This window comes from Macaca mulatta, chromosome 11 (assembly GCF_049350105.2).
Source record: "Macaca mulatta isolate MMU2019108-1 chromosome 11, T2T-MMU8v2.0, whole genome shotgun sequence".
Taxonomy (NCBI): Eukaryota; Metazoa; Chordata; class Mammalia; order Primates; family Cercopithecidae; genus Macaca; species Macaca mulatta.
In genome coordinates this window covers 79,378,817-79,955,532 of record NC_133416.1, presented here as the reverse complement: position 1 = coordinate 79,955,532, position 576,716 = coordinate 79,378,817, and the positions used below count along the sequence as shown (strand labels likewise).

At 36.1% G+C, this 576,716-nt stretch overlaps 1 protein-coding gene, 1 long non-coding RNA gene and 1 pseudogene across 4 annotated transcripts; 2 read left to right on the top strand and 1 right to left on the bottom strand.

The window, feature by feature from the left end:
* Nucleotides 1-97,121: 97,121 nt before the first annotated feature.
* TRHDE (thyrotropin releasing hormone degrading enzyme) lies at nt 97,122-522,334 on the bottom strand. 2 transcript variants are annotated; one of them, XM_015152258.3, is made up of 19 exons: nt 521,135-522,334; nt 507,249-507,522; nt 416,396-416,522; nt 314,584-314,738; nt 311,332-311,445; nt 278,274-278,411; nt 235,884-235,949; nt 215,096-215,161; nt 214,280-214,467; nt 208,943-209,031; nt 202,219-202,352; nt 202,065-202,120; nt 153,317-153,464; nt 151,137-151,234; nt 150,595-150,702; nt 110,321-110,488; nt 109,646-109,786; nt 105,930-106,011; nt 97,122-99,915 (listed from the first exon to the last, which is right to left on the bottom strand). In XM_015152258.3, exons 1-19 carry the CDS (start codon nt 522,043-522,045, stop codon nt 99,772-99,774), a joined length of 3,207 nt encoding a protein of 1,068 aa, XP_015007744.3. In that variant the 5' UTR covers nt 522,046-522,334; the 3' UTR covers nt 97,122-99,771. The 2 variants fall into 2 exon arrangements, with proteins under 2 accessions (XP_015007744.3, XP_077810861.1); XM_077954735.1 differs by lacking the exons at nt 97,122-99,915; nt 105,930-106,011; nt 109,646-109,786; nt 110,321-110,488 and adding an exon at nt 129,484-130,983.
* A 25-nt stretch (nt 522,335-522,359) lies between these two features.
* LOC144332962 (uncharacterized) lies at nt 522,360-541,451 on the top strand (annotated as a pseudogene). The gene is made up of 3 exons (XR_013401238.1): nt 522,360-522,876; nt 539,294-539,558; nt 540,333-541,451. The product of XR_013401238.1 is annotated as an uncharacterized LOC144332962 (transcript).
* Nucleotides 541,452-545,340: 3,889 nt separating this feature from the next.
* On the top strand, nt 545,341-558,529 carry LOC114670894 (uncharacterized). The gene is made up of 3 exons (XR_013401239.1): nt 545,341-545,480; nt 555,417-555,500; nt 558,344-558,529. It is a non-coding gene; the product is annotated as an uncharacterized LOC114670894 (long non-coding RNA).
* Nucleotides 558,530-576,716: the final 18,187 nt, after the last annotated feature.

The following is a 576,716-nucleotide window of genomic DNA, read 5'->3' as shown; positions in this document are numbered from 1 at the left end:
GACTTATTGATAAGGTTTATTTTTAATATTACTTTCTAACAAATATGTAGTTCAATATTCTGTCAAGTCATCCAGACAGAACTTTATTTTATTCGTCAGGATGTAATTTGTCTTACAAATTAATTCACACTAAGTTATGAATGTCACAAAGCAAAATACAGAGGAAGGAGCAATGGGGTTTATCAAGATATTTCTGGAGAGAGTTCCTTCTTAGTCATGCTTCATTTCAGTATTCTCTATGTATCAACTGGCTGTGTTGCACACAATCCTAAGTCTCAGTTGGAGAGGACAGCATATTTGCTTAGAGAAAAATTGCATATAAATTATCCCCTCAAATCAGAGACTCTAGAAAGCACTGAGTAAGGGAATCGATGAACAAATATTGTGGAACACATGGTCTTCTAACCTTTACAAATAATCTCTATTCTCATTTTTTAGTATGTATAGTTCTCTTTCTCTCTGCCATATAGTATTTTATTTATTGTTTGAAAAGCTTCAAAGGCAATTTAGCCAATTATATTCTCAGAAGCTTTGTTCGCGATCTGTTCCAGTAACAAAATTTCATAGCACTTGGTAAGTATCAGTTTCAGTCTATGTCTACACAGCACCAAATGAAAGAGATTCATAGTACTATAAATATTTTTCACTACAGATTAAGAGAATTAAGCTTGGAATACTTTATGAATCACATTTTATTAATTGTTAATAATCTCAGTAAGTAAATATTAACCAAACTTTTAGCTGTTAATGAAGCTATGTGACAAAAAAGAGGCCTTCTCGGAAATAAATTTTTGCAGATATAATAGTCTCATCGTACACTTTTTCATCTAACACATATTAATTAAGCATTAATATCCACCAGCTATAATTCTGTACATTGAAATAGTGAAAAAATGAAATAAAGTTCCTTCTTTTATATTTTAATGTAAGTACAATGAGCAAATGAACTTATAATGTCAGTGAGAAATGCTAAGAAGTCAAAAATAATGGAGATACACTTCTGAAAGACGGTTAGAAAAAGTTTTCCTGAGGAGGTGACATTTTAACAGAGATAGGAATAAAGTGAGGGAATGAGCAGGACAGTTATGTGGTGAGAAATCATTCTAAGCAATGCAAACAGTTGGTGCAAAAGCTCTGAAGCAGGAGCAAGCAGAGGCCAGTGTGGTTTCTGCAGGGAAAGTAAGGAGAGGGTGGTAGGAGAGAAACATTAAGGTCACTGGAGGCATGTGGGACATTAGATAATGTGCTGCCTTTTGGATTTTATTCCAAGTGTGATAGGAGATCACTGGAGAATTTGAATAGATAAGTGATTTGCTCGAGATATTGCATAGGTCAAAGTGGGTAAGGTGATGGCAAAATAAATAAGAAGTAGTAGGATTCGGGATCTTTTCTGAAGAGATTTTGATAACAGATTAGATGTGAGAGAAAAAAGAACTTATATGTTTTCAAGGTTACCAGGTCACCACTGAGAGAATGATTGGACCAATTACTGAAATTGGGAACACCAAGAAAAGAAGATTATGCTATGGGGTGGGGAAGAATAGGAAAAGAATCAAGAGTCTACTTTTGAGTATAGCAAATGTGAGATGGCTACTTTCCATGTAAATCAGATGTTAATTGGGCAGTTTGTAGAATTCCAAAATGTGTTTCACAAATTTGGGAGCCACCAGCATATAGATAATATTTAAAGCCATGAGTGTGGGTAAAAAAGAGGTCTGAGGTTGGAGCCTTGGAGTACACCATGTTGGTATCCTGGACTGCTCCATCACAGAGATGAAGGAATGACTACTGAAATAGAATGAAGACAAGAACTTGTGTGATCTCCTGGAAGCCTATGAAAAAAAAGTATTTTAGAAGAAAGAGAAAGTGACTAACTTTGTGCATTTGTCTTTCAATCAAAATTAATGTAACTAGGGAGAAATATGCATTTGTATCTGTGGAAGAGCTAGAAAATAAAGCTGAAATATAAAATAGAAAATGTAGGGTAAAATAGGGTTATATGCCATTTTTCCTGACCAAGAAACCTGGAATCCATACAAAATACACCATCATCTTATTTATAAAATCATTGGAACTGATAGAGTAGCACCTCAGATCAGGAGCAGATGTGAATATATATCTATTTCTGTGGCTGTGTTTAATGGCAATGACAGAATCATTTTCTTTTTTTTTCTGCCTTCCAGATTCAGTGATGTGGGTAACCAATATATTTAGAAAAATACCCATAGTGATGGTGGTAACCAATATATTTAGAAATGAATCATTCACCAAGAAACTAAAATAACTATATAGGATGTCACTCAAAATGATCTATTCCTAGTTGATTTTTTAAAAAATCCTTCTAAACTTGTATCTCCTACTTAAAATTTTGAATATTACTTTGGTGCTAAAATTTTCCAAGGCTTTTTTGCAACTTTATTTTTTATTATTATGGATATACAACCGTTATACCTATTTATGGGATACATGTGCTATTTCAACACAAACATAGAATGTGTAATAATCAAATCAGGATAACTAAACCACATGGCTGCAATATCTCTGTTATCCCATGACTGTAAGTGTATAACGTCCTCAATCTAGATAGAACATAGGAGATACCTTATTTCTTTTTCTCTGTTAAAAGAGCTAAAACGAGTATATTCCTCGTGAAAAACACACCATCTATCTATCCCCACAGAAGCCAGTCTGTGCAAGTTAATTGCTTAGACCTGACAGTGCAGAGAACAGCATTAATAAATGGGGTGTACTGGGTTGTAGAAAGAACAGATGTGAGTTTTCTGCTCCACTGTACGATGAATTAATTATCTATATCTCCATTTATATACTGTGGTCACCATTCAGGACCTGTGTTTAAAGACCCTATGGTAAAGCACTCTTCATATAATCTCCACTATTTCAAAAGTCTCCAGTGGCATTTGAAATTTCTCCTTTAAGACGTAGTCCTTTTTCACAGTGTTGGGAAGGAGAAGGGGGAATTTTACTTGAAATGCCACTGAATTATGATTTTTGTTTCTGGTTGCTCTAAACAACTTGTGCTTACAGACCTACTGCCTGGAGAAACTAGAATTGTACAATAATCTGTAACTTTATCCCAGTGCAAAATGTAGTTCAAATATGTTTTATAATAAATTTTGCCTTTTTATTTTTTATCTAACTTAAGGATTCACGTCTTTAAGCTCCTAGGGATGTAGCATTAGTTAAGGATTCAGAAGTGTGACCCTTGAAAGAAATGTACATATTTTAGTACCACACTGAAGTAAAAGTGTTTTTTGTCATGAAGTTCATTATTTGATATCAAATGTCTTTGCAAATCTTACGGGTACTAATTGCTTCTCTGGGTATAGACCAAACACTTCTAGATTAAAAAAAAAAAATTCTGAGACTGTTACTAGACAGAAGTTAGAAGTATAGAAATATTTTTCCAGTTTCTATGATATTCTACACATTGTGCTATACATATTTGCTACTCTAGCACACTTTGTTATCACAACGGTCTTGTGTAATGGTAAGAGAAACTCTGTGGAACAGAACTTTCTTAAGACTCAATTTTCTTATCTGTAAAACACAGAGATCAATTTTATATAACTCATAAAGATTCAGGGAGTAATACCTCTAGATTACTTAGATTAGTTCCTGCATAAAAAGCTCTCTTTGTTAACTACATACCACCTGTGAGTTAAATAATTTGTAACAAATAAAAAAACAAATTGTCTTCTATGTAACATGGTCCAATTTCATAGACCATAAGATAAAAATCTAGAATTCATACTCAAGACGATTTCCAAATATCTACAACCCCTACATTTATTGAATGCTTAACTTTACAACATGCTAGTAATTTTCAAGTATTATTTCACCTAATTAAAAAAACACGTGTGAATAAGGTGATAATATTTTCTTTTTATAAATGAGGAAACTGAAGATTAAAGATATTAAGAAATATCTAAAGCTGCTAAAGTTCATAGAAGGAGGAATCAAAACCAGTTCAGATGCATTGCAAACTCTACTTGGAGAGTGGAAGTCAATATTTGGTTCTGTGACTAGCATATGGACAGTGTCTACTGAATGGTTGTGGAATAAATCAACCAGACTCAAAATATGTATTTTAATGTGGCATCAATTCAACAAACTTCAAAAATATCTTTATTAAAAGTCACGTTTCAGCCGGACGCAGTGGCTCACGCCTGTAATCCTAGCACTTTGGGAGGCCAAGGCGGGCAGATCACCTAAGGTCAGGAGTTCGAGATCAGCGTGGGCAACACAGTAAAACCCAGTCTCTACTAAAAATACAAAATTAGCCGGGCATGGTGGCACATGCTTGTAATCCCAGCTACTCGGGAGGCTGAGGCAGGAGAATCACTTGAACCTGAGAGGTGGAAGATGCGGTGAGCCGAAATCGTGCCATTGCACTCCAGCCCGGGCAACATGAGTAAATCTCCGTCTCACCAAAAATAAATAAATAAATAAATAAATATAAAAAATAAAAGTCATGTTTCATGGAGTAACACTGTATGTAGAGCCTCAAGCTAGTAACTTAATTGCCAAGCTAAGATGGGATTTTCAAGACTGCCACCAGCAAGGGATCAGGATGAATCCTACAATTTCAAATGTGTGTTCTGAACTACTTCCTTTGGAAAGAGAAAAGGCAATTTGGCAGAGTCAGAAAGAGGGAGTATGTGGACCTCTATCATGCCATGGAAAGGCATGCCAGGACTAAGGGGTCTCCTGGACAGGATGTGAATTCTCATGCAATGATACCAAATAAACTAGATTTAAATTATCACCTATTTGTGGACATTGTTTATAAAAATAAACTGCCAATTATCTGGAGACTTTGGAGTTTTTCTTTATCAGGAAAAGAAGATGTCCAGAATGTAAAATGCTGTACCTGGATACAGCTGAGTGTGGAATTAATCATTTTAGAATCTCAGTTTAACTAATCATCAAAATTTGATTTCAATCCTAATAACCATAAAAGTTTCACAAAATATAGTTGGTGCCAATATATTTCATATAGTGTACTTGGATCATTATTTTGAGGTATTTTTAGTTGATAAATAATATTTGTACGTTTATATGGGGTACATGTAACATTTTGTTACATGCATAGAATGTGTAACAATCAAGCCATCACCTCCAGTATTTTATTATTTCCATGTGTTGAGATCATTTCAAGTCCTCTTTTCTAGTTATTTTGAAATATCCAATACATTATTTTAACTATAGTCATCCTACTCTGCTATCAAACATTAGAACTTATTTCTTCTGTTTGTTTGTACCCATTAACCAACCTCTCTTTACTTAACATAATGATATCTAGTTCCATCCATTTAGAGGCTAAAGACATGATTCCTTTTTTAATGGCCAAAACTTTGTTTTGTCTTGTTTTGTTTTGTTTTGTTTTGTTTGTATATATACCACATTTTCTTTACCCGTTAATCTGTTAATGAACACTTAGGTTGATTCTACAGTTTTGCTATCGTGAATAGTGCCACAATAATCATATGGGTGCAGGCATACCTTCGATATGATGATTTCCTTTTCTTTGGATAAATACCATATAATGGGATTGCTGCATTTTCTGGTAGTTCTATTTTTAGTTTTTTTGAGAAATCTCCATACTGTTTCCTATAGTAGCTGTACTAATTTACATTCCCACCAACAGTGTATAAGAGTTCCCTTTTCTCCTCATCCTTGTTAACATCTATTATATTTTGTCTTTTTAATAATAGCCATTCTAGGGCAGGGTGTGGTAGCTCACACCTGTAATCCAAGCACTTTGGGAGGCCAAGGCGGGCAGATCACCTGAGGTCAGGAGTTTGAGAACAACCTGGCCAACATGGTGAAACCCGTCTCTACTGAAAATACAAAAAATTAGCTGGGTGTGGTGGCAGTTGCCTGTAATCCCAGCTACTGAGGAGGCTGAGGCAGGACGATGGCTGGAACCCAGGAGGCAGAGGTTGCAGTTAACCAAGATCTTGCCACTGCACTCCAGTCTGGGCGACAGAGATTCAATCTAAAAAAAAAAAGAGTCACTCTAATTGAGGTAAAATGATATTTCATTGTGGTTTGGATTTACATTTCTATGATGATTAGTGATGTTGAACGTTATTCATATGCCTGTTTGCCATTTGTATGGCCACTTTTGATAAATGTCTATTCATGTTCTTTGCTTACTTTTGAATTTTTTTTTTTTTTTACCTGTTGCATTGTTTGAGTTTCTTATATGTTATGTATATTAGTCTCTTGTCAGATATCAGGGGAATAGTTTGCAAATATTTTCTTCCATTCAACAGGTTGTTTTTTCACTCTATTGATTGTTTTCTTTGCCATGAAGGAGTCTTTAGTTTAACATCATCTCATTTGACTATTTCTGTTTTTATTACTCACACTTCTGAGGTCTTAGCAATAAAATTTTTGCCAGTGTTTTAAATTGTTTCCCCTATGTTTTCCTCTAGGAGTTTAATAGTTTCTGATCTTGTGTTTAGGTCTTTAATCCGCCTTAAATTTATTTTTGTATATGATGAGAGATAAGGGTTCACTTTCATTCTTCTGGATATTTATATACAGTTTCAAAGCACTGTTTATTGAAAAGGGTGTCTTTTCCTCAATGTATGTTCTTGGCACATATGTCAAAAATTAGTTAGCGGCAAATACATGAATTTATTTCTGAGTTTGCTATTTTGTTCCATTGGTCTATATTTCTGTTTTTATACCAATACCATGCTGTTTTGGTTACTGTATCTTTATAATATATTTTGAAGTCAGGTAGTTTGATGTCTACAGTTTTGTTCTTTTGGCTATTTTGGTTCCATATGAATTTTAGCCATTTCTATTTTTGTGAAAAATGACATTGGTATGTCACTATAGAGTCTAATAAGTACATAGATTGCTTTAGGTAGCATGGCCATTTTAACAATAATAATTATTCTGATCTATGAACATGAGATGTATTTCACTTGTTTGTGTCCTCCTCAATTTCTTTCATCAGAGTTTTGTAGGTTTTTTTTTTTTTCCTTTTTTTGTGGAAGTCTTTTAACTTGGTGGTTAAATTTATTTCTAGGTAACTTATTTTGTTACATATATATACATGGTATTGTTGTTCTTGATTCCTTTTTCAACTATTTCATTATTGGTGTTTAGAAATACTCCTGATTTTTTTAATGTAGATTTTGTATCTGCGACTTTGTTAAATTTATCTATTGGATATAAAAGGGTTTTTTGTTGTTGTGAAGCCTTTAGATTTTTCTAGATATAAGATCAGGTCATATACAAAGAGGGACAATTTAACTTTCTCTTTTCCAATTTAGAAACCTTTGATTTATTTTTACTTTCTAATAACTCTGTCTAGGACTTCCGGTACTATGTTGAATGGGAGTAATGAAAGTTGGCATCTTTGTCTTGCCACAGTTCTTAGAAGAAGGCTTTCAGCTTTTCTTCATTCAGTATGATGAAAACTGTAGGTTTGTCATATATGGCCTTTACTGTGTTCAGGTACATTCTTTCTATGCCTACTTTGTTGAGTTTTTATCATTCAATGTTTTAACCATCTTTGCATCTCTGAGATAAATCCCACTTGATCATGATGTGTCATCTTTTTCATGTGTTTTTGAATTCAGTTTGCTAGATTTTGTTGAGGATTTTAAAAACCTGTGTTTATCAGAGATATTGGCTTGTAGTTTTTGTTGTTGTTGTTGTTGTATTTTGTCTGGTTTGGGGATCAGAGCAATACTGGCCTCATAGAATGAGTTAAGGAGAAGTTTCTTCTCTCCAAGATTTTGGAGTAGTTTGAGGAGAATTGATGTTAGGTCTTCTTTGTAAATTTAGTAGAATTCTGCAGTGAAATCATTTGGTCCTAGGCTTATCTTTTGTCAGGAGACTTTTTATTACTGATTCAATTTCATTATTTATTACTGCTCTATTCAGATTTTTTTCTATCTCTTTCTAAGTCACTCTTGATAGGGTATGTGTTTCCAAAATATCTATTTCCTTTAGGCTTTCCAGTTTGTTAGTGTATAGTTGTTCATAATAGTCTCTGATTATTGTTTATTTTTCTATGGTATCAGTTTTAATGTCTTATTTTTTCACTTATAATTTTGTTAATTTGGGTCTTCTCTCTTTTTTTCTTGGTTAGTCTAGCTAGTGGTTTATTGATTTTATCTTCAAAAATTCAACTTTTCGTTGTATTAATACTTTATATTTTGTTTTTAGTGTGTATTTCATTTAGTTCTGCTCTGATCTGGTTTTTTTGGTTTTTTTTGTTTGTTTGTTTGTTTGTTTTTTGTGCTTCTACTAATTTTGTATTTGGTTTGTTCTTGCTTTTCTAGGTCTTTGAGGTACATCATCAGATTATGTATTTGAAATATTTCTACTTTTTATATAAACTTTTGTAACTTCCATCATAGTACTGCTTTTGCTGTATTTCAGATTGTGGTATGTTGTGTTTCAATTTTCATTTGTTTCCAGAAATTTTTAAATTTTCTTCTTAAATTATTTTCTGACTCAGTGGTCATTCAGGAGCATGTTGGTTAATTTCCATGTATTTTTATAGTTTTCAAAATTCTTCTTGTTATTGAGTTCTAGTTTTATATCATCGTGGGAAAACACTTGATATGATTTTGATGTTTTAAAATTTGTTAAGGGTTATTTTGTGGCCTAATATGTGGTCTATTCTGGAGAAGATTCCATGCACTGATAAGAATGTGTATTCAGCAACTGTTGAATAAAATGTTTCGTAAATGTGTGTTAAGTCCATTTGGTGTAAAGTACAGTTTAAATCCAATGTTCCTTTGTTTATTTTCTGTGTAGATGATCTATCTAAGGCTAAGAGTGAGATATTAAAGTCTTATTGTATTGAACTATTGAACCATTATTGTATTGGAGTTTATTTCTCCCTTCAGATCTGATAATATTTGCTTTATATATCTCAGTATTCCAGTGTTGGGTACATATATCTTTAGAATTGTTATACTCTTGTTGAATTGATGCCTTTATCATTATATAATGACCTTCTCTGTCTGTTTTTACTGTTTTTGTCTTAAAGTCTATTTTATGTCATGTAAGTATAGCTACTCCAGCTTAATTTTTGTTTCTGTTTGCATGGAATATCTTTTTCCGTCTCTTTACTTTCAATCTATATGTGTCTTAGAGTGAGATGAATTTCTTGTAGGTGGTACATAAATCAGTCTTTTTTTTTTTTTTGCCACTTACTCAGTCTGTATATATTTAAGTGGAAAGTTTAATCCACTTACGTTCCAGGTTATTACTAATATGTAAGGGCTTATTCCTGTCATTTTACTAAATTATTTTCTGGTTGTTGTGTATATCCTTTGTCCCTTTCATTCTCTCTCTCTCTCTCTCTCTCTCTCTCTCTTTTTCCACTGCAACCTTCACTTCCCAGGTTCAAGAGATTCTCCTGCCTCACCCTCCCGAGTAGTTGGGATTATAGGCCCTTGCCACCAAACCCAGATAATTTTTTTTTTTTTTTTTTTTAGTAGAGACAGGGTTTCCCCATTTTGGCCAGGATGGTCTCAATCTCCGGACCTTGTGATCCACCTGCCTTGGCCTCCCAAAGTGTTGGGATTACAGGTGTAAGCCACCATGCCTGGCCTCATCCTCTCTTATTTTTTATAGTTTTGGTTGATGATTTTCTGTAGTGGTAATATATGAGTTTTTTTCTCTTTCTTATTCATGTGTTTGCTCTACCAGTGTGTTTTATACTTTCCTGATGGTAGATACCATCCTTTCATTTCTATGTATAGGATTCCCTTAAGCATTTCTTATAAAGCTGGTCTATTAGTGATGAACTCTGTATGCTTTTGCTTGTCTGGAAAAGACTTTATTTCTCCATTTTGAATAATAACTTACTTTCCTGGGTATATCCTTGACTGGCAGTATTTCTTCTATCAGCACTTTGAATACATCATCCCATTCTCTCCCGACCCATACAGTTTCTGCTGAGAAATCCACTGTTAGTTTGATGGGGGTTCCCTTATAAGTGACTGGACACTTTTTTCCTGTTGTTTTTAGAATTATATCTTCAGGGTTTTTTTTACTTTTGACAGTTTGATTAGAATGTGCCTTGGAGATCTTTTGTGTTGTAACTTTCTGGGAATCTATGAGTTTCCTGTGTCTGGATGTCAAAATTTCTTGGTAGACATGTGACATTTCTAGTTATTATTTAATTAAATAGGGGTTTTTTTTGTCCTTTTGGCCTTTTATTTGTTTCTGCAACACCTAATATTAAAATATTTGGTTGCTTTATGGTGTGCCATATATTATGGAGGCTTTTGTCATTCCTTTTATTCTTTTTTCTTTATTTTTGCTGACTGCTTTATTTTCAAAGGCCTATCTTCAAGTTCTGAAATTCTTTCTTTTTCTTGATCTAGTCTATTATTGAAGTTCTCAGTTGTATTTTTTTTTAATTTTATTCAATGAATTCTTCAGCTTCAGGATTTCTGTTAGAATGTATTTTATGATCTCTGTCTACTCAGTACATTTTTCATTCATATACTCACTTTTTTCCTCATTTCTTCATATTGTTTATCTGTGTTCTCTTGTATTTCACTGAGCTTCTTGAATACCATTATTTAAACCTCTTTTCTGGCATTTCATAAATTTCTTATTAATTAAAGTCTATTGCTTGAGAATTATTGTGTTCCTTCAAAGGTATCATATTTCTTTGCTTTTCCGTGTTTCTTGTGTTCTTATGTTGATATTGACATCTGATGTGATTAATGCTTGTTCCAATTTTTTGGCTTTGCTTTTATAGATGAGGATTTTTCCTAAAGATGTATCGATAATATTGATGGTGTAGGGGCACCTTGCCTTTGATTCTGGGTGCATGAAGCAGCATAGTGTGAATATACTTTCTTCAGATATAAACAGAATCAGTGGTCTCTGTGATTTCCTCAGAGGCTTAGGGTACAATTGTTAGTGAAAGCTGTGGTGAAGTTTTGCTTAGGACAGGGATGCCAGGTGGGCTAGTCCTCAGGCTCCAGTGGTGGCAGCAGTGGAGGTATACACTGGTACCAGTGTTAGCATGTCCAGGTCAGTCAATTTATGGTCCTCCAAGTGGCTTACAGCAGAGGCAGTTTTGGACTGTGAACGGGTGGGTCCTCAGGCCCCTTGGCAGGCAGTGTGGTGTGCGTAATGGCAATAGCAGTGGTGGAATAACCCTCTGGCTCCCAAGAGATCCATGATAGTGTTAGTGGTGGCTGCGATGGTCTTGGAGAGCTAGTCTCCAGGCTTGTATTAACACATTCAGTTGGATGAGCCTGCTTCAGGGTACATGCCAGTGTGCTATAGCCCTCCTGCTGGGGATGGGGAGTGTGAGGTTATTGTCAGTGGCAACAGCCATAGGTAGGTGGCTGGCATATTATTCCATTTTCATACTGCTATGAAGAGATACCCCAGACTGGGTAATTTATAAAGAAAAAGAGGCTTAATAGATTCATGGTTCCACATGGCTGGGAAGGCCTCACAAACATAGCGGAAGGTGAAGGGAAAGGAAAGACACATCTTATATGGTGGCAGGCAAGAGAGCATGCGCAGGGGAACTTCACTTTATAAAACCATTAGATCTCATGAGACTTACTCGCTATCACAACAGCATGGGAAAACCCACCCCGGTGACTCAATTACCTCCCACTGGGTTTCTCCCAAACACATGGAGATTATGGGAGCTACAATTCAAGATGAGATTTGGGTGGGGGCACAGCCAAACCATCTCAGCTGGGGAGCATGTGTTTCAGCTCCAGACAGCAGCTCCAGTGGGGAGAGTTTGTTCTCTGGGCACTTGTGAATGCATGACAATCCTGCTGCTGTGGGTAGCAAGGTTGCTGCCGGTGGCTCCTGCCAGTGACTGGCACTTCAGCCTCAGTGGCAGCAGCTAGCAACAGTAGCAGCTGTGAGTAAGGAAGCTTATTTCTAAGGCAAGTGCAGATGCATAGAAGTCCCACCGCTAGAGGTGATGGGGTCACTACCAGCAGCTTGTGCTTCAGTCCTGGCAGCAGCAGTGGCTGCAGGTGGGGGCTGTTGTCCTCATAGCCCATGCAGATGCACAAAGGTTCAGTTGCTGGGGACAGTGAGGTCATTGCCAGTAACCTTCAGCCCTGGCAGCAGCAGTCAGCAGCAGTAGCAGCTCAGGCAGAGGATGTCAGTGGGGCTCCAGTGATGTTGTGATGTAGGGGGTGTTGGGCCCAAGGGCAGGATGCAATCTGGTGGGGGCTGTACTCTCAAAAATGGCACCATGCTGTAACTGCTTAGGTCTCTGGGGTTGTGTGGGACCCAGTGTGAGCTCCCTCTCTGGAGCAATAGAGTCACACAGACCCCAGGCAGTTCACTATATTAGTTTTAGGACCCCTGAGGGTTGAGAGGCTCTCCCATGGCTAGGATTACAGGCGTTTGCAGTGGGAATATGGATCACTGGGGATCTGTCATTTATTCTTTCTCCACAACGAGTAGCCTCTCCAGACTGCTAGTCAATACTGGACAAGGAACTTGCTTCACTTTACTCTCCTTCCTTGCCTTAGCTGTTTCCTGTCACTTTCCTGTTGAATGTCAGCGCTCTCTCTTAGATGGCCCATTCCAAATCTGATTATCTACTCACTTTGTTAGTTCCTCTTTGTGGAGGAGGTGAATGTCAGATACCTCTAGACAGCCATCTTGAAGCCCTACTCAAAACTATATTTGTGTGTTTTAATCAACAAATTTAGCATGGTACTAACATCGTTTGTATAAAAATATATACTTAAAATGATTCTACATTATCATGACACAAATATTGGAAACTTCTAGAAATATTTAATTTCTTTTTTTTCTTAAAAAAGAAAAGGGATACATATGCAGAATATGCAGGTTTGTTACATAGGAATACGTGTGCCATGGTGGTTTGCTGCACCTATTGACCCATCCTCTAAGTTTCCTCCCTTCAGCCCCCACCCACCAACAGGCCCTGATGTGTGTTGTTCCCCTCTCTGTGTCCATGTGTTCTCATTGTTCAACTCCCGCTTACGCGGTATTTGGTTTTCTTTTCCTGTGTTAGTTTGCTGATGACGATGGTTTCCAGTTTCATCCATGCTCCTGCAAAGGACATGATCTCTTTCCTTTTTATGACTGCATAGTATTCCATGGTTTACATGTACCCCATTTTCTTTATCCAGTCTTTCACTGATGGGCATTTGGGTTGGTTCCATGTCTTTGCTATGGTAAATAGTGCTGTAATAAACATATGTGTGCATGTGTCTTTACAGTATAATGATTTATATTCCTTTGTGTATATATCCAGTAATGGGATTGCTGGGTCATATGGTATTTCTGGTTCTAGATCCTTGAGGAATTGGAACACTGTCTTCCACAATGGTTGAACTAATTTACATTCCCGCCAACAGTGTAAGTGTTTCTATTTCTCTGCAGCCAGCATCTGTAGTTTCCTGACTTTTTAATGATTGCCATTTGGACTGGAGTGAGATGGCATCTCACTGTGGTTTTGATTTGCATTTCTCTGATGATCGGTGATGTTATTTCTTTTCCTGGTTTATGTCATTAGATTTTTCTCAGTAAAACCTCAGAGACTTATTTTTAATGTTTGTGAATCCAGGGATGGAAAAAAAAATGGTTTCTAGAGCAAGACATACTGTAATATATGAAGCTTCTCACAGACCTATACCAAGATGCCTCTGCTATTTTATTATTAAACTCAGATTTTCACTGATCATTTACCAAATAATATTAAGGCCTAAACAAAGTTAAAAGAAGACAAAGTAAATTAGAGCTGTGGAGATACAGTTAAGTCTTCCACAGTGACAGGTAGCCAGGAAAAGGCCTAACATTCTTAAAACTCAAATTGACAAATTCCAAGAGACAGGATGAATGAACTAACGTTCCACTTGAAATGTACCTTGATCAAGATACGGGATTTTTGTTGAAGAGTTGACATTTAATGTAGAACGGGATCTAAAAGTAACAGATTGATTAGCAAATTTGGCTGAAGGAAAATATGAAACGATATATGATAAGAAATCTCATGTGGAAAATCCAGAAGTATTATGGATGCAAAACATGAGAATTTTTGGACCATTTATTCTTTCAATGATCCAAATTTAATAAGGCCTTCATGTGTATATATGTTTTATTTTAAGTTATTGTTTTATTATGTTTTCACAAAAACTGTATTTTTATATTTGACTGGCATTACTGACACACAAACACGTCAAGTTCATTTCTTTTCTAATACCTGTTATTCCTTATCATGTTAAAAGTTATGGTGTAAGATAGCCTTAGAGCAGGAGAACAAACAGGAAAGGTAGTAATGGGATGATGATATGTTTAAGAAAAAGTGCTAGACTGTAAAATAGATTGGAGTTGAGACTTAGTTCCAACTTGCTGGCTATGTGTCCTTGAGTAAATTATTTAATCTCCCTAAGCCTGTTTTCTTATCAGTAAAATGAAGATAATAATTTAGACCACATGGTGATGTTGTGAGTTTTAAATGAAATTACACATATAAAGAGTTTTGGATAGAGCTGATGAATAATGACACAGTTTTTTTTGTTAAAAACACTATTGTAGCTATGATGAGTTATCAATTAGTTCTTTACATGTGCAGGAATCGTTTTGATTTCTCTGAAATCCTCCTATAGACTTCATATGATATTAGCCTAACACGTTTTTCTCTTTGGGGTTGAGAAATGAGACCACTCTGGCTCCAAGCAGAGTTATCATCCTAATGTATGGAGAACTCGTCATTAATCATTGCCTGTTGAACTTTAAAAAACTCTCAGTCTAGGTGAAAGTTGGTACAGCAACTTTGTACATTTCACTGGTACCCTCTCCACAGACCACCACTCCAATTTTCTAAGAGGCTGTGAGCTGGGGAGCAAAAAGATAGTTGGATGAAAAAAAAAAAAAAAAGCTTGACTATTGATGTTGAAAGTAATGAAACTGAGGTAGACGTGCCTTTTCAAATTGTGGAAAATGAAGGTAGGGCGTATTCGAAGTCCACTTCCCAGCTGAGTTCTGAGTGTACCGCAAATGAGACACAGGTCACAGTGAAGCAGGGACCAGAAGAATCACGATGGTGGCCGGGTGCGGTGGCTCACACCTTTAATCCCAGCACTTTGGGAGGCCAAGGCGAGCGGATCACGAGGTCAGGAGATCGAGACCATCCTGGCTAACACGGTGAAACCCGTCTCTACTAAAACTACAAAAAAAAAAAAAAAAAAAAAATTAGCCGGGCGTGGTGGCGGGCGCCTGTAGTTCCAGCTACTCAGGAGGCTGAGGCAGGAGAATGGCGTGAATCCGGGAGGTGGAACTTGCAGTGAGCCGAGATCGCGCCACTGCACTCTAACCTGGGTGACAGTGCGAGACTCCGTCTCAGAAAAAGGAAAAAAAAAGAAAAAAAAAAAGAATCAGAAATATTCAAACAATCGAACCTTACCTGAAGCTAGGAGAATGATATAAAATTCACTTGGGAAGATGATCTTTAACTCAATGAAGATATGCATCCAGAAACAGTAGCTGGGACTGTGTGGCAAAATGCCACTGCAACAAATGCCAGTGAAATTGGAAGCCAAACAGCTGTGCATCTCTGTATACAACTACACAACAGATTAAAACCAAGAAGTGGAGTTTTCTCCCTTCCAAAAATACAGGCTTTTCCCATAAACTTTGAGGCATAGAATCAACTGCAGAGATAAAGAGAGTAAAGGAAAACATTTCTACATTTGATTTTGAGTTTGAAATAATTACAACATGTTTAAGTTTCCCTAGAGTGAATAGATTACAGATTCTGACACTGGATAGAATTGGGGAGCAAGATAGAAATTAACTTCAGGTATGGAAAAATAATGTTACTTTTTTACACACTTGAATTTGTGGTCCGTGAGCCTATTTTGTTGCTTTCATTGACTCTACAGAGCAGGTTTTATTTCCACATAGAAAAAGAATATGTATTAAAGAGCTCATATAATTAGACTAACACACATAGGCAGACACTGCAGCTGCTACCAGATGTACAATGGGTCTTATTTGTACAACAGATCAGTGTTCCTGAAACACTAAGGTGCATAAAGGGCTTATCAAAATTACCCTACACATCACATATTCGGATTCCTTAGGTCTGTGGTGAAGTGCTAAAATGTGAAACTTTAACGTGGTACCAATACTATTTTGATACAGCTAAGCCATTCAGCTTTTTGAACTGGGTCCAGTTTAAAAAGAGGAAGCAAACAGAGACAGACAGACAGGTGTGCGTGCATGCAGACAAACACACACACACACTAAGAGAGAGAGACAGAGAGAAGGACTAAAGCATATGACCAAATATTAAAATGATTACATATTTAGGTCATAGCATTATACTTACTCTTTAAGGAAAGAAATACCCTGTCACAATATTTAGGGACAATATAAATATCTAAATTTAAACTATTGGATTGTCCTCTACCTTAATCTATCATTTATTGGACCATAAACCAATTATAATGAAAGTAGTACAAACCTTATTAGAACAATTATAAATGCAAACATTACTAAAATATGCAAATCCACTGTAAGAGTAATTATTTTAGAAGTAAATCACAATAGTAAATATGTGTTACTAAATGGGCACAGAACAGCTATTTTAAAACATTTAAAAACCTAAACTAGCAATATATTGGACAAAAGTCTGGTCACATAAAGAATGAGCTGCATCTAACAATGCCACAGGAATTAGCCTTTGTGATATTGGTTAAGAGGTCAGTGATTAAAACATTTACCAATAAGAAACAGATTAACTGTGAGAGGACCTTGACACTCCCTTATTGTAATTTCACCTCTAACCCATATACCTCTGTAGAAACACCTTTCATCTCTATAGAAAAACCTTTCACCTCTATAGAAACAGAAGGTTTTGTTAGGCATTATGAAGCCGTGGAGACTTTGTCAGCATATTATCACAATGATATTATCATCAAAGTTGCTCAACTTTGCAGGTGGGGTCAACAACTGTCCAGTTTATTCAGGACTAGCCTAGTTTCAGCACTAAAAATTCCACATCCTAAGAAAGAAATCCCAAGTCTCAGACAAACCAAGATAGTTGTTCACTCTCTTTGCTGGAGAAAAAATAGCATGTCTGGTAGACATTCTACTTAGAAGAATATGAGGACATTTGTGGTGAGAGCAACATTTTGAATACTAACCATGAATTGTCTCCTTTGTCTTCTCAAGCACAAGACTTTCAACAGATCCACCCAAAGCCTTCATCTACTAGGGCATGCAGGTGAACAGTGCTATGGAGAATGACATGAAATTTGAGACTTGATATAGAAAGGATCCTTGGTGAAGGAACAGTATAATATTTGGCTTCAGATATGTAACTCAGGGCTATGCACTGAGATGATAGTGTTTTTGTCTAGGATACATTCTTGAGAGAGTATTTACTGGATTGTTTTAGTTCCCCGTTTACCTTGACACACAAGCTGAAATACATAGAATATAGAGTTCCCCCTATAGGCATGGTGCCTATGTTACAAACAGTCTTTTACCTACCTCAGAAATCCAGGTGATTTTTATGATATACAACTCATATGATATCAGGTAACTAAAAGAATTGCTCTTTTTCCCCTGGGACACTGAGGAAAGATGAAAAATGGAATTCAAGAAAGAGACAAGTAGAGTTGTACTGTCTCTAAGCACTACCAGGGAAGAGGAGAGTGTTGCATTTCCTGATTAGAGTTCAAAGAGAAGACTGTCTCCCCAAATGCCTGTCACAGTTTCAGGCTTTGAAAAATCACAGTAACTGGTGCAACAGAAGACTCTAGGTGGCTACACTCTCAAGCCATTCTCGGTTCCCATGTCACATGGATAAGATGAGAGTCAATGGCCTGCAAGGTATGTGTTATGAGTGAGGAAGGTGCTCCGCTTTCCCTGTCAAGTTTGTGAAAGGATCCCCAGGCCAGTGCAACAGATGGAGAATATGGCAGATGCCCACGGTCCTACAACCAGCAAAATCCAAAGTGAAGGAGTGCCACAGAGGGGATGCTAAATAATAATGATGGGTTCACCAGCTACGGACTTGAGCAACAGAGGCTATCAGAGCCCTGATTATCCAGTTGCACATGAGTTTGCTTCAGCAGCCAGAGAAAACTAGGCCCAAGGAAAAAAGAAGAGTTTTCATTTTCTAACTTGAGATCATCTATACCCTACACCCTTCCACCCATGCACTAGACCTCACCTGAAGGAGAAAAGCAGAGGAAGAGGGAGTCTTTAGCATTTGAGACACCGGAAACTTGTATCTAAGAAAGACTAACTTTTACCACCAGGGAGGTTTGAATTATTCGATCAATTAGACATACAGTTATTGTTTTTCCTACTGTCTAGAGAATGGGTTGTCACAATGAAGTGCAAGTCATTGAGTAAATAAAAAAATAGAAAACTATTTTTTTGTTTACTATGATTGTTATTGTAACATGAATTTGTGCTACTTTTTAGAGTCTACATACACCCACCCTTCTGTTTTAAGTGTAGAACAAGTACCCTGGTATGAAAAAGGCTTCCTACTATCCACCCATATTCTTTTTACCATTTTCCTGGCCAAGCAGCTGGATCATATCTACAAGCGCACTTTGAAGCTCATGCCAGTAAGTCCTAGCTAAAGGAATATGAGTGAACTGAGAAATGCCACTTTATGTTTGGACAAATAAAATCTTCCACATATACGTCTTTCTGTTTCCTTTCCAGTGGCCAGACACAGAAAACTCTGAGGCAGCAAGCATCTAAGGTCCCTGAGTACTGACCCAGATTGCCCTCACCGGGTTGTAGTTTGTGTCAGACAGAAATTTTTATTGTGTTAAGTCACTGGAAATTTGGGATTTGTCTTTACAGCAGTTAGCTTTACCTTAACTAAATACATGCTACACAGAAGGGAAAGTTAAGGGTGGACAAAGAGGATTAGAACAGGACTGGTGGGTTTAGAAAGGAGAAGAAGGAAGATCAAACAGAGAAGGAGATTCTCAAAGATTCCTAGTAGTGGTCTTAGACCTGAATGGCACTTAATAATCTACTATTTTGCTTGAATGTGACAGAAACATAACAAACTAGATTAAGCTAAAATGATATTATAATTCATGGGCTCTTTAAATTAAAAATTTTACCCTCACAGAGCTAGAACCAGGAACTTATGTTACCCTTAGGTCTCCCTCTCTCTCACTCTCCCTTTCACTCGCTCCGTCTCACTGTCTCAACATTTTTTCTAAGTGTGCTTTTTTTTTACCCACCAGATGGAGAAGGATAACTTTTCAAAGAAAAAGCTTCAGAGCATGCAAAAATAACAAATATCCACCACAATGACTTACTAAAAATGTGGATACATGGATATATACATAGAGAGATAGACAGATAGAGATATATATACATAGAGAGAAAAAAGAGTGTGTGTGTGTGAGAGAGAGAGAGGGAGAGATAAAGCTAAATAGATAATGATTCACATCATCCTCTAGTCTCTTTGTGTCAGTTTTCAGGAAACAGAAACACTTCCTTTGCTGAAGTGGGATGGACTTAAATATCATTTCAGTTATTATGAGTACAAGTAAGATGTTATATTTAGAAGACTATATTGTTGAACTGTGGAAGTATTGAATTGTGCCACAGTTTATGGCTGTTCCCAAATAAAAACATATTAAAGAAGTCGGCCAAACATATCAGCCAAACATATTCTATCACAACACCATCCAAATGATCTGTTTATATTTATTTATTTATTTATTTTGAGACAGAATCTCACTCTGTTACCCAGGCTGGAGTGTAGTGGTGTGATCTCGGCTCACTGAAACCTCCACCTCTTGGGTTCAAGTGATTCTCCTGTCTAAGCCTCCTGAGGGGATTACAGGCATGCACCACCATACCTGGTTAATTTCTGTATTTTTAGTAGAGATGGAGTTTCATCATGTTGGTCAGGCTGGTCTTAAACTTCTGACCTCAGGTGATCCACCTGCCTCGGCCTCCCAAAGTGCTGGGATTACAGGCGTGAGCCATTGTGCCCGGCCCAATGATCTGTTTATTAACTTCTGGATAATGAACCACACTCCAGAACTGAGTGGTATAGTGACTTAAAATAACTATTTTAATCACCTCTCATGATTTGGTGCAATGACTAGATAGCTGGCTGGATTTTTGTGCAATGTGATGTGGGCAAGGTCTGTAATCAATGAGGGCATGACTTGGGCTAGAATGCACTATATGTCTTAATTAATATGGTTATTGACTTGTTGCTCAGCTGGAGTTGTGGACCAGTTCACCTATACATGATCTTTCTATGTTGCTTGGGCTTCTCATAGCATGGTGCCTATGTTACAAAGGGAGTGTCCTAAAAGGAAATGGTTCAAGATGGCTAAAGCAAAAGCTGAGAGTCTAAATGCTAGGCTAGAACTGTCAAAATGTCATTTCAACCACCTTCTGTTAGTTAAGCTGTCACAGGTTAAGCTCAAATTCAAGGAGAAGGGAAATAAAGCCCAAATAAACTACCACTTGATGAAAAGAATGACCCAAAAGCTGCAGCTATCTTTAATATACTACTCAAACTATCAGGAAAGTGGTGTGGAAAATGTTCGTGAGTCCATCATGAACAACCACAGCATTGGGATACCCTCTGTTTCAGTCAGATACTACCAGAGAAACAGGAGCAATAGGAAATATATATACACATATACATGCATACGCACACACATATGTACATGCATATGCATGTACATACATACTTAGAGTGAGAGATTTATTTTAATAAATTGGCTTATACAATGTGTAAGTCCAGTCTGAAATCCATAGAGCTATCTAGTTTTTCTTTACAGAATATGATAATTTGTTGGAGCAACTAATCAAGACTACTTTAACATTCCTTTCTGCTTGACTAAATTTTAGATAGGCCTCTTCCAGACTATAGGCCTCTGTCCACCTGTTTGCTAAAGCATTTACTTCAAAACACTTGGAATCGTAAATTGTTCCTCTGCCCCTTTGAGATGCAAATCTTCCACAATCCAGAACCCTCTTTCTCAAGGACCTGGGACCACCTCTTTGAAATGTGATCATGAAGAAGATAGGATCCCTCTATCCCAGTCTCTGCTGAGGAGTAGGAACCTGACTTCAATAAATGCCGATTAGCAAACATAGGTGATCTAATTGTATTAACCAACCTCCCCACTAATGTCTTCTGGTACTTTTCATCTAGGTCACCCAACTGCTTAAAAACTATCCTGCTTTTCAGTGAAGTTGAGTTCTATTTCTGTCCCCTGTCTCAATAATTTTGAACAAAGTCTTCCTTGTCCATTTAACCAGTCTAATGTAATTTTCTTTTACAACAGGTATAAAGCTAATTGTTGATAAGGCTGATCCTTTTGTGGCTTGCTTTCAAGTTTTCTTAGAGTGGTTCTCTAGTAGTCTTTTTATTAGGGCTGCTTTAGCCTTAGGCATCACAATGTTGTAGTGGTCTTTATTGAATTCCCATGTTTTGTGCCACTGAGGTTACACCACTCTAATGAATTAGAACTTGAAATTCTACCAATCTTCTACAAGCTATGGAAATTGTTTGACTTATAACACACTAGTATTATTTCCCTGAGCATGAGAAATGTCCCTATACATGTGTACAGGTCAAGTCCTTAGCCAAAGATCCAAGAGGACCTCAATACAGATTTTGAGCTTCTTATCTATGTAGCTCCCTTCTCTATAACACTTTGACCAGCAAAATTTAGCTGCCTTTGTCTTTTTGAACTCCTATTACTGACCTTTTGGCTCCATGAATCATGGTTCTGAGTCTCACGTCCCCACATTGTTGTCTGGAAGCACTTCTCCAGGCAAAAAGTCAGGAGAATAGCAGAACTCATTTCATTTTTTCCATTTTTTCATGGACTACTATCTTCTGTTTGTTGTCTTGTAGGTGAAAATTGTTTCTTCAAATGTCAGTTTTAACCCTAGTTTTTGTTTTATTGTGGTGTTGGTCAAATGCCGTCTTCTTTTCTTGATAAACGGAAGTGGAAGATTTAAAATATTATATAATTTGAAATGGCTATTCTATGGTAGATAAAGGCTTTGTGCCCAAAAAGAAGTCATTAAAATTCCTAGTATCCTTATGTGTTTATGTAAAGTGTCATTTTGTTTGCATTTGAAAAACAGAAGTTTCCTAGATTAGTGCCTAAATACACAGCTGGTCAATTGCTTGCAATGACTTAATGTTAAATGCAATTTTATATAATTATTTTCATATATTTCTAACAAACACATGGTATGTTATTGGGGTTATATTTAGATCTGTAGTATATAAAAATCCTTTAAAGTATTCATTTATATAGAGATCTATTTTAGCTGTCCTTCAAATTTTAAAAAAATTAAATAAAACATAAGAATGCTAATTGCATGACTATAAAGTTTTCACAGTGAGGCTGTTAAAAACCTGCAAGTGCATCATCAGAAAGCTTTTTCCATACTGTTGCATTTATTTTTCTCAAACTCAAAGTTTCCAGATTCTGTAGCTCAAAGAAAGATACCACATCATGTGCGCAAGTTACACCTGAGAGCCAGCCAAAAAAAAAAAAAAAAGTTATTGAATGATGAGGCTCATGCTTCAGTTCTTACTGGTAAAGATATTGTGGTAGACAAAATTCTAAGATGGTCTCCAAGATTCACACCCCCTGATGTATGTGTCCAGTATAATCCCTCTCTCCCTAAGTATGGGCAGGACTTTGGAATATGGTTAACATAAACACTGATTAGTTTGTGACTAGTTTACATCGTAAGCTAATTGTGCAACTGTGAGGGGATTTTGCAGATGTAAATAAATCCTTAATAATTTGATTTTGAGCTAATCAAAAAGAGATTATCTCAGATGGGCAAGACCTAATCAGGTGAGCTCTTTATTTATTTATTTGTTTGTTTATTTATTTAATTTTTAAATTATATTTAGTTTTAAAATTATAACTTAATTTAGGTTCAGGGGACATGTGCTGATTTGTTATATTAAGTAAACTGCATATTACGGGGGTTTGGTGTACAGATTATTTAATCACCCAGGTAATAAGCATAGAAACAAACAGATAATTTTATGATACTTCCCCTTCTCCCACCTTCCACTGTCAACTAGGCCCCAGTGCATGTTGTTCCCCTCTTTATGACCATGCATGTGTTCCCACTGTTTAGCTCCCACTTGTAAGTGAGGACATGTGGTGTTTGGTTTTCTGTTCCTGCATTCGTTTGCTTATGATAATGGCCTCCAGCTTTATCCATGTTGCTGCAAAGGACATAGTCTTTTTTTTTTTTCAATAACTGTAAGTATTCCATGGTGTATATGTACCATATTTTCTTTATTCAGTCTGCCCTTGATGGGCATTTAGGTTGATTCCATGTCTCTTCTATTGTGAATTATACTGCCATGAATATATGACTGCATGTGTCTTTATGGTAGGACGATTTATATTCCTTTGGGTATATACCCAATAATGGGATTGCTGGATTGAATGGTAATTCTGTTCTAAGTTCTTTGAGAAATCACCATATTGCCTTCCACAAAGGCTGAACTAATTTATAGTCCCATCTGCAGTGTATAAGCATTCCCTTTTTTTGCCAGCATCTGTTAATTTTTGACTTTTTAGTAACTGCCATTCTGACTGATGTGAGATGCTATCTCATTGTGGTTTTGATTTGCATTGCTGTAATGATTATTGAGGTAGATAGTCTTTTCATATGCTTGTTGGCTGCATGTATGTCTTCTTTTAAAATGTCTGTTCATGTACTTTGCCAACTTTTTAATGGGGTTGTTTGTTTTCTGCTTAGAAATTTAAGTTCCTTATGGATTCTAGACAGTAGACTTTTGCCAGATATATAGTTTGCAAATATTTTCTCCCATTCTGTAGGTTGTGTGTTTATTGATAGTTTCTTTTACTGTGCAAAACTTCTTTAGTTCAATTAGATTCCACTTGTCAATTTTTGTTTTCATTGCAATTGCTTTTGGCATCTTTGTCATGAAATCTTTTCCATTTCCCATGTCCAAAGTGGTATTTCCTGGGTTATCTTCCAGGGTTTTGTGTTTTAGGTTTTACCTTTAAGTGTTTAATTCATCTTGAGTTTGTTTTTGTACATGGTATAAGGAGGCAGTCCAGTTTCAATCTTCTGCATATGGCTAGCCAGTTATCCCAGCACCATTTATTGAATAGAGAGTCCCTTCTCCATTTTTGTCAACTTTGTCATAGATCAGATGGCTGTAGGTGTGCATCAATATTTCTGGGTTCTCTATTCTGTTCCATTGGTACACATGTCTGTTTTTATACCAGTATCTTGCTGTTTTGGTTACTGTAGCCTTGTAATATTGTTCGAAGTCAAGTAATGTAATGCTTTATTCTTCTTCCTTCTTTATGTTTAGGATTGCCTTGGTTATTCAGGCTCTTTTTTCATTTCATATGAATTTCAAAATAGTTTTTTCTTAAATCTGTAAAAACTGTCATTGGCAATTTGAAAGGAATTGCATTGAATCTGTAAATTGCTTTGGGCAGTATGGCCAAGAATCAATGATACTGATTCTTCATATCCATGAGTATCAAATGTTTTCCCATTTGTATCATATCTGATTTCCTTGAGAAATGTTTTGCGATTCTCATTGTACAAAGGTTTCACCTTCTTGATTAGCTGTATCCTAGGTATTTTGTTCTTTTTGTGGCAATTATGAATAGGACTGCATTCGTGATTTGGCTCTCAGCATGGATGTTGTTGGTGTATAGGAATGCTACCGATTTTTGTACATTGATTTTGTATCCTTAAAATTTGCTGAAGTTGTTAATCAGATCAAGGAGCTTTCAGACAGACACTATCAGACTTTCTGGATATAGACTCATGTCATCTGCCAAAAGGGGTATTTTGATTTCTTTTCTCCCTATTTTGATGCTTTTTATTTCTTTCACTTGCCTGATTGCTTCAAGCAAGTATAGGACTTTCAGGACTATTAATGTATTGAATAGGAGTGGTGAGAGTGGGCATCCTTGTATTGTTCTAGTTTACAAGGAAAATGCTTTCAGCTTTTGCACATTCAATATGATGTTGGCTGTGGGTTTGTCATAGATGGCTTTCATTATTTCGAAGTATGATCCTTCAATGCCTAGTTTATTGAGGATGTTTAACAAGAAGAGATGTTTAAAATGAATTCGTTTCAATAAAATGAATTTTATCAAAAGCCTTTTCTGCATCTATTGAGATAATCATGTGGTTTTGTTCTCACTTCTCCTTATGTGATGAATCATGTGTATTGATTTGCATATGTTAAACCAACCTTGCATCTCAGAGATAAAGCCCATTTGATCACAGTGGATGAGCTTTTTGATGTGCTTTTGGATCTGGTTTGCAAGTATTTTGTTGAGGACTTTTGCATCTATGTTCATCAAGGATATTGGTCTGAAGTTTTCTTTCTTTGTTGTGTTTCTGCCAGCTTTTGGTGTCAAGATGATGTTTCATAGAATGAGTTGGGGAGGAGGATCTCCTCCTCAACTTTTTGGAATAGTTTCAGTAGGAATGATACCAGCTTTTTTTATACATCTGGTAGAATTCAGCTGTGAATCCATCTGGTTCTGGGCTTTTTTTGGTTGGTAAGCTATTTATTACTGATTCCATTTTGTAACTTGTAGTTGGTCTGTTCAGGGATTCAATTTCTTCCTGGTTCAGCCTTGGGAAGTTGTATGTGTTAAGAAATTTATCCATTGCTTCTAGATTTTCTAGTCTGTGTGCAAACAGGTATTCATAGTACTCTAATTTATATATTTTTTAAATTTGGAGACAGTGGTAATATCCCTTTTGTCATTTCTAATTGTTTATTTGGATCTTCTCTCTTTTTAAAAAAATTAGTCTAGCTTGAAGTCTATCTATCTTATTAATGTTTTTAAATAAGACACTCATGGTTTCATTGATCTTTTTATGTTTTTTGTGTTTCAATTTCCTTCAATTCAGATCTGATTTTGCTTATTTCTTGTCTTCTGCAGCTCTGGGTTTGGTTTGCTCTTGCTTCTCAGCTCCTCTAGTTGTGTTAGGCTGTTAATTTGAAACCTTTCTAACTTTTTGATGTGGGCATTAAAGCTATAACCTTCTATCTTAACACTGCCTTAGTTGTGTTCTAGAGATTCTGGTATGTTGTATCTTTGTTCTCATTAGTGTCAAAGATGTTCTTACTTCTGCATTAATTTCATTATTTACCCAAACGTCATTCAGGAGGAAGTTGTTAAATTTCCATGTAATTGTATAATTTTGAATGACTTTTTAGCATTGATTTCTATTTTTATTGCATTATGGTCCAAGAGCATGATTAGTATTTTTTTAAAGATTTTGCTGAGGATTATTTTATGTCCAATTGTGTGGTCAATTTTAGAGTATGTACCATGTGGCAATGAGAAGAAGGTATATTCTGTTGTTTTGGGGTAGTGAGTTCTGTAAAGTTCCATTAGGTCTATTGGTCAAGTGCTGAGTTCAGTTCCTAAATATCATTGTGAATTTTTTGCCTTGATGATCTGTCTGATACTGTCTGTGGGGTAATGAAATCTCCCACTTTATTGTGTGAGAACTTAAGTCTCTTCATAAATGTGTAAGAACTTCTTTTATAAATTGGGGTGCTCCTGTGTGGACGAGTACATATTTGGGATTGTTAGCTCTTCTTGTTGAGTTGAACCCTTTACCATTATGTAAAGCTCTTCTTTGTCTTTTTGATTTTTGTTGGTTTAAAGTCTGTTGTGTCTGAAATTAGGAGAGAAACCCTTGCTTGTTTCCATTTTTTATTTGGTTGGTAGATTTTTTTTTCATTCCTTTACTTTGAGCCTATGGATATCATTGCATGTGAGATGGGTCTCTTGAAGGCAGCATACCACTGGGTCTTGATTCTTTATCAAGTTTGCCACTTTGTGCTTTTTAATTGGGACATTTAGTCCATTTATATTCAAGGTTAGTATTGATATGTGCAGATTTGATCCTGTCATTGTGTCATTAGCTGGTTAATAAGCAGACTTGTTTGTGTGGTTGCTTAAAGTGTCACTGGTATGCGTACTTAAGTGTGCTTTTTTAGTGCCTGATTATGGTCTTTTCTTTCCATATTTACTGCTCCTTTCAGGACCTCTTGTAAGGCAGCTCTGGTGGTAACAAATTCCCTCAGCATTTGCTTGTCTGAAAAGGATCTTTTTTCTCCTTTACTTATGAAGCTTAGTTTAGCTCGATATGTAATTCTTAATGGGAAATTCTTTTCTTTTTCATTAAGCCTGAATGTAGGCTCCCAATCTCTCCTGGTTTATAGGGTTTCTGCTGAAAGATCTGCTGTTAGCCTGATGAGTTTCTCTTTTAGGTGACCTACCCTTTTGGTTTCATTTCGACCTTGGAAACTGATGTTTATGTGCCTTGGGGATGGTCTCATGTAGTATTTCATGGTGATTATCTGCATTTCCTGATTTGAATGTTGGCCTCTCTAGCAAGGTTGGGGAAGTTTTCATGGAAGATATCCTGAAATATACTTTACAAGTTGCTTGCTTTCTCCTCTTCTCTTTCAGAAACTCCAATGAGTCAAGATTGTCTCTCTTTTTATAATCTCATATTTATCAGAGGTTTTTGTTTGTTCTTTTTTCTTTATTTTTGGCTGACTGAGTTAGTTCTGAGAGAATTCGGAGATTTTGAACTCTGAAATTTTTCCTTCAGTGTGGTCTATTCTATTAATACTTTTGATTACGTTATGATTTTTTTTTTTTTTTTTTTTTTTTTGAGACGGAGTCCGCTCTGTCGCCCAGGCTGGAGTGCAGTGGCCGGATCTCAGCTCACTGCAAGCTCTGCCTCCCGGGTTTACGCCATTCTCCTGCCTTAGCCTCCCGAGTAGCTGGGACTACAGGCGCCCGCCACCTCGCCCGGCTAGTTTTTTGTATTTTTTTAGTAGAGACGGGGTTTCACCTTGTTAGGCAGGATGGTCTCGATCTCCTGACCTCGTGATCCACCCGTCTCGGCCTCCCAAAGTGCTGGGATCATAGGCTTGAGCCACCGCGCCCGGCCTGTTATGAAATTTTTGTAATAGGTTTTCCAGCTCTGTCAGATCATTTTAGTTCTTTCTTTTCCTGGCCATTTCATCAATCAGCTCCTCTACTCTTTTAGTTTTATCCCTAGATTCCTTGGAGTTGGTGTCAATGTTCTATTGAATCTCAATAATCTTCGTTCTTATTCATATTTTGAATTCTCTTTCTGTCATTTCAGACACATCAGCCCAGTTGAGAATGCTCGCTGGGATACAAGTGCAGTCATTTGGAGGAAAGAAGCCACTCTAGCTTTTTGAGTTGCTGGAGTTCATGCACTCATTCTTTCTTATACATATGGGCTATTGTTCCTTTAACTGAAGTGTAATTTGTGAACAGTTAGTAGTCTTTTCTGGATATTTTCAGAAAGTGGAGACCCTGTGCAGGGTCATTATTTATTTTTATTTATATATATATATATTTTTATTTTGCTTTAAGTTCTAGGGTACATGTACAACGTGCAGATTTGTTACATATGTATACATGTGCCATGTTGATGTGCTGCACCCATTAACTAGTCATTTACATTAGGTATATCTCCTAATGCTGTCTCTCCCCACTCCCTCCACCCTATGGCAGATGCTGGTGTGTGATATTCCCTTCCTGTGTCCAAGTGTTCTCATTGTTCAATTCCCACCTGAGTGAGAACAAACTGGAAACCATTATTCTCAGCAAACTGTTGCAAGGACAAAAAACCAGGGTCTTTATTTGTAACTGAATTATTGTCCTTGGTTTCCCAGGATTGGTATATTAGCAAAGTATTTTTGGTGTTGAAGATTTGGCCTGTGATCCAGTAGGTGGCACAAAACCAAAATGGCCAGTATGTAGGCTCCTGCTCAGCCACTTGACTCCTCTTTATTTCTTCAAGATGGTAGCCATGCTCCTTCTCAGTGTTCTGAAAGTGTGGGCTCCTCTCTCACTTGATTACTGGCTGCAGATCTCAGCTTGGCATTCTCAGGCTGCAAACTGTAGCTCTGGAGCAAGCTCAGGCTTTATATTCCTTCCCTAGCTTGGAGGCAGCAGGGGAAGGGATTTTAGCAGTGGCTGTGGCAAACGGCCTTTCACTTGTCTCTTGGGGCTCCACTCCAGAGAGATGTGGAGCTGCTATCAACCACTGCAATCAATCTGGGATGGGGCAGTTGAACTGTGGGCCCAAGACAGGCGGGCCCTTCCTGGTAGTGAACAAAGAGGGAGGGCAGGTAACAGGAGAGACAGACGCATCTCTTCTCCTGAGGGCAACTGCAGCTTGCTAGAGGTGCAGTTAAAGCACCCATGGTATTTGCTTCTTTCCCGGTCTGAGGGCAGCAAGGGCAGTATCACTGTAGTGGCAGTCAGAGAGGGGTTTTTGGTGTTCTCTGGGAGCTCCATCTCAGAGAAACAGGGAGCCACTGCTACTGGGAATGTTCAGCCAGGTGGTTGAGCAGCTGCACTGCTGGCCTGATCTGAAGGTTCTGCTTGAGGAGGAGCAACGGGGGTCATGGACTCACAGGGAGGAGAGACTGATCTCCTCTCCATATGGTGACTGTGGCATGCAGGGCGTGAGCCCTCAGGCTCTTTGTTTCTTCCCCAGACTGAGGGCAGTAGAGGAAGAACCACCACTGTGGCAGTGGCAGAGGGGCTGTCAATTGCCTCTGGGTGGCCCTCCCCAGGAAAACTCAGAGCCAATACCAGCGAGTGTGCTCAGTAGTAGGTGGGGCAGTTCATGTGTAATCCTGAGCCAGGGGCCCTGCTTGGTGAAGGGTCAGAGGTGAGCTCTTAGGTGAACTCTTTTAAAGAGGACAAGCCTTCCCTGATTTTATAGATTCTCCTGTTTTTCTAGAAGAAGTAGTGAGCTATAAGAGACGGCCACCCCTCTACAACTGTGAGAGGCTTCCAGTATCTGAAAGTGACCCATGGACAAAAGCTAACAATGAAATAACAATCTCAGTCTATATCCACCCACAAGGATCTAAATTCTGTAATATCTCTGTGAGTCTGCAGCTGGACCCTGAGCCCCAGAACAGAATGCAGTCTGACCAAAACATTTAATTGCAGTCTTGTGAGACTTTGAACAGAACATCCAGTTATGCCATGCCTGAACTTATAACCCACAGAATTTATGAGATAATAACTTTGTTATTTTAAACCACTAAGTTTTGGGTACTTTGTAATGTAGCAATTGATAATTAATAAAGCCACATTGGTTAGTAAAATGTTAAATACTTCTACCAGTTTGGAAATAGCTTCTGCCTAAGCTCCTGAATACCCCTCCACCATACCTGGTCATCAGGCTATCATTGCTCTTAGACATATGGATGCATCACCTAACGGGTTAACGCTTGAACCAGCAGGGACCTCCAGGACCTTGCTTCATCAGCATAGCAGTTTCCCTTCTGATTGGCCAGTGTTCAGGTAATGCTAAATATTATACTACATTATATATCATTATCTATTGAGTTATATATATCAATATGTGCAGATATTCCTTGGCTTACCATGGGGTTATGTTTAGATAAACTCATAATAAGTTGAAAATATTGTAAGTCACAAGTGCATTTAAAACACATAACCTACTAAACATCACAATTTAGCCTTATCCACCTTAAATGTGCTCAGAACATTTACACTGGCCTACTTCTGAGCAAAATTTTCAAACTCAAAATCTACTAAAATTAGTTGTTGAATAGTTCGTGTTATTTATTGAACACTGTAATGAAAGTGGAAAACAAAGAGGTTGTATGCATACTTGAAGTATGGGTTCCACTGAATGTGTGTCACTTTCACACCATCATAAACTTGAAATCTGTATATATTTCTCCCTCTCTCTCCATATATATATATATACACACACACACAAACATGTTTATATATATATATATATATATATATATATATGTTACATAATATATAGTAATCTCTTATTATATTGGTGCAGAATTAATTGCAGTTTTTGGCAAAAACTGCACAATTACTTCTGAACAAACTTAATGCATTATGTAAAATATACTACTATGCTACATATGTTAAAGGTATATCAAAGAGTTGTTGAAATTGTAGAGAATAAAGCAGGAAAAGTCCCTGCCCTCATGGGACTTACTTATGAGCTAAAGAAGAGATAGAAGAAAAAAACATCAAGTTAACAAATACAATTTTGGACAGTGATCAATACTATAAAGGAAGTCAACAGAGCCTGCATGACATAAACATCTGCTTCATCTCAACAATTTGCCAGCTTACTTTCCTGAACTGCCCTATTTTGTCACAGCTTCCTTCTTGACCTCTTTTCTCATTCTGTGCTGCTGCTGATTATAATGATGATACAATAAAAATAAGCACAAGTATGCATCCAGAGTTTTCTCTGTGCCAGGCAAGGAGATAGTTGCTTAACATACATTACCTCACATAATTCATTCAACAACACTGTGACTTGAGTATTCTTTAAAGTACTCGTTTGATATATAATATGTCAACATATATATGGCAAAATATATAACATAGTAAGGATAATATTTAAAATATTTAACAGCCAGTATGGCATGACTACCGGCCAAGCAAAATGATGGAGATTGATTGGCAGGAAAAGGACCTCTCAGAAATGTGGGATTTGAACTCAGATCTTAATGAAGCAGAGTCAGTCATGAGACAATCTCTAAAAGGTAAGTTCAGAAAGGTAAACCAGGTCACTTTATTTAACGCTACTCAGACAGTTGCAAGTCATGTAATTTTGTTTTTAAGTGATAGGAGTGGGCTTTCAGTAGGGAAATGACACGATTTAATTGACTTTTTAAAAACAGCACTCTGCTTCTTGCTGCATTTAACCTCCAGCATCTAATAGCCAGGCAATATTGCCAGGAGCTTTATATAGGGAGTTCCTATATAATACTTCTCTGTACCCACATGAGTATCTCATGTGGCCTCTCAAGTGAACAAATTTTAGTTAACTGGAAGCTACCAGTGTAATTCCTGACACCCTATTATTTACAAAAGTTTTAGGTCAAGTCATGTAGCTGTAGCGTGTGTGACATTTTTTAAGCATATTGATGAGGTATCTTCTTAGTTGATCCTCATTTCCCCACTTCTTAGAGAAGCTGGAGAATCTGTTTTAGTACAGCTGTAATAGAAGAATGTAGGCTGGATTGCTACATGGCTAGAAAAATATTAACTGCTGCTGTCTTTCCATCATCCTTTCCCATGTCTCCTAATTTAATACAGTATTTTGATGATATTGTATTTTTGGCTAGGATCTAAATCACACAAGCTTTTCTCACACAGAGTGGTCAACACATGACCTAAAAAGGGTTGTATTTAATGACAAGGTTTAGCTTGGTAGTGTGGATGACAGTTTGGGGCTATGTATGCTCCTCCTGATTCATTATTGGCCTGGAGCAGTACCTTTAAGGAGCTGTCCTGCTCTGGAAGTGCACGCTGAGCTCTGCATGACAGAAACATCTGCTTTATGTCAGAGTTTGCCAACTTCGTTTCCTAAACTGACTTATTTTGTCAGTGCTGCATTGCATTCCTCACAAGGTCTCTACTTCTTGGCTTCTATTCTTTCTATGATGATAGTAACGATGATACTTACAATGATAATACAGTAACAATACCCAACACAGTATGCATCCAGTGTTTTCTGTATGCCAGACATGGTGATAGTTGCCTAATACATATTAGATCATATAATTCATTCTATAACTCTGTGACTTGAGTATAATTTTTAAGCCCATTTTACGGAGAAGAAAACTGAAGCCTGGAGGCTTGACGATATCATAGCTTGTGAGATGTGAACTCAATGTATACCCAGAATAGATTAAAGACCAAACAATTTCCATCCATTTTTCTTTTCCAAACTGCTGAGTGTTCTTGTTCCTCTAAACTGTAACTGATTATTTAACTTGATGTGTACATAGACTTGTTTGGGTAATAATGCTTCCAGCTTTGTCTTGCCTTGGAAAAACCCTTCCAACGTGCTTCTCTTGAGTAACAAAGGCAGATCCATGGTTTTCTTTCTCTGATTTACCTACTAGGCTTTCTACTAGGCTTCCTACTAGGCTTTCTCACTTAAAGCCTCTTGCAGAGCTCATAGATCAAAAGGAAACTATGTTATAAAAATGTTGTAACTTATACAAACTGAATTGTTATTGAATTATGTTGCAGGGGCCAGAGAGTTTTTTATAAGGCCAAGAAATATATGTTTTTATTGATTAATATACACATTGTTAAAAAAAAAAAAAGATTTAAGGCCATTAAAAATACAATATCAACTCAACCTGAGGTTCTTTAATACAACCTTAAGGTAGTTACAGAAAATTAATTGAAAAGAAGTTTATTTTGCTAAGTAAAACTGTTTGGAATTGTACTTGGTCAGAAATAAATATTTGTGTTAGCCATGAAATATGTAATGGTTTTATAAAAATCTATTTTTCTCTAATCACAATGTTGGAAATGGTAAAAGAATATTTATCTTTTAGAATCTTCTAGATTTCATCAGTACTTGTATTTGAATATGAAAAAGTATTTTCTTTCCCACTTATGAATTGAGTTAAAATAATATTCACTTTCCGCAAATGATTTGAATTTGCTTTTATGTTGCATACGCATTTAATCTGCTTTTCATACTCATTTAATCTGCTTTTGTGTTTGTCTGTTTGTCATTGAATAGCATGACAAGGCAATTTATGATTCTTAAGCAGCAGGTAGTATTTATTTTCTGGCTACCCTTCTAATGGATGCAGACTTCAATGTAGCAAGATAGAAATATTTTCAAAAGTACAATATTTGGATATACCCTCTGGCTGACCACAGTACCCTAACTGAGTAATTTCATTGGTTCTAAGGGAAATAATTCTTTCTTTCTTTTTTCTTTTTTTTTTTTTTTTTTTTGAAATGGAGTCTTGCTCTGTCACCCAGGTTGGAGTGCAGTGGAGTGATCTTGGCTTACTGCAAGTTCTGCCTCCCGGGTTTACGCCATTCTCCTGCCTCAGCCTCCCGAGTAGCTGGGACTACAGGTGCCAGCCACCGTGCCAGGCTAATTTTTTGTATTTTTTTAGTAGAAATGGGGTTTCACCGTGTTAGCCAGGATGGTCTTGATCTTCTGACCTCGTGATCCTCCTGCCTCAGTCTCCCAAAGTGCTGGGATTACAGGCATGAGCTACCGCACCTGGCCTCAAAGGGGAATAATTCTTTAAATAATATTGCAGCATTACAACACAGTAAATGGTCCAATAATTATCAGCAGTGACTTTTCTTGTGCATATTAATTCGGCATCTTTATATAAGCACATATATAGGTAAAAATAGACCTGGGCATTCTCATCCTCAGAAATTCCATTGTAAACAAACAGATGTGTTTTTTTCCAATGGTATTTCCAGGTTTACAAGTCAATAAATTTAAAATATATTAACTATTTAAAATAAAAATATTTTTAAATAGTTTTTTCTCAATAATAATGGCAAAAATATATTTTGAATACATTTCTGATAAATGCATTTGAATTGTTTTCCCCAAGTTATCTAAACTGAGTTTATTTTCTGACTGAATTTGTCTCATTGTTTTATCTTCTAAGGCAGGGAAATTGCTATCTTCAAAGAACATAGTAAATAAATTCAAAAGGCATAATCCTGTCTATTTCCCTTTGGATATCTAAGCAATTTTTCAAAGACTTGTTTAGTTGAAAACATACATAAGAATGGTAGCAATAATTCATTTTTTAAAAACAACATTTTGAAAATATTTGTTAAAGTACAAGAGAAGAGACACAGGTGATTGTCATAGGTATAAAACTTTTCTGATTCATATTATACTAAACTAGTTATCAACTCATGGAATTTATATAAATCCAATGGAATGAAATTTGAGTTCATTCTAGTACCACAGAAAAAGTAACTCAGAATCTTCTAACTGCACATAAAAAAGGACATAAAAGTTAAGTAACGTTTTTTTTTCTGAATCTTGAATAATATTGATTCTGTGATATAGTGACTTGGATATGCTTACCTTTCTTATTTCTTGGTATATATATGTAAAAAGACAGTGTTTAGTTTTTTATTCAAGTACATTATGTTGGATTTTTCCAATAAAGCCTTTAAAATCTCCAAGAAAGTTGATACTCATGAAAAATGGTAAGCATTCAATGAATGTTTGCCTTTCAAGATGATTTTGGTTAAAAAAAAAAGAGTCTGACTAAGCATATTTATGGCTAAAATTAAAGAGATAATTGTGTTTATTTTCAGTTCTTTTGTGATCCATTTTCTCCCCCTGGAATCCTCATAACTAGAATGACAAGATGGTCTATATTGGTTTTTCTAGTTTTTATTCATTTTATTCTATTTATTTCTCTTGAGGTCTCAAACGCTATTATATATCATAGTTGTTTCCAATTATCTAATTACTTTTCATTTTTAAGAACTAAATTGATAAGGGCATCGGCCCTGTGGACTATTGGAATTTTGCCAACTCTTAATTGTTGGTTGACAGCAAAGCCTTCTCCACAGACAGTGAAATACTGCTCAGGCATGATTGGAGTAGTTTCTGGGGATAGGAGATTATCTTATTGTGCCTCTTGCTGCCATAAATGCATTTTTATAAATAAAATCAGGTTAAAATGAATGTCATGGGGACACATGAAGGGAAACACAAATTGCTAAAAATGTAGTAGGCAGATTTGGAGAGCTGGGTAGAAGGTTGCAGGGGCCTGCGAATAGCCAGGAAACTGAGTGAGAACATGGACTGTGGACTCAAAACAGTCGTGACTCGAGTTCTATCTCTACCACTTACTAACTGAGCAGGGCACTGGACCTCTCTGAGCCTAATGAATAAATAAGGATAACGTTAGTAGGTATCTCATAATATGATAAATAATTTAATACTAAAATTAAAGAGATAATTATGCCTGTTTTCAGTTCTCTTGTGATCTGTTGTAGGCACCATGGATACAGCATTAATAAAGTTTAATCTCTGACTTCATGGAATTTGCGGGGGAGAGGGACAATAAATAAAGATGCAATTGGTCAAGGAACAAAGATAATACAAGATAAAAGAATAGAGAGTGAAAGGGAAAGAAAGTAGGCAGGCTGTTAATATTTTAGAAAAGATTCTCAGTGAAGATCTCAGCAAAATAATTGAATCTGAAGGTAATGAAATAACAAGCCATGTGATTGTTCTGGAAAAAAATACCATTTTAGTCAGAGAACAGCACGTAGAAAGGATTGAGTCAAGAACACGTATGGTTTGTACAAATAACAGCAGGGTCATCAATGAGGATTCAGCAAAGTAAGAGGGGAAAGAAGGTGATTTTCATTAGATAAGGGGCAGTGCGTGGGAAGGTAGCAAATCATACAGGACCTTAAGTCAAGGTAAAGACTTTGACTGATATGTGAAGCCATTGGAGGATTTTGTGCAGAAACATGACACAGGCTTGTTTATGTTTTGTAGAATAGCCCTGGCTGATGAGTTGAAAAGGCAGTAGGAGAGAAAGAATGGAAACAGAAAGAAGTGTAAGAAATAAGATAATTGCAACTCCAACTAATGCAGTAGCCCAGTGAACAGATTCAAGACATCATTAACAAATAGACTTAAATGAATTTACTTATGTATTGACTGTTGGGAAGGAGAGAGAGAGAAGGTGTTTTGCCTCAGAAATAAATTATCATATACTGAAATGGTAAAAATTAGAAGAGGAGCACTGTTGATAGAGAAGAGGGGTTAAGGATGTAATATATTTGAAATGCTCATTGGTAGGTAGTTACATATAGGAGACTGAAGTTCAGAAAAAGATGGAGATATAAATTTAGAATCCATCAATGTGCAGCCATTATCTTAAGTGAAGACACTATGTAACTTCTTCTGGACAGTTAATGTGATAGATACAGGGTCTAAAAACTAAACTCTGTGACATTCCAGTGTTTGAAGTCAGAGAAGATCAGTAGAAACCCACAAAGGGCCCCGAGAAGAAATGGCTAGTAAAAAAGGAGGTGTACTTAGAAAATTCCAGAGAATCAGGGAAGAAAATATTCCAAGGAGTAATCAACAGTTTCAACTGCTATCAGCAGATGAGTAATGGAAAGTGACTATTGAATTTTGTAACATGGGAATGACTGTTGACCTGGATAAGAGAAATTTTGGTAAAATGGTGGAGACAAAAGCACTATTGAAATGAGGTCGAGAGAAAAGGGAAAGGGTAAAACAAAAGATAGCAACTCCTAGGCAACTCTTTCAAGAAATTTTACTAACCAAAAAAAAAAAAAAAAAAAAAAAAAAAGGAAAAATAAAGTAGCTAGAGGAGGAAGTGTGATTAGTAGTTTTTTGTTTCATTTTGTTTTAAAATAAGAGATTATCATGTCTCATAAATGAGATAATACATATAATGAATATAGAAGAGAGACTTACAGCACAGTTATTCATTGTGGCCTTTGACTGATCCAGGAAAGATCCAAGGACAAAGAAAATATCTAAGAAAAGAGGGAACCCCCGCTTTTCCTTCATGTGGCTCTCAGAATAATCATAGTATGTGTTGGGAATACAATATTCTGAGGTAGGGAGGAACTTGAGTTAAAGAGAGCTGTCTAAGACAGCTGAGGCCTGGTTTCTCACTCCCCTAGAAGCAGAATGTCCTTCGAAGCTTTGCTCACTGGTCCTGTTGCTTTTGAGTTATATAATCTAGGATGGTCTGCCTTTTGGGGCCCTCAGCTGTGATGCAAGTGGGGCACACATAGTACTAATTTCATCTGCTGCAGGCAGCTTTCCTGAGCCTTAGTGAACTGGCTCACAAGGGATCTTAGCTTTCTCTTGTTCCTTGCAACTTACCTGCAGATAATAAATCCAATTCGTATAACTTGTTGCATATGAGTGTGCTCTGTCTCTGTGGACTTAGACAAGTTGATAACCAGTGCACAGTGAACCTACTCCTCCAGACTGGCATATAACAGCTCAATATGGATACAAAAAGATTCTTTAACTTTCAACATCTTTTTTTTTTTTTTTTTTCCACTTACCCTCAAATCCAGTTACTTTTCTGGTCCTAGTTTACATCTTTGTATCTATTTGTTTAAATGCCACCTGCTATGGTTTCGAAGTTTCCTCCAAAACTCATATTGAAACTTAATCTCTATTGTGAAGGTATTAAAAGGTGGGGGTCTTTGAAGGTAATTAGTATTAGATAAGGCCATCAAGGTGGGATTCCCTGGATAGTATTGGTGGTTTTAAAAGAAAAGGAAAACCTGAAATACCATACCATCTCAGCAGCATGAAGCCCCTAATCAGATGCAGCCCATCAACCATGGACTTTCCAGCATCCAGAGGTATAAGAAATCAATACTTTGTTTATAAATTACCTAGTCTTAGGTATTCAGTTATAACAACAGAAAACAGACTAAGGCATCATCTAATGTTTATGACTCACAAATTTATATCTCAAGCCTAATCATTTCCTCTAAGTGCTAGACTCATGACAGCTCTTCTTGAATGCCTAGTTGTCACCTCAAACTAGGCATATTCATAGCTGCAACTCCAAAGAATTCCCCATCACAGTAAAAGACATCTCCATTCATACATTCCTCTAGTCTTGAATTCTGTGGTCATTCTTAACTATTCTATTTTTCTAACATCTCACTTCCAATTTATCAGCATATCCAATTCTACTATCAAAATGTATCCCCTATAGGTGTCAGTTCTGACAATTTTCTACCCCTTCACAGATGCTACCATTATCTTTTCCCAATAATACTGAAATAGCCTTTGTGGGAGGCATTATTTTTGTTAACCAATATCTGGTTCTTCTCTATTTGTGGGTACAAAAATTCTTGCTCGGCCATGTGACTTGTCTGAAACAGTAAGATACGTACAAATATAATCTGTTTCACTTTCAAATGAAGTCATTTAATTACCATTGCTGACTTTCTAGACCTTTCTTTCCCTTCTTCAGCAACTGTAGAAGCACCTGTTGGTGTGGTGGTGCCATGAAATTGAAAAAACCTACAACGCTGCACGTAGAAATGCCTCCAACCATAGCACACTTTGCATTGTTGTTACCTAGCCTGACCGATACAACCTCCAAACTGTTTTCCTTGATATTGCTCTTATTTCCACATACCTATAGACTAGTTTCAACCAAGCAGCTAATTTCTCTCTTAGCACATAAAACATTATATCAGTCCTCTTCTTCAAGCCTTCTGCTGGTTTCCCATCACACCATAAATATAATCTACAGACAATACCAACACATCCAAGGCCCTAAATACATGATTTGATCCTACCATACTGTTTGATGAATCTTACTACCATTTCCCCTCACTCATTCATTACTCCAGTTACACTGAGCTTTCTAAATTCTTTAACTATGACTACTATGCTCCTGCTGGAGCAAAAATTAAAATAACATCTCTTTTGTCATCTACTCTCTGGTCAGAGCTCCCCAGTGACATAACTTAACCAAAAATCAGCTGGGAAATACCATTTGTGGCTTTCTATTTCTAGCAATGCAGAGAAGAGTATACATGAGCAAGTATGGGCTAAGAGTCATAAACAACTAGCCAGTGCTCTTGGCATAATATAAATTGCATAATAAATATTTATTGAGAAGGTAAAATGAATATGTCCTCCTCAAAGTTTTTCCTATTAATCAGCACTGGCTTATAAGATTATGAATAATACAGAGAAACACAGCTTACGACAATGGAAGTGGTAATTAGAGAGTTGTTTAAGTAGGTACAGTAATCTTCAAAACTCAAATGTTAAGCAAGCCAGTACAATGAGACTCTTTTCTCAGAGGTGAAAGTTGCATTAAAATATGTCACTGAACAATACTCTTATTCAAATCCCCCTCCTGAAAAGATGTGTTATAGTGCTAGTCTAAGGCTGCAGTCTGTTGAAAGACAAAATTAGAATAAATTTTGTTAAAGATCTAATTGGCTTTTATTCATGATTCATGGATTGGGCAGCCTTTATTCTATCAAATAGATGAAAGCTCCCACTGTGCAATTGACAGAACAGTGGGATTTGTAAGGTAAAAACAACAAAACAGGATAATAGAAAAAAAAATGCTGTTGGTGAACATTAGGCTATTTCAAGTTTCTTTTCTTGGAAGGGTAAAAGCACAGGGGGACTTCCTTGTTACACTGACGTGGGTGACCTGAGCTCTTTTGGATTGGGTGCTGTGAATATCCTGTTTTCAAGAAAAAATTGATATGTTTAGGGATCCCACTGCTTTCTTGAAATTTCAGTATAATTATGTGACACTTAGCATAAGTGATGCCATTTTTCTTTGGTCTGGTCTGTTAAGGCCCATTGCAAAAGATCAGTTCAAAACAATAGTCCCTCATAATTCTTGTTTAACAGATTCTAGTATCAAAATATGACAATGATGCTAGGACTGACATGAAGGTCCCAGAGCATGAACTAAGGGAGATCTGAATAATGATAACCAGAGATAAAGCAGTAGTTTCATGAGACTAGGTAGTGAACATAATGAATAGTGAATACAGTGAAAATAAGGAATGGACAAAAACTAGAGTTGTGAAGAAATGGAGAAAAGGCTTAGAATAAAGGATACGAGGCTGAACCTTACAAAAATGCTTGTAATTCTGGAGCAGAGCTCTTGGTAGCTTTCTGAACAGAAGCAAGTCTTTATTCTCTTTAAGGGGAAAAGCTTCTGACACACTGTGAGATAATGAAAGAACAGATACTCTGTTAAATTCTAGGCACTGTGTTAAGCACTTTACCTGAATGCATTATCTAATTTGTAGTTTATATTTTGTTCTGTTTGTTTTTGTTTGTTTGTCTGTTTTGAGACAGTGTTTCACTCTGTTGCCCAGGCTGGAGTGCAGTGGCACAATCACAGGACCTCCTGGACTCGAGCAATAATACTCTCACCTCAGCCTCCTGAGTAGCTGGGACCATAGGTATCACCATGCCTGGCTAATTTTTATTTTTATTTTTACTTTTTTTTAGTAGAGATGGGGTCTCTGTTTGTTGCTCAGGCTGGTCTCAAACTCCTGGGCTCAAGCACTCCTCCTGCCTCAGCTTCCCAAAGTGCTGGCATTAGAGGTGTGAGCCACTGTGCCCAGCCTAATTTGCAGTTTAGAAAACCCCCAAAGTTTCTACAGTCTCAGTTTCATAACTGAGAATAAGACCCTTAGAAGTTAAGTCATTTTCCTTAAGTCATACAACCAAGGAGTGGAAACAGACAAAAATCAAAGAATGACCTGTTTTCACAGGGATGGTCTTCCCCAGTAGCCAGATCTCTTGGTAAAAGTTTCTGGCATCAAACATATTAAATATATAGGACACATATACACACACAGAGGAAAAAACATGTTATCAATAATGCAAAACATAACTGTCTTAGAAACATATATAGTGAACTGATTTATCCTGCTAATCAAGTTTCTCAAATTAAAATTAGTATTAAAATGCTTCCCCCCGCCCCCCGCCCCGAGCTGCACAAGCCCTGTAAGAATGTGAGAGCACTCAAGGATGTTGGCTACTGGGAATAAACATTTGTGACTATAACCCACAAAACTATCTGCACATGGCTAATCAAGAGAAGACTGCATTTTCCTATTTTTGGTTATATGACACCAGTAGAACATTTTGCATTAAATCTATAGTGATGATGAACTGCCCATTGGGATTTTCTGCATTCTTGTAATCACCCTTAGGATGGAAAACAATCCCATAAGTTTGCACTTTGTGAATTCTATTGTGGGGAATGCTGCAGTTAGGCGCTATTGAACCAATCTTTGAAAATTAAGAGCTGTAGAAAAATACGTCAGTTTACATTCCATTTTTTCACTCCCTTTCCCAGTGTGTAATAGATTAAAAACAATGGGTTATCTCTGTGAAGAACTTGGAATGTAGCATTAAAATCATTTCCTAGCACATTTCTCTGCCAAAGGCCAGGAAGAAGCATTACAATCAAAACAACAAATTTTATACACAATTTAAAGATATAAATGAGAAAAGTAACTTAAGGAAATAAGATCTTTTTTTTTTTTTTTTTTTTTTAAGATCTTGAAAGGAATTAGCATTTTACCTAAAAACCATTTTACTATTAAAGGCTAATATATGTAGCAAAGTTACACAATCATTTATGCTAGATTTTTTGTCTACCCTGGTTGACACCCATATTCTTTACTAGAACCATTATCCTTTACAGCAATGTTAACAGCTCTCAGGCACTTTCTAACCTCCCATTCAAACCACTACCAGTTGAATCTACCAAACGCAGAAGTTGCTATCCTAGAATTTTTAGATTCTACATAGCTAAAAAGTACACACCTAATTCAATTTTTGATGTATTTGATACTATCATTTGATACCAATTTCTGGTACTAATATTTACCAGTACCTTCTCTTTGAAATTTTCCTTCTCTGGGTTGTTTATCAACATTCTTCCCTGGTTTCTTCCTACCTCCCTGACCACTCCTTTACAAAATCTTCTGAGGATTTCCCCTCTGCTTTTGTTAATACTGTGTTAGTGCTCAACAAGATCAATTTCTCTACTGTCTTCTATAAGCCATTAATTGTGATCTCATCTCCTCTTAATTACTATTTCAAAAATTATACTAGATCTTTTTGATTGTACAGCACACTGGATAGTTCCAGTCGAGCCTCTATATCAATAAAACTAGATGCAAATCTATCATATTGACAAACAATCTGTTCTTTATCCTGTATTCTTTATTTTGTCTAATGTCACAGCTATTCATATAGCTTTCCTAGTCCAGAATCTGGGAGCTGTCTTCAGCTACTCTTTCAATTGAAACACCCAACACACCTGAAGGAGAATTAATCAATATTAATACTATAATTTTAACAAATACATGCAAAATATTTCAATTCCCTCTCCTTTTACTACCCCTTTTCTTCCATTTTAAATTTTTAATTTTATTTTACATTTATTTATCTGTTGTTTTATTTTATTTTGTTTTTATTTCCATAGGTTTTTGGGGAACAGGTGGTGTTTAGTTACATGAATAAGTTCTTAATGGTGATTTGTGAGATATTGGTGCACCCTTCACTGAAATAATATATGCTGTATAAAATTTGTAGTCTTTTATCCCTCATTCCTCTCCCAGCCTTTCCTCCAGGTCCCCAAAATCCATTGAATCATTTTTATGCCTTTGCATCCTCATAGCTTAGCTCTCACTTATAAGTGAGCACATAAGACGTTTGGTTTTCCGTTCCTGAGTTATTTCACTAGAATAATGGTCCTCGGTTCCATCCAGGTTGTTGAAAATGCCGTTAACTCATTCCTTGTTAAGACTGAATACTATTCATATATATATATATATATATATATATACACACACACCAAATTTTCTTAATCCGCTTACTGATTGATGGGCATTTGGACTGGTTCCATATTTTGCAATTGCGAATTGTGCTGCTATAAACATGTACGTGCAAGTATACTTTCCATATAATGACTTCTTTTCCTCTGGGGTGATCCCCAGTAGTGGGATTGCTGGATCAAATGGTAGTTTTACTTTTAGTTCTTTAAGGAATCTTCACAATGAATGGAAAAAAGTTGAAAGCATTTCCTCTGAGAACTGGAACAAGACAGGGATGCCCACTCTCACAACTTCTATTCAATATAGTACTGGAAGTCCTAGCCAGAGCAATCAGACAAGAGAAAGAAATAAAGGGCATTCAAATTGGTAAAGAGGAAGTCAGACAGTCACTGTTTGCTGATGATATGATCATACCCATAGAAAACCCTAAAGACTCCTCCAAAAAGCTATTAGAACTGATAAATGAATTCAGCAAAGTTTCAGGATACAAAATTAATGTACACATCAGTAGCTCTGCTATACACCAACAGAGACCAAGCTGAAAATCAAATCAAGAACTCAACCCCTTTTACAGTAGCTGTGAAAAAATGAAATATTTAGGAAGATACCTAACCAAGGAGGTGAAATACTTCTACAAGAAAAACTACAAAACAATACTGAAAGAAATCATAGATGACACAAACAAATGTAAACATATCCCATGCTCATGGATGGGTAGAATCAATATTGTGAAAATGACCATACAGCCAAACCCAATCTACAAATTCAATGCAATTCACATCAAAATGCCACCATCATTCAGGAGTACATGTGCAGGTTTGTTATATAGGTAAACTTGTGTCACAGGGGTTTGTTGTACAGATTATTTTATCACACAAGTACTAAGCCTAGTATCCAATGGCTTTTTTTTTTTTTTTTTTTTTTTTTTTTTTTTTTTTTTTTTTGCTCCTCTTCCCACCCTCCATTAATAGGATTTTGTGAAGCGATTCCAAACCATGTTGTAATTACCTAATTGTTTGTTCTGCCTGATGGACAGGCAAAACAAATTCAATGAGTCCATGGCATTGCAGTAAAGAAAAAGTTTAACTGATGTGAAGCTAGCCAAACCATATAGATGAAGTTGTGACTCAAATCAATCTCCCCATGGAGGTTAGAGATTTTCAAGGACAGTTTGGTGGGAGGGGAACTAGGGAAAGAGTAATGCTAATTGGTTGAGAATGCCATCATCATTGAGATACAAAAAATCGTCCTTGTGTACTGTAGTAGTCCATTTTCATGCTGCTGATAAAGACATACCAAAGACTAGGCAATTTACAAGACAAAGAGCTTTAATGGGATTACAGTTACACGTGGCTAGGGAAGCTTCACAGTCATGGTGGAAGGCAAAAGGAAAAGTCATGTCTTACATGAATGGCAGTGGGCAAAGAGAGAGAGAGAGCTTGTGCAAGGAAACTCCTATTTTTAAAAACATCGGATTTTGTTAGATTCATGCAGTAGCAAAGGACAGCAGAAGAGCATGGGAAAGTCCCACCTCCATGATTCAACTATCTCCCACCAGGTCCCTCCCACAACATGTGGGAATTATGGAAGCTACAAGAAGAGTTTTACATGGGGACATAGAGCCAAACCATATCATTCTTTCCCTAACCCCTCCCAAATCTCATGTCCTCACATTTCAAAACCAAGAATGCCTTCCCAACAGTCCCCCAAAGTCTTAACTCATTTCAGCATTAACTCTAAAGTCCACAGTCTAAAATCTCAACTAAGACAAGGCAAGTCTCTTCTACCTATGAGCCTGTAAAATCAAAAGCAAGTTAGTTGCTTCCTAGATACAATAGGTGTATACGCATTAGATAAATACAAACATTCTGAATAAGAGAAATTGGCCAAAACAGAGGGGCTACATACCTCATACAAGTCCAAAATCCAGTGAGACAGTCAAATCCTAAAGATCCAAAATTATCTCCTTTAACTCCATGTCTCACATCCAGATCACACTAATGCAAGAGGTAGGCTCCCATATGTGGCAGCTCCACCCCTGTGACTTTGTGGGGTATAACCTCCCTCGTGACTGCTTTTATGGGCTGGCATTGAGTGTCTGTGGCTTTTCCAGACACACAGTGTAAGCTGTCCGTGGATCAACCATTCTGGGGTCTGGAGGAGAGTGGTCCTCTTCTCATAGCTCCATTAGGTGATGCCCTAGTAGGGACTCTGTGTGGGAACTCTGACCCCACATTTCCCTTCTGCATTGCCCTAGCAGAGGTTATCCATAAGCGCCCCCCACTCCCCGCCCCAAAACAAACTCCTGCCTGGGCATCCAGGCATTTCCATACATCCTCTGAAACCTAGGCAGAGGTTTCCAAATCTCAATTCTTGACTTTTGTACACCCACAGGCTCAACACTGCATGGCAGATGCCAATGCTTGGGACTTCTACCTTCTGAAGCAACAGCCCAAGCTGTACCTTGGCCCCTTTTAGTTATAGCTGGAGCAGCTGGAACGCAGGGCTCCAAGTGCCTAGACTGCACACAGCAGAGGGACCCTGAGCCTGGCTCACAAAGCCATTTTTTCTTCCTAAACCTCTGGGCCTATGATGGGAGGGGTTGTTGCAAAGGTCTCTGACATGTCCTGGAGACATTTTCCCCATTGCTTGGTGATTAACCTTTGGCTCCTCATTACTTATGCAAAATTCTGCAGCAGGCTTGACTTTCTCTTCTGGAAGAAAGTCTGCTTATTATTTACCTGTGCCTGCATCTTAACAAAATAAAGGCCCCTCTCATAAACTTAACCTTGTGGACTTTCATTAGTTTTACAAAGGCATTTTAGTTTTGGGAATGGCTATTATCAGTCTTGCTTTAAAGTGAAACTATAAACTAAATTTCTTCCAAAGTTGGCTTGGCCTATCCCCAGGCATGGCAAGGACAGCTTAGAGGTTAGAAGCAAGATAGAGTTAACTATGTCATATTTCTCTTGCCATCATAATTCTGTAAAGATGGGTCCAATGTTGACACAAAATACAACAAATATGTACACATGTATACATAAAAATACAGACATACATAAAGGTCTTATAGGTTTCATTTAACAAATTTTAGCTATAAGACAGGTACAATAACATAAAACTCAATGGTTTATAAAGAACAGTTGCATCCAAATTGTGCTTTTGCAAGTTAAGTGAACCAGTTCATATGGCTAAAGCCCTTTACTAATAGTAAGAATGCCTTCAATATTTTTTATTTGGTCAAGTTTTAAATGATTTAATTTTTCTAGCGAGTCATTACCCTGAAATTTATTTCCAAAAGATAGCTACTAAGTTCTAGAGAAGATGGGATAGGAAATTAACATACCAAAGGTAAAGAGAAAATAATGCAAGTTTTTCCAAGAAGGATTTTAGAGTGTGTCAGTAAGGTCAGACATAGAGGAGGATTTAAAATGGATGCCCAAGTAACCAAAAATTATTACAGAATTTTACAAAGAAATGCACAGATGGACCTAGAGAAGGTTCAGAAGTCTAACTGCATTTGGTTATGGAAATGTGAATCCAGCTGGGCACGGGAGGTGGACTTGAGCTTAGGAGTTTGAGATCATCATATGCAATGTGGCAAAACATCATCTCTACAAAAAATAACAGAGGTTAGCCAGGCATAGTGGTGTGCACTTATAGTGTCAGCTACTCTGGAGCCCAAGGTGGGAGGATTACTTGAGCCCAAGAGGTCGAGGCTGCAGTGAGACATGTTCACACCACTGGACTCCAGCCTGGATGACAGAGCAAGACCTTGTCTCAAAACAAAGGAAAAAGAAATGTGAATACTTCTTACTCCCCTCATGTATCCTCTTAGTAATTTTCTCTCACTGACCACCAAATAAAAAAAGCAGGGACTTGATGGAGAACATATCAAGGATTCAAGGGGACCAGATGGAAGATTGAGGGTGGGAAAAGGAAGGAGGAGCAGAAGGAAATGAAAGAACAAGTCTTAGAGGAGCCAGTTTGGAAAGATCTTAAGTCTACAAAAGAGGCCAATGAAGTTTTATATTATCCTCAGCAAAAATCATTGCAGTAAATAAAGCAGACATAGGGAGCAGACTATATAGTTAGCATGGCTTGGAGAAGAAAGAAATTCAGTTGACTGAGATGTTCACATGGGAAAAGCAGGATCCTATAGAGAGAATCAGAGTGGAAAACAAAACAAAACAAAACAAAACAAAAAACCATAGCCTGAATATCAGTTTTGAATTAAGCTGACTTCTGACCACAGAGCTCTTTTTAAAATTATATTTCCTTCATTATCTTAAGTGCAGGACAATTTCAGTTCCAATATTCTGACATCTTACAGTATCTGCAGGCATCCTGAAATGGATAGCTGAGGTTTTGGGGTTGACAAAAATAGGTAGGCTTCAAATTGCCTCTAAACGCACATTCTTGTTTTTGTAAAAGACTCAGTTTGTAAAACCCTAACAGTTGCTTTTAACTCTTCAAAGAATTGCGATGCAGATTAAATGATACCAACGGACTGACCCATCAGTCTAATCTAATTGCATTATCTTTAAACTTTTTTTTTTTTAAATCAGGAGAACATTTCCCACTAAAATATAAATCAAAAGATTTACCCGTTTTAGATTTAGAGCTGTTCATCTTTGAAATATTTTAATAAACTTACTTCTTATATTCTGAGTATGCAGTTCCATTTTAGCTTAGGAGAGAAGACAACAAAAAAATCCTATCACACTCTGAATATAAACCAAAGTACTAAACCGAAGGTATATCTACAAGTGACTCAAGACCAAAACTAGTATGCAAGGCAAAATTATTAAGTCTTTTAATGGCTTTAACCAAGATTTCCTAAGAGAAAGCAAAAAGATCCAGCCCTTTAGAGATCCCAAAAATAGACAAAAAGAAAGAAAAGCTTCAACAGTTAGTGTACTTATCCATAAATGAAGTACTACTCACATTTCTGTCCAGCCATATTCTTAGACCTCTCAACCTTTTGGCTGGTAGCCTACACATAAAGGTCCTATAACCTGTATCCCCACAATAGACAGAGAGTTTTAAAAAAGACATCAGTTGCTAAGATAAACAGGGAAACAAAAGCTGTTCATAAGAGAAAAGAGGATCACTAACAAATGGGTACCCCAAAAATCAAGAGTCAGACCAATTCTAAACAATTAATTTAAACTAATTCTTGTAAATTAATTCAAAAGAATTCTTATAAAAGTTTTTCTCTGAAACTATAGAAATTTCCTGACGAAACAGAGCCACATTCAGAGGAAGGAAATTTTAAACCAGGAGCTCAGAGATCCAGAAGATTTTCAGCTCAGAGGAAGGGAATTTATGAATTTTAACTGATTTCTGCTTTTAATTTTGCCAAGAAATTCTCTAAAGTTAGCCGTTACATTTCTTTGTGTCCTCTTTTTAATTTGATCTTTTCATAAAAAGAAGTTCTCAAAGGTTTTGAGAAAATATTTTCTTAAAAAATCTTTTCTTAAAAAATCTTTTTAATATTTTAAGAAAATATTTCCCTAAAAAATCTTTTTTTTAAAACATCTTTTAAAACATAGCCAATTTATTCCAAAAGTGACTGAAACCAATAATCCTTCTTCATGGAAAGACATGGAGGTAACTTTTCAGATTTAGAATACCATGGCATTGTCAAAGTGGGTGCACAAGATGCAGCCCTGCCACCAATTTAGAAAGTTTACTCCCAGAGACAGAATAAGAAAGCAAAGAAACTTTTCATTACCACAGACAGTTAAGAATTGCGTTTGTGAATACAGCATCTCCAGACTCCTATGGGCCATGGGGGGCCACATGGAGTGCCTCCAGTCGCAAACCTGATCATCTGTGACACTGGCTGGGCAGACATTATTGGGATTGGGCTTTCTTAGCACTCTCCAGGCAACAGAGGTTATGATGACAAAAGCCTTTATGGACTGGGGCCTCTTAAGATAAACTCTCCTGAGAGATGGAACAGCCTGACAAAGAGAATGTTGCTTGGTACTTTGTGTCTTGGGTTATGAGCCTTTTTGACTAGCTATCAGATGCGACCTGACAATTGCACCCCTCTGGGTGGCAGAAACAAGAAAGAGACGTCCTTCCTCACTGGGTCAGAAAGCCAAGCTCCCAAGACACAAAACAATATAAAAGAACCTCTCATCCAGTTTTTGTGTTGGGCACCCACAGGAAAGTTTGTCTAAGGAGAAGCTGCTCTGATGAGAACTGTGAACTCACCAGTTCAAGGCTGGCTTGAACAGTAGGTTTACAGGACCTAAGCCTGTGTGCTTTAGCTTTTCTCTTTATAACAAAATGACACAAAAGATGAATACAAAGAAAAATAAAGACCATCTATGAGAGGGAAAGGATCATAAAACAGAAATACTCACACTAAAAATAAAAACACCAAAGTCGCTATACAAGAACTCATTTACATACACTTTTTTTTCCTGCTAATCTACATTTGGAAAGGAAAAAGAGAAAAAGAGAGACTCCCGCCACTTGCTCAACTAGACTCCACAGGCAGAAAGCCAGGAGACTGACTTGACAATAATTCTTACCTTTTGTCAGCTTCGTCAGGTCTCAGGGTCTCACAGCCTTCAGAGTGAGCAGAGAGATTTGTTCGCCTGGCTTCTCTCCGAAACTGCAGAGGGGAGGGAAACTTTTCTTCCACTTTCTGAAGTTTTGATAATTTCAGTCTCTGGAACAAACTGAGAGCAGACAGATTAATAGGAGAAAAGACTTACAAATTTATTATGTGCACATATGCATGGGATCCACACAAAATATGAGACTCAAAGAAAGGCCAGATGGTTGAAGCTTAAATAGCGTTTTGAGCTGCAGAAAGAAATAGGGGCTTGGGGCTTCTCAAGGGGAGATGGCAACATAAGCAATGGGAGGGTGAGGGGAGGAAATGCATGATGAACAAAAGCTACCTTGTAATGTAAATATAATTTCTGAGGTATCAGTTGTTCAGAAGAATAGACAATGTGGACCTTTAGTATCCTTTCCTATGAGTTAATATTTCCAGTTTGATGAGATGATAGGGATGGGGGCTCATGACAACTGCATTCCTTCTAGAGGAACTCCACATAAGGGAACTTAAGTCACATAAGGGAACTTCAGAAAAAGTCCGTTCCTGCATTTGCTGCTCTCAAGGTGCTATTGGTTTGAAGTGCAAAGTGGCATATTTTGGGCTATCATTTCCTGAGCTCCAACACCTGAAACTAAACATGTAAAATAAATCAAAATGCATATTTTAAAGTAAACTGATGTAATGGGAGAAAAGAGAATCAATTTTGATTTCAGATTTTTTCTTTAAGTGGCTCAGAAGCCTTAACATTGGACACATGGAAGAGAAATTATGATTTTATGTTGTCATGTAGCAAATAGTATATCATTAATCTTAATCATGTGACCTCTGTTTAGTGCCTTTTTGCTTTGTGCTTTCCTTTTTTTTTTTTTTAAACAAAGCCTTTAATACTAATTATAATGACCAAACAGAATGTAAAGTATTGTAACATGAAAAATGCATTATGTTAAAGCTGATTTTTTCTGAAATGAGACCCTCAGATAAAGATTTCAGTGCAGGTATTTTACTAGAGCTAATTCCAGGAAAAACCAAGAGAGGAATGAGGAAAGGAGACAGGGACAGGAAGGAAGACAATAAAAGGATTATTATTAAGGACATTATCTCTGTGGACGTCTGAGCCTCATTCCTACTGGAAAACTGAGATTAATCCAGCCTCAGAGTTGCCTTCCACGGAGGGGTAAGGATACTGGGGTATGTGTCTTCCAAATCTCACCTGCCACATGCTAAAGCTTAATACTTGTGGCCTGCCCTGTGGGAGGCTGGAGAGGAAGCCCTCATGCAAAGTCAGAGGTGTTCTCAGATGCAAGAAACAATGTATGGGAATGATAATGCTAAGGAAATATTAGATGAGTGCCAACGGTTTCTGCTAATGTCCACATCTTGCATTGTTTAGATCTACTCACATATTATATTACTCACATATTCAGATCTACTCACATATCTACTCACAAGGTTATATTACTAAGAGCTATCACTTCATCTTTACGCTAGTGGACAGTCAAAATTTCTAGGGGAAAAAAAAGAAAAATGACTTACAAGTTAGGAAACTTCATGGGACAAGCTACTGTTTTAGATATTTATTCTGTTTTTGGCTAGTGGACAGTAAACATTTCTAGCGGAAAAAAAAGAAAAATGACTTATAAGTTAGGAAACTTCATGGGAAAAGCTACTGTTTTAGATATTTATTCTCTATTTTTGGCACTCATTCTAGATTTCTCTCACCATTGAACATTATTCTGTTATTCTAGATTGCATGTTTGGTGGGTATTCCAGACCTTTATCACGAGGTATCTGAGACCCTGGTCACTGTGCCCTTGTCAAACCTTGTTTACTGCAATTGCTCATTTATGATTATCATTGAGAATGAAAGCAGCAAGAGGCAACCTACTAGGTCTCCTGAGTCCTGACATACTTCTCACTGCCCAAATATGTTACAGCAGCACGGTGTCTCTGCAATAATCAGGTCAACTACTCCTGGTAGTATAGTCATTCCTTTATTTGCCTGTTGGTCTGCGAGCATAAGTAGCCTAAAATCATCAGGTAGCAGATTCGGCTTGTATTTAGTTGAATATTCACTATGCTCCCAGTTGTACCACCATCCCTCCCCTTACCTCATAAAGGAACCAAAAATTTTAGTCTAATAGAGACTAAATCGTAAGGACAAGAATAAAGAGGAGTAATATTGAGTTGGAGACATTCTATTATACTTCCACCAATTGTTTCATAGACCCATGTACTTTAGCTATTTACATCACAGTAGCATAAAATGACCATTGATGTAAAGTATATACTGCATTTTGAGGAACAATGCTCAATACTGAAGGATGTCCTTTCCAGATGACACCTTATGTGCACTTTGAGAGGCTTTTCCAACACTCTATAAGGCCAACAGTTTCTGACATTTGGAACTCATGATCATGTGCCCCTTGTTATATTGCCTTAATCCAATAGTGGGTTCTTAATCCTAGGTAATATTATATGAGGATCCTTTAACAATAAATCAGATACTCTTTGAACCTTCAGACACTGCTGTTAGCTGAGGCACTATGGGCAGGGAAGGCATATCAATCTCAGTAAGGAAGAACTGTTATCAATACAATTAACTAGCCACCAAATTACTGGTTGGATTCCTCAAAAGATGATACCATATTAGCAGTTTAGTGATACCTCTGTGGCTGTGTGATACCTCTGTAGTCAGACATTCAGCAGCAGATAATCCTTAGCAAAAGGGAACTCATGCTATTGGTCTTTTAGACAGCCCAAATCCCTGCCAACATGGCTTCTCTATTCATGGGCCACTCATGTAAGTACTAGGTTGGAAGAACAGAGGCTGGTTAGTGTATATGAAATGAGTAACTCTGTCCACCTGATTTTAGTAACTTCTTTGAAATTGAAACATCTAGTGAGAACTGTCCTAAAGCAAATAATAATAGTAATAATAATCAACAAGTTTCTGTATCACTCCCATATGTGTCCATTTGCCTGCCTCTTACCTATATCTTCTTATTTTCAATTGACACTTGCACTTTCCAGATTTCTTAACAAGCTGTCAAGCTACTCAGTTCTTCCCAGTATTTTGAATATCTCAAACCACTTCTTTCTTAACATAAAATTAATGTCAAGTATACTGAGTAAGCCTCTGCCCAGTAGAAAACTTTTTATTCACTGCCAAATTTTAGTGCCACCCCAAGTGATAGCAGTGTGACAGAAGTACTTTCTTTGTTTGAACAAACATTTAAACATTCCAACCATGATCCAGGCCTAGGTGTTTTGCAATTCTATCAGCTATTCTCAAGGAATCCTCAAAGACAATGTGCCTGTGAGCTTAGGAAGAGTTCGTTGGTACAAACAACAAACAAGAGTCTCTGGTGAAGGAACCGATGTGAGGTTTATACATCTAAAAACTTTACCCAAACTGAATATTCCCTCAGATACCAGAAAAATTACTACACTGTATGTATGTGAAATGGATGTGAATTAGGACTTCATTTATCACTTGGCCGCTGTATGCCTCCCTTGACAAGGGTGGCCATGTTGATTTTATGGTACTCTGGTGTTAATGTCAGCACAGAATCTGCATCTAAGTGCTCTCTCGGGAGATCTATGTATTTCTCCTTTTCCCAATGTATGCTATCTTATTAGAAAAAAGGAATGGTGGTGGGGGATTGCTATTGCTTTTTATGTATATTCCTTCTTATGAGTTCTTCCTCTCCTTCAATCAATAATTCTGAGTCTGAAAACTGGCTAAGGTATGGAAACAAGGATTGTGATTTTCCATTATAGAGGCTGACATCAATCTTCTGACTTGTTCTTAACCTTCTTTGATTATATAGGTCAGGGTCCTAACTTCTCCTGTAAAGGTCTAGACAGTAAATATTTCATAGTTTTGTAGGCCATACAGTTTCTGTTTTATCTACTTAACTTTGCCAGCATAGCACAAAACAGCCATAAACAGTAGGTAAATAAATGGACATGGTCACGTTTCACAGACAAAAGACTAGATTTGACCAACAGGCTGTAGTCAGCTGACCCTGATACAGGTCAAATAATGCTGGTTACTGGCTACCTGTCTATCTTATCCCTAGCTCTATGACCTATTACATATAATGGATCTGTAGTGTAGGTCCTCTGCATGTCATCCAGACCTTGCTACCCATCCTTATAAATAGATATGCTTTGCTACTGATGGTTAGATGCTGTCACCTGATATCAAATATGCCATGATTTTATTATCCATATTGACCCCAAAGGCACAAGTTCCATATAAAAATCTTCTATCATCAACCCAGAATCATAGACACAGTCACAACTATACTTGTCATCAGTGTTGGCACCTTTGTCAATGGTGAATTCCTTATCATTTTAGTAAGAAGAGTGCTCTCTAGGCCCCTCCAGGAAACATACTTAGATGATGTACTTTCCAGATTTATATAATACATTCATTTTAACATGCTTGGTTCTCCGAGATTTTCACCCCTTCTGTCACACTCTGCTAAAGCAAGTTTATTTACTTTAGGCTACCATTCCAAGCTTTAAACAGTTAACCCAATAATATGATAGAAGCAGCTCATGATCACATTTCCAGAATTTTAATCCTGAGTTATGAGAGACTACTACCCCATCTCCATTGATATCGTTTGGCTGTGTCCCCACTCAAATGTCATCTCGAATTATAGCTCTCATAATCCCATGTGTCGTGTGAGGGACCCAGTAGGAGGTGATTGAATCATAGGGGTGGGTTTTTTTCCAAGATGTTCTTGTGATAGTGAATAAGTCTCACAAAATCTGATGGTTTTATAAAGGGCAATTCCCCTGCACACACTCTCTTGCCTGCCATCTCTTGTCTGCCACCATGTAAGACATGCCTTTGCTCCTCCTTTGCCTTCTGTCATGATTGTAAGGCCTCCCCAGCCATGTGGAATTGTGAGTCCATTAAATCTCATGTTCTTTTTAGACCACCCAGTCTCAGGTATTTCTTCATAGCAGTATGAAAATAGACTAATATAGTAAATTGGTACCAAGAGTGGGGCACTGCTATTAAGATACCTGAAAATTTGGAATTAACTTTGGAACTGGATAACACACAGAGGCTGGAACACTTTGGATGTCTCAGAAGAAGACAAGAAGATGTAGCAAAGTTTGGAGCTTCCTAGAGACTTGTTGAATGGTCTTCACCAAAACGTTCAGACTGCAGTGGTCTCAGATGGAGGTAAGGAACTTATTGGGAACTAGAGTAAAAATGATTCTTGCTATGCTTCAGCAAAGAGATTGGTGGCATTTTGCCCCTGCCCTAGAAATCTGTGAACTTTTAACTGGAGAGAGATGATTGAGGGTATCTGGTGCAAAAAATTTCTAAGCAGCAAAGGTTTCAAGATGTGACTTGAGTGCTCTTAAAAGCATTCAGTTTTATTCATTCACAAAAATATAATTTGTAATTGGAACTTATGTTTAAAATGGAAGCACACTATAAAAGTTTGGAAACTTTGTAGCCTGACGATGTGATAGAAAAGAAAATAAAACACTTTCTCAGAAGATATTCAAGTTGGCTGCAGAAATTTGCATAAGTAATAAGAAGCCAAATGTTAATTTCCATGATAATGGGGAAAATGTCTCCAGGACATCATCATAGCCCTTGCATCACAAGCTAGGAGTCCTAGGAGTGAAAAATGGTTTTGTGGGCCAGGCCCAGGGCCTTGCTGCTTTGTGCAGTCTCAGGACTTGGTGCCCTGCATTCCAGCCATGGCTAAAAGGGGCCAACATCCAGCTCAAGTCATTGTTTTATAGGGTGCAAGCCCCGAACCTTGGTAGATTACATATGGTGTTATGCTTACAGGTACATAGATATCAAGAATTGAGGTCTGGGAACCTTACACCTAGATTTCAGAGGATATATGGAAACACCTGGGTGTCTAGGCAGAGGTGTGCTACAGTAGTGGAATCCTCATGGAGAACCTCGCTAGGGCAGTACAGAAGGGAAATGTGGGGTCAGAGCTCTCACACAGAGTCCCCACTGGGGCACTGCCTGGTGGAACTGTGAGAAGAGGACCACCATCCTCCAGACCACAGAATGGTAGATCCACTGAAAGCTTGCACTGTGCACTTGGAAAAGCCACAGACACTCAATGCCAGCCCATGAAAGCATCCAGGAGGGGTGCTGTACCCTGCTAAGCCACAGGGGCGAAACTACCCAAAACCATGGGAGCCCACCTCTTGCATCAGTGTGACCTGGATGTGAGACAGAGTCAAAGGAGATCATTTTGGAGCCTTAAGATTGATTGCCTCACTGGATTTTGGACTTGCATGGGGCCTGTAGCCCCTTCATTTTTGGCCAGTTTCTCCAATCTGGAATGTGTATATTTACGCAGTGCCTGTATCCCCATTGTATCTAAGAACCTACCAACTTGTTTTTGATTTTATAGCTCATAGGTGGAAGACACTTGTCTTATCTCAGATGAGACTTTGGACTGTGGACTTTTGAGTTAATGCTAAAATGAGTTAAGATTTTGAGGGGCTGTTGGGAAGGCATGATTGGTTTTGAAATGTGGGGACATGAGATTTGTCAGGGATCAGGGGTGGCATGATATGGTTTAGCTGTGTCTTCACCCAAATCTCATCTTGAATTGTCACTCCCATAATCCCCACATGTCATGGGGAGGTACTGAATCATAGCGTTAGGTTTTGCCTGTGCTGTTCTCATGCTACTGAGTAAGTCTCATGAGATCTGATAGTTTTATAAAGGACAGTTCCCCTGCACACACTATCTTGCCTGTCACCATGTAAGATGTGTCTTTGTTCCTCCTTAGCTTCTTCCACCATGACTGTGAGGCTTCCCCAGCCATGTGGAACTGTGACTCCATTAAATCTCTTTTTCTTACAAATTACCAAGTCTCAGGTATATCTTCATAGCAGTATGAAAATGGACTAATACATTCTTAGTGTTCACTATCTAGCCTTATATTCCATTACCCCATCCCCTACTTCTGGTATAGCATTTCAAGATTAATTATGAGGCATATTATCCCAATTTCTGGTAGTATATTTCTGCCAGTTCCTACTGCTCTTCTGGTAAATTATCCTTTTCATTTTGTTTCAGTACAGTATTTCATTACTTGGGCCATGTTGAAACAACTCTACTTATTGGTCTAAAGGCAATGGGGTGAGGCAGTGGAAGATCTTGAGGAAAGTAACCATGCAAACAAGAAGAGGTTGGATTCTCTCTTCTTGAAAGGAGTATTGGTGAGATGGGGGGACTTTTGCTAATGTAGACTATCTGGGATAATATGGGGATTCAAGCTTTTCAAGTCCATTCACCCACATATCTTAATCTAGCTCTAAGGGTCCCACTTCTTCCCTCTTAGAGTCCTGACATTGATGTAAGAGGACTGTAAATTTAAATCTTCATAAGAGCACAACAATTAAAATCAGGAATTTCTGATTTTCAGCAGATCCTGTTCCCTTTGGCGCAAGATTTATGATTCTCTTTATTATTGCCATGGAGACTTTCCAGTTTTTGCACAACCCTTTGGTAATTAGTAGCTGACCTAAGCCTCTCGTATTCTTCCTTCAGGATATCTGGGGCAGTTAACAATAGTCAATCAACTCCAAGATGTAAATAATAATCATTTCCTCCATGTCTCTCAAGGGCTAGAGCTATAGCATAAGCCAGTGCATCCCCTTCCACCTGTATTTTATTACAAGTCATCACAGGTAAAAGCCTTAGCAATAGTGATGCTGTGCATGCCAGGGTATACATCTGTCAGTTACTAAGTCATGGACCAGTTCCCAGGAGTTTCTTTATCTCAGACCACTTCGTCCTTCCCTAAAGTTTATGACAAGATGTACTGAATGAAGTTTTGCCCATTAGGGAAGACATTTCCTCACTGCTATCTTTCTACCTCTGAGTAGCAAATCTGGTAGTTTTCCTTTTTCTGCTTGCACCAACATATCAAGCAAACCACCCCTGATCCAGGCCCAAGTGTTTAGCTTTTGTATTAGCTGGTTCTAAGGGTTACCTCAAGAGGCCATTCGCAAGAGCTCAGACACAAATTCTGATGGAGTTCTTATCACCAACTGACTGGAAAACTCTCTAATTCCAGATTTTTTTTTTAATCAAGGGATAGATTAGGATCAGAACTTTTCATACTACCTTGAGTTCCTCAACTAGCATATCTCAAAATAAGGCCAGGCACGGTGGCTCATGCCTGTAATCCCAGCACTTCGGGAAGCTGAGGCGGGCTGATCACCTGAGGTTGGGAGTTCGAGACCAGTCTGACCAACATGGAGAAACCCCATCTCTACTAAAAACACAAAACTATTCAGGCATGGTGGCACATGCCTGTAATTCCCAGCTACTCGGGAGGCTGAGGCAGAAGAATCGTTTGAACCTAGGAGGCAGAGGTTGCGGTGAGCTGAGATCGTGCCATTGCACTCCAGCCTGGACAACAAGAGTGAAACTGTCTCAAAAAAAAAAAAAAAAAAAATTGAGGATAAGCAGCTTATTTGAGAGTTTTGAGACATGTTCCCAAAAAGTGTTGTCAGGGGAAGAAGAAAATAATACAAATAAGGGAAGGAAGACTGTATTATCCATCAAGTTAAATATGTGGGCAACTAGAATGCAATCTTACTGGAAAACTCTAGGAGACAATGTAAAACATGCCTCGAAATTACATTTCCCAAGGAAATCGTCAGGAAAGCTGGAGTATTTTTCTTCAAACTCCAGTCCATCGGTGGCCAAGGACTGCTCCTGGGGTGTAACTTCCTATTACTTTCAGAGGTGAAAGGAGGGAAAGCCTTGAGGCTGAAAGTGGCAGTCATTTGCAGCAGGGCCCTGTGGTGTGCACTGGCACAGAGAGTGCTAAGAGGATCTGAGCAGGACATGAATGTGCTGCATATGATAGATCTGATGGAAAGTGAAAAGACAGACGGCCAGAGGAAGAAAAAATTTTATTTCTTAGACTTAAAACATATCATAACAAAGACCCTCCCAAAATGCTATGGCTCAAAAAACGATAGAAGCTTATTTTCCTCTCATGGGATGCTCAACATTCCTGGTCAATAACTGGTCCATGCCATCTTTCAGATTCCAAGACTATGGAAGTTTTACAATATTCAACATATGGCTTCCAAGCCCCACTAATGATCATCTTTTCAACCAGAGGAAGGAGAAAAGAATAGAATGTGTGTTAGGGTTCTCTATATAATAGGATATGTATATATATAAAACACATATATGTGTCTATATATGTATGTGTACATATATATCTATACATGTATGTGTATATATATGTGTGTATATATGTATATATGTGTATGTGTATGTGTATATGTGTGCTTATGTATATATATATGGGGGTTTATTAAGGAGTATTAACTCACATGATCACAAGGTCCCAAAATAGGCTGTCTGCAAGCTGAGAAGCAAGGAAAGTCAGTTTGGGTCCTAAAGCTGAAGAAGTTGGAGTCCAATACTCAAGGGCAGGAAGCACCCAGCTCAGGAGAAAGATATAGGCTTGGAGGCTAAGCCAGTCTAGTCTTCACGATCTTCTGTCTGCATTTTACTTTGGCCATACTGGCAGTTGATTGTGCTCACCCAGATTAAGGGTGGGTCTGCCTTTCGCAGCCCACTGACTCAAATGATGGCAACACCATCACAGACACACTCAGGATCAATACTTTGCATCCTTCAATCCAATCAAGTTGACATTCTGTATTAACCATCACAGAAGGTAATAATATTATTTTAAGCAAATGTATAGAAGCTAACAGATATCATTCCCACACCATGTTGTATTAGCAAGAATTCTGTCACATGATTACATTTAGCAACAAGTCTTTCTGAGAACCGTAGTACTTAGTTGGGCAGCCACATTTTAACTAAAACTGTTTTAATATGGAAGTAAAGGAGGATGGATTTTGGTGTAGTCTCTGCCTCAGAAGGTAAAATAACTATAGGGGATCCTAGGCCCTAACTGAAGATCATGGAACAAGAAATAGTAATAAATGTATTATTCAAAATTATAAAGATAATCAATATAGCTATCAAAAATTAGAAAGAGAAGAAGGGAATTAATGTCAGCAAGACAAATAATCATGTTTCATAAAAGGGAGTCAAAAGTAATTGTTTAAAGGTTATTTTAGAGGTGATTATATAGTAGCTTAAATTAATCACCAAATGATTTTAAAACAAAAAATAGTTTATAAAATAGTTGCATCTAGGTATAAGTGGCAGGATAGGTAAAACTTAATCTTTACCATTGCCTTGAAAATAATTAAGATACATTTTGAAAATAGAAAAAAGTGAAGTAGATCTCAATTTCCTGGTTTAGATTGATTTCTAAAATATATTATCATCAGATAAAAGTGAAGTATATAAATGTATTTCAGTACTATCCCATTAGTATGAATAAAAATGATGTACACACATACACACACAAATGTGCTTGTTTATCTTTGCAATTATTTTTAGAAAGATACAGGAAAGACTGTAATCAGGAAGCTATTGTTATCATCAATGATTGAAATTGCTGGTCAAGAGTTTGGATTAGAAAAAGGAAGATTTCAATTCTTCAGATATTTTACTACCACTTTAATGCATTACTTTCATTTAAATAAATTTTAAAAATCTATTTACAGTGAAATTATTTAAGTTCATTGGATAAAAATGTCAAAGCTCTTAACAACATGTTCTAATTGTGCAACCTGAGCATTGAGCTCTTTTAAAATTCCTGTCTTCACTGCAGCCGTCTGTCTCCCATCAGTTGCTAAAATTATTGAGTTATAACAAGACAGAGTTTCATTAATATGGACAAAGAAGAGCACTCTTTTTTCCCACATTCCCCATCAGTGCTATCTGACTGACTTCCATTCACTCAGAACAAGACAGTTCTAAGTTAACATGCATTCATTCATCCATTTATCAATTCATTCATCTCCTTAGAATTTCAAGTCAGAAGCAGCAACAAAATCATTAGAAGCAGCTGATGAAAACATCATGGTGGGTGATGGATGGTGAAAAGGGAATTTCTGAAGACAGCTATGTTTGGGAATAGGTATTTGCATTATTTAATGAGACTTTAACAGCTATGGCCAGAGTTGGAAGGGATAGTCTTAGTTTTTGTTTCCCCGATTTCTAGATTATTTTAAATTTTTGATTGTTTTTTATTGTAAATTCTTTAGAAATAACGACCTTTAGAAGAAAATATTGAGAGGAAGGATGTTTATTTATAATAATGATTTTCCTATAGTACTTTAATGAATGCGATTACTGAAGTGTGGTAGATGTCCCAATACATCTCCTTACCTGCTCCCTTTCTACAGCCAAAGAGTGATCAATAACAGTCACTGTTAGTATAACATACATTCATGAATTTTTTTTTCACATAAGGCAAAGTTTCCATTTCTACATAATGAAACTTTTTGTGATGTAATTCTTTTCACTTCTCAGCTGGTTCAATGTATTTTTTCTCCAAAGGCAATCAAATCTGCCCTGTAGTTTATGCAGTGAGGTCCTATGGCCATTGAGAACATCACATTGACTCTACCTTTGTCTGATGCTTCTGATCACATGGATACATTTGAAGTTGTTCTTGGAGGTATTTACATAACTTATTTAAAAGCTTTGGTGCTGTTTTAATTTCCTTTCTTCCCCTAGGATGCTGGGGTGGGCTTGCTCTGAGTGGGGTTTTGGATTCTGCTGGGCCAAGCCCAGAGCTGGGAATCTCATTCCCAGATATCAGGGTCATGGAGGCCAAAGAAGCAAACAAAGCCACAAAAATAGCAAGAATGTCCAAAATCAAAATGGTAGAAGGTGACTCAGAGGGTCATTCAATGTGAGGCTATCAGAGGCAGACTTCAGAGTAGAGGTCTGGAGAAACAGGAGTCTGGAATTTGGAAGTGGGTACAAAAAATAAATAAATAAATTGAAACGAAAAGCTACAGGAGGTCTTAGGAATTGCCCAAAATGATGTTACACTGGTATCCTTGACAATGACCAACCAGGCAGGTGGCTATGTGTAGCTGTTCAGCTTGTTCAGTGTATAAAACCGACTGGAGATGCCAGTGGGGGCATCTCCACTGGTCTAGTCTGCCCAAGGGAAGCTTGTTTGTTTGCTTGTTTGTTTTTAATTCACCCAAAGGGTTCATACAGGACAATGTAGCCTTGAGCTCAGTTTAAATAGCCAAGCTTCCACCTGGCTGCATTATACCTTTTAATCATATTCCTTTCTCTAAACTGTAACAACCTGTCCTCAGTCAAGCAATAAGCACATAACAAAATCATTGCAAAATAAAAAAAAAAACAATAATAACAAAAGAATTAAAGCCAAAGTTAGAAGACAAATTTGCAGAACAAATTAAGAGTTTCCATATGACTTAGAATTCCTGGTAGCTACTTTCCCATACAATTATACATATATGTGTGTGATTATATACACACACATATATATATAATCAAGTGGGTAATGCTCAGGGTAAGACTATCTCTTACTCTCTCAGTAGAACAGTACAATTCTTATTATTCATTGTTTTTAATTATGGGATTTCATTATTTGCTTTCTTTTACAAAAATGCATTGAGTTCTTACTTTATATATTCCAGGAACTATTCCAGGAAATACAATGGTCTTTGCTTTTATGGAGCTTACAATTCAGTGAGAGAAAAACAGCAATCCTACCAAGATAAGCTTTCTAGTCTAAAGAAATAGAAAGAATGCTTTGGGAGCATGAAACAATGGGAAATGGATGCGGGAAGTAACTGATGCAGACCTCTCAGCCTCCTGGTGGCAACAGATGATGTTCTATGAAAATACATCAACACGTTTCACTCCATGAGATTAGTGCATGGCTTTTGAATTATAAACACCTTAATAAAATAACAAATGCCCTGTAGCAATTAATCAAGTGTTCTGGTGTTCTGAATGTTCAACTGACAGTCATAAATCTAGTTACAGACACTGGGGTGGGATCACTTTCTTATAAAGATTAAAAAGGGTTACATATAAGGGTGGAGAGATAGTACATCTGAGCTGAAAGGATGGATGAGACCCAATTCTGCTTCATCCCAGCTTTCCAGTGCCTTGTAATAAAGTAACCCACTCTTTTCCCAACATTGCTAGAATTCAAAGGACTTAAATTTGAATGCCACCGTACTATTTGTTATTGAACTTTCCTGCAAGTTTCATCACTTGGGAAAAATAATGCTTGTCAATGTTGAAGGATTAAATGAGAAAATAGAAAAAAAAATGCATAGCGTTAAATAGATTGTGTGGTTTTTAAACAATTAGTAATCTCCTTGTTGAGGAGTAGTTATTTTGACATAACTCAAGAAAAAAACTGGCCACAGTCTTGATTAACATAGAGAGAAAAAACTTGAGTTTCAATATCTATTGTCTGAGACTTGCAGCCAGCCACAGGGCCAGAGCTCTCTCTTTTCCCACTTCCCTTTGGGACCAGCAGAAATTAATTAATTCCATTAATATGCAACTGAAGTCTGAGATGCCACAATGTAAGACAAAAGAAGGAGTGGTTGCTACTCCTTTTGTTGCTACTGTAACCAATTACCAAAAACTTGGACATTCAGATGCCAATTTATTATTTCAAATTTTCTGTGAGGCAGAAGTTCAGGCACAGTGTGACTCAGCTGTTTCTCTACTTAGAGTTCCCCAAGGAGGAAATCAAGATTGCATTCCTTTCTGGAGGCTCTGGAGAAGAGTCAGCTTTCTCATTCGGGTGAGTGGGCAGAATACAGTTCCTTATGGTTATAGAGATGAGGTATATGTTTCTTTGCGGACTTTCAGTTGAGAGCCTCTCTTGGTGACCAAAGACCACTTGAATTCTGCTCTTTGCCCCTCTCATCTTTGCACCAGCAACGGGGCATCGATTTCTTCACTCTGAATCTCTCTGCCTTTCCCTCCTGCTTGATTCAATGGAGGTAATTCTCTACATTTAAAGCTCGTGTGATTAGATCAAATCCAGACGGAAAATTCAGGATATATATATATATAAAATTTTAAGGTCTCTAACTTTGATTCATCTGCCAACTAATATCATATATTCACAGTTACTGAGAGATTCGCGTGCAGACATCTTCTGAGGCCATTATTCTGCTTATCTCAGCTTGGTTGCACTCTGGTTTCACCTGTGGGAAAAGGGGAGGAGGAGACACATGGTAGAAATGGGATGACAAACAGGATGGTTGATTGAAAATAAAGAACCCGCATCTGTTTGAAGATTTTGTTTGGCTAGCGGGGTGTTTGCTGTTTGTATTGTTTCTAAAGTGAATTTGAATGCCTTTTGGGATGGCATGTATATGCATACTGGTTCCACATTTCCCACCATTCCTTATTACGTTACTCTGCCCTGCTTCACACAATTTTCTTACACGCCTGGTCTCTGAGAGCCTCTATGTTTGCAAAGATTGCCTTCAAGTGAGTTCCATGGAAGACAAGGAGGATAGAAGAATTAGGGCATATGAGGGTCAGTGTTCATTTGGTCAGGGGAAGACAGAAGAGTCATGATTCTTGCCATTTCACCCCATGGGGATCTGAAGAGCACTAAAAGATCGATCTTTGTAGAGTACAATGCTCCACAACCAGAAAATGGCTCCCAATCCAGAGTTATTCTATCATCAATTTTTCTGATACTTTTCATCTAGAAAGAAAATAGGAACATATCCTAGAGGACAGAAAGAAAATGTCTCCCAAGCTTAGCTATACTAGTATATAGCTTACTTCTACTGACTTGTCTGCCTCTCTTCACGAGCTCATTTTTTAACTGTTCACTAAAATGCCTACTAATACGGTCTCTGTGCTTGCCATTTATCACATGAATAAATTCACAACATGAGTACCTTCATAAGAAGCGATACAGTGACATGAAAGTTAAAGTGAGCACAGGTTCTGGAGCCAAACTACTGAGATCCAAGACTTGGCCCTACCATTTATCAACTGCTTACAACTTGGGAAAGTTATTTAACCCTTCTGGGACTCACTTTTCTCATCTGTAAATTCGGAAGAGAAATAGAACCTACTGCAAAGGATTTATGTGAGGAGCAAGGAGGTTACCACATATAAAGAGACCATCTGCTATTTAGTGCTTAATTAATAAATATTGAATATAATTGTTATTAAAACCTCTTTATCTGTGATATTTTTAAGAAAGAATGAATATTGCATTGCTTACAGATTGAAATGTTGTTTTAATATTTTGTGTTTAAGATTTAAAAAATGTACTGACTTCTCACAAGGGGCTCATTGGCCTTGTAAGACTTCAAAGTAAACTGACTTTACAGGAAATAACATAGAATTCCCTGGCAAGGAGTGCAAGACAGGGGCAGGAGAATAAATGTGTGTGTGTGTGTGTGTGTGTGTGTGTGTGTGTGTGTGTGTGTGTGTAGAGGTGGGAATATAACTGACAGAGAAATAAAATTCTACCTTAGCCAGAGGTGGATTTTCCATGACACTAATGAAGCTTAAACTTTAAAAACTTTTATGATACAAACCTTTCCAAAACTTAAGAGGGGACCTAGCAATGTGTCAACTTAGATTTGTGTTGGTAATTTTGTAATAAGTTTCTTAAAGTATATCTACCAAAGGAAAAAATTACATCAGATTTCTCCCCAAAAATATAGCCAGGTCACCTCAAACCTGGTCTTAACCCCCAAAAAAGTATTCTTCTGTAACTAATTCTATGGGATCCTGAGATCTACATGTGCTTTATAAGTATCCCTACTGTTTATGTCTGCCAGGTTCTGTGCTATTAACTCTACAATAGGTTTGGTTTATTGACAGAAAATACCCAGTCTCTCTAGTCAGAAACCTATTTATGATTGGAAACTCTTTCCTATCCCATAGCCATCATATTAACAGTGGCTTACATCCTAGAGTTTCTGCCTCCTAATAGTTCTCAAGGACATTACCTTTGTTCCACCTCCACTGCCATGCTTCTGTTCAGAACGTCATCAGATCTGATATGGATGAATACAATAAGCTATCAACTGACGTCAGAGCCTCCACCCTTATCCTAATTTTCAATTACCACAAGTATTATCTTCATAAAACTCAAATATGATCATGATAACCCATTTCATAAAATCCTTCAATTACTTCCCATTTCCAATAACATAAATGCCTTAGTAGGAAATTTAAGATACTTCATAATCTGACCAGTGTCTTTCAGTATAGTCCCATCTTCTGCCATTTGTTTTGTTCCCATTTCCCTGCAATATTGAATTACTCATTTTCCAAATGTGCTGTTCTGATTCACAATTCCACGTGTATCCCTTCCTTCTACCCCAGGTAACAATGCATTTAACCCCAATACTCTACTGCCTGTTGATCATACTCTGCCTAGTGAATTCCAAGTCAACTTTCAGTAGTCAGTTTTTTTAAAAAAATTAACTCTATTAAGGATTCCTTGACATGCCCCCAGAATTAGGCATGCTTTCTTTTATGGGCCCATTGCTCTTTGTTTACAACTCCTTCATAATTATTGCTACATCATCTGCAAAGGCAAGAACCATTTATTTTCTTTGTTGTAACCTCAAACCCTAGCCTAGCACTTTCTAGAAGATGATATGTTTTCATAAATTTTGGGGGAAAGGAATGATTGAACGAATGGAATAAATTAGGAGAGATTAAAAATGGTTGCCTATAAGTTAATTTGCATGAATAAATCTTGCTCTTCCAAGAAATATTTCAGTAAGTACGTCATTGGCATGCCATGTCTTTTCTTTCCATATTAATCTCTTGGGTACTTATCACAGTACAGAGAACATTGTAAATACTTTTTAATTGATTAAACTTTATCAGCAAGGGCAATCTAAAACACTCCATTTAACTTATCTAATAGAAAAGTTAGAGAGTGCCACCCAGAGAAAAATAGGAGCAAATAAAAGCCAACTTCCACTCCAGGTATGGAAGGTTGCCTTCCTTCCTTAAGATCTCTAAAACAGCACTGAGCATCCAGTTTAAGAAAGAAGATCTCTGTGATAAGAAGCCCACAGCAGTTTTCATAGTTTCCATCTTATAAGAAAAGTCAGTGGGAGCCATTAGATCCCTTCATAGATTAATCTAATTTGGGCTTTTATTTTTTCATGGCTTGGAAATATATACTGTTTGTAGCTATATTGATTTCAAGGTATGTAGGTCTGGGTTCTGCACACAATGCATGTTGATATAGTTTATGTATTTGTTCTAATCGTAAAAAAATTACAAACAAAATTAAAAGAATAGGACTACTTCTAATCTCAGTACAAACAAACACAAACTTTAAAGAACTAAAGAGTTCTTTAATGCTCTTCTTAAAAATCCCATCATTAACATTAAAATTGAAAAATCAAAATCCTTTTTCTTAAACAACTATACATTATCATTGAAAATGCACTCAAAAAGACCAGCCTGAGCAAAACATAATCAAGTTTTAGATGTGCATGCTAAATATAACCATTGAATCATAGGAAGTATTTAAGTATTGTTCTACATAAAAATATTCCAAAAGAAATATATTTTGTCATTTATTTCTCTAAAAATCTGGTACTTAATCCAATCTAAGATTACAAGCATAAAATTAGCATATTATTATTGTAAATTAGAATGGCAGGGATATGGGCAGCAGCATATTATGAGATGCTGTTAGAGAAAAATGGGTTTCTTCCTCCAAGAAATATGGGGAATTCTCGTTCTTCTATTATTAAAGGGAAAATAATCATTATCAGTTATGTTTTTTAAGAACCACTTTGTGTGTTATTTGCCAAGCTTCCTTCCTCCAAATGAAGACTAGGAAAATCATTGCCACTGAAATCACCTTGAACTGATGTGAGATTACATGTCCCCAAGTCAGTGGTAGTGATAATAATCACAGCTACCATTTATTCATTGTGAATTATGTTTCGAGAGTTTCATGTAAATCGTTTTAAAATCTATGCAGTAGCTCTAAATGTTAAATATTATCTCCTCCCCTTTTTCAATTGATTAAATGGAGGCTAGGAAAACTCAAATTGTCTAAGGATACACACTCGGCTAGGAAAGCGCAGATTCAGGAACCTATCTCAGGTTACAGGCTAGCTTTCATCCACTGGGTCACATTTACTCTCGGAAGAAAACTTGAACCCTTTAGGCTTCTATCAACCTTATCATCAGGAAGGTTTCCTTCCTTATAAGTTTCCATTTCCTATGTAAGTCTATTTCGTCCACTTCTGCCCCTGAGGAAGAAAACAGCTGGTCAGTGCCCTCCTCCTAATAAAGTTAACTGATTCACTGGTTGAGTAATTTTGCTTATGAGCAATTTTAAGTCCCTAGAGAACCAAGTATTTACTCACAGAATGAAACAAATCTACACTGAACTAATGGAAGAGGAATATTTCCTTAGCATCAAGCTTTCCTTATGTTTTTAATGTGAGTAGGATGAGAATAAGTAGACGATGTAAAAGAGCCAGAGGAGAGATATTTTCTTAATTTGTTTTCTTAACTATGATCTAGAACTTGATGACTACAGACAGAAAAGTTGATGGAAACTCAGAAAGTACCAAGAAAATACCCACGCAAACAATTGCAGTGATTACATCCTAAACCAAATTGTCAAAAATTGCTTAACATGTTATAAATATTTTTCAGTAGTGTAGTATCTTTTTTTAGGTAGGGCCTCTTACCTCAAATTTATCATTCAATAATCACTTTACAGCTATTCTTATTTCATGAATATTTTTGAGGGATCTTTGTGTGAGCTCTCTCATCAGGCTCATTTAATGCAACACTATGGTTTTACTCATTAATCTCTGCCTTTCCTTTGAAAGATAATCTGTGCGGGGTGCAGTGGCTCACACCTGTAATCCCAGCACTTTGGGAGGCCAAAGCGGGCAGATCACAAGGTCAGGAGATCGAGACCATCCTGGCTAACACGGTGAAACCCCGTCTCCACTAAAAATACAAAAAATTAGCCGGAATTAGCCGGGAGTGGTGGCGGGCGCCTGTAGTCCCAGCTACTCGGGAGGCTGAGGCAGGAGAATGGCGTGAACTCGGGAGGCAGAACTTGCAGTGAGCCGAGATCGCGCCACTGCACTGCAGCCTGGGCGACAAAGCGAGACTCCGTCTCCAGAAAAAAAAAGAAAGATAATCTGCATTTAGTGGATACCTTATGTAATGTGGAACAAGGCAAAACTCTACTATACATTCCAAGAAGGGCAGTATCATAATGTGTCAACAGACCTCTTTGCATCAAAATCCTATTGATTCAATTACTAGTCTGGGGAATTTTAGAGCTTTACTATCTTTATTTTTCTTCATACTGATTCTAGAAACTAGAATTCCACATCATTCTGCTATTTCTCAAGGGATTACCAACATCGCAACAAAGATAAAAACCATCATATGTCAAAATAAAATATAAATTTTAAAACTATATTTAAATTAATAAGTTCTTGGAGCAGAGGAGATCCCCATTTTCTCTGTGTTCAAACATGACTGCAGTTTCTAATGTATATCAGGCTTGATAATGAATTCAAAGGGTAAGGTATTTTTTCTTGAGTATAAACATAGTGCTGAGCCCTATCTAATTGAGTGGCTGGATTGCACAATACATAACAAGTTCTTTCTAGAATAGAAATAATTGAAAATTATTTTACTCTTTTGTAAGAAGGCAAATAACTCGTCTCTTAGTGGATGAACGAATGAATGAAAAAATTTTAAAGTAAATGGGTTGCTTGGTTATGATCTCAGTCTATAATTTCCTCCCCTGTACTTTCTTTGAAATTTTCAAAGTATGATAAGCCCACAAGTCCACAAAGGATAATTCTTACAGAATAAATACAGTGCTCTTCCCTCATTTCAGATTTTTATTCCAATGTATTGGAATACCTACTATGTATCTATTTGACCAAAGCATTGAACTCCTACTATGTGCCAGATACTGTGTAAGTCACTAAGATACAAAGATAAATAAGAATAATGTTGTCCTCCTTGACTTGACTTTCTAGCAAGGAGACAAATGGATAAACAGATGATTTCTATGCAGTGTGGAAGGTTTAAGATTGAGATCTGATTCAACGAAAGTACAGAAGAAAGGTAACTAAACACTTGACAGAGCATGCATCACATCTTATTAAAAACACTTCTTGTCACTTAAACTTTCTCCATGCATGCTTTACATGTACACATTTAACCCACAAAATTGCAAAATTTCTTCAAAATTCTGCCAGCCAGTCATGAAATGTACAATAATAGCTGACTCTTGTTGATTACTTACTATATGTTAGTCCAGGTGTTGTTCTAAGTTCTTATGTCTATTAGCTCAATCTTCTTACTTCTCTATATGTGTTAGGTACAATTATTAACATTTCACAGATGAGTAAACCAAGGCAAGAGAAGCCAAGTTACTTTCTCAAGATCACAGAGCTAGAAAGTAGAAGAACTGAAATTCACATTCAGACAATCCGACTCCAGATATCAAGTTCTCAAACACTCCACTTCACTGCTTTCTGATGACTGAAAGTACAAAAAAGTAAGAAGAATTTGGTTTGAATCACTGCTGCAGCCTGTATTAACTCTGTGATTTGATGAAAGATCCCCAATTTCTCAACTTTTAACCTTTCTAGTATAAAATACAAAAATTAAGTTTTTTCATTTTGCAGTTTTAAATGTGATTTTAAAATTATTTGGCACACTGACCATCAAGACATGGGGTTTATGTTCCTCCCTTTGCATCCAGATTCTGTAAATGACCAACATAATTCAATAGAGGTGACACTGTGACAGTTCCCAGACATGGTCCTTAAGAAACTGCCGCATCTACTGCTTATCACCTTGGATGCTCTCTTTTGGAATCTAGTGTCCAAATATGAGGAAGGCCAGGCCACATGGAAAGGCTGTGTGTAGGCATTCAGGCCAACAGCTCTAGTAGGACTCCACCTGGTATCAATCTTAGACATGTAAAAGAAGAAATCTTTAAGATGACTCTGGACCCAGCCACTGTCTGACTCAAGTACACGAGAAACCTTGAGCAAGAACCACCTGTGCCCAGTCAATTCCCAGAATAATGAAAAATATTTTTTTAAAAAATAGATGGTATATTAATCAGGGTTATCTAGAGGGACATAACTCATAGGATGCATACATAAAGGGGAGTTTATTAAGGAGTATTGACTCACACAATCACAAGGTGAAGTCCCACAATAGGCTGTCTGCAAGGGGAGGAGCAAGGAAGCCAGTTCAAGTCCCCAAACCTCAAAAATAGGGAAGCCGTCAGTGCAGCCTTCAGTCTGTGGTCTAAGGCAAGAGACCTGAAGGTAAAGAACTTGGAGTCCGATGTTCATGGGCAGTAAGCATCCAGCATGGGAGAAAGATGTAGGCCAGAAGACTAAGCCAGTCTAGTCTTTTTCATGTTCTTCGGCCTGCTTTTATCCTAGCTGTGCTAGCCGCTGATTAGATTGTGCCCACCCAGATTGAGGGTGGGTCTGCCTTTCCCAGTCCACTGACTCAAATGTTAATCTCCCTTGGCAACACCCTCACAGCCACAGCCAGGAACATTATTTTGCCTTCTTCAGTCTAATTAAGTTGACACTCAATTTATTAACCATCACAGGTGGTTTGAAGCCTGTAAATTTTAGGGTGATTTGGTATACAGCAATAGATAACAGAAACTGTTATTTATCCTGTCAATATTATTACAAGTATGAAAGTCCTTGGCAAATTGTAAAGTATACAAATGTAAATAAGTATTATTTAACCTATATCAAGTATATATAAACAGACGATTCCCTATAGAATAATACAACATCATAGAAATCTGTCTAATACCAGGGGCCAGTGAGTACATTAATTTAAATCCAGTGGGTATTCCTTGAGTGTCTACTCATTGTTAGCAGTAAATTAGGTTCCATGAAGACACAAAAACAACAAAGGCAGGAGTATTCCATACATTCTAAGAATATATGAAAAGCATCTTAAAACTGAGCTGTAAATGAAATGTTTTATTTAGCATCCTAATTTCTCAGAAACCTTGTTTTATTCCCTAAAGCTTAGTTTACTTCTTGATAGAAAGTTGGTCGGTGCTGGCATCAGGAAATTTGGGGTTTCAGTCTTTCCTCTAATACTTCCTTGAGTACATACAAAACATATTTCCGTGATGGGTTCCTATTGTAAAATGAAGGTAAAAATGTCTATATTGCCGGAGCCTTGGGAGGATTAAATGACATGTATATATTAAAAGCCTAGCACAAAGAATGAGATCAGTTAATAGACAGCTCCCATTATAATTGATCCTTCTAGGTTTGATCTCCATTGTAAATTTGCAATAAAAAAAACTATCACAAGAACAGAAAACCAAACACCGCATGTTCTCACTCATAGGTGGGAACTGAACAATGAGATCACTTGGACTCAGGAAGGGGAACATCACACACAGGGGCCTATCATGGGGAGGGGGGAGGGGGGAGGGATTGCATTGGGAGTTATACCTGATGTAAATGACGAGTTGATGGGTGCAGCACAGCAACATGGCACAAGTATACATATGTAACAAACCTGCACGTTATGCACATGTACCCTACAACTTAAAGTATAATAATAATAAATAAATTAAAAAATAAAATAAATTTAAAAAAAAAAATCATGGGGCCGGGTGCGGTGGCTCATGCCTGTAATCCCAGCACTTTGGGAGGCCAAGGCGGGTGGATCACGAGGTCAGGAGATCGAGACCATCCTGGCTAACATGGTGAAACCCCATCTCTACTAAAAAATACAAAAAATTAGCCGGGCATCCCAGATACTCAGGAGACTGAGGCAGGAGAATGGTGTGAACCCAGGAGATGGAGCTTGCAGTGAGCCGAGATGGTACTACTGCACTCCAGCCTGGGTGACAGAGTGAGACTGCGTTTCAAAAAAAAAAAAAACATGGACATCTATCATTATTGTTCAGAAATATGGCTGTCAGGTTTTCCTGAGTTCAATTCTTAAGAGCAAAAGGCTGCATTTGTTCTTGAATTACTTCTAATGCTTCTCTATGAACCACAGACAAGTCAACAAATCATGTCAATTTTACCTTTTTAAAATACCCTGGATCCAGTGCCCCTCAAGACTTCCAGCAGCACCAAACAGGCAAAATCACTGTCATCTCTCACATGAATTATTATAAGAGCCTCCTCATTTAGATTTCTAGAGCTTTCATTAAAAAGTGCCACAAACTGGGTGGACTAAGACAACGGAAATTTACTTTATCATATTCTGGAGACTTACAGACCTAAATCAAGGTTTCAACAGGGCCATGCTCTGTTTGAGGGCTCTGGGAGAGGGTCTAGATCCTGACTGCTTCCCAGTTCTGGTGGTTGCTGGCAATCCTTTACTATTTCTTGAATTGTGTCAACATAATCTCTGTCTCTGTCTTCATAAGACTTTCTTGTTCGTATGGGTCCAAATTTATCTCTTTTTATAAGGACAACAATCATTGGATAAGGGACAACCCTAATTCATAATGACCTAATTTTAACTTGATTACATCTGCAAAGATCCTCTTTCCAAATTATATCATTTTCACAAGTATCAGGGGATTAAGACTTCAACACATCATTTGGGGAGATACAATTAAACTCATTAAACTTCCCAGTTGATCCCTGCTTTCCCTTTGATTCCTTTAGACTATTCATTCCATTGCAGTCAGAATGCTTCCCATGTAAACTCTTTAGTAATGCTCCATTTCCCTGCAAGTAAAAAAAATCAGTGTCATGAAAGAGGACAAAAAGTTCATCATGAGCTCCCTTTGCCTGTCTCCTATACTCACCCCAGGGTCATTTCTCACAACTCCTCTTCCTGGTATTCATTACGTTTCACTGCGTCAGGCCCACTTGAAGTCCCAGTGCCCCTGCTCTGGGGCTTTCGTACTCAGGGTTCCCTATATGTGGAATTATCTCCCCTTAACTCTCATAGCCTCACAGTTTGCTTCCTTTTCCTTTGGGTTTCTACTTAAATATCACCTTTGTGGAGAGAACTTAATGATTACTCCATAGAAATTAATACTCCCCTTTATCCTATATTACTTGGCATTAGTATCCTGCTTTGTATTTCTTTATAGATGGTACATGTCTCTAAAGGTCATATTACATATGTATTTGTTTAATATTTGACCTTAACTCCTTGACACACACACACACACACACACACACACACACACACACACGAATGTAAACTCCAAGAAGGCAGGGATTTTGTTTTTACCACTGTATCTCTTTTGCTTATGTGAAATATCCAATAGTAATGCAAATGATTCTTGTTCATAGACATACAAGTTGTGTCTGGTAGAGATTTGCCTGATTTATTGCCTGGTGAATACTGACCAGTTTTACCAGTTTGTCTTCAATTAAGTGCATTTATATCAGCATTCCTGGTGGTCTTATATCCATGTGGTTCTTTGAGGTTTTGAACAGCTTATAACATCTTACTATTTCCCATTAATTATCATCTCATTTGTTAATTTCTCATTAACTATCTCTTTACACCATTCATATTGATAAGGTTTCTAGAAAGGGGTGAATATGAATTGAGTTTCAAAGAGAGAGTGTAGGTATGCACTAGAAGAAGGGAGGGCAGGTGACACATGGAGACTTACAAAGCAAAGAAGGCAATAGAATTTATGCATAGTAAACCCTGTTAACTCATAATTTTAAAAAAGTAAGATCATGACTCATAAAAATGTAAAATAAAGATAATTCAGCACTTTAACTTGTTAAGTAATGAGGGAACTAGTAAGATGTGAACAACAGTAGAGAGTCTTAATCTTTGTAAGACCAATTCTTCAAACTGCCAAGAGCGGGAATCATTTGCGTCACTATGGACAGGAAGTATCTGCACTGCCATCAGCCTTTCAGAAGTTTATCTGTATCTCTAGAAAGGTGAAAACTACACCAGTCACAAGTAACTCAAAGGTGCATACCATGAAATACCATAAGATAAAATAACTCTTGAAGACTACCCTAAAAAACATTCAACATTCCTTTGAAACGACATCAGTAAACTTTTTCAAAAATCTTTCGCAATGTCCCTAAAAACATCAAGCATATTATGTAATGTATACAGTCCCACATGTTTCTGAGAGTGATGACTATTTGTTCGGTTGGATGAAGGGGTAGCCCAGTTGGTGAAAGATGTTATTGAGAGGCAAGTTAGGATTTTATATAACAAGTTATGGAAAGTCACTCTAAATTCTCAAGCAGAGGAGTGATTTGATGAAAACAACATTTAAAAAGAATCATTTTAGCAGAGATGTGTAGGATGGAATCTTAGAGTTGGAAGATAGGCAGGGAGAAGACAGGAAGCAACAAGATACACTCAGAAATGTTCTAGAGGAATTCAAACCTGATTTAGTCCTGAGATTTGCAAATGATCCAGAAGAGGTTGGACAGAGAATATTGGTTTGGAGATAGTTGATATAACTGAATTCACTGAGAGACAGAGTTAAGGCCCCTTGAAATTTTTCAGAGGATACTTCATTGTGAGGAGATTTTATAGTTCTAAAATGTGTACTTTCTAACATTTGACAGTCTATTTCTCTGCATTTATATTACTTTTTCGATGGCATGCTAATAAGTTATTTTCTTTAAATTTAAAATATCACAGTCACCTTTTATTTAAGCCTTAGGCTTTTGTAAAATTTTCTTGCCTAAAATGTTTGCTCCCTAAAATGTTTTTCACCTCTATCATTTGAGAAAGGCATACATCCATAAAATATTCAAGTGTATTTTTTTCACCTCTGTAGAAGTATTTGTGATATCCTTTCTATGATGGATATTATTTAGATGCCAACTCTCGTGTAATGAATTCATATAATTTCACTAATATTTAATGTTTAAATGCAATATTGTATGCTAATTAAAGCTCTTGCAATATCTATAGCAAGCTTAGAGAAATCCGTTTTCTCTTTGTAAGTTTTTTCTTTTTTAAATAAGTAGTTTAATTACATTTTCTGTTTGTGTGTGTTTGTTTCACTGGATTTTACTTGGTTTATTAAAAAATAAGAAGAAGCATCATGTCTTTTCAATATTAGAAAACAAAGCATATCATTCAGGTCATTTAAATCCATAGCAAAGCATGTTTGACGTGGTTAGGATATAGCCTGATTTCAGGAAAACAAAATATCAAGGAATAGTCTCATAGTAACTGCAGCTAAACATTTGAAGTTGAAGCCATGTTTCCAATCTGTGATTTGAGTATGCTTTTTTTCACTCACATGGATTTTGTAGAAATTAAACAGTGGTATTTTATGAAAATGCCCTTTTGTAGCTTGACATATTGTAAGCAAACATACACACTCCAAAAATGCACATCCAAAGTTAACCTTTTGAAAATTCAGGCTGTACTGAGGACATCATAAATGATTCACCAGTGACAGACATATAGGTAATTTTTATGACCTGAACCATGAATCGTTCTTTAGTTCTTGATTCAAGTGACTACTTTTCACTATATTGAGCCATGAGTTTCAGAAATAAACCTTTTGCTGATAAGAAGATTTACAGAGAACAAAAAAGCCTGAGTCAACTATTTATCTGGGACCAAATTCTGTGAACTAAGCTTAGTTCAAGCAAGAGTTTTTCTAAGCAGTTCATTTATTTTAATATGGTGGTGCAAGCGATTTGGAGTTACATTGTAGCTTATGTTCACAGAGCTTTGACAGAAGAGGCGGGGAAAGGCCTGGAGGTAACACTTCATGCATTCTTAGAGATAAGAATTAAGCACCTGCTAGAGCAAAGCCCCACGCCAGATGCTCTGGAGATACACAGGCCTAGCCTGCAAGGAGTTTCCCTCTATTCTAGAGGGAATAAAACAAGTTCACAGATCATTATGTTATGATAAATTATAAGACGGAATGTTATAAATAGCAAAGAAAGGGTAAAAAACAAACTTTTTTTTTTTTTTTTTTTTTTTTTAAAGAAATTCCAAAGACAGAGAAAGTACATTGGTTTTCCAAGGGAATGAAAATGACTTGATGGCGTTTGAGTAGAACAGTGTTTCTCTAACTTCTGCATGCATAAAAGATACCTGGAGAGCTTGTTACAATTTAGATATCTGGACCATCCCTAGAGATTCTGATTTCTAACATCTGCATTTCTAACCTGCACCTTAGGTGATTGAGATAGAAATGGCCCAAGTACCCTGCTTTAAAAACACACGCTTAGAGCCTTAAAAGATAAATAGCATTGAGATGGCACTCATAAAAGGAGAAAGTATTCAGATGAAAGGAATGATGGAATTTAGAAAGGAGATAAAATGGTGAGGATCTCACCTTGGTGGGTGGGCAGCAGGCTGGGGAGGGGTGTTGGAATCCCTAATCAGGATTAACCTATTAAAATAATGGTTTTCTGATGAGCAGTTCCAGAGAAAGGGAGTCTTAGAGTTTAGCAACAGAACATATTTCATAGTACTACTCAAAAATTATCTCTAAGTTGATCCAAAATTGATGAAAGAGTAAATAAAATATCAATAAGAAGTTGTCACATTGCAGGGAAAGCTCTTCTAAGCAGCTACAGGACAACAGAAGGGAAAACATTCCCGGAAACTCATCAGGGAGCCCAGCAAAGTGACAAGCTCACTTGTTTTCTTTTTCTTTTTCTTGAGACGGAGTCTTGCTATGTTGCCCATGCTGGTCTAGAGCTCCTGGGCTCAAGTGATCCTCCTGCCTCAGCCTTCCCAGTAGCTTGGATTACAGGCATGTGGCATGTGCCCATTTATGGTCAGCTCATTTTTGAAACAATATGCAGTTACAGGTTTTCTGTTGGTCTGCTTTGAGTAATTGTTGTTGTTTGCTGGTGCCAGGCTGGATCACTGTATCCCTGCAGTCAGCGAACAGTACTCAATAGCATGTGCCAATGATGGTCTTCGTGGAGTTGGGGGAGGGGAGTCAATTACCTTTCTCCTATATCCAATTGCAAATTGTTAGGTGTTTCCTGTCTCCTGTATTTCTGAGCATAAGCTTGGAATCCCTCACTTACATTTTATTTTCACTCACATCCTTACTTTACATATTATCTGCCCTCACACAACATTCTACTAAAGAAAAGGAAACTAGCACTCCTTATCTGTGTCAGCATGTAGCTAAAGCAGCAGAGGCTGGGGCTAGAACTCAAAAAAAAAAAAAAAAAAAAATGTGCGATTGGTAAAGAGCCCATTTCCAGCCTCCAGCAAATGAGAATTTTCTAAATGCTCATCACCACAGAAAACCTGCAAAAGAGTCAAGAAAATTATAGTCAATGTGTGATGTACAACAAGAAATGAAAACCAAGGAACAAATAGTACATCAAAGGCAAATTGTAAAAGATCTTGAATGTTAGGGCAAAGAACTTTTTTCAACAGACCAAAGGCAATCATTAAACATGATCCAAATTTGGCTGTAGGAGGTTTGAACTGGCTACAGTATGGAAAGCATGCAGAAATTGGTTAAAAGCAAAACAAACAGGAATTTTAAAGAGATACTGGGAGTTAGAATTATTCTTGGTAAGTCCCTGCAAAAATCCTTTGTTGACCTATAGAAGACATGTACTTACATGATTAATTCCAATTTGTTTCTTAAAGAGTTTTTGAAACTGTCTCCACAGAATTTTTATAAAATTGGTTAAGGGAAAAAATAAATTTCAACTAGGCTTGCAGCACAATCAGCAGCAATCATTAAGCCAGCTTGCCCTTTGGTCCACTTCCTTGTAGAAGTCACTGCTTGCTACACCAGGTTCATGGAATCCTTGTCATAAGTTTCTTTGTTTCTTTCTGTTCTATAAATAAAGTCTAAGAAATTGAGAGATGATAAGTTTTCCACTTGAGTTTCTCCTTTAAGTTCTGCAAACCAGTAAATTACCTCCATCACCTGATCTGAAGGGTCCAGCAAGGAGCTGACTCATGGAAGAATATCGTTTCTACATCCGGATGATTTTATCCTCATTACCCCAAACAATCAATGACCCCAGTTCTCCAGCTCTTCACTCTCTATGATCCTCTTAACACCCTAGGCCAGAACCCCTCACAAAGACAAATTTGAGGCTTGCGAATTGCAAAAATCAGGAAATAAAAATATTAAAGGATTATACGTATATTTGTTTAGTTCCTTTCCTGCCATATAGTTCCATCACTCACATTTTAAGCAGGCATTTATTCTCTATATTAGGTTCTTCTTATGGTAATCACTATTCTAAAAAATAAACCTCAAAATAGAAATACTTTCGGAGGGCGGAGCAAGATGGCCGAATAGGAACAGCTCCAGTCTCCAACTCCCAGCGCGAGCCACACAGAAGACCGGTGATTTCTGCATTTTCAACTGAGGTACTGGGTTCATCTCACTGGGGAGTGCCGGACGATCGGTGCTGGTCAGCTGCTGCAGCCCGACCAGCCAGAGCTGAAGCAGGGCGAGGCATTGCCTCACCTGGGAAGCGGAAGGGGGAAGGGAATCCCTTTTCCTAGCCAGGGGAACTGAGACACACAACACCTGGAAAATCGGGTAACTCCCACCCCAATACTGCGCTTTAAGCAAACAGGCACACCAGCAGATCATATCCCACACCTGGCCGGGAGGGTCCCACACCCACGGAGCCTCCCTCATTGCTAGCACAGCAGTCTGTGATCTACCGGCAAGGCAGCAGCGAGGCTGGGGGAGGGGCGCCCGCCATTGCTGAGGCTTAAGTAGGTAAACAAAGCTGCTGGGAAGCTCGAACTGGGTGGAGCTCACAGCAGCTCAAGGAAACCTGCCTGTCTCTGTAGACTCCACCTCTGGGGACAGGGCAATAACAAACACAGCCGAAACCTCTGCAGACGCAAACGACTCTGTCTGACAGTTTTGAAGAGAGCAGTGGATCTCCCAACACGGAGGTTGAGATCTGAGAAGGGACAGACTCCCTGCTCAAGTGGGTCCCTGACCCCTGAGTAGCCTAACTGGGAGACATCCCCCACTAGGGGCAGTCTGACACCCCACACCTCACAGGGTGGAGTACACCCCTGAGAGGAAGCTTCCAAAGCAAGAATCAGACAGGTACACTCGCTGTTCAGAAATATTCTATCTTCTGCAGCCTCTGCTGCTGATACCCAGGCAAACAGGGTCTGGAGTGGACCTCAAGCAATCTCCAACAGACCTACAGCTGAGGGTCCTGACTGTTAGAAGGAAAACTATCAAACAGGAAGGACACCTACACCAAACCCCATCAGTACATCACCATCATCAAAGACCAGAGGCTGATAAAACCACCAAGATGGGGAAAAAGCAGGGCAGAAAAGCTGGAAATTCAAAAAATAAGAGTGCATCTCCCCCGGCAAAGGAGTGCAGCTCATCGCCAGCAACGGATCAAAGCTGGACGGAGAATGACTTTGACGAGATGAGAGAAGAAGGCTTCAGTCCATCAAATTTCTCAGAGCTAAAGGAGGAATTACGTACCCAGCGCAAAGAAACTAAAAATCTTGAAAAAAAAGTGGAAGAATTGATGGCTAGAGTAATTAATGCAGAGAAGGTCATAAACGAAATGAAAGAGATGAAAACCATGACACGAGAAATACGTGACAAATGCACAAGCTTCAGTAACTGACTCGATCAACTGGAAGAAAGAGTATCTGCGATTGAGGATCAAATGAATGAAATGAAGCGAGAAGAGAAACCAAAAGAAAAAAGAAGAAAAAGAAATGAACAAAGCCTGCAAGAAGTATGGGATTATGTAAAAAGACCAAATCTACGTCTGATTGGGGTGCCTGAAAGTGAGGGGGAAAATGGAACCAAGTTGGAAAACACTCTTCAGGATATCATCCAGGAGAACTTCCCCAACCTAGTAGGGCAGGCCAACATTCAAATCCAGGAAATACAGAGAACGCCACAAAGATACTCCTCGAGAAGAGCAACTCCAAGACACATAATTGCCAGATTCACCAAAGTTGAAATGAAGGAAAAAATCTTAAGGGCAGCCAGAGAGAAAGGTCGGGTTACCCACAAAGGGAAGCCCATCAGACTAACAGCAGATCTCTCGGCAGAAACTCTCCAAGCCAGAAGAGAGTGGGGGCCAATATTCAACATTCTTAAAGAAAAGAATTTTAAACCCAGAATTTCATATCCAGCCAAACTAAGTTTCATAAGTGAAGGAGAAATAAAATCCTTTACAGATAAGCAAATGCTTAGAGATTTTGTCACCACTAGGCCTGCCTTACAAGAGACCCTGAAGGAAGCACTCAACATGGAAAGGAACAACCAGTACCAGCCATTGCAAAAACATGCCAAAATGTAAAGACCATCGAGGCTAGGAAGAAACTGCATCAACTAACGAGGAAAATAACCAGTTAATAGCATAATGGCAGGATCAAGTTCACACATAACAATCTTAACCTTAAATGTAAATGGACTAAATGCTCCAATTAAAAGACACAGACTGGCAAACTGGATAAAGAGTCAAGACCCATCAGTCTGCTGTATTCAGGAGACCCATCTCACACGCAGAGACATACATAGGCTCAAAATAAAGGGATGGAGGAAGATTTACCAAGCAAATGGAGAACAAAAAAAAGCGGGGGTTGCAATACTAGTCTCTGATAAAACAGACTTTAAACCATCAAAGATCAAAAGAGACAAAGAAGGCCATTACATAATGGTAAAGGGATGAATTCAACAGGAAGAGCTAACTATCCTAAATATATATGCACCCAATACAGGAGCACCCAGATTCATCAAGCAAGTCCTTAGAGACTTACAAAGAGACTTAGACTCCCATACAATAATAATGGGAGACTTCAACACTCCACTGTCAACATTAGACAGATCAACGAGACAGAAAGTTAACAAGGATATCCAGGAATTGAACTCATCTCTGCAGCAAGCAGACCTAATAGACATCTATAGAACTCTCCACCCCAAATCAACAGAATATACATTCTTCTCAGCACCACATCGTACTTACTCCAAAATCGACCACGTAATTGGAAGTAAAACACTCCTCAGCAAATGTACAAGAACAGAAATTATAACAAACTGTCTCTCAGACCACAGTGCAATCAAACTAGAACTCAGGACTAAGAAACTCAATCAAAACCGCTCAACTACATGGAAACTGAACAACCTGCTCCTGAATGACTACTGAGTACATAACGAAATGAAGGCAGAAATAAAGATGTTCTTTGAAACCAATGAGAACAAAGATACAACATACCAGAATCTCTGGGACACATTTAAAGCAGTGTGTAGAGGGAAATTTATAGCACTAAATGCCCACAAGAGAAAGCAGGAAAGATCTAAAATTGACACTCTAACATCACAATTAAAAGAACTAGAGAAGCAAGAGCAAACACATTCGAAAGCTAGCAGAAGGCTAGAAATAACTAAGATCAGAGCAGAACTGAAGGAGATACAGACACAAAAAACTCTCCAAAAAATTAATGAATCCAGGAGTTGGTTTTTTGAAAAGATCAACAAAATTGACAGACCACTAGCAAGACTAATAAAGAAGAAAAGAGAGAAGAATCAAATTGACGCAATTAAAAATGATAAAGGGGATATCACCACCGACCCCACAGAAATACAAACTACCATCAGAGAATACTATAAACACCTCTACGCAAATAAACTGGAAAATCTAGAAGAAATGGATAATTTCCTGGACACTTACACTCTTCCAAGACTAAACCAGGAAGAAGTTGAATCCCTGAATAGACCAATAGCAGGCTCTGAAATTGAGGCAATAATTAATAGCCTACCAACAAAAAAAGTCCAGGACCAGATGGATTCACAGCTGAATTCTACCAGAGGTACAAGGAGGAGTTCGTACCATTCCTTCTGAAACTATTCCAATCAATAGAAAAAGAGGGAATCCTCCCTAACTCATTTTATGAGGCCAACATCATCCTGATACCAAAGCCTGGCAGAGACACAACAAAAAAAGAGAATTTTAGACCAATATCCCTGATGAACATCCATGCAAAAATCCTCAATAAAATACTGGCATACCGGATTCAGCAACACATCAAAAAGCTTATCCACCATGATCAAGTGGGCTTCATCCCTGGGATGCAAGGCTGGTTCAACATTCGCAAATCAATAAACATAATCCAGCATATAAACAGAACCAAAGACAAGAACCACATGATTATCTCAATAGATGCAGAAAAGGCTTTTGACAAAATTCAACAGCCCTTCATGCTAAAAACGCTCAATAAATTCGGTATTGATGGAACGTACCTCAAAATAATAAGAGCTATTTATGACAAACCCACAGCCAATATCATACTGAATGGGCAATAACTGGAAAAATTCCCTTTGAAAACTGGCACAAGACAGGGATGCCCTCTCTCACCACTCCTATTCAACATAGTGTTGGAAGTTCTGGCTAGGGCAATTAGGCAAGAGAAAGAAATCAAGGGTATTCAGTTAGGAAAAGAAGAAGTCAAACTGTCCCTGTTTGCAGATGACATGATTGTATATTTAGAAAACCCCATTGTCTCAGCCCAAAATCTCCTTAAGCTGATAAGCAACTTCAGCAAAGTCTCAGGATACAAAATTAATGTGCAAAAATCACAAGCATTCTTATACACCAGTAACAGACAAACAGAGAGCCAAATCAGGAATGAACTTCCATTCACAATTGCTTCAAAGAGAATAAAATACCTAGGAATCCAACTTACAAGGGATGTAAAGGACCTCTTCAAGGAGAACTACAAACCACTGCTCAGTGAAATAAAAGAGGACACAAACAAATGGAAGAACATACCATGCTCATGGATAGGAAGAATCAATATCGTGAAAATGGCCATACTGCCCCAGGTAATTTATAGATTCAATGCCATCCCCATCAAGCTCCCAATGAGTTTCTTCACAGAATTGGAAAAAACTGCTTTAAAGTTCATATGGAACCAAAAAAGAGCCCGCATCTCCAAGACAATCCTAAGTCAAAAGAACAAAGCTGGAGGCATCACGCTACCTGACTTCAAACTATACTACAAGGCTACAGTAACCAAAACAGCATGGGACTGGTACCAAAACAGAGATATAGACCAATGGAACAGAACAGATTCCTCAGAAATAATACCACACATCTACAGCCATCTGATCTTTGACAAACCTGACAAAAACAAGAAATGGGGAAAGAATTCCCTATTTAATAAATGGTGCTGGGAAAATTGGCTAGCCATAAGTAGAAAGCTGAAACTGGATCCTTTCCTTACTCCTTATACGAAAATTAATTCAAGATGGATTAGAGACTTAAATGTTAGACCTAATACCATAAAAATCCTAGAGGAAAACCTAGGTAGTACCATTCAGGACATAGGCATGGGCAAAGACTTCATGTCTAAAACACCAAAAGCAATGGCAGCAAAAGCCAAAATTGACAAATGGGATCTCATTAAATTAAAGAGCTTCTGCACAGCAAAAGAAACTACCATCAGAGTGAACAGGCAACCTACAGAATGGGAGAAAATTTTTGTAATCTACTCATCTGACAAAGGGCTAATATCCAGAACCTACAAAGAACTCAAACAAATTTACAAGAAAAAAACAAACAACCCCATCAAAAAGTGGGCAAAGGATATGAACCGACATTTCTCAAAAGAAGACATTCATACAGCCAACAGACACATGAAAAAATGCTCATCATCACTGGCCATCAGAGAAATGCAAATCAAAACCACAATGAGATACCATCTCACACCAGTTAGAATGGCGATCATTCAAAAGTCAGGAAATAACAGGTGCTGGAGAGGATGTGGAGAAATAGGAACACTTTTACACTGTTGGTGGGATTGTAAACTAGTTCAACCATTATGGAAAACAGTATGGCGATTCCTCAAGGATCTAGAACTAGATGTACTATATGACCCAGTCATCCCATTACTGGGTATATACCCAAAGGATTATAAATTATGCTGCTATAAAGACACATGCACACGTATGTTTATTGCAGCACTATTCACAATAGCAAAGACTTGGAATCAACCCAAAGGTCCATCAGTGACAGATTGGATTAAGAAAATGTGGCACATATACACCATGGAATACTATGCAGCCATCAAAAAGGATGAGTTTGAGTCCTTTGTAGGGACATGGATGCAGCTGGAAACCATCATTCTTAGCAAACTATCACAAGAACAGAAAACCAAACACCGCATGTTCTCACTCATAGGTGGGAACTGAACAATGAGATCACTTGGACTCAGGAAGGGGAACATCACACACAGGGGCCTATCATGGGGAAGGGGGAGGGGGGAGGGATTGCATTGGGAGTTATACCTGATGTAAATGATGAGTTGATGGGTGCAGCACACCAACATGGCACAAGTATACATATGTAACAAACCTGCACGTTATGCACATGTACCCTACAACTTAAAGTATAATAATAATAAATTAAAAAAAAAAAAAAAAAAAAAAAGAGCAGTCACTCAGGTGTTGAAGGGGTGACAGACATATAAAAAGCAGTTTAAAAGCCTTTGAGTGTTTTGACCTGAAGGTGTGCAGACTCAGAGGGAAATGATCACTGTCTTCAGATCTCTGAAGGGCTGTCATGTGAGAGAAAGAACAAACTTAGTCTTCCTGTTATTCTGAATAGCTTCATTCAACAAATACTGAAGACTTCAAAAAGTCCCCAGGAGATAGACTCAGTCTTGATCAAAGAGGTCTTAGCCCACTTAAACCTGTTTCCTAACAGTATGGAGATTTCTTGAAGAACTAAAACTAGAACTACCATTTGACCCAGCAAATGGTATCTAACCAAAGGAAAGGAAATCACTTTATCAACAGGACACCTGCACTTGCATGTTTACCACTGCACTATTCACAATAGCCAAGATGTGGAATCAACCTGTAAGTCCATCAATGGATAACTGGATGAAGAAAATGTGCTACATGTACACAATGGAATACTACTCAGCCATAATAAAGGAATGAAATCATGTATTTTGCAGCAATTTGGATGGAGCTGGAGACCATTATCTTAAATGAAGTAACTCAGACACAGAAAGACAAATGCCACATGTTCTCATTTATAAATGGGAGCTCAACAGTGTGTATAAATGGACATAGAATGTGGAATGATAGACAATGGAGACTAGGAAGAGTGCAAGGGAGGGAGGAGGTGATGATTAATTACTTAATGAGTATAACATATGTTATTTGAGGGATGGATAACCTAAAACCCCTGACTTCACCACTATACAATCTACCCATGTAACCAAATTACACTTGTAACGTATGTACTCTACATATTTATACAAATTTTAAAAAATGAAAAAAAATAAACAAAGTTGTTCCCTTGTGAAAAAAAAAATAGAAATACTTTGTTCTCATCGGATCAGAAAAAAATAAATTAAAGCTAGTCAGACCCTTTCTCCATCTTTGGTGGATAAAAATGGTGAAGAGAAGAGGTCCTCAAGGTCTTATTTAATTATTTCAATATCATTACATGTCTCTTTCACCCACACCGCCCCACAGCTTCTTGTCTTGCCTTTCATGGAAACCACAGGTAATGGGTAGTAATCTTTCTCCAATGCCATTTACTCCATAAAGTTTTCTTAAAGCATTCAGTCCATACACAACTTTCCTTTCCTCTGTAGTGACCTCAAAATATATTTTGTATGTTTTCCTGTATTCTATTATATATATTATGATATATAAACATATTAATAAATATAGCATATTAAAACAAATATATAATATAGAATATACATATATTAACACATTAATACTATATATTTATATATAATATACAGACCTTGAAGAATTTATATATATTATATATATACAAAATAGGATACAGGAAAACATATATACATATATATATAAAATATGTTTTACTATATCATACCTTATATGGTATTCTGTTCTATTTGTAATTGCTGTTTGTCCAAACAAGAAAAAGTTCTTTTAGACTAAAAACTATGCCTTATATTACTTTAATGTCAGCATTGCATCTAATATAGATTTGAGCACACAGTAGGTCAACAATAATATACTATTTATTAGCTCCATAGTGGGATATAGCTTACACCATTAGCATTTAGTAAAGATTATGTAATTCTACCTGATCTCTGTTTTATATTAAAATATCAAAGAATAAAAGCTTAATGAAATTTTCCCAGTCCAATCCAAAATCTTGCAAGACATTTGAAATCCATAAATGGCATCATTTTCTTGGATAGACGTACATTTTGTGGCAATAAAGGAGATACTGAGAATGTTATCCATCTGATGATAACTTGAGAAAGCAGCACACATGCAAAATCAAATATACGTGAAGTTGATAGATCATTAAATGGAAAATGTGCTTTTTTAAAATCATAGAATTTCTATTAACAGTGAACAAAAATCTCTTTGAATAAGCCACATAGACACTATTTTTTAAAAAATTATCTTAGTTAGTTCAATTTTTCAACTAAAGTTTCTCTCTCCCTTGTGCATTTTACAACCTTTTGGCAGCTTTATTGTTGAAAAGCTAAGGTACATTCGTAATTGCACCACAGTAACATGCATTTATCATTGGCAAAGGTTCCGTACTATAAATGAATTACTGTAATAGATGTGTCATGAAATAGCATCTTATTATCCTCCTCTTCTTCTACTTACTCCACCAAGTGGGTCAAAGTTGATAACTAGTGTTGCTTTAAAGTGATATTTTTGAACAAATTAAAGAGATGGCGTGAGTTTTAAAGCTTTAGCTTTGCAATGCTTTAAAATGATCAACACTTTTTATTATGGTTGTGGCTCTACATTCTTAAAACTCTTCTTGCTCTGCTTTTTTTGTTCATACTGGAAAGTTGTTGGTTTTAATACTGGAACTTAGGTTGTTCTCAATCAACAAAATGTGATTGAGAATTTATCATATTTGATGTTTCTGTCAAAAATGGAAATAAATACCATCTGTAACCTTGAAGAATTCATAATCTATCAAGGAGATAAAACATATCGATTTAAAATATATATCGTATAGTCAGTAAGAATTATACACATGTAAAAAGAAGATCTGTTCAGAGGAGAGACAGTTAAATTGATACAAAAAATTAGCTTTATCACACCACTGCTCTCCGGCCTGGGCGACAGAGTGAGACTCAGTCTAAAAAAATAAAAAATAAAAAAAGTTAGCTTTGAGTATGAATAAATGAATGTTTAATGTAGATTGTAAGATTTCCAGTTGGTTTTAGTCAGATGTATTTGGGAATTTTGAGAAAGAAAAATTCCCTCCCTCCTTCAAAAAGCTTTGGTAAGATATTAGAGTAAAACTATGTTTTGGCTATATGGTGTATTGATAGCTGCCATTTCTGTTTTTTGGGTAGCTAAAAGAAAGTGATTAGAAATGTACAAGTATAGGGGTCTGTTACCAGGTTTTTTTAGCTCCTTTATTAAGCCCTAAAGAAGGCAGTGCATAGTCTGTGAGCACAGAGAAGTTGTCCCCAAACAACATATAGTACCATGTAAACACAGCCTAACCACTGGATCTACACACATAATCAACGGAAGAACTAATGGCAGGTATCTGATCTACTGGCACAATGACATTTGGGGGGAAAATTCCCATGACAATCTCATGTCATTATTTAAATGAGGACAAAGGTGACATGCTACTCACATGTAGAAAGAGAAGTTGTTACAAGGAATGACATTATTGAGATCCCCAAATTCTCAGACAACAACATTAAGCAAGAAAAAATATTAATTTCTTGTCTTGTGTGTATAAAACAGCCAACATTTAACTGAGAGTTGGCTTAACAATATTCAAACTTTGGATATTTAATTGAGCCAAGAGCTATGTAGAGCAAACTCATCTTTATAAGAACACTGTTAATTTAGATGTTACTAGAAGTATAGAAACTAGGGTATGCCAAATGATATTTTGCTTTATCTTTGCAGTGTGGCTAATCTATGCTAGGGCTATACTACAAAACCAAATATCTCAAGTGAGGATGAGTATTATAGTAAGCAAGGAAAGCATCTATAGTCAAAGCAAATGAGATTTTTGTGCATGAAATTCAGGCAAAGTATTTGCTTTCACTCATCTGATCCAAGTAATTGAGAATGACTAGAAACTTAACACATGGGGACCTCTATTTTAAAAAGAATTTGTGGCAGAACAAAGAGATGCTCATATATCACCTGTCGCTTTGGGTTTCCTGTGTTTTGTTACTAACAGAAAGGGCAACATGAGTTCTTCAGTTTCATTTATCCAAAGTTAGGTTTTGCTTTTTCCTTTTGCTCTCAAGAGAACACCCAGTTTCTACGTACCCAGATATCTACTGAATCTTATTTGACAGTTCTAGAAACTCACATCACTTTCTATTGAACCAAAAATAATAATATTACACTTCAGTCTAAATCCCTCCTCCAGCTCACCAAGTATATTTTCATATGCAAGAATATGAGGATTTTTAAACTGGCAAATTGAAGAAACTAATTCTAAAATATTGAAAATATATTAATGTGTAACATGGGACTTTAATTTCAATTTTATGTGAAAATATGCTTGGTCAAAAGTTGTGTCATTTGTTCTTAACCTTTTCTTATTCTCCCTCCTCGTCCATCCGAAACATACACACATACATACACACTTAACACCTCATAAACACTAGCCAGTTTTTGCGCTTCATAGGCAATGTGAGTAAGATTGAAGGATTAAAATTAATATTTACTTTAAAACTTGTGCTTATCACCTGAAACATTATATTTATTTCTCTCAATTATTTTTCTCAAATAAATTCAATGGAAAACATTTGGATTAACCAAGAACCAGGGTAACTATTGCCTGTAAAATATATTCATGATTGCTGAAATTGCCTGGAGTTATTTACATACCTGTTGCATCTTTGCATATTCTCTGTCTACTAAAGTCCACCACTGTCATAAATATGGCAAGCCTATTTTCCAATCCCTTATTTTGTGCTAAATTTTCATGTATGCCTCCAAGTGGATGAAATAAAGCCATTCCTATTAAAATTTAGCTTTAGGACTTTTACATAGATCTTTGCTCATTAAGCATTTCCCTCTTTTTCTTTACCCAGCAGGCAGTTGTTGGAGTTCTTGGGTAGACCTAAATTTGTCACAGATGTCTCAGTAAAGTTATTCATTGTAAGAATTCTGGTAACTTAATAAGAAGCTACTAACTTGGAAGGTCTTACTCTACAGCAAAATTTCCTTTCTGCATGAAAATAGTTTCAATACTAAATCCTATAAAAACAATTACAAGGGGTGAAGGATGGAGAATGAAAAAAAAAATAGCAAAAGGAGGACAGGAGGATTAGAGTTTATTTTTTTTTGTCAGATATGGCTGAAGAGTTATCCAATTAAATAATTCACCCTTTCCTCTACCAGCTTGCTAAAATGTTCAAGAGGTGACAATATTTCCAGTTCTCCTTTTATTAAAAAAAAAAATTAGTTTGTATGCTGAAATCTCTAATTAGCTAGAGACTTTAGGAAAGAAAAGCAAATTTTAACAACCGAAGGGAAGCCAGAACTAAAGGATTGACGAATGAGCACAAAGACTCAAAAGTACAACCAAGTAGTTTCAATGTATCCAGATGCCCTTTGGGTCTTGTTTGACAATCCCAGGAACACATGTCACTTTCTATTATGCACACAGATAGAAACAGCTTAAAACTTCCACTGTTCTTTTTGCAATGTCAAGTAAAAATACAGTGTCTGTGGCTGAAAAGGCTCAGTGCTCATCTGGCAGGTCACATGAGAGAAAAAGAGAAGGGAGAATAAAGTAAAAACAACCACCACAACAAAAGACAACTGGAAAAGGAGTAACATTTCAGATGACAATAGTGTATAGTAATAGTTTATGGTGTGTTTATCTCTCTGAGTAACAACTTTAACATATGTCATTCCTGATCTCCAATGTCAGGCAATTGTGAAATGAGTAGCAGAAAAAAAAAAAATTGTTTTATTCAGCAGAGTAAAAGTACAGTCATTTAATGGAAAACGCTTCCAATGGGAACCTCCTTTTTTAGTGTTTTTAAATTTTTTTTTTTTTGTATTTTACTTTAAGTTCCACGATACGTGTGCAAAACAAAAGTTAAAAATTTGCTATTGTTGATAATAGTAGATGTGAAATTATTCACCCTCATTTACATAGGACTACAGGGGAAAGGGGGTGGTAAGATAAAGCGGGTGACAGCAGAAAGACTCAGAACCAGGAAAGATCAGGCAGCCACGTGGATGGCGCCAGACGACTCAGATTTATACTGTGGCAGTGACATGTCAGGGCAGTAAAGTCAATTGTCCAAACTTCGTGTTTGCTTTTCACTATTAAGCTAATTGAGAACATGTTTTGACTTCCATATTTGGTGAAGAATGCCAAATAATAGTATGAGCTTAGATTCTTGAAAAATAGGTACTTCCGGTAGTATTCTGTAATTAATGTTCAAGCTACTTTATGCTTAATTTGGTACCTCCTCTCAGGGGTCTTGAATGCTATATATTAAAATCAGGTGTTTTTAAAAATGCTTAAATGGATGCCCCATGCCAGAGTCTTTTTTAGTTGGTCTGAAGTGTGACCCAGGCATCAGCATGTTTTAAAAACAATTCAGGTGAGTCTAATATAAAGTCAGGGATGCGAACCACTCTATCTAGCCAATGTTTCTTGAAGCGCAGTCTAGATGGATCACCTCCGCCAGAATCACATACAATCCATGTTCAAAATGTAGATGATTATATACTACTCAACACCTACTGAGCCAGAATCTATAAGCTCCCGTGTGGGTTTTACAGAGTACCCTTGCTATCATGCCAGTATAATTCACCATTCATTTGACAGGCTCCCCAAGTTAAGATGGTACCCATCTGATATTTTGCAATAGCCATTTTCTGACTTATGTGATTTTTCTGCAGCACAATTTGGACAGGGAAATACATAATATATATGTGTATGTGCTGTTGGGGATATATACACTTATGTATATGTAATGTATGTATATAAGATTATATATATACACACTATATGGATATTTTATTATATATAGTTATACATAAATATATGTATATATGTTATACATGTATATGTAATGTAGACACTACTGGAGATATATAAATACATATGTACATACAAACACACACACTCACACACACGACACTGTCTATATCCCTTAATAGAAATATTCTTTGCTCTGGCTTGGAAAGCCTTCTCTTTCTTACCCTCATGTTCACGGACGAGAGGAGGATTATCTATGGCTGTATAAAGTATTATGGGAAATGCTAAAATGAGTGGCTCTGCAAATTCAAATTCTAATGCTTTCTGTCTAATCCTTAGAAAAAGAAAAACCCAGAGACATTGAAAATATATTTTGAGTACTACCTACGAATCATGATTATATATATTTTATAGCCCTGTTGTTATTGAAAACTGTTCTTGAAATTCAGAGCCTGAAAGTCTGTCGAATGCAGAAAACCTATTAAAAAGCAATCTGAAATGCATTTCAGGTGAAATAACTTTTTACCAAAGTGCAGATCATTTCATTTATTCTAAAGGCATAAAATTAGAAAGAAGAATAAATTGGTATTCTTTTTATTTTTACAATATAGCACAAATACATACGTTTTTATTCTAGCTTCAGAATGTGTATAGTCTTGAAAAAGTCCATCTCAGAGAGAATAATTTCTTTTTCCATTTGCATGGACTTCTACAATATATATACTCAAAATTTAAAAAATGTATTTTCAAGTGAAAAAAGAAGCATTAAAAAAACAGATGGTATTATTTATTTTGGCCTTATCTGCATGTCAGAAAATTAAAACTTTTTAAATTGTGATACATTACACATTACTGTATAAAATTTGATTATCAGAGGCAAAATTCATATTTGTACTGCTTAAAATACAGAAGACAAATTTTCTCATTTAGAAAAATTAATTTTGTTAGGGCTTGGCCAGAATGGAATAAAAATTTCATGTTGAATACATACTAATTCAATTTTTACTGAATAATTTTAAAAGCATTAATTGGAAACATCTATCTACTAAACTAACAAAAGGTCATTTATTTGGTCAATGTTTTATTAACACTCATTTACTGAGAGAAGTTACTTTTTAATTCTTAAATCTTAAATATTAGAAAGGAAAAGTACTTTTATATGGCGTATTTTAAATAAGCCTGTTCACTTGGGGAATGGATTTAGGAAAATAAATTTTATTCCTGAGTAAATTTAGGTTCATTCAAAATAGTTCATATAATATTTTTAAAGATTATCTAATAAAGTCAGTGGTGTCCAGAAAGCCAATTACAAAAGCTCAAAGATAGAATTTCTCTTATTGTTCCAGTAACTAGACAATGCATAATACAAGTCCTAATCTTTTTTAGTTTTTCAGCCCTAATCTGTTTTTGATATTATCAAAATGCAAAGGAATTAAAATATAGCAATGAAAAATGATAAATAGCTTTATATGTGGCAATATATAGGTAGCATTCAAAAGGATAATGTAGAATTGCTGTTACACAATGTTTTGAAGGTAGAATACAACATTTGAGGAAAAATTCGCTCAAAAATATTTAGCATTTGAGAAATACTAGTTAATAAACCTATTTTAAATAAAAGTAAATAGCAAAAAACTTAATAATGAATGTTCTCACCCAGTAGGTCATAAGCTATGTAAAGGTGGGAACAGAATTGTTTACAAGAGCAAATGCAATACTGTGAACATAGTAGAGGTTAAAAGGGTAGCTACCAAATGATTAACTTAAAAAGTAAATGCACTGTACATTTGAGGCAGATGTTAACTCCATTGTAATATTTTCTATAAAACGTTTCACTCTTTCATTTACTTACATGACATAAGAAAAATGTATGTGATGAGAAGTAAGTTGACCTGTGTAGAGGCAAGTCAAAGCATTTATCTTAGACTGTATCTTCACACAGCAGACCCGTTGAAAATGTAAGTTTAAATAAATTAGGCAATTGCAGTCCATCTATACTTCTAAGCAGAATGACAGAGATACCTCTCTGACCTCACTACTAAGCAAAAGGAAAGTTCTGGCTAGACTAATGTGTCTCCTCCACGTGCAAAGACAGAAGTTTAACCTTAACTTTGTGGTCCACTGGTAAAATCTTTGCAATTTATTTTGTCTTTTCACTTATTTTTTTCATGTGTGTGGCTCGTTGGCTGAAATATCTGTTAATTATCTGTTATAACTTAAAATCCACTACACAACATGCTAATGTAAAATGTTTTCATGAAAACTTTTTATGGAATGTATATAGCAACTTTGTTAAGAAATGAATGGTAAACCAGAATACACAAATTAACATTTCTTTCGAAAGAGCCAGTGACAATGATGAAGTGTGCTAAGTATCAATTCAAATCTGCTATAGAGAATGGTCTGTACAGATAAACATTACGTTTTCATGCATGCTGAAGACACATTAATGACTAGTTTGAGCCATATAAGGCTTGAGTTTGCAGAGTTTTGAATCCCAGCGAATACCACTAATTAATCATGTAAACTGATAACAACTCTGCCTCCATCTACTCTTTGGTGAATTAAATCTAATGACATTTCACAGGGTTATTAATTGAGATGATACCTATAAAGTGCCTAGCATTCAGCAGGCATTCAAATTTGTGTAGCTTCCCTTTACCTTAACTTACTTAACATTAATACAGCACAAACATTTAATTCAGAGCAAAAGAATCAGTCGTTTTGTTTTCTTTTCTCTTAGTACATTAATAAATGAACTAGGAATGTACAAAAGATAAACGTCTTCAAAATACTATCCATAAAGCACTAAGTATTTGAAATAAAAGCTGTTAAAGTGGTATGTTTTCAAAATCGGGGGTAAAATCATCAACTAGTGGGGCCAGTTGTGAAAAACCTGTTTAAAAAACAAAATGTATGCAATGGCATATATGTAGTATAGTTAACATTAGAACATATATTTTTAACAACTGTTTTATTAAATATTTAAGAGTTTGAAAACTTTCCTTATCTAAACTTTAAAATAAAATTTCACAAAATAAAAAATAAAAACTACTGAAATACATTTTTGTTAGACTTTTCCTGAATCTATATCACATTAAATAAAATACTAATTTCTTAAAAAACTTCTTCATTAGTTCAAATCAATTGAACAAAAGGTTGTTCTTATATAATTAAAATTTAGGATTCTAGAATAATTTACAAGAACATTTTTTCATAAGTTCACATATACTAATTTCAACAAATTATTGCTTAGGATGAGTATTATTTAATCTGCTTTAAAGAATATATAATTAACTTAAAATTAACACATTGTGAGATATCGATAGTATGCTGAAACCATTTTAGAAAACTTGAACTACTTTTTCATAAGTAGATTAAAGTATTCCTGCAACTTACTAATACTACTAAATTGTTCAAACAGCTTTTCTTAAGGATAAATTCCATCTCAATTTATATTACAATTATTAGAGTTTAAACTCTATTATTTGATTATAATTTCAAAATGTAACATATTTCTGTAAAACACAATTGAGCACTAGGAAATCAAACAATTAAAATTATACTAAGTATCGTAAAAGTTTTGAGAACTAGTGTACAAAAATAGTTGTATAATATTATGTATACCTAAAAATGATTTACTTCCCTCTCTGTAGCAAGGAATTATTTTTCCTGTTGCCCTCTTTCCCCCGGTTCATTATTTCTTTTTCTTTTTCATTTATTGTGATATGAATTCATTCCTTCAGGCCATTTTCATCTCTGTATTCCTTTCCCTCTCTAGGTGCCTTGTGAAATAAAAGATGCTCAATAAATATTTCTTTAAGTATAGTTATATATTGTATCAATATATAGCTATTAGTGTCAAATGATAATTTAGCTATGATCTCTGATAATGAAAAAAATCAGTTGTAAGAATTTGTTTTCATTATATGTGCTTTTACTACTTCTTTATTAGGTGTACACGGTTACTTCATGAGAGTACCCAGGAGAATAAGCAAGCTATTTTAGGTTCTCCAACTTCTTAGAAAAGAATTCCTTAAAATTCTAATTGCCAGTAGATTTTAATTAAATGTATTACTGTAAACTTCCTTAGGGATTCCTTTACTGCATCTAATCCAGTAGTACTAAAATTGCATTGTTTTTCAAAACTTAGTCTGCATAGATTTATAGACATTTTATCAAATATTATTTTTACTGATTTAGATGCACACAATTATCTGCATTCTGACCATCTGTTACCACAGACAGAATTTATCAGATAAATTTGTGTTGAAAATTAAGCAAATTATCAGTACTTTAAGGTTATGTTTAAACAATGTTCAGTAAAAGACAGGAAATATAATTAATAAACTAATGAATTAAATTCTTTATCCCAATATTTGATTACTTATACTGACCAAATTGAATCATAACATTTCATCCAGTTGTTTAACATCCTGCAAATTAGAAATGCAAAAGTTAACAAACAATGTAATTATTGTAAATATATTTAATTGTGTATTTTGATGCTGGTCTAGTATTTGGAAAATCTCTGACTAATGCAATGGATAGAGATATTATCAACATATATTTATATTTTAGTGGGGAATGATGTTGTGATAGATGTAGGTTATCATATTGGCTCCCAAAATAACAACATTGTGATTTTATTTTATTTTTTTAGAGACAGGTTCTCACTTTGTCACCCAGGCTGGAGTAAAGTGATCATAGCTCACTAGAGCACTGAACTTTTGGACTTCAATGATTCCGCCACCTCGGCCTCCCCGGTAGCCTGGACAATAGGTACACACTACCATGCCTGGCTAAGTTTTCATTTTTATTTTCATAGAAATGGGGTCTCAATATGTTGCCCAGGCTGGTCTCCAATGCCTGGGCTCAAGCGATCCTCCCACCCTCGACCTCCCAAAGTGCTGGGATTATAGGCATGAGCCACTGTGCCCAGCCCCATTTTGAAGTTTTAAATAGCTCATGTTGCTACCTGAGCCCCAGTTTTCTCATCAGAATATTAGGGCTAACAACATTTATTATGTTTTTTGATAAGTCAAATAAAACAAAATGTGAAACAGTTCTTTGAGAAAGCAATGCATTTTATCAATACATGGCATCATCTTAATAATACCCTCACAAGATATTATAGTTATAATATTTGTAAATAATACTATCACAAAAATCTCAGTCCTATGATATAATTGTTCTGGAGACTATATAAACTAATGTGAGTTTATGACCCAACTAAAATACATGTTATTGAAACTCAAGAATAGACCTAGTATTGTACATATTAGCCTTAGAGGTTGAGATTGTATATTTTAGAAACTTCAAAGATTATAGAAAAATTTTAAGAAAAAAATGTGTAAAAATGGAGAAATATTTTTATTTACAAGTTACCTGGAAATGTTTAATACTCGATGTGATAAATAATGTTGCCCTTTCTAATTGAAACTACTTGTTTTGTACATATATTGGCGCAGCAAATTGCTATGGCTGGAGGTTGGACACTTTCAACAGTTTGTTATTTCATGCATATATATAACTTGTAAAACTGACAAAAAAGAAAAGATAAAAACTCTAAGTAGAAAATAGAATTTTATAACTACATTTTACAGATTATTCCAAGAGATATCATTGGTTATTTTATTATTTTGAAAATATTACTTATTTAAACAACTAAAAAAACCGGTAAAGCCTGATATAGTTTCAACATTAGAAAGAATAAATTATTGAAAAATATGTAGAACAAAAACACCATCTTAATGCCACTGATACCACTATACTGTTGAACAAGTATTATATGAGGTATTGAACATTGCACATAATTATACAGTTAGAATTTGAGATTGTAGATAAACCAGTTGTTCAAGGCCACTAAAATACTGAAAAAGGATTATGATTATTAACAGTGGGGAGGAAAATACAACTATAAAAGCCCTTCAAACTTAAATCTGGAAATGGTAATTTTACTCAAAAATATACCACAACTACTAAGAGGTTTTAGTAATTCATGACACAAAGCAAGACATCCACCTATAATTTTTTCTTATCTATTACATAGATTCAGTGGTGACATAGCACATATTTGGGACCTGCATTGCAGTGTGATATTTATTACTGTTATGTTTTAAAAGTTACCCATTTAATTAAGGATTTTGTAAATGTGATATGTAGTAACTGGATTTTATCACTTCTGATAAGTGGAAAAAGTTTAGATTTTATACTAAGTATTATCATGCCTATTCACATCATGTAAAATATTTAAAATTCATGTATTTTAATTGAATGAAGTGCTGAAAAATTTAGGTATGACTAATAGGTATTACTTGCTTATATGATAAAATTCAATTTTAGGTGGTACTTTGTAGATTAGGAAATAGCTCTTCTTTTCTACTAATTTAAAATAATTCTATGGCTCTGATTTCTAAAATGTCTAATTATTTTCACTATTCAGTGAATACTGTTAGAATATATTTCTTTCAATGATTTGTAAGATTTGGAGGAGTGAAAAACCTCCTCAGGAAAATAAGAAGTGATTTACAAACATTTGGCTATGTAAAGTAGTTGCATTGTTATTTTATACTGGTAAACTTAAAATATGCTAATTTTGAAGCATCTAAGCAATGTTTGGAAAGCTGGCCTACTGGGTGAGAATACCATTTAAAAACATTTGTGTTACATAACACACAGCCATGAAAATGGCTATTCAAAATTCCCAGGTAGAACACAGTTGTCAGTGCCAAAAGAAAAGCTTTGCACATTAACACAAGAAAAGGAACTTTTCATCTTAAGGGATGGCACAACTGGCATAAAAGGTCATTAAATGCTAATAGACCCACTTGAGGTATGCTTGCTTAATGGAGGATTAGAACAAAACAGACTTAAAAACCAACACTCAGAGAATGTTTAACTCTCTGAACTACTCAACATAAGGTAGGAAAACAAGATGGAAAATAAATTGTTTTTCAGCACTAATAATTATAAGTTTACATAATTGTTTCATGCAAAAGGAACTCTGACAAAAATGATGGCAGAATCTATATGTAAGGCTGTCACAGGAGAACTGGAAGAGTGGTTAGTTTATACAAAAATTTTGTTTGTATTCATCTTCATGTAATAGAATAGACCACTGTTCAAGAAGTAGATGAAAAATTCTTAACAGTTGAGAAATTTAGTCAGGACATAGAAAGAATAATGTTGAGATAAATTCCTTGAAGCCTTTTGCAACTGTCCTTAAGTTTATAAAAAGAGATAAATTTTCTTTGATCTGAAGACATTCTTTGTACATGTGCAGTGTACAACATACTATATACATATGGGGCTTCCCTATGTACATATACATATGTATACACTATCTATATGCCTTTTAAAATGTATACACAGCTTTAACTCAAAGAAAATGAGTTAGCAACACAGTAATCATTGCCAGACAATCCAAGTGCTGAAATAAGTGATGTTCATCACTTCAAGGGCTATTTTACTTCTCACATTGCCCAAAATTGAGAATATCATTTCTGTTTTTAGTTTTTCTTTCATTGCAACACTGATTGTCATATATAATCTTTGTGCTTTTGCATAATGCCCATCCTGGATGTAACATATATTCACACACAACATTGGACATTTGAAATAAGCATGCTGGAACACAGGCAGGACCATATATCCATGCAGAGAATATTCTGAATATGTTTTTCCAAATTGACTGTAACATCAACATGCATCACTATCATATTTGGTCCTGTACAGCAAGGAATGTACAGCTGAAGCAATCATGGCTAGTTTCACTTGCAAGAGTTGCTTTAGAGAGGAACACCCAGTAGAGAAACAGAACAGAATGAATGAAAAAAAAAATCCCCCAAAACCAAAAACTAAAAACTAAAGAAAAAAAAAAAATTCCTCCCACATGTTAACACTGAAAATCTGGCCATTTTCCATGTAGTACATTTTCCTCATTCCACAAAAAACGTGTCTTCTCATAAAATTCTGAGTTGAATTGTTTATAAGATACATATATTAGTGTCTTAGAGCTTTTCCTAACCATTGGAAAAGCTCATCTTGGTAAAGCATTTTCCAGCGTACATTGGCTTCGACAGTTTCCACAGCTCGTGAGAAAGAAGCAGCAGCTACCCCATCATAGTTCTTCATGAAGTTCTTGAGCTGGAAAAATAAATTTTTGAATGGTAAATCTGCCTGTCTTAAAATGAACTCATGTCCAACATACATGAACAAGAATTTATTTAAAAAATAAAAAAACTCAATATATTTGAAACAAAATGCCACAACCACTATAGAAGACATATTTAATACTGTGGAGTGAGTTTGGTAACGAAATGAAATATGACAGATTATGTCAATTAGTTATGAAGTAATTGATTTTGGAACAGAAAAAAGAAGAGTGGACATTACAACTTAAATAGCTCCAAATTCAGCTTCATGTTTCACAATTAGATATTAAAACAGACATTTAATTGATTATTTTAAAAGCAGTTGATGGGATTGTGGCAAGGACTAGTTCTAACTTCAATGCGTATACAATGCACCAAGTAGCCTCAAACACTGAATATAAGGATTAAAGTTCACATTTTGTCAGTAGAGAGAAAATTATTTTTCATCTTCTCCAAATGAATGATATTGGGCTTGACATTATCTTTGATGTCAAGGAATACCAAAGTATTGTCTGGTGGAAAAAAAGCAATGGTGCTATGAAAACTGGATGATTAATGACATGGCAATCACCTGTGTAACTAGATTTTGAAATAATAAAGGAGGGATATGGTCTTATTTAGCTAGAGAATCTGAGCATTTAAGTTACAAGTTTTAAATGCTTTGCCATATTTTTGACATAAAATTTTATTTAGAGAGTTCACATACTCTGGCAATACTCCAAGATTTTACTTCAAGATTAAATACCAGAAGTTTTTCCTTTCTGTTTGATATATCTTAAGAAGCTGGCAACAAACTAACAATTGTGATGCTAATAGACAAATGTGAAAAATCAACTTGCAACACAGAAACATTATGTGGTGTAATTAGTGTGGGGTGTGATTCATCATATGGTGGGCGCCACATGGAGGATATGCCAGGAGAGAAATGCAGTGTATCAAGACTTGCTCAGGGGCAGGCAGAAATGGTGGTGGAGGACGGAGTTAAAATGCGGTAATAACTTTCTGAATTATTTTAGAAATTAGTTCATGGGCAGCTTAGTTTATTTATAAGTGTTACTTTGATTACACGATATGATGGGTTTTCTCAGAGTTTTTACTCTGCTTTCCTACAAAGCCCTTTGCCCAGCAGCATTAGCAATAGATAACTGTATCTCAGAGGTACATCCTTTAGAAGATTTCAAAAACGGCGTGATTTTATAACAAACATGTAAAATAGGCAATGTATTACAAACAATTATGGGTGTTGTCCTTAAAACTGATATGGCATTTGACCAAATTACATATATTAAGAAAAAAGGAAGAAGCAAAGGGATTGGAGTTAATAAATATTAATAAATATTACAGGCATTGTGCCATGGCAATAGAAATATAGATACACATATATATAAAGGGGAAGTCTAATGGAAGTACTTGACTCATAATTTTAAACTTTATCTGATTCACATTAGAATACATTTGTACTTATATATTTATGTTCAGATTCATCCAGTCTATATCCTTAAAGCAAAAAGTAATACATTTTGATTCATTTTGAATTTTGTTTTATTATAAAATATGATATTGTAATGGCATTATTTACATGTTATAGGTCAATCATAAAAAAATGCTTATACTCCTTTTAACGTATATTCTGAATTATTACATTTTTTCCTAGGCAGTCACTGAATACACCAGAGAGTCATAAATGACCCTTTAGCAACTTTAACTCTGTGGAGCATGCTCTTGGTTTCCTTATGAGATGGCAAGCCAGCCTAAACACATGAAGTAAAACTCTTAAGTCCTTCTCAAAGGCAAACTATGGGTTTGAATATGAACGTTTATTGACAGAAGGAGAGTAGGTTGGATTATCCTGCAAAATAACTCTCAATAGAAAATTTGAACTGGTGTGTCTCCAGAGATTCACTTCTTAAATCATGATTTCAGTGCGGTAAATACTCCCCTTGTGGGCTCAGAGAGTCTGAGGTGCCTCATATGCATCTTAAGAGGAACTTATTCATCAGAACACATCTGGCCTTCTTTCCACAGTTGCCATTAATTGATCTTATGCCTTGTAATTCTCTATAGCTCTGATATCCAACATGTGGTTGGAATTGCCTCTGACTGGCCCTAGTGCACACTCACAGTGCCTTACAAACCCCTGCCTCACTTTAGAGGGCTTGGGGTAAAAGAAAGGCAGTTAGCTTTCTAGTTTGCTTCTTTCTTTCACTCTCTGGTAGGATTTATGCTGCCATTTGTGGGCAAAGGATTACCCAGGTGCCAAGGCAAGAGACTGAAGGCACAAACTTTAGCAGTATAATAAAGAAAATAGTTAGAATAAAGAATAGTTATAACACAAATTAGATATAGAAATGATCATGGACAATTATCAATCATTAGTATAAACATTATTAATCATTAGCTTTTAATATTACTCTTTGTTGCATTACTAATATAACCTAGGAATAACAGGCAAGCATAGGGTCAGGTGCCGAAGGGACATTGTGAGAAGTGACCTAGAAGGCAAGAGGTGAGCCTTCTATCACGCCCACATAAGAGCCGCTTGAGGGCTCCTTGCTCAAGTGGTAATGCCAGTGCCTGGGAAGGCACCGTTACTTAGCAGACTGCAAAAGGGAGTCTCCTTTCCTTGGAGGAGTCAGGGAACTCTCTGCTCCACCAGCTTCTTGTGGGAGGCTGGATATTATCCAGGCCCGCCCGCAGTCATCTGGAGGCTTAAACCCCTCCCTGTGGTTCTGTGCTTCAGTGGTCATGCTCCGTGTCCACTTTCATGTTCCTGCCATACTCCTGGTTCCTCTTTGAAGTTCGTAGTAGATAGCGGTGGAAGAAATAGTGACAGTCTTTGATCTTTCTTATAAGTGCAGAGAAGAAAACGCTGACATATGCTGCCTTCCGTCTCTGCTTTGGCTACCTAAAAGGGAAGGGCCCCCTGTCCCATGATCACGTGATTGCTTGACCTTATCAATCACTTGGATGACTCACCCTCCTTACCCTGCCTCCTTGTCTTGTATACAATAAATATCAGCACGCCCAGCCTTTGGGGGGGGGGGGGGCGGGTGTCTTGATGGGAGTGGTCCCCTGGGCCCAGCTGTTTTCTCCTTATCTCTTTGTCTTGTGTCTTTATTTCTTACAGTCTCTGCAAATGAGGAGAATACCTGCTAAGTCCCGTAGGGCTGGACCCTACATCATTAGTGTTTTTTTTGTTTGTTTTCTAACTATACCATGATACTTTTTTATTTTAAAATGTTGCAAGTTTAGGCACTTTTATAAAATAACATTTAGTAAAATGGCAATGTTGTTTGTGTTCCCTATCTTTTTAGCACAAAACTTTGAAGCATGTTTGTTAATTTTTCTATTAAAAAGATTTTAGCATTAAAATTTCCTCTTATTTCAGGGTATCCTATCATAAGATAAATTATTTTTAGAGTAGATTGTAAAACATAATATACTCTTAGTAACTATGTAAATGAATAGAATTAACTATTGCCCTATTATAAAGTTAATATCTTCAATATTAAAACTGTAAATGTGATGCCTTCGATGCACAGGATCTATGCTCCTCCACAACAGTGAGGTACGTTAGGTTTAAAACGCAGAAAAATGGGCATGTGAAAAGATTGGTTAATGGTCATTAATGTGGAAAAATGGCAAGGGCCTCTGAGGTTCCAGAAGATTGTCTCCATTAGTTTAAAATCAAATAAATGACAGATTGCTTTATGGAGAAATATTGTTCAAATTGCTAGAGCCATTCAATTAAAATTAAAAGGAAACTCCAGTTTCAGGTACTAGAATACTGTTTTTGGGAGAAAACCATGGAACAATGTAAGTGTCTTTACTGAATCCACCTAAAGCTGATGAGGATCATTAAAATCTGGAATGAGTTTTCAGAATTCATAAAGATGCTGATTCCCTTTTGATCTGTAAACCCTTAGAAATAAGAGTATGCCATATCCACAGGGAGGACATTGGGCTTTCTGCTTATGAGGTGTATGGGTTATGGTAGAATGCAACTGCATTCTCCTCAGCCTTTTCTATTTAAGAAAGGGAGGTTATCATCATAAAAACCAAAACCCCCACCCCATCTGACAATAGTGTTCCTCAATCTTATAGATGATGTAAGAATTAAAAAGCCCCAGGCAGCACCTGTTAAACTGCAAAGCCAGAGTAAATAACTCCAGAGTGAAGAGATTCATTCCTCATGCCACTTAGAGACTGCATTGTGACGTTAGCTGCTTTGTAGATAATGAAATAAAAGCCATAATTTAGTTTCAACTTTGAAATTATACCCTTCATCATAGGAGCACTTTGAAACATCTGAAATGGCAATTAAATAAAGTGTAAAAATTTAATAAATCAGTGAAATATGTAAGACAAAACAGTCAGTATGTGATAAAATCAATTAAATGTCTAAAATATTTTCTTTTCATGGCCTGGGTGTTACCAAGTCCAGGAAACTATGAAAGGCAGACAGAGTTAGAGGAAAGTAAGAAGAAAAATAGAGAAGGGATGAGAGAGAGGTAGGGAGGAGAGGAGATAAAAGAGAAGGAGAGAAGCACAGAGAACGAAGGGAGCAAACAGGAGAGAAGAGAAGAGGGAGAGATTTTGCTTTGTGCTCACTTCAATGGCTGCAGAGGTTGTGACTAAATGAGTCTTTCATTCCCAGATTATTGAATGTGAAATCATGAAATTAAAAGTACTTCATTTAAATACAGTGAAAAATGGAAACAATCATTAATTTAATTGTTCTTTCTTTCTGTTTTTTTGTGGATATGAAAACAGTCCTTTCCATTTAGCTTCCTTTATTTAAAAAATAGTAAAATATGTTCCGGGGCGTTCAAATTTAATCCTTCAGGGTTGGGAACACACATAGCAGGGATAAAGACTGAATTTCAAATCATTACAATCAGAGACTTAGCTTAGCTTAGCTCATGGTGTGAAAGAATCCAAGTTAGTGCACGCGGGATAATCACAGGAAACTGGACAATATTAGAAGACATTAAGGATGGTGCCAGGGTTGATGCTTCTAGGGAATGGTGCTCAGTGTGATTAGCTGCGGGGCACAGCATTAAGCATTCTGTCAGTGAAAACTGAGAAAACCATCATTCTCAATGTCAAATATCAGCTATATTTTACAATGGAGAACAGGAGCACGAGAAAAGGCAATCAATGTTTGAAGCGTGATCCACTGTAATCAATTAAAAGAGTCTATATTTTGCTTATTTTTTCCTTCCTCCTTAACCCTCTCCCCATTTCTCATCTCTCTATATTAGTAAGGTGACTTAATGGCAAAACAAACAAACAAAACTAGCTGGCTTAAATTTCCAAAGTAATAAACCAGAAATAATATAGTAAGGAAATGTTAAATACTCCGTAATCTGGACACCAGTCCTTAAAAATCAAGTTTATTTTCATTAATGAAATTCATTTGTGATTGTACCAAGCAGTTGTAAAACAATTTATTAATCTCAATATGTATTACCAGATATGCTCCTTTCTACACATAAGAATTTGTTTCATTTAAGAGGCTACATAGCACAAAGCAATATTATTATGTACAGTAGGTCCATTGTCTGTTTAAGGCTGACCACAAAGCAGTGAGACCCATGGTCTGTATCTCAACACCAACCTTCGTCCATTATACAAATACTGAGTCATTAACAGGATGGTTTTGTTGTTTAGTGAATCCTACAGTGGGTTAATAGAATCATTTGAGGAATATCTGATTGGATCAATGATCTCTGAAGTGGACTGTGGATCTACAGGTTTGAAAATTATTACATTCAAACATTTCTTGCAGGCCTTTAATGTTTGATATGTTAAAAATACTCCTTGCAAATGATGAATTGAGTAGTCTTTAACGTGTGTCTGTGTGTGTGGGGGGGTGCGGGGGGAGTGTGCATGTGTAAGTAAAAGGAATGGATATGAATCTGTTGGAAAGAAATGACTGAAGTAAATGCATAATTTCAAATGTTTAGAAAAGAAAATAATTAGACCTTATCTTAAAATATTTACCTCTTTGAGTTCACCTTCAGTATTAAGAAATTCTGTGACACCACTGATAAGTTTGGAATTCATAAACAATGCTTCTCCGTACCTCAAAAGAAAAAAAGAATCTCAATGTTAATGCAGGTAGTAATCACAAAAATATTACTATAAAGATTTTGTAGAGTTCTTCTCAAGGGTTCCATTTGATCAATGTTGTCAGAGATGGCCAGATCTCTGAGCACTCAAGTCCATTTCTCTAGGGATTTGGGGACGGACAGACAGTTATGGCTATGGGATATCATCAGTTCCCACCTAATATGGCTCACAGTGTTTCAGAGAAGTCTGAGTTGTAGCGAATTTTTTAAAGGAGCCCTCTATAACTGGATTTAGGGATTAACAGTATATTTCCAAGGCAAGGCCTGAGAACAAAATCTTTTAAAACTTTCAATCACAAAGCAACCTAGCTCACTGGAAGGGAAAATGATTCCAACAAAGGCAAGAGGAGCTGCAGGATCAACTTGGGCACTGTCAGATCCTTTGGTATGATTAGTCATAATTGACACTGGCATTTTCATATTTTATTCTTACAAACTGAGGCAAAATGCATTCTCCAAAATGCTCTCCAAAATATTAGCTTTTTCATGGGTACATTAAAGTATAACATCTACTTGTTCATTTGGATTGCCTAATCCTTGTACCACAAACACAGTTACTTGACTTTTCACCCAAGGCAAGGAACAACTTGTGTCAGTGAATTGAAAAGAATTCTCATTTTACTGATTTGTCCCTACTATGCTAAGGATACCTATCACAGGTCATCATACTTTTAGAACTAAGGTAAGTACAATAAAAACAAGACTCTGGATTTTTAAAGACAAGGATCTACACACTGTTACAAGAGGTTTTCTAATGCTTCCGTAACTTGTGGGATCTTAAGTATCTGATATAAGATTTAATTTAGCTTCTGTAGAATTTAGTTCTCTCATCTATAAAATGAGAAGGCTGAACTAGATGACCACTGAGATTTATTATAATTCTACCATTGAACTATTCCACAGAAAAAAAAAATTAGCTAGGTAAAAGCAAGCAAATAGCCATTCAATAATAATAAAAGTGATCACTTTCAATCAGTATGTGGGTACAAAATTGTCCAACTATCCAAGCAAATAATATTTTTTTTTTCTAAAGAGGTATTAGTTGCTTTTACTTATATTGTCCTGTGACGATAATAATAAGGTACAGTTTGTCCCTTGAAGGTATTATACTATCTAGTTGAAGAGTTTGACATGTAATCAAATAATTTCCATGTATTGTGGCTAAATGAGGTGGTGATAAAATTATACACAGTGCTCAGAGAGGATCTTTTTATCTGTAGGGTATTGGAATGGCTTCTGGGAGGTAATGGCATCCAGATTGACCATGGAGTAGTTATGAGCAACAGGGAAGAATGTAATTTTAGGCAAAAGATGAACATAAACAAAGAGATGTGAAAAGACATGGTTTGTGCAGACAACTACAAGCAGTTTGATATTAACAGTGCATACAGGCCAAGACGATGGTTCACGCCTATGATCCCAGCACTTTTGGGAAGCCAAGGCAGGTGGATTGCTTCAGCTCAGGAGTTCGAGACCAGCCTGGGCAACATGGGGAAACCTTGTCTATACAAAAAATAGAAAAAAGCCAGGCGTGGTGGTGTATGTATGTAGTCCTAGCTACTCAGGAGACTGAAGTGGAAGGATCACCTGAGCTCAGGAGGTCAAGGCTGCAAAGAGCTGTGATTGTGCCACTGCACTCCAGCCTGGGTGACAGAGTGAGACCCTGTCTCAGGGGAAAAAAAAAAAAAAAATTAGTCCATACACTGATACATTGTGAGCCTGGGGATTGAAGAACAAGACGCTGAGAAAATATGCAGAGGACATATTAAGGAGCTTAGATTATAAATCTCACTTAGAAAGTTTTATAGCAGGGAAATATCCCATTTGCTTTTCTGAAAGATTCTTGGGATAAAGGGAAGAGGCTAAAGTGTGTTTGTGTAATTATAGAGGCAGTGAGACAGAAGGCTGTTATTTTAAGAGTACTGGGAAGAGATGAGAACCTGCACTAGGGAAGTCATCGCAAAAAAAGAGAGGAAGAATTCAACAAACTTTAGGAACTGCTCAATTGACACAACCTAAAGTCTAATTGTTATATATGACAAGAGAAAAGGGGACGACTGTTAGACTTCCAGATGCTGGGCTTGAGCAATTGGTGGATGGCCACAAGATTTACTGCGAAAAGGAGGATAAGAGAAAAATCATGGGTTTAGCTTTGCAGGCACACTCATAAAGGCAACCTCGATGGGCAATAATCCATTACAGGGAGAAAGGTAGGGACAATGTCTGAATTAGAGATACAGATTTGGGAGTAATTGAAACCATGAGAGTAGAAGACATCTAAAATCAAGAACTTGTAGAGTGAGAACAAGGGTGCCTTCAACAGAGCTCCGTGAATGCCAGCATTCAAAAAATCGACAGAGGAGCAGAAGCCCATGAAGATTATGCTCCTATTTGTCAATGTAAACACCATTGTATTTTTGGATAGGATGGAGATCATGGATTCAGTGAGACAAAATAAGCATATCAGGAACCAAGCATTTTTTGGTAGGAAATAAACTATATATGCCTATAATTGCATTGCCCTGAACTCTGACTTACAAAACCACTCTCTAAAGAAACTGTGTATTGGTGATATTCTTTTAAGTTAGATGTTTGTATACATTAATTTTACCTTAAGTGTCTGACTATTCGCTCTATTATATGCACAAAAGCAAAGCAAGCTTTAATCGCCCAACTATTATAAGAGCTGAGCTGAAAATATTAAAAGTCAAAGTGTCTTATAGAAATATCAGTGTTTTTTCACAATGAAATACCTAAGGATAGAGTGTTTTAATATGACACAGCCATTCTAATTGAACTTATTATACCAGGGCAACTGATGAAGGTATGCTTAAAAATAATAAAGATTGCACACTAGCTTTTCAGAGACAGAACAATAGGTCTGCATACTGTCTGGGATCATTGAAGTTTAAAAAAAAAAGCAGCATTTACACGCTCTATAATAAATTGAATTTTAATAGGCCATAGAGATGATCAGAGTAATAAATTAGCGTGTATTATAATATATTTAAATGCATAACGAAATATCTTATAAAGTTGAGGCTAAAGAATTCTAACCATGAAACAAGATGTCCTGGGAATAAATTTTACTGCAAGTGGAATTATACAATGATTCAAATGATTAATATTACTTCTCTATATCATGGTTTTATTCAGGTATTTTAAGATATTTATATTTAAAGAAAATTTAAAACAATTATACGGAAGTAATTAAAGTTTTATTTTTATAATAGCACTGTATTTATAAATCATTTCTATAACATATTCAAGATATAGGGGTTTTATGATACAGTGTCTTCAACTTTGGACAGTTTGATAGATTTTCCAGGAAAGTTGCTGAGCTAAACCTTTTTTACTCCAAATGTTTGCACATATAATTAATTAAGGTTATCAATTTTAATAAAGGAAATATATTATAGAATTTAAAAAGTAATTTTGAGTTTCACAGGAGTGGCAACATTCGTCTTGGTTGAGTATTTTAAAATCTAATCCTATTGCATGGATCTTAGCTTTAATACAAAACTTGGGCCTTTATTCTTCATATTTCAGCTTTAATTTACTCATTCAAGTAAGAATTCTTATGTCTACCTGGTATTTAGTATCTTCCATTTATCTCTGAAAAACTTCCAGGCAAGGTCTCGGCCATGTGGATTTCGAGCTACATGGATTATGACATCAATTGCATCTTGATCCAGCACCACCTCAGAATTCAGTGACAGATTTAGAAGCCTACAAAGATAGAATTTTGTAAAAATTTTTAGTCCAATAACTTAAACATTTTTATAATCTTACTAAAATTTTAGGACCTAGTTTGTCATATTCTTCAAAAGAATAGTCTAGTGCAATCTTTAATAATGCAAATTTATAAATAGAACACATTCGTTTATAAAAGAGAGAGGATCAAACTCATAGTATTTTAATTAAAAACATTAAACTCTAAAAAAATCTTGTGGAAGGACAAATCACAATTCTGGTTTGATGATGCAAATTCTCCTTTAAAACTCTTTATACTAAACACTTCCTTTTATAATGAAATATTTTCTTAAACATATATAAATTATATAAAATAATTAGTCATTAAAAGATATAACCTCTGAAATCAAGTAGCTTTAGTCTTTAACATGGCAGTTTTTCTCACCTTTAGGAAGATGTATTTTAAAATAACTAACATATATTCAAGTAAATAAAAGCAATTTCAGAGCAATTTGATTAACACAGAATACTTTTGTTACAGAAACAAATTTAGAAAATCAGTTGACTTACCTATTTAATAAATTTCTGTCATCACTGCAAGTTAAGGCTTCCAATAATATTTTCTTCTCAGAAACTGCTGTGGTGGAATGGAATTTCATCCATATGAATTCCCAGACATCCTCATCCAGTAGTGACACTCCTGTACAGTATACGATGTCTCTAACATTTAGTGGTATTCTAAAGAAGCAACCCATGGTGGTTTTCTATTAATTAAAAGCTTAACAGTATTGAAAATAAAGACAGATTTTGCTTTACTACAGTTTTTTAAAAGATTATTTTGCTAATTAGATTTTACCTGAAACAGAATACTACATAGTAATAATATTTTCAAAATATTTCTCACTGAATGAATAATGTATTTTATTCAAAGGTAGTTTTGAACATAATTATTATTTCTACTCTTTACTATACTTAAACAAAAATAGTAACATAAAGGCTTCATAAACCCATGAAAATAAGGCACTTTATCTTTTCACCAACTTTAATATGTTTATTACACAAAGATTTTGCTCTCATAATTGGTAGACCCAAGAATGTCAAGAAAGTACCAGCTGAGGAGACTAATTAATCTGGATAGAACAGAAACATTTTCTCTTAAATTCTTAGATAACTTTATAAGTAATTTTCTCAAGCAACTCTCCAAATTTTGGAGACCTAGAAGATTATAAATATAGGTAATAAACAGATACCAAAACATAAGTAGAAAGTTATTTTTTCTTATGTTTATAAAATAACTTAAAATATACTAAAATTTGACTTTGATCTGAAATGCAATATTATAGTGGGAAACAGTAAATTTAATTAGACTTGGCTATTCATAAGTTTTAAATTTTCATCCCTACTTTGTCAGAGTGATTTTTCTTACTAAATATTATTTCTTTAAGTTTTGGTATGTACCCTACATTTACTGACTTTTTAATATGCTTCTCTGAAAAATGCTCCAATACTTTTTTTTAAGGTTTCAAAATTTAATTTTGCTTTTTTTCAACATTCACTCATCTACTATCAAACATCTCATTAATAATTTGAATGTGGCAGTTATATACTGCTTTTTCTGGATAGCAAAAGCAAACAATGCCTTTTAAAGATTTAGGACCTTGATGATTAAAATACTGTTATGATTAAAGGAGTATTTGGAGAACAGGAAGAATTGTGTGAATGACTGCCAGTAAGATAATCTGAATCTCATTTTGTTAAGCAGCTAAGAAGGGCTACAATCAGGATATTGTGGCACTATACCAGGTGTGTAGAATTCTAAGAAAGTATCATACAAAATTCATGTTCCCAGAAAAGGCTAAACTTATTCTGTCTTTTTCAACAAATAAAGTATTTGGGGAAAAGTTACTTTAATTTGGTTAACTGAAGCCCTTTTGCTTTGTGGCATTAGAAAGCATTTTGTTTGATTTGTTTTTAATGAAACAAAAGGAATACAGACATAGAATAAACCATTAAAGAGCTTCACATCTTTCTCTTGTTTTCCATCTCAGCCCTGCAAGCCCTGTGGAAAGTACTAACAAAAGCCTTCTCAATTACTGGTGACATGTTCTCTCTGCTGTGTTTATGACCAGCTTGACACAGGGCATCCCTGAAATCACTAAGGAAGGCATTGTCACCACATTTTGAAGGATGTGCTCAGTTCTGGTTAAGATTACAGAGATGCCTCCATCTTTAATAACTTAAATCAACAGCTATAAAAGAGGGTGGGTCTTTTCCTCCATATATTACAGGCTGCAGAGCACAACACTGCATTATTGCCCTACTTTTGCCAAAAGAGTGAATAAAAACTTGCAAGAAAAAATCAATAAAATATCTAGTGAAATCACTAACCCACCAATCAATGTACATTTCACAATGTTAAGCATGATATTATAGTAACAGTTTACTTTCTAAGATATATTTATTAAACTGTCAATATACCAGAGAGAATATAGGGATAAAGCCCCTTAAGTCAGGATTTTTATCACGTATAGAACCAACCTCCAATATCAATGTTCAAGAAGAAAAGGCACGTAGAAATATAGAAAAATATGTAACAGAATACACTAAACTATGTTGCCTGGAAAGCACTTGAGTACCACATACTATACCGGTGCCATATACTACAGTTACCTGTAAAAGTACCCAGCCCCTGGCAACCATCATTCCACTCTTTAATTTCATAAGCTTCACTTTTTAAAATATCTCATATAAGTGGAATCCTATCTGTCTTTCTGTGACTGTCTCTTTCACTGAGCATAAAGTCCTCCATGTTCATCAATATTGTCAATATTGAAAAACGTCCTTCTTTGTAAAGGCTGAATAGTATTTCATCGTATGTATACACTACATTTCCTTTACCCATCCATCTGTTGAACATTTACATTGTTTCCACATCATGGCTAATGTGAATATTGCTGTAACAAACTTGGGAATGCTAATATGTTTTTGATATCTTGATTTCAATTCTTTTAGATAAATATACACAAATGAGATGCTGGATTATATTGTAGTTCTATTTTTAGTTTTTTGAGAACATTCCATACTGTTTACTATAGCAGCTGCACTATTTTGCATTCCCATCAGCAGTGTGGAGGGGTATTGATTTCTCCACAACCTTGACAACATTTGCTGTGTTTTGTTTTTTGATAATAGTTATCCTGAGTGTGAGGTGATATTTCATTGTGATTTTGATTTGCATTTTCCTGGTGATTAGTGACTTTTTTTCATATACCTGTTGGCCATGTCTGTGTCATCTGGGGAGAAAAGACTTTTCAAATCCTTACCCCTTTTTGTAATCAGATTAATATTGTTTTGCAGCCGGACGCAGTGGCTCATGCCTGTAATTCCAGCACTTTGGGAGGACGAGGCAGGCGGATCACGAGGTCAGGAGATCGAGACCATCCTGGCTAACACGGTGAAACCCTGTCTCTACTAAAAATACAAAAAATTATCCAGGCGTGTGGTGGCGGGCGCCTGTAGTCCCAGCTACTCAGGAGGCTGAGGCAGGAGAATGGCGTGAACCCGGGAGGCGGAGCTTGCACTGAGCCTAGATGGCGCCACAGCACTCCAGCCTGGGCAATAAGAGAAAGGCACCATTTCAAAAACAAAACAAAACAAAAAACCTATATATGTGTATATAGTTTTGCTGTTGAGTTGAAGGAGTGTCTTATATATTTTGGAGATAAACCCTTTTTCAGGTATATGGTTTGCAAATATTTTCCCCATTCTGTAGGTTGCCTTTTTACTTTTGTAGATTGTTCCCTTTGCTGTGCTTTTTAGTTTGATGCAATTCCACAATTTATTTTTATGCTGCCTATGCTTTTGATGTCATATCCATGAAATCATTGCCAAGATCAATGTCATGAAGTTTTCCCCTATGATTTCTTTAAGAAGTTTACAGTTTGGGATCCCATTTAAGTCTTTAATTCATTTTGAATTGATTTTTGTGTCTGGTATATAACAAAGGTCCAATTTCATTATTTCTTTTACATGTGGATATCCAGCTTTCCCAGAACAATTTGTTGAAAAGACTATCATCTTCCTATTGTGTATATTTGTCGCCCATTGTTGAAGAGCAGTTCAGCATATATTTGTGAATTTATTTTTGGCTTTATATTCTGTTTAACTGGTGTATATGTCTGTCTTTATTATAGTACCATATTATTTTGACCACCGTAGCTTTGTAATATATTTTAAAATTAGCAAGTATGATTTCTCTAGCACTGTTCTCCTTTCTCAAGATAGGTTTGGCTATTAAAGTAGTCTTTTGTGGTTCCATCTGAATTATAGAATTTTTTAAATGTCATTGGAATTTTGATAGAAATTGCATTGAATCTGTAGATTGCTTTGGATAGTATTACAATTTTAAAATATTAATTCTTCCAATCCATGAACATCAGATGGCTTTCCATTTGTCTTATTTTCTTTCATCTATGTTTTATGGATTTTAGTACACACATTTTTCACTTCCTTAGTTCAGCTTATTTCTAAGTATATTATTCTTTTGAAAGTTTATTTATATATATTTTTTTTTCATAGAGATGGGGTCCCTCTCTGTTTCCCAGGTTGGTATCAAACTCCTGGCCTCAAGTGATCCTCCCACCTTGGCCTCCCAAAGTGTTGAGATTACAGGCATGAGCCGCCATGCCCAGCCTATTTTATTTTTTGGTGCTGTTGTAAATGGGATTGCTTTCCTGAGTTATTTTTCAGATAGTTTATTGTTAGTGTAGAGAAACACTACTGATTTTTGTGTGTTGATTTTATATCAAGAAAATATACTGAATTTATTAGTTCTAACAGTTTTTTGGTGGGGACTTTAGGGATTTCAATACATAAGATCATGTCTTGTGCAAACAGGGACAATTTTACTTCTCTCTTTTAAATTAGGATGCCTTTTATTTCTTTTTCATCCCTATTTTCTCTGGCTAAGGTTTCCAGTATTATGTTTAAAACAAGTGGTTAAAGGAGGTATTCTTATTTTGTTCTTGGTTATAGAGGAAAAGCTTTCAATTTTTCACCATTGAATATAATGTTAACTGCAGGCTTTTCATATGTGGCCTTAATTACATTGAGGCACTTCTCTTTTATTCCTTATTTATTTGTTGAGAATTTGTTTTTATCATGAAAGGATGTTAAATTTTGTCAGTGCTTTTTATTTATTGAGATGATCATGAGATTTTTGTCCTTTATTCTAATAATGCGGTATGTAACAGTAATTGTTGTATGTGGAAGCATCCTCGCACCTCAGAGATAAATACCAGCCAGTCATGGTGTATTATCCCTTAATATACTATTGGTTTCAGGCTGCTAGCATTCTGTAGAGGATTTCTGCATAGGGGTATTTACCTGTAGTTTTCATTTCTTGTGATGTCTTCGCCTGGCTTTGCTACCAGGGTGATGTTGGTAAAATAAGTTTGGAAGTGTTCCTCATCAATTTCTTTTGAAAATTTCAGGATTGAAGGATTCTTTAAATGTTTGGTAGAATTCACCTTTCAGTGAAGTCATCTACTCCTAGGTTTTTCTTTGTTGAGAGGTTTTTGGTTTTCAATCTCCATCCCAGTTATAGATCTGTACAGACTTGCCAATTCTTCATTGGTTAGTCTTGATAGGCTACATTTTGTAGGAGCATGTCCATTTTTTTTATTATTTCATTTGTTGGCATATAATTGTTCATAGTAGTTTCTTTTGATCCTTTTTATGTCTGTGGCATCAGTTGTAATATCTACTCCTTCATTTCTCTTTTTGAGTCTTCTCTCTTTTTAAACTAATCTAGTTTAAGATTTATCAATTTTATCTTGTCTGATTTTTTCTATTGTTTTTCTGTTTTCTATTCTGTTTTTTTCTGTTCTTATCTTTGTTATTTCCTCCCTTTTGCTAACTGTGTGGATAGTTTGTCCTTCTTTTTCTCTCTCCTTGAGGTGTAAAGGTAGTTTCAGGTCATTATAAATATAGGTATTTATCGCAATAAACTTCCCTCTTAGTTCTGCTTTTACTGTATCCCGTAAGTTTCATTACGATGTGCATTCATTGTGCATTCATTTTTGTTTGTGTTGATGTACTTTTTACTTTCCTTTTGGATTTCTTCTTGACCCAATTGTTCAAACGTGTCTTGCTTAATCTGCATATTTGTAATTTTTTCGTTTTCTTTTTGCTATTGATTTCTAGTTTCACTTCATTTTGTTGAGTAAAAATATGTGATATAATTTCAAACTTCTTAAATTTGTTAAGACTTGTTTTACGACCTAACATGTAATCTAACTTGGAGAAAGTTCTAAGTGTGCTTGAGAAGAGTGTATATTCTGTTGTCGTAGGGTATGATATTCTGTGTATGTCTGTTAAGTCCATTTGGTTTATAGCGTGGTAAGCCCTCTCTTTCCTTATTGATCTTTTGTCTGGATATTTTATTTATTATTAAAAGTTGAATACTGAAATCTCCACTATTTTTAATGCTTTTTATTTCTCCCTTCAGTTCTGTCAATATTGGCTTTATATATTTAGGTGCTCTAATGTTGAATGTATATATGTTTATAATTTGTCATATCTTTCCAGTGGTTTGACACTTTTATTATAATATAGTGCTCTTCTTTGTTTTGTGATGGCTTTTGACTTAAAGTCTTTTTTGTCTGATATAAACATAGCTACACCTGCTTTCTTCTAGTTTTCCATTTGCACAGAGTATCTTTTTCCATCCCTTCACTCTCAGCCTATATGTGTCCTTAAAGCTAAAGTGAGACTCTTATAGACACTACACAGTTAGGTCTTGCTTTGTTAATACATTCAGCCACTTTTTTTTTTTATTGGGAAGTTTAATCCATTTATATCTATAGTAATATTGATAGAGGAGAATTTGTTTTTGTCATTTTAACAAAATTGTTTTCTATTGGTCTCGTAGTTTTTTTTTCCTGTCTTTGTCTCACTTGCCATGTTCCTTTCTTTGAATTTTTATATTGATATGCTGTGATTTGTTTTTCCCTCTCTTTTGTGTAACTTCTGTGGCTTTATTAGTGTGCTTACCTTGATGTATACATATAACAGTCTATTTTAAGCTGATAACAACTTAAGCGTAAACGCACACAAAAACTCCACAGTTTAACTCCTGTCCTCACACTGTTATTGTTTTCACAATTTGTATCTATTCATATTGTGTACCTTTTAATATATTTTAGTCATACTGATTTTAATACTTCTGTCATTTAAATTTTATACTAGAATTAAAAATTATTTACCCACCACCATTACAGTAATAAAGTGTTTGTATTTATCTATATGTTGATTTTTACCAATGAGCTTCATACTTTCTTAGGCTATTTTGTTGCTGTTTAGCATCCTTTTATTTCAACTTGAAGAATTTCCTTTAGCATTTCTTTTAAGGCAAGTCTGCTGGTGATGACCTCACTTAACTTTTGTTTGAGAAAATCATTATTTTTCTTTTATTTGTAAATGACATTATTGCTTGTATAATATTCTTGCTTGACAATTTTTTTTCCTTTCAGCATTTTGAATATATCATTCCACTTCCTTCTAGCTTGCAAGATTTCTGCTGAAAAATCTTTTGATATTTCTACAACTGTTCCTTAGCAAGTGCCAAGTCACCTTCCTTTTGCTGTTTTCAAAATTCTCTTTTATACTTTTGCCACTTGGATTATAATGTGTATTGGTGTACATTTCCTTAAGGTCACTTTCTTTGGGGTGCTTGGGCTTTTTGCTTCTGAATGTCCATTTCCTTCTCTAGATTTGTGAAGTTTTCAGCCATTATATCTTTGAAAGAGCTCTCTAGTCATTGTATTTTCTGCTTCTTGGACTTCCATGATGTATATATTGGTTCACTTGCTGGTATCCCAAAAGTCCCTTAAGCTTTCTTAACTTCTTTTCATTATTTTACATTTTTGCCCTTCTAAGTAAATTTTTAAATACTTGTCTTTAAGGTTGCTGATCAATCCATCTTCATGAATCGGATCTGCTGTTTAACCCTTCTATTAATAGTAGATTTTCAGTTAAGTTATTGTGTACTTCAGCTTCATTACCTGTTTAGTACTTTTAAATGTTTTATATCTCCTTGTTTAAATTATCATTTTTTAATGCACTGTACTCTTGACTTCAGGGATCTTCTTTATGATAGTTATTTTGAATTATCTGTCAGGTAAATCATATGTTTCATTATGATCAACTTTTGAAGTTTTATCTTGTTCCTTTGTTTGGGACATCTTTCCTAGATTCTTATTTTTTTTTTCTATCAGTTGCTGTCTACACATTAATCAATTACTTCTCCGAATTCACAAACTGGCCTTGTACAGAAGAAGATACTCACCCAATAGCCTGGCTAGAGACTCTGGGAACCTCTACCGTCTTTATTCCCAGGGAGAAGCAGGCAGCTGTGGTTGTGTCTGCTTGCTCTGTGCTGAGCTGGGGAGAAGCTGCAGTGTCTTAACAGTTCAAGCCACTGTTTCTGTTCTCTCGGTGGCTAGCCTGCATCAGACCCATCAGAACGCCAAGACTGAGAAGTAGGATGTTAATTCGTTGGGGTGCCCCAGAGAAGTTTGAGCACTGGATGCACAGATCAACTCTTTCCCTCCCCATGGGGAAGCCAAGAGCTGGGAATTTCCCTCTATTTGTTCTGTGCTGAGCAGTAGACAAGATCTCTGACATTTACCAGTCCAAACTCCTATCTCTGTCCTCCTCCAGCTAGCTAGGCTATGGCAGATCTGTCAGAGCTCCAAGACTAGTAAAGCAAATGCTCATTCTTTGGGCAGCACCAGAAACATTGAAGCACTGGAAGCACAGATCAAATCTCTCCCTCTCTAAAAGGCTGTCAAGAATTGGGATATTTTTTCCCCATTGCTCTGTGCTGAACAAGGGAAAACAAAATGGCATCTCTAGCTCAAGCCACCACGTCCATTCTCCCTCATATGGCTAGATTGTGCTAGACTTTTTAGAGTTCCAAGGCAGGCAAGACAGAAGCCAGTCTTCTGGAGATACCTTTGAAAATGGTAAGATACTGGATGCATGAATCTACTTCTTTTATCCCCTGGGAGAAGCTGGGAGGAGGAATTCTCTTCCTGATTATTTGACTGTGTGCTAGGGAGTAGAGATTCTGGTAAGTGTGCGTCCTGAATCACTCTACTAGCTTTGATGAGTGGTTTTACACTCACTAATGATACAGGAACATTTCAGTTAGTTTCTGGATTTCTCACAAAGGGAATTTGCCCATTAATTGTTGCTGAATCATTGTGTTTGTCAGGGGAAGAAGAATCCAGTGCTTCCTGCTCTACCATCTTGCAGATATCACACTAAAAATTGTATACCCTTCAAGAGGGTATCATTGCCATGCCCTGGGCCTAACCAGTGAGCTGCAGAGTAATATCAAGGCATCCAGCATATAATCTTCTGAGAGTTGAACTGTACACAAATGTTACCTGTAACTTTTTTTTTAATTACTTTTTTTTTAAAAAAAAATCCACGGTTTAATCAGACATCTTTGGTAAATGTTTGATGTTGGAAAGACTGGATTTCTGAAAATAAGTATTCACTGTGTTCACCAGCATTGAAGTGATACTTGCTAAAACACAGCCTCTGGGTGAGTTAAAAGGATATAAAGTAGCAGTATATTTAAGGAGCTACTGTATGGCAAGTTGGTCATAGGCAGAGCAAGAAGAAGAGATTCTGAAAGGACACTCAGCAATAAAATATTGGATAAAATGACAGACAGGCCACCCTGAAGGAATCTAACACAAATGGATAAAATAACAGACAGACAACCCTGAAGGAATCTGACACAAATACGGGGCAAAGGAAGTCTTTGAAGGCAAAGCTGCCTATAACAAGGGCAGGTTCTATATTTGTGTCTGTAGCCTCAAATCAAGAGAAAGACTGCATACTTTGAACATGCTTTACAAAAAACTGCTGGTCAAGTTTCAGTCTTCTCAATGGCTATCCATCACATAGCAGATATATCAAATTTGATGAAATTTCATTACTATGTAAATGAAACACACATATGTTTACATATATAATTTAAAGCATGTTGATGGTCCATTGAAAAATAGTTCTCAGTCTCAGCTACAAATCCCCAAAATATCAGGGAAGAAATGACTCTATTAGCAGCTGCTAAGAAGTACAATTGCACAGGTTTATATGGCTCCTTAGAAGAGAACAAGTAGCACCTCTTCTCACCCCATCAACTCATGTTTTTTATCCATGCAGCAGATGAAGAATCAATGTAAAGTTCACAAGATCATTTTTACTCATGCCTATAAATGAAATAAGATTGGTAAGCACCGGATATGTCAAGGGCCTTCGGTTCCCAATGACTTCCATTGTTAATGAAACCCCCTTTTGTTGCTAAATTTGTAAAGATGTTCTAATAACATTTCAGCAAAATGATTGCTCTGGGGACAGTTTAAGATCTCTTTGTATAAACCAAAGTCATTAGAAACAAATGAAAATGTTCATTTGTTTGTAAAGCATGAGCTAAAAAAACCCCCACAGAACCCACACTTATGAACAGTACAAATGAGTCCTGTGAGACTCTTGATATTAGCATTACAAGGAGAGGGCCCCTCCTAGTGAACATGGAGATTCTTTATAAAAATGTGAAAATTCCCACAGTCATTTCTCTTTAAATGCTGCCTGAGAATTAAATTCTTTATAGAATTTTATTATCTGGGAAGGAAAACTGTGTTTGTTTTTCTCTAGGTATGGTATACACGATAAACACGAACAGTGAGTTAGCCTCTCCTAGCTACCTTCACACAAGATGAATCCCGGGGTAATGCTTAGCCAAAATAAAATACCTTTATCTTTTTTAGGATACTGACATTACAGATATTATTACCTAGTTAGAGTAACTTGTTTGATAGTTTATTCCATTCTTATTTTAAATAGGATTGTGACAGAGTTCATTTGTATGATAACACTTTCGAAAGCATAGAAGTTCAGTGTATCATTGTGAAATAATTTCTTTTCATATTTTAGTGATGTATTTAACTTTATTATCTTACTCAAAGCAAATGCTGTGGAAGGAAAAGTTAAAAAATTAAGTAGGTGGAAAAATAAAGACATACATCTTTCAGGAAAAATGTTTTACTGAGTTAAATAATAATAATGGCTGCCTTAGTCTGAACAGCTATAACAAAGTACCATATGCTGGGAGGCTTATAAACAACCGAAATTTATTTCTCACAGCACTGGAGACTATAAGTCTGAGATTAGGGTAACAGCATGGTCAGGTTCTGGTGAGGGCCTCCTGCCAGGTTGTAGACTGCTGACTTCTTGCATTCTCACGTGGCAGAAACAGGGCGAAAAAGCAATCTGGGGTTTCTTTCATGAGGTTTTTAATCGCATTTGTGAGGGCTTCAACATCACGGTGATTTAGCTCCCAAAGACCCTACGTCTTAATACTATCATATTGGGGGTTAGGATTTCAACAAACAAATTTGGGAGAAAAATATGTTGTTCATTCATAAAAACAGTCGAATGAAACTAAATCATAGTAAATTGGTATTTTAGTTATTAAATGAAAAACAGTGAAATGAATTGATAAAATAAATAATTAAGACAATTTCCAAAGATTTTGCTGTGAATGTTTTCATTGCTTTGTGGTAGAAAATCTGAACTCAACTAAAATATCAACAATAAGGCATTGGTTTAAGTTAACATGCAAATAGCAACCGAGAATAATATAGATTAATATGTAGTCATATAATAAAATATACTAAAGATATAGTATAATGCACATATTAATGAATAATATGTATAATACCATTGCATAAGTTTTCAAAAATAACATAATGTGTATGTTCTTAGGAAAAATAGACCGAAGGAAAAATGAGTATCTTAACATCTGCCTCAGGGTTTGGTCATTACAGGTAACTACTCTTTCTTTTTTTAAGCTCATATATTTTGGAAATCATTTAATAACTTTTATAATTAGTTTGGAAATAAGTAAATGTATAATTTCATTTGTAAAAATAAATTATGTTAATGTTAAAATAAAATACATTCAATATATAAAAATGATATTGAATAATATGTAGAGATAAATTTAAAATACCTTACAGAGGAAAATTATACTTGCCAAAGAAAAAACAATATTTAAAATACGAATTTTGATACTTAATTATGACATAAGTCTATTTCTAAGCAAGTTTTTGGCGGACCTAATTTGACCAGTAACTGCCTCTAGATCCAGGTAAGTCAAGGTCATTGCTTTGGGCTTCATTTTTTACCCTAATTGGACAGGGCTAAATACATGAGTTCTACAGTCCCTTCTTGCTCTGTGAGTACAAGATTCTTTCATTAGTGATTGTATTAACACTGAAATGTGGATTTAATTATTTTCAAACACAATGTAAAACATTTCTCAAACCACTAGCCTCTCTAAGAGCACCTCATTCTTTCAGTGGCAGTATACGTGCCATTGATTTAGAGTGAGGCCTAACAATTAATTTAGAATTAATTCATTCATTTGAAAGATTGTTTGCCTACTCTAACTGAAAATTAAAAGCTTTGGTGGAGGCTTCCTTGAAAATATTCCAAATCTTGTTCTGCCTTACAAATGCTTATACCTTTACCTCTTTGGGAACAGGCAATTCATGACTTTGAAATAGCAAACTGAAAAATAACCTGCATTTACAAAGTTTGACTTTGTTCATAGTGTCCTCTATTCTCATTTCTTACTATTCTCATTCTTTAGCCTCTTGTCTGCTGCTAATAAAGCCACCATGAATAAAACCTAAAGCTGTTTAGAAGGAATGAGCAACTTTTTATACCGATGTGTCAGTTTCCCCTTCTGGAAAAAGGGGATAATAATTCCTTACAGGACTGTTACAATGATTAAATGAGATGTCTGTCCAGTGCTTAGCACAGTGCCTGGTGTATATAAAGGTTTCGGCAGGGGCTTTATCTCCACAATGCGCACCTCCCAGCGCTGGGAAAACAGCAAATTATTCTCAGTATTTGATGAGTCTCCTCCTCCTCATTATTTTTATTACTATTATTATTGAAATGGAGTAACAACCATCTTTCCCAAATGAGTAATGGAATTTTTAAAAAGCACCAGTAAAACTAAGAATCTCACTGAAAGTGAATGAGTAATTTATTGAAAAACCTGACTGATAATATGTCTCAAGTTTAAAGCATTGTAATAAAATACACTTTTATAATCCCACCTAACTTTACTAGTATACTTGTCAATCAAATATAGTACCACTAAATTCACAAAAACCCTGGCAACCAGGAAGAATGTGGTTTCTAGAAATCTCTACAATGCCCCCTAGCAAATAGGGGACAGAATCCCAAGTGAAATGCATAGCCAGTGATGGGTGGAAAGGTCACTAGGAAGCAACGCTGTTTGCTAGGCACTTTTCATGCTGAAGCTAGGGTGGTTCTGTTTCTAGGGAGCTCTCTCACTTGAGCCCAAACAGAATTTGCGTTCCCACTGAACCTTAAGTATAACCAAAAGAAATAGGAAAATCTCAAAACAAAGGAAAAGGCAGTTCAAAAACAGTCTGCAAAGGCCCTGTGAAACTTAGAAGAATAGCACTGGAAAAACCTGGTAAGAACAGAACACATGTATTTAAAATTATCTGAATATATTCTAAAATGATGTTCAATACTCCTTAATATTTTAATTTTGCATGTTTGCAAAGAGGCATATGCAGCTCTTTCTATATGAAAAGAAAGACTTGCTGGTGGGAGACAAGGGATCTTAATTCTTAACAGCCTGAATCTATCAAAAGATTACGATTTAAAGTAACTGTACTCCTTTCAATTGGCTTTTAAAATTAAAGTAAACGTACTTTGAAAGGGACACTCACTTTATCTAAGCTTAAGTAATATATATGAAATTACTTTGTAAAGGTTTAAGTTCCATATATAAAATTGCTATTATTTCTGCAGAAATAAAATTGGATGGTCAGAAAGAGGGATAATGGGCCGGGCGCGGTGGCTCAAGCCTGTAATCCCAGCACTTTGGGAGGCCGAGACGGGCGGATCACGAGGTCAGGAGATCAAGACCATCCTGGCTAACACGGTGAAACCCCGTCTCTACTAAAAAATACAAAAAAACTAGCCGGGCGAGGTGGCAGGCGCCTGTAGTCCCAGCTACTCGGGAGGCTGAGGCAGGAGAATGGTGTAAACTCGGGCGGCGGAGCTTGCAGTGAGCTGAGATCCGGCCACTGCACTCCAGCTTGGGCGACAGAGCGAGACTCCGTCTCAAAAAAAAAAAAAAAAAAAGAAAGAGGGATGATGAAGGTTAAGTATCTGGGCTATAAGATCACTTTATAAAATATAATTGCCAAAGCACAAAAACATAAGAAACTGAGTTGCCCAGATAACATTAAAAAGAAAAGGTCAAAAAGGAGACATCAAAGGAAAAGTAAAAAGACAGAAAGAACACAAGTGAGAAATTCACAGAGGCCAAAAATTTCGGTGTGAATGACAAAGGCAAAAATGACAAAGACCTACAAAAAGGTAAAGAAAAAAAGCAAATAATTAGAGGAAAATTCGTGACTTGTCTAGTGGTTTTCTTTTTTTCTTTTTTTTTTAATGGTCCAATGTTAAACACATCCTACTGAAAAGCCTAAATGCTGGGTATTTAACATTTCACAACTTAGAACCCTTGCGATTTTCGTGCAATATATCCAGCATCAATTATACCTATAAGAGTTAAAAATGCTTTATAAGTAGAAAAATTAAAATATCTATGATGGCTCAGTCTAAAACAGTGAACAGCAGGCTGCTAATATAAACAGCTCTGTGAGCATAACATAACTTAGTACTTAAGAGGTATACAATTGTAGTAGAAGTTGTGAAATGGCTGATAAATTGCCCTATTTATAGACTCCAGTGTTAAAGATGAGATAAATTGTATCCTGATAATCACCTGCCTCTTATCCATGGCTTTTTAACTCATCTGCTCCCTCCTGACAATGAATATTTAAGCTGCTTCTTCACTCAGCTCTGGTCAGGGCACTGTAAATCTAAGTACCTGCTATCATATAAAGTCTAACTATAGAAACAAAAATTAATGGTGTTGTCTGAATCACAATAATTGGGAATTAGCACTTTAGCTTAACTTATTAAGATGAAAGATAAATTATAAGAATGAAACATTAGTTACCATAGCAAATACACAAGCACTGTCCTCATTCAAATCATGACCCAGGTCTGAGTGTCTATGAAAGTTCCACTGGATTATATTAGGCTCCACCTCGACAAATAACATTTGTTGCTCAGGAATGATTTATAGCAATTGTCATCATCTTTTGTATTCTTCACACAAATGTTGAAAAATTACAGAGATTTATCTTATCCATCAATGTAATACTTCCAAAAATGTGAGGAATCAGTGCAAATGTGGTTTATCTTAATCTCTAATGCACTGTCAAGGTCACTGAGATTAACAAGCCTGATTCCTCAGACTGGGAAGAATTGATTATTGCCATTTTGCTGAGTTTTTTGGCATAACCATAAAGCTGCCTTGAGTAGAACAATACTGCATTTTTCTCAATTGAAGTTTCCCAACCAAAAATGGATTTTATTTTGGCCAAAATAAATTTTGCTACTTGTGTGTGTGTGTGTGTTTATGTGTATTGCTCAAAATATAATTCTCTAGGCCTTTAATTGATAGTTGTATTTAATTGATTCATTATATAAGAAAATGCTGTACTTTTTAAAAATAGAGAAATTTTCTTATTCACATCCAATGCGAGATTCTATGACTTTGCTGAAATGTATTTTGAGCTTCCTGTTTTCTTTTTATGTGAAAAGCAGTGAAATGCATGATGAATCTCATATATATGTGTATTTTAAGGAATACTGATATAAATTTGACAAAGGATACTCACTTAAATAGTTAAGAATCTATTCCTATTTTATGAAGTAACAGAAAATTATTGAAAACAAAATAAAATAACCTAGCTTCTGGCAAAAAGGAGAATGGCATAATTGAATGAAAAAGTTACAAATTAGGCAAAAACAGACATTTTGCATTGTGAGATGATATACCTGAGAAATATATTTTAAAAGAGTTGACATTGTTTATTATTTTGTGAAAAAATTGAAATATTTAAGGTGTATACATGCATAATATGTGTAATTGGTTATGGCATTACATATGTCTGAAGAGAATGAGTAAACAGTACATGTTGAATGCCTGCTCTGTATATTTCAGAATAAAATAAAGTTTATTTATATATGAAAATTAAATATAATATCTATTAAATAGGATAAAATAAGGTTTATATATGAAAATTAAATATGTCACTTTGTTTTTTTCTATTTGATTTCATAATTATAAATGGAATCTTGAGTCATTAGAAAGAAAAAAAATGAAGAAACTCTAAGTAAAGAGATCCTGAAAAACGAATATGGGTATTTTGGTTTTTTTTTTTTTTTTTTTGATATGAATTTTAGGAAGATTTCCATATATTATTCTATTTCATGGAATGGATCACTCCCATGATTTTTTCCCTATACAGTTAAAAATAATATTATACTGGCTGATGATTACAATTTTATCTTAATTTTGTGAGTAACAAGAAGAAACTGCTTCCTCAGTATTTTTTATTCCTCCTTTTCTTAATGAAAATCTTAAGTAAAAATAAGGATGAAGTTTGTTAAAGTGAAAAATTTAATTTGCAATACCTCCCTGATATTCCATCAAAAAAAGGAAAAAACTCAAAAATACTGATTATACATCAAGGCTTGAATACAAGGCAAAGACTGAGGGTGTGTGCATTAGTTTTCTAGAGCTGCCAAAACAAATTACCATAAACTTGGTGGCTTGACATCACAGAAATTTATTCTCTCGCTGCTCTGAGAGCAGAAGTTCAAAACCATGGTGAGTTTCCCCTGAAGACTCTAAGGGAAAATATAGCCATGCCTCTCTCCAGCTTCTGGTGGCTCCAGCAATGCTTGGTGCTCCTCTGTATTTACATGACTTACTCCCGGTATCTCTCTCTGACTACTTTTCCCCTATAAGGACACTCATCACCAGATTTAGAGGTTTCTCTAAACCTAGGATGATCTCATACTGAGATCCATAACTTTTTACATGTGCAACAATCCTACCTCTAAATAAAATCACATTTACACATAGGGATTAGGATTTGGAGGCATCTTTCGGAGGCCGCTATTCAACCCATGGATGTATGTGGGTGTGCTTTTAATTTTGCTGTTATTGCCAAGAACTTCTGAACTATAAAAGTTCTCATTTTCCTATGTTTCAAATACTTTATATATATTCATTATATATACATAAAATGAAACAATATTGATTCTTCCATATTTTACCATAATTATCACAATGTTAAATTAATGTTATCACAGTATCATTAGAAGACTAACATAAATTATTTTCATTTTTATTTTGAAATAGAGTGAGTTATATGTATAGAATCAGTCTTAAGCCTTAATCACAAGGGGAAAAAATAAACAAAAAGGAAATATTAGTTCTGTTGAATGACTCCCCTTAGTGATAGTATGAATGCTTACATTACATTAGGAAAATGTGAAGGAAATGTCTTCTTTGTAGTGGTTGGCAATGATTGCGATGAATTTTATACTCAATCTGTCAGTGTAATACACTCACTGTGTCTTAGTACAAATGTTTAGGAAGCTGCAAATATTTTTGTTGGCTATTCAGCAAACGAAATTCCAGTTTAGCAAATAATAAGGCTTATTATTATAAGTTTAATAAGCATTGTTCTTAGTTGCCCATGGGAATCTATATTCACCGAGCCCTTGTACTGTAATAAACAGTTGGGCTGTTAAAATAGAGGTACTCTACAACTAATCAGTAGGCATATGTCTTTTGATAGAAGACACAAAAGTGTCTGAAATCAGTATAATTTTAGGTAAACAATACTCGCACAATAAGAAAACTACTATTGGCAGTAATGGGGGAGATCCAATTATACTGCAAAGAAAAAAAATTAAATTAAATCACATTACCTTCAGAAAAGCATACTTATGTAAAAATTAAGATACTTTGAAGAAATAACTATTGACTATGTGCCTCTATGCATGGCTAGTAATATAATTTTTTTAAAGAGGAAAATGTCAGGAAAAGACCAAAGTGTTGGGAAAAGGAATACAAGTGTATGATTATTTCTGCATTTTAAATTAGAATATAAAGTCGTTAATGCATTTAGATTAGAAACTAAATGTGACTATAAGAAAATGAATAGAATTATGCACTCACTGGAGTTATATTAGCCATAGAAGCAATTAAAGTCCCTGCTATATAAAAACTAAATTAAAAATACAACCAGATTAGTTATTCCCTCAAGTAGGTCATTCAGTCAAACATTTATCTCATGATGAACTGAACTGAGTTGGCATGTATTAAATTCTCTAAATAGCAAGGAATAGCGGTATTCTCAGTGGGATTTCAGAAAAGCTTAGGGAAAAGAAGGATCAAAAGTTCTTGTCTATATTCAGGTATAGCCACTATTTAAGTAATTCTAATATATGAAGACCTGTAATTATACAAATAATAAGCCAGGTAGCAATTCCTGTCTATGAAAAGGATTTTCATTTTGACAAAAGAATTCACAGTAGGATAAATTCAGATAGCAAGTACACTCACTACATTTCATATATTATTTTTCTTCTATATAGCTTTTCCAAAACACTTGTTTGGTAACATATTCTAACATTAGAATAGAGATCCTCTTAAAGGTTTGATGAAAGAGCATAATCAACTTACTGGGATTTTTGCTCCTCTCAGCAAATAAAAACAAAACAAAGTGATTAAATTAAAAATTAGCTTGCAAAATTTTTAGAGGATGTTGTTGTTTCAGTACAGATTCTGCCCAATCAGGTAAATTTTTGAAAGTATGAAGAATCTAATCTTGAGAAAGGATGTTGTGAAAGAAGCTCATTTTTACACGCTGTTGTTTCCATTTAACACCTGCTTTCCTTCTTAGTCTAAACAATGTGCATCTCTCCCAGCGACCTCAGTTTACTTGCCATTCTGCAAGGAAGTCAACTTTACTGACAGGTCGAATTGTCCTTCTCTTGTAAACTTTCCATCTGGCTTCTCATCACAGTTAAGTACTACATTATTTGTATTACATCTGACATCTGATTAGCGTTTGTCTACCCCATTAGATTGTAAGGCAGGAGCCATGTTCTTTTGTTCATCATTGGATCCTTGGTGACTTTTAGCATGATGGCTGGAACATGGCAGAGGCTCGGCATGTTTTACATCTGAATCAAATACTGTAAGAGTTTGAATTAATACTGGTTAAAACAAGTAAACTTATAACTATGGAAGAAATATGCAATAGCATCTTATTTTAGAAAAGTTAAAAGTCCAGTCGATCCCTGCACTTTGACAGACCACGGCAGGAGGATTGCTTGAGATGGGGAGTCTAGGAGGACTAGCCTGGGCAACATAGTGAGACCCTGTCTCTAAAAAAAAAAAAAAAAAAAAATATTAACCAGGTGTGGTGGTGTGGAGCTGTAGACCTAGATATACTGGGACGCTGAGGTGGGAGTGTTGCTTGAGCCTAGTAATTTGAGAGAGAAGGAAGTTATGACAGTGCTACTGCACTTGGATAATAGAGCAAGACCTAGTTTCTAAAAAAAAAGAAAGTCAAGTCAAGTTGACTGTTAACCAGACATGCCATTATCCATATGTAGACTGGTGAATCTGGCCCTACAACATTGCAACTGTCCACAATGAGAGATGCAGCATATTAAATATTTTATTTTTCAACCTTAAAGAACTATGAAGGAATAAATTAAAAATGAGATGTCAATAGTAATGATTTTCATGATAATTGTGAATGCCAGAAGTGCCCATACCATTTTCTTCTTTAAAGACTCTTACTACCAATCTCTAAGTTTTTGTGCTAGGACTCTGCAGGCAACAATTCACAATGAACTGAATAGCCATAATTACTGATATATATGGCAGAAAGGTGAGGGAAGGAAGATGATTATCTTTAAAGTTATTTTTCTAAGCATATGATGAGAGTGAGAACAAAAAAAAGTGCCCTCAAGTTTTGTATTGGTGGAAAACTAGCTAAAAGTACTTTAAAAATCTGTACTACAAATGTGCAAGTAGGCTTTTTATGGTGGTGTTCCCCTCACCCTCAATGAGCCTGTCATGAAGCAAGTGTAGGGTAGAATTTGCACAGGGTAAAATAATGAGAGGTATATCACACTCTCTATCAGCAGTGTACCGTACTGTGCAAAATACGGTATGGGGAATTAGCCAAATAAAATTACAGTGTGAGATGCTGTATTACTTCACATGCAAGAAAAAATATGAATGACTAAATATACTGCTCAGTTTTTAGTTACTTAACATAATCTGCTGGGAATATAACTACTTTTTATGGCATACTTTCTAAACTCTTAAAAATTAAAAATTTAATAATTTTTAATATTCTAATGAAAAAAGCAGTTTCTATGCCCAGGGTCAGTAGGAGGTAAAGAGATACATAACTTGATTTGTAAAATCAGCATTAGCTAACTATTAATAGTAAGAAAGTGATTAAAATTATTTTGAAAGTAAAATATAAATTGTCTATTATGTGATATAAAATAGAGTGCAAGTAGTTGTATATTTTAAAGGAAAATGAGTAAAAATAAAATTAAGAATTGTGTAAATTTCCTGGGGACATATATAAAAGTAAATTCCAGGAATAAATCCTTATAAAATATATCATTTTAATATATCTATATAGATATGCATCTATTTCTTTAAACAGAGAGTAAAAGTCTGGAATTTTAGTGGAAAGAATAATAAATGACAAAAAGGTTTATAAAAATTGATAGAAGAAATAAAGCCACTTTAGAATACTCTGTAACTGTTAAAGTTCAGGAGCCACAGCTTATGTCTGGATTATACCCAGGTATTTAATGCTGTGATTTCTCAAGTCTTAGTGTTGAACTCCTCTTTATGTATATTCTCTGCCTGGACAATCTCACCAACTTATCATCCTTTCAGTGTTTACCCACATGCCAGTGCAGTTGTATTCAAAATGAGGCGTTCATAGCTCTGGGGATAAAAGATGACTTTCCAAGGAGTACCCAAAAATATGTATAGTATCATGAGCATCAAGTTCCAAATCCTAAACTTTCATATGGATACTTTTAATAAAATCCTTTCTGTTTTTTTCCACGTTCCAGGAGAAAAGCATATTTTTCACTCATCTTGCCTTTTCCAGGGGTCCGTTGTACTGCAGTAGCAAAGAGAAAATTCTAAATATTAGTGCTGATATTTAGGAAACGAGTTTTGAATTTTTAAATTCTTTGCTTCTATAAAATCTGGAGAGAGCCCTAATCAAATTTTCAGGTGATAGTTAAAAAATTTTGGTAATAGATTACTACGTGATATTTAGCATAAATTTGGGAAGATTGTAAAGAACTGTGTCAAATTGCTACAACAAAACACCTTTCATTCCCATCTACTTATTTTTATACATAAGATTTCTCAGAACTTTAACATGAAAATAGGGATGGAATTGATGGTGAAACTTTTCTCATTCAGAAATAAGTAATATTTTTCCTTAAATATGTAAGTTCATTGGAAAATGGCCTATCTTATTTTTTTACTTCCATATTTAACAATTTTTTATGTTTGGAAATTATCAAATTAACAATTGTAATGATAAGTCAATTTAGAAAACAAATTTAACACAAACTTTTAGTATGACATGAAAAAATAACATATATATGTGTGTTTGGATTTTTTTTTTTTTTTTTTTTTTGCAGAGGGGTATGATAGGATGATACATAAAAGATTTCCAGGAAGCAATATATTGGAACACAAGTTTGGGGGAGAGAGAGAAATGATATAAAGTCTGTGACTATTAAATTAAAAACTTCATCACATTTAAAAATGACTAATGGCCACTTTGAAGTAAAAAATAGCTATGACTAACGGTCGTTATTTTAAAGTAAAAAATAGCTAGGCTTTTAGATTATACTGGATACATTTAGAGAGACTGAAAATATTTTATTTGAAAATGCCTATAAAAATATGCTAGAAGTTAAAACCTTGCAATTATCTAAATGTATGATGGAGAATTTTAGATGTAAACTTAAACATATTATTTTAGGAGATACATGTACATAAAGTTTGAGAGCTATTCAATTATTCTAGTAAATTGTCCTTAATGCATTTCTTTCTCTTACTCAATAATGCAATCATTAACTCCCGTCACTCTTTCTTCCTCAATAACGGTCAAATAGCTCCAATCCTTTTCATTGGCACTACCAGCTCTCAGGGCTGGACATTTTTTCCTCATCTCCTTGCACTTATCAAATTCTCATTTGAGAGTCTCTCAGAACACCACCAAACTTTCATTTGTTGCACTTGTCTTGAGTTGTATTTTTACCTTTGTGTGACTATTTGAACAACTTTTATTTTCCTCTTACCTTCTTACCACTCCACCTGACTTTGGGGTGTGTAAAGGCAGGAACTATGTATTTTTAATTCCTGACAATAAAAGGGGCTAGCATTAGTTGACTGAATGAATGACACATTCTAAATGTCTAACACTGCCCAATACATAGGAGTTATTTGATGTATATTTATTGAGTGCATATGCATAAAACATACACCATTCAACTCAATAATCCAAAGAGAAATGAAATTAGTCCTATTGTGGGAAAATTGTATGATTTATGGATTGATGTTCATACACAGTGAGTGTGAAATTTTGAACTTTTAGAGCTGATATAAGCACTGGAAATTTGGGGGCAATCTCTTTACTTCAGAAATACAGTTGAGATTTTGAGAATTTAACTGACTTGTCTAAAGCCACAACTGTTTAATGACAAAGGACAAGCTAATTCCTGAGCCCAACTCATTGGAAGGGTGGGCAGCCCTGTTCTTTTTTCTATTCCATACAAACTCCTTGCTATGCTCACTGGTCTACAAAATGTCTATGTTGGTTACAGCACTAGAGTGGCAGGTCTGACTTTAGCCTATGAAAGTTTAGAGTGAAACAATTTATAATAAGAAAAATAAAAATAGTGGTATAAAGAACTGAGGAAATAGGACCACACCAACTTGGAAACATAAACAATAAGTTAGGATCTATGTTTTGGGGAAAGAAAACATGAGGTTTCTGGACGAGATATACACAGACCATAGTGGAAAGGGTCTTTTGTCTCTCCACATTTATGTTCTCACATAAGAAAAGCAAATATTGATGATAAGGATCAGACATAAAGGAACACAGCTATCTGGAACACTCTACACTATGAGATAAAGTGAGCTCTGGTGGACAAAGGGATATTTGCCATGAATAGCAACTGATTAAGAAGAGCAAAGATGAAACAGTTATATCTGCCAGGAGGCCAAGACAGGCACTATTCCTCAAAATAGGGGAAAAGGGGCAAATGTCCTCCTGCTCCTAAATTGAGAATCTCTATGGTAGCATTTTGTTTTATATTTTATGTCACAGGTCACATCCTTGTAAGACTCAAAACTTATAGAGGGTAGATTGAGCATTGAAGGCATTCAATAAGTGTTACTATTTCTACTGTCCCCACTTAAAATTCACACTGCCCACTATCCAAAGATAGTGAAAACAAGTAGAGGGTAACCCTGAAGAAGACCAGTGTTTTATAATTTTCTGCAAAGGTTAAGTATTATATAGGCATTCTTTTACATAACTCTCATGACTTGTGTGGTTAGTAATATGATTGCCATTTTGCACAGAGGAAACTAAAAGACTTTTCCAAGGTTATTTAGGGAAACAACTTCAATTTGACCACAAGTGTCTTAACTCTGAAAACAGTAACCTTTCACTAAACCAGCGATTCCCAAAGTGTGGTACCTATACCACCAGCATCAACATTACATGGGAACGTGTTATAAATACAAAACCTTGGGCCTCATTCTACCTACTAAATCAGAAACTCAGAAGGTGGAGTCCAACAAACTGTTTTAATCCCATCTGATATTTCAGGTGCATGTTCAGGTTCAAAAACCACTGGTTTCTGCCATATAACACCATGCAACCCATGTGCATAAAACTGTTGCTTACTCACTGAAGTGAGTACTTGACGTCTGTCAGACAATTTTTATTTATTCATTTTACCATTTTTGAACAAATGTATTTTACTGATATATAGTAGTGTGATATACTGCAGAACCACATGCAACAGCGTTAGGGGGCAGGCAAGCTGGGTAAAGAAGTCCAGCTCTACCACCTATTGTCATATAATCTTGGCAAGCTGCATAACTTCTGTAAATTTAGAATTTGGTTTTGGTAAGAAACAAAAATAAAAATAGTGAGATAATACACAAAAAGCACTTAGCCAGCACTCACAATGCAGTAAATGCTCAATATAGAAAATAAAGAAAATATAGCTTTATGATTATCATTAAAGATAATATTAGTAATGTTATAACTAATTAAATAAGTAGTGAAGCTCATGTATTGTGTATGTTGCAAAGTAGAGATTTGCCTCTACTTAGAATTTTTATTATGGAATTGTTTTGTTTTTTCAGTTTCAAAATGAATACCCAATTTATTTCAATTCAATAAACATTTACTATATAAGAAGGTGCTGTGTTGTTTCAGGGTAATTTTTTTAAGTATAGTGAAGATACCAGTCTTCAATTTATGTTAGGGAATAGACATTATTATCTATTGAGTAATGATTTAGATTAAATCCTTGGGGACTTGGCACCAAGATGGCCGAATAGGAACAGCTCCAGCATCCAGGTCCCAGTGTGAGCGACTCAGAGGATGGGTGATTTCTGCATTTCCAACTGAGGTACCAGGTTCATCTAACTAGGGTGTGTCAGACAGTGGGTGCAGGACAGTGGGTGCAGCCCAATGAGTGAGAGCTGAAGCAGGGCGAGGCATTGCCTCGCCCAGGAAGTGCAAGGGGGAAGGGAATTCCTTTTCCTAGCCAAGGGAAACCGTAACAACACCTGGAAAATCGGGTCACTCCCACCCTAATACTGCACTTTACCAAAGGTCTTAGCAAATGGCACACCAGGAGATTATATCCTGCGCCTGGCTCAGAGGGTCCCATGCCCATGGAGCCCCCCTCATTGCTAGCACAGCAGTCTGAGATCTAACTGCAAGGTGGCAGAGAGGCTGGGGGAGGGGCGCCAACCATTGCTGAGGCTTAAGTAGGTAAACAAAGCGGCCAGGAAGCTCGAACTGGGTGGAGGTCACCACAGCTCATGGAGGCCTGTCTGCTTCTGTAGACTCCACCTCTGGGAACAGGGCATAGCCAAGCAAAAGGCAACAGAAACCTCTGCAGATGTAAATGTGCCTGTTTGACAGGTTTGAAGAGAGTAGTGGTTCTCCCATCACAGAGTTTGAGATCTGAGAATGGACAGACTGCCTCCTCAAGTGGGTATCTGACACCTGAGTAGCCTAACTGGGAGACATCCCCCACTGGGGGCAGACTGACACCTCACACAGCCAGGTACACCTCTGAGATGAAGCTTCCAGAGGAACAATCAGACAGCAACATCTGCTGTTCAGCAATATTCACTCTTCTGCAGCTTATGCTGCTGATGCCCAGGCAAACAGGGTCTGGAATGGTTCTCAAGCAAACTCCAACAGACCTGCAGCTGAGGGTCCTGACTGTTAGAAGGAAAACTAACAAACAGAAAGGACACCCATGCCAAAACCCCATCTGTATGTCACCACCATCAAAGACTAAAGGTAGATAAAACCACAAAGAGAGGGAAAAAACAGTGCAGGAAAGACGAAAATTGTAGAAATCAGAGCACCTCTCCCCCTCCAAAGGAACGCAGCTCCTCACCAGCAATGGAACAAAGCTGGACGGAGAATGACTTTGATGAGTTGAGAGAAGAAGGCTTCAGACGATCAAAATTCTCCGAGCTAAAGGAGGAACTACGAACCGAGCACAAAGAAACTAAAAACCTTGAAAAAAGATTTGACGAATGGCTAACTGGAATAACCAATGTAGAGAAGTCCTTAAATGACCTGATAGAGATGAAAACCATGACACTAGGACTACGTGACAAACGCACAAGCTTGAGTAACCGACTCGATCAACTGGAAGAAAGGGTATCAACGACTGAAGATCAAATGAATGAAATGAAGCGAGAAGAGAAGTTTAGAGAAAAAAAGAGTAAAAAGAAATGAACAAAGCCTCCAAGAAATATGGGACTATGTGAAAAGACCAAATTTACGTCTGATTAGTGTACTTGAAAGTGATGGGGAGAATGGAACCAAGTTGGAAAACACTCTGCAGGATATCATGCAGGAGAACTTCCCCAACCCAGTAAGGCAGGCCAACATTCAAATTCAGGAAATACAGAGAATGCCACAAAGATACTCCTCGAGAAGAGCAACTCCAAGACACATAATTGTCAGATTCACCAAAGTTGAAATGAAGGAAAAATGTTAAGGACAGCCAGAGAGAAAGATCGGGTTGCACACAAAGGGAAGCCCATCAGACTAACAGCGGATCTCTTGGAAGAAACTCTACAAGCTAGAAGAGAGTGGGGGGCAATATTCAACATTTTTACACAAAAGAATTATCAACCCAGAATTTCATAACCAGCCAAACAAAGTTTCATAAGTGAAGAAGAAATAAAATCCTTTACAGACAAGCAAATGCTGAGAGATTTTGTCACCATCATGCCTGTCCTACAAGAGATCCTGAAGGAAGCACTAAACATGGAAAGGAACAACTAGTACCAGCCACTGCAAAAACATGCCAAAATGTAAAGACCATCAATTCTAGGAAGAAACTGCATCAACTAACAAACAAAATAACCAGCTAATATCACAATGACAGGATCAAGTTCACACATAACAGTATTAACCTTAAATGTAAATGGCATAAATGCTCCAATTAAAAGACATAGACTGGCAAATTGGATAAAAAGCATCAGCACCCATCAGTGTGCTGTATTCAGGAGACCCATCTCACGTGCAGAGACACACATAGGCTCAAAATAAATGGATGGAAGAAGATCTACCAAGCAAATGGAAAACAAAAAAAGGCAGGGGTTGCAATCCTAGTCTCTGATAAAACAGACGTTAAACCATCAAAGATCAAAAGAGACAAAGAAGGTCATTACATAATGGTAAAAGGATCAATTCAACAAGAAGAGCTAACTATCCTAAATATATATGCACCCAATACAGGAGCACCCAGATTCATAAAGCAAGTCCTTAGAGACTTACAAAGAGACTTAGACTCCCATACGATAATAATGGGAGACTTCAACACCCCACTGTCAACATTAGACAGATCAACGAGACAGAAAGTTAACAAGGATATCCAGGAATTGAACTCATCTCTGCACCAAGTGGACCTAATAGATACCTACAGAACTCTCCACCCCAAATCAACAGAATATACATTCTTCTCAGCACCACATCGTACTTATTCCAAAATTGACTACATAGTTGAAAGTAAAGCACTCCTCACCAAATGTACAAGAACAGAAATTATAACAAACTGTCTCTCAGACCACAGTGCAATCAAACTAGAACTCAGGAATAAGAAACTCAATCAAAACTGCTCAACTACATGGAAACTGAACAACCTGCTCCTGAATGACTACTGGGTACATAATTAAATGAAGGCAGAAATAAAGATGTTCTTTGAAACCAACGAGAACAAAGATACAACATACCAGAATCTCTGGGACACATTTAAAGCAGTGTGTGGATGGAAATTTATAGCACTAAATGCCCACAAGAGAAAAAAGGAAAGATGTGAAATTGACACCATAATATCACAATTAAAAGAACTAGAGAAGCAAGAGCAAACACATTCAAAAGCTAGCAGAAGGCAAGAAATAACTAAGATCAGAGCAGAACTGAAGGAGATAGAGACACAAAAAACCCTCCAAAAAATCAATGAATCCAGGAGTTGGTGTTTTGAAAAGATCAACAAAAGTGATAGACTGCTAGCAAGACTAATAAAGAAGAAAAGAGAGAAGAATCAAATACCTGCAATAAAAAATGATAAAGGGGATGTCACCACCAACCCCGCAGAAATACAAACTACCATCAGAGAATACTATAAACACCTCTACGCAGAAAAACTACAAACCTAGAAGAAATGGATTAATTCTTGGAGACATACACTCTCCCAAGACTAAACCAGGAAGAAGTTGAATCCACGAATAGACCAACAACAGGCTCTGAAGTTGAGGCAATAATTAATAGCTTATCAATCAAAAAAAGTGTGATACACAGTCAAATTCTACCAGAGGTACAAGCAGGATCTGGTACCATTCCTTCTGAAACTATTCCAATCAATAGAAAAAGAGGGAATCCTCCCTAACTCATTTTATGAGGCCAACATCATCCTGATACCAAAGCCTGACAGAGACATAACAAAAAAAGAGAATGTTAGACCAATACCCCTGATGAACATCGATGCAAAAATCCTCAACAAAATACTGGCAAATCAAATCCAGCAGCACATCAAAAAGTTTATCCACCATGATCAAGTGGGCTTCATCCCTGGGATGCAAGGCTGGTTCAACATATGCAAATCAATAAACATAATCCAGCATATAAAGAGAACCAAAGACAAAAACCACATGGTTATCTCAGTAGATGCAGAAAAGGTCTTTGACAAAATTCAACAGCCCTTCATGCTAAACACTCTCAATAAATTAGGTATTGATAGAACGTATCTCAAAATAATAAGAGCTATTTATGACAAACCCACAGCCAATATCATACTGAATGGGCAAAAACTGGAAACATTCCCTTTGAAAACTGGCAGAAGAAGGGATGCCCTCTCTCACCACTCCTATTCAACACAGTGTTGGAAGCTCTGGCCAGGGCAGTCAGACAAGATAAAGAAATAAAGGGTATTCAATTAGGAAAAGAAGTCAAATTGGTACAGATGACATGATTGTATATTTAGAAAACCCCATCATCTCAGCCCCAAATCTCCTTAAGCTAATAAGCAACTTCAGGAAATTCTCAGGATACAAAATCAATGTGCAAAAATCACAAGCAGTCTTATACAATCATAACAGACAAACAGAGAGCCAAATCATGAGTGAACTCCCATTCACAATTGCTTCAAAGAGAATAAAATACCTAGGAATACAACTTACAATGAATGTGAAGGAGCTCTTCAAGGAGAACTACAAACCACTGCTCAACGAAATAAAAAAGCACATAAACAAATGGAAGAAAATTCCATGATCATGGATAGGAAGAACCAATATCGTGAAAATGACCATACTGCCCAAGGCAATTTATAGATTCAATGACATCCCCATTAAGCTACCAATGACTTTCTTCACAGAATTGGAAAAAACTACTTTAAAGTTCATATGGAACCAAAAAAGAGCCCACATTGCCAAGATAATCCTAAGCCAAAAGAACAAAGCTGGAGGCATCACGCTACCTGACTTCAAACTATACTACAAGGCTACAGTAGCCAAAACAGCATGGGACTGGTACCAAAACAGAGATAGAGACCAATGGAACAGAACAAAGCCTTCAGAGGTAATAACACACATCTACAACCATCTGATCTTTGACAAATGACAAAAACAAGAAATGGGGTAAGGATTCCCTTACTTAATAAATGGTGCTGGGAAAACTGGCTAGTCATAAGTAGAAAGCTGAAATTGGATCCTTTCCTTACTCCTTATACGAAAATTAATTCAAGATGGATTAGAGACTTAAATGTTAGACCTAAAACCATGAAACCCCTTGAAGAAAACCTAGGCAATACTATTCAGGACATAGGCATGGGCAAGGGCTTTACGTCTAAAACACCAAAAGCAATGGCAACAAAAGCCAGAATAGACAAATGGGATCTAATTAAACTAAAGAGCTTCTGCACAGCAAAAGAAACTACCATCAGAGTGAACAGGCAACCTACAGAATGGGAGAAAATTTTTGCAATCTACTCATCTGACAAAGGGCTAATATCCAGAACCTACAAGGAACTCAAACAAATTTACAAGAAAAAAACAAACAATCCCTTCAAAAAGTGGGCAGAGGATATAAACAGACACTTCTCAAAAGAAGATGTTCATCCAGCCAACAGACACATGAAAAAATGCTCATCATCACTAGCCATCAGAGAAATGCAAATCAAAACCACAATGAGATACCATCTCACACCAGTTAGAATGGCAATCATTAAAAAATCAGGAAATAACAGGTGCTGGAGAGGATATGGAGAAATACGAACACTCTTTCACTGTTGGTGGGACTGTAAACTAGTTCAACCATTGTTGAAGACAGTGTGGCAATGCCTCAAGGATCTAGAACTAGAAATACCATTTGACCCAGCCATCCCATTACTGGGTATATACCCAAAGGATTATAAATCATGCTGCTATAAAGACACACGCACACGTATGTTTATTGTGACACTGTTCACAATAGCAAAGACTTGGAATCAACCCAAATGTCCATCAATGACAGATTGGATTAAGAAAATGTGGCAATATAAATGGTGGAATACTATGCAGCCATAAAAAGGATGAGTTCATGTCCGTTGCAGGGCCAGGGATGCAGCAGGAAACCATCATTCTCAGAAAACTATTGCAAGAACAAAAAACCTAACACCGCATGTTCTCACTCATAGGTGGGAATTGAACATGAGAACACTTGGACACAGGAAGGGGAACATCACACACCAGGTCCTGTTGTGGTGTAGGGGCAGGAGGGAGGGATAGCATTAGGAGATATACCTAATGTAAATGACGAGTTAATGGGTATAGTACACCAACATGGCACATGTATACATAGGTAACAAACCTGCACATTGTACCCCTGTACCCTAGAACTTAAAGCATAACAAAAAATAAAATAAAAATAAATCCTTTCAAACTTTATGTTGTATTGGCTTACAGCTTTAAATTGTGCCCTTTAACAGTATTTAAATACATTGTTATGATACATATTTAACTTCTGGTCAAATTTATTACTTAGGGAAAACCCTATAATACCATATCTGCAGTAATACTATGTCCAATTTTTTTTTTTTAAACTCAGTGAGACTTGGGCCTATTATTTCTTCCTTATTTGCACCAACCAGTGAAAGAAACCAGTTTCTATTCCCTTTATAATGCTTTTATGCATAGAAAAAGGCCGTCATCTTTTCTATGTCTTTTTTTTATTTTTTAAGATTTTCAATTTTCACAAGCTCCTCTCATAGCTCATGTGCTCAAGATCTTTTTATCATTTGTATTGTATCTCCACCAAATGCTTGGCAATTTGTCTCTTTTTTGAAATGTGCTTTTTTTGTTGAACTGAGTCTCCAAATTGCAGCCTAACAAGACCTGAATGTAGCTCAATCCCTTTTTATGCATGACATCGCTATTACAATTCAACACACTGTAGCATTTGAATATTTTAGCAGGTATTAGAATGTCAACTCATTCAATTTATCATCCACTGTAGCTCTTGAATTTTTCTTTCTGCTGCTACAATCTCTAACTATTCATTGTACTTTTTGGTTCCATTATCCCTCCCTGCAGCACCTTTCACATTCATTCCATTTTTGTGATTCTGATGTCACTGATTTTACCCATATCCCCAATGTATCAATATTATGCTGCATAGTATAGTACAACACCCCCAAATTTGCAATCCCTGCTACTTCTATGACTCACTGTTTTGTAGACATATTAGAATAAATATGTATTTCCCAAGATATTTCATAAGTCTACTACATTACCTCTAGTATTCTTTTCTTAGATGACTTTTGTAAATCACTCTATTTAAGGCTTCAGTTAAACAAACAAAAAGCAAACAAACAAGGATTACTGGTCTATTGTTACAGGGCCATTTTAAAAAGAAATATTGTTCTTTCTTTTTTGACTCAATTTGAGAAACTTAAACTCAGCACCAACTACAAGATTGCATTATTGTTTAATTATTGAGCTGTCATCCAAAAAATACAGATTACACCTCTGATCTTCACACACACCTAGTAGCATAGTGGATATCATCTGTCCTCACTGCCGGAGGTGACCTGTGCTTGCTGGGCGTGTCATGTGGTGGGTTAAGCAAATCTTAGTAAATACAGAGTTAATTTCACTTAACATGTTTACTTTCCCCGTTACAAAAGAAAGCAAGGCAGAGAATATAAAATGAAAGTAATGAAGGAAATGACAAAAGAATCATAAGTTGTTTGGCCCAAATTTTATTATTTTACCACAGATAAGTGGCAGAGTTACCAAAACCAAAATGAGCTGATGAATTGTTCAAGTTTACAAGTCAAATATTACCGTACTTATTAAATTAAACAGAAACACGTGTGGCTTTATTCTGTCTAGAATTCCCATCTACCCACCTTACATATTCATAGACACCTACTCCTGCCTTGAGTCCTGCCCTATCCACTTAAGTCTTACTTATGCTTCATGAATCAAAATGAGATCCCTCCAAGATAGTAATGTTTCCTTTCTTTGTGTTCACACTCTATCTTGTACTTAGTTCTTATTTCAAAATCAAATTGTTTAAAAAGCAGTTCCTCTATGAATGTTAAGATCCACTTCTTTGATTTCCAGCTACCAGATGGTACTGAGAATTATTCAAAAAGTATTCCTAAATAAATGAACTATTTTTAACGTAGCATTTTTCCCAAAAGCTATATTTCTAAAATTTAGACAGTGATATTAGGAGTCGAATGCTTTCTAGAGAAATTATGGTGATGCAATGGTGTGAGTCCAATTTTAACAACATAGTAGAAAAACATGTTTATACTAGTAGACCCATTAAAGTTTTAAAACAATAATCAGCCCTGAAAAAGTGCACGTGTATAGCAAAATAAAACAAAAACAAACAAAACACACAAAAACAAAAGGGAAGAAAGAAGAGACTATAATTTCTCCATAATACATTTCATCTTTTTTATATGTATATATGATATGGATTTTAATAAAATTGTGGCTGTATTTATTTTGGATAAATATTTACTTCCATGGTCGGATTATATGTGGTAGAATTGAAGGAGGTGGTAAAAATAGTAAAAAAGTTTGTATAACATTTTCAAGTCTAATGAAATAGTTTTCAGAAGACTTAGCAAAATATCTTGAAAATTTAAAAAATGGGTACACTTTGGTTCTAGAGAAGACAGATGAAATATTGGATTGCTGTCTTCAAATAGATGATAGATCAATTGGCAGATGATACTGATAAAATATTTTCCTTTTTAGCTTATATAAGACCAGAAACAATTAATTTAGAGGGCAAGCAGGAAATGCTACAGGAAGGTGAGGTATTATGATGAGTTACTAAATAATGCAGTGAAAGATTCCTACAGAGACCTTTTGAACAGAATAGTTACTCTTTGATCTAGTCATTTAGATATTAAATCTAAACCTAGGGGGTGGAGCAAGATGGCCGAATAGGAACAGCTCCAGTCTCCAACTCCCAGGGCGAGCGACACAGAAGACAGGTGATTTCTGCATTTTCAACTGAGGTACTGGTTTTATCTCACTAGGGAGTGCATGACAATCAGTGCTGCTCAGCTGCTGCAGCCAGACCAGCGAGAGCTGAAGCAGGGGGAGGCATCGCCTCACCTGGGAAGTGCAAGGGGGAAGGGAATCCCTTTTCCTAGCCAGGGGAACTGAGACACACAACACCTGGAAAAATCGGGTAACTCCCACCCCAATACTGCGCTCTACCAAGGATCTTAGCAAACGGGCACACCAGGAGACTATATCCCAGGAGACTATACCCCACACCTGGCCGGTAGGGTCCCACGCCCATGGAGCCTCCCTCATTGCTAGCACAGCAGTCTGCGATCTCCCCGCAAGGCAGCAGAGAGGCTGGGGGAGGGGCGCCTGCCATTGCTGAGGCTTAAGTAGATAAACAAAGCCTCTGGGAAGCTCGAACTGGGTGGAGCTCACAGCAGCTCAAGGAGTCCTGCCTTTCTCTGTAGATTCCACCTCTGGGGACAGGGCACAGCTAAACAACAACAACAACAACAAAAAGCAGCTGAAACCTCTGCAGATGCAAACGACTCTGTCTGACAGCTTTGAAGAGAGCAGTGGATCTCCCAACACGGAGGTTGAGATCTGAGAAGGGACAGACTGCCTGCTCAAGTCGGTCCCTGACCCCTGAGTAGCCTAACTGGGCGACATCCCTGACTAGGGGCAGACCAACACCCCACACCTCACACAGTGGAGTACACCCCTGAGAGGAAGCTTCCAAAGCAAGAATCAGACAGGTACACTCGCTGTTCAGCAATATTCTATCTTCTGCATCCTCTGCTGCTGATACCCAGGCAAACAGGGTCTGGAGTGGACCTCAAGCAATCTCCAACAGACCTACAGCTGAGGGTCCTGACTGTTAGAAGGAAAACTAACAAACAGGAAGGACACCCACACCAAAACCCCATCAGTAGGTCACCATCATCAAAGACCAGAGGCAGATAAAACCACAAAGATGGAGAAAAAGCAGGGCAGAAAAGCTGGAAATTAAAAAAATAAGAGCGTATCGCCCCCTGCAAAGGAACGCAGCTCATCGCCCGCAATGGATCAAAGCTGGACGGAGAATGACTTTGATGAGATGAGAGAAGGCGGCTCCAGTCCATCAAACTTCTCAGAGCTAAAGGAGGAATTACGTACCCAGCGCAAAGAAACTAAAAATCTTGAGAAAAGAGTGGAAGAATTGATAACTAGAATAATTAATGCAGAGAAGGCAATAAATGAATGGACAGAGATGAAAACCATGACACGAGAAATACGTGACAAATGCACAAGCTTCAGTAACCGACTCGATCAACTGGAAGAAACAGTATCAGCAATTGAGGATCAAATGAATGAAATGAAGCGAGAAGAGAAACCAAAAGAAAAAAGAAGAAAAAGAAATGAACAAAGCCTGCAAGAAGTATGGGATTATGTAAAAAGACCAAATCTATGTCTGATTGGGGTGCCTGAAAGTGAGGGGGAAAATGGAACCAAGTTGGAAAACACTCTTCAAGATATCATCCAGGAGAACTTCCCCAACCTAGTAGAGCAGGCCAACATTCAAATTCAGGAAATACAGAGAACGCCACAAAGATACTCCTCGAGAAGAGCAACTCCAAGACACATAATTGTCAGATTCACCAAGTTGAAATGAAGGAAAAAATCTTAAGGGCAGCCAGAGAGAAAGGTTGGGTTACCCACAAAGGGAAGCCTATCAGACTAACAGCAGATCTCATGGCAGAAACTCTACAAGCTAGAAGAGAGTGGGGGCCAATATTCAACATTCTTAAAGAAAAGAATTATCAACCCAGAATTTCATATCCAGCCAAGCTAAGTTTCATAAGTGAAGGAGAAATAAAATCCTTTACAGATAAGCAAATGCTTAGAGATTTTGTCACCACCAGGCCTGCCTTACAAGAGACCCTGAAGGAAGTACTAAACATGGAAAGGAACAACCGGTACCAGCCATTGCAAAAACATGACAAAATATAAAGACCATCGATGCTAGGAAGAAACTATATCAACTAACGAGCAAAATAACCAGTTAATATCATAACGGCAGGATCAAGTTCACACATAACAATTAACCTTAAATGTAAATGGACTAAATGCTCCAATTAAAAGATACAGACTGGCAAACTGGATAAAGAGTCAAGACCCATCAGTTTGCTGTATTCAGGAGACCCATCTCACATGCAGAGACATACATAAACTAAAAATGAAGGGATGGAGGAAGATCTACCAAGCAAATGGAGAACAAAAAAAAGCAGGGGTTGCAATACTAGTCTCTGATAAAACAGACTTTAAACCATCAAAGATCAAAAGAGACAAAGAAGGCCATCACATAATGGTAAAGGGATCAATTCAACAGGAAGAGCTAACTATCCTAAATATATATGCACCCAATACAGGAGCACCCAGATTCATAAAGCAAGTCCTTAAAGACTTACAAAGAGACTTAGACTTCCATACAATAATAATGGGAGACTTCAACACCCCACTGTCAACATTAGACAGATCAACGAGACAGAAAGTTAACAAGGATATCCAGGAATTGAACTCATCTCTGCAGCAAGCAGACCTAATAGACATCTACAGAACTCTCCACCCCAAATCAACAGAATATACATTCTACTCAGCACCACATCACACTTATTCCAAAATTGACCACATAATTGGAAGTAAAGCACTCTTCAGCAAATGTAGAAGGACAGAAATTATAACAAACTGTCTCTCAGACCACAGTGCAATCAAACTAGAACTCAGGACTAAGAAACTCAATCAAAACCGCTCAACTACATGGAAACTGAACAACCTGCTCCTGAATGACTACTGGGTACATAACAAAATGAAGGCAGAAATAAAGATGTTATTTGAGGCCGGGCGCGGTGGCTCACGCCTGTAATCCCAGCACTTTGGGAGGCCGAGGCTGGCGGATCACAAGGTCAGGAGATCGAGACCACGGTGAAACCCCGTCTCTACTAAAAATACAAAAAAAATTAGCCGGGCGTGGTTGTGGGCGCCTGTAGTCCCAGCTACTCGGGAGGCTGAGGCAGGACAATGGCGTGAACCCGGGAGGCGGAGCTTGCAGTGAGCCGAAATCGCGCCACTGCACTCCAGCCTGGGCGACAGAGCGAGACTCCGTCTCAAAAAAAAAAAAAAAAAAAAAAAAAAAAAGATGTTATTTGAAATCAATGAGAGCAAAGATACAACATACCAGAATCTCTGGGACACATTTAAAGCAGTGTGTAGAGGGAAATTTTACACTAAATGCCCATAAGAGAAAGCAGGAAAGATCTGAAATTGACACTCTAACATCACAATTAAAAGAACTAGAGAAGCAAGAGCAAACACATTCAAAAGCTAGCAGAAGGCAAGAAATAACTAAGATCAGAGCAGAACTGAAGGAGATAGAGACACAAAAAACTCTCCAAAAAATCAATGAATCCAGGAGTTGGTTTTTTGAAAAGATCAACAAAAGTGATAGACCGCTAGCAAGACTAATAAAGAAGAAAAGAGAGAAGAATCAAATAGTCACAATAAAAAATGATAAAGGGGATGTCACCACCAACCCTGCAGAAATACAAACTACCATCAGAGAATACTATAAACACCTCTACGCAAATAAACTAGAAAATCTAGAAGAAATGGAGAATTTCCTGGACACTTACACTCTCCCAAGACTAAACCAGGAAGAAGCTGAATTCCTGAATAGACCAATAGTAGGCTCTGAAATTGAGGCAATAATTAATATCCTACCAATGAAAAAAAGTCCAGGACCAGATGGATTCACAGCTGAATTCTACCAGAGGTTCAAGGAGGAGTTGGTACCATTCCTTCTGAAACTATTCCAATCAATAGAAAAACAGGGAATCCTCCCTAACTCATTTTATGAGGCCAACATCATCCTGATACCAAAGCCTGGCAGAGACACAACAAAAAAAGAGAATTTTAGACCAATATCCCTGATGAACATCGATGCAAAAATCCTCAATAAAATACTGGCAAACCAGATCCAGCAGCACATCAGAAAGCTTATCCACCATGATGAAGTGGGCTTCATCCCTGGGAGGCAAGGCTGGTTCAACATATGCAAATCAATAAACGTAATCCAGCATATAAACAGAACCAAAGACAAAAACCACACGATTATCTCAATAGATGCAAAAAAGGCCTTTGACAAAATTCAACAGCCCTTCATGCTAAAAACTCTCAATAAATTCGGTATTGATGGAACGTATCTCTAAATCATAAGAGCTATTTATGACAAACCCACAGCCAATATCATACTTAATAGGCAAAAACTGGAAAAATTCCCTTTGAAAACTGGCACAAGACAGCAATGTCCTCTCTCACCACTCCTATTCAACATAGTGTTGGAAGTTCTGGCTAGGGCAATCAGGCAAGAGAAAGAAATCAACGGTATTCAGTTAGGAAAAGAAGAAGTCAAATTGACCCTCTTTGCAGATGACATGATTGTGTATTTAGAAAACCCCATTGTCTCAGCCCAAAATCTCCTTAAGCTGATAAGAAACTTCAGCAAAGTCTCAGGATACAAAATTAATGTGCAAAAATCACAAGCATTCTTATACACCAGTAACAGACAAACAGAGAGCCAAATCATGAACGAACTTCCATTCACAATTGCTTCAAAGAGAATAAAATACCTAGGAATCCAACTTACAAGGGATGTAAAGGACCTCCTCAAGGAGAACTACAAACCACTGCTCAGTGAAATCAAAGAGGACACAAACAAATGGAAGAACGTACCATGCTCATGGATAGGAAGAATCAATATCGTGAAAATGGCCATACTGCCCAAGGTGATTTATAGATTCAATGCCATCCCCATCAAGCTACCAATGACTTTCTTCACAGAATTGGAAAAAAACTGCTTTAAAGTTCATATGGAACCAAAAAGATCCTGCATTGCCAAGACAATCCTAAGTCAAAGGAACAAAGCTGGAGGCATCACGCTACCTGACTTCAAACTATACTACAAGGCTACAGTAACCAAAACAGCATGGGACTGGTACCAAAACAGAGATATAGACCAATGGAACAGAACAGAGTCCTCAGAAATAATACCACACATCTACAGCCATCTGATCTTTGACAAACCTCAGAAAAACAAGAAATGGGGAAAGGATTCCCTATTTAATAAATGGTGCTGGGAAAATTGGCTAGCCATAAGTAGAAAGCTGAAACTGGATCCTTTCCTTACTCCTTATACGAAAATTCATTCAAGATGGATTAGAGACTTAAATGTTATACCTAATACCATAAAAACCCTAGAAGAAAACCCAGGTAATACCATTCAGGACATAGGCATGGGCAAGGACTTCATGTCGAAAACACCGAAAGCAATGACAACAAAAGCCAAAATTGACAAATGGGATCTCATTAAACTAAAGAGATTCTGCACAGCAAAAGAAACTACCATCAGAGTGAACAGGCAACCTACAGAATGGGAGAAAATTTTTGCAATCTACTCATCTGACAAAGGGCTAATATCCAGAACCTACAAAGAACTCAAACAAATTTACAAGAAAAAAACAACCCCATCGAAAAGTGGGCAAAGGATATGAACAGACATTTCTCAAAAGAAGACATTCATACAGCCAACAGACACATGAAAAAATGCTCATCATCACTGGCCATCAGAGAAATGCAAATCAAAACCACAATGAGATACCATCTCACACCAGTTAGAATGGCGATCATTAAAAAGTCAGGAAACAACAGCTGCTGGAGATGATGTGGAGAAATAGGAACACTTTTACACTGTTGGTGGGATTGTAAACTAGTTACACCATTGTGGAAAACAGTATGGCGATGCCTCAAGGATCTAGAACTAGAAGTATCATATGACCCAGCCATCCCATTACTGGGTATATACCCAAAGGATTATAAATCATGCTGCTATAAAGACATGCATACGTGTGTTTATTGCGGCACTATTCACAATAGCAAAGAGTTGGAATCAACCCAAATGTCCATCAGTGACAGACTGCATTAAGAAAATGTGGCACATATACACCATGGAATTCTATGCAGCCATAAAAATGGATGAGTTTGTGTCCTTTGTAGGGACATGGATGCAGCTGGAAACCATCATTCTCAGCAAACTATCACAAGAACAGAAAACCAAACACCGCATGTTCTCACTCATAGGTGGGAACTGAACAATGAGATCACTTGGACTCGGGAAGGGGAACATCATACACCAGGGCCTATCATGGGGAGTGGGGAGGGGGGAGGGATTGCACTGGGAGTTATACCTGATGTAAATGACGAGTTGATGGGTGCTGATGAGTTAATGGGTGCAGCACGCCAACATGGCACAAGTATACATATGTAACAAACCTGCACATCATCCACATGTACCCTAGAACTTAAAATATAGTAAAAAAAAAAAAAAAAAAAAAAAATCTAAACCTAAATAGCTCTTAAGAAGACAAATACCAATTATTAATAAGTAGGTTATTCTGACTGCAGTTCTCTTAAGTTTATCCAGAACAAGTGTCTTTCTTTGTTGCCCATGGGATCATCCCTCACACGCATATCAGGAACAACCCTGCTATTGCAAATAAAATAGCATCATCTGTACAAATCAACCCCTAGCTTCTCTTCCTTTTAGGAGGAAAGACTCTAGTTATGGGGGCCAGAAACTGGAGAGGAATGGATATCAGTTGTCCAAAGTGTAAAAAGAAATAGTACATTAATACCCTTGAAAATATATAGATACCTTAAGAAGACTTAAAATACTGTAGGCATAATACTAATAATCTTTGATTATGTTTATGTTTAGTATTCCTTTCATTAGCAAGTGACATTTGGCAGAGTATTTTTTCCTCAAAAGTAATTTAATTAAACAACTTTAACCTCATATATTAAAATACTATATGGCAAAATTCTAAGATAAGATACAAGTTTAAGGTCATTGTCAAGGGTCACTGAAAAAAGAAATATCTTTTTTTCGTAACCTTTTATTTTTAGTTTTTAATATTAACATTTGTTATGCTACTTTGTTTATGACATACGCTGGTAATTGTTTTATGAATAAATACCACAACCTTTATAAATAACCTGTAAGAGTCTGGATTGAATTTCATTATTTTGTTCTCATGAGATAGCAGAGCTTTCAAAACTTGAAATAAGGTGACAACTTATATATATATTTAAAAATAAAGATCTAAATTAATAAAGTTAGCATTAACTCAATGAAACATTTCAAAGATACCTGTATTGTGACTTTCACACTATTGCCTTGGAAGCTGTGAACCTGATACAAAATGTTGCTGCATGCTTTTGTTTTTCCTTGTCTTCTTTTTCTCCAGTTGGTAAATGAAATGCATCCACTGAGAATCTGAAAGCACTATTGAATAATATCAGAAATATAGGATTTGGCTCAATTTACCTGTTCCTGTTGCTGGAAATCCAATCTGAAATAAGAGTTGATGCCTGTTGGTGACAGTGCTTGTTGCCAAAACTGCAGGCCAGCATTATAACTTCTCTACGTAGTTCTCTAGATATAATCAAAAGGGAAACAAATTAAAAAGAAAGTTAGAGAAATTCATTCCCTAAATAGTAGATAGATTATTAACACAGGAATGGTTTTTAGATCTGGAAATCCTATGCTGCTGAGTAAAAGTCACTTAGGCAGAGTGGAAGTTAAACATACTAAAAGTTTGACAGTATTCCAGTGAGAGGCATGGGTTCCGATCTCAATATCACCAATAAAGGTAGATCTTAAATTAAAACACAGCAAGGAAACGTCTTTGTTCTCAGGATCAGGCAATGGAAACTGTGCTACCCAGCGGCAGTCCTCTTGGGAAAGTGAAATGTAAGATGAAGAATGAAAGGAAGATTGTCTCATGCTGCTAAAGTCACAATGGCACTAGTAGTACATTATTTTACAGTTCTACGGGAAAAGAAGAGGATAAGAAAATAAAACAGTACTCATGTTGGTAGGATGCTTGAACAAGAGATCCATTAAAATTATTTTTCGGCCACCCAAGCTTGATATACGTTGTTGCAACTTGCTTTAAAATATATTCCTAAATGGGGTATAGAATAAATAAACATAAGGTCAGTTTAAAACTTCTATATACTAATAATTAAAATTCTATAATAAAATTAAAATATTCTTAAAATGTACCTACTTTCAAATATCAGTAAAATAATAAGTACAGTAATGTTCTATTATAATTTTATTCAATGTAATATTTCATATATAGAAAATAGGGATAAAATGCTATTGGAATGGTACAAGTCTACTCTTCTTCCTATTAAATCACTAATTTGCATGAGTAAATATTTTAGATGATGACTTTTGTAACAAAATGAAGAAAATAAATAATATTGATAACACCTATGTGTACATATGTACAAATGTATATAGATATGCTATATGAAAATGGACATCTATTATTTATGCATTTTATATCAACAGGGCATATTTAATGCAAAACTACTATGTTGGCCCAACCAATAGCCTAGTATTGATGAAGCTGAGATACACAGAACTCTTCAGTGTAATTATAATGGTATTTCAAAGTCAACAATTCATTCAGCTAATGACATATTTAGGTATCAGTATCAAGGTAAGGCATGGTCTCCCTCGCTATTTTTTGTTTTATTTTAGACAGGGTCTCCACTCTGTTGCCCTGGCTGGAGTGCAGTGGCAACAATCACGGCTCACTGCATCCTCCACCTCCCAGATTCAAGCCATCCTCCCACCTCAGCCTCAGGAGTAGCTGTGACTACAGGCACAAGCCACTACACCCAGTTAATTTTTGTATTTATTTATTTATTTATTTTTTGTAGAGATGGGGTTTCACCATGTTGCCCAGGTTGGCTCTCCCTCACTTTAATGTGGTTCTTAAATTTTGCCAAAGGAATACAAACATTGAAATTACAATGAAAACAATTCTAAACTGTTTACTGAAAACAAAGAATCTGACATGATACACTATTCTAATGTACAAATATATTCAAAAATATATTTTACTTTTACAAAGATTTAATATCGTAGTGTTTTTGTGTTAGGGAGAAATTAATGTGCAATATTTCTCTAGCAGGTAAAAAATCATATCATAACTATAACAGCCCATTTATTTGCATGTCTGTTCTAAGGGCTTAGACAAAACTAACAATGAATGTAATTATTCCCATTAAAAAATCATTAAACAGTTTATTTTCTGTAGGTTTAAAGTAAAAATAAAAAGGAAGGAATTCTGATGGCCATCAGAAATCAGATGGCTCCAATAAAAAGATTTCATGTCACAGGAATCCACTTTTCAGTAATCCCAAATGTGTATGTTAATTAGTATAGTCAGTATGATATAAAAAATAAGATAATTTTATAAAACACAGAGCAGTCTCTTACACTAACTAAAGGAAAACAAATAGTGTTCAAAGATCACGGAAGGCACAATGATAAGAAATTTAAGAATCAAAAGGCTCATGAGCCGTACTTAATCCTAATATTATTGAAAATAATTATTAAATCAGATTAGGTGGCATGAGCAGTGTAATTTTGGTTTACTAGGTTTTGAGTTCAGAAAATCTGGTCAGGTAACAATTTGGAATGTTTGTCATGTCTTCTTGTCTATTTAGATTATCTGTTGTTTGCTTTCCTGTATCCCCTTGGACCCAATTATGAATGGGCTTTTGCCTCAATGTTGATCTTATCCTTGTTAATTAAGGCAGTGAATTGAATTCACTATGCCCTTTTGGATAAAAATAATGACTAAGAATCGTTACTGAAAATGCCTATATTCTGTTAAGATCTTTGGGATCTTTCCACCCAGGTTAAGTCCTTTGTGAACACAGAGCCCTCTAACTCTTGGAAAGTAAGTTTGAACTTTAAAACTTTGCCACGTATATTTCTTCTTTAATTCTGGAGCATTTAAGCTTAATTGACACTTTTAGGTCAGAGCAAAAGGTAGCTTTTGTATTAAATTTCTTCTTCAAATAATTATCATCTGTGTTGCATAGACAATTAGGACAAAAATCAGGATAGCACAAACTAGAAGAACAAACTAAAATAACTTGGGATCAGTTGCATACATAATAGTAGAAAAAGAATAAAATAGTGTATCTTCTAAAAATTAGAAAGAAAAATTATATCTTTTTACATTGAAAACGTTGTAGTTTTCCATGCGGTCCAGTAATTTATCTAGTGGATAAAGAGCTCGGCTGGCAGCATGCCATGGAAGAAAATCCTTCTCCTCAGACAGGTATCTGATAATCTCCAGAGGAATATTCTGAGGCAAATAGCCGGCCCTACAGTTAAAAAAAATAGATACATGATGATGCACAAACGAAGATTTTTACGCAAATAAAAGACAGAAAAGCAAGATTCATCATAGTATAAAGAAAGCATATTCAGTGCTATAAAAATAAAATTACTTTTAAAATATAGTCGTACTTAGGATGCCAGTGCCACCTTAATATATGCAGAGTTGGACAGTTAAAACTTTATGAATACAAAAACATCAGAATGCATATTTTTTTTAACAGCAAGCAATTGTGGAATATAAGCAAGACTAAGCCTAGATATGTTCCTTCACAGAAACTCTTCAGAGGTTAACAAGCAGTTGAAAATAATTGATTACTGAAATGCAATTTCAGTTTCTCCATATATTGTCTTTACTTGTCATTTAGCTCAGGGTAATGATATTTAATACACATTGTTTTTTAAAAGATCATCAAATTAAAGTGTCAATTTGCAGTTCTGAGTGTTTGTTAGATTACAATATTAGCATGTTTTTCAAACCTTTTTTTAAAGTTGCTTTCTATAACACTGATGAAAATCTGAGCTAGATTTTAATAAAGTCCAAATTATAAAAATGTTAAAGGAATAGGTTTTTTTTTTTTTTTTCCCTGAGATGGAGTCTCGCTCTGTCACCCAGGCTGGAGTGCAGTAGTGCCATCTCGGCTCACTGCAAGCTCCGCCTCCCGGGTTCACGCCATTCTCCTGCCTCAGCCTCCTGAGTAGCTGGGACTACAGGTGCCTGCCACCACACCCGGCTAATTTTTTTGTATTTTTAGTAAAGACAGGGCTTCACAGTGTTAGCCAGGATGGTCTCGATCTCCTGATCTCGTGATCTGCCCACCTCAGCCTCCCAAAGTGCTGGGATTACAGGCGTGAGCCACTGCACCTGGCCGAGAATAGCTCTTTTCTTCTATTATTTTCCTTTCAAAATAAAATGTGTCACCTTGAGAACCAATATCAGTTTCCTTAGAAAATACTAAATTGTACCTTTGAAAAATTATCTTAATACATATTGTCTATAGTATAAGAGGCCGTATCAAGAAAAGAAGCCAAAAAGAACTATATATCTCTTTTTTTCCAGTGGACTATATGTAATATTCTAGCAAAATCAAAGCAATATAAATGAGAGTCCACAATACACTAAAAGATGGTCTTAGCCTTGATGTCTTCACTGCATATAGTGACATTATGTATTTTGGTGGAATTTTTCAGCATTGATATTTGCTATGGTTTGAATGTTGATATTTCCCTAAAATGTATGTGTTGGAACCTAATATCCATTGTGACAGGATTAAGAGGTAGGGCCTTTGGAAGTGATGAGGTCATGAGGGCTCTACTTTCAGGAATGGGATTAGTGCCCTTATTAAAGAGGTTCCAACGTGTTTTCTTGACTCTTCTTTTCAGGGTGTGTGCAGCAAGAAGGCACAATCTCTGAAGCAAGCTCTCATCTGCTGGAACTTGATCTTGGACTCCCTGGCCTCCAGAACCATGAACAAAAATTTCTGTTGTTCCTAAATTACCCAGTGTAAGGTATTTTGTTATAACAGCCCAAACAGACTAAGACAAATCAACTGAATGCAGACTGTTAACATAGGGAAGAGGGAACTATGAAAGCTAGAAAGCCTGGTTGTCCTGCTTATCTACATTTCACACTGTTCTTTTGTAACATAACAAAATTAGATGGACCTTTGTATTTGTGCATGGTGGAAAGTGGACAGGGAGGAAACAGAGCCCTTTTCATCTTCAGTTAAAATAATTTTTCCATATTATTCAGTCTTCATTCAATGTCACATGCAAAAATTACCCTACGGATGAATATTAGCTTATAATTGTGCTTATAATGTTCATAATAAAAACCAATTCTGAAGAGGGTGCTGCAGTTTTCTTTTAATTAAAACAAAAGAATGTGTGACACGCTAACGATTTTGATTCAACCATAGTACAAGATCACAGGTTCATAATTCACATAAATAAAATAGTGAGCAAACTTCAAATTTCACATAATCTAAAAATCTGAAAATTTATAATTTACAGTATACCTAGATTAGTGCCACTTTTTTCCTGTGCAAATTCCATTTTATACATTTTTGTAGAAATAGCATGAAATTAGGCTATGGCAACAATAATTAAATAAGCAACTATATTTTAGCCAGGACAACATCCCAATAATAACTTAAATTTTGATTTCACAGGTTTGTTCCACTCCCTGAAAATGTAATACAATTTTTATTAAAATAATATTTTAGATTATGTCCTTAAAAGAAATGTAGCTTCCAGTAGTTCAGATTTTGTAATTTGTTTCTCTCTAACTTTTAATTCTAAATATTAATTAGTGTGGTGATTAAATATTCACCTTCTCTTTATACATGCCATGGATTGTATAATGTTAAAGTTGAAGATTTATTTAGAAGCCATTATTATTTTGTTAAATAAGAAAAGTAATGTATTATTTTAAAAAACTTTTAGTAAGTAGCTAACTTATTATAAAACTTCAAATAAGTTTGGAAAGTGGCTTGAATCTCATTTCCCATAAATTTGGACATGATAGCTTTATGTCAATTATAATTTATTGTGTTTTATTTCATCTCTAAAAAGGTATAGACATTATTTAATGATTCATACTTTGTAGGGAATTTGCCTACAAATAAAAACGATGACAAATAATGTTATGGAAAGAAACTCAGATTTGAGAAAGAGCCTGAATCTGACTACTACCACACTTGTACAATTAGGCAAATAATTTATCTCTCCAATGCTCACATTCTTTGTCTATAAAAGGATGGAACTAAGAGACACCCATTATAGTACAGAAAAGCTTTTAATCTAACCTATATATCTACAATTTAATCTACTGAAAAACAATTGTAATAATATGGGTACAATTTAACTATTTAACAATTTGAAAAATACTTTGTAATTTTATATTCTCCATTCTTTAGTTGCTTAATATGTACAAGTCTAGGAGACAAGACGTGGATCTAGGTTTTATAAGACATCTGGCATTGTGTGAAAAAAAAAAGCAAAGCAAACTTGATAAAAGTTCCAAGTAATGGAAAGGCAAGTAAGGAAAACCATTCATTAAACAGAGAAATGGAGCAAGTTCTGTTGTGAGTCCTTTTGGCAGGAATCTCTAACTGCTCACCCAGATCCATGCTCTTCTCTTCTTCTTTGAATGAACTATACTTCGCAGTTCTCCTGGTACTTAGGTGTGGTCATGAGACTGTGATCTAGCCAATAGAATATGAATGTGCCTCTCTGCCTGGATTGTCCTTAGACATCTCCCATTAGGTATTCTATGTTCTTTCTCCTTAAGTGAACCTTCCAGGTGACCTTGACAGTCTTGTATTGAATATATCAAAAACCTGCCTGGGTCCCTGGATGACTGCATGACTATATCAATTCTCACACACACTCCAGTTATGTGAGCAGAAATAATTTCCATTTTATCTTACCAAATGTGTTTGGGGTCAATTTTTTTTTAACAGCAGTTAACCTTCTTTAATGTCGACCTCGAATAGAATAAGAAACAGATTATACTCAAATTGCCCTCCTTCTGTTGTGGTACCAACATATGTAATTACCAACTACATAATTTAATATACTTGCATTTAAGCCCACGACATCACAATATGTAGGTACACTTAACTGGAAAAGAGGCTGATCAGCTTCATTACAAAATTAAGAACTGTAAGAGATAATGTTGGAGTATAGGTTACCTAGCTCAGATGCGTGTTTGTGTAATTGGCTGGTAATGATATCTGTGATTACTACTACTGATAGTGCAATCAATATAGGAAAGTATGTGGAATCCAGTGAATGAAACACGACATTAGCTCACTGTAATCGGCCCAGTAGGCAGCACACTTAGGGTTCTGATGGTGAAATGCAGTTTCCCTAAATTTGCATCACCACAGGGAAATATTGCTAACAAAAATTAAAAATAGCAAATTTAAAGAATACATATTGTATGTATTTCATATATAATTAAGTGTGTCCTATTAATATTTTAGGAAGAGGTTGTAGATTATACCTTTCTCCCCTACTATTGGAGTGAGGATGAGCATAAGAAATGATTTGGGAATCAAAGAAAAGACAATGAGAAAGAAGCAAATGAGGAATGTTACAAAAATAAATAAAAGATTGTCCATATGCAGCTAGACAGCTGCTCCTCCCATCCCTTGCTGCACACACACATATATCTTTCCCTCCTCCTCCTCCAATTTATAAGCGCTTGAAATAAAATATATTTTTAAGTGCACTAGATAATGTATTTTATAAGAAAAGAGATTAAAACAAGACTATGTTAGCTGATATTGAAATGCTCTGACCTTAACTGTCTTTGTTTCCACCTAAGATCCAAAATTGCTTTTTAAAAACCATTCTGAATTCCTTTGAATGTTAACCCCTGAATCTTACTGAGATGGGTGGCTTGTATAGAAAATAACCTATTTAACTGTGAGTTTTCTTTAAAGGCAATTGATTTCTGGGCTTGAAACTTAGAGAAATACAAATAAAACACAATTCTCAGATTCTTTGGAGCATCATACTCTACTCTTGATACTCTACATCATACTCTAATAAATGAATATTAACTGAATATTCATTTAAAGCCCAAAAACAGTCTCCTACATATTTCACAATGCTTGCTGAAGATACTTTCACTGTCCCTTAGGGCACAGATTTTTAAAGCACTTGCTGAAATGCTTAATTAAAAAATTTAGTAGGATTTATCTGTTATTTTTCATTATTCATTATTAAAAGGCTTTATACGCTCTTTGTGGGAAAACCTTATGGTACAGATTGGAAATCCCAATAGTTCTTGATGTACCATAGAATAAAAGGGGAAAAACACAGGGGAAGTATCTCTGTCAACCAACAGCTCATTTGATCAGTTTCTAGAGAGAAAAAAAAGATATCATTCAGCCATTGCTTAATTGTCTGAAGAGATGTAAAAGGAAGTTATTAATTTGTAGCCCCATAAAATTAGTGATATAGTATGAACATTTGTCCCCGCCCAAATCTCATGTTGAATTGCAATTCCCAATGCTGGAAGTGGGGCCTGGTGGGAGGTGTTTGGATCGTGAGGCAGATCCGCCTTCATGGATTGGTGCTGTCTTCCTGATGCTGAGTTCTCATGAAATCTGGTCATTTAAAAGTATATGATGCCTCCCCCTGACACTCTCTCTCTTGCTCCTACTTTTGTCAGATGATATGTCTGCTCCTACTTCACTTTCAACCATGAGTAGAAGTTTCCTGAGGCCTCCCCAGACACCAGGACTATGCTTCCTTTACATCCTGCAAAATTGTGAGCCAATTAAACCTCTTTTCTTATAAATTACACAGTCTCACATATTTCTTTATAGCATTACAAGAATGGCCTAACACAATTAGTAATGTGAAAAGGTGCACAGAGAAGAGATCTCAGAGCCCCTCCTCCTTCTGCTCCTTCTCTTCCAGAAAGCCTGATCCCAAACTTGATTTAGGCACCTTTTTTCTGGGTTCAACTAACACTTTGAGAACACCTCTATTCATAATAATTATCGGGACGTTAGTCATTATTTTCTCACAGTGTTATCTTACTCACTGGCCTTAGCTCTTTCAGAAAATGAAATATGCTCCACCCGTCTTTTTATCCCCACAGCCTAATGCAGAACCCAGCACAGAATAGGTACTCAATAAATGGTCCTTAAACCAAATTAAATTATGTCAATAATGTCATAGCTTTTAAAAACAGGAGCACTTGCCAAAGATACTATAAAACTTAAACATAACCATATTTTTAATTAAGCGTTTTTGAAGGTTAAAAAACAGCAGGATGAGAGAATTTTATTAGGGTGATATTGACAGTATTTTTTCTCATCTATTTTATTAATGATAACACATATAGAAGACAAGAAGGCCACAGGTATCTAGATAACAGCTTTACATTAGCGAGTCTATACCAAAATAAAATAGCTTTACAGCCAGTGAGCATGTAGAGGCATTATACAAACATCTCTACTTTATTTTTCTCTGATTAGCAAATTACTTTCCTAGAAGCAATCGTGTTATTTATGCCATTCATTTAAATAAATTGATGGAAGGCTTAGAAATCTCTTTCTCCTAGTCAGAAAATTGGCAAGGGTAAACAACATGATTTCTAGAGTTCCTTCTTCAGTAAACATTTAAAAATTAAAAATAAGACATCCAGGAAACATTTATTTTGTAATTTATGTAGTCTCACTACCACCATCATTGCATCCAGCATTTCTTCTCTACACATGCTTTCTTCTGTATTTCCAAACATAAAATCATAAGAAATCAACCATCATCTTAAAACAGAGTCCATTGGGTACTTAATAGTGTCGAGAAATAGGGTCAATGTTTGACCATTAATTGGAAGAATTAACAGATGTCAGTTATTTGGTCAAAAAGAGAAAAAAAACCTTAGTTTTAAGGCCCAAGTCAACTATTGTTTAGGAAACTATCCACTTAATAATTTCAAGTTATCATGTATTGAGGAATTAATGTATACCAGTTATGATGTTACGAAAAGATGGTCTAAATTTATTTCAGTCTACTATCCTTTAGAATAGTTATACTAAGCATCAATATCAGTACTACTATGCCCATTGTTTTTAGAGAAAGAAGCTAAAGTTTCAGAAAATATGCCCCTTGCCAACCTCACGTGGCTAACGAGTAGCAGGGCTAGAATTCAAACCCAGGACTGACAAGAAAGCTCCTGCTGGTTCTACCCGATGAGGCAACCTCTCAAAATACGTCTTTGAATTAGGGTTAACTGCTTTCTTCCTTCCTTCCATTCACATCTGGCTTGCATGCCACTTTCATGGAATTTATCACATTAGACTTAATACACAAATACATACATAATGTGGTCCCAGATGATATGAAGGGAAAGCAAGCAGGGTTAGGGAAAGAAGAATTAGAGGGGAGTGGTTTAAATAGGGTGGTTAGGGAACGTGTCACCTGCATGAAGTGAGAGAACAGGTTGATCGATTCTGGTGAGAGAATTATTCTGACTGAGGAAACAGCAAGTTTGGTGGGAGGAGAATACTGACTGAGGAAACAGCAAATTCAAAGGTCTTGAGACAGGAACAGACTGGGATGTTGAAGGAATAACAGAGGGCCTTTGTAGCTGGCGTGGAGTTAGCTGAGGAAAAAGGTCAGGGTATGAAGTTGCAGAGGTCAGCGGTAACCAGAGCATGAAAAACCTGAAATAATAAGGGCTTTGGGTTGTTTTTCTCTTTTGTCCATCAGAAAATGTATTTGTTATTAATAGTGAATGAAGAAAAGATGTCAGTATTCATGATAGAGAAGAGATTGTAAAAGCTTAAGGTTGCCTTTATACTGATTTTTTAAATGCCTTATTTCACTTGTAATCATAAACATTATTCTAACAAGAGGTAAATTTTCCTTCCTTTTTGTCTCTTACTGGCATGATCATCATAAGAAGTTAAAGTGAAAGAACTCTTATACAGTCAAAGGAGAAAACCAATATGCCACAGCCTAGATAATCTCACACAGCACTCTTTTCCTAAGATCTAGGTTTTTTCCCTCTCTTCTTTACACTCCAATTATCAATAACTTAGCCTCACCCTCACCCCTAGCTTTGTTAGAGCGAAGGTTCATGAAATGAAGGAGCTTGATTAGAAGAGAAAGTTTTTATGGCCAGTAGAAGTAGAAAGTGCAAAAAGGTCAAGAAGGCTGTCTTTTCAAATCATTACTGATCAAAATGTGACATAATTTGTCAGAATTCACGCTCTGGTGCTTCTCTTTAATGGTATTCTCTTTAAATGGGTTAATTTCTTGCTAGGAAAAAAAAGTTCTACCTCTGGAATTAACGTTGAAGGAGATTTGCTTGTTCCAGAAGTTGATATTACCATCTCTTCTCAATCATGTCCTGTTTGGCATGATGAACACAGCACACTTACAGGTTAGCTACTGCAAAACCACTGAGGGTCTGGTGTGTGCTCTCTTGACAACACTGAAGAATTCTGGCCTGCAGATCAGCACAGATAGGACAAAACTCATGCCACTGAACTTTACTTCCATCTCTTTGGCAGCTTTCTGATATTGCTCAGTGGTGACTTTGTGGAACTCAGCTCCTCTTCTCCAGTCTAGCCAGCTGCTCCTTGTAAAATGTATCCTGCTGTTTTGCCACTAGGTCTTTCTCTTCCAGGTGCTTAGCCAGGTGCTTTGCCTTACAGCCTTCCTCCTCACTTGATAGACTCTCTGAAGCAAAGCTCATTGGCAGTGGCCCTCTCTTGGTTGGTCCGGTTCTTTACCTTGCTTTAATTAGTTCTGATTTTCAGAATCTTTATTTTAGCATGCTCCAATGCCAGTTCCTCAGGTACTCTTCTTTTTAAATCTTCATGAAAAAACTGATGCACCACAAACAGCAGAACACTGCTGCGACATTAAATTAGAGGATGGGAGTTGCTTTCTTCCATCAGTTACATTTTCTGAAAGTCAGATGCCCTGCACCATGGTGATGTTCTCATTCTCATGCGCTTAGAAGGTGACTCCATGGGGGCAGGCAGTCCACCTGTGGTTCCTGCTTCTGCCCCTGCAGAGACCTAGCGCAGACCCAGGTGCATATACACACATGCAGGCACCCAAAGTTTTTGCTGCACAGTGGGAGCTCAGATTGTTTTTCTACGTGTGATGGAAAGCCACCGCAAGTTTTTGAGCTGGGAAATGACACGATCTGATTTATGCTTTAAAAGGGTGACTCTGGCTGCTACGGAGAGCAAACTCAAATGTGCCACGTGGTCTTTCAAGATGAGAAGGATGTGAAATATGATTTCCCAGTTGGTCTTGTCTCACTATACGGACTATGCTTACATGAGAAAAATATATACCTAGTGAGTGAAATGAATGACATAAAAACAGAGAATATGAGTTTTAAAGACAGACCATGCATGACGTTTGTTTTAGAAAGTTTCTTATGAAAATATCAGAAAAAAAATTACAAAACTTATCCACACATTTTTTATTGTTTAAATGTTAAAAGCAGCATTAGAAAACATAGGGAAGGTCACTGATAAATAATTTCAATAATGAATCCACTTTAAAATAATATGTTCTTTATGTACAGGAAGGTGTATATTCCACTTTGGGTTAATTAGCAGAATTAGCCTAGGATTTAAATACAGACTACTGCCGGAAATGAATAAAAAAAAATCCACAGAGATTATGATTTCCATGGAAAAAGCAACTCTTAAAGCTAGTATGGAATTCTGCTTATTGAGCAGTGAAGTTTTTCAGTGCTCTAAAGGGGCCACATGGGAGTAAAAAGAATAAAAAATTCCAACAGAATTTTTCAGAGGTTGAGTCTACTGCCATCAGGACATCCAATCTTTAACCTAAAGGTCCATAAATCAGTGAAGCTTCTAACTTCCTATATGGCTGCTTTTTGGAGAAATCTGTGAATAACAGGAAACTAGAAAAGAGTAAAAACATCACTCAAACCAAACAACTTAAAGAGAACTGACTTTGTCTTCTCTAGTCTAATATGTATGTCAAAAGTTTTGTCTTTTATATATTACACAAAGAAGTTTATATATTTAACTTATTGTGGAGGGAGGGAGGAGGGTGAAGATTGAAAAACTACCTATCAGGTACTATGCTTATTACCTGCATGACAAAATAATCTGTAAACCAAATCCCTATGACTCGCAATTTACCTATATGACAAACTTGCACATGTACCCCCGACCCTAAAATAAAAGTTAAAAAAAATAAAGAAAGAAAAGAGCAGGAAATAAAATCAGTACTCAAAAAATTTTTTGCATGCTATTCAAATTCTTCATAATTACCTTTGGATTGGTTCTAACAACATTCTGTTGAGAAGATTAGTGTAGTTCACTATTGTCAAATATTGTGGTTAATACATGTTTTATATTGTAAATAACAGGTCTAAGAACATCTTTGTACATAATACTTTTACATGTTCTGAATGATTTTCTTTGGATAGAATACCCAAATTAGAATTATTAAGCTAAACATGTGTTTCTTGGAAAATCTCTGAGTACATGTTTTCAGTCTTTGTAAAGCAGCAAATGATCCCAGACAAAGGAGCAGACAGCCTTACATAGATCAGACAGGCACTGTGATAGCCAACATTGCTTTAGGGTTCTGTGTATGTGAAAATATCTTCTCAGGTTGGCAGTATTACCATCCCCATTCCACAGATCAAAATTGAGGCTCAAAAAAGTTTTCTAACTTCCCTAGGGTCATATTGCAAATAAGGGGAGAGCTGGAATTTGAACCCAGTCTTCCTACACCATGCCCATGATATTCTTGCCACTATTCCAAAAAGAACTGGTGGTAATTTTTTATTCTCTTTACCATGTTCTAGTAAAAGAAAATACGAGAGAAAATTATAGGGGATATCAAGTGGGAATAATCCATGGAGGTCTTATGAGAAAAGCATAACAATAAATGGGGATGGAGGGAGAAGTTTGGTTCATGGATGACATTAAAATGGAGGTCTTAGTGACTCATAAATACTCCTTTTAGCCTTTGGCCATTTTTTGGCCACATTACCCAAAGCCATGTTCTTAACCACTGAGCCCATTCCCTGGATTCCTTTAGTATTTCATCCAGTCTACATAAATCAGAGAACACTCTTAGCCCAGACACTGGCCTACAGAGGCTGATTCAGTTACCAGTACTATACCTACCATGAACAGCATGCATTACAATAACACTTTGCTTTCAGAAATATTGTTGACACAGGTAAACAAATAGAGTACCAGGATGTGGTCCCCCAAAAAAGGGGACGTAATGACATAAAGTATATTTAATTTACATAAGAAAAAACGCTTCAAACAAAGAAATACTTTCTATCTCAAGGTTTTATAGGAAAGGCAAGAATTAAGGCTATGGAAAGTGGTTTCAGGTTCTATACTTTGCCTGAGAAGGAAAGGGTGAAGGACTCAAATAATGGCATATGGTGCATGGGAGTAATCGCATCCTCTACAAAACTGTAGGGCTGACTTTTGGGCCTGAAAAGAAACCCAAAGATAGCCTATCTCAATTAAATATTTCAAAACTAAATCTCAAAACCAAGTACAGCTCTAGCTCATACATGCAGGTATCAATACATATAGGAGCCTTTTATAATTTTTTAAATGTAGGGCTAAGGTTGAAATTTTAGACTGACACAAAGTTTAATAATTAAGCAGGAAGACAATACAACACTCCGAAAAATGGTACATTTTTGAAGGAAAAATAGAAACACTTTTAAGAGTGTAACCTAGTGATGCTAAAGGGAATGATGGCTTTAAAAAGAGAAAAGGCTTGGAAAGGCTTTGAAAGGCTTTAAAAGAGCAGCCAAAAAAGACAGAGGGACTCTACCAAGAGCAAAGTGATAGCAACCCATTGAATCTGTGCTCTGCAACCCACTTAAAGAACCTCCTGGCCAAAGTTAGACCATTTTTGAGTGTCATTAAGAATAAAACTGCTATGACTTGAAATCTATCTGATAGACTTAAATTCATAAGGTCAAAACAAAACTTAAAGACAAACCAAAACAAAATAATTGGTCACTATAGGGCACGCTAGAGAACTGGCTCATTAGTTTTGAAACTGAAAAATAAAGAAAACCATCAAGCATTTATTCTGACTTTTTTTAAAAAAAGAAACTGTATCACTGGTTACCAAATAGTAAACAACAGCAAGTTTCTTTTTGAAAACCTATTCCATTTACACATAAAAAAAAAAAAAACAAAAAAAACAAACAAACCATGAATGAAGGAAACAGCATTTTGCAACACCCAGTGAATTAACAGATTTAGACATTGGACAGCAACAGTTGTGAATATCACAAAAAGACAGACAATTATTTATGTTATGTGTGCATATAGAATCAACTCTGAAGTAATTTTGCCTAAAATTTAAACCTGTACTGGATCAAGCCTCTAGATCCAGTTACCAATTTACAGTGAAAAGAGGGGACAGAGGAACACATAAAAGTGCACAGTGGGGATGCAATCAGCAAAATCCAGACTGTGGAAAGTTGAATAGGAAAAACAACTTTCCTCACTAAATAGTTGGGAAGGAAATTGTTTTTTAATTAAAATGAAAAATAAATAGTTTTAAACTGAAAAGATATTAACTAGTCACTGAGAAGTAAAATCATTTAGATCCTAATTCAAGCAAACTGTGAAAACAATATGGCATTTATGAGACTGTTGGAAATTTGGACACTTCCTGGATAGTTGATATTACTAAAGGGATGTTCATTTTTAGATGGTCATGTTTAAAAACAATAATAATTATTAGAGATACACAGTGAAAATTATTTAAATAAATTAATTTGAAGTGTGGAATTTGCTTCAAAATAGTATAAAAGGTTGGATGGGGACATGGATGAAATAAGATTGACCATGAGTAAACAATTGTTGATGCAAAATGATTGATACAGCAGCTTTATTACACTCTTTTTCCAGTGTGTGTGCACATTTGAAATTCTTCACAACAAATAGTTAGAAAACAAAGCAGAGTCTAAATCTTATTTATCTCTGTATCCCCAGCATGTATCATAAAGCCTTCATATGGCATATGCTTAAGAATATTTGCTGAATAACAAACTTCAAGAAAGGCGACCATTTTAGTCTCAGTTTCTTCCTTTACACAATGGGGGAAACGATATTTACCTTCTAGCGCCATCATGAGTTAAAAGACAAGAAATGGAAGAGTATTTTGTAAACTGTAAAGTGCCACACAAAGGTGGCAGCCTTAAGACTGAAGAACTAGAACTAGAATTCAGCATCACGTGCCGTGCATCTGTATTCTGACCTTGATTTGTTCCCTACATTGAGCTAATAAACTCATGTACAGATCCCAGCACATTCATTTTCCCCTTAGGGACAAAGTACCAAATGGTAGTGTAATTGCCAAGGGAAAATTATTACTCTGTTCTGAATTATTTCCATCATAAATCCGAAACCAGTCAAACAGTCTCTGTCACAAAAACGACAGGGTTGCTGTACAGTGATGAGAATCCCACATACAAGTGCCCCATAAATTCATGAGTATCACAACCCTCCAAAGTCATTCTGAATCATGTGTTTAAATCGGAATTGGGAAGCTAGACTGGCAGCATGTTGGTCAACACTGTGGAAACAATGAAAATGAAGTGATTTACTCAGCCATCAGTTAGAGAAATATCCTATCATCTGTCTCATGTAGATTGTACAACATAAGAAAGGCATTTTATTTGTTTGTCTTTAAACATTTATCTATTGCATCAAAGGAAAAAAGGCTTTTTTCATTTAGTAACAATAATACACAGTCATTCATATTTCTCTTACATTGAATTACAGCTGCAAAAAGATATTAAAGCATGTCAAAGAAACTGTTTCAAGCAATAATGAATAATAGAAAATGGATAGAGAAGGACACAACTTCTATGTGTGCCATGCATTTTCACATTCTCTAATCTTAGTAAAATATCCATTTTTACTTACAGAGAAATGAAATATCTAATCTAATTCTTTATGATTTAAAGTGATCTTTTCCTGCCTCTCAGAATATTATGCTGTATTCCAAATTAGAGTTAAAAACCCTTAATGCTACTTCAGATGAAGTGTGGAAAGAAAAAATATGTTTTATTACTAGTGAGACAGAAAAAGGACTTCAAATATATAATTCATTGTATAGAAAACGGTTTAATATCTTCAAAAAGATAGTTGTGCACACTTGAAACCATCTTTCAGGAAGCAGGAATCTTAGATTTTTGGTACTTTGCTCTCCCTCAAGGGTACTAAATAGTAACTGAAAGAAATAAAGGGCAAAGCTAAAAAAATACACTGATCCACAAAGAGTATAATGTAAATGGTGACATAGAAAAAATGCTAACAATTTATTTTAAAATTTGAACCCACAAAGTGTTTTGGATTTATTTAAGGAAATTTTTAATACTTAGAATTAAAATATATTGAAACCTTTTTGAAATCATCTAATATCTATATAATATAATAACTGATACTTTTTGTCCTTTGGGACATTAACTTATAGTTTTCAAAACATCCAGGGACAGAGGTTATAGGGAAGACAGTTGCTTCTGATAGCTACCTATTTATCAAATTTCTCAATCTTAGTTGCAACTTCCAGTGTCACAAAATTCAAAAAACACTATTCATCTAGAAATATTTAATTACTCTTGGATCTCCAGCTCAGAAATATGACTGTAACTTTGCCTTGATTTTCTTTAATGGTGATAATGTTCAAATAAAACATAGAAAAAGTAATGATAATGATGTTCTAACTCCTTAATGATGATTAACAATTAGAAGACATTAATGGTATAGATTTACCATGTTCTAACAGTGACACTCATTAATTTTAATAACAGTCTCATAGTTAAGTCCTTGCTTACTGTCTGAAAATTTACCCCTCATTAACACTTGTAAGAAGTAATTTTCTAAAGTTGAAGCATCAATGAAGATACAAAACAATAGCAAAAAAGTGCTAGTTAATTCAGAACAAGGATATATATTAATATTATTCCAAAATGTGAGTGCAAAATAAAGTGACACTTTTAAAATAAGAATTATATTAAAGAATATTTTATATTTTACTATAATGATCACATATAGTTCAACAATATTATTAAAACTGAAAGAGTATAAAACTGAGTTAGAAATTTCTCTTCTGTAAGAGAACCACTGATACAAGAAGAAAATTCTGGAACCTTAATTTAATAACAGTCATTATTATTATTGTTTAATATACAATGCTAACACAACAATAATTTTCTCAAGAATCACATGTTTAATATTAAGAAGCAGAAACCTAGGAGAAAAGATGATAAAGTGATAAAATCTTTTTCAAAATTGATAGTTTTAGATAAAATGACAGAAACTGGTACACCCCTATGACTAAAATGCCCTTAAAAAATAAAAACCTTACACTTGCTGCTTGATTATTTCAAAGAGAATTTCATCTCAATTAAAATACCTTAAAGGAATATTTTTTCTATGGATTTGTCTGTAGTTTGTTTAATCTGTATCTTCTGAGTCTCTGCTAAGAAAGATGAGGAAATAAGCACACGTACACTTTATACCACCTGTTTTTTATCCCCTCTGAACTTTTATTTGTTAAATTACTTCTAAATTTTCCTAGTTTACAGATTTACCTTCTATTTTGTAACCTTCATAGTCCTGTTTCTTTACCTTTGATTCCATGTGTAAGTAAATTCAAGACTCACCATATCCTTTAGTAGCCAAAGGATAACTTGATTACATATAATACTTTGTATTCTAGCTGCTGGATTATCTTTGCTTATAGAAATCTCAGCCTGCCTGAATTTTCTACTTTCTAGCTAACTTGCCTTGTTTAATCTTTAAAGCTCAGTTTAGTCACCATGATGTGTCTCAATGTTAATCCCTTTGGGTGAGATTTCTTTCCTAAAACACAGGGTGCCCTTTCTGTACACTTACATTTTTTTTTGTTTGTTTGTTTTGTTTTGTTTTGTTTTGTTTTTTGAGTCAGAGTCTCACTCTGTTACCCAGGCCTGAGTGCAGGGGCACGATCTCGGCTCACTGCAAACTCTGCCTCCTGGGTTCATGCCATTCTCCTACCCCAGCCTCCCGAGTAGCTGGGACTACAGGCGCCCACCACCAAGCCCAGATAATTTTTCGTATTTTTAGTAAAGACGGGGTTTCACCGTGTTAGCCAGGATGGTCTCGATCTCCTGACCTCGTGATCTGCCTACCTCAGCCTCCCAAAGTGCTGGGATTACAGGCGTGAGCCACAGTGCCTGGCCCACACTTACACTGTTATAATAAGAAAGTTTACTCTGTCTATATCTTCATACTTCTTTTCCTTTGCTTTCATAAATATCTAATATAGACACACCAGCACACCAACACACACCACACACACCTGCCAACACACAGGATACCTCTTGTTACATTATGACTTTCATTGCTTTTTCCATTTCATTTATGTCAACTATCTCAAGCTTATTCTCCATTTCGCCTGACAATGATTTCCCCTGAACCTATAAAATTTTTTTACTGCTTCTAATGTGGCTTTCTTTCTTGCAATGTCAGATCTTTTTCATTCTTTTTGTTTCCTTATCTCTTCTTTATTCTTTTGCATGTTTTTTTCAAACTCGCCTCAGAGAAGCCTTATTTCTTTATCTGAACTCTTTGAACTCACATAGATGGGTATATTTGAAACTTCTGCTTGGTGTTATAGTTCTGTTGTTATGGCTATTGCTAACTATCCTTCTTTTGGTATTTTTCTACAGTTCTAAGGATTTCAGTCTGGTTTATGTTTAAATATCATTCAATAGTTGAATGATATCATAAATAGTTGAAATATCATAAATAGTTGAAGGGGCAAGTCCTATCCAGTAGAAGTAGTTGCTACTGGATTGTGGCTAAAGGGCAATTGTGGGGAATAGATTGAAGGAATAGCAGTTTACATTTAGAGTTGTTATTTCAGACATGGTTCTAATCAAATTAGTGGTTCCATCTGTTTAGGGGCACATTTCTGCTCCATAGTCCCATTTCAGAATATGCTGGAGAGCTGTGTGATTCACAGTTCAACCCTGTATATTGCAGGTTCTCATTGTGGTGATTTAGAATTTAATTGTTTTTTTTCCAGCTGTCTCAATTAATGGTTGCCAAGCCAATTGCCATATATATTTCTTCTCCAGCCCACCACTTCTGCCCCCTGCTTCTTGCAAAAATGGTACTTTTGCATGTCTTCTCTTTCAGGCCTAAATTTGCTTCCTGCTCTTCCATGTGGAGAAAGATTTATCAGTGTAACCCACCATACCTCCAGATTTCATTATTCCAAATAAGGCAGTCCCTTCAGGGATGTGTCTTATTTTTGTAGATTTCTCTGTCTTATAGAGGATCTGTAATTTTTTCATATTTTCTCAGAATCCTTCTGCGTTTTCATCCACAATTCACAATGTTTTTCAGTAGTTCTTTACTTTTAGTGTTTGGACTTGTGTCTGTCTCTGTCTTTCTCTCTCTCTCTCTCACACACACATATACACATGGAGTTTTCAACCCTATGTTTTCTTTTTCCTTCCTTGCTGGGGTGGTTATTAGATATGGATGTTGGGAAATCAGAGAAATGGAAGTAAGTGTGTTTCTCTCCCTTCAACTTTTTAAATGTCCTTAAAAATCAAAGCAGAACAAACAAAAAATGGTCCTTCAGAAGGATGTGTGGAGGCCAGCACTCTCATGAAGCTCTGATAGGATATTCAATTAGTATCTATAAAGAATTCAGCTTGTTCTTCACCAAATAAATTTTATTTTAATCCTGAGGACACAACCAGACTTCATGTACCCAATTACATCAAAATTGAGGGTTACCACGTACAGAGATATGGTAAGTTCAGTTTCAGAATACTGCAATAAAGCAAGTATTATAAGAAAGCAAATTACATTTTTGTTTGGTTTTCCAGTGTATATAAAAATTACATTTACATGTACCATAATCTAGTTAGTGTGCAATAGCCTTATGTCTAAAGAAAGAATGTACACACATTAATTAAAAATGCTTTATTGCTAAGAAAAAAGCTGCCAATCATCTAAGGCTTTAGTAATCCATAATCTTTTTGTTGGTACAGTGGCTTGCTGAATAATAGTGGTGATTGCTGAAGGTTGGTGTGCCTGTGACGATTTCATAAAATAAGGCAACAATCAAGTTTGCTGTATTGATTGACTCTTTCATGGAAGACGTCTTTGTAGTGTAAGATGTTGTTTGATAACATTTTACCCACAGTAGAACTAATTTCAAAATTGGAGTTAATCCTCTCAAATCATACTTTATCAAGCAAGTTTTATGGAATAGCAAGTAAGTTTATATAATGTTTTAATCCTTAGTTGTCATTTTAACAAAGTTCACAGTATCTTCACCAGTAGTTGATGACATTTCAAGAAACCACTTTCTTTGCTCATCCATAAGAAGCAATTCAACATTTCTTATAAAGTTTTATCCTGAGATTGTAGCAATTGAGCAACATACTCAGTCTACGCTTCTGATTCTATTTCTCTTGCTATTTCTACCACATCTGTAGTGACTTTTTCCACTGAAGTCTTAAACCCATCAAAGTCATCCCAGAGAGTTGGAATCAACTTCTTCCAAACTCCTGTTTATGGTGATAATTTGACCTCATCCCATAAATCATAAACGTTCTTAAAGGCATCTGGAATGATAGATCTTCTCCAGAAGGTTTTCAATTGACTTTGCTCAGATCCATCAAACGAATCACTATCTGTGGTAGCCATATACATATAAAATGTATTTTAAAATAATAAGACTTAAAAGTTAAAATTATTCCTTGATCTACAGATTGTAGAATGGATATTGTGTTAGCAAGCATGAACACAACATTAATCTGCTGGTACAACTGTATCAGAGCTCTTGGGTGACTAGGTGCATTGTCAGTAGTTTTGAAAGAAATAGTTTTTCCTGAGCAGTAGATCTCAACGGTAGGCTTAAAATATTCAGCAAACCATTCTGTAAATAGATGTGTTGTCATCCAAGCTATGTTGTTTCATATATAAAGCACAGGAAAAGTAAATTTAGTGTAATCCTGAAGGGTCCTAGAATTTTTCAAAATAGTAAACGAGCATTAGCTTCAACTTAAAGACTCTGCCAGAAGACTCCTGGAAATAACAAACAACTTCAGTAAAGTTTTAGAAAACAAAATGAATGAATACAACCCCAGAGTATTTCTATACACCAATGACATTCAAGCTGAGAGCCAGATCAAGAATGCAACCTCATTTACAATAGCCACACAAAAATTAAAATACCTCTAGCCAATAAGGTGAAAGATCTCTACAAGGAGAACAATAAAACACTGCTGAAATAAGTCATAGATGACACAAACAAATGGAAAAACATTCCATGTTCATGCATTGGAAGAACCAATATCATTAAAATGACCATGTTGTCCAAAGCAATCTACAGATTCAACTCAATTCCTATAAAACTACCAACATCATTTTTCACAGAATTAGAAAAAAAAAATTCTAAAATTCATATGAAACCAAAAAGGAGCCCAAATAGCCAAATAAATCATAAGCAAAAAGAACAAAGCCAGAGGCATCACATTACCCAACTTCAAACTATACTATAAGACCAAATATAAGTAAGTAAGCCAAAACACCATGGTAATGGTACAAAAACAGATACACAGACCAATGGAACAGATTAGAGATCACAGAAATAAAGTTGCACACCTACAGCCATCTGATCTTTAACAAAGTTTACAAAAATAATCAATGTGGAAAGGATTCCCTATTCAATAAACAGTGCTGAAATAACTGGCTAGCTATATGCTAGAAGAATGAAACTGAACCTCCGCTTTTCACTGTACACAAAAATTAAGTCAAGATGGATTAATAATTTAAATGTAAGAACTCAAACTCTAAGACCCTTAAAAGAAAATGTAGGATTTTCTAGAAAATCTACCACAATGAAAACACCACTGTGGACATCAGCCTTGGATAAGAATTTATGACTAACTTCTAAAAATCAATTGCAACAAAAATACAAATTGACAAGTGAAACCCAATTAAACTAAAGAGCTTCTGCACAGCAAAAGAGACTATCAAAGGAGTAGACAGACAAACTATAGAATGGAAGGAAATATTTGCAAACTATGCATCTGACAAAGATCTATTATCCAGAATCTACATGAAACTTAAATAATTAAATAAGCAAAAGCCAAACAACCTCATTACAAAGTGGGCAAAGGACATAAACAGATACTTCTCAAAAGAAGGCATACAAGTAGCCAAGAAACCTGAAAAATGACCCACATCACTAATCGTCAGAGAAATGCAAATCAAAACCACAATGAGATACTATTTTACATGTCAGAATGGCTATTATTAAAAAGTCAAAAAATATTAGATGCCCATGAAGCTGTGGAGAAAGGGAACACTTTTACACTGATGGAGGGAATGTAAATTAGTTTGGTCCCTGTGGAAAGTAGCCTGTGGAGATTTTCAAAGAATCCAGAGCTACCATTTGACCCAGCAATCTCATTACTAGGTATATATCCAAAAGAAAATAAATTGTTCTACCAAAAAGACACCTACACTCTTTGTTTGTTGCAGCACTATTCACAATAGCAAAGACATGGAATCAATGTAGGTACCCATCAGCAGTGGGTTAGATAAAGAAAATATGGTACATATACACCATGGAATACTATGCAGCCATAAAAAATAAACAAAGTCATGGCCTTTCCAGCAACATGGAAGCAGCTGGAGGCCGTTATTTTAAGTTAATTAATTCAGGAACAGAAAAGCAAATACCGCATTTTCTCACTTATAAGTGGGAGCTAAACAATAGGTACTCATGGACATAAAAATGGCAGTAATGGACACTTGGGACTATTAGAGGGGTAACGGAGGGAGGAGGGGCAAGGGTTAAAAACGTACTGTTGAGTACTACAATCATTATCTGTCTGATGGGATCATTTCTATCCCAAACCTCAGCACCACACAATATATTCATGTAACAAAACTGCACATATCCCCTCTGAATCTAAAATAAAAGTTGAAATTTTTAAAAAGAAAAGAAAAACTAACCAGGAAGCTAGTCTCAAAAAGCAAAACCAAAATCTAATGAATAAACTTTGCTCTCCAAGAATTCTTCACAATGACCCTTGTGTCTTCCATTTCTCCCTATTTGCAATGGCAGGTTTTATTCCATGCCCCACCACTTAGACTTGGTTGTATAAGGGACAACCAACTTGTTAACGCATAGGTTTCCAGACATGCAAAAAATTGGCATTTCATTTAATATAAAGAAGATATGTGGGAAACCTATCTACTCCTTGAAGTTTATCAAGTAAAGTTTTCTCTACAGTTTTCAAATATAAAAAGCCATGTAGAAACTTAGCTGTAAAGTTAGGCAATCGAATATGAATAAAGGTTATTGATTCTAAGTAAACAAAATATTGAATAAAATGTTGATTCTAACTATATTCATAGATAGGATCACTGATATTAGCTCTGTTAGTTACTAAATATAAACCATTTGAGTTTTTTCTTTGTTTTCCTTTTCTTCTTTTTTTTTTTTGCCACTTTTTAGGTATGTTACATAATCAATTTGTTCAGGCAAGAGTTGGTTAAATTTGCTCAATTTTTTTGAAAAATAAATATTACTTGGTAATATCTGAGGCAAATGGTATTTTAAAGAATGGTATATTTTAATAATATAAAAAGATTGCAACAGTTTTCCTTTCCTTTTTCCTCCTGAGTTATGACATGTATAAGGAGAAATAGTATAGCACATTTGTGTCTTTAAAGAAGCTTCACATATACTTTCTATTTTAAAAATTATAAAAAAGTCTCATACATAGTTTCTATTTTAGAATATATATCTATATACATATGTCTGTGTGTGTATGCATATATACATATACACACCTCTTAGTTTTTTTTTTCTTTTTTTTTTTTTTTGAGACAAGGTCTTGCTCTGGCACCCGAGCTGCATTGTAGTGGCATGATCTCGGCTCAACCCAATCTCCACCTCCCAGGTTCAAGCGCTTCTCCTGCTTCAGCCCCGGAGTAGCAGAGATTACAGGCACATGCCACTGCACCTGGCTAATTTTTACATTTTTAGTAGAGACGGGGTTTCACCATGTTGGCCAGGCTGGTCTCAAATTCCTGACCTCAGGTGATTTGCCTGCCTCGGCCTCCCAAAGTGCTGGGATTACAGGCATGAGCTACCGTGCCTGGCCCCTCTCTTAGTTTTCACAAATCACTATTGACTAATAATACAATATAAAAAGAATCATGAAATTGCTAATAATTACCAAAAATGCATACCATATAATATTCTAAGCATGGATCCAACACTAAGAAACCCCAAAATATTTTCAATTCAATGAGGCCTAAAGGAGAGACATTCGTATTTTCACATCATCAGTGAGTTCCCGCATAGCAGTGCATAACTAGAGATACTTATGTTCTCCAGAGTGACAGCTTTTTACTTTCTTATAGTGCTATCTCAGTGATATAATTTAGAGAAATATGGTTAAAACTGGAACACATAAAAAATAAAACTGGTTGGCAAGGGAACATTTTTAAATGGTCTTTCTATTTTTGCAGATCATTCTAACTAGGTATAGTCACAATTTGTATATCCTCTATCTGGAGGTTTAAAATCTGAGCATGTTTTTAAATTTAAAATTCAGAATAGATTTTCATAATGGTAAGGAATTCCTTTTTAAACATAAATTTAACAAATATACTATCATTTTATCTTTTTCATGCTGATTTTTAAAATGTTTTCCTCCTTCTACATTCATCTGTTGCAGTCACTTTATTTTGAGTCTCTTTGAAAATTATCCTGAAATACTAGCTACCGCTAAAGTGCTTGAGATCAAGTATCAGATAATGCTGGATGGAGATGTCTTTATATCATTCATGTGATATGACTTGCCTCCTATAGATCAAAGGTCATCCTAAATCTTTAATTGCCACCTCTTCTGTGAAGCATGAGGAAATTTTCAGTACACTATCCAGAACTGACTACTCCTTCCTTGGTTATATTTGTATTTAAACCACCCAATATTATTTTAGGCAAACATTAAATACCTTAGACCAATGTATTATTACATTAGGTAAAATGCTACATTAGATAATTGTGAAATTATAATAGCTTTCAAAATTCTAAGGCATTTGAGGATATCCTATGAGATTTTTGTTGTATATATCTAGTTCAAGACAGTGTTGCAGTGGAGTACTCATAAACATTTATTCAGTGAATGACTGAAATATACATTTCTTATAGCTGTGCTTTAATGAAGAATTTTATTTTCTATGTAAAAGTGGTTTTAATAGGTTCTTTGCTCTCAAGCCATATTTATTCAAAGATGTTTGCAACTCCTCTATCCATTTATCAAAAATACTAAATTTAATATTAATATGCAACTGACATATCTAAAATTACATTTTGCATACTGGAAGGATTATTTTAGATTACAATGATATTTCTCACCAAAGGGAAACTAGGAAAGGATATATTATGTAGAAAGATGAATGAAGATGAAAACTAAGAGTCAACAACTTCAAAAAAATGGACTCAGACTAAAACTTGGGTATTTTCAATAATATCAACCCTGAATAATTTGTTCTAAACTGATGTGAAATGAAGGCAAATAGAGAATATCCCTGATTCACTACTTTTCTAGTCCTGAAATCTCAGCTCAATATAATTTATCTTTTGAATATTATTACTATGATTCATGACTGAGTCTGCTATGGACTGTTATACAATAACAGAAAATATTCATTAAACACTCACTGGACCTAAGTTATATGACATGTTTTAATTATACTATCTTATTTAATGTTCAAAATAAAACTTTGATGCAAATATTGTCTTATCCACATTTTGTAGATAGGGAATCTAACCATAAGAGAAGTTAGTAACTTGCTCAAGGTCACATATTTTATTGAAGCTAAGACTAGGTTCATATTTAATTCCAGAGTCAGTGAACTTAACCACTGCACATTTTAATTAAAATTTTTAAAAAGGGAACACTTTTTTTTTTTTTTTTTTTTTTTTACAAATACTCATTTATTAACTTTTTTGTCTAGAGTATAGAATAATATAAAAAGTGAAATGAATGACATCAGTTTTAAAATTAGTCACTCTGGAAAACACTCTCATATTCTGCTTGAGAGAAATCTGCTTATGTTTAATGACAACTTGACAATTTGTCTCAATAGTTTTAAACGTATCTACAATCATGCCCCTAACAATAAAAGTTCTAAAGACAAATCTTAGTAGATAATTCATAATAAAAAAATTCATGTACAAAAATATTCTTTAGAGTAGTTCATAAGTAAAAGTTTGAAGATATTTCCAATAACATGAAACTGTTTTATAAAATACAGAAAATACTTTTAATTTTAAATGAATAAAATGACAAGTGGGAACTATTTCAAAACATAAATACCAAATGGGATTAAATGAGTAATTCTTATTAGTACTTTACTACTAGTATTATTAAAAAGAAAAAAAAACTTACACCTGTAATCCCAGAGCTTTAGGAGGCTGAGGCGGGTGGATGACCTGAGACCGGGAGTTCGAGACCAGCCTGACCAACATGGAGAAACCCCGTCTCCACTAAAAATACAAAATTAGACTGGCATGGTGGCACATGCCTATAATCTCAGCTACTCAGGAGGCTGAGGCAGGAGAATTGCTTGAACCCGGGAGGAAGAGGTTGCGGTAAGCCGAGAAAGCGCCATTGCACTCCAGCCGGGGCAACAAGAGTAAAACTCCATCTCAAAAAAAAAAAAAAAAAACTGTTTAAGAGTATAATATTCATTATTGTCCCAATGAGCATAAAAGTATCAGTGAATTTAATCCTCTGAAAAAATGTTGTAAGGGTGACAATAAAAGAACATGATCTTTGCAGTCACTGAGATTGATTTTGATGAATTCCAACTCTTACATGTAATAATAGATTGAATGGTGTGCAAACAAGTTTACCCTTTCTGAACCTTAGTCACTTTATCTATAAAATAGGGGTGAGGTTTCCCATTTAGCCTGGGGCTAAGTGCAATTTCTGCAGCATGTATAGTGGCATACTGCCAGCAAAAAACATGTGGAAACACAGCCTTTCTGGACTGGTAACCAAAAATGAACTTGGAAACCATAAACACTGAAGTGAGTAGGAGATCCCCAAAATGAAAGAGACAGTGAGCGTATTCCTCAACTCTACTCACTTTTATGGCAGATCACTGTAGCACTCATATGGGAATAGACCAATAACAGGATCTGAAATTGAGGTAATAATTAATAGCCTACCAATCAAAAAAAGTCCAGGACCAGACGGATTCACAGCCGAATTCTACCAGAGGTACAAGGAGGAGCTGCTACCATTCCTTCTGAAACTATTCCAATCAACAGAAAAAGAGGGAATCCTCCCTAACTCATTTCATGAGGCCAGCATCATTCTGATACCAAAGCCTGGCAGAGACACAACAACAAAAAAGATAATTTTAGACCAATATCCCTGATGAACATCGATGCAAAACTCCTCAATAAAATACTGGCAAACCAAATCCAGCAGTGCATCAAAAAGCTTATCCACCATGATCAAGTGCGCTTCATCCCTGGGATGCAAGGCTGGTTCAATATACGTAAATCAATAAACATAATCCAGCATATAAGGAGGACCAAAGACAAAAACCACATGATTATCTCAATAGATGCAGAAAAGGTCTTTGACAAAATTCAACAATGTTTCATGCTAAAATCTCTCAGCAAACTAGGTATTGATGGGACATATCTCAAAATCATAAGAGCTATTTGTGACAAACTCACAGCCAACATCATATTGAATGGACAAAAACTGGAAGCATTCCCCTTGAAAACTGGCACAAGACAGGGATGCCCTCTCTCACCACTCCTATTCAACATAGTGTCGGAAGTTCTGGCCAGGGCAATCAGGCAGGAGAAAGAAATCAAGGGTATTCAATTAGGAAAAGAGGAAGTCAAATTGTCCCTGTTTGCAGATGACATGATTGTATATTTAGAAAACCCCATTCTCATTCCAAAATCTCTTTAAGCTGATAAGCAACTTCAGCAAAGTCTCAGGATACAAAATCAATGTGCAAAAATCACAAGCATTCTGATACACCAATAACAGACAAACAGAGAGCCAAAACATGAGTAAACTCCCATTCACAATTGCTTCAAAGAGAAGAAAATACCTAGGAATTCAACTAACAAGGGATGTGAAGCACCTCTTCAAGGAGAACTACAAACCACTGCTCAGTGAAATAAAAGAGGACACAAACAAATAGAAGAATGTTCCATGCTCATAGAGAGGAAAAATCAGTATCGTGAAAATGACTATAATGCCCAAGGTAATTTATAGATTCAATGCCATCCCCATCAAGCTACTAATGACTTTCTTCATAGAATTGGAAAAAACTACTCTAAAGTTCATATGGAACCAAAAAAGAGTCCTCATTGGCAAGACAATCCTAAGCTAAAAGAACAAAGCTGGAGGCATCACGCTACCTGACTTCAAACTATACTACAAGGCTATCATAACCAAAACAGCATGGGACTGGTACCAAAACAGAGATATAGACCAATGGAACAGAACAGAGTCCTCAGAAATAATACCACACATCTACAACCATCTGATCTTTGACAGACCTGATAAAAATGAGAAATGGGGAAAGGATTCCCTATTTAATAAATGGTGCTGGGAAAACTGGCTAGCCATAAGTAGAAAGTTGAAACTGGATCCTTCATTACATCTTATACAAAAATTAATTCAAGATGGATTAAAGACTTAAAACCATAAAAACCCTAGAAGAAAACCTAGGTAATACCATTCAGGACATAGGCATGGGCAAGGACTTCATGTCTAAAACACCAAAAGCAATGGCAACAAAAGCCAAAATTGACAAATGGGATCTCATTAAACTAAAGAGCTTCTGCACAGCAAAAGAAACTACCATCAGAGTGAACAGGCAACCTACAGAATAGGAGAAAATTTTTGCAATCTCATCTGACAAAGGGCTAATATCCAGAATCTACAAAGAACTCAAACAAACTTACAAGAAAAAGAAACAAACAACCCCATCAAAAAGTGGGTGAAGGATATGAACAGACACTTCTCAAAAGAAGACTTTTATGCAGCCAACAGACACATGAAAATATGCTCATCATCACTGGTCATCAGAGAAATGCAAATCAAAACCACAATGAGATACCATCTCACACCAGTTAGAATGGTGATCATTAAAACTTCAGGAAACAACAGGTGCTGGAGAGGATGTGGAGAAATAGGAACACTTTTACACTGTTGGTGGGACTGTAAACTAGTTCAACCATTGTGAAAGACAGTGTGGAGATTCCTCAAGGATCTAGAACCGGAAATACCATTTGACCCAGCCATCCCATTACTGGGTATATACCCAAAGGATTATAAATCATGCTGCTATAAAGACACATGCACATGTATGTTTATTGCGGCACTATTCACAATAGCAAAGACTTGGAACCATCCCAAATGCCCGTCAATCATAGACTGGATTAAGAAAATGTGGCACATATACATGGTGGAATACTATGCAGTCATAAAAAAGGATGAGTTTATATTCTTTGTAGGGACATGGATGAAGATGGAAACCATTATTCTCAGCAAACTATCTATCGCAAGGACAAAAAACCAAACATTGCATGTTCTCACTCATGGATGGGAATTGAACAATGAGAACACTAGGACACAGGAAGGGAAACATCACACACCAGGGCCTGTCATGGGGTGGGGGCATGGGGGAGGGATAGCATCAGGAGCTATACCTTATGTAAATGACAAGTTAATGGGTGCAGCACACCAACATGGCACATGTATACATATGTAACAAACCTGCATATTGTGCACATGTACCCTAGAACTTAAAGTATAATAATTTAAAAAAAAAAAAGAAAAGAAAGAGATTTTAAAAATTTCACCGGCCGGGCGCAGTGGCTCATGCCTGTAATCCCAGCACTTTGGGAGGCCGAGGCTGGTGGATCACCTGAGGTCAGGAGTTTGAGACCAGGCTGGCCAACATGGCAAAACCGTGTCTCTACTAAAAATACAAAAAAATTAGCCGGGCATGGTGGCAGGCGCCTGTAATCCCAGCTACTTGGGACGCTGAGGCAGGAGAATAGCTTGAAACCAGGAGGTGGAGGTCGCAAGGAGCCGAGATCACACCATTGCACTCCAGCCTGAGCAACAAGAGCAAGATTTTGTCTCAAAGAAGAAAAAAAAAGAAAGAAAGAAAAAGAAAAAGAAAAGAAAACACCTACAGGCAAAAGACCTTAAGTAATACTAGAGCTGCCTCAACAGAAAAACTGCATTTCAAACCTACCCAAGAAAATTTGGAAAAATAAAGGAAACAACAAAAATAGAGAAAGAGAGAGAGAAAAAAATCACCACAACTTAATGTGCAAATAACCAAGTATATAACCCAAAAATAACTAACTTATGAGGAATCAAAATAATAGAACATACATTAAAAAAATCAATTAATCTTGTTACTGAAATGAATCAGATGTTGGAACTAACGTAAGTACTTTTAAATGACTTTTATAACTGTCCTCAAAGAAGTAATACAAAGCACGTACTCAAGGTATGTAAAACTCAGGTAAGAAATATAAAATTTCAGAAGAAATATAGAAACATATAAAAATAACCAAATAGAAATTCAAGAGCTAAAAAATACAGTTTTATTGGATAAACTTAACAGCTGGTTGAACATGGGGGAAATTAAGAGAAGAAAAGGTGGCCGGGCGCGGTGGCTCAAGCCTGTAATCCCAGCACTTTGGGAGGCTGAGGTGGGCGGATCACAAGGTCAGGAGATCGAGACCACAGTGAAACCCCGTCTCTACTAAAAATACAAAAAATTAGCTGGGCGCGGTGGCGGGCGCCTGTAGTCCCAGCTACTCAGGAGGCTGAGGCAGGAGAATGGCGTGAACCCAGGAGGCGGAGCTTGCAGTGAGCCGAGATCGCGCCACTGCACTCCAGCCTGGGCAACAGCGTGAGACTCCGTCTCAAAAAAAAAAAAAAAAAAAAAAAAAAAGAGAAGAAAAGGTAAACTTGGAAAGAGATCTATACAAATTATTCTTGGCGAAGAATACTGGGGAGAAGGCAGATAATACCAAATGGCTCACATTAAGTATAACTGGAATAATCTAAATACATAAAGAGTGAGTGGGAAAGAAAAAAATATTTGATCAATTAACAGCCAAGCTTTTTTCAAATTCAATGGAAAAAAAAAATTTGCAAATACAAAATGCTAAACAAATACCATACAGAATAAGCACCAAGTGCATGCATGCATATATCACAGTTAAACTGTCAAAAGTCAAAGATAAAAATCACACTTTGAATACAGGAGAAAAAAATATACAATTGCATATGGAAATAATGGGCAATTAATGGCTGATTTCTCATCAGAAACTATTGAGGCCAGAAGACATTGAAAAAAAAATGTTTAAAGTGGTGGGTGAAAGACACCATCAATCCATAGTTCTGTAATAATTAATAATAATAATAATAATAAAAACTCTTCAAGACTGAAAAAAAATGAAGAAATCTTCATATGAAAGAAAACTCTTGGAGAATTTTTGTCAGCAGAATTGCACTTCAGGAAATAGTAGCAAAAAAATCCATATCCTTAGAAATTGATGGATAATTCAAAAACTGGCAAATATTAGGGTATGTGCAAAATTATTTTTCCTTTATCTTTCTTATTTTCTTCATAAGCATATAAATATTTTTAAAATTATAACATTTTCTTTTGGGTTTTCTTAAGTATATATATGCATACATTATATGTATATTTTAATACAAAGGCAGGAAGCAAATAGCATACGGACCAATGTAGTTGGAGGATTTCTATATTTTATTTGGTGGGGTAAATTGTTAACTATAAAATAACTGAAAAGTTAAATATGTTTATTATAGTATGTAGAGAAATGTAGAAAAACTATGCAAAGAAGCATAGCTCAAAATTCAACAGTGATATGGATTGGCTGTTTCCCCACCCAAATCTCATCTTGAATTGTAGCTTCCATAATCCTCACGTCATGGGAGGGACGCGGTGGGAAGTAATTGAATCATGGGGGTGGGTTTTTCTATGCTGTTCTCATTGTAGTGACTAAGTCTTCTGAGATTTAACGGTTTTATAAAGAGCAGTTCCCCTGCACATTCTCCTTACTATTACCATGTAAGACATGCCTTTGTTCCTCCTTTGCCTTCCGCATGATTATGAAGCTTCCCCAGCCGTGTGAAACTGAGTTCATTAAACCTCTTTTTCTTTATAAATTACCCAGTCTCAAGTATGTCTTTATTAGCACTGTGAGAACAGACTAATACAAATGGAAAAAACAAAAAGGAAATCTGAAATTATCTAGATAATAAAAAGATAGAGGGAACAATAACAGACAAGAAGAAAACAATAGCAACAAAATGAGAGGCCTAAATACAACTGAATCAATAGTTACATTAAATATTAAAAGACTAAACATTCTTATGAAAAGGCAGAGATTGTCAGAATAAAATTTTTAAAAATTATAAGCTGTTTAAAAATGCATTTTGAGTGTAAAGATACAGAGATATTTACAGCAAATATATTAAAAGTAATAGCATGCAAAAATAAGATTAAGAAGGCTGGAATGATCACATTAATAGCAGATAAAATAAATTTCACAATAAAATGTATTACCACGTACAAGGAAGATACTTCATAATGATAAAAACATCAATTAATCAGAGAGATAACAAACAGAAATGTGTATGTGACCCCATTAAAAAAAAACATATAAAGCAAAAATTGACTGAACTAAAATGAGAACTAGATAGTTTCCAAATGACCAAAAATTATAAGACCATCAATTTATAATACTAGTCAAAATATCAACAAACACATAATTCTGAATAGCACTATTGTTCATCTTGATTTAAATGCTCTGAACATCAGCAGAATACACATTCTTCTTATGTACACACAGTATGTTTACCTGGATAGAGTAATATCTGGGCCATAAAACAAGACTGAAAATATAAAGTTTGAAATCATATAGAGTATGTTCTCTAACCACAATGGAATTGTTTTAAAAATAACAAATAATAAAATATAAATAAATACAAAAAAATATAAATTAAGTAATATACTTGAGTAATCATTATTCTCAAGAAGAAATCACATGGGAAATTAGAAAATATTTTAAACTGAATGATAACATATATAAAATTTTATGGGATGCTAATAAAACTGTGTTTTGAGGAAATTTTATGGTTCTAAATGCATATATTGAAAAGAAAAAATATCTCAATCAGCAATCTAGGACTCCATTTAAAAAACTAGAAACAGTAAAGCAGATTAAATTCTAAGCAGACAGAAATAAACAACAAAGATAAGAGTGGAAATAAATGAAATTGAAAATTGAATAATTTAAAAATTAACAAAACCAAAACTGATTATTTGAGAATATCAATAAATTAACTCTAATTAAAAGAATCACAAAAAAGAAAGAAAACAAAACTTACCAATATCTACAATAAGAGAGAAGACATTTTCACAAAACTCATGGACATTACAAGAATAATAAGAGGATATTATATATAACTCTATCCCAGTGACTGTAATGACCTAAATGAAATGGACTAATTACCAAAATAGACTCAAGAAGAAACGGAAAATTTGAACAGCCCTGTACCAATGAGCAAAATTAAATTCATGATTAAGGACCTTCCCATACAGAGAATTTCAGGCTCACATGGCATCACACCCATCTGATGGTAAATTTTTATCACATATGTATGGTAAATTCTATCAAATATATGAAAGTTATAACAGTCATCTTACATAAACCCTTTAAAAAAATAGACAAGGAAGAACACTTCCAAACTTTATGAAGACTGATTCCAAAACCAGACAAAGAAATCAAAAGAAATGAAAAACACAAACAATATTCCCCATGACTACATATGCTGAACTTAAAAAAAAATAACAAATCAAATTCATCAATATTTAAAAGTTTAATACATAATTATCCCTAGAATGCAAGGTTGGTTTAACATATAAAAAAATAATACAGTCAGCCTTCCATATCCATGGGCTCCATATCTGTGGATTCAACCAACTGGGATTGAAAATATTCAGAATAAAATGAATGGTTGCATCTGTACTAGACACGTACAGATGTTTTTTTCTTGTCATTATTCCCTAAGCAATACAGTATAACCACTATTTACATAGTATTTGCATCATATTAGATATTATGACTAATCTACAGATGATTTAAAGTATATGGGTGGATGTGTATAGGTTATATGCAAATATTACATCATTTATATAGGAGACTTGAATGTTGTGAATTTTGTTATCTGTTGGGGGAGACCTGAAACCAGTCCCCCACAGATACTGAAATATGACTATATAATTCACTACATGCTCAAAACCATATCACTATTTTAATAGATACAGAAAAAGTATTTGATAAAATTCAAAATCTATTCATGATACAAATAGCAAATGAAAACAAGAAGGTAACTTCCCCATTCTGATAAAAAGCATCTATGATAAAGCTACAGATATCATTCTTAGCAGTAGAATGCTCAACACTTTCTATGTAAGATCCCAAACATGGTAAGGATGTCAGTTATCGTTACTTCTGTTCACCTTTGTCTTGGAGATCCTAGCCAGTGTGGTAAATCAACAAAGGGAAATAGAATACATACATAACAGAAAGAAAAAAAAATGACTATTGCTACATCCAGATGATATTACAATGTTTATAGAAAACTCTAAGGAAACTATAAAACACTATGCAAAATAATAAATGAACTTAGCAAGGTTGCAGGATATAAAATCAACATAGAAAACTCAAGTATATTTCTCTCTATGTAATAAGTTGCCATATTTTATTTTAAAGGAAGAGAGAATAAATATTTCAGGTCTCTTGCAACTACTCAATTATGTCTTTGTAGTATGAAAGTTGAAATACACAACGTAAAAGTAAATGAGCATGGTTGTGTTCCAATAAAACTTTATTTACAAAAACTGTCGGGCAGTGAGTGCACCATAGTTTGCAATCCCTGCTATCTATTAACAACAAAGCAGACAAACATGAAATTTAAAAAGCAACATAAAAAATAACATACACAGGAATAAATGTAATAAGATATGTGCAAGACCTGTGTATCAAAAATCTACAATCAGTCTCAGGATACTAAATCAATGTGCAGAAATCACAAGCATTCTTATAAACCAATAATAGACAAACAGAGAGCCAAATCGTGAGTAAATTCCCATTCACAATTGCTACAAAGAGAATAAAATACCCAAGAATATCAACTTACAGGAGACATTCAAAGAGAACTACAAACCACTGCTCAAAAAAATAAGAGAGGACACAAACAAATGGAAAACATTCCATGCTCATGGATAGGAAAAATCAATATGGTGAAAATGGCCATATAGGCTCAAGTAATTTATAGGTTTAATTTATTGAATTTATTTATTCAATATAGGTTTATTCCTATCAATCCATCATGGACTTTCTTCACATAATTAGAAAAAAATTACTTTAAATTTCATATGGAACCAAAAAAGAGCCTGTCTAGCCAAGACAATACTAAAAGCAAAAAGAACAAAGCTGGAAGCATCATGCTACGTGACTTCAAACTATACTACAAGGCTACAGTAACCAAAACAGCATGGTACTGGTACCAAAACAGATATATAGACCAATGGAACAGAACAGAGACCTCAGAAATAACACCACACATCTACAACCATCCAATCTTTGACACACCTGATAAAAACAAGCAATGGGGAAAGGATTCCCTATTTAATAAATGTTGCTGGGAAAACTGGCTAGCCATATGCAGAAAACTGAAACTGGACCCTTTCCTTACACCTTATACAAAATGAACTCAAGATGGATTAAAGACTTAAACATAAGACCTAAAACCATAAAAACCTTGGAAGAAATACCATTCAGAACATAGGCATAGGCAAAGACTTCATGACTAAAACACCAAAAGCAATTACAACAAAAGCCAAAATTGACCAATGGGATCCAATTAAACTAAAGAACTTCTGCACAGCAAAAGAAACTATCATCAGAGTTAACAGCCAACCTACAGAATGGGAGAAAATTTTTGCAATCTATCCATCTGACAAATGTCTAATATCCACAATCTACAAGGAACTTAAACAAATTTAGAAGAAAAAAAAACCACCAATCAAAAAGTGGCCAAAAGATATGAACAGACACTTCTCAAAAGAAGACATTTATGCAGCCAACAAACATGATAAAAAGCTCATCATCACTGGTATTTAGAGAAATGCAAATCAAAACCACAATGAGATACCATCTCATGCCTGTTAGAATGACTATCATTAAAAAGTCAGATAACAACAGATGCTGGAGAGGATGTGGAGAAATAGAAACGCTTTTATACTGTTGGTGGGAGTGTAAATTAGTTCAACCATTGTGGAAGACAGTGTGGCGATTCCTCAAGGATCTAGAACCAGAAACACCATTTGACCCAGAAATCCCACTACTGGTATATACCCAAGGGGTTATAAATCATTCTGCTATAAAGACACATGCATACATATGTTTATTGCAGCCCTATTTACAATAGCAAAGACATGGAACCAATCCAAATGCCCATCAATGATAGACTGGATAAAGAAAATGTGGCACATATACACCATGGAATACTGTGCAGCCATAAGAAAGAATGAGTTCATGTCTTTTGCAGGGACATGAATGAAGCTCAAAACCATCATCTTCAGCAAACTAACAAAGGAACAGAAAACCAAACACCACATGTTCTCACTCATGAGTGGGAGTTGAACAATGAGAACACATGGACACAGGGAGGGGAACATGACACCCCTGGGCCTGTAGGGGAGTGGGGGGCTAGGGGACGGAGAGCATTAGGACAAATACCTAATGCATGTGGGGCTTTAAACCTATATGACGGGTTGATGGGTGCAGGAAACCACCATGGCACATGTATACCTATGTAACAAGCCTGCACGTTTTGCACATGTATCCCAGAACTTAAAGTGTAATAAAAAAAAAAAAAGTGCAACAGAAAGAAAAAAAGAAACACAAATGAGCATATGAAGATTATCAGCATCATTGGTCATCAGAGAAATACGAATCAGATCAATCATAAGAAAATATATTATTCACCCAACATAATGACTGATGTTTAAAGGAAAACATCTGCATGCATCTCAAACTATGATATGTGAACCTCTGTCATTCCAGAGGCTACCATGTTGCTCTGGGCATCTCTTGATCCTTGCCAGGTGATATTGTTTTGCTATGTCCCCACCCAAATCTCATCTTGTAGTTCACATGATCCCCATGTGTGGGAGAAACCTAGTGGGAGGTAATTGAATAATGAGGGTGGTTACCCTCATGTTATTCTTATGATAGTGAGTTCTCAGGAGATCTGATGGTTGCAAAAGGGGTTTTTCCCTCTTTGCTTGCCACTTCCTTCTCCTACCGCCCTGTGAAGAAGGACATGTTTCCCTTTTCACCATAATTGTAAGTTTCCTGAGGTCATCCCAGCCATGCAGAACTGTGAGCCAATTAAACCTCTTTCCTTTATAAGTTACCCAGTCTCAAGCATTTCTTCATAGCAGCATAAGAATGGACTAATACACCAGGTAAATAGCCATAGTATCATCTTCAACAGTCTTTATAGAGTTTGTCCTAATGACCTTTCTAACTAGGCTCCCTGCTTCAAACTCATTCCTTTGTAGTATATTCTTAACAGAGCAGACAGAATGAGTGATCCTTTAAAAACACAGGCCTGGTCATATCACTCTTCTGCTTAAAACCCTCTCAGATGCTTTACCTTTCACTCCGAATAAAACCACAAATTCTCACAATAGTTTATTACACGATCAATGTCCTGTTCCTGCCTAAACACATTTAGCTTGCAATGCTCCTTACTCACTCCATTAGAGCCACATCTACCTATCTCTTTTCCTTAAACATGCCAAGCACATACTCCCTCAAGACCTTTGCACTTGCTGTTCCTCTGGAATGCTCTACTCAGATGGTTCCCTTATTTACTTCTTTCAAACTACTTCTCACGTATCAACTGGAAAATGAGGGCTTCCCTGACCACCATATTTAAAATAACTCTTTTCCAAATGTACAAAGCTATTAAATAACAGAAAGATAATACTGACTAACTTTGTATTACAGAATTTGCCATTTGTTACTTATTCTTACTAACAAGCATCAAAAATTAAAATGAGAAAAATCAATACACTATAAGCATTGTGAAGTGCTTCTCATGCTTCTTAGAATCTTTATTTTGCCTGTCTGTGACAGATGCTTGCTTATTGCTTACCTGTACAGGATAAGAGGAAAATATAGTTAATTTAATATTGTGGATATACACTTCAGAAACTGACTTGTTTGCAATGAGAAATAGGTATTGAACGATGATAGCACATACAAACCTGACTAAATATTGAAAGATTTTCCTATAAGCTTTTATGTGTTTTTAAAATTTAAAATTTTTAAAAACAGACCAACAAACTAAGAACATATTTATACCTTACATTTAGTTTACCATATCTTTGAAGCAGGTGAATATTTAAAAATTTCTGCATCAAACACTTGCAACCTTATGTTACATGTGATAGCTATTTAGTATATAATTCATTTGTAGAAAATACTTTCTCTCAGTAATATCTTTATTCCACCAAGAAAATCACTTGAATTTATTTTAACTACATATGAGCTGTGATCCTTTAATTTTAAAATTCTGTATAATTTTTTTCATGACACCATAGCAAAGATGTCTTTCTGAGGCTAAATATAGTAATTTCACCATAGCATGAAGTGTTATGGCTTTATCTTTGTTATCCGTCTACTTTTATATCTACCTACTTTCAGATAATTCATCTGCCTATCATCTATCTATCTATCTAATCTATCTACATACCTAGCAATCTATCATCTATCTACAAATTCATTAATGTACACACTGTATACCTAATTTATTGAAATAACCTACATACTGTGTCTATTGAGACAAAAATTTTCATAAGAATTTCTCAACTCTTCATACTTAAAAAAACTGATAATCTACCAATGTTAAAATTCAACAGAATTTAAAAACATTTTAAAATAAAGGGAAATAGGAAACCTGGCAAACTCTACAAAGACGAAAATTTAAAAACTACAGTAAACTAGGAGGCCAGAGACTTAGTTGCTCTGCAGAGTAACTATTTTTCTGTAATAATTGCAGCTTCACTATCAGTTGAAAAAGGATAAGTAATATTTCCCTCAACATGTCATGGATAAAATTCATGATCTGCCCTCAGCTTACACAATTAACTTTTTTATATTTGTACACTGGGAATGCAACACCAACTAATTTTCTTCTATAGTTCTTTCTATTTTGGCATTTTTGACAGCATTCCCAATAACTGCCCACTAATTTAGAGTATGTTTAAGTCAGCATCCACATAAAACTCTCCGATACTCAATCATTATTCTCTTCAGGACCTATTAGCCTTACTCAAATTTGTCAAACACAGACTTCTAGACTAACAATATTTTCTTCCTTATTGCAAACTCTCTTTTTTTATTTTCCTTTTGGTTAGCATGACCACCTGGTGTCCTGGAGAGTTTATATTGAATTTCTGTTTAATCCTCACCCTAATTAGATGAAGCAGCTGAGCAACAGGAAGCCTCTGCTACCTCCCTTTAGGGGCGTGAATCAACTGCACTCCAGGCCATTCCTAGTTTAGGAAGGAAGAATCTAATCTGTGATTCAAATGTGGTCTGAGTTCACAGGGCCCAGCACTACTTCTTAGCTTCTCTGTTGGCCTGTACTAACATCTTCACCATTAAGTAAGCACTGACATAGTTGCAACAAGTCAGGTTTTCTTAATCCGATGTTTTCCTACATCCAAAATAGTGAAGGCCTCTTCATTGGTACTCCATCCACATAAGGACATTTGAAGCATTCCACAAAGAATAGCTCAAATTGCATGCAATTAAGAGAGAACATCATGTATTTCAAATCACCTCCTAAGGCTTTACGGTTTGCCACATAAGCAAAGTGTATGTTACTCCGAATTAACCATTCACCTTCATTGCACAAAATGTTGGAACTAGATTTTCTTTCTTTTCTTTCTTCCCCAAATTATCACCTTTTCATACTTAAAAATGAATCTTTTATATTTCATGACTAGTGGAAAATAATGTAAAATGCTTATTTTCTATTATCTTATTCTAGTTCTCTTATCATGATAGCACTGCTACCTTGCCTACAGTTGAAGCCAAAATTAGATTTCATGAGTTCTGGGATTAAAAAATACGAGCAGCTCTTTACTTTATCATTGGCTAATCAGCATGTTTGGTAAGAAAGATGATTATCAGAAGGCTCCTCTGACTCTTTGTTCTGAGGTAGGAAAAGATCATAATGAGACAACTTAAAGCAATAAGTATTACCCAAATAATAATTACCCAATAATAATTACCCAAACATAAAGCCTGTATTAGTACCTGTATTCATATAGTCCTCATTTAAAAAATTTCTTTAGAGTTTAATTAATCATAATAAAAATAAGGAGATTTTTATTTTGAGTTTTTTGAGAAACAGAGTAGATAGAGATCTTTATAAAAATGAGGCTTTTATATTGACAGGTCAAATGTCAGAAGGATTCAGTTTCATTTTTCAATAGTCTTGGTCTACCTCAAAACTCTCATTTTCTTTTCTGGTAGAATAGAATGTCCCGTTTTGCCTGAGTCCCTGTCAGACTTCTTACATCTAATCAAAAAGCAAGTAGTTTCTGTCCTCTTTAGCAGAAGCAAAACCAGCTATGCTTTACTTATATTCTACTTCCTCTTAGAGTTGGCATTAGGATGTGTGTATACAGATGGTTTGGGGCAGCCTAGGAAAGGGGTCAGTTTAGAAGATCAATGAATACGGTGGATTGTAAGGTAGCATATAGGAAATAACAATGATGTCTATTTACTCTGGAGTGACCATGAGTATGTGCTGTGAAGGTAGGAAAGGGACAGAACAAAATTAGCATTTATTTAAATAACATTTATTTATTGTTAGTTATTTCATAGAGCAACAATTCCAATTCTATGTAACTTGATAGCCGATGCTCTTACCAGTTGGGAAAGGAAATCAAATTATACAGACTTGAATTAGTATTTAAAATATAAGACAAAGAAGAAAGAGAAAAGACAAAATGAATTTCTAGAATACAGAAAGGATCAACATATAAATTTTAATACAATTAAAAATGATATGAAGAAACAGACAAAAAATGACTTGTAGAGGCTATAGTCCCATCCTAGCTAAGCAATTTCAAGCAAATGGTTGCCAACAACCATGGTAGAAACTGGTCATGTTCAGGCATGTGCAGATAATAGTAGTCAGTTAAATGGCAGGCACCAGGCAGAGGCAGAGCTTCTCGCAGAAAATGATAAAAATAGTGACAAATAGATAAGGTTTTCCCAACACGAAGGCTCTACTTTGGCTATATGCTTATTAGGAGAATATAGGGACAATATGGTATTTTTAAAGTACTGTTGCTGTCAAAGAGAGATCTGCACTTTCATGTTTATTGCAGCATTATTCACAATAGTCAAATATGGAATTAACAAGTTTCTATCAAAGGTTGAATCGACAAAGAAAATGTGGTATATATACACAATGGAACACTACTTAGCCATAAAAAAGGAAATCCCTCTCATTTGTGACAACATGGATGAACCTGGAGGACATTATGTTAAGTGAAATAAGCCAGGCACAGAAGGAAAAATACCACATAATCTCACTTATATGTGGAATCGAAAAAAGACGATCTCATAGAAATAGAGACTAGAATGGTGGTTGCCAGAGGCTAGGGTTGTTGGAGGAGAAGGAGTTCGGAAGATATTGGCCAAAGGATTTAAAATTATAGCTATATTGATGGAATAATTTCAAGAGATCTATTGCATAGCATGATGACTATAGTTAATGACAACATATTGTATTCTTGAAAAATGCTAAGAGAGTGAATGTTGTGTTCTCATCACAAAAATAATGATGTGAGATAACGCACTCAGTAATTAGCAATACTGAACCATTTCACAACATATATATACTTCAAAACATCGTGCTGTATGTGATTAATACATACGATATTGTGTCAATTGAAAAAAAATAAAATGGACCGTACCTACAGAAAAATGTCAAAATACTTTGCTTTCACTTTCTACTCAGCACTCTCAGACAGTAGGCATTAATATTAAAACATTTTCTCCTATAGAGATGAAACACAAATTTGTACTGGAAGGTTACAAATTTGCTTTTGATTTAATGCAGAACAATTTAAAAGTCTCTAAGAAAGTTTGCCATCCTTAAGAGCCACAAGCCTGCCCCTTAATGCCTCAGGAGATTTGTACTTCTCATAAGTACCTGGTATTGTAGCTCCTCATAAATCCTCATCCCAAGGACAACATCTGTGACTCCACCCTCAACAGATTTCTAAAGACAGCTCAAAGGAATGTATTAACTCAATCTCTAACCTTGAGCAAACCAGCATATTCCTGCAGGAACAGTGTAGTTTGAAAATCCAGAAATATACTCTAGGCTTTTACTGAGTTATAATAGAAATAAGTCTAAAGATTCCCAGCTTGTTACAGTTAAATGTCCTGAAACTGTTTTCAGACTATTTTTGACATTTATCTGTGGCAAAGTGTTGCATAAACTAAGACTAATTTAGAGGTCTTTGGGATATGAATTTTTAAATAATTGCATGCAGAAAGGTATAAAACAGGAATGCTTCAAGGTGACTTTTTTTGCATGTCTCAAGACTGAGCCTTCACTGATGATAACAAATAGATAATTAGAATCCCCAGCCTCAGAGATGTGAGAAACGTGATCTTTTGGGAATGGCCATGAAACTCCTGGAAGGATTCACTGTGAGTCCCTGCTCATATCGTGGAACAACCTATACCAGTTAGAAAGGCTGAGAGGATAACAACAAGCTGATTTTAATAACTTTTGGTCAATGGCAGAAGAGTGTAAGCATATAGTCAACAATAAATCGTAGTTTGCAATAAACAATTTTATCATTTTCAGGACTTCATAAATATTTAATATTTATCCTTTTGCACACATATTCTGGTGGCTTAACAAAAGATAACTAAGAGCTATAACCATACATAGACACCACTCCCAAATGAATCTAATACAAATAGCTGAAGAATCATCCTTCTCTCCATGTCTAATGAGAGCAAAAAACAACACATTCAAATCAATGTTCTATCATTATTATTAAGGCACATAATTTCATTGTAAAACACAACTAAAATAAAAATGATTATACTGAGATTTGTATAGTACTATAAAAAGAGAAAAAGATAGGGATTAAAGAAATAATTTTGAAACTAAGCATCCTTTATAAAATCAACATTTATAAATCATTAGGCAGTATATTAGAGGGAGCTAGGATCCTTAATTGGGTTTTCTCATGGCAGTGTTCAGCTGAAGTAATGTAGTCCTGTTATCTCCATTATAGAATGAGGAAATCAAAACAAAAAGTCCAGTCTGCCAAAGTATTTCTCACAAAAGGTTTATAAGTCATTCCTTCTCAATTTCATTTTTGTAACTTCAGCACATTACACATTTAAACAACCAGCTATCAAAGCAGGAAAAATTGCTACTCATCTAGCCAGGGTCAGGGTGCACTTGCTTTTCAGGCACATTATACTACTATTTTCTGCAATAAGTGAAAAAATGATCAACATGTTTTGCAAGAGAAACCTTAAACAAGGTACAAGAGAGCCATCCAGAAGACACAAAAGAACTTCTAACAAAAACCGTGCTGAAAAAAGTCCCAACAGGAGCAGATAAATTCCAGAGTTTGCAAATGTTGTTAAGGTTATTTTAACAATGCTGTTTCCATTTCTGAAACAAGGCTCAGAAATGAAAACAAAAATCTGTAAGTTTTTGAAATGTTCTCATCATTTTCTTCTTCTTTAGCCATTATATTTTCGGTGGCTATGAGGCTGAATTCCCAGGCTTCTAATATATCTCAAATGTATAAGCTGTTAGACAAGTAAATAAAAGTGTATTTATTATTTTTTAACTTATATATTCATCAGAGATGTATTATGCACTACTGATGACTGCTCTCCAGTGCCAACAGCACTTCTAAGAGGGACAAACATAACTTCTAGACACAGGCCCTTATGCTTTTTAATAAAACACTCATAATTTACAAAAAATAACATCTTATTTCTAAACAGTTTGTGAACTAAAGTGTAATAATTTGCCCTCATCATGGGAAAATTTGTAAACGACTGGATTTTTTAACAGAGTAGTCTATAACATAATTTTTAAAATGTTATGCACACTAAAAAAGTATGTTATAATATTAAAAACACAATAGATTTGCATATGTTTTGCAAAATTGAATATTCCAGGAAACTGGTGGCTAAATTTTAAAAATTAACATAGTAACTGCCCAGAGCAAGGAGGACTATGATGGTATTTATGATGATGATGATAATGATGATCATGATTTAACCCTGTAATGCTTTTGGGTATACACAATTTTCCAAATGATTTTCATGTATTTTGGATATTTTCAAATAAAATGCCATGTGAATTCACAACCCAGTGATATACATATTTATAACTTTAAAAATTGTACTAAGAGCATGTCAAAAGCTTTAAATATCCAACCCATTGATTATATTTTCTATTTTAAATCTTCTAAATATTTAGTTTCTATCATATAATAACTGATAAACAATTTCAAAAATTAGGTAAGAATTTTCACCTTATCTAGTTGCCAATTCACCTCCTGAGAAATCTCAAATCTCTGCTTTATCCAAATTGTGCCATGAGGCATTGCTGCTGTAATAGTTCTGTCATAAGTTTATCCTCTAATTTATACTTTTTTCTGCTCTGATTCTCTTACTTTTAAACCTGTAATGTATTTCCATAGTAAACTTTCACTCTCCTGATGTTATTTCCTACAGGATATTTTGATGTTTTCCAAAATATTCCTAGGCCACACTAATTCTTTACTCCTTAAGGCTTTCATAACATTTTATTCATAGCATGTATACACTGAATATAGTTAGTTACGTACCATGCATCTTCCCTGCTAGATTGTGAGTTCACTGAATATAAGAAATGCATCTTGTTCACTTTCATATCCCCCAATACAACCATGCTTATCAAAACAAACAAACAAAAAAAACAGGCCAGGCACTGTGGCTCATGCCTGTAATCCCAGCCCTTTGGGAGGCCAAGGTGGGTGGATCACCTGAGGTCAGCAGTTCGAGACCAGCCTGACCAACGTGGCGAAACCCCATCTTTACTAAAAATATAAAACTAGCTGGGTATGGTGGCGGGTGCCTGTAATTCTAGCTACTCAGGAGTCTGAGGCAGGAGAATCAGTTGAACCCAGGAAGCAGAGGTTGCAGTGAGATAAGATTATGCCATTGCACTCTGGCCTGGGTAACAAGAGTGAAACTCCTACTCAAGAAAACAAAAAACAAATATGAACATCCAATAACAAAAATATCTAGGCATTTTAGTCACTAATTTTAAAGTGCAAGCCATAATACAATGAAACTTGAAAAGGCAATTAATTTATTCCCTAACTGCAAGCATTGAAATTTATAATATGTAAGTGTGAAAACAGTGCCATATTGTAAAGCAGCATATACCTTTTCAAAAATAACACAATATTAGCAGAACCCATGTACATAAAACCATAGGGCTTAACTTTGGGACCTGAATAAATGAAGACAAGTAACATTGTCATTGGAAAGCTCAAATTAGAAAAGATGTTAATACTGTACAAAATGATTTATAAATCCAATGCCTATCTAGTCATAACTGTAGTGTGATATTTTTTAGTAGAGGTTGTCAAAATGACTTTAAAAATAATATAATAATTTATATTGAAAAGAAATGTGTAAGATTCTGAACAAGAACAAGATAAAATTTGGTCAATGGCAACGTACAATAAATCTAAACCTATTAAAACAATATGACAGTGGTGCAAAAAAGAACAAACAGAGAGGTTAGGCAAAATAAAAAAATCTCTAAAACATGGGAATTTGCATCAGGATAAAGATATCATTTCAAATCCATAAAAATGAAAAACTTTAAATAAGTAGGATTAAAATAATTGGCACTTATTAAAGTTCAAGAAAATTAGACCTCCATTCAAAATATAAAAATTGATCAGAGAAAGAAGGGTTGAAGAGACAGATGTAAAACAAAAACAATCTCTTAAGAAAAAATAGAATATTTTCAAAATCTTCAGATAGGGAAGCCCTTCTATGTTGGACAGAACCAGAAAGCTATAAAAGGAATGGCTTGACGCATATATTTAAACCTCTGAATCATGATAAACACCACAAAGTTTGAAAAATAATTGGCATCGTGTTGAGTGAAAACTACTGTAAAGTGTATGCTACAAAAAAGGATTAATATCTAAAAACATCCAAAATATATAGGAAAGTATAGTAGGAAATACCTTTGCTCATTTTCTATTAGGTTTTTAATACTTTGTTTTTAATTGGGTGATAGTTCACAGAAGAAAACATACAAACAGCAAATGTATATGAAAGGATGCACAACTTCTTTTAACCAGTAATGAATAACTTTTATAAAATAACTTTTGCCACTAGACTGTCAAAAGTTTAAAAAATATATACCATTCATTATAATGCAGGATTTGAGGAAATTGGACCTGCTCACACATGGTTGATGGAGGGTTAAATTGGAAAAGCCTTCAGAATACAATTTCTAATATTTATTTAAAAAGTCATACCCCAAATTCAACTTACAAAAGTAAATATTTTAAAAAGACACATATACAACAAAAGACTCCTCATGGACACTCATTGCAGTCTTGATTCTAATAGTGAAAAATTAGAAACAATGAAAAGATCTCCAGACTTATTTTTGTAAATGAGTCAGAGAATAGACTTTCTGTTCATTTAAAAAAAAAAAAAAAAAAAAAAAAAAAAAAAAAAAAACGAAACAGTAAGAAAATGTAAAGAAAAATGGCTAGATAAATACATGCCAAATATTTTACCTGTGAGCAGGATCAAATGGCAGGGAATGAAGGGAGTAAAAGAAGATTTCACATTGTCTCTCTTGTTTTGTTTCAGTCCTTTACAATTAGAATGCATTCAGGCAAATTTATATATTTAAAAAAACAACCAAATAAAGAATGACTAAAGCAAGTTTGTTTAATCTCACAACAAATAGTGGCATAAAGTTAATAGTATAAATAATTAATAATTTATCAATTCAGGTAACAAATATACACAGGCACAATCCTGTAGCAAACATTAGAGAAGACAGTAGTCATATACGGATGACACAAAGGCTTCTCCTCCACATCATCGAAGAACTATCAGGAACCCAGAAAAGTAACTGGTTGAGCAATAAGGTGACAATTGCTGTGACACAGATCTATAGAATATCACCTTACTTTTGCTGAGAAGGACAGATAAGTCCTCAATGAGGGAAGGTGAGTAAAATCATACATTTTTTTCAGTGTATGATAATACTCTCAACAGTCAAGTGGAATGAGGATAGCAAGAAATTTCATGTAATGGGCAAAGTTACTCTTACTTGAGGTCATGGACTCTGCTGTGCCACTGTTTGGGGTTGAACTACTGCCTCCATCCCTGCCCCAAAAGCTGTGCAGCCTTACCTAAGCAACTTAACCTCTCTTAATCTCAATGCCTCAGCTATAAAATGTCAACAAGTAACCACACCCACTCCATTGGTTCATTGAGAAGACTGATGGAGATCATTCGTAAAAGCATAAGCATTTCATAAATATTTGCTATTCTTTTATTTGTTATCTTTTTTTTTTTTTTGAGACGGAGTCTCGCTCTGTCGCCCAGGCTAGAGTGCAGTGGCCGGATCTCAGCTCACTGCAAGCTCCGCCTCCCGGGTTCACGCCATTCTCCTGCCTCAGCCTCCCGAGTAGCTGGGATTATAGGCGCCCGCCACCTCGCCCGGCTAGTTTTTTGTATTTTTTTAGTAGAGACGGGGTTTCACCGTGTTAGCCAGGATGGTCTCGATCTCCCGACCTCGTGATCCGCCCGTCTCGGCCTCCCAAAGTGCTGGGATTACAGGCTTGAGCCACCGCACCCGGCCTATTTGTTATCTTTAAAGAAGCCAGAGTGCACGATGTGTTCAGGAGATTGAGAAAAGATTGATACAGATTGAATAGCAAAACTACAGAATATTTACAATACTACAGTGATATATGAATAATCCTTAACTCCAAGTAAGAGCAGAGAATTTGCCTAAATGAATCTAAATTTGTATTTATTTATTCTTACTGTAATAGGAAAATTATCTCTTAAGCAATAAAACAAATTATAAGTATATATTCAATGAGATTTGCATGTTTTTCTGGTGAATTTATATAAATGATCATGAAATTATTTACTTCAAACTTTTAAGGCTCCCAAAATTGCAATTGAAAGCATCCAAAATTGGAATTGAAAGCAATGTTCTGTCTTAGTGAAGAAGAAATCTAATTTTTGAAAAAGAAATTTATCCACTAAAATTAAATAAAATATTTCATCTAAAAATAACTTCTATCATTTAATGCAGATGAGTCAACAGATCCCTTCCTTTTAATTTCCATCTGGTCTCTGTCATTAGGTTATCACTACTTACTTGCTTTCTCACCATCATTTCAAACCCGTAACGATTCACATGAACAACTGCCTTGAAACCCCTCAGTCCTTCTATATTGTCTGGCTCTTTTATTACAATAAATATTATTACTTCTAAGATGCAGCTTAGTGCTCTGGTTAATGGCAGAGGCTCTGCAGACAGACCACCTGGATCCAGGCTGTGGCTCTGCCAATTATCAGTTGTGTGACCTCTCTGAGCTTCCATTTCCTCGCATTTAAAATTTGGGAGGCCGAGACGGGCGGATCACAAGGTCAGGAGATCGAGACCATCCTGACTAACCCGGTGAAACCCCGTCTCTACTAAAAAATACGAAAAACTAGCCGGGCTAGGTGGCGGGCGCCTGTAGCCCCAGCTACTTGGGAGGCTGAGGCAGGAGAATGGCGTAAACCCGTGAGGCGGAGCTTGCAGTGAGCTGAGATCCGGCCACTGCACTCCAGCCTGGGCGACAGAGCGAGACTCCATCTCAAAAAAAAAAGAAAAAGAAAATAAAATAAAGTGGGAATAATAATAACAATAATATCTACCTATATATCTTATAAAGTTGTGAAAATTAAACAAATTACTATATGTAAAATAGAAAAGCATTTGGCTCCTTAAAAGTGCTTAATAATTATTAGCTAATGAAAACAGCTTTCTTTGAGTTCCTTACCCTTTCTTTGTGGTACTCAACACTTCACTCTCTCTTTTTCTGCTTCTCTTTCAGTACATTATCACATTAAATACATTATCCTTCTGGCTTTCTGGACTCTCTAAACTTCTGTGCCAAAGTAATCTTTGTTTCATACATAAAACTTTCTACAAAGACTTCAGATTTTACTGCAGAGCAAAAACTACATATTAAACATTATCTCCACATATGATTATCTCAGCAGGCCTTTATGTAGCTCTATTATTTCTAAATTTTTGCCCAATAAGATAGTGCTATGGCATGGAAAAGCCTTCGTTTATCTTTACTAGAACTGAACCCTAGTTCTTATTACACAAATACATTCAATTGGTACAATTTCATTAGCAGTTTCCTTGCTGATAAATTGTTCTTAGGTTTGCCATTCAATTATTAGGCAAATATGTGCCTGAAATTGTACATGTTTGGTCAGAATGAGGCACTGATACAGCATCACTCACCAAATAAGAAAAATATTAGCAATGTTTTTGGTTTCTTTAGTAGCAATAAGGCAGGCAAAAGTCAGAGTATTTTTTTAAATAGAAAAGCACCTGAAATTTTTTCCTTACCCTCTATATACTTGTGTTCTCCCCTCTATATTGCTTGTTTTTACAAAAATCAATCTCTGTAATTTGATCCCAAACTTTGGCTTTGCTTCTATCAAAGTAATTATCAAGTCTTCTATGTGTAAGCTCATTATTTTGATGGATCAGGATCCTGTAGTGTGTAATATGCTTTTTAACGTATGGAAGAGAATTGAATTTTGATTGAATACATAAACTGTAAAAGCAGTTTCAGGTCCCATGAAACAAAGCCTATTACTAAGATAAGTCATGTGTTAATATCAGCACAAGCATAACTAACCAGTTTCCCCTGATTATCTTAGAAGAAAATGTGGTAAATCATGATAACTAGGTAAGTAAGGAGAGTCACCCATGTCTTAATTGACAGCTTGTATAATTCTATTATTAAAATTAAAACTGTACTTGGATGTGAAACAGTATAAAATATTAAAGGAACTGAGTTTGTTTTACATTTTAGTCTCAAAATTGAGCAAATAACTTCAGTTTATGAGCAACATTTCATTTAATGACTATTCAAAGGAATAACTAATTTTAATATTGTAAACATAATTATGGAAATAACACAAATATTACTATAGTACAACTAAAGTCTTCTACAAGATTGATATATATTTTGTTAAGAACAGTCTTACTCAGTGGAATATTGATTTCTGTTCTGCAGCATAAGCTTCTTAGAATGAATAACATTCAAAAAACATTTTTAAAAGATATACTAGTATATATCAGGGAAAAATTGGCAATACTTGAAGGTAATTTCTATCAAAACTTAAATATGGCCCAATGGTCATTTTATAGAGTTCATTAATGAAATCGGGAAGAGACTATTAATCTTCAGTGTTAAATTGAACTTGTGGAGAAATTCATCAAGCTTATCCTGACTTAGAAATACCCTATAGCTATTATTGATAGAAAGTTTGGGAGACTAATTAGAACTCATATCCAAAGTCAAAGAACATAAGATAGAAATAGATTTTTTTAAATGTCCTAAATAAAAGACATATACATACTATGCAGTTTAATAGAGGAAGTCTTGCAGGCACGAATTTTTATTGGGGAGATCCACAGGAAAACATACCTGGCTAGGCTGAAGGCATCGTCGATCAAGCCCGCTCGGTTACTCACAGAAAGAACCTAAGGCCAATTAGAAAAAATAATATGATAAATTAGGATTAAAATGGCAGATATTCACATACCAAAAAAGGTATTTGATAAGCAAATCTGGAGTGTACCTCATGATTCCGGATTAATTGATCAATTAATAATCTCCAGTTCCTTAGGTCATAGTTGACTCTAAAATAGCCAGTTTGATTGATGTTCCCCAGCAGCCAGCTTCCTTTGTCCAAATAGGTTATTCTGTGGTGCTCTGAAAACAGCATTTTTGGGATATATTTTAAATTTTAAGAGTTAAAATGAAGTATGTTTTCTTAGTGCCAGATATAACAATACCAATAATTAAGTGAATGCCATTTTAAATACCTAATTGAAGCCTACTCTTTAATTAATCTAATTCTAGATGCTAGAAACACCTTTAATTGGTTACTCACTATCATCTCAATTAATTGTTTTCTTATAATTAGCATTTTTGTTCTTGACAAAACTCTATTACATATACATAATTTTCTTTCTCAAAGTAAGTGTAACCTAGAAATCTACCACTGTATTCAGGCAACTTCTAATTAGATTGTATGGGGATATGAGACTAGAATGAAAGAAGAGGTTTTAGATGCATATTCTACTATTTTTATTCAGTAAGAAAATATTAAAAAAATAGAGCTCATTTACTTGAAAGTCACTGGTGTTTGCCTTTTTTCTTGTGCTTTCTTGAGAGAACTAATAAATAACAGACTTAAACATCGTCAATAATGCTAATAAAATAACGCTTGTTCAAGATTTTAATATTTCCACATAGAATTAGAAACAAAGATAATAAATTCTGCTTATTGGGATCACTTTGGAAAATGGCAGCTTGATTATTCTCACCAACTAATTCATTAATAGAAGCCAGTAAAAAGTAGAAACAATATTATAACTTCTTATATATTTAACTCCTTCAAAAATGGTACAAAAAAGGGACACAGTTCACTTAACATATAGCCTTTATTGACTCCACGGAAACACAGTTGACTATTCTAATAATTATGTCGTTGATTTTCAAGTCTCATATTTCATAAAATTTATACAGTGGAGTTGACTTTAAATGTATACACATACACACAGACATACATAGTCTGACATCCAGGTGGAAAAAAATCAAAACCACATGGGTCTACTCTAATTTCTACAATGACTCAGAACTATAAAAGGCATCATAAAAACCATAAGCCTCTGGTCTGAGTAGGGATACATCTCTAGTTCTTACTCCAATGTCAAAGTTTTTACACATTCAGACTTCAAAATAGGAAATAAATTTTCCCTCTCATGTCCTTGAAGGAATACATTTACAGAGTACTCACTCTCAAGTAGAGACCACACAAGAAGAATTTATACCACAAAACTTATTGGGTGGACATTAATGACCACTAATTTCTCAGGTTTGGAATAAAGTGAACTAATAAACCCAATGCATGTTATAGATGATCAATTTTCTAAAATCTGCAGTAAAATAGAATGTACTTAAACCCCAAAGTATACTGAATATAAAAATTTAATGTTTATCATTTCCAGTATCACAACTTCCCACCGCCTTTATAAATTGTGTCTATTAGAACAGATAAAGAAACAAGGCTCAGACAGGTTAATCGAATTATCCAAGAAAAGAAGTGGTTCATCTTATGTCTCCTGACTTCAGCGTCCCAATTTTTACTATGTTATATTCTATTGATACAAGATGGTATAACACTTTACTGTAATATGATATACATTTTTCACAGTCTAATGTTGATTTGAAAGGGAGAAAATGGCACTGGAAAAAGAATCAGAGTACGATAGAAAAGCTAAATTCTTGTCTCAGCTTTCCTATACGTAAGTGTTTAAATTTATGCCATTGATTCTCTTTGGTCCTCAATTTCCTTACTTGTAACCTGAGGGACAAATAATGGCCCTTAAGTTTCCTTCCAAATCTATGATTCAATGGAAGAAGACATTTATGTATATTATTTTATATACTATACTTAATCCATGGAACTCAGAAAAATAAATCATCACATATTTTTTCTAAAATGCAAATAATTTCTCTAGTCTCCAAAACTATGATTGTATAGTTTTCAAAATTTAGTGTATTTATTCAAACAGTTGCTACAAAAATTTAGAATTTCATATCTATTTGAAAGATGTAAAAATGACTACATAAATAAATAAGAAAATACCATTCTTTAAAATTAAAATCACCTCATAAAGAGAGATCTTAATTAATAATGTCTGAATTCAGACAATGAAAATTGAAACTTAAATATTGAGAATATTGTTTCTTTTTTATTGTAAAAATATTAGTAACCTTGAAGGCAGAAATAATTAATCTCTAAGTGTCTTCAAGTATACTAAGATTTTTATAACAAGAAATATTTAAAGTATACTTGAATTCACTTGAGCTGAGAAAAGTTGATAAATTTTATCTAAGAAGTGTTTTTTTTTTTTTTCAAAAAGTTACAATGTTAAAGCATCAAGTTTAACATATAAACACATACTTTGGATTTTTACAAGTTTGAAATGGTCATGCATTACTGTAACAGTAACTATATTTTTAAAGTTATTTCCTGTTCACATTTTAGATAACTAGAATAACTTAGCCCCACTTGATTCGCTCGAATCTAATTTTTAAACTTAATTTCAACAACTTATAGATAGGATATAGTCAAATTTAAGTTAATATGTATATTAAAATAAGAAAATAATTCCTGTACTTTCTACACTGTCTGACCAGAATAAGAAAGACAGGCTTCTATTGTTTTTAAGTATGTCATTATTAAATTTACTACTAAAACCTGAAGGTTATTACTGTTCACGAATATTTTTATGTCTTTGTTACAAATGAGATCGTTGCAGAAATGATTCCCTGAAATTTTTTGTAATAGATTTTTAAATACCTTTTCTGTTCTAGTTAATTATATCCCTAAAATGTTCTTCAAATTAACTTATGGCAAGCAATGAATTTTAAAGAGATCTTTTCCAATGGCCTAATGAGGTATGGTATTTGATGAGTACCATAATAAAATGTATGGAAGTTATATCTTGATGCTGGCAATAATAATTAAAAATTATATTTAGAATGTATCCAAAATGGCACAAGGCTTAGGCTATTGAGGTACAGAGTAGTTGGTATTTTATAAGATTTTATATTTTTTACTTTCTATTGGAATAAAAAGGGAAAAGAGATTAGGTATCTCTATCCAATATTTGCCAGTTGCAAAGAATTCGAATTTTAAAAACTTTTTAAAAAGGTCAACCAGAGTAACAATGTGAGACAAACTCAGGGAAAATAATACATATTGGTTTTATCACTTGACTCTTGTGAAAATCAAATGAGGATATTTTGTAAAACCTATAAAGAATCATGTGCATATAATCAAAGACATCATATTAAATAACTGACAGATCCACAAAGCAATCTACCATAGTAATAAATCGTGTGTGTGTGTGTGTGTGTTTGCAGAGTCAGGTGAAGGGCAGAAAGCAAAGGAAGCTAACTTTCTAAAGCCACCTCTTTATGTAATCAACTGATTTTTTGGACAAATTACTTCTCAAGTCTTAATTTCCTCATTTGTAAAATGGGGATAAAATAATACACATTTGAAAGGTTGTGAGTTTCAAATAAACCAGTGCTTCAAGAAAGCACTACTGCATTATGCTACTTTTCATGATTGCTTTAATTTTCAGGATTAATTTCTCTTCTATTTTAATATTTTCTTTTCTAACATTTGGCATTACATTTATTCCTCTCCACGAACCATTAATTGAATAGCCAGTCAACATGCAAGCTACTACATATACAAATGTCTGAATTTTTGGTATTTTCATAATAAGAATGAAAAAGACAAACACTTCAACCTGTTTTCTAAAACTGAAAAATTGTTTTAAAAATTATTTTTAGGATAAAATGATCTATGCTTTACCTTAGCATTAATTAAATGTTTATCCAAAGTATTTTCCAAAAATGAACTGACAAGAATATATGATGATCCAAATCTAATTCGTACTTTATATTATCCACCACTGATTGCATTAATATCATGTAGATCAAATCTATATCACTAATGACAATGAAAAACTACAAAAACATTGACCCGATTGTTATAATTAAATTATAACATAATTTAATTATGTTATAACATAATTAAATATGGAACTGTTTTACATATGTTTATAAGAATTGAGCAGAATTTTTTCTTCATGTTTTTGTGGGAAACAGTTTTCACTGTGATTTAGTTGACAGTATTTTGAAAAAGAGGAGATGGGACAACATACACAAGGAAACAAAAATTAACAATCTTTTCTCTTTTTTTCCTAATTTTTCTTTGTTGTTAGTTTTTTATTAGTCATCAGAATGAAGGACTTCATAAAAAAATTGAATACAATAAACTGGGACTGAAAAGGCAAACAGGAAAGTGCTCAGTCTTTTAGATGCCTCTTGTAAACTTTGCAGATTTTTGTATTTACAAAGTTTTCAGAAAACATTTCAGGAAACATTAACTTAGTATGGGCAATCTGCAAGTTTTAATATTCTAAATGTGACAATGTTATATCAAACAGAAGATAGTGTTATGAATGTGTCATTTTTCATTAAAATGTCCAAGTTGCACCTTACACAACTTTGGGGTGTGGGCCTGTGCCATTCATATCATAGCCTGTGCAAATAGTGCTTCCTAGAGTTATGTACTGCGCAAACTCTGCAGCTGTGTATAAGGACCATACATATCAAGATAGGTGATATTTTAGGCAAACATATGGTTTGAACCAATACATTGTTTTATTCTTGAATAATAATGAAAGACAGTAAAGGAAAACAATCCCTCAAACATAAACCGTGGCCATTGGTCAAGAAAAGCTGGTATAGCTGGTATACTATCCTACTTTTCCTACTTTTTTTTTTTTTTTTTTTTTGAGACAGAATCTCTCTCTGTTGCTCAGGCTGGAGTGCAGTGGTGCAATCTCGGCTCACTGCCACCTCCGCCTCCTGGGTTGAAGTGATTCTCCTGCCTCAGTCTCCCGAGTAGCTGGAACTACAGGCACCCACCACCATGCCCAGCTAATTTTTGTATTTTTAGTAGAGACAGGGTTTCATTATGTTGGCCAGGCTGGTCCCAAACTCCTGATCTCAAGTGATCCACCCGCCTTGGCCTCCCAAAGTGCTGGGATTACAGCCGTGAGCCACTACGCCCAGCCTGGGATACTCTGTGAAAGATAAAAAGATATCATGAATAACAGCATGGAAATAACTAGGAAGTGAGAAGAAATGGACCCGGAAAGGTATCCACCAGAATTACTCATCCTGAATCCTTGCACGATCTAACAGTGAAGTTTTGGGAGAATCCCCATGTTTGATCAGTATCTTTACACTCATTTTCCCATTTCCATTCTACCTTCCAAAGATAAATATTTTACCTTACTTCTGAAGATAGTTCTATCACATCTCATAGGAATCCTATAAAGAGATGACTTCTTTCTAATTTGGTCATTATAACAACTCACTGCTCTCCCTCATCATTTCACAACAACTTATGTAGACAAACAACTACACGACAGGAAAAGACAAATATAAAGTCAAGTAATACAGGAAGTGTGAATTCAGAATCACGATATAAACACTAATTCCAGTAAGTGAAAGAATAGATTATAATGAACAATTTAAAAGGAAAAACACCAACAAATTTTAAAGTATCTCAATACATTGCTACATTACATATCAATGTTTCATATATAGTGTATATAAATGAAAGCATATGTTTTCATTGTATGTCTTTATGTGTTACAAATATAATAACATGAAAATGTATGTAAATATCTGCATGGAACTGTAAGTGTTCATACTGCTGATAACCAGATTCCATTTTACTGTAACAACTTTTTCTTGCACGTATACATATATGTATTCTGAGCACTTAAACCTCCCTTATAATAGCAAGCCTGAGGATAAGAAATTGTATTTGTTTATTTATTTATACTTCGCCCTATTTCAAATAAAAAAATTGTGGCTTTTTAAAATAAGGCTTATGAAAGAGCAAAATAACATCAATTAACAGCATCTGAGAAAGGAGTAGGAAAAACAATATCTGGGCACACTTGACTATCTAAACCTAAATGAAATGTTACACAAAAGATGATAATTGACTTTTTCTCTAACTCAATGGAAAACATAAATAAAAGGGACCTGTTTCACACTCTAGAATGAAGGCTATAGATTGGATTCAAGAAATAGCTTTCTGACAGTAAATTGAAATAGGTCACTATCTTATTTGAAGATATTTAGAAAGAGAATAGAATTTCATCTCTCTCTGCTCCTTGAGGTTTGACCCCACCTAAGAGATGGCTTGCTAACCTGTCCAAGCCCCCCACCTTCTGGCCCTGTAATTATATAATTCCATGGAGAATATTGCCTCTCTCATCCTTTAAAGAGACAGTCTGGTAAAGAGAAGATAGGAAAGTGGAATTAAAAATGAGACCTGTGTTTTCAGTATTTGGCATACTCTTCTCTTTGAGGTTATAATTATATTTTAATTACATGTGGAGTTATAAAGTAATACAATTTTAAACACCTAAGATTAGTATTACAAACATTTATTTTTAAGTTTCGTCTTTACCCTTAAAGAAACAAATAAATTTAGTAATTACAAAAACAAACTGAAATTAGACTATTTAGTAACTATCCTATATCTAATTTTATAGGGTTGATAATCATTCCTTTATATTCTCTTTCTAATTTGTCTTTATTCACATTTTATAACAGCTGAAACCAGAGGTTAAGTTGCTAAACAATTATCTGAAACCAGATAGTTCCTCAGGGGAGAATATATAGTTTACCTGATTTGTTCGACACCCAAATAATTGCTTCTGAAGACACATGGCTTCTATTTCCTACCACAATAGTTAATGGAATCTGCCACAGGTAACTGCAAAATAAAAGAGAAGCTTTAAGAATAAAAATAGCTATATCAAAACAAAAACAAAAAACATTTCCCATGCGCCTTCTGTGTGATTTTTACTACTCTCATTAGGTGAACTAAAAAACATTCCAGTCATAAAAGTAAGGCATAAGTCAAAAAGATGAATTCACTCTTTCAATGCCATTAAGGAGACTTGGCCTCTACGAATTTTAATTGCAGTGCAAAGAGAACTGCCAACAAAAGCATTTATCTTGGGGGATAAAGGTTTTGCATTTTGAATTTGAAATAAAAAGGAACTAATATCTATATACCTGAGCCATATTGATTAAGGTCTAAACATAACTCCTTTCTACTTGTTTTTATGTTAGATTAAGACACATCTCAGTGGCTCCATGCATTTACATTTTAATATTCTCCTTATTTATTATCTAATGACTCTCTGGGACACTATTAACGTAGTTTACAGAAAAGTTAATATGACATATCTAAAGTGATTCAGCAGAAAAGAAAAAAATAAAAACTAGTCAGATTCCCATACAATCCAGATCAATAGAAAGAATATTGTGGGACGCACTTAATGCTCTGTTTTGTGAAATGAAATTTCTAACTTGATGTGTCAAAGCAGCCACCAACATGCAGGGACCAATCATGAAACTCATCTATTAAAGAGAAGCATTTTGCAGCATTTACCTTTTTATAGGATAAAAATTGAGGCCTATACTTATACATGAAGTAATATCAGTTTAATCTCAAATGAATAGCCAGAGATATGTTGGATGGTCTTACTCCAAGTCCAATGACTACATGACTGTATTTGTTTCCTGCCTTGAAATATAGCCAGATTATTTCAATCTATCATTTCACCATTATCAATAGAGCAGCCAACAATTCCAGTTTGGAAAAATATATTTTTTCTATTTTAGAAATGTAAGAGATATTGTGTGACCTTAATAACTGTGAGAATAAATAAAGAATTAAAAAATGTTTGGGAAACATGCCTGGGGGTAATAAACATTATAATGAATATGTCTTTTGGGGAGTGAGAGAGAAGGACATCTTCCATGCATCTGTCGTGTGAAATTTGACTATTTTATTATTCCATGTTTTGCATTCACAATAAACAGAATTCAGTAATAGTAAAGAGTTCAAATGGAAGGTTGAAAGAAATTCATAATTTTATACCAACTCCTATCTCCAGTATGGAAAATCAAAATAATATGTTTACAGTTCTTGATTTTAAAACTGTGTCCTATACTTAATGAAAAAAAAAACATTTTGGAGGGCCTAACTATGTGGAGATACTATGCTATACTAATAATGACTGCTTACAATTGGTCTAGTAACACAACAATTTATAATAGCAAAATCTATATTGACTCTTTAGACAGTAGTTCATGAACAACAACTCATGTAAACTCTTTAACAAATACTTCCAAACTTTCAATATAGGTTTAAAAATATGCCCCAGATATTTAATGACAGATTTACTGTCAGGAGGAGACAAAGAACTGATCCATTTCATTAACAGCTGTTCTCTTAAAAATAATGGATCTCTTTTGGTTAATTGGAACACTTAGTTAAGAGACAATGATGCCCAACTCTGGGTCTGATTCTCAAATTAAATGATAAGCTCATTTTTGTGTACTTAGGTCTTGAAAAAGCCTGAAAATAGGAGGCATGTCTACTCTAAATCATAAATTACTATTGAATCTGATTGAATGGACTTGGAATAAAATGAAATAAAAGGCATCAAACCCATCTATAGGTAAGACAGAATAACTTCATAAACTTGACTTTAGTACCTATCCATATTGAGTTGGGTCAGCTAAATTGTGAAGCCAAATAAGTACTGGCTAAGGCAAAGGATATATAAAATTGAGGATATTTAAAAATTCTCAAGGATAATTGTGTCCTTTTTGTAGCATAATCATAAAATGTTTGTGAATCATTGTTTGCCCCTAATATAAATAAACAGAATTTCCATATATTTAAATTATTTATTCTAAGTAACTAGAGATTATGATAAAAGTTGGTTTGTTTCTATATTTGGGTTTTAGAAAAAAATCTCTAAAATACAGGAAAATGATTCATATAAATACCTGCATGTCAATACCACATATATACAGCAAATTTCCTAAATGTCAGACATTGTATCACATAGCTGTTCAGATACAAGTTAACTACAAGGTTAACTAAGTTAAACTATAAACCTTATAGTTATAACTATAAGGTTTGGGGATACAAACTTTGAGGCAGTTTTTAAAAATTAAAAAATATATATTTATATACTTCCTAAGAATCTTTTTGTTCCCTATTCTATGTGTGTTTGTGTGTATGCACACACATAACCAAAATCTACATATAGTAACAAAGACAAATTAAAAGTTCCAAGTTAAAAGCATATTTGAAATTTGTATTTACTTTTGAACTACTATACTGTGAATATATTTCACAACTTTCCAAACATCATATATGTGGACTCTTCATAAATTTCGTTTTAAAATCAAGGAAAGCCTCGTAATTATGTTGCTTTGTGATTTTAACTTAAAAGACTAGAAGATCCTAAACTTAGTTTAGTGAAAAGCCCTCTGTGTTGTAAAGAAATCCAAGATTGCAATGGATTATGTTTAAAACGATATTAGAAAAAATAACTTAGGAAATTAGATTGTGTTCTAGCTGTCTCAGTTTTAACTTGACTTGTCATCATGTTATTTTAAGCATAAAAAAAGACCTCCCAAGATATTTTTTTCTTTAACAGTTCCTGCGACTACCTCTCTTATCAGTCATTTTCATTGTTATAATAAAGCAACTTTTACTCTAATGATTATATTAAGGTAGCAAAGAATAGGTGCATATAAACCTGAATGAGACTTTTTTTATAAAATAGCATCAAAATTAATGAAGCATTTGTCCAGACTTTGTGAAAAACTGGTCAGATGTCACTGTCATCAGGGCATTAAGAGAAGGAAAGTATGACTGTGGAGGTTAGTAAAATTCTCCGCAGCAAAGAACACTGAGAAGCTCCTCAGTGTATAGGGAGACATTACTTTACATTGCAATGCATTAACTTTATAATGGAAAGGGCTACGCAAATTCACAACTTCCCAAGTACCCAAATTCTAGAATATATTTGACACTCTGTTACACATCAGCTAACTTTATGTGACTATTTAGTTATGTAAAGATCTTTCCTTTCTATGTTGTAATACAACTATTATATATAAAAATATAATTACTGGATTCACTTAAAATGTTCTAGGCATATTGCAATGATGTTCTAGTGTTTCTTAGAAAAATGAAAAGACAAATAATTGATTTTCCTGGGTCAGAAAATTTCCTGGGTACAGATTTCACAGGATTTCTGGAATAGATAGGCAGTTGGTTTTACTCCATCAACTCTTTGCATTGTGAAATAAAGATCTAGGAAGGCTACATACATAGGCCAGAGAGAATCAAATTGAAGCTTTGACCAGGATGTTACAGTGAATTAAATGATCAATAATGTAAAATTGCAATAATCCATTTTCAGCTACAAGGTCTATAATTGCAAAATAAATAGAAAATCATTTTTTAGACAGGGTGGTCCTGCATTATCTTACTCTTAATATTTTATATGCTAAGTTCTCAGAGTTCAAAATCATACATATGATTTTATAATTCCAGAAGACAAACCGACAAAGCTGTCTAGATGTTACATATGATTATACAGCCTGGGAGAAATTCTTCCTTTAAAGAATTAGATTCCTGGCCGGTACATCTGATGTATGTTATAGGTTGACAGAATATTTTTGTTCAAAATTTGTTCTGTCATCTGCATGTCCTTTATGTTTTTCTGCATCAGTGATGCTTGTGTCACATTGATCATTCTCAAAGGCCTGGCCCAAATCTCTCTAACTTTGCCACAGTCAAGTAGTTTTTATGTACTTCCCGGCAAGGCCAGAGTTGATGCCTACGCTTGTGCTTGTTTCGCCTCAGGCCAGACATCAGAAGGTTAGAAACAGCACCTGGCAGATGTGGGAAATCCAGGCTGGGGGAAGAAGCAATGACAGAGTCAGTCCCTAACAGTGGTGACAGTGTGGCAGGGTACAAGCACATTCCATGAGTCTACACAGTTGGATTGCAAAGGGTAGCGCGTTGAAGGTAAATATAGACTGTATATGGAGAGATACAAGACACTGCTTTTCTAAATCGGATTCCAAATGTAGTCACCAGAAACATTCATGAATTTCTCAGTCACTTAGATTGAGTGACTGGCTGGTCTTGGAGCTAGCCTACAGGGGAACAATTTCCATTCTTCTTAGAGATGACAAAGCAAACTTAATGTCTGTTCCAGATCTACTGGACATGGGTGGATGATAAAGTCAGACTCCTAATTTTCCAAGATAATGGGAGACAGCATGAGTAACCTAATCCAAACATCTCATTGTGTTTATCAATTTTAACTTCTCTCCCTCTTCCTGTACCGCCCATCCCCCACCCCCACCCCCAGCCTCACTGGAACCAAAGTCTTACTAGGGCTTCTTAAATGAAATGAAATGGACTGATTTAAGTTTTAATATCTTTCCTTGGCCCAGACTTTAATGAGACACAAAATAGAAAACATAAAGTAGAAAAGAAAGAAAAATGCTACATGCTGAGTTATCAGTAATTAAGAGTTTCAGCAGAAAGTTAAAGAAACAACAAATAAAGATTTTATGTATGCTGTTGATTGATTTTAAACACTAAAAATGAGAAAGAACATATGTTGATACTAAGTGACATTAATCGTTAGATCATTTCAAGGTACCGTTTTAAATTCCTTTGACTCAGACATTATTTCATTTGATTTTTGTTTTAGTTTTTCTGCATTATGAGTTTCTGTTCTCACTTGCTTTATAAATCTCACAGTGGGCTCAATTCCTTTTAATTCACAGCAACACATTTTAACTTTCTTGCATTTAATTCAAGAAACATTCATGGGGAAAAGTGAAAAATAACATTTTTTTTTAAACACCATGATTATTTAAAATTCTGTCTTCCTAAACAAATAACTTTGGTGTTTTTTCAGCTTGAAGGTTCAGATATCCAGGAAACAGGAGTAAAAAGAGAATCAAAATAACTTGTGTAAATAAAGAAACAAAAACTATATTTCACTAAATATATGTTTTAATAACAAAAAGCATTTCAGAATTTTGTTATTAATGCTCTTTGAAATATTAAAACTGCAAATGTAAGAATAAAAACAATATTTTTCATGTAAAAAAGAATGTTGTACCTGCTATTTTGAAGTTTAAGTGCTTTAGTTTTAGCACTGATATCATAGATAAAATGTTGTTGGGTAATTATTATTCTATTTTCTGCTGTTGTGTTTCCCAAGATGGTGATAACAGGATAACCCATCTGGAGTGTCCACTGATCCATTACTTCTTGTATATTTACATATTTCCCATTTCTTTTTAAAGCCTTTACAAGGAAAAATGTATAAATTAGTTTTATAAACATGAATTATCAACATAATTAACATTAAGCCATTTTTATTTCTATCTTTACTATTTACCTAAATATGAAAACATTTAAAGTCAGTGAAGCCAATATAATGTTAGTGAAATTAATCTTCTTACCCTAAGTTAAACTTCATACATGTATATAAAAATGAAAGTTGTATTAACATTAAAGTTTTTACATAACATAAAATAAAATATGTGTTATTATTAAAGCAAATCCCTGCAGCATCAGTAAGTATTCCTAGCATGTCTAGTGTCACATTTAAATATTTGACATATAGGAAAAATTATTTCAAACTTCAATATTTATGTTTTTAACATGAATATCTTACACCATATTAAAATTATATTTCAGAAATATTGTCATGTTTGAAAGTAGGCGAGGTATCTTTTACTACCATTTGTAGTTTAGTTTTAAACCCCTTTGTTTTACAATATATTATATAAAACAAAAAATCAATATGAACAAATGAAAAATGTAAAAACTGAAAACAAACTGTCAGTGTCAATAAAGGCTATGAATGTCTTATAAATGCAATTCAAATATTCAAGTAGAGGTTTTGATATTTGAGCTTCCTATACTTTACCTCCGATAATGTATTCCAGAGATCATTTCTGGCTGCATTGCCATACTTATGAATGGTTAAATAATCCTACAAGAATATAAAATTGTAATTACAATTCAAAGGTTAAACAGTAACTAGTAAACACATTTATGTCTCAATTCAGTTAATAATTTTCATATGTTGGAATTATATTACTAAAAAAGACATAAAAGAAGATAAAGAATCTCATTTAAAAATATTCCAAAGAGATTTAAGTATAGAATATTTCCTAATTAAGTCATCAACCAATATTAATCTCTTAAAAATTATTTTCATAACTATAATCACTTCTTACAGATATCCAGGGTCAAAGATCTTTCTCTAATTGAGCGAGTCAACCTCAGTCAATTCTGAAAACACTACCTCTTCAATGAAAGGTTTAGAGAAACTTTCCCATCAGGATTTTGTGTTAAAGTGTTGAAAAAGAAATATTTTATTAAAAAAAGAAAGGGCTAATATATGCTGATGTTAAGAGGGATTGCTTTGCCGAAAGAATACTCTCTTCACAATCTGTCTCCAGTTCAGTGGTCTCTCTGCAAAGGAAAGACTGCCTATTACAATAATGATAAATACTTATTTCCATGGATTTGAAACACATATTAATATTTGATAAGAAAAAGTCATTCCTAAGTTTATTTAATATTTTGGGGCTTTGGACTTGCCATTTTTAATGTTTAGTTATTAGTGGTAAAACCTATACACTTTCTATCCGATTCACACTTTGTTCTCCTCTAAGAAGCACGGTTTGTCTCGTCAGGGTGCTATTTGGTTACGGCTGGTTTGCATTATTTCTTCTGCTTTCAAAACAGAAATATGAATATAAAAATAGTGTTATATTGTAAAAGTCCCTCGTTCTTCATTTGAAATTCCATTATCCCTGCAACATATAGATAGTAGACAAAATCCTAAATGACATCAAAGTACTGAAAAGAAAAATGCTGACTCCTTCAGTACTTTATATGGAGTGGGCTACTCTGGGGATAATTAAACTTGGGGGAAGCAAATTTTCTGAAATACAAATTGTAACACCTGTGACAGGTTCAGCTTTTGTTGGCAACTCACAGCACAGCAAATGGCAACTCCCACTTAATCAGATGCCTAGAGATGCAATGTCCAACACTAACTTAGCAACCACAAATTCATCATTGCCATCAGGTGTTATGAATAACTTTGTTAAAACATATAACCCTGAATAACCATTCTGAATCCTAATTTGGCTTTGAACATTCCATGTGAGGTTTTTCAACATAAACCCAGAGACCAGGATTTAAATAGATTATTTCAGATTTAACTTTCAAAATTATTAATTATGCTCTTTCCACTTAAATGAATAAATTTGGGAATAAGATTTACAAAATATAAAAGTGCGTTTTATTTTATTTTTTAATTTTGTATTTGAGACAAGATCTCACTCTGTCACCCAGGCTGGAGTGTAGTAGTATGATCAGGGCTCACTGCAGCCTTTACCTCTCAGGCTCAAGTGATACTCCTTCCTCAGCCTCCTCAGTAGCTGGGACTGCAGGCGCACACACCACTACACCCAGCTATATATATATTTTAAATTTTTTGTAGCAACAGGATTCCATTATGTTGCCCATGCTGGCCTTGAGCTCTTGGGCTTGAGCTAGTCTCTCTCCATGGCCTCCCAAAGGGTTGAGATTACAGGCCTTAGCCACAGTGCCTAACTTGCATTTTATTTTAGTGATGTAATAATAAACGGTGCTAATATTAGAACTCTTTAGTCTTAGGTTCTGTTTATGGGTAGTGCTGCTAGGCTAATTCAGCAAAGGAGAAATAAAGGAATACTATAAAATCCAATATACAATTTTCTTCTCAAAGATCATAAAAGTCTAACTATTCATAATATGAGTTGACCTTGTCCTACTATCATCAGTTTGAACTATTTCTTCCCTTCTCAGTTTAGAAAAAGGTTCAAGTTTCCACTTCAAGCAGGCTGAAATGAAAATTATCCAGACATAAGAAGCAATTTCCAACTTGCCTGCCTCTGTATTCAGGAAAGATAACATATCTTCTTGAACTCTCAGTAACCCTGATATTCAGATGTTATTGGAATTTTACATGTGCCAACTTTTTTTTTAAAAAAGTTTCCCTTTTTTTTTTTTAAAGAGAAAGCTTGCATAAACATACTCATAGCTTGAATTAAGAAAATTTTGCAGAATTATAAAGAAACTTAAAGGATAATAAGTATGTTTTAATAATCAGTCATCAATTTTTTTTTTCATTAATTCCACAAAATGTATGGAGCACTTAGCGTGTTCAGGTAACTTTCTAGTACAGGGGAAACAATGGTGAAGAAAAGGTTACTGAGAACAACCACAAATACTGAGATGTGATTTGTGTAGGGAGATTTCCATGACTGAAGCTATAGAAATCTTGGTATAATAAGCACTTGGCAAGATGAAATCATATTTGGTATCTCATTGAATAAAAATATTTTAAGTTCTTTTCAAACCTCTAAGTCAGTGAATATGAAAGTCCTCAGAGATATAAATCTGAAATGGAAATCTAAGTTTACGTTTATGTGTATAAAAGTCAATCTTCAGCAGATTTGACATTATGACATAAAACAGAAGAATGTTTTAATATTAACTTTAAAAGAATTGTGGTTTCTCTATACTAGGTATTTCAGAAATAATAGAGTTATTGTAAGGAATAAAATAAAGATAATCACCAGACTATTCTTAAGAGACATAACAAATAATATAGACTGATTAAAAGTTAAAACTCTATTAAACAAGAATATATTACATCTGCCTATGGAGAGAGGCATCACAGCATAGTGGTTTAAAATGCAGTAACAAGAGCCTGCCTTGGTTCAAACCCAAGGTCCAACATTCACTAGCTATATGAGCTTTAGAAAGCTGTTTAACTCTTTGTGCCTATCTTCACATATGTAACAGTGGGGATAATAAAATAACTACTATATATATTTTTCTGAGAATTGAATGATTCAATATACAGTGTTAAAAGAGTGAAGAGTGCCTAACACATCATAAATATTCGGTGGGCGTTCTTTGTGGTAATCTTTTTAATAATCTCAGGCTATAGGTTGGAAAACTGAGTAACTGAGAAGGAAATGCATCATTATCAATAATAATGAAAGAGCACAGCACATGAAAACAGTAATATTTGTCTCCTTTTTAACACTGTGCGAGTTGTCTTATATTTTATCTCATTCAATCCACACAACAACATTAGAGGTAGATATTATCATCATCAGCTAAGAAATCAGAACATTGGAACTCAGAGTCTTCAGCCTACATCCAAACCCCATGCCTCTGGCTACCCAAATCCAATATCCAAAATATCCAAGCCACATAGATAACTGAGTCCTATTAGCCACATAGATAACCAAGTCCTATTAAAAACTGAACTCATTATCCTCCCCTACATTGGATCCTTTTGGTGGCCCTTCTCCAGTGAAGACCTTTTCATCCACCCCTAGCAAAGAGTTATCTTGATGCCTTGACAGCCCTTTCCACCACATTCAATTAATAATACATGAACTAAATATACTCCAAGAGTCCCACTTTCCCTTACCTGTATATCTACTGTTCAGAATCTTACATGGATGATGACAGCTGCCCTTGTTTCTGCTTTGTCCCTTTCACATCTAGTCTCTCCCACAAAGCCAGAATATTTTTGATTAAATATACACATAAATCCCTGCTATGTTCAGAATATAGCCCAAACTCCTTAATATAGCCTAAAAATTGCCCTCATAGTCTTGTCCCTCTGTATTTCTCAAATCTCATTTGTTAACTTGTTGCTCCCTGCATGAATTTAGCCACTTTCAGCTTTCTGAAGATGTCTAATGGATATTTTGTCTCATTTCTGGTTCTCTGCACATGCAATTCTCTACATACTCTTTTCTCCTTTGGCTACCTCAATTCAATTCAATTCAATTTCCAGGACTCAATTTTGATGCATTTCCTCCAGGAATCATTTCCCATCCACTTCAACCTCCTTCCTAATTCTAAGTTAAATATCTCTTTTATATTGTCACACAATGTTCTATATAATAGCATTTATCCCACTGTGTCATAGGTGCCTGTTTATTAGTTTGACTGTTCACACAGTCTGTAAACTCCGTGAGAGTAATGACTGCCAATGTTGTTTACAACTATTTAACCAACATCTTTGTGCCCAGTCTAGTACACAATAGGTGCTTTCTCTCTCTCTCTCTCTCCATACATATATATATACATATATATATATATATGTATATCAGGATCCCCAAAAATATCATATTTAAATATTAAGATGGGACATAATTCATTATTTCTGTATATATTTGTCAGGCATATAACTTGAATGGATATATGCGATTGCATATAATGTCATAAAAAATTGTGAACTGTTGCATACAAGACCATTTTTGTTTTATTTCATTTGCTAACAAGTGATGTGGTTCATAACATGTCATGTGTAAAATCCAACAGGACTAATAAAGACAAGGGGAAAAGTAAAGAGTGAATTAAGGAAGTAAAGCTCTATTATCTTTTAAGGTTTATGGAAATGAGATTTATTGAAATAATTATGGAATAATTGCTTTCCTATTAATGAGTCTTTTAGCATGCTAGGATAGAGGATTAACCACATAAATGGTTTACACCTTGAGACATAAAGGGATGATTCCATAAAAACCATATGGATTCGTTTACATGTGTTTAGCTGCAAGTAATGAACATCCACCATAGAATGACTTTTAAAATAGCAGTATTTAGGCTGGGCGCAGTGGCTCATGCCTGTAATCCCAGAACTTTGGGAGGCCGAGGTGGGCGGATCACGAGGTCAGGAGATTGAGACCATCCTGGCTAACACGGTGAAACCCCGTCTCTACTAAAAATACAAAAAAATTAGCTGCGTGTGGTGGTGGGTGCCTGTAGTACCAGCTACTCAGGAGGCTGAGGCAGGAGAATGGCGTGAACCCAGGAGGCGGAGCTTGCAGTGAGTAGAGATCGCACCACTGCACTCCAGCCTGGTGACAGAGTGAGACTCCTTCTCAAAAAAAACAAAAACAAACAAACAAAAAAGCTGTATTGATTCTTTCCTATCATAAGTAGGTAGGACAGAGCTGTAGCCACTTTCTTCTGGAATTATTTTGGTCCCACCCCATCTGTGATTTAGCTCCATTTTCAGGTTCGTGGCTAGATGGCAGCAGCAATCATCATATTCATACATGACATTGTACAAAGGAAAGATACAGAATTTCTTCCTGAGAACCTCCTTTAAAGAATCAGGAAAACTTCCCCTCAAATTCTGCAGCAAATTTCCCACATTTGTCATTTGTCAAAATTGCATCATGTGCTCTAGCAAGAATCTGTTACTGCATCTTAAGGGAGCATTGTTTGAACTTTACCCAAGGAAAGACACAGTCCTCTCAAGTATATGGTTGTTTAGAAGAGGGTGAGAATTTGAAAAAAAAAAAAAATCAGAATTCAGCTAATAAAAAAGGGAGACAACTAGGTATAGGAAGACCACCACCAGTAGTGCTTCCTCCAGTAAGACAGGGTACAGCAGCGTGGGACTCATTGACACTGGGAAGTAGGATGTCCTATACTTGTAAGACTAGTCTGGAAATGCCAGGTAAATTCAAGCATTGATTTTTCTGACTATGTGACAAGAAGGCTGAAGCAAGAGTTTGAAATATTGTTGCTTTCTATCAAGAATAATTGTACCTCAAAAAATTTGTAGTGGGCATTTGTCATTTTTTGGCTTTCCAGCATTTAAACACCAGTTTTATAGGGGGGCAATCACTCACTATGGAATCTGGGAGGAAGGCAAAATCTCTGCCTTCCTCTATTGAAATGGCAGGGACAAAATACTAAATATTCCCTCTCCACTTTCCCTGGCAGCTAAAGCCTGGGCATGTGCTCTGGCCTCAGACAAGGGGATGCTTTGTCCTAGCACTATGAATCCTAAAAGAGTAGTACCTGGCATGGTGACACTAAGGGTCCTGTGGTAGCCACTGTAATGGGGAAAGCTGAACCTGACACTCCTGTGCCATAACCTTGGCTACATCTCTTGATCTTTTATCTCTTTTAGTTCTTATTCTATTTTGTAAGCCTGGTTCTTCAGCCTTCCCAATGATTCAGTGGGCTACCTATATCCTTCAAATAATTTCCGTTCTGCCTAATTTAACCAGAATTTGTTTCTGTTGCTTGCATAATACAACTCTAATGGGTTAAACAAAATGAAGGAAGACACTTCTACACTATCTTAGCGATCCCTAGTAAGAAAATAAACTATTGCCTACAACTTATACAAAATAAAAGCTAAAGAACATTAAAATCTATTTAGTAAATCAGTTAGGCTTTTGTTGTTGTTATGAACAGTAGGTATGGCATGAAAGACATGTATACTTAATTTTTTATGTTTTAAAAGCAGACAAGAATGTTGGAGAGAAAGATTAAAACTGAAATAAAGTGGAGAAGGTTCTATAGATGGGGGGGCAGACAGAGTGACAACAACAAAAACATTTTAAAAAGCAACACTTTTGTCTTAAACAAAGCTTCCAAAGCAGTGACTTCTGCACTGAGAACTGTAAGTTCTGAACTTATATATTTGTAAGTATGTGCATTATTAGAGTAAGATGATCTTAAAGGGATCCATGAACAACAGCAAAAGTAGATTGAAAGTATCAGATCACAGCAAAGTCACACAAGAGTTGGATGAAACCCATTTGAAGCCTGGCCCATGCACTTCAGAGGATGTTTTTACATTCCCTAACCTTGACAAACAGGAGCAAGGAGACTACAACAGTGACAGGTGACCAACTCAAACAAAGAAAGCTAGACTATAGACCAAGGTATCTATTTGGATTCATACCTAGAAATTGATGGAAATTTTAAGATTAAATAAAAATGAGTAACAAAGCACTAAGAAAGCCTTATGCAAAGATTAAAAAATAATATTTATATTTTAATTATATTAGATAAGAGTCAAAGATGAAAAGGTATAAATAATTATTGAAACTTTTCTTTATTATTAAATTATATTAGGTTTCCAAGACATAAGTCCAGTATAATAAGAACCATTACTAAACTTTTTGAGGTACAGCCGTTCAAGCCACGCGACATGAAAAGAAAAAAAGAGATGACAGATCTAGGAAAGAAAGCTATTGGAGAGATAGAAGAAGAATAATTGAAAGTCAGTTTTCATGCTTTGCATGCCATTCTGATTCTGAATTTTTAAATGTGTTTACCCTAAATTTACCTTTAGAAGTGGCTTGCTTAGATATGAGAGTATTTAGGACACAAAAGTCATTTTACATGTTTTGCAAATCCATTACTCTACCCAATTAATGTAAATTTTGTAAGAATAAGTGTATTCTTATAAGTGGCTGCTAAATATAGTAGAACATCAGAACATTTTAAATCAAAACAACGGGCCAGCTCATGAAAGGGTTTCTTGTTTGTTTGCTTTAAATTACAGACAATGGCACCTTCTCACACCACTTTTGTTTTCAAATATCTCCTATGTTGTAATTACAGATCATACCGTCAATTCCTCAACCTGCAGGCACATGACCAGAGTTACAATATTTCCGCTGTAGGATTTCTATGCCATTCCAGAACAAAGTGACAAGGTCCTACACCTGTCAGTGAAATAATGTGTCACAGTCTATAGAGGAGTTCTGGGGTACTAAAATATTTCTACATCTCACTTTTGCTGCTGGCATGAAATATTACTGAGACATAAAGTGAATCTATTGGTAAAAATGAAGTTTGTGAATTGCTTTTTCTGAATATCCTGATAAAGGGCTTTGATCATCACTCACTCCCAAAATAGATAAATTACATCCTGGTTGGTAAAAATGGACTGCTTCTTGTAAATCAAGTTGCCCACTGATTGTAGACATATACACAGAGTTCCCCTCTCCCACCTCTGTGCTCTCTCAGCCCTGGTGCTGGTGGCAATTTGGGAAGAAATGTAATTTAGTTGAGAAAGAAGGTATATATAAACTAGGTATAGGTATTAATCCAGGCTGATCCCTACCAGTCATGTGATCTGTTAAAGTATCTATTTTCTCTAAACCTTAATTTCTTCAACTGAAAAATGTACATAATGTAGTGCTTACCTGATAAGGGTATGCACAGAAAATGATATAAAACAAATAAACGACTTAGAAAAATACCAACCACATAAAGGATCCAAAAAACTTCAGTTATTTTACTAGCAAGATAAATGGGGAAAAAGGGCTAGTGTCAAAAGTCGTCTTCAATCTTCCCTCCAAGAGAAGCCAAAATGTTCTAGAGACACCATAAGAAAATTATATGGACTTGGCCAGGAGCGGTGGCTCACTCTTGTAATCCCAGCATTTTGGAAGGCTGAAGCACGTGAATCACCTGAGGTCAGGAGTTCAAGACCAGCCTGGCCAATGTGGTAAAACTCATCTCTACTAAAAATACAAAAATTAGCCAGGTGAGGTGGCAGCCACCTGTAAACCCAGCTACTCAGGAAGCTGAGGCAGGAGAATGGCTTGAATCCAGGAGGCAGAAGCTGCAGTGAGTCGAGATTGTACCATTGCACTCCAGCCTGGGCTACGAGAGAGAAACTCCAAAAAAAAAAAAAAAAAGAAGGAGAAAAGAAAAGAGCAGAGCAGAGAAAAGAAAACAAAAGAGAAAAGAAGAGAAGAGGAGAGAAGAGGAGAGAAGAGAGAACAGCAAAGAAAAGCAAAGCAAAGCAAAGCAAAGCAAAGAACATTATATGTACTAATTGAAGGAGGAAATTGCCTGGGTGGGGGGATGCAGTGGAGCAGTAGAAAAGGAAAAGAAAAATTAAGAACAAAGCTTCCTTTAGGCTTGAGAAAAGCTGCTTACAAGACTTCCTTCCAAATACAGGAAAGTAATGGGTTGTGGACAGTTCTCCAAGTTGTGGGGCCTAGCAGCCTGTCTTTCACAGAGCTCTACTGAGATGACAAGACCCCTGATGGGCAGTTCATGGAATGGGTACACTAATTCGACTCAGCACAAAAGAGACTTACCCAAGTTGGCACTCATGCAATAAAGACACTAATCTTACTGTTCTTATTATTAATGGTGGGTTATTTGTCTAGCAGATTCTTCCTGTCTTCTCTTCCCTGAGTATCCAGATTAGATTTCATAGATCAGCTTAATCAATCCTGGGAAACAGCCTCATCTGTTTTGTTTTACCGTCCTTCAATTACAGTAGCTTGGCAAAAATCCCAGTCATGGAGGAATCCAAATATTTGTCTTCTCTAAACCTGTACTCATACAGCTGAATATCGCAGAAGAAAATCATGCAATTGAAAAGCTGAGCTTATTCATAATTACCAAATTCAAATAGAAACTCAAAACTGTTAGAAAGTACCTTTCTACTCTTTGAATTCTCTATCTTCAACTTTCTCCACTTCCCACTCTTACCTCATTTTCATTCAGCTAGTGACCTTCTCTCAAAAAACACTAAAAAACTATAAGTCGTCAGAAAGGATTTCTCTGATTTCCCCATTGCCAGCTTTCCAAATTTACTGGAGATAAATCTCCTATTAAAGACAAGTGCCTTCACCTTCTCAAAGAGCAAGGTCCTGGAGTTATTTCTCACTTCTCCAACATTATCAGAGTCATCTCCTGAATCTTTATCTGCCAGCTTAAAACCAGTACAACTCCCTGTCATCTTTAAAAATAAAACAAAAATCTTCCTTAGCCTTTATCCCGCTCTAACAACTGACCCTCTTTTTCTTATCTCCTTCCTTGAAAAAATTCGTTTAATTTTATTCTACATACTCTGTTTCCATTTCCACATTCCCATTCACTCTTTAACCTACTCCACTGAAATCGATGAATTTACAGGGTACCAAAAGGAACAGTTTACAGTTGTTATCCTTCTCCACCTTGCTACTGCATTTAACATTGTTGGTCACCCACTTTCTTGTTCTTGCAACAAACTCTTCTCTAAGCATCTGTGATACAATGCCTTGGTACTCTGCCTGCCTCTCTAGCTGTTCCATCTCAGTCATCTCTACGGGCTCCTCCTCTTCTCTGAACCCCCAGTTGTTACGGTTGTTCAAGGCATGTTTCCAGGTCCTCATCCCAGAAACCTCAGAATCATTCTAGATTACATTCTCTTCCTCACTTCACATACCATGCTCTTCATCCAATTTATCCCTAGGTCCATTGTATTCTACCATTAAAAAACATTTGAGATCCATCTATGTCTCCATTTCTATGAACCATTTAAGCCTTGATAATCTCTCACCTGAATATAAAAATATCCTCCTTACTTTTTTTGCCCAATCCCTTTCTTGGTATTCTGACTGCCCCAATCCCAGTGTGTTATTACAATTAGCCAGAGAACTGTTCTGTATGTAAATACAGCCATGTCATATCCAGTTTAAAACTGTTTAATACAGCACTTAGAATAATATTAAATCTTCTTAGCACAGACTATTGGGCAATGCATGGTCACCTGCTGCTCACCTCTCCTACTTCTTGTTCTTACTAACTCTACGCATCCACCAGTTTCTTTCTTTTCCTTAAACGTGCTCAGTTCTTGTCTTAGCCCTTCCCTCTTCTTGGAATCTCCCTGACCCCCATCTTTCTTCCTTCAGACCTCAGCATACCTACCGTCTTCTCAAGGATTCCCTAAACAACCGATCTAGAGTTGTTCCAACCACCCACTCGCTATGCTTTCTCACAGCATCCTATTTTTCCTTCCTAGAATTTTTTCACATTGAGCAAAAAATAGATTCATTTGTTTTTTCCTATCTATGGTGTATTCCCTTTATCCTGTTACATGATTCATGAGAACAGGGGCCGTATCTACTGTGTACAGCATGCCCTGAATACTTAGTACTTATCATGATGTCTGACATAGACTAGATGCATAATAAATACATGTGGAATAAATGAATGACTGGACATGTCTAATGGGTGGGGAATGTGAACTGTATATATAAAACTAAGCAAAGCTGGTACAGGAAGAGAAATTATAATTTTGTTTTTTAGCACAAAACATTAAGAAATGATTTTTAATACTTACATGTGTTATTTTTCTTAAATGGAAAAGAAAATGATCTGTAAAATAATCATAAGGAGAGACCTTGAGCAGAAGAGAGAAGGTGAATACAGGAGACTGATTGCAAAAGGAAATCAGATTCAGTATAACAAGTGAATATTGTTATACTGTGGTAGTATAACAATAACTACCATTTCTTTCTGTGCCATGTTAACACGAAGTTCTCTCTTCCATAAACAAAAATACAGAGGTAGACAAAAGGGAAATTTTGGATGCATACAAACCTTTTGTAAACCAGGTTCAAAATATGTAACTTAAGTCTTTGTAACACTCCTAGGCCAATAATTTATAAGGTGTTTTTTCATAACAATAATTCTAACATATTAAATATAAGAGAAAAAGAATTTGCAGTAAATATGTTATAGTTCATTATTTTTATTTTATAACTAAATAAAGTTACTAAAAAGAGAGTAAGACCTCAATTTTAATGCATAAGACACATGGATAAATGTTATAAAAGAGTGAATGAAAGGAGTGAAATGCAAGCAGAGAATGTATTAAAATATTTCATAGCCTCATTTATGATAAAATGTATACACTGAAATAACAATGAAAAAAGTTTACTTACTAAATTAGTAAGAAATTTATTCTGAAAAGTTATAAGAATCCTGTTTACTTAGTATAGTATAAACAGAGAACTTTCAAACTTCTAGCATTATACACTGGTTTAATATTTTGGAGAAAAAATTGATACTCTGCTCCTAAAATATATATATGAAGAGATAGTTGAAAATATAATGGAAAAAATCAACAATGTAAAGATTATTAGCGTGTTATTTAACAAAAATTGGACAGCAATGTAACTGCTCACAAACATGGATGAAACAAAATATATTATGGTACATCTATGTCATATTACTAGTATTAAACTAAGCTATGTAACAGAATCATGTCAAGCAATTATGAAAATATTAGTAAATGAGGAGAAATATTTTTAAGTTAGGAGCAATTTTTGTAATGTTTCCAAATACATAGTTCTAGGCTATTACATGCACTTTCCAAAAAGAGAACATAAAATAAAAAGAAAAATAAATTTTAAAAGAAAAAGAAAGAAAACTGCTGATGCAGGAGCTAAGTAGGTTACAGGAAAATGCCTGTAAGGCAAGTTTATTATAGTACAGAACTAGCGATCTAACCAAATGGTAATGTCTACGAAGAGTCAGAGACAGTTTTTAGTAGATGTGTCCATATTTACAGATTGGCGTGCATTTACACATATAGTAACGTACAAATACATCCATATGTCAACTAAATGTGTCTAATAATTTCACAGATACATTTAAATAACCAAAAATGTCATTTCATAGTATCAACCCAATTAGCCGATATGGAATACATCTTGAGCCCTTAACTAACAGATAAAAGATAACCGATACATATAAACATATGAGACCTCCTGTTGAGCTGGACAAATTTTTGCAGGATTATTAAAAAGAGATATATGTCTCTAAAAATAAGGGCTTTTTAGTTATATAGCCACATTAGTTGGTTAACAACCTATAAATCAGAAGAAAAATAATAAAGATTCAATCAGTGGCTGTATTTTTAAAAAACTGATGAATAAAAGTTATTTCTCTCTGATCCAGAAATATGAATACAGAATGCTATTTACTTTTTTAAAGTACTTGTTTGTATTAAAGATGGAATTCTTAATTCTGAAATCCATCAAATCTTTTCTGAAACTTAAATATTTCTTTCTCTATAACATGCTCATTAATTTCCCTTTATAGTTATGTCTTTAATAAATTAAATGCCAATTAAGTCAAATCTTTAATTTTACAAATTAAAAATTAGTAATGATAACATTATTATCATATGACATTGAGTGAACACATCAAATTATTTTCAAGTTGTTAACCATTTTACCCATAGCATATCTAAAACTGCATAGCATTTTAAGCAAAACTAGGAGACATTGGAGCAAAAGCTGTCTATGGTCATTCATTTTAGATTAAGTATGATTCAGCTGCCATCTGGATAAAAACACAATATTATCTCTTCAGAAAGAAAATTAACTTTGACACAATGTCTCTGCTCCTCTATTATTTTCTGACTTTTTACTTATCTGAAAACCTACATGTAAGGGAGAAAACACTCTCTCACAAATGTAAGCCTGCAGTTTTCAACTAAAAATCCTGCATACACGGGTTACCATATAACACTTCATTGGAACACAAGTTATTGAGTATGTTGTTGCTACTAATAATCCCTATGGCTTTGTGCCTGTCATTACCTTCAGGCTATCAGAATTTTATGAGCACAAACCAATAATAATGATATTTCCCTTTTGCTTTTTATCCACACCTCATTGCCTTACATTGATTTGCATAAGCAATTTCCACCCTGATAATTGGAGCCAAACATCTTGTTGTAGGTTACCTTATGGAAAAGAGCAGTTAAATACTAATCAAGAGAAATCTTTCTTTATTCAACCATATTTTAGATGATGCTGAATTACCCTCACTGCTTGAGCAGGAAGGTGACTCACTTTCTGACAGGGATTTCAGACTTTTGGGTTTGTATCAAGCTTAATAATGATCTCACTTTATAATTTCAATACCCTGGTGTTGACTCATAACAACATGAAGAATGGTACGACTAGGCTCAAATCATTAAAACAATATTGTTTTGTTTGAAAGAAAAAGCCATAGCACAGGTACTAATTATTTTTTTAATAGCTACCGAGCCAGTCAATGTTATCTGAGGATTTTATAATTACAGCTTTAATTTTTATTGCCAGAAAAATCTGAAAAAAAATGTAATTAGGGAGATTAAAACATAAAAATGAAATAAGAAAAATCCAAGTCATGTAAAGATATATATCGAAAAGAATCATTACTTGAATTACTTACTTTAAAAGTAAGACTTATTCTACTTATGTAGAATCAGGATTTGAACTATTGGACTTAAATTATAAAAACAAAGTTAAAGAAGTAGATTCTAATTTATTGATCAAATGAATATTTTAACTATAAGCATTGTTGTATATGGATGAATAGTAATGTATATGCATGTAAACACTAAGAACCCTGTAAGTGAGAGATGCAATAATTACCAAAAGATGCTGTTAGGTGAGTAATTTTTATTAGAGAAGGAATTTAGATAAAACCTTTATTTATAGGAGAAGGGAATATTTCAGAGAGATATGTGAAATCACCAAGAACTTCTATAGAGACAGACAAAAATATTAGGGCAAAATTGCAGTATATTTATATTCCAGGTACCACACAGAAAGGGAAATTCAACAACACTGGGTCCTAAAGTCTGTCCAAGAGGAAGAGACGATAGGAGTGGGGTTACACTGCACATATTCCACCCCAAAGTTACACTAGTAAGGACTCTACTTATGCTTGCAACATTTTAATGAGAAAACCAGATTCCAATAGTATAAATATTAAATAGGCATGAAACCCATGAGTGATCTTGCTAGCTTGTCCTTAGAAATGACCTAGGAAGGAATTTGGAGATGTGTATACCACAAACAAAAATGAGGTGCTAAAGATAAGAATGATATAAATCTAAAAATTGTAACTGGAGCTTCTGTGCAAGAGACAGTTTCTAGTTATTGCCGACCTGCCTATTGCATTTCTCACTGACTCTGCTTAAGTTGCAACAGGTCATGTATTATGCAGATGCTTTCTTAGTCATCATTACTCTCTGGAATTATCGCTAGGAGAAAGTCTTGGGTTGGGAGAACACATAATCTTGTTTTCCAGATGTCCTATGTAGAGGTGGTCTGAAATCAAAAGCAATTTCGGTGAACTGCTGCTGTACTTTAACTTATCCCAGGAGGACTGGCCCACCTGGGGAGGTAAGAATGAGGATCCTACAGTTGTGATTATGCAAACCAAAGGCTAAATTCGTAAGTTAATCAAAAACCAAAACAATTATTCACAGTAGTAAACTTCCCTGTCTTTTTTCCAGATCCTTATTTTATGAGTAATCACTTTAGAAATTTACAAATTTTATATATTACTGGTACTGATTCACCATGATATAATCAAATCTACTCATTCAAAGAGAAAACTGGATATTACAGACCACAAACAACTGGACTGAAGTTATGAAGTTAGTAAAATGTGGTAATTGTTGATTTGATTTCCTTATCTCTCATCATATGTCCTGGTAAAATTATTTTTTTTTTATTTTATTTATTTTTTTTAATTTATTTATTATTATTATACTTTAAGTTGTAGGGTACATGTGCATAACGTGCAGGTTTGTTACATATGTATACTTGTGCCATGTTGCTGTGCTGCACCCATCAACTCGTCATTTACATCACCCGGTGTGTGATGTTCCCCTTCCTGAGTCCGAGTGATCTCATTGTTCAGTTCCCACCTATGAGTGAGAACATGCGGTGTTTGGTTTTCTGTTCTTGTGATAGTTTGCTAAGAATGATGGATTCCAGCTGCATCCAAGTCCCTACAAAGGACTCAAACTCATCCTTTTTTATGGCTGCATAGTATTCCATGGTGTATATGTGCCACATTTTCTTAATCCAATCTGTCACTGATGGACATTTTGGTTGATTCCAAGTCTTTGCTATTGTGAATAGTGCTGCAATAAACATACGTGTGCATGTGTCTTTATAGCAGCATAATTTATAATCCTTTGGGTATATACCCAGTAATGGGATGGCTGGGTCATATGGTACATCTAGTTCTAGATCCTTGAGGAATCGCCATACTGTTTTCCATAATGGTTGAACTAGTTTACAATCCCACCAACAGTGTAAAAGTGTTCCTATTTCTCCACATCCTCTCCAGCACCTGTTGTTTCCTGACTTTTTAATGATTGCCATTCGAACTGGTGTGAGATGGTATCTCATTGTGGTTTTGATTTGCATTGAAATCAGTTGAGAACATTCTCTGCTCTAGCTAGGGAAGTATCATATGGTCTTAATACAATATTAAGGAAGAGATGAATAAAGGAGTTAATACTTTTTAAATATCCATATGGTAATAAAACAACCTGTAAAAACAATGCAAATAATATTTAATCAATAGAACAAAGACATTTATGGATTAAGTGTGTCAGACTGTTGGCCATTCACCACCACTTCCCCTACCATCTACCCTCTTGTGCACTGCATGGGTTAGAAGCTTGAATGCTACATTTCCAGGAATCCTTTGCTAGTTAGGCTCAACTTTATGTTCTGCAAAATGAAAAGCACACATAAAAGAATATGGATGGCAGTAAAGAAGGAGGAGTTGTCATTGCTCAGATAGCAGAGAGCAGGCATGTGGGCTTTGGCAGAAGGCAGGGGTAAAGTATTACCAGTGGCTTTCAGGTGTATTCCAGGCAGCTGAGAATATGTGCATTACTTCCCTATGAAACTCAAATGTCTTTACTTCTGGAAGGGTGGCAGTAGCTTTCTTGACCTTTACTTCCATAACCCTGCCAACAGTTTCAGAAAATGACTATATCCAATGTTAATTCCCTTTCTGCTTGAAATATTACTAAAGGTTTTAGTATGTTACAGAATTACATACCAGAAGTGATTGTAGACCCTTAGAGATGGTTATCTACAGTTGTCTGTCTGCCTTGATTAGATTTAAAGAAGGTAATGTCATTAATAATGAGTAATAGGATCATGATAATTAATCATTTTCAGGCCAAAACAGTTGCTTAAATGATTATCGATAGTTTCCTAAACTGAAGAATAAGATTTGGGAAAACAAATGACTGTTTCAATAGAACATTATGGATGAATAGAGAATTACAAAGTCTTTGAGAGGCTTGGCTATTTCTGACTGCACTGGAGAGATTACAAAAACAAAACAACCTTAGTACTTTAAATTCTCAGCTGAAGGTTTGGCAGGGAACCAGAGATCTATGACTATGTGAAAAGAATCATGTATCTCTTTTAGGCTTAGAAACAATGTATCCAAAAAGTAAACTATGATTTAAAATTCTGAATAGCAAAATTACAACTCAAGTAAATTTTGTCTTTTATGTGAGAGTTAGGGTATGGACTAGGAAAGTGTAGGATGCAGAATCGGAATGCAGGCCTCAAAAGTCTAAATTTCACTGAGCCTCCGTGGTAGCTTTCTTGTCTCTGAAAAAGCAAATTCCCCTTGTTTGAGTTCCCTGTAATGTCATTCATCAAGGAGGCTGTTGACTCCTCTCAAAACCAATTCCAACATATCTAAACGCAAAACCAATAGGTAGAATTGGTTTCAGCAGATTTCAAGAGTTCAAGTAGAAATTTCAGCATTAGAAGATGGAATTTACACTGAAAATCACCAAGAAATTTCAAGAGTTCTTAGCATATAACATCTAAAACCACTGTAGCTTAATCATAAATTTGTAAAGTATCCAGAGCCAATTATGAAAGTGAACAAGTAAATAAAAGCCAAAGAAATATAAGTCGTTTCTTGATACTAGAAAAATAAAACTCACCAGCAAAAACTCCCTGTTACAAAAATGCTGCTCTGGTTTGACTACATTTATAGTTCTCTATATATTGATAGTTATATAATACAGTCTTAATATTCAAATGATTAAAGATTCATAAAAAAAAATGGAGTCACTCTTGCATATCTAGTTTACAAATGTGTCCATCAAATTAAAACAGCTGTCCCAAATTAAATATATCAAACCCAAATTGTCTAACTAGTAAACTGCATTAAAGTAATCCTAGATTTAGAGAATATAAAAGATAAAAGGAATCTTACAGTATTTAGTCCAACTCTTACATTTCATAACGATAATGTCAGAGGTCAAAAGAGGTCTAGTGACTTGCAGAAAACCACTATTAACTGGAGGTATAAATGAGAAATATTTCTCCTTATTTATTCTATTGCCTAATGTTTCTCAAAATATGCCTGCTATCATTTTGAAAATGGATTACACAGAACAGTAGACATGTAGAATTTGCAAACACGTAATCATTTTTGCATTTAAAAATATATATTATTTATTAGTGACACATAATATAACCACAGAAATGTTTAAGCTCAATTCAGTCCAGTTCCACTTTCAATTCAAACATTAAAATGCAAGCCAATTTGTTGGTGGTGTTACCAACAAATCACCAACAAAAGCTGTGATTATTCAATAAGAAATTGTTCTCCTAAACATTCTCATAGCTGATCCAGTGGGTAATATGACTATTAGAAACAAAATTTTTCTCAGAAAATCTCTAGAGTCTCTTCCTGCTGAAAAATACATGTTTAAATTGAAATTTAAAACATATTCCTATATAAAATATTACAAAAAATTGAAAATGTAGTTGAAACTACACTGGTACTTTATAAGTCAAATATGAATATATGAACTAACCCAGAAAACTACTACCTTTCTATATTACATATATATACACACACACATACACACAGGTATGTATTTTTAAAGTTTGCCTTGTTCCCAAAAGACCTTAAGGTGGGTCGTAAGGATACATAAATTGCAAGAGAACATAAATTTTAGGTAGATAATAAATCAAGAAGAAAGAGCATTAAGGCATTTTTCCTATGTGGAACATGAAGATTAGGGTCTGAGTCCAGAAAAAAAGAAGAAAGGAAGAAAAAAGAGCAAGAGAGAAAGAGAGAAGAAAGGAGTAAAAAAAGTGGGAGAATAAAAATATATATGAAAAACACACTATCCGCAATTTGGAATTGCAAATAGTAAACTTTCATTTGTCAACATGGAAATAACCATGGTTAATGTAAAAACAATTCATAGGTTTTCCAGCCCAGATAAGTGCTGACAGCCTAGATTAGCTCTTTCAACAACTTGTAAACCAAGACTCCCCAGGGCCTTCTGGATGGGAAGCATATTAATATCAACTCTGTGACCACTCAGCACCATGACATGAAGTGTCTGCTCAGGAGGTCATCTCCAAAATGTATCCCATACATCTTCATGCACAAGAGATGATAATTTATCACCTAGATGTAGGGATCTACTGTAAACTAATCCAAACTGCTGATGATACACTAAATCAGTTTGAATGATGAGTATAAATAAAGCTGCAAGCGAAGTACTGAAGGATACAGATCTATCTGATCAATAAGATGTCACCAGGCAAATGAAATGCAGTGTTGACAAACATAGAGTACCTCAGTTGAAAATTAACCAAATCAAGTATCAGAGCATAAAGGCACACATTAATACAAGCTAGGAATGAAAGTTTAATATGATATGAGTCAGAGGCTATATTCTAACTGTTTCATATAAAACTGAGCAGAGTGGGTCAGTGGAAAAGAATGTATTAAAAATTGATATATTTTGCACACCACAGAAAGTATGACAGGACGAAGAAAAATGCTGCAAAATAATAATCCTTTCCAAATAATATAACTGTAGTTATTCAATCTGCTGAGCAAACCCATATACACAGATGAAGAAAAACAATAAGAATTTTATACAGAAAATGATTTCACATCAACTTGCTATGAAGAAATCAAATTCAATTTGTGTTGCCCTTATGAACAGTTAGAAATTTTCCGAAACTGTCATGCTACAACTTCAATGGGGAAAAACAAAGGAATGGGGATAAGGAAGGACATTCCTCCAGATAGTTGATATTCATGAAGGACACTCCTTAAGAAAAAAAGATTTTCCCAACTATGTGATCAGAATAGAGCCTTTAATATACAACAAATAGATTCAATGGATTCAGCTATTCTGAAGGTGTCCCTAATGGAAAGAGCTGATTAAAGTAAATTTCAAACCCTGCTGGAACAAATCTGTAAAAATATTTTCTGAGGGAAATAATTCTTCAAAAAAGTTGTTTTCATATATAGTTTTTGTTGTAAGTATATAGAGAGAGTTTGTCATAACATAGTTAACTCTTGCCTTGTATTTTATCTTTCAGTTTATTTGGGGGTACAGATAGAATTATACTACTAAAATATGACCTGGACCCAGATGTAGTTTATTTAAATTTCAAAATGAAAAGCTTACTAAGAACAGATAAGATTGATTGCTCTCTCTGTCTTAGCATAATTGTATTTCAGGTGAACATCAATTTACTTTAAAGGACACTTCTAAGTAGCAGAATGCATCATAAATAATTCATCAATCACAGCTACTAGGAACATGATTTACTCCAGCAGATTCAATGGAATAAAAGTTTTTTTAATATATTGTGTCTGCTTTAAGAAGTTTCATAATCTTCCTTTTCTAAGAATTCATTCTTAGATTCCATACTTCATACTCTAAATGCATTATGATAAAAACTGCATCTTTTTCTTCCTTTTTTAAGAAAAACATATTTTCTAATTAAAATAAAAACAATTAAAAACCTTTGGAACAAATAACAATCTATGTATATCAACAGCAAAATAACAAAAACATATAAGGTACATATTTGAAAAATAGCCTTAAGATTTCTCAAATACATAATTCAAATAATAATAACAAAATTTGTTTCAGCTTATTTGAATTTTTAAATGGAAGAAAAAGAAGGTAGTCTTTCCAGAAGTCTTTTGTAGAACATTTAGGATCTGGCATATTTTAAAATTACTTCAATTTAAAAATGCAAATCAAACAGATTCTAAATTGTTCAACAGTTCAAGTTTTGTCAGGTGATATTGTGAGTATCCTATCTAGAACTTTCATTTGTCATATAGAAAGACATTGCTTACCTTACACATCTTAAAGTTTTCTATCAATTTCAGCAATTTTGTACCAGCCATTTCCCAAGCTGTGAAACATATTGACAAGGAAAAATGTAAAAGAAAATAAAAAGCATTTTACTTACTTGCAAACCCCTCTGGAAAACTGAATGGCCCATAAAATTAGCCAGCATTCTTATTAAAGCAGCACCCTATAGGAAAGAGTAATAAAAAGAAAAGAATTTCAACAAAGTATCATGATTGTAAAATTGTTTTAATCAAACGTAGCCTACTTCATTCATGCTATTCTATTTTCAAAAATAATTAAGAAACAGGAGTATCATGAAAATAACATCCAACTTAGTGATAACAATTTCATTTTTTTGTCTTGTGAATTTTGAAGTTTTATGTAAAACCTACAACTACAAAATGGAAGTCCTCTAGAAAGAATATCTCAGGGCAATGATAAGCTGTAATTCAGGAGTACTCAATATTTTATTGAACACTATATATGGCAAATTTAATAAAACATGGTTCTTGTACTTACAATCTCATAATTTGTTCAGGGAAGGATATCTGTGTTAATAAATAATCATATTAAAATATAACTTTGAAGTAAAATAGGTACTTAATGTACTCCTTAACCAAGAAAAGTTCAGTTGTGGAAGTAGAGAGTAGAGTACCAAGAAGTCAGACTGCCTAGGTTCAAAACTTAAGTCTGCTACTTACCATGTTTACTCAGTAAGATTATTTCAGCTCTCTGCTCCTTACTTTTCTCCCTCGTAAAGTGCAGTTAATAGTAGTTATATTTAATATGGCTGTTCTAAAGCTTAAATAACTCAATATATGTAAATCAGTTTGAGCTAGGTCTTTAAAATAGTAAGCCATATAGGAGTGTTAGCTATCAGTATTATTTCAAATTGTCTAATCATTTTTATTTCCTGTTTCCTTTTGAGGCTGTATTTAGCCATATATATCCATATACAAGTAAAACAATGAGATCAATATAAGTAACTGGAGAAATAGAAGAAAATACTAATTTACAAGAGTCTCTCTTATCTTGAGAACCATTATTATAATATGGCAGAACAACATGAATGCAGAAAGGTAGGTATGTAATCAATATGAAACATTCCAAGGAATGACAATTAAGTATGGATTATAACAAATCTTCATGTAAAATATAAGTAAGTCTTCAAGAAGACACTTGACCAAATTGAATTGGTATGGAGCAATGGATTGTAAACAATGAATGTTTAAATACAAATTGTAGCCTGGCTTGGGGGTTACAAATTTCTTTATGACTACATATCCCATTTCATACTCAGTAGAAATATACAACTGTAATAATTCATTTCTTGCAAGATGTCTCTTTTCACAAGAAAATTGTAAGAATCACAAATAGAATCATTCAGCCAGGGCGTGGACTGCTGTGCAGTCCAGCAACACAACAACGGATTTCCATCATTTGTTACTAGAATGATTTGCTAGAATTCTGGGACTTGAATGCAGTGCAATACTCAGACTCTATGAATCACCATTAAAAGATGTGTATTATAATTTCAACCACCACCAGAATTGCTCCCCAAGTCAGTATTTTATTCTCATCTCAACAAATGATAGGCTGAAATAGAATAGTTTAATGACTTTTCTGATATTTTTTTCTTCTCACACCTTCCATTCATTGCTCTTTCTTTAGCTTCTTCCTCTTAATCTTCTGCATATTTGCATATGACCATAAAACAGAAGCATTTTTGATTCAATCTGAGGACTAGTTTAGAACTCCCTTTAGAACATATCAGCTGTGTTCCTTGAATTTCCTTGACAAGCTCTCCTCCTATACATTTCTCAATATAATCGACCCATCCTGAGGGTGAAAACTATCCATTTTTCAGCAAACCTGACCATTACCACCTGGGAATTGAGACTTAGTATCAAAGCAGTCAACTTAAACTTTCCTTCAGCACTGAACAGCTCTCTTCAGATGATTTAAGTGTTTCCCTCCAGGTAATGATGACTTGGTCTCTTGTCAAGTTATAAAAACTATTAATTTAGCATGGTCTAATGACACAAGAATCCTTTCTGATCATAAAGAATGTACCAGTTTTCCTGTCTGAATTAAGCTGGACAGAGTGGTAACAGGAAAGAAAAACTGAAAGTACAATCAGTATTCAAAAGTTATAGACTATCACTTAGTTCCTGATTATATTGTATAACTCAATTAAGTTTTAGAAAATATGACTGTTACCCATCTGAACATTTTAACAGTCTCTGGAGTGGCATGCACTCTTCTATGTTTAACTAGCCTTTTCTTTCCAAAGTTAAAATTTTAAAATCCTTATTTTATAGAACTTCATAGACAGATGGGCTCTCCAACTGTCACGGTTTAGCCAACATATACTAAGCACATACTATGTATGGATTATAACAAAGATCACAACCCCTAACACAGGCAGAGCTCATTATAAACTTTCTAAAGAAAACTCAGAATTCCTTTTCATCCTTTCTTTAAAACATTTGTTTATCAAGCAAACTTTGTTTACAATATTGTAACTTATATTACCTTTTGATTCAAAACTCCAGCCCCAGTCAAACAAACTGGACATTTAGGAAGCCCAAGTAGCTTTACGAAACGTAAATATACTATTTCTTCAAGATGTAATAAATTTTTAGACTTGTTCTAGAAAATTAATCACTGTTTGCTAAACTAATATTCAAGGATATATTAAGATATCTACTTGATTTTTCTAAAGTTTCATAAAGAATATTCCACAAAAGTAGGCTTATAAAACTCATTCATCATTTAGTAATTTTTATATTTGGAATATCTTTTTAATGTAAGTTCCCACCTAAATTTTCTTTTATTTTACATTGGAGCCATTTGCGTGCACATCAGTCTCTGAGGTATTTAACATCCCCAGAGAAAAAAACTGTGTCCTCATGACTTGCTATCACCCTCTTCCTACGTCTGGCTCAGAGGAGGTGCTCCCTTAATGCAAGACATGGAAAAGAGAGAAAGATAAAATTCTGTGCACGTAACAATTACTTTGTGTTCTTGCAGAGGAGCTATTCAGACAGGATATACAGTTTATTACTTCATTGGTATACATCAGTGAGAAATCCTCACTTTTGGAGAGGGAGATATTCTCAACTATTTCTTTAGCACATGCTTATTGAATAAGGTGGTATGTTCAGCATCCTAAATGACACAAGTCTCTGTCTTTGAGGATTTCAAAATCTCATAACTGAGATGAGATGCAAAGCAAAATAAAATGAATGACAAGAGAAAGTATTCGACTGTGTTTCAGAAGAGGTAGAGGTTATATCTGGAGGGATGAAGGAAAACGAGGGTCTAAAGAAGTAGTATTTGTGTTGAACCTTGGAGGATGGAAAGCATTCCATGAGTTAAGATAAACAAAAAGCAGTTGCATGTTACGACAGGAATGAACTTTATGTGGTCAAATAGGTGTGAAAGTGGAAATCACAAGTAGGAAGATTTACATGGAAAGACAGTAAATAAAACCGGAAAATGGAAGACTAGATGGAAAATAAGATTGAGACAGTTTTTAGAGGAGTTTGAATACCAGGGATAAGGAATTTGGAAAACTGGTTTTTAAAAAAGTCAGGATTTAACTATGATACTCCAAGGAAGAAGTAAAGTAACCAGAAACAAATGATAGCAATGAGGATAAAAATTAGAAAGAGGTTTAAGAAATGGAGCAAAGATAAGTTTGTATTTTAAAGCTAGAGTGGATGATGACATTAGCAGATATACAGAATTTAGAAGAAAATGCTGGTGAGGTGAATATAATAACATCTGTTTGTAAATGTGCTGTTTGAGGAACAGGTATAGAACTCAAGGAACAGAGAGCAAGAGCAACCACAGGAATACAATTCAGAGGAAGGTTATGATTGAATATATATATTGGGAATTAGAGTGGATGAGTCTGCCAAGAGAAAAGTTCTAAGGCTTCAGTAAGAAAAATATAAAACAGAATCAAATAATTGTTTTCTATTTGTTTATTCTGTTTTATGATTTGCACTTCAGTGCTCGTAACAGGTGCTCAACAAATATCCATTGAAATCAATGAAGAATGAAATTAAGAGAAAAAAATGACACATTGTGATAAAAAACAGAAGGCAAACTGGGTATAAGTGGTGTCATAGAAGAAGACATGTTTTAAGAATTAGTGCTTCAGAGTTCAAGGAAAATAATAGCTAAGAGAAGGCCATAGTAGGCCATATTTAAGAGAGGGCTATTTAAATAGACTTGTGGGTATGAAAGCCAAGTGCAAACAGAAGGAAGAAAAGAGAAAGCCAGAAGCAAATTCACATGAAAGGTTCGTTTGTGATTTTCTTTGGTAGAAAATGGGAGAAATTTTTTCTGCAAAGCAAAAGATGACCCAGTGGAGATAGAAACTGAAGACACAGTCAACCAAGAAATCATTATTGAAGTAAGATTCTAGAAAAGCTAGATAAGAATTTAGGCTAATCTTGGGAAAGAATAACAACAATCTACTCTGAGGTAGGACTGAGGCAGAAAGCGGAAATAAAGATAAATAAGAGATTTTTAAGTGTAAAGCACAGAAGTTAAGAAAGTACATTGCACAGAATAGACTGTAATCTCCATCAAGGTGGGGACTTGGTCTGTCACCATTATACGCTCATTGCCAAAAGCAGTTCCTGACACATGACAGGCTCTCAAAAAATACTGAACACATGATGGACTGTCACTTTCCAATAATGTAGGAGATGTGGTCTGAAGATAACATGAGTTGGAAAGAGTGGAACTAGGTTTGAAGTAACCCATTGAAAACGTAATAAGGAGTTTAAGATGTGGAAAGGTGTAGAAAAGTTGTAAGTTGTACCAGTCCATTCTCACACTGCTATAAAGAACTGCCCAAGACTTGGTAATTCACAAAGGTAAGAGGTTTAGTTGACTCAGGAAACTTACCATCATGGTGGAAGGTGAACGGAAAGCAAGCACCTTCTTCACAAGGCAGCAGGAGAGTGTGAGCACTCAGGAAAAACTACCATTTATGAAACCATCAGATCTCATGAGAATTCGCTTACTATCATGAGAACAGCATGGGGGAAACCACCCCCATAATCCAATCAGTTCCCTTCCTTGACACGTGGGGATTACAGTTCCCCTCCCTTGACAAGTGGGGATGACAATTCGGCATGCAATTTGGGTGGGGAAACAGGGCCAAACCATATCATAAGTCCTAGCTGAAGTTATCAATAATGTACCTGTCATTCATTAACTATTTGTACTACATGCTAAGGCCATAATATCGTAAGGAAAATATTACTATATTTATCAGGTCAGAAAATTGAGGCATAAAGGTTACACACCTTGTAGAAATTGACATGGGTAGTAAAAAATGGAGCCAGAATTAGAAACCCACTTATACTCAGCTCCAAAATCAGTAATTTAAACCAATTTAGACAACCTCTAGTGATCCCAATTCAAAATATTTACATGACTATCTCTAGAAACATGGTGCATCGCAAGAACTTGGAAAAATAAAGGAAATTCTTAGAGTTACTGAGAGTTTGAAATCAGTGAGATGCTCACAGAAGAGGATGAAGGAAAGCCTAATTCAATAGGACATAGTTGAAATGCCCGACCCATATTCCCAGGATTAGGGATGAAATAGAAGACAGATATGAACTTGCGGAACAGGACATGTTTATGGTCTAGGAGACATAAAGCTTCTTTATGGCAGGTTTGGTAAGAACAAAAGGCTAGCAAAATTGAAAATAGTGATATTTTTATCACTGTATGTGGATGTGGCAGCTGTGAAAATGCACTGCTCAGATTTCCCACTGCTGCCCCTCTGCATTTACCATCACAAAGGCCACACTTTCCTCAGTTTACTCCTAGCCAATCACTGAGCAGAACAGTGTAACTACTGCAGACGTGTTCTAGTGAGACAGGAGACTCTGCCAATGGATAACTCTAACTAGATGACTCGTCATTGGTGTGGATGATTTTTTTGCAATAGAGCTGAAGTCTGAAACTACCAACCCAACGCCTCTTCCTTTCCTCTATCCTTGCAGAGACTGTCAATTGTAATGTGGTCTGAAGGCAGCTCCCCCTACCTTCTCTGGCTTCTATAACAAATAAATCTTTGCATATAATGTTTTCTGCTTCTTAGAAAATCTGAACTAACCTAGTAGCTCCATTTTCAGTGCAGAAGTCCACACAAATATAAACTAATGATAGGTCCCTAAAATAAGCTGGTAATGAGAATACTCTAGTTAACAAGTAGCACATCCACCAAAACACAATAATCTTTTCCTTCTTAAACCTTTCAGGAAATCTTTGGCTAGTATATATTCTACACTACAAATGTCTTTGCTTAATGGTTTGCTCTCCTCCAGCACAGGAGAAGGTAAGAAATAAGGTATCATTACTTTCAGTTGACATACAGGAGAGACTGAGGTGAAGGGATTAGGTGCTTTGTCCAAAGTTACTTGCTTCCATTCACTCAGTTGTTGAGTTCTTTGATTAGCAAAAAGACTATGAAGTAAGAATTTCTTGTTACTTTTTGAGTTACTGAAAGGATTAGTCTATTGATTCAAAATCAACGTACTTTTAAAATGTAAATTTCTAAATGATGCCTCTGCACTAATTCTGGACATGTGTGGAAATAAAACAATGTTCTAACAAGATTTGTTACTGAAGCATGTCTTTTGGTATGGAATAAAAGCACATCTTAAATCTTCCATTTTTTTTGTAAAACATGTTTTCTTCTCTGTTTTTTTCTTTTTCCATGATAATATGTTAGCTATATTTAGCATCTGAAAAACAGAAAAATAAATACCTAATCCTGAATATCCCTTACTCACAAGTTGATTACAAAAAAGAAAGGCAGAAAGAGAGGATAGAACAAGAGAAAAAAAAGAATGAAAGGGAAAAGCAAGTCAATTCCACATAAGAAAGCAGAATTAATGCCCCATTGCTTCAGTTGCCTATGCTTGGAGGCTTGGAGTCCTCTATGATTTATTACTTCCTGAGGCCAAGCCTCCACCTCTGCATAGCTGAATTATTTCACTGCCTCCTAGAGACAACCCCAGATGCATTCTCACTCTCAGGAATCCATCCTATGGACCACATCAGACTAATTTTAATAGTTATTTTAGAAGTATAATGTCTGCTAAGAGTCCTGGCTCTGTCATGTACTTAGGCATGTGAGATGATCTAAGTATCTACAATTAGAACATAACAATAAAAATGATGACAACTATATTACTACCTTTAATAAGAAGAACACCTATTTCAAAATTTTTCTGAGAATTAATTTAAATTATTATAAAGCACTAGATACTCCATGTTTAGCATATAATAATGTTCAAACAATATATAGGTATTGATATCATCATCATCACTATCATTATTTTTATGTTAGTCCTCTGCCCCCTAAATCTTTACTTAAAATAAAAAAAAAGTCCTGTGGGAGTAATCAGGGCCATACATAATGAGATTCACCACTACTTACCAATGCTTTTTTACATATGACCATATAATCAGCTTCTTCACTAGTTAAGCTCATCTTCCCATTATCCCATGAGCATACCTTACACACTGATGTTTTAATCATGCTTATTTATATCAGCAGCAATGTTAATCCTTTTTGATCCTATATTCTGAGCTCTATACATTATTAAAAGCACAGGAAAAGCCCATACCGTAGTATAGTCCACACAGCTATACTGCCACCAGTAATAATAATAATAATAATAATAATAATAATAATATTTACCTCAAAAATTTTCTGAGAATTACTTTAAATTATTCATATAAAGTAATTGGTACAGTGTTTGGTATATAAACTTCAAAAATGTATGTAGGTATTGTTATCTTCATCATCATCAATATTATCATTTTATGCTAGCCCCCTGCCCCCCAAAATTGAGTACACAGTAGTCAATCTCCCCTATCAAGAAACTCGGCATATATCTTTCACTGGGAATGTACATTTTTTGAGCATTCTCAGGCAATGGCATTCAAACAGGCTGGTCTACACTCAAAATAATAGGACACCAAAAAGCTATTTAAAGAGGACCATAGATCCCAGGAACAAGAAAACAGGGATAAGAAACTTTCCACAACTATGTTAGCTCTCAATGTTTTTGTCCCTCCGAAGTCATAAATTATTTAAGTCTGAACTAAGCAATTTGTCAAGTTATTTTAAATCACTCAAATTGTTTCACATGACTTTGTCTCCTTCCCACAACTACATGTAGGTCATTTAACTACATTAATCTAGTTTAACTAGATTATTTAAACTAACCATTGGCATATCTGTTAGTTGTTGATGACATAACTTTTCCATTGCCAATGAAATATAATCCTGGCTAAGAGAATTATCCACCAACTCCTTGCTAGTTTCAAATCAGCAATCCAGACTATGAGATTCCAGCCTATACCCAGGTACTCATCAGTCTCCCCTGTCATGAAATTCAGCATACATCTTTTACTGAGGCAGTATGTTTTTTCAGTATTCTCAGGTAATGGCATTCAAACAGGGTAGTCTATATTCAAGATAATAGGAGACCAAAAAGTATTCAAAGAGGATCACAGATATCAGAGACCCAAAAAAAAAAAAAAAAAAAACCTTTCAACAGTGTCAGAAATAGCACTTGCATGAAAGCATTCAACTCAAGAAATCTGAAGCATAAAAATACTGTACAATTAAATGAATGTACATAGAAGGATAAAACATAAAAGCAAAAAAAATGGAAAACAAATGGTTAAGATGAAAAATAAAACAGTCTATGAAAAAACTAATAAAATAGCAAAGCTCTGAGAAATAAATTGAAGTAAAAAAGGAGAAAAGAAGAAAAAATAATGTAAATATTAAAAATGAGGACACAGCCACTGAAAAAAGTTTTTAAATTTAAAATAATAAGAATATTCTAGAAACATATACTAATAAATATGAAAACTCAGATTAAAAGAAAGATTTTTTGGCCAGGCATGGTAGCTCATGCCTGTAATCCCAGCACTTTGGGAGGCTGAGGCAGGCGGATCACAAGGTCAAGAAATCGAGAACATCTTGGCCAACATGGTGAAACCCTGTCTCTACTAAAAATACAAAAATTAGCTGGGTGTGGTGGTGCGCACCTGTAGTTCCAGCTACTCTGGAGGTTGAGGCAGGAGAATCGCTTGAACCTGGGAGGCCGAGGTTGCAGTGAGCCGAGACCATGCTACTGCATTCCAGCATGGGGGACAAGAGCAAAACTGTACCCCCCTGCCAAGAAAAAAGAATTTTCTATAAAACTGTAATGTTACTAAAGAAAAAGTAATGGTTTAAAAATAAGAAATACACCAAAAACAAACACAAACACAAATACCAAAATCCAGGATAGTTTTAAAGGCAAACTTTTAAGAAAACATTGTCACATACTACCCTTGTTTTAGATAAAGTATTATAAAGGAATTGAAAATGAGTACAAGCTTTTCAACATTTTCATGATGTTGTGTACCTGATATGCCAACTGGACAATGTAAAATATAGTCCAATATCCTTCATATGGTCATGTATGTAAATATATACATAAGTGATGGGATAAATATCACATATGTAATATACACTAATATAAGGACAACTTAATATATATTACATGTGATATACAACACAATATATAATATAATCTATCTATATATAATATATATTCCATGAAGTGAGAGAAGATATTTAAGAAGAGTCCATTCCAGAAATTTAAAAATAGTTTAATAGCAAAAATTATATTATAACTAATTGCATTAATAGTGGAGACAAATTTTTTAATCATCACAAATGTAGGAAAACCATTTAATATTACTTAGCATTCATTCATTCTTATTCAAAATAATAAGATATCTTAATAAACTAGGAAGAAAAGGGGACCATTTACAATAAAGGCAATCTTTATAAAGTATACTCAATAGTGAAACATGAGATGCATTCTCCTTAAAGTTGAAAATAAGAATTCACTCTACTAATATTTCTATTCAAAAGTATAATAAAATGAATGAACAAATGAAATTAAAAACTAAAGCAGTAAATTATCATAATTCAAAGATGATGTGACAGTTCTCACAGAAATCTAAAATATATAGAAGCAACATATAAAATCAATAAAAGAGTACAGCAAAGAGATTAATGAATTATTTATTCATTAAGTTAATCTCTGACATGAGATTAATGAATAAAATCAAAAGAATTAATATGTTATTGAAATAGAATCTAAGGAATTAATTTATTGAGTTGTATTCTCAAAAGGAAAAGTACAAACAAATATTACAAAACAAAACAAAATAAAAAAAATTTCAAAATTGTAAAGAGTTTTCATGGAGAAAATTATAGAACTTAACCAAACACACAAGGACCTAAAAATGAAGAACTACATTCTTTAGAAAGCTAGAAAAAGTAATTGCAAAATGTCAAATATCCTAAAATTAACGTGAAAACTTCTCAAAACAATTTCTTTTTCACAGAAATTGTCTGGATCTGAAAATTCACATGGATTGGCAAAGAGTAAACAACAGCAATTTTGAAATGGAAAAAGATGGTGAATCATCTATTTTGATAACAAAACTACAGAGTTATAGTGGTTAGTCCTATGATGGTAATTTTGGAGTAGAAATAAACATATAAACTAGGGACCAGATCAAGGGACTGTAGATATGCCAATACTGATATCAGTGATAACTGACAGAGATGGTATGTGATACCAGCAGCATAAGAGCAGGAAATTCAGTAAATTACACTAGAATGATTGGTTATCTAAACTAAAATTAAATTACATTGGACATCACAACATCAACAAAGAAAGATCACCCAAAATACCCAAATGGATGATTAAAGAACTCAATATACAACGCAAAACTTTAGAAATATTAGGTGAAAATAAAAAAACCACATCTTTATGAATTTGGGATAAAGAAAGATACTTAAGCAAAACAAAACAAAGAGCATGAAGTATAAAGGAGAAAATAGACAGATTACATCTGAACTTTAAAATCTATACGATAAAAGACATCATAAATTCATAGACAAGGTGCAGTATTGTTATCAATGAAAGATTAGTATCCAGAATGCAAACAAAAACAACTCTCATTAATTAACTATTAAAATGAATAGGAAAACAGATTAAAAAACAAAGACCGCATTGGAAAATAGGCAATGGATATAAATAGAAAATTCAGGGGGGGCGGAGCAAGACGGCCGAATAGGAATAGCTCCAGTCTCTAACTCCCAGCGCGAGCGACACAGAAGACCAGTGATTTCTGCATTTTCAACTGAGGTACTGGGTTCATCTCACTAGGGAGTGCCGGACAATCGGTGCTGGTCAGCTGCTGCAGCCAGACCAGCAAGAGCTGAAGCAGGGCGAGGCATCACCTCACCTGGGAAGCACAAGGGGAAAGGGAATCCCTTTTCCTAGCCAGGGGAACTGAGACACACAACACCTGGAAAATAGGGTAACTCCCACCCCAATACTGTGCTTTAAGCAAACAGGCACACCAGGAGATTATATCCCACACCTGGCCGGGAGGGTCCCATGCCCATGGAGCCTCCCTCATTGCTAGCACAGCAGTGTGCGATCTAACCGCAAGGCAGCAGCGAGGCTGGGGGAGGGGCGCCCGCCATTGCTGAGGCTTAAGTGGGTAAACAAAGCTGCTGGGAAGCTCGAACTTGGTGGAGCTCACAGCAGCTCAAGGAAACCTGCCTGTCTCTGTAGACTCCACCTCTGGGGACAGGGCACAACTAAACAACAGCAGCAGCAGAAACCTCTGCAAACGCAAACGACTCTGTCTGACAGCTTTGAAGAGAGCAGTGGATCTCCCAACACGAAGGTTGGGATCTGAGAAGGGACAGACTGCCAGCTCAAGTGGGTCCGTGACCCCTGAGTAGCCTAACTGGGAGACATCCCCCACTAGGGGCAGTCTGACACCCCACACCTCACAGGGTGGAGTACACCCCTGAGAGTAAGCCTCCAAAGCAAGAATCAGACAGGTACACTCGCTGTTCAGCAATATTCTATCTTCTGCAGCCTCTGCTGCTGACACCCAGGCAAACAGGGTCTGGAGTGGACCTCAAGCAATCTCCAACAGACCTACAGATGAGGGTCCTGACTGTTAGAAGGAAAACTATCAAACAGGAAGGACACCTACACCAAAACCCCATCAGTACATCACCATCATCATCAAAGACCAGAGGCAGATAAAACCACAAAGATGGGGAAAAAGCAGGGCAGAAAAGCAGGAAATTCAAAAAATAAGAGCACATCTGCCCCGGCAAAGGAGCGTAGCTCATCGCCAGCAACGGATCAAAGCTTGACAGAGAATGACTTTGACGAGATGAGAGAAGAAGGCTTCAGTCCATCAAACTTCTCAGAGCTAAAGGAGGAATTACGTACCCAGTGCAAAGAAACTAAAAATCTTGAAAAAAAAGTGGAAGAATTGATGGCTAGGGTAATTAATGCAGAGAAGGTCATAAACGAAATGAAAGAGATGAAAACCATGACATGAGAAATACGTGACAAATGCACAAGCGTCAGTAACCGACTCGATCAACTGGAAGAAAGAGTATCTGCGATTGAGGATCAGATGAACGAAATGAAGCGAGAAGAGAAACCAAAAGAAAAAAGAAGAAAAAGAAATGAACAAAGCCTGAAAGAAGGATGGGATTATGTAAAAAGACCAAATCTACGTCTGATTGGGGTGCCTGAAAATGAGGGGGAAAATGGAACCAAGTTGGAAAACACTCTTCAGGATTATCATCCAGGAGAACTTCCCCAACCTAGTAGGGCACGCCAACATTCAAATCCAGGAAATACAGAGAATGCCACAAAGATACTCCTTGAGAAGAGCAACTCCAAGACACATAATTGCCAGATTCACCAAAGTTGAAATGAAGGAAAAAATCTTAAGGGCAGCCAGAGAGAAAGGTCGGGTCACCCACAAAGGGAAGCCCATCAGACTAACAGCAGATCTCTCGGCAGAAACTCTACAAGCCAGAAGAGAGTGGGGGCCAATATTCAACATTCTTAAAGAAAAGAATTTTCAACCCAGAATTTCATATCCAGCCAAACTAAGTTTCATAAGTGAAGGAGAAATAAAATCCTTTACAGATAAGCAAATGCTTAGAGATTTTGTCACCACCAGGCCTGCCTTACAAGAGACCCTGAAGGAAGCACTAAACATGGAAAGGAACAACCGGTACCAGCCATTGCAAAAACATGCCAAAATGTAAACACCATTGAGGCTAGGAAGAAACTGCATCAACTAACGAGCAAAATAACCAGTTAATATCACAATGGCAGGATCAAGTTCACACATAACAATATTAACCTTAAATGTAAATGGACTAAATGCTCCAATTAAAAGACACAGACTGGTAAACTGGATAAAGAGTCAAGACCCATCAGTCTGCTGTATTCAGGAGACCCATCTCACATGCAGAGACATACATAGGCTCAAAATAAAGGGATGGAGGAAGATTTACCAAGCAAATGGAGAACAAAAAAAAGCAGGGGTTGCAATACTAGTCTCTGATAAAACAGACTTTAAACCATCAAAGATCAAAAGAGACAAAGAAGGCCATTACATAATGGTAAAGGGATCAATTCAACAGGAAGAGCTAACTATCCTAAATATATATGCACCCAATACAGCAGCACCCAGATTCATCAAGCAGGTCCTTAGAGACTTACGAAGAGACTTAGACTCCCATACAATAATAATGGGAGACTTCAACACTCCACTGTCAACATTAGATAGATCAACGAGACAGAAAGTTAACAAGGATATCCAGGAATTGAACTCATCTCTGCAGCAAGCAGACCTAATAGACATCTACAGAACTCTCCACCCCAAATCAACAGAATATACATTCTTCTCAGCACCACATCACACTTATTCCAAAATTGACCACATAATTGGAAGTAAAGCACTCCTCAGCAAATGTACAAGAACAGAAATTATAACAAACTGTCTCTCAGACCACAGTGCAATCAAACTAGAACTCAGGACTAAGAAACTCAATCAAAACCGCTCAACTACATGGAAACTGAACAACCTGCTCCTGAATGACTACTGGGTACATAACGAAATGAAGGCAGAAATAAAGATGTTCTTTGAAACCAATGAGAACAAAGATACAACATACCAGAATCTCTGGGACACATTTAAAGCAGTGTGTAGAGGGAAATTTATAGCACTAAATGCCCACAAGAGAAAGCAGGAAAGATCTAAAATTGACACTCTAACATCACAATTAAAAGAACTAGAGAAGCAAGAGCACACACATTCAAAAGCTAGCAGAAGGCAAGGAATAACTAAGATCAGATCAGAACTGAAGGTGATAGAGACACAAAAAACCCTCCAAAAAATCAATGAATCCAGGAGTTGGTTTTTTGAAAAGATCAACAAAATTGACAGACTGCTAGCAAGACTAATAAAGAAGAAAAGAGAGAAGAATCAAATAGACAAAATAAAAAATGATAAAGGGGATATCACCACTGACCCCAGAGAAATACAAACTACCATCAGAGAATACTATAAACACCTCTATGCAAAAAAATTAGAAAATCTAGAAGAAATGGATAATTTCCTGGACACTTACACTCTTCCAAGACTAAACCAGGAAGAAGTTGAATCCCTGAATAGACCAATAGCAGGCTCTGAAATTGAGGCAATAATTAATAGCCTACCAACCAAAAAGAGTCCAGGACCAGATGGATTCACAGCTGAATTCTACCAGAGGTACAAGGAGGAGCTGGTACCATTCCTTCTGAAACTATTCCAATCAATACAAAAAGAGGGAATCCTCCCTAACCCATTTTATGAGGCCAACATCATCCTGATACCAAAGCCTGGCAGAGACATAACAAAAAAAGAGAATTTTAGACCAATATCCCTGATGAACATCGATGCAAAAATCCTCAATAAAATACTGGCAAACCGGATTCAGCAGCACATCAAAAAGCTTATCCACCATGATGAAGTGGGCTTCATCCCTGGGATGCAAGGCTGGTTCAACATTCGCAAATCAATAAATATAATCCAGCATGTAAACAGAACCAAAGACAAGAACCACATGATTATCTCAATAGATGCAGAAAAGGCTTTTGACAAAATTCAACAGGCCTTCATGCTAAAAACGCTCAATAAATTTGGTATTGATGGAATGTACCTCAAAATAATAAGAGCTATTTATGACAAACCCACAGCCAATATCATACTGAATGGGCAACAACTGGAAAAATTCCCTTTGAAAACTGGCACAAGACAGGGATGCCCTCTCTCACCACTCCTATTCAACATAGTGTTGGAAGTTCTGGCTAGGGCAATCAGGCAAGAGAAAGAAATCAAGGGTATTCAGTTAGGAAAAGAAGAAGTCAAATTGTCCCTCTTTGCAGATGACATGATTGTATATTTAGAAAACCCCATTGTCTCAGCCCAAAATCTCCTTAATCTGATAAGCAACTTCAGCAAAGTCTCAGGACACAAAATTAATGTGCAAAAATCACAAGCATTCTTATACACCAGTAAGAGACAAACAGAGAGCCAAATCATGAATGAATTTCCATTCACAATTGCTTCAAAGAGAATAAAATACCTAGGAATCCAACTTACAAGGGATGTAAAGGACCTCTTCAAGGAGAACTACAAACCACTGCTCAGTGAAATAAAAGAGGACACAAACAAATGGAAGAATATACCATGCTCATGGATAGGAAGAATCAATATCGTGAAAATGGCCATACTGCCCAAGGTAATTTATAGATTCAATGCCATCCCCATCAAGCTACCAATGAGTTTCCTCACAGAATTGGAAAAAACTGCTTTAAAGTTCATATGGAACCAAAAAAGAGCCCGCATCTCCAAGACAATCCTAAGTCAAAAGAACAAAGCTAGAGGCATCACGTTACCTGACTTCAAACTATACTACAAGGCTACAGTAACCAAAACAGCATGGGACTGGTACCAACACAGAGATATAGACCAATGGAACAGAACAGAGCCCTCAGAAATAATACCACACATCTACAGCCATCTGATCTTTGACAAACCTGAGAGAAACAAGAAATGGGGAAAGGATTCCCTATTTAATAAATGGTGCTGGGAAAATTGGCTAGCCCTAAGTAGAAAGCTGAAACTGGATCCTTTCCTTACTCCTTATATGAAAATTAATTCAAGATGGATTAGAGACTTAAATGTTAGACCTAATACCATAAAAACCCTAGAGGAAAGCCTAGGTAGTACCATTCAGGACATAGGCATGGGCAAAGACTTCATGTTTAAAACACCAAAAGCAACGGCAGCAAAAGCCAAAATTGACAAATGGGATCTCATTAAACTAAAGAGCTTCTGCACAGCAAAAGAAACTACCATCAGAGTGAACAGGCAACCTACAGAATGGGAGAAAATTTTTGCAATCTACTCATCTGACAAAGGGCTAATATCCAGAACCTGCAAAGAACTCAAACAAATTTACAAGAAAAAAACAAACAACCCCATCAAAAAGTGGGCAAAGGATATGAACAGACATTTCTCAAAAGAAGACATGCATACAGCCAACAGACACATGAAAAAATGCTCATCATCACTGGCCATCAGAGAAATGCAAATCAAAACCACAATGAGATACCGTCTCACACCAGTTAGAATGGCGATCATTAAAAAGTCAGGAAACAACAGGTGCTGGAGAGGATGTGGTGAAATAGGAACACTTTTACACTGTTGGTGGGACTGTAAACTAGTTCAACCATTATGGAAAACAGTAGGGCGATTCCCCAAGGATCTAGAACTAGATGTACCATATGACCCAGCCATCCCATTACTGGGTATATACCCAAAGGATTATAAATCATGCTGCTATAAAGACACATGCACACGTATGTTTATTGCGGCACTATTCACAATAGCAAAGACTTGGAATTAACCCAAATGTCCATCAGTGACAGACTGCATTAAGAAAATGTGGCACATATACACCATGGAATACTATGCAGCCATCAAAAAGGATGAGTTTGTGTCCTTTGTAGGGACATGGATGCAGCTGGAAACCATCATTCTTAGCAAACTCTCACAAGAACAGAAAACCAAACACCGCATGTTCTCACTCATAGGTGGGAACTGAACAATGAGATCACTTGGACTCGGGAAGGGGAACATCACACACCGGGGCCTATCATGGGGAGGGGGGAGGGGGGAGGGATTGCATTGGGAGTTATACCTGATGTAAATGACGAGTTGATGGGTGCTGACGAGTTGATGGGTGCAGCACAGCAACATGGCACAAGTATACATATGTAACAAACCTGCACATTATGCACATGTACCCTAGAACTTAAAGTATAATAATAATAATAAATAAAAAATTTTAAAAAAAAGAAATAGAAGGTAGATTCATGGAAGAAATAGAAGGTAGATTCATGGTTGCTTAGAACTGGTGGGAGGGTGCTGGGGAGTGACAGTTAATGGGTACAGGGTTACTTTTGCAAGAGAGAAATGTTTTAAAATTAGATTATGGTGATGAATGTATATATCTGTGAATATACTAAAAAATACTGAACTGACCACTTTAAATGGGTGAATGATATGGTATGTAATATATCTCAATAAAGCCATTAAAAGAGAAAAAAAAAGAAAATTCAAAAAGTAAGCAACTCAAAAGGCAATAAATACATGAAAAATATTTAATCTCGGCCAGGCGCGGTGGCTCAAGCCTGTAATCCCAGCACTTTGGGAGGCCGAGGCGGGCGGATCACAAGGTCAGGAGATCGAGACCACAGTGAAACCCCGTCTCTACTAAAAAATACAAAAAATTAGCCGGGCGCGGTGGCGGGCGCCTGTAGTCCCAGCTACTCAGGAGGCTGAGGCAGGAGAATGGCGGGAACCCGGGAGGCGGAGCTTGCAGTGAGCCGAGATCGCGCCACTGCACTCCAGCCTGGGCAACAGCGTGAGACTCCGTCTCAAAAAAAAAAAAAAAAAAAAAGAAAAAGAAAAATATTTAATCTCATTAACAAACAAGTAAATATAAATTAAAACAATAAGAGCATTTCCTAGCCATTGACCAGACAAAATTTTGAGAATTTAACAATAATAAGCACAGATGAGTATGTGAGAAAACAGGATCTTCTCAAACTCTCTAGTAGGAGTGTGTACATAGGGACAAATGCTTTGGGGAAGAAAATGTTATGTTAAAATAAATGTTGAGATTAATTTATTTGTGCATTTAACCAATAATTATTGAGTGCCTGCTGTGTAAGGCACTACAATAGGGTCTGAAAATGATGCAGAGAACAAACCAAATAAAGCTTTCATGCAGTTTACATTGTAGACAAGATCAAAATATTTTAACATTCTACAGAGGGAAGAATAATTGAGTGGAGAAGGAAAAATGAATGTTTCAAAAGACAAGAAACAGCTGAGCGTGACCAATATCATAGACTAGACAAGACGATGGGGTCCGGTACAGAGTGGAGGCATTGGCCTATATCATAGTACAGACCTTCATCCACTGTGACAAATAGCAAGGGAAGCAGAGTATACAGGAATTGATAGGTGAGATGTACAGGGTTGGAGGTGTGAGAACATTGGTTTGTTCATTGCTTCCAATATTTTAGTGAAATAAAAGCAGAGTAATCAGATAAGAGTGATGAGGGATAACAGAGTGTGAACACTAAGAAAAAAGTAGGCATTAGGTGTCTGGAAGAATGATAAATTGAGTTGGGAAATGTGGATGCATGTACCTCCCAACCCCACAATTTCTCTAGCTGGATACACAGAATGACCAGCACTCACATATGAACACAAGCACACACGTAGAAAGACGTAGAAAGAGGTCATTTGCAACACTTTCTAATTCTAATTTCAATAGTTTATGATAGACAAAAACGTCAAACAAACATCAGCCCATTAATAGGGGGATGGATTTGTAAACTGTGCTTTATACATATTGTAGAGCAACAAAGATAAATATAATAGAGGTCTGAGTATTAAAATATGAATGAGAGTTATGTCTCTTTAATGCTTATCTCTGGGAAGAGAGGGAGGGATGGGGGTTAAGAAAGGGATTAGAGGAATTTAATGCTTTTTTCTTTAAAACAAGTCACATGTAAATACAACAAACTAAATAATAATAACTGCTGACTTTGGGTCTTGAGTACATGTATATCTGGTAATATCTTCTGTATGTTTAAAAATTTCTCAGTTGAGATTTTTATTTAAAAATAACAAATAGGAGTCTTTGGGAAAATTGCTAACCTGCAACATCTTATAACTGATCTCATTTAGTTCAGTCATGGTTTATATAAATTTCTTACTCCTCTTGGTTTAAGCACCATGATCTCTCTCTAGAGCCTTTTAAGAGCATTTTAGTCCTATAGTTTAATTTTTTGGTTTTTATTTAAAATAAACTTATCTGACAAAGGAAAAATGAAATAAGTTAAATTTAGCCAGACACTTGAGGTAACTTTTAAACAATGAAGATCTAATGAATAATTATTTTATTTTAAGAATAAAATTATTAGTGAATATATTATAATCACCATTAAAGTATTAAGGTATTAGCAAAGCAATGGTTTAAAAGTGCTAAAAATATTTAGTTTGTTTATTTCCGGATCCAGTGGAAGACTAAAATGCCCCAAACTAATAACAGTATTGAATGAGTAAAACTAACTTAATTTTGTTTTAAGAAGGGCCCGCACAGTAGCTCACGCCTGTAATCCCAGCACTTTGGGAGGCAGAGGCAGGGGGATCACGAGATTAGGAGTTCGAGACCAGCCTGACCAACATGGTGAAACCCCATCTCTACTAAGAATACAAAAATTAGCTAGGCATGATGGCACACTCTTATAAATCCAAGCTACTCAGGAGGATGAGGCAGGAGAATTACTTGAACCCGGCAGGCAGAGGTTGCAGTGAGCTGAGATCACGCCACTGTACTCCAGCTTGGGTGACAAAGCAAGACTCCGTCTCAAAAACAAACAAACAAAAACAGAAGCTCAGAAAACACTATTTGTTTGTAAAAAATTCAGTTCCAAATTCTGTTCAGAACTTATGAATAACAGGCTGTAAAATAACTAACCAAAGACAACAACACTGTTTGTGTTTTTAATATCAGCCAACAAATAGTATTCTTGTCATTTATTGTAGAACAATTGTTCCTTGTCAGAGTTAAACTATCACAGCTAGAAACAATATGAAATTATAGTATTAAGAAAGATACAATGTGAGTTAATGTTAGTGAGGAAGTCATTTCAAAAGTACTAAATAAACAAGGCTTTTAAAAGATGCTTGCATAATATTGTGCCAGAAAACGTCACAAATAAAATACTTAACAGAATTATTACAAATTAGATTTTAGGCACATTTTGAATACAAAATACTTTCCCAATTTCCATCTAACATAAAAGATGGCATAATCTTAAAGAAGCATGACTGGAATTGGCTGAATGGTAACAACTTAAGTAAATATGGTTTATTATGCAAAAAAATATATATTAGTGTTATAAAGTTTTAATGTCAGATAGTTTGTCTGAAAGTTGAGCATAGGGTTAGCTTTTAAAAAGTTATTTATTATGATACATATTTTCTAAATAATGTAAACATTCACTTTTGCAACAAAATGCCAAATACACGAATATATGAAAGTTATTCATAAACTAGTTTATAAGCACATTTAGTTACATGATGAAATTCATGCTTTTTTCTAGTTTTTCTTTTCTAATATTTTATTGTGTATGTTGATGTATATAATATTGATGTGTATAAAATATATATATAGCATATGTCGTCCCTTCATATTTTTAATATATTAAAATAAGAAAAAAATAATGGGCATGTGATTCTTATGAAAATAACATTTTCTTGGATCTGTCTCTTCTTCGTAATCTCTCTCTCAGACTCTGGCTTATTTTGTCTTTTTTTTTTTTTTTTTTTTGAACTCTTCTTACTATCATTCCCAATAATATTCTCTTTTGAGAGACTATGAAAAGAGTTATCTGCATAGTTTCCTGCCTCTGATGGCCACTTCTTCTGGTCCCTGAAACAGATTCTGTACTTCCCATTATCCTTATTTTTGTATACATTCTCCACGCCTAAAATTCCACAACTGCCCTAAATCGAATTTTTAACTTTATGCAACATAACTCTAGTATCACATATTTCTAAGAAATCTTTCCCAATTCAAGTCAAAATTAAAATTGTTTTCACAATTTTATAACACTTGTTTTGATATACATTAAATAACTCAGGAAATAGAACATTCTATCTTATTTCAGAATTTATACATAACATATACTTGCCATACCATTAGGAATCAGGAATGGAGGAGCCATGCTCTGCACTACCCAGTATTTTGCTTCATGACTAGACATTCAATACATACGTGTTAAACTAGATATCTCAGTAACTGCATTAATGTGCAAAATATTAGTAAGAAATTATAGGGAAAAATAAAACACTAAATAAGTATAAGAGCAGTATTATTTGAGACAAAGACTAATCCTTGGTAAAATTTCTTCTATTTTCTAGAAACCAATACAAGTAGAGAGATCAAGAAGAAAATAATTGTTTAAAACTGGATGCAGAATTCACTATTCATTTACATTGACTCCTCTTTTCTGATTCTCAAACTTACAATTCCCTTTTGTTGATTTGCCCTAATAATCTATCTATTTATCTCTCTCTCTCTCTCTCTCTTCATCATTTGCCTGAATCTCATCCACTTAATCATTAAATTATAATTCTGAATCATAAAAGTTCATTTTGGTATTATATCAAAATCATAAAGATACATGGCTCCAAAACTCAGATATCCACGTGCAGACACACTTCACTCACTCTATATTCAGCTGAAACATAACCAAGTACATCCTTAATGAAAGTGACATTTAGTAAAGGATGAACTATGGCAGAGGACAGGCACTTTTGGTTAATCCTTTTGTTGCCAGAGAAAATTTGTTTGCAGGATATGAAGAAATGATTTGATAGTATTTGAGAAAATATCTTTGCATATTTATTTTTAAATGATAATTTTGAATTATGACTTGTCATCAACAAAACATTTAGAAAGTACAGTCATCCCAACAACATAAAATATCAATTATGAGCTTAATAACCAAGCCCAAAGAAGTTGGAGTCTTGAGGTAATATTTCTAAATCTTCTACCAAAAGCTGACAAAAAGTAAGCAATTGTTACTGTGTGAGTTGCTAAGAAAAAGGACTTTAGCAATAAATTATCTGAAAAATGTGTAAAGAAATCAATCCAGTCAAACAACAGTAGAATACATGTATTTGCTCCCAAGTATACTGAAACTGTTCAGAATGGACATGATATTGGGATATAAAATATCATGCAGAAAAAACATTATATTGAACATGATTTGCAATAACTATGTACTGAAAAAATATATACGTAAAAATGTCAGAGGACAGCAGAGAAAATCCATAGATTAAAAAAATAAGTTTTAAAAACTAGATATAATTTTTTTCTGGAAAAATGGGGGCCAAACACTTAATAATAATTTTCAAATGTGCAAAAGTTTTATATATAGTAGCTGTGGTCAGCTGATTAACTCCACTGGGAGTTAAATAACAACCACAGGGTAAAAAAATGACTGAAACAGAAATACTAAAGGCAGAAAGTGTTCCTTAAACCATGAAAGCCTTACTATTTGGCATTAATCACTAATGGTACACCTAGATTGTTTTTCAAAAGGTAGCCTGAATAAACTATATTTTCTTTTTGTGTTAAAAATTTAAGTATTGACCTGCAAGCAAGTAGAAAAACTTTCTCTGTAAAGACTTTCCACAATCAAACAGCTGCTCCCAAACTGTTTCCTACCATAGTTCACTGATACTGGAAAGAAGGGAATGGCCGAAAAATCACCAACTTTCTCTCTCTCTCTCTCTCTCTCTCTCTCTTTCTCACACACACACACACCACACACAAAATATGAGCAGTCTAGTATGGTATTTCAAGGCTCCTTGTGATGATAAATGATAAAGGCAAACAAATTTGAGTATAAATTTCAATCATGTCATCCTAAGGTATACCAGGCATAATCTTTTAATTTTATTTTTAATTAGATTATTAATCTAATTACTATTAAATATCTCATCATACTACATTATTTATTTTTAAAAGACTTGATATTTTTAGAAATGATAAACCTTGGGGAAAAAAATTAAAACTAGGTTTTGACTTCAAAATAGAATATTTCTAAATTTTTAAAAAAATGCAAATATCTAAAGCACAAAGTCATTTTATTCTTATTTTAAAAGGAGATTCTAGCTTTTCAAAACCATTTTTCCTAAACCATGAATATGTTCAAGTGACTTTTAAAAATACCATTAAATTGAAGTAAATAAGAGTACAGATTTGTTCACAGGGTAATTTGCGTAAACATCTACAGTTTGTTTATGTAATTCAGAAACTCCAGATTCAAATATGTCTTAGTATAAGTTTTGTCTTGGATGGATAAATGCATCAGTGAGAACAGGTGTTAAAAGATTCCATGGAAAATTAAGGAAATTTAAGTCAAGGACATTGAGTCTTGGAGGTCAGTTCTCTGGAATTTTAGGCATACTGTCCATATGAAAAAGATTCGCTAGACATAACCATAAATAACTGTGCCCTTCATGTGTGCTCAGGATTGTCTGTTTTCCTTGAAAACCAGGATACATAAGCTGCTTACTCTTTCAGACAAAGTGTTGTGGGGCCTCCTCTTATAGTAGAAGCTTTATTTAGCAGTTGTGGTGAACGTCTCTTGTGTTCTGACACGACAGACAAGGACAAAAGCATAGTATACTTTTTCATTAAGCATCCATATGAGGAAATCTTCAAGGATGGGCTCACATAAGAGGCTGATGAGATTATTTACACAGATGGGCCATCACTGAGTTCAAGAACAATATGGAATAAAGCCATGCTTCTCAAACTCCACTGTGCTATAAAACTAAATTTACCATCCTGCTAGATCCATAATAAATAAAATATGTATTACAAGTGAATACCAGCATAACTGATGTTTCCATCACACCAATTAATCTGCAAAGGAAATGGACCAATTGAGATCTGCACCTTGTTTCATCACTCATATATATGTAGAGAAGCAAGAAAAAAAAAAAAATCTTGTCTAGGGCATGGGCTTGGTAACTGAATGACACTTTGTAATCTTCATTGTTGAATTCACTCATACATGATATGACCGATTTTCTGGAAGCTAAGAAAATCATTTTACTCTACCAATATTTGCAGGATAAGGGAAATAATTGCTTGAGTAAGGTTTTCTCTCTCTCCCTTTCTGCTATTCTGACTTCAGGGAGAGTTTACGGAGAGGATGAAATGTCCTGATTAAAGTTTCATCAAACCACCTTCAGCTGTTCCAAAAAAAAAAAAGAAAGAAAGAAAAGAAATTAGCCTCTTCATGTATATCACCATGAAATAGATGATTTCTTTCTTTGCTTTTCTTCCAAAAAGGCAGAAGTCACAACTCCAGTGTGGATGCTGTGCATAGCAGAGGATAATGGAGAGCAGGTTAGTATTGAGGACTTGATAAAATCTAGAAGTCCATCAATGAGGTAAATAATCATCACCATCTCAGCTTGTAAAACAGGACAGCTTTCGCTTCCAGTTTTAGCTTTTTGTTTTCAGAGTGGCAAAGCACAGATGTATTCTGTCCCTGGAGAATTTCAAAACTCAAAAACATAGTCCAGGGAACTAAAACAAGCCATTTATCACAAAGCAAACTCTTCTGACAGTGGTGTATCATGAGCAGAATCAGCCCAAGTTTTTATGTCAAGACAAGCAAATACAGTCTTATTAGAGTGTATTCGGCAAGCCCATGTAAGAAATTCATTGTTTAAGGCTTTCATTGAAGGTGGAGTTTTGTGTAATGCCATTAAGTTAAATCAAGGAAATCTGAAGTTTCAATATCTGAGTTAAAGGTAAGAAAATAATTTTTATAAAATATATTGTAGAACTGGCATTCCACAAATTACATTTTGGGCAGCACCACCTTTATAAAATAAAACTTCCCAAGATATATACGTAAAAATAAACAATGCCCTTTACCCTAGGAACCTATAAGTAAGCATTTAACACTCTCTAAGCAAATATCCACATCACAGGTCCAGTTATGGCCTCTCCAAACTTTAGCTTTCTGTATGTGGTAGCAAGTTTCTGCTTCTAGCTTTCTTCCATTCTTTTTCCATTAACCAAAAGAAGAAATATTGACAGTTGCTACTAACAGGAGCCTAGAAGAAATAAACACCCTAATATGAGATGATCTAGCACCTTTTCATTTTAAAACAATTAAAGGTAACTTAACATTCTTATGATTTAATATAGAGCAAATGTAAGAAAGAAAAAAAAAAGCAAGTTACTCTTAGGTCCTTGTTCCTCAGGAAAAAGAAACAGTGTTTTATTTCACTTGTGGCAAGTTTCTCATGTAATCCACTGGCAACATCGTGGCTTCTGCCTACAACAGGGTCACTGATAAGAGACATTAAAATAAGGTGATAAAAAACATTTGGTCCCAAAGCTATAAAAATGTTTTCTCAAGCAGAAGTGGAAAACAGTGAAAGATTTAGCTCTTAAAGTAAACAAAAGTGGAATTAGGAACAAAACTGCCATAAAGGGGCAGATCAATGGTCTGTCAGACTGTGAGCTGACAAAAGCATCAGGGGATGTGGAGAGGCGGGTATGTTCATTGCTCTCCATGACCTTCATCTCAGAGGTGAGGGGCGTGCTCTGCATGTTCCTAACTTCTCCCTCGGGTTTGTATAAAGCATCACAGGACACCAGAAATAGGGATTATCACTTGGTGCTTGAGGAAAGTAATTTAGAGCAAACTAAAGAAGATTTATTCTCCAGTATTTTTCAGAAGAGATGTGACTAGTTCAAACTAAACTCTTTAAAAAGTTAAGAGGAACATTTATTAATAAAGTATGATATTGCTTCATAGTATAGAGTCATGTTTCTCTTTTCATGCTAGATGTTTAACAATTTAAAAATTATCAAAACCCATTGCTGTTAGTAATCTGAAGCAACCAGAGATTCAATTTGAAAGACTACCTTAAAGCTTCTGTGGGCTTGGAGAGTAGGATTAATCACTGTTAAATTCATTCTAAATCCTGAACTATAAGTATTAGTTTTTGCTCACTATCTGTAAGTCACTGCACTAGGGGATAACTAGGATGTTTCTAAAACTTTAATTCTAAAAGGACTAATTATACAGATATATGTAAATAATTACAAAATACAATAACTCGACTGAAAAATAAATGAATGTTTCTTCATGTTTTATGGGTAAGGTGCTCTATAAACATAAAAAGAAATCAAAGGGTAAGCAGTCTGGTGTAGGTGACTAAGAGCACAGATAGAATGGCCAGTGTTTGAATCCTGACTCCACCATTTACTAACCGCAATGTTGGGTAAGTTATCTGTAAACTTACTGTATTTTACAGATACAGTGTCCTCATCTGTAAAATGGAGATGGAAAGAGTATTAATATAGCATGTGATTGCTGTAAGAATTAAATGACTTAATATACGTAAAAAAATATATACAAAAATGTCTGGTACATAGTATTATATTCATGTTAACTGAGGTTATTATTTCATACATAACCATCTCAAAACCTGCTAACTTTTCCCTAACCCTACCATCACACTCATTTCAAACTGGAAAAACATTTTTAGGCATTAGACAGCACTTAAAACTCTTGCTTTTACTCTTAACGAATGTGACTACTGAAATAGTTTCAACAGCTCCAATTTAGTAGCAAGATTCCTGCTGTGACAGATCCCCTTCCAGAAGGAAAATGATGTGGCAATAAATGTTTGCACATTTCATCTTAAAATTGTGGAGCTGGAAAACAGTTTGGGGACTATGTAAGCAAAACACAGACATTCAGCTGCTTGGTCATTGCTTTACTTGGGCTTATAGTACTTACCAGGGGAACACATACCAAAAATTCTCTACTTTAAGCTAGATATTTTGATGGCACCGAGTTAACTGCATCCTATTGTAAAATGACAGCAGAGAGGCAGCACACAACTAAACGGCACAAGTTGGCTTGCCTGGACGTGTTCTACTCTGTAGAAGCCAAACCATGTTTCTCAGAATCGCTGCGACTCACACTCTCCCCTCTACATTATGCTCATCTCCACTCAGGGTCTCTGAGCTCCGAGATAGCCTTGGCATAGCATTTTTCTGAGGTCCTTATGCTGTTCGCTGAAATGCAGAGGGCAATTCAGAAAGTACTAAATAGGGTAAAATAGGGATTGGTGAGAAGGGAGGCAATGCAAATTAAAGTATCTCATCAAGATAGACTCTTTGGGAACTATGAAATCATGAGACTGGTTTTGTAGGAAAGAATGAAACTGTATCTGAAAATTATTTCCAAAGAGGGAAGAAATAAATGGTCAGATGAAAGGAAAAATTATTTGGATACATGTATAGTATTCTCTACTGTGAAAATCAATACCTATTTGACTATGTAATCAGGCAATCACACAACAGGGTAGAATTTGGATTTGGGAAGGTTGGGTTGAAATCTTGGTTCTGCTACTCATGAGCTATTATGAGTCTGGGCCAAATAACTAAACTATCTTTCAGCTTAATCTAAAGTTTAAATTGTATGATATCTGGTAAAACTCTGGGAACATAGCAAACACTCAATAAATAACAGTTAATGTGAAAAAAGTACAATTTTAAAAGTTAATATCAGTTTTATCTCATTCAAGTATTTAATATGGTAATAAAAGAGAATAAAGATTATAAAATTGGGCTATGTTGATGGGTGAACCTTATTACTTTAAGACTTAGATCAAACTCAGAGCTCTGGTTCTAAAAATGATATTACTGTTTCAGGCAAAAATTTTCTGATGTTAAGAAGCTATAATTCGATAAAGAAACAAAAGATTGAAAAAGTAAGGGAAGTTAAGGCTTGAATCCATGTGTTACAAATTCTCACTGCCTTTTCTATACATCTTTATGTCTCCTGCAGAGCTCTTGAATACATAGTATCTTCACTACTATCATTTAGTTTATAATTCTCTCTTTAGCTTTTTTAAATCTGTGATGAAGTCGTCTGTCATATTTACTATATTCTTAAATGAAGTTATTGCATTTTCATTTCGAAGAATTCTCACTAGTTGTTCTTTATATATGCTTACATTTTGCTTATAATGTCTCTTTTTATTTCCTCAAATTTATTAATATACTATTTTATGCTCTAAGTCATGTATCTAATGTCTCAGTCATATGCACAAATGATTCTTCTCTTAATTGTTTCTGCTGTCTCATATTCGTGGAAACCTGTTTCTTTGTGTGACTGGTGATTTTTGACTGTAAATTTTTTTTTCCTTGAGATTTGTCTGTGGAAATCTTTTGAGATGAGATATGAAGGTGGGCTTTTCTAGAAAGGATATGTTTTAGTGTCTGTCTGGTGTCTGGGGACACCTTCTAGTCCAGGACCAGCCATTTTAAATTAAATCCTGGCCTGAGGTTCACAGTGTACCAAGATGGTTTTCATCTGAGATCTGATGCCAGTCAAAGGTTGCTTGTAGTTGCAAATTTTCAGGCGAAATTTTCTTTCCCGTTTTACTTGCTGCCAAAGTTTGGAACAGGTAATTTCTTTATAGTCCCCTGAGGATGGGGATAGGTTTATTTCTAGTTCATCTGTGTGCTAAGGTGTAACTCTTTAAGGTCCTAGCTTTATGGGAGGCCTCCCATTAAACTTCTCACCTTCGGCTTTGTCTTCTTTTCATTTCTCTGTGAAACCTTAAAAATGGTGCTTAAATTCTCCTTCTTGGGAAAATGCCTTTAAGACAAAAGCCAGATTTTATACTTTTTTAAAAAACTCTGTGTCTTCAAGGTAACAGTATGTTGCATGAAATCACAGTTAAACCTCCTAATACTGATTCAAAATTAACTCAGAAAAAGCTGAAAGACATTCTATTTTTAAAAGCACAAAAATCAACGACTTGATTTTGGTCCTCCTAGGAAATATGCAATAGCATGAATGACAATGAATATAGACAACATGTAGTCTCTAGATAATTTTCTCAGTATGTCATCAAATGGTCCTTAGCTTCCCACGAAAGAATCCATAAAAATATCTGTGAGAGTATGTCCAAAGAAACAATTTCATCATTTCCAAGGAAATAACATATTTACCTGAGAAAATAAGACTTGGAACAAAGAGAAAAGGCGTCTTTGTTGTTTGAGTAGGATTGTATCTGCCCCATGGAGCAACATAGTTTGACCTGTTTGAAGCTGAAATTCTGATTGAGGTTTATATATGTCTTCGATTAATTAAGCCCTGAACTCTTAAATACTTCAAAAATACAATTTTTATAATGAAACAAGATAATATTTAGATCCACATGAAAAGGAAATAGTATAAAAGGTGACCTCAATGGTAAAAACAACTGTGTACTAATGCTTCTGAACATCATGTATAACATTGCTAACTGTATAGGGCTTTTGAAGATGTTTATATTTCATTAACATACCATGCGTGGTTGATTAAACATTGGTGTGTGGTTATGTTGATTAAAAATCATTCCTCAAATGCCAAAACACAACTCATTCACAATTATTCCATAGGAAAAATCAATTCAGTTCAACCGCTTTCAATATTGTTAGATACACAAACACTACTTACATTCTAAATATGTTTATTCTGAATTTTCTCCAAGTGTTCTTTCTGTAAATAGGAAGTATTATCTCTATTCTCCTTTTCCTTCCTGTATACTTTTCATTTATCAAAATGTCAATCCTTGATTCTAGTTGCCTTGCTTATTTATCCTTTACATCTTAATTTATTCCTTTCTAAGTACTATAGAATTCTGTCATTCTGAAAAGTCTATAAAAATCTATATTACCATTTATATTATATGTTATATAATATGTTATAATATTACATATTACCATTTATACTAACTAAATGCTAACTTTTTATTTTTCAATATGACTACTGATGAAGTCTAGCATAAGTAAACCCACTGCAAAAGTCATTAGAACTAAGCTTTTTGCATAAGCAGAAGACAAGAACAACTGTAGCTGTAGAAGTATTTCTGAAAGCCGTGAAAGCATAACCTCACTACAGCCAAGTTTTGCTAGCTAAGGGTTACATGGTTCTGGCCCTTAAGCTTCTCATATCATGAGATCACCACTTTGGCTCTCACAAAGCCTGCATAAGAAAGCAGAAGAATAGAGTCAAAACCAACATTGCACTTTGTTAAGCTTTCCATCAAAGTAAAAAAGACAGAAACTGTGTGCAACAGAGGAATTCAAAAGTAATTATCTAAACCATTAGTTAACAATAATACAGTGTGACACAAAGAGGGACAGGAGAAGATAACAAGAATCATTTGAATAGGATTAATCTATTCCTTACTCTATTCAGCAATCTGCTACCTATTTTTATTAAATACAGACTTTTTCTTTCCGTCTCATCAAGTAAATGCCAAACCAGAGATGGACATCTAATGGGGAGAGGTGCAAGTGTCTGGAACGAAAATAAGCTGTATTAAGTGTTAAGGTTTGCACAGGAAAAAATAAAAAGAAACCATTAAATGATGATGAACCAGTCAAATATGTGTGCAAAGGAAAACTTGCCTCCATCAGCAAAATGCACAAATTAATAATTTACCAGTAAGTGGTAAAGGCATTTATCACAAAACATCAATGAAAGTATCTCCTCCCACATGTACATTTTCTTTATGAAGGCAAATAGGAATTTTCTTTACAGAATGTCTTAATATTGCTGCTGGTCCAGTATAACGTTGATTTAGCTTCAAAAGCAAAGTCTGGTAACAAAGAAAAAGAATAACAAAAATATGTTATATCTAGAAATTATTGTGATGATGTTTAATAGGTATCAGTAGACCATTCAGTGATAGATGGGAATTAGTTTTACATTTTTTCTGTTTACTTAAGAAGCTAGTAGTTCTTTTTTTAACCACTCACACTTCTATATTTAAAACAAAAAGAAATTTAATGACACACACATAAATATGCAAATAAAAAATTAATTTCTGATATGCTATAAATTTTATATTATCTGACTATTATGTAACGTGAAGTTAATATCCAGGAGGAATTTTTTCAGTAGTTCTTCAATTTAATTTGTTAATTTGGGAGCACATTTTAAATTTCATTTTTAAAGAATATCAAAGAATGAAGATTTCACAAGCCTAAGTAGTTCATATTAAAATGTTTAATTGCCTTTTATGTCAAGAAGTTCTTTCTTATATTAACTGAAATTTCTTCCTGTAATTTAAATCCATCTATCTTACTCTGACCTTGATGTTGACAGAGAAGTGGTGAGCAGCCTTCCCATAATGACCATTCACATATTAGAGCCAATTATTAAGTCACCTCTTAGCCCTCTATCCTCCAGGGTGGACATATGTAAGTTCTTTAGCCTTTTCTATAGGCTTTATCTCCAAATGTTCCAACATCAATCTCTCTTCCTCCCTTCTTTTTCTGGCTTTTTCTCCTTTGCCTAATTTTTTCAGTCCCAAGTTTGTTCACATTTTCCTTATGAGATGATCATAATCAGTGCTTATACTTCTCAGATTTTATAACCTTTATTTTTGATATGCATGCCAGTATGTTACTTATTTTTAAATAAGACTTTTTTTTCATTCATGGAATGAAAACTCAAATCATATTTTCTATTGAAACAATGGCACAATAGACAAGAATCCTGGTAGAGTGAAAAGCATATGAGTTAGAAACAATAAGATGTGAATCCTAGGTCTGACGTTTAGGAGCTGGAGCACATCATTAAACTTTCTAGGCCTCTATTTACTGTTATGTAAATTGAAGATAATAATATATACCTTATATTGTACAAGTGTGGGAGATTAAATAAGTGGATGTTCAGTGACAAAAAACAGCTGATACTATTATTGCCTATTATTGCCATCATATAGCACACTAAAAGCCTATTGTCCAACCATTTTACAGAAATGACCACAAGTGTTATATTTAACCAATACATGTAATACACCAGATACTGTAGGACATCTAAAGAGTATCACAAAATAGTGATCTATTACATTCATTTGTTAGTATATATGTAATTGATTCACTGTGAGTAGGGAAAGCAAAGTCTAAGAAGGACCTGTTTAAAAAAATAAGAGCCAGGAAGACTTGCAGAACAGGAGGCTAATTGTGCCTGAGGCAGGAGAGGGAACAGACAGCAGGAGAGTAGCTGAGCTCACAGAAGGGGGTCCCATGAGGTCCAGGGCTGAGGGGTCAGGCCACATGTGATGAAACCCATTAGAAAACTAAATGACTGGGTAATACAATCTTTCTTTCCCCTCTGGAATTCATATGGAATTACCTTGGAAATTCCTTAATCCTATTTCAAGAGCCAATTCTTTTTCCTAATTCCTATAAACAGATGGGATCTTTCCCTCTGAAACACCAGAATGTTTTGTTTATATTGTTTTTCTGACATTTACTTTAATTTAACTCAACAAATACTTATCAGAGTGCTTTCTGCACACAGGCAGTATAATAGGTACTGGAGATACATTAGTGATAAACCTAGACATAGATCTCTGCCTTTATGAAGCTCACATTCAATGGGGGAAAGTGGAAAGCCAAACAATATAGTAAATATAACAAACAAAATAGTAAATATAGGATCAGAATAACAAAAATGAGTGGGGAAAAAGAGTGAAGGTTTCAGTTCCAATTTTAAATGGGAGGTCTTCTTGAGAAGGTGACATTTAAGCAAAGGTTTCAAGGAGAGCAAGCTGGGACAATGACACTATGTGGAGTAACATTTTTCATACAAAGAGAAAGACCAATTCAAAGGCCCTCATGTGGGAGGGAGTTTGGTAGAGCTCAGGGGAAACAAGGGAGCTGGTAGAACAGTAGCACCATTAGTGAGGGGAGAGTAATAAGAGAATAATTCAGATAGATAAGAGATAAAATAAAGTCAGGACTCCATAAGTCACTGGGGAGAATAGAATGAGTAGAGATCAGGAAGGGATTCGTGGGTCACTATGAAGACTGTGTCTTTTATTATTATTTTGTCCAGGCCGGGGGAGGGTCATTATGGAATTTCCAGCAAAGAACCGACACAATATGACACAGGTTTTATAAATATCACTCTGAATGCTTGGTAAAGATAGGCTGTAGGAGAACAGGATTAAAAGCAGAGAGACGTTGCAGAAAATGATTCTGGCAAAATGGTGCTGATTTAGACTGGGGTGGTATATTAGTCCATTCTCACATTGCTATAAAGAACTACCTGAGACTGGGTAATTTATAAAATTTAAAGAAAAGAGGTTTAATTGGCTCACAGTTCCATAGGAAGTACGGGAAGGATGGCTGTAGAGGCCTCAGGAAACTTACAATCATAACGGAAGACAAAGAGGAAGGAGGCACATCTTACACGTCTGAAGCAGAAGGAAGAAAAGAGCGGGGGAGGTGCTACACACATTTAAATAGCCAGATCTCATGAGAACTCATTCACTATCATGAGAGCCACAAGGGGGAAATCCACCCCCATGATTCAATCACTGCCCACCAGGCCCTCCTCCAACACTGGAGATTGCAGTTCAAAATGCGATTTCATGTCCTTCTCCCATTGCAAAATACAATCATGTTTTCCCAGCCATCCTCTAAAGTCTTAACTCATTCCAGCATTAAACAAAGTCTCATCTGAGAAAAGGCAAACCTCTTCCAACTATAAGCCTATAAAATCAAAACAAGTTAGTTACTTCCAAGATATAATGGGGATACGGGCATTGGGTAAATACTCCCATTCCAAAAGCATTTGGAAATTGGCCGAAACAAAGGGACTACAGGCCCCATGTAAGTCTGAAACCCAGCAGGGCAGTGATTACATCTTAAAGCTCCAGAATATCCTCCTTTGACTCCATGTCTTACATCCAGGTGACACTAATCCAAGGGTTGGGCTCCCAAGGCCTTAGGCAGCTCTGCCCCTGTAGCTTTGCAGGGCTCAGTTCCCATGGCTGTGCTCAAGGTCTGGCATTGAGTGTTTGTGGCTTTCTAGGGACACGTTGCAAGCTGTTAGTGGATCTATAATTCTAGGGTCTGGAGGATGGTGGCCCTCTTCCCACAGTCCCACTTGGCAGTATCCCAGAGGGGATTCTGTGTGGGGACTCTAACCCCACATTTCCCCTCCACACTGCCCTAGTAGAGATTCTCCATGAGGGCTCTCCCCTGCAGTAGATTTCCACCTGGACACCCAGGCATTTCCACACATTCTCTGAAATCTAGGGTAGGCTCCCAAGCCTCAACTCTTGTCCTCTTTGCACCCACAGGCTTAACACCACATGGAATTCACCAAGGGTCATGGCTTACACCCTCTGAAGCTATAACCCAAGCTATACCTTGGCCCCTTTTAGCCACAGCTGGAGCTAGGGCAGCCACAATACAGGGTGTCATGTCCCAAGGCTACACAGAGCAGCAGGGATATGGGCCTGGCCCATGAAACCATGCTTCCCTCCTAGGTCTCCAGGCCTATGATGGGAGGACCTGCTACAAAGATCTCTAAAATGCCTTCAAGGCATTTTTCCCATTGTCTTGGCTATTGACATTCAGCTCTTCTTATGCACATTTCTGCAACCCACTTGAATTCCTCCCCAGAAAATAGGTTTTTCTTTTCTATCACATGGCCAGGATATGAATTTTCCAAATTTTTACACTCTGCTTCCCTTTCAAATTTAAGTTCCAGTTTCAGACAGTTTCAGATCACCTCTTTGCTCACACATATGAGTATACACTGTTAGAAACAGCCAGGCTACATCTTGAAGGCCTTGTTGCTTGGAAATTTCTTCCGCCGGACACCATAAACCAGCACACTCAAGTTCAAAGTTCCCAATCAGTTCCTCATCTCCATCTGAGACTTCATCAGCCTGACCATCTCTGTTCATACCAATATCAGCATTTTGGTCAAAATCATTCAAAAAGTCTCTAGGAAGTTCCAAACTTTCCCATATCTTCCTGTCTTCTTCTGAGCCCTCCAAACTGTTTCAACCTCTGCCCATTATCCAGTTCCAAAGTCACTTCCATATTTTCAGGTATCTTTATAGCAATGCCCCACTCTTGGTACCAATTTTCTGTATTAGTTCTCACATTGCTATAAAGAACTACCTGAGACTGTGTAGTTTATAAAGAAAAGAGGTTTAATTGGCTCACAGTTTTGCAGGCTGTATAGGAAGCACGGGTTGAGAGGCCTCAGGAAACTTACAATCATGGTGGAAGGCAAAGAGGAAAGAGGCATATCTTACAAGGCTTGAGCAAGAGGAAGAAGAGAGTAGCAAGAGGAAGAGAGAGAGCAACAGAAAGTAGACAGTGGCAAGAGGAAGAAGAGAGTAGAATATCTTGTCTCTGCATGACAGGATCAAGGGTGGCCTGGGAGCTTGGAGTTGCCATCCACTGAGATGGTCCATATCATAATTTGCCTTGAAATATATTTATTTGTGAAAGACTTTGTAGATAAGAGCTCAGGATTCAAACTTAGATATATCTGTCATCAAATCCTGAAATGTTTATTTGCTTAATATCTGATGCTGTGGTAATCACTTAAGTACCTAAGTGTAAGTTTCCTCATCAGTAAAATGAGTTAAAAATGCCTGCATGCCAAGTTTTCTGTCAGGAGTAAATGGGATAATACCTGCAAAGCATTTCACAAAATACATTGTACATAGTAAGTGATCATTAAATGATAGATATGCTTTAGTAGTACTCATAGTACAATTACTATTATTATTTCATGTGTTTTATGTCTTCTATTGGGTTGCATTCTTTTCTTGCTCTTTTTGTTGTTGTTGTTTGTTTGTTTTAGTTTGTTTTTTGACATAGGATTTTGCTCTCTTATCCAGGCTGGAGTGCAGAACTATCATAGCTCACTGTAGCCTCTAACTCCCAGACCCAAGCATTCCTCCTCCCTCAACATTCTGAATAGCTGGAACTAGAGACATGCACTATGATGCCTAGCTAATTTTTTAAAAATTTTTAAATGTTTTGTAGAGATAGGGTCTCACTATGTTCACCAGACTTGTGTTGAACTCCTGGGCTTAAGCAGTGCTCCCATCTCAGCCTCTCAAGGTGCTGAGATTACAGGCATGAGCGACCATGCCCGGCAGGGTTGCATTCTTGAAGAAAGGCATAATCTTTTTTTTCTTCCCCCTTGCAGAAATAAGGCATACTGTGTGTAGCATTAATAGTGCTCTCTCTGCGCATTAATCATCACCTGACTGGCATGATTTTGTGGATGAGGAGCCTGGTATTACAAGGGATGATAGATGCAAATGGATGATTGGCCTTTCCTATTCATTTCTAAAGATGACAGAAATTTCACATGTTGACTTCTGTTGGTCAAAGGGTTTTCAAATTTAAGGTGTGGAATATATTGGCAAAGCACAGCAAGTTAGATTTCTACCACCATCACTTTTTAAAAAATTTGTGTCCCCAGTGTTCCTTTGAAGATTTTTTCACTTGCTAATTCTCTTACCTTTTATTTTATGTAATTTTGTTTGGTGTACAAATATACTAACCATGACATAAGAATTGCTGGAAAAGTGTTCTTGTTTGTAAAGGATCTCTTTAAAATTGAAGTCATTTTGAACTCTGTTCTTCTCTTCCAAGCTTATAGCAACCCTCTCCACCTTGGCATCATATGTAAATTTAATGAGCATTCACTCACTTTCATCATCTAGGTCATTGGGTCATTGATTCTTGTTTCCTTTGTGCTTCTAGAACAAAGAGATTGTCTCAATCCACCTATTCCAGTCCTTCCAGTCTATGGACAGTATTTTCCTGCTTCCGTTATACTTCAAGAATAAAAGCATTTTCAATCTACTATTAAAATGGGAAACTTGTTATTTCACCAGACCTAATTTTTTGAAATAGTGTAGTTTTCATGTTTTTCTCTTCCCATTCTTAAAAATGCTTGCAATTTTAGGAGTTTTTCATTTGTTTAATAATAGTCTTGGGACTATCCATATGGAACATTACCCAGTATTTCTTCAAAGGCAGTCAGCTCTTAAATTCAATCCCAAATTAGTAGCTGGCCTATTGGTTCCTAACCTTTATTTTTTGTATAATCTTCTGTTCTGCTATAATACATTTCTTTATAAAAAGTTATTTAAAGTGTATTGTAATTACTATTCAGGGAGAATAACAAAAAAACAGAACTGGGAATAATTAGAATAATTATTAAGGGAATAATTACAAGAGATGATAAGCTAGCAAAGCACTGATGCAATGAGGGTTTGACTGTTGGCAGAGGTTAATGTTGACTAGTAACAGAGACCTTTAGGGAGAACAACACAGAAGAGCAGTGGCAAGAAATTTTTATTGTGTTACACACAATATTACCAAATATAAGTGATGTATTCTACAACTCCAGTCTCTACAATCTTTCCTGAATTGTCCAGAATTATCAATATCAACTCCATCTCTACATCTACAGGAATATTCTTTTTAGAATGCAATTTTAATTATGTTACTCCTCGGCTTTAAATTCTCCTTGGTTCTGTTTGACCTTTTGGATAAAATACAAATTTCTGTCTGGGAACAGTGGCTCATGCCTGTAATCCCAGCACTTTGGGAGGCTGAGGCAGATGGATCATGAGGTCAGGAGTTCAAGGCCAGTCTGGCCAATATGGTGAAACCCCATCTCTACTAAAAATACAAAAATTAGCCAGGCGTGGTGGCGGGAACCTGTAGTCCCAGCTACTCAGGAGGCTGAGGCAGAAGAATTGCTTGAACCTGGGAGGCAGAGGTTACAGTGAGCTGAGATCACACCACTGCACTCCAGCCTGGTCAACAGAGCGAGACTTTGTCTCAAAATCAATAAATCAATAAATCAATCAATAAATAAAAATTCTTAGTGTGAAAGGAAATGTCTTCCAAGTTCATATCCCGCTTATTCTTCCAGTCTGTCTGCTACTCAAAATTCACATTCCGCTATGATTATGTTTAACTCTTTGATGTTCCACTTAATCACCAGTTTTCTTTTCTGAGCTTCCTCTGAAGGATGATTTTCTTGTTTTCTTACAGTTCCCCTCTACTCCCCTATCTCGTGACTGTATCTTGTAGATATTTCTGTCATAACTCCTTAGATTCTGAGGTGGCATCCGTTACTTTTTTTCTACTGATTGTTTTCTTTCAGAAATTGTTCCTCCTCTACTTTGAGTGATCCCAGGAGTCCTAACTGCTATGGGACTTTTGTCTCACATCACAGAGGATGAGCTCATGACATTCACTGACCAGTCAGAATACTCCATCCCGGCGGACACAAGGATTGGCCAGTGATAATCTCTTTCCTAATCAAAACAAATCATAGCCCTTTGGGGAAACAGATATAGATTCTATTGTATGGGAGTCAATTTACTCTTTCTCTGAACTCAGTAGGGACACAAAATTGAGGCCCATATGAGATGAGTCTTAGTGCATCCTAAGGATCATCCAGAAATTAAGTCAGAGAGAAAGAGAGCCAATAAACTGAAGAAAGGTAGATTTCTGATGATATTGTAAATATCTAACTCAACCATTCTGAAAGTTAATACTACATATCAAATTTACCCATTATTTAGTCAACAAGATTGAATAAATTGCTCAAGATGACTTCAGGTAGGTGTCAACATTTAATATGGAAATATTGCTGGATAGCACTCATATGTTACTGCACTGGTTTATTTATGTTTTCTCTCCTTTGTGTATTACTGATTGTTAGATCTCTTCTACTCAGCACACAGTGCCTAGAACATAAGCACAGGCTTAAATGATCTTGGAATAAATGTTCCAGCCAAGCTTGTTAATCAAATATGAAAATAATTAAGAATACTGGCTCTGGAACCTGATTTTCTGGGAAACATATCCTTGAATTTACCATAACTCAACATATTTATCTTTAAAGTGAGGATGATGATCATAACAACCCCATTAGATGCTTATAAGAATTAAATTATATAATAAATGTAAAATGTTAGTTTGGTGACTAGTACAGAGTATCCATGTAATAAATGTTAGCAATTATTATTTATGTCTCCAGAATCATCTATATTACCTGTCATACATCCCAGAATGATGTTGTTTAACCTACAAAACCCAACATAGTTTACCTTTGTTCTACTTACAAAGTAATTGGTTATTACCCATTATGCACATACTAGTTTTCTTATAGGAAGAACCTGAGTGAAGCCAAATCAAAGAACAAGGCTAGGAAACTGAATTTACATCAAGGCCTGATGCTGGATTATCAAAATGAAGTCCCTGAAATTTCAGCCTAAATGTTTTAATCCTCCTTTCTCCATATTCACATTTGAAAATTATTTTTCAGATATGCCAGCAGATAACTGGGTCACTATTTTTCTCCACAGTTTTAGATGTTTGATTTGGTACTATGTGAGGGAGTCCACACAATGAAGGCCCATCGAGAAAGCATGATGAACAAGTGGACAGAAAATCAATAAGGATACAGAACACTTGAACAACTCTATCAACCAACCTCACCTAATTGGCATTTATAGAACACTCCAGCTAACACTAGAGGAATACATATTCTTTTGAAGTGGATACAGTACATTTACCAACACATATCAACTTCTGGGTCATAAAATAAACCATAATAAATCTAGGAAGATTCAAGTCATACAGAGTATATTCACTGACCACAATAAAATTAAGTAAGAAATGAATAACAGAAAATTTTCTGGAAAAATCTTCTAATATTTGGAATCTAAATAATACACTCTGAATAAGACATGGGGAAATTAACAAATGAAAGGGAGAATTAGCAGGCATTTTAAAGTGAATGAAAATGAAACTTAAACATATCAAAATTTGGGAGATTTCCTAGGTGGTACACTTAAGAAAAAATTTACAGAATAAATGCTTAAAATGGAACAGAAGAAAGGTCTCAAGTTAATGACCTCAGCTTCTACCTTAGGAAATTAGAGAAAAGAAAAATTTAAATTCAAAGTATGTAGAAAAGGGAAATATTGATTAGAGAGGATATTTACGAAATAGAAAACAAGAGAGAAAATCAATTACAACAAAAGATGTTTTTCTGAGATCAATAAAATTTATAAATGTTCAGCTAAACAAATCACAAAAAAAGGAATAATACACAAATTACCAATATCTGGAATGAAAGAGTTATATGATTAGAGTTATTAAAGGGATAATAAGGGAATATATCCTGTAAAACTTTATGCCAATAAATTAAACATTTTAGATGAAATGGGCCAAGTCCTTGAGAAAGAAATAAACCACCAATGCTCACATTAAAATAAATAAATAACCTACCACATATTAACAAAATTAAATCATTAGTTAAAAACCTTCCCAGGGAGAAAATTTCAGGTCTCTACTGTTATACTGGTAAATTTTAACAAACATTCAAGAAAGACATAATATAAATTTTATACAAATTCTCCCAGAAAGTCGAAAAAGATAATAGTTGCCATTACATGATGCTAGTATTATAGTGACAACAAGGAAGACGTTACAAGAAAGATAATTAGGCACTAATATCCCTCATGAGCACAGGTGCAAAATTTCTAAACATGTTTTTAGCAAATTGAATCTGACAATTTATAAAAAGGATAATATATTATGACTAAATGACATTTGTCTCAGAAATGCAAAGATGGCCTAACATTAAAGAGTTAATCATTATAATTCACCATAATGACAAACTAAAAAACAAAAAATATATAACCATCTTGATAGATGCTGGAGAAAAGCATTGAATTGAGTCAACACTCATTTCTGATTAAAACTTTTAGCAATGTAGAAAGAGCATGCAACATCTTCAACCTGATAAAAGGCATTTATAAATATTTAGAGACATACTAATGGATAAAGACTGAAGGTATTGCTTCTAAAATTAGGAACAGCACAAGGGTTTGCTTCACCACTTCTATTTAATATTGTACCAGATAAATAGGCAAAAATGAACTGTATCCTATGTATAGCAACACAAAAATTAGAAATGAAATTTCAAAATACTACTATTACAATTGCCCGGAAATGTGAAATACTTAGGGATAAATCTGAAAAAAAAATATGAAAAATGTATTCACTAAGAACTACATCATGGACAGAAATAAAGGGGACCTAAAGGAACTGGAGGCATACTGTATTCACGGGTCAGTCAATATTGCTAAGATGTCAACTCTCCCAAATAGTTTTATAAACACAATGCACATTTCTGCAATTCCAGTATAATTTTTGTAGGACTTTACAAACTCATTCTTAAACTCATATGCAAAGGACCAAAGAAACTTAAAAAAAAAAAAAAAGAAAAAGAACAAAGTTGGAGGACTAACAGGACCCAACCAAAATATTTTGTGTGTGTGTTAACTACAATAAACGCTTCAGGGAATAACTTCTACCTTCCTAGTTATTTGCATGCTGCTATTCATGATATCTTTTTACCCCTCACAGAGTATCAAGAATAGTATTCCAGACTGGGCATCAAGGCTCAAACCTGTAATCCCAGCACTTTGGGAGGTCGAGGCTCGTGGATCACTTGAGATCAGGAGTTCAAGACCAGCCTGGCCAACATGGTGAAACCCTGTCTCTACTAAAAATACAGAAATTAGCCAGGTGTAGTGGTACATGCCTGTAGTCCCACGCTGTAGTCCCAGCTACTCAGGAGGCTGAGGCAGGAGAATCACTTGTATCCGGGAGGCAAAGGTTGCAGTGAGCCATGATGGCGCCACTGCACTGCAGCCTGGTGACAAAGCGAGACTCCGTCTCAAAAAAAAAAGTACATAGAAATTCCAAAAAATGCAATTTAACCTACACTAAAGATCACAGCAGACTTTGATCCTATTTCAACCATCATTAAGTGACTAGTACGTGTAAAACACGAAGAGGCACATCATCACGTTAAAATTAGAACAACGAAGAGATACAAAGAAAAATCCTAATCCAAGTAACAATGGGAAAAATTCATATTTACCTTATTTTTACATTTAGTCATTGGCTCAAAATTATTCATTGCCAAAGTCTAGTCTTTTTAAAATTTTATTTGTTATGTTTAGTTATTCAGGAAACATGTTTAATTTTCAAAATATCTTTCAAATAGTACATATAAGATGCATGTATCATGTCATTACCTATATCCATTTGTATTGGCCCATCAAAATAAATTAGTATTTAAGGGCATTGGTGAAAATTAATTTGTCACTATATGGGTCAGTTCTTTTATTAATAATAATAAAAACTGACATTTACATAACTTCGTTTGTAGAGCAACTTCATATTGATTCTCCAAATATTTATTAATATTTCCAATATTTCTATGCATTATTTGGCAAACATTAATCTCCATTTTGCCAACTTTTAAAGCAAAACCGTAGCTCATGAACCTAGTGACTCTGTTTTGTAACTCACAGTCTATGTCTATCCGCCCAGAAGAAAAGAAAAATATACACATCTAACATGAATTAGTTTAGCTATCTTGGTAGTGAAATATCTAATTGGCACTTTGTTCTTTATTCCCACCTTTTTATATGCGATCCAGTCAAACACCCTGTCAATATCTGTTGCCTGCAGCACTTCCTGTGATACTGGATGGGAACTGACCAAGCCGTCCAGCAGCATCACTTCATGCAGAACATCAGTCAGGAACCTCTGTTTTTCCTGCAATACAGTAGACAGGGCAATATCATAGGTGATTCATAGTTAGAGAGAATGTGTATGATGAATTGAACATAATGTATGTCACTTAATTGCTGATGTTGATCAGTCTTCCAAGGCATGACTCAACTCTAAAGTGAACCCAGTAAAAATGCTCCTTAAGTTACTCTAAAACGAAGGTGGTTGACTTAAGCTCAACATGAAACAAAATCAATGGACTACATTGGTCCCTAAGTAGATAAAAACAGTGAACTCTTGTGTTTTAACAGTGGCTAAAGCAAATTTGGACAATGGGCAGGCAATAATAACAATGATAAGATGCAGACTTATTTGTGCATTTTACAGGGTAAACATTATAATTCCAGTCCCAAATGAACTTTTAGGTAAGTTCAATATAAGAAATACTAACCTTCTGTTATTCATACCATGGATTTCTAATACCATTTAAACAGCTCTTTTTTTTTTTCCCTGTCCTTCCCTCCCTTCACTCCCCCTTCACACACTCGCATAAAACACACACACACATTTATTTTCTGAAAAAATTTCAAGAGACCACAACTAGTAATAAAAGGCACTCTTCACATCAAGCTAGAATACTGGTGGATGTATTTGGGGATTCAAAATAGTGGACATAAAGTGGAGACCAATCAGTATTAATAATCCATTACCATGAAGAAATGAAAATAGAAAAATCATGAGATTTCCATTTTCTGCATATTGAGACGTTAGCATTTGCTCTGGTAAAAGCTGATTTGCTATGTTAAAAAATAAACTGTAAAGAAAAAGTACTTCTCTGTTTTGGGGTTTTTTGTTTGTTTGTTTGTTTGTTTGTTTTGGAAAGCCCACTTTAAAGAAACAGCTAGGGTTTTGTTAATAGAAATGCTGGCAGCTAGTAGTCTTCTCGGCCTCCTGCCTTCATTGAAAGAGGAGAGTAAGAAAAAAGAAATTGCAAAATATAACAAGGGCTAAATAGCCCCTAGATAGTTGTGACCTGAGGAGTATCATTACAGAGATTAACACTCCAATGCTTAAACTGCTCTAGCTAATTCTGAACTCACTCCTGGAGTCTCCTAGTTTTGAGCCCAGCAGATAAACAGCATGTTATTTCTCAGTGAGTTGTAATTTCAAGCTGAGAATACACCAATCCTGGATTTAAAGACATGGAAATGGAGAAAAAATATGCCAAGAAAAGAATTGTTAACTGGACATAAATGTGTGTGGTAATTTAAATTTGGCTTTAAAGAAAGATTTCTTTTCAACCTCATTAGCTCTATGATTTAGTATGTTTAATTGATAATGTATTTAATTAGGCATCTGACTACATACTGCAAGGTTTGTTTTCTAATAGATTATGTTTTATAGTCTATGGTCCATATATTTAACTTCTTCAGTCCTCTCTTGCTCTAAGAGCTTCACAGCAATGATCTTTTCTCCATCCAAGAGGATTATATGGTAATGACAAATCATACTTTGAGTCCCTGAGGGCTGCTCCGGATCCTAAGAGGCCACAGATGAGAAGTTCAAACTTAGACTGAATTAAACGACAAATATGACATAAATACTATATTTCTTCTCAAACCAATTTCCTAATTCCAGACAAATTAAAAAGAGTAGAATTAGACTTTATGCTTTAAAATTTTAAGATTAATAACACCAATATTCACATTGTTTATTTAAGTCCACTGAGAAGCAACAATAAGATCTCAGAAAAATAGCATAGTCTTAGAGAATAAGAAAAATTTATGTACCAATTTCAAAAGAAAAAATTTAAGGTTACTTTTAAGCAGATATACAATCTTGTTATTCATTCAATTTTAAAATGTAGATGAAAACTATCTGATATTAGAATTAATGGGAGAAATAATGAAATTATAATTATACTTCAACTTGACCAATGAACACTTTTGTTTATAAGAAATACCAATTAAACGTGTGATTCCATTCTGAAGATAAAATAATATTTAGCCATTTAAACAGCAATTGCCTGCTCTTTTACAAATCATTCAAGCACCTGATCTAAAACAACCAGGTAAAGTGAACTTAAAATGATGCTTTATTTAAATCTTAATTTTAAAAGTTGGTAACAATAAATTCATATTGATCAATATTAAAATTTACTAAACATACCTTGGTTTGCTAGAAATGTAATTTTTAAAATGGTATAAAGAAAAATGGCCATGTAATTTAGAAAATAAAATCTAAATTCCAAAGAGAAAACTTTCCTGTTAAAAGAAATATGAATTATATATTATATTATTGCCTCATGCTTCTGGAGGAAAACAAAAACAAATCTTGCCTACTCAGTAGACTTTCAATAAGCAGTGTTTAAGTTTTGTAGTGCTAAATCATTAGCAAAAGATTCATCTGTCTACCTTGTTGGAGAGAATGATACTGTGTAATTGAAAAAAATAAAAAAGTTTATATGCATAAATGGATTTAGAGAGAGGGGAAACAAAGAAAAAAGCCTGGCAGGAGAACACTCACAAATCCCAGAATAGCTAATACCTTAAATTGAGGAGGAAAAAAGAAAAGTCTAGCCAGAGGCAAACTCAATTTTACAGACTTGCAAAGAGTTTCCAGCAGAGAAGGTGCTAATTTTTTATAAAGACCTGTGTCACTATAAAATAAGAAATGATCTCAGCTTGTCAGCCCTGGCAGGGGCTCTCATCATCATCAAAATCAACAACATCAGCAAGATTAAGTATTGGTTAATTGCCTACTGTTTACCTGAAACTATGAAAGCTTAAAAATAAAGAAATCCTAGCTTTAATGTGAGGTAAGAGATAAAACAGAATATTTGGCCATAGTAAATGAAACACTAGTTTCATCTTACAGGCTGAATGTGCTAAAGGGATTTCGAGAAAAACAATACTGATTTGGTTTGACTCTGTGTCCCCACCCAAATCTCACCTTGGATTATAATAATCTCCACATGTCAAGGGTGGCGCCAGGTGGAGATAATTGAATCACAGGGGCTATTTCCTACATATTGTTCTCCTGATAGTAAATAAGTCTCACGAGATCTGACAGTTTTATAAATGGAAATTCCCCTGCACAAGCTCACTTGCCTGCCGCCATGTAAGAGGGCTCCTCATTCACCTTCCGCCATGATTGTGAGGCCTCCCCAGCCATGTGGAACTGTGAGTCAATTAAATCTCTTTCCTTCATAAATTACCCAGTATCACATATGTCTCTATTAGCAACATGAGAACAGACTAATACAAATTCTGTTAAATGAAATGATTCGTGGAACATTTAAAGGAAGAAGTAGAATTTGATCTAACTCTTGGCAGGAAATTTAAAGTTTGGTGTGTGTGTGTACACATGCATGGTGAAATAATATATTTGTGGTGAATATTCAACAGGTACTTATCATTTTACATCATATTTTAAGGTCACCATGATAAGTGACCTAACACTTTGAAAAAGCAGCACAATAAAACAAAATGGAGAACTTTAAAATCTGTTTACAGTAAGTTCAATGTCAACAGTAACCATAAATTCTACCACTTCAATGTAGGTGCTACCTAGAGTAGTTGAATATGTGCCCACATTTAAATAGTTACAATAATATCAAATATATCATTTTGTATTCAACTATTTTCAAAATTCTATTGCATTTGAATTTTTGGAGAACAGTACAAAGGCATTTCAGAAAAGTAAAGAAAATGTGAGTAAATGTAGAGTTGAGAATGAACACCATATAACACTGCCATTATTTTATGTATTCACTCATTCATTTAACAAATATGTATTAAATTACCACTCTATGCCAGATATTGTGCAGCATTCGAGGAATGAATATATAAGCAAAAACTAGGCCCTAACCTTAAATAACTCAAGAGTAGAACAAAAAGTACAAAAAAGTACAGATAAACAGCAAACTGTAATATAATATGATGGATGCTATAAAACACAGAGGATGAAATGATTAATTAGTTCAGAAAAGGCTTCATAGAGGAGGTGACATTAAAGTGGGTTGTTGAAGGATGAGTGTTTACTCAGATAAATGGGGGAAACAGCTGAAAAGGGCAAATCTGGCAGAGGAAACACGAAAGAAAGATACTCTGTATTCTCAATTATCAGGTTGAAGTTTTTTTCTTTATAAATAGGCAGTGGCAGGCATAATGGCATAATAAAAGTAGTGTCTTAGGAAAATTAACTTATCTGCCGTACACAGGATTATTTGATGCATGCAAACAGGAGACAGGAAGTGGGATGTGGTGATGATGTATTAGAACAAGATGTTGCTGAAGGACTGTTGGATCTGAGAGATATTCTGAATGCAAAAATTCAACCAATGTTGATACTTTGATGCCTTGGTTCCCTTAGTAGATAAAAGAGAGGAAATACTCAGTGATAGCTACATAGCTTTTAGACTTGATGAAACCCCCCCCCACCAAAAACAAAAACAAAAACAAAAACAAAAAAAACCGGGGGAGGAACTACTGACAGAAATGGAGAGGTAGAAAAAAAGTTTGGTTTGGAGGATATGCTAAAAACATCCAGTTTTAGATATTTTGCAAGAAAAATTAAGGTAAATATCTAAAAAGATATGTGCCATAGGCAACTGAAAGTAAAAGCCTGGGTCTGAGATAAGAGGCTAGTGCTAAAAATCTTTTGACAATAAACTGTAGTCTATATATATATATGTGTGTGTGTGTGTGTGTGTGTGTGTGTAATCTCACAAAGAATTCACTCAAACGTTATTTATTACAGTATTAGCATTTCATATATTGGTATTCAGTAGCATCTGTGAAGGGAATTATCAATAGTTCTTATCACATTAGGCACACATGAGAAATTATATTTCTTTATGTCTTGTAATGGCTTCTACCTGAACACGTCAAAGTCTGAGGGGTTAAAAGAGAATATGCCTGGCATAGCCACAGTCACTGGTGATGGATGGAAAATAGGAAATAAGAGTAAGGATGTTGGCAGGTTCCCCTAGGAAGGCTGACTAATTTTAGGGAAGAGCAACACAAGGCAGATACTTCGACTTTGTCACCAAAAAAAATACACAAAAAAACAAACAAACAAAAAACAAGCAAACAAACAAAAAGCAGACCAAAAAATCATAGAATAATCTAAATCAAGATCAAAGAAAGTCAGATACATCAAACCAGAGACAAAGAAGAAAAGAGCCAAGACTGAGCCAATTCAAGTAGTTGTGAGGTGTTCATAGGCATGGAGAAAGCAGAAGAAAAATTATCAAAGAGACATGGGTTACATCAGAGCAGCTACAAATACTCAATTTTCTAGAAGGATAGATCTGAACATAAATGGCTTTTCTGGTATTCCTAGGATAAAAGGGAGACACATTGAAGCCTCCAGACTGGATATCTGCCACTCACTGGCTGTATGACCTTGAGCAAGTTACTCAAACTTTTTAGACCTCAGCATTCTCAGTTGCAAACATATATGGTTGTGAAAATTAAATAAGTTAATTAGTTCTACAAATATTTATAAGCAAATATTTATAGTAATATTTATTAAGCACCTGCTACATCTTAGATGGTATGCCTGGTTCTGGGATTAGAAAGATACAAAGACAAAGGATACTGGCAAAGGCTATAGATACTTGCAAAGGCTATAGAAGTATGATAGACGAAGGTGAAAACAAATGTTAAAACACAACTTGCTACATGTAAAAATGGAAGTAGGTTCAGGATGTAGTGTGACTACACTGAAAAGGCTGCTAATTATTCTGCCTTAGGCAGGGTAGAGTTTGAATTGAATATTTAACGCTGATTTGAGTTTTCTAGGAGGAATGGCAGAAAAGGGCATTCTTGACAGAAAGGAATATGTGGGAAAAGTCATGGAGACCTTAGTGTGGTTTGTTTGGGATACTACAATGTTTTGTGTGGCTAAAGGCAGATTTTAACATAGCAAATTACTAGTAATGAGAAAAAAAAAAGATAGGCAATAATGAAATCATCAAAATTTGTCCATGCCTAGTCAGAAAGCTAGTGTTAGGAAGTGACATCATCAGGGCTACATTTAGAGATATAACTCTGAATATCTCTGAATAGTAGGAAAGCGGACTAGAGTGATAAACAACTAGAAACAGAGAAACAGGACAACATTGCATAATTGTGCACAAATAGCACACAATATGTGCTTTACCTTTGTGATCAAAACACATTGCACCAATTATTTCTCTAAAACTTAGCTCGATTTTATAACCAACGGTGATCAACCAATGTATTTACTTTGAAATCCAAAATGCATACATTAAATATAGATATAAATGTAAATGTAGGCAGACTGTAGATGCAAATATATATATCCAAATACAGTTATTTCATTTTTCAGTATTTTCATTTGTTTATGTAATATCATATTCTAGATTGTAATGTTCACAATATCTGGTTATAATTTCTTAGGAACAGATAAAGGAAGTTTTTTAATGCTGGAATCAAACCAATAGAAAGTCTGACTAAAATTATAATGCTTGAACAATGCAATCTAATTCCACATATGTTTCCCGACTCCCTCATCTACAGGAGGTCCTGTGTTAGAAGCAAAGGAGATATAATTGAGACAGAATTCTGCCTTTAAGCAACTCCCATTATGGTATGAAAGATAGATACACATACAGCCCATTAATGCCATGTGATAGGTACAGTATTATTAATAGTATAAAATACTGTGAGAGTAGAGAGAATGTTATGAATAAAAATGCTTTCAGTGTCTAAGACTATGTTGATTCAAGTTTACTTGATCTATCATAAAGAGAACAAATAAGATATATAATTTATGTTTTACTTCTCTGGAAATCTATACTATAACATGATAAAGACTTTTAAGAATACCTAGGTTAAACAAAATACCACATGAATTTTTACTAAACTGAATTCCTTATTTATACAAGGCTAGAATGAAGGATAAACACATAATTAGCATTGCACAGTTGGTGTTTTTCCTTCTTGTTTTTCATTACCTACTCAAATCATGACAAAGGTTAAAGCAGAGAAATATGATCAAGAATTGAAAAGAAGTAAATATATTGGGGGAAAATATCCATCAGATTTTAATCTATGTGAAATAGTATCCCTGTAACTTTGCAATTATCATCTTTTGTAAGCATACAGCACAATGCCATATTTGAAATTAGAAATTATGTAGACTTCGAATTTCCTATAACATTGAAAGAAATTTACTTTGTAAATTTTATATTGTCATCCAACTCTTTATAAAGTTCTATAATGTACAAAAGTATTTTAAGTTCTACCAGTTGAAAGTTAGCTAGATTTACTAGTGAAAAATTATATCATCATTTAGTTGACTAGTAAATAATTTATGCACAGTTAAATCATACTGAGGGAGAAAGTAAAAGCTCGTGAAAATAAATGTTGCTTCCATATACCAATGCACTTTAAAAATTAACATTTCAAAATCTCATGTGTAAAATATACTTGTCCAAGATGTTAATAATTATTTTCACTTGCAGCCTGTTAAAACAGTCCATTTATACTAAAGCCAATCTTGTGTAAACACACTTATATACAGAAGGTATTTTTGAAAAATAATTTTAAAAATAATCACCACTAATGCCTACAATGAAACAAGCACTGTACTGAAAAGTTTATGTGTTTGTTTGCATAACATTTTATTGGAAGTGTTACATGATCACAAGACTCCAGGCATATCTCTTACTGATATAACATTATTCTGTGATTTTGCATAAGCATTACAATTAACTGAAATAATGTGTTCCATATGTTATTTCTTTCAGCCATCAACTACATTTCATTCAATGCCAAGCTACAAAATCTCTAAGATGCCTTAATCAGTGCATAAACTAAAAAAGCGATTATGTTTTTATAAGAATATCTCAGATGATTTTGTGCCTCTCATAATCCCAGATAACCCTCTGCACAGTTTTTATGAGCTTCTATACTCTGGAACACGATGAACACAGAGAAAGTGGGTTAAATTGTGGGTCTGTTCCATGACTAAACCCTTCAGCTGCCTCATGTTTTGTTTTTAACATCCAAGCTGAATGCGTCATGTCTCATTTTATCCAAGATGTGATGCAGCTAAGGGAAAATGCTAAGATAGAACACAAAACGAACTTAATTATATACAACCAAATTCTTATCATTCTGCAGACTTACTCAAGAATCTTAAAAATATAGCAATATTGATACAGCAGAAGTTATCAATCAGTCACTCACATTTTCATTACTTATGATAATCCTGGGTCTTATGGAACAATTGTGAATGTGCTTCAAATAATGTCAATCACAGTAATAATTATGAACAGGTTGTCTAATTACATAGCTCATTCTGATTCTAGCGGCCCAAAAAATCACTGCAAATAATTGCCATATGCCATGTGCTTATCCTTTAAAAATATGCATGTCATTTAGCTTTCATTTATTTGTGAGGATTTCTTTTTTTTGTTGTTGCTTAAACTATGAATTGTGATTTAAAGTGTTCTTTTTAATAAATATTATTGTGTAAATTTAAGGTATACAACATAACATGGAATATAGATAGATAGTAAAATCGTTACTACAGTGAAGCAAATTAATATATCCATCATCTCACAGCTACCTTTTTTTTTTTTTTTTTTTTTTTTTTTTTGGTTTTGTGGCCAGAGCAGCTAAAATCAACTCATTTGGCACGAATCACAGACACAGTACAATTTTATTATTTATAGTCCTCATGTTGTATCTTAGACCTCTAGACTTGTTCATCCTACATACCTGTTAATTTGTATCCTCTTAACTACATGTTCCCATTTTGGGACCACCTCTCCACCTGTACCCACTGCCTTCTTTTCTATCTCTATATATTTGAGGGGTTTTTTTTTTTTTTTTTTTTTTTACAGATTCCATATATTAGTGAAATCATGCAATATTGTTCTTTCTGTGTCTAGCTTTTTCACTTAACATAATTTGTCGTATCCATGGTATGACAAATGACAGACGTATCCATGGTATGACAAATGGCAAGATTTTGTTCTTTTGAACAAAGTGTGTGTGTGTGTGTTTATACACAAAATTTCTTCATCGACAAACACTTAGGTTGCTTCCATATCTTGGCTGTTGTGAGTAATGCTTCAATGAACACTGAAGTACAGATATCTTTACAAGACGGTGATTTCATTTCCTTTGGGTATGTATGCAGAAAAGGGATTGCTAGGTCATGTGGTAGTTCTATTTTTAATCACTAAAGAAACTTCCATACTATTTTCCATAATAACTTATATTTCTACCAAGTGTACAAGACTTTCCTTTATTCCACAGCTTTTCCAACATTGGTTATGTTTTAACTTTTTGATAACAGTCATTCTAGCAGGTATGAAGTGGTATCTCATAATGATTTTGATTTGCATTTCTCTGATGACTAACAATGTTGAGCATCTTTTCATATATCTGTGGGCTATTTTTATGTCTCTTTTGGAGACATGTCTATTGTGGTCTTTTGCTCATTTTCCAATTATTTTTTCAATTATTAAGTCTCATATGTTCTTTATATCTTTTGGACATTAATACCTTATTAGGTATATGGCTGGAAAATATTTTTTTCCCAATCCATAGGCTGCCATTTTATTTTGTTGTTTTCTTTGCTGTACAGAAGCTTTTTAGTTTGATGTAGTCCCATTTATTTATGTTTTCTTTTGTGGGCTGAGCTTTTGGTATATCACACCAAGATATCATTGTTAACAACAATGTTCAAGAGTTTTTTCCCTATGTTCTCATCTGAAAGTGTTATAGTTCCAGGTCTTACATGTAGGTCTTATCCATTTTGAGTTGATTTATATAGATGGTGTAACTCAAAAGCCTCATTTTATTCTTTGACATATGGAAATCTAGCTTTCTCAGCACCATGTATTAAAGACGCAATCATTTTCTCATCGTGTCTTCTTGGTAGCATTGTCAAAAATTAGAATAGCGTATATATTTGGATTTATTTCTGGACTCTATATTCTTTTCCACTGGTGTATGGGTCTAGTTTAATGCCAGTACCACCCTCTTATGATCATTATATCCTTGTAATATATTTTAAATCAGGAAGTGTGATGTCTCCAGCATTGTTCTTCTTGCTGAAGATTTCCTGTGCTATTCAGGGTTTTTTTATGTTTCCATATAAATTTTAGAATTGCTTTATTCTATTTCTGTGAATAATGCCCTTGGGATTTGGAGAGGAATCATGTTGGATATGTACATTGCTTTTGGTAATATAGACATTTTAACACATTAATTATTCACATCCATGAACGTGTAATTTATTTCCATTTATTTGTGTCTTCTTTTTTATTTCTGAGTTATCTGTTCAACTTCTTCACTTTAATTTTTTTTTATTTTTTGATTTGAATCTTCTCTCTTTTTTTCTTATTTTTTTTTTATTTTTTGATTTGAATCTTCTCTCTTTTTTTCTTAATTAGGCTAGCTAAAAGCTTGATGATTTTTTTTTTCCAAAAAAAAAGCTCTTAGTCTTATTGATTTTTTCTATGGTTTTTCCATTCTGTATTTGATTTATTTCTGCTCTGATTTCTATTCTTTCTTTTCCCCTGCTAATTTAAGATTTAGTATCGTCTTCTTTTTCTAATTCCTTGAAGTATAATGTTAGATGATTTATTCTGGAGCTTGATTCTTTTTCAATGTAGGCATTTATTGCTATAAAATCCTCCCTTAGAAGAAACTACCATCAGAGTGAACAGGCAACCTACAGAATGGGAGAAAATTTTTGCAATCTACTCATCTGACAAAGGGCTAATATCCAGAACCTATAAAGAACTCAAACAAATTTACAAGAAAAAAACAAACAACCCCATCAAAAAGTGGGCAAAGGATATGAACAGACATTTCTCAAAAGAAGACATTCATACAGCCAACAGACACATGAAAAAATGCTCATCATCACTGGCCATCAGAGAAATGCAAATCAAAACCACAATGAGATACCATCTCACACCAGTTAGAATGGCGATCATTAAAAAGTCAGGAAACAACAGGTGCTGGAGAGGATGTGGAGAAATAGGAACGCTTTTACACTGTTAGTGGGATTGTAAACTAGTTCAACCATTATGGAAAACAGTATGGCGATTCGTCAAGGATCTAGAACTAGATGTACCATATGACCCAGCCATCCCATTACTGGGTATATACCCAAAGGATTATAAATTATGCTGCTATAAAGACACATGCACACGTATGTTTATTGCAGCACTATTCACAATAGCAAAGACTTGGAATCAACCCAAATGTCCATCAGTGACAGACTGGATTAAGAAAATGTGGCACATATACACCATGGAATACTATGCAGCCATAAAAAAGGATGAGTTTGTGTCCTTTGTAGGGACATGGATGCAGCTGGAAACTATCATTCTTAGCAAACTATCACAAGAACAGAAAACCAAACACCGCATGTTCTCACTCATAGGTGGGAACTGAACAATGAGATCACTTGGACTCGGGAAGGGGAACATCACACACCGGGGCCTATCATGGGGAGGGGGGAGGGGGGAGGGATTGCATTGGGAGTTATACCTGATGTAAATGACGAGTTGATGGGTGCAGCACACCAACATGGCACAAGTATATATATGTAACAAACCTGCACGTTATGCACATGTACCCTACAACTTAAAGTATAATAATAATAAATAAATTTAAAAAAAAAAAAATCCTCCCTTAGAACGGCTTTTGCTGCCTCTCATAGGTTTTCGTATGCTGTGTTTTCGTTCTCATTTGTCTCAGTATTTTTTTTTTATTTCCTTCGATTTCTTCTTTGACCCATTCGTTGTTCAGGAGTATGTTGTTTAATTTCCACATATTTGTGGATTTTTCACGATTCTCTTTGTTATTGATTTCTAGTTTTATACAGCTGTGGTCTGAAATCATGCTACCTATGAATTCAGTTCTAAAACTTGTTTTGTGGTCTTACATATGGTATATTCCGAACAATGTTCCATGGTTCTACAGAAGAATGTACATTCAGCTACTATTGGATAAAATGTTCTATATATGTCTACTAGGTTCATTTGGTCAAAAATGCAACTCAAGTACAATATATCCTTATTGATTTTATGTCTGATTGATGTTTCCATTGTTGAAAGTGGGGTATTGAAGTCCCCATTATTGTACTGCTATTTATTTCTCCCTTCATGCCCATTAATATATGCTTTACATATTTAGGTACTCTAGTGTTGGGTGCATATACATTTACGATATTTATACTCTCTTGATTATTTAACCTCTTTCTCATTAGATAATAACCATCTTTGCCTCTTTTGATTGTTTGTGATTTGAAGTCTATTTTATTAGATACAAGTATAGCCACCCCTGCTTTCTTTTGGTTACAATTTACATGCAATCCTTCCACCCCTTCACTCTCAGCCCATGTGTCTCCTTAAAGCTTGAGTCTCTTGTAGGCTGCATCTAGTTGGATCTTGTTTTATTATATGCTCAGCCACTCTATGTTTTTTGATTAAATAATTTAAGCCATTTACAGTCAAGGTTATTATTGATAGATTAGTATTGCCATTTTATTCTTTGTTTTCTGGTTGTTTTATAACTCCTTTGCTCCTTTCTTCCTTTCTTATTATCTACTTTCGTGATTTGATAATATTCTGTAATTCTGAGCTTTGATATCTTCCTAATTATTGCTCGTATATCTGCTGATTTTTTTTTTGTGGTTGTCATGAGGCTTACATAAAACATCTCATAGTTATAATCAACTGTTTTAAGCTGATAACAACTTAACTTCTGTTGCATACAAAAACTCTGAACTTTTACCATCTCCTTCCACAGTTTATGTTTTTGATGTCACAATTTATATCTTTGTATATTGTGTGTTCCTGGACTTTTTGTAGCTTTAGTTATTTTTGACTTTTAACCTTCATACTAAAGATATATTGGATTTATATACCACCATCACTATATTGAAGTATTCTGGATCTGACTATACATTTACCACTACCAGTAGTTTTATACTTTCATACATATTCATGAGAGTAATTACTATTCTTTAATTTTCATTTGAAGAACTTCTTTAAGTATTTCTTGTAAGTACAGTGGTAATATATTCATGTCACTTTTGCTTATCTGAGGAATACTTCATTTCTCCTTAGTTTCTGAAGGACAAAATTGCTGGGTATAGTATTCTTGTCTAAAAAGGGTTTTTTTTCTTTCAGTACTTTGAAAATATCATCCCATTCTCTCCTGGCCTGCAAGATATCTGCTGAGAAATACACTGATAGTCTAATGGAGGTCTCCTTATATGTGACTATGCTTTTTTTCTCTTGCTGCTTTTAAAATTTTCTCTTTGTCTTTCACTATTGATAGTATAATCAAAAAGTGCCATGGAGAAGAAATCTTTGAGTTGTTTCTGTTTGGGGACTGTTTGGGGACTTTTGACCACATCACTTCCAAGACTTAGGAATTTTCAGCAATTATTTCATTAAATAAGTCTTCTCTTTCTTTTTCTCTTTTCCTTCTGAAAATTACATAATGTGAATATTTCTTTACTTAATGGTGTCCTATAAATCCCATTGACTACACAGTTTTTAATTTAAAAAAAAAAGTTCTGACAATCATTTTGAAAGAGCTATCTTCAAGATTCTTCCTTCTTTTTGTTCTAGTCTGCTGCTGAAGCTCTTCAGTGTATTTTTTATTTACAGCTGAACCCTACAGCTCCATAAATTTGATTTGGTTCTTTTTTAATGATATCTATCTCTTCTTGTTGAACTTCTTACTCAGATAATGAATTGCTTTCCTGACTTCATTGTCTATTTGTATTCTTTTTGTATGTTGTTGAGTTTCCCTAAGATTACTATGTTAAATTCCTTATTAGGCAGTTTGTAAACTTCCATTTCTTTACAGGTTAGTTGCTGGATAATTATGTCCTTTGATAGAGTCAGGATTCCTTGCTTTTTCATGTTTCTTGTGTCCTGCATTTACATCTGCATATTTAATGGTACAGTCACCTCTTCTAAGCTAAGAGTGGCTTTTGGAGGCTAATACTTTTACCTGCAGATGGACCTATGGGTGCCAACTGGGCAGGGTGAAGGTGCTCTGGTTCCATGTGGGTGAAGTGGCATAGTCTTTGTATAGCTTCTTCAGTTGTTATCTACATTAGCAATAATTGTGGTACCTCAGTGGTCTTGGCTGCAGGAATTTGTGGAAGTGATGGTGACTGTATAGGTTATTAGGGCAAAGACTTTAGGGATCCTTCTCTTCTTATCTTCCCCACAGTAGGAGTCTTATCTGAGGGGATCTCTCTTGGTGTCAGGTCTGACATGGCCCACAGGCATGGTACTTGGATTCAAAGCACGGTGCTCAGATAAACTATGAAGACAGGTTTCTGGGATCAGGGTCTTATAAGACTAACCATTGTAGCACCTGGGACTTGAGTTGCAGCTTCACTTTCCAAGGTATGAGTGGGTGCAGTTCTCCCACAGAGGTAAGAACTGTTGCTCTGAGACACATCCCAGCAACCTGGACCCAGGGAACTGGGGTGTGGCTGTAGTTTTGATCCTAAGTGTCAAGGCGCAGTATTGACATATCTCTGGGGAAGAATAGGTTCGCCAGAGGCTAAAGCCTCCTGGAGCAGGGTACAGCTGCAATGCAGGACCTGGAACCAACAAAACACAGTGGGGTATGAGGTACCACACAGTGGTGACTGTAGACCCTGAGATGATGGAACTAAGCTGAACGGGTTCTGTGACACCAGGTGCAGCAGCAGCAAGTACCCAGGAATAGCAAGATGTCTATACGGCTTGGGAGCTGAAGGGTAGGAAGTAGTGCAGAAATGACCACTCCCTATAGAGGTGGGACATCTTAGAATCTCAATCCGGGCACCTGCTCAGCCTGTAGGTCAAGATAGTACAGCTCAGCCAAAGCTCTGATTCTCCAGGACACATGGTATTAAATCTTCTCAGCCCCATAAAATGTGACTACATGGGTCAACAGAGCCTCTGCATACCTTTGTATGGGGCAGGACTGATAGTTAGCTGTGACATTGGGGGTGAAACTGCTCTGGTATTCTTGAGACTCGGATCCCCAGGGACAGGATGCTGCCTCACCTGTAGAATGGGGAGGGGTCAACTGCTCTGGTGTGGCAGAGGCCCCCTGATGTCCCCAGGGGCAGGGCACTCAGCTGTGATGCCAGAGATGTGACTGTTGTGGTGTGCAGGAGGCCTGAGGTCCCCAGGGGCTGGGGTGCTACTTCAGTTCAGCTCTAGGAGGAGGGTGCACCAGCCACTGGAATGCAGAGGTTGGAGCAGTTCCACAGTAGCTTGCCCCTTGGAGGTAAGGAATGGCAGCAGATCAGCTCAGGAATGGCATGCTACCAGGTGGGCATATTGCAGGGGCAGCAAAGTCTCAGGGATGGAAGGGTACAATGACTACTCACCCCTGGAGCAGGACACACTCTAATAGTGGCTCTAATTCAAGGTGGCACAGCACAGTAGCAACTTGAGCCATGGGGATGGAGAATAGCCACACTCCTTCTCTGGGTGTAGCTCAGTGTGTGGACTCTGGAGAGCTTCTTCAGCTGGGCTCTGAGCCTATGAAGACTGAAGGAGTCTCCAGTAGCAAAGACCGCAGCATCCATGGTGGTGATTGAGGCTACCTGGGTCCTCTTGCTTACCTTTTCTCTGCAAGAAGTTGTCCCTCCTGGTTCTGATTTGATTCCACCCCTGGGAATGGGGTGATGGAGGCAATGAATTTCCTTCCCTTCCCTACACAGCCATCCTGAGTTTCGGTGCTCTACAAGATTTCTGCTGTTTCTTTGTTGTTCTATGAAGCTCTCCTTTAGCTATTTTGGTCAAAATGTAGTTATTTCTTTGTTGTTTGGGGACTTTTCTTGTGGGGAGAAAAGAACACTAAAAACTTCTTGTCGGCCATCTTGCTGACAGCCAACCTTCAGGATTTGTTGCCACCTTTTCCTGTTTCCTCAAAACATTTATCCAATATAGTTTCATAGGTATTCTAATTTCAATATCTTCTTTTGTTCAATGAATGCATTCCTAATAGCAACATAGAAACTACTATAATCTTTCATAAGTGATCTTGACATTTGTTAACATTCATTTCATAACTTTCTGTTAATTTTTGGCCAGATTTGTATTGCTGAACATCTCATATATGCTAAACTTTCAGATAAATACTGAGAAATGATGGTGAAATAAACAGTCCCTATTTAAATGACTATAAACAGTCCCTGATAAAGCATATATCATTAGTGGGGAATACTTGCTTTCTCTTCTTTGCTAATTAATATGAACTCATTCCCATTCTTCTAGAAAATGTCACTTTAGGATCCTGTACATAGATTTTAAGTTTCTAGGAGATAATACCTCCTTCACCTTTTCAAGAATTTTATACCTACTTTGGCAGTAAGAATATTTTCCTCCATGCTAAATTTTTTAACAGTCTGATAGGACATTTCAATAAAATCAAATTGGCTAATCTTTTTTCACACTTATCCATTCATTTTGCACATTAGTCACAGAGAGTTATCTCCAATATTTTGCAGACACATAAGAGAATTAAGGCATTTTTTTGATTGACAAAATGTAATTCAGAGCATTTTTAAATGTATACTGACTAATTTTCTTAAACAGATTATATTTCCATTTAAATTTCTAATGGAAACTTTCTCATACCATTCAGGTTTGGAAGAATTCCAAGGATGAGCTAATAGACTCCCAGAAGTTATTAACATGGTGATAAATTTATGTTATTTTAATTTATAAAATAAATATCCATTCAACTGATCTTAATTCTGTAACAAAATTATTATTAATCTTTATTAATTGATCAATAGATTTTATAAAATAAACCATTTTTGTACTTTACTTTCAATGTGATATGAATTGTCAATATATCATATAACCCAGTCTGATAAAACCTTACATTTGTCAGATAATAAGAAGTCTTTATATTTCCAATGAATATAAAAAATATATTTTTTGGAATTTGAAAATTTTGATAACCCATAGCAAACAACTCTAGAACATATAGCATACGAAGAGCCCAGAAAGTTAATCAATTAAGAACCTATCATATAAAACTTTATTTCAAAGTAAGCTATTATAATATTTATAAACTGATTATATAATGAGTAGAGAAAAGCTTTGCTCTTCAGAACGTAAAATTTGAACTTGCAATCCATTTATAAAGCATAAAAATGTTAAAATATTATTACCCTGCAGATAATACTATTACAATTAACTACCTAATAACAAAAATATTGGTTAAAAATGATAGTAAGAATATAGATTTCTTTAATTCTTAAAACCAGTCTGTGATATAAACAACCTGGGGATTTCATACATATATTGAAGATGAATAAACAAGATCACACAGCTATTAAGTAGCAGACAGCCAAAAATTTAATTCATGGGATAGGCAGAAAAAGGAATTGAACTTCATTCTAGCTAACTGTAAAGTAGTATTACTCTAACGCTAATGAAGATAATCTAACTAAATTGGTAAAATAGGTCTGTGAGACTTAGAGGGCATTGATGTTCCATACTTATTTGAGTCTCCCATCCCTAATGAGAAAGCAGCCAAAAAAAAAAAAAAGGCAGGGGGGCATCCAGTAAGTGTTTATTAAATGAAAGAAAAAAGAACAAGTCAGTGCAGATTAATCCTTGGAAATATTTGGTCAGTGAAGATCCGAAATATGACAGCAAAATACTTAGCAATAAATTGAAAATATTATCTTGTTGTAGGAAGCCAAATTATTTTTAGGCCTGGTAAGTTATATGTCCTGTCACCTCTCTAAAGAAGCCAACAATTTCAAGAAAACTTCCCTGTTTTAAAACTAGGGCAACAAATTTGTTTATACAGTTTTTTAGTTTTTAATTAGTCATCATCAATAGTGTATCATGATTCAAGTGCCTCAAATTGGACCAGTCATGCGAATAGTTAGGAACAGAATGTAATTAATGCCAAATTTTCCTCTGAAGGGGCAATCGATCTAAACTTGTCTTTAATCAGGAAACTTATAATATAAACAATATTTAGATGAAAATATTCCACCATACTACCACCACTGCCACTACAATCAAAAGAACAGAAATCTGCTTTTGTAGTAACCTATCTTGCAAGCAAAGCTGTGATGTTTAGGGAAAGAAGCAAGACTCAAAAGCATAATTTACATGAGCAGAAAGATACTCAAAAATCTAATGAAATGGCCATTGTAAGTTGGTTAATCTGAGCAAACATTACAAAATATGCTTGAGTCCTGTAATATAAAAATAATAGGTAGCTAAATGTTCTGATTGTTCTATGATTTTGCTAATCCTCTGAAACTTACCATGCCCAATTTTACTTTTCAAATATATCTATGAATGTGAGCTAACTGACTGAGGTGATGGCTCTGTATTTTTTTTGGGGGGGGGGAATTTATTATTATTATTATTATTATTATTATTATTATACTTTAAGTTCTAGGGTACATGTGCATAACGTGCAGGTTTGTTACATAGGTATACTTGTGCCATGTTGCTGTGCTGCACCCATCAACTCGTCAGCACCCAACTAATCGTCATTTACATCAGGTATAACTCCCAATGCAATCCCTCCCCCCTCCCCCTCCCCTTAATAGGCCCCGGTGTGTGATGTCCCCCTTCCCGAGTCCAAGTGATCTCATTGTTCAGTTCCCACCTATGAGTGAGAACATGCGGTGTTTGGTTTTCTGTTCTTGTGAGAGTTTGCTAAGAATGATGGTTTCCAGCTGCATCCATGTCCCTACAAAGGACACAAACTCATCCTTTTTTATGGCTGCATAGTATTCCATGGTGTATATGTGCCACATTTTCTTAATCCAGTCTGTCACTGATGGACATTTGGGTTGATTCCAGGTCTTTGCTATTGTGAATAGTGCCGCAATGAACATACGTGTGCATGTGTCTTTATAGCAGCATGATTTATAATCCTTTGGGTATATATCCAGTAATGGGATGGCTGGGTCATATGGTACATCTAGTTCTAGATCCTTGATGAATCGCCATACTGTTTTCCATAATGGTTGAACTAGTTTACAATCCCACCAACAGTGTAAAAGTGTTCCTATTTCTCCACATCCTCTCCAGCACCTGTTGCTCAATAAATTCGGTATTGATGGAACGTACCTCAAAATAATAAGAGCTATTCATGACAAACCCACAGCCAATATCATACTGAATGGGCAAAAACTGGAAAAATTCCCTTTGAAAACTGGCACAAGACAGGGATGCCCTCTCTCACCACTCCTATTCAACATAGTGTTGGAAGTTCTGGCTGGGGCAATCAGGCAAGAGAAAGAAATCAAGGGTATTCAGTTAGGAAAAGAAGAAGTCAAATTGTCCCTCTTTGCAGATGACATGATTGTATATTTAGAAAACCCCATTGTCTCAGCCCAAAATCTCCTTAAGCTGATAAGCAACTTCAGCAAAGTCTCAGGACACAAAATTAATGTGCAAAAATCACAAGCATTCTTATACACCAGTAACAGACAGAGAGCCAAATCATAAATGAACTTCCATTCACAATTGCTTCAAAGAGAATCAAATACCTAGGAATCCAACTTACAAGGGATGTACAGGACCTCTTCAAGGAGAACTACAAACCACTGCTCAGTGAAATAAAAGAGGACACAAACAAATGGAAGAACATACCATGCTCATGGATAGGAAGAATCAATATCGTGAAAATGGCCATACTGCCCAAGGTTATTTATAGATTCAATGCCATCCCCATCAAGCTACCAATGACTTTCTTCACAGAATTGGAAAAGGCTGCTTTAAAGTTCATATGGAAACAAAAAAGAGCCCGCATCTCCAAGACAATCCTAAGTCAAAAGAACAAAGCTGGAGGCATCACACTACCTGACTTCAAACTATACTACAAGGCTACAGTAACCAAAACAGCATGGTACTGGTACCAAAACAGAGATGTAGACCAATGGAACAGAACAGAGTCCTCAGAAATAATACCACACATCTACAGCCATCTGATCTTTGACAAACCTGAGAGAAACAAGAAATGGGGAAAGGATTCCCTATTTAATAATTGGTGCTGGGAAAATTGGCTAGCCATAAGTAGAAAGCTGAAACTGGATCCTTTCCTTACTCCTTATACGAAAATTAATTCAAGATAGATTAGAGACTTAAATGTTAGACCTAATACCATAAAAAACCCTAGAGGAAAACCTAGGTAGTACCATTCAGGACATAGGCATGGGCAAAGACTTCATGTCTAAAACACCAAAAGCAACAGCAGGAAAAGCCAAAATTGACAAATGGGATCTAATTAAACTAAAGAGCTTCTGCACAGCAAAAGAAACTACCATCAGAGTGAACAGGCAACCTACAGAATGGGAGAAAATTTTTGCAATCTACTCATCTGACAAAGGGCTAATATCCAGAACCTACAAAGAACTCAAACAAATTTACAAGAAAAAAACAAACAACCCCATCAAAAAGTGGGCAAAGGATATGAACAGACATTTCTCAAAAGAAGACATTCATACAGCCAACAGACACATGAAAAAATGCTCATCATCACTGGCCATCAGAGAAATGCAAATCAAAACCACAATGAGATACCATCTCACACCAGTTAGAATGGCAATCATTAAAAAGTCAGGATGGCTCTGTATTTTTGAGCTGCTCTGTAAAAAAGCTACTTCTGACAGAGGTGTGATCAGTCAGCTAAAGCCTTAAAAAAAAAATCCTAAATTTATATACATCTACTAACTGAAGCCACCAAGCAAAAGATAAATACAAAGTACACAAGAAACTGATAGATACCAATTCCATATTAATATTATCATGAGATTTATTCCATAGAAATTAGCATGAGTGGCTTATTTTAGGTACTTGACAATTCTCTGATGGAAATAAATAGAATGAATGAAATATATGAATGGATGGAATGAGAAAAAAATATAGCAGCAATACATCAAACTAACTTATATACAATTATTGACCTAGTATACCATTAACAGCACTTAAGAAGGGCCTCACTGAACTATAAATAAAATCTGGAGAAGAAAAACTAAAATGATTAAGGGAATTAATTGGACACAGGTGTTTTTGAAGTGGGTGCTAAGGGGAGAAAAGCATTCCCATGTATCTTCATCTTTAATGATGCATATGACACAAACTGACAAAAATAAGACTGTAATCAGTAGAATTTTGTTTCATCAATCCTAGGAAAAGGTACAAAGCTAAAGACATAACAATTTTCAAAGGGAGCTCACTCAAGTTTGTGAATGGTATATCCACAGAAGTTATTCAGCTCAATGTCAAAATATGTTCTACCAAAAATCTTTTTTGAATTCATGGTTGAGAAGAGCTGCCTGAATGGCAGAACTGAACAGTGATCTAGCCAATATAACACTCTTCAGACTTCCAAAAAACAAAACAAAACAAAAAAGGACAATAGAGAAATTATGCATTCTCCAGATACTGGCAGGTCTTACTCTATTTCACAGTGAATTAATATATGTCAAGTGTTTAGAGGTACAAATAAATGCTATATGAGTCTTTATAATTAAAACGGTTAAAGGAGTAACTGAGGCAAAATCTTCATAAACCTCAAATTACCCTTTTTTTCCTAATTTTCTCTTCACAGAAGGCTCTTTTCTATTTTTCTGATTTTTTTTATTGTATCACTTGAACTCACTACTTTTATTTCTGGCATCCTTGTCTAGTAATATCTTGAACAGTATTAAAGTAACCTTGATAAAAAGAAAAAAGAAAAGTCCCATAAAGTGTTATGGACTGAGACAATCACTCTTTGCTTAGAAATGAGTTGTGTTCTAATGTCTTTTAAAACAGATAACTGTCTGGTTAAGGATGATTAATAATTAGAAAATTAATGAATTTTTCTTTGGTTGCCCTCTGAGTCCCCAGGTTTTAGTTTTGGCTATGTTTATGTTAGAGGATTTGCAAGGCAAATTTATTTTACCTGGGGACATGCTGAATAACATCAGATGTTGAACATTCATATATTAAAAGAGAATAACGTTTTTACCAGGAGTGGTGAAAAGGACAGATAAAAGAGTTGTCTCATATGCTACGGCCACTATTATATGTTTGAGAATAATAATGTCTAAGAAGACATTTTGTCATTTTGGTATAATTTTTGTATTATCAATTTTTTGGTTTATCAAGTGGTGTCTGACAGTTTTGTAGCAAGCTGGAATATTCTGCTTATGAACTGCTCTTACTTGAAACGAGAATGAATAGGTTCATTTTCCCTGTGGTATTTCTAGATATGAGAAAGGATGGCCTTGCATTATTATTAGACTCCAGGTTTAGTAAGTGTTTTCTTCTTAGAAAGTGTCTAATGCTGTAAAGTTACTGGTTGGTTTTGAAACTCCTACAAAAATGTAAAAGGACCTTGACTCTATGCAAATCCTAACACAGTGCTCAGAAGAAATACTTTATTCCATAGGGAATGCTCATTCATCTGAAATCTCTAGGTTTAAAGTATACAAAACCTGAAACAATCTTTCTGAGCAAAATGACTCTGCTTTTAAAAAAATCATCCTTTAAAAACATGTATAATTTTTTAAATTTTCAGCTTTATTTTACATTTTAAAAATTCATGTAAGAAAGAATGTGAGGTAATGTGACTAACAAACCTTCCAGATACTTACCTGAGTAGATAGAAATATATGTGAATATACAGTGAATATACATGAATACTTATGAATTATGTTTGTTTTATCTTCCTTTTCTAAAGATATCTTACTTAGTAAAAGCTGGTCTTTTATTTGAAGCAATGAAAGAAACAGATTTTCATTTCCTGAAACTTAACACATCTTTGTAACATTGAGGCTCTTCAAAAGTTTCTATTTCCCAAGCAACTGTGAATCCAAAATCTTGATTTTTATAAAAGAACTACAAGTGCAAACAAAATGAAACATGTATGTATTATGTATTCTTCAGTTGTAGTATTATACTCAAAAATGTATTTGTGCTACACAATTTCTACATCAGTTAATATACTTCAACAATTAACAAAGATTGTCCAGCCTTACTCATTCATCTTTCTAACAGATGTTCTTAACATTGGTACCAATGCTACAATAAGACATGTTCTAAAATGTACAGAATTAGTCCCCAAAATGAGGAAAAAAATGTAAATATAAGTTGTTATTGCATTAGCCTCAGTGAAAGCTAGTTTAACCTGTTAGTGTAACAGGTAGAGCTCTTATTTTAACTGTTTTTTTTTTTCTAAAAATTATTACTAACTCTTCAGTCTCCACTGGTTAGATTCCAGTGTCAGGCCTGCTTAACTCTGACATTCTTTTTGAATTATCTGAATACATACACCCTTGGATTTCTAGTCTAATCCTCAATGCATGGGGCATATGCACATTAGGATTCCTCAAGCATGTACTCAGAGTACAGCTACAGCACAGGAGATATTTTGCTTTAATGGCACTAGCTGCTGCTCTCATTGCTGCTCTTATATCCTCTTTGTAGTTTCTTTGTCTTTGCTATAGGCCCATTATCCACCAATGCCAAAATCTGCTCTAACTGCAAATGCTAGGAGAAAGGTTTACCTTTCTCCTGTAACAGCAAGCTGCAGGTTCCCAGTTCCTCTTAAATTGGAAAAACATGTTTCTATTCTTTTTTTTCCCCCATTTTTTATTTTTTAGGTTGTAAATTTTTTTTAATATACTTTAAGTTCTAGGGTACATGTGCACAATGTGCAAGTTTATTACATATGTATACATGTGCCATGTTGGTGTGCTGCACCCAATAACTCATCATTTACATTAGGTATATCTCCTAACGTTATCCCTCCCCCACTCCCCACAATAGGACCCGGTGTGTGATGTTCCCCTTCCTGTGTCCGAGTGATCTCATTGTTCACTTCCCACCTATGAGTGAGAACATGCGGTATTTGGTTTTCTGTTCTTGCGATAGTTTGCTGAGAATGATGGTTTCCAGCTGCATCCATGTCCCTATAAAGGATACGAACTCATCCTTTTTCTTAATCCAGTCTGTCACTGATGGACATTTGGGTTGATTCCAAGTCTTTGCTATTGTGAATAGTGCTGCAATAAACATACGTGTGCATGTGTCTTTATAGTACCATGACTTACAATCCTTTGGGTATATCCCCAGTAATGGGATGGCTGGGTCATATGGTATTTCTAGTTCTAGATCCTTGAGGAATCGCCACTCTGTTTTCCACAATGGTTAAACTAGTTTGCACTCCCACCAACAGTGTAAAAGTGTTCCTATTTCTCCACATCTTCTCCAGCACCTGTTGTTTCTGATTTTTTAATGATTGCCATTCTAACTGGTGTGAGATGGTATCTCATTGTGGTTTTGATTTGCATTTCTCTGATGGCCAGTGATGATGAGCATTTTTTCATGTGTCTGTTGGCTGTATGAATGTCTTCTTTTGAGAAATGTCTGTTCATATCCTTTGCCCACTTTTTGATGGGGTTGTTTGTTTTTTTCTTGTAAATTTGTTTGAGTTCTTTGTAGGTTCTGGATATTAGCCCTTTGTCAGATGAGTAGATTGCAAAAATTTTCTCCCATTCTGTAGGTTGCCTGTTCACTCTGATGGTAGTTTCTTTTGCTGTGCAGAAGCTCTTTAGTTTAATTAGATCCCATTTGTCAATTTTGGCTTTTGCTGCCGTTGCTTTTGGTGTTTTAGACATGAAGTCCTTGCCCATGCCTATGTCCTGAATGGTATTACCTAGGTTTTCTTCTAGGGTTTTTATGGTTTTTGGTCCAACATTTAAGTCTCTAATCCATCTTGAATGAATTTTCATATATGGAGTAAGGAAAGGAACCAGTTTCAGCTTTCTACTTAGGGCTAGCCAATTTTCCCAGCACCATTTATTAAATAGGGAATTCTTTCCCCATTTCTTGTTTTTGTCAGGTTTGTCAAAGATCAGATGGCTGTAGATGTGTGGTATTATTTCTGAGGACTCTGTTCTGTTCCATTGGTCTATATCTCTGTTTTGGTACCAGTCCCATGCTGTTTTGGTTACTGTAGCCTTGTAGTATAGTTTGAAGTCAGGTAGCGTGATGCCTCCAGTTTTGCTCTTTTTGCTTAGGATTGTCTTGGCAATGCGGGGTCTTTTTTGGTTCCATATGAACTTTAAAGCAGCCTTTTCCAATTCTGTGAAGAAAGTCATTGGTAGCTTCAAGGGGATGGCATTGAATCTATAAATTACCTTGGGCAGTATGGCCATTTTCATGATATTGATTCTTCCTATCCATGAGCATGGTATGTTCCTCCATTTGTTTGTGTCCTCTTTTATTTCACTGAGCAGTGGTTTGTAGTTCTCCTTGAAGAGGTCCTTTATATCCCTTGTAAGTTGGATTCCTAGGTATTTGATTCTCTTTGAAGCTATTGTGAATGGAAGTTCATTCCTGATTTGGCTCTCTGTTTGTCTGTTACTGGTGTATAAGAATGCTTGTGATTTTTGCACATTGATTTTGTATCCTGAGACTTTGCTGAAGTTGCTTATCAGCTTAAGGAGATTTGGGGCTGAGATAATGGGGTTTTCTAAATATACAATCATGTCATCTGCAAACAGAGACAATTTGACTTCTTCTTTTCCTAACTGAATACCCTTGATTTCTTTCTCTTGCCTGATTGCCCTAGCCAGAACTTTCAACACTATGTTGAATAGGAATGGTGAGAGAGGGCATCCCTGTCTTGTGCCAGTTGTCAAAGGGAATGCTTCCAGTTTTCTCCCATTCAGTATGATATTGGCTGTGGGTTTGTCATAAATAGCTCTTATTATTTTGAGATATGTTCCATCAATACTGAATTTATTGAGAGTTTTTAGCATGAAGGGCTGTTGAATTTTTTCAAAGGCCTTTTCTGCATCTACTGCGATAACCATGTGGTTTTTGTCTTTGGTTCTGTTTATATGCTGGATTAGGTTTATTGATTTGCATATGTTGAACCAGCCTTGCCTCCCAGGGATGAAGCCCACTTCATCATGGTGGATAAGCTTTTTGATGTGCTGCTGGATCCGGTTTGCCAGCATTTTATTGAGGAATTTTGCATCGATGTTCATCAGGGATATTGGTCTAAAATTCTCTTTTTTTGTTGTGTCTCTGCCAGGCTTTGGTATCAGGATGATGTTGGCCTCATAAAATGAGTTAGGGAGGATTCCCTCTTTTTCTATTGATTGGAATAGTTTCAGAAGGAATGGTACCAACTCCTCCTTGTACCTCTGGTAGAATTCGGCTGCGAGTCCATCTGGTCCTGGACTTTTTTTGGTTGGTAGGCTATTAATTATTGCCTCAATTTCTGAGCCTGCTATTGGTCTATTGAGGGATTCAACTTCTTCCTGGTTTAGTCTTGGGAGAGTGTAAGTGTCCAGGAAGTTATTATTTCTTCTAGGTTTTCTAGTTTATTTGTGTAGAGGTGTTTATAGTATTCTCTCATAGTAGTGTGTATTTCTGTGGGGTCGGTGGTGATATCCCCTTTATCATTTTTACTGCATCTATTTGATTCTTCTCTCATTTCTTCTTTATTAGTCTTGCTAGCAGTCTATCAATTTTGTTGATCTTTTCAAGTGGACTAAATGGTCCAATTAACAGACACAGACTGGCAAACTGGATAGAGTCAAGACCCATCAGTTTGCTGTATTCAAGAGACCCATCCCACATGCAGAGACACACATAGGCTCAAAATAAAGGGATGGAGGAAGATCTACCAAGCAAATGGAAAACAAAACAAAACAAAAAAGCAGGGGTTGCAATCCTAGTCTCTGATAAAACAGACTTTAAACCATCAAAGATCAAAAGAGACAAAGAAGGCCATTACATAATGGTAAGGGATAAACTCATCAGGAAGAGCTAACTATACTAAATATATATGCACCCAATACAGGAGCACCCAGATTCATAAAGCAAGTCCTTAAAGACTTACAAAGAGACTTAGACTCCCATACGATAATAATGGGAGACTTCAACACCACACTGTCAACATTAGACAGATCAACGAGACAGAAAGTTAACAAGGATATCCAGGAATTGAACTCAACTCTGCACCAAGCGGACCTAATAGACTTCTACAGAACTCTCCATCTAAAATCAACAGAATATACATTCTTCTTAGCACCACATCGCACTTATTCCAAAATTGACCACATAGCTAGAGGTAAAGCACCCTTCAACAAATGTAAAAGAACAGAAATTATAGCAAACTGTCTCTCAGACCACAGTGCAATCAAACTAGAACTCAGGACTAAGAAATTCAATCAAAACTGCACAACTACATGGAAACTGAAAAACCTGCTCCAGAATGACTACTGGGTACATAACAAAATGAAGGCAGAAATAAAGATGTTCTTTGAAACCAATGAGAACAAAGATACAACATACCAGAATCTCTGGGACACATTTAAAGCAGTGTGTAGAGCGAAATTTATAGCACTAAATGCCCACAAGAGAAAGCAGGAAAGATCTAAAATTGACACCCTAACATCACAATTAAAAGAATTAGAGAAGCAAGAGCAAACACATTCAAAAGCTAGCAGAAGGCAAGAAATAACTAAGATCAGAGCAAAACTGAAGGAGATAGAGATACAAAAACCCTCCAAAAAATCAATGAATCCAGGAGCTGGTTTTTTGAAAAGATGTTTCTATTCTTTAAAAAGAAGTTTATATTTTCAGTAAGGAAAAAAGTTTGCTTATAGAGCAAATCATCTATATTTCAGTTAGTCAATGATTTTCTCAACTTCTGTTGAGTAAAAATAAAATAGCTTTAAAAGGCAGGAGGGAACAGAGAAAGGAAAATGCAGCCAGCAAAGAGGTCTATTTCAAAGACTGGGATTCCATGAGACCCAAACAGGCACGCGTTCTACTTTCCTTATGGTCTCTCAATGTAAACGTCACTTTTAAGCAACTGAACAGAATCAAAAAGACCAAAAGTCCTTAGGTTCAGCTCTAAGAAGCCTTTACATTTCTCACATTCACTGGGTATCAGTCATTTCAGTATAAAATTTCAATAAATTAAAACAATTGGATCACCTTCTAGTTTATTACTTTAGAGGAGTTATTTTGCAGACTGAATTTTAGTTGCATTAATAATCTTTATGCTCAGGTATGTGTCCTTACGAAAATTAGGAGAAAAATTCCAGTCTGCTGACTTTATCAAAGTATAACTTAATGTTTTTGGTGGGTGAAGCTCTTTATCTTCCCAAGTTCTTTAATGAAAGAACATATGCTCATGTTTAATGATTCTCATTATGGAAGCACTTTCTTGTAATGCTACATTCCAGAACCTGAAGTAGTCACCTAGAATATAGACCACACGAATTATAATGAAACCTATGCAATATACACAGGGGATATGAGTTGACCTGCGTCGGCACCAGGTCTTTAAAATGAGTTCTCCATTGCAGTATTTTAACAAGCAACTTTTTGCTGTAGTAAAATTATTTTAACATAAACTTTTTTCAAATTAAAATGATCAAGAGTTGTTAAAGAACAGTTACTGTGCTGTGTCAGTTCTTCTTTTTATCTGTTTTGAGGAAACATAATAAGATTTAATATGATTGCTGTCAATGGCATACTATAACTTAATCCATCCAATAATGTTGTCACTAACAGCCAACTTTGATAAAATAACATCAGGCAAAAAGACTATTCATGCCATGAATCCTCTTTGAAATGTGTCTTCAGCCCTAAGCTGAGGAGGTTGTTTCTAATGATCTTGATACTTCTCTTTGATGAATGAAACATTATCTAAGGCTTACGTTCCTATGGAATAGTCCGCATTGCCAGTATAGATAAGAATTTATTTGGTGAGACTGAATTTAGATACCAAGTTTATTTTGTATGTATAAATAATTGGTATAAGCCTTAGAAGCCAAAATGGATTACTAGGATTGGAAATGTTAGAGTATCTATATGTAAAATTGATGTACGTTTCTAATAGAGAATTTATTTTCCCAGGCCCATGATGCCTACTCACATTTGTATAGCAGTTCATACATTTCAAAGACCTCATAAGTTATTTTGTCTTCAAAAAAAAATTATGTGGACATACTAAGTCACTATAATTCTCCCATTTTTCAAATGATGTGTTAGGGGAAATGCCTTTCTTGGAATCCAAGCTTCTTATTTGCAATCTATCCCCCTGACTTGTGTCATACTCCCTGTAAAACCCCATATCTACAAAATGGTAAACTTGATTAGTTTGCTAGAGGACAAAATTGTCACAAAATGCTTATTGTGATAATTTTATTATATGTAGTATTCCTTAATTCTATATCAGAAACTGGCTCTGAAAACACACATACATACAACCTAAGATTTTACTAACAGTTAAGCGAAGTATATTGGCCTAAGTCAGAACAAGAGCTTCCTTAACAATACTATGTAATTCTGGGCTGCTTCATTGCTAGTCCATGGAAGGTAGATTGCCATAGTATCTCTCTAGCAGATAAAATTGTTTTTCAGTGTTTGAGCCTTGATGCCTAAAAAAGCACTGTTTTTGAGATTAATGGCAAAGTAGGTCAACTTCCTGAATTTCTTTACTCCTGACATGAGCCTGACTCCTGGTTTTTCTATTACAGGCTTAGGTCTAGTGAACCTTAAGCCATGCACTTACAGGAAAGCTTTTATGCACATCACAATAGTATGAGTTACTGCTGATGCAGCTGTCACTCTTATTCTTCTGAGTATTTCTTTCACTCTTTTGCTGATGCCATTATGAAAATTAGTGCTGGCACAGCCTTCAAGGCACTTAATATCCTCTCTTATTTATGTGGTTATCTTATTCTTAAAATTTTGTTTGCAAAGAAGGTATTAATTACATATGGAGGGGCAGAAACGCTATAGAGTTTCTACTCGTAGGTTTTCTGGATTTATATTGAGGTATCTCACAAACTAAAAAGCAAAAGCAATCAAATAGCAGAAAGTTTTTTAAATCTATATAACCTAAACACAAAAACACATCATGACCTGTAATCCCAGCACTTTGACAGGGTGTGGTAGGTGGATCACCTAAGGTCAGGAGTTTGAGAGCAGCCTGGCCAATATGGTGAAACCCCGTCTTTGCAAAAAATACAATACTTAGCCCAGCATGTTGGCTCACACCTGTAATCCCAGCTACTTGGGAGGTTGATGTATGAGAATCACTTGAATCTGGGAGGCAGAGATTGCATTGAGCCAAGATGGTGCCACTGCATTTCAGCCTGGGCCACAAAGTAAGACTCTGTCTCAAAAAAAAAAAAAAAAAAAACCATCATATTAAGACTTGTTTCTTCTCATTACTAACTGTGTAATTAAATGTGATGGAGTTTATTGTTTCATTTTTTACTTTAATAGGATGAGTTTTCTGTGACACTGTAATTGTTCTGTCATTAGTTTTCATTTCTTAATTATTAAATAAGGATTTAGAAGTAATCAAATCTTATATCTGACTAACCTCTAGGTTTTTATACTTCTAATGCATGGTCTGTGTTCAATTAAGAACAAAATCTCAGTTGTCTTATTTACACTCTGTGTTCATTTTCAATACCTCTAAAAAATATTTTCCAGAATTCCTATATTTACAGTGTAACTGATAAAATGATGAAGAAATATGAAAAGTCATTCAAAGACAAAATTTGGAATGAGGACACTGAAACTGAAGATATATTACCATGCTAAAACAATCAAAAGCTGTCAGTTTTCACCCCATCTAAAATTCTGTTGACTACTTTTAAATCTAAGATGTATTTTTCATAATGGTGAATAGAAAGAATTTTATCACAAGTATCTGAATGAGCTAAAAAAAGCAATACCTATGCATAACATGTCACTTGTAATAAGGACATCTTTTAATATTGATACATAATAAAATTATAAATCAGTAATAATCCACAGCATAATAAAAATTAAATGAGAAATTTAAACAAAGTTGGTTGAAAGTCATCAAAAACCAAAAGATACTTTTGGAAGTGTTTCAGTAACTGTAAATATTTACATTTTAAAATTACACATTTTTAAAAGAATACTTTCAATAATATGACATTGTATTGCTGATTTTTCTTCAAAGTCATTTAAAGCATTGTTAATTTGAATGCCAAAATAAAACACTTCAATTAAGATATTAAAATTATGTTATACATCTATAAATACCTAGGCACATAAATCATATAAACTTATCTTATACATTTGTGCAACTGAATTATTTTGCCTTCATAAAATATTGGTAAAATTGCATGAAAATAATTGAAACACGTTGATATGGTATTACTATCTTCACATTTTTGTTAAAGTAATTTCATTTTTTTTCTCAGCAGGAGTCAGTTAAATTTATGTTGGAGAAGTTATATGATGACTTACAGATGCTTTCATATTTTACCTTGGTTTACGTGTTCTTCAAATTATACTTGGAACAATAACAAACAAGTAGATAACTGCCTATTAATACTTTAGAACATCAAAAGGGAGCAGTATAAAATATTTTTGGAAGCAATCTATCCACTGACAGATGAATGGATAAAGAAAATGTTGTGTATACATGCAAGAGAATACCATTCTGCCTTTAAAAAAGAAGAAATTCTGCCATTCGTAACAACATGAGTGAACTTGGGACATCAGGCCAAGTGAGATAAAATAGACAAATACTACATAATTCCACTTGTATAAGGAATTTAAAATAGTCAAATTCACGGAAGCAGAGAATAAAACGGTGGTTGCCAGAGGCGTGGGGGAGGAGGAAACAAGGATGTATTAGACAAAGGGTACAAAGCTTCAGTCAATGCAAGATGAGTAAGTCCTAGAGATCTAATGTATAGCATAATGTGTATATTTAATAATTCTGTATTATACACCTGAAAACTTGCTGAAGGGCAGATTTCATGTTGTGTTCTTACCACCAAAAAACAATAAGTAAAGAAGACAGGAAGAAAATTTTAGAGGTGATGAATACATTTATGGCATAAAACAAAAGATGACCATTTGTGTTATGAATGTACACTTATCTCCAAACTCATCAAGTTGCATACATTAAATATGTACAGCATTTTGTATGTCAATCTTGTGTCAATAAAGTGGTTTAAAAGAACATATATATGTGTGTATATATATGTATGTGTATATATGTATGTATGTGTATGTGTGTGTGTGTGTGTGTATATATATATATATAAAATCACCTATGCTATGTCAAAAATAAAATTTGAGCTTTTGGAAGTTGATAAGTATTGGTACATTGCAATTTTTACTTAATTTAATAGTACCACTTTAAATAAATTTAAAATTTTAATTTCAGAACAACATATATGTATCCTGGGATCTATTTAATAATTACACTGTCACTTATTGATCAGAGAAAGCTTATATAAAATGAAAAACTGATATAAAAGGACATATAGCAAAACTACACCCTCCTTCTACTTTTTCTTCTAGGATGCCCTATAATAGCACAGCTTAAGGCACAAAAACCTTTCTTCAAGTTCTGACATTCCCAAAGTATAGGTATAATATGAATAACTCTTCGTAAATAAAATTAATGACCTCTTATTAAGTCATTTAATCCTAAAATACATATATCTACAACGATAATACATCATATCTTTTAGATGGTTTTTGTGTTTTATCTCATCAATGAGATGTCAAGTCCTCATTTTTCTATGTTTGATATATTCTGTATATTTAAAATATTATTAACTACTCTTGACTTCTTTATTTTAAAGGACAATTTGCCTTTACTATAAAATACTACAATTGAAAATATTTCTATTTAGGTAAATTGTGGCATTTTGAAGCTAATGAATAGCAAATCAGATTATATAGTTCCTAATAAGTAAAAGATGACTCTTTAAGAATACTAACATTTAAATTTTTGATTACATTTTATCGATACATTTTCATGCATCAGTTGGTACCTTTAGCCATCTCTAATGATGATATAAGCCTAATGTAACACTAGATCAGCCTTTTACTAAAAGTTTCAAATAATTCAAGGGCACTTACCATGTTCCAGCCAGGATAGAGGTAGTCTGTACCAACAAATTCAAAGTAGTGAGCAAACCCTTCCTTCAGCCACACGTCTTCCCACCACACAGGCGTCACGAGGTCACCAAACCACTGCAGTAACAAAATTAATGGTCATCAAATAAAATGAAATCTATCCCCAAACTATTTTATCTAAACTTACATGTATTAAACTATGATTATTATAACTGGAATTAATTCCCCAATTGATTTTGTGATCTTAAACTGTATTGTGGCAAAACTGTATTGATTTATTTGACTACTTGGGTGACACTAGTTTTTTATACATGCTTTCAGAGAGAAACAAAAAAGAATAATCAATGAACACAAAAGAATATTTGACTTGGAGAAGAAAGGGCTCAGGAGAGAAAAACTGATGAGAGCTGTCTTCAAATATGTGAAGACCTATTATATAGAAGAGGAAAGGCTTGTTTCCTGTGACCCTACAAGTGACAAACCAGGACTAATGAATGGAAATTAGCATGGGTAAATGTCTGCTGAAAATGCAGAAAACCCTCTAACAGACTGAGATGGCCAAAGATGGGAACATTCTGCCTTGAAAGGTAGTGAGCAGTTCATCACAGGAGGTATATAAGCATCACCCTCTAGTGGCAGAGGCAATTCAGAGAAGATATTTGCTGATTGATAAAACTAAGGGTTTTTGAGGTCCCTCACACTTGACTCTCCATGATTCTATTATAATAAGGATTTAGACCAAAAAAAATTCTCTAAGATGCCTTTATGAAAAATAATGTAATTTTAAAAGGTATTTTGATTAGATAATGATGTATTATTCCGAAACTTGCTTAGTTTAGGAAAACGTTAAGGAAATTCTTTTCTCATTAAAAAGCAAAAAATACATTATATGCCAGGAGCTAGCCTAAAGACAGGATTCAGTGAAGAAAAGTTACATAATGTTCCTCCTCATGCAGTTGACATTTTATTGTAGAGGCACGGGGGATGAGGGGAGGTAGACGATAAAAAAATAAATAAGCAAATGAACAACGCAATTTCAGATCCTAACAAAGTGCCACAGGAATGAGGGAGGAACTGCTTTACATTGTAAAACCAAAAACATTCTCTCTAAGCAAGTGACATTTGAGCTCAGACTTCAATGATAAGGGAGAGCCAGTCATGAGAAAGGCTTGGGAAGGAGAATTTCAGGGACATGTAATTAACCCTTAATGTGAAGACTCTATGTGGGAATGAGCTATTTAAGAAACAGAAGAAAGACCTCTGTGGCTGGAACATAGTGGACCAGGAGGAGGAAAGTGTGAAAGAGTCCAGAAAGGCAGACAAATACCAGATCATGTGTGGCTTTAGCAGCCATATTAACAACCTTGGCTGACAGTTTCAATAGTAACAGTAAAGTATCTATTCTTCAACAGAATCTCTCATTGAAATACAAATCAAATCAGCTCTCAGTATGTTGAGGACCACAAAGTAAATGTTTAACCTTTTAATAACTTTTTAAATAAAAAATGCATGTTTCTCCTGTAACTTGAAATCCTATCTTCAAAATTGTGACTACAAATTGGTGGGCAGGAAAGGTAACATAGAAATTAATTGGTTAATGACAATGGAAATTATTTCAAGTGTTTCTCCTAGCTTCTGGTTCATGACTCCAGAGTAAGTGCCCTACAAATACTAAGCTATAACAAGAAAGTAACTTAGAATATGAAACAAATGAAATCCAGTTCTTCGAACAATTATACATTATCAGTGTACTTTCACTTCAACAGAACTATATATCTAACTTGTCATTTATAGGAGCATTCAAAAAGCAAACTGCTTTTGTCTCAAATAATTACAAGATATTCAGTCAAAACCATCCTCTTTAGTACAGACTAGGAGCACCAGACATCTCTGCAAAGGATCCCCTTAAGCCTGGGGTGAGAAACACACCTCAGAGATCTCGTCAGCAAGGCAGATACAAACATCTTACAGGTTCAGTGCAAAAAACTGACATTTAGGGGCCAGGCACGGTGGCTCATGTCTGTAATCCCAGCACTTTGGGAGGTTGAGGTGGGTGGATCACCTGAAATCAAGAAGTTCAAGACCAGCCTGGCCAAGATGGTGAAACCCCATCCCTACTAAAAATACAAAAATTAACTGGGCGTGGTGGTAGGCACTTGTAGTCCAGCTACTTGGGAAGCTGAGGCAGGAGAATCACTTGAACCTGGGAGGCGAAGATTGCAGTGAGCCAAGATTGCACCATTGCACTCCAACCTGGGTGGCAGAGTGAGACTCGGCCTCAAAAAAAAAAAAAAAAAAAGCTGACATTTATGTAAACAGTCCTCTGGCTCGCATCACTTCATCATTAAGACAGTATTCATTTATTAGCATTTAACAGTTTACCTTTTTTCACTGACAGTGTTTTTCACATCACTCTTTTCTTCGTTTTTTCAGCTTTTAAAAAGCTGTGGGGTTTATAATTTATTGAAATCACACTGTATCACAGTGAGATTTCTGGTGTTATAAGTTTAAAGCTATCCATAAATACTAGTAACCAGGACAGGTATCACTTTCTGTTGGCATGGACATCTATTTTCAGTGACTTTTTCCCACAAAAATTAAGATTCAAATAAGCACTGCGAAATCTCTCTAATGCCATCCATTCATTGTGAGAAAATGCATAAAATCAAAATGAAATTAATTTTATCTTAGCTTCACTACAAAGTTGGCTAATTTACATATGAATTTCTAAACATGCCAAGACAAAAAATATCAATCATTTGAGAACAAAGAGTCCACGGCTGAGTTAGTGAAAGACTTCCTAAGTGTCTATGTGGTGGGAAAAGGGGAATAACAAATTGATTTCAGCAAAAGCAAATTTTGACACGTACACAAAACTCAGCTGCATCTTGCAGCGATGCAATAAATCATTGCCATCACTGCACTTACCCTATATACACACTAATAATCACAAGAAAATACAGCAAGGTTGATAACTGACTAGATAGGGGCTCCAAAGAGGCTGCTGGGTGGCAGTGCCATCTCACTGCTCAACTAAATGGAATGACAGTTGCTTACTCAATACGATCAGGGTGTTTGTTTTTGTTTATCCTATGATTGAAGAAAAATGACATATCTTCCAGAAAGAACTACACAGTGCTCCATATAAAATTAAAATTTATTTGGGAGGATAATAATTTAGCTCTTAATGTAGCTATTCAAAATCATTCTCAATAGCTTTTACATTATACTTACACCTGATTCTTTTTCTCATACCTGGTGACATATCTCATGAACAATGACCATGGTGACATCCAGCAAATAAGAAATAGATGAAACACTGGGATCCAGCAGTATTCTTTGTTCCACAAAAATACTTAGTCCCCAGTTCTCCATAGCAGCATACGGATGCTTAGGCACAGCTAAAAGATCTAGAAATAAAATAAAACAGTTCCAAAGGCTTTAACAAAGACACCAGATTCTGAATTTATGTGCTAAAAATGTCCAGAAATCCTAATTATAAGGGATACTTGATTTGACTTAGTGATTTTTTTTTTTTTTTGGCAAATTAAACTACCTGCCATTTCTACATCACAGCAGAAATATAGGCTATCACTGCAAATGCTGGTCATATGCATTCATCACAGTTCATTTTCAAGCCCAGTGCTATAGGTAGCTGGAAGTATCAGTGCCATTATTGATGGGCCCATCCTAATAAATTTTATAAGTCAAGGAAACCAAATGCAGCAGGAACCTACAGAGGCAAAGGCGTTGTGCCTTCTAATGAAAATATATTTGACTCAATGCAGTAAATACTATATTCTTACATTTACCTCAGTATTGTATAAGAGAAAACATTTTATATGTGGTTTAAAATGTGGTGTTATTTTTCTAATTGCTTAAATTCTAGTGTATTTTTTCAGTTATATTAAAAGAAAGATGTTACATGTAAATATATCTTACAGAGAAAGCTTTGCTAGTGGATATAATGGAAAAAAAACTAAAAACTATTGAGGGGACCCACAGACTCTGGTCTGGCTCTGTCATCAACTGGCTATGCAACATCAGTAAATCACTTAACTTCTTAAGACCACAATTCCCTCACCTATGAAATAAGGTCATTAGCCTTAATTATCTCTAAAATACCTTCTAGCTCCAAATATCTACAATTAGATGATTCTAAGATCTGTGCTTATTTTAAAAGGTCATAGAGGTATTATCAACTTCTGGTTATGGTGACACAAAGAGTTCATGCTTTGATGTACTCCCTCTGCTCCAGAGGCATAGTGATGATAAATAAAATATTAAAAGGGAAAACGAAAAAAACATCTCCGGGCTTAAAAATAAACCTCTCCCTGGACCAGAAATGGTACAGAAATGCAAAGTGGTGATTGCATGTGAAGCCACAGGCCTGCTGGGCACTGGCTCCAGCATCAGGCAGTGGCGGCTGGGAATTGGCTCTGGCAGATCCTTCCAGAGCCAAAAGGACCTAAGCCACGCTGACTACTTAATGCCAGGGATTGAGGTAGGGCATGCATGCTCATGAAAACAGGTTGAAAATAGCTGGCGCTCCTTGCTTCCTGGGAAAGTCAATAAGTGGCAGGGTAGAAATTTGAACCCAGCAGCCTGGTTCCAGCACCTGTGCTTTTAATCACAATGCCAAGCATAGTGTTTACAGTCTCTGACCCAGAAGTTCTACTTCTCCATATAGCCCTGTGGTAACTCCCTACAATGCAACAGAAAATTTTATAAGAATGTTCGCTATAGTATTGTTTGTACAGGTGAAAAGGGAAAATTAAGTGCGTTTAAGCAAGGTAAAGGACAAAGAAACTGAGAAATAGGTATATAAAGGAGTATTACACAGCAATCAAAACAATTGATCTTACCACTAGATTCTAACACTACATACATCAACATGGACAATCTGAGAAAGAGAATATCGAGGAAATAAGTGAAGAGTAAAATGACGCTATAATAACATCCACTATTTAAAAACAAGTAGAATAACACCATGTCATGTAAATGGATAATCATACACGAACACATGCACAGAGACAGTAATGGCAAGAGGCACACACAAACACACATACAGCAATTATAAACATTAAAGTCATGATGGCTTAATGGAAGAAAGGAGGGGAAAAGGATGGAAGACAGTCACACAGTGAATTAAATAGTTATGTTTTTAATAAGAATATTTCACTGTTGGTGGTATGGGTGCTGATTATAATATTACTGATTCTTTTCCACATGCTTTAAATATTTCAAAATAAGAAAAAGAATAAAATAGTCAACAGTCTTATAATAAGGTTGATTTTTCTTTATTCCTGACTTTAAAAAATATCTTCTCAGCATTGGTTGTGGGTATTTGTTGTTGCTATTTCTGTTTGTTTGAGATGGAGTCTCGCTCTGTTGCCCAGGCCAGAGTGCAGTGGCGCAATCTTGGCTCACTGCAACCTCCGCCTCCTGGGTTCAAGCGATTTTCCTGCCTCAGCCTCCCAAGTAGCTGGGATTACAGGCATGCGCCACCACGCCCAGCTAATTTTTGTATTTTTAGTAGAGACGGAGTTTCACCATATTGGCCAGGCTGGTCTTGAACTCCCGACCTCATGATCCAACCACCTCGGCCTCCCAAAGTGCTAGGATTACAGGCCTGAGCCATTGCACCTGGCCGGTTGTGGTCTTAAGTCTGAAATGTATATTAAAGTAAGTCAAATATGACCCCGTCTTCTGCTACATTTTAGACTAAGCATGAGGGCATAATAGCTATAACACGAAAAAAAGGGAAATATGAGGTAATAGTTGAAGAATTAAGAGTGCTGAGAGAGAGAAAAAACAAATCTGATTGGGGAGGTTTTCAAAGAGATGGTACTTAAGTTGGACTTCAAAAGGTAAATAGGATATCAAAGGGCAGAAACACGTAATCTGCGCATTCACATATACAACAAATACTGATTGAGCATCTCCTTTGCTCAGTATAGACATGGTTTTGCCCTGTCCTGCAAGCTCGTTCCTCTCTGTCATCATGGTGCTTATATGCATATGTGAGTGTGTGCAGGAGGTCAATTAACCAGTAATAAATGAATGAGAAAATTAGTAAATGATAAATGCTACAAAGACAATGTAACAGAGTAAGATATTGATTGATTGGTGGGGTAGGTGTGGTGTGGTCAAGGCAGCCCTCTCTAAGGTAGTCACATTTCATCTGAGATGTGGGTAATGGTAGAAACTAGCTTGTTTGAAATCGGAAGTGCATTCTAAGAGAGGACAACAAATGCAAAGGCCCTAAGGTGAAAATGAGACAAGTATGCTAGACAAAGAAGGTTGATGTGGCTGAAATATATAAAGCGAAGGAACACAGATCAGAGAACTGGTATGAATTGTAAGTTCATAAGCAATAGATATTCTTTTATATAAGATTTTACCTTAACACCTTGTCTAACTATGAACAAACCAGGTAACAGGACCACAGTGTGTCAACTTTGTCACCAGTAGATAGCAACAACAGTAGCAGATCTGGTGTCATTTACTTGTAGCAACATGTGACTAATAAACAAGCCTTCTGACCCAAGCCTGTGACAAAGTCGAGGCAATTCTGTAAGCTGTAGTCCTCCAGGAGCCAAGAGTAGTCGGTCGTCAAGGCTAAGCGAGCATATCAAGCCACACATTGGGATTTGGATTGGCTCAAATAGCACAGGAAGAAGACTCGACACATATGAGCCAGATGCAGTCTAGGAGTTTGGAATAAAGAGGAAGGTAGACTTGGGAGCATTTGTCAGAAAGCAAAAGCCTGACTAACAGCATAAGGAGATATGGTGTGGAAACAACTGGAGGCTGGTGATAAAGATATCAGGCACTGGTGACCTAAGCAGGCAGCTGGTTACATACTGGAATTGAGAGGTATGAGGTTACAAAAGTCAGGCCTGGGTAACAAGATCACAGATCAACCAAACAAGGACTCTTCAGCAAATGGAGCCAGAGTCAAATTAAAGTCATTAAAGAATAGAGTAAAACACAGATCAGTAGTAGAGGACGGCTTCTTATATATACACACAGGTTTTATAATAAATACGAGGAGCCATGATTATAGATGACAGAGTAGGGAAAAAATAAAGAAAACATTGTATGCTACTAACCTTATAACAGTGTATTGAAGAAACTTAGATTTTGTTGAAGCAACTATGGAGAAGTATTTTTAATTGTGGCTCTGTTCTATGTCTTCACAACTTAAGGAATCTTATATGATAGGTTTATAATTTAAGAGCACTTACATCAAGTATATATCCACACAAACATCTGTACACAAATATTCATAAAAGCCTATTTCCAGTAGCTAAAAACTAGGAACAACTCAAATGTCCATCAATAGGTGAATAAAGTAAGTATGGTATATCCATGCAACAAAATACTACTCAGCAATAAAGAGAAATGAACTATGGTTACAGTCCACAACATGATTGAATCCCAAAATAGTTACGTGGAGTAAAAAAAGAAGAAAGCTCTATCTACTGTATGATTCATGCCATTTATGTAAAATTCCAGAAAATGCAAACTAATCTATAGTGTCAGAAAGCACATCAGAGGTTGCCTGGGGACAAAGATGGGAGGAGTTAGAAGATAGCGACGAGAAACTTTTGGGAGTGATGAATATGTTCATTATGGTGATAATTTCCTGTGTGTATACATGTGTTAAGGCACCAAATTGCATACTTTAAATATGGACAGTTTTCTTGTACATTACTGTACCTGAATGAAGCTATTAAAAAAAAAAAGAGCAAACTCAGTAACAAAAATACTCTTTTGTTTATTTAAGGCAGATAACATTAATTCACAATGAATTATTTTAATTTTTTCAAAAGAAATTTGTTACGAGACCATACTCATTAAAATGTATACCCATAACTCTTTCATATGCCTTGAAAACAGAAGAAAATTCAAATGTTTCAGAATCTAATTTACTTGGAAAGTCAAAGAAAATGCTTGATAAAAGTAGGCATAGTAGTCTGCTTCCAATTAAATAGTATAGTACAAAAAACTATAGACAGATATGAAATAATTCATATAATACTAGTGAATGTGATAACATAAATTAACATAAAAATCTGACTTGCTCTACTTGTTTGCCTCCTACTCACCCTCAATGCACTATAATTTGCCTTCTATTCTTAACACTATCCTGAAACAGCTCTGAATAACTAAATTCACAAACTCTCATGGACACTTCTCAGAATTCATCTTTTTTTGGCATTGCTGAGAATTATCATATGGTAGGCTAGCGTCTATAATAACAGAATATCCATGTTTTTCCTCCACTTCTCAGATTAGCTTTTCTTCTTGTTTTGTTCCGTTTTGTTTTTCATTTTCTTGCCACTCTCTGACTTTTGAAAATCAAAGTTTCCAGGATTTCCATCTGTGGCTTCTATGTTGCTTTGTTTTACTAACTGCTATGATTTAAATGTGTCCTCTCTGAAATTCATGCTGAAATGTAATCTCTATGGGTCTCTTCTGCCATCTGAAGACACAACATTCATCCCCTCTGGAGAATGTAGCAACAAAGAGTCATCTTGAAAGCAGAGAGTAGACCCTACCAGACAGCAAACTGGCCTGTGCCGTATCTTGGACTTCTCAGCCTCCAGGATTATAAGAAATAAATTTCTATTATTTGTAAATTACCCAGTCTCGGGTATTTGGTTATAGTAGCATAAATGGACTAAGACACTTACTCTGCTACTTATTTTCTTTGAGTGTTCTCATCCACTTTAACATCATCCATCACCACCCACATGCCCAGACTGCTCTCTTTGAGCACTAGATGAAAATATCTAAGTATCTTATAGTAGGCTGCTATTTGATAGGCCCCCAGTGTGCTGTGCCTCCTTGTGTAAGCCTCTCCTCTTTTAATCTGGTGTAATAGTACATACTAAAGGAAAGTTAAGAAAGCCTTGTATCTTTCTGTTTTGCCCTCTAGGGAAAGTCAGCCCTCATAAAATGAAATGGCCCATTGCCCTGAGAACATCATGCAGGGAGAAACCTCACAACTTTACAAAAGGTCCAAAGAATCCACATGAGGTCTGTTCAATAGTATATACTAACTGAAATCCAGTCTCCAGCATTAGTGAAAGTGTTGCCTTATTACCCTTCTGATGCATAACCTTGTAAGCTAGAAATGTACTCTAATATATTCCAGATTATTAAATAATCACTAACAAAAATGTGTACAATATCAGTTCTCTCCTGTCTGCCAGTCAGATTCTTATCTCACAGGTCATGATAGTCAGTCCAGAATAAGATGCTTTGCCCCTGCTTTGAGCTCTTCTAAGCCCTGGCTCCAGTGCGAAAGAGTCTGGTATCCTCCAGCTCAGATATTCTCCGCTACATGATCAAGCTCACACTCCGCACTCTAAGTGTGAGAAGAGCACAGGAGATGCTCTCTGATATGTGACCTCAGATAGTTATCAATTGTCCTACTTTCTCTCGTACTTTCCTTTTGCCTAAGCCATACTACCTACAGTACTGACTTTTCCTGGCAATATTTCTTCACCAGCCAATTTCTGCCTTCTAGTTGTCTGCACTCAAACTTATCAGTTCATTCTAGATTTGTCATCCATTTATTTAGCTAATTTGAGATTCATAACAAAGTCTGCAATAAGATCAGAACCTGAATGCCCCAGACTTCAACCTTAATCCTGAGGGAAAAGGGATAGAAAGTCCTGGAAGACAAGAGTTTTAATGCTGAAGAAATAAATATCCCAGCAATTCAGAAGCATCACCTCAGCAGCCAATCCCTCCATGCCTAGGCAGAAAACAGACCTTCTGCTGAGCCCCTAGTGTAGTCAGGGCATGTGGCATCTTCCTGAAAAGCAGCACTGGTCTCTGATTGGATGTAAGATATTTTTGCTCAGAAAATCTAAAGTGCCATACATTCATATTAGAAGTTGTGGTTTCAGAACAGAATAAATTCTATACATTTGTTCTTTCTGGTTTTCCTTGTACATGTAATGTACTTCTTTGAATCAGGCATTCATTCATTCATTCAATAAAGTTTGCTGAGTCCTTATTCTGTTCCAGCAGAGAAGGAGACTAACAAAGATGCTGCTGTGTCCAAGCTCATGTTCCAGTTTTGAGGGGCTGGGGGATGCAAGTAGGGCAGGGGGTCAAATAATACACAAATAGACAAATAGATAATACGAGACTGCAATTGGGACTATCATGAAAATTACACATAATATGTTAAAGAATAACAGAGTTGGAGGCAGAATACATTTGATCAAATGACCAGGAAAAGTTGAAGAAAATTAGTATCTAAGCTGAAACATCAACCCAATCCAGGAAGACAGGGCAGTTTTAATCTTAATAATTGCATTTGCAGTGCTAGCATAGTACCAAGCGCATGGCTAATGTTCAAAAGGTAATTGCAAAATAAATGAATAGCAAGTGATGTGATGGCAAGTCATGGTAAATATAGCTTACAACTAGTTTTGCCTGCGATCCTAAGCCACACAGATGTATAACCACTATCAACACCACCCAGGAAAGGGCCTTTGGTTCCACAGTTCTGGTCATGAATTCCACGGTTTCACTCTGCCATGTAAAGAACTCTGCGGCTCTTCTAAATCACCTCTCTACTCCTATGCAAAGTGTCACTTAGATGCATTCCCTTACGATTCACAGATGGGCTCTATGCATACTGATTCTTCCAACCCAACACCATCTTGTGCTCAAATCTGCAGCCTTCTGACCTAACTCTTACTTCTGTGTCCCGCCCCACTTCACCCTTCGAATTTTACCTTCAATGTTATCACCAGGCTGTACTCTAATAGCATCTCAATCACAATCCAAGTTATTTTACCAGCTCTGCTCCTCAGATCTTATTGGCAGAAGGCAATGGATATAATGTTTTTTTTTTTTTAATTTATTTATTATTATTATACTTTAAGTTTTAGGGTACAAGTGCATAATGTGCAGGTTTGTTACATATGTATACTTGTGCCATGTTGGTGTGCTGCACCCATCAACTCGTCATTTACATCAGGTATAACTCCCAATGCAATCCCTCCCCCCTCCCCCCTCCCCATGACAGGCCCCTGTGTGTGATGTTCCCCTTCCTGTGTCCAAGTGATCTCATTGTTCAGTTCCCACCTATGAGTGAGAACATGCGGTGTTTGGTTTTCTGTTCTTGTGATAGCTTGCTAAGAATGATGGTTTCCAGCTGCATCCAAGTCCCTACAAAGGACACAAACTCATCCTTTTTGATGGCTGCATAGTATTCCATGGTGTATATGTGCCACATTTAATTAATCCAATCTGTCACTGATGGACCTTTGGGTTGATTCCAAGTCTTTGCTATTGTGAATAGTGCTGCAATAAACATACGAGTGCATGTGTCTTTATAGCAGCATAATTTATAATCCTTTGGGTATATACCCAGTAATGGGATGGCTGGGTCATATGGTACATCTAGTTCTAGATCCTTGAGGAATCGCCCTACTGTTTTCCATAATGGTTGAACTAGTTTACAATCCCACCAACAGTGTAAAAGTGTTCCTATTTCTCCACATCCTCTCCAGCACCTGTTGTTTCCTGACTTTTTAGTGATCGCCATTCTAACTGGTGTGAGATGGTATCTCATTGTGGTTTTGATTTGCATTTCTCTGATGGCCAGTGATGATGAGCATTTTTTCATGTGTCTGTTGGCTGTATGAATGTCTTCTTTTGAGAAATGTCTGTTCATATCCTTTGCCCACTTTTTGATGGGGTTGTTTGTTTTTTTCTTGTAAATTTGTTTGAGTTCTTTGTAGGTTCTGGATATTAGCCCTTTGTCAGATGAGTAGATTGCAAAAATTTTCTCCCATTCTGTAGGTGGCCTGTTCACTCTGATGGTAGTTTCTTTTGCTGTGCAGAAGCTCTTTAGTTTAATTAGATCCCATTTGTCAATTTTGGCTTTTGCTGCCGTTGCTTTTGGTGTTTTAGACATGAAGTCTTTGCCCATGCCTATGTCCTGAATGGTACTACCTAGGTTTTCCTCTAGGGTTTTTATGGTATTAGGTCTAACATTTAAGTCTCTAATCCATCTTGAATTAATTTTCGTATAAGGAGTAAGGAAAGGATCCAGTTTCAGCTTTCTACTTATGGCTAGCCAATTTTCCCAGCACCAATTATTAAATAGGGAATCCTTTCCCCATTTCTTGTTTCTCTCAGGTTTGTCAAAGATCAAATGGCTGTAGATGTGTGGTATTATTTCTGAGGACTCTGTTCTGTTCCATTGGTCTATATCTCTGTTTTGGTACCAGTACCATGCTGTTTTGGTTACTGTAGCCTTGTAGTATAGTTTGAAGTCAGGTAGCGTGATGCCTCCAGCTTTGTTCTTTTGACTTAGGATTGTCTTGGAGATGCGGGCTCTTTTTTGGTTCCATATGAACTTTAAAGCAGTGTTTTCCAATTCTGTGAAGAAACTCATTGGTAGCTTGATGGGGATGGCATTGAATCTATAAATAACCTTGGGCAGTATGGCCATTTTCACGATATTGATTCTTCCTATCCATGAGCATGGTATGTTCTTCCATTTGTTTGTGTCCTCTTTTATTTCACTGAGCAGTGGTTTGTAGTTCTCCTTGAAGAGGTCCTTTACATCCCTTGTAAGTTGGATTCCTAGGTATTTGATTCTCTTTGAAGCAATTGTGAATGGAAGTTCATTCCTGATTTGGCTCTCTGTTTGTCTGTTACTGGTGTATAAGAATGCTTGTGATTTTTGCACATTAATTTTGTATCCTGAGACTTTGCTGAAGTTGCTTATCAGCTTAAGGAGATTTTGGGCTGAGACAATGGGGTTTTCTAAATATACAATCATGTCATCTGCAAACAGGGACAGTTTGACTTCTTCTTTTCCTAACTGAATACCCTTGATTTCTTTCTCTTGCCTAATTGCCCTAGCCAGAACTTCCAACACTATGTTGAATAGGAGTGGTGAGAGAGGGCATCCCTGTCTTGTGCCAGTTTTCAAAGGGAATTTTTCCAGTTTTTGCCCATTCAGTATGATATTGGCTGTGGGTTTGTCATAAATAGCTCTTATTATTTTGAGGTACGTTCCATCAATACCGAATTTATTGAGCGTTTTCAGCATGAAGGGCTGTTGAATTTTGTCAAAAGCCTTTTCTGCATCTATTGAGATAATCATGTGGTTCTTGTCTTTGGTTCTGTTTATATGCTGGATTATGTTTATTGATTTGCGAATGTTGAACCAGCCTTGCATCCCAGGGATGAAGCCCACTTGATCATGGTGGATAAGCTTTTTGATGTGTTGCTGAATCCGGTTTGCCAGTATTTTATTGAGGATTTTTGCATGGATGTTCATCAGGGATATTGGTCTAAAATTCTCTTTTTTTGTTGTGTCTCTGCCAGGCTTTGGTATCAGGATGATGTTGGCCTCATAAAATGAGTTAGGGAGGATTCCCTCTTTTTCTATTGATTGGAATAGTTTCAGAAGGAATGGTACCAACTCCTCCTTGTACCTCTGGTAGAATTCAGCTGTGAATCCATCTGGTCCTGGACTTTTTTTGGTTGGTAGGCTATTAATTATTGCCTCAATTTCAGAGCCTGCTATTGGTCTATTCAGGGATTCAACTTCTTCCTGGTTTAGTCTTGGAAGAGTGAAAGTGTCCAGGAAATTCTCCATTTCTTCTAGATTTTCCAGTTTATTTGCGTAGAGGTGTTTATAGTACTCTCTGATGGTAGTTTGTATTTCTGTGGGGTCGGTGGTGATATCCCCTTTATCATTTTTAATTGCGTCAATTTGATTCTTCTCTCTTTTCTTCTTTGTTAGTCTTGCTAGTGGTCTGTCAATTTTGTTGATCTTTTCAAAAAACCAACTCCTGGATTCATTGATTTTTTGGAGAGTTTTTTGTGTCTCTATCTCCTTCAGTTCTGCTCTGATCTTAGTTATTTCTAGCCTTCTGCTAGCTTTCGAATGTGTTTGCTCTTGCTTCTCTAGTTCTTTTAATTGCGATGTTAGAGTGTCAATTTTAGATCTTTCCTGCTTTCTCTTGTGGGCATTTAGTGCTATAAATTTCCCTCTACACACTGCTTTAAATGTGTCCCAGAGATTCTGGTATGTTGTATCTTTGTTCTCATTGGTTTCAAAGAACATCTTTATTTCTGCCTTCACTTCGTTATGTACTCAGTAGTCATTCAGGAGCAGGTTGTTCAGTTTCCATGTAGTTGAGCGGTTTTGATTGAGTTTCTTAGTCCTGAGTTCTAGTTTGATTGCACTGTGGTCTGAGAGACAGTTTGTTATAATTTCTATTCTTGTACATTTGCTGAGGAGTGCTTTACTTCCAATTACGTGGTCGATTTTGGAGTAAGTACGATGTGGTGCTGAGAAGAATGTATATTCTGTTGATTTGGGGTGGAGAGTTCTATAGATGTCTATTAGGTCTGCTTGCTGCAGAGATGAGTTCAATTCCTGGATATCCTTGTTAACTTTCTGTCTCGTTGATCTGCCTAATGTTGACAGTGGAGTGTTGAAGTCTCCCATTATTATTGTATGGGAGTCTAAGTCTCTTTGTAAGTCTCTAAGGACTTGCTTTATGAATCTGGGTGCTGCTGTATTGGGTGCATATATATTTAGGATAGTTAGCTCTTCTTGTTGAATTGATCCCTTTACCATTATGTAACGGCCTTCTTTGTCTCTTTTGATCTTTGATGGTTTAAAGTCTGTTTTATCAGAGACTAGTATTGCAACCCCCGCTTTTTTTTGTTCTCCATTTGCTTGGTAAATCTTCCTCCATCCCTTTATTTTGAGCCTATGTATGTCTCTGCGTGTGAGATGGGTCTCCTGAATACAGCAGACTGATGGGTCTTGACTCTTTATCCAGTTTGCCAGTCTGTGTCTTTTAATTGGAGCATTTAGTCCATTTACATTTAAGGTTAAGATTGTTATGTGTGAGCTTGATCCTGCCATTATGATATTAACTGGTTATTTTGCTCGTTAGTTGATGCAGTTTCTTCCTAGCCTCGCTGGTCTTTACATTTTGGCATATTTTTGCAATGGCTGGTACCGGTTGTTCCTTTCCATGTTTAGTGCTTTCTTCAGGGTCTCTTGTAAGGCAGGCCTAGTGGTGACAAAATCTCTAAGCATTTGCTTATCTGTAAAGGATTTTATTTCTCCTTCACTTATGAAACTTAGTTTGGCTGGTTATGAAATTCTGGGTTTAAAATTCTTTTCTTTAAGAATGTTGAATATTGGCCCCCACTCTCTTCTGGCTTGGAGAGTTTCTGCCGAGAGATCTGCTGTTAGTCTGATGGGCTTCCCTTTGTCGGTAACCCGACCTTTCTCTCTGGCTGCCCTTAAGATTTTTTCCTTCATTTCAACTTTGGTGAATCTGGCAATTATGTGTCTTGGAGTTGCTCTTCTCGAGGAGTATCTTTGTGGCGTTCTCTGTATTTCCTGGATTTGAATGTTGGCCTGCCCTACTAGGTTGGGGAAGTTCTCCTGGATGATATCCTGAAGAGTGTTTTCCAACTTGGTTCCATTTTCCCCCTCACTTTCAGGCACCCCAATCAGACGTAGATTTGGTCTTTTTACATAATCCCATACTTCTTGCAGGCTTTGTTCATTTCTTTTTCTTCTTTTTTCTTTTGGTTTCTCTTCTCGCTTCATTTCATTCATTTGATCCTCAATCGCAGATACTCTTTCTTCCAGTTGATCGAGTCGGTTACTGAAGCTTGTGCATTTGTCACGTATTTCTCGTGTCATGGTTTTCATCTCTTTCATTTCGTTTAGGACCTTCTCTGCATTAATTACTCTAGCCATCAATTCTTCCACTTTTTTTTCAAGATTTTTAGTTTCTTTGCGCTGGGTACGTAATTCCTCCTTTAGCTCTGAGAAATTTGATGGGCTGAAGCCTTCTTCTCTCATCTCGTCAAAGTCATTCTCCGTCCAGCTTTGATCCGTTGCTGGAGATGAGCTGCGCTCCTTTGCCGGGGGAGATGCGCTCTTATTTTTTGAATTTCCAGCTTTTCTGCCCTGCTTTTTCCCCATCTTTGTGGTTTTATCTGCCTCTGGTCTTTGATGATGGTGATGTACTGATGGGGTTTTGGTGTAGGTGTCCTTCCTGTTTGATAGTTTTCCTTCTAACAGTCAGGACCCTCAGCTGAGGTCTGTTGGAGATTGCTTGAGGTCCACTCCAGACCCTGTTTGCCTGGGTATCAGCAGCAGAGGCTGCAGAAGATAGAATATTTCTGAACAGCGAGTGTACCTGTCTGATTCTTGCTTTGGAAGCTTCCTCTCAGGGGTGTACTCCACCCTGTGAGGTGTGGGGTGTCAGACTGCCCCTAGTGGGGGATGTCTCCCAGTTAGGCTACTCAGGGGTCAGGGACCCACTTGAGCAGGGAGTCTGTCCCTTCTCAGATCTCAACCTCCGTGTTGGGAGATCCACTGCTCTCTTCAAAGCTGTCAGACAGAGTCGTTTGCGTCTGCAGAGGTTTCGGCTGTGTTTGTTATTGCCCTGTCCCCAGAGGTGGAGTCTACAGAGACAGGCAGGTTTCCTTGAGCTGCTGTGAGCTCCACCCACTTCGAGCTTCCCAGCAGCTTTGTTTACCTACTTAAGCCTCAGCAATGGCGGGCGCCCCTCCCCCAGCCTCGCTGCTGCCTTGCCGGTAGATCACAGACTGCTGTGCTAGCAATGAGGGAGGCTCCGTGGGTGTGGGACCCTCCCGGCCAGGTGTGGGATATGATCTCCTGGTGTGCCTGTTTGCTTAAAGCGCAGTATTGGGGTGGGAGTTACCCGATTTTCCAGGTGTTGTGTGTCTCAGTTCCCCTGGCTGGGAAAAGGGATTCCCTTCCCCCTTGCGCTTCCCAGGTGAGGCAATGCCTCGCCCTGCTTCAGCTCTCGCTGGTCGGGCTGCAGCAGCTGACCAGCACCGATCGTCCGGCACTCCCCAGTGAGATGAACCCAGTACCTCAGTTGAAAATGCAGAAATCACCGGTCTTCTGTGTGGCTCACGCTGGGAGTTGGAGACTGGAGCTGTTCCTATTCGGCCATCTTGCTCCGCCCCCCGGATATAATGTTTAAAGCTGCAAGTTGTGGAGTCCATACTGGGTTTGGGATCCAAACCCACATTGTTTAACCTCTCTCAGCTTTCACTTTCTTATTGATAACATAGGGATATTAACAGTACCCGCTTTGCAAGTTGCTGTGAAGATTAAATGAGTTATACCATGTAAAGAAGTTAGTCCTACATAGTAAGCAAGATAAATGTTATCACTATTTGAGATCTTTCCAGTCCTTTCCCACTCTGGGGAATCGAATGCATCGTAGGCCTCAGGAAAGAGAGGAGGAGGAGTCTTATCTTCAAACAAAGATGAAGTTTAGGTTAATATGTTCCATTATAGATTTTAATTTTCAAATTAAAATTTTATCTTGTGATTTAAAACAACATAGATCCTACTTAAGAATGAGCCAAAAAACATTATAGAATATGCCCATATTATCATCCAGGGACATTAATTTTAAAGGCATAGGTTTAAAAAAAAAGTTGTATTTTGATTATACCATGACTGGCTGTTGCTCAAGACTGTCTATACACCTTAGTGTTTCAGAATAAAAAATGGAACATCTTGCTCTGAAGATTAATATACAGGGCTAGTAAAAATATAAACTACATTTGAAATAGTAATAGTAATAAGTCAAAATTTATAGAAGTAACCCATAACTAATATTTATAAAATTAGAACTACCATTCTTTTTCTTCCTTTCAAGGGTATATTCTCAAGATTTTTACTGATAAACCAGTTAGGTTCTGAATGACTCTTTTTCAGTTTGTTTGACAAAGAAGTTTAAACTTCGCTATCCTTAGATACATTTCTACCAAATTTAGGAGTCAGTCCTTCAAAGTTTTAAAGCAAAATACACTTTTCTCCTGATGGACTTTTATTTGGGCATCATTCATTTAAAACAGACTAGTTTCAGCTACACATTGTGGATTCTAACAGAACTTTCATCAGCACTACTTGTATTCAGAAGCTTAGCTTTCAAGTTCTCAAACTTCTAGCATTCTCCTGAATTAGCATTAGGCCATAATAGGCAGGCAGTGTTTTTGCGGATCCTCCTGCCACACATTCAAAAGATTTTTTTTTCATTTCAGCAATCAATTTTCCTCGACATTTACTGATTACTGTCAATTGCAATGGAGGAATACTTTACACGTGTTGCTTGATTTCTTTTTTCCCCTGAAAAAGGCTTTCTATGCCAAAGGATATACCCCATATGCACAGGGAACATTTGTCAGTTTCTCGCCCCTTTAATTTTTAAAATTAGTGCCACTTTGATTTTCACCATCATATTTTTTTGTTGTGCATCTAGTACTTTCAAAATCACAGTCTTTGCTTTAAGAAACATGATTAGGTATGAACACAGAAAAGACATTAAATGACCCCTTCTGCCCATCCACTGGTGATAGCCCAAGTTGACTAATACTTGTTATATAACAAAGATTTGCTGTTATCTCAGAGAATACAGGTTGAATGTAAGGTTCCTTCCTATTAAGGTTCCATTTACAGTGTATTTTCATTTATTCCAAAAACACTTGCTCATTACCTAATGCTGGCCAGACTGATCTAGGCTGGGCATATAAACATTGAACAATAAAGACATAGTCCCCTTAAATTTTCATGGAGCTTAAAAACCAATGGGGGATACAAACAAGTTAAAAAGTATATATATTATAGACACACATGATGGCAATTACAATGTAGTGCATATGCTACAATGAGTGCACAGTATAATGGCTGCAGCATAGAGCAGGGATTAGGAACATGAACTCGATTCTGCTACTTAATGGGGCACGTTACTGATCCTCTCTACCCATCATTTTCCTCACCTGTAAAATGAAGATGACTATAATTGCAACTATTTTGCAGGATTACTGTGAGGACTATTGTTGAAACACAATTCTCAAGGGTCTCTCACATTTCTGTATATCTTATGAACACAGGCACTGACTGCTTTTTGTTCCACACTTTCTTTTTAAGGATGGTTTTGTATAGCAAAAACAGAGATAGTAGGCTCTCCAGAGCAAAAAGGTGGCATACATATTATCACTTTTTAAAGAACCACATTCCCTAGGGTCAGGTATAGAATCCACTGCATGTGCAGGTATCAGCTGGACCTATGTGTGTCACTCTTGGGAATTAGGGCTCTGGGAACTGGTACAAAAAATATGATACCAGCAGGACACAGTGGCTCATACATGTAATCCCAGCACACTGAGAAGCCAAGGAAACAGGATCACTTGATCCCAGGAGTCAAGACGAGTCTGGGCAACATAGTCAGACACTGTTCCTACTAAAATAACAAATTAGCTGGGCATGGTGGTGCACGCCTGTAGTCCTAGCTACGTTGGAGGCTGAGATTGGAGGATTGCTTGAACCCAGGAGGTCGAGGCTGCAGTGAGCTATAATGTTGTCATTGGACTCCAGCCTAGGCAACAGAGTGAGACCCTGCCTCTAAAAGAATAAAAAATGCTTATACTCTGGCTACTGCTGTAGCTAGAATAACAATGTCTTTTATTTCTAGTCCAAGAGTTTCATGACTTCTGCCAGCATTCATGAAACAGTGGCGGTCTGACTAGTTGATATTACAAGTAGGATAAGGTAAAACCTTAGACTCCTCACAGTTCTTGACAACTATACAAATTAATATAGGTAGCGTGCTTAGAACAGTACCTAGCAATTGTTAAGTTCTCAATAACTGTTAGTTATTGTGGATAAAAGATGTCCAGGTCCTCATTCCTGGAACCAGTGACTATATTAGGTTACTTGGCAAAGGGGAATTAAGGTTGCTAATCAGCTGAAATTAAGATAGGAAGAATATCCCAGATTATACAGGTGGACCCAATATCATCACAAGTGTCTTGAAAAGTGAAAGCAGGAGATGGGAAGAAAGTCAGTGTCAGATTGATGAAATGTTAGAAAGACTCTACCAGGCATTCTGCTTTGAAGACAGAAGTGGACCATGAGCTGAGGAATGCAGTCTCTAAAAGCTGGAAGAGTTCCAAAAATGTAGAAGATTTTCCCCTAAAGTCTCCAGTGAGAGTAGTGTCAGAATTTCAGCCTTCATAATTGTAAGATAATAAATTTGTGTTGTGTTAAGCCACTAATTAGGTGCTAATTTATTATCGCATCAATAGGAAATGAAGTTAACCATTATCATCATCATTACCTTTATTATTATTACCATTACTCTGTAAAAGAAGTCTCTAATATTGACAGAAAAATGAGAAGGCTTCCTTAGAGAATGCCAATTATGGGATCTGTTGAGTGAACAGTGGGTAGCCAGAGGGGAAATATATTTCAGGTTAAGGAAGTAGCATAGGCAAAGAAGAGACAATACAGTACCTTCAGTAATCAAAAAAACCGGATCAATATGACTGAAGCATATACTGACAAATCCTGCTTTGGACATGCTGAGTTTGAGTTACCCCTAGAACATCCAAATAGAGATATCTACTAAGAGGCTGAATGTAGAAGTCTGATGCATTGGGGAGAGGCTGGGGTGGGGGAAAAGATTTAAGAAGTCATCAGCACATAGATGAGAGGAGCCCATGACCAATGCTGAGTAGAGAAGAGGGCTAAGACAGATGTCTGAGGAGCACTAAGATTTGAGAGAGGCAGAGGACGAAGGCAACTGGGGTAGGGCCCACAAAGTATACTGACAAGATGCTGTCATGAAAGGGGGAAAGAAAATCAGGGAAGTGTGACATCGCATCATTCAAGAGTAGTGATCCATCCACAGGGAGGGAGGACTTGACAGTGTCTATGACTATCTTAGGTGTATTTATAATACACAGGCAATATATAATCAAGTAGTTGAATTTTAATTAACAATTTCAAAGAATACTAGTTTCTCATTCAATATTGTTTTCAGCAGATTTCCCAAATAAATTGTAAAATATTTTACACAGATCTAACACCAGATCTAATCCCATATATTAGCACCATCACCTGAAGGGAGGGAAAAACCAGTGCTGCTAGGGGTTCTCATAATTAGCTCTTTAATGAGTGTCAGTTGCTGAGCGGGCCCATCCCACAGCATGGAACTCAGGACTCTCTCCTGTTTTCAAAGTCTGAGGTAGGTGGAAATCAATTTAGCGGTTTGAATAGCTCTTTGACACTCTTTAATTGACAGATTCACATTTCCAGTAGAAGGGAGTAGGAAAACAATACTATTTATAAATGAGCCTTCTTAACTCTTGAAATTTGCAGTTGTCAGTAAAATGTATTTCCAAATTCTTATGTACTTTAGACAGTGTGAGTACAAAGTGGTTACCTCTGAAAGAAATTATTTATGTAGGCTTGGTAAAGTGAAAACAAAGATGTATTGTGCCTTAAGGCCAGTTCCTCTTAGCATAAGCTGTACTAGTAGTTCACACAACATTCAATAAAAAACGCAAACATATAATCCAAAGGAACCAAATGTTCGGTTCTTAGTCTAAAACTGTACAGCATTAATTTCAAACAAAATCAAATACCTGTTGAAGCCCCTGAGGGAAAAAAAAAAAAAAACACTGATACCCAAAGTTTGCTTAATTTTTTAAAAATCACTTATTGCAGTGCATAGTATTACCTAATATTAACTGGCATCTAAACAATGAATGGATTATCAGAGAGCTAGTTGTATAAACAGGAGATACTGAAATTCACTGTGAATTTTATAGGTTCCTAGGAACAACTGAGAGTGCTTGGCGTAATGAGGGCAGAGAAAAGAGAAGAACAGATCATTTAAAAACAGCACAATTATACAAATGGAAAATATGATGACATGGTGTTACTTTACTACATTTTAACACTAAGATGAAGCTAATTTGCCTTTAGGGGAACTAAAAATAGAACCTTATCAATTTAGTCCTTGGCCTGCATAGTACTGAAAGACTTTATCTTTTTTATATCCAAACCTATAGACTTTCCATTTGACATACCATCACGTCATTCAATGTCATGAAGAAAAATGAATGCCATGTCCCATTCAGGTTGAATTATGTATCAGCTGGGAGGCATTGATCAAAATATGAGCCATGTCTTTCATTACTGAAGGTACCTAATGCTTTGTTATAAATATCTTCTTGAGAGTATAAAGAAACTGCCTTTTCCAAATTTTTTCACAGAAGAATTTCTGAGAGCTTCTATTCAATGATTTTTTTCAAGACCCATTACTAGTGTTCCAAATATTCCCTAGTTCAATTTACATTAGATCAAGAAATGAAATACAGAAAGAACTAATAATGAGGCAGAGATTGAACTGAACCCTTTACCTCTCCAAGCTCCAGTATCTAATGTGAATCACTAAATTATATTCCTAAATTGTATTTTATAAGGAGGAAAACACTTTGTGCCCATAACGGGAAAATGCTGAGAAAAGATTTTTTTTTTTTTTGTACTCATCATAAAAATGTTTCTCCTAATGTAAATACTCAGGGAATTGACATAATAGAAAATTGCCAGGAGCCATTTTCCTAACACCACAGTTAATAGAGCATGAGGGTTCTTTAGCTCAAAACGACATGTAACTGATCACTACACTTGCAACAGGAGACTACCATGAAGAAAATGATAACACCCCCCTCATTATTTGTTTTTTCTTGTCCTCCTAATATACTATGCAAATCTTTTATTTGTATACTTGGCATCTATTTGAATAGTCATTAAAATGAAAGCCAGGACTCTAATATAAACATAACATGAAGTGCTGTATTAAAATGCAGAGGTCCAAGAGTGCAAAAGCATCTGCTCATGTTTTGCAGTAGCATTTGGAATATTTCAGTCCTGGATGGGGATGGAACCCTTACAGCCTGGCCACCTTTCCCCGCTTCTAGCCTGGACAGGGAATACCCCAAAATGAATGTGATGAAAGCTAACAAACTCAAGGAACATATGTCCAACTCTCTGAGTCTCTGTGTGTGTGGGGGGGGTGGGTATAATTACATATTATATTTATATAATATTTCTATTATATAAATATTTATACTGAGTATATATGAGTGTATATACTGCATAATAATATTACATATATACACATCAGAATTCAGAATATATGTGTGTGAGTATATACATATATATATAGGAGATACACATGTAAGATTAAGATTAGCCAAATTTTGGTAAACTAGTTGAATTTTATGAGTCTATGATTCTAAATTCATACTGAAAGTAGACTCCTCTGTATCTAGTCCTACATAACTCCAGGCAGACGGAAAGATTAAAACCAAGCTATACTTATAGGTTCTGTCCCAATGGGTCCAATTTAATAATAACAGCAAATAGTACTTTTTAAAAATCATTTGTAAAGTCTCCAAATTATAAATACAATACCTCTAACTTTTATTTCTGACACTCCTAACATCTCAGACTGTTTTAAACCTGACATACTGATCTCTACCACCCTAAAGGGGTCTAATAAATTGTTGACTACTAGGTAAGTTTTCATATTTAATGTAATTGCCATCCCCAGCACTTCCATTTGTTACTGGAAACATAAATCCATCCATTAAAGATTCTGCACTTAATTACAAATAAGTATAATGATATTTCAGGAAAAAAACATTTCTACAGAAGATATAACATTATAAAACACATTAAATAACCAAAAGTTATAAATTTACCTTTACAAAAAAAACTTTCAAAATTTTCAGCCTTGACTTATAAAATTATTTTTAAAGTTTACAACTACTAAACACTTGTATAAAGTATGCAGATTTTTGCACCAAATAACCAGTTGGTTATTATTATATTACAAAGATATGCCGCATTTTCAGATCACATATAACATTTTTTTTAATGGCAAAGAGTACCTGAAAAAGTTTTTACAAAATTTTCTATGCTGATCATCTATTGATAAGATTTAGCACTTGGAAATATCAGAAATATTAAGCCTGAGAACATCAAAGTCATTAAGTTTCTAAATTTGAGATCACCATTGATTCTGAGACTTTATTAAACAGTCATCTCTCCCTTCTTCCTTCCTGACCTTCTTATCCTATATTACTGAGTCTTAGACTAAAGGTGTAAAATACTGTGTTCAATGAATCATAAAGCGTTCTCGATGTTCTGGGAAGCCTAAGATCCATGAAGAGAAATGGCAGGAGGCAAGTTAGGATGGAAGCAAATAAATCTTGAAGGATATTGTATAGCTTTATGGGTTTTTACTTAAATAGTGCAGGACCATGAACAATTTGTGTTTAGGGAGAAAACTATCACACTCTAGCCTTGTTACTCCAAGGTGTGGTTCATGAATCAGCAGCATTGGCATCACCTGAGAATTTGTTAGAGCTGAAGAATCTCAGAACCTGCTCCAGACTAACTGAATGAGAATATGCATTTTAACAAGATCCTCAGACTACTTATATTTACATTAAAGTTTGAGAATCACAGACTTAGAGTAAGACTTCCATGATGGGGTCCTTTCCTGTGAGGTTGCTTAAGACTATCCATGAAGATTGGAGAGTAAAATACAATGTTTATTTATATTTATTTTTGCCTGGTACAATAAGAAATAGATTAAGCTTTTTTCAGTATTCAACATAAGATATTCTCTTTTGTTTATGTAGCAAGGTCCATGAACAGGTTTTAGTGGTTCTATAGATGTCATAATAGCACTGCCTTTCTCATTCATTCACTTTCAAGGGAAAAGGGCACGTGACAGCACCTGAGCACCAACTTAAATCAATTTATAAATTATATTTTCTAGTTTAAACAATCTTCACAAAATAAATAGATAGCTTAAAAAGATTCCTGAAAAAAATATTATATTGGCATTAACATTTATAAATGTTTAGATCCCTCAACCATTATACTCCATTTTATCCCATTTTTATTATAAGTTAAAAACAAAGAGTTAATTACATATTTTAAAAAACATTATCAACAAGCATACTTGCACTATTGATTTATATTACCCTTACAATGAACCTTACTCTAAATGCATATGTGCCTTGAAATTTAGCTATTGAAAATCATAAGTGTACTACTTCAAAAGTAGATAAATTCAGCTAAGTCAGAATAAATGTACTCAAAAACATCTGGTATAGTACAAAATTGAAAATGAAAAGGAGACTGTGACAAAAGGTATAAATTCTTGGAAGCTTTATGACACTGCCCATCACCTGAGAAACCCAAATACTTATCCCGGTCAACTTAGGAGAACTTGTGCACCCACAGGTTTAACACAGCATGGTAGCTGCCAAGGCTTATGGTTTGCACCCTCCGAATCAGTGGTCTGAGCTGTACCTGGGCCCCTTTGAGCCACAGCTGGAAATGGAGCAGCTGGGATGCAGGAAGCAGTGTCCCAAGGCTGCTCAGGGCAACAGGGCTCTGGGCCTGACTCAGGAAGCCATTCTGTCCTCCTAGGCCTTAGGGCCTGTGATGGGAGGGGCTGCTTCTTAGGTCTCTAAAATACTTTCAAGGCCTTTTTCCCATTGTTTTCTCTATTAGCACTTGCTTTCTTTTTAGTTATGCAAATTTCTCTAGTAAGTGGTTGCTCAGCAGTCAGCTTGAATTTTTCCCCTGAAAATGGGCTTTTCTTTTCTACCACAGAGCCAGGCTGCAAATTTTCCAAAATTTACACTCTACTTCTCTTTTAAATACAAATTCCAACTTATTTCCTTGTTCCCACATCTGAGCTAGGCTGTTAGAAGCAGCCATGTCACATCTTGAATACTGCTGCTTAGAAACTTCTTTTGCCAGATACCCTAGGTAATCACTCTCAAGTTCAAACTTCCACATATCCCTAGGGCATTTACACAATCCAGCCAAGTTCTTTGCTTAGGCAAAACATGAGTGACCTTTGATCCAGCTCCTAATAAGTCTGTCATTTCCATCTGAGACCTCATCAGTCTGGATTTTACTGTTCCTATCACTATCAGCATTTTAGTCACAATTATTTAACCAGTCTCTTAAAAATTCCATACTTTTCTTCATCTTCCTGTCTTCTTCTGAGCCCTCCAAACTTTTCAAATCTCTGCCCATTACTCAGTTCAAAAGTTGTTTCCATATTTGTCTGTATCTTTATAGCAATGCCCCACTGCTCAGTACTAATGATCTGTGTTCTCACATTGCTATAAAGAAATATTCAAGACTGGGTAATTTATGAAGAAAATAAGTTTAATTGGCTCATGGTTTCACAGGCTGTACAGGAATCATGATGCCGACCTCTGCTTGACTTCTCAAGAAGCCTCAGGAAACTTACAATCATGGCAAAGGGGGAGTAGGCATGTCACATGGCCAGAGCAAGAGCAAGAGAGTGAAGTGGGAGGGGGCTCATGATTTTAAATGACCAGATCTCATGGGAACTCACTATTGTGAAGACAGTATCAAGAGGCTGGTACTAAATCATCCATGAGAAGTCCACCCCCATGATCTAATCACCTCCCATCAGGTCCCATGTTCAACAGTGGGAATTAGATTTCAATATGAGATTTTGGCAGGGACACACATCCAAACTATATTATCCATATATGACAACCCATAGCTAACATTATACTCAATAGCAATAATTTAAAAGCCTTTCCTCTGAAATCCAGAACAAGACAAGGATGCCCACATTCGTCACTTCTCGTAAACATAGTCCTGGAAGCCCTAGCTAAAGCAATTACTCAAGAGAAGAAATAAAAATCATCCAAACCAGAAAAGAAGTTGAACCGTTCTTATTTGCCAATGACATGATCTTACATATTGAAAACCTTAAAGACTCCACCAAAAAACTACTGAAGCTAATAAATGAATTCAGCAAAGTTGTAGGATACAAAATTAATACATAGAAATCAGTGGTGTTTCTATATACTAACAAGAAACCATCAAAAAAATCAAATAAACTATCCTGGTTACAGTATCTACAAAAAAAAAAAAAAATACTTGGGAATAAATATAACCAACAAGGCAGAATACCTATACCATGAAAACTAAAAAACACTGACAAAAGAAATAGAAATCACACCTGTAATGCCAGCACTTTGGGAGGTCAATGCGGGCAGATCACTTGAGGCCAGGAGTTTGAGACCAGCCTGGCCAACATGGTGAAACCCCGTCTCTACTAAAAATACAAAAATTAGCTGGGCATGCTGGCACAGGCCTGTAGTCCCAGCTACTTGGGAGGCTGAGGCAGGAGAATCACTTCAACCCAGAAGGCAGAGGTTTCAGTGAGCTAAGATTGCACCACTGTGCTGAGCCTGGCCAACACAGCAAGATGCCATCTCAAAAAAAAAGAAAAAGATAAAAGAGAAGAAAGAAAAGAAAAAGACACAAATAAATGGAAAGATATCAGTATTTATGTATTGAAATAATTAATATTGTTAAAATATTGATAAATTACCCAAAGCAATCTATATATTCAACATAATTCCTGTCAAATGACTTTTTTGCAGAAACAGAAAAAAAAATGCCTAAAATTTATATGAAACCATAAAAGAGCCCAATACCCAAACCAATTTTGAACAACAACAACAACAAAACCAGAGGCATAACACTGCCATAATTGAAAATCTACTACAAAGCCATAGAAATAAAAACACCACAGTGCTGGCATAAAAACAGACACGTAGACCAATAGAACAAAATTGGGAGCCCAGAAATAAATCCTTGCATTTTTGGTCAATTGACTTTTGACAAATGTGCCAAGAACACACAATAGAGGAAGGACAGTCCCTTCAATAATTGCTGCTGGAAAAGCTAAATATCCACAAGCAGAATAATGAAATTAGACCCGGATCTCATACCATATACACAAGACAATGCAAAATGGGTTAAAGATGTAAACATAAGATCTGAAACTATAAAACCACTAGAAGAAAACAGGAGAAACGCTCGATGGTACTGCTTTGGGCAATGATTTTTTTTGGATACAATCTCAAAAGCACAGGCAACAAAAACCAAAAATAAACAAATCAGATTATATCAAACTAACATAGTTCTGTGCAGCAAAGGAAACAATCAAAGTAAAGAATGGGAGAAAATATTGGCAAACTATATACCTGATAAAGGGTTAATATAAGAAAGTTATAAGAAAATCAAACAACTCAATGATGAAAATAAATAATTTGATTTTGAAATGAGCAAACCACTGCAATAGACAGTTCTCCAAAGAAGACATACAAATGGCGAACAAGTATATGACAAAAATGTCAACATCACTAATTATCAGGAAAATACAAATGAGAACCACAACAAGTTATCACTTCATGCCTGTTAGAATGGCTACTACAGAAAAAACAAAAGATACTAAGTGCTGGAGAGGATAAGAAGAAAAGGGAATCCTTGCACACATTCCCTTGATGGGAATGTAAATTATTACAGCCATTGTGAAAACCAGTGTATAAGTTCCTAAAAAAATTAAAAATAGAATTATCATATGATCCAGCAGTCCCACTTATGGGTATTTCTCCAAAGAGTACAAAATTTCAGTCAGATAGGAGGAATAAGTTCAAGTTGTACAACATGGTGACTATGGTTAATAGCAATGTACTATATTCTTGACAATTGGTAAGAGAGTAATAAGTATGTGAGGTAGGTAATGTATATGTTAATTAGTTTGATTTAGCCATTCCACAATGTACGCGTATTTCAAAACATCATGTTGTACATGTTAAGTATATACAATTTTTATTTATCAATTATAATGGTTAATTAATAAATTTTAAAAATTAATGCTTGGTGTTCACTTCCAGAGATTCTTAATTTTTCTAAGGTATGACCTAGGCCTCTTCATTTGTCAAATGGCCCAAAAGTGAAATGAAGGTTGAAAATCACTGCTTTAGATGGAAGGAGAATAGAAACAGATATTGTAGTAGTCTAAGTAAGAAATAATAGAATCCTATGTAAAATATAGAGGCATTTCAGAGGTGGAAACAGGCAGGACTTGGTAATTAACTAAATATTAAATTCAGATGAGAAACTCACCAAAGAAGCATAGACCATGCTACCTAACTGAATGAATGGGGAAATGAAAAGAATCATGGTATTCCATTAACCAAGATTGTGAATCCAGGGAACTAGAAGGGGAAAAGTGAGGAAGGGGAGGGAAAATAAGTGGAGAAAAAGAAGGTAATATTTTCATGTTACAGAATAGAACAAAGCATGTTTTTGTTATGTTAACTTCAAAAATTCCATTTATTGCTAGTAAAGGAAAAGTAATAACAAAAGTTCCTTCCCATAACACCATGTCTGTCTTTAAAATCTTTCAAATAGTTAAATCCTGGGCTGCCTAGCTTCAGAGACCATATTTGCAATCTCAACTTTATGCTGCATCCTGTTCTATTTTTATGTTAATGGAAAAGGGGCTCAAAGGATCAACAATAAATCAAAAATAGTAGGGATTTGCACCCAGAGCTACGAGATACTGAAAAGATCATGCCTAAGCTGTCTATCCTTCTATTACTAATAATGCAGTCTAAACTAAAGTCTATTGTTTTAAAAAGCTTTTTAAAGGAAAAAAAAATAGTAGAGGCAGTGAGTATGAAATGCCAGAAAAAAAATTCAAAAATCAGATCACATGCATTTCTGCTATTACCTAGGTAAATATTAAATAAGCAACATTTACAGTTTTATTATGGATTAACACGGTTGATTTCCACAAATATTCAATTCCTTGTCACAGCATTGTAGTATAAAAGGCAAGACTCTGTGTCAACTTGCTCTAAATTTCTTTGCTTTAGTGCCCATGAGTTTATATAAAAATTTAATTAGATCTCTATTTCAAACATAAACTTTTTGGCTACTGAAAGCCTGCATTCTTTAGAATGGTATATTATCTGGTGTCAATGAAAAACATCAAAATGTGCTCCGCCATAAACAAACACGCCCCTTAACAAGAACTAGTAATCTTAAACCTTAGAGGAAAAGAGGAAGCTGGATAAGATGCAAACCATGCTCTGTTGACATTTTCAAATTAAGAAAATATATATGGCACAGTACTGACTGCGACAATATACAAATGTTTCATTTCCACTCTTACTGAATATAACAGCAGGTGGTAAAGTGGCATTACAAGCCAGTCACTTACACTTTAAGCCCAAAGGCAAAGTGATCCATTATTTTTGCAGAGTTAGCTTAAGTTATTCCTCTTCCACACAAAAAAAAAAAAAAAAGGAAAAACAAAAATTTCCATTACCTCCAAAGGCAAACAAAATGACTAGTGATAATATGTCTCCTTTTCTTTCTTTCTTTCTTTTTTTTTTCCTAAATTGCTTTCTGTAATGCTGTGGTTGAAATCATTGGGCTAACCTGTAATAGCATTTTACATATTCTAAGACACTTTAGAGATAGTAAGTTGTAATTCTTAATGTCATAATTCACAATATAAAACATAATGGACACAACTTTGAAAAATAGTTCTAAAATAGTCAAATGAATTAGGTGTTAATACTTAACCTTCAAATAATTTATCTAGAACACTACTAACATAAGTTTACCAATAAATTAACTAAAGTATATTAACTGTTTAACACTGATACTAAATAAAACCAATGCTTATTTGTCAAACAATGGTTACATAGTATGTTTTTCAGTTGAAGTAGATTTGTTTTATCATGAATTCATAGTGGTTTTATTTGTTAAACTAAATAGAGCTTTATTGCTAGCCCAAATGAAGCCATTACACAATTTACAAAAAGCCACCTCTTACGCAAGGCAATGTAATACCATCAACCAGAAAACAGTCTGAATAAATGCACAAATCTATGATGGCAACAAACGTGAATGGCAGCCTTCTAGAGTTATGCAGTGCACAACTTTATTAGGTTGTGTCAACAGAATTAGCAAGAAATGTTTCCTAATCCATAAAGCACAGAAATATAATGCATTCTGCAAGGAGATAGTGAAGGCTTTCAAAATAACAAATACACTTGTAAAGAGATGACTTATGAAACACCATTTTTGATCAAAGGACCTAGTAATCATTAAGAACATGATGGGAAATCAGCTACTTTTTTCTTTACAGAGGATATAGCAAGAAACAAATGGACTTAAGTTAGAAGTGTTACAGTTATAAATTTTTTCTGACAAGAGAGCTATTGAACATTCAGGTAATGTGCCAAGAAAGGCTCTTTACTGAGCATGGTTCTCAGCTGTGCTGTACCTTAGAATAAATTGAGAACCTTTTAGAAATACTGATATCTGGGCCCCACTCCAGATCAATTCTCTCTGAGTCTCTAGGGGTGCGGTTCAAGCACCAATCTTTTTTGAATATTCTCCAAATAATGTCTAACGTCCAGCCAGGGTTTAAAACATCAGACTTAGAAGGTGATTTTAAAAATCATATTCCTACCTGAGATAGACTAAGATGGTGGTTCTCAAACATGAGTATGTATCAGAGTCACCATCAGGGTTTCATAAAACAGACTGCTTGATTTTGTAGTTGCTAATGCTTTTGGTTAAGAATCATACATGAAGAACCACTCTTCTAGAACCTTACTACTCAAAATATTGCCCTGGAATGGCAACACTGACATCACTAAGAGCCTGTTAGAAATGCATAATTGGGCCCCACCCATCACTGAATTGATATTTGGATTTTAACAAGGTCCCCAAGTGATTCACGTGTAAATTAAAATTTGAGAAGCACTGGTCTAGGGCACGGACCAATTAAAAAGTCTACTGAGACAAGGAGAAATACAAATGGGGATGAAATAGAATAGAGACCTGTAAATAACTGGGGAGCTCATATTCTAAAACCTTCATCCCTAAACAACCAGTGCCCACGTGGGAATGCAGCCCCAGTGTTGCCACATACTCTAATATTTCAGGAAAGCCAGGGGGAGAAAAGCAAGCAAGCGAGCTAGTAATCTGGATTTTTATGTGAAATTTCCCAACTGTAAAATATTGGCAATGAATTCAAAGGCTTCGTAACACCTTTAAGACCAAATAAAATCTATCCATGTGCCATATTAGGCCTAGAGTTTGTCTGTTTGTAACGTCTGATCTAGAGTCAATCATAAATTGAGTTGGAAATAAATCAGTGGAATTCCTTTAAAAGTTTAAGATGAATGATATATTTGGTAACAGTTAATTATTTTCCATAGGGCACATTTCTACCTAACATGAACTCAGCAAAGCAATAGAAATAAATGCTAGGGCAGCTTTGAAATACAAGTTATGGATGAAAGAATATCCAGCTATGAGGTAGGAAGCAAGAGAGGTTGCGGAAATGGGTTGGGATTGTCTCTGAAAAACCTGAGAAGCACAAGCAATCAATCTCATAATGAAAAGGGCCGAGGCATTTGATTATGAGATAAATACACCTATGGACCGTGCAATATTTTCTTCAGAGTGGAAGAAAAATAGTAGTATTATACACGTAGAATTTATTTTCACTTATTAAAAAATATGTGATAAAACAACCTCAGTTCCACAGTTCATTTTCATCTATATTTAATAGCATTAAATCATATCATTTCCTTTAAGAAGCAATTTGAAATAAAAAATTCCAGCTGACAACATGCTCAATGTCTGATACTTTAGTGATTTCTTGGTCATTGAGTATTTTTCTTTAAACCTTCAAATAATCACTTGATAAGATGTCTTAGAAGCTATCTGGAGAAGAAGAAGAAGGTACTTGTTGAAAAGGTCACATAGGAATAGAAAAATACAGAGAGCAACTAAGCAGGCTGAGAGAATCATGAAAGTCAAATTACATATCTGAATGGGAGAAAAGAGAATAGAAAAATTATGAAAACTGCTTATTACTCTGCTAGAGTACCAAAAAACAAGCAAAGTTTCATAAACGCCATGGGAATGGCGCAGAAAAAGACCAAGGAGAATATCCAGCCTCTCCTCACCAGGCGTCCTTTAAAATACATTCCTTTCACTATGTGATCCTTAACTCCATAAGCTCAAGTGGCTCGCTCTCCAGATTCACTAACAGACATTTCTTAGCCTGTGATAAATGGTGTTCATAATATGGTTTGGATTTAATCTTATTAAATTATTAAATACTATCTCTCACTTCTCTCCAAATCCCTTCAATTAGGCCCACAATTAGGACAATAGGTATTTTACTCAACTATGCCCTTATAAAGTCTTCAAGTTTTGCCATTAGAATAATAAACCAAAGTTTAGCAGGATGTTTTTCTTGGTTCAATATTTAAGGGTAACTATCATCTCTTACTTTATTCTGCTATCAACTGATATTTCAAAAAAAAAATGTTGGATATGCCAATAACAGTTGAGTAACAAAGAAATATCAGATAAAACCATTTCCCTTAAAAAAATTAAGCAGAACTTTGAGCTGCACCCAGCACCCTAAAGGACATAGATTAGCAGATGAAAGACAGACTTTTACAGTGCAATTAGAATAAGGGAATTTGTAGCAGAAGCTGCCAAGATTGGGGGTTACAAGTGTGAATATCTCCTAGAGTCTATACTTATAAAAAAGAAAACTTCATCTTTGAGTTTTTTTTTAAATACCGAAATCAGAACATCTTCTAAAAGATGAGTGCACTGAAAATCAGGAACACCTTGTTTTTTTAGCTTTGCCTATAAAGAAACTATGCGACCCAAGGCCAGGGCATTCTGGTTTCTTTATTTTAAACTTATGTCACAATTCTTCTTTATATGCAAAAAGAGGAATAAAATAAATTAACATTTAGTTTATTATTCAATATCTTCCAGGCTCTGTCTTTGGCAAAATTACCAGTCAGATGGGATGATGAATTACACAATCTTTATGGCCCCTTTAATTGAAAAATTATCTCATTTCTATGGAATATTTGAGTAAATTGATATGTAAATCACATGTAAATCCTGATAATAGTAAGTCACACTAGCACTACTTTTCTCTTGGAATCCACTCTCTTTCTATAGCAGCCTCTCCCATCTGCAGTGAATAGCTCCTTTACCTACTTGTTAGTACTAAACCCAGAAATATAGAAAGGATTCATAGCAGGAATCAAACAAAATGCCTATCTTCCTCATCATATTGTCACAATACATTATAATATAAAATATATAGAGAAAAATAGATACAGCTTAATGCAAAATGTTCCACTGAATGTGTTCTCCATTTTTTCTCACAATACACTAAAAGTTTTCCTTATTTTTAACCAGTTTACTTCATTACCATTGTAATGTTTATACCCAGCTATTATGCTAAATCCTACAGAAAAAGAGGTGAATAATACCCAAATCTAAGTCCTTGCTTCTTAGGTCTCAACAAGGTCATGAAACATAGTTTAAGTACCTAGTAAGTGCAATATAATACCTGGGATACTAGGAAAATACAAAAAGAGAGCATTTAATTCAATCATGGAATACAAAAAACGCTTTCTAGAGTAATGGTGATTGAGTAGACTCCCTTAAAGATAAAGAAGTTATGAACAAAAAGAATGAGGATACAAGGCTTCCCAAGCAGATTAAGTAGCGGAAAACACACACACATACACACATACACACACACACACACACACACACACACACACACACAGGAGAGAAGTAGCAAAGTATGTGTGGAAAATAAGCTATAGAATACTATTGTAGTACAGTGTTGGAAGCACAGGATTTGGGAAAATGAAGCTAAAGTGGTAGTCAATGGCCAAATTATGGAGGACTTTATATGTCATGCTAAGAACTTGTATTTTATTCTAGGAGCAAGGGGAAGCCAATGAAGAGTGCAAGAGAATAGCATGGTCAGATTTACCTTTTTCAAATTTGAAAAGAGGATTTCAGGTAGAAATAACTGAAGGCAAGAAAATAAGTGAAAAGTGAGTCCTTATGCTGTGCAGTGTTAACAGAACTATGGAAGAGTGGATAGAATTAAGTAATAGTTAAGATGTGAAATTGGATGACTGATATGAAGGCAACAAGGTGAAGGAACCTAAGAATCCTCTCCTTATTGTTTATAGCTTTTAGGCCAACTCCTTACATGGGAGGGCAAACATTTGAGACACAAAATACATGGGAAGAGCCTAACTGTTCAGGGTGCAAAATGGGAGCAGGGAAGCTGAATGCTGTTTGGATCTGCTGCAAAAATATAACTCATAATCCATGAAGGGAGGTTCAGTAAGCATTAATCAAAGTGGTAGAGGGAAAAACAGGAGGTAGTGCTATCAGAGGAAATAAAGTTCCAAGAATGAAAGATGGATCAATAACGCCAAATGCAGCAAAGAGATGCAGATAGATAAGTAAGGAAAAAGTGTTTATTGGATTTGGCAAATTTGCCTTTGCCAGGTAGTTTCAATGGACTGCTGGAGATGACAGCCAGACTGCTGTAGGCTCAGGAGTGACTAAGTGATAAAGAAGTGACAACAGTAAATCTTCCATAGATTGCAAAGTCATGTGGATAAGTAAGACTTGCCCAAGTATCTCTGCCTTCTCTTTGTGGAGCAAAAATCTCCTTTGTATTTTATCACACATCGATAAGGCTCCCTATCAAGATGGCTTAAAAATAAAATTATTTCCTTTAAACTGAATGAAAAGCCTTAATCACATTTAAAAGTCAATGTGACTAGTTATCAACCACCTAAACAAGTCTCATGTAGAGGGGCAGGATGAAGCAGGATGCCAACGTAAATACCAAATAATCCCAGCATCATTTAGACTATCCTCTCTTTGCAAGGTGAAATGTTATTCTAATTATAGAGAATATAAAGAGACTTGTCGCTTCAGTTAACACCCCCCACTCAGCCTTTTGCTTAGTGTTCACAAGGAATGTTCTAGAAAATTCTGTCTGCTGTTCTCAAGTTTACTCAAGGAAAAATGGGTGGCAGAAAATGGGAGGATTCCTATCCAAATCAACTTATTCATTTATTTTATATTCCAAGCACTATCACTGAAATATTATTGTTCATTTCTATTTCTTACAAGCATTTGCTTTATTATCTTGTTTATCTTTGGATTTTGAAATCATCAAAATTCAATATTTATGAGATGTATTTGGCCAACAAAGTCAACTGGAATGGAATAGCTTTGAGTTCTCTGGAAATGAGAATATACCTTTAACAGCTCTCTTCATTAAACTCAAACCCAATATTACTTATATTTTATGATTCTGCCTGTAACAGTAAACCACTTAAAAACATTTTCAGAGATTCTCCAGAAGGATTAAAAGGAAGCTGTATTTCTCATCAGGTTTTCTCCACACCTCCTGTCCTTTTCCCTTTCCTGCCTCTCCAGCCTGATGTCAATCACCTTGTGTACTACAATGATGAACTGTCTTACTCCTCACTGAAGGCTTTGAGAGACAGAGCAAGAAAGTCATCATGGGGGTAGGAAGAGCAAAAAGAGTAAAGGGAAAATTGAAAAATTATTATTAATCAATTTTATTACTGCTGTAACCAAATAACAAATTATTTTTTTCCATGCAAATGACTACATAACTTCCATGATAAAAAGGGAAAACATCATATGAGAGGAAGGCAAATCATCATTTATAGTCAAAGCAAAACAACAGCAAAAATAAAACAGAAAGAGTCTATTACAACATAGCCACTGTAAACTGCAAGTAGTTAAAATTTCTCCATCGATTTTTTTTTTCTTTAAGCCCTTATCATCTTATATAGCACTGAAATCTCAAGAGATAGCATGGAACTGAGTATAACAGTATTTTGATTCCCCTTAATTTATCCTGATTATCTTCATTTCAGAAAGTCATAACACATGAATATCCTTCACTCCAAAAAATTGCCAAGTATGTATTTTTTATTATTGAATCAATTGTTACTAGCTTCTTGATAAATATCCATTTTGAATGTGCACATCTCTATCCTTTGCAGTCAAAGTAAATATGTTATGTCATCTGAATCCCAGAAACTGAAGTCCTGGTTGCTATCATTAATAGTTACCAAACATATACCTGTGACAGACCCTGTGTTGGGGGCGATCTACTCTGATGTTCCAAGCATACCACAACTCCCACTAAGAATACAGCATGGGGGTTTAATACCTCAGATGCTAGAGCCAGGCTACCTATTGAATCCTGCGTCTACCACTTACTGACACTGTTTAATCTCTATGTACCTCAGTTACTGTTTTTGTCAAAGTATGCTGATATGGATATATATCATTGGACTGTTATGAAGATTAAATAAGTCAATATATGTACTAGCATTTATATGCTTATATATTTTATCTAGCATATGTAAAAGAAAAATATATTTTGAGCCCTCTACAAAATGAAAAACAGTTTGTAAAAAAAAATCTCAGATGCCAATTTATTCTTAAAAATATGGATGTGAAAATAAAATTGAGATTGAATAAGTAATAAAAAGTCTCATATCAAAGAAAAGCCTATGACTTAATGATTTCACTTCTAAATTATGTAAAATGGTTAAAGAAAAACTAATATTAAACTAATATTAATTCTTCTCAAAGTTTTTCAAAAAATTAGAAGACGAGAGCATAACACTGATACCAAAGCCAGACAAAGACACTGCAAAAAAAGAAAACTATAGGCCAATATTCCCCATGAACATAAATGTAAACATCCTCAACAAAATACTAGCAAATGGAATACAACAGCATACTAAAAAGATCACTACCCATTATCATGTGGGATTCATCCCAGTGATGCAAGTATGATTCAACATAAATAAATCAATAAATGTGATAAATTACATTAACAGAATGAAGAACAAAAATCATATAATCACCTAAGTAGATGCAGAAAGAGCATATGAGAAAATCCAACATTCTTTCTTAATAAAAACTCTCAACAAGTTAGGTATAGAAGGAATGTCACTCAACAAAATAAAGACTATATATGACAAACTCACAACTAACACAATACTCAGTGGTATGCTATTATGTCAGAAAAGTTGAAAGCTTTTTCTCTAAGATCTGGAAAAAGAAAATGATGCTCCCTCTTACCACTTTTATTCAACACAGTACTGAAGGTCCCACCCAGAGAAATTAAGCAAGAGAAAGAAAATGCATCTAAATAGGAAAAGAAAAAGTTAAATTATTCATGTTTGCAGATGCCATGATCATATATATATAGAAAGCCCTAAAGACTCCACTGAAGCACTGTTAAAACTAAAAAAAAAGTAAAGTTTCAAGATATATATAAACACAAAAATATGAAATCAGAAAAATAATCATATTTCAGTAGCTACGAAAAAATTAAGTACCTAGAAATGGATTTAACCAAGGAAGTGAAAGATCTTCACACTGAAAACTATGAATGAAAGAAATTGAAGAAGACACAAATAACTGGAAAAAATCCCATGTTCATGGATTGGAAGAGTTAATATTGTTAAAATGTTCATATTACTCAAAGCAATTTATAGATTCAATGCAATGGCTATCAAAATAACCAATGATATTCTTCAAAAAAAATCTCAAAAAAATCTTCAGAAAAAAATCTCAAAATTGTCTATAGAACCATAAAAGACCATGAATAGCCAAAGAAAACTTGAGCAAAAAGATCAAAGCTGGAGGCACCACACTACCTGACTTCAAAATACACTATAAAGCTTTAGTAACCAAAACAGTATGGTACTAAGGAGAAAAAAACAGAACCATAGATCAGTTAAGCAGAAGAGAGAACCGAGAATTAAATGCATGCATCCAGAGCCAACTGACATTCAACAAACGCACCAAGAACATACAATGGGCAAAGGACAATCTCTTCAATAAACGATGCTTGAAAAATTGGATAGTCACATGTGAAAAAATAAAATTGGACTCATCTCACAACATACACAAGAATCAGCTCAAATGGGTTAAAAACTTACACATAAGGAACTCAAATGGTTTAAAGACTTACACATAAGGTTCAAAACTACGAAACTACTAAAAGGTGAAATGCTGCAACACCTTGGTCTGGGCAATGCCTTTTTAGATATGACCACAAAAACAGAGGCAACAAAAGTTAAAATAGACAAATGAAATTATATCATACCAAAAAATTTCTGCATGGTAAAGGTAATAATCAACAGAGTGAACAAAAAATATTTTCAAAGATTTTGCCAAAATATTTGCAAACTCTACACCTGATAAAGGGTTAATATCCAAAATATATAAGGAACTTAACTCAATTAACAAATAATCTGATGGAAGAAAATATGATTGCAAGAAAATCTGATGAAAGCAAAACACCATGATAGACATTTCTCAAAAGATGACATAAAAATAGCCAAAAAGTTTATGAAAAAATGCTCATCACTAATCATCAGGAAAATGCAAATTAAAATCTCAATGAGATATCATCTCATATCTGTTAGAATGGCTATCATTAAAAAAGTTGAAAGATAAGTGTTGGTGAGCACATAGAGAAAAGGGAATCCTCACACATTATTGATAGGAAAGTAAATTAGTACAGCCATTACAGAAAACGGTATGGAGGTTCCTCAAAAAATTAAAAATAGAACTACCACATGACCCAGGAATCCCACTACTGGGTAAATATACAAAGAAAATGAACTCAATATATCAAAGATATATCACTCTTCCATGTTCACTACAGAATACTCATAATAGCCAAGATATGGAATCAAATTAAGTGTCCATCAACAGATGAATAAAGAAAACATGGTATATATACACAATGAAATACTATTCAGCCCTATAAAGGAAGAAAAGCCTGTCATTTGTGACAACATGGATGAACCTGAAGGACATTATGTTAAGTGAAATAACCCAGTCATAGAAAGACAATTACCACATGATCTCACTCACAAACGAAATCTAAAAAAGTTGATCTTATAAAAGTAAAAAATAGAATGGTGTTTACCAAGGGCTGGGGTGATTGGGGTGAGGTTGGAAATAAATTGACTCAAACATACAACATTTCTTTTGGATAGAAGAAACAATTTTAAGAGTTCTATTGTATAAATGGTTACCATAGTTAATAATATATTGTATTCTTGAAAAATGCGAAGAAAATGAATATAAAGTGTTTGCACCATAAAAATAACTACATTAGGTAATATATATGTTCATTATCTAGCTTTAGTTACTTCACTATATATATTTCAAAATATGTTGTTTATGATAAATACATGCAATCACATGTCAATTTTTAAAAAGTGAGTCAAAATGTCAAAAAATATTAAATAGAATCTATTTTGCACTCGTATACTTTGAAGATTTCTACCATACTATGATTCCATAAAAGTGATCAAACCACATAATAAGCTGAAAATCACAACAGTAGTTCAAAAGTTGCCTGAGTATGACTTCTAATGAACTAATTTTCCCATTCAGTATTGTTTGACAAAAATTACTTCGTTCCTGAAGACGACAGAATGAGGGTATCAGACCTCTTTTAAAAGCCTAAAATACTGCATGGACAAAAGTTGGATCAGCAGAAATACAATGGAGAGATGGGTGACAGAAGACCAGAGAGGGATGAACTTTGAATTCACTTAGAGAAAAGGAAAGGTTACAAAGAGGCACAATAATAATTACTTCCACAGAGCATTCATTCTCTGTAAGGCAATATTCTAAGTGCTTTACTTCTATTAACTTATTTAATCCTCACAACCCAAATTAATCTATTAACTTATATATTCCTCACAACCCAAATTAATAGGAAGGTACTTTTATTATCATTGCTATTTTATACATGGGGAAACAGAGAAATTAATAAACTTGTCCAAGATCATGCTATAGCTAGTAAGTAGTGTAAGCAAAAATTGTGCTCAGTCTGGCTTGTATTCCTGATACTATACTGCCTCCCTCAAATATAAAGGGATATTTGTATTTAGCTTAAACAGGACATGTATAAACTGAAAATATAAATACTTGAAAATAGATCATGGAGGATGTCCAGATATTAATATAAAATTAATATGTAGATGATGGGTGGTTGCATGTTAAAATTTTGTTGTAATGCTTTAGGATCTATGAAGCTCACAAGATTGTTCAATTATGACACTTAATAAAGGAGTTCACACTGTATTTTTCACCTGTCCAGATGCTTCATGGACAGCACCAAACAGAATGGGCTTCTAAAAGCAAGACAATAAGAAAATTTAGAAAAATTACTCTCTGCTCTTCAGTACGTCAACTTTACTGAACTTTCAAGATCATTAATTCTGAAGAGTATGTCAGGCTGACTCTCTTGGAATATTCTTAAAGGAAGCATTAGTACTTATTCCCAGGCCATGTCTTATCACTGGGCCTGACCTCATAAGAACCCTGTGAAGTTCAGCAGATAGGGTACACTTGAATAAACAAAACAAAACAAACACCATTACTTTGTAGTCCTTCAAAATAATCCCAATTAAATAATTAGCATAATGTCTTTATATGAAGAACATCTAAAATTTTTAATAGGTTTGTATCATGATAAATCAGTCTAAAAACCAACAGGACAAAAAAGAAGAAGAAATGATTAATTAAATTAACAGGCTGGTATATTATCAGGATTAGAAATAAGTCTGGTCATACTCTACATTTTATTAATGACCTGGAAGAAAACCACAACATGTTAATTGAATCTATAAGTTCAACTGAACTGACATGATATTTCCAAAAGTTAAGCTAGGACAAAAGTCAAAAAGAAGCATGTTCACCTTAAGAAAAATATTTTCAATAAGTAGAAGTACTGTCATAAACTCTCACTCAAAGCACCATCAATTATCATTGAACGAAGATGCTCTTTAAATAAAGGTCAAACTCCACATAATAAAACACCTGAGGACAGACACATGACCCTGGATTTAAGAAAGACTTTGTCATTTATAGTTTCATTTAGTGTAAAAAGCCTCCCTCTTGTTTTTATTGGTCGGGGGGGAACATATGTGAACAAGTGAAAAAATTAAATTTTCACCTTTATCATTTATACTTTTTTTTTTTGCCTTTCCTACTTAATGAGCCAGAAACTCTCTGTTTGCTTGTAATAGCATAATTATGTCCTTGGGAACTGGTTTTTATATTGCAGCTATTTATTCCTTTACCTATCAGGTCATTAGTTCAAAATTATATGTTTCTCTTGTAACAGCTAATAATAATAAATTCTTACATTGCATCCCCAAAGAACTATGAAAATATGCCTATTAACCACTTCATTCAGAACAAACACAAGGCAACAGTGGATAGAAAAAACTCTGACCAAAAAAAAAAAATCCTAGCTGGGGATCTATTTTCATTCAAGTACTGTATCCACAAAATTGGATCAAGAGTATTATGGATTTTTTTTTGCAATAAAAACAGGACAATGTCATTAACATCATAAAATTAGAAGATTTTTTTCATATTCTAATCAAACACGTAACAAACCTGATTGGAAGAGATTTAGGTGAGAATCATTCAATCCTGAATAGCTTCTCATCCTGGTTTAGATATGGCCTAATTCCCCAACACAGGGGGCTCTCAAGCTGAAAGAACACCAACGCCAATGAACTGACAATCAGTTCCTACAAGATTAAATAAACTGCTGCAGTTTGATGGCAGATTTCCATCCTTTGGGGAGGACAGATTGCTAAAGTAGATATTAATTCATCTGGTGACCAGGTATAGATGGCAGTTATGTTTTGCTTAATCTGCAGAATTTAGTTTTAATTAGTAGTCAGCAGTTTAAAAATTGGGAGCATTCTCATATGAAATAAATCTACATTTCTAGTTCCTCTTGAAGAATGACAAGATCTGACAATGACAAACATATTCATAAGGAAACAATGAACTGCTGATGAGGAAGAAATTTACCCTTTAAAGGGTGATACACCTCCAATTTACCTCAGTCCTCAGTTCTGTTATCCCCACCACACATTTAAACATGTAAGGTATATTTAAACTATTTAAATTTGCCATCCCTGTCCCATAGTTCAAAGAACAATTCTTCATGCCCTGGTTCTACTCTGGAATGGCATGTTTCTCCCTTTGTAAGGGAGAAACGTGGGGGTACAACAGAAGGAGAACAAGTGGTGAGATTAGTTTCCCATCAAAGTGTGAAAGTGTTGGGAGTGGACAGAGATTAGGTGTACACAGGTGAATATTTATTATTTATTTACATGAGCCTTTGATTTTCCTGAAGACAGATACAGCCTGGATTTCAAGAGACATGAATTACAGCATGGGACCTCATTATTAGAAAGAACGTACAAGGTCATTTTGTCCATGCTCCCCCCAATTGGCTTACTGTAATAATTGTTGAGAAACCTTTATTTTTACAGGAATTTCAGTAGTGACTGAAAATCTAATCTAGGGATTCAGAATATATCCAGAATGGCAGCATGAGGAGCTCCATAAAACCACTCCTCTCACACATACACAAAACCTACCTGATAAAAATTATAAAAACAGCAAATATATAAAGTATTTGGAAGCTGGTCAAAGACATATAATAAATAAACTTTTTTTTTTTTCTTGAGACATACAGAGTCTGGTTCTGCTGCCCAGGCTGGAGTGCAGTGGTGCCATCTTGGTTAACTGCAACCTCTGCCTCCCGGGGTCAAGTGATTCTCCTGCCTCAGCCTCTTGAGTAGCTGGGACCACAGGCGTGGGTCCGCCATGCCTGGCTAATTTTTGTATTTTTAATAGAGAAGGGGTTTCACCATGTTGGCCAGGCTGCTTTTGAACTCTTGACCTTAAGTGATCCACCTGCCTTGGCCTCCCAAAGTGCTGGGATTACAGGTGTGAGCCACTGAGCCTGGCCCACATTTATTTAAGAAAATTTACTAAGTCTCAGTAAAACGGTGACTGCCTGTGGCACTTTAGTCCTCACTCACTCCTCTCCCCAGTTCAGCTCCCCATTTTAGCTCCACAGCAGGCAGGACGGCCAACGAGATGGAGCTCACAGCTTTCTTTCCCACCAGCTCTCAGTCACGGGCTACAGTATCTCCTCTGGAGAGACAGGCTTCCAGGAATTCTCCTCATCACCAGCTCCCTGTTGCAGAGGCTAAATTTCAGGCACGTGCAGCAAGAGATTAAGAGCCTTCTTTCTACATCCAGTCCCCACTTGTAAGGGAGACTCTACCATAGATGTGGGAGGCTGAAAATAGTGAGTTCCTAATTGCCTTTGCTTCAGCTTGCTCATAGTGCAAAGGCTCCATGCTCGGGGAGGCAAACCAAGGAGACTAGAGGCTACTGCTCCTGTCCAGCACCCCACCCATAAACTAGAGTCAAACCAAACCTCAAAGACTGGACCCTAAATTACTCCCACAAAGGGGTCTGAATTTAATTGGACCAAATGTTTAAAGAATACCAGTTCTTCACAAATTGAAAATTCCCAAGTCATTCCATGAAGGCAGTATTACTCTGAGACCAAAAGCAGACAAAACTTCAGAAGAAAGGAAATGTACAGATCAATATCTCATGAATATAGACAAAAAAATCATTATCAACATGCTAGCAAACCAAATCCTGAAACAAATCAAAATGATTATATACCATGGCCAAATATAACTTATCCCAGTAAGGCAAGATTGCTTTAAAATCCAAAAATGATTACTGTAATGCACTACATCAATAAAATAAAGGGCACAAGTCACATGGGCATCTCAATAGAAGCATTAAAAGGATTTGAAAATATCTAGCACCCTTTCATAATAATAAAAATATACATAGGTAGTAACTTCTTCAATCTAATAAAGGGAATCTATGAAAAACCTCCACCTATCAATGTACCTAATGGTAAAAGACTAAATGCTTCCCACTAAGATCAAGAACAAGATAAGGATTTTTCACTCTCTCCACTTCTATTCATCATTATACTGGAGGTTCTAACCAGACTAAGCAAAAAAATCAAATAAAAGGCATCTGTATTAGAAAGAAAAACTGTCCCTATTTGCAAAAGACATGACATTTTATATAGAAAATCCTAATGCCCCACTGTGACCCAAGACGCCTGTATGCCAGGGGTTCACCTGCTGCTTCTCCTCCCAATCGCTTCTCCCTGGATGCCCCAAACCCAGGCTTCAAATGTTCGATGACATCTGCTGTGGGGGATGTGTCAGAGTGGTGGGAAAAACTGTAGGGAAAAGACGCAAACCTTCTGAAAGGTCGGAAGGCTCTGCAGATCCCGGCGGGGGGCGGGGGGGAAATAGCGGAAGGCAGCTGTTCTATAACCCTGAGGCAGAGGGCAAGGAGTAGGTACAAGGCAATGTGGGGGAATTTATCTTAAACAAACTTATTTACTTATGTTGACCAGGAACTGACCTTTGATCATCTGCACGTGTGACATTCCCGAATGGGGAACAATAAATGTTAATTAGCTACAGGTTGTGTTGGCTCCAGGTTTTCGGCATTGTGCCTGCAATGAATAAAAGCAAGCAGCTCCAGCTTCTCGGGGTTGCTCTCTGGCCACTAGAGCCAGGCAGTCACCTAGCTGCTCTTAAACCGCATACCCATGTCTGAGTACTCATTTCATCCATCAGCCAGGGTCTGTGGGACAGACCCAGCAGTCCACCACACAGTCTCTGTAATGCTATTGCTCTCTAATGCCTCTGATCAGACCCATCAAAGGAGAAAGGGGGTGAGAAAGGAGGTCTCTATACCATGGCTTATATAAAGGAGACCACGTGCAAATCAATGATGGTAAATAACCTAGGAAGCAACTGGCTACAAAAGTGAAACCTCTTTGAGAGGAAGAAAGAAACCTCATAGTTACAGGCCTGGTACTGTGGCACTCCGTGAAATTTGTTATCAGAAGTCCCCTGAACTAGTGATTAGCAAATTTCTCAGGACTTCAAAACATCTTCACTTCCTGAGAGCCGCTATTGGAGCTTTGCAGGAGGTGAGACCTATCTGGTCCACCTTTTTAAAGACATCAACCTGTGTGCTCTCCATGTCAAACATGTAACAGGTATGCCAATAAACAGCCAGATAGCAGACCGCATACATGAAGTATATGCCTAAGAATCCACTATGATGGGAAACATTTCATTCTAAAAAAAAAAAAAAAAAAAAAAAAAAACTCTTCTTGTTATTGGCAGATCTGAACGTTAGATATTTTTTTCCCATAGAATCAAAAGGTACCTAAATATAAGATTGTGAGTGGAAAAATAGAAGACAGAAATCAGATAGTGGCATTTTTTCCATTTCATCTTTGTGTGAATTTTTAATGTAAATGTGGGGACATAAAGCATTAATGTAAGTCAAAATATTTCAGTGATCAAGTTTCAACCATTCAACTTCATAACAACTATAGATCAACCTGTTAATTTTTTCTTCACAATGTCAGCATTTGTCTTGTTTTTAAAATAAGTAAATTTCTTATTAACAGCAACTAAATGGTGTTCGTAGCATTTTTATCATACAGTAAAGAGTATAGTACATCAATTGACTATATTTTTCTGAGTTGTCCTACACACAAGTTCATGTTTTTAATGTTTTCTTTCTTGAGTGCTATTTCTGTATGTTTACCATTAAAATACATTAAACTAGAAAAAAAAAACTAAGAAATTCACTACAAAACAAAGACTAAAAAGAGTTCAGCAAGATTACTAGATACAAGTTCAATATACAAAAAAAAGCGGCATTTCTATATGTTAGAAATGAGCAATCCAAAAATAAAACTGAGAAGACAATTCCATCTACAATAACATCAAAAAGAGTAAAATGCTTAGAGATAGATTTGACAAAAGAAATGCAAAATTTGTACACTGAAACTATAAAATATTGTTGAGAAAATTAAAGGCCCTATTAAATACCTAAATTAATTTTAAAAAGCATCCTGTTTACAGATCAAAATACATGATATTATAATTACAATACTCCCCAGACTGACATAAAGATTCAAAGCATTCTCTATCAAAATCACAACTTGTTTCTTAGCAAAAGCTGACAAGTTGATCCTAAAACTCATATGTTAATTTCAGGGATCCAAAGTTGCCAAAATAACCATGAAAAAGACTAATAAAGTTGGAGTAGTAACACTTTAAGGTAATAGAAATCAAGAAATCACTTGTAGTACAAGGATAATGATAGACATATAGATCAGGGGGACAGAATGCAGAGTTCAGAAAAAAATCCTCACATTTATGGTAAATTAATTTTTTCACAAGAATGCAGTGACAATCCAACATGGAATTAGTTTCTTCAAAAACTGGTATAAGAAAACCTGTACATATATATACATATATCCACACACACACACATATATATACACACACACAGATGCATATGTATATATTGCATATATATACATGCAAAAGAATGAAGTTGGATTCTTTTCTCACATTCACATCATGCACCAAAACAAACTATTAATAAAAATGGATTACAGACCTCAACGTAAGAGCTAAAACCATAAAATTCTTGGACAAAACTACAGTGACCTTGAGTTAGGCAAAACCATTTTAGATATGACACCAAAAACAAAACAACAACAAAACATAGCTAAATCATATTTCATCAAAATTAAAAATGTTGTGCTTTAAAGTATGTCATCAAGAAAGTGAAAAGACAACCCACAGAATTTAAGAAAACATTAGAAAATCTTTTATATGTATCTGATAAGGGACTTGTATGTAGAATACACAAATAATTCTTACAACTCAATAATTAAAAAATTTAAAAATTTACAAAGATCTGAATAAATATTTCTCCAAAGATATATGAATGGCCAATATATACATGAAAAGATGCTCAACATCATTAGCCATCAGATGCCAATCAAACTATGATGAGATTCCACTTCACACTAAGTAGGCTATAATTGAAAAGACAGATAATAATAACAAGTGTTTGCACGGATGTATAAAAATTAGAACCCTCAATACTGGTGGTTGGAATGTAGAATGGTCCAGACACTTTGGAAAATAGTCTGGCAGATCCTTCAAAAGTTAAATATAGAGTTCCCATATGATCCAGTAATTCCACCCCTAGCTATAGACCCAAGAAAAATGAAAATACATATCCACAGAATAATAAGTACATGAATATTCACAGCGGCATTATTCGTAATAGCCAGAAAGCAGAAATATGTAAATGTCCCTCACCTGATGAATGTATAAATAAAATGTGGTATATCTTTTTTAAATTTCTTTCTTTGTGAATTATTATTATTATTATACTGTAAATTCTGGGTTACATGTGCAGAACATGCAGTTTTTTTACATAGGTGTACATGTGCCATCATGGTTTGCTGCACCCATCAACCTCTCAGCTACATTAGGTATTTCTCCTAACATTATCCCTCCCCTAGTCCTCCACCCACCAACAGGTCCCAGTGTATGAAGCTCCCCTCCCTGTGTCCATGTGTTTTCATTGTTCAATTCCCACTCATGAGTGAGAATATGCAGTGTTTGGTTTTCTGATCTTGTGATAGTTTGCTGAGAATGATGGTTTCCAACTTCATCCATGTCCCTGCAAAGGACATGAACTCATCCTTTTTTATGGCTGCACAGTATTCCATGGTGTGTATGTGTCACAAAATGTGGTATATCTGTACTAAGGAATTTTATTCGGCCATAAGGATTAATAAGATACTGATTCATGTGACACATAAATGAACTTTGAAACATATGCTAAATGAAAAGAACCAGCCACCAAAACCACATATTGAATGATCTTACTTATAAAAAGTTTCTATAACAGGCAAAGCTGCACAGATATAAAGTAGATTCATAGTTAGATTTTTAGGCAGAGGATGGTGAGGAAAATGGGGTTTCCTTTTTAGGTTGTAAAAATTCTCTGAAATTCTGTTGGCAATGGCTACACATGTTGTGAATATACTAAAAATCATTTGCTTGAACAATCTAAATTGGTTGTATAGTATGTGAATTGTACATATATTTTAATTGCCTGTACAGCATTTATTCCTCCCTTCTAATAAAAAAGAAATAAAAATAAATCTGTTATATTAAAAATAAAGCTCAATAAAGCTGTTATATTAAAAAAATTAATCTAGGCTTTGTCAAAGACAGAATGCTTGATCCTTTTCGACACTTTATCCATAATTGACAAAAGCCTTTCAGCAAGTATACAAATATATACATATACACCCATAGATAGATATAGACATAGATATAGAGATAGAAATACATATTAAACACATACATATTAGTATTCAACATCACATTGCTTACAAATGACACATTATGGAATTAGTGAAATAATTCAATATATCCAAACCTTACAACATGCTGTGCTTGTCATCAAGAGTCATGATGTAGTTACATTTGTTCCTATGAAATGACCTAGAAATATGTCCTAGTATATGGTTAGGACAAATTTTATAAGGGTATAACACAAAGTATAAACAGATTCAATCTTTGCAAAATTACATATATATGAAATAACGTGAACCAAAATGTTAAAAGGAATAATGTCTGGCTGCTGGGATTACTGTTAACCTTTATGTTTTCTTTAAATGTTCTATGTTGTCTGAGTGCCTAACAACGATGTGGAGTTTTATAAAACAGACAGATCACTTGACCTCATCTTAAACCTACTACACTTCTGGAGGTATGACCTAGGAATGTGAGTTTTCCTCAAGTTGTCCAAGTCATTCTGACACAGCCAATCTGGCACAGATGTGGGATTTAGAAATCAATAGTCTATCTAATTTATGATCTAATAAAAGAATTACCCTCACAGCATCTTGCACATATGGCCATCCAGCCTGCGCATGAACACACGAAGGGAAAGGGCTCTGCCAATCTCAGATGGCAGCTTATTCTATCATCACAGAGCTCTATTGGTAGTATGTTCCCCTTATGTTATCTAAATATATTAAAGCCACCCTTTTGGTGCTAGTTTTGCATTCTCAATAACTTATGTGAATTGCGATAATGATCATTAAGTCAATATGAGAAAGAGTGTAAAATATCCCATGTAACGAAACTTTCTCTAATCCCTCCTTCCCCTTCCCCAACAAAAGCCAGGAATACAAATAGAGAGAGATGGCATTGAGACTAAAAGAAGAGTAAAAAACAACGAGTCTTCTAGTGTGATATCTTCCATGAGCTAACAGGAAATCATACTACACAACTGAAATACAGTAGGATGAAATGACTTACAGCCCTACCGAGAAGCTGAAGAAGAGAGGTTGGGTCCTGGGGAAAAGAGATGTTAAAGAGCTGTAGAGAGAGTTCTAGGGGAGAAGACAGCACCATAATCAGGGTCCCTTATAGATCAGGCATATGGCACACATACACAAATTAGGAAAGAAGCCTCTGTCTCCAGGTGATACTACTGTCTAGATCAGGGGTTGGCAAACTATAACCTGCAGGGCCAAATCTGGCCACATCCATTCATTTACAGATTTTCTACGGGTACTTTCAGGCTACAACTGCGTAGTTGCCACAGAGACTGAATGGTCCACAAAGCCTCAAATACACCACTGCTGTAGAGCCTAGATAATATAATTTGGCAGAATTTGTTTTAGAACCTAGATAACTGAAGATCCACTTTTAGTGTTCTGGGCCATCTGAGGGTCAGGACTACATATAGGTGACGTTTGACCACTAAAGTAAAAACGATTAAGATGAGATGAATTTTCTTTTCATGGAGAAAGAAGTTTGGCAATGATAAAAACATGACCAAAAAAAAAAAAAAAAAATGAAGTATTAGCAATCATTTTCTCTGTGGCTTGCTACAGGATGTTTTTTACTTCTTGATAACTGATCCCTTTTCTCAGGAAAAATAATCCCTAAGAATGTAAATTATTAAGAACTGGGTTTTTTAAAATCTGTTTTTGTGGCTGCCATATCTCTAGCACCTGTACCACTACCTAACATAAAAAGGCACTCAGTAAATAGCTGTTGAACTTGTCCTGTCTCTACCACTTACCACATAAGTGGCCTTTGGCAAGTAACCTACTATTTCTAGTCCTTAGGTCCCTCATCTAGAAAATTAGGAAAATAATAGTCCCTACCTCTTAAGCTTATTGTTAGGATTAATGGAGTAGATACATGTAGATTATTTATAACAGTGTCTGGAACAATGTGAAGTATTTATTACTGTTGTTAGTTTTTAAATCTTCAGTTGTACTATATAATTAAACCACTGAAAGTGTTTTTCTTAGAAGTTTTAAACTTTTCTCAGTCTCTTTCACATAAAGTTTGCAATTTATAAACATGTAGAATAGGAAGCCCCAGCATATATGGCATATTCTTACGAACATATTTTACCCATTAAAATACAATAACAATTGACTAGGCACGGTGGCTCACGCCTATAATCCCAGCACTTTGGGAGGCTGAGACAGGCGGATCATGAGGTCAGGAGATTCAGATCATCCTGGCTAACATGGTGAAACCCCATCTCTACTAAAAATACAAAAAATTAGCCGGGCATGGTGGCAGGTGCCTGTAGTCCCAGCTACTCGGGAGGTTGAGGCAGGAGAATGGCATGAACTCGGGAGGCGGAGGTTGTAGTGAGCTGAGATAGTGCCACTGCACTCCAGCCTGGGCAACAGAGCGAGACTCCATCTCAAAGAAAAAAAAAATACAATAACAATCTTATTACATTCAACAGAGAGAAAATATGTATGCCAGTGTGATTATTTCTTCAGTTAATCAAACATATGTTTATTTAGGATATCTCCAATAACATGTTACTACATACTTTGAAACCAAATCTACCTTGAATTATTGAGAGGTTCTATATACTGTTGTCACTTGCATATAATTCCATTTACTGCACACTATAGCAAATGAGTCCTTAATAATGTGAGCATCATCCCTGCCACCATTTCAATTGTTTGATTCTATCACCAGTGTTTATTGGCATGAACAGTTGATGTCTTGCTATTTTTTTAGACCTTCTGTAATTTTATATATATATGTGTGTGTGTGTGTGTGTGTGTGTGTGTGTGTGTGTGTATGTGTATATATATATGAGTTTTGGTAGCTCCAATAGTTCTAGAGCTTCTTCGTTTCTTTAGTGAAAATTTATTCTTGTTGTGTTGCTGCTGCTGTTGTTAACCACAACATTGAATATGGTTTATTGGTCATAGACCCATAGTAAAAAGCAAATAGTAAATTAATTAATAAAGTAGTTAATTAGTTAATTTCCACCAATAATAAGAGGCAGCATCAAGGTATTTTTTTAAGTTGCTTCTTTCAACATATGTTGGAAACAGAAATATGGCACAGAAACTTTAAAATCTTAAATAAATGGTTACTTAGAATTGAGACAAGAGAAAAATGTTGTTTTTTCATTTATCTTCAATCTTGTGATAAAAAATTATTTTAAGAGCATTCCATCAACTGTCACAAAGTGAGGATCTTAATGACAAATTATGGAAACTCAATTGATTTGATAACTTAAAGTACAACTGTTAAGCTAAATAGAGCCAACAGACATACACACAGATGATCTGGTTAACAGATTCTTTCAAATTCTTCTATAAGTAACAATTTTAAAACATCTAAATGTACTGTGGAACACTTAGCAATCATACAAAAATAAAGACTGATATTAACTATATTCAGTAGGCATATTTAATCAGGAATATGCAGGCTGCATTAGCTATAGAAATTGAACCAAACAGAAAAATAAAACTGATCCGCTATAGTTTTCCAGGGCAAATCATTGAGGGTTTTGCTGGCCAATGGAATACCAACATTTTCCGTGCTACACTTGCAAAGCTACATTTTTAGAGTAAGCCAAACTAACAACAACAACAAAATGCATATGCAATTGCTCTTTCTATCAAGCTGTCCTAAACCCAAAATAAAATTTAAGGTAAAACACAAGACCAATATTGCTTTCATTTTTCTTATAGGAGTAAAGTTTTTATAGTAACTATAGTAAAAGTGACTATAAAATGGTTTCATAGCACATTTTTAAAGGACTTTTTTTTCCTTTCTGTGATTTCAGTTTTATTTTAGTTTCAAAGTAGCTCCTCTCAAAGAATTATTTGACACTATGACAAAGGAATTATGTTCTAGATGAGAATTTAGCATTCTTTTACTAAACACTTATTAAATGAATATTAGGTGGTAATTTCTCAAAGAGATACAAAGAATAAATTGCTTCTTCCCTCAAGAGCCTTAATATTAAAGAGACACAAAACATAACAAAACAACAAGGGAATGATTAGTGATGAACGTTTATTTAGAGAAGTATAAACAAGTTCATACTGGGAGAATAGATGGAATTTAGCAAGAAGAGATAGGAACTTCAGAGACGAGACAGCATTTGAGTTGGTCCATGTGTTAGTTTTCTATGACTGCTGCGTAAGAAATTACCACAAATTTAGTGACTTAAAACAATACAAATTGATTATCTTGTAATTCAGGAGATTATAAGTCCAACACAGGTCTCACTGGGCTAAAAGCAAGGCACTGGCAGCCTTGTATTCTTTCACATTGAAGCCCTAACTCATGGTACTTGCGAATAAGATCTTATTTAGAAATAGGGTCTTTTAGCTTGAAGCAATTTAAGATGAGGTCATTAGTGAAGGCCTAATCTAATATGACTGATATTCTTATAAGGAAAGGAAAACAGCATGAAAGACAGAGACACATAGGAAAAGTGTCACGTGATGATAGAGGCAGAGACTGGAGTGTGGCAGCGGCAAGCCAAGGACCACCAACTATCAATGGCCACCACCAGAAGGCAGGGAGAGGCAAAGGAAGATCCCATCCAGAGTCTCAGAGCACGGATATCCCTACTGACACCTTAGTTTAACCTCTAGATCTTGAGACTGTTAACCTCTAGATCTTGAGAAAACATATTTGCTGTTTTAAGTTACCCAGTTTCTTTCAAAGAATTTGAACAGATTCTTTAAAATTTTGTGGTACGTGGTTATCCAGTTTGTGGTACTTGGTTATAGCAGCTCTAGGAAATGAGTACAAGGGGCAAATCTGTTTCTTGCTTTCTTTGCAGCTTCTAGAGGTTCTTAGCTAGTGGCCCTCCCCCTCCACCTTCAAAGTCAGCAAGGGCAGGTCTATTGCCTCTCACATGACATCACTCTGAGTTCTGCTTCTATCATCACATCGCCTCTCTGACAGATTCCTCTTCTGCTTCCACTTCCACTTTTAAAGACTCTTCTGATTACATGCAACCCACCTAGACAAATTAGGAGATCTCCCCATTTAAAGTTAAACTGATACACAACCTTAGTAAACTGATTGTAAATAGCAACCTACCTATTTGCAATCTTAATGTCCCTTTGCCATTTAATATAACATACACATGTTTCCCAAGATAAGAATGAGGATGTCATTAGGAGAACATTATTCTGCCTATGACCATCCATGAATTAAAGTTCCTCAAGGTGTTGTGGACAGAACACCCATATCAGAATCACTTTGTTGTCTGTTAAAAATGCAGATTTCTAGGCTTCTCTTGCTGCATTATGAGTGGGAATCAGAAAATCCACACCACCTTAAAAGATGAACAGAATTTTTGACTGCTGGTCTCGAGAGAAGAAAGTAGCTCAAGTGGAGGAACGCTTTGATCCTATGTAAAGAGGAAAGTAAATAGAGATGCTCCTCAACTTAGAATGGGGTTGCATCTCAATAAACATATAATAAGCTGAAAATATTGTAGTTGAAAACTCATGTAATATGCTAACCTACCAAACACCATAGCTTAGCCTAGTTATTAAATGTGTTCCACTTTTGCACCATCATAAGGTTGAAAAATCTTAAATAGAACCATCATAAGTCAGGGATCGTGTATATTGTGATCACGGAAGTACAAATAAGTAGAGTTTTAACATAAGGAAGGATTCATAAAAATAAGTTTGGATTCTAAAAGAAGTTTGGAAATGAGGATAGGACCAGAGTCAAAAGAACTTTGAGGGTCTCCGTACATTTTCTGCTGCTATAATAAAAATATCTGGGAATGGGCAACTTATAATGAATATAAATGTATTGGCTCACAGTTCTGGAGACTGGGGAGTCCACGATCAAGGTCTTGGGTCATCACATGGTGGAAAGTGAAAGAGCAAGAGCACAAAGATGAGAATCCACTCCCACAAGCCCATTTATAAGGAAAGAGTCCTCATGACCTAAACACCTTTGATTAGGCCCTATTTGCTAACATGGTCACATTGGGGATTACATTTGCGAGACATAAATTCTGGGGGACACATTCAAACCATAGCCGAGGACCAATCCAGTAAATTTATCTTCACTCAGAAGGTCAAGAAGCTGAAGACATTACAGAAACAGTCAACTATTTCTTGCACATATTTGCTTTCTCTCACAGAAATAAATTTGTTCCAGGAAGAATCAAATGAAAGCATTCTGTAGTCTTTAAAGATATAATATTGAAATAAAACCATTTTGTATTACTCAGTTATGAGGCCATAAAAATTACTATTCCTATCTTAATCCATTTCTCTCCAAGAATAAATCACAGGCTAGAATTGAAAAGATAGATTGCTAATCAAAATGTCTCAGTCACTTGACACTGCATAAACCAGAACACAGTATCTTTTCTTTCACAGCTAATGAATATAGACTTGAAGGATTGTACAGGGAATGCAAAAATTAAATGGTAGAAGTTGTAATAAACGTTACCCCTTTCCATTTCAGCATGATTCTAACTGCGAGTTCACCAATTTTCAAACTCTTTCATTGTTTTAAAGGTGCAGCACAAAATTGGCAAGATTTTCTCCTCTTGTCACTGTTTCTAAGAACCATAAAACCCCAAATGAAAAAAAAAACCACTATATACCTATAGATAAAAAATTAATAATATAATACAAGAAATGAATAGCAGCAACCCGAGAACATTTTAAACCATTGTTTCAGGATGGGAGATAATAAATTGTTGTAGCTATGAAAAAGACACAGGACTTTTTATAACAATAAATCTATGTCAATATTAAGGAATAAAGGTAGACATATATATCCATTGTCTCTGGACCATAAAATATTTGGCATTCTGGTTTACACATTTCTATTGAATAGGATATATGAGTATATAACCATTACAGCTTTTACAAAAATATCCTGAGGCAGTGATGATTTTAAAACTCACAATTGAACGGCTTTTGCCAACATAGATGAGTCTAAAAAAGCCTAAGTGTGCATCAAGAAGTGACTTGCAGGTTTCCCTAGATGTTTCCACTTTAACTCATTGGCCAAAAAAAATTAATCAAACTAACTAAAATCAGCATAGTGTGGCAGATGTTTTTTCAAAAATTCCCACAGCAATGTCTCCCACCCCACAAGGTCTTTTACAACATGATTTTGCAAATTCCCTTCCTTTTGAGTGTGGCTGGTTTTAGAGACTCCATTGTAGCCAACAAAATGTAGCAAAAATAATGCCGCATAACTTTAAAGGCCAGGTCAAAAGAAGCCCTACAGCTCCTGCCTTGGTTCTCAGGCAGCTCTTTCTCTGTGCTTCTTCTCTGGCCATTACCTATAGAACCTGTCACCATGCTGTAAGAAGGTCAAACCGCATGGAGAGACCACGTGTATCTATTCAGATCATCAGCCACAGCTGAGCTCAGGCTTCAATTCCTCCCAGCCCAGTTATCAGATACGTGAGTAAGAACCCTCCAAATTATAACCCAGCTATTCAAGAGTCACCTCCAACCCTAGGATCTCCCAAGTGAAGCCTTACACAGTGTGGAGCAGACACAAGTGACACATCCATGAGTGTAACAAAATGGTTGATGTGTGACAAATTGAGTATAAAATTTCCAAGACACAAATTTGAGTTGGTTGAATTTAAGTTTACTTCTTACGCAGAATGAGATAACTGGAACACTCAACCTAGCTCATATTTGTTATAGAAATGATGCCAATCCCACCCGGGAGGCAGAGCTTGCAGTGAGCTGAGATTGTGCCACTATACTCCAGCCTGGGCAACAGAGCGAGACTCTGTCTCAAAAAAAAAAAAGAAAAAAAGACACCAATCCCATAATTAGTCTGTAAGAAAGGAACCCAATACATAGGAGGTATTCAGTATTTAGGAATCATGCCACATGTATGAAAAGTCTGCCACCTACAGGTTCAGAGCCATGCCCAGCCTTTAAGACAAGTTTGAGAATTTTGTTTGAGAGTATATTAGGAGTTTAGCTACTAATAGTTGAGATATATTTCCTACACTTGATGGCCTAAACATGAAGGCAATCCCCATATGTGTGAAACTGATTAAGAGCATACCTATATATACCGTCTGTGTTGTCAGTCTATATAATTGGTTTTATTCCCTAAACTCTGGTGGAATTGAACCCAGTCTATTTCAATGGTAATTTAATCCCCTTAGCTTTTTTCAAGACCTTCTCTCCAGAAATAAACTCTGCTTTTAGGAAGTTTTCAGCTTCCCCTATCTATGACTAAGAACCCATATGATGCAAAGAACCATGAATAATATCATATATCCTATGATCCACACCCATTGAATTTAATACTGGCTTGAATCAGAAAGGTCCTAAGTCCTTTATAATTGCTTATGTAAACAGTTCACACCTTCCAGACATGAGATAAACTTTCTGTCCCAAGATTGTTCCCTCAGCTCCTAACCATCATTTTATGAAAATTAGAATACCAGGAGTTGCTGCTAAGATAAAGAATTAAGAATATGCAACCAGACAAGGCCAAAGTTCCAAAAATTAGGGCTGGACTGCCTAAATACTAACTGTCAGAGTTTTAGAGATGATCAACTGCATTCAATCTAATTTTAGTACTGATCTTAGTAGAGATATGGGGTGGCCTGAATCTACAGATGGTGTTTCACACTAGCTGTAGGATGTAGCAGAATGCAGAAGCCAAGAAAAAAGCACTGCTTAATAGAGATGACTGATCCTCTGTTATATTCCTGATGAAAACCTTTGAAATAATGCATTCTAAAATTGTATGTGTTTTTATTTATTTGTTGACTATAGTTTTGCTAATTTGTATTTTTGCTTCTTTGGAAAATGAGACACTTCTCCATTTCCATTCTTATTTTCATGATTATTCAATGACTAGCCTAGTCTAGCAAACATCTGTAATTCACTGGGATACAATTCATCTTGGTCTGGGAAGGAAGTGTATGGCAACTAATGTTTATTTATTTATTAAGTAACCACAATTTGCTAGACTATATCAGTTATCTCCTTTAATCTGCTAATTTATAGGCGGTAAGTGTATTTTTCTTGATCACAAAGTAGTATGGTTTGGATATTTTTCCCCACCAAATGTAATCCCCAATGTTGGATGTGGGGTCTGATGTGAGGCGACTGGATCATGGGAGCAGATTTGTCATAAATGGATAGCACCATTCCTTTGGTTCCATTCTTGAGATAGTGAATGATTTCTCATGAGGTCTGACTGTTTAAAAGTGTATGACACTCCGCATCTCCCTCTTGCTCCCACTCTCACCATGTGGAATGCCTTCTCCTTTTTTGCCTTCCACTATGATTAAAAGCTTCTTGAGGCCCTCACTAGGAGCAGACGCTGGTGCCATGCTTGTGCAGCTTGCAGAATCATGAGCCAAAAAACCTCTGCTCTTTATAAATTACCTAGCCTCAGATATTTATCTATAGCAACACAAAATGGACTAAGACAACTGGTCACACACCTCTTCTTCCATCATATTGTATACAACTTTTTACATCTTTTCTCTAGCAACTTCCACAAGAAACTTCCTGGATAAATAGACCAATTTCTTTAAACACCAATTATGTTATCAGAATTTGGTGTTATTTTCTGTTCCTCTAGATCCATCTACTCATTCTTGAGTCTCCATCTTAAGTGTTTAAATAGCTCCTCCCTCATTAACTCTTGGATGGCATTGCTGCTTTTACCTAGAATTACTTCCTATCCCTTTCCCTTTAGAATTTAACATCTCTTTACCCAAATTTCAGTTGAAGTAGCAGTACTTCTACTCATTCTATATCCCAAGAAAATAAAGTAACTTCTGCTTATCATCATTATCCATGTGCTTCCTTGGTAACTTTTTAATAATAGAGATTGTTCTGAAGCCTTCTCTTCTTTAGCATCAAAATGCACAGAACATAGCAATGTTCTTTGGTAGCAGAAACAAAAGACAAAATTCTATTATAAACTTGATCTCTGACTCAGCACGTGATTTGAAAAAATAAGACCTCTCGATATTTTCTTTTTCTCACCTGAAATACTGGGACAATAATGTTTTCCAATTATTGGTGTGAGGATTAATGAGACAATGTTTGTAAAGCACTTTGAGTACCTCCCATGAAAGTTGTTCTATTGTTACTCTGATTTCCCCTTAAAAGATGGGGAAATCAATTTACCAGTCTCTATGGAAAGTTTTTTAAAAATCCATTTTACTCACTTTTGTAACATAGCTGGAGGGCAAACAAGAAATTCACATAGGAAAAGAATCAATGACTTTGAATTGCATGTTTTCTTCAGAACCTGAAGCAGATTACACTTATCTTGTATGCAAATGACAGCTTTTAAATAATTTAAATATGCATTTATCTTTAAAAATTGGCATTTTATTAGTAAATATCACATATTTTAAGTCATCCATGAAAATATTTATCTTACATTTTGCCACTAAAATGGAATACAAAAAGAGAAACATTGAAGTAATGAAAACTTTGATTCATGCCTGAATAAATATGAGAATTAAAAGTTACTCTTGAGAACCTATTTTGATTCACATCTTTATGCCTCAAAGAAATTAAGCAATAAACTCTCTGATGATTATTTTTGATAAAAAGAATTAATAAAGTAGGAATTATGGCAAGATTTAAACTTTAGCATAAGTTTAAAACCTAAAGTCTAAAATTTTTTTTTTTTTTGAGACGGAGTCTCGCTCTGTCGCCCAGCCTGGAGTGCAGTGACCGGATCTCAGCTCACTGCAAGCTCCGCCTCCCGGGTTCACGCCATTCTCCTGCCTCAGCCTCCTGAGCAGCTGGGACTACAGGCACCCGGCACCTCGCCTGGCTAGTTTTTTTGTATTTTTTAGTAGAGATGGGATTTCACCGGGTTAGCCAGGATGGTCTCGATCTCCTGACCTCGTGATCCGCCCGCCTCGGCCTCCCAAAGTGCTGAGATTACAGGCTTGAGCCACCGCGCCTGGCCTAAAATATTTTTAAAAATATTAGTTGGGAAATCTGAAAGCACAAAACATGTTAGTTTAGTTTACAGTGTCTTCTTCCAGACAATGACCATATATTAAACCTACAGTTTTCTGCTGCATTTAGTAAAAAATAAATGTTTTTAATTTGCTCATGAAATTGAGAAAGAAGAAAATATGAGAAAGACTAATGAAATCTCGTCAGTAAACTTAAAAAAAAATAAAACCTATTAATATTTGTATTGAGGAAATTTTGATGATCTAGAAGTACTTACGGCTTATTTAGTTGATTAGGAAATTCACAATCAAGCTAGGAAAAACTTCAGTAACAATATAAATTATACGCACCAAATAGAATCGCACAGCCCAGTGATTAGGGTGAAAAAATCTGTCACAGAGTACTAATGTAAATAAAATAAAGTAAATAACATTACTAAAGTCCCACCTTCCAGTACAATTTTCCCCCTCTGAAAAATAACATCAAATTCAAAATTATCAATATTATACTTGGTACAGATAGAATCAATTTGAGCAACCTGCAAAACACAATTGTTTTACAGAGAGACTGAGTAATGCTGTGGCTTGTCCCAGACTGTACAGGGCATTTAAAAAAGTCATCAAATAAGCCAAAGCAGATGTGAAATTTGAAGAATAAAAAGAGTCTAATTGTTAATCTCTGCCAATGCTCACTTCCTACCAATTCCAATTACATGTCTGTTGAAATAACACATTAAAACTTAGGACTATCAAAGTTATGTTCCAGCCTGTTTGTGATTACTACACTTGTCATTTAAAGGTTAATAGTCCAGGACCCAAAATCAACATACAAAATGCAGTAGAATTTGTATATGCTAACAGCAAACAATCTGAAAAAGAAACCAAGAAAGTAATCTCATTTTAAATAGCTACAAATAAAATTAAATACCCTGGAATTAACTTAACCAAAGAAACAAAGGATCTCTACAGTGAAAATGGTAAAATATTGATGAAAGAAATTAAAAACAACACAAAAAATGGGAAGATATTCCATGTTGATGGATTGGAAGAATCAAAACTGTTAAAATGTCCATACTATGCAAAGCAATCTGCTGATTCAGTTCAACTCCAATCGAAATATCAATGCCATTCTTTATAGAAATAGAAAAGTAGTCCTAAAATTTATATGGAACCACAAAAGGCACAGAATAGCTAAAGCTCTCCAGAGCAAAAAGAACAATGCTGAAGGCATCACATTACCTGACTTCAAATTATATTACAAAGCTACAATAACTAAACAGCATGGTACAGGTATAAAAACAGACACATAGACCAATGAAACAGAATAGAAAACCCAGAAATAAGTCAACATATTTATAGCTAACTCATTTTTGACGAAGTTGCCAAGAACGTACTTTGGAGAAAGGATACTCTTCAATAAATGGTGCTGGAAAACCTGAATATCCATATGCGGAAGAATGAAACTAGACCTCTATCTCTCACCATACACAGAAATCAAACCAAAGTGAATTAAAGACTTAGACCTAAAACTATGAAACTATTAGAAGTAAACATTGGGCAAATTCTCCAGGGCATTGGTGTGGGTAAAGATTATTTGACTAAGACCTCAAAAGCACAGGGGAAAAAAAACCCAAAAAACGGAGTCACATAAAGTCAAAAAGCTTCTGCACAGCAAAAGAAACAATCAACAAAGAGACAACGCACAGAATGGGAGAAAATATTTGCAAACTACCCATCTGACAAGAGGTTAATAAGCAGAATATATAAGGAGCTCAAATGTCTCAGTATTTAAAAAACAAATATTCCAATTTTTAAAATAGGCAAAAATCTGAATAGACATTTCTCAAAAGAAGACATACAAATGGGCAACAGAAATATAGAAAAATGTACAACACCACTAATCATCTGAGACATGCAAATTAAAACCACAATGAGATATTACCTCACCACAGTTAAAAAAGGTTTTTATGAAAAAGACAGGCAATAACAAATGCTGGCAAGGATGTGGAGAAAGGGGAACCTTCATACACTGTTGATGGGAGAGTAAATTAGTACAGCCACTATGGAGAGCAGTACGGAGGTGCCTCAGAAAACAAAAATAGAGCCACTATATCATCTAGCAATCCCACTGTTGGATATATACTGTTCTTTTTGTTTTTTTTTTGTTTTTTTTTTTTTAAAAAAGGGAGATCAATATAGCAAAGAGTTCTGCACTCCCATGTTGACTGCAGCGCTATGCACAATAGCCAAGGTACGGAATCAGGCTAAGTGTCCATTAACAAATGAATAGATAAAGAAAATGTGGTACATATACACAGTGAAATATACAGCCATTAAAAGTAAACAAATCCTATCATCTGCAACAATGTGAATGGCACTGGAGGATATTATGTTAAGTGAAATAAGTCAGTCACAGGAAGACAAATAGTGCATGTTCTCACTCATATATGGGAGCCAAAAAAAAAAAAAAAATGAACTCATGGAGAGAGACAGTAGAATGATTATTACTGGGGGCTGAGACGGGTAGTAGGGAGGGGAAGCAGAAAGGAGGAAGAGGGAATGTTTAAAGGAACAAAAATACAGTTAGACAGAAGGTATAAGATCTAGTGTTTGGTAGCACAATAGGGTGACTATAGGTGACAATAGTGTGTTGTATATTTCAAAATAACCCAAAGAATGATTAGAATGTTCCTAACAAAAAAAAATGATAAATGTTTGAGGTGATGGATACCCCAATTACCCTGATTTTACTATTACACATTGTATGCCTGTATCAAAATATCACATATATCCCATAAATATGTACAACTATTATATATCCATTACAACTCTTATGCATGCATAACAACTAAAAACATTTTTAACAAAGTGATATATTAATGGACTGTAGAAGTGGTTCTCCAAGTGAGGTGTTGAGGAGCTGGGCAATGCAAAGCAGCATGATATCACATGGAGATCTTAGTTGTATAAATTTGCATCAAGGACTCCACTTCCAAAATACTAAAATAGAGATTCATGAACCAACGAACAGTAGGAGCCCCTGTCAAAGACAGAAGCGCCTGCATAGGCCTCAGGTCAGATAAATATAACTAAATTCAAATCCTTGTTTAGTCCCTTACTAAGTACGTGATTTTAGACAATTTAAAAAATGTAAGTAATTAAATTTTCTGAATCTCAGTTTTTTCATTAAAAATAAAAGCATAGTAACACCACCATCACAAGACTGTCGTAATAATTAATGGTTTAATGTATGTAAAGAGACCAACAAAGAGTAGTAAATGAATAAATTATGTTCTCCCTGTCCTCACCCTAGAAGATACTAAGAAAAGATCAATTAATACATCCCATGTCTCTACCAAAATGAAACACTATACAAATGAAAGCCTTTTAGGGAAAGCAATTTTACAGCTAGCCACCTCTAGTAGGTTATCATAGTAATTAATAGCCTTGCTGCCAAGATGTTGGTCTCTATTGCTTACATAACTGCAAATTAAGTCACTTTCTTCTTGACCTTATTCAATTACCCTACTCTATTCTTAATTCGACAGAGTTGTTATTGAGAAATGCTTTGCCTTTTTCAATTCATTGTTAAAACTAAAATCTATGAATGTCTTTTTAATCTTTCTTTATTTTTCTTCTAATTCTATGTAAAGAAGCAATAACCTCAAGTAGCTAATAGCTAATATTGGGTTAGTATTACAGCACATGAATTTCATTGTCTCTCTTACTTCCATTAGTCTTTCAAACTTATCCAAAGGTGTTCCTAGGCTCTGATGTTTTCCCCTACTAATTTATAAAGTAACTAGTTTCATTGCTTCTTTAAAAACTCCTAAGTTTATAAAATATTGATTTTAAAATTTGACCCTGGTCATATAAATTTTTTTTTTCACATTTAGAAACTTTATGTTAGGATGTATCCTCAAATCTGCCTACAGTAACTTTGAATCCACTTGTAGAAGTAAAATAAAAGACTAATAGTAATAGGCCTCAATCCCAAAACAATATACAAGAAAATGAAAAATTCTATGGCAGAGACAACCTATATAATACTAAAATGAAATACCCTTTAAAAGATTTACTCTTTAAAAGTCACCTTACTAAAAACTAGCATACTTATCTCATTTTATTGTTGCCATTGCTTAGTAATCTAATATCACACAATTTTATAAACAAAGGAATTAAGACCTTATTAAATTAAGTAACTTTATGAAAGTGACATAGCTACATTGCTGTGATTTGAAGTCAAATTTGCACTACAGCAAGGCCAACAATTCTTTGTATTTTACCATAAGTGTATGACAATCTAGATTTGGAGGACAGTGATGCTCATGAACTTTTCTTATATCCAGACACCTCAGGAAAATTTTAAGATTTAATGTGTGTATTAGTTATAATAGATTAGTTTTTGGCAAGTAATTTACTATATTTGGGACTCATCTTTATCTATAAAAAGGACTCAACTGACATTATCCTTAAGAAATAAAATTAGTTACATACGTAGTTTAAAATTTCTAGTAGACATATTTTAATAATGAAATAGGTAGAGTTAATTTTAATAAGGTTTAACCATATATATAGCCCAAATATCATTTTATATATAATCTATATAAAATTAATAGAATTCTTAATATTCTTTTTTCATGGTAAATCTTAGAAACCCAATGTGTATTTTAGATACACATTTTAATTAGCCACATTTCAAGTGCTCAATAGTCACATGTGGCTAGTGGCTACCATATTGGATGGTATGGCTAGCTGTAGAGAACTTCAAGTTCTCTTCTACCCAAAAAGCCTAGAAACCTATCATTCTATAGTTTGCAAAATAAACACAGGCTGAAAAGAAGTTTTTTGAATTATACCATAGAATTGTCTGGGTACCAAAGTAACACTGACATTTATGTGGATCTGTTTTTGCCAAACTGGATCTTTTAAAAATTATTAATTATGAAATAACATAGATAGAAGTAGTATATAAAACACAAATGTAATCTTAAAAATAATGATATATTGCAGCCTCCCAAATAATCACTATCTGGGTCAAGAAAAAGAACTTAATAAACCACTTCATAACCAATGACCCCCGAGGTGTGCACCACCCCAATCACTGCCCATTTCTTCCCCCTTAGAGGTAAATACAACCCTGATATTTGTGATCATCATTTCCTTATTTTTCTTTAAAATTTTATTACCTAGTTATGCATCCCCCAAACTATATACACCAGTTTAGTTCTGCTGTTTAATTTCATATAAATGAAATTACATAGTGTGCATAATTTTGATAATTTCAATATCAAAGCTATCTTTGTGGGACTCATATATGTTTAGATATAGTTCATTCATGTTTCTGGCTTTATTAGTTCATTGTGTGACTGCAGCATTCTACTACTGACTTACACTCAAGTTCTTTCTGGTGTTTGGCTATTATAAATAGTTCTGCTTTGAACATTCTTGTCCACCTACCTTGAAGAGGTACATGCCCAAGAGTATGTCAAGAGTACACTTAGGAATGAACTTGCTGGATCATAGGACAGGGCCATCTTTAACTCTACTAGATAATGTCAAGCCTTCCTAAACTGATGCATAAGTTTACACTTCCACCAGCAATGAGTTTTGCTACAACCTCCCCAGTGACTGGTATTGTCGGATTTTATAATGTTTACCAACCAGATGAGAATATAATAGCATTTCATTGCAGAATTATTTATCTAATTATTAATAAAATTGGTTATCTTTTTATATACACATTGACCATTTGAATATTCTCTTTTAAGTTGCCTCTTTTTCTTACTGATTTGTATGTCTTTATAAGTCCTGAATATTTGTCCTTTTTGTTTGGCTGATTTGGGTTATATAAATTTTTAACAATTTCCCCAACTGAGTAATTTGTCTTACCACACTTTTAAGGGGGTGTTTTGATAGATAGATGTTGTTAATTTTAATACAAATTAATATGTCAGTCTTTTCCTCTATAGGTACTGGTTTTTGTATCTTGTATAAGAAAGACTTTCCTACCTTGAAATTATTCTCTTATATTATCTTCTAGACTTTTGTATTTGACCTTTGACATTTCAGTCTTTAATATGCATGAAGGTCAGTTTTTATATGGTGTGAGGTAGGTGTCAACTTTAATTTTATTTCAGTTTGATATCTAAATGGTCTAGTATTATTTATTTAAAAGTTTGTCTTTTTCACACTAATCTGCAAAGTTATCTCTTCCACTGCTCAAATATCCCTCAAAAAGTGGATTTCTTCTTGGACTTTCTACTCTGTTTTTTCCCCAACTTGCCTAACCCCATGCCACTGTCATAATTACATAACTTTAAAATATGTTTTGATACCTGATAAGTCAATTATTCCCATCTTATATTCCCTTCTTAAGATTTTCTTGGCTTTTCTTGACCCTTTGAAGTTCCATATACATTTTGAACAAGCTTGTTGAATTGAACAAAAGAGCCTGCTAAGATTCCATTTGAAATTCATTAAATATATAGAAATCAATTCTGTCTCAACTAAGATAGAACTGAGACTTTTAATAATTTTGAATATTTCACTCCACTGATCTTTGTTCTAAGTTTATTTCAGTCATTTTAATATAAAGTTTTATATTTTTTCCACAGAATTCTTATATATCTTTGTTAGATTTATTCCAAATTGCTTCATGTTTTCTTAAGTTAGAATAAAATGTGTATTACCTCATTTTAACTGTTATTTTGCTGGTATATAAAAATGCAATTTGTTACTGTACGTTACTATGCATATTATTGAATTCTCGTGAGTCATAATAATTGAATCTCTTTGATGTTCTATATAGAATCATGCCAACTGTTATCAGTTGCAATTTTGTATGTTGTTTTTAATCTCAAATCTTTTTTTTTTTTTTTTGTCTGTCTGTCTGATTTGGGTCAGGTTTCAAATGTAACGTTGACTAGAAATGGTGGACAGCCAACCAGCGTCATTGATTCCTGATCCAAAAGAGAAAATGTTAAATGTCATTTTAGGTTTGATCTGCTATGCAATTTTTGCAAATGATATTTCATTATATTAATGATGCTGATCCTAATTTGCTAAGAATTTTTGTCATGAATTAGATGTTGACTTTTATTACCTGATTTTCTGCCTCTATTAAAACAATCATATATTTTCTCTTTTTTAAATTGTGCTAATTTATACTGATTGATTTTTAAATGTCCAACGAATTTCACATTTCTGGAATAAATTCAACTTTGTAATTTATTTTTATATTTGCAAAATTTTGCTTAGAATTTGTACCTATGTTCATGAATGAGAAAGACCTATGATTTTACCTTTCCTAATGGCTGTGTCAGGTTCTGATATTAAAGTTATGCTGGCCTCATAAAATAAATTGGGAAATGTTCCTTCTTTTCTACTAATATTTAAGAATTTGTATAAAAATTATTTTACTGTTTGGTAGAATATGACAGAGTTCAATAATAAAGACAGTTAGAGTTCTTTGTAGGAACTTTGTTTATTTAATAGATAAAATACTATTCATATATATCTATTTGTCTGTCAACATTAGTAAGTTTGTTTTTCTAGGAATTTGTTCATTTTACTTAACTGTCAAAACCATTGACATGAAATATTAATAAAGCCCTAATATTATTTTTAATATATGGTATCTGTGATCTCTTTTTATTCCTTAAATTATTTGTACATTCTCTTTCTTATTCCTTGATTATTCTCAACAGATATTTGTAAATTTTATTATTCTTTTTAGAAAATCGACTTTTTGGCTTTATTGATCACTTCTTTTTTAATAGCTTTATAGTATTTTAATTGCTGCCCTATTCCTGGGTAATGCAAGGACCTTCAAACACTTGAATTATATTTATTCCCCTCTCAATGTATGTGTTATCATTACCAGTTACTATAATTCTATTTTATGCCCCACAGTCCATTATTATCATTTTAAGTAATTCATATTATTTATATTTGTCTATAATTTCCTGTCATTACATTTGCTTTCCAGAGTTCCCCTCTGGGATCATTTTCCTTCAGCCTAAATCACATCTCCAAATCATACCACAATCACAGGTAAATCCAAAATTGTATTGTCTTACAGTAACAAAGGTTTATTTCTGTCACATTTACATCTATGGAGGATCAATGAGAGCTCTGCTGAATGTGCTCTTCATTTCAAAATCAAAGCTTAAGGGGCATCCTCTATCTGGGACACCAGTTTCGACAGTGCTCAGAAGTGTTGCTTGTCACTTCCACATGCATTGTATTGTCTGATAAAATTGTCTGATAAAGTGATATGGTCAAATCTGATGTCATCAGGACATAAGGTCCCTATTAGAAGAAGCCAGAAAAACTGATATTAATATATTAATATGATCTGCTCCATCATGTGTTTGTATTTCTATTAAATAGCACCTGTTGTTGAAAAACTCAGTGTTTCCCTGAAAACTGTGTTTTATTTACTGAAATTCTTAAAATATATCTTCCCTGGGTATGCAATTTCCTTAGTATTTTTCCATTTAATACAATAATGATACATTTTCCCTTTCTTCTGACTCTATTGTTGTTATTAAGAAGTTAGCTCAGTCTAGTTGCTATTCCTTTAAAGATAATTCTTTTTTATTTCTGGCTTCTTTTAAGATTTTAACTTGTATGTGGTGCACTGATGCTTCACTATGATATATTCAAGTGTGTATTTCTTTCCACCTGTCACACTTGAGATTTGCTGGACATCTTGAATCCATAGATTAGTATTTGTTCTGTTCAGGAACATTTGCGGCCAACAATTCCTCAAATATTTCCTCCTCTCTATTCTTTCTATCCTCTTTTTCTGGAACTCCGATTAGACATATATGAGAATTCACATATTAGACTTTCTCTTTCTGCCCTCCATGACTTTTTATTGCCTCTTTTATATATTTTTCATCTCTTTGCTTCTTCGTGCTACATTCTGGAAAGTTATTATGACTGATCTTCAGAACAATTATTCTGGTTGATTCATCTATTGAGTTTTTACTTTCAACTATTGGACTTCTCTTTTGTAAAAGTTTGATTTGGTTTTTCCAATCTTCTAGGGCACTTTTCGAGTATTCTATTATCAGGAATATTTTTATTTCTTTAAACATTGTTGGCATGGGATTTTATAACTTGTGGTTATAACCATAGTATCAAGTCTTTGCAGATTTGTTTCTGTTTTATGTTTTGTCAGCTGGTTCGTAATATTAGTGCCCTTGTTTATTTGTGTGTGATTGGTTATTATCGCCAGTGAGTACCCATTAGTCGTTTTCCTTAAAAGTGTGTTTATAGGTACTCTTTAAGGATAAAGATGAAAATAACTTTCTGCAAAAAACATTTTAATTTACTTTTGCTAGGTTTCTATGGATACCAAGAACCACTAGTCTAGTAAATTTGGGTGTTGAATACTCACAAAAGCCACATGTGGTTATAACTTTGCTGAGAATTCCTGCTGTGCTCTGACTGTGTTCCTCAAAAGTTTATGTATCGGAAACCTTATCTCTCTTTCCTTATGAATGAATAAAGGAATTAATGAGTATGATGCCCTCATGAATAGATTAATGTCACTATTAGAGAGTGCTTATCTGAGAGTGGTTACCCTAGTATCATGCAAGTAGGTTTCTTATAAAAGCAAGTTTTTTCTAGTTCCCTTGCCCTTGCTCTGTCACAATGTGATGCCTTCTGCTGTGTTGTAATGCAGCAAGAAGGCCCTCACAGATGCTGGCTCCTCCATCTTGGGCTTCCCAGCCTCCAGAACTATGACATAAATATTTCTTTATAAATTACCCAGTCTGTGGTATTCTGGTACAGCAACAGAAAACAAACTAAGGCAATTCCCTCTTCTGTTTTGCTAAGCATCAAGGTCACGTTCGTAGCAAATGCATGATACTGGGAGAATGAGGCTAGTTTACTTCTAATTACCTCTCATTCCTTGGGGTTCCCAGATCTTTAAGAAAGGTGCTGTCTATTAGACTTCCACCTAGAGTGGGCCCTGTGTTTGTTTACCCTTTACCCTATTTCACTTTTATTCAAATTTAACTCATTTGACAAACATCCCCAGAGAAAAGTGGATTAAATGATTCTCTTACATTCTGATTCCAGTTCTTTCTTATAGTTTAACTTGGTAGATCTTTACTATCTTTTTAAATCTTACATTTCTAAAAATACATTTATTTTCTATTGTATGTAGCACTTTTAGTTGTTTTATTCCAATGCAAATGTTGGCCCAAATGACCTCTCCCTGACACTTTCCTCTGAGGGTAACTACTGGACAAATTCTAAAATGATTCCACACCAGCGTTCTCCTGGGTAGCGCAGATCCAGCTAATGGGAAACATTCCACATCCCTTGCTCTGACTCTGAAAGTGCAGGTAAATCAAAACACATCAGCCCCCTCTTAGCTTTATCATAAAGCAATCTTTCAGTCTTTTATCACCTCCAGATTTCTCAGACAGGAGTCAGACATCAGTCCAACCTCTGCTTTAGTTTTCTCACATGTGAGTCAGACACGAGTCCTCTACAGCTTCCAACTGCGGGAGACTCATTTAAAGTTCTGAGTTGTCTCACTGAAGCCTTCTTCATCTAGCTTTCAGAGGAAGGAACAGACCATTCCTCTCCCCACAGCAACAGAACTGAAACACTCCACAGAGCAGTAGCTCTCTGAAAGAAAACCTTTGTGACAACTCATCCTCCCAAATCTGATTCTTTAAGGCCTTGATCACGCTGAAGAGTACAAGACTCATGGAACAGCTTGTCATTTTGTAAATTCTGCATGGGAAGCGAACTGTCCTCTTACTTGGCATCTTCCTATAGTTTTCACACCTCGGTCAAGAACGAAACATTCTGTACACTTTGATATCATTTGTCATAATGAAAAACAAATTATGAAAATTTGAGGTTTTTTTACTTTCAACACCACATTTAGCAGTAATCTGTGCAATGCTATGGTGAGAAGGCTAGTATCTATTTTCACCATGTATTTACTATTTTTAAAAAGATACAAGTAAAACTACATGATGTGCTAAATTGTACTAAATTGTTGGAACTTTATAATCACTAATTTATAAAAATATCCAAACTCTAGAGGTGAAAACAAAGGGAAATAAATATGTATCTCACAAAGAAGAGTGGGAGGAGAGCAGTAAAGCTTTCTAAAAGATCAGGAGATATTTAACAAAACTTAAGAGAATCTCTCCCTTAGGAGAAGAAAACAATTCACCCTCACCAAAAAGATCCAGGTACCCCCACTCACTTCCTATTAAGACAACCAGCACCTAACAATATAAACCCTATTTCCTCTAAAAGCAGAGTGCCTCTGACGTGAGGAAAAGCCCAAGTATCTTGACCTCTGCTCAGAAGCAATACTATTACAAGCCAAGAGATTTTTGCTAGACTTTGCGGGACATCCACCGGGACTCTCAGTGGAAACACTAATCTGTTGACGTATAGAGCACTACACAATTCCCTCAGAAGCCCTAATTCTCATAAATCAAAAGTTCTACTTCAATGCAACTGATCTATTTTGCAGAAGGCAATCCTGCTCAGAATTAGATTTGTCATGGCACATCCTTTTAATCTTTATCGGTATGAGCTTTGTAAACATAGTATTTGAAATAATACAGCATATTATTTTATACAAAAGCCTTGAGAGTCCTAGATTCCTGAATACTTTCTAGTAAAACAGCCAAGTTACTTAAGCTGCTGCTGCTTCTCCTCCTCCTTTTTCTTTTTTAAGCAAGAGTGAAGTAAAAGTCCTACGAGCTAGTGAGCCAAGAAATGTTTGAATATTGAGGGAGTTAATGAGACAGAGATAATGCTGTTTCAGTTGGCAAGTCCTACAAAGCAAAGGTTTGTGCAAAGGTAATAGTGATATGAATTGAAGACAGGGATACTGACCATCTATTTGATATTTACACCCTCAGAATCTTTTCCTCAGCAACTGTTTCACATATGTAACACTGCCAACTTGCTTGAGAATATAATCTTCATAAAATGTTATGTTTTCCTTTACACCGAACAAGCATTTGCCCTTTTGGAAATATCAAAAAAAGACTTTAGTGAGGGTTTAAGTCAATCTACATAAAATGTCTTTGAAGTAGCCAAGTGATTTTCTGTTTGCTTTTAATTATCTCTTCTGTGGTCCAAGCACTTGGAGAACAGATGTGAGAGAAGGCTTTGTATAGAAAATAAAAGAAATAACAGAAGCTTTCAATGAGATAGACTTAATGTAGTGGTGGCTCTGGGGAAAAGTATAATTAGGAATTAAGCAAATATTAGAGACCACAGATACCAATGTACAGCTAGATACCAGAGATGCCAATGTACAGCTAACTCAAATCACAATAGGTGACCATTGCAGAGAGTGAAGACGTCATAAACATAGTAAACACAGTGATCTATGGAGAGGTCCATTTAAATGAACAAAAATGGGCAAGTTATATACAATATTCTAGAAGTCCATAGATTTAAAAAAATTAAACGTGATATCCTATATGAAGTCTTACATAATCTGTCCCCTCACCCACAGCCAAGTTAAAATGTCTTGGGATGGTGTTCTATCAGATATATCTATACATGAGTCCCCTTTTGTTTCAGTTTTGTCTTTTGTAAAAACAGCTAATGATATCTTAAGGATTAAGTAGAATAACTCCTAAAAGTCCTTAGCACACACATTAAACATAGTAGGCACTCAAGAAATAATCATTATAATTATACTGTAATTTTGTACTTAGATTGGTCTCTCTCATTACAATCTCCTTCAAGAATGTATCATAGCTAATCAATAGCTACTGTTAATTATGAAGTTTTTGTACACTAGGTATTGGTCTATGTGATTTATATGTAGATAGTATTATTATCCTCATTTTATAGACAAGGCACTGACAGGATAACTAACTTGCCCATGGTTACCTATCTCAGAAGTAGCAGAGCTAAGACTTTTAACCCACACACTCTGGTGATATGGTTTGCCTGTGATCCCACCCAAATCTCATCTTGAATTGTAGCTCCCATAATTCCCATGTGTGGTGAGAAGGACCTGATGGGAGGTGATTGAATCATGAGGGCAGGTCTTTCTTGTGCTGTTGTCATGATAGTGAATAAGTCTCATGAGATCTGATGGTTTTATAAAGAGGAGTTTCCCTGCATAAATTCTTTTTGCCAGTCACCATGTAAGATGTTCCTTTGCTCTTCCTTCATCTTCTGCCATGATTGTGATGCCTCCCCAGCCATGTGAAACTGTGAGTCAATTAAACCTCTTTCCTTTATAACAAATCTTATTATGATGTGTTTTGTTTTTTGTTTTGTTTTGTTTTGTTTTTTGAGACAGAATCTCACTCTGTTCCCCAGGCTGCCCAGGTTGGAGTGCAGTGGCGTGATCTCAGCTCACTGCAACATCCACCTACCAGGTCAAGCAATTCTCCTGTCTCAGCTTCCACAGCAGCTGGGACTTCAGGCGTGTGTCACCATGCCCAGCTAATTTTTGCACGGCTAATTTTCTCTGTGTTTTTAGTAGAGACAGGGTGTCATCATGTTACCCAGGCTGGTCTCGAACTCCTGAGCTCAGGTGATCCACCCGCCTCAGCCTCCCAAAGTGCTAGGATTACAGGCATGTGCCACCAAGCCCAGCCCTCGGTTATGTCTTTATTAGCAGGTTGAAAATGGACTAATACATCTGGCTAGTACAACTAGTACAACATACTGAGTACTGATATCATAGAAACACACACACACACAGGCAAAGATGTGTTTGTGTGCATTCTGTTTAGTTTTAAAAAGCACAAACTTCAAGTCTAAGTCAACTCGATTCCTTAACATTTTTCTTTCTATCCATAGTCAAAATCAGAAATGCCTGCTGAAAAACATCTTCAACTATGACCGACGCCCTCCACTCCACTCCAAGCCCCCATAATCCGACCTGGTAATGCTGGTTTCCTTCCTGTTGACTTCTGCTATTCTGACTATCCTCTTCAGACAGAAGTCAGGCTTGGACTTCCTAGCTGGATTTCAACGTTGGCATCATTCCAGAATCTTATTTAACCTTTGGTTTCAAACTCTGCTGCCTTTGGATCCGGCCTATTCTACTCCAGCATCTAATCCAGGTCATTGGGAATGCAGTCCTGGCCCTTGTTTTAGAATCCATCTTTTTCTTGAAGGCGAGTATAAATATTTAAAGTCTAACTTGGGATTGAATCCCAGGGATCCCGGGCAAGCTTTTAATTTTTCTGAGCCTCAGTTTCCTCACTGGAAAGATGTGAAAAATATTAAGACCTTTTTCACCAGGTTGCTGTGAGAATGAAATAAAAAAAAATACATGTAAAACAGAATTGTGCTTGGCACGTAGCATACAATGCAAAAGCGTATTGGATGAAAAAAGGATGACAAAAGGGTAATTTAGTCTGATTTTATTATTTTGTCTGAAAAATAAACACAAAGGCCCTGAATGTTCCCTGCATTTCTCACATCACCTTCATTCTTCAAGACTCAGCTCAATTATTTATTCAAGGAAGAGACCCTCCTTTGTGCTCTCACAACAAACCAAACAAGCTTTTATCTCGGTCCTTGCCACATTAAGTATCATGTGTCTCTTTGTCCATACCACTAGATTGTCAGCTTCCTGAGAGAGGCCCATGTGTGCATGTATGTATGCGAGTGTGTTGGGGGTTATTACACCTTAGTCACCTTTGTTGCCCCAGTTCCTATCATAGGCACCAGATTTTTCTGGGCTCAACTAAACTGTGTATGTGATCTTCTGCCAGAACCACCAAATGAGAAGGTACCAACTGGCTAAATAATGAGATTGGATGAAGCAAAGGGAGATTCATGAGGAAGCAGTCATCAGCTTAGAGCTGCTCCTCAACTCTGAAACAGAGTGAAGACACTCACACCTCCATCATAAGAGAGTCAGATGGTGTCTCCAACATGGACTACTTACCTTTTACCTTACGAAATAAAGGGTGAAAAAGTTGTGCCCTATGAAAAAAAAAAATTAATGAGGCTATTTCATAAGAAATCTAGCATCATTAAAACTAGAATGGGATATTTTTATGTATGTAATTGTGGTCTGCAAAAAGAAGATGACATCCTAACCCTCAGTACCTGTGAATGTGACCTTACTTGGAAATAGTCTTTGCAGAGGATCAACTTAAGATGATATCATTAGGGTAGGCCCTGATTCAGTATGACTGGTGTCGATATAAAAAGAGAAAATTTTGACACAGGGACAGACCCATGCAGTAGGAAGACATGCACAGGAAGGATGCCACCTAAAGATAAAGGCAGAGATTGCAGTGATGCTTCCACAGATGAAGGAACACCAAAGATGGCCGGCAAGCCCCTAGAAGCCAAGAGAGAGGCATGGGATAGATCAAGCTTGTCCAACCTGCAACCCATGTGCTGTCTGCAGCCTAGGATGGCTTTGAATGTGGCCTAACACAAATCTGTAAAGTTTCTTAAAACATTATGAGATTTTTTTTGCAGTTTTTTTTTTGTTTGTTTGTTTGTTTTTGTTGTTGTTGTTTTAGTTCATCAGCTGTCATTAGTGTTAGCGTATTTCATGTGTCACCTAGGACAATTCTTCTTCCAATGTGGCCCAGGAAAGCCAAAAGATTGAACACTCCAAGACAGATTATTCCTCACAGCCCTCAAAAGAAACCAATCCTACCAACACCTTGATCTGCAGTTTTGGCCTCCAGAGCTACGAGACAATCAATTTCTGTTGTTTGAGCCAGCCAGTTTGTGGTACTTTTCTATAGCAGCCCTAGAAACTAATAAAGACTTGTTAAGGAAATAGCAGGAGAATCTCAAAAAAAGGAAGTATAATGGAATACCATCAAGAAAATCAGTAGTAGTAACCATTTTAAGCTTCAAACCCACTACCAATAACATTTTAAAGTATTCAAAATACTGAAACAGAGAAAAAGATGCTACTCATCCCAGGCAATCAATTCCACCTAAAAGCTTACCATTCATATCTAGAAAAGCAAACATTCTCCAACCCCAGTTATTACTATTGTCTTTCCAAATGGTCGTGGTTCCTCCTTGCTCATCTATTTCTATTATTACAACCGAACTTCAGGATCACTCTGTTAAGTTCCCAACTTTATTATAAGATGATATAAAAAATAATTCACATAGATGTTTAAATGGCATTGAATATAAGGTTCAAACATTTCTTATTAATTATATCACTGGGTATTTTATGAAAATCTGTTGTTGATGTGAACTTGTTCATTTGATTACATTTTTAAACTGTCAATTGCCAGTGTAAAGGAAAACACAGACTTCCCTGTTGATGTAATGGTCAGTTGCTGGCTCTGGAGCACATTACTTGGGTACAAATCTTCACTTTTCCACTTGCTTCAAATGTGATTCTAGGCAAGCTGCTCAACCTCTTTAAAGTTTCCTCGTTAGTAAAATGTGGATAATGCTAGTAATTACCACATAAGGATGTCAGAATTAAATGAGATAATGCATATTAAGCAACAGCCTTGTATAGAGCAAGACCTCAGTGGGTGTTAGCTATTATTGTTGATGTAGTTAGTATTAGGTATGTATTAACTCCCTAATGGGAAATTGAGAAAGCAAAGCTGTCATGGAGATCTGCCTTTAAAAAAGACAAATACCCACCAAAAGCCAAATATCACTTAAAAAATTTATAAAATGGTCAAAAATCATTCTCTCATTTTTACATTTATCCCTACTGTAACTCATTTAGAAACCAAGGAGAGCTGAATAAAGAGTTAAGCACAGAAAAAAAGAATGAGAAATTGGCTAAATAGGACCATCTTAAAATATTTTATTAAAAAAAAAAATTCCCTGAATACTCTCAGCACATTGGAGTGCATTTATCTTAACTGTATATAAAATATAGTAGCCCAAGAAGAAGAAATTATTTTACTCCATTTTCTTCTTTTATAATTGAAAGACACTTCTTTGAGCAAATAAATAAAGTGCTCTAGGCAAAAAGACACAAGAGAACATTATTCAACATGCAAAGTGTTTTGGAAATCATAGCTTCTCTAATTAAGATAAACTTTTTCGTAAGACTGAATAGCGTACAAAGTACAATAAAATAAGATGTGTGATTTAACAATACATGTAACCTGTAATTCAGTTCTAACATGTTTTATTTAAAATCTCTAAAACTAGAGATCTGGTTCCCTAAAGTTACTTATAAATACATGGTAATAGCTTGAAATATATTTCTGCTAGTATCTCTGCAAAGTCCTCACTACTCTCCCAAGGTTTGAGAATATGTAATATCTATAAATGAAAGCTCCCTCAGTGCATAACTGCTAATAGGCACAACAAACACCAGTTTACACTGAGAATTTTTATTCATCAGTATGTAAAACCTGATTTTGCTTACACCTACATATTAAATTAAATGTAGGTGTAGTCTAAGATGTAGCTCTTCTTTGAGCAAAAGAATTGCTCATACCGACAGTAATTAATTCCAACACCTAGTTTCTCACATTGCCGTGTCGTAACTCTCAGAAAACAAGGAATAATTTTAATATTAATAAACTTGAACACTCTACAAAATACCTTCTGCTGTAGTGTCCTATAAGTATATTTTCACTGTAAAAATTAATTTTACTAATATACAAGAAGATACCCTTGCCTAATCAGATAGAAAAATTGAATATAGGTATCTACTCTATATTCACCCAATAACTCACTTTCTGACTCAAAAAGCTTTACACCCAACTGTCAATACCCTAAACAAAAAGAATATGACAAATCATAAGATACCCATTTATTCGATTAGAAAACCGAGGTCCAGAGAGATTTTTGCCCAAAATTAAAGAGTGAGTTAGTGGCAGAGTAGGAAATTAAAACTGAAATTATAGCACTCCATTTTCTCCCTGGATAGCTTATTCATCTACATTTTAAAATAGACCACAGACAATTGAGATACAGAGGCAATAAAGAATCTAGAAATCTGTCACTCATTTATCATTGAAAATTTACTCTTTTTAAAAAGTAGCCTAGTTTTTAAACTTAAAAGAATAATTACACTTTAATAAAGAATCAGAAGAAATAAAACAAGTTTTTTAATTAAACTTGCAGAAATCATCTAAAATCCAGTGAAAGGAAGTTATTTTTGAGCTTATATGTCTCAACAATTACAAACTGGGTTTAATTTAAACTTTCTGTGTGAAAATTTTTGCTTTTGCCAAGAACTATAGTGTTTTTCATGATAAAAATCAGTTTCTTGGTGAGAAATAGAATTTGAAACATTGACATTTATGTTCTTATGTGAATAATAAGTAAAACATCTCTGTTTCCTATATGTTTACAAGCAGCACAAGAGTAGTTTATTATTATTAAATAAATAAGATATTAGCAAATTTGGAGTCAGATTATTCTAGAAATTGGAAAATGACCCACTTGTTGGATAAAATGGTTAGTACTTTCCAAATAAAAATTAGATATTCCTCTCTTGCAAACTCAATTTCATGATCTAATGTTTGGAAGTTTCTATTAAGCCACTCTGTGAAGATTTTTCTAACATTAGCCTTCAGATAATACTTAAAGCAGACATTCCCCCAGGCTTTCTGGCATCAGGGACCAGTTTTGTGGAAGATAATTTTTCCAGAGACAGAGGTGGGAGTATGGGGTGGTTTCAGGATGAAACTGCTTCATCTCAGATCATCAGGAATTAGATTTTCATAAGGAGCACGCAACCTAAAGATCCCTTGCATGTGCAGTTCACAGTAGGGCTTGTGCTCCTATGAGAATCTAGTGCCACCACTGATCTGAGAAGAGGCAGAGCTCAGGTGGTAATGCTCGCTGGCCACCTCTCACCGTGAGGCCCAGTTCCTACCAGGCCAGGGACTGGCACCAGCCTGGGGGTTGGAGAACCCTGGCTTAAAGTTTTAATTTTTCTATTAATTTGTAAACATGTCAAGCTTGGACTAGTAAAAATGGTTATATTAACATAAAGCATCTAACAACTTAATCTGCACCTCTGGAAGATGGGTAGAGTGAGGGATACCCTACCAATCCCTCACTCCCATTAACCAGAGAAGCTCTGCTTATATTTGTTGTCTTCATAGGGGCCTCAGATAAGATTTAATTTATTAAAAATGCAGTTCTGCTGACTTAAAGTAATTGAAAAGTTGTTCAAATTTGTTATAGAAAAGAGTAAATCAGGAGTAATTTGAAATAAAACACTGATATTTGGATAATTCTCTTATCTAATGCATATTTATTAAGCATCTACCATAGGTCAAGTAATGTTGGAAACATTAAGAATATCATAATAAAATTCTTGTCCTCAAGAAACTTTCAATTGAATAAATAGACACTGCTATGTAAATGGCAAAGTACATAATTCAATTCTATAAAACATAATAAATGCTATAAAAAAGGACAAAAAGGTTTTAATGGGCAGTTACTTTTGATAATGTCATCAGGGGATGTTTCTATGCCTCTCTTTCTCTCAGAAAGTAGCACTTGAAAATATTTCCAAAATATATTTCTAGTGAAAAGCATTTCAGACTAAGGGAATGACAACGTAAAGTTTCTGAGGGAAATAACAGTGATGTATTCAAATAAGCATAAAAAGATCATATCAATAGGAAGGGGTGAGCACAAGGAGAATGGTGGTTTGGGTCAGCAAGGTAACAGGAATTAGATGGTGGAGGGCCTCATAGGCTGATGTGAGGACTTGTTTTAACTTTGATAGGAAGAAATAGAGGAAGATACTCATGTAACGTGACTTATGTTTTTAAAGGTTTACTCTTGGTTGTTGTTTGGTAATAGAATGGACAATAGGAAAAGTTGGAAAAATTTAAGTAAGGAGAGTAATTTAGAAGCTGTTTCAATGGTCCAGGAGGAAAAAGGTGATGACTTGGTGACTTGGAATAGCAGCGAAAATGTGGAGAATTAGTAAAACACAAGATTATTTTTAAGGCAGAAACCTGTAGGACTTGCTGATAGATTACATAAAAGGTATACAGGAAAGATGAATCAAGGTTGACTCTGATTCTGTTTCACCAGAGCAGCCTGATGCATGGGTTTGCAATTTACTAAAATGAAAAAGGTAGAAGAGTAGGCTTGATGGGTGAAAGAAGAGTTCTGTGTTTGAAATGTTTGCATTTGAATTTCACATTGGAAATTTCAAATAAGAAATTAGAGTCCACAGAGGTCAGAGGTGAAGATATAAATGCATCAGCATACAGGTGGCTTCAAAGCCACAGTACTGAATAAGATCAATAGGTAGATATACAACTGAGAAAAGAAGAGAGTGAGGAGTCCATTCTTGGAATATCAAATATATAAATGTTGAGAAAATAAGAAGTACACAGGAAAGCAGTCTGAGAAACAACAACCAGTGAGGTAAGAAGAAACTGGTGTACCTTTCCAAGAGCCAAGAGAATAAAGTTTTTTTGTTTTTTGTTTATTTGTTTGTTTGTTTTGAGATGGGGTCTGGCTCTGTCGCCACACTAGAGTGCAGTAGCGCAATCTCAGCTCACTGCAACCTCCGCCTCCCAGGTTCAAGCGATTCTCCCGCCTCAGCCTCCCAAGTAGCTGCAACTACAGGCGTGCACCGTCAGGCCCAGCTAATTTTTGTATTTTTAGTAAAGATGGGGTTTTACCATGTTGACCAGGATGGTCTCGATCTCTTGACCTCGTGATCCACCCGCCTCAGCCTCCCAAAGTGCTGAGATTACAGGTGTGAGCCATCGTACCTGGCCAAGAATAAAGTCTTGAAAGAGTGAGTGAACGACTCTCCTACATGCTATAGAGGGGCCAAGTAAATTAGGTCTCTTGGCTGACCATTGCACAGCAACCTTAGAGCCCAGGCAAAACTCAAAGCCTGATTAAAGTGAGCTCAAAGGATAATGGGAGTTAAAGAATGGATACTGTAGAGAAAACATTTTGAAGAATATGCTATTAGCAGTAACAGAGAAACCATAGCTAAAGGGGGAATCAAGATCAGGAAATGCTTCTTATTTGCTTAAGACAGGGTATATTGAAGCCTGTTTGTTTAAAGATAATTTAGTTGGAAGAGTGGGTACCTGATGATGTGAGAAAGAGTGGATAATTTTTAGAGCAAAGTTTTAAAAGCACCCAGAGGATGTAGGGTCAAGACCATTTTAGAGGAGTTGGCCTCATATAGGTGTACAGAAAATTCATACATGGCATACCAGGAGGAAGCACAAGGTATATGAGTACAGACCCAGGCAGATAAGAGAAGGAATTTACTTCTGATTTTTTTTTGTAAAAAAAAGAAAAAAAAAGAAAGAAATATCCAGATCATTGGCTAAGATTGAGAAAGGAAAGAGAACACTAGAGGTTTGAGGGGAGGGAAAAAGATGTGAGATTGTTTTCTTGGAGAATAGAAGAGCTAAATAATTACAGATATATAGAATGATTGGTGCAAAAAATTAAGGGCTCATTTTACTGCGTAGTCATAAATTTAAAGTAAATACCATGATCAAGTCAATGCAGGCATAGAATAAGCATAGAGTAGGATTTAACAAGGGTAGATGTTTTTCAGGTGACAATGATAGAAAGGCACAAAAGAGTTGAATATGAAAGCCAAGGGATGATACAATGATATATTATATCATCTAACCTGGGTGAAATGAAATGGAGGATACGAGAAGAGTCATGATCCTGAAAATATGTAGGATTAGTAGTTTGGGAATTCTAGGAAGAAGGAGGGTGACGAGTTGTTGGAGGAGAAGAACTGGATGAACAAGGCTACAAAGATAGGATGTTGCAAGCAGAGTAGGATGCTTGAAATGAAGATGTTTCAAGGTGGTACAGTTATTGGAAATGACAGGGTCCAGGGTATGACTGTGAACTGAATGGGGGGCAATGAAAAACATCAATAGAACTGAGAATATTAAGGCCTCTCAAGGGTGTTGGAGGGATCATCAATGTGAACGAGGAGTGATGGAAAGTCAGTGTTTCAGGTTCATCAATAACCTCATGGAGAAGGAGGGAGAAGGTTGGGAAGATGTTGGTCAAAGGATACAAAATTTCAGTTAGATAGGAGCAATAACTTCAAGAGATCTATTGTACAACATGGAGACTATACTTAAGAACAATGTATTATATTTGCTAAGAGTGTAGATTTTAAGTATCCTCACCACAAAAAATAGTAACTATGTTAGGTAGTGCATATGTTAATCAGCTTGATTTAGGTTTAGACATTTCCCAATGTACACATATTCCCAAGTATCATGTTGTAAGCAACACATACGTAAAATTTTTTAATTTAAAAAATGTTTAAGAAAACACCATTTGGTTAAATATGATTCCTGGGAGGTAACAGTAGATTAATTCAACCAAGCTGAGGAAGCAAGAGGCATACTTCACCTGCATCCACTCAGGTAGCCAGAGGTTTCTGGAAGGTGGCAAAGATAAAAAGTAACCTGGAATTCGCTCTAAACAATATGACACCTATACCACTTGTAAGCTTGTGTGTTGCAGGATGTGAAAGGAAAATTATCCACACTTGAAAGAGTCACAGGGGAAAGAGTATCTTCAACATATAGCCAAGTTTCAGTAAGAGTTAAAAAGTAAACAAAACATTTATAGAAGTTAACGGCAGAGGGGGATTTGCAATGAGCAGAATGGGAGAGTCTGGAACAGAAGAAGTGAACTTGAATCAGATTAAGGAATGTACATATATATATATGTGAAAAAGACTCAAGGTGATAAGGGATGCCCTGGGATGTTTGAGATTATGATGATAATGAATTAATCATCTCTCTGGGGAAGGCTAATTAATATAATTATGGTGTTCTTCCTTGTACTGATCTCTTAGGCAGTTTGTTACGGTGTTGGGAGGTAAAAGGTGTGCAATTCATGGCAAAAATACTTGCTGCCTATGGATCTCCTTTAAATCCATTGCAAGTGGCATTTTCAGAATCTACTGTTAATTGGACTATTAATCAAATTTCTCTGTGTTTAGAATTTGAGAGCTCAGAAAGCATTGTCTTGCACCATTTATTAGACTCTGGTGATGTAACAAACTTAAATTAAGCGTGATAAAGTAAGCCTGATAATAGTTCATTTTAAGGTCTCCAAGTCAATAGAATTAATTGTCCAAACCATATTTCTTAAACTTGTCAACCTCAATGCACATAACGGGTAATATATACCTGAGTATGTTCATATGAGCCAGGTGTACACATTTACAGTTACTAGCTCTAATTCCAATCCATTCATTCTCTCCCAATGAAGGATTGCAGAAAGAAAATGCATGAGAGTTGGATTGATATATTAACCATGACTCCACCAGATTTTTGAAAGAAATAAGATTTATTAAAAGCAAGATTTAATATTTTCATGAAATTCATAGTAATATCTTTGTGATACTTGTAACATACTTCACACCTCAGCTCAACATTCTAAAATTCGCTCTCTAGGCTCTGTACAAAAAAATGTCAACTGTAACACAGCATTATATTGATCAAAATAAATCAACCACCATCCAAGAATAAGGATCAGCATATTTTCCTTTTTGTGATCATTTATTTGTAGTTTTCTTCATCTCATATCTTCAGTGACTGATATGTTTGACAACAGATATACAAAATCTGACACTGTGGGAACAGATCTTCATTTTTACCATTTGTTAGGTTTAAAAAATGTGACAGATTCTGAAACATGTTATGTGTTCTCTGAGATTCACTGTCTGTTTATGTACTCCCCTCACTGCCCTTGCCTCCCACACCCCGCATTTCTCAGGGATAGCTCTAGCACACAGAGAACCACTTTTCTCGGGCCCAAGCTCTGAAACAGGGACTGCAGTGGCCTACGCATGAGACTTGATGAACTTAGTAATTTGAGAACCAGCATTCTATCAATAATACGCATTATTATTAGATACATAGATCTGAGATTTAAGTCCAGTCACCTGATTCAAATGTCTATATGATTAGCCATTATTCTCTATCTTCCATCTTAGTCTGAAGCATTATTAGAGGTTGCAGAGGAAAATAAGTGTTAATCCTGACAAAAAAAATCAGGTTTTCCTGACATTATTCGCTTCAGGTGAGAATGTAAAATAACATGAAGCAACATGAGTCTTTGCATAAATATGTCATATTGAATGTAAATATACAATAGGTGAAACATTAACATTCACTCAGTATATATAAATAAATTTGTATACAAATGTGTAGTGTATAGTTTTTAAATGTATGTAATAATAAATTGATATACAGTATATAAAATATAGTATATAGTGTTTATTAACACAAATATAAATTCCATTACTGTGATGATTCTGCACATATTTATAAGAAAATGCATGCCCTTAAAAGAAACAAAATGTACTAGTTATTTTAAATGTGCCAGTTTAGTTTGATTCTCGATCATATGCAAAAATGTAGAAAAATAAATCTTGAATAAATGCCTTTCAGGGATTTGTAATTTTTATATTATTAAACTAAAGGGGTTATCAAGTAATGCAGGGTTCAGCAAACTGTGGTCCATGGGTCAATTCTGGCCAACCATCTGTTTTAGTAAATAAGATGTTATTGGAACACAACCATATCCATTCATGTATATTTCGTCTATGGCTGCTTAGCTATAACAGCAGAGTGGCATAATTGAACTGAGATTATATAGTTTACACAGTTGAAAATGTTTTCTCTCTGGCCCTACACAGAGAAAAGTTTGCTGATCATTGTGATATTGATTATGGAGGCGTCTTTACATTATGAAAATTGTTTCAATCACATATTTTTTCACTATAGATCAGAAGCGGGGATGACACAGAGTAGAAGATATTTAAGGAGGTACATCAAGAATTTCTTCTGAAATTATCAAAGTAATTCAGACAAAATTGAATTGTGATTGAAAGAGCTGAGTAATTCATGTGGTTGCCATACTCTTTATTTTGGCCATGTCCTCACTGGCATTCCCATCACAAATCTCAGCAAAATGATCTAAGCCTTACACAGGTATATTAGTCAGCTTAGGTTTATGTGACGAAATACCATAGACTGGGTGGCTTAAACAGCAGAAATGTATTTTCTCATAGTTCTGGAGGGTAAAAGCGTGAGATCAGGGTGCCAGCATGATCAAGTTCTGGTGAGGACTCTGTTCCTGGCTGATAGATGGCCATCTTCTTGCTTTGTCCTCACATGGCAGAGACACACAGAGAGAGAGATCTCTCTTCCTCTTAGAAAGCCAACAGTTCTACCACATTAGGATTCCATGTTAATGACCTAATGTGGCCTTAATAAAGCCTCCTAATTACAACTCAGTTACCCTCTATTTCAATACAGTTACATTAGGCTTTAGAGCTTGAACATATAAAATTTGAGGAGACACAATTCAATCCACAGCAATAGGTGTAAGAAATTATGCCCAAATTTCTGCTACAGACATGGAATGTTGGTTTTGTCCACTAGAGAAGTTTGGCTCATCAAGTTTCATACCATTTACCAGCTACCTTTATTAATACTAATAAAAATTGACACGGTATATCTCAATGTATTTAAGAAGCTAAATGATCCAAAATGTTACCAACCTACCAATTATTTTATGGCTTAGTGAATATTTTTCAGTCTGTAAAATAAGAAAAATAGCTAAACAATTTAAAACCTTAAAAACATCCTATTCTATGCTACCGAAGACACATTCTAGGTCATTCGTGAATTATTTACCATACGAAGACAGAACCCATAAGGAAAAAAAAATAAAGCCAATAAAGAATAAATCTAAGTTACAAACCATTAAAATTCCTCCAACTGAAAAATGGCATTTGAGACTCACTCTCTCTTTCAAAATCACCCTTTAAAAAGCTTCAGCGATGCCCTGAAGGCTTCATTTACGACTACCATATTGGATTTGCTCTGCTTGTGTACTGCAACCTCCCTTACAGGCTAAGGTTTGTTTCACACTTCAGTCTACTTTACATTTCAAAGTACATAAGCAGCAGCATCAAAATTCTCAAAAACAGTAATGAAAGATTTTAAGACTACAAGGTGGGCCAGGAGTACATTTTTCATTTAAAACCTCTCAAAATGTTTCATTCCAAATCCTAAACCCCTCCAGTGTCATGAGGGATAAAGTCAGTCATAAGTTTAAGATTTTTTAAAATAGCCAATTTTATAAAAAATTATTTATTATCAAAATGATTATATCACTTTTATAGTGGCTGGAAATTTCTGAGATTCTTTTTTCTTGTAATAATCTCTCAATAATCATCCAAGTTGAATTTTATATGATGTGCTGAGGACTTGCCTTTTATATTAGACAAGCAAGTGCACAAAATAAATACATCTCACTCAGGTTACAATAGTACCTCTGCTTCTTACCCCACAAAATTATAAGCAGATATCCCACAGTTTACAGCAAAGATTTTTATTATGCTTCATTATCTGATAAGATAATAAGACTTCAATGCAAAATGTAAAGGAGTGATGTCCTGATTGTAATAACCACTTAGAGTTCCTAAGCCTTAGAAATGACAATCAATCAATAAGTAATCATGGAATATCTTTACAATGGAAAGGTCTGAAAAGTTCTGGATAAAGAACACTTAAAATAACACTGGGAAGAAAAGGAAAAAATGTATTTTGACTATTTCTCTCTTACATAGTATTTTGCTTTAATTGACTTTTAGATGGTTAACCCTAATTTACATAACTATGCCTCAGTCTCAGTTACTTGAAATGAAGCTATTTTGAAAAACCTTCTGATCTCAATACAAGCTATTTTAGCTCTAAAGTTTATGAGAATGGCCACCTTTCTTTTAAAATTGGCTGATTGGCAGCGCTGCTTTCAGCAGTAATCCCCAGCTAGACTTTAATGAAATGTTCCTCCCTTTCTCTAGGGCTTTGGATTGCTATTTGGCTATAATTAACTCCAGATTGACCAATAGCCAGTGAAGGAAGCAACTTACTCCATGAAGAGGATTATTACAACCATTATTTTGTTCTAAATACAGCTGTTCTGGTTAGAAAATACAGAAAATACAAATTATGTATCTTGCTATGTTGATTTCAAATAACCAAGACAGACAAAAGGAAGTATAAAAAGATTGGTCCTTTTTACTATAGCTACACAAGCAAGCAAACCACATGGGAAAACAAAACAAAGCTCATAGTTTTTCAAGCTTGTCACAGTCTCCTAAACTGCAGTTGAAAACAGCCAACATCAAGCCTTCATTTGAATCTTATTATAACACAGCAAATCCTGTTGATTCTCCTTTTAAAATGTATCCAGAATCTGCCCCCTTCTTACCACCTCCATTACTACCACTCTGGTCCCATATACTATTGTTTCTTAGATTAACGCAGTAGCTTCTCTCTGCTTTGATCTTTGCTCCCATCCCCCAAGTCTGTTCTACATGAGGCAGCCAATGTGATTCTTTAAAAATGTAAGTCACACCAGATCGCGCCTGCTATGTACTGAATTGTATCCCCTCAAAATGCACATGCTGAAGCCCTAAGACCTAATAAGATAGTATTTGGAGATGGGACCTTGGGAGGTAATTAGGTTTAGATAAGGTCGTGAGGGTAGGGCCCTCATGATGGGATTAGGGCTTTCATAACAAGATACACCAGAGAACTTGCTCATTCTTTGCCATGCGAGAACACTGCAAGGAGGCTGCCATCTGCAAGCCAGGAAAAGAGTCCTCACCACAGCCTGACCCCACCAGCGCTCTAGTCTAGCCTCCAGAACTATGAGAAAATATACTTCTGTTGTTTAGTCACCCGGTCTATGGTATTTTGTTATGGCTGCCCAAGGTGACTAGGATAATACTTCTGCTCAAAGTGAAAGAGCGTATCTTTCAATAGCCAGACAACAGATCCTTCTCCATCTGGCACAGTTACTTCAAAGATTTCATTTCACCGTCATCTCGCTCTCACTGACTTTGATTCAGGGACACTGATCTCCTTGGTATTACTCCACAAGTCAGATGTCCTCCTCCTTAGGGTTTCCGTACTCTTTCAGATTTTGACTCAACTGTCACCACTTCAGCAACGCATTATCTGATCACCCACCTGTTTAAAACTGTAATCCTTCCCCAACCACCACCATTTCTGACACTTTCTTCTCTGCTGTATTTTCTTTATAGCAGTTATCACTTTCTACATACAACTACATAAATACTTTTTCTGCCTCTCTCCCTTATTAAAATATAAGTCCAATGAGGACAGGGATTGCTGATTTTTATTAATTGATGATTTTCTATTACCTAATAGAGCAGTGTCTAGTACACAAGGGTATTCAATAGATGTTTGTCAAATCTACAGTAAATGTTCTCTTTTAAAAAAAACAAGGAAGAAAAGAGCTGATAGGCAACTAGATATTTATTTCATTTTCCAATTGCAAAAACATTCCAGGTACAAAACATAACTTCTTTAATAGCCTCACCATAGGATTGCTATGATAATAATCCAAAAGCTCATTATTTCTTCCAGGTACTAAGTCATCCATTTTTCACCAACAATTTCCTTTAGAGGGATCCTTAATGAGAAAATAGCTGCAACTATAGGTAAGTCATCCTTCATCTCTTCTATTTTTATTTACAGAAAAGAGTTTTCTTGGTAATGTATAAGGTACATCACCATTATTTCTTTGAAATCATATTTTATTTTATTTACACAGCGGCTGAAGCTTTGCCTTCTCTTCCTCTCCTGTGTTGTGAAAATGATTACAACAGGAAGAAGTTAGGAATTATTCATTTAACAAGAATTTATTGAGTGCAACTTTGGGCCAGGCACACCTCTCAGTAGAGGGAATAGAGCAGTGAACCAACAGGCAAAGACACTGGTTTTCATAGAGCTTACATTTGGGTAAAGAAATAAGGGAGATGTGGAAAACAACTAATAAAGAAAATAAACAATACATAAACAAAACACAAGTTAAGTGAGATAATAAAAAATACCATGGAGAAAAGTAAATCAGGGAAGAGATTTGGGAAGTGATCTGCAAGGCTGCAATATAACAGAAGGATCCGAAAAGACCTCACTAAAACAGGGTGATATTTCAGCCATGCATCTATTTGAATGAAAAATGTTTTAGGCTAAGGGAAGAACAAGAACAAAGGCCTTGGTAGTGGGTTTGGCCTGTTGGAGAAACAGCAAGGAATGCAGTGCAGCTGAAACAGAGAGGGAGTAGGAGGGAAATAAATGAGACTAGAGGGTCCAGGGTGTAAAGGGTAGGGGGCAAGCATGCAGGGTCTTGCAAGCCACAGAAAGAATCATTTACTGTGTTAGTCCGTTTTTCCACTGCTGATAAAGACATAACTGAGACTGGGTAATTTATAAAGAAAAAGAGGTTTAATGAACTCACAGTTCCACATGGCTGGGGAGGCCTCACAATCATGGCGGAAGGCAAAAGGCACATCTTACATGGCTGCAGGCAAGACAGAATGAGAACCAAGCAAAAGGATGTTCTCCATATAAAACCATCAAATCTTGTGAGGCTTATTCACTACCAGGAGAACAGTCCGAGGGAAACCGCCCCCATGATTCAATTATCTCCCACTGGGTCCCTTGCACATGTGGAAATTATGGGAGTCACAATTCAAGATGAGATTTGGGTGGGAACACAGCAAAACCATATCAGAATCCTAGACTTTATGAGTAATGGGAAGCCATTGGAATTTTTGAACAGCAGAACAACATCACCAGGTAAACTCAACATCCCTTACAAAAACTCTGTAAATTAACTCTTTAACTTCAAATTTTATTAGGTTGACCCCAAGCAAAAGATATGGTGGTTGGAATGAGAGTACTAGCAATGGAAGTAGTGACAAGTGATCAGCTTCTGGATACATTTAGAATGTGGAGCCAAAAGGATTTGCTGATAGGTCAGATGTGTCACATTACAGAAAAAGTATCTAAGGCCAAGATTTTATATATAAACGATGGTGGTTTAGGATCTGGGGTTCAAATTTAAACATGCCAATTTAATATACTCATTAGGCATCTAAGCACTGATATCAGTAAAACATAAAAGTCTGGAGTTAAGGAGAAAGAACCAGGCTGGAGATGAAAATTTAGAAATCATAAGTATCAGCATATGGTGTTAAAAGCCATAAGACTTAATGAGGTAACCAAGGGAGGCCACTACCAATGTAAATAGCAAAGAGAAGAGATTCCAACCTGAGTTCTGGGGCATTCGTGGTTTTAGCAGCTAGAAAGGCAAAAGAGCAGGGGAAAGAAGATTTAGAGTGGCCAATGGGTAGGAAAAACAAAACAGAAAAAAAGTGTTGCCCTGAAAGACAAATGAAAAACTGTGTTTCAAGGAGTTGGAGAGAACAATTGTGTCAGATGCCACTGATAGCTCAAGATAAACACTGAGAATGGAGCATTGGATTTAGCAGTGTGGAGGCATTACTGAACTTGAGAAGTTTTAGTATAGTGTTGAGGGGAAGTCTGATACAAAATGCATTCAAAAGACAAGACGGAAATCCAAGTCAGTGCAGATGGACAATCCTTTCAAGCAGTCTAACTGTACAAGGAAGGAGAAAAAAATGGGTCAGTAGCTGGAGTGAATGTGCATGTGTGTGGTTAAGCTGAGAGAAATAGCACCATATTTTTACTGCTGATAGGGAAAAATTCAACAAAGAGAGAAAATTGAAGATTCAGGAGAGAAAAGGAAAAATTGTTGAAGCAATGTCCTTGAGCAGATGAGAGAGGATGGGTCATGAGGTGCACAAAAGGAGGAAGTATCTATTACTAGAGCAATGCCAGTTGACCCATAGTAATAGGGGAAACAGCGATGTATAAGGAACAAGGCTTATGCAATGACTAAATATGAAAACGTTAAAAATGGTTATTTCCTAACCTAATGGCAAAGCTGTAATGGCCAAAGCACTGTTGGATTATGTAAAACAATGCCTTGGAGGCCTCTTTAAAATATACATTGATTAGGTTACAATCCTGTTAGAATTAGTGAATATATGCTTAGGAGTAAACTCAAAGTTGTGAAGGTCTGAAACTCTTAAAACTAGAGAAAGGGGGAGGAGGGCAGTAAACAAATTAAACATGTAACAATATAGTCAAGCTAGCAAAATAATTAAAAAAAAAACTTCTCTTCAACTAGATTTTAGGCTTCTAGGAGAAGATGCCACTTACTATCATTGCTGAGCACAATGTACATAGTGACTACTCAATAAATGCTGGTTCAATTAATTCAGTTGTATGTTGGTTTGTATTGCATTAGTTTAGAGAAGTAATAATCTCATGCATTATTCTCACTAAAATGCATTATTTTCATTGATTTCTTTCATCCTTACTGTTGTGCTTATTTCTCTTTTTTGCATTAGTGGTTGAATATCATAAACATTAAGTATCCTATATATATTTTGTTTTTTATTATAATCTTTAATGTATACAGCATGTAATAGCTGCAAAATAGCTTAACAAGAACAGTTAAATGGCCATATTATAGAATAATTAATGAAGGGATAAAAGGCCTTGTTAAATTACGTTAAAATAACTATTAAATATTGAAATAACTGTGTCCATTTTAATATAATTTGGTGTTGTTTTAGCACAAGTGGTTATCTGAGTGGGGGTGAGAAACACATAAAAATATTTCCCACTGAAAAAAATGATAACTGGTATTTTGGTTTATGAGAAAATAAACTTATGAAGGGTTTTTCAGAATTAAATTACCTACATAAAATAGGGAGAAAACATTTATTTGATTTTCTTTTTTTCTTTTTTTTAAACTTTCATTGTTTTATTTTTTTTTTCCTTTTTTTTTTATTATTATACTTTGAGTTCTAGGGTACATGTGCATAACGTGCAGGTTTGTTACATATGTATACTTGTGCCATGTTGGGGTGCTGCAACCATCAACTCGTCAGCACCCATCAACTCGTCATTTACATCAGGTTTAACAATGCAATCCCTCCCCCCTCCCCCCTCCCCATGATAGGCCCCGGTGTGTGATGTTCCCCTTCCCGAGTCCAAGTGATCTCATTGTTCAGTTCCCACCTATGAGTGAGAACATGCGGTGTTTGGTTTTCTGTTCTTGTGATAGTTTGCTAAGAATGATGGTTTCCAGCTGCATCCATGTCCCTACAAAGGACACGAACTCATCCTTTTTTATGGCTGCATAGTATTCCATGGTGTATATGTGCCACATTTTCTTAATCCAGTCTGTCACTGATGGACATTTGGGTTGATTCCAAGTCTTTGCTATTGTGAATAGTGCCGCAATAAACATACGTGTGCGTGTGTCTTTATAGCAGCATGATTTATAATCCTTTGGGTATATACCCAGTAATGGGATGGCTGGGTCATATGGTACATCTAGTTCTAGGAATCCAACTTACAAGGGATGTAAAGGACCTCTTCAAGGAGAACTACAAACCACTGCTCAGTGAAATAAAAGAGGACACAAACAAATGGAAGAACATTCCATGCTCATGGATAGGAAGAATCAATATTGTGAAAATGGCCATACTGCCCAAGGTAATTTATAGATTCAATGCCATCCCCATCAAGTTACCAATGAGTTTCTTCACAGAATTGGAAAAAACTGCTTTAAAGTTCATATGGAACCAAAAAAGAGCCCGCATCTCCAAGACAATCCTAAGTCAAAAGAACAAAGCTGGAGGCATCACGCTACCTGACTTCAAACTATACTACAAGGCTACAGTAACCAAAACAGCATGGTACTGGTACCAAAACAGAGATATAGACCAATGGAACAGAACAGAGTCCTCAGAAATAATACCACACATCTACAGCCATCTGATCTTTGACAAACCTGAGAGAAACAAGAAATGGGGAAAGGATTCCCTATTTAATAATTGGTGCTGGGAAAATTGGCTAGCCATAAGTAGAAAGCTGAAACTGGATCCTTTCTTTACTCCTTATACGAAAATTAATTCAAGATGGATTAGAGACTTAAATGTTAGACCTAATACCATAAAAACCCTAGAGGAAAACCTAGGTAGTACCATTCAGGACATAGGCATGGGCAAAGACTTCATGTCTAAAACACCAAAAGCAACGGCAGCAAAAGCCAAAATTGACAAATGGGATCTCATTAAACTAAGGAGCTTCTGCACAGCAAAAGAAACTACCATCAGAGTGAACAGGCAACCTACAGAATGGGACAAAATTTTTGCAGTCTACTCATCTGACAAAGGGCTAATATCCAGAACCTACAAAGAACTCAAACAAATTTACAAGAAAAAAACAAACAACCCCATCAAAAAGTGGGCAAAGGATATGAACAGACATTTCTCAAAAGAAGACATTCATACAGCCAACAGACACATGAAAAAATGCTCATCACCACTGGCCATCAGAGAAATGCAAATCAAAACCACAATGAGATACCATCTCACACCAGTTAGAATGGCGATCATTAAAAAGTCAGGAAACAACAGGTGCTGGAGAGGATGTGGAGAAATAGGAACACTTTTACACTGTTGGTGGGATTGTAAACTAGTTCAACCATTATGGAAAACAGTATGGCGATTCCTCAAGGATCTAGAACTAGATGTACCATATGACCCAACCATCCCATTACTGGGTATTTGATTTTCAAGATGGGGGAAAAGGTTAGTCCCTTGAAGAAACTTATTTCTCTATGGTACTTGCTAACTTAGAAAGCAAACTACCGCCTTAGATAAGTCTCCAGAAAGGAACTAATCATGCTAACCCACAGAGAGATCCTTAGGTTAGTTTCCACCAAGAAACCATACAATAGCTGAGTATAAGATCTTCCAAATATTTTGAAGAGCTCTTGTTGAAGGAAACTTTTTATATTTTTTTTTATTATTATTATACTTTAAGTTCTAGGGTACATGTGCACAACGTGAAGGTTTGTTACATATGAATACATGTGCCATGTTGGTATGCTGCACCCATTAACTCATCATTTATATCAGGTATATCTCCTAATGCTATCCCTCCTCTCTCCCCCGACTCCACAATGGGCCCCAGTGTGTGATTATCCTCTTCCTCTGTCCAAGTGATCTCATTGTTCAATTCCCATCTATGAGTGAAAACATGCTGTGTTTAGTTTTCTGTTCTTGTGATAGTTTGCTGAGAATGACGGTTTCCAGCTGCATCCATGTCCCTGCAAAGGACACGAACTCATCTTTTTTTATGGCTGTACAGTATTCCATGGTGTATATGTGCCACATTTTCTTAATCCAGTCTGCCATTGACGGACATTTCAGTTGGTTCCAAGTCTTTGCTATTGTGAATAGTGCCGCAATAAACATACATGTGATTGTGTCTTCATAGCAGCATGATTTATAATCCTTTGGGTATATACCCAGTAATGGGATGGCTGGGTCAAATGGTATTTCTAGTTCTAGATCCCTGAGGCATCGCCACACTGTCTTCCACAATGGTTGAACTAGTTTACAGTCCCACCAACAGAGTAAGAGTGTTCCTATTTCTCCACATCCTCCCCAGCACCTGTTGTTTCCTGATTTTTCAATGATTGTCATTCTAACTGGTGTGAGATGGTATCTCATTGTGGTTTTGATTTGCATTTCTCTAATGACCAGTGATGATGAGCATTTTTTCATGTGTCTATTGGCTACACAAATGTCTTCTTTTGAGAAGTGGCTGCTCATATCCTTCGCCCACTTTTTCTTGTAGTTGTTTGTTTTTCTCTTGTAAATTTGTTTGGGTTCTTTGTAGGTTCTGGATACTAACCCTTTGTCAGATGAGTATATTGCAAAAATTTTCTCCCATTATTTAGGTTGCCTGTGCACTCTGATGGTAGTGTCTTTTGCTGTGCAGAAGCTGTTTAGTTTAATGAGATCCCATTTGTCTATTTTGGCTTTTGTTGCTATTGCTTTTGGTGTTTTAGACATGAAGTCCTTGCCCATGCCTATGTCCTGAATGGTATTGCCTAGGATTTCTTCTAGGGTTTTTATGGTTTTAGGTCTAACATTTAAGTCTCTAATCCATCTTGAATTAATTTTTGTATAAGGTGTAAGGAAGGGATCCAGTTTCAGCTTTCTACTTAGGGCTAGCCAGTTTTCCCAGCACTATTTATTAAATAGGGAATCCTTTCCCCGTTTCTTGTTTTTGTCAGGTTTGTCAAAGATCACATGGTTGTAGATGTGTGGTATTATTTCTGGGGGCTCTGTTCTGTTCCATTGGTCTATATCTCTGTTTTGGTAGCAGTCCCATGCTGTTTTGGTTACTGTATCCTTGTAGCATAGTTTGAAGTCAGGTAATGTGATGCCTCCAGCTTTGTTCTTTTGGTTTAGGATTGTCTTGGCAATGCGGGCTCTTTTTTGGTTCCATATGACCTTTAAAGCAGTTTTATCCAATTCTGTGAAGAAACTCATTGGTAGCTTAATGGGGATGGCATTGAATCTATAAATTACCTTGGGCATTATGGCCATTTTCACGATATTGATTCTTCCTATCCATGAGCATGGAATGTTCTTCCATTTGTTTGTGTCCTCTTTTATTTCACTGAGCAGTGGTTTGTAGGTCTCCTTGAAGAGGTCCTTCACATCCCTTGTACGTTGGATTCCTAGGTATTTTATTCTCTTTGAAGCAATTGTGAATGGGAGTTCACTCATGATTTGGCTCTCTGTCTGTTATTGGTGAATCAGAATGCTTGTGATTTTTGCACATTGATTTTTGTATCCTGAGACTTTGCTGAATTTGCTTATCAGCTTAAGGAGATTTGGGGCTGACATGATGGGGTTTTCTAAATATACAATCATGTCATCTGCAAACAGGGACAATTTGACTTCCTCTTTTGCTAATTGAATACCCTTTAATTCTTTCTCCTGTCTGATTGCCCTGGCTAGAACTTCCAACACTATGTTGAATAGGAGTGGTGAGAGAGGGCATCCCTGTCTTGTGCCAGTTTTCAAAGGGAATGCTTACAGTTTTTGCCCATTCAGTATGATATTGGCTGTGGGTTTGTCATACATAGCTCTTATTATTTTGAGATATGTTCCATCAATACCGAATTTATTGAGCGTTTTTAGCATGAAGGGCTGTTGAATTTTGTCAAAGGCCTTTTCTGCATCTATGGAGATAATCATGTGGTTTTTGTCTTTGGTTCTGTTTATATGCTGGATTACATTTATCGATTTGTGTATGTTGAACCAGTCTTGCATCCCAGGGATGAAGCCCACTTCATCATGGTGGATAAGCTTTTTGATGTGCTGCTGGATTCGGTTTGTCAGTATTTTATTGAGGATTTTTGCATCGATGTTCATCAGGGATATTGGTCTAAAATTCTCTTTTTTTGTTGTGTCTCTGCCAGGCTTTGGTATCAGGATGATGTTGGCCTCATAAAGTGAGTTAGGGAGGATTTCCTCTTTTTCGATTGATTGGAATAGTTTCAGAAGGAATGATACCAGCTCTTCCTTGTACCTCTGGTAGAATTTGGCTGTGAATCCATCTGGTCCAGGACTTTTTCTGGTTGCTAGGCTATTAATTGGTGCCTCAATTTCAGAGCCTGTTATTGATCTATTCAGGGATTCAACTTCTTCCTGGTTTAGTCTTGGGAGAGAGGGATTTATCCACTTCTTCTAGGTTTTCCAGTTTATTTGCGTAGAGGTGTTTATAGTATTCTCTGATGGCAGTTTGTATTTCTGTGGGGTCAGAGGTGATATCCCCTTTATCATTTTTTATTGCATCTATTTGATTCTTCTCTCTTTTCTTCTTTATTAGTCTTACTAGTGGTCTATCAATTTTGCTGATCTTTTCAAAAAACTAGCTCCTGCATTCATTGAGTTTTTGAAGGGTTTTCTGTGTCTCTAACTCCTTCAGTTCTGCTCTGATCTTAGTTATTTCTTGCCTTCTGCTAGCTTTTGAATGTGTTTGTTCTTGCTTCACTAGTTCTTTTAATTGTGATGTTAGAGTGTCAATTTCAGATCTTTCCTGCTTTCTCTTGTGGGCATTTAGTGTTAAAATTCCCCTCTACACACTGCTTTAAATGTGTCCCAGAGATTCTGGTATGTTGTATCTTTGCTCTCATTGATTTCAAAGAACATCTTTATTTCTGCCTTCATTTCGTTATGTACCCAATAGTCATTCAGGAGCAGGTTGTTCAGTTTCCATGTAGTTGAGCGGTTTTGAGTGAGTTTCTTAATCCTGAATTCTAGTTTGATAGCACTGTGGTCTGAGAGACAGTCTGTTATAATTTCTGTTCTTTTTACATTTGGTAAGGAGTGCTTTACTTTCAACTATGTGGTCAATTTTGGAATAAGTGTGATGTGGTGCTGAGAAGAATGTATATTCTGTTGATTTTGGGTGGAGAGTTCTGTAGATGTCTATTAGGTCCACTTGGTGCAGAGCTGATTTCGATTCCTGGATATCTTTGTTAACTTTCTGTTTCGTTGATATGTCCAATGTTGACAGTGGGGTGTTAAAGTCTCCCCTTATTATTGTGTGGAAGTCTAAGTCTCTTTGTAAGTCTTGTAAGTCTCTAAGGACTTGCTCTGTGAATCTGGGTGCTCCTGTATTGGGTGCATATATATTTAGGATAGTTAGCTCTTCTTGTTGAATTGATTCCTTTACCATTATGTAATGGCCTTCTTTGTCTTCTTTGGTCTTTGTTGGTTTAAAGTCTGTTTTATCAGAGACTAGGATTGCAACCCCTGCCTTTTTTTATTTTCCATTTGCTTGGTAGATCTTCCTCCGTCCCTTTATTTTTGGAGAATGGAACCAAGTTGGAAAACACTCTGCAGGATATTATCCAGGAGAACTTCCCCAACCTAGCAAGGCAGGCCAACATTCAAATTCAGGAAATACAGAGAACGCCACAAAGATCCTCCTCAAGAAGAGCAACTCCAAGACACGTAATTGTCAGATTCACCAAGGTTGAAATGAAGGAAAAAATATTAAGGGCAGCCAGAGAGGAAGGTTGGGTTACCCACAAAGGGAAGCCCATCAGACTAACAGCAGATCTCTCAGCAGAAACTCTACAAGCCAGAAGAGAGTGGGGGCCAATATTCAACATTCTTAAAGGAAGGAATTTTAAAACCAGAATTTCATATCCAGCCAAACTAAGTTTAATAAGTGAAGGAGAAATAAAATCCTTTACAGACAAGCAAATGCTGAGAGATTTTTGTCACCACCAGACGTGCCCTACAAGAGCTCCTGAAGGAAGCACTAAACATGGAAAGGAACAACTGGTACCAGCCACTGTGAAAACATGCTGAAATGTAAAGATCATCGATGCTAGGAAGAAGCTGCATCAACTAACAAGCAAAATCACCAGCTAACATCATAAGGACAGGATCAAAATCACACATAACAATATTAACCTGAAATGTAAATGGGCTAAATGCTCCAATTAAAAGACACAGGCTGGCAAATTGGATAAAGAGTCAAGACCCATCAGTGTACTGTATTCAGGAGACCCATCTCACATGCAGAGAAATAAAGGGATAGAGGAAGATCTACCAAGCAATGAAGGAAACATTTTGAGAGTTAATTCACATTACATAAAATTAGACCAAACTACCAAACTATATAAAGAAACCTCAGAGATTTTATTTTAAAAGGCTGTATTACTTTAGGCTAGTAACAAAACACATACATAGTAACTGAGTATTTACCTAATCAAAGACAAGGCAAGAAAAGTCATACTTTAAAAAACATAAGAAAAGGTTCAAACTATGAGATATTTGATAAAGATCAAGATAGTATTATATAAGCGTAACCTCAAATTAAAAACTGCAAACATATTCACTAAAGACAAAAACACATAACCACAGAGGATAAAATGTCCAGAATCATTATAAATATTTTATATAAATTTAATAATACAAATGTGTGATGAAAAAGCTTTAGTATTTGCAAGTAGTAAATTATCATCATCATTACAATCATCATCATCACAATAAAAATATATATTTATTATATTTTAAGCAAAAATGAATCATGTAAGCTAGCCTCTTATTTGTGAACTTCAATAGGGTAATTTATCCCATAATTTATCTATTCTGTTATGGAAAAATGTTGACTCCATCAGCATGATACATAGATCCTAGGGTATTCATAGACTTTCCTACTACACAATTCTCAAAATGGCCTCTTCTCTCGTTTCTTCTCCAATTAAATTCATGTATTTTTTGGTCCAGCATGAAGTAAAAATAAGACTTCTCTTTATGTGTATTTTATTCCTACAGCATTGTACAACGATCCCACTCTTTTAGCATAATACTAAATATTTACTCTACAAAATGTTGGTGCTTGATTATATTCTATATTTTGTGAGTCTTTAATTCATTCATTTACGTAAATATTGCATTCTCTCAACAAAACCACAGTCTCCTTGAGGGCAGAAATTCTAGTTACAAAACACCTGAGCTCCCTCTACAATCATAGCACTGTTCCAAATAAGTACTGAATTCTTCATAAAAGCATGGTGTCTTGAAAAAAAGCAATCAAACTCCTTTTTGAAACATTGATTTACAAATTACAGAGTAGTAGTAAAAGGAAACTGAACATTGTCATTAACTGAAGTCTAAATAGGGTGAATAACAAAATATTACAATATAAACCTGAGTCATTTTATCTGACGTCTAATTAATTATACTGCACATATGATTAAAACATATTTGCAATACTCATATGTCTTCAGGTTAATACAATTATGAGTTATAACACATGTACTTTTTTAAGTTTTCAAATTCTCTTCAAAGACCATCAGTAAAAATATCAGTAAAAAATTAACAAAAATAGCTGTTATATCATTCCTCTAACAATCAAATCATTGAGTGTATAAGGCAACCTATATTTTAATCTCTGAATTATTTAAATTTCTGGAATCCATTTCAGCAGAATCCCAAGATTTTGGAGCCAGACAGCCTGGGTTTGAATTTCAAATCTACGTTTACTGCTGTGTGATCAAAACATATTACTTAGTCACTGAGTGCCTAAATTTCCTCATCTGGAAAATGAAAAAAAAAAAAAAAAAGGAATTACCAGAAAAAGCTGAAATAAAGATTAAATGGGGGGCCAGGCACAGTGGCTCACCTGAGGTCAGGAGTTCAACACCAGTCTGACCAACATAGTGAAACCCCATCTCTACTAAAAATACAAAAATTAGCTGGGTGTGGTGGCACACGCCTATAGTCCCCGCTACAGGGTAGGCTGAGACAGGAGAATCACTTGAACCCGGAAGGCAGAGGTTGTAGTGAGACAAGATCATGCCATTGCACTCTAGCCTGGGCAACAAAGCCAGACTCCATCTCAAAAAAAAAAAAAAAAAAAAAGATTCAATGGGTTAGAATGGTCAAAGCCCTTAAAAGTGGCTCACATTTCATAAACACAAATAGTTGTCATTTTATCGATATGCTTTTGAGATATAAAAAAGATAACAATTCTTTTATATGTCTACAACTTTCTTTTAAAGTAACACTCCATGCCTTTGACAGTTCTTATGAAAATACGGTGCATAGATATAGAAAGGATTGCTGTATTGTATTAAGTAGGTGCTATACCTCTTATTACAATTTAATACCAAGAAATAGAAAATCTCTGCAAACCTTAGTTTTAATTACCTCAGTTAGAGATTTAAAAACAAATTTTCACATAGTGTGCTCTGGTTACTTATTTTGGCTTATCAATGATAAAGGAGAGCCTTTATGTAACAAAGAGAATAAATTATTATCCTAACAGCAAGAATCAGATATTATCCTAACAGCAAGAATCAGAATTCCTCTTAGGGAACTATCCTGATAAACTACTTGAGGTGGAAACTCAAATCCTTAGAGATGAACTAGCATGAGATGAGGCCACAGTGGAGAAATTTAAACTAATTCCACATCAGAAATAAAAACGAATTCGGGAAGAAAGAATGTATTGTAGAGTTTATGACAGAACAGCAAAACGACTTTTGAGAGAAGAAGGATCCAATACTAAGTTTTAAGACTTTGTTTGTACTTTCTTGTTTGTCTGGTTTGCAGTGTAACACCCTGAAATTCACACAGACAAACATTCCCTCCAAAGCTTCGGTAAAGTCAGGCCAACTGGTGGAGAGTCTTCCTATTTATTTATTTATTTCAATTTTTGGTTTTCTAATGCAAACCAATGAAAGAGGCAAATTCCACACCTCCATTGACATGATTTATTTGTGACGTAAGAATGCCATCACTTCAGCAGAAACAGCTCTTCTTCAGAGGTGGGTATTGTTAATATTGTTATACCACAGGTCCGTCTCCCTCTCCCTCCATTCCCAGAACCCTCCCTACTGAACATTTTTAGAAATGCAAACAGATGATCTTCATTCACTGCTTCTAGTCACTGTCTCCCTTCCCCAACCCCATGCCCATTTGCTTTTAAGCACACCTGTCAAGTCTGTATTCTAGAACTGCTTTTGTCAAGGTCACTGGTGACCTTCATATTGCTAGCATCAATGAATGGTTAATTCTGAGACCTCATCTAACTTGATTTAACACAAGTTAGATGTGTGTGATTTTGAGGAACCACAAAAAATCTGTGAATATATTACCAGACTGAGAATATATATCTATAAGTTATGCTTCCTTTTTTTTCTTTGGAATTAACTGTCTTTATTCCCAATATGCAAAGTATTACTTACTCTTTGAAATGCTTTCTCCACTTGATGTTCCCGACACTACAAACACCTGGTTCCCTTAACATCAACCATATGCTGCTGCTCAGTCATCATTTCTGACTCCTAGGAGTCTTCAGCCTCTGAACATGGGACCAGTGCCCTCTTGCTCCTATTTTCTTTCTATCTGCCTTCACTGCTGTGGTAGTCCCATTCAGCTTCACAGCTTTACACAACATAATATGCTGGCAAATGTACATCTCTAGTCAGATTACTCACCCAAATTCCTGGATTTCTTAAAGACATAAAAGTGCTACCTAAATGTTAAATAGACATGTCAGTCTCAAAAATTACCACCTTCCACAGTCTTTCTGTCTCAGTAAAAGGTACTTCCACTCTCCTAGTTCTCAAGCCAAAAGCCTTGGAATTGCCCTAGATGCCTCTCTTTCTCTTACAATCCCATATTCCATTCACTATTAAAAGCTTTTGTATCTACTTACAATATATATCCAGAATGGCACCACTTCTGACCTCTAACTGTTAACATCCTCATCCAAGCAGCCATCATATTTTGTCTGAATTTTGCTATAGCCTCTTAGCTAGTTGTCACGCCTCTGTCATGTCCTCTTACAGCAGGTTCTTTCAACATTGGTAGTATTGATATTTTGGGTTAAATAACTCTTTGTTGTGAAGAGCTATTGGGTGCATTGTAGGATGGTTAGCAGTATCCACCAGGCCTCTACCAACTAACTGCTAGTAGCACACACTGTACCCACCTCCCAAGTTGTAATAAACAAAAATGTCTCCAGATATTACCAAATGCATCTGAGGGACAAAGTTGTCCCACAATTGAGAATCATTGCCCTACAGTGTATTCTCATTTTAGCCACAGAATGACCGTTTACAACATTAATCAGATTATTATATAATGCCTCTGCTTAAAACAGACCCATAGATTTCCATCTCACAAAACAATAAAGAAGAAAGAGAGAGAGAGAGAGAGAGAGAGAGAAAGAAAGAAAGAAAGAAAGAAAGAAAGAAAGAAAGAAAGAAAGAAAGAAAGAAAGAAAGAAAGAAAGAGGAGAGAGAGGGAGGAGAGGGAGGGAAGGAGGAGGGAAGGAAGGAAGGAAGGAAGGAAGGAAGGAAGGAAGGAAGGAAGGAAGGAAGGAAGGAAGGAAGGAAGGAAGGAAGGAAGGAAGGGAGGGAGGGAGGGAGGAAGGGAGGGAGGGAGCTACAGCCTGCTGGTGGTCCATGACCTGCCACCTACCCATTCCTCCTTGACCATATCATCTACTTTTCACCCCTTTACTCACTCTGCTCCTGTCACACTTGCATCTTTGTTGTTCCTCAAAAATACCAGGAAAACTTTACCTCAATATCTAGGCACTTTTTTCCCTCTGCCTGTAGTTTTTGCCCCATGGTATCTGCTGAGTTTAGTCCTTCACTTAAAACCCATCTTCCCAATGAAGCCTTCCATGATTGCCCATTTTAAAAACTCATCCCCTTTCCCATGTCCCATCTGTCCCCCATGCTTCCTGTCCCTCTGTTCTAGCTTTATTTTTAACGGCATGCATCTCCAATCTGATATGCTATAAATGTTACTAATTGCTTTAATGTCTATATTCATCTAAAAGAATGTAAGCCCCAGAAGAGAGAAGAATTTTGCCTTTTTCATTCACCGGTATATCTGCTTCCCATAGAAAAATGTCCATGGTAGGCAATCAATAAATGCTTATAGAACAAATTAGGGCATGCAGAAAGTGTTGAATAGGTCTCAAAAACCATCTTAGATATGAAGGGTCAAGGCAGCCTCAGCTGATATCTAGGATACATCCATATGCATCACCAACAAAGACTAAACTGGTTTCCATAGAATTTATTTAAAATATGATTCATAATGTATAATGGAAAGTAGGCACTTGTCAAAATGCATATGTGCTTATGGGTTTTTATGTAAGGGGTATTTACAAAGCATATTTATAAATCCATTAACATAGATCTAAATATCTGTAGATATATAAAATAAGTAGAACTTTAAGAGAAATTTTACAAAGCACTATGGGCTATGGTAACTCCCCTAGATACATAAAAGGAAATATGCTGGGATAAGTCAAGTCATTCAATTATATACACCATAAGGTAGCTTAACAAGTAGTGGTAATGGCGAACAAAGCTCTTTTCTACAGATGAAAGGCTGCATGGTTCAATTGTGAGTGAAACAGAGGAACAGAAATGCTTCCTGCGCAAGCTGACGGTTACATGGAACCCCCTGACGTTATACATTGAGTTCCTCTGCTAATTACTGGTCTGAAGGGGACAAATAAAGATCCACATTTTATTTCTCTTGCTGAACTTGCAATATAAGCACTTGTGAATTTTACATTAGGGTCAAGCTGGGAAGTTCCCAGCCAGTTATACCTGGAGTAGATAACAGTGCCACCTTCCATGCAAATGAGGTCAAGTATTCCTTTCTGCCTTGGGTGACCACCAGGGAGATTTCAGTGTAACAGGTTCTAACAGGGAAGTTGATATACAGGGAGAAAAGAGAAGGAAAACAGAACAAAACAAAACATTGATCCTGTTTAAAATAAAATTTTGCCTATGAATTCTAAAAGCACATATTTCAAAAAGATCTCAGAATTTTGTAATATCACTCATAAAAATTGTATGTCACACCCATTGATAACAATATCAACTATTCTCTTAACTTTCTGAACTAACTACTCATTGCAAGACCAATAAAGCTACACAGCAGGCAAGTACTTTAATGAAAGCGGCCCGGTTCTCCAGGGAGGGGAACCTGTGGTTCAAACACAAAAACTTTTGATCAAGTAAGCACTTTATTCTTGCCAATGAGAAATACCTTTAATGTGGAATTTGATCAAAAATGCTCTTGGGAAAGATAAGGGAAGAGGAGAGATGAGAGGGGAACAAAGGACTGTTGTGATGTAATATTTCAAAACAGGTTTTCTGGGAAGGAAAAATAACTTCCACATTTCTAATGCATGTAGGTACCCTTCTAACTTCCTGGAAAGTATTGTTCACTCCCTGGCAAAAACAGCAGCCTCATTGAAATTCAGATAACCAATCAATTCATTTATGCATTTGACTGACAATTACTGAGTGCATTCTCTTTGTAAAAGGAAGAAATATAAGAACATTCACACAGAATACAATCTCCATTATTACCAAGTTTCTCTTCTCTTTTATTTGTATTCTATTTACTATAACAGTATACTAGATATATGACTGAACAAAAATAATCTAAGGGATAACATACATCGAGGTCTGACATGTGAAAATTTGGAAAGAGAAACAAATCAATGGATGTCTTCTCCAGATAAAATAGTGAGTTGTTTGGGGAGTCAAGACCTAGTTTGAAATCCCAACCCCTTCACTTACTGGCTGTCTAGATGAATGGAAAATTCCCTGGGTCTCAACTCCCTTATATGGAAAATGTTCTAGTTGTACCTACCCCCATGGTAGTTTTACTGATTAAATATGATGTTGGCAAGCACCCCTCTATAGTACATATTCAACAAATTATAGCTATTTGGCTTGTCTTTTGGAATCCTAAACTAACATAATGCCTTCTTAATTCCTATGAGCACTTCTTGGCAAGACTCCAGAAACGCTAAATCTTATTTTACCTCTTCAAAAGAAATTTTTTTATGCTTATCTTCTCTGAAAATATAAATCTCAGAATGTTCACACTTCTGGATGGCCCAAATAAACACATGAAGAAGAAATTCCACTTTCAAGGAGCCCTTCCAATAAAATAACCAAGAAAATTCTTACCCAGTTTTGGCAAGGAATAGGGCACTTTAAAGTAGTCTTCATAAAATTCTATTAATCTCTTTGTTATATGGAGAGCATAGTCCCCGGATCCTCTTCTGATAGCATCAGGTCTTGCATATAATCGTACCTAATTAAAAATATATATAAAAGTTACTTTAGCCTTTTAGCACTTGAGTTTTATCTTCCCTGCAAATACAAATCTACACAAATCACTTAGAATACTACAAAATTTAAGCAGGATTCTTGTTCGTATGCTACATCAAAGCACACTGGGGCTGAAAGGACCAAACTTAAACAATTGAAGTCATTGAAGTAACCAAGTAGAGCAAGTCACAATTTCCTCGCTTTACAAGATGACATTGAGAGGATTTACACACTTTGCATCAAAATAAATATTCAACGTTATCACTTACATGTGCTTGCTAGAGATAGGAAGGTACAGTGGATTAGTATAATGGGACCCTGACTATGCTGAAAGTAGCCAGGATATGGTGGCTTGGCAGGAGAAAAAATTCATGGTTTGTTAAAGACAGGTTATATCAAGCTTCCGAAGTATTACCAGACTGAGAATATATATCTGTAATTTATGCTTCCTTTTTTTCTTTGTAATCAACTGTATTTATTCCCAATATGCAAAGTAAGGATAGAAAAGTTTTCATGTATATAAGCAATCACCATTCTGGAAGGCTGTCTGCAACTGCTCCTGGCTTCAAACTCAGCAGAGTAATTCATATTTCTAACACAATCCAGATACTTAATATTGATTTTTAAAGCAAGCATTGTATATTATCTAGTCCTTGGCCAAAAAAAAAAAAAAAAGCCTAAAGCAAGTAACGTAAAACTGAACAAAACTAACAATTGTATAGAAAAGGTTAAAATGAGATTAGTTTTCATAAAGCTTTCATAAAGCTATCTAGCATCTTTCTTTCCAAAGGCTAAATCTATTTTTCACAGATGTGGTCCCTAATCCTCATATCAATTCTATGAATAAGAAATATGTATTTTGTGGAGCAGTTGAGAGTACAGTGGCTTGGGAAATGGATTTTAGTCCTACTCTGCCACTAACCAAGGTGGGTGATATTGAACAAATTAGTTAATTTCTTTGGGTCTCAAATGTTCTCATTTATAAAATGAAAGTGTTGGCCACCAGCTGGCTGCTAAAATGCTTTCAGTTCTAAAACACATTACTTCCAATCCCATTTTACAGATAAGGGAATTTGTGGTATTTTCAAATACCTAAAAAAAAGTGTTTACTCAGTATACAGAAGTGAATACTTACATTCAATAAAAAAAGAAAGTTGTACTCATTAAATATTTACATTCAATTAAAAAACAAAAAAAAAGCTGTACATGTTTTACATCATTTATTATGATTTATAATAAAAATTGATTATATGATTAACTATTATCTCTGCCTAAGGAGAGAGAACAGAAATGTGTGTAATTAAAAAGAGTATAAAGTCAAGGAAAACACATTCTGACTGTATGTTCGAAAGACTTGTAATGCACTAAGTTATTTACTAAATTCTATAACAATTATTTACTGAAATTGTGAAGCCACTTTCCTACCAACAACTAAATAAAACATCAAATTTAGTCTACAGTCACCAACATTTTGGGCTGGCAGTATTAAAAAACCAAAAACTATCAGGAAGACTACCTGCAACAGCAGAACTTGACACTCTTAAGAAGGCAGTGGTTAGGATCCCCTACCCCTGACAATAACTGTGAATAAATATGCAATATCTGAGGTAAAGTTCCTAGGAAGCAGACCTTTAAAAAAAGATGAATGTACAAGTGATTTAATAAAGAAGTGCTCTAAGGAGAAACTTACAGGAGAATGGGGGAAGCAAGAAGATGGAGTATAATAAACCAAGTAAGGTTGCAATTTCAGGTGAAGTCCTGGACTCAGCCTGATCCACAGGAGCTCTGGAGTGTGAATTACACTGGTGAGTTCACACTGCCTTGGGGCAAGAGAACTAGACATCCATACTCTTGCACCTTGTCATTGGCTACTGGTTACCAAGGGGAAGACATAAAACCCCAGGCACTTCTGGTTCTTGAGCATCTTGATGATGCAGGTCTCACTGGCAAGAGATAGTCCTTTGGAGAAGATGTCCTGTGTGAGCTGTTAGGAGCAAAGCAGTGGGAGCTAGAAGATATGCATACCAAACAGGAAAAGGGATCTAGTCTGTCTATGCACCAACAACATTCACAAGAGACAGTTTTCATTAATTGTGCGTTCATTCATTCAACAAATATTTATTTGGCACCCACCTTGTATCAGGGCCTGGACTAAGCATATGTAATTTAGCAATGACGAAGGCATGCATTATTGAGATAAAAAGCAATGAAGATGCAATCACCATTCTCAAAGACCTTCTCATTTATTAAGTTACATTGTGACCACAGATAATGATACCTGCCATATGAATGGTAAAATATAAATGTAAAATGGATACTGGGGAAGAATGGATAGCTTTCAAAAGATTCTACATAAAGTATCTAGTAGATTCATGTTAAAACCATAACTGGAACTACTCTAAAATGATACAGCAAATGTCACTGGTTTTACTCAGGACGCTTCCCTGTTTTTGGCGGAAACACAGCCATTCCTATCAATCAATCTTACCAGTTAGTCAAGCTATCTGTACACCCAGACAAGAGAAACACAATTAAATTAATCTAGTTGTCAAGATTTGACGGAAATGATCCAATTTAAGCAAGAAGATAAAACATATACATGTTTAGCACAGTGTCTTCATTTGCTCATTCAAACCTTTATTGTGTACCTGCTGTGCACCAGACATTGTACTAGGGAATAGAAATAGAACAGTAAAATTCCTACCGTACAATGAATAAGACATTTATACTTACTGCTCTTAAGAGGTTCATAATATGTGGGAAAATAAACAAATAAATTAACAACAAAAATACAATGTGAGAAATACAACAATGTGCCCTCTCTTCCCTCCCATTACAAAGGATGAACTGACTAAGCTCCTATCCAAGGCTAAGCTCTTCACATTTAATCTCCTCTTGCCTTTTCAAAGGCATAATTCCCCAAATATCCCCCTTTATCTTCCACATCACCAATCTATGCTTTCTTGATCACAGTTCCTCCAGCTATGGTTTCCAGATAATGCTCCTTGAAAGAGTTTCCTGTATAGCCAAGGTGAACACGTCAGTTAACAGCCAAACCAAAACACATCTGAGAATATTTACAACCTGAGACTATCAGTGCAAGTAGGGCTTTCACCTATTTATACTCCCTTTTTCTAGTCTTCCTTGAACGCATTTCAACAAGGCTTTCGTTCCCACTACTCTACCAGAACTGTTCACATAAAGATCACTAATGGCCTCAAGATACCAAATCCAACAGTCAGTTCTCAGTCTTCAACATGCTTCAGCTATCAGCAGCATTTGCACAGCTGATAGATCACTTCCTGTCCTTAAAGCATTTTATTCACTTCTCTTACTTTTCTATCTATCTCACTGCCACTCCTCAGTCTCCTGCCCAATTCCTACTCTACTCATCCCAATCACTGATAAACGTTGGCGGGTTCCCAAGTTTCAATACACAGATCTCTTCACTTTTCCACTACACTCAGTTCCTTGGTGATAACATCTAGTCTCATGGCAATAAATATCATGTAGACGCCAAAAGTGTATCCAGTTATTCCAGACTTCCAAATGCATTAATTCAACTGTCCACTTGACATTGACATTTCTACTTAGAGATCTAACAAGCATCTCAAACTTAACAGGTCTAAAACCAAACTCCTGTTATCACATACACACACACACACACACACACACACACACACACACACACACACCCCTTCTCCTTCTAAAATCTTTCCCACCTCAGTTAATGGTAATTCTATCCTTCTATCCAGCTGTCCACTCCCAACCCCTGTATGTTCATCATCCTAGTTTTCCCTCTTACTCTCACACTCCATGTTCAATTAGTCAGCATATCCTAAGCTCTACCTTTAAAAATACATCCAGAATCCAACCAATTCTCACAACCCCACTACTACCACCCTGGTCCAAGCCTCCTCCATTTCTTGCCTGAATGACTGCTTTATTTTCCTACTGATGCCTCATCCCTTGCTCCCTTCAAGCTGTTATGTATACAGCAATCAAAACTTTCTTGTTAAAATGAGCATCAAATCATGCACTCTTCCACTTTTCCTCCTTCAGTGGCTTCTCCCCTCACAGTAGAAGTCCAGGGTTTTACAAGGGCCCCAAATGTCCTTTACTAATCTAGTCCCTTCTAGCTCTCCAGATTCATATTCTAGCACTTTGCTGCACACTAACTTCAATCCACCCATAACACTAGCTTCCTTGTCACTCCTCAAACATAACAGAGAGATTCTCGATCAAGGATTTGGAGTTTTCCCCTAGATAGCCCCATGGTTAGTTCCTCCATCTTCTTTAGATATTTGTCCAAATCCCACACTTTCTGAAAATCCTTCCCTCTGACCCCAGGACCGTCTATCTCCTTTTCTTGCTTTATTGTTTTCTGAAACACTTATCACCCTTTAGCAAAATATGTTTTATTTATTCATTTTGCTTCCTGCTACCATTTTTTCAGAATGTACATTGTATGAGGGCAAAGATTTTTATCCACTAGCTCAAGCCACATGAAAGAGCCGGTTTTGTGAGTCGAAATGTTTTGTTCAGTTTGCCTCTCAAATGCCTAGTACATACAACTTTGATGAATAAATGAGCAAATGAATGAGTTTCATAGGTATGTATAGGTCCTAAGGAAGTATGAAGTATGTAATAAGGACCCATCTCAGAGGAGGGGAAGTTTCAGCTGAATCTTGAAAGATGAGCTGGACATAGGAAGCTACCAAGAGGAGGATGATATCCCAGACGATGGTAACAATATGTACTATGGCAACGGTTCTGACCAAATAGTAAATGACCTTAAAGGGATTACTGAATACTGGGGTGTTATTTTAAAATGTGTGGGAATTGGCCAGGTGCGTGGCTCACGTCTGTAGTCCCAGCAATTTGGGAGGCCGAGGCAGGTAGATCACTTGAGGTCAGGATTTCGAGACCAGCCCGGCCAACATGGGGAAACCCTGTCTCTACTAAAAATATGAAAATTAGCTGGGTGTGGTGGTGCATGCCTGTAATCCCAGCTACCTGAAAGGCTGAGACAGAATAATTGCATGAACCCTGGAGGCAGAGGTGGCAGTGAGCCAAGATCATGCCATTGCATTCCAGCCTTGGTGACAGAGCAAGACTCCATCTCAAAAAATAATAATAATAATGAATTTTTTAAAAGTGTGGGAATTCATAGGAGGATATTAAGCCAGAACATGATAAAATTAGTTTCATATTTCAGAAAAACGACAGCAACCTATACTAGGTGAACTGAGGTATAGAAAGCTTCCTGTTAAAACTGCAGGCAGAAAGACTAATTAGAAAAGTGAGGAGATATATAGTGATAGGTGACACTGGAGAAGCAAAGAGAAGCTACAAAACATATTACACAAGTGTCTGTAAACCGAATTGCAAAATATGAATTTAATATCGTCAGCACAAGCAAGTCACTTAAAGATTTTAAGCCATAAAATGACATGATCGGAATCAGGTTTTAGCAGTCTATATTAGCTGCAGTGAAGATGATGGATTAGGAGGAAACAGAAACAAATAAAAGGACATGAGTTAGACTATTGTAGAAGTCCGGGTGAAAGATAACAGTGGTTTGGACTGGAGAGATGGCAGTAGGGATGCAGAGAAATAGATGGATTTATTCAATCAGTCCTAACACTCTGTTGAACATGTCCTTTAGTTACCAAGTAAAGCCAATTGTAGTCGCATTTTTACTTAAAAACAATCATTCACCTTATCTGTACTCCAGTATCTCACTCCAGTGACCTGCTGGAACACATGAGACCCAGTTGAACAAGTGGGAGAAAAGTACAAAATATTTTGCAAACTGAGTAATTACTGTATGGTTAATTAAGTGAATTTTGTAGAATAATTCACTTTATACTGTGAAAAAATCACAGTTGTTTTCTTCTTTTAGAGTAAGTAGGTCCCACTTAATCATAACACGGAGAGTAAATCTTCATAAACATAGCTATTACTCAAAAGTAATAAAATATAATTTTATTACTAAATGTTCAAACTCTATGAACATTTAGTCCAGTGGAAAGGACATTACATGGGAATGCATGCAGGGACTGGAGGGTCAACTTCCCATAACTACTGTGCAGTTGTGAGAGTCATTAACTTCTCTGGGTCTCAGCTCAAAGTTCCTTCCAGGGGCTATAGTTTATCATTATCTATTTATTATATTATGTATGAGAGGTTGGTGTGTCATACAAACATGTCAAAATTCTTCTCATCTAGTCTGCATTTATTTTGAAGAGAAAATAATGAAAAGGGTTTTTTTTTCCTGACACAGTTTTACTCCTTTACATTTTTTTATTTCCTTTGAAAACACAAACCAACTGCTCAGTTACCTTTCCCCATCCTTTACTCCTGTGTATTCCTCTTTGCTTTCCTGATTGGCCATGAACTTGGTACTGATTGAACAGAAATCACTGTAGTAGTAACCAATACAAAACAGAAGCTGGCTGTGGAAAAATACGCTTATGACATCACCCTGGTGGTAATACATCATAGTAATGAGCTAAGGTGGAGGACTACAAATTTTTGATCACTTAGAACAAACTGGGAGCTCCTATTGGTGTTTCTATGGGATCTAGCAGCCTTTACTCTGTAATTTCATGAATTCGCTATAAATATGTTTATTTCATCTCTTTACAGAATTTTAAGTATTTTTATCATTGAAAGGAAAAACATACTAAAGGCAGATATCATCAATCCGTTTGGTCATCTCACTTTCCCACAAGTCAAAGATGGCAATAAAGTTTCAGCTATCCTGACAATGTGAGTGGCTGCCTAGAGGACATGCTGGGAAGAATCCTGAGACCATATCTGGACTTGGCAGAAAAAAGTGCTGTAATCCGTGAAATGCCGGCTGTGCACACAAGGGTAGGAAACACAGCGCTGGTGCCAGATACTCAACACTATTAGGGTAGAATATTCTTTAGGAAAAGTGTCAAAATGGAAGAGAACTTCAGATAGATTTGAATTAATTATATCTCATAGTTGTGCAATTTAGAAAAAGAACATCAAAGACTGTTTAAGGATTTCATCAATGGGATTTTTCAGTTAATTTATTTATTCAGTTAATAGTTAACAAGGGTCTATTAAGGGTCAGGTCACTATTCACATGCTGAGTGTTCAAAGGTAAGCAAAAGACAAAAGCTCCCTTCTTTCAAGAAGCTTGTAGTCCACTGGGAGAGACACAATAACATGGTCCTATAATTTAGAATAACAAAGTGGATCTAATTTACATGCGCTCTTCAGAAAAGTTCTACCTAAAGAGATGGTGACTCAGAGGAACAAGGTCAGAGTCCCATGAAAGTAAAGGTGAGCAATTATTCAAATTATTACATATAAAGTTCTACCTTTCATTGTACTAAAATTTTCAAAAGAAAGGTAAAAATACATATATAATCACAATATGATGCAAAATCATAAAAAAGACACATTCAGTTGTCAGAATTATTATGAAATCTACTAAATAAATTTAGAGACTTTCTTCTAATAATTTAATGTACCTTAAGTTTATCATCATAAACTACCTGGAGTTAGCAATAAATTCTGATTTTGTTGGTTAAGAATTTGAAGAGATTTTCTAGTCATTGATTCGCTTTCAAGGGAATGAAACTAAATCTCTCTGTCTAAAGCCTTTCTTCTAGACTGTATTAATTATCTGTTGTTTAAAAATGACTTGTGGTAGTTGTTATATAATTATGTGAAACAGTGTATAGTTATACCACACAGCCAAGAAAAAGAAAAAAACATTTACAACAGTAGTGCACCTGTTAAAGACTTAAATAACATTTTCTCTAATTTGACATTTGTAATTTGGTACTTTAAGTTAAATAAACCTTCTGACTTGCCAGAGTTATTCTCTGAGAAAATTTTACGCTGCAAGAGTACATTAGAAACTTTGGAAGACATAGTAATTATTTCATAGCTTTAAAACACCACTATAACAATACATTTACTTTTCCTTTTGCCTATAACTGAAAAACTAGTCCCCGTCTTTAATAATTCAACACAACAATGCACTGAATTGCAGCCAATAAAGCTGAATTAATTCACCTATGTGAATATAATTTGATTTGGGGGTTCTTCCTACAAATCAGGAAAACAGAACAAGCCAGGGAAAAAGGAGCAGGTTGACACGAAGAGGAAAGGATGTTGTAAACAAGAAACTAAAAGCCCAGGAGTATTAGTCTTATTTAAAATTCAGAAGATAACATTCTTTTTCCTAAGCAAAAGGGAAATAAATACACATGAAAATCTAACAGAAACAGGGAACTAACGCCCAGATTCACATTCAAGAGCCAATAAACATAAAGAAGAGACTGGAAGGAGGAAGGGGAAGGCACTGGCCCGGGAGTGGCAGGTGGCAGAGGTCAGAGAGCCTTGACCTCTCATATGAAGACTGGACATGTGGCGCTGAGGAGTTGAAAGCCACTGCCGAGTTTGAGGCAGAGTGACATGATTGAAAATGACAAAGACAGATTATTTAGGCAACAGAACTTAAGACTCATTGAGACAAGAAGACCAGTGAGTAGAAAAGCATAATGTTACAGGTGAAGAATTTGTTCTGTGGTTTTTATGGCAAGAACAGCCAGTAATAGGCACTCTCCATTACCAGAGTCAAAGAACTCATTCTGAGAAGGAGGAGAATTTACCATTGGTGATGGATGGGGAGTAAAATCTCAGTGCTAAGAAGGAGGCACATGATGATATGAAAACCACAACTACCTCAAAACCTAACAAAAACACATTGCAGAAAGAAATCTCAGAGCCTCTCGGTGAATCTCACCAAGAATCTGCACCACAGATACATATAATAGATATTTTGAGAACAATTACTTAGACTTCTTTACTGAGGTCAAAAATCAGCCTTATGCTAAATTTCACACCATAGCAAATACCATTACAAGGCAAATCCGAGTATTGTCATTGATAAAGTTGCCCTAATGGCCTGTCCCTGCTTGTACTTTCCCCCTTCCCTCTTTATAGAATTTTACTAAAAAATCACTAAAAATTCTGAAACAGGTTTGCTACATCCTATGGGGATTTTGGGGCCCTGTCGCCCTTATTTTGTAGGTTTATAGGCTCCTTATACTTAAAGTGTGTTTGACTCATCCTTCTACAGGACTCTAAGTTTCCTAACCATTGGGTCTGTCTTTTCACTCCTTACCGTGTCTAATATGATGCCTTGCACCCAATGGGGACTGACAATATGTTTCTGAGTCCCATAAAATGGCAATAAACTTTGAAGGTCCTTGTCCACTCTAGCAGTAAAATGCTGCTATAATAGATTGATTACATCTTCCAACTGCATTTTGCTTCAGGCAAGGAAATTAGCAGTGTGGCATACTGTACAGTCTCTTCTTGTAAATCATTTCACATTTATTTACTAAGCTGTTGAATTTACAAATTGAAGTTACTTACAGGGACTTCTAGGAACAGGAAGGACTTTGCTATATTCACGCTGATATTGTCACATTTTTCTAAACATGTATGTGGTAGGCTGAGTGATGGCCCCCAAAGATAGCTACATCTTAATGTTACCTTCTACAGCAAAAAGAACTTTGCAGGTGTGATTAAATTAAGAGATTACTGGGTTACTGGAGATTATCCTGGATTATCCAAGTAGATCCTAAGTGTGATCACAAACGTCATTATAAGAGGGGGTAGAAAGAGTTTGTTGGACCACCAAAGAAGAGAAGGCAATAGGATGACAGGAGCAGAGAGAAATGTGAAGAAATACGAAGATGCAAAGATGGAGAAAGGAGCCACAAGCCAGGGAAGGCAATGGATGCAGCATTAGAAGCTGGAAAGGCAGGGAACCAGATCACCCTGCAGAGCCTCCACAGGGACCAGTCCTGCGCAGTCCTTGGTTTAGCGCTGTAAAACTCATTTTGGATTTCTAATCTCCAGAAGAGTAAGACAATAAATTTGTGTTGTGTTAAGCCACTGAATTTGCAAAAACTTTTTACAGTTGCAATAGGAAGCTAATATATTACACCTTCTTATCTTCTTGCCAGTTAACTCACTGCTTCGGATTAGATTTTCAACTTCCTGTGGGAGCACAGTGTGTGTTCTTTTTGTGCTTTTCTCTTTATTGTTGGTATAATTCTTCACAGCTGTCAAATTGCTAACTTTGGCACACCTGTATTACTCGCCTATATTATTACCAAGCTTGCAATACATTGATGCATGTAAGTGGTACACAGAAGAAAATGAAATAATTTTAAAAAGTTAAACTCATCTACAGTTATTTTTCTCCAAGTATTGTCCCACAATGTTTGCATCAGAATCACCAAAGGTTATTGTTTGAAATTCAGATTCCTGGGCCTAACCACACCAAAAGTTCTGAATCATCTCTCCCAGGCAGGGCCCTGCATTTAACACACTTACAGTTGAATCACATGTATTCTAAAGTTGAAGAACCACTGGACTAGAATCACCTGAAGAAGCTTTTGTTCATTTAGCCCCACAACCAGCAAATCTCAAAGCTTGAAAGAAATATTTAGCAAAAGCCTAACACACAGGAAAAATATGTATCATGTTTCCTTAAATCTGTTTCAACATCAGAGTCTTCAACGAAGATACATTCAACGTGGCTGTTATTATTTTTAACTGTAACAACTAATCTTTCTCCTGCACAATAAGCAATAACAGATAAGTCGGATCCAACATTTGGGAATCAGAAAAAGTTGGTTAATCCTGTCACAGCCCAGAGATAAAACAGCAGTATTTAATCCCTCTGTGAAATCCCTCTGAGTACCTCTTTTGTAGTAAACTGAACTGCACTTTTTTGGTTGTTGGTTTGTTTTTAAACAAGAGAATAAACTTACAGAATTTCCTTATTAAGCTATCTATTTTATGCCTGATCAAACTTCTTCAGCAAGACTGACAGCCAGGTACATCTGTTTGTAAATACGGGGGCTGAATGCAGAGTTGAATTCAGTATCAATTTAGTTTGGCCCATCAGTCCTTTGATTCCTGGATTCCCAGATGCCTGCTGACCTCACTTTGACGAATGCCATCTTCCTCTCTAAATCAACACCATCCTGTTCAAGCACAGCATTCCGCCTTCACTGATTATCCCTCTTGTATATTTTAATGATGCTGGCATCCCTCTGTCCCCCAGGGTAAGAACTTCAGGAGTCATTTGTTTGTTCATTCATTTTACAAGCATTTACTGAGAAGCTACTTTGTGCCAGGCCTTCTCCTAGGTGCTGAGGACGTAGAGTGAACCAAACAAGTAGAAATCCCTACTATGGAAAGCTTACATTCTCATAGGAAAGACAGGTAATAGCCAGATAAACACAATTTATAGGATGTTAAATAATAAGTTCACAGGAGATTAAGAAATGTCCAATGCCAAGGAAAGCATCACTCAGAAGGTATTATTTGAGGAAAAATATAAAGTGAGGATGTGAGTAACAGGGATATAGGTTTCTGAGAGGAATGAATTCCAGGAACAGCCACTTATCCATGTCCGTAAAATCTTCATTGTATCAGTTCTCACACCTATCCATTCAACTCTTTTGTTAAATAAATTATAAAACGCCTACTCAAATAGAAAGTACAAAGAATAATATAACATTACTCTTATACCTCAAACAGATTTAATGTTGATATTTTTCCGCATATGCTTTGGATATTTTTTCTCTTTTACACTTTATTGCATCTTTCCAACAAATCTATTAAATACTACTATTGGCATTTTATAGATAATGCATGTCTAAGCACAAAATCCATCTTTCATTCAGTTTGACACATTAACTTTGTTAAAATATCTGGATTTATTTTCACCTCCAAAGCATATAGTTTTAACAAAACACCTGAATAAGTTCCATGGGATTTTTTTACCATGGTAAAGTTAATGTTCTTCTAAAAGGTGTGAAGGGCACAAAAAAAAAGCTTTAAAGAGCAATTCCACAGAAGAATTAACAAAGAAGTAAAAGGAGAAACAGACACTAATATACACAAATTATCCTCAGCTAACTAGTGCAGGAACAGAAAATCAGACACCACATGTTCTCACTTATAAGTGGGAGCTGAACCATGAGAACATATGGACACAGGGAGGGAACAACACACACTGGGGCCTGTGGCGAGGGTGGGGGAGGGAGAGCATCAGGATAAATAACTAATGTATGCAGGGTTTAATACCAAGGAGATGGATTGATAGGTACAGTAAACCACCATGGCACATGTTTACCTCTATGTAACAAACCTCCACATCCTGCACATGTATCCCAGAACTTAAAATTAAATTAAATTTTTAAAATATGTAAAATATCATAACTGCAACACACTCACTTCATCCGATTCCCATCCCTCCTGCTCTAGAATTACCCATGGCCATGAAGTATTGGCTTCCACAGTCAACTGTACAATATATTTTCAATTCATTTTATATTTGTTTTTTACTAAGTTTTACTTGGTATTATCCATTTCTCTTCAAAAGAGTTGTACCAATTTACATCTTACAAGTACAAGCCCTGCTTCCCCACATCCTCACCAAAATTCTATTTTGAGATATTTGTTAAACAATGGGTATGAAATAGTGTTCCACTGTTAGTTGTAATTTGCTTATTTCTGATAATAGTGAGGTTAAGCGTCATTTTATATGTTTATTGAGACTTAATTTTGTCTCTTCTGCAAACTGCCTTGTTCTGCAAACTGCCTATTTTACCTGTCTATTCTACCACTGGATCATTTATCTTTTTCTTATGATGTGTAGAAATTCTTGTATATCCTGGAGAGTAATCATTTGCCAATGTGCAATTTGCAAAAATCTCCCAGTCTATGACAGCCTTGCACATTATGGCCTTGATCAAATAGAATTTTTTACTTTGGAGGTAGTCAAATATCAAATGTTCTCTTTAGGATTTGTACTTTCTGAGTCTTTTTAATGAAATCATTCATTGCCCTCAAGGTCAAAAGATTCTTTGTTTTCTTCTAAAAATTTAAGACTTTTGTTTTTCAAAGTCAGGGCTTCCATTCATGTGGAATGTATTGTGTGAGTGCTGTGAAATGGGGATCTCATTTTATTTTTTCTGTGTGGATAATCAATTGTCTCTGTACTATTTACTGAATTGTCTTGCCTTTCCACTGACTTATAATGCCCTTCTCGGATATACCAAGTTCTCATCTATACTGGCCTCTTCATAGTTTCTTATTGGCTAGTCAGTCTCTCACTGTGCCAATACCACATTCTGTAATCACTAAAACTAGGCAATAAATCCCAAAGCCTTGAAAGACCAATACCCTCTCCTTATTCTTTTTCAAAATGTCCTTATTATTTTGTATGAATATTAGGATAATTTTCCACACTTATACACAAAGTCTTATTGTAAACGTTGCTAGCATTGCACTGGATTTGCATGTCAACTTGACACCTTCAAAATATTAGATCTTAGCATTTTGCCCTTGGAATAATATCACTTGATTGTTTCAGTCTTTGCCCCATTTCTAAGTTTTACAATTTCCTCCACATAAGCCTTGCACAACTTCTATTAGATTTGCTTTTAGATACCTTATGGTTTGTTGTTACTGTAAATGGGATTTGAAAAATCATATTTCTAATCTATTATTTCTGATATTAGCTACCTATTGATTTTTCTAAAGTGACTTTGAAACAAGTCAACTTTCTCAATTAATTCAAATAGTTTTTCTGTGTTGTTTTGTATTGGCTTGTCTCAGTCAGGATATCTAGAACAATGCCAAATAGGAGCCACGAAAGATGGTACTGTTATCTTATTTCCGACTTTATTTGGAATGTTTCTACTGTTTCACTACCAACTATAATTCTTGCTTGCAAGATAAGGACGTTCCCTTCAATTCATTGTTTGCCAAGAATTGTATCATGAATAGTGTTGGATTTTTCGAAGGCTTTCTTCACCTCTCTTCAGATAATATGTTGCTTTTTTTTTTCTTGTGACCTGTTAAGGTAATGAATTATAGTAATAAATTGTCTAGTGTTAATTATTTGCTTTCCTGGGGATGTGGGGGTGTATTAGTCATGTTAGGAAACTCTCCTGTTTTGTTTAAGATAAAATTTAACTTTTCCTGAAGAGTTAGTGAAACATACCTAAACATACCTATAAAACTGTGTGAACCTGGTGGTTCTTTTTGTAGAGGGGGAAGTGGTTAGAGTTTTGACAGCAGATTCAGTATCTTTAAGGTTCTTGATAGCTTATCGTTTTCTTAAAAATTATGCATTTCATCTAAGTTTTATAAGCATGAGCATGAAATTCTTCATAATACTCTCTATTTCTAAAATCTCTCCCTTATCTGCAATTATATTCAATTCTGATAATATTTCTACCTTTTCTCTTTTTCCATTAAGATTGCCAGAAGTAGGTCTCACAGTCTTTTCAAATAACTCTTTTTGGCTTGGCTGAGCCTTTTTAGTATTCTTTTAGCTTTTATTTCATCAATGTCTAATCTTATCTTTATTATTTTCTCCTTTATTTCCCTGCGTAGTTGATCCTTGAACAATGTGGAGGTTAGAAGTGCTGACCCCACACAATAGAAAACCCATGTATAACTTTTAACTACCCCAAAACTTAACTATTAATAGCCTACTGTCAACCACCCCATTGGTAACACAGTTGATTAACACAAATGTTATATGTCATGTGTATTCTATACTATATTCTTACAATATAGCAAGGTAGACAAAAGAAAATGTTATTAATAAAATCATGAGGAATAGAAAATATATTTACTATTTATTTAATGGAAGTGGATCATCATAAAAGTCTTTCATACTCATTGTCTTCTTGCTAAGTAAACTGAGGAGAAGAACGAGGAGGGGTTGCTCTTGCTGTCCCAGGGGTGGGAGAAGTGGAAGAAAATTCATGCATAAGCGGACTTCTGTAGGTAAAACCCATGTTCAAGAGTCAACTGTATTCTGCTATTTCTCTAAACTCTTCAATAAAGTGGTCATCTGATAATTTTAAATCATTCATGTTGTAAAGAAGACCTTTTACACTATCTCCTCATAGGCTATAAATCCCTCCTAAGTACTGCTTTAGTTGCATTCCACAAAATTTAATCAGCAGTGTTCTTATTTTTCATTAATTTTTAAATATTTCATAACTTTCCATTTGAATCATACATTATTTAGAAGTTTTTTTTAACTTTCTAATGTCATAATTTTTCAGTTATCTTTTTATTATTGAGATCTAACTTTACTGCCAAAAGCATGGTCTCTTTGATACTGATTCTTGGTATTTCTTTTTTTAAAATACATTTTATTGTGTATATTTAAGGTATACATGATGTTGTAAGATACTATAGCAAAATAGTTACTATAGCAGAATAAAGTAACAGCCGTCATTTCACATGGTTACCCATTTTTCCCCTTTGACAAAAGCTACTATAATCTACTTGTTTAAAAGAATATCAAGTAATATTTACACTCTAATGATCATTGCAGCACTATTAACAATAGCCAAGATATGGAAACAACCTGGGTGTCCATCAATGGATGAATGCATAAAGAAACTATAGCATGTATACATTGAAATATTATTCAGTCTTTAAAAAGGAGGAGATCCTGCCATTTGCCACAACATGGATGGATCTAGAAAACATTATGCTAAGTGAAATACACCAGATATAGAAAGAAAAATATTGCATAATATCACTTATATGTGGAATTAAAAAAAAAAGTTAAATATATAGAGATAGAGAATAAAATAGTGGCTGCCAGGGTTGAGGTAGGGGGAAAATGAAGAGACGTAGGTCAAAAGATATGAAGTAACAAATATATGAAACAAACCAGTAAAAAGATCTTGGCATTTCTTATTTTTTTGTGAACTAGTAATTGATGAATTTTGTAAGTAATAGGTATTGCTTAGGATTGCCTTGACTATTCAGTGTCTTTCTTTGGTTCCAAATGAATTTTAAAATAATATTTTCTAATTCTGTGAAGAACATTGTTGGTAGTTTGATTGGAATAGAACTGAATCTGTAAATTGCTTTGGGTTCTCTCTGGTTGCTTTATTTAAACACGGAAAGTTTTAAGTATACATAAAAGAAGAGAGAACTGAATACAGATTCAACAACTATCAAGAATTTGCTTCATCTATTTTGCTGAATTGTCTAAAGGAAATCACAGGCATTATGTCATTTTATCCATACTATATGCATTTCCAAAAATATAGATATTTTCTTATGTAACCACAATGTTATTGTCAACCTAACAAAATGATCTCTGGCTGACGGGTAGGTTTTCTCTTTGTGATTGGTGTTTCATAGTTTCACCATGATGTTTCCAGATGTGGATTTGTTTTTACTTATCCTGCTCAGTTCATTCTTGATCTCTCCCTCTACCTCACCAATCCAATCCATCATATATCCTTTTAATTTTACCTCTTTAACAAATTTTTAATCTATCATTTTTCTCCACATCCACTACAATCCTAGTCAAGTGACTTCATCTTTCATATAGACTGCTGTAAACCTCATAACTTCTCACATCCATTCCTTCCCCTCTACATCCACTTTTCATAATGTAGCCAGAAGATTCTCTTTTTTTTTTTTTTTTAACTTTTATTTTAGGTTCAGGGCTACATGTGCAGGTTTGTTATATAGGTAAACTCATGTCACAGGGGTTTGTTGTACAGATTATTTTGTCACCCAGGTACTAAGTCTAGTACTCATTAGTTATCTTTTGTCCTCCTCTTCCTTCTCCCACCCTCCACCCTCAAGTAGACCCCAGAGTCTGTTGTTCCCCTCTCTGTGTCCATGTGTTCTTATCATTTAGCTCCCACTTATAAGCGAGAAGATGTGGTATTTGGTTTTCTGTTCCTGCATTAGTTTGCTAAAGATGATGGCCTCCAGCTCCATCCATGTTCCTGCAAAGGACATGATCTCATTCTTTTTTTATGGCTGTGTAATATACCATAGTGTGTATGTACTACATTCTCTTTATCCCATATACTATCGATGGGCATTTAGATTGATCCTATGTCTTTTTCTATTGTGAATAGTGCTGCAATGAACATTCTCTTGCATGTGTCTTTATGGTAGAACGATTTACATTACTTTGGGTATATAGCCAGTAATGGGATTGCTGGATAGAATGGTAGTTCTGTTTGTAGCTCTTTGAGGAATTGCCACACTGCTTTCTACAATGATCATCCCATCAACACTGTATAAGTATTCCCTTTTCTCTGCAACTTCACCAGCATCTGTTACTTTCTGACTTTTTAATGATAGCCATTCTGGCTGGTGTGAGATGCTTTCTCATTATGGTTTTGATTTGCATTTCTCTAATGACCAATGATATTGAGCTTATTTACATATGCTTGTGGGCCACAGGTATGTCTTCTTTTGAAAAGTGTGTGTTCATGTTCTTTGCCCTCTTTTTAATGGGGTTGTTTTCTCTTGTAAATTTGTTTAAGTTCCATACAGATATTGGATATTAAACTTTTGTCAGATGCATAGTTTGCAAACATTTTCTCCCATTCTGTAGGCTGTCTGTTTACTATGTTGATAGTTTCTTTTGCTGTGCAGAAGCTCTTAAGTGTAATTACTTCCCATTTGTCAATTTTTGCTTTTGTTGTGATTGTTTTTGGTGTCTTTGTCATGAAACTTTTGCCAGTTCTTATGTCCAGAATGGTACCGCCTAGGTTGTCCTCTCGGGTTTCAAACATTCTTTCTAGAAGGCAATTTTATCATGTGGTGTCCATCTTCAAACCTTTATTTGCTCTGAGGACTTCAAAGTTTGCATGGTCAGTCTAATCAGCTATGCATGTACTCCTTGTTTAACCTTGAACATCTTCTCTAACTACAACTCTCCACAAACCTGAACCACTTCTGAATTAACTTCAATGATCCTTCAAATTTCTCACCCTTATTTCAGGGAAACCACCCTTGGAACCCAAATGTAGGTCAGGGCTTTAATTTCATTCTTTTTCATAATTTTTCATAATGAATACTTGGCACAATAGCAATTTTGCACCTTCCCTTTTGTTGTGTGATTATTTGAATAAGATTATTCTCCCCAGGAGACTAAGAGGTCCCACATTGTATTCACCACACTTAGAAGAGGAATTGACAAAAAGCAGGAACTCAATCAATATTGGCCAAATGACTGAATGAATGAATTACTATTTAGTAATTCCTCCTCTGTGCTTCCATTTTACTCTGCAAATTCCTATCTCATAGTACTTATCACATTTGACATGATTAACAGTTTTTCACTCAATCTCCCCAAACAGATTACAGCTCCTCTGGGCAAAGAATGTATATGATTCACTTTTTCACTTCTAGCTAGACAACTGGCCTAGTGCCTACACACACACACACACACACACAGAGCGATAACTATGTATATGCATATTATATATTATATATATTTATGTGTATATAATTATAAAATAAGAAAATAAGTATATATTTTATATACATATTTTTAAAGTATTTAAAATAATTTATTTTAAAAAATTATTATAAATATAAAATAAGAATTTGGGAAAAGGGCATCAGGCACTAGTTTTGTTTGGATCCCAGATGCGTGGATCTGAATTGATCATCCTTAATTTATATATTCATTTTTCATTCTCATTTTACTTATTTGAACACCTGCTATGCCCTAGGCACTGATTTAGGCACTCAGGACACAGCAATAAATAAAACTAAATTTCTGCCCACATTAAGATTATGTTACTCTACATTTTTACCAGTGATCTGTGAAAGTTTCCTCTTCTGTTTCAGATTTTTATTTTTACTACTGTTTTCCCTTTTATTCCCTATTCCCAAGACCATTCTTCTTTCCTTTTTAGTAACTACCCTTTTGTACATTCTATTCATCAAACATATCTGTTTTTACATGTAAGAATATCCAGAAAGACATATAGTATTTTGTGTGTATTTTACATTTTTAAAATAAATGGTATTATGTTATAATGTCATTTTCTTCTTTACTTTTATTATTTGTTCATTTGACTAATTTTGAGATCTATCACATTTCTACATGTAAAATCTAGTGAATTTCTTTTGAGTATTCCATAGTATACCATTCTATGAATATAACAAGGTATTCATTTCTCTAAAAAAGGATACCTATGGTACTTCAACTTACCACACCCCAACATTGATATAACAAGCATCCAAGTACATGTCTCCATGTGCATCACCTTGAGAGTTTCTCTCTGCCACATATCCAAGAGTTGAACTGCCATGACATCAGGATTAGCATACTCAATTTCCATAAGATCTATAGGAAGCTCTCTGAAATGGCCACACCACTTTACACACTTATCAATAGTAGAAGATGTCTCCCCTTGTCTTCACATTCTCCCTGGCATTTGTCAAGTATCAAAATTTCCCACTTTTGCAAATTTGATTATGGTAAGGTATATTTTATTATTTTAATATATATTTTTCTGATAATTGGTGAGATGAGTATTCATATATGTGTGAGAGGTTCTAAAACAGATTTCCATTTATATCCAAGTAGTCATGAGTATATTAACTGCTCCATGACTCAGAGCAGTTTTGTTTGGATCCCAGGTGCATGAATCTTTTACCTCCTTTGTAAAGTAGGAATGACTAGTACTTCTCTTGTGATTAAATGGTTAAAAAATTAGCCACTGGGAATAAAATCTGTGACAAGAAAATGTTAGCTGTCATTATCTTTTACATTTTTTACTTTTATTTTTCATTCAAGTAGCCTCTTCTATAAATTGCCCATTAATATCCTTCAACCACTTTTCTTCCATATTTCCTGTATATTCCTTTCTGGTTTCCATGAGCCTCTTGTATATTCTGGGTATCAACCCACTACAAATGCTTCTATCTGAATAAGTGAATGAGTGATCACAGATTGAACACTTCAGTTTTGTTTTACAAAACTCCCAACTGTTTGCTCTTTCTGCCCACTGCCTTGCTAGGTAATTTTTGTGGACATAATTTTGAATGTCAATGTATTTTTAATCCGACCAACACATTTTAAATAAAATTTAATTTATATTCCATTTTTCTATGTCCACAATGCAAATCTACAAGTGTGGGGAAAAAACAAATCCTAGTTCCAAACTGGAAAAATTAAACAATTGTATTTGTGGTTTTATTGGGTTATTTAAAAAAAACAAAAAAACAAAAAAACAAAAAAAAAAAAACAGAAACAAGTACTACTTTTTTAAAAAGTGAAAAAAAAAAGGTACAGAAAGGGTACAAATTTTGTCAAAATTTCTCAGAGACAAGTACTTTGTCTCAATTTCAAAGTCATTATAATTCAATCTTTAAAATAGGCTGCCCAAACAGCATAATTTTCTGCGAGATTCCTAGAGGAACTATTTATCACTGTTAAGAGGCCATAGTTAATAGAATTCTTAGCAATCATTTACAAAATCACACAGAAAACCCTCAAAAAAGTCATAGCAGAGCACTGATAAACATTTGATAAGAATCAGTGTCCAAAGTAAATCTATGTAATGAGCCCTAAACTTTATGAACAGTTTTCTAGTAACTTAAAACAACACAGAAATTGATAACAGTGGCACACAAACTGCATAGCCCAGATCTATATAGGAAGCTTATAATTACTAGATTATGTATTAAACAGATATTCAAAAGTATTACTCAACAAAAAAATAACTGTCTTCATCTTGAAAAAATATATTTTATATAAAAATGGCGACGTGGGAATCACAGCTAAACTAGAAATACCAGTGATGACTAGCCACCACCACTTCCATATACCACTCCAATGGGTTTCTAATAAATGACGCTATTTGATTTTTTTTAAATGACAGGGCCAGGTGATCTATACAAGAATTCACACATTGACAGAAAAGGCATCTGGTGATCAACAAATTGTTTCTATCTGCATCCATAATATTAAGTAGGTAAAACATCCATAATAGGTAAAACAGTAAGTAGGTAAAACATCCATAATAATTAGGTAAAAGAGACACAATTAAGAAAATGTTGGCCAAATCTTTTTTTTTTCCTCCCAACAAATTCCAAAGCTGATATGCTGATTCACTCAGTCAATCATTCAATTTAAGCTTAATGAATATCTACTGGATTCTGGAGTTTATAAAAATGAGGAAAAATTGACAACAACCCTGTTATGACTAAGCAGAGGAGACAAATGTTCATTTAAAAATCGCACAAAGGTGAAATTACTCTGAAAGACAGGCTCATGGTCAACGTTACAAGAGTCTATACTGAAATAATCTGACCTAGTCAGGAGGATCAGAGAAAACTTCCCTGAGCCATCATCTGCAGAAGAATGAGTTAAGCTGGTAGGCAAATGAGTAGGGGGAAGCATATGTGCAAAACTCTAGGGTACAAAAGAGTGTATTGAGTCCACAGCAATAGCTAGGATGAAAAGAATAAAGAAGATGCAAGATAAACCTGGGAGAAAAGACATATCCAGAATGTGCCTAGCTATATAGCTATCTTAAGTGTTTGTTCTTTAAGTGCAATGGAAAGATATTGATGGGCTTTAGGAAAGGAGCTTCTAATTTAGAGCATGAATTGGAAAGGCAGCAAGAATGGAAACCAATTATAAAGATGTTGCCATAGTCCAATGGAGAGACAGTAGTAGCTCAGACCAGGTGGTAGTGATGGAGATAAGGAGAGGCTCAGGGACTCTAGAGATACTGAAGAGGCAAAATCAATAGGACAGGATAGGAAAGGAGAGAGGCAACAAATGCCTCTTTCATAATTTCTCCATGAATCTTTCCAGGCATTGTACTGCTTTCTCTCTTATGGCTGCCAGTTGAGTACATCTCTGTATGTTAAAAGGGAGCTGCTCTCTTGCGACTGCTTGGATACCCAGTCAGAATTTTCCATGGATCCATTAAAGAAATAGTTTCTGCACCATTTGTGATAAGGAACACTTTTAGTTCTGGATATTCTGTAATCTAAACTTTTGTAACATGGTGGAACTAATTTTGCAGACCAATATATGATCCCGTTTAACCCTGTGGGACATCCATTACTTTCATTGCTGTTAACCTCGTTTGTTTCTTCAGCACACCTGATTGTCACAAGCAGGGTGCTTACTTCCCAGAACTTCATTCTCATATAAGAATTTCTTGCAGTTTCTAAAGTATTTTGTCTGTAAAACCCGAAGAAGCTTAGAATTTTTTCTAACCCTTTTCTCCAGCTCTCCCATGTGTTGAACAAGGTGTGTATGACAGAAACACAAACATGTTTAAAGATTTTTGCTACAATTTTACCTTCAAGTTCACAGTCAATTTTATGCATTTGGCTAGTTCTACAAGGCTAGGTTTGGATTCTTTTGTTATAGACACTCATAGTAACATTGACCATGAGCCTGTCTTTCAGAGTAATTTCACCTGTGGGATTTTTAAATGAATGTTTTTCTCCCTTGCTAAGCCAAAACCACTAGGGATGTTGTGAGTTTTTGCCATGTCCTCTCAACTGGAGTATCAAATTATTTGTTAATATCCATTCACATATTATGAAAACATGCCCAGTTTTAATCTTTAGAATATATCTGTACCCCTATTTTTTCTATCAAGCCTCATTTTCCATAAGCAATTCAGCAAGGGAGTTCAGTACCTAGAAGATCAAAACCTAGACAAGTAGAACAAGCCATCCCAACCACCTTCTGGAATTGGGGGCCTATGCATCAGCACAGGCAGTCACTGGTTTAAAACACTGACTTTTGTGTCAATCTGTTACTCTGCCACTTAATAGCTACATGTCCTTGGACAAGCTGTTTAACCTACCTGAGTCTCAGTTTCTTACAAAAAGAAGATTACAATATATTATGTTCTATATTACATTATGTAACTAATATATTGAGAAATATAAAACATAGAGGGCTTGCAACAGAGAGATGTGTGGGAGCTATCATCGCCATTACTGCTTTCATCTTTGTTATGTTTCCTACTTTCCTCCAGACATGACCATCCACCAAATGGGGAGGGATGTTTAAGAAGGAAAGGTTGTGCCAATCGTCTCTGTCTCCTGGCATGTTGAAAGTTACAAGATTGAACACATCATGAAGCAATTAATAATAAATTTTTAAAACTCAGTAAGTTCAGCAAGAATATATGGAGAGAGAGGAAGGGGTAAAGTGATGCTAGCATATGTGTTTGTTGAGGAAAGATGGTTAGAGGAAAGAGTAAATTGTAGTTTTAAAGAAAAAAGTGCATGGAATATGGAAAATGGCACATAAAATGGTATATACCACCAATTGAAGAAAAGGAATGATATCACAGACTTGAATCCAGTATCATGACCTTTCAGATCTATGGAAGAACAAGCATATTCTGGTTTGTAATTAACAGCTAGACATGAGAAACGCATGATAGCTGTTACCATTTTACAGATGTGACAACTAAGTCTCAAAGAAGTGTCTCATTTATAGTTATATATTTAGAAAATAACAGAGCAAGACCTAATCAGGTGTTCTCACTTCAAAGTCCATACCCTTTTTACTACACCAAAGTCAATCCCAAGGCCACATGGCTTGGTCTTCTTTGACAAGAGTTGCAAATGCAATTAGTTACAGTCACAAATCATCATCCTCAACAGAAAACAGATATTGTTAGGCCTCAGTGTAAAGTCAGTAAGGTCTACGGTTCTGAATGCTGTAAGGGTGTGTATTTGTTTACAAGCCCCCTTTCCCTCCCCCCAAAAAAGGCAAGGGGACCTAAAAGCATGCCAGCTACCTTTTAAAGGAATCCTTTTACTAGAGGTAAAACAGAAGGAAGAAAAATCAAACCATGTTCATATTCAAGGCATCAATAAAGTCTCAAAGGTATCAAATAAAGTCCCTCTGATAACAGCATTGCTGGTGATATTCCTTTCAAGATTGCCATATAATGCTTAAAATTTTCAGAAGCATAGAGAGCATCTATTTGTCTAATAAAGGCAATAAAATAAAGTCAGGCAGTTTAGAAATGAAACCATGTATTTCTATGATGATTCAGAATATTTGTATGAGCAAATGAATTTCTGATATATATGGTTAATATTTCTAGGAATGCAAAGATATTCATAGGAAAAAATGGCAGAAATGCATGCTTAGCTAAATTCAACTTTATGTATGAGAAGTTACAACTATGGTATAAAATCCACAGTAGAAATGAAACAGGATTACATCACTTACAATTGCTAATATTAATGGACCAGAGGGAGACTACGTTCCCTCAAGCTAGAAACATGTCAGAGGGGAAAGACATACAATTCAGCTTGAAAAAGCAAAATCCATTAACCATGAAATAAGGAAACAAAAAATCAAACTTACCATATACCATATCTTACTGGAAAAAAATCTATTAGCAAAAAAGGACCTCTACTAAACAAAAGATTTCCAACTCAGAGAAAATGTAAAAATAAATGATTTCAAGTAAAGAAAATTTCCAGAAAATTCATATGGTTATTTTTATGGCCATCTATATCCATCAAAGTACCAACATATTTCTGTGAGTATATAGTTCTCAAAAGAATGCATATAGTTTGGATCACACTTAAATGCATTTTTTAATTTAAGAAAATATTATATTAACTATCACAGATTTGATGTGAAGCATTCCAAGTTTTTGTCTCTATTGTGAAATTACTCCATCTGGGAAAGAAGTCCTAGCTTCTCTAATAAGAAGAGTAAGGCAAACAGAGATTTAACACCTTCAGTATACTTACATCAGTTAAGATTTATAACAGCTTCTTGAATAATCTTTTTAAAATATTTCACACCAGAAAAAAAGGAAAGATGGCCTGAATCAAATAGAGAGTTGCTCAAATAGCAAGACTCCCAGATGTAAAAGATCAAGGCCACTGTCAGGGATCAAAGCGATTAACTGCCTCACCAGTGGTCCAGGGTGATGCAGAAGAGATGTGGTGTAGCATGCACACACAAAGGATTAAGCCAGCACACAGAGGCTTACTATTGCTTTAATGGGATTAAAGAAATAAAATCCAAGATGACTGACAGAAATATATTTAAAAACTGCTAAGAAAGTAAACTGTAAGTGTTCTTATCACAAAAAAATATGTGAGGTAATGCGTATGTTAAGTAGCGTAATTTAGCCATTCCACAATGTGTGTGTATATATATACACACACACACATATTGTGTTGTATACCATAAATACTGTATATACAATTTTTAACTGTCAATTAAAATATTTTTTAAAAGTTGAGCAGCTACTTCAAGTGCAAATGCTTACTCTCATAAACAATCAAGCCTATGTGTGGGTAGCCTTTCTAAGAGGGCCCCCAATGATTTCCCCTGCCTACTATTATTCACACCCTTCTGTAATTCTCTCCTTTTGAGTATCACCTGAGTCTGGTAATATTCTTCTATTGAATAAAATATGACAAAAGTAATGGAAAGCCAATTCTAAGACTGGGTTAGACAAGACTGTGATTCCTCCCTTATGCTCTATCTTGTTATTCTAGCCTGCTCACTCTCGTGAAGCCAGCTGTTGTGTTGTGAGTTTGAGTTGTGAGGGTAATTTGCCCTATGGAGAGGCTCACATGACAAAGGACTCAGGGCAGCCTCCAGCCAATGCTAGCAAGAAACTGAAGCCCTCAGCCCAACAACCCACGAGGCACTGAATCCTGTCAACAACCATATTAGTAACTTGGAAGTGCCCCCACCCCCAGTGGTGACCTGAGATTACTGTGGCCCCTGCCAATACCTTGATCACAGCCTCATCAGAAACCCTGAGCCAGATAACCTAGCTAAACTGCATTCAGATTGCTAACCCACAGAAACTGTGAGATTATAAATGCTGCTTTCTAAGCCACTAAATTTCGAGGTAATTTGTTACACAGTAATGGATAATGTACAATTTGTAATGAAAACAGCCTCCTAATTAATACTCATCTATGAATAAATACATTGCTGATTTTAGAATGCAAAGATCCTTGTCTCTACCCAAAATCTGATTATTCAGTTCCAGAACCACAGCATATTTAACTTAGACTTGTCTTCTTGCTTCTCATTTGGTCTCCTCTGAATCCATCTCTTATGGGTGTGAGTCCCTCAAAAACTTAAACATTGAAGTCCTAGTCCCCAGAATGTGAATTTATTTAGAAATATGCCACATTTAGAAATAAGGTCATTGCAGATATAATTAATTAAGATGAGGTCATATTGGACTAGCCTGGGCCCCTAATCCAGTATCACTGGCATCCTTAAAAAGCAGACAATTTGGATACAGACACACACACACAGAGAACACCATGTGAAACTGAAGTTATCCTGCCTTATGCCAAGGAACTACTAGAAGCTGAGAGAAGCCTGAAACAGATCCTTCCTTAGAGTCTTCACAAGACGCATTGCCTTGCTGACACCTTAACTTAACCTAGGATTTCTAGCCACCAAAACTGAGACAATGATTTTCTGTTGTTTAAGACGCTCAGTTTGTGGTATTTTGTTAGAGCAGCTCCCAGCAGGCTCAAGCCACCTTCTACACAGCTTGCCAAGAAAGATCTACTTGAAATATGAATCTTACCATGGCATTACACCTATTCATTCATTCAGCAAATGAGAGCCTCTTCCATGCCAGGCTCTACGTTTGGCACCAGGCATTGGTAACAAAAAATCCAGCTGCAGCACATGCTAGCACAGTAGTAATAGGGTGCCTTTGTGCTTGAGAAAAGGGAGCCATTCCCAGGCAGACAAATTGTGAAATGGCACCCCCTTGTGGAGGATGACTTAACATAACGATGCTCCTCAGGGGAAGAGTTAACACAAAAGCACACCACATGGGCAGACAAACCCAACAGCTCTATCTTGGAAAAGTTGGTAAGAGTGTGCCCGCTGGATTTTAGCATGCATTTCCACCATCTTGGCTAAATGTTTTTGTGAGGGACGGCTTGCATGCCCATTAATGACGGACCTGAGTAAAGGTCTGTACCCTCTCTGCTCTCATGGATCTTTCAGAACTTAAATTCCTTCATGATTCAACATCAACTCTTTGTCGAGGATACCCAAGAACTCAGAATCCTGTGCTCCAATAGCCCAAACAGTAGTTTGCTGGAGCCAGCTTTCACAACAGGTCTCAACGTCCACAGAAGGCCCCAAAATAGCAGTGGAGAATAATAGAATCTTCCAGAGGTATCCAGAAATACAGCACCTTGAGCATGAAATTTATGTTCTGTGTTATTACCTTTGAAAAGCAAATCCAGATTTTGCATATCATTCCATGATACATTCATTCTTTATTTTAATAGAAAAATAATGGATTTTCCTCTCAAATTCCTGAGTAAAACTGATGTATCAAAATGTATTATACTTTCAGATTCACCCAACCAAGGAACACCTGTCACTGCTTGAGAAGCACAGAAGGCAAACTAAAAGGGACTCTGTGATGTGACCTCAGAACTGTCCTTTACTGTGAGGAAACAGGGCCCCTACCCGGCCCTGGGCTTTGAAGAATCTCTCTTTACCTCTTCAGCTGCCTGTTTCCCCAAGGGATAAAGTATCCAAGGGGTATGCCCACCAGGAGCCCACACATTCCTCCACCCCATTAAACAATGCTCTGTATACCCAGGAACACAAATCCCATGACCAAACAGCTCAGACAATGGTGTCCTGGAGGCACTCCTACTGGTTCACAAAAGTCCATTGTTATATTTTCAAAAATTTTGAAAGCTGGATGTTAGATATGACCATTATTAAAAATAAAGTGTATGAACTTAAATCAGTTATATTGAAAAGAAAGGTAATTAGTATTTAAAACTCATCAGTTTCTAACTATTTTACTATTGTTTATGTACTTGTTATTTATGCCTGTTGCATCTGTATGGTGGCAATACTAGACAATGGTGTGCGACTGTGCATCTCTTCCCAACTCTGCATTCAATGACATCATGTTAGCAACTGGAAATTGGCTTTAGTGAGAGTATCTACACCATATAAATCAGCAAATACTTTAAGTTATGGCTTGATTTATTTTTTCTTCATTGTCTAGGCAGAAGAAAGTGATGGAGAAAATATTAATAAAACCAATTAAAGTTTAAAATGTGTCATGTCAGTAGCTTTTACATGTATATATTAATACAAAAAATGGGAAAACATTCTGCCACTATTTAAAAACTACTATACAATTTAGTGTAATAGTTGCACTCCTCATTAATTAACAAGTGAAGTTCTATTTGTTTGTTTCACTTGCTCAAGCCACCTTCTACACGGCTTGCCAAGAAAGATCTACTTGAAACATGAATCTCACCATGGCATTACACCTATTCATTCATTCAGCAAATGAGAGCCTCTTCCATGCCAGGTTCTAAGTTTGGCACTGGGCATTGGTAACAAAAAAATCCAGCTGCAGCACATGCTAGCACAGTAGTACATAGGGTGCCTTTGTGCTTGAGAAAAGGGAGCCATGCTCTTTTCACTTGCTCTTCAACATAAATAAACATATCAACTACTGTGCCATATGTCAACCACGTAGGAATTATAATCAGAAAGCTAGTTGTTAAACATACCAGCACACTGTAGGCCCAGAGTCCATTTCCAAGGCCAACATGAACCTCTTTTTTAAATCCTTCCTCTCAAGTCTGGACCATGCTACCTGGAGTGTGTGCCCCTGAGGGACAGATGTGCAGCCAGGGGTGTTCATTCATAAGAAAAGTGTTCCTCATAATGCTTGACCAAGCAGGAGTAGAAAGACAAGAGGGTTGGCAGCAGGTCAAAGTTGAGGGGCGGAGGCTTGGGAGTGGCCTCCACTTCTGCATGTATCGGGGAAGTCCAGGACCCATACCACTCTCTCCAATTGTATTTTCTTTTGCACACCAACAGCACACCAGATTACTTGGAATTCTCTGCACAATTGTTCTTGCCAAACCCTTGTTCATGTGGCCCACTTGCATGGGATGCTCTTTTATTTTCATCATCCTATCACTGGGACCCAAACCAGGACATGGCACACAGTAGGACTCAGCAGTTTAAAATAACGAATAGATTAATTTTACGGATTCCAATCTTGGTCCATTATCTATTAGCTATGTGGCATTAGGCAACACATATAAGGCCCTCAGGCTTTAACTTCCTCAGCAGCAAATGAGAATTAATAAACCTTTTTTGTAAACATTAAAAGATATGTGATAATTATAGTAGCAACCTTTATTAAGCACGTACTTGCTAGGCATTGTGTTTGATGCTTTACACAGATTATCAAATTTTAATCCCTGCACACTTTACCTCTATGAGAGAAGTATTATAATAATTATGTCCACTTCAGAAACGTGGAAACAGGCTTTACAAGTTTATGTCTGTATCATAAGACTCAACAGATCTTCATCTACTCCTACAAAAGCCATAATATATTTTGGGTCAGTATTTAACCTTCTATAAGTTCCAATACAATGATTATTGAAATATTAACAAAGATGTAGCTCATCTTTAATCTGGCTATAGGTTCAGGAAATCTTGTCCTGAAGAGCAAATGAGTCCAATGAAAAAAATACATATAAGAAATGTAATAAATATAGATAAAGGAGATTAAATCTAATTCTACCAAAAAACTGGTTTAGACAGACAAGAATCACAATAGCAAGATAAGTTTTCAGTGAACAATGTGATAGAAATTATCTATTTCAGGGCGCCAACCAGCAAGAGGTTCCCCAGCCCTGAGAAGGGATCTCCCATTGTAGAACCAATGAAGAAGAAGTGCATTTTAGGAAGTTCAACCCTTCCTTTAAATCTTTTAAGTCTCACATTATGCTATATCACTAGTCAATTCTTTTTCCACTTCAAAACTCATATAAGAAAGTATATCCATTGGGAAGAATACTCATCATCAGTTATGAATGATTTAAAGCAAATAAAACTGAAAACATAAACAATTGGCACAATAAACAGGAAGGAATACATAAAACTGAACTTAAAGTAACAGTTAATAGGTTGACAATTACACCTGGCTTAGGACAAGAAAATGTGGAGTGTTATGGACTATAGCAAGAATCATGCAAATCTTAATGATATTTAACTTTGCAACTCAACACAGTTGACCCTTGAACAGGTGTTTGAACTATGCAAGTCCATTCATAGGCATATTTTTTCAATCAAATGTGAATTGAAAAATATAGCATTCACAGGATGCAAAATTTGCATATATAAACGGCCGACTGTTTTGTATATTCAGAAAGCGCAGGTCAACTGTGAGGCCTTGAGTGTGTGCAGAGTTGAGTATGCACAGGGGCGGGGGCGGGGTGTTTCCTGGCACCAATACCCAATATCCCACATATCCTGAGGGACAATTGTACTCAAATTGAGAAGCGACTTTCTCTGTTTTCTTCTTTGGGAGATTCAAGTCTACATCATCAATATATGCTACCTATAAAGCAGCGTGATTAAGACCATAGGCTGAAGTCTGACTGCCTGGCTTCGAATCCTGGTTCTGAAAGTTAGTTATGTAGCCTTGTGCAAGTTATATAACCTCTTCGTTCCTCAGTTTGCTAGTTACCCGATGGAGGTAGTAACAGGATCCACCTCATAGGACATTAGAATTATTACATGTGTAAAGCACTCACAACAGTGCCTGCCACATAATAAATGCTGTACACTGGCTATAATTATTAGCATTATCATGAAAACTAAATAAAATCTCAAAGCTTAGTTGCTACAATGGCTGAGTTCCAAATAGATGAAAGGGAAAAAAATGCTCCATCCAAGGATCCTGTCTATAAAACTATATTACACAACACTATAGTGAAGAAAGAAAATCAATGAATGTGTTCTAATTCCTATATGTACAACTTCATCTTCCTCTAATATTAAGAAAGACAATAAAAATAGCTCTTCCTCAAAGATACTAGTTAAATCTACTTATCAAACATATAAATTATACTCCAATGTTTTTCTCTTTATTCATTGCTTACCTCACTAGTTAATGAAAATAAAAAAGATTAATTCACCCAATTCCATATCTCAGTTGCCTATACTAATCATATTCTCTTCATTATTTCTTTCTTTAGGAAACAGGCAGAGTATATTCAAAAATACTATTTAGGGAGAGATATGTCTCAAATTTTTAGCAAACACTGGAATCTCCCACTTCTTGAAAACCCATTCTGTTTTCTAAGAGTTCAAGATACTGAAAATTAGTTTGGAGTACACATTTAAAAAGAAATGATTAGTTGAGAACTAAAACAAATTCTTAGTATGGCAGATTTAACTTATTTTCACTTAAACCACATTGCTCAAGTATTTGTCAATCTAACAAAAAGGTTATAACCATGATTTTCTTTAAATTAGGTTATTGTGTAATGATAAAAATGAGTGAATAGAATCAAAATATAACAGTAAAACACAATTTGAAAGAGAAGTAACAAATGTGGGCAATTCTTTCTCTAAGTGAGCTCCAATTTTATTTCAAATCACTGAAATTTGGGAGTTTTTAAAGTCTTTTCTTTGTACTCATATTTGTATCCTGAGCAATGATTTTGAATTGTGTATTTCAATCCTTCCTAATACTGACTTATTTCCTGCTGTTTTGTAGCTTGTCATTTCTGTAGACTAGTTCTTCCAAAATCATTTTCAAACATTCCTTCTGAATATTCTTGTAACTTACCAGCTCAGGATTTTGAAGAAGTTAGTTTTAGAAGGCTTTTAGAACTGTCTTTAAAAACACCAGATTCATTTTCTATTAAATATACATTATTTGTCCACAGATACACAAGTTTTAAATTCTGTTGATTCTAATTCCCAAATATTTTTCAAATACTGCCCCTTGACTCTGTCATTGCTATTGCTAAGTTCTACCCATCACCACTTCTCATTTACATTAATGCACTAATTTTAGAACTCTCTCTGCTTCTAATCTTAACTCCTTTCAATTCATCCAATTTTCAAGTTTTCAAAAAAATTTCCAAAGCAAACATCTGATAACAACACTATCTGCTCAAAAACCATCAATGCACTCTTTCATCTATAGAATAACAATGAATCCTTTAATGTGAATAATATGATATGCCAGTTAGAAAATTATTTGCAAATAACAGAAACAAAGTCAGACTTAAGAAGACACATGGGGTGATTCACAAAACTAAAGCTGGAAACCATCATTCTGCGCAAACTATCACAAGGACAGAAAACCAAACGTTGCATGTTCTCACTCATAGGTGGGAAATGAACAATGAGATCACTTGGACACAGGGTGGGGAACATCACACACCAGGGCCTGTCAGGGAGTGTGGGGCTGGGGGAGGGCTAGCATTAGGAGAAATACCTAATGTAAATGATGAGTTGATGGATGCAGCAAACCAACATGGCACATGTATACCTATGTATAAAATCTGCATGTTGTGCCCATGTACCCTAGAACTTAGAGTATAATAAAAAAAAATGAAGGAAAGAATGATAAAATAGATAAAATAGAATGAGAAAAAAGAAGTTCCAAGTCTTAGAAACACATGGATGGTCCTTTAGGGACACCCTCCATGTCAGCTGCGGGTCACTCAGCTCATACACCATAAACAAACAGAAGAAATGGGCAAATAACATGGCTTAGCTGAGTTAAAGTCACTGCCCACTCCTGTATCTAACAAGATTATACCCAATGGGAGGTGATAGTTTCTGTGGCAGAGACTGCTAATTATTCACAATATTCTGTCTTTTCATCCTATTTTTAGCTTCATATGTAGTCCTTTATAATAAAGCTTACAATTTTACCATTCTACACACTGTGTGACCATGTTCTGGCCAATGGAACATATGAGGGGAAGTGTACAACTACTGTGTACAACTCTTGGAAGTATCCTTAAAGATGGGGACAAGCCTTTTTCTCCCCTTCCTCTTTTCTGCTGGCTGGAATGCAGGAGTAGATGGGTCAAGCATGCATCTTGGACATCAGGTGGCTTTGAGACTGGAAGCCACCCAGGTAAGGACAATAGCATAGAGTGAAGTTGAATCCCCAACACCATGAAGCACCACAGCAGCATCAGACTGACTACCTCTATACTCCTTTTATGTGAGAGAGAAGTAGGCACATTTCTAGTATATGCCACTGTTATTTGTGGGGTTTCCATTATGTGCAGCTAAATCTAATCTGAACTAAAACAGTTCCTCATAGCAAACTCAGTGTGTTAATACTGGAAAAAAGTGAAATGGGTGCTAGACAGAAATAAAGCAATAGATGCTTACTGCACACAGCCATTCACTTTATGCAGAGTTCATTTCTATTTAGGGTTGCCCAAATACATCAAGCCTTATTACAAAAAAATATTTGGCTGGTTGAATTGCATTTATCTGCTTCATCTGAATAGCTAACTTCTACAGACACCAAGTATCAGATCATCAGTCGTGACTTCTCTGTCATTTTCTGAGTTCCCTTACTCCCTGGTGAGTTTTGCAACAGGGAGAATTGCACACAGAAAGTTTGTTGGGATGTACTCTTACAAGATATATCCATAAGGAAGTGAGGAAGGTAGGACTGGGCAGAGGCAGAATGTGACCTGCAATGCAGTTACAACTGAAACCTCAGCCAATCCTAAGGGGAGATATGTGGCTATGAAGTTTCTTCAGTGTTGTCACAAATTGAGGCAAGAAGGCATACCTGTCTATCTTTACATCAGACAGTCATTTATTTTGCCCTTTCCCCTTCTCTCCCAGGGAGATAAACCTTGGCTGAATAAGGTCCCTGTGGCCAAGGGCAATTTCCAGAGTGGGACTCAACTATGATCCTTCAGTAGCAGGCATCCTCAACGGGTAGGGGACAGGTGAGCACTAGAATATCCACCATAGTCATGGGCTGTGTCTCATTCGTTTCTAAATGTCCAGTGCCTAACATAATAAAACCATGATTTGATTTTGTTTTGAAGGAACACATTGATGGATAATCAAACCAATAAATAATTACATCTGTTTTCAGGCAGAAGGAATAAAATCAATAGAGGAAAAATAGAAGATGTTCATTAGAAACATAATTATGAGAGCAAAATCCTGCCAGATAAAGTAAAATAGAATTGGAGTACCCTATCAGCTCTATGCTGACGTTCCTTAGAGATGAGGCAAATGAGACCCCCAAAAAACTTAAATGGTCTTATTAAGGTACACTTTCAGTGTGAAATGGCACAACCAGTAGGTGCAAGGGTTAAGGCATAGGTACAGAAAGATAGTCTTGAAGATAAGAAATGATACTTCATTTGTTGAGATAACAGTGGATGAAGCTAGTAACACTAGTCAAAATTACTGGAAAGGTAAAGGAGGAATTTGAAAGCAAAGGTTTCAATATTTTCAGTAAAATATAAGGTAAACATAATTAGTAGAAATTAAACTGTGTAAGAGCTTCAGGACAGTGAAAATTTACCAAAAAGGAAAGAATTACAGGAGTATCCTAAGAAATCAAGAGATGTGAAGAAGGTGGACTTTTACATAGGGATTGCTCCACTGGAAATTCAGTTAAAGCGAGATGGCAATTACCTGTCATTCAACGGATCACAATATTCAACACATCAAAGAAAAAGCTTATTTCTAGAATTTTTACTTAAGTAATATTCTTATACTGAAAATACAGATAGACTCAATTTGTTTACTTTAATATGATCCTTTCCTCCTATGAAAAGCCAATTTCAAAAGAGAAAGATTTTAAAGGCTTTTTCTTCTTTAAAGAACACAAACCATGTTGATTGCGATATCTTGAAATTCTTGGAGAAATCATATATTAAGAGTCTCCTTTTGTTAGTATCTCTCTATAAAGACATGTTGTCGGTTCACAAATTTATCTAGAATATGTCTTCCTCGTGGGACTTAAGTTACATTACCATAAGCAGCAGTAGCAACAGCATCTTCATCATCATCTGCGACTTGATATGTTTATGGCACATCATTGTTTGCATAGGGCTTTACATACATAAACCACTGAATCCTCTTTATAGCCTTGTGAAGTAGAAGAAACTTATCCTCAGTACAAAGAGGTGACGTGGGCAAAGTCATATAATGAGTGTATGTCAGATAAAAAGCTAGAACCTACACTCTAACTCCTTTTGGCAAAGTACTTCTGTCGCCTGTATACCACACACTGATGCTCAAATACATTCTTTTCTCTGCCATCAATGATCCCATGTTCTGTAGGTGATTTTAGCTATTTCTTCATCTTTCTTTAATTATTTAAAAATTACCAAGTGCTACAAGTAGAAAACACCAATTAAGATCACATTCTGTTTACATGATCAACCTGAACCGTGACATAACAACTGCCAAGCAGAAAAACAATCATCACCACCGTCCTTAGTTAGAAAACAACAGGATTTTTGCCTAAGGCAGGATGGTAGAATAAATTCTCACATTGGCAATAAAAAGCTTCAGAGGAAAAGCTTGGCATCAATCTAATAAATAAGTATAGCCGAGAAAGAGAAAAAGCATTTCTTTCCAACATTCTGTGTGAAAACATAAGCAGGCACAGCAACACTTGTACAAAAAGTCATCTGAAACATATTTTCGAGTTCCAGTTAGCAGAAAATTCCTGCAGATCCGAAATTTCTATAAGTTGCTTTTTTTTCTGAGTTCCGCTTGAAGATTTACTTGATTTTGTCGATAGATTTTTCACAGATCTCTACTTTCTACCTAAAAGTGTTGCTAGTATTACGTGTAACCACAGCCAATTACATGCAATGGGAAAACAGTGTATTTTTCTGTTACATTTAAATGTTTGCAGTGGTCTGACAATAACAATAATAATAATAATAATAATACCAGTGCAAATTTCAGAGATGCATATTAGGGACAGCAGGTAACGTCAGGGAGGAAGCAGTGAATCCAGACCAGCAAAAGATATAAGCAGGAACTCGTCTGACTCAAGCAGTTTGGGAATAATGCAGATAAATCACAGAGCACGCAAAAGGGAACAGAATGCATTTCAGACTTGGCTCAGAGGAAGAGACACACTCAGGGAAACTGAATTTATACAGTCTAGAGAAAGAGCTTCAAGGAAGGAACCTGATCATAATCTATAAATACCACCAAGGTAACACCATAAATAATTAAGGGGAGAAACTACTCGTTGTTTCTGAAGTAGGTCTAAAAATGAAGTTTTAGATTTACTTCTCCCTTTGTTTCTTCCTGGCATCAGAGCACATGTGTATTGAGAGTTGTTTGCTCCTGCCTGGGATATACTGGGGCAGAGCACCAGAAGGGTGAGTGCCTGAAGCTCCTCTGTCCCTGCACGAGGAGCACGACTATCTCCCCTTCCTTTCAGCCATGCAGCTCATCCCGGCCTGAAAAGAACAACTACAGGAGCAGAAGGAAAAGACCTCTGTCAGCTGACACTCCAGAGACTTGTCTCTGCCACTCCAGGAAGCTGGAGCAACCAGACCTTCCTAAAACCCAAGCAGAGAAGTGGGCTTCGTGTACGTTACTATCATTTACTGTTGCATCTAATTGCTCCAAATAGTACTAATCATGTGCTAGGATGGGGCTTCTCAATTAAAATGCACACAAATCACCTGGAGAGTTCCTTAAAACGCAGATTCTGATTTAGTAGGTCTGGGGTGAAACCTGAGATTCGGCATTTCTAACACGCTCACAGATGACGTCAATGCTGGCAGTCTGCAGATCGCTTTGAGTAGTGCTGTGGTTTGAATGTGTCCCCCAAAGTTCACGCACCGGTTTTGGGAGGTGGGGACTAATAAGTGGTGACTAGGTTATGAGCACTCTGCCCAAATGAATGGATTAATGTTCTTAATGCAACAGTCAGTTAGTTATCGTGAAAGTGGGCTTGTTACAAGAGTGAGTTTGGCCTCCTCCTGCTCTCTTGCTCTTGGACACCTCTTCCCCTTCCACTTTTTGCCATGAGATGACACAGCACAAAGACCCTCACCAGATAATGACATCATGCTCTTAGACTTTTCAGCCTCCAGAATCATGAGCCAATTACCCTTCTACTGTTTGTAAATTATCCAGTCTCAGGCATTCCATTACAGCAACACAAAATGAACTAATACAAGTACCAAAGCTCCAGGAGCTGAGTTTCTTGGGGGAGACAGACACAGAAAGGGATAACTAAATGCAACATGTTGACATGCCATAGGCAGCTAACCCATCCTGAAAGGCACAGAGAAAGCAAACTTCATGGAGAGGACAATCCTCGAGCTGATTAAACACAAGGAGAAAGCACAGAGGAAATTCCCATGATATTTTCATTCAAAGATAATTAATATGAATAACTTTTGGAATTAGGAGAGATTTGTATTAGCTGCTGATTTCCTTTTGTTGGTCTAAGATTTTACAATGTTTTAACGTAAAACAGTGTGCAGCACAGGTTTTGGAGTCAAATAACCTCTCTGAGTTTCAGTTTTCTAGTGGCAAAACAAGTATAATAAAACCTGGCTCTGAAGTTTTAGAATAGATAATAAACGGTAAGTTCTCAACAAATGTTAAAACTCTTTTCTCCTTATATTGGCACCTAAAGAAAACTGCATCTCTGGCCTCACCATAAATGCTCTATCCCACATCCTACATATGTACTTCCATTCCTGACTACTTAAATGTGCTTATGTCTAACAAAAATCACATTAAATTTACAATTTTACTTCTTTTTTTAGATGTGTTAAATGTATTATCCAACTTGCTCACTAAGCATTTCTAAAATAATTGTTCATGAACCTCATGTTATTTAACAGAAACACAGATGTGGCAATTGTACACCCTGGGTTTTTTAAGGCAGCTCTGAATTCCAATATCCTGCCCACTTATCAAACTATTCTCTCCAATTTGGGGCTTCCAAATATGATCAGAGATACACAGTTTGTGGGAAATATTTTACTAAATGTTTCATTCAATAAGTTCAAGTGTTATTTAAAAATTCCTAAATGCAAGGCTCCACAGGGCAAGCCTACATGATTATGATACCGTCTGTGCCCTCAGTTTGCTCACATTACAGTGCTCATGGAGAGCACTTACTTAATGAATGATTGTGTGTGTGCAGAGAGGTAGTTGGCAGGAGGCAGGGGAAGATCTGCGTGATATACGCCTACCTAAGTACAGTCTGGTGTTTGGTGCCAAATGTCTTGTTTTAGTTCCTGTCTACTTTATCTTTCTGGCCCACCACAGAAAAGACTGAAATAAAAGATGACTAAATGCCAAATTAATTTCTAGTATCATACATGGGTGCCCACTGGTTCATTTGTATTTAATGTCTGCGGTTCAAGGAATGATCTTCCTAAAATAGATATAAAGGCTTTGCAGTAATAATAGGCTGTGCTCCCTGAAATCTCCGGCTAGAATCTAGAATTTACCCCCAAGAGCACATAAAGGAAATTCTCTGTGATTGGCAAGCTGTAGTGAATTCTTATAATTTTATGTTGCCTCAGCATCCATTTTGAGTATAAGTTTAACTCCCTCATGCCAGAAGCAGGGCACAGTCACCCTTGACACAGTTTCCAGGTCTATACCACACCCAAATGGATTAGGCTGTGGCCAGAGGTAAGAACTTAGAGGCATTTCTCCTGCCTACCAGACTGGACTCTCTGCTTTCCTGCTGCTTCCTTTAAAGGGATCATTCTGGCATTTGCCTGAAAACTTAAAGTGACCAAGATCCTATTCCTTTTATATACACTGTTAGTTGCCATGCTCTATTCTGTCTCCCTGCCTGACTCTTTTCATTCCTGCCTGGCGTGACCCGGGGATGAAGGACTGCCCTCAATCATTGCACCCTCCTCGCTCGGGATCTGTAAGTAATAAATCTTTCAACTTATTTCCTGTTGTGGTGGTGTACTGAATTTGTGCCTTCGATCTGATGAACTCGGGCCTGCTCAAGCTGGGTTTTCCCTGGGAGGCCAGAGTGAACACAAGGTCAGGCTCCCAGTGCTAGAGCGATGATCAGGCATGGATAAACTGGATATGGATCAAGGGCATTTGCCAGGATAAACAAGTTTCCTAGCTGAGACACTCCCGGGTTGCAGATCAGACAGCTGGGCATCAGGCCATCTGCCAGGTAAAAGAAATTTCCTGTAAAAGATACACAGATACACTACAAACACCCATATCCGGCTCTCCTTCATTTCCTATTAGGGCAGGGTTGCTAGCCGCTCTGGTGCTAGAACCCCAATTTAGTTGTGGACTCTTAAAATGCAAGCTCCTAAGGAATGCACAGTAACAACAAGCTAGAGTTCGAGTAGGAGTTGATTTGGAATATACACTATTCTTACCTCTATTCTATCATAAAGAATCGGATTGAACCCTGTAGCTACTCATTAAATCATTTTTACTGAAGAAAAATTCTGGCAAGAAAGGAAAGATCTACAAATGAGCAAAATGTCGACTCTGGCAATTATGATGATGAATGATTTGCTGAACAATATATTACACAGAGATTTTTACTCTCCATGAACACTGTAATGTGATTATTTTATGCCATGCCCCTTGAAATACAATTCTAATGGTAGAAGCCACTGCTGCTCTTCTCTCTCCACTTTCAAAGAATGAAAAGAGAGAGTAATTAGGAAAGCCATTCAGAAGACTCTCAATAAACCTAAAATTATACCCATTCCACTAGCTATAGAGAATCAAAAGGTTGACTTTAATCCCTAAATAACTGGACCATAAAACATCACTTCTCTCCATGTACTGTCACTTAAATTTGAATTTTTCAGCATAATAATGCTTTTTTAAAAAACCATGTTTCTTGAATAATAGGATTTCCAACAGGAAGTCTATGTACTCCTGAGAGAAGAATATTAAGAGATGACCAGGGTTCAAAATAACACTTTACCTCAACCCCACATTCAAAGCACTGGCTCAATCTGATGGTGTTAAGATATTTTTGTCCCCATTTCCATCTTTAGAAGTGTATTCATGCCATATAGGCAAGAGGATCAAACAAGATTTATTAAGGGGATATGTATGCATTCTTGTCTATACACTTAATCATTGAGGTTTGTGAATTTCCATCTCCTGGGTTCCTATCGCCCATGTCTATCCACTTGTAATGCATAGAACAAGAAATCTTCAGTAGTACAGAGCTATGATTTTAACCTCATTACTGTCACAAATTTTTCACAATATCTCCCCAAAACACTTTTTCTAAAATTAGGTCTCAATTCTCTTCACCCAGATTGCTAGTCTCTCCTAGTCCAAATTCCTAATTGTTAACATTTTCCAATTCAGGCAACCTTCAAATCTACTAAAAATATCTTTCCTTATTGTTTTTATCCTCACATCGAATCTTATAGTAGGACATCAATACATATTGGTAAATGTTTGAGAAAATCTATATTTTCTGATTTAATTTGTATTAGTTTCTCCATCATCTAACCAACCTGTTAGTCTTCATTGAGTGCCACCAAAGTTCTTTGCCCTGAGTTAGAAGCTGAAAAAAAGATAGAAAGGTACTGAGTACACTCGCCATCACCAGGGACATTAAATCAAGGACCTGACAACCATTAGTCAAGGATTTTATTTCCTTTGCATCCTCATAAATTCCTAATTTTCCTTTGCTCATTCTAGGAAATATATTCATCTCCTAAGTCAGACTGTTCTCCAAAGGTGGTGATAATTGCAGTAAACTTGAGAAGAGGGCAAATTACTAAAAGCTGAATGGTCTAGTGCTTCTCAAACATTAAGGTCCAAATGAATTGCCTCAGAACATTGTTTAAATGTGGATTCTGATTCAGTAGATCTAGGCTGCACCTGAGATTCTGCATTTCTAACAAACTCCGAGATGATGCCTGATACTGATGCTGCTGATCATTGAATAGCAAGGGGCTCCATTGTTAGGTCTCTGAGAGCAGTGTCTCTGTACTTCAACCGTCACTCTAGAGTCTAGCACAGTAGACTCAGTACCTAGTATGTAGTAAATATTCAATAAATATTTTAGAAATAAATAATTAGTTGAGGAAGAGACATTATTAAAGAAGAAGTGATATGGTTTGGATGTTAGTTCCCTCTAAATCTCATGTTGAAATGTGATTGCCAGTGTTGGAGTTTGGGCCTGGTGGGAGGTGACTGGATCATGGGGGCGGATCTCTCATGAATGGTTTAGCACCATCCCCTGGGTGATAAGTGGGTTGCCACTCAGTTAGTTCACTCAAGATTTGGTTGTTTAAAAGGGTTTGGGGCCAAGCATGGTGGCTCATGCCTGTAATCCCAGCACTTTGGGAGGCCAAGGTGGGCAGATCACGAGGTCAGGAGATTGAGACCATCCTGGCTAACATGGTGAAACCCCGTCTCTACTAAAAATACAAAAAATTAGCCAGGCGTGGTGGCAGGTGCCTGTAGTCCCAGCTACTCGGGAGGCTGAGGCTGGAGAATGGCATGAACCCGGGAGGCGGAGCTGGCAGTAAGCCAAAATTGTACCATTGCACTCCAGCCTGGGCGACAGAGCGAGAATCTGTCTCAAAAAAAAAAAAAAATAGTTTGGGACCTCCCCCTTAGCTCTCTTGCCCCGCCTCTCACCATGGGTTACACTGGCTGCCCTTCACCTTCTGCTATGATTGTAAGCTCCCTGAGGCCCTCATCAGAAGTAAGCACCAATACCATGCTTCTTATAAAGCCTACAGAACAGTGAGCTAATAGGACTTCTTTTCTTTATAAATTACCCAGCCTCTGGTATGTCTTTACAGCAGCTCAAGAATGGCTTGGCACAAGAAGTAAAGAATATAGACAAGGAGTGCACTCACCTTAATTCAACTTTCCTTTATGTAGAGTTGGTCAAATAATTTCTAAACCCAGCTTCTCATTCTAGTCATTCAAACTGATCCATATGTAATTCAACATGCCTATCTTTCCACCTCTTGCCACACAACTTCCTCTAGGTTGGGCCATTTTCTTCACTGCATGTATACAAATGCACATTCATCTCGTAGAGTGCCCCACAACTCGTTCCTCTTCCCTCATAAACCTGGGTCCACCCACCTTTTCAGCTCAAGTCCTACCTCTTCCATGAAGTCCCGCCCAGTTTGCTCAGCCATACCTGATGCCACCCTTCCCAGGAGGTCTGTATCTCACAGTTATTTTTAGACATTGGAAGCAGAGCAAAGTGACAAGTGAGCAGTTCCATAGCAGAAATAATTAGTTCATTCGATGGCATAGTAATGAAATGTCTTTCTGTCAAGGCACAATTTACTGAGAGAATTAACGTTCTTACATTTCTACAGTCCCTGCTAAGTAAGTAAAGAGAATTAATCATCTTCAGTAGCTTTTTCCATTCTTTTCTTGGAACACAGGGACAGGTCAAAAATATGACTCAAGCTATACAAAAAGACAAGACACTGGTAAGTGCTATGGGATAGTGGTTAGCACACGGTTTTGGAGATCAACACTTACATTCAAATCCCGGTTCCATCACTTGTTATATATATGTCTTTGGGTAAGTCTTTTGACTTGTGGGAGCCCAAAGCTCTACACTTAAAGAGAGTAAATGATATACCCAATAAAATTTTGTAAAGATTAAATGAGATAACAGATGTGAATTGCTTAGCAAATTGCCTGGCATACAGCAGGTGTTCAAAGTTTACTATTGTTACTATTACTACTGAGGGTTTCATGTCGGCAGTGGTTTTCAAAATGTGGTTCTCGGAGCAACAGCTAGCAACATCACCTGGAAACTTGTCAGAAATGCAGATTCTCACGCTTCACCCCAAACCTCTTGAATTAGAATCCTGGCAATGGGGCCCAGATACCTGTGTTGCAACAAGCCTTCCTGGTGAATCTGAGGCATGCTAAAGTTGAGAGGCACTGTTCTAAAGATTGAGGAAACTGTAGGTGTAAACCACCCAAGCTTAGTGTCAGGCACAGGAGGGACTACCCACTAAATGTCTCCTAACTTTTTAGTAGGATATTATTTTCGCTCTTAAAGTACTTTATTTTCCTACTTCCCAGCACTAAACTGTCCTGCCCTGTGTATGAAACTACCCAGTTACTTCAAATTACAGAGCTGCCTAATTGCCAGCCTTTGACAGTGCTCCAAACTGCTGCTCACAAACTATTTAATTGCTTATCCAATTGCCTACGTAGAAACACCCGTGGGTCTAATTACCAGCCGCTGACCCCTGGCTGCAGAAGCATGACCACAGGCTCTCCCATCGCCGTGAGAGTAGCATTCCAGGCAGAGCGCTGCTCACTCGGCTCCGGTTCTGACACTTCCGCTCGCTCACGTAACATCCCTGTGGCCACATGAACCAACTATGTGCATCATTATGAATTGCTTTGGCTTTTTTGAGCTATGAGTTTTTTGTTTGTTTGTTTTTTGTTTTTTGTTTTTTTTTTTTTTTACTATTCTTTGCCTTTATTTTTTAAGAATCGGGAGGTGGGGGTCCGGGCGTTAGGGAGAGTTGCTTTTGTTTCCTTAACAGCAGAACAGTAAAACTTTTCCATAAAACCTGTGTATTGCTCAAGGCCAGGCCGTTAAGCAGCTGGGGCATTTTGGGCACTGCCTGTTACTGATTTTATTTCCTTTCCACTGCACTTGCAAGCAAGTCATTTATCTTTAAGTTAGCAAGCAAGAAATGGGAAATAAAAGAAATACGTTTTATTTAAAGCAGTGTTTGTGGCTAGGCATGAGGAGGGAAATGGGCACTGCCTACACTGACCTCATTTTCATTCCACAGAACTGACAGCGGATCAATTTATCTTTTTTGGAGTCCCACGTTCATCTCTTATCTCTCTGATTCCCTTATGTTTCTCTTGGTGCTTTCCCTCCACCCCTCCTGCCATATCAGTGTTCTCAAATTTTTAGAACAAACTGAATCCAGGCCAAGGGATTTCTTCTTGTATCAAAAGCCCCTAGACATCTTTTTCCTCTCTGAGGGAACTGGCATAGGATAAATAAGCCATAATTTCATGGTGTAAACTAGATGGGAACCTCTTTTTTCTCCATCCAAATGGGACAAACAATAATCAAAGAAAATGTTCTACTTCCATCATCTATTCTTCTTTAATATGGGTATATATGATTCTACCATTCATCAATGCAACCTGTAACATAATAACGAAACAAAATAGGAATGAGCTATAAATGTCCTCAAAATACAAAGATATTGGTTTTCTGAACACATTCCATTTGCTTGCCTTTAAAATATTACACAACACCCGCTTTAAAGACTTGCTAAGAAAAAGTATAGCATTACCAACATGGAAGGGTAAAAATGGGTTCAACGCATTTACTATCATCAGAGTAAATCTCTGATTTCCCGAGATCTGCTCTAAATATACCTGACTCATGTTTCCAAATCAAATGGCATTTTCTTGTAGCCTAATTTTTTTAAATTGCTTGTTTTCTGCTATTTAAACTTTTAAGGACGGTTTACCTACAGTGGATAAATTCTACGCCCACTATTGTTTATTCAATGAATATCCAAAAGTAAGAATGCGCCTCTAGCTTTGCCATAATGCGCTCTGCTTCGTTTAACATAGTAGACAATATATGATAATCACTGACTTTCTTATCTGTCCCTAACGAGCTAACTGTGAGCTGAGAAACATCTACTATATCCCAAGAGTCTGGCAAAGGACAAGAATATGAGCTCTTCGTAAATATTTTTGTGATAGAATGAATAAAGAAGAACTTTACAAAACTTTGAGACTCTTTTTTGTATTTTTACATAGACATATTTTCACTGGCACCAGAGAAATGAAACCACATAAAAAATATAACTTATAATCTTTATCCCATATAAAAGATAAGTTATTTCAAAGAAGCTTATATAATTTAACTATTAAACTAGTTATTAGGGTATAAGTTAAAATAAACCATGAGGTATTTACTCAAAAAGGATGATGCCAATTAGGAAAATCCCTTGAAATTATGCTACCTAAAAAACTAATAGTATGACAAGCTAAACAAACTTTGCAGCAAAGAAACTTTTCATCTCTATAAAATTACTTCACCCAAGTCTTTTCATGTTCAACCATTTCAGCAAGTTTTTTTCTGGCCCAGTCAACTTATTATGCATGTGTAGTACAGTTTCTCTCTAAAATATAATATGGTAAAAATACACTAAAATCCCAGAAGTGTCTAGAATAAACATGATACACATGCTCCCACAAAGGCCCCCAATCATAAAGACACACATTGCTTTCCTATTTTTATCTTCCTCAGATCATAATGAATTAAATCATCAATAATCCAAAAGTAAATGCAAGATTTAAACTTAGGCTCATGCACAAGCATTTTTTAAAAACCAATAGAAATGTGAATGTTGTTTGTGGAAAGAATATAGATCAAACTTAAATTTAAACCATTAAATTGTAGTAAGGTGACCTACCACGAAAAAGAAATTCCAAATTAGGCAATTACTTATAATGTGTCTGTAACACTCAGCTTCTGTTTTAATCGTCCTTGAATGCCTAGCCCACCCTATCAAGGGGAACCTTTATAGAAATCTAATTTTAGTGTGTGTCAATACACGGAAAAACAAAAGTACACCAAACTAGCATCAATTTCAGAATGGACTTTTCAGACCTCAGATTTGCATATTTTGGCTTTGATGGATAAAATTCACGATCTGACATGGTTTAAACCTAGCAAGCCAGGTTTCTTCCTCTGATGATACTCATGGGCCATATACAATGCATGTCAGTATGCAAAAATCCAAGTGACTGGTGTTGATTAGACAAAAGCCAAGCAAGGACAATTACTAAAACTGGGCTGCTTGCCCTGTACACACTTCTAGTAAGAAAATTGATGAGGAAATGTGTGTGAGACAAGTGGCGAAAAGAAGCCTGAGCGAAACAAATTCCCAAAACAATCTTTGGAAGTCAAAGCTGGGATTTTTTTTTAACATTTACAGTCTGACATGTAATCAAATAGCTTAGGTGTTAATTTTATGTTACATCTTTTTTTTCTTTTAAAATTAATCCCATAAAAGAGAACAGCTGCTAAAAGCTAGTTTCATCCAAGATTTAAGAAGTTTCAAATGAAAAATAAAAGAGTTCAAGTCTGCAAGCAGATAAACAACAACAACAACAAATTCCTAAAATAATACACAACTTCTCTTAATTGTGGTCTCAGAGCAGTTTCCCCTGTTGCTAATGTTACTATAAATATAGTGTTGAATTCTGAAAATAAATCTCTCTGGTCAGTTTGGTGATTCAGTGTGTTCTGCTAGATGATCCATTTCATTGTAATGATTCCCCAAATACAAACAGTTTTAGAACATCATAAACGTAACCTAAGTTCTTTAACCAGGAGAAGTCTTAATGACGTGATAAAGGACATTGACTTATTCATTCACACACTCTCCCAATCAATGGGAAATCTAGACCATACTCCTATCACTGCCCAACCCTCAGGTCTCACCCCTCTGCCTCATTTTCTCAGTAGAAGTCCTAAGGTTAATTAAAGGAAAATAAGAAAAGGCTCCCTGAGTCGGGCTTCATTCTCACTAATTAGAGTTCCTGCTCAGTGTCTCCAACCTCCATGCCCCCTTTTCTCACTAGACATGTTAGCTCAAACAATTTTCTGAAATATCTTTGATTCTGTGAAAGATATGAGTGAGATAAAAGTTCTCACAAGGAAGTCAGACCAAAAAAAAAAAAAATCAAAACCTGATAATAGATCTTATATCTTCCTCCAAACTGCAAAAATGTATGCTTAAAGGAAGGAACACCACATAGAATCATGAAATCAAAGAACTGTAGAGCTTGTAGGTATAGCAAGATATAGATATATAATCATCTAGCTCAGCAGTTCCCAAATAAGAGTCCCAAAGCTGCTGCCACTCCTTGTCAAAGTGTTCACCATTAAAGTCAAAATGAAAAAGTAAAGGCAATGTAGCAAGTTTTGATAAGGCTCAATTTGTTCAATGTGAAGGATTACCTGTTATTCTGAAAGTGGACTTCCTACGTTTTTGGCATTAAAATACTTTATTTAATGGAATAATGGTAATAAAGATGATTTGCTTGGGGAAGAGTTACTTGTGATTACTTGACAAACTAAAAGTTGACAAATCTGTGTTGGTCCACAATATATTTTTCTTAATTTTCTGTTGTGTGAATTTCCTAAGCTTGAAAGTTTTATTTAATCCAAACACTACTTTTTTTTTAATTTTACTTTAAGTTCTGGGATACATGTGCGGAACTTGCAGGTTTGTTACATAGGTATACACGTGCCATGGTGGTTTGCTGCACCCATCAACCCATCATCTAGGTTTTAAGCCCCGCATGCATTACGTATTTGTCCTAATGCTATTCCTCCCCTAAGCCCCCACCCCTCAACAGGCTCCAGTGTGTGATGTTACCTTCCCTGTGTCCATGTGTTCTCATTGTTCAACTCCCACTTATGAGTGAGAACATGAGGCGTTTGGTTTTCTGTTTCTGTCCAAACACTATTATTTTATAGATGAAGCCTGGTAAGATAAAGAAATTAGAACAAAGTTATGCAGTCTAGTAAGTGCCAGAATGAAATATAGGATTTGTCTTTTTTGACTAGAAGTCAATGCTTTTTGGTTTTGAACTGTATAGGTGTCCTTTAAACATAATAATAATAAAGACTATTTTTTTCTCATGAACGTGGAACAGTTGGTGGTTAAGAAAAAGAAGAGACCCTCCAAATATTGGAGTTGTTCTGTCTCTATGCAGTTTGTTAATAATGCCAAGTACTTGGAGAACTGAATTGATAATTGTTTTGAGTGGTTCCACAAGAATAAGACCCTTTTCCTCCAACAAACTGGCAAGTTATTTGAGTGAACACACCACATCAAATGCCTGGTTTATAGTTCCATAAAACAAGAATCATATTTTGCGTCGAAGCATAGTGAATTGCACATGTTACTATCCAGTTAATTTAAGCAAAAAAAAAAAAAACAAAAAAAACAAAAAAACCCAAACCTACTATTAAAATAAGAATTGGCTTGGCTGTATTGTCAATTTCACTAAATAGTTCCTCATTTCAAAGTAATTAAACTTATCCTTACAATAGAATGATTTAACCATGGTGCTCAACATAGAGAGAAACATGGCTTAATAACCATTGATTAAAATCACTGAAAGGCTGAAAATAATAGAGATCTACAGATATAAACAAAAGATTAACTATAGGTAAAGTACTTCTGACAAAAGGAAAGTACTACCTTTTTTCTGGCCTTTATTTTTTCTATGAAATAATCTCTTATTTTGTTGGTGGTGTTTGTTATATTTGCATGGTTTCTTTATTCCTAAAACATGGAATTCCAGTTACAACAACAAAATTGCCACTGAAGTCTTGCTTTACAAAAGGCTGTTTGGTAAACAGAACTGTTCATTTGTTCTAATGGCTTTCTTTTTCTAGATTTTTCCTTTCTGGGATTTGAATAAACATGTGAAAATACATAAACCTCTGAAGATAAAAATCTAAATCTCTTTAGTGGGCAGTGTTAAAAGAATGGTGGCTACATGAGAATAAAACTGGAGGGTACAGATTTAAACTGAAGAAAATAGAATTTCATTTAGAATTAAGCCTTTAAAAAATAACAATGTTATGTCTACATAACACAAAATAAGAGTTTTTTCAAGTTAAAAAAAATGAAGCAAATGGCTATGGGCAATGTTTTTGTCAAAAGAGTTCCAACGAGTTTCATTCTGCTTTGCTTTTTTTTAATTCTTTTTCTATTGGGATTCAAATATTTGCCCCTTTCTTTTAGTATCCCCAAGAGGAACATTTTGGCTCAAAAGCTCGCAGCTGATGATTGACACTCCAGAAGTAAAACCTACTGTACATTTAGGATTATAGTAACCAGCAGTTCCTAAAAAGTCAAGCCATACCCAATGTCTAGAACAATGTTTGTGACAGAAAGACAAGAGAATATCATTTAAATGTAGTTATCCACTAAGGAGCTTTATAAAATCATACCTAAAGATGGTGTCATAGGCCTCCTTCTGATATAGAAATCTAGGGATGAAAATGAAGGTCTGTAAAGATTAGAAAGTGAAAATAATTCACTGTTTCAGGAGAAAGTTATCCTCAATATAAATATTTCGTTTATGCAGTGACATTCCGCCCCTTTTCCTGACTCTTAATTTCTCCACAGAACCAGCCCAGCCTATTTTTCACTATGTCGCAAATGGAGCACGGTTTGTATCCGCTGGAGTCTGAACTTCCCTGCCTAACTCCCGAGCCTTGATCTGATGACTCCTGTGGCCAACATTTAACAATAGGAATTTTCAGCTCATGTCTGACTTTTCACCTGACATCTCGCCCATGTATCATTCCCTTTCATATCCTTCATGACGTTTTTACCTCCATGTGAAAGGTCCATTTCTCCTTCGCTGTAAATCCTCCCAGTCACCTGCACCTCCCCTCCTCTGGGAAGCCTTCATCTATTCATGGAGGCAGTATGTAAATATCAGGGACTATGGTATCAGGGAGACCAAGGTCCTAGTCCTGGCTCTGACACATTTACCTATTTTTGACTCTATCATTTAACTTCTCTGGGCCTCAAATGCGTCTAAGATTCCTGTCAGTTTTAACTTGATGTTAACAAATTAAAAGGTACTCACTAAACATGAATTATTTTGATTACTCCAGCCTCACTACTCAATTTTGTTAGACTTTTTGGTTCCAAGGAAGAAAGTGAATCAAGGGGCTGATGCAACTGAGGGGTTATCGTAAGGATAAACATGCACAGGAAGTGTTGAACAATCTGGTATCAGGAAGACCAGGCGTTATAGTCAATTTTGGTCTCAGAAAGCATAAAACTTTGTAGCAAAGCTGAGCCTTGGGGTTTTCAATAAATATTTTGCCCTGTGACTGAGGTGGTCATTCTGTGTCTACTTCTCCGATGCCATCTCTATCAGCCAGATTCTCCTTTCCATCTCTCTCTCTCTCAGTCTCTCTCTCTTTCTCTCTCTCTCCCTCTCTTTCTCTATCTCTCCATAATTTCATCTTGCTAGACCCCCATCCATGACAGCCCAACCTCTCTATACATCACAATTGCCTTTGGCCTTCAATTCCCACAATTGTCTCGTTCTGTAACTATTTCCTAGTTCAAATTTGCTAAGAGGAAATTGGATAGGCTCAGTTCATATTTTGGCACCAAGCCTTCCCAAGAGTCAGTCACAGTCTATGGACTAGCTTCTTTTGTATCAAGTGCCCTCGTATAATCCAACGATTTGTGGAACTGAGGTGAGGGGGTAGAGTCAGGATCACCTGTAACAAACATGACCATGAAAAAGCAGCCCCTTCCGAACCATGACCACCTAAATGGAGTTGTGGGAAGGACAAAGCTCCAGAATGACAGCAAGTAGATTACTGTCCTTTTCTTAGAACTTAAACAACTTTCTTTATCAATAGTTCTAAAGTTTACTCTGTTAGAACACATTCTAAGGAACAGCACAAGTGGAGAGGAGGGTTATGTGTAGTTAATCTGGAAAATTATTCACCACCAGATGATTCTGATAAGCCACTCTCTGCCATTCACATCCAGGTGGAAAACTACTGCTCAATAGGATCTAATTTATCCTTTTATTAGACATCACTTCTTATTGTTTACTATTTCAATTTTAGTGTGTTCTCCCAAATTAGTTATTACCTTCTTAATTGTAGGCATGGTGCTTTATATAGACACATTTTTTGTAACCTTTCTCTTTCCCCTTTCCCAAGATCACGGGGAACCACATGAGTGCTAAATTAAGACTTTCGTTTATAAATATATATGATTTTAGCACTGGAAAGAACTTTGGAAATCTTCACTCTACTTGTTGATTTTAGAGATAAGAAAAAATAGTCCAAGACAGTGAAAATGGCTAAATGGCTTCTCCAATATTACACAGCTAATCAGTAACAAAGCTAGGACAAGAACCCAGGTAGGCTAAGTCCCCAGCCAGGCTTCTGCACCCCCTATATCCACTGTTAACTAATACACAAATGTGGATAACTCAAGTCCTAAAAACTCATTTACAGTTTATCATATAACTAGCTAGCACTGAATTTGTCAGGTATTTCCTCCAATACCAAAGTGGTATCTGCAAATCTGTATACATATTGAAAATCAATCAATCATCTCAGTGTTTTCATAAAACATCTATTACCATTATTCACAGCTGTTATTTCTATAAAGTTGTTGCAAACACTGAATTAGCAAATACTGAATCATTGTCCCTGCGCAAAATACAAGTTTAAGTTACCGTGAGCCTCTCGTCACATTTTTGTCAACCCATCAATACATAACTTTGTTTGATATCTGTTTCTATTAAAGAAAGCTTATTAAATATATACTGTTCATTAACATTGAACTCATGATCAACAACAATATAACTCATGCCTGTACAAAGTTTATCTAACATACTGTTTTCTTTATAAAGCATATGGCAGCCTTCTTGCACACAGAAACACTAGATAACACTTAAGCACTACGTTTGGGGGCCATTTTAAATAGCAATCCTTAAGTAATCACCAAGAGAAAAAGAGTCCCTGCAAAATGCAAGAAAATAGACCACAAAAAGAATACCTGTTTACAGCATGAGGGATGAAACAAGTAGGTAGAGTATCTCCTTGTTCAACCTCAGCTGAGAATGTTGACTTCAGGTGACTCAAATTTTTTGCCATTCTGTCCATGTCTTTGAGTGACCATGAAAGCACCACAAACATTGATTTGGGGGTTACAAATACATTTCAGCAAATAGGAGAATTTTCAAACAAGAAATCCATGAAGAATGAGGATTGACTGTACATATACAGACTGGGTGAATAAACTGTGTCCTATTTTCTCTTTGATACTTTATGATCTCCTATGCATAAGAACTACCATAATAAGCAGTCAACAGTTCCTTTGATGTTAGTGGAATATAGCCTCTAGGACTCTTGGGGTGTGTGTGGGTGTATATAGATATATATGTGTATTATTCACAACTAGGCAGAGAGCACCAATACTAAACACTAAACAAAACTATACATTATGTACAAATGGTTATTTACAAATACTGCTGCTTTTGTACTTTACAACTATATTAACCTTGCATTTTAATGTGTACTTCTATAATGCATTCACAGTAAAGAGTGCCTTTTAGAAACAAAACTGAATATATTTAGAATATTATGTATATATTTTTAATGAATATTCACTAGAGAAAAGGCTTTGTAATGCTTGGTAAAATAAACGCACCTTTACTTTCTGAAAACAACTTACAATGTCTTCTTCCTTGGATCTATGCAGCCTCAAATGCAACTTTCCAGAGCAGAAATGGTGAACAAGTATCCCAAAGGTCAAATATCATGTTTAGTTTTCCCTGAGCAGTGTTAACCCACTTTATGTATTTTTTTAAATTTGGGGCTAACTGCAAAAAGTTATAAATTGACAGAACTTACAAAAATTTAATTTCCCAAATTATTTTGAGAAAAATTATCTGTGCACACCATCCCCAATCCTTTCCTAGAAGCCATCAGCCGGCACTGAACAGTGGCTGCCTCTTGTTCAGGGCACTTGCTCCCTTCTGTTATCTCATTTCTACCACTTACTATTCATTCTGTGTCTGAGTGTCAACTGCCATTTTGCTTTTGTAAAATTAAAAGATAAGCATTTCTATTACTAACGCCTCTATCAAAAATGACATAAAAATCGCTGACAACCACAAGTTTATTTTTCTCTCACCCTGCTCATTCTTATTGTCATTCGAGTTGATGATTCCTTTTCTACACTAAGGCAGATACAATTCCCACGAATAAGTTGAAATATCCTTCACTTTGAATCAAAGCTTAATTAACAATCTTACCTATAGCTCTTTACAGTTTACAGAGGCTCATGCATTATTTAATTTGATCTTTCTAATAAAGCTAAGTTGGCTAGAGCAAGTATTTTCACCCTCACTCTACCATAAAATGCAAAACTTGCAATGATTAAACAGCTTGCCTGAGGCCACACAGCTAGTAACAGACCAAGAAAGGTGAAATTCAATCTTCTGATTTAAAATCCAGAGTGCTACCTAATACACTCTGTCATATAAGCAAAAGGGCTGACCCACATTTTATCACATATTGCATTTTTTAAAAATATATCCTTTTTATCAAGGTAGAACTCTGGAATGACAAAAATTAAGATGTTGCTTTTATTTTTATATTTCACATAGAAGAGCCAATGCAATTACATTACTTGCTACACACACACACACACACACACACACACACACACACACACAGAGTCAACCCTCTGGATCCATAGGTTCTACATCTGAGGATTCAACCAACAACAAATAAAAAATATTTAGGTTTGGGAGGCCGAGACGGGCGGATCACGAGGTAAGGAGATTGATACCATCCTGGCTAACACGGTGAAACCCCGTCTCTACTAAAAAATACAAAAAACAAGCTGGGCGAGGTGGCGGGCACCTGTAGTCCCAGCTACTCAGGAGGCTGAGGCAGGAGAATGGTGTAAACCCAGGAAGTGGAGCTTGCAGTGAGCTGAGATCGCGCCACTGTACTCCAGCCTGGGCAACAGAGCGAGACTCCATCTCAAAAAAAAAAATACATATATATATATATATGGAAAAAATATATATATATATATATATGGAAAAAAATGGATGGTTGCATCTGCACTGAACATGTACAGATTTCTTTCATGCCATTATTCCCCAAACAATACACTATAACAACTATTTATGTAACATTTACATTATTATAGATATTGTAAGTCATCTAGAGATAACTTAAAATATACAGAAAGTGGGTGTAGATTGTGTGCAAATACTATTCCATTTTATATAAGGGACTTCAGCATCTACAAATGTTTGTATCTGTGGGGGGTCCTGGAACAAATCCCCCACGGATATTGAGGGATGGCTATACGTATATGTATGTACATGCCTCTGTGTATGTGTATGCACGCTGGTGTACACATACACACCCCTCATTCCAAACAAGAACTGAAGCAATTTACAAGACTAAAATAATTGAGAAAATCATGTGTAAGGGGAAATGAAAGTAGGGTAGATAAAATAACACTAAAGGGTTCAAGCCTTACCTGGAGAATCAAAAAATAAATAAATAATTTTTAAGCCAGAAGTATTATTAGTACAATAATAAAATGCCATAATTATCAGATGCTTTAGTAGGGACCGTATATTTTACTCTGAGCTTCCTAGCAGTCAGCAGAAAGAGGGAAACATCATCAGCTATTCAATTCAATTATGCCCAGAAAGAAGAACATGTTATTGATTTCTAGGAAACATTTTTTTTTCCCAAGAGTCCTCATAATGTTCCCTTTGGGCAATATAAAGAACCAGATACTCCACAATATTAAAACAATGAATAAAAAAATACATAATGGTTCTTATTATCTCTTAATATAAGCTGCCAGCATAATGCCAAATCACAGTTCAGTAAAAAGCAATCCTGCAAAGAGCCAACATAATGCAGTCCAAGTACTCAGAAAATCTGATGGCCAGATTAATAAAAACAGATAGGTGATGATTGATGATAAATAGAGAAAGATAGAGAGAGATAAAGTTATCACCTAAGGAAGTATCTAGAAAAGCACACCTTTCAGGCGTTCCATATGTACCATTTTTTCCATCCAAGTTTTGATTAAGTATTGAGCAGAAAAGAGTTCAAGGTTAAAAATCTCTGACAAGTTCTTGACATACAAATATTTCATGTTGTTGATTAAAGTCAAATCCATAACTTCTGATGGTCTACTGAGGTGGACCTAGGTTTGACACTAAATATGAAATAAAGAGACCCACTCCCACAGTCCTACAAAGGGAAGTCAAGAAAGGACCTGAGGCCAAGGTCAGCGGCACTTCTTTTTTCACCTAAACACCTGGCCCCTCTATGAGACATCAGAAAGCAAAAAAGGCTACAGCACTTGACCACTCTCCTGAGCTTCAGGCCTGTGTCATCAGCAGTCAGCTGGACATCTCCATCTGGCATAATGTCTGCCCTGAAATGTGCTTTTCTATTCCTGTATTCCCAGTATTTACTGGTGACCTCCCATCCTACCCATTCATTCAATCCCAAGCCATGGTACACCATCCAGTTTCCTCTCCCTACCCTTAGCTCTCACCGACTGTGCCCTCTCTCCATGCCTACTTCCACTATGTTGATTCAGGAGAGAATCTCCTCGTTTGCCTTCCAGAATCATCCTACCAATGATTTCTCTGCCATTCCTTTCTCATATGTACCCTCCCCCAGTCTGATAGAGTAACCATTACAAAATAATAATAATAGCATTTATTGATTGAGATTTTACCACCTGCCAGGAACTGCTCTAAGTACTTATTATTTCATACATTTCTCATAACTCTGAAATAGCTCCATTTTTAGACAAGGAAATTAAGGCACAAAAATAAAATAACTTTTGGAAGATCACTCAGCTGGGACATAATGGAGCCAGGGTATAAAAAGGATCAGTTTGAATTCACACACTGAACTCCTAGCAACTGAAAAAGAGAACCTTCTGACACCTGGGAGTCAGCCTCGCACTCACAGCTGGGCCGTGGTGTTCTCTTGTTGGGAAAAACAATCTCAGGGAACATCAGTACTGGCCAAGGTCACTGTGATTGTGATGAATGGAGACCAACACCAAGACCAAGCATAATCGTATCTAAGCACACACACAAACAAGGTCACTGTGCAAATCACAAAAACATCGCACATCACCTTCTCCCAGCTAATATGAGTGACTGTTGCTTTTTACCAATTACAAGGTTATGCCTGCACTTATCTGCCTTCCTTCCAGATAAGATGTGTTGAGGTACCAATTCACTGTATTCTCCTGTTTACTGATAGACCTTTATCTGTAATGTACCCTCATTTCTTTGGACTCTCCACAAAATCACCCAACTATGATCCAAATCCAGTAAGTATTTTCTGACACCCTCTAAGACACACACACCACTCCCCGCATTGCTCATAGCTTTGTATTTTTCCCTCATTGACATATATAGTAAATCCAACCTGAACAATTAAAGACGTGTTACTGGTGGTCTTTGGTTAAAGGACATTGACACTGCTGTGCTGTACTGCCTCTAGTCATGATTCTCTTACGACAGTCCTTTAATGGCTATAAATTCCTTACATGGAAAGGTTTTAGCTCATGAGAAGGAAAACCCACTCCCCCAACCTCTCACCTGTTCCTCAGCCTCATTCCTACCACATCCTTCCTCCTGCCCCTTCACCCCTGCCACCCATCTTGAACGTCTTACCACAGCACTGTTTCCCAAATATTTCATACCTTTACGCATGCCATCGTTATCCCTTGAATGTTCCCTGCCCATTCCATCCTACAATTCCCCCCTTCTTTTACTCTTACTCTGCAGGCTGACATTGGTGTCCCTCTTTCATGTACCTATAGTTTCCACACCTGTTGCTATGTTTAAATGTTTATACCACTCCAAAATTTAAACTATATCTCCAATGCAATATTAAGAGGTAGGGCCTTTAAGAAGTAATTAGAAGCCTTCAAGAATGGGATTAGTGTCCTTACAAAAGGGTTTAAGGGAGGCTGTTTGGTCCTCTTTGCTGTGAGAACAAAGCACCATCTTGGAAGCAGAGAGTGAGCCTTCACCAGACACCAAACCTACCAGTGCCTTTATCTTAGACTTCTCAGCCTCCAGAACTGTGAGAAATAAATTTCTATTATTTCTAAATTACCCAGTCTTCGGTATTGTATTATAGAAGCAGGAACAAACTAAGACACCCGTATTACAATTTTGATCTGCCATATTAAAATTCTCATTTAATTTACCCACTTGTGTCTCCCTACCCCACAAGAATACAAACTCCAGGCATGCAGAGATTAAAGCTTGGTCATCTTTAAAGGGATACAGTAGAAAAACTATGAATTTTAAATCAAATAAAGCAGCCTAAATTCACACTTCTGCCACTTAGAAGTAGTATAAAAATAGGCAACTAATTTTAACTTTCTAAGACTGTCTTATCACCTATAAAAATGGAATTATGATACCCTCAGAATTGTTGTGAAAACTAAAAGTTCCTAATATAGTGTCTGATGCTCAGTATACGTTTAGTGAATTTATTAGTACAGGGCATAATAAAAAACACATAACTCTTCTTTTGATATGTATTAGGCCCAAACATCTTCATCTTTAAAAATTACTATATTCTACTTTCTCAGGAATTCGAGCTTATATTAAATGCTGTCCTATATGAGATACCACAAGATAACGTGTAACTTATATACCAGAACACATTTCTCTGAATAATCATTCCATTTTAAACTTTACACCAAGGAGGGACTACAGAGTCACTTAACCCAATGCACTCTTATTTTTTAAAGAGATAAATCATGGCATATTCATATGATGGGATCTTTGCTACCTGCATCAACATGAGTAAGTTTTATAGCCATATCAGTGAGTGAAACAAGCCAGAAACAAAAGAGCACGTATGGATGATTCCATTTACACAAGATTCAGAAACACACAAAAACTAATTTATGGGGTAAAAGGCAGGACAGCAATTTCCTTTCGGAATAAGGTGGAGTTTGTGACTAAGAGGAACCTGAGAGTGCCATCATGGGTGCTGGTGGTGTCCATTTCCTGATCTGAGTGGTGGTTATCCGCGTGTTTTCATCTTGTAAAAAGTCACTGGGACATAAGCATACGACTTAAACACATTTCTGTATGTATATTTCAGTGATAGCCGTGAGTATTAGCTATACCCTATGCTGCTTCCACGTTCTTAGTCATACTTGTTTACAGACAATGCGCTCATTTTTAAAATGAGAAGGGTGCGGCAGCAAAGTAACTACCCCAAAGTCATATAACAAATCCATGGCCAGAACTAAAACCTGCAAGTACTGATTTTCTTGCCAGAGCTCTTGATTTATGTGTATAATGCTATTCCAAGTAAATATATCAGTGTCTTTTCAAGGAAAAATTTCCTTGGATTTGTGCATTCAGAAGCTGGAATAGAATACATTCACTGAGAAGCTACCCCCTTGGCCATATCCCAGCTATTATGCTGGCGGCTGGCAGAACATCCTCTGAATCTATGAAAATTTGAGAATCAAGGTCAGGCCTCAATCCGCAGCTGGCACAACACATTTCTGTTTAAAATGGAATTTAGTTGTGTTTTTCTCCCCCAGCTAAATTACATATAAAGGGGGAAAAAATCATTGAGTATCCATTTAAAGCAACCATAATTCCAAGGCCACACAATGCAATTAAAATGCTGCAGAAAATCAGGCTACATAGCAATAATGCTGCATTGCCAGCTCTCCTTTCCCATCACTACCAACAGGCTGATCAAAGTGAGTTAGGGGCAAGGCAGCATCAGGCAGTCCTACCTAACCGGAGGACTCAAGGCTAAATCAAAAGACACCCAGGACCCCTGGCAGCCTCAACCACCAGTCCTGGGCTCCTGTGGTCAACCACAGTTTCCAGCAGCTTTGCTGATGTGCCTCTGAGAGGTCTTGATTTGCAGATCATCTGCTCAGGTACAGAGAGAAAGTGCATACCATAATTTTACAGCTACATGTCTTGCTATCCTGCAGCACTTTACTGTGTTAAGTATTTAGATGGCAATAAGGCTGAAGCTATGCATAACTAGATGCTGATTAAAATGCACAAGGAATCATGAGTTATGGCACAGATGGCTGCTTGAAAAAAATCTAAAGTATATATGGACTTACAAAATCTAAACTACTTGTTTCATAAAATATTGCCACCTTGAGGAACTTGTATAAGACCTATCAGTTTGGTTTTTTTCTTACAAAATTAGCAAACAGCAATCCTTAGCTATCACTTTAAAATACTTCCTAATCTCACCAGAGTCTAAAGTAAAAGTTTATCTTCCTCATCTAAATTATGCAAAGGTTTTGAGGCAAGTAGTTGAGAAAAACTACAAATGAGTCAATTTGTTTCAAAACATAAAGGACACCGTTTTCCTTTAAATTGAACAAAAAAAATTATTTTAAAAAGCTAAGAGTTAAAATACTCTGAATAAATGTTAAGAAATCATCCTAATGTAAGTTATACAGATATACCTGCCTAAACAATTTATTTTTAACTAGGTAGCAACAAGTTAATTTGGTAAATTTGCAATTAAAACATGAATTATATTAAAAGGTATTTGTGGTTCAGTGAGTACAAACCTGCCATCTAACCGTTTGAACATTTGTCCTAAATGCAGTGTTTTAAAAAATGTTTTGTAAGTGTAACAACGTTTCCAAATTTCAATTCCTAATTCTAACGTTTAATCAGGGAAGCTAATTTGGAATTTTAAAAAGACACAATGTCAAACACAAAACATTAAAATCACAGTCACCAGGCATCTTCACTTTTTAAAACTCTGATTTTATCTTATCCACTTGCCACAATTCAATATAAACTTCACCTGTGACTCTTGGTAGGTCCAAAGGGAGGCACTCCACAGAAGTACAAACTGTAGATATATCAAACCCAAAACTATCATTTCAGTGTTTCCTACCATTTTTCCTTCAGTGACATTCATTTGAAACAGGAGCAATTTTATGCAAATAAAATAAATTCATATTATGTACGGTGTCTACAGTAAATGCTGCCATCATGGATAATGTCTATAAGAAAAACATTATATATGAATGGCTCATTCTTAGTTTAATTTTCAAAATCAACCAGAAATCCAGAGTAACAGATTGCAAGTTTGCAATCTATAAGGTTTTTTTTCTTTAAAAAAAAAATGGAAGGAAGGAAGGAGAGAGATAGAAAAAGAAAAGGAAAGAAAGAGAGAGAAAGAAGGAAGGGAAGGGAAGGGAAAGGAAGAGGAGAGAGAGAAAAAAAAAGAGAAAAGGAGAAAAGAGAAGACAAGAAAAGACAAGACCTGGTATCTGGTGTTCTGGTACATTCAATTCAGTTCACATGTGATAAAACAGATTTTTTTGTGAAGAACTGCTAAGGGTCTGAGATTTTGCATTGCTTGCAAGTTAAGAGTTTAGCCTGCCACAGTTTCACAGAGGCTGACAAAAGACATGAGACCCCTAGGTCAGAAACAAATAACTTTATTATCCAGAGAAGAGCAGGCAGCATGAGCTTCATTTACATATGGGCTTTCCTTGCTCCCAGGTCCTGTGGGGGTGATGCAAAGCAGATGGATGCTGCACACACACTGGATCTGAGGAATCCCAAGCCTGAAAAATCCCCAGTGTTACAAAGTGAACTGTAAGCAAACTTGCCTAATCTTTGTTCCTAAAGGAGTTTGTCCTGATCAGGGAACAAATCTACCCTCTTCTCCAGAGGGAGACAGTATCTCTAGCTTTTAAAGTTATTTACTATGCCTCAACTATGGAAACATCCTTAAAGATAATCCAGAATTGAACAAAAGCTTTCACAAGACTTGTAGAAAACCTTAGAGAATTGTCCCTCAAAGTTTTGTGCTATATGTTTCATACTTCATTAAGATTATTTATTCTAAAAGCTTCTACACTTTGCTTAAAAATAAAGACATTCTAGGAGAACATTTTTTCCATGATAAAACAGTGCAGAGTTTGGCGTCAATAAACAGAAAAAAAATAAAAATTATAACGCCCTTTTAATGATAGAATTAATTTCAGTACAATAATATATTTTGGGCTATATCTTATACTACCACAGTTACATCACATTTGCATAAAAGAACGCTTTTAAAAACACTCATTTGAACATTTAAGAAGTATTATTTTTGAATGTTTTAATTTAAATAGAAGGTCAAAAGGAAAAGAAAAAACACAAAGAGACAAGACAAAAAACTTGTATTAATATTTGGTCTATCAGGTGTTCCACAATGCCAATAAAGTCTGAAATTTTTTAAAAATCCATCAGTATGCTGAAAGGAGCCAAATATTTTGGTTTTAGGAAAACAGTAAAATTATTTATCTGGCCCAGTTGTTTGAGCCTGTAAATATTGCCCACAATAATGAAATCATAAACCTGATAGCTATAAAAAAGTAATGTTTACATTCTACCCAAATACAGCATAAAGGCTTATTATCACAAGAGTAAAAATATTTCAAATGGCTAAAAACCAAGAACATAGGAGGAGGGTAGGGAGGGAGAGAGGAAGGACGACTTCCTGTAAAAGTTTTTGAAAATTTTAATTAAAGTTTTGCTTCAAGACCCTCAAAAACTAGATGTTTGTTGATGTATATTGGCAGAGATGCAGGAAGAAAGAGGGAGGAAGGGGAAAAATAGTGGAGGTAGAGGTCACCCCTTTAGTACTTAATAAAATTCCTGGATCAAATACCTTTTTATTACCTACGAAGCTGATGTTTATCTCATCTTTTAAGTGGCATAACCTTAAGAAGTGGAACTATAACCTTTGTGACATTTTATTTAGGTTTGAGAGAACAATATAGCCCAATGAAATCTTGTAAATTCATAGCCTCCCGGAAAATGTGTTCATCTTCTCTGAGTGAAGTAACGGGAAATGGTGGTAGGCTACCAATATTACCTTTTTAACACCCACCACATTGTTACATAATAACCAAAGGATCATTTCTTGCGTTATTTATTTATTTTTATTATTTTTAAAACAATTGCTGAGTGCTCTTGGACCATAATTAATAGCAAGCTGGAGAAGGTCTGGTCATTACTTTACAGGAAATGTCTGACCTAAAGGTCATCATATTTATTATAAGTTGTTCTAACCTCCTATATATAGAAAATAAAAAGGGATTCCTGTTATTTGTTGAACAATTCTACATAATCATAAAGTTGATGCTCTGTAAACAATATCAATACATTTAGCCAGCAGATAAATAGAGCATAAGGGATGACATTGAAAAGTCATCATGCTGCATAATGGGCAGCAATACAGGAAATCAGCAAGGTGAGGTAATTGACTATGGCCTTTGAGGGCAGTCCTGATTTTACTAGCTGTGTGACCCTGGACAAGCTCCCTTTCAGTTTGCATGTCTGAAACGGTGATAACAGTACCTACTTCTCAGGGTTTTTGCGAGGATCAAGCAAGACATATTTTAAGTGTCTATAACACATGTGGCAGAAACTTAGCAAGTATTTGTTCACTTTGCTTCCACTTCTCTCTACATCTATGCTAATCGACACACTGAAATTTACATAATAGTCTTAATGAAGAAGATAAGAATAATAAAAAAAAAAGAAGTGTAAGAAAAGATGCCTTTCTGGAAGCAAAGTACTAAATGATTTCAAGCTATTACAGCAGACAGCTAAAATAGTGAGTTTCATTCCCCCCCATATGTTTAGGAAGAATTTATATTGCCCCTCAATTGCCCATTTTGCCAGTTTTTTCTCCAGTTTCTGTATTACTGGATATCTACCAAACTGTACTGACTCAACTATGATACTCCAAATTGGTCAGTATAATGGACAAAACAGGATTAATACTGTCATTATTATCATTCTCATCATCCAGATTAACTGAGTTTCTCCCTGAGAGTAGGTAAAGCTATTTAGTTAGTATCCCATTAAAGTATCATTTATTTGATGAATAGTCAGCAATATTTACTGAATGACAAGTGAAAAACAATCTCTTCCTTTTGCTGGATTTTCAACAATGTTAATGTGCTGATTCCATCCATGAAGATTGCACCACTAGCCCTAGCTGCTCCAAGATATGAATGAAACTTGCATCTGTAGACCCATGAGCGCCATCTTTATTCAACTGCCCATAGATGACCACAACTACAGACACATACACTGATATGTTCACACATGCACAGATGATGGATAAATCTGGGTGTCATTAGTAATGAAGTCCAATAACAGGTTTCCAGAACCTGTTTAAAAATAGATAATTGATATAAATGACTTTCTAGAAAAGACAAAACAGTGGGAAAAGGAAAAAAAATCAGTGGTTGCCAAGGCCTGGAGCTGGGGTAAGGGACTGACCACAAAGACATAAAGGAACATTTTGGAGTGATGGCAATGTTCCATATCTTGATTGTGGTGGTGGTTAATGACTATATGCATTTGTCAAAATCTTCAGAACTATATACCTAAGAAGGGTAAATATTATTGTATATAACGTATACACCAATAACCCAGCTTTAATAAAAACTAATTGGAAAAGGAAAAAGAAAGTAGAAGGGCCAGAGTGACAAAATATGCTCTGATTTTTTCTCCAATAATACTCCAAGAAGCTCAAATGCAGAGTTGTCAGAAATCTTTAAAAAAAACTTGCAACATTCTATACATGAATAAATTCTTGACTCAATACCATTAGAGGTCGGAATCAGCTGAAATTGGTATTGATTAGGGACTGTCAAATTTCCACTCCACATGCTAAGGAAGGAAATAGATCCACGAGGAAAGCAAAAACTTCATTTTAATTAGGAATTTAAATGGCTGCCCTCTTGCCAATGTTTTTATTCTTCAGAGCTACAAGTTAAAAATATACTCATATAAATATATAATCAAAATTATTATAATAATAACTGACAAAAGTTTTCCAATTCCCAGTGCAGCTCTACATTTATGTAAACATTTCATATTTCATAGTAATTTCACACTTATTGCTTTATTCTATTTAACTGGAATGCAATTAATACAATACATTATGTAGAAATCTAGTGTTTCAAAGTTACAGAACACTTTTATGTACATTATCCCATTCACTTATCACGAAAATAAATGCAGTCAAGATTTTTAAACCTATTTTACAGATAAAGTAAGTGAAAAGTAATCAGCAACGGTTGAATGCCTTGCCCACAGGCACAGGCCAAAGGCTCTGAATTTAGACAGGAGACTTGAATTCAGGTTTACCGACTTCTAATAATACAAGCTAGACTTAGCTTTTGGCACATATTAAGGCACTTAATTTTCACAACAACCCTATAAGGTGGATACTATTATTGTCTCCCTTTAACAGGTGAAGAAAGTCAGACATAGAGGGGTTATGTAACTTGTACAAAATCACACAGCTAGAAAATCCAAACACAGGCAACAGGGCTCCAGATTCCATGGCCCAGCACCATGAACTATTGTGTCATAGCATCTTCCATTATTCTTGTGCTGGGCATACGGCCCGTTCTCACCAATGTATACCCTCTCTTCATTAGTTTTAATGGAAACAGAATTGCATTAACAAGCAACAAAATAGAATGATCAGCATTTCACTGTTTTGTTTTAAATAGGACTTCAGATCTAACAGAGAAAATAAAATGTTCTTTGCCTTACCTCTACCCCTTGACTCCTGACTCTGACCGGTTTCCTAATCTGTTTAAACTTCATGGTGCATAGCATAGCATCAACCATTATATTACAAGCATTCAACTTCTTGATTTTCCTGTCTTTCCTCTATACCATCTGCAGCATCAAAAAACCAATCTTCTTCTTTTTTTTTTTTTTTTTCTTTCTGCTACATTCTGGCCACAAAGAGCAATTGAAAGAAACACACATACACACACACACACACACACACACACACACACACCTTTTTATATTTTTTTTCTTCTCTACATCTCTCAACACATAAACTTTTCTTGCACATGATTGAAGAAATTGAACTATCAAATATGAATCCTTCAGCTGTCTCCAAGTATAGTGATATACCTCTTATCTGCGTCATATTGGACCACCTCATCTCTTTTTGAGGAAAAGCTGTTTTTCCTCATTTCCAGTTATTCCCCAATTGTGGTTTTTACCCCAGCCCCTCTCATCTCTTTAGGGACCCTCTTTCATCATTGATCTCATCTTTTCAGTACTTTCAAAATCTCCCTTTCCACTGCTTTTTCCATTCAGCACATAATACATGCAAAACTTTAAAGAAATCCTTCCATTAATCTGTGTCTGACTACCTCTCTTTCTCGGACTTTCTCTTCACAGACAAACAGCTTGAAAGAGTAGATGTTCTCTCTCTCTCCTCTTTACCTCTTTTTTGTTTCTCAAACAAATACCATCTGCCTTCTACCTCAAAAATGACTTTTAAAGGCTCACCAACTCAAACTCAGTGTACCAGCTGCTGGGGACTGGAAACAGAGGGAGGAGCAAGAAGAAACTTCTGGGGGCGATGGAAACCCAGTGACTTGTTCATTTTAAAAGGGTGACATCCCGTACATAAATTATACTTCAAAAAAAGTTAATTAAAAAATAAAATCAATGTGACAAGAGTTCTAACATTAAAAAAAGAACAAAGAAACGAACTTAAAGGAAGTGGATTAGAGTTATCAAAAGGTGAAGTCAGATAAATTATGCAACTAGGCACTAAATTGAGATGGGAGTTTCCTCTCAACTAAGTCAGAAAGGGATTAGAGAAGTTTCTTCATGGTATAACTTCATATCATACCATGATCACTTAGTCCTTACTTGTGAGATTTTAGGTAGCATAATAGTTTTGAAAAATATATAGAAATAATACTTAATTGGACATTTTATATATCACCTTCTACTTTAAAAAATGAGTATATAACATTAAATTATTACTCAATAAAAGCATTTTTACAGCTACTGATATAACCTGGACTGGGCTTATTAGTTTTTGACAAGGTAATACACTGCAGGAATAGATAAGAATTGAAGAAAAATCATCCTCCACATGCCAGGTACTTTTTACGTGTAATCCATTTTATCTAACAAGCTTTTATTATGCTTCTTAGATTAGATTACTTATTTAAAGTGGTTAAGTAATACAGCTAACACAGAGTAGAACCAGAATCAGTTCCAGAATCTGTCAAACTTTAAAGTCCTTCCTTTATGCCACACACGTCCACTGATGTAAAAATGAATGAATTATCCACATGCCCATTAAATGACCCCTCTCAGATATCAATTGTCTGACGAAGTTATTGGCAAATACTGGGTCAAGGCAATTTGTCCTCACATTCACCCACATGCACATGAAGTACCAATAGTCTATGCGACTGGAGGAGAAAGAAATGTGCTTTAGCCACCAAGAAATGCAGGAGTTAGAGTTGTACTGCTCTGAGAACCCAACTAAGAGTCTCTCAAGGTCCTCCCTCCATAATGATGTAAACTAGAGGATGATCTCCGAGAAAGCAAAAAATACACTATCAGTCTTGATTCTACTGAAACTTTCAGGCAGTTATTGGTGGAACCCTAAGCATGCTAGACCACATAACATGAAAGAGACAGGCATGACCAAAAAAAAAAAAAAAATCCTACCTTGACCATAAGGCATCTGATTTGTAATAAAAACTTCATTTTTACAGGTGCACATAAAATGGGTTAGCTGCAAAATTCATCCTTAAAGCCTCAATTAATTACCTTGTTGGGTAAAGTTATTTAGTATTATCCATTTAGACAATGGAAAGATTTTCATTTTAGTTTAAGTTGAGCTGATTCAGAGCTGCTCTTTCTGACAACAATGAGCAACAGCTCAGCTGTTCCCTGTATAACCTAGAAATGGTAGGCATCATATTAACATAAAACAGAGTATTCCTCGAGTTCTCTTATTTTCTCACAATCCACATCAAGTATATATCATGAATTCCGGAAGTTCTGCCTTCAAAATATATCCCAAATCCACTACTTTTCTACACTCCATTCCACACACTGCAGTAACCACTTACATAAGGCTCTGCCTCCAGCCTTACCCCACCACAGTATATACCCATACTGCAGCCAAAGAGATTATTTTGAAATACAAGTCTGGCCTTTAATTCTAGCACTTTGAGAAGTGGGTGGATTCGCTTGAGGCCAGGAGTTCCAGACTAGCCTGACCAAGTGGCAAAACCCCATCTCTACTAAACAAACACACACACACACAAATTAGCTGTGCATGGTGGCGCCTGCCTGTAATCCCAGCTACTCGGGAGGCTGAGGCAGAAGAATTGCTTGAACCCAGGAGGCAGAGGTTGCAGTGAGCAGAATGCAGTGAGCCAATATCACGCCACTGCACTCCAGACGGCGTGACAAAGGGAAAGTCCGTCTAAAAAAGAAAAAAAACGAAGGGAAGGGAAGGGAATGGAAGGGAAGGAAAAGTCTGATACATCACTCCTCCACTTGAAACCTTCCAAAGGCTTCCCATAGCACTCAGACAAAAAAAGTACATGTCCCTATACCCACCTAGAAGGCCCTACCTACACATGCACACACACAAACACATACATATCTGATCTCATCACCTACCATTCTACTCTTTATCCTAATGCCTTTGCAATACCTGAAACATTCTAGGCATTCCCCTGCCTCAAATCCTGTTCCCTCTGTGTGAAATCCTCTTTCCCCAGATATCTCACGGTCTACTTTCTCTGTTCAGTCTCTCCTCAAACACTCATATTCAGAGAGGCCTTTCCTAACATCCTATCTAGAATTGCATCATTCCTTTTCCCCACTTTGCTTTTCTCCTTGGCATATATCATCACTTTATATATCGTATATTTTAATGTTTTTGTCAACCTCACCCCACTGGAACAGAAAGAATGTAAGCTCTGTGAAGCTTCGCCCATTTTATTTATTGCTGTGTCCCCAGTGCCTAGAACAGTGCCTGGAAAATGTGAAAATTTAAGTATACAATGGTTAAAAGAACATCATTGCATGACTGAATGAATGAAATCATGATACCTACAAAGATAAGAATGCTTGTCTTCTTGTTTGCTGCTGCTGAAGTGTGTATGTCTACTTACTCTAATGCTGTTGCTGAGTTGTCTAATGTAAATTTAAAATGAATGAGAAATTAGGGCAAAACTCTGTCTTATATGGTTCAATACTGGAATTTTGTGTATCATAAAATAAGTCCTCCCCACTCTCATTTAATAATGTTAGTATTATGCAGATTTTCAAAACACATTGACTAGCTTGTGATTTACAGAGATACTATGCTTAGTCCATAATTACTTCCTGACATGGAATCAAAAACTGATGGATGAATCAACGAACACTGTCCTCCAGTTTGTTTTCAGTGAATACACAAATATAGAAAACATTTGTAAGAAGTAGATGTATCTAAGTCCTATTTATTTCTCTTGCAAAATATTAGATTAAGTCATCTAGTCTCATAATTTTTTACAAGAAAGCTGAGTTTCAATTTGATATCCACCAGCAGAAAAAAACACTCAGCCATGAGGCAGCAGAGAGGAAAATGGAATAACAGAACAAGCCAAACTGCATGAGACTTGCCTTTGGATTAGTGTTTCTCACTGGTAATAAGTCTGGCAAGATGGGGCTGTCCGTACCACTGGAGTGTCAAGTATAAATAAGCTAAAAAGTAATCATGGCCAAGGTAGAGAGAGGTAGAACACCAACAGAGAAATCTAGGAGTGTCTTCTAAGGTTTGGAGTGTGTGGAGAATTCATATAACCATGTTTGAAAAGAATCCACGTTTTAGGCACAGAATCGGTGGAACCAGTAAATGATTTCCTCTTTTCAGACTGCCTACTCATTTTCACATCTTCAACCATAAAATCTCACTACTGTTGAGTTTTTGTTTTACTGTTTTGTTTCGTCTTGCCAGCTTTGGATTGCTCAACCACTTAATAATGCCCTTCTCCTGCATATTAAACTAGACACAGAAACATCCTTTCTCCAGTTGCAGGTACATCCTAATACAACTGCTCTCATATGGTTAGGGTGAATCCTATTGCATATGTTAGAACCTATTACTGAAGAGGCAAATGATCCTTGTAGCCAAAATCCTCCTGGATTCATAGTTATCATTAGGTAACGAATTATTTGACTTGCCCGGATGGCAATTTATGATTCTGTGATTTCATTTGCAGAAGTCATACCATGAGCAACAGCAATGTTCCATCATAATCTTATGTAATTGTCCATAATGACCTAGGCTGGAGCCTTTTAGTGGGATTTAGTAATCCATTTTTCAGGGAGGATTAATTTGTTGAAATGATTTAACCTAATTTATGGAATAACATTTATTATTTCCTCCTGAACATGTCAAAATGTTATCTTTCTAACTTTGTCAGAGTTGTTTGCTGTTATTATTGGGATTTCAATACTTTTAAATAAAAATACAAAATGAACTATAAATGATACAACACTCATGTAACTATTCCCCATAATTAAGGGCTTTTATTGTTGAAATTTCTCTGGGTCTTTTTTACTAGTGGAGTATTCTAATATCTAGCTTTTCTCTCTCTCTCTCTCTCTCTCTCTCTCTCTCTCTCTCTCTGTGTGTGTGTGTGTGTGTGTGTGTGTCTCTTTCTCTCTCTCTCTCTCTCGTGCTCTCTCGCTCTCTCTTCCTCTAAATCTTTAACCACAAGATAAGATAGCAGACACGTGGGACATTAAGACCAATTTCTGCTTATCTACAACCTATAACCCTATACAACCTGCTTAGAGAGGAAATACTTCCCTAGAGACATCAGCATGCTATAAATTACTCACCATTCAAAAAGTCAGTCATAGACTGGATAAATGAATTCCCTATATTAATAATTTCCTAAAGCATCCCTGGTTCATTTAGATGTGTAATCTGGCATAGTGATAGTGGGAATCAAAAGAATTCTAGAAAAGATTTCAGATGAGAGTAACCATAGTAGGGATAGACTTAGCTATGGGGAACTCATTATCAACTGTCATCTCGATTAGACAGACATTGCTCTAAGACTTTCTAGAGACAGTTGTTTGTGTCATCTCAAGATGATAAATAAGCTTAACTAGGTATATTTTCTACTTGATTCATGAACTAGCTATCATGGAGAGAGGCCTATATATTCATACAAATCCAAATCAGACTTTCTATAAAGCTTACCCTGGCGGGATCACTATGACAACTTCAAGATTTCATTTTATTAATGTATGATCCTCTGGATTATTGGGAACCATAAGCTCAAAATGTTGCCAAATTTACTAAATAACATCAGGCTCCCTCTGCAGCTGTTCCCACCTTATGGTAGTATTTCTTTTCCTCATTTACAATTAAGAAAACAAAGTAGATATTAAATTCAAAATATACAGTAATATAATTCTAATAAAATTGGAACAATTAAGATTATTGACATTGATATTACCAATAAGGGCAAAATATGTTATATATATATAAATCTAAAGACCTAAAATCTGTAACTAACAGATCAGTTGGGGAAATTAAGGGAGTGTGATTAGTCTAGCGGAAAATGCTTGTAGAACCAGATAGAACCTATTTAATATTTTAGCCCTAACATCCATGAGCTATGTGACAATGATCAAGTGTTCAGTCCTTCCAGATTGCATTTCCTCATCTATAAAATAAGGATAATGCTAGCAGCCACATCACCCAGTTGCTTTTCTCTGCCCCGGAAACGTTCTGTGTTCAACAACTGTCTGATACTGTTACTGTGTTTTAATAAGAGTCTGTGGCAAGGACTGTTAATTATCCACCAATGTCCCTTCCCCTAGATCCTTAGTTTAAGAACCCTTCATTTTTGGTTTGACACATGACCGTGTGACATGGAGATTACATTTCCCAACATAGTCTGCAGTTAGGTATAGCAAATAAGAAAGTTATGGCCAATACGAATTTTAAAGACATGCTCTGTGTGTGACTTCTGTGCCCTTAAAGGGAAGAAGCAGAGCCATCAAAGATCATCCCAAATGGAGAGCATGGGAAGGAAAATTTTAGTCTATGCTTCTTGCTCCAGGGTGTATCTCTGAGACTTTTAATATACCCTTAAAGCTGAGCTTCCATATCTGAAAGTGCAGATTCACTAAGTCTCGAGTAGGGTCCACAAATGTGAATTTTGAAAACAAAAGTCCCCAGGTGACTCTAATATGCACATGTAGTTTAAGAGCCACTGCTATAGGGGCTCCACCAAGTCTCACACATTTAGAATATGAAGGGTAAATGAACATCAGTCAAACAGTGCATTGGAGACTCTGCAAACTGAACAACCCTCAAACCATCCCTAAAGCCTCCAAACAATCCCTGACCATAGAAGATACTACAAAAATGTCCATCTTGTGTGTTCTTTCCACATGAGGAGCTGTTTCCTATTATTAAAAGGGAATGTTTATGGCCAGGCGTGGTGGCTCACGACTGTAATCCCAGCACTTTGGGAGGCCCAGGAGGGCTGATGACGAGGTCAGGAGACCGAGACTATCCTGGCTAACAAGGTGAAACCCCGTCTCTACTAAAAATACAAAAAAAAATAATAAATTAGCCGGGCTTGGTGGCGGGCGCCTGTAGTCCCAGCTACTCCGGAGGCTGAGGCAGGAAAATGGCATGAACCCGGAAGGCGGAGGTTGCAGTGAGCCGAGATGGCACCACTGCACTCCAGCCTGGGCTACAGAGCTAGACCCGGTCTCAAAAAAAAGGGGGGTGGGGGAGGAGAATGTTTATATCTTATCCCTTTTGTTTTAATTCCTAACGTCTCTAGTGATATATACTAGGTTTCTTCTCATTGCATTTGGGTCCACGTTTATCTGGAGAAGTAGAGATTAGTGAGAGAAACGAGTCTTGATAAGCCCATGTCGCCCCTTGAATGTATGCTCCAAATGGGCTGCACACCTCCAGATGGAGTCACCACCATAGGACCATCAACCACCAAAGTCATTATTCAAGCATAGTTCTCAACCAGGGGTGATTTTGCTGGGGCACATTTGGCAATGTCTAGAGACATTTTCAGTTGTCACATCGGGTGTGCTACTGGCACCTAGTTAGCTGAGGCCAGGGACGCTGCTAAATATCCTACAATGCACGGGACAGACTCCCACAACAAAAGTTATCCAGTCCAAAAGGTCCACAGTGTTGAGCTTGAGAAACCCTGTTCCAAAGGGTGGTAAAGGTAAAACCTTCCTCAACAGATCTGTTGTTAGAAGGCTTAAAATTCACATTCTCTGAGAAGTGTCTACCATCTAGCTAACAAGTAAGTTCCACGAAGAGAAAGAGACACCCCTGTGTCTGCCTATAGTCATTCAATCATAGCCTCTGCCAAACAATGAAGAGCAGGATCTCTGCAGTCACATCACCTGAGCTTAAAGCCCAACTCCAGCATTTACGATGGGCAAGTTATGCCATCTCTCTCAGCCTCCATTTCTTCATCTATAGATTATAAAAATATTATGGTAGAAACATCCCTACGTTATTATGAATATTAAATGAGATGATCTTTGTAAAGACCTTAGAATAGTACCTGAAACATAATGAATTATTTTTAATCCAATTTTTAAATAAAATTACTTGAATGATTTTTATGAAGTTCCTTTAGGGCAGAAATATTCTCTTTTCCATCTTTCAAGTTGTATGTCATTTTCCTCCACCCCACCTTTAATCACAGCCTGATAACTATAATATAGTTATCAGGATATAATTGTGTATATAACACACATGCAGGATATAACTATGTATATAACACACATGCACACACAAACACAGACACACATACACATACACATAGATAATAAGCATAGAAAAATTTAGGTTACTTAATCACTATCTCTTCAAACACCTTTCTCTCTCTGGTTTCTTCCTGGAAGCAATTCTTCCACAAACCCAAGAACATTCCATCTTCCCACATGTAACAGAATCATAAATGAACATACTTCACAAACATCTCACTTCCTCTAATAATTAGGTTATAAGTCATTTGCACAATGTTGGTAATCACAGGAAAAATAAACACTACAAATTTTGCAACACTTTCCACCATAGCATTATGCTAGGAAATCTAGCACTATTATAACAGAAACGGCAGTATTCCTGTCTTCACTTCATAAGCAATGCCTCCTTGCCTTTTGCAAATGACCTTTTTTAAGCTGTCCCTATAGAGGATCCCATTTAATCATCTGTGCTCATTCTCCCTCACCCTACCTACAGTCCTAGCCTGTTCACTAGTTAGACATCAACTTGCTCTTGCCTGTGTAGCTGCCAAGTTTTGCACACTCTTATGTGTCAAGCACTTTGATAGGCACTGTACTTCCATTGTTTTAACTTTCTCAACTGTGTTACAACATCTACATTGTTATCTCTATTCTGTGTAAGAGAATACAAATCTAGTTAAGAAGCTTACCTCTAATAAGTGGTGGAATCTAAAACCCAATCCCAATCTGCCCAATACCACTGCTATTTCCACTAACTTTCTCTCTCCAGCCTGTGCTTGACTCCTCTACAGCCTTCTAAAAACACATCATTTAATAGGATCCCTAAATTCTCAGTTGATTCTTTTGCATAGGACTATTTCACTCTCTCACTGTTCGCATTGCCTTTCCCCAGGGAAAGGTAAGCTAAAAGGATTGTCTCCACCATAAGCATCTCTTACATTCCCACAGAGGCACTTCTGATGGAATTTCTCATTGTCTAATGAATTACTGAAAGGAAAAAAAGAGACCACTCTCCCATTTAGACAAAGTGGTCCTTTATTCTTTTCCCTATCTGAAATACTGAGAGATACTTTGGCATTAATTCTAGGCATGTGTGAAGATAACCTAACTTTCAGCCCGACTTGCCATTTAAAAGATTTACATTTCATCAGAGAGACACATGTAATAAATTTGCCATATTAAAAAAAATAGAACTCCGTATTTCTTCATTTTACTCCCACTGATACAACACAATCATATAGTGTTAAGTTTCAGAGGAAGAAAGGAAGCAAAATGTTTCACTCTGGCCAGTCCTCCCCCTGAACCTGGAATTCAGCAGAGAAGAGTGGGTGAAAGTAAGAGAGGAGGGGAAAGAATGCAAAGAGAAAAACTTCCAGAAATAACAGCACAGGACTGATGTACCATCTACTCAGTCAGGCAACCTGAAACTTTGAGGTTTTCTTTGATTCACTTCTATTTTTTTATCACCCAAATAAAGGCACTCATCAAAACCTATTGATTTTTTTCTTCAGACTACATCTTACATCAACCATCCTCTGAATATTTACTGAATGACTACAGTTGCCAAGGAGCTGTGCTATGTTATGTACCATGGGGATTATACACACATACACACATATATATACGCACATATACACTGTGTGTATATATGTGTGTGTGTATACACTATATATATCATGTGATAACATATATATACACACATACACACACATGCTATACATCTGTGAGCTGCTCAGGATACACATGCACACATGCACGTGCACACACACACCCACATATATATATGCCATACATTATTTCTATAAGCCTCCCAAGATGATAAATACATATATAATAAATATATACACACACATATACGTATATATGTCTGTGTGTATATAATATATACATATATATAAAATACACACATACCACACACACATATATAATACATATCTCTGTGAGCTGCCCAGGAATATGTGTGTGTGTGTGTGTGTGTGTGTGTGTGTGTGTGTGTGTATATATATTATTTGAGTGTTTTTTTCACCGGAAACAAGTCTTGTCCTCAAAGATCTTGCAATCCAGTAAGTGATAAAAGATGTGAGAAAACAACAACATAAATATATTAGCACAATGATTCCAAAACACTGAAGGCCTATTACAGTTCAAAGAATGAAAACAATCCAGCTGGGGCAAGGCTACATGGAGGAGATGAAAAGTAACACTGCCTAGAAGAACAGTTACCCTCTTGTACTTCCTTTTTATAACAATATTCTTTTTTTTTTGGGGGGGGAGGTTAAGATTTTTTTATTATTATTATACTTTAAGTTCTAGGGTACATGTGCATAACGTGCAGGTTTGTTACATATGTATACTTGTGCCATGTTGGTATGCTGCACCCATCAACTCGTCAGCACCCATCAACTCATCATTTACATCAGGTATAACTCCCAATGCAATCCCTCCCCCCTCGCCCCCTTCCCCAAAATAGGCCCTAGTGTATGATGTTCCCCTTCCCGAGTCCAAGTGATCTCATTGTTCAGTTCCCACCTATGAGTGAGAACATGCGGTGTTTGGTTTTCTGTTCTTGCGATAGTTTGCTGACAATGATGGTTTCCAGCTGCATCCATGTCCCTACAAAGGACACAAACTCATCCTTTTTTATGGCTGCATAGTATTCCATGGTGTATATGTGCCACATTTTCTTAATCCAGTCTGTCACTGATGGACATTTGGGTTGATTCCAAGTCTTTGCTATTGTAAATAGTGCCGCAATGAACATACGTGTGCATGTGTCTTTATAGCAGCATGATTTATAATCCTTTGGGTATATACCCAATAATGGGATGGCTGGGTCATATGGTACTTCTAGTTCTAGATCCTTGAGGAATTGCCATACTGTTTTCCATAATGGTTGAACTAGTTTACAATCCCACCAACAGTATAAGAGTGTTCCTATTTCTCCACATCCTCTCCAGCACCTGTTGTTTCCTGACTTTTTAATGATTGCCATTCTAACTGGAGTGAGATGGTATCTCATTGTGGTTTTGATTTGCATTTCTCTGATGGCCAGTGATGACGAGCATTTTTTCATGTGTCTGTTGGCTGTATGAATGTCCCCTTTTGAGAAATGTCTGTTCATATCCTTTGCCCACTTATTGATGGGGTTGTTTGTTTTTTTCTTGTAAATTTGTTTGAATTCTTTGTAGGTTCTGGATATTAGCCCTTTGTCAGATGAGTAGATTGCAAAAATTTTCTCCCGTTCTGTAGGTTGCCTGTTCACTCTGATGGTAGTTTCTTTTGCTGTGCAGAAGCTCTTTAGTTTAATTAGATCCCATTTGTCAATTTTGGCTTTTGTTCCCGTTGCTTTTGATGTTTTAGACATGAAGTCCTTGCCCATGCCTATTTCTGAATGGTATTACCTAGGTTTTCTTCTAGGGTTTTTATGGTATTAGGTCTAACATTTAAGTCTCTAATCCATCTTGAATTAATTTTCATATAAGGAGTAAGGAAAGGATCCAGTTTCAGCTTTCTACTTATGGCTAGCCAATTTTCCCAGCACCATTTATTAAATAGGGAATCCTTTCCCCATTTTTTGTTTTTCTCAGGTTTGTCAAAGATCAGATGGCTGTAGATATGTGATATTATTTCTGAGGACTCTGTTCTGTTCCATGGGTCTATATCTCCATGTTGGTACCAGTACCATGCTGTTTTGGTTACTGTAGCCTTGTAGTATAGTTTGAAGTCAGGTAGCGTGATGCCTCCAGCTTTGTTCTTTTGAGTTAGGATTGTCTTGGCAATGCGGGCTCTTTTTTGGTTCCATATGAACTTTAAAGCAGTTTTTTCCAATTCTGTGAAGAAACTCATTGGCAACTTGATGGGAATGGCACTGAATCTATAAATCACCTTGGGCAGTATGGCCATTTTCACGATATTGATTCTTCCTATCCATGAGCATGGTACGTTCTTCCATTTGTTTGTGTCCTCTTTTATTTCACTGAGCAGTGGTTTGTAGTTCTCCTTGAAGAGTTCCTTTACATCCCTTGTAAGTTGGATTCCTAGGTATTTTATTCTCTTTGAAGCAATTGTGAATGGGAGTTCATTCATGATTTGGCTCTCTGTTTGTCTGTTACTGGTGTATAAGAATGCTTGTGATTTTTGCACATTAATTTTATATCCTGAGACTTGGCTGAAGTTGCTTATCAGTTTAAGGAGATTTTGGCTTGAGATGATGGGGTTTTCTAAATATACAATCATGTCATCTGCAAACAGAGACAATTTGACTTCTTCTTTTCCTAACTGAATACCCTTGATTTCTTTCTCTTGCCTGATTGCCCTAGCCAGAACTTCCAACACTATGTTGAATAGGAGTGGTGAGAGAGGGCATCCCTGTCTTGTGCCAGTTTTCAAAGGGAATGCTTCCAGTTTTTGCCCATTCAGTATGATATTGGCTGTGGGTTTGTCATAAATAGCTCTTATGATTTTGAGATAAGTTCCATCAATACCGAATTTATTGAGAGTTTTTAGCATGAAGGGCTGTTGAATTTTGTCAAAGGCCTTTTCTGCATTTATTGAGATAATCATGTGGTTTTTGTCTTTGTTTCTGTTTATATGCTGGATTACATTAATTGATTTGCATACTTTGAACCAGCCTTGCATCCCAGGGATGAAGCCCACTTCATCATGGTGGATAAGCTTTTTGATGTGCCGCTGAATTCAGTTTGTCAGTATTTTATTGAGGATTTTTGCATCGATGTTCATCAGGGATATTGGTCTAAAATTCTCTTTTTTCGTGTGTCTCTGCCAGGCTTTGGTATCAGAATGATGTTGGCCTCATAAAATGAGTTAGGGAGGATTCCCTCTTTTTCTATTGATTGGAATAGTTTCAGAAGGAATGTTAGCAGCTCCTCCTTATACCTCTGGTAGAATTCGGCTGTGAATCCATCTGGTCCTGGACTTTTTTGGTTGGTAGGCTATTAATTATTGCCTCAATTTCAGAGCCTGCTATTGGTCTATTCAGGGATTCAACTTCTTCCTGGTTTAGTCTTGGGAGAGTGTAAATATCCAGGAAATTATCCATTTCTTCTAGATTTTCTAGTTTATTTGCGTAGAGGTGTTGATAGTATTCTCTGATAGTAGTTTGTATTTCTGTGGGGTCGGTGGTGATATCCCCTTTATCATTTTTTATTTTGTCTATTTGATTCTTCTCTCTTTTCTTCTTTATTAGTCTTGCTAGCAGTCTGTCAATTTTGTTGATCTTTTCAAAAAACCAACTCCTGGATTCATTGATTTTTTGGAGGGTTTTCTGTGTCTCTATCTCCTTCAGTTCTGCTCTGATCTTAGTTTTTTCTTGCCTTCTGCCAGGTTTTGAATGTGTTTGCTCTTGCTTCTCTAGTTCTTTTAACTGTGATGTTAGAGTGTCAATTTCAGATTTTTCCAGCTTTCTCTTGTGGGCATTTAGTGCTATAAATTTCCCTCTACACACTGCTTTAAATGTGTCCCAGAGATTCTGGTATGTTGTATCTTTGTTCTCATTTGTTTCAAAGAACATCTTTATTTCTGCCTTCATTTCGTTATGTACCCAGTAGTCATTCAGGACCAGGTTGAAATCTGCACTCAGTAATTAAATCACAGCCACTCCTGAAACTAAAAAAGGTGTTTCTTACTCTAAGAAAACCCAGTGGTCATCCTTTCTGTGTACACTCTTCCTCTCATGAAGACAACTCTCTAATTTGCCTTCCATCTACCGTGCCTATCCATCCCTCAAGATCCAATACTTCTCAATCATTATCCATTCCCTCGCTGGTCTTCTTCTCTGTTCTTTTTTAACAGCTAGCATCCCACTGAAGTTACCTTTTCTTTATAAAACAGCATTGTACCATATCGTGCATGATAGTATGTTTATCTTCTCTTATTGTCTGGATGATGCTAAGCCCAAAGAGGACACTGAGTTGATTAAGGTTAATCAGAAAAGTTTAGAAATTTTTCCTCTCTCTGTAACTCAAAGTCCTACATCTATGTGAACTTCTGATGAATTCTGCTCAGTCAGTGCTTTCTTTGATCTTAATTATGACAGGATTTTCCAAATATTTCAGTTCATTATTGAATACAGTTGCTTAATATATATTTGTGAATTAATGAAAGAATGCTTTTCTATGGTTTTAAGATGACAGTAAGAAATGATTTTCAGTACCATGTGAACAGCACATATGGGTAGTGATTGGTTTTAGGCATTTTCCAGTTCCTCCCAAAATTAAACTTAATGAGAAAACAACAGCATCTCCCAGACCCAGCAAATCTTCATCTTGCCATCTGGTCTGATAAGGAAGTCAAGAAACATTAGTAGGTGGTAGTGGTTGAGGACAGACCGTACTATTAGTACTTTTGCTATCTTCTTCCACTCTGAATATTCACCCTTATTTATCCATCTGAGTACAAAGGTCTTCTGAGAATAATATTTGATTCTTCAGGAAATAATTTGCCTCTTTGTTTCCTACAAGTCTCATCCCTAGAAATATTAATATATCTCAACAGAATGTCTTGGTAAATCTTCCTGAAATTTGATATCAAATCCTTTAAGAACCATTTGCATCTGAGTGACATCAACGTTTAGAATATAATTTTGTCTTATCATTTGTTTTGTATCATGGTCACCCAGAGATTCTTCTCTGTAGTGCAACACATCATGTGCAAAACTTTGGCCACTTTTTCATGCCAGCTGCAACCTAAACTCCACTTGCTTGCCCAGACAGTCACTTAATGCCTATTCCTTAATCCTCAGGAAAGCTGAGCTAGATCCCTATGGCAGCCTTAATGAAACAGGAAAACAGATCCTGGTCAGGTAAATAATGGAGAAAAGAAAATGAGAGTCTTTTGACAAAGAGGATAAGACATTTTGTATTATCTCCATGCTTCTAAAGAATGCTCCTTATATAACCCTGAAGTCCTCCCAAGTTCAAATCCTTCAATGGCTCCCCTCTGCCTAAAGCATACAATCAAAACTCCTTAACATGACATACAAATCCCTTCATTATCTGGCTCCTGCATAAATCTCCAACCTCATCTTTCACTCCTTTCTTTCTCAGTATTACACAACTCTCTACCTCTCTTGGATTATAAAGGCTTGGCCAAAAACAGTTATTTAAAGTAAAAGTCCTAAAGAACTGGAATATAAAAGAAGAGGAAAGTCAAAAAATAAAAACAAATCTGAAGCCAGAAAGAAAGAGCAAACTTTTAAATAGTATCAGATTATATGCCATTGCTTTACTCTAGACATGCCAGGACCTTATCTAAGAGACAATTGGACTGGCAGCTCCCTCTTCAGCCACCCAAAATTCTACCAGGAAGAATAAGGGAAGGAAGATCACAGCCAGAATCATCTCCTTCCTCTCTACTGAAGGAAAAACAGACCTGGCTGTGCACCATGCAATCTATCACACACATTATCAAGTGTAAACACACTGTAATCATGGATACACTGACCAAACTGTTCTGTTTTTTTAGATTTGTTTGTTTTTCACTTCAAGCTCTTTCTATTAGCTTCTATTAGCCTCTTCAATAGGTAGACTCTTAAACCTTAGGGAAGTTGATAAATTGTAGATTATATAACAAAACCCATTATCATTCATCACTGAATCCACCATCAGCCAAAGCCAGCCACAAGGGGATGGAGATTTGCTGAGGCTCACTCCATTACATCAATATCCCAATGGAAACCTTGGGTCTCAATGGTTCTATAAGCTCCTCCATTAACTAAATTTGGCCTGCTCAATCCTCCCTCTGTTCTGTTGTTAACATGTCCCTCCAGTCTACCATTCCGTCTGCTGTGTAAGTAATCCTTTTTCTCAACACTTTTATCCTTTGCACAAACCCCTGACTCCCACTACTTCTGCCCACACTCTCATCCTTAAGCAGATCTGCTCTCATCCACCCTCGGAGGCAGAGAGAAGGATGAGCACTTTCCCAGCTCCTGCCATTGCTGCTTTTACACCACTGTTCCTCCACTTCCGTGAAAACAACTCTCCTCTTTTAGAGTTCATGGCTTTCACTATTCCTATTTTCTGTCTGGCCCTGCAGGTGACACTCTTGAACATTTTTCGTGAATCTGAAGCCTGATATACAGCTTTTTCAGAGATTCTCCCAACCTGTTCAGGATCACCTCTCCATGTTATTCACATTTGTTCCAACACAACCTTCTGGTTACTTTCTTTCTGCTCACTCCATGATACTATCCTCAGTTCCCTTCATCCACCCAACTTTGCCATAACAGGCTTAAAATTCCTCCAACTCACCCTGAAATCTGAAACCCTCCTCTCTATCACATACAATCTTTCCAGCTCATCCACTTCATATCTCTACTCTTATTTTACTTTTAAGGTGACTTGTAGTCTTCACCCCTGCTATCCATTTTTCTGAACATCACTTCCATTATGGGTTCACCTGCCTCCCTGCTTCTCTGGATACCACGGCCAATGATTCCAACAATATATTTATGATTACTCTAGATGTCTTGCCCTCATGACTGTTGGCCATTTGTGCCTTGTCAATTCCCCAAGTTCAATCTTCCTACATTTGCTTTCTCTATTCCTATTCCTGGGTTCCTAAAACTTGCAGAAAGGTGCAAAACAGTGTGGCTATTTCCCCTGTAGACACAAGCCATTAAACATCAGGTAGCTCTTGGCTGCTTTCTGGAAACTTTTTGTTCTGTTCTTATAGATTCAGCTCTCCCATAATCTAAAACCCCTTGGAACAAGCTCTGCATACATAATTTTCTTACCCCTTCTCTTAACTAGCACTCTTAAAAACAGTCTACAATCACTACAACCATTTCTTCATTCTACACACACTCTGTAATAGAACCTACTGACTCTGCTCCTACCACACTAATGAAATTTCTGGAGGTTCATCAATTTTATTCTTTGCTTTTTAACTTCTTAAACTCCTCAACTCTAATAAACTTCTGACCTGGCCATGTGGCCTTCTGATACCACTGCAGACCTGACTGGGTGACTCATGCCTGGCTCAGACATCTCTCTCATGCAGCAGAGGTGAGCTGGACGTCATAAAAGCAATAAAGGCACCCACGTGGCTGCAGACCACTGAGCCAACTCAGGCCCCACCTAGCTATGACTCAGCTATTACTAACAAATCAACAATACTCAGGCACTGCTTTCCTAATGGAGAACAGAGACAGTTCTTTGTCTTTCTGCTCACAGGAACCATCCCATTTCTCCTCAGAGTCTGCACTGGATTCAGTTCCCTGTTTGCTCCTCAGTACCCGACTCTCTTTAGTAACTCTTTTCACTTACATGTTCCTGCAGATGTCCTTAAAAGTGATGATATTGGTATTGTAACATTTTCTATTTTTATTTCAATATTAGTCAAAATTATTTCGCATGAATTTTCAGGCCCTACATATTAACCTAGCCAAAAGGTTTTGAAAACCCTTGACATTGTGGTCTATCTGATGGAAATTCACTTATTTAGACAACCAGTGGAATTTCACTGAGTATCTATCATTTTCTACATACAACATGAACTGCAGATCTTACAAAGATGGTACCTACCTTCAAAGAGTTCACAGTCTAAAGTAGCTGGCAAGAAAGCTCTACGAACAGCAGAAAAACAGCTATGAGAGATGAGTGTAAAAAGTTTTCAAAAAGTAGAGAGGAGAAGGATGACTAACACTTCCTAGGGTAGGAAGGAAGCCTCTACTTACATTCCTAAATAGATTGTAATCCAACTCTTTTGTTACTATTTCTTTTCATTTCTCTATGGATCATTATTACATTTCTAATGCAATCTTATTAGAATGTCTAATGACAACAGGACTTTAATGACTAACGTAATTTTTTCAAAAAATAGAATATATGCTTAGAATACATTAACCTACCCTCCTTTAATTCTCTCATTAAAAATAGACTTAATTTGTTTTCAGTAGGAAACTTCACAGAATAGTCCTATGTTTTAAGTGTATATACAGAATATCATATCTAGAAAAATAAGCATCAGGAATGTACATTATATGTATGTGTCTTGTACTTTCCTGGATGTGGGCATACATATATAGATACCACCACTGTAAATTGTGTGTGTCCTTCCTATTGTAGTCAGTCCACACAATAAAATTAAATGGTATGTTTTGAGTACTTGTAGCAGTTTTTTGCCCAGCATCCCTTCTCTAAAACTTCCTTCTTTTTTGCAATATATATTCCCATCCATGAGGTTGAAACAGAAGATACCATGTTCCTATCATAGTGATGGCAGCGGTGGGCCATCTGGAGCAGCTGCTGCCATCACATTGGCTGCAGCAGGGAGGCGCAGTCAGGGCTGCCCTCTCCACGGAGCCCACGAGAGCCAGGGACAAGTGGGAGCCCTGCCCCTTCTGAGCTGGGGCAGGGACTCCCCAGTGCTGTTGCAGCCGCCCAAACCATGCTGAAGACCCAGGTCTCCCTCTCCCTGGAGCAGGCAGGGGCCCCGTCCACAATCCCTCCCACCCTTCGACCCCTTCCATCCCCTAGCCCCCCACCACCACAGCTGCAGTCACCCAAACCGCAGCTGCGGACCCAAGCATCCCTGGACTACTGGGGGCCCAGGAAAGACCCGCTTGCTCTTGCAGGCTCATAAATGCCTGCTCCCACTGCCTGGCTTCTCCCTGCTGTCCTTGCCTGCTCTGATCTCGGAGCAAAGTCGGGGCAAGCTCCAGTGCTGTCACTGCACGGCTGGGTATGCACGTGCTCAAGGCAGTGCTGACACTCCAGCTCCCTGCCGCCTCAGCCCCCTCCAAATTTTGGGTGCCAATGAGCATAGGAGGGAAGCCAAGGTGGGGCTGAGGGCAGCTCAATGCTTGCCTGCAGATACCCCTTGGCACTTATAGCCTGGGTGCCATGAACAGGCAGCAGGAGGCAGACAGGTTTCTAGGTGGAAGAAGGTGGGTCCCCAGTGAGACCAGGGAACAGGCTGCCATCCCACAGACCAGAGTAGGGACTTGTGATGCCTTTTCCAGGCCCAACAATGGCCACCCATGGCCGAATCAGTGCACACTTCCTCCCCACTGAGGCTTATAAGAGCCCCAGGCTCAGCCAGACGACCGGATGCAGAGAGGAGCAACACACTCTAGGTCCTCTCTGCTGAAAGCTGCACAAGCAACAGGATGACCAGTTGCAGAGAGAAGCTACCTTCTCTCTAGGGGCTGAACACTCATCAGGATACCCTGGCTGTGGAAAGGATCGGCCCACCCTCCCACCCCACACACACACACACACACACACATACACACACACACACACACACAGGTTCCCCCTGAGCTTTTCTATCATTCAGTAAAGCTTCTGTTCATGTTGCTCACCCTCCACTTGCCTACATACCTTATTCTTCCTGGCACAGGACAAGAACTCAAGACCCATTGAATGGTGAGGCCAAAAGAGCTGTCACACAAACAGGGCTGAGACATGCCCCTTGCTTACCATGTTGTGGGAAAAGAGAAGGAAAGAAGAGCTACAGTCCTTCAAGGAGCCCAGACCTGTGAACTCCCTGAGCCAGGGCTGTGACTCCCTCTTTAGGGCCCTTTAGGGCCCTGTGGTTCCTGGCATCTCCAAGTTTCCAGGCACCACCATATTCCCCGGTACCAGCCATGAAAGCTGCTTGTGATGCACCTGGTCCAGTGCCCATGACAGCATCTGGAGCTGCCTGCCCCACTGCAGCAGCTGGCATATCTCATTGTACACAGTGGTTGGATCCCACGCTCACTCACACACCATTCCATATCTGACTTACCCTTGGCTGGTGTGGGACCTAGCCCATAGTGTATGCCAAGCGAAGCTGCCAGGCAAAGTGGGTGATATGAGCCTAGCTGGCCCAAGCAAAACTCAGTCAAAAGTGCCATCGGCCACAGGTTCCCAGCCAGAAAAACGACACCCCAAACATCCCATAACAATAGAATGCCACATGTTCATGGTATACACAGTAACCAGCAATGATCGTTGACTCAAGCCAGGGCAATCAACTCACTCCCTATGAGTTTGGGAATTAATAATGATCACTTTCTTGGGGTCTTTGGGAATTAATAATGATCACTTTCTTGGGGTCTTTGGGAATTAATAATGATCACTTTCTTGCGGTCTTCACATTAGTATGCAAAACTTGGGAACTTTTGGCAGCCATATTCCAGCATATGAACCAAAGATGAGAGGAAGCCTGTCCCCAGTAAGAGAGTAAAGAACAAGCATTGACAAAGACCCAAAACAGAATTTCTGAGCTGCCCACAGTGCTCCAAGCCCTAGGTTCATCCCTAACCTGGGTTCCTTGATACACCTTGATCACTTTCTAATAAATTTCCCTTTTTGTGATAAATAGATGAGACTTAATTAAACTAAAAACTTCTGCACAGCAAAAGAAACAATCAGCAGAGTAAACAGACAACCCAAAGAATGGGAAAAAATATTCACAAACTATGAATCTGACAAAGAACTAACATCCAGAATCTACAAAACACTCAAAAGTATTAGCAAGAAAAAAACAAATATTCCCATCAACATTAGACCACCCTGCTATTAATACAAGGAAGCTCAGGCCACTTGGAGAGACCAATGGTAGATGCCCCAGATGAGAGCTCCAGCCGACGTTCCATAAAACACACAACATCAAATACAGTCATTTAGTAAAGATTCAGTCAGAAGATTCTTGCCCCCAACTATCAAGTTAACCCCAGTCAATGAGGCCTCTCCCACTGAGACCTCAGACATCGTGTAGCAGAGATAAGTTGTTCCCTGCTCTGTACCATCCAAACCCTTCACAGCCTTTTCATGCTCACACTACTCTTCACAGTGAGCATTAAAAATGGTTACTTTTTGTTGAAACATTTTCAAATGATTTCTTATTCAGCAATATTGATTTGAACCAATTTTGATACCTGGAATTAGGGCGCCGCCATATCAAAAGCCTTAAAATATGTGGTATTGACTTTGGGACTAGACTAGGAGCAAAAACTAGAAAAGCCTTGGGATTGTTAGCAGAAGCCTCTGGGGCTTGAGGAGGCTGTTGGTAAGAGCTTGAAGCATAGTAAGGTAAATGTTATTGAAAGCTGAAGGAAAGGGGACCTTTGTTATGTAGTAGACAAAAGTGTGGCAACCTCATTACTTGTAGTGCTATGGAAAATGAGAAATATAACTACTGAACTATATTTTCTAGCTATGGAGATTTCCAGGCAAAACATTTAAAGTGCAACCTGGCTTCTTCTCACTGGCCATGAAAATTATAAAAGAGAAGAGATGAGGTTAAGATTAAACTGTCTGGTTTTCAAGCAAAATTTAGAGGAAATATAAAAGAGCCAGGACTTGCTAGTTTTGAAATTAAAACTTTTCCTTCTTCTCAGCTTCTTCAGATAATGGAAGATTCTCATAGTAAGAAACAGCTTCAGAAAAACAACAAATTCAGGTCACTGTCAGGACAAAAATGGTCTAAGGATGAAGCCAAGGACAAGTCTTTATCAAGACCTCAGAAACTCTTAAAGTGATGCCCCATAACCTCTTCAAAAAGGCAAAAGGCTTCATAAAGATCTTAAGGGTATGCCTCATAAAGCCTGTTAAATAAAAGAGCATCTAAGAATTTTTATTCCACAAAGCCTCAAAGTAGACAAAGGTTCATCTTAAAGAGATCTGTGGGTATCATTTTGTCTAATGGAGTGGATATAACTTGATACATAAAAAGCCAACATTTTTTAACATAAGTGTACCTGCTTGGGCTGAATGTAACAGAGCCAATACAAAAGAAAAATAGGTGTTTGTAGCCCCAACATTTTACTGGTAGGAAGCAAGCTGAGGTTATTCAAATCTATTGTAAACACAAGCTACAGTCATCCCTTGGTATCTATGAGGACTGGTTCCCGGACCTCCCATGGATACCAAAATCTATAGACGGTCAAGTCCCTTATATAAATGGTATAGTATTTGCATAGAACCCAAGCATGTCTTCCTGTATACTTTAAATCATCTCTAGATTACATATAATACCTAATACAATGTAAATGCTATGTAAATAGTTGCCATATTCTATTGTTGGGAAGAAGAACCAGAAAAATAAAGTCTAGCTCCTGTTCAATACAGATACAATTTTCTTAAATAGTTTTAATCCACAGCTGGTTGAGTCCCTGGATGTAGAACCCATGGATATGCACTGGCTGTACTTTTATGCAATTATGACTATTTGGTTGCAAACACAAACTACTTTTTAATTAGAAGAGAAAGGATGCCTCAGAAGGCAAAACAAAGAGCCCAAAGGGTAGGGCCAAATGCCAAAGAGAACAGTTCACAGGGACCGGCCATTCATCCATAATTAAGGAATTGGTAACATGTGCCCAGTTGGGTTTCAGAATTGCTGTGGGCTAGTGACTACTGTATCTTCCCATTTCCTCCATTCTTGAATGGAAATGGCTTTTGTCATAACCATATTCCAGTCTTATTGTCTGTTGAAGGGAGAAAAGTGAGGTAAGATAGCTTGTATCTTTCAGTAACAGGTCTTCAGAGTGAGAGAAACTATGCCCAAGAAACCAAACCAAGTCATCTCTTCGATGCTTGAACCTAAATTAGATGGTGAAGCCTGGACCTCAATTCTGAGCCTGATGCTATAATGGGATGAGACCTACTGACAAGTATATGTTGTCTGTAGGATGAATATAAATAATCTGCAGGCAGAGAGCAGACTATGTTAATTTTAAAACAGGCCTACAAATTCTTTTACACTCCTCCTGTCAAGAGTTGGGGTCTAATGCCCTCTTTTGCTGAAAGAGCACTATGCTTTGTGACTCATAACCAATAGAATGTCTTAGAAGTGATGCTCTGTGACTTCTGAAGATAAGTTAAAAAATTCCACATAACGCCCACCTAGTTCTTTTAGGACACTCACCTTTGGAGCTCTGAACTACCACATAAGAAGTCCAACCATCCTAAGACCATCATGCTTTGAACAAGCCCAGGCCACATGAAGAAGCCACACATGGATATATGACTGACGGCCTCAGCTCACATCCCAGAAGACTGACAGCACAACCACCAGACAAAGATGGTTTCAAATGATTCTGGCCCCTAGCTGTCAAGTCACCCCCCAAACATCCTGCTTCCCCAACTGAGGCCCCAGACATCATTGAGCACAGAGAAGTTACCACCACTGTGCCCTTCCAAATTCCTAGCCTACAGAAACTTTAAGCATAATAAAATGGCTGTTTTATGCCACTAAGTTCTGGAATAGTTTGCAATGACATGATAGAAACCAGAACAATATTGTAGAGGAAAAATTCATACTTTCAGTTTTCAAACAAGAAAATCAGAATAAAAAGAGGTTAAGTAATTAACAAAGTTTGCAGAGACGCAAAGCAAAGCAATAATTCTGAAACAGACTAATCTGATTCTAAAATCAATGTTTATAATCATCATGCTACACTATATTCCATAGAGATATCCCTACCTCTGTGTCTTTTCCTATTAATATTTCCCTGGCAAAGAATTATATGCACACATTATCTGCCTCTGTAAGACCAAGCCATCATTCAGGGCCATATTGAATCCTGTCTCCTCCATGAAGCACATCCCTAGACTTCAAACATTAACAATTTCTCCCTCTTCCAACTAGTCTTGCACTTATTTTCCACAACTTTCAATCAAAGCAATTCGTGAATATGTGAATACTAGTGTTTCTAAATCACAATTAATGAATTCATTGTTTTTCCTATGTACAGTCCTAGGCTACCCTCTGGATTTTCAACTCCGAACATCTATAGGATTGATCAAAACAGGAACTAAGTATCAGTGAAACGGACTAGATGCAAAAGAACAAAAGTGGTCTGGATTAAGTTAAACTGGGAAGCAAATGCCCCACATAAGTGAGTCACCACTACCCAGCTCTAGCATAGTGATTTTCATGATAGCATATATCACTACCTGACATATTATATATTTTTTGTTTATTGCCTCTCTCCCCTCATTAGAATATAAGCTCCCTGGGAGCAGGAAAGTTTTCTGCTTTGTTTGATGCTATATCACAAGAGTCTAGAACAATACCTGTCATTCAGTCAATAAATACCTGTTGAAGGAATAAATGAATGAACAAGTGGTACCAAATAGGAGTATAACCTAAGTGTTACAAGAGCTTTCCATTTTTCAAGAGAAGCCAGAAATAAATAAGTTTATGTGCAATCTTCTACTTTCTAAATGTTGACAACTAATATAAAAAATGTTCAGCCATTTTGGGGATGGGTAAACAAAACATGGCTGCAGCCTTGGATTCAGTCTGAATACTTGAATTTGCAATCTCTGTACCAGAAGGATTTTAGATTTTTAAAAAATGTTTCTAATTACTTAGAATAGAGCCTTGCAAAGTGTAGGTAGCTTGATAAGCAAAGAATAACAGTGATGATGATGTCTCAAATATTCACATTTATGGCCCTGCTACCATTTAGCTGTGTATTATTTATATGCTACTCAAGTTCCTCTTTCATATCTCAAAGAAAATTGCTTCAGTTTCTGATCTGAAATGACCACCTGGACTTCCTGTGACCGTCCTACATCCAAGATTCTAAAGCTAAACTTCCACTCCTTCCAGCTGTTAAGTGTTGAGAAATGTCATTCTCATATGCTCCGAATAATAAAGGGGAAAGGCAGTGAAAAGAAAACAGATTGTATTTCAAAAGAGTGACAGAAAAAAAGGAGGTAAGTTTTAAACTATATTTCCACAGTTGATAAATAAGAGCTCCCAATGGCAATTTTGTTTTCTTTTTTATAGATGTTAGTATTTTAGGTTATGCAATCTAAAATTTTATTTCAATTGACCTTTCAGTGTTCTCTGGTAGAATGTTTTATCATTTCTACATAAAAGTTATTAAGCAAGAATTTTAAAATATTTAGTAATTACTTAGAGATTCTTAACTCTAATAAAAAATCACATCTAAATAACTATTAGAGTGTGTCTGGCTTTAAAACATGGGTCACTTAGCAATAAGCATAATTGTTTGGGCTGAAAACACTTTTAAGATACTTTAAAGAAAACATACTAGAAAAAAGAATTTCCAATGTACCCTATGCTAGTTGACCCACAGCAAGTCAATCATCAACTTTTGAAGACGTAAAATGAAATGAGGTGTCTTCGTGTTCCATGTCTGTGTATGGTCCAATGAGTACAGCCTTGAAATGCCCACAGAAGACATCAACAAACATCAGAGAAATTCAACATATCAAATGGTTATAAGTCCAAAAGAGTAAAACGCCTACTAGCCTTCTAAAAAGTCTGCATTTAAAACATGATGTTAATGATTAGATAGATGAATTCATTACAAGCAGTTTTTCAGTAATAGCATTGATTTTGTATGCTGGCAGATTTTATTTCTTAAACAGGTCCCACAGTGATTTAAATTAAAAGTAACAGTGAGGAAAATTTCTGTAGCCAAAACTATTTTTCAAAATTTAGGTTATTTTAGAACTATCAACTTCCTACAAATTAAAAATATAGATTTCTATTCACCTATTTTGCTGTGTTCAAGCAACACTGAATACAAAGGTTACTGGATGAGAAGAATCACAATCTGAATTTTCTTATAGACACACAAGTGAAATAGTGGAACACAGAATTCATAAGGCACAGGGGGAAAAGCCCAAAACGTAGGATCAAACCAACCAAATTTGATTTACAGCTCTACCATTTGCTTACGTTTAGCCCCTGGACAACTTACTTAATCTCCTTAAACTGTACTCGATTTACTTTACTCATTTGGAAAAAAAAAAAGTGGAATCATAATACCTTGTCTTAAAATTAATATGAAAATTAAAATAAATGCATATGTATCATGTAAGCCATTGAAATGAGGCAAAAATTGTTAATTCAACATGGCATAGTCTACCCTAATGCAATGTAATTGCATGTAAAAAGTGCCTAGAATACCATGGTGTCACAAATGATAGCCATCAAAGAGAATCCAATAGATTCTTATTACAAATTTAATGCAGACAATGCTCCCTCTATCTCATCCTTCCTAAGAAAATAAAAATAAAATGAAATGAAAATAAGTTGCAAGATATTATCTACAATAAAAAATCACTTACGTGAAATTTTAAAATATGTCATGTATTTTGTGTGTGTGTGTGTGTGTGTGTCTATACATAGATATGAAATAATTGCAGGATAATATGTATGGAAATAGCAAACACCAAATTCAGGACAGTGTTGATCTCTAAGGGAAAGGCCAAGGCAATGAGATCAAAGGATGGTTACATGGAGAGCTTCAACTGCATCCTATGTTTTACTTTCTCAGCAATAACATTAGACTGAAGATGGTAAAATATTTAGTTCTGTTGATCTGGCTAGTAGGTATATGGAGTTTACTATATTACTCACCATATGTTCTGTACATTTCAAATATGTTACAATAAAAAGAAGTAGCTTTCCCAGTCATACAAACAGGCAATTTTCCAAAACAGACAGCAGCAGCTGTTCCAGAGATGTACAATAGTGCAGGTAGAGATAAGGAAGAATAAGGATGATGGGGGAGGGAGGTGGAGGTGGTTAAGGGAATAAGAGTGCTGGGTATAGAAGACAGGTTTCTCTCTGACAGTTTGAAACCAGTAAAATATGTAACCCCCCTGCCCCGTAAGAATTAAAGAAAGAATTCCACTATATAAGGTGTAAAAAGGTTAGAAATGATTCATCGTTAATCCAGAAATCAGGTTACTTTACACAGTATACATTATCCAAAAACATCATTAAGCTGAAAATACTTACTATAACCCCACTCTTGGTGGTAGTTTCTCTGTATGTGAAGTTGCAAATTGCCCAGGCTAAATAATATGTGGACATGAGAGGGGTCTGTGAAAAGTGATCCGTAACCCATCCATCTTCCTCAAACACGGAAGTTTCCACTGGCATATTAGATAAAGATAAATAGGTTGCTTGATGCTTGATGCTGATTTTGAAAGTAGCCTTGTAGATTGGCTCATCAAAACAAGGAAATGCCTTTCTGGCATGTGTAGGCGAAAACTGAGTAACACCAAGGAATCTGGAAAAAAGAAAATGACATTCTCTATTACATTCATGTTATGAGTTAAGTTATGGCCACATTACACACGTCTGTTGATGAAATAATATATTATTCCAAATTGCAATTATTTTTGTGAACCAAACTTAAGTGCATGAATAGTATGAAAGCACAATCCATATGTAATATACTTCCCCAACCATAAAAGATTTCAGGGCAGTTTCTGTCTCAATTAAAATAAATTCGCTAAACCCAGAGAAGTGCTTGTTAGATGAAAGATGACACACTACAGAAAAACAGCTCACTGGCATCACACTGGCCAGAACTGGAAAGTGATGATTCTCCTTTTTGGTGTGCTTCACTTTCTTCCCTGAAGCTGCACAACATGTCAAGACAATGAAATCAAAATCCAAAAATTGTCCTCAGATATATGAAGAACATAGATCATCACTTGGGAAATATCTGTGCCCTAAAATCTCAACAAGACACAGCCTGGTTTTGTTCAGAAAAGGGATTTTGAGACCTGATAAATTCTGGTCTGAATTCTGGCTCCACAAACTTTCTTAGCTATGCCATCTTGGGCAGTTATTAAATTTTCCTAAGATGTAGTTGGTCATTGCTGAAAAAGTAAATAATCAAGTCTAACTCAAAAAGTATTGTACAGCTTAGAGGAAAAGAAAGGATGTAAACCACCTATGACTGTGACTAGCATGGAGCAGTTGCTGATTCACATCTTCAACCTTTCTTGGAACACAGGAATAAATGTTTATACTGAATAGTCTGGAGAACATTGTTTTTTCCTCCTCATAATAAATGTTATATTAATACATGTTAATGTTAATATACCAGATGTATATTAATATAATAAATATATAATAAATATATGAATAAATAAAATGTCAATGTAAGCTCACACATGCATATACATACATATATATTGCACTCAAGTTTTCAGATCAAGCTGTATCTTATTAAAATTCCAACTGAAAGCACCTTTTATATTCTTTCATGGTTTATGGTTACAAATGAAGACAAAGATTAAATATTTTAAGAAGAACTCTTCAGTCGGGCACAGTGGCTCACACTTGTAATCCCAGCACTTTGGGAGGCCGAGGTGGGCAGATCATGAGGTCAAGAGATCAGGACCATCCTGGCCAACATGGTGAAACCCCGTTTCTACTGAAAGTACAAAAATTAGCTGGGCATGGTAGCGCATGCCTGTAGTCCCAGCTATTCGGGAGGCTGAGGCAGGAGAATCGCTTGAACTCGGAAGGCAGAGGTTGCAGTGAGCCAAGATCGCACCACTGCACTCCAGCCTGGCGACAGAGCAAGACCCCGTCTCAAAAGAAAAAAAAAAGGCACTCAGACATTCTTCTAAATAAGAAAAACATTCATGACAAAAGTTAATCAAACTTTTTAAATAATACTAGTTACAAAACGATATAAGGCAAGTCAATATTAGACTGTTAATAGAATACTATTGAGTTCTGAAGCGATTTCTTTAAAAAGTTTGTTCCTCCATAATAGTTCTGCCACCACTCCTCTCTCCATCATCCATGATATACATGGTTAATCTAACATGGCAACTTTCCCACTGAACCCAAACTTGGCCTCAGAATTATTCTCAGCACAGCACTTCAGGCAACTACTACCAATCAATACAGGTTGACATGTGTATTGAATCTTATTGGCTATCCCTAGCTCAAAGCACAAGGTATAAATTTTACACTATTTTTAAATTATGAAGCTTACATTGATCATTGAGGGCCTCATTTTTTAAATCTTAGTTTTAGAATAGAGAAAAATAAAACATTTTAAAGATAAATCGTTACTTATCTTCATAGACAAGGTTTTTGAGAGTTATCTTGTAAATAGCAACAGGCTGCTACACACCAAGCTTGGTTAAGTAACTTAACTATCTGACCCTGTGTTTTCATTAGTACAAGGAAAATATGTTTTCTAGGCTTTCCTTACAAAAGTCAAGATGATAAAATGAGATAATATATGGAAAAGAGATTTTAACTGTAAATCTTCATACAAATATGAGGTTAAAGCTGGAAGCAATATTAGAAACAAAGTGTCCTACTCTCATAAATTTCTAAGTTGAAAAAGTGGATCCAGTAGGATGAAGTGATTTATCTGAAGTTATACAGACAATTTGCACAAAGCTGGGTCTAAAACTCACATTTTCTGAATTACATTTCAAAACGGTAAAATTAATTTTTAGCTATAATTATAAACATCTTAATTCAGCTGTAAGTAACAAAGATTCTTCTTTCCCAATTTGCCAGTATCATGGTAATATTTTTCTTACTATTTTTTACTGATTAGTAATACACTTTCTGCTTAATGAATTGTCAGTACTTTTAGTTAAAATGCACCCATTTATGATTTTGTCTTCATATGCTTTTATCTTACATAATGCTTGTGAATCTTATCTTTCAGCTTATTAATTAAAATGTCCACTGAGCTTAATATTTCTCACTGAGGCTACTTAAAAGATGCCTATGGGATTTTATATATGAGTCAAAGTTACTTCCTTTTAACTTTGAAATATCTGAGAACTCCAATTCAATCACTGAAGGAATGTTGTCTGCTATGTGTGAGCTTTATGCTATACAGGTTGAGTATCTCTTATCTGAAATGCTTTGGACCAAAAGCGTTTCAGAATTTGAATTTTTTTAGATTTTGGAATATTTGCATTATATACTACCGCTGAGAATCCCTAACCCAAAAATCCTAATAAAAAATATTCCAATAAACATTTCCTTTGAGCACCATGTTAGCACTCAAAAAGTTTTGGGTTTTGTAACATTTTAGATTTTGAAGTTTTGGAGTGGGGATACTCACCCTGTATTAGGTACTTGGTACAATTTCTTTTAAAGATATAACCATTTTCATATTTAAGGCCTTTGCAGTCTAATTGAAAAATATATTTTTCCATGAAATATATATATGTGTGTATAATATTTCCTCATGGAAAATTAAAGGACAACTAATAATACTAGGGGAAGAGTTCTACAAGAGTTCAACAGAGAGGTTGTAATTAGAATGAATTGGCCTTTAAGTGAAAATCAAAGATGTCTTTGATATTAAGTAATTAGTGGGTAAGAATTGATTAGGTGTAAAAGATGTAAATACCTCTGGGCTAAGGATAATTTGATTAAACAAATATTTGTGCAGAGAAAAAACACAGTGCAGTCTCTTTTTGCCTTACCAAGTAAGTAAGCATGTTAGGGAAGGAAGCAATTTACATCACTGATCCTCGGGGTTGAAAAGAACGATACAGATCACCTAGTGGCCTCTTCTGCAATTACTATTCTTAATGAATTCACATACACAGTATATACCCATGCACAGAGGGCCACCATGTGTTCTGATAATGTCTAAATGAGGAAATACCAATTTCACAGTCTGGCACCTGAGGATGATTGCAACTGAATTTCAATTCATTATTTAGAAAATCAAAAGAAGTCCTTTGGTAAAGAAGAGCAGTTGGACTAGACTACATTTAAGGTGTTTTTCAAGCTTGAGATCCTACAACTGAACAAAAATCAGAAGTAAAATATTCCCCAAATGTGATTGGTTATTTAAAGATGTTAAATTACACTACCACTAAACAGCTTTTTACTACAAGTTCTATAATGCATTTGCTCCTTTTAATCATTTATTTTTGAGTGTTCAATACTGGGAAGAAAAAGATAAATATATATGGTTCCTTCCTGCAAAGAGTTTCTATGCTAATAAAATAAATTAAACATATACCTGGACAGGTATTATACAAACAAAGCCATGACAAAGAGGGAAAAATGTATGAAGAAATTACATTCTCCTAAAGCAGAGTTTCTCGATGTTGGCACTACAGACATTTTAGGCAGATAATTATTTGTTGCGGGGACTGTCCTGTGCCTTTAGCAGTATCCCTAGCCTCTACCACTAGATGCCAGTATCATCTCTCCCCAGTTGAGATGGGCAAAAATGTCTCTGGACATTGCAGATGTCCACTGTAGGAAGAAATTGTCCCAGCTGAAAACCACTAGCTTAAAGAACTCAAACAAGGTTTTATGAAGAAGAAAGCATAATAATTGGTCTGAAAACCTGGGTGGAAGTTTAAAGGTCAGAGTTGGATGTAGAAATGAGTGAGCTGACTATAGGTAGCACAGAAATAAGCCTTCAATAAAGTTTTCACTCACATATTAAGTTTGTGCCCTGTCTGCTGTCTTGCAAATTCTGGTTACATCAGATCTCAGTATTTCAAGTCTATCTGTAACATCTTTTTCAACCTTGATACTCTTTTTTCTAACAAAGAGAGCCAGTTTCAGGTCGGTGCCCTTAACAGGCAACAATGCCTGCAGAATTTCAAAAATATAATTTTGTCTTCGCTGCATATATTTTGTGGTTGCCTTCAATTGGTGGAAGTGAGACTTCTCTTCTGCTTACGGTCATTAAAAACATCAAAGAGGCCCACAACAACGGTGATTTTGAGAAAAAAATAACAAGTTTGGAGTGAATTTGTGGTGAGTTTGAGGTGGTAAGCAGAATACCAAGTATAAGAAATATAAAAAATTAATTAAAAATAGAAATATTTCAATATATAGTGTGGACATGAAAAATATATGTAAATGCAGCAAAAAGTAAACAAAACAGCAAAAGGCAGAAGGTAATGGGGATAAGCATTTTGTTGTCTATTATTCTCCACCTTTCTTAAACAAAATCATTTTTATCTTTTAATGAATCTGTCTATTACCATAAAAAATTCCACTTTCAAAAGTGACATTCTGGGAGTGTGATTCCTAGAATGTCATTTTAGCATAACTGGAAAAAATGTGAATAACATACATGTATTTTAATTCTCTTCTATCTAAAATAAATTACTTTATTTTCTTAACAACTTGTCTATTTGACATTTTGGTTGAGCTAAGAAGGAAGGCTTAAAGCTCCGTGTTGCCTCTGAAGGATATAGAGAATTGATTTCTTTTTATTTCTGCGGAAGTTCACTAGGCAAGCTACATGTATCAAGTCATTATGATAACATTCAGCAGAAGTAATGCATTAATGTTGGTTGATATTGCCAACAAATTACAGTATGTGATACAAAACAATTTCTGCTCCATTATTTTTCAGTTTGCCTTTTCATAAAGGTAAGACATGCAGAGGAAACAAACATTTGCATAACACTGTTAGTATTCAGATTGATTCACAGCATTTCACTGTGGTATCCACCAAAACCAAGAGAACCTCACAAACAGCATGGGTGATTTGAAAGGTTTTCTTTTTGACCACATCTATGCATAACACAGAGGAAAATGATTTTGAACCTACTTCTATAGTAACTGCAATTTCTCTAATAAAGCAGTAATTTAAGATTGGCAATAAAAACTTCCAAGACCTAAAGGAAAGTTTCAATGGAACATCTAGTTACTATTCAACTGATTGCAGTAAGCGGACTGTTACAAGGTCATGGAAGTCACACGTGTTCCATTTAAAATTGTTAATCCAAAATCCAAAATGCAAATTGTTACTCTATGACAAAATTCTTTTTTTTTTTTTTTTTTTTTTGAGACGGAGTCTCGCTCTGCCGCCCAGGCTGGAGTGCAGTGGCCGGATCTCAGCTCACTGCAAGCTCCGCCTCCCGGGTTCACGCCATTCTCCTGCCTCAGCCTCCGGAGTAGCTGGGACTACAGGCGCCCGCCACCGCGCCCGGCTAGTTTTTTTTTTTTTTTTTTTTTTTTTTTTTGTATTTTTTAGTAGAGACGGGGTTTCACCATGTTAGCCAGGATGGTCTCGATCTCCTGACCTCGTGATCCGCCCATCTCGGCCTCCCAAAGTGCTGGGATTACAGGCTTGAGCCACCGCGCCCGGACAGTTCTATGACAAAATTCTTTAAGCCAAAATGGGTCGTTGTTTAGACTGTGTGTTTTTATGCACTTCAATGAGTCATTAAACCTCTGCTATTTCAGAAGAGAAGTACTCCTGCTGAATATTCAATACTATAAGCAAGTGTGTAGTCTATTTTTTTTTAAATAACCATTGGAGTAAACTAAAAACATAAGGCAATAATGCCAGCAATATGTATGTAGGAAGTGGTGCATATGTGAATAATCGTGTTATAAAAACAGAGCATAATATTCATAATTGTTTCACCATTTATGTACTAAATACGCTTACCAAAAATAAGTACTGTGTACTTGATCATCATTGTTGAAGGGTATTATGAATGCATTAAAATGACTTTCCCAGGTCATAATATTAGGTTTTCATAAAAATAAATAAAATTAGTGTCTGAGATTCATGTTTTTCTATTGGAAAGAGGCAAAACATTACGTAAGTATTATAAAGTACTGCTGTTGTCAAAATTCACATAAAGTCTTAGGAACAATATCTAATGATTGAGATGCCTTTCCCTTGGTACGTAGGGCTTTTCTTCTTGTTGTACCGGTACCCTTCTGACCCTTCAGTCTCTGGTTCCTGCTATTCTCACTGCTAATAGAGAGTACTGCTGTAATCAGAGACTTGTGTGTTTCTCGTTTCCCTCAGTCTTTCTGCTCCCTCAACCCTCTCCATCTCCCAGTATTTGATCCAAGCTAGGAGGTTCTCTGGCTGAAATACCACAACCTTTCTTTCCTTCTCTTTTTTCTGGTGACCAGGCTCTTCTTCTTCCTACCCACCTTCTTTTCCCATTCCCTGTCTTTTGAACTCTGCTTAGGTGGTAAAAACAAACAGCAGTCAAAGGAATGTCCACGGTGACCATTTCCCCACTGTTTTGCCAGCAAGGGGAAACCCCAAAGCAACAATGTTGGTCCTACACAACCTGGTACTAGCCCAAGTAGCAGATCTCCAGCCATGGAATAGTATAATTATATTTAATAACCACAGATGTGCTTACTAATTATCAGACACTGTTCTAAGTGCTTTATTACTGATGTGATCATCACAACCACCCTGTACAATAGAGTATCATTATTTCCACTTTCCAGAGGAGGACACTAGACACACAGCAATTAGGAAACCTGGCCAAGGTCTTAAAGCTAATAAGTCGCAGAGTCAGGACATGAGGCCAAGCAGTCTGGTTCCACAGTCCATGCATAGGAGGAAGAGAATGAACACACTAAACACACACACACACACACACACACACTTCCATCCAGCAACACAACAAAAGTGGACTATTTTTTAAAAGATAGAAGATTTTTTTAAATAATTTATTTTTTAAAGACGTAAAAAGTAACCAACAACCATAGTTTTTAAACTGCTTTCTTTGTCTATCCTCTGATTTGTCTTTTTTTAGTTGTGTAGTCATGAGGAAAGACGTGAATGATTAAAAAAAAACTTCATCCTGCAGCACACACATAGGTGTGCACTGGGAGGAATTAATTCTCCCTGTCCCTGTACAACTGGGGCCAGAGTTCTATACATGTCAGGCCCACTCAGGCATTCAGAAGCTTGGAGGCAAAGAAGGCAGGAAGGGTGAGCCTGGGTTCTTCACCCTTACTCAGCTCCACGCAACATTGCCAATCTTATTCTACCTTCACAGTGCCACCACCACCATACAGCTGTTCCTGTTTGTGCATCATTTCAGGTTGTCCAGGAAACTGGAAAAAGCAGGAAGTATTTTTCACATTTGAATTTTCCAAAATTCTGCCTACTAAAATTCTATCTGTGGGAGAAAGTATACAGTCTCCTGCAGTAGAAAGTAGGATGGCATGAACTTTGAAAAACCCTGGTGGAAGCTGGCCAGTAATGTAAATCTGGAAGGAAGTAAAGAACAAGCAAAGAATTGAGAAATGATGATGATGGTGATGGTGATGATGAAGATTTTGACTGCTGGGGTTGGAAGGATGAGCATGGGGGTGAAGGAGGGATGCCCTCCCTACAGACTGTAAAACATTTATGCCTTAAAGGTAAATCATTTCTTCTTCACTGTTTTTGTATCACTCCTTGAAGTCATACTTAAAGAGGTAAGTCCTATTTTTGTAAATAATATTGACCAAATGTCACCATCTTCAAGCACACCTAAAATATCATCCTGCATTATTTGCTCAAGCCCATCTACATACACAATGGCAACAATCAGTTTAAAGAAACAAACACATTGTGCAAACCAAACAAATACTGGGAAGGCCAGCATCAGGTCCATCTTTATTTGAAAGGGATCCAAAGCAGATAGGCTCAGTTTGGAGTTGCACTGAATAAATAAAAACAAAGGCAACTGCACAGGCAACAAAAGCAAAAAATAGACAAATGGGATTGCATCAAACTAAAATGTTTCTGCACAGCAAAGGAAATAAACAATAGGGTAAAATAACAACCTATACAATGGGAGAAAATATTTACAATCTGTACATCCGATAAGTGATTAATGACCAAAATATATAATGAAATCAAACAATTCAATAGCAAGAAAAAACAAAACCTGATTTTTTTAAGTGGGCAAAAGACCTGAATGAAAATTTCTCAAAATAAGACATACAAATGGCCAATCAGTATATGAAAAAATGTTCAACATCACTTATCATCAGGGAAATGCAACCACAGTGAGATGTCAACTCACACCTATAAGAATGGTTATTATCAAATAGACAAAAGATAACAACTGTTAGCAAGGATGTGGAGCAAAAAGAACCCTTGTACACTGTTGGTGAAAATGAGTACACTGTAAATTAGTATAGCCATTATGGAAAACAATATGGCGGTTCATCAAAAAATTAAAAACAGAACTACCACATGATCTGGCAATCCCACTACTGGGGGATTATATATCCAAAGAAAAAGAAATCATCATGTTGAGGAGATATCTGCAACACGTTTATTGCAGCATTCTTCACAGTAGCCAATATACAGAAGGAACCTAAGAGTTCATCAATGAATGAATGGATAAAGAAAATGTATTCATACACTAAGGAAGTACTATTCAGACAAACAGAAGGAAATCCTGTCATTTGAGACAACACTGAGGAACTGGAAGACTTCATGTAAGTGAATAAGCGAGGCACAAAAAGACAAATATCGCATGATCTTAGTCATATGTGGAATCTAAAAAAGTTGACCTCATTGAGTTAGAGAGTAGAATGATGTTTACCAGATACTAAGAGGTTAGGGGAAGAATGGAGTTGAGGAGTTGCTGGTCAAAGGATATATAATTACTTAGATAAGAAGAATAAGTTCAAGGGATTTGCTGTAAAGCAAGATGACTATAATTAATGACAATATATTATATTCTTGAAAACTGCTGAGAGTAGATGTTAAATATTCTCACCACAAAAATAGCTATATGAGGTGATGCATTTGTTAATTAACTAATTTGTTCCAAATGTATGCATACTTCAAAACATTAGGTTATACATGATACATACAATTTTATGTCAATTAAAATAATTTGAAAAAAACTGTACATTTAATTACTATCCAGGGTGATGAAATCGAATGGCACTACAGGAAACACAGCAAGACAAACACCAATTGCATAAATTTTCTCCCTGAGTGAGTCATTATTAAATGGTCAGAGCTTTTTTTTTAGTAAACATTGTCTAGATATAGTTTACTGGTAGCATTTTGAATTGTGTTCAAAATCCAGCACTGAACTGAGTTTTGCCATATGGTTATGTGAGCCTGACACAAAAACAATGAGCTAAGTCCATTAAGGAATCATAGAAAAAAGTTTTTACAGAAACAAATGGTTCTCAAAGATTTTTTCAGTTCACAGTCCTCTATAGAGGGACAAAAAGCGATATACTCCTACTTGCTCATGTTAAGCTATCTTCTTAACAGAGTGAATGGGAGAAGTGAAGCTGCTTTCAATCTAAAAATAATGTAGTGAATGTCTTGTTTGTATTAAATATCATGAGTATTAATTCATTCCCAGAAGATTACAGGGCATCGGATCACAGAAATACCACAGTAGAGCAAATGCCTACCCAGAGATAAAATCCTCCATTCTCTCCCCAAGATTTTTGCAAAAGGATGGTCCCAATTCTCTTTAAGAACTATCACTATTATTTTCCCATTTTACTTGGAGACTATCGTTTCTCTCTAAACAATCCTTTATAGAAAAGGACCTCCTATTTTTAACGTCGTCTCACTCTGGCATGTTATAGACCCTATCAAAGTTGGTCAAAGAAAAACAGCCTCCCTTTTGAAAGTGAATAAAATGTTCTTTATCTTGGCTATATTTCACTTTCAATCCAACCATCTGGATCTAAATTAAGGTACCCTACTTTGAACATGGGTGTGCCCACCATCTGGCTACCCAAAAGTGGCAATTATTTCAGGTAAATGAACATTTTACCTAATTCTAAGCAAGCATACTCTCCTGTCGAAGACTACAGCATAAATACATACCCATTTTTATCTGCCTGCTGCACACCTAGTTGATGAAAAAGTGAGTATGTATTCTGCCTAATTTACTTCTTGGTGTGCAAACATGTTGATTTTAAGAGAATTTAATTTCAATATTCAACAAGTGTAGGAACCAAGGGTAGAGAATTTGTCTCAACTTGGGAAACCTTCGGCTTCACGGGGGGAGCTTGTCTTCTAACCTTTGTACAGTACAGTATGGAAATCAGGAAAAGCAAGTCTTCCCAGTTGTACAAAGCCAGGCTACCTACGACACCCAGCAGGAGATAAAACCTTCCAGAAGTCCAAGGTATATAGCACACAGTGGAATCTAATTTCCCTGCTGTCGCCAAAATTATTTTGCTCAGGCCTCTGAGAAGCAAGTTGAAGAATCAGACTGATAGGATTTTAATGAGTTAGTGTTTCCACATAGGCTGAGAAGTGAACTGTATTGTAGTATTGCTCTTTTAAGCATTTCAACTTGCTCAATATGACTTCCTTTATCAGATTAAATATTTGTTTTTATCACAGAAATTATCCTATAATTAAATTGGCAAAATTATATCTAACTAAAGACCAAAATTTTTAATCATTAATCAAATGAAAATTCAGTGTTCACATCTGTGTCCTACTTGAAAGTGGGTTTTAGAATGCCAATTTACATTGCATTTTGTGGACAAAATCATCACCAAAGTCCAACCCTAGCTGAGATGCTGATAAGGGTCTGTTTAAAAATGCTCCAAGTGGCTATAGTAACAAAAAATGTTTAATAAATAGAAAGTTTATATAACTATGAAATGGTTTATTAGATTTATTTCTTTTGCTTTATCAACTCCAGTATAAACATCCAAGAAATTATGAGATTTACTCTAGTAATAATAATGAGGAATGAAAAAAAAATGAGGAACAAAGACTTCCTCTAAGATGCTGTATAGAAATAAAACAATCCTGGGATTTTCAAAACACTGTGTTCTGCATTTCTATTGGGATGATGAGTTTAACTATATGTGAACTAGGTTAAACTTCCAACCAAGTTATTTACTTCTTTGAGGAAAACTGCAAGATAGAGTTTGAATATAAATATGCACTAGGGTTACAAGAAATCAGTTACGGGTCAAGCAGAAACATCTGGTCTTTTTAAGAGTCCTGTTAATTTGAAAGCATTGACCAAAACAAGCTCAGTTCTGCCAAACATATTTTGGCATGGCTCAAAAAACAGGATTTGTCGAAAGCATTCATTTCACCACAGCAAGATGTGTCAGTAATGATATGCAACTCCCACTATTGACATTTTGACATAACAAGCTTGTTCCTAAACATAGTATGCAAATTTGTTTTCTATGCCTTTCCCCCAAATTTGATATAATTCTGGGTTTAAAAAATATTTTTAATCTGTATTCTTTAGAACGTGTCGGAGGAAGTGGTAGAAGGGGGTTTAAATTATCCATATCTGATGTCAGGAGTAAGACAGTGAATAATTTATACATTCACTTACAGGAGGTTTTAACTATCATACAACTACTAAAGCATTGGGCATTTTATTTATAGGAGGTTACTTCATAGAACTCTATAAATAATAAAACTTTTGTTTACTTTCACAACACATTGCAATTTCCCCAGCCTCTTACACAATAACTTCTTCTGAGAGTTTCCAAACACCATAAGCTGTGTCTGGTCCAGGGATTAGAGAACCAAAGTTCAAGTCCTAGCTCTCCACTGACAAGCCTGCTCACCTCCAGGGCCCTGGGCTTCCCTGAGCCCATTTTCTGCTGTTGTGAGAATCACCTGAGAAAAGGAGAGGCTCTGCCTCATTACTGATCTGCAACCTGCCTCCTCTTCTAAAGTTCTTGGTTTAATTTTTAAGCTCACTTTGGTTGTTCATCTGCCCTATAGTCATTTAATTAATCGAAGTTATTTTAGCAATGAGGGAGTTAGAGCAAAGAACAAGAATCACTTATTCATTCAACAATATACCTGAGAGCTTACTGCCACAAGACACTCATGAGAGCTAGCATTTATGGTGGATACTCTATGTGCCAGGCACAGGGGTAAGTACTTTGTAATGCATTCACTCACAGACGTCTACACCAATCCTACAAGCAGAATATTATTATTGGTATCCCCAAGTTAGAATTAAAAGTCTAGGCTCAAGAGCCAAACTCCCTGGGTCTAAATCCGTACTTTGCTCACTCTTGGTGATCTTGGTCAAGCTATGTGACCCACCTGTGCCTCCATTTCCCCGCCCATAAAATAGGGAATGCTGATAATAGCGTCTACCTCATAGGGTTCTTGTCGGATTGAGTACATGGGTGTGCAATAAGCACTAGAAAAGGAGAAGGTTAATTACCTTCTTCAAACCTTCACCACAGTTGGACGAACAGCAGAGATTCGAACTCGGTTCTATTGCATTATGAAGTCTGAGCTCTACACAAGTGGTGAAAAGCTCCACGGACTTTCAGATTTTTTTTTTTTAATAAAAATACCAAAGTACCCAAATGTGAAACGCGCCAAAGATAGTAACAAGGCATTTGAAACTGACTACTAGCTTTCCCACCCTTGACCACTGGAATCATCTCCAGAGGCAGCAACTCATGAACAAACAACTTGAGTCGCCCTGCCTCAGCACAAAGCTGGCAGCGCCCGCGAGGCCACTTATCGCTGGCTCTGACCTTGGCAACCTCCACCCCCGTCCCGGTCCTCTCAGCCTATCTCTGAAAACCACTATTTTCACTCCGAAACTCAACTTGAAGTTTGGGGAAAGTTTACTCAGCCAAAGCCCATCCTCTGCTCTGCACCTGGCAGGGGACTACTAATAGGCAGGGGAGATGGGCATGTGAGGGCGGGGGTGGAGAACGGTGTGTCCCTGACCTGCCTTGACAAGCTAACCTGGATGCGCTGTTGTCTTGGCCTTCAGCGCCACGTATTTTCCCTCGACAGTAACTTGGCAAGCTTTTCATGTCACTCTGGCATCGCTCAGATTACCAGTTACCCTTCAGAAAAAGGGCCCTGCGTTTCAATGGCTAAGGAACTTTGACAGGAAGAGGAGAGGTCCTGACTAGAGGAGGGGGCGGCATTCATCTTTTGGCACCGGCGAGTCAGTTTGCGGAGTTGGCTGCAGTGAGACCTCAAGGCATCTGGGAGACCCCGGGGTTCTGACTGCCCTACCCCGCTTTCGTTTCCTTCCCCCACCCCTGGCTTCCCGAGTATTGGAAGCCAGCTGGGTCCCCGGGGTCGCAGGCCGCCCAGAGGTTCGAGCCGCGCGGCGGGGTGGGGCGGCGCGGGGCACCGCCTCCCTCCATACCTTCTCTCCCCGTGGAGCACATAGGAGCTGCGGAAGAAGCCCAGGAGCTCATTCTCGATGAGCGCGTTGTAGATAATCTTCAGATTGTAATTCCTCTGCGCGTCCAGTGTCCTATTCAGCACCACCACTAAGACCTGGGTTTGCGGGTAGAGGAAAAAACCGGCCACAGGGACAGCCCCAAACGCCCTGTCCTCAGCCAGCTGCACTTTCTCCACCGCCACTCGGGAAGCGTGCAGCACTACGTAGCGGGTGGCGTTCCGGCACGCGATCTCCACGTTGACCTCCCCGGAGAAGGTGAAGTTCTCCATGAAGGCGGTGAGCATCAGATTGTAGTGCAGCGGCTTCAGGTGGCCCGACAGGCGCAGCTGCGTCCACGGCTGCCACGGCTCCCGCTCCTCCTCCGACGGCTGCTGGGCCGACGGGGTCCCCGGACTGGCCACCCCACCCGCCTCAGGCTGCAAGGAGTCCCCGCCCGCGTGGTGGTTGCGCCGGGCCGATCCGGGGAGGCTCCCGTTGCCGCCGCGCTCCGGAAAGCCTGCGGGGCCACCTTCGGCGCCTGGCGTGGCACTCGCCCCGCACTCGTCGAAGCGCAGGCTGAGCAGCACGGCAAGCATGGTGACCGCGAGCAGTGCCACGAGGGACACGGCGAAGGCTAGCACAAGCCGCTTGTGTACCGCGATGTGGCGCTCCGTGGTGCGGGGTCGCACTCCCACTGAGTCTGCCCACGGGTCGGAGAGCCCCCTGCCGCCAGCGCGAAGCGCGGCGTCGTCTTCCCCCATCCTGGCCGCGAAGGGTGAGCTGCTCTTCTCGGCCCCCTCCTCCTCCTCCTCCTTCTTCTTCTTCCTCTTCTTTTTCTTCTTCTTCTTTTTCTTCTCCTCCTCTTGCTCCCCCAGCTCGCCGTCCAGGGCCATCACACCGCCTCCTCCTCCTCCCCCGCCCCCTCCGGCACCCCCCGCGGGCGGGCCGCGCGGGCCACCGCCAGAGCAGGCATCGGAGAGCGCACGCGGGCCGAGGGCGCGCTACTGGGGATGCTGGCCCGGGTTCTTTTAAGACGGGTTCTGGCCACAAGCGACGGCAGCTTTCGCGACCCCCATCAGCCCCGCCTCACTCCGGACACTGGCTGCCGAGGCGCCGGGCTGCGAGCTCTGGGACGCGCCTAACTTGGAAAGCGTCTTGCTTGCCCAGCGCGCGCTACTTCTCGGGCGAGCACCCTGCGCCGGGGCACATGCTGCCCCCGCCCCTGCGCGCCTGCGGCTCCCGGCTCTCCCTCCCCTGCGCCGCGCTCTCGCCTCGCTTTCCGCGGGAGCCTTCCAACCGGTCCTGGGGAGAAGGACGGGAGCTGTGGGAAGAGCGAGGGTGTAGAGAGGGAAGTTAGGGCTTCCGCTTTCTCCCCCAACTCCAGCGGCGGCGTTCAGTCCTCTGGGTGGAATGTGCTCTCAGCGGCAGTGACGGCGGCCACAGCACTGGAGGCACCCGAGCCATACACCCTGCAGCTGGAGAGGAAAGGATGGCCGAGGTGGGAGAGACTAGAGTGAACCAGCAGGAGGAAGTCCTAGGGCCGCGAAGCTACGGCGGAGATCTGTCCTGGAAAAGCCTTCTCCACCCTGGGCACTTTAAGCGGCGGTGGCGGCAAACAGCAGGAGGTTGCAGACCCGACAGCGAGCCTGCCTCATTCCAGTCTTGCTCTGCCCTCCGGAGATGACAAGTGAGAAAGAAGTGTCCGGCCGGGCCATCCCCTTCAGGTAGATGAAGCTCTGGGTTTGCTCCATATCCCCAGGGGGAGAGCCGAAGTGCGTATGTGCGAGCGCGTGTGCATGTGTGTGCGCGTGTGTGCGTGTGTGTATATACACGGGCTCCGGGTTTAGATTGCCAGGGCTACTCCAGCTGCATTGAGGGACTGAAACTCCCCGAGAAAGGCAAAGGAGAGAGAGAGCGCGCGCGAGGAGGCAGGAAAGGCGGGAGGGAGGGGAGCGACTGAGCGGCAGAGGCAGGCACTGGGAGATTAGAGAGCTTTTCTCCGCTCTGTCACACCAGACACCCACAGCCACAGAGGGGGTTGCTGAGCCGCCTGCAAGAAGTACATTGTAAATCTTTAGCGCAACAAGCCCCACAGTCACCCCTCTTCCTGACTCCTTAGCCCCACCGCGCTCCACGGAGAGATCCTAGGAGCCTTTGGCTATTAGCATAGAGAGCAAAAGAAGATCCTGCTAGGGAGATGTGGCTGTGTCAGATTTCACATCAAGCTCGCCAGAGGATTTGGAGGATTGTATGTAAATTGACATAAATTCTCCAAAACCTGACTGCATACATTACATTATACTGTGCGATGTGTCCAGGTGTGCAGTACTAAAATAATGCTTAGCAATGAAGCATTAAAATCCTCCGGAAGTAAAGGCCAAAGCAAGGTGATGTTTTCCCCATAGGATAATTTCCATCTTTAGATTGGGGAAATGATTAAAACACAATGCCTACAGTGTAACATTCAGGACCAAAAGCTTGAGACTGAGAAAAGCTGGGCTATGAGCTTAGTAGAACAGTAAACGAATACATTCCATGATTGGTCAGTTTTTCATTTCACCTAGCCATAATTACTTTCTTGCAGCTTTCCAGTGTTACCATGAACATTGTTTAAACTTTGTTAGGATAGTTATCAATAGACAGTTTGCTGACAGCAGGCAGCATCAAAATAGGTTCATAGCCCATTGGCTGGTTATGGACTCTTGTCTGAGTATATTGGAGTTTAAAATTATAGTGCAGAGTATGTATAAATATGTAGGATATCCAACCCTCAGAATTTGTGTGAAGAACTCTAATTGGAACAATATTCAGAAAACAGCCACCCCAAAGGTGACAGCTAAGAAGCAGGAGTCTCCAGTGTTTAATAAAACAAAGTGTGATTGGCTTATGGGTTAATTTAAAAAGTGAATAATAGAAAGAAAATGAGGTAATTCCTTTTTACATGTTTCTTTCATGTCTTCAAATCTTGAAGGCATTTTACAAATCATGTCTATAGCTATTTTCTTACAAAAAGAAACAGTTAATGCTTCTGGCTTTGGAGTACTGAAAATAGGCAATTAAAATATTGTGTTTGCCTTTAAAAGCTTGACCAAAGAGACCGATTACACATTAACCTTAGCCTGATAACCTCTAAAAACACAGCCCTGCTCGAGGAAGCCCTTTTTCATTTATCCCCAGATGGGATACATGCTTAATGCCATGCATTCTAAATGTCCATTTGAATCATTTTTAAATGATGATGAAAATAAGTGCCAGGGTGGGATTTTTTAAGCATGTTGTATGTGGGCCGTTAGCAACAGACCAAGGGAAATGCCACATTCTGTTCAAGTTACTTTTTTCTGCTCTGTTTTTAAATGCCTGTGCTCTTGCTGTCCATATGCATCTGGCTATATGCATTTTAAGAGTTGAAGAGTTGGGGTTCCTTGGTTTGTTTTCACAGAATCAGGAACTATAGTGCAAGCAAGTAAGAGGAGCCCTGAGATCCTCAGCAGGTCACCAGACTTCTCTGACTTTAGGGTTTTAAACTGGTAATTCAGTATTACTGATCCAATATCCATGGATTTAGTGCATTTGTTTATCAGAGGCTTCTGGAATCCTCCCCGGGAGTCTAAGAACCACTGCCTAAAGGAAGAAGTTACCCACTAAGGGATCTTTAAGACTTTCTCTTTCTAAAACATTAGTCAAGAAAAGATTCAAAGAAGGCTTTTTCTGTTTGTCCTTTTTTGAAAATGTGTACAAATTTGTGGGATACATGAGAAATTTTGTTACATGCACATAATGTGTAGTGATCAAGTCGGGGTATTTAAGGTGTCCATCACCTGAGTATAATGCATTTTTGCAAGGTATGGTTACCCTATTCTGCTGTCAAACATTGAACAGCTAGATTCCTTCTGTCTTCCTGTATGTTTGTACCCTTTAACCCAGTTCTCTTCATCTTTCCCCTTTCCCTCACTCATGGTCTCAGTCTGTTATCTCTTTCCTCTCTTTACCTGCATCTATTCTTCTTTGTATTTTATCAATGTGTGTATGTACTTCTGAAAATTACTACAAGGAAAGTCTCAAATATTTCTTACTAGCTCATGGATTCCCCTTAAATGTAACTTTGCATAATAAAACTTACTATCAGGATCAAATAGGTAAATATTTCCTCCTTTCATATCAGTGTTACAAAGGTTTTCAGTGAATTTTCTTTTTTTTAATTTCTGAAAGTATATAGCACACTTTCCCAAAGAAGCAAGCACTTTAGTAAAATAATTTTTAAATATTATTTTTCTACAGAATGTTCATTCTACCTTCAAAGCAAAAGTGGAGGGGTGAAATTTCAGAGTGTGTACCTCAGAAAAATATTAAAGATATAATTTACTAATATTCCTTTTTAAAGTTGTTTTCAGTGTTATAGGTCACTAGATTCGAGATAGGTTTGATTTTGCCAATACTAGAGCCATGTGGTGCTGTAAACAAGGAAATTAAACTTCCCAAAGTACCTGATGCTTCTCTCAGAAACATGTTTATTTGTTAGGAGAATTTCATGATTACTTTATTTAGCTAATAAATATCACTAAAGTCATGATGTGGCCATATTTGATTCAGGGGTTTGTAAAAGTAAAAATTATCTGAATATTTAATATACAGGAGGCCAAACAGAAGTTGTTTTTAATAAAATCTACACCTTGGTCCTGAAATGATCAAAATGAACTATCTTCAGTGAATGTATTGGCTTCAGGATCTTACTCTTTGATTGTTTATAATTTAACTGCCTTTTTTTCTTTTCTTTTCACACTGGGTGGTATATAGAAGCACATAGTTAGGTGTCCTTGGGTACTCAGTCTCTTCACATGTGAGTAAAACCTCATGTCCAAAAACAGCTTGGCTCGGGAGAAAGAGCTAGATCCTGATCACCTTCATCTTCCTCCATTGTCCTAACCCAGTTACTTAATGGACTCAATTTCTCAATGTGTTAATGTAAAGGAGTTAGATTTGGGGGTATCTTTCTGCTCTGGACTTCTGTGAAAAATATACAGAAGCTAATATACTACCCTCTTTATGTTCTCAAAAAATATTTAATTAATCTTCATGAGAAGCAAAAAAATAATTCAATTAAAAACTAAAACTTTAATGGGTAAATAAATTTAATAAAAGCACACTGTACTAGAAAAAGTACAGGGGAAACAAACAAATCTTACTATTCTGGCAGTCAAAACTAGGCTGATGTATCATATGAGAGGGATATGTTTCTGAAGACCTCCCTCAACTGGAAACCAATATGAAAAAAGAATGGTGAAGTTTCTGTTTAGCAGCTGAAGTGGTGCCGCCATGTGGCAATAGCAAAACAGCAGTTTGAAATTTGAAACTGATCATTTGATGAAATGTTTAATTTAGAGCAATTAACATTACTGCAAAGTTTATTAATATTTTTATATTGCAAACTTTCAAAATTTTATAACATTTGACCCACTTGATATTGTGGGGTTTCATATAAGAACTACCCTTCCAGACAGAACATTCCTCAAGATCTTGAAGATGAGGAAAGAATTATTTAAAATTAACTATAATTGAGATAGTGAAATTTCATGATTTCTGTAGTTTGTCACAACAATTAACACCTTCATTTAACTGTTAATTGTCTGACTTGTTATTTGAAAGGATTAATCTAAATGGAATTTACATCTAAATTTGATTATATCTTTTTACCTCATAAAAACCTGTGAAACCATGAATTTGTTTTTATCTTTTTTCATTTTTTATTTTTACTTTTTATTGGATTTATTTTAGAGATTAGGTCTCACTCTGTCGCCCAGGCTGGAGTGCAATGGTGTGATAAGAGCTCATTGCAGCCTCGTACTTGAAGTTGTTTTTAACAGAAATATTTCCTAACCTATTAATAGAATACTATGTGTTATTAGTCCCAGAAAAGTCTCCCGAGTATGTTTATACCAAGCTAGAACAAGCCTCACAGCATAAAATGGATATCTCTAGAGAGCAAATGTAAGGAAAAGAGTGACCAAATAATTCAAGTGTCATTTCCAATTTTAGCATTACATGTTATATCCAAAGAGAGAATTAGTATCTCAAGAAAGTTATATCATTATTTGAGGGGCTCTAATGCTAGGTTAAAACGCTTTAGCATTCACTCTAGACTCTTTGGTTTATGACTTCTATAAGAAAGCTCTATAAAAAGGCAAAGTATATATCATGGAAATGTTTACAATTTGTTCATGAAACATGCAAGCATAATATAGACCAAAGTCTACAAACAATAGAAATTAAGTATTGTTCCGGAAATGTTTCCATTGAACTAGTTAATTTGTCTAGTCACTCAAGAAATTGAAATAGTGAATATACTCCTATAATTACTACCATGAACTTAAATTGCTCACATCCACATTTCCAGATAAATATGGCAGGAAGAATTAATGAAAATAATAATAATCACTAAGATTTTTCAAGGGCTTAACTTGTGCCAAGTATTTGTGTAAGCATTTTATGCTGTCTTATGTAATCATGAAAATCACTGCCTTCAGGTCAATGCTATTATTTCTTCCACTTGACAAATCAGGAAACTGAGGCTAAAAAAGATTAAATATCTTGGCCAGAGTCATTGAATTAGTAGATGGCAGAGCTGGAACTCAAAGCCAGCAGGTCATTTCATTACCTTTACACTTAACCTTTATGTCATACTCCTTCCTGAAAGATAAGCCAAATATGAACTATCCAATTGCATAATGAATACTTGCTACATAAATTATGAAGTCAGTGCCAGGCACTATGCTAGTGATGTATCACTGAAGCAAACATGCCTGGTCTATACTCTCCTTGGAGAGGACAGTGCCTAGTACATGATAAGTGCTATGTGTTTGTTGAATAAACGAATAGAGAATAATCTAGTATGACCCTGAACAGATAAATAATTATAATTTTGTAAGATAATGATAAAAAGAAAACTCGACAACATTATTACTCCTGGATTGAGAACTAAGTAATTGAAAGAGTTGACTATAGCTTATTTTCATACTGCAGAATAAGCAGTTTACATGCTTTAGGAATCTTACCTCTTCAATGAATCCAAAAATATATATTTAACCCAGGCTTATTTGACAGCACAAATTTACATAATTTGAATGGTGCCTCACCTATTTCAAACCATGAAAAGTATCTGCTTGAAAGGCACAATAGACAAATATTAATGTAAAGTCACGTAAAGACATCTCCTGCTTTATTTCATCCACATGTATCTTCTAGTCCACGTACTTTTTTCTGTCTTCCAATCATTTATTTCCCATTCTTTCATTTAATAATAAAATATTGTTTATCATTTAAAAACTTTGCTTACTACAGATAGATTCTGCTTACTACATACATGTTTATCAATATAGCTGTTTAAATGAGGTAATTACAGTATTTTCTTGAATCTGAGTAACAAGTGATTATTATAAATGGGTTGATGAAGACACATTGGAAGAAATATGGTGAAATTTTTCTTTTAGATAATGAAATATCACTAGTATTGAGGTCATATAGCTGTATGTAAAATTTATTTATTTTTTTTTTATTTTTTTTTTTTTTGAGACGGAGTCTGGCTCTGTCGCCCGGGCTGGAGTGCAGTGGCCGGATCTCAGCTCACTGCAAGCTCCGCCCCCCAGGTTTACGCCATTCTCCTGCCTCAGCCTCCCGAGTAGCTGGGACTACAGGCGCCCGCCGCCTCGCCCGGCTAGTTTTTTTTGTATTTTTTAGTAGAGACGGGGTTTCACCGTGTTCGCCAGGATGGTCTCGATCTCCTGACCTAGTGATCCGCCCGTCTCGGCCTCCCAAAGTGCTGGGATTACAGGCTTGAGCCACCGCGCCCGGCCGTATGTAAAATTTAAAACCTAATTTTGAACTACAGTGTTTTCTTATTTTTAATGATATATAACATAATATAAAATATATATAGTTTTGCTAAGTGAGGATTCTGGTCAAAGATACAGTCATGTTAACATGAGAAACACCCCTTCTGTTAGAGAATAGATCACAATATGTGTATATATAGCAAATATACAACAATAATTACAATTGTTTTATTTTAAAACCTCACTGAATTCCTACTTTCAAACTACGGAAAAAAGATGTATTCTGATTTTTTTCTTCAGGTACTAGATCTGTACATAAATAATATATTTTCTTAATCGTGAACTGAAAAATAGCTCTTCTTTGGGGGGAGGGGGGATCCATGCCTTTTCGTTGCTTATATTCAGAGATGTTTGCTAGAAAACTACCAGTTTCTTCCACCACATGACACTATAAGAATCCTTCATGACGCTATAAGAAACCTCTTTAATTTCAGGGTTACACACCAAGGCTACACCAGCATCATATCATTTTTTCTTTCTCTGTACATGTTTTCCTGAGAGTATATTGTCCCATTCACATCCCTATATAGGCTCTGAAGTTACTCTCCAGGTGCCTTGAAAGTTAGGTGAAAAATGTAATTCTTGGGGATCCAAGAATTAGTCCTGAAGTTCAAACAATTAGACTTTGGCTAAAATGGCTTTTTCTTGGTCATTAAAAAAATTATTTGTATGCTATAATTACAAATACTAAATCTAAATATGTGAGTATGCTTTGTATTATAAAGTTAAATATGTTGGGTCTTTTCTTTTACATTTATATTAACAACATTAAGCACTAGGCACTATACAAAAGATAAAAGAGAAACAGAGTTTATAACCAAATAATAATCATGGAATCTGTATCTGGAAAGAGATATAACTTTCCTACAAAATAACTACACAAAAAGTTCAATTACTAATTCTTGAAAATAGCCAGCTGCTTGATGGAATGAAACTTTTGGATCTAGAACAGTCTCTATTAAAAAAAAAAAAAAAACAATGAACCTAAAGATGACTGTTTTGGGTTATCAGCATATTAAAATTTGGTATCACTTTATGAAATAAATTTAATTCTCATAATAGAATTGATGTAATATCTAACTTGCCTGTGATCTTCACTTTTGTCACTTTTCTCTTTGGTGCCACCTTGTGGGTCAGCCAGTAACAATACATATGTAGGGTTTGGAGGGTTTTTAGGTTTTTAACTGTGCTTGTATTAAAGTTAGACTTACAAAGAAATGTGATACAATTCATATGTGAGGCAATTTTGTTTGTTTTCTCAAAGAAGCAACCACTTCACAAGAAGATTCTGAAGTTGGCCATTTTGAACCCCAGAACAGTTTCTCATAGATTAGAAATATTGGAATCTGCACAGAAATCGATATTCATTTACAAGATCATCAAACTTATCTTGCATAACATAAGTGGCAAGCTCTGACTTGTGATTTTTTCATAAGAAAAATGTTTTTTAACTCAGTATCATCATTTCTACAAGTGTCCCATGATAATTGATTCTAGGTGATTTGAAACACTGTTTAGTCCTGTTTTAGAAAAAGCTCCTGTATCTGATTTAGTCTCATATGCAGCTTACTTCTAACATCAGATTGAATTTGCATTGAGTTACCTTACTCAGTTTGTTTTTTAATTATGTTGCACTTACAAGGGAATAAGGAAAAGTCAGTATAGTGTGTTGAAATGTCTTTTTTAATTGGGACACACAGGAAATGTGTTACAGGTTCCCAAACCTTCTTCATGTATTAGACATGTTATAATAATCTTTTGAATAGCCAAGTGAAAAGGAATGGTTTCACCTGAACATGTTAGAATTTATTGCTACATTTTTGTGTGTTGTGGTGGAGAAATAAATTTTTAAATTGCATTTAGGGAGTCATTTCAGAACAAGTAGAAATCATATGTAATCTGGTCACTTTGAATGTGTAAGTGTTTGTATCTGAACTCCTCCTGCCCTATTAAGAGTTGAAGGTTGTACTATATGTTACTCAAAAAGTAATTTTCCCCGGATGTGCAATAAGGCCTCAGATTTGACCTATAACCTGAATGTCATAAGCTATCCATTATCTATGCTGGAAGCACACCACCAACAAAAAAAAAAATTTAAGTATTTTTATAGGCTTGCTAAAATCCGATTATAGAACCAAGACAGTCAAATACCACGAGTAAGACTGCAGAAACCCTAGAATTTAACTCCCTAGTTATTCTTAATGAGCGAATACTATGCTTTGTGTCTAAAAGCAATGTATTACACTTTCCAATTCAGAAAATGCATTTTAATTGTTATACCCATTGATGCATCAATCTGTCCATGACATTCTGACATATATATACAGTTTCCTATGGATTTGGTATAGGAGCAAATTAAAAGATACACTAGAATGGTAACATTTAATCTATAATCCTCCATTTAACCTTTATGTGGCTGTCACTGAACAAGTCCTGTTTTTAGCGTTGAACCAAAAAACAAAAACAAAAACAAAAAAAACATGCACACACACTAGAGAAAGTGTGTTTTTTAACCTGGAGACCGTGAAAAAGTTTTGACCATTCCCCCACCCCCATGCTTCAACTTTAGCTTTGATAGTGAGAGTATGTCTTCCTTCAGTTTAAGTTGAACATACTTCTGCATAAGACCCTCCAGAAAGCCTCTTGAACACATACAGTTTTGGGGGGAATGGGGACTGAACTATGTATAAATACGTGATACCTCAGCACACAATTCCTGGGATAAATTTTATCCTCTTCTCATTTTTATTCTTGTTAACTACATGGGGTTTTTTAAACAAGTTACCAGAAGCAAAACACATTTTACCTTTACTCTGATACATGTTTCAAATTAAGCAGATCCTAATTAATTGGGTTACATTATATAACAATAGCCTTTTTAATATAATATGGTTTTTATGATCTCTCTTTTATTTTTCTTAAAATGAGACCACACTAAAGATTTTCTTGATATTTCTGAGAATTTCATTTTCAGTTTCAAGAAATTATTTATTCATTTAATCTTTCAATGTGGAAAAGTAATGAATACTGATTCATTTTTAGAAGCGCTAACATTCAACTAGGTAAACTTCATATGTGATGGCTATTAATGTTCTCTTTCATCTTCTAGACAGAAAATCAAAGCTATTTAAAGTAAAGGATTTGTTTCAAATCAAGGTACGTCTACAAGTTAACATTAATGTTTACAAACACTTCCTGTGATCATTGTGTCTTATTTGGGTGTATATATGTCTTTATATCTATCTGTAAAGATGTAGTTGCAAGTAGATGAGAGACAAATGTTCATGTTTCTATATAGTCTGAACAAAAGTGTTATCACTATGCTAACCTGCAGTGTTATAAAATGCACCAGTAGCTCTTTGTGCCACTTCTTCATTTTCAGTGGTTACCAAGATAGTCAAATTAAACTGCTGATGTGATAATCATCCAAATATTTAATTCTAACACTAGGCTTATAGACTTTTTCTATTTCTATGAGATTTACCTATAGTAGATTTCTGTTTAATGTTCAATGTTCTATAGCAGTTTCCTTTTAAATGTTCAGAGCAGGAGCTATACCCTCTAGGATGTGCAAATAATCAAGTCTTAGCAACATTATAAAATATAATCCACATTATGAATCAAACAGAATGAGCCTTCAGATCTGATTGCCTAAGGCTCAAAATGTTAATGCTCCTGAAACACCTTGTACATATTAGCTAGTTGAAATTGCATTAAAACAAGAGAACGAATTGTAGTCTTGACCTCAGTCTCACTTCACCAGTCTTTGCCTGCTACTGCCAGCCTGAGAGGGGAGCTTCTGCTCTGTAGATGGATGGACAGCTGCTGATCTTCACCTCCTGTCTGTTCCCACAATTCTAAAAGAATTAGGCCTGAGGAACTTTATCTTCTGGTGTTCTATTGTGAACTGACTTTATTAAATTTTTTCCAAAGTTCAACGTTCTTCAGTTCTTTCTTGGGAGTGCAAATTGAAGAGAGACAGAGTCAGTTCCAAATGAACTGAAATTGTTTTGTAAAAAATTAATTCAAACAATAATGCCATGGAAGAGCACTTTGAATTTTTCAATTCCCAGGCTATTGATTCTAAAAAAGAAACAATTCCAAATTATCCACATGCTCTCATTTATTAGTCTAGAGCTCTTGCCCAAAGAATTATTTGCCAAGGTAATATATAGAACATCAGGATGATTTACTTGCTTTTCTAATACCGTTTTGCCCACAAACTCTATGGAACTGAAAGCATGTCAGCAGCAAAAGAAGGTCCACTAGCAGCTATAAAAGAGAGCTCACTAATGAACAATAAATATCTAAAAGTAAAGGGAAAGGAGCTGAATTCCATTTTCAAAAGCCAAACTTCTGCAGTAGGTAAATATCACAGATAGCATTGCTTATTATTTATAATCACCAAGAGTAATTTATCATTTATTTAAATCCTCAAAATATGTCGCTGCCAGCCACATTTCCACCTGCAGAAAAGTTTGTTATGACTGCCTGGTTTTGTAAAGTCCAGACAACTTTACACTAAACTTAATAACGTTCATTTACTCAAAAGCTGTTCTAAAATTGTGTAGTTGATGAACACTAAATGAAAGTTAGTGCTTTAACTGAAAGATAATTTTCTATACCCTTTGGAGTCCAGTCCAGTACCATCAAGATCTGGGAAAATAAAACTAGTAAGCACTTTGACTTTTTCTCAGAAAATCATTATCTACTTCCTTCATACTTACTTAACATCTCAAGAAGAGGAAAGAAAGGCGGGGGAGGGGAAATATCTAAAATTTTAATCTAAATCTTTCTTAAACTGTACCTTTCAAATACATAAAATACTGTGTGAAAGGGCTGTAAAAAGTAGTGTCTAGTAATGACTTCCAACTCTATAACTTGGTATAAGCCTTATGGAGAGTAATTTACCAACGGCTGTCAAAATTCACAAATCTAAAGACTGTAGCAAGACTCTTGAGATACCTTGTAACTATTGGCATGATTCTCTTCTACTAGAATGAAAGTTTCTTAGAGGGCAGGAAACACATATGTTCATTTCTGTATCCACAGAGCAAGCAAAGATTCTGAGACATACTGTTCTTCATATGCATATTTTGAATGAATGAAGGCTCCATTTGGTCGTATTTATCATCAGCTTCTTGGCCCTTACTACTCCCTTCTCTCATTTAAAGCTTGTGTCCTCTTCCTTGCCCAGCACTCTTTTGGTTGCATACCTGATAAGGGTGCTCTTCAGCTTGGCCTCCTATGACTTTATTCCTCCCCTGTTCTACTTTTAGAGTCTCAATAAACTCTTATTTCTTATAGTGGAAAAATGCATTTATAAATCAAGACTGTGCACTGAATTTGCTCATTGCTGCTCAGGTGTTGTTGCTCCCATGTCCAGTTGCTCCCAGTGAGCCACTCTATTGGAGTTGGTCCCACAGCCAAGACCCTACTCTAGCCTAGAAACTTGTCACCAGAGCATTAATCTACATTTTAGAGAGGATTGTCTACCAAAAAGAACTGCATCATTTTTCCTGAATAAATAATATGTTCTAGAATCAGTGTGTGATCCTCTCAGCTTCCTTGTTGGAAACCAAATGATGGTTCTCCTGGAGAAATAATTCAACTAAATGTTGAAACAATTTAGACTGTACAATAGAGTCATACTTGACAGAAGAGTTAGATTTTGAAATCAGCATATAAGGTAAGAAGTACCTAATGTCAAATTTGCACTTGAAAAAAAAATTCCTAAACTGTGTACACTTCGCATTAAACCATGATTTTGCAGATCCATTCCTATACAGCAACATTTATATATAGATGTGCATAGAAAGTATGTGCCATCTTACAATATTTTCAGTATTTTAATTAAGTTGAATTTGAATAAATAAAATACTCACATGCTATAACTCGGCTGTTTTAAGAACACTGCTACCAATTCACTACTATGTTTACGTGATGCCTAAATAGGCAGCCAATGCAGAAAGGTCAGTTAGAAAATGATGCCAATGCTTGCTTTTCTTTCTTTCCATTGAAAGGGTGCCGGTGAGTGTCAGGGTCCACACAAACTGGGAGCTGGAGTGGGCATGAAGGCAGTTTGACGGGAGTCAGGGTCTACGGAGGGAGGGCTGCTGAGCAGGGCAGAGACCTGGTAGAATCAGATGCTTGGCTCCTCACAGGGAGTCCACTTTCCTAATGCTGGAGAAGGTACAAACATGGAAAGAGGAAAAGTTGAGGTGAATGATGTGGTATTAGATTGCAGTTGGAAGAGTGGATATATAAGTATATATGACATGTAAATAAACATGGATTTAAGGGTCTGTCTGTATGTATCCATTGAAGGAACCTGGGAGCAACAATGCCTGAGCAGCACTGAGCAAATTTAATGCCTGGTCTTGATTTCTAAATGCATCTTTCCACTGTAAGAAACAAGAGTTTATTGAAACTCTAAAAGTAGAACAAGGGAAGAATAAGGAGCTTTGAACATGTTGGGTCAGAAGGTAAGAAAGTTCTCAGAAAAACAATGAGAACATGATCAAATAATCCAGGAGCCACCTTGAAGGAGCTCCTACTGACCAAATCTGGAAAAACTTAAGCATAAAAATAAGTAATGAGAATAATGGGATTATAATCCACTGCATAAAGAGGAACCCATGAATCCACAATTATATAATAAGTAAATAGGTAAATGGGAAGAAGATAAACAGTTAAGAGATTGGGTAAGAGATTATTTCTTAAATTAGAATGCCAAGTAATAAATACAAAAGGAATTCAAGCAAGACATCAATAAATGCTAAAATTAGTGGATGAAAGTGAGATGAGAAACATAATTTTACAGAGCTTCAAAGTATCTTTCTACAAAATGTTTAATTACAAAGGGAGAAAAAGTTAATGTTATAGTGGAGAAACCTAACAGACATTATCTGATGAAGTGATCAAAGTTAACACGCCCAGTAATTGGAAAAATCAATATCATATGTCACTTAATCAAATGCAATGAGAAAAACACAACGTCACTTCTCTAAAATTTATAACCCGGTTATAATCAAGAGGAAACATCGGACAACAGAAATTCGGAGAACTTCTATTGAATAACTGACCTTCAAAAATGTCAAGGTCATGAAAGTCAACTAGAGATTGGAGAACTCATTCAGACTAACAGAAGGTAGAGAGACATGGCAGATAATGGAGTGTAATGTCTTCTCCTGAACTGGACCTTTTTACTATAAAGACATTATGAGAACAACTGGCAAAACTTGAATCGGGTCTCTGGGAGAAGTATATTCAGGAGTCCACAATACTATTCATGCAAATTTATTAAATTCATTCATGCAGATTTTCTGTAAGTTTGAAATTATTTGAAAATGAAAAAATAAAACAAAACCAACTTTATTCTTATTAATTCTTTTTTTAAGCTCTCACTGCAACTCTAAAGTTATACAAGCCAAGAAAGGAACATTAATGGGAAATTAATGACAGTATCAATAAAATGGAAAAGAAGATGAACCAATTACATAACGTCAACCAACCAGTTTTTTCAAAACGGGTTTTACTGTTTGGGATTTGTCTACTCTGCTGGCATCCTGTAGGTACCAGCTTTGCTTATTCACATTTTCCCTTCACATAGCCTGTGTACCCATTTTAAACACAGCAGAAGATACTTTGAGAATACCTTCTGCACTACTTTTATCTTTTATTTTCTTTCGTTTTCTTACCTTCCTTCCTACTCTCCTTTATTTTTGGAAGCTGCACTCACCCTACTGGAAGAACCTATTCTGAACATAAAGTAGTTTGCCTCATCCTGCTCATCCTCATGACAAATAGGTTAAGTAGCATCTGGTAAGATAAGAGAAAAGAATAACTACACATTTACCCTTCTGCACCCTCATCTTCTACCCAGCTGTCTCTCCTCCCTCTTCCTCTTCATCACTATTTTCCCCTTCTTTGGAACAGAGATCTAAACTGTTCTTAAAATTTATTAAAGAGAAGTGGACCTCCAGCAAATTTTCTTGCCCCTATAATCTAAAGTATACTCCTCACTTGAAACATGAAAGAAAATCAGGGTATAAACGTTCCCCTTTTTAAACTTTTTTATTTTCTCAACCATCTTCCTCTGCATTAAGTCAGGGCTTTGTAACAGTCTGCCACTCTAAACAGCACTTGTCAGGAATGTGTGAAGTTATTAAAAGAGAAAGAACTTTAGAAGATCTAAATTCAAATTACCTTGACTACCATTCTTTAGTAATAAAAGGGGAGGTAGAAAGAAGACAGTAACCACCAGATTGTCTAAAATCTCCAGCAATATTCATCCATCTAAAGCATCTGCGAAACAATGACCCCAAGTTATATTGGGAGAGATATTTTAGCTCTCTTGCCTGAATCTAACTCACAGAAACTTGGGAAATGTCAAAAATCCCTTATTCTAAATGCTTGGGTCAAGAAGTGTTTTGGATTTCAAATTCTGGAATATTTGCATATACATAGTGAGATATCTTAGGTGTGGGACCCAAGTCTAAACACAAAATTCATTTATGTTTTATATGCCCTTTAAACACCATAGCCTGAAGGTAATTTAATATAATTTTTTAATAGTTTTGTGCATGAAACAAAGTTTTGACTGTTTTGACTGTGACCCATTACCTAAAGTCAGGTGTGGAATTTTACACTTGTGACCTGGAGTGCATCATGTTGGCATTCAAATAGTCTTGGATTTTGGAGCGTCGGATTTCAGATTTTTGGATTAAGGATGTTCAACCCGTATTAGATAGCCTGGTGCTTTTCTCCTCATAATCACTCCAATAATTATGAAAGGATAATCATAAAGATGACAACAATTACAACAAAGATGATTTAAAAAATTAAGCCACTTGGCAGCACTATTTGTGGCCTCATGAAAATGATTCCCAATGTCATAATTCCCTCTGAGATTCCCACAATAAAAAACTATTGGAACTAGAACTGCATACCGCACTTACTAGTCATTTCACATGATGCCATGTTCAGGCATAGCTGGTATGAGTGCTGTTTGCTTTCACCAGTGGAGCCATTCTCAGTAAGCTTCATCTCTGTGCTGATGAGAGCCTGGGTCTGTTCTTCTGGCCCAGGATCTTCTCCACATCTCTCACAGGACTGCAGCTCTCCTTTAGATATTCTGTGTACCACAGGAAGGGGCTCAGATGTGTTCCCCAATTTACAGCAATCTCTTTTCAACATGGTAACTAATGCAAGTATTAGACCACAAGGCTTCTCTTTGGAAACTTGTCCAAAGGAGGTTGTCATCTCTGCTATTCATTCATTCATTCATTTATTCAATAAATATTTATTAAGCAACAACTGTGTGCCAGGTACTGTTTTTGGCATAGTGAACAAAACAGATTAAAACTACTAATCTTGTGGAATTTGCATTGTAATAGGGGAGACAGACAAATTTTTTTAAAATGAAGTAAAATAGATAGGGAGAAGAACAAGGAGATAAGGAGTGCTGGGCCCAGGAAGAAGGGTTACAATACTAAATATGATAATTAGGGAAGCCCTCAAATTTGAACAAGGATCTGTAGGAAGTGGTATGTTGATATCTGGGGAAGAGGGAACAACAAAAGCAAAGGAATTGATACAGGAATGTCGCTGGTGTCTGAGATATGGCAAGCAGGTCTAGGTGGCCAGAGTGGAGTAAGATAGGAAAAAAGGAAAAGTAGGTAGGGTTGGAAAAATAATGGGGAGCCAAGACTGGATAACATTTTGTAGGCTATTGTAAGTACTTTGACTTCTACTAAATGATGGAAAGCAACTGATAAATGTTGACTTTCAATTGGAAAGAGCCATGAAAGTTGATGGATGGTCAACTTTTGACCTGAGGAATTACATGACCTATTGTAGATTTCAGAAAAGTCCTTCTGGTAGATTTGATGAAAATTCAGAGAAAGATAAAAAAGAGGGTAATTGAAATAATCCATGCAAGAGATGATTGTAGCTTGGATAAGGGTGGTAGTAGAGGGGTCATGAGAAGTGATTGAGTTTTGCTGAAGGATTATACATGGCGTGTAGGTGAGAAACCTCAAGGTTGATACCAGGATGTTTGATCTGAGCAGCTAGATGGATGAAGTTGACATTATCGCAGGACAGTTCCCCAAATGGCCCTGGACCCACCAAATTCTCCCCCTTTCTTATTTATAGTTACCAAGAATAACTGTAGAATGTGCTGGGAATGCAATGTCCTGAGATAAGGAGGAACTGCCTGAAACAGCCTGGACCTTATTCCTGTACTTCCTAGGGAATGTAACATCTCAAGTTAAAGAGGGACTGCCTGGGACAGCCCTGGGATTGTTCCTCTCTCCTGGGAAGGAAGATCACCTCCAAAGCTTATCCATTGAGTCACACTACCCCTGTGGTGGCAGGCTGCCTCTCCAGGTTCCTCAGCTGTGGTGCAACAGAAGCAAGCACAATCAAGACTCCATCTGTTCAAGGCAGCTTTCTCAAACCTTGGGGAACCTACTCACAATGGATCACAGGCTTCTTTTGTTTCTTGCTGCTTATCTGTAAGTAATTAACTTGCTGCATAAAATGTGTTGCATATGAGTGTGTTCTGTTTCAGACTCAGGGAATTGGTAACACTGCAGCCGAGGACGCAGTGGGCAGAAGTGTTCAGACTCCTGTTCCCTGTGGTTGACGCAGTGATGATAATCTCTGCTGTCCTCCACAGAGTGGAAGTCCTCTCTTGGGATTGGTTATTGGTGAAACCACTTCCCAATTTATTAAGATGGCAAAAGCTTAGGGAGGGGCAAATTTGAGGGGAAGATCAAGATTTTTCTGTCAGTATTGCGAATAGTCAAGAATATGTGGTCCAAGAAGTGATCATTATCTTTGGCATTGTGCAAGTCATTAGTGACCCTCACATGAACAGGCTCAGTGTTGGAGTGTTGGAGGAAAATACCTAACTGAAGAAGGTTCAAGAGTGAATGGAAAAAGAGCAGTAGTACGTGGAGAGTACAGACAAGTATTTCCAGGGGCTTTTCTTTAAAGAGTGATAGAGAAAGGGACATCACTTTTGGATGGGGGGAGAGTTAATTATAGTATGTTTGTATGCTAATAGAAGTGATCTACTAATGGGGAAAATCTTGATGCAAGAAAGAAAGGGATTTGTTGGAATCTTGTCCTATAACAGGTGAGAGGGGATGGGTTCTAGAAGAAAAGCATCTTTGTTTGAGGTCAGGCAATTCATCTGTAGGAACCAGTAGGAAGATGGGTACCTGTGGTAGTGGATGTTTGTGAACATTCTTTTCTTTTCCATTGTTTCTATTTTCTCAATAAAGTGGGAAGCAAAAATCAGCTGAGTGAAGATGAGGAAGAAGGTGTTAAAGGTTTGAAGAGAAAAAATGAAAAGGATATACTAATCCAAGGGGATGCGTAAGTAGAACATAGATAATGAAAATGCTGGCCCTTAGGATTGTTGGGCGTAAATGCTCATATGATATTGGTGGTCACAAATTTGAACTTTCTCTAAAGCCAATTTTTGCATGTGTGTGCAGGCCTGGAGTAGCTGGAGAGGTGGATTTAATAGGATTGAGGATCAAGCAACTACAACCAGAGAAGAGTGGGACAAGGGAGATAAAGGATATTGGCAGGGGAACAATTATAAACATGGACCATGATCAAAACTGAATTTGAAGGAAAATAGGGATAAGAGGGGTGGAAGGTAAAAAATAGTGGAAATGAGATAGAATTAATAGATTGTAGGTCCCTGTAAAGTTGAAGAAGTATTATTATGCAGTACTCGTTATTGAAATGAGGTCACTATGCTTAAGGCACAGTGAATCCTAGAAAACAGTGGCTTTTGTTTCTCATTAGGCAATACATTCCTCTTTGCTCCAGAATGCAACATACATGCATCCTTTTCTGTACTATTATTTATTAAGAATTCATACTTAATTCTACTGACTGACACTCAATTTTAATGTACAGTAGGGAATTCCTGTACTATATATTATGAATCCATTCCTTTGAATTTCATTTATAATACTTCATGACTGACACCTGGTTTTCCACCAAGACTCAATTTTCATAGCAAACCTCATCATCATAAGCCCCCAAATTAACAGGATGAGGAGGAAGAATTGGCAGGCTAAAGAAGATGATTATATCAATTAATGCAGAGAAAGCACTTGATAAAATCCAATATTCGTTTGTAATTAAAAACTCTCAACAAGTTAGGAATAGATAGGAATTACTTCAACTTAATGAAGAGTATCTTTAAAAACCTTGAGTATTTTCATCAATTATAACAAATGTACCACTCTGGTGGTGAATGTTGATAAGGAGGGAAGCTATACATGTGTGGGGAAAGGAGATATGTGAGCAATTTCTGTACCTTCTACTCAATTTTCTGTGAGCCTAAACTTGCTGTAAAAAATAAAGTTCATTTTTTAAAAAAACCTACAGCTGTCATTCTTAATGCTGAAAGACAGAATGCTTTTCTCTAAGATACGGAACAAGGCAAAGATTCAGTTCTCACCACTCCTATTCAACATAATACTAGAAGTTCTAGCCACTGAAATGGGGGCAGGTTGGAAACAGAAAAAGAAAAAAAATAAAAAGCATACAGTTTCAAAAGGAAGAATTAAAATGGTCCTTATGTGCAGATGACATGATTGTCTATTTAGCAAATTCCATGGATTATACAACAATAAAACTCCAAGAACCTAAGAAGTGATTTCAGCAAGATCACAGGATATAAGATCAAGATGGAAACCAATGTCATTTCTATATACAGTAAGTCCTCTCTCTCTTAATATCATCAATAGGTTCTTGGAAACTGACTTTAAGCAAAACAACATAAAACTAAACCCAATTTTTCATCATCAAAGTTATAACAAAGTGATGTTGAGCAAAACTACATTATTTCAGGACCTGCCATACATCACGTCACTTAAAATTACAGTTTCTAAGAACCTAGCAATGGCATTATGTGAGAATTACTGTAGTAACAATAAACATATGAAAACCAAAATTAAAACACATTTACAATCAACCCAAGGAAAATGAAATACTGAGGTATAAACTCAGTATTGAGTATTGATGAAAGAAATCAGTGATGACAAATAAACAGAGAGACATACTATAGTCACAAATTGGAAGACAGCATAGTAAAAATGTCAGTTTGCCTCAAAGTAATCTGTATGTATAAGACAATTCTTATCAAAATTCAAGGAAGTTTTTAGTAGGCATTGGCTAGACTATTCTAAAATTTATATGAAAAGCACAAACCCTAAAATATCTAAGATAATCTAAAAAGAAGAATAAAGTGAGAGGAATCAGTCTACCTGATATTAAGGTTTATAATACAGTAACAGTAATCAAGACTGTGTGCTATTTGCCAAGGCATGGACAAAGATCAATGGAACAGAATAGAAAACACTGAAATAGTCCCATATAAGTATTTCCAACTGATTGTTTTCCAATCAATTTGTAACAAAAGTGCCAAAGTAATTCAGTGAAGGAAGGATAGCCTTGCAGTAAGTTGTGCTGGAGCAGCGAGCACCCATAGGCAAAAAGAAAAAGAGAACATCAACCTTAACCTCACATCTTATACAAAAATTAATCCAAAATTGATAATAGACTTAAATGTAAAATATAAAACATTTCACAACAATAGAAGAAAGTCTTCAGGATCTAGGACTAGACAAGTAATTCTTAGATGATATCAAAAGCATAATTCATTAAAGGAAAAGTTGATAAATTAGACCTCATTAAAATTAAAAACTTCTGTTCTGCAAAATGCACTGTTAAGAGGATAAAAAATGTACAGACTGAAAGAAAATATTTGCAAGCCACATAACTGACAAAGGACTAGTATCTAGAATATAAAGAATTTTCAATACTCAGTAGTAAAAGCAAAATAATTCAACTAGAAAATTGATATGAGCAAACATGTTACTGAAGAGGATGTACAGATAGCAAAAAATGCATGTAAAAAGATTTCAACTTCATAAACCATTAGGGAAATGTGAATTAAGCAACAATTAGCTATCACTATGTTCCAATCAGAATGGTGAAAAAGTTTAAAAAATAGTAACACCACCAAATATTGGCCAGGATGTAAAGGAATCGAATCACTCATGCATTGCTAGTAAAAAAATGTAAAGAGGTACAGCCACACTGGGAAACCTTTTCACAGTATTCTAAAAACAAAGCATGGAATTACCATACATCCCAGCAGTTCTACTCATCAGCATTTATCCTGGAGAAATAAAAATTTATGTTTACACTAAAACCTATACATGAATGTTCATAATAGCATTTTTCATAGTAGCCAAAAATTGGAACCATCTCAGATGTCCTACCATGGGTGAATGGTTAAACAAACTATGGTGCATCTATATCTACTATGAAGTAGAACTCAGCAATAAAAAGGAATGAGCTATTCACACACAAAATAACTTGGATGCATCTCCAGGGAATTGTGCTGAATGAAATTTTTAAAAGCCCCAATTCCAAAAGGTTATATAGTGTATGATTCAATTTCTGCAATATTTATTAAATGATAAAATTACAGAAGTGGGAAAATGATTAGTGGTTTTCAGGGGGTATATACTGTAAGGGTGAGAGGGCTGGAAGAGTGCAGTTTTATAAGGGCAGCATAAGGGACCCTTATGGTGATGGGACTATTCTGTATCTTGACTCTGTTGGTAGTCACATGAATCTACACATGTGATAAAATTGCATAGAATTAAACATATATACATACTCAAATGAATGCATGTAAAACTGGTAAAATTTGAATAAGGTAAATGGATCGTAATCAATGTCAATTTTCCAGTTGTGATATTATACTATAGTTATGCAAGATGATATTAGCATTGGGAGAAACTGGGTGATGGATATACAGAATCTTTCTGTATTATTTCTTGTAATTGCATATTTATCTTGATCTCAAAATAAAAAGTTAAATAAATAAGAGAGACCAAAAAGTGGCTTTCCAGTGGAGAACTGAGATAATCTGAGCATCTTATGCTCCAAATAGAGAAAGTATGCAGTAAAAATTAAAAAATTATACATCTGTAAATTATATTGAAATTTACACACCATTTTGGGGAAAAGTCAAAGAAGCAAAAACAGCAGCATACACTATTAGTTTTAACGTGAGGCTTTGAGACTATCTCTGGCCTTTTCTCTGGCCAAAGGGAAAGAAATTCTCAGATCTACTCTGAAGCCTTTCTTAGACTGAGAAGCCTCTGATAGCATTTCAAAGCAGCTTAGTGCCAAACATTCTTTGAGCATCCAGTAAGAGTCTGTTTGCAGCTTAATAGAAAGACTTTTTTAAGTTGCCTTTTGACTATACACAATGAGTTCTCTTTTTATCTGGTTCCTGATTACTCTCTGACCTTTATCATACAAAGAAACATCTTTCAGCCTGTTTCAATCTGTACTAAAATTCAGACAAGAGGAAGCATCCTCAAAGCTGGATTATCTGACTCCGAAGCCAGTGTGATCCTCCTACTGCCTTCAGCAGCTTTTCATAGTGTTCAGCCAGAACTGACATTTGTACATTCTACACTGCCAGCCCATAATGACCTCTCTCATCTCCAAACTTCTATAACAATTATTACCTATACGATACAATAAAAAAACACTCATTTTAAGTATAAGTTTAATGCCATGTTGACAAATGAATTCAGCCATATATGACCATTGTTATAAGTAACAGAACATTTCCATCACCCTAAAAAGTTCCCTTGGCCTCTTGCTCTGGTCCCCAGTCCCAGGCAACCATTATTTTGCTTTTTATCACTATAGTTTTGTCTGTTCTAGAATTTTACTTAAGTGAAAGCAAAAAATGAATATTATTTTGTCATCTGGCTTCTTTAAATTCCTCAGCATAATTTTTTATATTTATCCATGCAGTTCTTCTTATCGGTTTATTTTTATTGGTGAGTAGTAGTCTTTTGTTATCTAAGTTATATAAGTGGTATTATATTTTGTTTATTCATTTACCTGTTCTTGGACATTGAGTCACTACAAGTTTTGGACTATTACAAATAAAGCTAATATGAATATTCATGTATGAGTCTTTGTATGCCATCATATGCTTTCATTTCTCCTGGGTAAATAACTAGAAGTGGAATGACTGGATCTAATAGCAAGTGTATATTTGTTTAACTTTATAAATACTAGAGTATTTTACATTCCCATCAACAACACATGAGAGTTCCAGTTGCATTCTTGCTAATACTTGCTTATTCTTTTTATTGTAGCCATTCTGGTGTGTGTATAGTTGTCTATCATATGGTTCTAAATTACATTTTCTTGATGACTAATAATGTTGCACAACTTTGTATGTGCTTACCAGCTTTCATATGTCTTTTTATTTTTTGAGAGTTCTCACTATATTGCACAGGCTGATCTGAAACTCCAGGGCTCAACCAACCCTCCTGCCTCAGTCTCCAGAGTAACTGGGATTACAGGTATATGCCACCATGCCTAGCTCATATATTTTCTTTTGTGAAGTATATGCTAAAATCTTCTGCTTATTTTTAATTGGGTTGTTTCTCTTCTTATGACTCAGTTTATATACTATGGATAAAATTCTTTGTCAGGTACACAGATTATTAAAAATTGCCTCCCAATTCAAGGCTTAATTTTTGTTTTACTTATGAATGTCTCTGAAGATCAGTGTTTTCATTTTAGTAAGATCCAATTTATTATTTTTTAAGTTTTGCTATTAGCTATTTTGTCTTCTGTGAAAATTTTGCCTACCCCAACGTCATGAAGATTATCTCCTGTGCTTTTGTCTAGATGTGTTATAGTTACATCTTTTATATTTAGTGCTAGGATGCATTCTAGTTTTCTTTTGATTCAAAAATAATAATAAAAACCAGAGCTCAACACCCTTTGTCTCCATTAATATAAAACTTATTTTAAGTGAACCTATTAAAGGATCTATGTTTTATTTTAAAAACCAAAGAATTACCAACCGTGTAATAAATAAGAACATTAAGATCTATCAGTGAGGGTTTCAAATATGTAAACTGCTTAGATTTTTAGAAAACTGCCTAGATTTCTCATCTGCCAAGGCAAAGGCATTAACTATAAGAATTCGTACCTTAATTGTGCACTTTTCAAGAATTCCACCTCTGGTTCTGTCTTTGCTCTTGAAATTCTTACAGCTCAATACATTTTGCATAGAAAACATGACAACAGGAGGGCTCAATAGCAATTCTCCCATTTTCCTGTAGTCAAGAGTTAGAAAAACCACTACACAATCAGTAAATTCTAAACCTGCTCTTTTTGTTCTCCTTTCTCTTCTCTGATGTTCTATTTCCAATGATTTATCCTCTGAAATGGGTTAGTCTCAGAAAATGTAGGAGGGAATTTCACAGTGAGTAAGGAAAAGCATTTTTAATATTGATTCTTTTTTTATTATTATTATATTTTAAGTTCTAGGGTACATGTGCACAACGTGCAGGTTTGTTACGTATGTATACACGTGCCATGTTGGTGTGCTGCACCCATTAACTCGTCATTTACATTAGGTATATCTCCTAATGCTATCCCTCCCCCCTCTCCGCACTCCAAGACAGGCCCCAGTGTGTGATATTCCCCTTCCTGTGTCCAAGAGTTCTCATTGTTCAGTTCCCACCTATGAGTGAGAATATGCGGTGTTTGGTTTTCTGTTCCTGAGGTTTTCTATTCTTGCAACAGTTTACTGAGAATGATGGTTTCCAGCTGCATCCATGTCCCTGCTAAGGACATGAACTCATCTTTTTTTATGGCTGCATAGTATTCCATGGTGTATATGTGCCACATTTTCTTAATCCAGTCTGCCATTGATGGACATTTGGGTTGGTTCCAAATCTTTGCTATTGTGAATAGTGCCACAATAAACATACGTGTGCATGTGTCTTCATAGCAGCATGATTTAAAATCCTTTGGGTATATATCCAGTAATGGGATGCCTGGGTCATATGGTATTTCTAGTTCTAGATCCTTGAGGCATCGCCTCACTGTCTTCCACAATGGTTGAAATAGTTTACAGTCCCACCAACAGTGTTAAGAGTGTTCCTATTTCTCCACATCCTCTCCAGCACCTGTTGTTTCCTGACTTTTTAATGATTGCCATTCTAACTGGTGTGAGATGGTATCTCATTGTGGTTTTGATTTGCATTTCTCTGATGGCCAGTGATGACGAGCATTTTTTCATGGGTCTGTTGGCTGTATGCATGTCTTCTTTTGAAAAATGTCTGTTCATATCCTTTGATGGGGTTGTTTTTTTTTTCTTGTAAATTTGTTTGAGTTCTTTGTAGGTTCTGGATATTAGCCCTTTGTCAGATGAGTAGATTGCAAAAATTTTCTCCCATTCAGTAGGTTGCCTGTTCACTCTGATGGTAGTTTCTTTTGCTGTGCAGAAGCTCTTTAGTTTAATTAGATCCCATTTGTCAATTTTGGCTTCTGTTGCCGTTGCTTTTGGTGTTTTAGACATGAAGTCCTTGCCCACGCCTATGCCCTGAATGGTATTACCTAGGTTTTCTTCTAGGGTTTTTATAGTTTTAGGTCTAACATTTAAGTTTCCAATCCATCTTAAATTAATTTTCATATAAGGAGTAAGGAAAGGATCCAGTTTCAGCTTTCTACTTATGGCTAGCCAATTTTCCAGCACCATTTATTAAATAGGGAATCCTTTCCCCATTTTTTGTTTTTGTCAGGTTTGTCAAAGATTAGATGGCTGAAGATGTGTGGTATTATTTCTGAGGGCTCTGTTCTGTTCCATTGGTCTATATCTCTGTTGGTACCAGTACCATGCTGTTTTGGTTACTGTAGTGTAGTTTGAAGTGTAGTTTGTAGTTTGAAGTGTAGTTTGTAGTGTAGTTTGAAGTCAGCATGATGCCTCCAGCTTTGTTCTTTTGGCTTAGGATTGTCTTGGCAATGCAGGGTCTTTTTTGGTTCCATGTGAACTTTAAAGCAGTTTTGTCTAATTCTGTGAAGAAACTCATTTGTAGCTTGACGGGGATGGCATTGAATCTATAAATTACCTTGGGCAGTATGGCCATTTTCACAATATTGATTCTTCTATCCATGAGCATGGTATGTTCCTCCATTTGTTTGTGTCCTCTTTTATTTCACTGAGCAGTGATTTCTAGTTCTCCTTGAAGAGGTCCTTTACTTCCCTTGTAAGTTAGATTCCTAGGTATTTTATTCTCTTTGAAGCAATTGTGAATGGGAGTTCATTCATCATTTGGCTCTCTGTTTGTCTGTTATTGGTGTATAAGAATGCTTGTGATTTTTGCACATTGATTTTGTATCCTGAGACTTGGCTGAAGTTGCTTATCAGCTTAAGTAGATTTTGGGCTGAGATGACGGGGTTTTCTAAATATACAACCATGTCATCTGCAAGCAGGGACAATTTGACTTCTTCTTTTCCTAACTGAATACCCTTGATTTCTTTCTCTTGCCTGATTGCCCTAGCCAGAACTTCCAACACTATGTTGAATTGGATTGGTGAGAGAGGGTATCCCTGTCTTGTGCCAGTTTTCGAAGGGAATGCTTCCAGTTTTTCCCCATTCAGTATGCTATTGGCTGTGGGTTTGTCATACATAGCCCTTATTATTTTGAGATAAGTTCCATCAATACCGAATTTATTGAGAGTTTTTAGCATGAAGGGCTGTTGAATTTTGTCAAAGGCCTTTTTTGCATCTATTGAGATAATCATGTGGTTTTTGTCTTTGGTTCTGTTTATATGCTGGATTACGTTTATTGATTTCCGTATGTTGAACCAGCCTTGCATCCCAGGGATGAAGCCCACTTCATCATGGTGGATAAGCTTTTTGATGTGCTGCTGGATTCGGTTTGCCAGTATTTTATTGAGGATTTTTGCATCGATGTTCATCAGGGATATTGGTCTAAAATTCTCTTTTTTTATTGTGTCTCTGCCAGGCTTTGGTATCAGGATGATGTTGGCCTCATAAAATGAGTTAGGGAGGATTCCCTCTTTTTCTATTGATTGGAATAGTTTCAGAAGGAATGGTACCAGCTCCTCTTTGTAACTCTGGTAGAATTCGGTTGTGAATCCGTCTGGTCCTGAACATTTTTTGGTTGGTAGGCTATTAATTATTGCCTCAATTTCAGAGCCTACTATTGATCTACTCAGGGATTCAACTTCTTCCTGGTTTAGTCTTGGGAGAGTGTAAGTGTCCAGGAATTTATCCATTTTTTCTAGGTTTTCTAGTTTATTTGCATAGCAGTGTTTATAGTATTCTCTGATGGTAGTTTGTATTTCTGTGGGGTCAGTGGTGATATCCCCTTTATCATTTTTTGTTGCATCTATTTGATTCTTCTCTCTTTTCTTCTTTATTAGTCTTGCTAGCAGTCTATCAATTTTGTTGATCTTTTCAAAAACCCAGCTCCTGGATTCATTGATTTTTTGAAGGGATTTTTGTGTCTCTATCTCCTTCAGTTCTGCTCTGACCTTAGTTATTTCTTGCCTTCTGCTAGCTTTTGAATGTGTTTGCTCTTGCTTCTCTAGTTCTTTTAATTGTGATGTTAGGGTGTCAATTTTAGATCTTTCCTGCTTTCTCTTGTGGGCATTTAGTGCTATAAATTTCCCTCTACACACTGCTTTAAATGTGTCTCAGAGATTCTGGTATGTTGTGTCTTTGTTCTCATTGGTTTCAAAGAACATCTTTATTTCTGCCTTCATTTTGTTATGTACCCAGTAGTCATTCAGGAGCAGGTTGTTCAGTTTCCACATAGTTGAACGGTTTTGAGTGAGTTTCTTAATCCTGAGTTCTAGTTTGATTGCACTGTAGTCTGAGAGACAGTTTATTATAATTTCTGTTCTTTTACATTTGCTGAGAAGTGCTTTACTTCCAACTATGTGGTCAGTTTTGGAATAAGTGTGATGTGGTGCTGAGAAGAATGTATATTCTGTTGATTTGGGGTGGAGAGTTCTGTAGATGTCTATTAGGTTCGCTGGTTGCAGAGTTGAGCTCAATTCCTGGATATCCTTGTTAACTTTCTGTCTCGTTGATCTGTCTAATGTTGACAGTGGGGTGTTAAAGTCTCCCATTATTATTGAATGGGAGTCTAAGTCTCTTTGTAAGTCTCTAAGGACTTGCTTTATGAATCTGGGTGCTCCTGCATTGGGTACCTATATATTTAGGATAGTTAGCACTTCTTGTTGAATTGATCCCTTTACCATTACCATTATGTAATGGCCTTCTTTGTCTCTTTTGATATTTGTTGGTTTAAAGTCTCTTTTATCAGAGACTAGGATTGCAATGCCTGCCTTTTGTTTTGTTTTGTTTTCCATTTACTTGGTAGATCTTCCTCCATCCCTTTATTTTGAGCCTATGTGTGTCTCTGCATGTGAGATAGGTCTCCTGAATACAGCAAACTGATGAGTCTTGACTCTTTATCCAATTTGCCAGTCTGTGTCTTTTAATTGGACCATTTAATCCATTTACGTTAAAGTTAGTATTGTTATGTGTGAACTTGATTCTGTCATTATGATATTAGCTGGTTATTTTGCTCGTTAGCTGTTGCAGTTTCTTCCTAGCATCGATGGTCTTTACACTTTGGCATGTTTTTGCAATGGCTGGTACCAGTTGTTCCTTTCCATGTTTAGTGCTTCCTTCAGGATCTCTTGTAGGGCAGGCCTGGTGGCGACAAAATCTCTAAGCATTTGCTTGTCTGTGAAGGATTTTATTTCTCCTTCACTGATGAAACTTAGTTTGGCTGGATATGAAATTCTGGGTTGAAAATTCTTTTCTTTAAGAATGTTGAATATTGGCCCCCTCTCTCTTCTGGATTGTAGAGTTTCTGCCGAGAGATCCGCTGTTAGTCTGACGGGCTTCCCTTTGTGCATAACCCGACTTTTCTCCCTGGCTACCTTAACATTTTTTCCTTCATTTCAACTTTGCTGAATCTGACAATTATGTGTCTTGGAGTTGCTCTCTTCAGGGATTATCTTTGTGGCATTCTCTGTATTTCCTGAATTTGAATGCTGGCCTGCCTTGCTAGGTTGGGGAAGTTCTCCTCAATAATATCCTGCAGAGTGTTTTCCAACTTGGTTCCATTCTCCCCATCACTTTCAGGTACACCTATCAGACGTAGATTTGGTCTTTTCACATAATCTCATATTTCTTGGGGGCTTTGTTCATTTCTTTTTCCTCTTTTGTCTCTAAACTTCTTGCTTCATTTCATTCATTTGATCTTCAATCACTGATACTCTTTCTTCCAGTTGATTGAGTTGGTTACTGAAGCTTGTGCATTTGTCACGTAGTTCTTGTGTCATGGTTTTCATCTCTATCAGTTCGTTTATGGACTTCTCTGCATTGGTTATTCTAGCTATCCATTCTTCCATTCTTTTTTCAAGGTTTTTAGTTTCTTTGTGCTGGGTATGTAGTTCCTCCTTTAGCTCTGAGAAGTTTGATCGACTGAAGCTTTCTTCTCTGAACTCTTCAAAGTCATTCTCTGTCCAGCTTTGTTCCATTGCTGGCGATGAGTTGCATTCCTTTGGTGGGGGAGATGCCCTCTGATTTTTTGAATGTCCAGGTTTTCTGCACTGCTTTTTCCCATCTTTGTAGTTTTATCTGCCTTTGGTCTTTGATGATGGTGATGTACTCATGGGTTTTGGTGTGGGTGTCCTTTCTGTTTGTTAGTTTTCCTTCTGACAGTCAGGACCCTCAGCTACAGGTCTGTTGGAGTTTGCACGAGGTCCACTCCAGACCATGTTTGCCTGGGTATCAGCAGTGGAGGCTGCAGAAGATAGAATATTGCTGAACAGCAAGTGTTGCTGTCTGATTCTTGCTCTGGAAGCTTCATCTCAGAGGTGTACCCAGCCATGCAAGTTGTGAGGTGTCAGTCTGCACCTAGTGGGGGATGTCTCCCAGTTAGGTTACTCAGGGGTCAGGGACCCACTTGAGCAGGCAATGTGTCCATTCTCAGATCTCAACCTCCATGCTGGGAGAACCACTGCTCTCTTCAAAGCTGTTAGACAGGGACATTTACATCTGCAGAGGTTTCTGCTGCTTTTTGTTTAGCTATGCCCTGTCCCCAGAGGTGGAGTCTACAGAGGCAGGTAGGCCTCCTTGAGCTGTGATGGGCTCCACCCAGGTTGAGCTTCCCAGCGGCTTTGTTTACCTACTTAAGCCTCAGCAATGGCAGGCGCCCCTCCCCCAGCCTCACTGCCGCCTTGCAGTTAGATCTCAGACTGCTGTGCTAGCAATGAGGGAGACTCTGTGGGCGTGGGACCCTCTGGGCCAGGCATGGGATATAATCTCCTGGTGTGCCATTTGCTAAGACCCTTGGTAAAGCTCAGTATTAGAGTGGGTGTTACCCGATTTTCCAGGTGTTGTGTGTCTCAGTTTCCCTTGTCTAAGAAAACGAATTCCCTTCCCCTTTGCACTTCCCAGGTGAGGCGATGCCTCGCCCTGCTTCAGCTCTTGCTGGTTGGGCTGCACCCACTGACCAGCACCAACTGTCTGACACGCCCCAGTGAGATGAACCTGGTACCTCAGTTCAAAATGCAGAAATTACCCATCTTCTGTGTTGCTCACGCTGGGAGCTGGAGGCTGGAGCTCTTCCTATTCGGCCATTGTGGGCACGCCCGCCTCCTGATTTTTCGATTCTTTTCTAAATGTATGTGAAAACACATATGAATAAGCACTTCACTTTTTTTTTTTTTTTTTTTTTGAGATGGAGTCTTGCTTTGTTGCCCATGCTGGAGTGCAGTGGCACAATCTCGGCTCACTGAAACCTCTGCCTCCTGAGTTGAAGCGATTCTCCTGCCTCAGCCCCCCAAGTAGCTGGGATTACAGGTGTGTGCCACCACACACAGCTAATTTTTGTAGTTTTAGTAGAGATGGAGTTTCACCATGTTGGCCAGGATGGTCTCGATCTCTTGACCTTGTGATCTGCTCACCTCGGCCTCCCAAAGTGCTGGGATTACAGGCATGAGCCACCGCACCCAGCCTAAGCACTTCACTATTAAATTTAAATATTCTATTCCATTAGCTATGTATGTGCATACATATATACACACATACACACACATGCATACATACACAGAGAGACAGATGATTGATTGATAGATCAATGATAGACATGACAGATTGATAGATGATAAAAAGATAGATGATAGATAATAGATATAGATAGATAGACACATACATACATAGATACATATATGAATGGATACATTGATAGATAAACTAGTGGTCTATACCTAATGCAAATGAAATTCCAAAATACCATTCTGGTGTCAGTAATTCTGAGAAAGAGGGTCTTGAAATTGCTCTGACTCAATCTCCACACAAAATAACCCTAATCTACACATTATGGCCCAATATTGTGATAATCGTATTATATTTTAAATGTTTTTGCACTTGAAGATATTTGAGTACAATCCCAAAATATACTTTGAGTGTCTGTAATGAAAAACACTATGCAATGTTCTACAGTGATTTCGAACTCCAGCTGCACATTAAAATAACCTAGGGAATTTTTATAAAATAACAATGGCCAGGCCTATCCCAATTAATTGAATCAAAGTTTCTGAGTCTGAGGCTCAGAGTACACGTCATGTTCAGACAGATGGAGAGCCATTGTTCTAGATCAGAAGTTCTCAAAATATGGTCCATGGAACAGTGGAGGTCCCTGAGACCCTTTCAGGGGATCTATGATGTCAAAGGTCAAAACTTTCCCCAAAATTCCTATATACAGTCAGCCCTCCATATCCACAAGTTCCACATCCATAGATTCAACCATGCAGAAGGTTGAAAAATTTTTTTTAATTCATAGTTACATCTGTACTGGGCATGTACAGATTTTTTCTTATTTCTTAAACAATGCAGTATAACAACTATTTACATAACACATTGTATTAGGTATTGTAAGTAATCTAGATATGCTTTAATATATATGAGAGGATATACACAGGATACATGCAAATACTATACCATTTTATATAAGGGACTTGAGAACCCATGGATTTTGGTGTCCATGAGGTCCTGTAATAAATCCCCCATGCATACTGAAGAATAACTGTAATTGCTAAATTGAGCTTTAGTATGTAATATATACATTTTTGTAAAGTTGAATTGAATTAATCATGATTTTGATCTCACCCAAATTAATAGAGTTTTTCTTACCCAGGACATTTTATTTCAGAGAGTAAGAGAACTGACAGAAGAAAATACAAATGTTCCTGCACCTTTAAGTTTACTCAGAGGTTTGAAATAAGAAAAACAAATCATTATTTGCAAGTTCACTCTTCTGTGCTTATAGGAACAATTTGTTGGAAAAGTTTCAACAGCACCACCTTAATATAAAGAAGAAAATAACTTTTCCAACACTTAATAACAAAGTATTAGAACTAACCAAAGCAAGAGGAATAGAAGGTGAGGTGATTATTCCTTTGGCCCTTCAGGGAGTGTCCTCAGTTTGTGTCCTTGCCGGAAGCAATATCGAGCTATTTATGTTAAAGAGTCAGCTGCTTGTGGTGAAAGTGAGCAGGCCCGAGGAAGACCTCTCTATACTGCTGATCAAGAAAGATGAAGACAAAAATAGAAAAGTGGAAATGATCCAAAAAGAAAACCAGAAAATATGTCTTTTTAGGAGCCAGAGGGGAATCAAAAATCACATCCAAATAATACTGAACAGATAAATATGGCCTAGAGGAGAAAGAAAAGTAACTCAGTATTACTGAAACTCAAAATAAGTGCCTGTCACTTCTCACAGAGTAATGCATCAGAAGTCAGAGATGGAAAATTAAAATGTCTACAAGAATTCAGGCTTTCTCTAGTTGGTTGGCACATTCTAAGAGTTACTATATGCAATTTTCCTGAGGGTGTAGGGAAATTTTTTCCATTGTTATCTGAACATAATATGGCATAGTTTTTTTGAGGACAAAAAAAGGTGAAAATGTGTAGTCATTGATCAAGAAATCCCATTTATAGGAATTCCTCCTTGAGAAATAATTAAACATGAGCACAAAGATATATTCACAAGAATGTTTGTCACAACATTGTTTGTGACTAAGAAAGAGGCTGACCATTGTAAACCTCCTACATGGCCATAATAGGGATGGTTAAATACAGTATAGTACTTTGTACATTGTTGTAGTTAGAATAACAAGATAGATCAACAGAATATATACTATACTCCCAGTTGTATAAAAATGCCTTGACTAAATATATGTGTATGAACTTAAGTATACTGAAAAATTTTTAAATAATTTCCTGGATAGAGGAATATTATGCGGGAAAAATGTATTGAATATATACATATGTGTATATATATGTTCATACATACATATATGCACATATATACTCCTTAATTGTCTTTATATACTCATAGTTTGATATTTTATAAATTTGAAAATTAAATTGTGTATTTCCATGTAGAGAGAAGACAAGAAACTTCTAGAAGGACTATGAAACCTTGAAGAGGAAACTGAAGGATTTATAGCCTTGTAGGACTGTGAGATGGTAGAGTGCTTTTATTGTTTTTCCCTCTGAAGGTTGAGGTTTTGGAGGAAAAGTAGTATGTGGGAAGTGAGCAGCTGGAGACACGGGTAGGTAGAGAGCCTCCATCTCTCCAGCTATTCACTCGTATCTATATCTATATCTATATCTGTATGTATATCTATATCTATATATATATCTATCTACCTATCCACCTATGTAGAGAGATGGAGAGCTAGACCTCTCCCTCTACATACACATATATATATACACACACACACACATACATACATACACACAAACAGATATATAATCAAAGAATGTGACTGGATTTCTAAACCATGGGTATGGTGAGTCAGGAATGTATTTATGTCACACAAGTGGTGAGATATGGACTACATGTTATTTGACTTCTTCAAGAGAAATTTATATTGAATAGGATGAGCTGGAGAAAAAAAATGCCCAGATAAAATTTGACAATTTTTACTCTAGGGCATCAGTTTTTCCTGCACCCCATAGAAGATGTTGTAAAATTATTCACATGCCTTTCACATTCCTGAATTAACATCTAAAAATTCTAATATAAGTATAAATGGTTACAAAGGATGTAAATTTCTTGTGTATTTTAAATAATGACATTTAAAAATAGAATCATGTCTACACATTTAATGTGAGTGAAATCTACCTAAATACCATAATAATTTGAGTTCTTCATTTGCAGTCAGGATTTTATATCATTCCTTTTTCTCTCTAAACTTACATTTTCATTTCCCCATCCCCAAAGAATTTGATTTTAATATAATATATTGTTATGTTTAAAGTATTTTGTTGATCAACCTATCATATTATCTTCAATAAAATATGTATATAAACTTAATTTTTAATTTTTAAAAATTTTATGGGAACATTATGGCAGTGCTTCTTCTGGATTGAATTATAGCTAAAATTATTAATCAAATCATAAATATATCTAAAATTAGTATAATTAGCAAACACAAAAGTAAAATTTTACAGGGAATTTGTCTCTTATTGAAATGATGGTGCTCTTTTTGTTTAATTAGTTAATGTAGCCATGGATGATTATTATTTTTATCTACAATGAGGGGCCAGTGGAAATTAATAGCCAAAAGAATGGTTAGGCCATTATTAGGAGCTGAACATACAAACAGTGTTGTTAAATGCATAACTTACAATACCCAACTCTAACATAATATCCTTTGGAAAAGCTCATTTGCTCCTATGTGTGCCTCAAGTTGAAGGCTGCTGTTATGAAATATGTCAGAGTAACATAAAGTGATGGTGAAGATCCAATAGGCAAAATGAGAAAGTCACTAGGTAGGGGGTCAGTAACATCATAGTCTCCAAAATCTATACACCAATGTGCAAACAATGGATAATAACATATATCCAATAGCATAGGGTGATAAATAGAGCCTCATACTGAATACCAGGCTTAGTAAATGATGTGAGATGATGGAAAACTATGATGTAGTCTAAACAAACAGAGATATTTGAGGGAAGGCGCAGTAGGACTATATGTTATACATATCCTACACACCTGGTCTGTGGGCGAGTGTTAAAAATACAGAAGCCTGGGCTGTATGACCTAATTAATCAGGTTCTCAGAGGATAAGTCTAAGAATATGTTTTACAATAATTCCAGGCTTCAGGTCTGTCATATTTGAGAACAACTTAGTACATGGAAAAGAGAACTCAATAATTTCAAAGGAAAAATTAGCCATGAAGCCTTTAAAAGTGAAGATAAATCAAGATGGTTGAAAAGGTTTTAAAACAGTCTCATGATGCAAATATAAAATATTCCAATGAACCAGAAAAGGCGGAGTTCTCAAAAGCAGTGCTGTTACATAGAAATATAATGTGAGCCACATATGTAACTCTAAATTTACTTGTAGTCACATTTCAAAAAGTTAGAGGAAACAAATGAAATTTATTCTAATGGCATAATTATTAAACCAATATTTTCAAAATATTGTTATTTCAACATGTAATAAATATAAAAATTATTTTAAAATATTTTGCCTTCTTTTTTAAAATGAACTCTTGAACATCTGGTATATATTTTGCACTTTGCAGTACTTTTCAATTCAGAATAGCCACATTTTAAGTATTCAAGAACCGCCTGCAACTGGACAGCACAGATTTAAAGAAAATAGATGACAATAGAAGGGACTCTCTGAAGTTCAGATGTAAAAACAAGAAACGTGTATAAAATGTAGTAAAAAGAATACTGTACTTTAAGATACTTTTGGCAGCAAGTAAAAGCTTCAAACCCCAAACCTCAAAAAAGCTTAAAGGGGAAAGCCAGTAGCATTCATCGCAGGAAGTCCTGAAGTAGGGCAGACTCAATCATGTCATCAAAGACCAGGTTCTTTTCATGTTTTTATTCTGCCATCTGGGTGTTGCCTTTATCCCAAGGCCGGTAACACAATGGCAGCAGTAGTCCCAGACGTCACATCTTGATATAACAGCATTCAGAAGTAGAAGAAAGAGAGCATCTCTTTTTGTGTGTCTCTCCCAGTAGTGATAAAACTTTGCAAAGACTGCTTCCAATAGGATTTCTTTCATATCTCATTAACTGGAGTTGAGTTAAATGCCATTTCTTAGCCAATCACCATCAAGAAGTGGACATGGCGAGTTATAATTTTGGTTAGGTAAGATGAAGTAGCCGTTCTCCGACCTGTCTTTCCCATTGAATGCAGTAGTAAAACCAGGACAAAACACATAGGACAAAATACAAATATCTACTTGAGGACTCTTAAAAGTGAATAGTACCAGGCAGATTGGGAAAGGAAATGGGATTCAAATCACCTCTGACCAGCAGTGAGTTATCATTTTTTGCCCTCCAGTTTTTCACTGCCTGATCTCAAGGCAACCCAAAAGCCAGATGTGAACACTGATGTGGGTGGAGAGATCTCAAGAAGCAGCCCACTACTTCCCGCTCAAGAAGCAGGAGAGTCTACTGGCAGCAACAGTCATGGCAGCAGGAGCCTACAGCACCCAAAACAGAAGACTTGTACAAAATATAGAAAAAAGAATACTGTACCCTAAGATATTTCTGGCATAAATTTCTTCTCTGAGCAGAGGAGCTGTGGCCCCAAGAGGGTAGCAAGAATCCCCACTAATTTTTTCTCTCTCTAGCCTCTTGAGGCTTGACTGTGGAGTTGGAAATGTGGCAGAGCAGGGTAAATAAAGCCCCAGCTTTCCAACCACAAAAAGGGAATGCAGGGAACTATCAATTTCTGGGGAGACAGTGGAGAAGAAGGAGCTCAAAAAGCAACTTTGATAACCAAATTCAAAGAAATTCTTCATGACCCAAGATTATGCAAAGTTGTCTTAGGTATGACACCATACAGATAATCTATTTAAAAATTGATGAACATTATCTTTTTTAAAAAATTGTTCTATGAAAGACATTGAAATATAATGATGAAATAATGTATAGATTGGTGAAAGTCTATTTAAAATATATATCTGACAAAGAATTTGTATCCAGAACATATAAAGAACTGTTATAACTCAATAATAAAATAACTCAATTAAAAATGGGCAAAAGACTTGAACTTCATCACAATGGACATATGTAAATCAACTAAGTGCATCAAATATGTTCAACATCGTTAGCCACTGGGGTAATGGAAATTAAAACCATGACAAGAGACCAGTACATACCTATGATAATGACTACGTTAAAAAAAAAAAAAACCAATGTAAAGACTGATGATGATACCATAAGCAGGTGAACATGCAGAGCAGCAGGTACTCTTGTAAATTGCTGATGGCAACAAAAACTGACTCAGCCACTCTGGAAGACTGTTTGGCAGCTTCTTATGAAGTTAAATATACACTTACTATATGGCCATTAATCCTACTCCTGAGTGTTTGCCCTAGGAAAATGTTCATACAAAAACTCACACACAAACGTTTACTACAGCTCTATTCCTGATTCCCCAAATTAGATACAACTGAAATGTCTTTCAATATGTAAATGAATAAATAACAAATGGATAAACAAACTGTGGTACATATTTATAATAAAATACTACTCTGCAATAATAAAGGATTAATGCACACAACAACTTGGATATATTTCAAAGGCATTATGTGTAGTGAAAGAAGCCAATCTCAAAAGGTTATACACTGTAGATTCCATTTACATGACCCCCGCAAAAAGATAAAATGATAGCGATAAAAACTAGATCAGTAGTCCCCAGGAGTTAGGGATAAAGGGGAGTATGTGACTACAAAGGGATAGCACAATGATGTGTTTTGAGGTGACAGAACTGTTCTGTATCTTGATTGTAGTGGTGGTGACATTAATCTACACTTATTAAAATGTGTGGTATTGCACACCAAAAAAGTCCTTGTATGTTAATTGTTTGAAGTGGAATTAATTAGACACATGGCTGCATGTATTGGGAGTGGGGTGCAGGGTTGGATTAGGGATAATTAAAACAAACAGGAGTCCTTTTGGGAAGAAGGAAGAGAGGAATGAATAATACACCACCACCAGTGATCATTATAGGCACACATAATGGACAAATGAAGGTAAGAGAGTGGCTTGCGGCTGTTAGAAATTGGGACAATGGGTAAATTTCTAGATTGAATCGAGATGTGTGAAAAAATAATGCCCAGATAAACTTGTTTATTTTTTTTAAATTAATTGGAGAAAAAAAGGAAGCAAAAAGTCCTCTGCTAAGGGCAGATGGTATAAGGTTAACAGATGACAAAGAGAGGTTGGAACTATCTGATCTTATTATGCCTCCATGTTATCTGTCAAGATGACCTCACGTAAGTAAAAATGGTGAGTTACAAAAACAGAACGTACAATATAATGTCATTTGATTTACATATATATTCAAATATATATATACACACACAAATATATATATATATTATATATATATAATGTGAGAAGGACATACACAGAAATGTTAGCAGTTTTTATTTTTGGTGTAGGATTTTAATCTTGCTGTGCATATGTATTTCCCAAATATTCTACAATTCACACATATTACTTTAAAAATGAAACTGAATAAGTGATTTAAAAATGAAAAAGGGTGAAAGAAACTTTAAGAAAACAGAAGCTCAAAATGAGGGGGTGTTAAAAGAACACATAGATTTTTATTTAAAAGTTAACAATTAAATACACTCCAGAGCACTGCAAGAACTTTTGGAGAACAGAAGACATGCAAAAGTAGTTCCAGTAAAACTACAGGAAAATTCTATGCCTAATTGTTGAAAGAACAGATTTGGAGAACTTAGAAAAGAAGCACCATTAAAATTCTAGCTTAAGCTCACTGAAAATAAGTCATGACAAGGTACATTTTCTTTTATCAAGGTACTACAAGTAATCCATTGCTACAAGTAATGGATGCTGTGTCCTCAGACTTGATCTATTCAAAACTTTTGTCTCTTATGATAGTATCTCAATTTTATGTAGGAGAACTATTTTGACTATTTTATAGACATCTCATGTCTATTGATATGTCTCAATATATCCTAATAGTTCCCCTAAAACCTGCTCCATTGATGATCTCTAACATCATAGGAAATAGAAATTGCATCCTTCCATTGCTCAGGCAAAACATCTTAAAACCATTCTTGACTCCTCTCTCTCTTTCTCACAGTCCACATTGAAATCCATCAGCAAATGCCATTGGTTTTACCTTTAAAATCTATCAAGGATCTAAGACCTAAAACCATAAGAATCCTAGAAGAAAACCTGGACAATACCATTCAGGACATAGGCATGGGCAAAGACTTCATGTCTAAAACACCAAAAGCTATGGCAACACAAGCCAAAATTGAAAAATGGGATCTAATTAAACTAAACAGCTTCAGCACAGCAAAAGAAACTATCATCAGAGTGAACAGGCAACCTACGGAATGGGAGAAAGTTTTTGCAATCTGTCCATCTGACAAAGGGCTGATATCCAGAATCTATAAAGAACTTAAGCAAATTTACAAGAAAAAAAAAGAACCCCATCAAAAACTGGGCAAAGGATATGAACAGACTCTTCTCAAAAGAAGACATTTATGCAGCCAACAAACACATGAAGAAATGCTCATCATCACTGGTCATTAGAGAAATGCAAATCAAAATCACAATGAGATACCATCTCTCGCCAGTTAGAATAGCAATCATTAAAAAGGTCAGGAAACAACAGATGCTGGAGAGAATGTGGAGAAATAGGAATGCTTTTACACTGTTAGTGGAAGTGTAAATTAGTTCAACCATTGTGGAAGACAGTGTGGCAATTCCTCAAGGATCTAGAACGAGAAATACCATTTGACCCAGCAATCACATTACTGGGTATATACCCAAAGCATTATAAATCATTCTACTATAAAGACACATGCACACATATATTTATTGTGGCATTATTCACAATAGCAAAGAGTTGGAACCAACCCAAATGCCCATCAATGACAGACTTGATAAAGAAAATGTGGCACATATACACCATGGAATACTGTGCAGCCATAAAAAAAGATGAGTTCATGTCCTCTGCAGGGAGATGGATGAAGGTGGAAACCATCATTCTCAGTAAACTATCACAAGAACAGAAAACCAGACACCTCATGTTCTCACTCATAAGTGGGAGTTGAACAGGGAGAACACATGGACATAGGGAGAGGAACATCACACACAGGGCCTGTCAGGTGAGTGCAGGGCTAGGGGAAGGATAGCATTAGGAGAAATACCTAATGTAGGTGACCGGTTGATGGGTGGAGCAAAACAGCAAGGCACGCGTATACCTAATGTAACAAAACTGCACATTCTGCACATGTACCCCAGAACTTAAAGTATAATTTACAAAAAAAAGTTTATATGTATATGTCAAGGATCTGACCACTTCTGACCACTGCTTTTGCTACCATCCACACCCAGTAACACTTATCATCTTTTCTCACCTAATGTATTACAATGGTTTCTAAAGGAAATCCCTACTCACAAGTCAAGTCATATCACCCCTTGGATAAATCCTTCCAGTGACTCTCCATTTCATTCAAAGTCAATGTCAAAGTCCTTACCATGGCCTTCAGGGCCACTGATGAAATGCCTGGCCTGGCCTCTTTCTTTTTCTTCTTCCCTCTCTTTGTCAAAGTCCTTACCATGGTATTCAGGGCCACTAATGAAATGCCTGGCCTGGCCTCCTTCTTTTCCTTCTTCCCTCTCTTTGTCAAAGTCCTTACCATGGTCTTCAGGGCCACTAATGAAATGCCTGGCCTGGCCTCCTTCTTCTTCTTCTTCCCTCTCTTTTGCTCATTGGCCTTAACCACAGTGGTCTTGCTGGACTTTGTACCAGCCAGGCACACTCCTGCCTCAAGGCCTTTGCATTAGCTCTTTGTGCTACATGGAAGGCTCTTTTCCAGATCCCACATAGGTAGGGTGTCCCTAGATCCTGGTTTGCCTGAGAGTCCCTGAATTAATCTGTTTTTGCACTGCTATAAACTTACTACCTGAGACTGGGAAATTTATAAACGAAGAAGGTTTAATTAACTCACAGTTCCGCATGGCTGGGGAGGCCTCAGGAAACTTACAATCATGGCCATAGGCAAAGAGGAAGCAGGCACCTTCTTTACAAGGTGGCAAGAGAGAGAGTGCACACAATGGAAACTGTCACTTTTAAACCATCAGATCTCATGAGAACGCCCTCACCATTGCAAGAACAGTAGCATGGGGGAAACTGCCCCCATGATCCAATCGCTTCCCACCAGGTCCCTCCCTCAACAGATGGGGATTATAATTGGAGATCATATTTGGGTGGGGACACAGAGCCAAACTATATCAGTCCCCACCTGTGCCACTGTCCCAGCATAACAGGCGCAATCTTCAAAGTGTCTCAATTGAGATAATAAATTATATAGTCACCGTACTCACCGTTCATTGCTTCATCTCTTTCAAGTCTGTTCAATCTCACCCACTCACTGAGGACCCTCTGTCCATCGGATTTAAAATTGTAACCCCTACCCTAGTCTCTCTACCTACCTTCCCTGCTTTGTGATTTTTTTTTTCGCCTCCTGATATACTGTTACTTTTTTATTTATTATGTTTTACTGTCTGCCTTCTACTACTACAATGTAAGCTCCATGAAGACAGACATCATGCCTGTTTTATCTTGAATACTGTATCACCTAGAACAGCACCTAGCATAAAGCAGTTCTCAATGAATATTGCTGCATGAATATACACAAATAAGTGCCTAGAGACTTGTTTTCTCACCAGCTATCAAAATGAAGTAAAATAAAAATTAGTCTTCAGGGATTTTGAGGACAAATAAATATTCTACAAAACATTCCTTGAAGACACATAATCCAAAATGCCTTATTATCTAATTAAAATTCATCAACTTGGCCTTTAAAAGTGCTGGAGTTTTAATTTAAGTATTTTCCTGATTTAAATAAACATTTTCATAAACATACACAATTACACAATTATATTGAATATATAGATATGCCAGGATTCCTTTGGTTGAAAGTGATACAAATTTAACTTGAACTTCCTGGACCAAAAATAAAAGGGGGTGGGGAATGTTTATTGGAAGGATACTGTGGATTCTCACAGAACTGAAAAAAAATGCCAAAGAACCAAACCTTTGTACAGCAGCTTCCAGGATTTTAGAGTCTAGACACAAAAAAGCTTCCAGGATTTTAGGGCCTAGACTCAAAAATTCAAACATAAACAGGATTCTTATTTCTGTCTTCTCTGCTTCTTGCTATATTTGAGCATCATTCTCTCCTATTGCAGACTGACTGTGGAACTCCCAGTTTCTAGCTGTAGTTTAAAAAAAAATAAAACTACTGGGGAAGGACTGACTCTCATAGCCTCCACTGGAATCACATCCACTGTGAGAAGACAGGTTAAAATCCTGTGATTGGCTCAGTTTGGTTACAGGACTCCCTCGTCCCCCAGAGCAGTCACTAAGGTCAGAAATGCAGGTTTACAAAATGGCAATAACCCTTCCCACAGGTATAGGAGAGAAAGAGGGAGAGGTACTCTTCAAAAGAAACCAAGTCCTTTTCTCAAAAGAGATGACAGGTGCAGAGGAAACAAAAATGTACTTCAATATTTTATTATATTTTGTAAATGCCACACAATGTTATACTTTATTCTAGAGATTAATAAACCCTAATATAGGATTTGCTCCTAAATGATTATGATTTTTTCCTATACATTGAGTCTCAGATCCAGCACTCTGATAAGCTCCCTGCAATTTTACCACCTAGTAGCCAATTTACTTTGCTTTAAGAAAACATTACCAAAATACTGTACATCCTTTAGTCATAGAAACTCTCTTTTTTAATACATTAAATAATGATATACATTTTCAATTTATCTGTGGTGAATGTTAGGCTATGACAGCTGTGTTTGTTTTTCACGATGTAAAGTGAATGATAATATCTCACAAGCTGATTTATTTCCTTCTTTTCTATCCACAATGATCTCACTATGCTATTTCAGCTTAAAAATATGGATATTGATACACCAGCTGCTTTAACTCTAGAGAATAGCTCTTTCCCATGAACCAACAATTTTACTTAAAAGAGGAGAGAGACAGAAAATAAAGAAACATTTCTCAGGGCCATCTAAACCAAATTTTTAAAAATCCCAAAACCCATATACGCTTTGACAGCATTGCAAGATTTCTTTTGTTAGGGTACAAGATACAGAAATTCCCATGAAAATAACAAATCAATTAAAGCATGTATTCTCCTAATTAAAGTTGTCATTGTTATTTTCATGTTGTTAATAGAAAAAAAATCTCATCCACATTCCCAATTAAATGTGCTGCATAACTTGTGCAAAGCAAGTACTATAAATTGATCTAAAAGGCTGTGGATGGTATGTAGCATATGTTTTTTGGATTTTGTTTTGTTTTATGTGGTTTTTTTTACTTTAGAGGAACCTAACAGATTTTATCTTCGTTTAGAAAATCATGCATGCAGGGCCTGAAGCAATGATTTATGCTATGGTATAATATGTTTTTGACACAAAAAGTACTTGTCAAAAATGCAAGACACAAGAGCAACTATTCTAAGTGTTTTAAGAGGAGAAAGGAGTATCTGACTTTCAGTCAATAATATATTTGACATAAATAATGATTGAAAACTGACAGTTACAAGATATGATTTAGATGCTTCAATTTCCTGCAAATAAAAAGGTAAGAAATAAGCATTTTGTATTTTATAGTTATTTTTCTGTGATGTGATTGAACTGCTTTACACTGCAACAAGCATTATAATTGTATTAGTAACTGGTGAGTCATATCATGAATAACATATTTAATTGAATATTTGTTTTCATAGTATAGCTGCAACTCTGCCTTGATTTGGCACTATAGAAGAATAGGTTTAATCTTTCATCTTCCATCTGTTTTTTTCTGAGTAATTTTATATTTAAAAACATACCAAAAGAAAAACCATGAGGCTATGTAATGATGGAGAGTTTTAACTAGTTATGGTCAGTAAAAATGATGAACATTAATTTTGGAAAATGTGACTCTTCTGAACCTTGAAGAAAGACAGTATACTTTCATAAAACCAAAGATAAATGCCTGTTCTAAGTGGCTCTAGGAAAATCATGCCATCACAAAATATTTTTCTCAAAAGACTCATAATCTGCTTTGGGACTTCAAAACTTCCCATTTGTATATATTGACTCCCTCGCTCCAATGCAGTAATATACTTCCCACATTACTGATGTTGTCCATTGGCCAGACTTGCTTTGTTTGCAGACTTTTGTTGTTAGCAGATGTTTTGTGAGAAGAGGCCTTAAATATGCTCATGTAATTTGGGCTTGGCTATAGTGCTCTGATGATCTGCCTGAGAAGCATACCCTGGGAAGCTGCGCACCCTTCAGCCTGAGCCTATCAGAAATCACGTACATAGTTAACCTGAATCCAATCTATAGCCTGGACTGAAAGCCATCTGAACCACTATTGGAAACAGAGCCATCCAGCTGAGTCCTTCATAGATTGGCCAAACTATGGTTAACCTGAAGACCTGTAAACAAGAAAATTATATGCTTGTTGGAAGACACTGATTCAGGGAATGGTTTGTTAAGGCAATAGCTCACTGATACAGACAGGCTGCCTTAGCATAGTATGGTTAAGAGTGTAGACTGTAAGCCTAAAGTCCTTTATGTCAAATCTCTACAATTTGTCAGCTATGTTTCCTTGTGTAAGTTATTTAAATCATGCCTCAGTTTTTTCACTTGTAAAATGGGATGATGATAATATCAATCTCATGCAGTTAATATTTTTAAAGTTCTTAGAACAGTCCCTGGTACATAGCATCCTCCGAAATAGTATATACTGGATCAATAAAATAAACCTCATTAACCCATAAATGTGTCCCCTAAAGACCCCTATCAAGGGCATGATGGTTTCTATATTTGTTGCTTCTGCCAGAGGGTGCTTGATTCTCCAGAGACTGTCTCCAGCATCATCAGGAGTTCGTGTTACATAATACTTAAGAGTTCCATATGTTGAAGACTTTCTTCTGATGAGTCAGATGACCTGGATTTGAATTTTTGTTTCACTGTCTAAGCACTGTGCCAGACACTGAGTTTCAATTTCCTTATCAGTAAAGTAAGTACCATAATAGCTCTGAGCCCTGCAGTTATCAGGATTATATTAGATGCTCTATAGAAAATCTTTTAGTACAATATTTATTGCATTGCAAAGACTTAATAAATGTTAGTTGTCCTTAATTTGCTCAAACAATTTTAGGAACTACAAGGTCACTTTTAGCTTATTAAGAAGTGGATTTTAACTTCAAAGTGTTGTTTACCTAAATTCATTAAAAGGTAACCTTCTCTGATCAATTGAAGACAAAGTAGATTTTTTTTAAAGCACCTAAAACCAACAAAAAAAACACTGCATTATTTTCTCTCCTCTGCTACTCCAAATCTCTTCAGCCTTTATTTTCATTTTGTTCTCATTTATCATTATAATAAAAATCATAAAAATGATTCTTGTTATTATGTCTGTGTTATCTTCACTTTATTTTTATGTAAATAATGTTGTCTCTACCTTCTATTTACTAACACTATTTCTCTATTAATCAAAAAGAGCCCTCAGATCACATTCATTTCAATGGAAATTTAATTTAAAAGGTAAGAAATGTAGATTATGTAAAATACTAAGCCACAATGTGTGCATCTTTTACATGAAAATAACCCTAATTTCCCTGCTTGACTGAGAAAAGAAATAAAAAGAATGATTGCTATAAATCAGGAAAAATTCATAACTTGCTGGAGGTGTAACAGCTGTTGATTTAAGGTCTGCATCTTCGATAACACAATGCTGCTGGGAAGATAACATCTTTTTGACAAAACTGTGAACATAAAAATTACAAGGCTATACTCGACATTTAAATATTTTCTCCATATCACTTAGACAAAAAAATTTCTTTAATTCACTTATACTAAAATCTGTTTGAAGTTTATTGTATCTCATCAGCAAGTTTTATAATAAAATTTAGTGTTTTCTTGTTTCATAGGTATATAGTAGATGTGTCATATCACAAATAAAAATAAATTATCCTCAGTTTAGAGAAATGGTCTACTGTTGTGTACAAGTAGTTCCTACCATTAGCAATACAACACAGAATTGGGCATACACTCGGGATATTATTCATTTCTTTTATTATCAGCTAGAACTAGGTGATTGAAAAATTAGGTGACAAAATAAAGCAAGTATTGCATTGGCTGAAAAAAAAAATCTTCAAAGTGGAATCTTGAAAAAAAGTGGAATCTTTTAAAAGAGAATAACTTTGCCAAGCATTTGGAAACAATAGCAGAGTTTTTATTTATCTAGAGGTTGCTATATTATTTATTGTACATGTTCGTGTACTGTTGACTCACAAACTATAAAATTTTATGCTGATGTTTTGTGTTTCTTATTTATCAGTGAAATGCACTGAGAACATCATCAAATACCTAGAATAATGCTAAGTAATGGCCTTGTCTACTCACTCTTCAACAAAACCCAGTGTGCTTCCTTTCTTTTATGAATTGCATTTACCTTGGAAAACAAATTTGCTTCTTCTTATTAAAGTTTTTTAATGCTTCTGTCTTTTACCTAAGACCATCTTGCAATGTCACTGTAACACCTGTGTGCCCCAGCCCTTTAGTCATAGCCATCTCGAGTCACTTCTTTGAATGTTCAGATAAAATGATTTGACTCCCCACACTACATGCTTGAGGAAATACAAATCCCTTTCTGCCCCACTTAAGAATTAGGGCAGAGTTGCCTACAATTCTTCTGGATACGTTTTATTCCAATTTTACTCTGAATTCCTGCTCTCGCTTAATTCTTGATTCATAAGAGTGGTTTCTCCTGGAGCTCCCACCTTCTCGGCACCATTTCATCCCAACTTGGACAGTACTCCTGGTTCATTGACTGGAGCTCTATTACTAAAGGTTGTGTGTATTACAGAGTGTTATTGGAGGCTTGGGGAGAATGGAAAATGGAAAACAGCTTTAAATTGAATGTTGACCATCACTTCTCATTCACTTACTCATTCACTAACAAATATTTATTAAGCTCTTATCCTGTACAGGCACTATTCAAGATCATGGAGCTACAGAAGTGAACAAAACAGATTAAATCCCTTGCTTTGATAGCGTTTGGAGTCCATTTATTCAAGAGAGATAATAAACAAAATAAATTAGTAAATAGATAAGTCAGAGAGCAGTGTTTTCAAAAGAAATAAAGCAGAGAAGGCAGAGAAACTGTAGGAAGGGGTGCACTTTTAGGTAGAGTGGTAGGGGAAAGATTTACTGTAAAGGTGTTATTTAGAAAAAGACATAAAGGAAATAAGGGAAGAAGTCATGGGGAAATGTTTGGAAGAGTGGTTTAGGTAGCGGAAAATAGCAAACGCAAAGGTCAGAGCCTCCCTGGAATACTAGAGTTCTAGCAAAGAGAATGCTAGGGCTGAGCTCTCAAATTTCTCACCACCTAGACCCTTCTCCTGATTCTAGAATTCTGCATTAACTCTAATATTTTTGTTATTTTCTGTATTCTTGGTGCTCTGTTATCTGGGCCCTCACTGACTTGGGAGACACTACCCTTCCTAGATGCAGTCAGTTCTTAAAAATAGCAAACTATTCACCTTGGAGTGCACTTTTTATACACAAACTCACCAAACCAAAGCCCATATTCCAGCACCTCCTGTATCTGACTTTTACACACCCGGAGGCAGCATTCCTCTGCCTCGATTACCCTAGGGCCAGGTACCAGACAAGGAGGGCCCACCTCTATAGGCCAGAGCCTGCTGAAGTTATTCAGACTGTCCAATCCGAAGCCTGCTGAGCAGCTCACCTGCCTGGCCCATTCCTTCCTGTGAGAAGCACAGTAAAGACTCTGTCTGTGCCTGCCTTTAATCATTCTATCTCCTGACTGACGCTGGCACTTCCCATGTGGCCCTACATGGCCTGGTGTGCCCCTCCTCTTGAGAACCATGAGCAACAAACTATCTTTTCAGTAGCAGTTGTCTCTTTATCTCTTGGCCCCACCATACCTGAATAAAACCAAAAATCCCAAGTACATTTTCAAACAAGTCCCTACCTAGAAGCCAGTAGACAACTTACAAATTGATTTTATTCCTCAACAGAGAAATAGGGGTAGTTTCCTTTCCATTCAGACTAGGTCTTGGGTCTACCATAACTAAAAGGCATATTAATTAGCTCTCCTACACAAAATAAAAGTTTTCCTTATGGCGGAATAATTCTACTCCAGCTCTGATTATACAACCATCACCCCTTGTCATCACTCCATAGCCTTACTCAAGTTGTCCACATCGTTAACTCTTTAATATAAGTGGTGCTTCCTAATCAGATGTCATCCACCACCTAAATAATAAGCAGTATGTTCAGCAAGGAGGTAACCAAATCTGAGCTAAGCATAGTCTTTCCAGAAGATCTTGTGACCCAAGAAAATGGGTAGTTTTTTTTAGAAGTAACCACCTTCAGACCATAGAAGTTGGTTTCCCTGGAGATTCTATGTTCTGCGTTTTCTGGGCTCTAAGAAAAACACCTGTTTGGTTTGATAACACAAAAGCAGCTAAGGCAGGAATGGCCTTATGGGCCACTCCAAACTCTGATGGGAATTTAATAAGTTAGTTTCCTAAACCATCGGACAACAGAACTCTTATCAAGCTTAATGTTCCTCCAAAAGGGTGGGGGGGACTTCCTTAAGCAAGTAAATTTTGTCAATACTGCATAATATGTTTTTCAAACTTGGATATTGGCACATTAGACTGTGATTTGAGAGGGAGGGGAAGGTAACTAAATGCTAGAACTTATAAAAACCTGATCCCAAATGTTACAGTTGTCTCAGTGACTAGAGAAACATTCAATATTTTGGTTGCTTTTGTGTGTAATGATTTTTCTTTTATTTTCATGCCTGTCCTTGGTCATAACAAAGAAATATGTTTTTATGTACTTCTAATGTTTTTATCAAAAGACAGTTAAAACTCTTATATGCTAAATTTCTACCTAGTATGTGAATTAATTCTATGGGAATGACATAGTTCTGATATCCAAGTGTTGATAAATGTCCAAATTCCAAAATGACAATATCATTTTTGTTACTTCTTTTTCACGGTTTATATTAATACTTGATCCTAAAATAACCCAAGTATGTTATTTTTCATTTACATTTCTACACAGCGATGAAAACGGAATAATGATTCATAGTAACAGTATGTTTGCCTTAAATAGAGTTTTATGCTACATTACCGTATTTTCTAGTTTATAAGCTTAGGCAGTTTATAAGGCACAATCAACTTTTATAAGCATATTTGGCTGGAGTGGAATTTTACAATAAGGACAGTAGAAAGAAAATGCATCTCCCTACTCTGATAAGGTCGATGGGTCTTTCTGTGTCCTGAGAGCTTTTGCAATCAGCCACTCCGGGAAAAGCTTAGGGTTGTGAGTGGGGAGCTCTGGAATTTGTTAAAATATCAGTTTACTGTACCATCAGAGGATTTCACCATCTAGTAGCAGCTACTGCAAATTTTAGCCAGTTACTCTGAATGAGATTTATTTTGGGTGTGTGGCTGAACAATTTACTTCTGTAGACAGCTTTTATGTGACAGAGTGAATTTCCATATTCTAAATTGACTATGATGTGATTGATACATTAGAAAACATGTTTTGCAAAACACAGATTATTGGTTATATCAGGATCAGGTCTTGTTGCCAATGCATTCATGTAAGAAGTAAAATTGAAGCAACTGTTACAACAGCTGCTTTCTTTATTATAATAGATGTAATAAGGATGATAAGAATGTATGGAAGCACTGTGCTGGTGGTATAGTTAATAGTGATGAGAAAACAAACAGCATTATTAATGACCGAAACCTACATAGGGTCTAAGGTAATACTTAGTAAAATTCCTTCAGAGAATACAATTTTAGTTTTGCAAGTTTTTTTTGTTTGTTTGCTTGTTTTTTTTTTTTTTTTTTTTTTTTTTTTTTTTTTTTTTTTTTTACAACTCTTTAGGTCTTAAGGCCCTTTTGTTCTCACGAGCACAACAGTTTTTATAACACAACTTTTGATAACTCAGGAGTTTTGTAGGAACACAACCATCAGGTGGTGGCAGACCACAGACCCTCTTGCTAGCACATCTAGAGACTGACAATATTTGTGTCATTTCTTATATTGTAAAAATATTTATTTGCCCATGTCTCTTAAAATGAATACTGACTTATCACATTTGAGAAGTCCATTCTGACCTGTAACATGGTATTAGCATCTCACCTATCTCCTCTTTTGACAGTTCTCATTATCTTTAAAGACCAATTGTTCTTCTAGGGTGCATTAGGGAGTTTTCCACCTCCCTCTTCCTCACCTCATAGATTGCTGCTAAATCTCATCTCCCTTTTTTATGTATAACTTTATTTCAAGCTATGTATCAGTATAAATAGTTAAGCTAATTTTAATTAAAATATTAAGTAAGCTTTCATATGGCATTAAGCAAATGATTTTAGTAAAGTACAGTTATATTACATCTACTGAATTCCCTTCATCCACTTTGCAATTTGATTAAAGGCATGCAATTCAATGTCTGACATGATCTGTTCTGTATCAGCCCATGCTGCTTATCGGCCAGGCTTTCACTACTCTCTGGATGCATATTGATATGGTTTGGCTGTGTCCCCACCCAAATCTCATCTTGGATCATAGCTCCCACAATTCTCACATCATGGGTGAGACCTTGTAGGAGGTAGTTGAATCATGGGGGCGGGTCTTTGCCATGTTGTTCTCATGATAGTGAATAAGTCTCATGAGATCTGATGGTTTTAAAAAGGGGAGTTCCCCTGCACAAGCTCACTCGTGTCTGCTACCATATAAGACATGCCTTTTCTCCTCCTTCGTCTTCTGCTATGACTGTGAGGCCTCCCCAGCCATATCAAACTGTTAGTCCATTAAACTTCTTTCCTTTATAAATTACCAGTCTTGGGTATGTCTTTATTAGCAGCATGAGAATGGGCTAATGCAGACATTAGTACCAGGAGTGGGGTACTGTGTAAAGATACCTGAAAATGTGAAAGCGACTTTGGAATTGGGTAACAGGCAGAGGTTGGAACAGTTTGGAGGGATCAGAAAAAGACAGGAAGATGTGGGAAAGTTTGGAACTCCCTAGAGACTTGTTGAATGCTTGTGACCAAAATGCTGATAGTGATACGGACAATGAAGTCCAGGTTTAGGTGGTCTCAGATGGAGATGAGGAACTTGTTGGGAACTGGAGAAAATGTGACTCTTGTGATGCCTGAGCAAAGAGACTAGCAGCATTTTTCCCCACCCTACAGATGTGTGGAACTTTGAACTTGAGAGAGATGATTTTGGATGTCTAGCAGAAGAAATTTCTAAGCAGCAAAGCATTCAAAAGATGACTTGGATATTGTTAAAAGCATTCAGTTTTATTCATTCACGAAGATATGGTTTGCAGTTGGAACTCATGTTTAAAAGGAAAGCAGAGCATAAAAATTTAGAAAACTTGCAGCCTGATGATGCAATAGACAAGAAAACCCCATTTTCTGAGGAGAAATTCAAGCCAGCTGTAGAAATTTGTACAAGTAAAGACAATGGGAAAAATGTCTCCAGGGCATGTCAGAGGTCTTCACAGCAGGACCTCCCATCACAGGCCCAGAGGCCTAGGAGGGAAAAAATGGTTTCCTGGACCAGGACCAGGGCCTTCATGCTTTGTGCAGTCTCTGGACTTGGTCCCCTGCATTCAAGCCATGGCTAAAAGGGGTCAACATCCAGCCCAGGTCATTGCTTCAGAAGGTACAAGCCCCAAGCCTGGGAAGCTTACATGTGGAGTTAGGCCTCTGATTGCACAGAAGTAAAGAATTGAGCTTTGGGAACCTGCACCTAGATTTCAGAGGCTGGATGGAAATGTCTGGCTGTCCAGGTAAAGATGTGCTACAGGGGCAGAGCCCTCATGGAGAACCTCGGCTAGGGCAGTGAGGAAAAGAAATGTGGGGTTGGAGCCCCCACACAGAGTCCCCACTGGGGCACTATCTAGTGGAACTGTAAGAGGGACACTGTCCTCCAGACACCAGAATGGTAGATCCACTGACAGCTTGCACTGTGCACCTGGAAAAACTGCAGACACTCAATGCCAGCCCATGAAAGCAGCCAGGAGGGAGTCTATATCCTGCAAAGTCACAGGGGCAGAGCTGCCCAAGCCCATGGGAGCCCACATCTTGCGTCGGCATGATCTGGATATGAGACATGGACTCAAAGAAGATCATTTTGGAGCTTTAAGATTTGACTACCCCCTGGATTTCCCGGAATTGCATAGGTCCTGTAGTCCTGACACTTTGGCCAATTTGTCACATTTGGAATGGCTGTATTTACCCAAAGCCTGTACACCATTGTATCTAGGAAGTAACTAACTTGCTTTTGATTTTACAGGCTGATAGGCAGAAGGGATTTGCTTTGTCTCAGATGAGACTTTGGACTGTGGACTTTTGAGTTAAGACTTTGGGACACTGTTGGGAAGGTATGATTGGTTTTGAAATGTGAGGACATGAGGTTTGGGAGGGGCCTGGGGCAGAACAATATTGTTTGGCTGTGTCCCCACCCAAATCGCATCTTGGATTGTAGCTCTCACAATTCCCACATGTCATGGGAGGGACCTGGTTAGAGGTAATTGAATCACAGGGGTGAGTCTTACCCATGCTGTTCTTGTGATAGTGAATAAGTTTCATGAGATCTGATGGTTTTATAAAGGGGAGTTTCCCAGCACAAGCTCTCTCTTGCCTGCCACCATGTAAGACATCCCTTTGCTCTTCTCCTTCGTCTTCTTTCGCGACAGTGATGCCTTCCCAGCCATGTGGAACTGTGAGTCCATTAAACTGCTTTCCTTTATAAATTACCAGTCTCAGGTATGTCTTTATTAGCAGCATGAGAAAAGACTAATACACATATATAACACTTTTTTTTCTTAATATCTACTCTGTTATTTTGCTAAGAACTTAAGATATTAATAGCCAGGAAGGGTTTATTTCTTTCTTTCTAAAATATTTTTATCTTGGTTGTTGTTTCCATTGTTTTTGAAATGCTTTTGTTATCCCAATCCCAAGAAATATTTCCCAATGGAAACATAAATGCCAGGGAAATTTTCCTGGTGACTAAGGGTGCTTTATTTAAACCAAAGGTGCTTAATTGCTGTGTTCCACATATTCATTTTTCAGCCTATTGAGTTCAAGTAGCTTATTGATGTTATCATTAATCTTAGGTACCATTCTTATCTTTTCAGCTAATTATTCTCTGATAGAATCATAACAAAAATCTGTAGTTTCTCAGCCATGTGCCAGTTCAATTAGAGGTTATGTTTGTCTGTTGTTCATTTTAGAGTACCTCTAAATACTTTATGCCAACTCCATGACATATTAAATTATGCCAGCCTCAGCACATTTAAATGATGATTCTATTTATCACTTTAGTGTACTCTTTATTGCAATAAGTCAAATAATTACTATTTGGTCTCTGGAATTCATAAATCAGCAATGAGGCTTATAGTCTGTTTATTTTATATAAGCTAAAGATCATGACTTGAATTTCTACTAAACAGAAGTAATTTATATTTTATTAATATAACTATTTTTCTATTCAAATATGCTGCAGTTAAAATTAACTGACCCAATTTTAAAGAGTTTCCCCAAAATAAAAAATATTGTTTCCATACTTTTGTATATATAGGAGTTTAAAGGGAATGAGAATGTTAACAGCAAGGAATAGCACTAATCCCTTTAGAAATTCTCAGGAGTGAACAAGGTAAGGTGTTCATGCTAATGTGAGCAGTTTCTCCTCATACACAAAGGGCTAAGAATGCTATGTTTCCTTTTTATATCAAATCTAATCTACCTCCGGAACCTCATTTGCCATGGTCAGCGATGTCAGTCATTTTAAATGGCTTCCTTCCCTCTCATAGAAGCTTATAAAGGCCCCTGAGCTTACAAATCCTGTGGAAATAAAGGAGAGCTCCTGGTCTCAGTTAAAATGCTCATCATGCCTATGCACACCCAAAGGTGGACTGTTCTGCAGATAGCATTCATATCATTAGCATCCAGCTAATCTGTGGTCCCCACAGGACAACTTTTGGTATACAATCCTCGCTGACACCTAGACAAATATCATCTGGGGAGTCATGACACCTCTTAGACACTACTCTCTGGTGCGATCCCAGTCTTCACCACACAAATGAACAATCAGCCTCTGGTTCCTTCTTCTCTGAGGAATTCTCCTACTTCCTGAAAGGTCAAACCTTCATTTCTCCAACCCCTGGGAAAAATACAAACACCTAGCCTTTCTTTTCATGGCCCTGTTTTAATGGCACATCATGAAACTTCAAACTTCAGGACCACAAAAGAAATTACCTTTTTCCCTGGTATCTTTAGGAATACAATAACTGATCTCCCACCTTCCAAGGAGAATGGTGTGATTATAAACAGAAAAGAAAGAAACAATACAGTTGACCTTTCACATATTACTACATTAAATGCTTAATAACTCACATTTTATACAAGGAAACCAACACAATTATTTTTTCCAAATAATTGTCACAGTCATGAAAGAAGACGAAGGAGAAGAGCAAAGGGATGTTTTATCTGGTGGCAGGCAAGAGAGAGCTTGTGCAGAGAAACTCCCCTTTATAAACCATCAGATCTCTTGAAAAGCTTTTGAATGAATTTTAG

Bases quoted from the DNA above. Each gene is read 5' to 3' on its own strand.
- TRHDE (XM_015152258.3), bottom strand. From the start codon at position 522,045: ATGGCCCTGGACGGCGAGCTGGGGGAGCAAGAGGAGGAGAAGAAAAAG. The intron at 507,523-521,134 runs GTATGGAGGGAG...TCTTTTTTCCAG, and splicing joins GTGCTCCACGGGGAGAGAAG to ATTCCTTGGTGTTACTCAGT. The intron at 151,235-153,316 runs GTAAAAAGATAT...TACCCCATTTAG, and splicing joins AAAACTACAACGTTTTCAAT to GAATATATTTTAAAGCAAGT.